This window comes from Aphis gossypii, chromosome 1 (genome assembly GCF_020184175.1).
Source record: "Aphis gossypii isolate Hap1 chromosome 1, ASM2018417v2, whole genome shotgun sequence".
NCBI classification, from domain to species: Eukaryota; Metazoa; Arthropoda; class Insecta; order Hemiptera; family Aphididae; genus Aphis; species Aphis gossypii.
Genome location: NC_065530.1, coordinates 87,322,415 through 87,899,130, shown reverse-complemented (window position 1 = coordinate 87,899,130; position 576,716 = coordinate 87,322,415). Strand labels below are relative to the sequence as shown.

The window sequence follows — 576,716 nt, the reverse complement described above, 5'->3', positions numbered from 1 at the left end:
CGGTTGGATCACGACCATGAATAACAAAATGAAAAAAGACGTGTTATGTATAAAAAAAAAATGATATGATAATAGTTCATAATATTAATATATAGGTATTTTTCATAAATTGGTGTGGAGGTGTAGATGTTATGGTGTAAAAATATGGCAGTTTTGTTTAGATGGAAAACTATTATAAAACCACGAAATTGTTCGTAAAATTTAAACATTTGGCTTGACGAAGTATAAAACAATATGATATATCATTATAGAAATACTGCGTGATAAGAAGAGTGTGCGCGTGTGACTTTAGGTTACGTGAGATTTCAATTTTTTGTATAGGAAATGGACTTTAAATACCTATACTGCGGTCATAGATGTGAATTGGTTGTGTGAAATCATTGTATATATATATATATATATATATGAATAGTTGGCGTTTTCGATACTCTCGCGATAATGCGTTAAGAGAGAATCTTTATAATTTTATCCAAAATGAGAGAAAGGATACGAAATATACATGTGTATGCAGTACTTTATAATTGTTTGATGGATAAAAGTAAAAATAATATAATATGTTCTGTTCAATTCTTATTAAATGTTTGACTCTGTGTGAGTCAATATAATATATAATATGCAGTCCATAAATATAATGAATTCTTTGTGTGTACAACGTAATATATAATTATATAGTAGTCAGAACTTTTGTATTTCGACTTGCGGAGTATAGACCAGAAGGTTGCAAGTGAACTACTGCAATTATCGCTGAAAATTTATAATGAGCGAGGAATCACAATTCAAATGGCATTTTTATTTTAATACATTCATAACGAATGTATTTTTTTATGCCATACGTAATAATGGAAGGTTCATTCAATATGCGTGTAGGTATACTATAATAATATTACGCGTACAATTACTCGAAAATCTATTTAATAGACGGTTGTCGCAGATTTCATTAAAACGGTCGCGAAGTCCCATGAAATTCGGGTTGATTGTGTTTATGATCGACGTGCATATTATAAATTATAATCTCAAACACGAAATCTAAAAGTGATAATGTGCAAGAGTGTTGATTTGATTTCATACCAGCACGCGTTGGCATAAATTAATATAGGTACGAGTGTAATTATTTCCGTTTTTTTTTTATTATGAATTGTAACGACATCCGTGTCTTAATTCATTTCCCTCAGTAGTTCAGTGGGCGAAACTTTCAACGACATAAAACATTAAATATACATAAATTATTAAATAAAGCTGTGAAATGTTATTTCGTTATTCCAACGAACTAATACCGTTTTATCTATACAACCACGTACTTATTTATATTTTACAAATTATGTCGTGCCAAAAATGTAAAATGCATAATATACGAGAATAATAATGCAAGTCTAACGTAGCTTCAAAGTGTAGACGTATAAACAAGGTGTAGGTATACTAATAAAAAAGTAAAAATGAATTTGTTTTATAAAATAGTCGACACACCCGACAGCATAAAACAATAAAATACATTTCATTACTTAATTTTATTGTTGTGTAGTAAAATATCATTGTATTATAATATACGCATGTATTATTAACTGTAATAGATGTAACGTGGAGACGGAGTGGCGGCGGTTGTATATAATACAATGCCACTTACCAAATTAAAACGAAAGTAGGTTCCCAACTATATACATTTTTTGGCAAATAAATACTACAACCACAACGTGAGTGCATTAATAATATATATAATCGCCAGATTTATTCAATTGACATGCCCGATTTCTCTCCTTAGAATAATTTTACTATTATCGTATCGCGGCATTAAAAAAAAAGTTAAAAAAACGACTGTATAGATATTATATGTATTTTTGAAGTTTTATATTTTTCATATTTCTTGTACATGTACCTACATACGTCGCAACAGCTTAAATTTATATTTGAGATCTATTCACGATTACTGTTTATTTTTTTCACTTTCGCATCAATTTAATGTCTATAGTCGAGTATAATATTTCCTTACAATCTAAACATTGGCCGCGAAACAATCACATAACTACGTATATTGGTGTAGTGTAACACAAGTTCCAGCTCGGTTATTTATGGTATTTGAGGAAGGGTAGGAAACAACACGATTATTCGTCCAGACATTTGTGGTTGATATTCAGTCGAGATAAATAGATCGATTTGCCAAGTACGGAGACAGTAGCAGCTTTCCAAGGTCTGTTGAGTTTTTGCACATACATTCAATATAGGTATACTTTATACCTATCGCGTACCTAAACAACACACACGCACACACAATCATTATACTCACATGACTATCACCAGGTTCTTGGTTATTAAATGACCCGCAGGACCTTTGCATACATAATAATACATAAGATCACGAGTATATATCAATGCATGTAGTTACGATAAAAGAATTTCCTTCCGGGAAGTAAATAGATACACACATATATTCTTATGAAGCAAACGTTAAGTGATTCGTGTCGCGAAATTCAGATCGTATGAGACGTAATCATAATATCAATTATTAGAAAATAGGTCATTGTTTTTTCTGTTTGGAATTATCGCTAATACAGTGAAAAAGGAAATAAACGTGGTTTGCAACACCGCTCCTAGGTTTTGTTGAAAAAATGCCAAAATTAGAAACAGAACTATAATAGTTCTGCTCGCAGTACGTTACACACTCAAATAATAAATACAATAGTCGAAAAGTAATATAATAATAATACGCGAATTATGATAAAGGTACGTGTCTTACGTGCTTGTTTGATATTATATTGTTGTATGTGAGAAAATTCAAGTCCATCAAATAAATAATAATGACAAGTTAATTTGTCAAAGAAATATTTTTTTGTCATACGCTTTGTTATCAAGTACCTACATAAATAAAATATATAAATGTAAATTATTTTATACTTTATTTTCAAAAAAAAAAACTGTTTTTTTTTTATAATAGTTTTTCCTCGCTGTCAAATTCCAATAAAAATCGTTTACAAAATTAGGGTCCGAATAATAATGATAAAGTAATACCGTAGGATTTTTTACAGAATGTTAAATCGACCAACATGGGTTCTAGTGTTAATATCAAATACAAATTTAAATGCATTATACACACATATTACTACATTTTTAATTTACTGGTTTAATATATGAGAGATTTTAAAATGCAACATGTAATGGAAAAAGGTAAAAGGTAACTGTTAATCAATATTATATTATATAAATATAATAAACTAATGCACTATCTACTATATATAAATTGTTAAATTTTTATTTAAATATTTACCGAGTAAATTGAACAAAACAAAAAATAATATGGCCAATTTACGTTATGTGAAAAAATGAAATTATATCAATGTATAAAATAATAATATAATATAATAAATTATTATTGTCAATTTGAATAATTGTTGAACACGTGTGTGATTTTAAAATATGTTCAATACACACGCGCTTTAACGAGTCGTTTTCATAAATATGTACAGTTTTAATAATTTATCGTTTCACGTATCATTTACAAGACGCCTAAAATGAGAAATAATCGAGTTTACATCTACCTATATACAGTATAAAAATATATTAACGAAGTTTCTAATAATTATGATACCTCCCACATTCGAGATCATATCTATCAATTAGTTTTCTCAGTACAACCATTAGAGCAAAATGTATTGAATACTATTGATATTTATAAATATCGATTATAAAGATTAAAAACGATAACAACTTTTTTTAAACTATATGGTGTAGTTATATCATTTAAATACACTCGAGTATTGAGTAAAATGAAAAACTAATTTTCAAAATTGAATTTTATAATAATGGCTTAGAACGAATTATGTAATCCTCTTTGAAAATAGTAATAATAATAATAATAATGTTAATAAAATAATTTAAATAAATATTAGTGGTTCATTTTTAGTTAAGTTTGCAGAACTATACAGTTTCTCGAAATAGAAACTAGGAAATTGAAATTTTCGTTAGAAAAATATAAGAAATAAAATAACAAATGGCTTAAAAGAAAGAACGCGTATACTTTAGGTAAGGACATTAGCTATATAGGTACTACATTATACTAAGGCACCTGTAAATCGCTTATCGATCAATCTCAACTTGGGGATCGTGGAAACCGATGTATACAGTTAATCACGAACCGAAATGTAAGAATTACAGAAGAAGAAAGTAAAACCCTGAGATCGGAAAGGACAGATATGAAAGTAATCGTGGGAGAGAATATAACAAGCACTTTTATTTTTGTGATCCATTATTGCTGGACCAGAGGGCTTGCCCTCTAGTACGATTTATCTAAGTATAATAAATATATACCTAATATTATATATAAGCTATCATAATAATTTTTTTTGTGTATATAAATAAAAACAAAATTATTTTTCTATGATATTTCCGAAAATAATTTAGATCGTGCATAATATACTTATTTTAAGAGATTTTCATCTAAAAATCTTAACTTATAATCAAATCGAGTGCACTAAATCCATATTTTATCATCTTATTTTTGTTTTTATATTTTTTAATTCATGAAACACGCATATGTAAGCGCAATGGTTTAACCTGGTTTTTCAACCTGAACACATATAATAATAATAATTCGGCCTTAACCTAATAATTAAAAAAAATAAAAGGAATTATTTTAATTGTTAATTTCAATGAACAAAAAAATATTGTATATTTAAATAACTATTATAATTGTTATAATAACGAATTTACTTTAGGTTAAGTTTACTTTACTAAATTGAAAAATGATTAGAAATTAAGTAAAATAATTTTACTTACATATTTTAGTTTATATTATAAATATGTATATGTTTACATATTATTATAATATTGAAGTAAATATAATTTTTAAGTTAATAATTTATAAATATTTTTAGTTTACAATTTTACCTAGAATAATAATATGATATCAAAATAAATACTTTATCTCATATATTTGTATTACACTTCCGTACGATCATCGCTACATTTAACTTAAAAAAAAAAAATCAATCATACATCGATTTAAAATTTCGATATTAATATAATAAAAATTTAAAAAAAATATATTCTGATTGGGAATATGATATTGAAAATAGGGGTATCGTTTGAAGAACTATTTTAAACCTAAGAAACTTTCAATAAAACCTAATGCTAGTAAGTAGTATAACTAGGTTATATGATTCGTTCTATTTATCGAGTAATATAATGTATTATATAGTTTTTCAGATAGTCAGTGTTAACAAGTTTATAAACTGCAGTTGTAGGTTCTTTAAGGCAGTTCTGGTGGTAGAGCGCAACTGTACAAGGGGAACAATTAATTTGTGCGAATGACATTTTTAATGGCAATAAAAATACAAAAGATTTTAAAAAAACTATGGTACAAATGTACAATACGCTTAGATTCATGTGCCAGTAAAGTTTGGATAACTTGGAAATATAATAATATCAGTTTTCAAATACAGCTTTATAATATTCATCCAAACTATAACTATAGATTTAATTTTTATTATTGATCAAAATTAATTTAATTTTAATACCGTGGACATTTTCTTAAAAATTTCATATACCTATCAAAGGTTTAATTTTTCTATCCAAGATTGCCACTATTACTTTCTCGCAAACTATCGTCGGAGATAATCCACGTCGAGGCGGGTTAGACCGGTCGAATTCCTATGATACCTATACGGTTTTAATCTTGTCAAAGATGAGAACATTCTGTTCGATGTACTGTGCCGCTCGGCAGATGACATATCGCCAGTAATAGCTAGCATATAGCAGCCGATATCAGCTGTAGCCTGTAGGTAAAGCTCTATTTGCTGGTAGAAAAATAATTTCAACTTGTTTGTTACAAGTCTTCCGTCTGGAAATTGTCGAACTGCGCTCCTTATTTAAACTAAAATTTTCTAATTGTATTTATGCTTAGAACATTTTAGAACATAAAATGTTCGAATTGTATTGGCTTAGATTAATGACGCAAATAATTTAGAAATAAACCTAAATACATATTATATACTTTTAAATATTAACTACTAATAACTTTTCGTTAATTTTAAAAATGAAAACATTTTGATATTATTATTGTTAAATTGTGACTTCGAATAGTTATAAATAAAAACTTTATATATTAAAAGTATAAACCATTCTTCCAAATGTCGGACTGATGATCGTTATTAATAGGTTTTATGTGAGTATCTAAATGAATATACAATTCAACTTTATCCCTTATCCGGCGTTGCACGATGTGACTCTGTGAGTTTTCTTCTGTTCGTTTCGTTTTCCGTGCAATCGTTGAGAATATTCAGCTCCGCCGTCAAGACACGCGTATTGGTACCGTTATTTGATAGATACCTATACATATTACGCATCATTTTTCCTACGACATAATACCATAGAGGTATAGAATGAATACATTTTTACAGGTTTTGGAATTTCAGAACACTTCAGGCAGCAGCGCGCGTGAATAAAATACGTTTCGATATAATATAAAGTAGATTCGTAGGTACCACAGCTGGACTAGCGAGAGACTCTAAGTTGGCCTATACTATATATTTAGAGTTGCGACCATTGTTACGTACGGCTGTATAACGTATAAACGTATACACACAATATATACATTATAAATGCCAAGACCGTCCGTGTAGATGAAAAATTTGAATACTTTATTTTGATAGAACTGTCGTCGTGACCGACGCAATTATTGTAAACACGTTCGGCCAGAAATTAGGCGATTGTTATTCGGATGTTTTGTTCTCATTCCGCGGACAACGAACAACAAATAATAATTATGTGCCGTTACGTACACACTTATACCATTGTCTATTATTATTATTATTATATATGTGAAATTGGGGGAGTTCGGGGAGTGCAATCACCCCCTGGTCTTAAAAAGTAAGATTTATTTATTAAAAATAGAAAATTATTCGAGTTTTTATTTTATGTAACATTTTATTTTATAGTATAATATCGTGTATTTATATTTTATAACTTCAGTTTTTTAAATTTTAAGTCCAAAATGTTTTGTACTCACGGCATACCAAACTTATAAATTAACACTCTCCCGTATGATAAATAATCAGCTTCCCCAAAGTAAAATACTGACTATTGTAATAATATATTCGTTACTATTTGGAGACTTCAATTGACAATTGAGAAAGGTCAGTAAACTGATTGGAACAAAAGAAAAATGGACAAAAACTAATCACCGACGTCCGTTCTGACCATTTCGAGGACTCGACCTTGCAAGTCCGCGGATCTATCGTGACGCGTGTCGTTATTATTTATGTATTTGAGACGCCCTCGAGAATAAATATATATATAGTATATCACATGTACATTGTACATGTAGGTGAACGATATAATATTACAATCATATGAGTTTACCATTTTCCTTATTATATCTCATTGTAGCGCCCAATACATTACATACGTCGTCGGTTAATACCCATATACATAAGTATATTGTATATTATATCGTAATATACGCGTGTCGTGGTTTGACTTTCACGATTTTATTATTCAGCGTTATATTTCTGTTTGCGCTCGCAAATTATTATTTTAATTGTAACCGAGTGTGGATTAGCTGAGTGCGAAATGACGTGCGGTCGTATTATACATATATTATACATATTTACACACCTCTTAACACCCGATAAAAACAATAATGTGTATATAATATATATAGATATTCGTGAAAATAAATAGGTAGGTAGTTTATACTTAACGCGTACACATGTACAGTGTACACATCATAATATGTAGGTTATTACCGCGGCTACTACATCGTTCGTCTGCTAAATGTGTATCTAGTAATATATATAATCGAAACCGGGCCGTTAGACTTAACTACTGCAGAACGTATAGGTGCGCGCTTATAGGTGCCTATAATAATATTATCATAATTTATAACTCATATACAATATACATAATAGGAGCTACTAAATACACGATTCAATTACTGCGTTAAAAATAAGTAAATATATATACAGGGTAATTCACCAAACGTGCTCACTACCATTTTTCTTTTAATAACTTATTATATTTAAATTCTAATTTTTGAAATTTTGAAATCTAGTACTGAGATCATATTTTTAAACTCATAAAATTGTTTGTACTGTCGACATCTATTTGTATTATAAAAAAAAATTACAATAAAACGAAATCCATAGCTAGTGAATTATTATTCCCTTACTATTAGGTATGTTTTTAGAGTTGGAATTTTTAATAAAATAATAACGACTTACCGATTCAGGAGAAAATTAAATACATAGTCGTGTAATATAATATTTAATAACAGATAGGTACCAATAATAATCGTCAGTCCACCGTCTGATTCTGTTACTATGTGCAGTAGCCGTCGTCGAATCATATACATTTCAAGTATTATAATATAATATTTTTATAATTAAAGGTTAAAACGTGTTTGTATATGAATAGTGCCGGACGGTTATTATTGGTATGAGAAGAAATTCATTACTATACTCGTGGTAGATTTTTTTTTTATAGATTGTTAAAATATAATATTGCTGCACTGTAACAAATATATGTACAGGGTGATTCCCTATGTACGATAAACAGTCAACTACTTTTTTATTATTTAATCATGAAAAGTTGAAAATTGTTATTACAATTCTGATTTTGTTTTTTTTTTTATACTTATAGATAAGTAACTCGGTGATTTCTATTCTATTAATGAAGTGTACGTTTTTTACGATATAAATTATTATTTTTTTTAAAGAAAATTATCTTTTACAAAAAATCGTTAAGTTTTATTACAGTTGGTTTTTTTGAGAAACTAAAATGAGTAGTTTTCGACTGAATGATGCGTCAAGTAAATTACTCTACCTTCCAGTTTAAGTCAGCAATAACTATGGAGCTTATATAGTTCAGAATAACATTTACTGAATTAACGGGTATTTATGTCAATTTGCATTGTAATAATTTTTAATTAAAGTACGTTGGGCCTTACCTGTATTTAGTAAGTAATAAATACCGCATTACGCATACTTTTGATTGCGGTAAGTCAGTGAATGTGTAAAGATCGCCTGTAAAGGGTTTTCGAACACTACTGAAATTATCAATCCACACAATTGCCATCAATGAAACCTTTTTGATGTGAAGTCAAAGATATCAAGGGATCGTGGAACATTTTCTGGATTTTCCAATCTCCGGAGGTGGACATCGTGGGTTATTCCATGGAGGCGTGAGTGGGATCGAGATAGACAATAAATATACACGTGATGACGTGAATAAACCCGGATTATTTTTTGGATATTATTATATAATATATCATCAGGGGTGGCCAACAAATCAATCGCGACATGAATTCGAGTCGATCGCCACTCCCTTGTGTTATTCTAAAATAAAAGAAATATTTACAAATAAACTCAGAGGTCGATTAAAAGCCCATAAAAGTTGTCCAACCCTGTAATATATGATCTACGATAGTGTTTTTTCGTCATCGATTTGGACACAGGGTTTCATAAGTGCGTAAATTGTAACGAAGTGATCCGACGATGATTGCAGTCATAACAGCTCAACGGCTACTGCGATTAATTTCACCGACGCGCGCCAATAACGGTGCCGCCGACTATAATAATATTCTTTGTAGCTAGATGTAGACGGCTTGTGCAGCGAATGAGGACAGCTGCTCATAGTGAATAGGTAGCGAATAACGACAATGTGTATCGTATTATTATTATTTATCGAAGTTAATGACTATTAGGTCGTAAGTATACGCGCGTATATATTTCATACTGTTCATAGATATAGGCGGTATATATGTATATGGTATATACTATATAGGGTTATTCGGTGTATTGTTGATCTCGACGGCGCCGTTTGTCAATAACAATATTTCTCGAACCGGGTCAACGGACACCGTCTTCCTTATATATCCATAGGTACGTGATATGCGTGTGTCGCATCGAATAGACGTGTCATATATTATTATTGTCTATTTGATATGTGGTATGTATGATGAATATGTGTGTGTGTGTGTGTGATAGGTACTGTGATTTAATTAATTTTTTTGTTCACCAAAAAAAATACTATCGTTCCTCGGTTTTATCGAGTGAGTATTTAGAGTAATGTCGATATTGTTGTTATATTTGCAGCATGATGTATACTTAAGGCAGGATGCGACAATTCCTAAAAAACGTGAACAATATAATAATTATTACAAATATTAATAGTATACCTAAATAATAGATGTATGATATTATAATAATTAATAATAATATACACGTGGTTAGGTAGACAGCACGCTTTATGTTGTACCTGATATTATATAGTAGGTAGGAAATACGGATGTAACAAATTGCCAACCGGGTCACGGTTAATACCACCTGACGGTTATTACCTATATGCAGCAGCAGCAGCAGCAGTAGCTCAGTAGTCAGTCATTACCACCGCGGACTAGCGAAGAGGGGAAGAGGTCGTCATCATAACAACAATAATAATATGTATACTTCCGTCGTCGCAGTCCAAACGACATCCGATTTTCGGTCGTAGAAATGATTATATACCTAGCGTTGTACTCATCATGGTATTATAATCATAAATCTATACATATTTGACGGTATAAAGATAGTGGCGTGGCCTAGTCAATCGTGATGTAAGCAATAACCACAAAAAAAAAAAAAAAACATAGGTACTCCATTCATTCCACCATAATTATTGACAGCATGAAAAAATTAACCTATTCTATCATCTAGAATGTTTAATTTATTTAGATTTGTTTGCAAAAAGAATTCGCTTTCTTTAAAAGATTAATATTTATATTAAAATCATATTATGGACATGATGTATACAAGTAGGTAATACACTAATACAATTATGTGTTTAACAATTATTTGTGGATAATAGGGATTCTTATTAAAAATTTATTTTAAAGTAGTTCTTTTGTACATACATATTGTATTGTGTACCTACCATTTTGTTTAAAAATTAATTGGAAATAAGTTTTATTTGCGAAAAAAACTTTGTTTTTTCTTCAAAATAAGTTAATATTTTAATGGGTTTAAATATACGACCGTAGGCTATAAGCTATATCCAGGTTATAGGCTCGTCATACCGATGACAGAAGAATATTTTTTAGTAATAATAATAATAAGAATACGTTTTTAAATTATAATATAAAATATCAGTATTGAGTATCCTACCAGCTATGGCTATCACAATCATAACAGTGAATACTCTCTGCAGTAGGACACGAATCCTTAAAACATAATCATATTATACGTTTCGATAACTGCAACAATATGCGTGTATAATACATAAAGATTCATATAATATTAAATTATGCCGACCGACGACGTGTATTTCCTTACGACAACGACGTGCTTGTGTCTCGTCGTGTATGTGTGTACCTACTCGCACGCACACCAAGTACGTATAGAATTACCGGATGGGATCCACCTGGCGACCGGTGTAACGATAATATAATACACAGGTACATAGGTGATTTGGAAGTTTAGAATTACCTTTGCGTGTATTCTATATACGATGATGCGCGTCGGACGCGACCAACCGTACGGGCGGGGACGGCAGACGGTCGTTTGGATTTTTCGACGGAGGTCCTTGGAAACCGCGTGAAGGTATACATATATACTAATGATAATACATAGGTATTAGGTAATTGTTAAAGTAGTGTTTCGTTAATTAACAGTCGTCCAAAAGTGTAATTTACCTTAAATAATACCTATTTCGGGGTCGTCGTGGGATCGTAGCGGGTCCAGTGTGTTTTTCCTCTCAAATCACACTATTCAAAAGTTTTATGTTATAGTCTTGGTGCATAGTATCGCACGCAGTATCTAGCAAAACATAGTAATATATAATATATATATTTATATATGTATTATATATTTTACATTAGTTGTGCGTATAAATAATTTTTTACGAAATATTCATAACATAGATATATTATTCTGCTGTAAATGCAATATTTTTAATACTCGAAGAAGTGTTCATTACGTAGAACTAAGCAATGCGTAATTAAAATAAAATAAAAAGTTTTTCTTTCGTTGCTGAAATTAAAAACGATTTACCGCGAAAATGCATCATTAAGTTATTTACTATAATTATATACTCGTACACGGACATTTTAAATAGATATACGCGCCAAACGCAATACTTAAATAATTTCGTTTACACGGATTTTACCACTAGATTTGTTATTATATACATTATCAGTGCAGGACTGTATATCATTAAATAGTTTTTAGAAAAATTGTTAATTTTTACATACAAAGAGGAGTACCTAGGCATTTTGGAAAAAAATATTATTTTTTATTTTTTAATCATTCAAATTTGTAAAACCAGTGAGTTATTCGATTATTAATATTCAAATATTAATTTAATTTGAAGGACATTCACGCGTGGGGCGCGATACCATGAAATCGTTAGGAATATACTATATACTAATTTAATCCGATAAAATACTATTAGGTACGCGGTCTCTCACCAAACTTACGCTATTTCTATAAAACATTTACTATATATTATACAGAACATATTAAAATAAATACTCGTATAAAATACTTTGAATTTAACAAGGTAATAGGATAATTGAAAATGATCGTTGTTGATCGCTAAATAAATGACGACCTTTAGCGGTTATCTGATTTTCGTCCCCACACATGTTTGCAAGTGCTTGCGATCGCATGTCGCAATAATCGGTTTACGATAAAAAAAATATATATATTTATATTTAAAACCCACCTCTACGGTTGACGGTGGTTATACCATATTATAAAGTAGCTATAGCGTATATTTACGAGTTTTGCGTTGGACGTGTAGCCGGTCAAGTCAAAAGGTCAGAGTGACCATAACCGGTATTTATATACCTATACGTATGCATTTGGTCAAGATTGTTTTGGCCGCTCAATGCGCATTATCCCGTCTAGGTTAACCGACAAATAACGCGCTGTGTATATAGAAAAAGAAGAAGGCGAAGAAGAAGAAAAACGTCGGTATAACACGCGTGCGTTCATAACATAATAATAATATGTAATATTTCTATATACACATACGACTATTATGATAATATATTTCTGCATATCACTCATATTTTATTATTATAACAGTGAAGAAATTGAAAGCTTTCAGCCAAACTGGTTGACATCATTTTTTTTTCTTCGTAATTTTTGATCATATAAAACGCGCGGAAATTATTAACGTTGTGAATTTTTTTTCTTACAGCATTCTTTCTCTCTTATCCGTCTGCCGCGTGTATTATGATCGTCGTCGTCGTCGTCGTCGTAGTATTATTATTATTATTAGAATATGGCGTAGACAAGTTTGCTCAATGTACGTGTATTATAACGGTGCATAATCCGAACACGGCTAGTTCACAAACACAAACTACACTGCACTCGTATTGCGTAGGTATATTATGTATATTATTACACTATTATGGTGGACGGTCGTCTTCGCGTCGTTTAGGGTTATCGTTATCCGTTGGCACTGTTGACGGACCATTTTTGACGTCGCAGAACATTACCCATTTATAATACATACTTATATGGAGAGCTATTTAGAGCATAAATCCATTGTAATATTGTATTGCCTATACTAGACCTCAGTAGGACCATTGTTTAAAATGCAAGCACATCATCGTAATATTCATACACAAACATGAAATAAAAAATAATGATTACTGTAACACTGCAACTCGATTGATATAATAGGTACAGGATTCGACAGAAAAAATGGGATGATTTAAATATTTAATCATTAATTATTAATAATTAAGATATTGCAAGATATTTGGGAAAATGTTTCATTTTACATGTGATTCGGATGTACTAGTTTATTTATGCTCGAAAAAAGCGAGGGTGGTATAGTAACATAATATAGTAGGTGGTAAAAAATACTAAAAATATAAATACACTTGTGGCAGGTGTACGTAAAGGTGCACGACACCACCAGATAACTGTATGCGCAGGACACCTACACAGACGCCCCCTCGAAAAATATATTTAATCATTATTGTTTTTGCATAATAATATATGTCATACGATTTACGAGTCAAATCATGTTTGAAGACTGAAAATTACTTTACCTATAAACAGATACTTACCTCCACGTTTGTGCCACTATGAAGTAGCGATAATTGTTGGATATTATCGTTAAATTTTTGAATTTCGTGTTTGTTTTTTAAACCTTTCATTTTTTTTTTTTTTTAGATAGTGCTTAAATACATTTATCTAATACATTTATCTTTTATAAAAATTGTTAGAACTATGAGTTGGGCTATATTTAATGCGAGTGAAATTTCTGTCTTAGTATTTTGATGAAATGATAAATTGCTTTATTCAATATACGATATTGAGTTCAGATCGTTTATCAAGAAAATAATGCCAAGTTTTAGTTAAACTGTGCTTGAGTTAAGTTATCATATATTATTTTCTTGACTCTTGACTATATACTTTTTATTTGATGTTGTTTAAATAGTGTCATCTGCAGTGTTAGTTCATAAATCTATACTATATATATGTATTATGTATAAATTATAAAATTTGCTATATTCAACTAATTGCATTCTTTATTTTCTTAAAAATAATAAATTGTTAGAAAAAAATCTCGTGAAATAACACATTATTACTAGATACTTACAATAACACATCATATGACCACTTTGTACATAAATATTATTTGTATACTTTGAAATAAATGACAAAAAACTAAATAGTAAAAGGTATTGTAATTTTTTGGTTAGTTTTTGAAGTTTTCCTGATCTGACTCAGTTATAACTTGTAGGAATATCGTTACTTCTTGTATAATTCATTATACAAATTTATAATGATTTATCAATGGAATTAAAATTCTCTAATTCTAAGACGTATGCAAAAAATATTATAAATACAAATATAGGTAAAAATCGCGAAAGATATTATATAGATTATTTTAAACATATATTGTAATTGCATTAATTGAAAAACACGAATTTTTGCTCATTCTCAACGTATAATTTCTGAAACTGATAATTCAGGCAATATAATACGATTAATGAGTATAAATAGTAAAAAAATGCATTAATTTAGTTAGTAAAGCATTTCAGTAATAGTTTTATAACTATATTTCTATTATTAGTAATTTATTATAGATATGAAAGTATCAAGTAAATTATGTATGAACTCGTGGTAACGAGATGTCGCGGTCGTATGCGTTCACCCATTTACCTAAATCGTATAAACTATATAAACTGAACAAACTTTGTTTTTATCTGATTGAAATTCAAGATTTTATAGATCATATTTTTTTGGTTAACATGACTCTTTCTATTAATTAATATAATATATAACATTAATAATGATATACTTAAGAGAATCGATGAATTTAATTTTAGCATATTTCAATACGTACACTATATAATATATATTATTACATAGATTTAGACGTATGATATAAATGTTTATAATTATAGGCTATGATTAAAATAATATTTTAAAAGCATAAGGTTTATACATATAATATACGATTTAAAATTAATATAATTTCACCTAATTGAACAAATATTCTTATGGATGCATTAAATTTGTGATGTGTTATATACCATATTTTAAAGGGTAAGCTTCTTGAAATGTATGTACCTAATCTCATGCTGGCTTAATATTTAATTTAGTGTAGTTTAAACTGCATATTATTTAATTATTATAATGTAGTCACACTCATACAATTTAATTTATAACATCAACGTTATTTCTTGTTGAACTTCCACGTGTATGGCGCATGTAAAATTACTTATATATATTATATTATGTACACAAAAACAAATAATATTATGTTTATCTTGCGAAGCATCAATTACAATAACACTACAGCGTGTCCAAAACAAATTGTTGTCCTATGCATCCTTCATTAAAACGATAAAGCGTTCTCCTTACAACTATATTCTTGTATTCTTAATGCCTACAAAATTCTTGATCACTCATCCTAACGCCATCTCCAACTTCATTTCTTTCCTGTTTAATAGTTCCATAGATGCGCTTAATAGATTATTTTTGTTTCCTAAATTCTCTTCCTTGTTCCTTTTCATAACGTTGTATAAGTCACCAGCTATTCATTAAATTTACCGACATTACTGGTCATAAACACAATTATTTGACAATCATCTCATTCACAGATTGCTACATATAACAAAATATCGGTTAATAATGTGTACTAAACTTTAATTTGATTCAGACTGTTCTGAGACTCTTTTTCAATTTGTATTTTGTATAATTCTAATTTTTAAACCTATTTGCAAATTTTCAAATTCATTACTAATAAATTAAGATTGTAATAATTTTTATTATTACTATTTACTATTTAGACATCGGACACTCCAAACATTTTTCGGTTTATATAGTATATACTGATGATTTGAATATTGAGCTTAATTTAATACAATGATAAAAGCTGCTCTCGTTATTAGTTACGTGTTACTATGTTAAAGGTATATGTAGTAACACACATTTAAGACGAAATTAGTTTACTGGGGCAGAAAATTATATATTATATAATTTAAAGATTATTAAATTATTACTATTATTTTCATTATACGGTGCGTTATAATACTATGATAATTTTAATACCTGTTGCGTCTCTAGTTCAATATAATATTATGCATGGGGGAGACAATCATAAAAGCGTATATATTATAATACATTACGATAATGTAATATGCTTTTGCATTCTCCCGTGAAAGTCTTCTTTCTAGTCGTATACGTAGAATCTTATTCATATACGCTCGTCATAATAATTTTATAATTAGTACAACAATTATGTGATTTTACTGTCCACGAATTAAAATCAACGACGAATGTTGACTATGACCATGATTAGTATAATATAACAATATACCTACATACCAACGTAATTAAACGGTCGTATTATACATAATATTGTATAAAGGTATAGACACTGCAGTATGTAATGAGCTGGCAAATGGTGTAGGCCACTGTCTCCATTGTCTTCGGGGAAACTACGGTTCTCGAAGAGTACCGTTTAGTTTCTCACACGGAGCAACCGCCGCCTCGCCGTCTGTAACACGTGAAATGTAAGTATACAGAGCGTTCCATCTGCACAGCTACATTCATTTCCTAAGTAGATTTCTCAAGTTTTCACGATGAAAATGTTTTTATACCTATGTTTTGTAATATTTATAATCACATATACAGTGTAATATTCTACATTTTTTTTCTTTTTATCGTAGAGGCTAATTGTAGTTGGATTTAGTAATTATGAAATTTTTTTTTGCTGTCATTCGCTAAAATTAAAATCAATAACCAAGGTCAACAATAATAGTTAATATAATGATTTACATTACGCGTGATTAAACGGACATATTAAATGTCACTCTGTATCCATTAATATAAATACTGTGGGCGTATAATGAGGTAGAAAATGGTATTGGTCACTATTTCCATAATGTTTTTAACTACGACGCTTAGAAATTAAAAAAAAAAAACTGATTACCTACTTTGTAATATTAAACATTTTCTAGAAAAACATTTTACTTCTAATAAAGAAATTGAAAATAATGTTTGTCGTTAAAAGAATTTAAAAATCTCAACAAAAAAACCACTGCATAAAATACATTATTATAAAAAAAAAGTACATGAATGGATGACCATCATGTATAAACATATGGTTTAAACACTTTAAACTATAATAGTATTGAAAACGAAAACGGAAAAATCGTAACATAATCGCGGTCTCGATGTGATAAACGGATGCGATTACCGGCTACATCACCGTCGTCATAGTTGTTGTTGTTGTTAGTTGTTTTATAGTTGTTACAATTCGTAAAAGTTGTAACGCCCGGTGAAACGTATGGGAACCACAACCGTTTATAATATAATAATAATAATAATAACAATTTTATAATAATATATTATAATACAGTGGTAGTAGTATTATAGGCCCGCTTGGTATAAATAGTGAGAGTGACTTGTTGGCACTATATAATTTTAATATCATTTATGTGCTTGTATCAAATATTAATAATAATAACTATACTATAGACAGTTACAGACTACGGTTCAAATATATGGGAGGTTTCTGTAGAGAAGATGAAGAAGAAGAAGAAAGAAAAATTGATTTTTTTTACCGTTCTACTATGTAATTTGTACAGTAGATGCCGCGCATCCGACAGATCAAATGAACGTAAATAAATAAACGTAAGGCCGATAATCGACGCGAAATCCAAACCATCATTATTTATCGTTCCTATTTTTTTTTTGTAGTAGTCAAGTTGCTACAGCAAGTCTTGATGAATTTTCGCTGTTTCGAACCGGTTAAAATGCAATAACTGTCAACAAAATAATCTATATACGTATAGGTAGTAGGTACATATACGACGTTATGTTTATATATACCTACGTTGGCTGCTGTAAACTTTCTCGGTCGCCGGAAACGTATGCTTCTCAGTCGTCGTGATCACGAAAACTGCCGACCGCGACCGGCAAATGAATAACGATAGTTGCGATGATATTATATCGTTATAGAAATAGATAATGTATACACTGATAGGGCATCTCTAAAAATAATAATTTTTAATAATATGTATGAGATACTGAGATATACTTGTTATATCATAATGGCTATAATATGCGATTGTGGGAATGGTTTAAAGACTACAGGTTCACACTACACTGTTCCATATATTAAATACTTAGACGTAGTTAACAAAATTATTTACATATTGAATACATTTCACTCTATGACTTAGGTATTCAGTGTAGTGAAAACTACACTTATGGTAAAGAAAACAATTTTATCGAGCCATTATCTGCCAAATTTTGAATTAAATACATTTAAATTAAATTAATTTCAATTCTATTATTTATTATTAATACTATTAATTTAACTATAATATATTGTGTTTAAAAGTTATTATTATATATTATTTTAATTTAATATTATCTGTGGTGAGGATACCACAATCATAATTTTATACACAACCATATTAGTGTAACTGTACTACTGTAGTATGCCCTTCGATTATACTTTAATACAATGAATACAGAGTCAGGTTCATAGTAATGCTGTTCGCTGTTTTGTATTCAAAAGTTAAGTTCAGCTCAAATTTAAAATATCTTATTAGAAATTCTTTAATGAATGATAGTAAAACCACAACGATTATTCAGAATACAATAAAAGCTACACGATACGACTGACATCACTGTAAGTCTGGATTAATAGTTGTAATGTAAATTAACTTAAGGTACTTTAAAGGCACCTCGAAAGATACAACGAGTCTGTATCGCCTAGAGAAATTTGACGATTAGGGCTCAAAACGTGTAGCACTAGAAAACAATATATAATATGCACAATAATGCACTTTAAAAAGGATTAAAAATTAAAATAATTTCTAAGCTTAAATAACTGAAATAAATTTTATCTTTTGGTAGATTTAATAACATATTTTTGGTATCCGATAATGTCATTTAACATTATTCATTTTGTAAAAATACCATAAAAATCTAAAAATCTTAAAATGTTGTGCTTATGAATTACTTGTTGTATGATTTCGTGCACATCAAACACGTATGTTAATTCTACTGGTAACCAATTATTATTATTATTTAGTATTATTAATATTTTCAATATGAATATAATATTATACAGTTGAGGAAAACTGATCCGGCTTGCACGACAATATAACTATATAGTTCTTATTAACCCAAAATATATAAAAATACACTATACACATTAAACTTATGATGGAAAATTTGCCAAGGCCTAAGCATAAAATTATATTATAACACGCGCGCTCGTCAAAGCGAATCGGTGACCTGTTACCCTGGCCTATAACTATATTTAATAGTTAATTGTTATACGACCAAACGATCATTATTGTAATATAAATTTTACTCATTAAGGATTTATGTAACGCGCGTTATGTATAATAGTATAATATGTTATGATAATATGAGATTTTATGTGTAAAAACAAAAAATCGAATAGCATAATATAATATGATGTAAGATAATTATATATCATGCAGGATCTTATGACTATACTTTGGAATATTATACTTAGAATAGGTATATTATATTATTATTATATGGTGCACGGTCGGGACGTGTAACGCACCAGAAAAACAATGGCGTTAATTACTGCAGGTAGGTGGTAGTTGGTTTAGCACCGTACTCGTGTTGTATAATATGATAAAATATGTTTTATACGCGTGCTGCAGTTTTTTTATAATTGTCTTGTGTAACTGTGTACACAATGTAGTTAATACATGTTTGGTCATTACTGTTTGATGTAAAAATATATAGAGAATAATGAACGTTGATATGGTTTTCGACCAAATTAAATTTGAAGGTATATGTTTATGTGTAATATTATGATGGGTGTCCTGTTTTCAAACAGCCAGCATCACAATATTACGGTGTACCTAAACGTTAATTGCACTGCGGTTATCCAATAATTAACGACCGCAGCATCATCAGATATATTATATATTATACACAATACGACATAGTATAACATACGATATTACGTAACTCTATACACTGCTTGATCTAACTGAAGATTATAATACAATTGTTGGAAAAAAAACGAAATCCGATCCAAGTCGTTTGCAGTGGAGTCAAAATGAATATGTAAGGCGGTACCAACAACATGCCTATATTTAATTCAGTTTGTACACGATTAATAATTTATGATTTTTGTTATGCAATTTATACGCGCGTTTCGACATTATAATACAAGTATGTATATTATTATGTGTTACTGTTTATGTATCAGCCACAAATGATGAATTTTATGCGTTTTATATAGGTTTACAACTATATTATGTATATAATAGGTACTCGTCCGCTGGTATAATAAATGGACATTTTTAAAGTGGTAAATAAAACATAAATTTACATAAAAAATACATCGCAAATGCTTTATATTTAGGGCGTATGAATACAAATGTATGTATTTATATAATAATAATAAAAAAAAAATCATTAAATATTCTAAACTACCGCAGTAAATAATTAATGTTTTATGAACTCGCGTTGTCGATGAAATTCTATTACGTCAGGAAAAACAACTTTACTATTATCCTTATAATAGACGATCGATTATGAATTATTCTATGAAAAAAAAAGTATATACACAAATATTATGCAATAAATTCAGTCGACTGATTAATATATTACTATAAAGTGGAAAAAAATATCAATAATACAATTCAAACGTGACGTCTATAGAGAAAGATATTAAGAATGCACGCAATTGAGTAAAAAAGAGCAAGAAAGGAAAATTATTTTATAATAATAATATATTATCCGGGAGTATGTAGTTTTGGACGACGCAACTATCTTCGCATTACGATAATATAATAATAATATGGTGATTACTGTAGGTACCTACTACGTACTACCTGGACATCCGATATATCGCATATACATGTGATACAACTTTTATCATTATCATATCAAACGATTTTTAATACACATTAAAAATGGATCGATAATACTATCAATCTCAACTGCCGTTCACCATTATTGTTATCTCTATTTTCACCCAAATTTAAGTATATTATATAGCATAGATTTAATAGAATGATAAATCTGAAAAGCTTCAAAAAAATTCGTTAGGTTAAGACTTAAATAATCTCAATATTGCATGCGGCAGCCAGCAGATAAAAATTAAAAATCATAACAACCAAATTGTGTTAGATTTATATAATTATTTATGTTTGAACTGTTTGTGGCTTAAATTATAATTAATGTTGCATAAACAAATTGTTATACGAAAAAAAAATAGACAAAGTAAATTTCAGATTTAAACTCAATTACGCAATTTGTTATTGTACTTTTTGAAAATCAATTTCATGATTGTGATTTCTATTTTTTTCAGTAATATGATTGTTTTTCTTTCATCGTTTTCAAAAATACTCTGTATGTTTTTATACTACATCGCCACTTTATTTCATTTGAAGAAAATTCATATTTTAGTTTAAAAAAAAAAATAATATTATTTTCATAGATTTTAATCACATTTTTTCCGGTTGAATCCTATATATTAATCCATGTTATGTTGTGGATTTTGGTGCGCTACAAATCCTGTATTATAAATAATGTAATAAAATATTATCTAAGTTAAGTCATTGATTTTTTTAACATCATAACAATAAACGTTAGGCATTTACACCGATAAATGAATAACAGTATTTAAAATAGATATCAATGAATTCAAGGTCATTTAGATACTATGGGTGCAATTTACTATACTATTTGTACTACCTGTTACTATAGGTGTAATTAATAATCGTTTGTACAAACGCACTTCCTAATTTATATAATATATAATAGCTATTTTATGAATGGTGGTTATATTACTACGAAAATGTATAGACATTGTCAAAATTGAAAATATGCAATGCGTATAATATGAAGCGTATTAACAACATAATACATTTATTATTTTTTATTTTTATGGTTTAACTTGTTCACTTGTGATATTGATCTACTGATAATAATAAAGACTTTAAAGTGATTTGACGTGAACGATGTGTTAGAAAATGAAATGAAAATTCCAATGACTGTGATTAGTATTTTTTGTTGAAGGTGGACGCTATGTAAGTATAAAAAAAGCATAAATGATGCAACCTAAGTATTAATAGTGGTATTTTAGTTTTATGTATATTTATTTATTTTGTTTTCCAATTTAGTGTTATCGTTTTTAAATACATTTTCTGAACCATTTCAAATATATAGTAATAATGTACCTATCGTATATGATTCTAATAATGATTTATTTTTGAGCGAAACAATAAAGCGATTTTTAATTTTAATTTAGCTTTTTAATTTCTTCTTTAAAATTCATTCATATTTATGAACATTTTAACTAAACTGAATAAATCTGAATTTTATTAAAGGCGACCGTTAAAAGGAAATTAAACTTTTATGTATTCGCTTTATTATACAATAATAGGTTGATAGTAAAACCTTAATGATTTAGTATATCTTAAAATTATGATGAAAAATAGTCACTGAAAGAAAAAAATTTAATTTAATAATCGATAAAAATAATTGGTCAATAAATAAAAATGTGCTTTTTATAGTTTTTGACAGATCTTTCGAACGAATGACTACCCCTAAGGCCTCAAAATTCTTAAAACAACTATTTTCAGACTATACGTGCGTGTCATGACGATAATAATAATAATTTGACCCGTTGACGAAAGTCGATTTCGTGTCGTTTCGAAACATTAACAAGAGCCGACTGTGTTGAGATCGTAATAAAATTACGTGTCGCTACGGTTATACTCTATAAGTAGATAAAATAAATATATGAACGTGCGAATTTCGGTATAGTACGCATTCTATACAGTGATCTTAGAATGTTAGTTTTTATTTTCCTCCTACTGAAATGAACGGGATCAAAATTCAAAACATCATATACCTATAAAACGGAATAAAATTCAGCATATTATAATGATATATACACATAGTTATCAGATAGTATAATAATACGATATGTTTTTATACACTATGGAATAGGCACGAGGAAACACTTATTTCGATTTACCTTATTACGTCTGTGATGTGTATGTACAACGTCGATTGTTTGACTTTCTCTTCGTTTGGCTCACACCTATGTATTCTTATTATACGTTGGATATAGCATCGTCAGCGCACCAAACAATATATAGGTATATTGTTAGTGTAACATTGGAAACCTTTTGTGCACTTATTATTTTAATATATAATATATGAAGCGTTTAAAGCGGCAGAATTGTTCACGTAGTATAGGTCTACGAGATGTACAATTAATTTTTTTGTTCATCAGCATTTAGCTCTTTTTCTTCACTTACCATACATAGTAATATTAGGTTAATTCATACACTTTGACATACATCATAGATAAAAAAAATGTACAAGATCAAAAATTTATGGTTTAGTGTAAGTAATGAGTATATTGTAAAAAAAAGGTATCCGTCGAAATTTATTTCTAAACTTCTATAATAGACACACATTACATAAGTTTAAACAGTTAGTGCATATCTCATTTTATCGAATAATTTCTTTACTCGAATCAAATATATAAGTTATGCACTTCTAACAAAAATTAATAATCTAATTTTTCCGACAGAAATCTCGTAAACAACCTAAGTAAGTACCTACTTACTTATTCGTAACATGTATATGACCTACTAAATTATAATTTATAAACTTCATTATCAATAATTTTATTACATTCTATTAAACCTGTCGATTTATACATTTGTACTCGTATACTACACAGACGAAATATTAAATAATCTAAAACTCTGTCACCTATTTAATTAGGAATCTGCTACGTGAACACATTAAATAAGCTAATCAAATGACACGACACAAATTCTATATTTTATACAATGTGTACTCATATAGTTTTACGAATAGGCATGCACAGACATAACTATATGACATTTTTATTAAAACTAGTAGATAAACAAATTATAAGTGATTATAAATGGTCTACTTATTACGAGTATATGATTAATTTCAGAACTAGGTATTATTTACAAATTTATTGTACGTTTTAGAAATTTTCAATTTTACAATAGACTTACAACATTATAGTTTCATTTAAACGTCACTGCGTCAGTTGCTTTGTTCGTAAATGTCACCTTAACGTTTAGCATAATTTATACTAAACACATTATATGTATAGTTGCTAAATATTTTAGTAACAATTACCTTTGGAAGTAGTATATACTGTAAACTAAATTGTCTTCAAGTCGTTTTAAGCTTCACGCCGTGTGTGAACTTTCAGAATCCATATCATATATCTAATAACAAAATTTAAACAAGCTGTGATTTTAATATGATATTCTAATAATGAAAATGTATTCTATTATGATTAACGAGTTATAATATTTAAGTAATACAGTTAAATAGTGTAAGGAATAAAATAATTTAATCTATATTTTTTTTTTTACTTATCAAAACCATATAAAAAATGTACGTTTGACAGATATAACTGTTTAAATAACCATAAAAGAAAAAAACGTATTTGAAATTATTTCGATTAAATTGAGTATTGTTGCTAACATGTCACTCTTCCGTTGATAAAATAGGTAACTGTTGTTTTGTTGTTTATTTTTTATCGTTATTTGAAGTGGCTCGTGACTAGTGCGATTTTTCCCAAAAATATCTACTCACCGTATAAAATATATACCATGTAAAAATATAATATAAAATATTATGTGTGTTACAATAAGGTTTATGTAAGTTTTTTTATCTATTTCATAAAAAAAAAATAACTTGTTATTAAATTTTAATACGTAATGTATTCATTTTGTTTTGCATTAAAAACATGTTCGTTATTTATGTTGATGATAAAAAAATAAACCTTAAATGTCAAATATACTTATAAGTATTTAAAAAAAAAAATTAATTTCCAACAACATATAAACCAATACATGTGTGTGTGTGTAAGAATCTGAAAACAAATAACCTTATAAATTATTATGTATTATATATTATTTTATGAATTTACGATCTTAGTAACGCACGAATGATATAGTTTTATTTGAAACATCGTATAATTGTAATAAATTTTACCAAGTACAGCTATAAGCCTATAACGAAGTTATTTGCATGTTTATAATAATTATTATTGAAAAATTATGCGGACGCGTGATTTACGTATTCTATTTTTAAGCAGATTTAAAAGTTTTGCTCGTATTCTACTTTATAATCAAAAATAATACCGTTAAGCTATGCTACATGTAGAGTGTAGACGTGTGCAATGAAAATAAAAACGTGGATTATTTCAAAATAACAAAAATTACGGTATTACGAATTGATAGATTTTAGAGGATTGTAAACTTTTTTTTTTATATTTTATATACATTGCTATTTTTATTTTTACCGTTTTTAAAAAATATACATATAAATAATATTGTTTAAACAAAAATTGTATTAGTCGCTCTGCTATATAGAAAGTGTCCCAACTAAATTTGAATTTAATACTGTGCATACGAAAAAAGATTCTGAGTTGGATCTGCCAAGTTCTAATCTATATTCCCGAGCATAATTTATTATAATATATTATATAATATTACTATTAAAGTAATTCATTTTTCTATTAGTTATAATTTTACAAAGAAGGTTAAAATAATTTTTCCCCAAAACAAATTACATAATATTTCATATAATATAACTAGCTGTTATCAACTTATAAGTTATATATTAAGTAATAAGTTAAATAATAATTTTATCATACATAAATCGAATAAAACTAAAAAAATGTCCACAGTTTTAATGCCTATTCATGCACAAAAATTGGTCAAAATATTGTTAAAACAATAGTACCTATTTATATTTATAAAAAATTGTAAGCTTCTGTAGTTATTACTTAGGTATTAGTTTTCAAATTATATAAAAAAAATTAAAACTTTGATTAACAATTTACATTCATTCCTATTTTCTTTTCGGTTTTTTCAATTATTTTGAAAAAATGTTTAATACCCCTCAAAAATAAAAACAAAAAATTCAACTAGATGCCATTTTTCAGCTCAAATCATACCTACACAAAGTTTAAAATTGAAGCATTTTAAGCATTCCAAAAGGTTATGATAGACAATAAAAAAAATAACAGCCACACATCTCATAGAACTAATACATAATTCATCTCACCATTTAGAATCTAAAAAGAAAAATCTTTAAACATAATGATAGGTATATTTTTTTCTTTTTTCCCTTTTGTTTTGTAAACCACAATATCTACTGTCTTGCTTATATACAAAATATCTCAAAGGTCTCAGTCCGTAGATTCTAAAATAAAATAAAATAAATATGTATATAATAATATATGTATATTGTATTATAAAAATAAGAATATTTAATGATCTTTTTTTTTGGAAAGGCATAAATGTTTTGTTTCACACGAGCGTCTAAATCTTAAATACGGCCTTTTCAATGCACATAAATTGAAGGCACACATCTGCAATGGCATAAAATTAGCGGGTTACACAGCTGAACGATTCAAAATACTCACGTTACAGGCCATATGGCATAAAGTGGCGTTGTTAGCCACATACGGTTATAACAATAATAAATACGTATTATTTAATACACAATACATCATTTTATTATATTAAATTAAATTAAAATGTGATTCAACCGAATTATAATCTTTTAACACAAATTCACGTAAACTGCATAAACGTCTAATTTGTTACTGCATAATGCATATATTAATGTCTGGATCTTATAATCTTAAAATTAATAAAAATTATGTACTATAAATAGTGCATACACATACTTACCATGTGGCGGTGTGTTGCTAGTACAATTTATAGGTATACACTATATTTTGTGCACAAAACTTATAAATATTTAAATACTTAAAGCATGCAAATATTTCCATCGCAACGCTTGAACAATAAGTTGATTTTTTTTTTATTACGTTTCCATACAATTAAATTGTTATCATTTTATCAATATCCACCTTCTATATACACTGTGTTTATCGCAAAATTTTAACTAGTGTCAGAAAACTATTCATGAATAATAATTTATCTACTTTTCAAGAGTTTCTGAATAAAAGGATTTTATTTTCGTTTTACATAATTTTACATATTTTGAATAATTTTTAATGGGTGCGTTTGTTATTGAATAGGAATTTGTATTTTACATAATAATTTAAAATTTAATAAATTTCTTTTCAAATAAATGTTCATCTTAAAACATGTTATACCGACTTGTAACAATGCAATTTTATAATTTATTTGTGAGAAAAATTTATTAAAACTTGGTTCCTTTTACATACAATCAGACAAATAATATATTCATTAAAAAATTAATGAGAAATTAAGAAATATATTTGTTGTTTTCGTCTTAAATAACACATAACATAACAAATGTTGAATAGTTCATTTTACTCTGTTATTTTTGGTGTTAGAGTGAATTTACCTATTATTATATGTAATGGGAATAATATTACCATGGCCTCTCGTAGGTGATGTATTAATTTTGAAAAAATTTCTAATAATTTTAAAATTTTAACCTAACTCTTTATGGAGTTAACACACGTAGTACGATGCAACGTACTCTTGACGGAAATGTGTACAATATACATATGTTGTATGTACTTAAAAAATTCGCTTCACCTTGATGTTGAGCGTTTTCTTAGACGATACAAATTTATTCTAAAACTAAACCATAGAATAATTTTTTTACACGTAAAGCAATGCATTTTGTACACACAATATTGATAAATTGTATGTTTAAAAAAATTATAAGACCGGTGCAATACTCATTGTATGTATACTCGGGTATGTAATCATTTGGCTATACAACATGTCATATTACCTAATATTAAAATATATAATTCTACTTAATTATTATAACATGACGGGTCCCCACACACATATTATGCGTAGATAAGATGTGGTTTTATATAGAGCTTATAGGTATGCGTCTCGTTGATGTTTCCCTATTGACCATCACGATAATGTATAAGTGTACAGCAAGTAAAGCAGGTTTGCAGTCAGGTGGGTATCTACAGGGTGATTCACCGAGTATGTTAATCCCCGTTTTATTGTTTTCATATCGTATTTAAGTTTGGCATTTGAATAAATGCATATAAATTAAAACGCGAGTGGTTTTTGCCGAATTACTTTGTATACTCTGCACGTTTGGACAAACCACTTAAATTACAATACATGATACCACTCGTTATCAATCTTAATTCCTTCGTGTAGAAGTCTATTGTTGTTATACCAATGTATATTATGTATATGTACTTGCGAGTTGCGTTTAATACGTAGCTGTAGCTGATTGCGACAGAAAAAGAAAGAGCTTAACATTCTGTCAGAATATTATGGCGGACGACCATCGGCCACGATTTAATATTCAAGGACATTCCAGGAATAGCACTACGGTGGTACTTTATTTAAATGATTATTCCTCGGTAAATCTATTACTTCAAAGTCCAAACGTCGTATAGGTAGTGTATATAAGATTGAATTGATTAAGCAAACCCGTGGAATGTATCTTTTAAATCAGAATGTACTGTAGTATTATGCATTGGTTAAATGGCATTCGTTTCGTGTGTTATTTAATAACAGGAATTATTTACAAATTTGTACAGCTATTATATAATAGGTTGATAGGTCATAAAATTAGGTTAATACAAACGTTATCGTATTTGACAACAACTGAAATCCATAAAATATTTATTCAAAATGTTAAATGATGCACTAATATTTTAACAGAAAAAATTCAAATATTTTAGATGAAATTCTGACCAAACCAAACCAAACTAAACCAATATAATTTTATTACCGAGTTCAATAAACATAAAATATTATATACAATATGCATACTCGATTAATAAAACAGTTAAAACTACCTATTATAGTTAAGAGTTTATGTATTAGTATATTTGACCGATTGATATAAACATTGTCACAGTAATATATTATTAAGTATGTCTTTATTTGTTTCAGGTGATGAAGACTAATTTCTCTTGTGCGTATTTATGTATCCAGTTTCAAACTATCTAGTTTCCAATGGTTACAATTGTACTTTAGAGGTCAGTCTATATTTTTTTATTACACTGCTGTATTATTTTTAAATTACATATAATTTATTATACATATTATAAATTTAATTTAATTTGTATATAACTGTTAAATAAACCGACAATACTATTATATTAATTCCTTTTATTACTTTATCAATGGTTTGATCTGGCATTCGATTATCAACGAAATACGAACATAATATACAAACTATACATAATATAAACATAAGAAAACTCGTACAGTGACGAATTATTGCTATTTACAATTAAAATTGACCTTACGGCTTACGGTAATGTGATTCAACTATATTTTTTTATTACACTTTTTTCCTATAAATAATAAAGAATATCTAATGGTTTGAACTAGTTTTTGACGTGACGTCTCTGTGTGCCGACAACCGGTTTGAAATGATAATTAAAAATAGAAAAAAATCGCATTACTAATCGGGATAGAAAAAAATGTGATCTTCGTTATTTTCTAAATTTCTCCAATTTTTCCTAAGCTAGCATTTTTTTGTAATTAATTTACTTTACTAAAATATTGTCTCCAGGATACGATGTACGTATTATTATATTATAGTCCCGCGCACGTCAATTTGTCGAAGAATAGTGAAATCATCGTTCACGAAGATAATAGATTATAACTATCGATGTTTTATCTTTTAGCGATCTTGATTGAATGTGCGTGGTTCATGTATATAATATTTTGAAATAACAATGAAATTGTTTATCTTTTCGCGGGTAATATTTGACTACATTAAACAAACAATTGATGAATTAAAATTTTTAAAAATTGTATTTACGTGTACAACTTTTGCAGTGTTAAGAGAATGTCAACACATTATTTGTTTTCTTTCTCTAACTCCCGACACGCAACATGGTAAATTCGCATTTAGCAGAATCAACCATATATGTATTTAAATTGAGTATCTAAGTGACTATTGTTCAATTATAAAACTTAAAGTTACGTATCAACGTATCTACGTTTGTACATTAGCTAATTTGTATGCAAGAAATATTCATACAAATATTGCAATTTAAATTAATTATAATGTATTGTAGAAAAACTGTAATATCAGAGGTAAATATTCTAACGTACAAACACAAATAATATTCTCATATTTAAATTTGATGATAGGTTAATATTTATTATTACATTAAAACTATAATAACATAAATTTGGCTCTACAGAACAAGAATTTGCTATGTTGCACGTTGCACGTTGGTCAGAGAGAGTAAAAAAACAGTGCGCTGACATCATCTTAAAATATATTATAGAGAAAGACTAACTTGTATTAACCTAGGCATAGTTAATTAGTGGGAATCGAGAAAAATGTACCGTTGTTCTGTTCGGCATATTTGACAAGATAAAAAACCTTAAAACCGTTGGATATAAGATAAAATTAAAAAAAATATATTCGGACACTATAATGACATTGCATTGTTAAAACTAGATTTACTTTAATGGTATGTATATAAAAAAACTAGGCACTGTGTAGGTGTGTGTGAGTGTATATATATATATATATATATATTATACTGCAGTAAATAGTGGTCACGAATATTTCTATTACGATTTCGTGCTTATAATGCGTATGTGTATGTGTTTATATAGTGAAACCTCCGTAATATTATGGCGAACATCGACCAACTCAAAAAGAATGTCCATTATCAAGAGTTTTACGTTATTTGGAGCTAGAAGTTTCATTGTTTGTTTATAGGCGTGTTATACTATTGCGTGTACATAGTATAATATACCTACGAAAGTATAAAAGCATTGGTCATTTACTACATAATATAATATTGTATTATGTGTATTATACAATTCATATTATAATGATAAAAAATCTTAACCTATGCCTGTAATATAGAACACAGAAAATTTTCTATTAAAAGAAATTCGTTTAATACAATTAATCAATAATAACATTAAATTTTATTCATAATACCTATTATATGCAATTATTAATTAATAATAAATAATAATATAATACTCCAACTAATATTAAAATAGACACTTAAAAACATATACATAATTTGAAAGCACACAGCTGTTATAATAAAGAGTTGTAGTAATTGAAATTTATAACGTATGTACTATGCAGTAATGTAGATAAAGTAAAAAAAAGAATACGAATAGCTATAATAAACTGAATTATGGCAATAGTTATTAAATACATTCTCCATTTTAATTTAAGAGATGATTAATAATTATGATTAAACTACTATTAGGAGGTTCCCTCTAAGTTATTCTACTACTACTCCTACTTTAAATAATGAGATAATGTTACCTACCTTGGATATATATATATATATATTTATCTATAACATATTGATTGACTCGAGTATTATATTGTTCAAATTTCGCGTTTATTATGTTTCCAAACATATATAATAAAAAACATTACAAATGAAATGTTGAAATTCTTATTTGTTCGTGTTCGATGTCAAGGAGAAATACTCTTGTTTTGTGTCCATACCTATATAATATATATATATATATCATTCGGACCGTGGTAAATGGAGAGCGGCATATCTCATGTACCTACCTATATAAGTATATATATTGTATGATAACATTGTTTGGACCATCACGGCATCACTAAGTGTATGCAAGAAACCATAAATTAAACAATAGAACGCGAAATTGGCGTACGACTTGAAGGACTAGTGCACCCGTTTACGAACGCAAGTAGGAGCAGAAAAAATTAGAGCACAGCTGTATAATATGATTGAAGGGCACCCTTTTATAGGGAAAACAGACGCGAATAAACGACCGTAGTACTTAAATAATATTTTTGTTTATTGTTATAGTTATTTGTGATAATTATTATTTTTTAGAGAAAATAAATTGTGCGAAAAAAGCGTAGGTATACCTATATAGTTAGGCCCAATATGGATGACCGGTTTTGAAATCTTCTTCTCGTGCTGCGCACGTGTTTCGCCATCCGTTCGGCAAATTTACGCGATTCATACGATTTGTCGTATTCGGGATATAATAATATTGATGTGTCATGGTAGCACAATTGGATTATTTCCACTCGGCTCCATCACAAATATTGCTAATATTAAACGCGGTACGTACCTATTACTTATTAGGTAGATAGGAGCTGACGTTTACCTATGTTATGAATATAAAAACATTTTACCGTATACGTACCTTACTGTTGAGGTTGCAAAAAAAAACAACAAAATTACCTCATGGGCACTTATTTATAAATTATTATAATACGACGGTGAAATATAATACAATACTCGTGTTCGGCATTATATTCATATTATAATATTTATTTTGTTCGGTGGTCTTCACAGTTTTTTTGGTGCATTATATATATTATCATTATATTTGTTGTTGCTAGATTTGGCTTATTTTTTAACCTAACCCTATCGATAACTATTGTTGTTATGTTGTAATTTTATATTGTACTTACCTACCATGCAGCACACCGCTATAATAATATGTATATTATCCGTAAAAAAGAAAATGATTTATAAAATCTTATTGTAAAGGTTTAATGCCGTTCGCTATAATTTTATATTCATGCCTAAATAAAAGAAATAGATTTTGAGAACGATAAAATTACAAAGTCGTGTTATTGGCATGATTAATATATTTTTTCATTCGTTATCAAATCAAATCACGTTCGATTTTCTTAAAATACGTAGACTTTTTTTACAAATCCGTGAGTGAGAGTGTCTTAATAATATATTATACGATGCAAAAATTTCCAACTTTATATACCTAGGTATGTGACAGTGTTGTCTTATATGATAATATATCGAACACGTTTTTACAGAAATTTACTAAAAAAAAAAAAAAACTTAAACAAAATGATGTAAAAATTAATTAGATGATTGCTGATTATTAACCAGCGATAAGATGCTGGTTTTATTCAATTTGTATTGCTACTTTCTTTAATTAAATTCTGAAATAGATGATGTAAAATTAAAAATATTATTAATTTATAGCATTTACATCAGATTGGTTGATTAAGGTGAAGTACGACACTAATTTATTTAATGGAATAATAAATGTAAAGATATATTTGAATATTATGCCGACTTCAAAATGTATAACTTGATATTTATCCAATTGTATATATATTCCACGTACCTACATTATTAATTATATTATCATCCAGTGTTCTTAACAAAAACTGTATAAATAAAAAAATAAATAAAATAGAAATTCATGTTTTAAAAACTTGCTTTCCTCGAATATAAATTAGGTAGTAATTACATTTAATCTGTAGGTGGAAAATCAATTTTTTAGATATTATTTTTCAAAGTTAGTGATATTCTAGAACCGAGCAAAAAATTACAAGATAATTAACTTGTGTTAATGATTCGTACACGGGAAAATAATAAATTTTATTATTCAATAATTATACCTATAATATAATTTCTACGTATAAATATTAAATATAGTGTATAGTTAACCTATACAGCATAATAATATTGTGTGTGATAAGTATACTTTAAATGACATATTTTTTTTTATACTTGCGTGGTATGGTATACTAACAAAACATATTTTTTTAAAAATACACACACGGAAGAATTTGAGTCAAAAATACCTCTCGTCTGACTGATTTTTCGACAAGCTATTTGTATACCTACACACAATTTACACTGTTACTCACACTCGTACGGCATATATCGTACATTCATACATAGATATGTACATGGATAATAGTATAATATGTTGGATAAAGTCACGAGAAGTTTTTGTTCGGTACGCTATGATATTATATCACGATAACATCGCCATATCGTAGAGAAACTTTTGGATCATTAATAACATAACGTATATTTTTTCCCGGAATAACACAATATAATAATATTATCGACATAGACATATAATATTATATAAATGCAACTATGTATATAATGAAAACGTGTTTGCATATATGATATACGACGAGTGTTCAAATTCAATAAAAGTAAAATCTACATAGCTAAGTTGTGAACTGATGGAAGGGGGTATATTGAGTTTTGATCAAAATTTCACCGAATAGTAAAATCAAAAATGTTTGAATAAACAAATAGAGCGTGTGCAAAAATAGATCTTACAGTTTTCCCGTTTTTGTACTTAAGATTGAAAATTTACCTCGCGGCAATATCTTCGAGTTCTCCAGTCTCTTGGCTTTTCTTTGACGAATAAAAGGGTTGGAGCTACAAGCCCTGATTAGTATTTTTGAGGGCCCTCTTATTAGAATGATGTAGATTTCCATCAAAGATCCATCATTTTGTATGAATTAATCTATTTGTACTGTATATGATCATAAATTATTAATTTGTTAAACTTATATTACTTACTTGTACGCTTTGTTATTGAATAATTGTTTATATATATAATATAAACAATCATAAGTTAAAGCATCTCGTATTTTTTAAAACAAATTTATAAATATTATAATAATATTAACATACGATGTACATTGTGTGCGTGTCACGATACGAATAACCAACCGAAATATCGGTTTTTTGGCGCAACGAAAATATAATTTGTGACTATTCTCTTTTGATTTACATTTGTGTAGCTTTCAATAGTATCGCGATACAATACTATTACTTTGATAATCATTTAACGAGTGACCGAGTGAGAATCACAATCGATAGTATAATATTATGCATAACAGCAGCAGGCGTGTGTGTACATTTAAGAGGCGTGCGTGTTATTGCGCCATCGCCGTTGTCTGTCGTAGACCCGTTTATGCATTTTTCTTTTCAAATTTACAACTTAAACTGTACTACTCGTACTATAACATTGAAGGGCGGCCAATGTCAGGATAATGATGGTAATAATAATATGATGGCCGCGACGAGGAGGACGATAGAGATGAAACTAAAAATTCTACTCATTCATTACAGTGGTCGATAGAACGCTGTACAGCCGGTATTACTACCCGAAAAATCCACTCTCTCTTTCACCCGGTAATCATGAACTTGAAAAAGAAAGTGCGTGTAGATAGATCGCGCCCCAGAGGCTAGCGTTGCTGCCGCGGCGCCCAAAGGCATTTTGGGTATTTCACTTCGGTTCGACCGTTCGTCACGTAGGTATACCTACCGCTACCACAGCGGTGTACTTTTAAATATATTTATATTTTAAACATGTGTGTATTGCATATCGCACGCACATTAATTATATGACTTGTGTATAATATTTCAAGTACTCAGATTTTCACGACTCGCGATATGGTAAATAAATAATGATCCCACCAACGATCCGCGTTTAATGGTTATATTTTATGGTTCGGATGTTGAAGCTATCTATATAGTATTCTAAAAGATTGAAAAAAAAACATTAAAAGTTTTTTTTTTTTAATAATAATTTATAAGAACCAATTATATTATCTACGCTGACTTTTAGATTATAAATCATATAATAATAATACGTATATACATTGTAGAAATAAATTATTAATAAATATTTTAAGATTCGATTTTTTTAGTTACGTTTACGTATCATATACTTCGAGCTAAAATATAAAATAATGTTGTTTTTTCTATTTAAACCTTTAGATACTTCTACATAAAATTACTTTGATAAAAACAATATTTTTTAATAATGATATCCAGTATACATATTGGTTTAATTTTTTTTGATGTTTCCAAGTTTTCAATCTATAAAATCGATGAAAACCACCTGAAAAATGCATAATGTATATACTATATATCAATAAAAAAATAAATGACTATAACATCAAGACTTTTTTAATTTACAAATCATATAGGTACTAATTGCTTAGCGCGTAACACATCATTAGTTTTATAAAATGGTCCATCAAAATATAAGTAGGTATTGAATATTATCTTTATTTTTGAATAGGTACTGTATGTGTGGTTGATTTGCCGTATTTAATAAATAAAATAAAATTTCACTTGAATGTTCACGACCATCACATATTATGTGTGGATTATACCTATATTGCACAGTGTATAGAATATAGAAGGAACGACTGCAGATTAAAAGTTTTTGAAATTTCTTGATATAACGGAAAAACGGGTTTTGAGCGTTTTAACACATCTGCAGCATGAACTGAACCGCGGGCACTATGGTATATAGGTATATTTTATTGATGTATGGTAGCCCGTGGGCCCCGCGGTTGTGGACCTTTCGCTTTCTATCGGTTTTGGCACCGTAGGTGCATGTGTACGTTTAATCGGAGAGATTTATAATAATTATATTAACCGTTCACGCCGCTTTGTTTACAGCGGTCTATTATGTGAATTTACCGATACATGTGAAGATTTTAATGACTTTGAAAATCGAGACGGATTAACGGTTTGTCTTAACACACGCTTAGAATGATTATCTTTTCGATTTATATACGCTGTAGCAAGTAAAGCAAACGCCGAAATGCGCAGTCTTGGCTGGATATAATTCAATTCAAACACCTGTGCGATGCGATATGTACACGCTTTTTAAACGACGAAAATTATTATGAACAATTAATCACACGAAAATACGTTAATGTAATGTTCCCTTATATTTTGGAATATACTGTTATAAGATTGCATATTATAAGTTATAGTAATTTACGACTGAGAAGATTGATTTGTTTTTTCAGTTACATCAATTTCAGTTATATACATATACAGTGTGATACCTCTATAATATATCAACTATAGTGTATAAATACGCTCTTTCGTAGTATAACATTTCAAGTAGGTACTTAATTGAAAACAATTATAACAATTATTAATTATTATAATAGTTAAAAATTATGAAATATATAATTAAATGATACTTATACTTTAAAAATATAAAAAAGTTACGTAATTGTTCAACTATGAATTTAATTTTAAGAAAACGAAGTAAAAAACAAAACCTTGGACTTTTTTCACACCTTAAAACGATAAACAACAAAACAATAATATTACACAACACAAAATATTTAAAATAGGTACATATAATGATAAGTTGTAATTATTTTTGTGAAAACAGTATTAAAATAAAATAGTAACAATTAAAAACAAAAGCGAAATTGTTTTAACAAAGTTAAAACGCGAAGACTGATGTAAACACTAATAGAAATTATTCAAAACAAATGAATGTTATAATATATAGAAAGTCATGATTGTTCGAACTGTTCACAAGTCCGGTGAAGTACACGTTTATTTTCTACAAAACAATTTTTTAAAACGTCATTATTTTAGAATTATTACTTAGATATTGTCTTGAGTTTCAAGAATAAATAATATAATTATAAAAGTATTAATTGACGAAGAATTTATTAGGTATTATTAAAAGATAATTCATTTATTTTAAATCAAATCCTTGTCAGCCATGGCTGTTGTTTCGCATAAAATTTCAAATTTTTCATTTTCGCCTATTGAAACCAATTTTCATAAGAACAAGCATAAAATATAATTTATTATTATAAAAATATACACACTTTTTAACATTCCATGTTACTATAAAATTCTTTATATTGAATAGGTATATTTTTTATTTGTTAGTTTGTTACACTCACATTTCTAACTAGAAAACCTAAATTATTTTAAATACTAAACCTAACCTAACCGATCTCACCTATTCCACAGGTATAGATTATTATTTACAAGTAAATTAAACACATGTATATTATACAATTATATACAAAAAATAATAATAATGGTTAGCTTATGACACGCATCGTCCGATTAGAAATCACTCGATAAACATTCTAGAGGGTCATTCACAATGGACATTTATGATAATATATATTTAATTTAATTTACTAGTAATATGACTATAGACATAAGTTAATCCGTAGGTAAACAATAAAATTTTAAATTTTAAGAAAATATGATCTTAATATTTAAGATACTTAAAATATAAGTTTCTCAACTATAATCATTCATAAATATAGATGGCAATTGTTTACAGTGACGTGGCAATGTGGCATCATAAGGTCCAAATAGGCCCAAAATTAAAAAGATAGATTGATGTTTGCATTATAATTTTTTTTATATATATATATACTTTAATTCATATGGTATAGTAATTATTATAAAAAGTATAAATTACAGTAATGTTTAACGATAAAAGTATAAAATAAATATTTTTATTTGTCTCTATAGACAATATCATTGGCCATACCACTGGTTCTTTATAATAGAGAGTCGCGCATAGACAAAATTACATACTTGTAAAGCGTGTATAGTATAATGCAGGCAAAACACGAAATATATTAATCGTTGCGTTCTATAAAAGAACTTGACTTTAATTTGGAAAATGTTTTACTGGTCCATACGTAAACATATCGATAATGATATCGTGTCGGAAAAGTGTTTTGAAATCAATTGGTTATGCCACGATATTCATGAGTCATGAAACACACGCATTGTGCGCTCTATATAAAACGTATATAATATTATTATTATAAATAATGATCATGATAAAAGTCCATTAGTCGAGAGTTTATTTGATTCGACTCTCGTTTATTAATAATGACTACCGTTTTGTACCTATATACTACACATTATGCTTATTCAAATAATAAAATATACTTGGGCATGAAATAATCTCTGGGAAATGTGTACAATATATACTATGTACGAAGAAAGTTATATTGAAAGAATCGTTATTCTATTGTGTATCGATTACATATGCGTAATTGCGTGCGTATATGCACTTTGATTCATCCGAGGCGACTAATGATACACTCTCTCAATACGCACACAATAATAATTATATTATGTGTCCGCCAGTTACTCTAACCTTACTGGTTATATTGTCCACGTTTCCTGACAAATGGTACCGTGATATAATTAACAACCACGGTGTCATGGTAAATGCGATTAGTCTTGCAACCGCACAAATGTAGGTACACACATAAGAGTGTATATGAAGAAAAATTAAATCCACTGTACTTAATATAAATTTCATTGTATAAGAGTTTAATGATGTGATAATCAAAGGTCTTTAAACTATTTAAAATATAAGTCGACAGAAATATACGCGCACATATACAAAGTGATATTTTTAACGTAATAAGACGCTCATTATTTCAGAAAGTATTAACTTTAAAAAAAATTTTCCTTCGTGTATGTTCAAGTTATTAAAAAAACAATATTTTTGAAAAAAACTTTATTTTTTAATTTTTTTTTTTTTAAGTTAGTTACTCTTTTAAATGGAAAAATACATTTTTAATTTCATAGGAAGAATACTATGAGAAGTTTTTCGATTTATAAAAATCAAATTTTGAATCAGTGCTTAATTTATTAATTAAAAGTATTAGAAGGCTAGTTTTATAAAAATCAAAATATTTTCAAAAATGTTAAAAGTATTTAAAATAACGAGTTTCTTACGTTAAAAAGATAACCCGGTATTAGGTATAGTAAAGGTTCGTATTTTTTGGTTGTGCTTTTTTAATATTATTAAAAAAAATAAAAAGAACGTTTTATACATTTAATTTTTGATATAGATGCGTGTGATGATTTCCTCAACCGTTTTTAGGTACGAAATTTGATCGCCTTATTAAAAAATTCTACTACTTATTTATAATGTTGGCGTAAGATTTTTTTTAACATCTTTATTTTGACGTCTTAAACACTCTTGCATGACATATTATAACGCATGTGCGTGAACATTATAGAGTAGTTATCTATCTATATTTCGCGTCAGAAAATATGGTTTGTCGATATCTCGTTTAACTGCTCAACCATTCGAGTTTCTGTATATTATACTACATATTAGTACCTACTTATATCCTAGAGACCTAAAACAAATCCGCGATTGGTCAGAGAAAAACCGTTTATACTTAGATCATGGGTGGTAATGAGCAATAATATTCGTGTAGCCACATAGTTTCCGTGGCTTAGTTCTATCACGCGAAATTTCACACGGACCGCAATTTATGCGTTTAATATCGGCATTTATCTGTGTAATATACTACAAAGTTTCCGACTCACCGTTTAAAAATATTTTCACGCGTGTGTGTGTATAAAATGGGCCCACGATCGTTCGGTTCGTATTCGATACAAAAATTATAATGCATTATGAGCGCCACCATAATATAATATATTATTATAAACTTATACTTATGCGCGTATAGACGCAAGCCGTAAATTATTATAATAACGTTAACGGAAAGCAAAAAGATAGCAAATGTAATTTCTAATGTATAATTATTTTATATCGACGGCAGCATTTCGATAATTATTATTGCTGACACGTGATACGGTGAACACAAGCGATGATCGATAAACTTGCCGATTCGCGGTCGTGTAAAATATATACGCGTAGATCTAAGAGAAGCACCATTTCAGTTTATTATAAGAAGATGAAAACATTTGAAAAGACCAATTTTCCTCCTCCAGTCTAATTAACGTTAAAAGAAAGCATTTTTCTTGAAATTAAATATAGTAAGTACCACAATCTATACGCATATAAGTGAATCAGGAATGAATGCTAACTATGTATAACATATACATAATAAAGCATATAAAGGAATTTCACAAACAAACTAGAACAAATTACAAATACATATAGGTATACATCGATAAGAATAAAAAAAAATTAAAAATAGTGACAAAACAGAATCAAAAACTAAGAGAAATGAAAAGAACAACAGACAAATGGCTCACAAATAACAACTGTAGAAAAGATGAGTCAGTAAATTAAACAAATTAAGAATTGGCCGTACAAAGTAAACTCACGGTTTCTTAATGGTTAAAGAAGATCTCACATTATGCATCAACCGTGGAACTCAACTCACTATAAGACAAATTACAACAAAATGTCGGTTTTAGTATTAGAAATGAGGCGTAATAATAAAAAAGTCTTTATCAGGGGTCCCTAAACTTTTTTTTCGCTGTGCCCTTTTTTGGATCAAATTCAGCCACGGTGCCCTGCTGTGAATACCATGAAATACAGAACGAAAAAAAATTCTATACATTTTAAATTATTTATTATGAACCGTAGACCGCCGTGCCCTTAGAAAGTGCACAGTTTGGAAACTGTTGGTCTATATTATATTATTATATACAAGTAAATACTTGTACATACCTACTGATAACTGATAATTGATAAATATTAATAGAGGAAGACCTCTATTTTAGACCCGTTATGAATACAAATTGCAAGGGGATGTAAGTGTGCATACCCTGCTCAGTGCTCACCCCTTCACCCTGAAAGGCACTGAAAATCGATTGTGCAACATTTACAATATACCTACGTCCATGTATATAGATCGGAAAATTTAGTTTTCAAGGTGGTGAATGTTTCTATCAATGTCTGCGATCTAAATCACGCGAGGCAAGAGCACTTATAAAATAAACCACAGCGTATGGCTGTTGGCTCTCCGCATATATATGCAATATATCAATTTGCGGTTGTTTCTCTATACGGAACAAACAGCGTATACATACGATATACCTATTATATATTATTACAATATTATATTATATTAGCTATAAACATATCATATATACGTAGACGTCAACATGTGTCTAATAATGTATAATGTACGAACTCGAAGTGCAAGCGACAATTATACGAAAATACTATAACATTAGGTACCTCTAAATTATTACCCTCCGGCTGTCTAATGTTATTTCGATTAGCTTGTGAGCCTTTATATTGTATATACCTATATATATATATATTTAATATGTGTGTGTGGGTGTGTATATAGTGTGTTCATAAATATGTTGTTCATAACTTTTATAATCAGTGATCGAACGGCGCTGACTTTTAAAACATTCAATTATACAGCAGACTGTTCAGACGGGTCAAGGTTCACCATGTATGATATATGCGGTTGATTTTTTTAAAAATTTGTTTTCGTCTATTAGACACATATAGTAATACATAATAGTCTATTATTAATTCTAACTCTTAGATAAATTTGAAATGGACTGTCGCGTGATTGACGGTCTAATAAGATATAGCTTAGTTGAAGTAACATAATTTTATTAAAATCTTGTATAATTTGTATATAAAATGTAACTTTTATACTTTGCAACTCTTATTTAAAATTAAAAACTATTTGTTGAATATTTAATATTTGTAAGCTAAAATGTTTACATAAAAATATTCCACTTTTTATGATGGAATTGATTAAAATATAGAATATTCCGATCATTGTTATGAAACCTGAAAAAAAACTAAATGTTGCTAAAAATAATTTTAACTAGGTCAAATCAAAGTAGCTTAAAATTTAAATAATTTGCACTCATGCCGACATACTTAGAATCTAACAGTGAAGTTACGCGCACCTATGTATATTGTACACATATAGCATATTATATTTTGGTGACACATCAAAATATCCCTGACAAAATATCCCCTCAAAAATATTCCATGATAAAATATTCCACGTAAATATAAACTTAATGTAAAATTAAATCTTTTTATAAAAATTGCATAGATATTAACGCAATACAATTATTTTTAACATTTATTGAATACAAATTATTAAAAATGTTTAAAAAAGATATTAAAATAATATGTTTTTCGTTAAAAATTATTAAACTTATTATAATACTAAGTTATGTGCTATTGATTTTAAATATTTATTATTATTAGTTTCATCATATCCACTTATAACAAACAGCACTTAACATATTATCCAAATTTATATATATATATATTAATTTTTTTGAGATACTCCATCTTTGGATAAATTTTACCATTTTTTAATTTAAAATTATAAAAAAATGTTAATTAAATAGTTTAATTTAAGACTGTTATAGCTTACTACAAGCGGCATTATTACTAATAACAACTATTATAACTTAGGTTAAAATTTGAGTATGATTTAGTATTTACGCGGAATATTATGTCATGAAATATTTTGGTTTAGGAAAATTTTGTCATGGATCCATATATTCTATATTGGCAGACTTTATATACTAAGGTTTACTCTGGTAAAAGGGGTGAGTGTAGTGAGTATCATCTTGAAAATTAACAAATAGCATTTAATATCTTTTACATATAATATATAGAAATGACTTGATTAAAAATAATAATATATGATTATTTTATTCTAACTATTCGTAAAATCAAATGAACTTTTAGTATTTCATATATTTCCCAATTAGGAATAATGCCCAAAGTTCATATCAAATATAATATAGAAACAACACACATTATAATAACGTTCGCAAAAAATATGATGTCCGCGAGCACCACTGCATCAATAATATTACAATACATTACGCCCATTACGGAGAAAAAATAAATTTAATCTCCGAAAGATAGTACCATAGGTTTGAATAAAATATACGAGCCAATATATGTGAGCCAATCGCACATTATTATCTAGTGTAAATATAAATTATATATATACATGTATAGAATATGGTAAATGTACTTAAAATACTCGAATAAATGCTCATCACGACTCTGGCTAGTGGGCCCCGTTACGATAATGTAATACGTATATTATTATTGTGCTATGGCGAACAACTTTATTTAAATTTTTCATCCAGTTCGTTTCATTGGTAGGTTTATACACTTGAAGTATGTGTAGGTCGTCAGTATACGTGTGTTTTTCAAGTACAATATTATAAACGTCAATGACCATTGTCGAGGCGCTGACGAGAGCGTTGTATTTACTGCTGCAGACGATGAAAAACGACCGTTAAAATATACGACCGTAAGTACATTATACGGACATCGTAGAAAGCCAATAAAAAACGGTTCATCGGAGTTTTACGAAATTGTGTTTTGGATTTTCAAATGGGATTTCTCTCACGTGTGTATGTGTACACAAGTGTCCAGTTCATTTTCTACACGGTATAAACAGTAGATGCTGTACTAAACGCCGACGACCATATGATCTGTCGATATTGAGCACACCGCACGCGACGAACGTCTATTTATTACAGTATGACGCATCTAATATGCCGTATAGTACCTATTGTATTTCCGTATAAAGGAGGGAAAACAAAATTAACAAAACGCATAAATCGTAAGACACAAAAGCGCGCATTATCATACGTGTTTGTCTCGGGTACGATTTAGAATATTGCATATAATATACGTAGAAATAATATGTCATGAGTACATTGGGTACGTTATAAAGTGGGAATTTTTTCACATGCGAAAAAAAATGCAAAGCGACGAAGGAAAAAAATAAATATATATTACAAAAAAGAAGACGAAGTTTCTCACGTTAAGTGTATATAAGTACTGTGTAGGTATGTCGCTGCCGGTGCTGCACCGTTATACATTTCGAAAATCGACCAGCCTATTTTATTCTGTTCTATACAGAGTATAGGAAAGCCTTGAGGATTTGATTCGTTTTGTCTAGTTTTTGGTACTATTATTACCGTTAATAATAAAAAATAGTCCCACGATTAAAACACTATTTAAAATTTATACGTTCATAAAATAATGAACGTTGAAAGATTAATATTTGTGCATAATAATTTCGTGAATTTAAATAGGTAAACACTTACTCTGGGAACGTTTAAGACATAATATGAATCGAAATTCGAAAAGAGTATAATATTTAGGTAATAATAATTATAATATACACTATGCGCGATATACTTACATACAATTATCAAAAATAAAATGTGATATGTTTATACTGCGGGTTAGTGGCACACATATGATTATTGAAGTGTCTTTTAGTTTTTTTCATCATTGCGTTATTCTTATTGTTTCAATTTTATGGCTAACATATTTTGGGCGAAAGTCTATCATCCTGCAGCAGGTGAACAACTGTTCTATATGACTACTTGCAACGGGTGTGCCGTCCTCCAACTGTCGAGTGGTTCATTGTTGGAACCGAACCATTTAAAAAAAATAAAAACAGATTTCCAGCCATTGAATTCAACCATATGCACACATACTCACACTTAATATTAATATATATATATAAGTATATAATGTATATACATTTGTCGATTCAGCTATAGAGGACCTACTAACCACGGTAACGTACATTCCAACCACAAGTAGATGAAGATTCCTTGACCCCCATGGATTAAAATACATACATGGGCGTAATGAGTATATTTGTTGTCGAGAACTGAGAAGAAACATAGGTAATTTATGATACTGTATACTCGAATTAGAAAGGGTTCAAGACCGATAAAACCACGAATGCTTGCTTACGAGATTTTCAACCCGTATTCGATAGTAAAATATAAATGTGATGTACCAAGTACTTACTAGCTATGTGCCAGTAGATGACTGTATTGCAATAGTCACTAGCAAAGTAAGTATAATCGAAAATTAAGATCATAATATACTCATTTGGAAATAATCTCAAATGAAATTTATCACTTCTGGAACTAAATCAAATGTTAAATTTTTCATCAAATTAATAAAATATATTGTTTTCTTCACAAAATAGATTTAAATGTACTGTCATGTTTTATGTACCTGAAATTTGAAAAAAAAAATGTAAAAGTTTATTTTTTTGTTACCTAACCAATACGTAACGTCGTTAAAGTTATAGTGAAATATCTGACTTAGATTTTTAACTAAAAAATTTACATTTTTAATTCCTGAAATAACATAAAATACCTACCTTTTACTCGCATTATATTATATTAATATTATCGAGAAAATACGAAGTAATACAACGTGCATTCCAGCTATACTATACCTATATTAGATTACTGAAAAGTTATGTAGACTGTCGTTGAACTCTGTTTCTTCTAATATTCGTGATGTCGACAGTTCACCGCAGCATTCTAAAACTCGACTCTTTTATATCAATACATGCAACCATAATATATAATAAATAATAATACATGTAGATAAAATTACTTAATAGTATTATAGAACTTGGACATCCGATATAATATATTTTAATGACAATAATAAAATACCAAAAAGGTATATCAGATATCTACTATGCAATGCACTGTAAAAAAAAAATAATAATAACGAAATATTTTTTTTTTTTTTTGGAACCGACACCCTATACAGAAGAAAAACTATAAAAGTGATTGTATGTTATTTAATTTAAATTGCAGTCAACGTTACAAAAATTGAAAAATATATTACATTATAAAATAATAAGATTTTTTTCTTTTAATGGCTAATATATATACCTATATATATATTATATATATATATACGAGTATAATCGTATATTATACAGTCTAAACTATAAGCGATTTTATCTGAATAATTTATTTACATAATAATGTTATAATATATTTGTTTGTAATTCACCGAACTGTTTTATTAGTTTTTTTTTTAAATCTGACGTTAAGAAGTCTAAGCTTACACGCTCAATCGTCCGCATAATTCGTAGACGTTAATGTAATGATTTATATGCATATTATGCTTATAATATATTATAATAATTGTTCGTTTCACCATGCAATTTTAGGCTTAAGCTGATATTTTATTATACGACATAGACATCATACCGAGAAAACAATAATAAAACAATAACCTTTAATTTCTAAATATTACTCGAGGTAATAAAATACCTAATCACATTTTTAATAACTTGGATATAATAATATTTAATATAATTGATACTGCTACGACGTAATATTTTTTAATAAAAACTCACAAAGAAATCATTTTATAGCTCACGAAAAATATTTGATTGACAAAATAACATTGATTAAAACTAAGATATAAACATAATATTACCTATCTATATATATGCATAACAAATTATTTCATCAACCACGAAATAGACAATACCTCGTGAAAGGATATCTTAAAAACGATGATTGGTTTTAAGATTTCAATAGAATTGTTCTTTTTATTGTTATATCTATTATTTAATTGTTTTCAAGAAATAATAATGTTATTTTTGGATTTCTTCAAAACTTGAATTAAATATTATAAGTTATAATCAATCAAAACAGTACTGATTGTAAAGTAGTACCTAGGTAGCACAAATTGTGTAGATGATTTTCAAAGGTACATCAATGCTAATATCTCAACACTTATATAATTTTATGCTTTAGCCAATATAATTAAATAACAATTTTATAAATAGTTTATTGAGACATGCGTTTAAAAACCTCGATATCTACAACATCGAAAAACTAATACTTACTATGCAATTTAAAGTAAATTCTTTACTTCTGTATTGCAAAATAGGAATATCGTGAGAATATAAAATTAATTGTTCAGATATTTTAGTCAATGCTAAGTTCTAATTACTATTGACCCCCGTGAGATCCTGCATTGACTACATTGTACTTTTTCCTACACTATTAAACGGTATGACGGACAAAATTAATTACTGCTCGAAATGGTGCAATTACCTAATGTGTTTCATTTAAACAATAGCGTAATGTAATTTGTAAAATATATAGATTTTTAATACGGTTCTTCAAATTGATTAGTAATCGAAAAGCATGATATTTTATAATGTAATTTTAAACTAATTATACATTGCGTCATTGTGATATATAATCTTGCATACTACCTTTATTTGCAGTTGTATGTAGAATGCAGCTGATTTTAAAACTTATAATATTCATTAAATGAGTAGGTATTAGGAATAAATGAACGAATAAAATGTTGCTTGAATAATATTTTTTTTTTCTTAAAAGATTACCGGTGTATCCTAAATTGTTAATCACTGACATCAGACATAAAAATATGAAAAATAATTGTAGACTGTAGTTACTAGTTATATAGTATTCTCAATCTATATAGTATCTTAAAAATCCAGGTATTAAGTTCGTTTATTTTTAAATTTAAGTTATTAAAATAAATCATAACTCCACATCCCTGACTATATTTCTTTCGATAAATTCGTGTTGAAATTTAACAATAAAAAATTCATTTGTAAATATCAAATTTATCAACTTATTAGATGATGCCGTCGTGATAAAAACAGTTGAAATTTGTTATAATTATTATAAATCATAACCTACAATCGGTGAAATTCACAATTAATAATTACTGCGTTTCCAGTTTAGCCTGATTTTGAGGAGTATTATTTAAGTGCGTAGACATACTATACGGAATATAAACATTCGTGCCTTATAATATTTTGCAATAAGTGTAGCGTTTTCAGCAAAATTGATTTTTGCAACTGAAAGTATTTTTTAATAATTTTAGATTGTTATTGCTAATAATGTTCTTCAACAAAAGAAAATATTACGTAACTCGTTCATTAATTTTCACCTTTACATACCAAACAATATTTAAAAATATATGACTGTATAAAAAGTAGGTACAAATAATGATAAATGTAGTCTTACCAAACTCTTATTAGAAATGTGTTTTTTAAAAAATTAATATTATTGTACGAAAAAATAGTTTTGTTTGTACATACAAGTATATAATTTTGATTTTTAACGTATGCATGTTTTTTAATGTATTAAATTCATTGCTTTAACATAAATAATAAAATCGGAACATTCGAGAGCGTATATTCATAAACGAGAGTTATATTAACCTGCTTTTTGAAATAACAGGCAAAAACAATTTGGTTTGCTTTAAACATTATTGCCACGGGTAAAGCTGTAAAAATATACGACAATACCCTAAAGAGTCGACCGTCGGGTCCCTTGGGATGCGAAAAGGACTTTCCCAGTAAAATTAGCTTTTTTTTATTCTATAGTTACCTACGTGATGTATTATGTATATGTAGGCAGTGGCACACTAATTGGATTAGCATAATATACATTAATTTAAACTCAATGTTAATTTTTTTAATTTTCGTAAGATCCAACGAATATATAAATTGTATACGTTTTATTTAAACCGAATATAAAAAATATTTGAAAACATATATACATTTTTAAACTGCATATTATACAATACATTTTTAATTGAAGAATATTCATTATTTAAAAAAACTTTTACAATTTCTTTTAAATATTTTTTTTTTTAATTTTAAGCTATTATAAAACTATATATTTTTATATTTTTTACGACTATTTAGAATTGTTATTTAAAATGAATCTTCAAAAACAGTTATAGTTCATATAAGTTTTCTTCAACAAAAAAGTCACCATTACCGAGTATATGATGATTGTATAGAGCCTAAAAATATTTTGGGAAAAAGGTCATTTTTAAATCCTTAAACTCGTAAAAGAAGAGGGGGAGGACACGTTCTATAATCAACCTTCGAATCAGATTCAGTACCTAAATATAATATTATCAACAACACAGGTCACGTTGTTCAATGTAGACCAAAGTCATGGTGACACATTGTCGCACAATACATACATTGGGGTCATACTTACGTGCGTACGATTGAATAATAATTGTAAATAGAAATATGTACGGAATATTAAGAATTCCGTAAACACAAAAAAGTACCTCTATTATTATTATATTGCTATTCCCTAAACCTTTCTTTCGAATACTTATATTAGTATCGCGCTGAACCGTTTAACATTCTTAAGGAATATAATGCGTTTTTAAATCATCAGACATTAGGCGGGTTGCAGTCCAGGCGGACTTACATACCGTGAACACTGAACACTGAACAGTATATTTACTATGATTTTTTTTTCATGTTGTTTTTTTACCATCGAGTCGTGAAACAACTACAGAACTCATCTATTTTACTTGTAAAAGCGCGCGCGCGAGTGACAAACATTAGAGAACAATAAAGAGAAATATTATTATTATTGATGATCGCTACGAACAGAGGTGAAATAATTCGTAAATAAATAATGAGTATAAGAGACGTTATACTATGCAACACATAGTTAACCGCATATTGAATAGAACACTATTAAGTTAATATATAAAATAATATTTATTATAAAGCGTATACATAGTGCACGTTTATCCCGTTCGCAACTTTATTGTAGTCTACTCATATACCATACAAAATAACCGGGTCGATGTAGATTCTTACATATTTTTATAAAAATAAAAAATGTTTTATACTTCAAGGTTGTAATCATATGCATTGATACATTGCACGATCGTTACTCGGATGTCTAATGTAACGTTCGACCCGATTGCTGGATGAGGCGTAATATTATTCGAACGAAATTGAATTGCTAATCCAATCCAGCAATCGTCCTCCAAATTAAATTTCTAATTTTTTTTTTTTTTTTAAAAAAACATTATAAAATCATCTTATGTACGCTAGATATTGTTGTACTGGTTTTGTAATATTCAGAAAAACACATTTTTACCAATAAACAGAATGAAATTATTATTATATTGTTTTATGTTGATTTCTTACACAATACATTATAGACTACAGTATACGTAAGTACCTATTTTCAAGTTATGAACGTATTATTTTATACCAATCATTTTCATCTAACCTAACAGTTAGACTTTTATAACTATTTTATAACCTAACTTCGTATTTCATACTGTGTCTATTTCGAATGAGTCCTTAAGGTTCTGCAAACAAAATCATAGAATTATAATGGTTTTATTTATAAATATTATAAAAAAATACTACAGTATTTTAATTATTTTTATAACAATTATTAAATTAATACTTTATACGTATAGGTACTTGTCAAAAGTAGAATATTTTATTGCATATAAAATATATTGTGTTATTAATTATTATTTACAACATTTAAACAAGAATTTTTAATAACTATTGAAACCAAGTTATCAAAATCGTTTTTGAGTTTTGAGGTATAACTATGTACCAATTGTATCAGTATAATACTACAATGTAGGTATAATGCGAGAAGCGATATGTCAGCAGATTACAAATTGATGGATACTCATATTATGACATGTCATGATAATATATAAATTTTAAAATCTCTAGGAACATACTGTACCTACTGTATACCTTTGTGCAGGATTAAAACTTGACGTGAATCGTAATGTAAATGTTTGGTGTAAATGATTGGTTACAATTAAACCTGTAATATTATAAGGTGTTTTCAAGATTAAGTCGGCGTGTTCACAGTATTTTATTAAAGTATATAATATACGATTAAAAGTCTAAGTAATATAATTGTGGAGTGTGGTACTTCGGTAAACTATATTGTAATATAATATCGTTATGCACGTGCAAAACAATTTTACATTTACTTTTTTCTAACCTTGATCGTTGTATGTACTTTTATAAAAAGTTGTATTATTAAAATATTCATAAAATACAATTTGCAATGTTACGTTACGGATATATAAATTTATGCAACACTTAATTCAAAGCTTTTAAAATGTTCAATTCATACGTGGGTATATTATTGTACAATATAAAATGAATTAAAAAAATAATTATAATAAGATATTATATTATAGCAGGAAAACATATTTTAGAGTAGAAAACATATTTATAGACAGTATTAATTATTTTAATACGAAATCTTCATAATATTATGTTTAACATTTTTCTTTTTTAAATGTAATTATTTTAATTATTATAATATTTCATCAACAGATCGTATTAAACATGCTTTTGTGAATTATACGTAAGTATATGTTATTTTACTTCGATATCAGTGCTATACTGCATAATAATATGTGTAGAATTAAAAAAAAATTTATAGAATCACGAAAACTTATTTTAATTTATTCTTGTATACAGCATGTTGCTTTAGAAAGTTTAACATACGAATGATATAAAATATATTTTAGCCCTTACACTTCGTTCGGTAGTACAAAACAGAGTAGAAAAACTATTATGAATCCACAGCATTTTCTTCTAAATATTATGTTTATATAATCGTTTAAGTATTTTAGACTTAACCACCATTGGTATGTTTGTATGAAAGTCCGATACAATATATTAGTTGAAAAATGATTCGTTTCTATATATAAGAAGCATACGGTGGTGTTTACCGCAGAATTGAAAATAAAAACTATTCGAATTATATCGTATTAAAGTCTCTCAGAAACGAGAACGACTTGGTAACGGTGCGGGGTGGTTCAATTATTTATAGTGCTTCTATTCGGTCGGTCAGTTTTATTATTGTATATATTATAGTATTATACCTATATAGTATTACGACAACGATCGAAAATCAAGATCTCTGTAGGTTCGGCTTGAATAAGTGCATGCACATCAAAGTACAACATATATATATATTATATATATAAACATTGCAAGGTTTTGTAATGATCGTGTGAAGGTATATGGGTACATAATATTATTACGAATCTGGTGAATACGATAAGACATCGTGTACGATTTCGTTTATAAAGCGTTTGGTTTTTGTTTTATTTTGCAGTATTGTTTCAAAACTGCGGAAAAACACGCTACGATAAAAACCAATCGATTATGTAAATTAATATTGTGTGCCAGTACCACCAACACATTAATACGACCGCGAACCTGACTAGCGGTACGACCGCGTAGGTCGGAGTATTGCGGTTCAGTTATTTTAACGGTTAAACAGGCAGGTAGGTAAATATAATAATAATGTATTTTCTAGGATTAGGTATACATTGTAGAAAAATAAAACACAAGATTATAATTATTATGAAAAGAAATACCCGTTTGGATGAAAAACAACGACGACGACACGAACTATATATATACTTGAATATTGTTGTTATTTAGGTAAATGGGAACCGTGGGAGCTTGGACGTTCGCGTGAGCGATTTAATGGTAGAATAATAATAAACAACCCGGAGTCGACGCGACGCAATTATGTAATGAAATAAAAAAGAAAAAGATATTCGTAAATATAATGATAAATACTTCTATGGAAAATAAAATACAACAAATAAAAAAGAGAGCGACGCGCGACGGTGGTCTGAAGTGCAGGTGTTGAAGATGAAAAATCGGTCGAATCGCTGCGAAAAAGATAACTGTTCAATTGTTTACAAAATAATAATTAACGTCGATGACTACGCAAAACTATTATAATTTTGAGTTGGTATATACCCCAATTATGACCTGTACCTAAATGTGTACCTATATAGAAATATATACATACCAATAAGTTGTAATATAAGCGCGTGACGGTCCTCGGCGACCCACGACGAGAAGAGACGATTATTATTATTGTCGTATTATTGTCAATAATAAATTTAACCGTTTATTAAACGAATAAAAAAAATACGGTCGTGTTCTGTTTGTTCGACAAATGTTTTTTTCGACCCGTTTTTATTTCATTGTCACGTATTATTTTTGTTACAACCGGAAATAATACATTGATTTTCGATTATATGCTGTGGGACGATGGTCTTGATGTGGTGTCGACCGACAGATTGTGCACAATAGTATAATACCTATTATAATTTATAATTTTTTGTGTATTTAGTATATGGACCAGTAGTACAACGACAAAAGTGTCTGTTGGTCGTAATTAAAAAAAAAAATAACAATTTTTTGTAGCACTGAAACAATCTTTGTTTTTCTATCCTTCCGTCCTTCCTCTTCATTTTTCTAAAAACTTGGCACTAAAAACAAAAAAAAATCTACCAATTTGATAATCAAACTTGAATTTTAAACCTACAATTTTAATTTTTTTTTTTTTATTTATAATTTTCCGAATTATTTCCTGTCACTAGTCCATTACGTTATTTGTGAATATCTCGTATTTGAGGTTGTTTTTGTTTGTTTGTTCGAAACAAATGACCCATCAGCATATTGTAAAATTACTATTGGTTCGGACCGAAAAAAGTTTCATTAGGTAGTTCAGATTATTACGTGCTCAAGCATTTAAACGATCGCAAAGTATACGGTACCCATTTTCAAAATGGCTCACGAATATTGAAAACGAAATAACGATATACTCAAACGATTGTTAGTCACATACTAAATATAACACATTGAACAAAACGTAAATCCCAAAGGGCCAAAGGGGGTGTGAGTGAATCCAGTTTTCAAAATTATACCTTTTTAATTGCCAGAAACGTCCGCAGTGTTATTAATGATACATTTGGTAGAGACTGACAGCGTCCTTATAATTGTATCGTTAATTTGAATATATCATAAATTCATTTTTAGAAATATTAAAAATAAATTCAAACTAATAAAAATATTTCTATTCAATCCTCTTATCTAATACCCAAAAATTAAATCGATCAACCTGAAAAAAATTACATTCTTTGAGAACTATAATATTAAAAATCAAAAATACAGTGATTACAATAGATTTTATTTTGTGAAAATAATAGCATTTAGGAATCAACCAAAAACCAATTTATGATACAATAAGAAAAAAAAAATACTATTAACATTTTAAATTAACAAAATTATTGAAGATAATAATATTATAAAATTGTAAAATTAAATGTTTGAGAGGAATGTATTATGCAATTCACCTTTTTGTGGATCATTACATATCTTTGGAGAATACATATATTCAATCAAATATGATTTTTAGTTTAGAACATATATGGACGCCACCGGAACATTAATCTGGTATCATTTTGAGATGCACTAAAAAGATTCCAAATATTAAAGTTGTGTAAAACATTGTGATGTTCAAATACGCCCCCCATCTATTGAGAATTATAAATTCGTTACTATATTTAGTATATATCTATATATCCGAGTATATTATATCATAATAATCGACCTCGGTAAAAATGATGACCAATCTGAAAACGACGACTTCTGCACTAATATTATTTATACAGATCAGACAGATTTTGGAATACAGTGAGTTTTTTATTTCGTCCGTTCCCACAGCGTGTTGCTGACACCTAACCTGACCTGTGTGCGTCGATCTACGTTATTTCTGCGATCTGTTTATAATACCAGCTGTGCCACATACCTGTATGACAAACTCGCGGAATTTCGGACAAAATCTATCGGTCGCAATAGCGGGATTGAATAGGTAATTGAAAATAATCGATTATCGTTGCATAGTATTAAAATATTATATTATTATGATGGGAAATTGAATGAAAAACGTGGTTGTCGCAATGCCGACAAGGTCCGTAGCAATATTATAATTCATATAGGTACTATTATAATATCATATATTATTGAAAAGCCTGAGAAAATCATTTGCTGCTATGCCGGATTATCTCGTCCGTTTGACAGTATTATCACGTGCTAGCTATATACGTTTTAACCAAATCGCACTGTACTGCTATGGTTACATTTGATCATATTATATTTTCTAAAGATGTACATAACAATACACCTATATTTATTATGTGTATATAGGTACCGTTTTTTGTGTGGGCATTAAAGTATTAAACGAGTCCCCATAAGTTGTATTGAGAAAAAATTACAGTTTTACCATGTGTATAGGTAAAACATGTATTGTATTCGAGTGTGATCGAAGCGTATTCTTTAGTTACCAAATTTATTATACACAATTGTAGCATCTACGTCAGTAGATAACGGATGGTTATTTGTTCATGTAAACAAGTTGAGCCTGCAAATATTTCGTCCCCGATAAATATTAAGATAGAATATATTTTAGTCCTAGTAAGAAGAGGAAGTTGTGAATGATTCGCCATAGCACGTTTCGAATTTAGAACCTTGGTCCCTTTGGTTTTGATATAATTGGCAATCTGAAAACCCAATATAGCATTTTATGTAATAACACACATTTAGAATCAAAGTTTAAATCTATATTATATTATTAATGCATTTTAAAATTATTTTATTTTTGAATTTGTAATTATATTGTATGTATTTACTATTTGTACTATTATCATTTTTGTATAAAAAAAAAAAATACTGCAAAAATAAAAACTTGACCGATAATCCAAACTTAATATAGTTTTTTTGCTTATTGTTTTTAATTAATATTAAAAGAATTTAACATGAATTAGTTGAATTAAAAATTTGGCAGATAGTGGATCGATATTTTTTTTTCTATTTTAATAATCGCATATAATCATAATCAACAATGGTAATATATTATTATGCATAATGCATATGGTAATATATATATATATATACTATGGTAATATAGACTCTTTAATCACTGCATTATGCCTATATAATATATTAGGTATGGTATTTATGTGTAACAATGAGTTGTATTTTTACAACACGTGCTCAATAAACGCTAAAAAAACTTAAAACGAATATCATATTCGCATCTAAGGTATGTCAGTTTGCATTATGCATTATACGCGTGCGGTCTTTAGTACGCTATTCTTACCGCACGTTACATTAAATTCACTCGAAAGTTGCGGTTACATTTTATCAATCTCTCATCCGTATACACAATGTATCTTTTTTTATATAGTACCTATCTAAGCATTATACAACGCGGCTGCGTTTAATTGAATGTATAATATAATATTATAATAAATAATAATAATAATATACGAATTGGATTGTAAATTACATTTGTAGGATTTCTATTACACTTAAGTTAAGGGGCAAATAAATTGTAGCTATAATAATAGTAATAGGTATGCTTAGTAACAATATAAGTAATATGAATGCCACCGATATCACGTATTATTATTTATTTTATTTGTATCAAATGGTTTCTATGAATTGTTGGCGGTGATTTAAAAATAATATTGCCACGGCCCACGGGTCCAAAAGCATTTCGCTACATGTTATTGTATTTACGTTCTAATTTTCCCTATAAGTATAATATTATACCGAATTACAGAAAGGAAACTCGCTTAAGATACTTGACTGAAAAATTGGATATAGTTCGCAATTCGATCGAAATTTATAATTTATAATAATGATGTTATATTGTATGATATTATTATAAGACATTTTTTTTATACGAATTTTGAATCGATCTATACTACTCTCTATAACTATTACTTTTATACAACAACACAGTATCACCTCGCAGATTTTTAGTGCGACTAAAGCGGCTTTTCCGTAATTATCTTACGCCTTTGTGTGATTATAGTAAGTAGCATTTTGTCGGATGGATAAAAAAAAGTAGTTGCTATAAAAGTCCTTTTTCTATTTTACTGTGATTGGTTGATATCCGCGATAAGTCATGCACATTGTATAACAGAGTGTATATTTCTTACAAACCATAAATTACGTTACCATTTTGAGTGATCTAATTTAACAATATTATGAGTAAATTACAGTCCTATAATATTGATAACAAAATATGTAGATACCTATATAGGATAAAATCGGTTATTATTTATAGTTTATAAACATTAAATCCCGAATACATACTACCTCGGAGTACCTCCACTAATATGAAACGTGTATACAAGACGAACGTATATTTTTAATATAGGTACACGTAGACATAAAGATGTGTAGTGGAAACTTATCTTAAGAATTTTCCAATGAATCGGCTATCTATAAGGAAACGAATCGGCTGTGTCAACATTGTCAAAGACATGAGAATCCTGAGAACCTGTAATATAAAGTTTTTGTCGTTTATTGCAGATAAAAAAAAAATATTGATTACTCGCAACCCAATGTATACCGCGAAATGAAACTCAAATGAGATCGATAAGTTTTCGAACCAACAATTGGCGTAACATATTATAATAACATCGTTTCCACGGTTCAATGGAAAATTGGTAGAGGACTAAATACTATGAAAATCCCATCGGGAGTAACGCATGTAAAATATCAAATACCATAAATCCACGCATTGTCAGAGGGAATTTAAATGAATAACGCGTTATCTGATTTGTTTTTTGGTGTCAAGCATAAAAACAATATAATATATAAATGAAATGAAATATTGAATTGATTTTTTGATTTTTCAAAATTGAAAATAAACATAAATGTTAGCATAGCATAATGATATTATTTTTATTCGTCTTCGGTTTCAAGTTTCCTTCTATTGCTATAAATATCAATAATATAATTTACTAATATATTATATTTTTGAAAATATAAATGCACATGGTTTATAAATGGAAAAACAACGATAAAATTAACATAATAATATATACATTTTCCTGTATCTAAATATTAATAATAAAAAAAAATAAATAAAAAAATGGTTTCGTCAAGTTCTTAAAGTACTAAAATAGTCGATAGTGTTATTAGCCTCATAATATAAAAGTAATTGTGTACACCGGTTTAGGACATTGAGATTTGCATGGTTCCTTTTTTTCCTAAAACCCAACACCATAATAAATTCGCGCATGCATTCTATTTATTGATTCAATATAATATGATCAAAAAAACAGTATCATAAAACCAAGTTTTAACGACAAAACGAAACTGGAAATGATGTATCCAAAATAAATTTATTTTGCAAGTAAAAATCATCTACAATTTTAATTTATTATTCATTAAAATACACGTATAATAAAATTGTTGAAGAATAAAACATACGTTTTTTAAACCATATAAATAATATATAGGTATGTTATTATAATATAGGTTTTAGTATATACATTATATGTAAACAGAATATAGATTCTTACAGGCTGGTATTACAGTGATATTTTACTTAAAATAAAATGTGTATAATATACCTAAAGCACAAATCCAGAATATTTTATTAGGTATACTGTACGAGCACTTAAACCACGATTCTATAGCAGTCTATAAACGAATTCTAATGGTTTTTTTTTAAGTTTCAACTGGAATATTTTGCCTTCGCGACTCGTGAGTATACATTTAACCTAAACTGATCATGTTTGTTTCGACCAACAACTATAATATTTTAATTCGTTTTTCACAAAATGCTTACCCATAATTACCCATAATAATAATATATATAATATATTCCTATAATGTTCAGATTATTTGGACTAACCATTGTATAATAAATTTCCACTCTATATATATAATAATATATATCTAGTGCATATGATTGGACGTTAGTAGAATTTCTAGACACTATCACATTTATATTATAATGAACACTGGGAGATAAAAATTTATATTAAGTTGATTAACAATCCGTTTGTATAATGAAGTGTTTTAAGATTAAAAATAACAAAACGAAATTAAACTATAAAAGTATTCATTAATAGGGGAATCCTACATTTTACTCTCTCTCTCTCTTCCTCTCTTTTCCTCTTCTTGATCGAGTTAATTAACATTGTGCATTTTTAAAATATTATGCAAATGTACAGTGCTTGCGTATTATGTAAAGAAAATGTTCGTTGACTACAAAATAATATTATAGGGACCGCGCTTAAAATCATATTGTCAATAAAACAAAAATGTATTACATACTCGATATTTTGATCACCATCATTTTACGTGTACCAGTACTAACTTCAGCTGAAAATACGAATTCGGTTCCGCCGGGAGGGTTGCGAACAGCTATATTATAACATTTATAATGTAATAATCTAATACATTTAAAAATAAGTTAACAGATGAATTCATCTAAAATACAAGACGCCTAACGCGAGCTCTGCCGCCATAGTAGACTGAATTTAAAATGTCGACTTTTCAATAAAGCAGGAAATTTTTTTAACAATAAATTTACTCAATTTCTGATTTTTTAGATTTTTTATACCATTTATAAAGAATGTCTTGTGGTGATACAAACATTTGATACAAAAATAATAATCAAAGTTATATAAAATACATAAAAACAAAATAGGAATGGTCTGCATACTTGGTGAATTGTTCTGTATATACTAGCTATTATAAGAAATTACCGACCTGTCCATTTATAGCCATGGAATTAGGATTCGTAATTTAAGTCCAACCCTTCGAATTCAATGAAATTTCTTATACTTGGGTGTAAGAATAATGTCATATTCTATTGGTTTGAACTATTGGTGGTAGAAAATAAAAAACACGTAATATGTACAAATATAAATATAAATCTATTCTGTGAATAGATTATTGCAATACGAAACAGGATTGCATTGCGTCGTAGTGGAGTAATATAATGGCATGTTTCGATCCACTAGGCACTGACCCAATGATAATAATAATATTAAAAATAAATTCGACAGAAAATAATGGTGTTTGTCAATCGAAACATAGATTTACAATAATATATCTGTATTAAAATTGTATTATCACTATTAGCCGCATAGGCATGCGTAATAAATCGTATGATATGCGGTAAACGGGTAAAGCACTTATTGAAAAACATAAAACATTGAAATTTTAAACCACTATTGCAAAACCAAACTGCGGTCGCAATAGTTTATTAGCATCGCTGTCTATTTATCTCCTCATTATAACATTAGTAATAATTATTACATTTAAATAACCTGAAAGTCGCGTGCATTGTTTTTAGTCAGTAAACCGGCCGAAATGCCTTATCAAATGGAAATTACCACCATATAGAAGATGCTGTGCTCCATACATAAACTACATTTGTCACAGAAATCTTGTTAATAAATTAATAATTTAATTTTTTGCTTTTCAAAATCCATCCGCATTTGTATAGCATACTTTTAACACGTTACAGCATACTCATTTACCATATACAATGTCATATTATTTAAAAGTGCATTTATAAAAGATACGTTTTGTTTTTAACAAATATGTCAATATTTCTCAATAGTATATACTATACACGATATAATAATATTATCTTATTGTCACACGCCTTCGATTGTAAGATCTAAGACACGTAATATAAGCAATTTATTTGATATACCGTTATAAACGACGTTACATAATAAGTGCATGTACCTTTTCGATAATAAAAGCTGGCGGCGCTAGCGCTTAAACCTTGAGGTGTAGAGGTTGGTTGCTGTGTCTACGAAGATAAAATTGTTTTTATTTTTTTTTTTGCCATAAAAACTTAAATAGAAACACTAAATCACGCACACATAATGTACAAGAATATGACAACACGCATAAATCGAAACGTATTTGACGGATTCAATATTCTCGTTGTCTTAATACATATTATATAATATTATAAATTACCCATTTATCCATGTGTAGTTCGTAGAAATGTAGTTTATATTTTAATATATAGTCTGACATTAGGAAATTTTGATGTAACAACACATCTATAACTCAAAGTTTTCGAAATGCTGCGTCGAAAAGGAAACCATTGTAGTATTGTATTACGAGTTCAGTCAAAATAATCGTTGTTGTAGTCGTTCTAGTCGTTCACTTGAATCTGTACAATAATACGCTACTGTATAAAACTTGTAACAAATAAATTAAGAACAATAATATATACTATCAAAAGACTCACAGATATAAATGTTAAAGAAAAATAGAGTAGTGTATCAAGTATTGATAGACTTAATAATTAATTATGATATTTCTATGTCTTCTTCTATATGAGGATGTAAAACACTTTAAAAATTATAATAATAAAAAATACAATTATTTTTAAAAAATGTTGTCTTATTTCGACTGTTATTAATTTGTATAAGAGAAGTATTTTCAAAAAATAATAATTTTTAAAATAATAAGTATTTTATTATAAAATAATTACATTGTTGTTTATTGATTCACAAATTTACAATATTATACTACCATTAGATATTAAACGTATATTGACTTAATTCTCAAATTAGGTTAATTTTTATAAAAAATTAAATTCTGATTCTATTATTGAAGTTTTTAAATACATTTAAAGATTATATATATTAATTGAAATTTTCTACTTGTTCAAATTTAAATTTAGATTTAGATACATTGAAATCCCCAACAAAATCATCTGTTTCAACTTTTTTTAATTTGAAAAACAAAAGTTTGTATTGCCACAAAACATTCCTTAAATTTTACAAAAAATATCGAATATTCATAAATTATATGGTCTTTAAATATAATTAAACTGCAGAAAAATTGAAAAACATTAAATTAACTTATGATTTTCTACTTTCTGTTTGTTTTTATCTATATGATTTATTGATGTTGCAATTTTTAATGTAATATTATACGTCAATATTATATTGAGTAAAAAAAAACTTTAAAAGCGCATTGATCGAATGTCTTTATTGTAAAACAGGATAACTTACATAATTTTATAGAAACCTGTCAATTTCTTATATAGCTGCTAGTCTGCATAATATTCCTATGCCATGCCATTGTGTATAACTCGTCCCGTTGCACCTTACGAACACGTTTCTTTGAGTAAAAAAGAACCGTCCCATCGACCGTCTAAATACTCGTATATCACTCGTCAAATTAATTTTATACGTATTACAATTTATTTTATATAAGCAGTAACTAATAACATTATTATATTATTATAATAAACATACTTACAGAGGCACAATAATGTTATTGTACTCGAACACCGATAATTAACGGGTATTTCGGCATTATAAGAATATTGTTATTATAATTATTGTGTTTAATTGTCGTATCATACGCAGTCGAAACGCTGGGAATATAATTAAGCCAATCTGCAAAAGTAAGTACTGTACAGTGTGATTCAGCAAACGTGGTCAGCACCATTTTTTCCTTTAATAATGAATTTATTGAAATACTGATACTGAATTTTCATGTAAACTTAAAGGACTTATATTTTTAAATACTTAGCTTATAAATAAAAATTTGCACGAATAGTTTCAGTGTTAATATAATGAATGTACTAAGGATAATATTTCTTAAATGGGTTAACAAAAATATCAAACATATTAAATCTAGTATTAATTATTGTATTCGGACAATGTTTACAAATTATAAAATATTGATATTTACATTACTAAGGGTAGTTTTGATATGAAAAAAGAAATTTATATTTCCACATGGAACTTCTTAAATAGTATAAAAAATGTACCTATCTAAAATAGATTTTAAGTTAACTGAAAATTTAAAAATCAAAACTAAAAAAGAAATAAGTATGTTTGGTGATTGGTGAATCATTCTGTGTAATACTAACGATGCTTATCTATTACAATGTTTTTCTAGAATATCATCGTCCACAAATGCCATACACAAGTTTACCTGCTATAACAACAGATGACTATAACAACACTGTCGTCAATGTGTAATCTCGTTTTCGTACTGAATAGTAAATAACAATATGATGGGCCACTTCTGACGATCAGCGCAACGCCGCAATATAATATAATAATGTAGATTGGAACAATGCCATATGGCTTTCTATTTTTTTTCTTTACTATTTTCACGCGTACCTATTAATAAATCCGTTTCAATAAATAAAAGTTATTAATCATGTACTCGCGAGAGAGTGTTACGTAAAGATGTATATCGTATATTCGACGTATATTACTTATAATAATATTATTATACTCGTGGTACACGCGTGCAATTTAAGCATGCTAAATTTTAAATTCGTTTATTCCTTAAAAAAATTATCTCATATTTTAAATAACAACGTTTAGAAACTATACCTCATATAATATTACATGTATAGATATACCCATTTAGGTTAGAGGTTACCTGTGAAGGTAGACCGTTTTCGTTAAATTGTTTTAACATTTATAAAATTTCCAATACGTTAATTTAAAATGCGCATATTATATGGGCTCATTACTAGCTACAATAAAGATCACGACCATATAGAGCTGAATTTGCAAATGACCGACAGAAGACGTGTTTAAAAAACCGTTCGACATATCCGTTTAATTACCGTATGTCCGTTTAAGAAATTATCTCGAACGGCATAATTACATTATACTATTTTCAAACGACTGGAAATGTAATAATTTTTTCTTCGTTTATACATACATTAACATACCTCATATTATGTAGGTAGTGTGTCTAGAAAATTCGGAATCACTTTTCGTGTTTGTGGAGTACACGATGACTATAATATTACACTTACATCAATGTACTCACTCGGAACTAATATATATAATAAAAATTATCACGATCATCGATAACACATACTATTAACAGTTCGAGTACTTCAACGTATTCGTTAATTAAATTCTATTAGTCTTTAATCGTCGAAAGTGTTGTCGTCGAATATCGTGTGAAATGACGAACAAAAATTTAGCCAATTTGGGGTTTCCAAACTTTCATTTACTGCTACGTAAAAGTAATGATTATAATTTATTATAACGGTCCTATCGATTCTGTCAATCCTATATGCGTCTCAAGTTTGTCACGATGAATTTTTAAGATACTAATCAATAATCAGTGGTTGATGTGTAAAAATACTGATAATTGATTGAACCTATTTATTTCGTACACTGTAAAAGCACGATTCTGTATGTATAGGCAATAGTTAAAAACTAATTTTATGAAATTATGTATTCTATGTTGTTGAATGAAAAACAAAAAAATATGTGAAATAGTAAAATAGATTTGAATATAAAAAAAAAATCATTGTAAAAAATTAATTATCCTTAAGCTGATTTCCTCCGTATACTCATTTTGATATTTTTAAAATATTTATAAATATAATTTTCCATATTAAAAAAAATTATTGTTTGATGTTCTGTGATCTCAAAAAGTTTAAGAAATACTAGCATGAGCTATAGATGCACATTCACGCTAGTTACCGGACTCTGTCAGTCCAACGATTTCTTTGTTATTCCCTAAACGCAATAGCTGATAGAATTATCATAATTTATATTGTTTAAGATATCAATTTTAATTATCACTGACAATGGTTTTTGAATTGATTCATTTTAAATGACAATTAATTGTATGAACGGTGGACAAAATCCATAATTTATTTTTATTACCATGGGTTTAATTTTTAATTCATATTATGTTCGTAGTAATAGTATTAAAACATTTGGTGTTATTTGGGGAGAGTGAGAGAGGCTGTTAAGTTATTTTTCACTCGGAACGCAGTTTTGAAATCGTATCGGATTGAACTCCTCTATTGATTTTTTCACAATACCCGCATTGCCTATTATATCTTGAAAATACGTTTATGTTATAATTCTTATCATACTAATAATGGTCAATCGTGTGTTTTAGGTCAGTACCACATAAGATGATAACCACGACGATCCAACACACATCAGGTGCAGATGAACAGCAACCGACTGCGCGGACAGCACTCGATCGCAACGGAGCGGGACAGACGTCCAGTAGCGACGGCTACGACCACGTTGTTGACGCAATGCCGCCGCACTGATTTCGGAATCGGAGTCGGTTGCGGCGACGCCGTACGTCTACACACTGACGGCGGCCGATCAGTATTCCGCGACAGTGTAGTCAACACCAATAAAGAATTATCGAACTCCGCGATGGCCGCATCCGTAGCGTTGCCCGAAAGGTATCGACAGCCAACGTCCACGGTACCGGCCACCACCCATCATCAGGCCACGGCGATGGCGACCAACGGTGACCGCTCGCAGCATCGTCGTCATTATCAAAACGGTTACCGGCCACATCACGCAAAGTACAACAGCGTGTCAGCTGGAAGCGCGCTGTCCAAGTCCATGAGATACGCCGACGGTTGGCTATACGAACGAGATGTAGGCGGCGGCGGTGGGGGTACAGTGGGTCGTCACTCGGCAGCGGGTGGCCGGAACAAGACGCGCAGCACTTTCTTGGACCGCGACCACTTCGGCACGGTCGCTGCCGCCGCCGTGGCCGTAGCCGCCGCAGCAGCCACAGCGGTTGCGCCGTCGTCCGAAGACCCATACGAACGTGTCCGCAAGAACCGCATGGTCAACACGTCCACCGTGGTTGAAAAACTTGACCGGAAACGGAACCGCAGCGGTTCGCCGAGGACGCCGTCTCCCGATTACGACGACACGGGTTCGGGCGGTCGCGTAGTCTCGTCGTCACGTCGATCGATACTCGAGTGCAACGTCAACCCATACGATCTGTTGCAGCACACCTCCGACAACGATGACAACGACGGCGATGTCGATGGAGACAGTCCAAAGAGAATGTCGCTAAAAGATAAGTTCATGAACCGCATACAGGATACGGTGTTCAACAAGAACAAATCGAGTATAGGTGGTTTTGGATCGTTTTCGTCCAATGGATTGTCCAAAAAAATCGTGATGGACCGGAACGCGAGTGGAGGCGTCAACATCGCCGGACACACGGTAAGTGTAGATTCAGAATTTGACTTTAATCGTTCTTATCATTGTTCATACCTCCGTAAAAACAACTTAAAGTAGATGAAGGACAGTTCGCTCATTTCCATACCATGTAACTTTTAAAAAGTTTTCTTGGGTTTTTTATAGTTAATATTTCTTTAGTAACTAAACTTATATTTTAATAAATGTATGATGTATTTTGATTTCTTGACATTTGATTGAAATAGTCTATTGATATAACACTTTAAAGGAGCCCATAAAAACACATTTTACTTTCAGAATAATATGAATAAAATGTTTAGGTTTTAATTTTAAAATATTTAAGTACTCATAACTATTGTTTCAAAATTAAAATATCAGAAAATTCCAAGATGACGCTAAATAATATTCTTACCTTCAAATTTTATGATAGAAAAATTCACTAAAATATTTAAAATAAAAGTGCAAATTGAAATATTCTAAATGTAAAATTTACCATGTTATTTGTTATTATAATAATGAAGTCATTTAATGTCCATATATTTAATACATACCTATATCTATTTAAAGTGTTCTTTTAAAAACATTATAAAAATAAATATATATTTTATATTATGCGATTTAAAACTATAATATACAAAGACTGAGTTTATGCTTTTAGTTTTCACCACTTTCCCATTACAAATGGTTCTAGAGATGCCCCTGTTTGTCAGATTTAGGGCCGTTACTTGATAGTATAATGATTTATTTACAATTTCATAGGTTCGACTGTTTAACGGTAACAAGTCTCCTGCCGGCCACGAAAGCACGTCCTCGGTGTGGTACGACGACGGATCCACTTCAGACGTAGCCACCACAACGGCCGCCGGAACAGATCAGTCGCCGGTAAGGCCTCCCCGTCGCCGTTGCAAAGCAGCCCCCGGCGTCCATTTGTCCACAGGCCCAGCTAAGCGGTCTCACTCGTTGACAACATGCGGCATGACCACCATATCGGCCGAGATCAAGTCTATACTGAAAAAGCCAGCGTCACTAACCACGGATGACCTGAGTCCGGTCAGGTCGAGGACGCCGGTCACCGCATCGTCAGTCACTGTCGTCGGTGCCAACCCGTGTAGTGGACTGCAAAAGAAAACAAAAAAACAAGTGCAATTTGACATCGTTCCGGTAGCCGTCGAAAAAACAAACGAAGACGATAGCTGCCACTCGGAGACTGCAACTTTAGCAGTAACCGAAACCCGTGACGAACACACGCCGCCAACAACGCCTACACCACCAACGCCGTCGACTGCATATAACCTGCAGCATCGGCAAGATCAAAAACAATTGTGCAGTGGTGAGTTTTCCTAGATTAAGTTAAGTTTCTTCATAGCTGTTCCGTTTATCTTTTATCATCTTTTATTTAAACGCGGATCCCGAATAGTTGCCAATTGAAAAATTATTCTCGACTATAGCTAAGTACCTATCAAATGACTAAAAATGACCCCTTTAGGTCTAAAAATTTACCACTGTTTTTCATTTTTTTCTTCCACAATTTGCTTTGAACTATCTTACCAATTAATAATATTGAAAATTGATTATCATTCATTGCGTTCGTCTTCTCTTTCTCATACTCCGTGATTATCACTAGGTAACATTTTATCGCTTGCTGCTTTAAAACTGCTTAAGCTGAAAAACGATTAAAACAGTTTACCTGGGTTTTGAGAAGACATTGGTAAACTTTCTAATAGTTAAATGAATGGAAAAAAAATACGTAAAACCGGGTTAAACGCAATTTATAAAAGATATGAAATAATATTCATATGAATTTTTATTTATAATCTATTACGACGACCCACACTGGATAGACAGAATATAGCTTGTTATTAATGATATATAGAGGAGTGGCAAATCTTTGGCGGCATTAAGTTAAGGTTTACAAGTGTTTAAGGGAACACAAACATTTCAATTGTTATATGTTTTTTTTTTTTTTAAGAAACATCACATTGTGGTAAATAATGATAATAATATTATATTGTAGAAATAGTTTCGATAAGTTACATTTTGCAAATGTATACAAAATACTACGTACATTGCAGATACCACAGTTTTTCAAAGGCATGTTGAGGAATGCTGTGCAATTTTTTATTTTTTGTCATCAAATACATTCACTAATTATTAAAACTATTATTACAAGTCTAGTGGGATATGGGCTATGCATTTGCTATAGATATTATATCGTTTATAAACACGTTTTCACATCATGAACTGATGAATAAATGGATTGTCTCGGTTTATAACGATAAAAAATTATTTCTGTTGTCTCACTCAAGTCAAATTGCGTGGGCGATTTTCCGGCGGTGCCAGTTTTAGACTGAGGTGAAAGGGATCTACACTGGTACATCTTGGGTAGGAGTGGAAAGAAGGAGGAGGCGCCTATAATATGTCATTGAATGTGGACACAGTTGTATTATGATAACGTTTTAAAATACACGTAACTGGTTTTCCTTGACGATGGTATGCATTATGTCATTTAGTGATAGACTGGGGGGGGGGGGAGTTGAACTACATACATTATCACAGGCGTGGTAAGTACTTTGGCAATTTACGCAAATTACGAGATTAAAATTAGTAAAAAATAATAATAACAATAATAAACAGAAACAACGGTGATTTAGGCACTTATACGGTTATTGTGATCATTATACATGTGTATAAAAAAATATAAACGTTAATATAAAATATTATACAATGCGAACAAACAGTTATTATTGTACAACTATCTTATAGAAACCTGATTCCGATGACGAGATGGTGGTTATGCAGAATAGAAAAACTTTTGATTTAGAGTTTACCATCAGCTGGTGAAAGTTCTAACTTACTAATTTATCTATAAAATACGGCGTAAAAGACTTAACTTTCCTAGTCCCGTTAACTCTTTCATAAACAACCCTCCTCCTTCTACATAAGTTGACAGTTAAAAACTCATTACAATATTACACGATACTCATAAAACTTGTGGTTTTTAGGTCCAGATGCAATCGTGGCAGCCGTTGAACGAAAACTAAAAAGAAGTCTAAGCGATAGACAGAACTCGGGAAACACGACAGGATCGGATGAAGTAACCGTATTCAACGATACAATGCGAATTCACGTGAGGCACAAAAGCAGACCGGACAGTCGGGTGATGTTCGACAGGCCAGCTGAACCACCTCCACCTCCACCTCCACCACCACCGCCATCATCGACGTCCACTCCAACAATCACCGAACTATTTTTGTGCGGAAGTAGAACAGGCAGCGTTGGTGTGGACAATGACAACAGGACGGTGGTGCAAGTTTCGCCGTCCGATGAGCTCAGAACGCGTCCGGAATATCCAATCGAACCGGAACAAAAAACGTCCATACTGATCAACTCGAGCCCGGGACTGAAAACGTCGGTAATTATCGGCGAGGGCGGAGCGGCGTACGCGGCGTCATCTGACAATAAGGTGACCATCAGCATCGGTCCAACCGGAAATACGGGCCGGGGGAACAGGTGCGGGAACTATAAGAGTAACGTGACGGTAGTGGATAGAGCTGGAAGCCGGATGTCCGATTTTATCAAAATGAACTACGACCCTGTGCAGGCAGCCCGCCTGGACGTAACACCACACGTATGCGGCCGCAGGTCCAGCGGCAGTGACACCACTCCACTAGTCAGTCCGTACCGCGTGTCGGAAATCGAAAAACACCACACATCAGTCCACCCGATGTCCGACACGGAATCCAGTTCCGAATCGTGTTACGCCTCGGCCAAGGAGGATGCGTCCTACTCGTCCGCGTCGTCAGCGTCCACGTCGTCGTTCTCATCCACATCGTCGTCGGCTATTGCTGCGGCGATGGCAGCCGACTCCGAGCCTATCTACGAAGAGATATCGGAATCGCCCACGCCGCCGCCGCTGCCTTCGTGCCCGCCACCCGACCGCGCAGACCACGAGCCGGCCATCGCATTACCATGTCGGTCGATATTCGAGGGCGCCACCAAGTACGATATCATCAACTATCTGGTGGACGCAAAACGTCGGTGCGGTTCACTACATGACACGTCCGCCTGTCATCCGAAGTTTGTCGTGGTCACCGACGAACAGGCGGCCGGAGAGTCGGACGCCTGCAGTGGTGGTGCGTTCAACGACTCGGGCGAGGAGTCGTCGTCGTACGGCGCCTGCGGCCCGGCGGAAGCCGCAATGCTGCAGTCTGCTGACGCGGCTAAGAGAGCCGCTGTAGACATCGAACGCAACGATTCGGGCGTAGGATCGGAGACCAGCCAAAGCTCGCGAAGCAAGTGGCAACAACAACAGCAGCAGCAACAGCAGCATGAGACCCAGCACAGTTGCGAAGACTGTGACCAGCTCGTCGAAATACAGACCACAGACGGGTGAGTTTGATTTTCATGGGATTTCGATGAAAAATTATCGTAGTGGTGACGTACATGTATTTTATATAAGTCGTGTGCTGTCTACGTACAAAATAGATCAACGATGATAGACGAGTGACTTATATTCCATGGGTGATGATGGTTGATAGGGGCCCAAAAATATCCGTAATAAAATTGTTTAATATATTTCAAATTATATACTTAACATAACCGCCACTAACCATAGGTAATGAAAAATAATATTGTGACATGTAACTACTATATAGTGCGATCTAGGACAAATAGACGAAACCGTTTGGATTTGGGGGACAATTGGACGTAAAAAAAATATACAAAAATCAATCAATAAAATTATAAAAATATTTATATACCTACTTTAAAATTATACATATACAAAATATTTAAACAAACTATTTTTATTGTATAAAATATTAAAATTCAAAATTCAAATCTAAAACAATTTTTTTTTAAAGGTACGTCAAAAATAGTTATTTATTCTTATTATATTTATTATACTACGTCAAAAATGTGTATTATAAAATATCTAATTTTGTAATTTATAATTTATAAATACTTATAAATCAGAACTATGAAACATGATTTTTACGTGAAATCATACAAAATATTTCACTTGATTTCAATTAATATTAAATTATTAATTTTTAATATTTTTTAATTTTTCTTGACATATTTTAATTCTGATCTATTAGGCGTATAAAAATATCATATTTTTTCAATTTCATTCAAATATTTATTAATTGAATTACATATGTTTTTTTTATATTAAAATTGCTACGTTTATTTGTCCCTATCCATCTATTAGTGGGTGGATAAGTTAGGTTAGGTTGTCGAGGCAATAGATTGGGTGGGCCAAATAATTTAGGTCTGTTAAGTTTTGGGTATTGAAATATTCGATTGATTAATCCTGAATGTTTTTAAATTATTGATCGTTATTAGAAATATATCCCTCAACAAAACTGAATATTATATATAATGCTTGACGTAACCGCCACTGACGATGGATAACTTATTATAGGTACGGCGATCATACTTATCTACTAGAGCAGTGTAGGGAGATCGGCTAAGATGACATTTCTTGTCAAGTCACGTTTTTGATGTTATAATACTATATTCGTCTATACACGCAATACCCGAAAAGAAAGTAATGCACGTCTAATATAGTACCAAGTAGGCAGGTATAGTCATTACTTTTATTATGCACGTATGTATAAAGTAGTTTGTTTGAAGTTAAAAACGCACACTCAGCTTAGCTATAAACCCTCGAATCGCGCCTGCAATAAACATCTCGTATCGTTTCTTTGTTGGTCTATGAGTACGTCGTCATTGTGATTTGTATTATTATTATTATTATTGTATTACCAAACGGTCACGTGCCGCGTTTAATATCCGTCCGGCCAACAACGGATTATTATAGGTACGTTTCGTCATTATTTTCGTCGGGAAACATTTATGCGCTCAACTCACGTATAGTTAATCTCAACTGTTGCGACCTCCCGCTGCACCGTGAAAACCATAGGAATAGGCATCAGTCGTCTTCAGTGCATCTCCACATGTCTTCTTGTTAAACAAAACGATATTATCTGTATGCGCAGTTTAAAGATAGTTTTTGAGTTCTTTATTTTAAGAAAATCTTACTTTAATTTCTAACTATTAAAATTTGGCGTATAAAAATGTATGAAAATGGCCAAACTTACCATCTAAACCCTAATGTTCAAATTATTGCATTTAATTTGATGATTCCATAGAACTTAAAATAAATATTCATTTTAATAGATAATTTCATGAGTGTATCTATCAATTAAGTATCGCAACGATATGATTACTTTTAAAGTAAATGTAAATACATATTTTTAAATTGTAGCTATTATATAATGTAATTACTAATTATCATCATCAAAGCGGTTAACTTTAAATATTAAAAATACAAACTATTTTCCAGACCAACAACGGATTTTTATTAACAAGTATATTTTATGTATTATAATCAGAACAAGTACCTACCTACAATTCAGTAATTATACCTTGTTTGAATCCGAAAGTAATTCGAACATGAACATTAACCTTTTTCTATCCCTAGTGCAATTCTACAAAAATAAGTGCGAATCGACCTTACTCCTGTATATCATTTGTTTTTATTCGTTATAAAAATGTATAAAAATAATACTCGGGACTATATCGTCAGCAACTGCAGCAGTGATAATAACGTAAAATGTATCTATATATAGGTACTTTTTTGTTATCGTACGCCACCAACCCGTATAAAATCTATCGCTTTTTTATATAGCAATAGCGTTACAAAACTTTCGGATAATAGTAAATAATAATTTTAATAAATTTTTTATTGTTACTATTATCATGGTTAACAACTAATACTTTATAGTAATATGTAAAAAAAAAATAATAATTTTAAGTTACGTTTTCTAAACATCCTTAAATATCACATATTTTATTTATTTTAATAATAATTTTTTTGTAATAGTCGAATATCATTATAAAATATGACGGGAAATAACTTATTAAAATTAATTTTTAACAATATTTTAAAATGTATTAATAATTTTGGTAATATAGATATAAACTTTAAATTTCAATTACAAACTCGTACAATAAAGTGAAAAGCAAAAAGCGGGCAAGTGGGTACCGTTCTGCTATACATAAGGGGGTGGGGTTGACTTCGGACTAGGGTAGGTTAAATTTGAATGCAATGATAGGTATCATTGTATACGAAAAACGATTCTGAACGAAGATGATTTGTTAGCCTAGGATATAATTTCCAGTGCAGGTTAGTGAAAAAGGTGGTTTATGTTTTAATGGCCTGAATACACCAAAATTTAAGTTCTTTTATAATTATTGTAAGCTAAACTTATGAAAAATCTTGTATTAAATTTTCAACTCTTAGCTACCTATACAGACATTTTTATGAATTATACCTACAAAATAATTTGCAAATATTCATAATTTAGACGAATTTTTGTCAAAATTTGAACTTCAAATGCTAATAAAATTTTTCTTATAATGATGCTTCGAGTTTTCTCTATAGCTACTCGAAGGAAAACTTATGAAAAACTTAGTGTTGTATTTTCAATTCTTAGTTATTAACACAAAAATGTTCGCGTTTTGACAGATTTCGTAAAAATTTGAACTATAAACGCTTATTAAAAAAAATTGTGACTAACGATTTTTAATTTTTTTTATCTACAATAATAACAACTCATAAGGAACCTTGTATTAAATTTTCAAGTTTTTTTGGTCATCCAAAATTTTTTTACCGACACTTCAAAAAAAAATTCGCATAAAAATCGAAAATTTCAGTCGTCTATAAATAACTCAAAAAAAGTCAAAAATTTAACTGTATATAGATAACACTAACATAAACATTTGGTGAAAATTTCAAGTATTTATAGTGATTTGTTTTTGTATTACAACCATATAAAAAAATCGATTCGGTCGAAAACTGGTTTTGCGTAAAAATTCCCGTTTTTCCGTCATTTTTTTTTTGTTTTTCTCGATTTTTTTGAAAACTGTTGGAAAATGTTTACTTTTTACCTCTATAATGCACCAAGGATATTCACTTTTCCATCGGAAACCACCACCGAAGTTTGAAATTGAAGCATTATTTCGACTAATTATGCTGTACACAGACACAAAAAAAAAAAAAACATACATCATTGTAAAATCAATACATTCATCACTCCGTTCAGAATCTAAAAATGTACTAACACAATAATTTCAAATATTATATGAGGTATTTACCCTTTTCCTTAAATTGATAATATACAAGACTAATCTACGTATAAAATATCATAGAAATGCTAAGGTATCAATTATGAATATCGACACTTTAGATTTTATTGATAATAAACAAGTACTTTTAGTCATGTAAATAAAATAACTGTACTGGAAAGTCAATTCCAAAATATTAGAACATAATTTATCTAGAAAAGTAAAAAGAAATTGTTTGTGTATGTCAAATTATGTTTTTAAATTCAATGTAACCAATAGAGTAGGATTAAGGATTATATCTGAACATAAAAAAATACGCCACCCTGGAGCTTATTTTTAGCTCCTAAATGTTAGTACAGCAACAAGTGGGCTGGAAATACCAAAGTATTAGTGAATAAATATTCAATTAAATTATAATATCGACTGTTATTTTTAACCGTTGCAGTGGTATAATGTTTGCGCCACTAGTGTGCCGCAAGTGTCACAAACGGAGAGCCGAGCGGCGAGAGATCATAGCCGAAATCGTCGAGACTGAAGAGAAATACGGACGAGATCTGGACATTATTACCGAAGAATTTTACCGGCCCATGATGGTGGCCGGTCTGCTAAATGCCGACCAGCTTACCACCGTGTTCCTTAACGTATCCGAATTGAAAGAGCACAGCGCCGCTCTGTCCCAGAAACTACGCGACGCATACGAGATAGCCATCGAACAGGGAGACGATGACTTGCTCACTGTAAATATCGGCCGATTGTTCCTGGAAGCATCACCGTCCATGTTACATGCGTTCCAGTCGTACTGCACTCGCCAGGTACGTCATCCTTGCATACATCTAACTGTATACCTAACATGACCGACTTACGATATGTGTGGCATCGTGTCGTGACTGGATCTATATCGTAAACCAATTAATAATATTATGATGACGTCGCCATTATGTCAGTATATATTATACAATACGATATACTAAAAGTGCACATCTTCCTTTTCATCTTCAATAATGCATATAATTTTTATAAAAATGTTAACGTATCAAAATTAAAATCTAAACCTAATCTTGGGGCTATGATGATTTGAAAATCTTAATAATCAATATTAATCCATCAGAAATAAGTTGTAGTTTATAAAAATGGTTCGAGTATAATTAAAAATACTAGATTCAATGTTATATAATATATCTTATGTTTTTGTAAAACCTTTTTATGGACTATTATCCTTAGAGTATAATTTTAATAACTGAAAAACTACATGTTTAAAATTTAAATTTTGAATTATAGGCACAATGTCAGTAATCAAACCTAAATTTTTAGACATTGCTTAATGTGCAAAAAGTAAAATATTCCTTGTCTTGCAATAGCAGAAAAATACGATTAAGTTATAGGCATACATTTACTATGTATTATTATCGGGATAGTAACTACCAATAGCCCTCAACTCAGTGGTCAATGATGCGTACACCATATATTATATTTTATAGTGTGAAAGTTGTATCGCGACAGATTGATGATAGTCACGAGTTTCATGTTCACGTAACGACGTTTTTGTTTCACAGGGTAACGCTGCCTTGTTGCTCGCCAACCTAGAGAAGGAAAAAGAATTGTTACGCATATTTTTGAGAGTATCGCAGATGGAAAACGCAGTGCTTCGCCGAATGAACCTCAACAGTTTCCTAATGGTGAGTTTGTAATTATTATATCGATGTGGCTTCGAGCATCAGTGATGATTTATATACGCGCGCGCACACGCATTCAGACAACCGTGTCGCTTACAGGCGAAGGGGAGTCGTGCGTTGACGGGGCTGAGCGTGAACTACATTTCGTCGCGCCTTATATTATATTATTATCGTAAAATTTTAATACGTTCGTAATCGTTTTTGATTTTCGTCTGTCACACCACAGGTGCCCGTCCAACGCGTGACTAAGTATCCGCTGCTGTTGGCCCGTTTATATAAAGTCACGCCCGAACACCATCTGGAAGCTCGGCAGACGCTCAACGAAGCGAGGCATAAGATACAATTGCACCTGGAACACATTAACTCCGTAAGTGTTTTACACGAATTATTTTTAGTATTTACTAATTTTTCTTTCCACAACTATTATATTATGTTCGAAAATCCCGTTTATTTACAGTTGGCGAAAGACATCAGTTCCACGAAACTGTGGCGAAAAATTTATGCAATCAACGGCAAAAGACCTGATAATGAGGACTTGGCCGACATAAAATTTCGCAAGGTAATATTCACTATTATCTATTCTTATCAATAATAAGTAGGTATTTATGATTTAAAAAAAAAATACATTACAAGTATTCATTAATATCAATTGGTATATTTATAATTATAATTTTCATCTTGTTGTTAATATAAAAGCTGTCAATATAAAAATAATATAACAATTTACGCTATAACAGTATAGTGCATGTTAATCGTAACTGAAAATAAATAATATTATTATCTTATTTTTCACTAATTTTATTAAATAAATTGTATCGAAAGCGAATGACTAAATACTCAATTCTAGCATGCCAATGAAAATAAGAAATCAAATAGAAAATTTAGATTTAAATTACGTTAAAAAATGTCACGTCAGGTAAGTAATAAAAAAATATTTTCTCGTCTTCGAATACGAAGAAAATGAGAGAGGCGAGGGAAAAGACAGTTTTAAAGCATATTCGTGTGAGAGAGCCAAATGCTCTCATCGGATGCAACGTTGCAAATTTCTAGTTTAGTTTCACTGTTATGAAAAGTGCAGAAAAACTAAGTCATAAGTCATAAGCGGAAAGAGTATATCGCTGATCAAAATAGTATTTTTATTAAAGTGTAGGTAAAAAAGGACAATCACGTATATCTGGTAAATTCGAGCCTCTACACAAACACCAAAAACAGGACGAGCCCTAAGGGAGCAAAGGACACACACTTATACAAAGAAGCAAAATATGGAGAGATGACGGCACAAATCGACCACTGAAAATTAAAAAATGTTGGTTAAGTTAACCTTAAACAGACGTGTCATGTTTTGAGTTTTCAATTATTTTTTTTTATCACAACATTATATTATACATGACCAAAAAAAGTAATAAATATTCCAACGGTAAAATGCATATTGACGGAGTCGACGTGGTTTGATTACAAAATAATATGTTGTACTTGTTGATGACGGCATAATAATTATATTGTCATTATAATACACACATATAAGCGGTAGGACACTTTTATTTAGGTGAATAATTTAGAGTGAAGGTGCCTTCAAAAATGTAAATTTGTTTATGGAAAACGTAGTCGAGGTATTGTCGTCCAATTATCTATGTGATATTTAGTGATTTAGTGTTGTAGATCCCACGAGTGTACTTGTGTACAGCGTATATTTTAAACAGTAACATGGCAAGTATGCGGAATTGCGGTGTTTGAGTAGTGTTCGAAGGTCTGTTAGGTAGGTTTTAGTTTTAAAAAAAAATGAACTTTAAACCATTTTTCTAAGGGTGGTTAAGTTTAAAGTACCTAGTAATTAATGAGGGTAGTACCTAAACATTTAACAATTAGCGGTTGCCTCGAAAATCGTCAAGTTTGTCACGGCAAACTAACACACGTATAAAGGTACCAATATTTAATATACATTTCTGTTGTTTGGTCAGGTGGCCGTGGACGTACTCGAATGGTCGGGACTCGGTGAAGAAATTCGGTTTTCTATGGAAGGTCGGCTGCTGTACACACAACCGTCAGACCACAATTGGCGACGAGGCGGCAGGACTATCAAACTGATGCCGATAAATGCGATCATCGTAACGTTGGGAAAGGTGAGTCAGTAATAATAATAAATTATACAAACAATTATTATTGTATTGTCCGCTTTTCATATACGTACGCTTGTATTAAGTATAAAATATGAAATATACATAAATAATGCGTGATTACATTTCATTGTGTTCAGCCTAACGAAAATTATAACCCGGATGCGGACGACATCGCGTTTCCCAGACAGAACGGCATCAGAGACGCTTCGTTGGTGTTGCTCAAAGAGAAGAGTGGCAGGATAAGTTTGCTCCGGGTAAGTAGTAAAAAAGGGAAAACTTTCCGATTTCAGTTTGACATTATAGTGATACAGTAGTAGTATGATAGTGTAGGAGATATACACGTCTAGTAGTAATGCACATTCTCCCATATATGTCATCAAGAAAGAGAAAGAAAGATAAGTTTCTCTCGGGAGTTTTGCAAACCCAATACGTGTGTACAAATGTTATATTTGTGTTTATCAAATTGTCATGACGTTACTTGTGAATTTTGATAATGTTTAAAAAAAATCTTGAAAATCTTAATTTACTTTATTTTTGATACGTTTTATAGCAACGTATAAAAATAATAAAATTAATATATAATATAATATTGATGTGTATTTTAATCAATAAATATATTTAATTCAGGAACCCATGTACTTGGACCGATGTGTAGTGTGCTGTGAAAGCGACTGGGACGATTACTTTGAACTGCACGAAATCACTACCAAGGACACGTACATACTGAAAGTAAGTTTTTGGAAATTCATTACACATAATGTCTTATAACATGTATATTGTATTCGTCCTGCTCTGAAATCGTGCGGCGTCAATACCTATGTATAATAAATTTGCAATGTTTCCTGAACTCAGATATCATAATAATTTATTCCTTTCAATAGTTATCCAGTAAGTGTGTCGAAGTGATAGAGAATAGAATGTGGAGTCACACTGTTTAAACAATATCAATATTTATTTTTTTAAATGAATTTATTATTATTATTATTATTATTATTACTCTCTTTTTTGTTTATATTATTGGTAATATTAGCTTGACGCGTTTTTTTCTCAGTCTTCAAACAGTTTGTTAAATAATTTCGGCGTAAAATTAAAGTGGAACCACGCTGATTATATTTTTATCATTTGGCAAATAAAACCAACCTGAACTAGGTGCCTCGTATGTAACCAGCAATAATTATTTTTTAGGGCCAGGATGGCGAACAGACGAAAATGTGGTACAAACAGCTGCAATATCACTGTCAGACACTTGGATGCTGGAGGAAAAGACGAAATGCCTTAGCAAACATCATGATCAACAGAAACTGTACATAATTACACGATCGCTGATGCGCACATAGCGCTTATTCGGCGTTGTCGTTCTACGATTATCTACATAAATATTATTAGTAGTAGAAGTAGCTATAGTAGTATTACCAAAAATACAAATAGAAATCGACAGTCGTTACCAATTATATGACGATTTATATTTTAACTTAATATATTATTATAAATTATTAAATATAACTCGTATTTTTTATTTTATTGTTCTGAACTCGATTGTTCCGCGCAATCATTATATTGGTTAACCAAATTATGAAATAATTGATATACATAAAAACAAATATATATTTGTGTACACATTAATATAATCTTATAATCTAATGTCTCAACATTATGCTATATTAATGCATTAGAAAACTATCGAGTTATGAAACTTAAAACATATCTTATGTATATATATATAATTATTAATGATTAGGATAATGTTCCTTTTTTATTGTTTTTTCGACGTTATTTTATATTTCTATTTTATCTGTTACATAAACTATTTTTGATGACTCGCTATTTATTTATTTTTATTAAGTATTCTTTATGTTATTTAAATTACACATACGTATAATATATATAAATACATATTATATATATTATAAATAAAAAAGAATTTTTAATTTCCTCTATTCCATAATATTTAGTACCTAATAATTTTAAGTTACAAAAATTACTCTTAAAAGTTAAAACATCTAAAAACATATTTCTACTATCTAAAAACATTATCATCAAACTAAATTAACTTTAATCCTAACCTGGTTTTAAACCTTATATTTAATCACTTACTTTTTAATACTTGAGTGTACAAGGTTTCATCGTTTGCAGATCCGTCAGCGTAAGTATCTGTATTGTATAATTTATTTTAATTTTAGACCATTTTTACAATAAAATCTGCAATTGAATATATACATACAAAGGAAAAGTTAATACAATAAAAATATTTTTTAATTATATGATAAATTATAAAAATTAAAGTTAGGAGCTAAGTTCTGTTTAGCAATTTTCTAATGAATACAATCAAAACCAACCACTACATGATGTTAATTTTCTTACTGTGTATTAAAATAAAAGATATTATATTTTGGATCAAATCAGATGTTTTACCATTCTAATGATCAAATTGCATCTCAGGATTTTTGTTTCGTTCTATATAAAAATGTAGACAATTTTGTTCAATATATTTTCTTTATGAAATTTAAATACTATTAATATTGTATGTACCTACCTTATACATTTTAATTTTATGTTTATGTTCTTAAAGTTTAATTTTTATTTAAAAATATATTCATTTGTTCAATCGATTTTACAAAACATGTCCTATGAAAACATTTGACTTATTTTGTATTAATTTTCCATCTTAGTGATTTTCTTTATCATTTTATACCTTTTTTATTGTTTTCATGTTTTTACAATATCAATTCTGTTATTTTTAAATACTTTAATATTTGGTACTTCAGTAATTGTGCGAGTGTAATATTAAAACTCATATGAATAAATTGGCAATCGCTTATAATGATATAAGTATAAATATCATAAAATATTTTTTGTTTCACATCTAGTTGATCTTATACAAACATTTAATACATCCCTTAATCACTTTTAATAATTTAAAAAAATGTATTGTTACAATAAAACTATAAGGAAAATGTATTACATTCTTAATATTACAATATTATTAATAATTATAATCTATGATGGGAAATATGTATATGGACAATAATTTGGTATACATAAATTAACAATAAAATATTTAAAAACTAATAGGTAATTGGTTTGAATATATAAAATAAGCCATAGAAATTAAATAAAAAATACATAAAACAAATATAAATTCTTAAGATGTTAAACCTATAAAATTTAGTATATATACTTCTAATATTATACTTTGTGCAAGTCAATACCCACTCGACTGGCGAAAAACTGGTCACCAAACACCCCTTCTCATAAATGTTATTGACTCTACTAGCGCTGGTGTCAAACGTCGCAACCATAAAAGGTATATGCGTATTGAGCCCTAAGCTGTATTGCCGCATTGTTTTTATGATAATGGGCCACATAAATACAAAAATACTAGATAGCTAACTTAGAAATAATTTTAAATTCGAAAATGGGAAAAAATCTATTATCTAAAAGATAAATAGTCACATTTATATACAAATATATTATACATCTATGCATTTACTTTACACTGATCAAGAGTTATAAAAACGATTTATTATTTTTATTTTAGTTTATCATTTTATATTTTGTAAATTTTCACCTCTTTAATTTTTATTTTTTTTACAATTGGCTTTCTAGTATTTTTTTTATACATTTATATATTAGGGTCAATAGTACGTGGAAATGAGTAAACTTAATTCAAACAGAACATATAGAAATTAAATAACAGTTACGAAGTGCACACGTTAACTTTATGTGTAACAATGTCTCTAGTGTATTATTAACGTTTGAGCAAAGGGATGTGTATTGAATATAATTATTTCACATTTCCAACATAGGATAATTATGTGTAAATATAATATAGAACCTATATGGATAAACAACGCGTATATATACCTATAGGTAATAGGTATATAGATTTACAGGCATCGACTCCTCTAAAGTTACTTTAAAGATACCACCTAATTTATAATTTTATTATTCATATCATTTTTCCAAACGTAATCGAACGGCCATTTGTAGTCATTTCTGTCTCAATGATTTCAGGACCTCTGAAAATAAATATTAATAAAACTTATTGTATTCTTATAAAACTGTAATTTTTTTTTTTTACCTATGTGGGATTTTTGTTACTAATGAAAAAGTCACTTTATCGCCATTATCTACAAACAAACAAAATGACAAAAAATATTTTAGATGTTTTAAATTACTTAGCAATAATTTATTATTATATTATAAAGTACAATAAATTTGTGACTTATACGAGAAGGTACTTTAAAGTACATAAAAATAAACTAATAAGAAAAAGCACACTATATAACCTCAATCATGATTTCTAAACATAATTTACAAGTCTAAAAATGTAAACAGTAATTAATACTGTCAAATCGAATATAGGTTGAAATTAACATCCATTAAATTGTAAACACCTCTAAACACAACAAAAGTTATAAAATATACTGAGGATAGTGAAAAATAATATTAGTTAATTAAACTAATCGTTTATAGAAATAAAACAATATATCTAAAAATGTATACATTCAGTTATATATTTATGAAATCAATAACTCCCAGTATTGTAAACTACTGCTTTATTAATAAACATTTATTTCAAAGAAAAAAATCTTGAATATAAAATCATAGTATGTTATAATCAGCTTTGAAAAATATGAGAATTTAGATCGGTAAGTACTAAAAAGTGAATAAGAAAACTAATAATAAAAGCAAAATGGTTTTTATACAAGTAAATAATATCTATATTATTTATAATAGCATGGTAAGTATATACAATTTCTGAAAATATGAATTGATTTTCAACAATTATAATTACTTACATGTTGTTAATATTTATACAGTTGCCGTTTACAGCAATTTTTCAGTTAATCATATTATACAATACACTTAAATAAATATAAATTCAATAATGTATAGCATACAACAAAAAGCTCCAATAGTGTTTAGTATAATTTTATAAATTAGCTAATCAAGTATATTTTTAGACAAATTTTTAAAAACAGTAATTAACAATTTACTATATAATAAAATCATTATAAATCTAATTGTTTTAACTAGCTTTGTGATAGTTATAAAATCCAATTAAAATACGTTACAGAAGATTTGACAGTGCTAATAAACTGGGAGTATAGAACACCCCTTATCTCTCCCCAAGATTTAGTTGCATCTATGATTTAATGGCGTGTTTTCGTCTAAATCCAAAAGTTTAGAAAGCTATTGTTCACGTGACTAATTATAGACTGCTAGATTTGCTTCGAGCTAAACGTTATTCTCTAAGCATATTATTCGAAATAGATACTAAATGACTGATGGATCTGTAGGATGATTGATTTTCATGAGACTATTAACCGAATTTAAGTACACCTTAATAATTATTGATGATTTCCGAGTTTTCAGGAAGTAGGAGAAACTCAAGTGATACGTCATTATTGTAGATAGACGCGTCATGTGTTTAACAATTCATTGTAATATTATTGTTTAGGTGGCTACACTCATAACTCCAATTAATTCGGCTTTGAGAGAGAGAGAAGAGTGCCTATTTATAGCATCATTATAATAATTATAAAGGTAAATACTTAATATTTATAATTTATTTTATTTCTACAAGTGAAATATGATTTTTCTATTTAACTAACTTACACTATGTAATATAGGTACTTAATAGTTTTTTGAAAACGTTTTTATTGATTATATAATTACTATGCAATGTACTTATAATTATTAGAGTTACTGATGAGTTATAAGTGATAACACTGATAACCTATATTTTATATTTATGAAAATTGAAATTGAAATTGTTTTCCTCAATAAATTTTAATTTCAAATAAATTATGCCTGTGAAAAGTATATTCATTATAGTTATTTAAAATAAATCTATTTAATTCATTTTTCAAGGAAACTTGTTAATCGCTTGATCACTTTATCTTACCGGATACATCAAAATATATAGGTTATATTATACTTGTATATTAAAACGTCACCTTATGAGAGACAATTAAGGTTATACATTTTAGTCATCATAACCGATGTCTCTTTAACTATATTTTTTATTGGATTTTATCTAAACCAGAATTTTGTTTGTATACCAACCAATATTTTGTATAAGTAGTGGCTTTGTATAATTTATAAGTATGAGTACCTAGTTAATACGTGTTAATACTATTAACTGTTAATACGTGGAAATACTGTTTGGGTTATTTTGACTTATATTACAGTCTTACAGTAGGTACGTATAAGCAAAATTGCGTAACCTAATTGAATAACTTAATACAAAAAACAAAACTATTATAGTATGTTTGGTTATACTTTTATAAAACTTAGTCTATGAATCAGTCTTGCGTGAGTGACATTGAAAATAACAATAAAAATGAATCCTCGATTTTCGAGTACAAAAGGTAATCTAAAAACACTCTATAGTATAGAGTCTATACTATACTATAGAGTCTATAGCCATAGACACAATTTTGAATCTAGATTTAAATACTTAAATTAATTTTATTTTTTTGTAAACTAATTCAATTTTATCTAAAATTAAAAACAAAAACGAATTCTACAATTCTGGTATTTATTTTGAATTGAATTATAGGGGTTATACTTATAGGGTCCAGTTCAAAATCTTAATTAAATATTTATAAGTTTAACTTTTTTTTTTGTAATTTCAGAAAATATTTTCACATCATTTAAAGATTTTAGGACAAAATACTTGGAAACTTATTTAAGCGTACCATCACCAAATATGTTTTTAACGTAATCTTATTACTTTATATACTAGCTAAATGGCTTAAATACTATCAATTTAATTTTAGAATATTACACAAATGTATTGTTAAATAAACAATTAAGATATTAATTTTACCCAAGTGACCAAACGGGTTGTTGATAATTTCGTATCTAATATAAAATATTTATTGTCAGTTGTGACTAGTAATGAAAATACCGATTAGTAACATAAATAATCGATTAAACAATTTGGTGAGATAATTTATTTCATAAAAACTCTAGATACTCTTAAGCAGTTAACAATACGTACCAAAAAAAACAAAATCATTAATTCATAAAATATAACAAATATTGATAAAAATAAGAAAATCTAGTTTCAGTGCCCATTTTTTTCAACAATCCAAAACATATGTTATTCTACATTGACTACCAAAATCATGCTTTACCCATAATGTATATACAGAGTGTATCTAGAAGACATGGCATTCTTAAACTAATTTCTATGTGTAAAGCATTTAAATTCTCCAGTCTCCAGATACACCCTATTTGTACACAATACTTTTAATTCAAGCCGCAACACAATATAAAATAAATTGAGTATTGACTATAGATATTATACAGTTTACCGTACATTGAACAGAAGGAGGCACCATGGTTGTGGACATTGTGCGATGTGGGTCGTTAGTCACAGACCGTCTGAGCGACACCGCTCTTCTGTTTGACACTACACTACGACGGATTATCGGAACCGCAGAAAGTGTGTAAAGCACAGGGTTTACCGCCGCGTTCAAAGGCAACACGAAAACAGCTACCCAAGCAAACACCTAAAAATTCAAAATATATTATTTTAACCGATTATACAGATTAATACGGATTTTGCGTCTTAAATATTTAAATAAAAATAAAAATAAATATTTAAATTAATGTTTAGATTATAAACTGTGTGGTAGTAGTGGTTTATTTATTTATTATTAACGCCAGAAGGCTCAAGTACAATGGTATTAGTAAACACTAATTAATAACAACAAAAAAGCTTATATCAAATTAATTAGCGTTTAAAGAGAAACTACTATAAATTATAAATTACTTTATGCTTTATCTTAAGACTAATGAATTTGATTTGATTTGAAAAAAAAATCAAAAGTGGTTTATTTATTACATGCAATGAAAATTCTATTTAATGAGGTATTCAAAACATTAATTAAGGTTCAATAATAGGATATTAAAAATGTTAAAGATGAGACATAATAGTTCCGGACAAGAAAAAGTTCGTTCGACAATTTATACATAAAATAAAAATTGAAAAAGTGACGTGATACTGCGATTGATATTTTATAAAATAAAAAATGTATTTTTTTCTTTTTAATCATTTTAAAGATCTAATTAAACCAATCTGTGAAAGATTTAAAGAAGACAGTCATATTTTAAAGTAGGTCTAACTAGAATATAATGTAATGTTTTTAGACAAGTTGCATTATTAAATTAATATTGAGTAGGTATTTCAAGATTAAGTATTATGTATAATGAACAATCAACACCAATGGTTTTAATTTTTTAGCTCTTATTTGATAATGGTGAGACGAAAACGATAAATTTGGCTGCATAAAAACTACAAACTCGTGGATCAAAGGTTATTCATATAATGGGACATTATGAATTTAATAAATACAAAGTGTAACAGAAATCCTAATAAATTAAAATTAAAAATTAATATAAGTTAAGAGGATGTCAGCGCACTATTTGTTTTCTCTCTCTGGCCCACGCGCAACATAGACAAAACGTATTTACGCAGAATCATTTTTTCTATGTTTTTAAGTAATCTTAGAGTAAAATCACCCATTGCAAAAAAGATAGATAATAATATTTTTGAAGGAATGACATATCGATTTCATATTTTATTGTTATTTGACTTTCAAAATAAACAAAATAATATTGTAAATTTAAACGATGTTTAAATTGTTTTGAGACCACATTTTGACAAATCAATATGTCATTCCTTCAAAAATACTATTCTCTATCTTTTTTGTAATTTGTGTTTTTACTTTAAGATTACTTAAAATCATAGAAAAAATGATTTTGCGTAAATGCGTTTTGTCTACGTTGCGTATGGCCAAAGAGAGAAAACAAATAGTGCGCTGACATCCTCTTAAGCGTATGAAAAAAATAATGAAAATTAAAAAAGTTATATGGATAATAAATAATTTAAGATTTACTCATGTCAGAAAATTCTTAAAAATAATATTTAAAAAAATGCTTTACGTTTCAAATTAATTCAAAAAAAAAAAAATTGTAAAAAAATGCACTAATTTACTTAAATAGATATTTTTTATTTTCTGTATTCGATATATTCTTTATACATTTGCGTATTCATATGTATGAAATAAAAAAAAGTGTATTCTTGCATTTTTCTACAATCAACTAGTGATGATATATGGTATACTATACAAAACTGTATTAAAAGTCAATGCCTCCAGTGTTTAGGTCATGTTGCGATGTGGAAAGTAGAAACTATTTATGTAAAAATCAGCAATCAAATGACAATTGACGAGAAAAAAACCTAGATAAATAATAAGAAAACGATGGATGTGAGAAGATATCTGAAACCATTGTAAGTGATGTATTAGAAGTATAAAATTCAGAATCAAGACGATTGGAAAACAGTGAAGGTAGTGAACGAAATCCTTAAATTATTGTGAATCCAGAGAAGAAGATGAACATATATAATACGGTCATCGCATATTTTGATACAACTAACAAATTTAATTTAATTAATTGTGTTATATATTTTTACTTGAGGGGGCACGGTGAATCCAGCCAAAGACCACAATCCTAATCCTATGATGGGCACCCAGCACGCAGCGTCCGTAGCCACTAACAGACTCATCCGCCAGGCCATTGCAGACTCACTGAGGGATCGATGTCGTATTAGGGTTTCTGTGGCACGATGAGTCATTTTAGCAACGAAAAACATCCAAAGGTAGCTCCCGGATATCAACAACAGCGAACCCAGATTTACAACTTATTAACACAATCATTGAATTCGTGTATGAAAATATGATTATACAAATTATTATAAGGTACAGCAGTAGTATAAATATTTAAAAAATAATTTTATTAATAAATGTAACATTTACATAGAAATATAAATACAGAATACTCCCAACCGTTGGGTTTGTCTGGAGTAATGTGCAATGCTAAACACACGCCAGACCGTCCATAAAAATTTCTGAAAAATTAATAAATAAACCATATATATGTACAAATATGTAAATAAAAATAATTGTACAATCTTTATATAGTTTGTTCCAGTATGGAAAAAAATTACCACGATTTTCTCGATATATTTTATTTACCTGAAATAATGAATGTTGAATAGTGGAATGCCAGATATAATTATTGCTAGTAACCAACATACGGCCATCAATATACGCGTGAAATCCATTTCCAAGCGTCGGACTTTGAACGGAAATATGATTACCAATAACCTTTCCAGAGTGATCACTAAATATTTTAAGTGTATTATAAATAAATACAATTATGCACATCTTATAATTTATATATGATAACCAGGTCTTATTGTATAAATAATTAATCAATATTATAATATAATGTTATTGTTTATAGATTCTGTTGAATATTTTTCATTTCATTCGATTAACAAAAGGCGTAACCATAAAACTCATTCGAAGTATTATATGTATGTACATATTTTAAATTGTTTTTATATCTCCGAACAATTAAAAATGTGTTTATTTATTTTAACTTAGAATAATATTTGTTACTTATTGTAACTGACATATTTTCGTTATTATTTTTGTGCAATTAAAAATGCATGGACATTACAAGTATACTTTAAACAGGTAATTTTTAATTTTTAAGTACAGTAAATATTTTTCAGAAAATTAAGTACACGCGGACCGTTTTTAATTAAAAATTAACAAATATATACTCTTTAAATATCGACCTTAAAGAATTTTAATGTGAAATGGTTCAAGTTATATGGTCATTGAAGACTACATATTTTAATGCAACCCGGTACTTTATCTATGTGTTTATTCATAAAATTTATCTTAAACGGTTCAATACAATGTACGTTTATTTATTTTATAACAAATCGTACTGAAAGTATACTTAATTTAATTTAATTTGACTATTTTTATTATTTTTAATATTACTTGTAAATCTATATTGATATATTAAACTTTAAACATAACGTTATCAATAAACAATTAAAAATATTACGTTGTTGATAAAATGTATTTTATATAACTACTAAGAATATAAATTTAATGTAAAATGCAATTTCTTATATTTATATTGAATAGATTGTAGAGGTACCTAAATAATAATAAAGTGACGTACAATCGTACAGATAATTACAGATAGATAGGTACGATAATTTTATTTTGTAGTAAAATAAATAGTATCGTCTGAAACAAAAGAAGTGTAAATTGAGTTTTTTAACGATATTAAATTTTCAAAGAGTTGCTATAGTTATTGCAGTTACAGTACGCAATGTAATTTATCCTAAGCAATTATTATAATACATTTGTAAAACCTTTTAATGTACTGTTCAAGATCTACAGCAAGTCTGTATTACACCATAGCTTAGCATATATTTTTAAGTCCACTAGAATACAAATTGTAATATAAATAAAAATGGATTAGAGCATTTTTTTAATTCTAAAACATCTTTTAAATGGGTAAGTGCAAGAAAACAAAAACTGAACAATGATGTATTATCGTATATTTCTTATTGTGTACAATATACTCCATTGTTTAAAAAAATGGAGTATATGCTATATAGACTCAAATCGTCTGTAAATACTCAGGGTACCTACATTGACCAAAATTTAGGTTTAAACTTCTACCAATAGAAAAAAAAGTCATTCATTGTTTGCTATCTTTTAAAAACTATTCAGCTCCAAAAGATGTAACTAAAAACTATAAATGGCATTATTTCTAGAAATAATGATTGTGTTTAATTTTTATTTTTTATACATGGTCTTCATAATTATTAACGTACAAGTCAATTTATTTTTATTTTTTACGTAGATATATATGACATATATATATATATATTTACATAAATCGTTATTATTATCCATACGATTCACATTTAAAAGTTAACAATTTTAAAAATATACCACTCGTAATCCCTTACCCACCAAATCTATTTTTAAGTGTTGAACTTTCCCACTTAAGTAGTTCTAATACTTAATTTATATTAAACCATAGACACAACTACAGGAGATATATGATTGTTAAAAACAAATGAATGACTAAAAACACACTGAGATTTGTGCCTATACACTAAAGCAGTGCATGTAATATATCATAATAATATTATATATTACCTATATAAGTCGATTTTTTCCCAAAATAGCATTAGTATACTTGTCTTTCTCAACTAATTTGACCGAGATGGATAATCTACCCGCTGTGGATTAGATATTTGTAGCTTTTGATATATTTTAAAACGTGATTTAAATTACTCTCTAAGATTTTTTGATGTATCTTAGAATAATCTTTAAAACTTTAACTGAAATCGGTTCAAATAGTTTTTGATCCTATTCACTAAGGATATAAAGACATTGTCTATTTTTCTATATTTTAATAATGAAAAATAAACAAATTATTTTTTCATTTAATTTTAAACAAAATTCCAAACCAACATTCTATAAGACTATTTTTTTAAATTTCTTTTCTGTTACCCTATACACGATATAAATAATAAAAATTATCTACTCGATCTTTACGACTCAAAACAGTCAAAACGATATTTATGTATGACTATGCTGTAAACCACTCTAAAGAAACCTATAGAGCTTGAAAAATTAGCTAAAATACCCTGTGAATCTCAAGAAATCTATAACAATAACTTTTATTGAAACCGATCCAATTAGTTCAGACCAATTAAGATTAATGCGTTCAAACAAACGAACTTTTCAGCTTTATAACACTAATACAGATAATTAGTAAGTGTGAAATTTTGCACTTACCGGTCAACGTAAACACAGATAGCTCACTAGAAAATGTGCTTATAAAACCAGCCACGTTGCACATGGAACTTTGTCGCCAGTCAGAGTCATGAATAAAGTACACGCCACGATAGTACCAGTCGACCACAGCTATCACTAGCAGATATGAACCCATCAAGAAGTCGCCTAATGCCAAGTTTACAATGAGGAACGAGTGTACTTGGTTGGTATGCTTGTATTTGGCCCGGAACACAATCACTAACAAATTAGCGGTAATCGCAACCACAGCCAGTATCCAAATACACACCCGTAACACGATGTTGGACATCAGGTCTTCGCATGAGCTAAATTCATCAGGCTGCGGTTCGCATTGTTTCACATATCGGACCAAGCAACAGAAACGAAACTCGTCGGTAAACCTACACACGTAACGTAAGCAATAGATGTGTAAATATATACTGATAATGCTAAAAGGACGTAACTCAAAAAGTTAAAATATATAAATTATTCATGAGGGTGATTTTTAAATTTGGTATTATTTTTATTGACTGATATGGTTATACTTTAAATTTTAATCATAATATTATAGTATATAAAAATCTTTTGAAAAATCGTGCGTTTAAAACCGTTTTTTACTTTCCAAAAAATTCTAAAAAAAGTGCGTCTTTTTAAAATTAAACGAATACTTCACATTTTCTAGAATATTTAGAGATATTGCTTTATTACATTAAATAAATTGTATTTTTATTGACACTCAATTAATATTATCATGTGAATTCATTATAATCATTGTTAAACACCATATTTTAATACTTATTGTGATATGTGATAACATATTTACCTAATTTATATAAATTGATAAAAGTTTAAACAATTCTTTCAACTATTTGTCAGAAACTCGATATTTATATTTTACAAAAAGGCCTATCTTAAAAATATATTTTATAATGGTTTTATTCCATTGTATATGTCGATATACCCTCTCAAATATTCTTCAATTTCAGTCTTAATACAAAAGTTTAATAGTATATTTTATAGATTATTATAAAAAAGTAATCATAAAATAGTGTTTCTATAAAAAATAGGAAAAAAGACAAATTTAATTTAGAGATACTAATACTTTAAAATTGGAATTATTATGATCTTTCTGCACTGGCAATATACATGAGACTGATAAAGTCATATGAAATTACTCATATAATATTATGAGATTCTCAAAGTGTTAATAAACATACATTTTTTTATCCTAAGTTTTAATTTACATATAAGCTCATCATTTTATACATTTATAAAGTGTACTAAGACTATTAAAAAAAAAAAAAAAAAGTTTTCCCAAAAACTATTACATTTTTATGTTATTATAATATTTTTTTTTTTTTTATCAATCATTGCGAAATACCGATAACAATGTTACAGTATTTATGATTCTTCTATTTTATCATAAATTTTTTTTTTTTTTGTTAAAGTTAATAAGCAATTTGTTTATATAATCTTTATAATAAATAAATAATTGTTATTTTATTACTATTATTATTATTAGAAGTAGTAGTATTGTCATAAGTTTATCCTCATTATTAAACAACATTATACAGCAATGTAACTTTAATGACTCACAGTGTTTCGAGTAACGGCATAGTAAAAAAAACGTTCTTGTCTATGACTCTCAATTGATTATTCTTAAGGTTTCTGTACAACAAATACAAAAGCTTTTTGTTGAAAATTAAGTTTCACGTTGGAAATATAAAGTTTAGCAGTAAATAATATTATACTCACAGAAATACAACTTGAGGCATCCCGCGAAACGTGCCATCCCGTATATAAGTGAGAGAGTTATATGATAGATCTCTAAAATAACGAATTAATAGTAAATCTACTAAATAAAAACAATGTATTTTGATACTAACAAACTTTTTAACGATCTAAGACCAACAAAAGCTTCAGATTCGATATCCGTAATGTTTTGATTGCTTAAGTCGCTATATTAAATCAAAAACTGCATTAGCTCTAAAATAAATTTCCAATAGGTAGTAAGTACTTACAGTGTAATCAGAGAAGACAACCCTCGAAATGCCATTGAACTCAACTTGTAAATATTGTTCCCTTGTAAATGTCTAAAAACATATGGTACCGAGATACTTTATATTAAAACCAGTAAAACCTAGGTACCTTTACGTAGTGTTTACGAAACATTCCTCAATTATTAATGATAGTAATATTCTCAATAACGCTTTTATTTCCCTCGGGTATCTCTGTGTTATTAAAGTTAGGTCATTACTATTTACAGGTTATTCAACTTTTAGTATTTTAAAAATAACTTTAAGGTAAATATAATACGTAATATGTGTAATACGATTATTACACAATTCACTAACCACATAAACAATAATTAATAAAATAGAACTTGAACAGTTTTATTTTGTTTAAAATAAACTTTGAGTGCTTAATTTTAATTATTTTAATGATAGTTGGAACATTAAACTTAATATAAAGTTATGTGTAATATAATTCATTTCAAGTTTGGTAATTATTATAACTATATAGAACGGGTAAAACAAAGATTAGTTTTCGTCTATTCTCTGGGTTAGCGAGGGTGGACTAATCCAACAATGTTCTATCAAAATTCTCTAATAAATAATTAATTAATCTCACAATCCCGTTAGCTGACCGAGTCCCATAAACGAACAATTTTGCAAAATCGTTATTTTGTTATTTTGTAAGTTTAATGTTTTTAAACGCCAAAGCGTGGAAAACAGAAATGGCTCCAAATGTTTTATTGAGTTATTCATCAAGTCTCTGTAAAATTAAAATATATGATTGCATTATGTTAAAATATTCTTATGCATCAGATTGATATTCACTTACAAATAAACCAAGCGATCCAAATGTTGAAAAGTATTTTCACGAAGGCCCTCGGAAAAATTATTACCACCCAAATGGCTATATAAATATTTAATAATATTTTATCATTTTATTTTTCACTATCTTGTTTTTTTTAAATATTTTATCAAATATGTACTTACAAAAAGGTGATTTCTTTTTCGACGTCGTACGGAAATTGGCCAAGCCCGTGACCAGTACAATTAATATGGACATCTTGGCACTGGCAGCCAGATGCTATATTCGAACACATGAAATCTGAAATTCATTGTTATAAGGAATTCAAAATATTTACTATTCAATGCAAAATTGTAACAAAATCTTACAACAATTATTGTCTTCGTCGTCCCAAGTCAAATCACAGTCCAATTGCCCATCGCACACCATAGACTGATGTATACAAGGCCCTCGATGACATTTGAATTCATCTTCAGCGCATTTAGAATCATCTAAGAAACCGTACAAACCAAAATCAACCATTGTTTACAAAACAATGGTATAACTATACATTATACTATCTTAACAATTTGAAACTCAATAAATCAAAATCTATTAGGTATAATTTAAATGTTTGTCTCTACTCCCTTCGAGTTATTGAGATTCTTCTGTAAAAATAAATTTATATTTTCTATCATTAGAAATACCTAAGTAATCAAATTCACTTAATTATAAAATAAAAATTTGAGTAAAATACTTATAACATTCCAAACGAGCAATTAGTCCTGTCTTTTTTCAATATTCTTCATGAACGCATAAAATAAACCAATACTTAATAATAGTCATACAAAATAAAAAAAACTTAATATGACCAGAATTAACTAACGCATACATTTTTAATGGCAAAAAGCTACTTAAAGCTATTTGTATAAGAAAATATTTATACAGTATGCAGTGTTAATGGCCTAGTCGTTGAAAATGAATTTAGTTCAAACAATAAAAAAAAACCTAATAAGAAGAATAACTTTCTACTTCAACTCAAATAAATATTTGCCTCGCAGTAATTTACTTATTTTACAAATATAAATTTTAATCCAAAACATAATTACTGTGGTTACGTAATTTAGAAACATACATGACAATGAATATAAATGTTTACATTTAACATACCGCAATTTCTTAGGTGTGATTTGTCTACGCAACCCATTTGTTCTTCTCGATATTTTTTACATTTATACTCTAACGGAATACATTGACCACTGTCACATTGAAATTCGTCATTTTTGCATAACCTATATTCTGTCACAAAAAAATGATTTTTTTTTTTGGTCATAAATTCTATGTATTGTAAGTGTAAATAAACATAGTAGTGAAAATAAACATGAGTATCCGAAAGTGTGTATAAGAATTAACAATACTTTTTTATGGAATCTGTTTTTCGGTTTTTAATTAAATTGTTGAAATTGTATAATATGTGTATAATTTAAATATAAAAATAAAATATTAATTTTAATTGACTAAAACACTTTGTACTACAAAGAACAATTAAATAATAATGAGTAAATATAACAACATTATTTACAAATTTAATAGTAAAAGTATATAACTTAACGATACATAAATTAAATTATATTAACGTTTCACTCTATAATATTTCTTTCAAAATAATATAATGAAAATCAAACTTTAATAAATATAAAACATAATGACATAACTAACCAATAATTATTCTTTAGTGATTATAGGTAGTAATTATACAACACAGCCAATATAGTTAGGTACATAATTTTGGGTTCACTAACTTTTTCAATATTTTTTATATAAATTTTCGTATAAAATCAATACTTACGGCAGTTTTTCTCGTCAGAACCGTCCATACAGTTAACTGCATAATCACACCATTTTTCTATTGGTACACACTGTTTACCGATCTCACACCTCCGCCAATGTTGACTGGGACATGGAACTGTCACTAAAATAATTGATGATACATCAATAATTATGGAAACTATGTATACACTGTATAGTTCATCTGATGATCAACGTATTATTATAAAAGGCACATTGTTAAAATAAAATTACAACAAAGCTAAGCACTAACTAGTTACTTTTAAAGTAACTTTCTAACTAAACGAGGTTAATTTAATGCAATTTAGTTCAGTTAAATGCGTAAAATAATCTAATCTACTAAGAAAAGAACAAAAAGTAACTAGTTTCTTTTGTAGTTTTTTTTTCTACTTAAAAAATCTCAATATTCCATAAAAGTATGTAAAACGTAAAACTGCCGAGGTCAGGCAAAGTAATAATAAATAATGGATATTTATTATTTTGTGATAATATAGATACCTAAGTACATTTTTTATCAAACCCTTGTATTTTGTAATAAAAAGTTCAAAACACGGCTATAGATATAAAATGTTAGAACCTAATTATGAACATTATGAAATACTTTACATTTGAACAAATAGTTTTTAAATTTTTATTTTTAATTATAAAAAAAAACTAACTTCTAACTTAAATTATTATTTTCGCCAACTAACTTTTAACTACCATGATATACATTTTGGAAGTTTCAGAAGCTAAATTATATTTTAATTTAATTAGTTTTTATGTTTAAATAATTTAACTTTAATAGGTTGAACAAATTTCTAACTTGTCTAGCTTTGAATTACCAGCAATAATATGCAATACCTAATACGTTATTAACTTAAAAATCTATAATTTATCCTCGAAATATAATATCTATTTACATCTCTATAAAATATATACCCATTACTCAACTATATAATGTGGTCACAAACACTTTAAGTATTTAATAATTTATAAAAATTATAACTATGTGCTAAACAATACTTACTACATCCAATTTCGTCACTCTTATCCCAACAATCGGTACGGCCGTCGCAGCGGTTCTCGGATTTCACACATTCGCCACTAGCACACCGGAACTGATCTTCGTCACACGGTAAGGAAACTTCGCAATCCGCTTCATCGTCGCCATCTAAACATTCTGCTTTAAAGTTACAACGGTGTTTAAACGGCAACCATCTGCCATCCTTACACTTGAAAAATTCATCATTTAAATGCGAATTTGGCTTATCTGTAAAAAAAATTGTACGTTATTTTTATTTTTATCAATTTTATTTTGATCATGCTATATTTCAGTGATATAAATACTTTAAATAATACGATTAGTTTGTACAATTTACAAGTTAAATATAACGTAAAAAATAAACAAATTTTTCATACCAAAATATAAACGTATACAAAAAGTAGTATTAAAGTGAAATACATTTAATTTTTAAGTTTATTAATTGATACAAACATCAATACAGTGACCAATAAACAAAAGAATGATAAATGGCTGATGTGTAGATTAAATGGTTAAACGACTCATTTTTAGTATATCAAAATGAAAAAAACTATCAATTCCATTTACAATATATGTAATCATATTTTATTTTTATTCTATCTCTTGTTCAACGTACAACGCTAATATAGATTAATTGTCAATCTGTTTAATTTATTGTTTACAAACCAACCCCTAAAAACGCATTGATAAATCGTGTTAAATAATGTATTGTGCCGATAGCAGTAGGTAGCAAGTATAGGTATATCAAAATAAAATCAGTCTCTTTAGATTTCTTTTCAAAGTTAATATTATATATAGGTAATATTATATTACCTACATTCAAGAATAATATATTCAATGGTTCAATATGTAATGTACCTATATACTTAATATAGTTCACGACTACACCAAAATATAATAATAAATAATAATATATTTTATCAGATTATAATATTATAATATTATATTATAGTATTGTTTATACTAATACATTTATAGACATTATTTATGGAGTATGTTTTTAATTTATAAATTAATAATACTCGGTAAATGTATAATGTATATATCTGTCTTACTATACCATCTACACACTCTATACTTACGTCATCGTGAACTTATTTAATGTGATATAGGTATAATTATAAAAATAATACACAATATGTTTTAATAATAAACATATGTTTAAGTACCCAATGATTAAGAACTAAGTAGCTAATACCTATAATAGTCTAATTCTTAATATTTGTGTAAAAATCTTGGATAATTATTGGGAAAATATTACTTTTTACTTAATAATGTCATATGGATCGTATAATAATTGATGAATTTACTCTCGTTAAGAACAACGATGCTGTTGTGGTGTTACAATTTTTTTGTTTTTTTTTTAACTTATAATTTACAATAAATCATTTTGTCGGTGCTTTATGAAACAATTTTTGAGGGTTATACAATACCGTTTTTTTCTTAGAAAAGATCATCAGTCATGTGCGGTGACTTTATAATACAAACTTTTATTTAATATTAATCTATACTAAATATATATTTTTATTTTATTTATTCATTTATTTTTATTTTTATGAAAAAATGTATTCATTAATTTAGGTGGGTTCATTAAATTAAAAACATTTTTTGCATTAAAACTAAGCCAAACACGGATTATCTTGAATTCACGAGAGTATTAAAAAAGGCAAGAAATGTAGTGTTCTATTTTATTGAGCTAGGAAGTTTAGTAAACATACCACAGATTAATACCAGTTTCACTTGTGCAATAGCAACGACTAGAAAATCATTTCATTCAACGCGATCATCCGTTATTGATTAATCTTATAATATAATACAATACATATTGTATTTTTTATATTATATTATAATATAATACATTTTATTTACATATTCATTTTTGATTTTTCCATCCCCGGAAAAATAATTCATTATTTAAATTTGGAACGGAATAGTATAAATTTAATCAAGGCCTTAGTCACTCGAATTTTTAACTTCAATGTATATATTTTTGTACATAATTTTGTGTTTTAAAATATTTGTATTTACTTAAAAATATATAGAATTCCTAAGAGCATTCCATTTTAAACCTAAACAAAGTTTGATGTAACTTAAATAACTAATAAGTAATATATTATGTATTATGGTGACAATATTTAATTTATATTCTTAATTCATCATAACCACAAAAATCCACAGTAATCGTAAATTATATTTATTTTAATACCTAACGTAGTAAATTTCAGAGCTTTAATAACATATATTATAAAATAAGCACGTAATTTAAATTGTTACTTTTGATTAATAAATATATAACATAAACTGACGCATGATGATATATATATACAATGTATATTATACATCTATCAAGATATTATATAAGTTTTATATAAATTATTATAAACGTATTATGATGTTTGATTTTCATCACGAATCTATAGAGTTGTATGATTAATGTAAAATAGATTACAATTTTAAATATTTTAATAGGAAAATCTGCTACTACTTAGAACTTACTTAATGAAAATAATTAAAATATACATTTTTTTGAACAATTGTTTATTACCCAACTAATAAGAACTAATAATAACTAATAAGTCTATCCCAATGTAAGCGTCGTAACCACCAACTAAATGGTCAACGAATAAAAAAATGTTAATCAACACTTTTCCCATATGTCCATACCTATCCTATAACTATCACATTAAACATAAATAAGACAAGTTATGGTAATACTTTGTTTCAAATTTTATCTATATCTAATATTATCTAATAAATATTCTTATTTAAAAATATTTTCTTATACCGTGTAAGCATTCTGATTGATGAACAGTGAACACTATATCCGAAAACGCATTGTTGTTAATATCCCTTTAAATAGACTTACGTGGAACTTATAAATAAAATCGCTATAATAATGAAAATTAAAATTAAAATTATTCAGAGTGAACATTTACAGCCACTTAATTTAGATGGTCTTTATTTTCATTTAATACCATTTTATTATTATTATTATCCTTTCTACTTATATAATATATTATATACTCTATTATGTCTCATGGTAATTGATAATACTTTAGTGTATACATCAAGACTCTTTTTCTCCTACTATAATGCACTGAATATTTAAATAACTTTATTTATCTGCCAACAATGTAAAATAGTGAAATACGATACAAAATCAAAATTTCTTTCGAAGAAGTTATCGTCAACAATTTTCAACACAGTTTAATTTACTCAAAAAAGAGAATCAAATAATATACTCAAAAAAAATAATTTTAAATAAACTATAAGACAATTTTTTTATGGAATAAGTATAATTTGATGCAAAAATATGTTTATTTAAAAAAGAAACAGCTTTTTTTATAAAACATCATTCTTAAAATTTCCCTAAAGTTGTTTTAAGAATTTAAGAATTTAAAAAAAAAAAACATTTATTTAATACATTTTTATTATCTTTTTAATTTGAAATATGCACTGTTTATTTACTATTATAGTATTATAAAAATCGCCCACCAAATTATTAAGTATAGATAAATTCCACAATATTATTATAGGATTGAGATTTTATAGCATTTGCATATTTCTTATGAGATGCTTAAAAATAGCAGAGTAAGCTAAAAATGTGTTTTATGATACAGAGATACTTCAAATTTTATTTTGCTTTTTTATCTGTTTTTTTAATCAAAATCGGTCTTATTTTATGAAATTATATTTTACCAAAACGTAGTTATAGATTTTTGTCAATCGATTTATCAAGTAAATTGTAAATTATAGATTAAGTAAATAGTCTGATTACGTTGATACAACGTCGTACAGTTACATAATATTATATAGATTATAGGTATAATATACTATTATGATGATTTCGAATTAGTTATTTGGTTTTAATTTTTGTTATCTGCTTATTTTGATGGAACTTTTTGTCGATTTCTACTGTAAGATTTCCTTTTTTTGTGTATTTTAGTGCATATTTAGCAATATTTAAGATCATATTATAGCGCATATTTATGCAATTTTAAGTGCTATAAAATCTCAACCCTGTAATATTTGTCTTTAAATTTTTACTTGAAGTTAATAAGTAATAACAAATAATACAATACAATCATAAGCCTATATATTAACTCAAAATGTATAGAATTTGGCTATTTTGTTACCATTATTGGTATTTAATAGTTGGACGACAATTATGAAATTATATATAAAAAAAAGCGGGTAAGTGGATACTGTTCTGTTGTACATTAGGTTACTTGTTGATCACTGCTTTTATATATTATAGGAGTGTTAAATTTGAATCCAATGATAAGTATCGTTGTACACGAAAAACGATTCTGAACGAAGATAATTTGTCAGCCTAGGATATAATTTTCAGTGGTTGATGAAAAAGGTGGTTTATATTTTAATGGCCTGAATACAACACAATTTAAATTCTTTATAATTACTGTAAGCTAAACTTATGGAAAATCTTGTATTAAATTTTCAACTCTTAGCAACTTATACAGCAATTTTTATGAATTATACCTACAAAATAATTTGCAAATATTCATGATTTTGACGAATTTTTGTCAATATTTGAACTTCAAATGTTAATAAAAAAAAATTATGCCTATGTATTCTTATAATTCTTTAATCACTATAAGAATAACTTATAAGAAACTTTGTATTAAAATTTCAAGTATTCAAACTCAGCTAAAAAATTTTACCGACACTTTAAAAAAAAAAAAAATTTCAGAAAAATTGAAAATTTTAGTTGTCTATAAATAGCTCAAAAATAGTCAAAATATTTTTAAAACAAAATCATAAAAAGGAAATTCCAATCTAAATAACTGGTAAGATTTTCAAGTATCTACGACTTATACTTTTTGAATAACGACAAATATTTAAAATAAATTGGATAAATTGTTATCGTTTCGCTATTTCGTAAAAATTTAAAATTTAAACGTACTTAAAATTTTTCCTATAATGATGCATCGAGTTTTCTTTACAGTTACTTGAAGTAAAACTTATGGAAAACTTAGTGTTGTATTTTCAATCCTTAGTTATTAACACAAAAATTTTTATGATTTTTCAACTTCAAAATTACTGACAAATTCTCTCGATTTCGACATATATCGTAATAATTTGAACTATAAACGCTTATAAAAAAAAGTTGTGGCTAATGATTTTTGTTTTTTTTTTTTTTTTTTTTTAACTACGATAAGAACAAATCACAAGAAACCTTGTAATAAATTTTCAAGTTTTTTTGGCCATCCAAAATTTTTCTTTTTAGCAATTTAATGAAATAGAATATTTTTTATTCTAATAATATAACGCATAGATTAGGTTCTCGACGATTTTTTAGTTAATTTCTTCACTAAACTTTTATTTCTAATAAAAATAAAGAGCAAAGAGCATTAGAGTTTTTCTAATCAATATTAGAACTAAAATAATAAATAATTCATGATAATGTTATATTATTATAATTAAAACTTCGATGAATTCAAATATAAATTCTTAATGTACAGCCTTTCATTAAGAAGAAATAAAATATAATTTATGATAAGTTCATTATATTATTATGCCATGCATTTAAATTATTTTAAACTTTTATTCAGAAAATATGTCAATGTTACTAATTAAATAAACTAATGCACAATTAACAATCATGTTAATAACTAATCCAGAATGAAAATCGTAAATATTGATGTATTGCAAGATATTTACGGATTCAAAAAATGATTACCAAAAATCATTCATTACTGTAATTAAATCAATATCAGTTCCTTTAAGCTAAAATCATCACTCACCGCAGCCAAATTCATCTGAAATGGAAAATCCATTAAAGCAGTCATTTTGACCATCACAAATATATTTTTGGCGTATGCAACGCGAAGGATTTCCCTCAGGCATCCAGCAACTTAGCGTTGATCCCGTTGTGCACACAACCACATCTGAAAATCAAATACAATAATTCAAACTTATAACTTGTTTTAAAAATTATTATTAAATCTACCGTAAATAATAAAAACAATCTAACACGCTATATTTTAAAAGTTTGTTGGGTAGACGTAACGCTGTTTCTTTAAATTAGATTTCGTTTTACCATTCTAAAATTAGAACTAGTATAGTGATGGCTTTACGAAAAACTCCCAACCATAATTCCACTGTTAACACCATCAGAAATTACGTCTAGCCTGAAGCTTTTTTTAAATTAAAATATAATAAAGTATGAGCTATAAACACTGAAACTATACGTATATATTTTGATAATTTTTTGAAAAAAGAAAAATTATTAGATTATACTTGAAACTTTGAATTTATAACATACACGTGTTGATTATCTGAAATTCAAATTATAAATTTACCTCTAATTTTTTCCTTCAAATTGAAATTTTTTTTTATTAAAATTTAAGAATTTAATTTTTAAGATAAATCTAAGTATATAATAGTATAAGTATACCTATAAGTACATAAAACACATTAATAAAACAATTCATAAGCGTTATTAATTATTATAATGACGTTCTGTACTTATTTTCAACCCATTATCTAAATTTAAAACATAGCCAATACAAAGAATTAATGTAGTATAGGTAACTTTCGATAGAATATACTAAACAACAACAATATCCGTTGCACACAAAATTTCGTAACTGAGTACAGTACACTACCTGAATAATAAATTTACAACCACGCAAAAATTCCTACATGTTTAGGTACCTACAGTAGCCAATTGAACCCTTGTACATTAAATTTAACATGTATTACTTAAATTGTCTCCCGCTCACGTCAATACTATTGTACATTTGTACATCACAATGAGATTTAATTAAGTATTTGATTAATCATTAACTATACTCAAGTTGAAATTAACGAGCATTATATTTAAGGGGATTGAAAGCAGCGATTTTTTGTCTTCGTCACACACGCGCAACATAAGATTATAGACGTGTTCTATTTTCAACGTACTGATTGATATAATGAAGCGATAATAATTCTAAAAATAGTGTTGAATTTTTCGTCAAGTCTTTTTAAGATCGAATTTCTCACATTTTTTATTTAAACTTTTCCAAGTATTGAAATATGTCAAATTTTTAATTACTCTTTTTTTAATATATTGTTTTTAGGATTTTTTTTTATTATTTTCAATCGGTACGTTGGAAATATAACACGTCTATAATCCTATGTTATGCGTATATTAGACACAGACAGAAAATCCCACTTTCAATCTCCTTAAAGAAATAAACAATAAGCATACCATCGGTTTTATTATAAAACGCTGTGCAATTAATTTCGTCGGCACAGTCTCCATCGATACTTTGTAAGCAGTCGCATTGTCCATCACATACATTAGCATCGTTTATACATCTTCCATTTGGGCACTGAAACTTATTCTCCGAACACGTCATGTTACCTATTTAGACAGACCAATATATCAATAAGTCCAAGTATATATGTATCAGATAAATTTTAATAACTACATAATAATTCATCAGCATGATTATCAATACATTCTGGCCATCCATCACACCAAAACGTTGAGTGTACTGAATGACTCCCACCGCACTTAATAAAATCGCCTGAAATTCAAGAAAATACGTTAATGATATCCACGATCAATAACGATTTGTTTTAATAGGTATATAGGTACACAGTATTTGTCAAAATATAAAAGACTAAAATATCTTATAACAATATAATATTATTACCGTACGTCATGGGATATAAGACATTAAGTCGCAAAGTTACGTAAGTAAAATCTTGGAAAAATATATTTATATATTATGTATTTATACATCATATTTTATAGATATTTTCCCACATTATTATAGCTAAAGCATTAAATCAATAAAACAAGTTTTATATATACTAAATATTTTTTATTATATGATCTAATCACAAGAAACCATTATTTTCTATTATACACAATCAAAAATATAAATTTGCTAGCTTTCGATACAACCTTTAAACCACAAAATTAAAGAAAAACAATAAACAATCAAATTGATTTTATTATAAATTGTATTTATTATATGCTATGTTAAAATTACTAAGAATATAAAACTTAAAAAAAGTCGGCAAGTGGGTACCGCTCTGCTGTACATTAGGGGGTGGGGTTAGGTTAGGGTAGATTAAATTTGAATGCAATGATAAGTATCATTGTATACGAAAAACGATTCTGAACGGAGATGATTTGTCAATCTATAATATATTATAATTAAATATTGTCATATATTCTATTTTGAAACAAATATTCCGATTTCATAAAAATTTAAAACTCAAACGCTTAAAACATTTTTCCTATAATGACTCTTAAAATTTTCTCTATAGCTTTTTGGAGCAAAACTTATGGAAAACTTAGTGTTGAATTTTTTAACGTTAGATATAAATACAAACAATTTTATGAATTTTGAACTACAAAATAATTTGCAAATATTCATGATTTTGACGAATTTTTGTCAAAATTTGAACTTCAAATGCTAATAAAAAAAAAGTGGGCAAGTGAGTACCGCTCTGCTGTACATTAGGTGCCGTATGGATCATTATTATATATTATAGGAGTGTTAAATTTGAATCCAATGATAGTTATCATTGTATACGAAAAACGATTCTGAACGAAGATGATTTGTCAGCCTAGGATATAATTTCTAGTGGTTGGTAAAAAAGGTGGTTTAAAAAAACCAGCTTATATTAAAAAATATTTTGAAAATTAAATCACGTAAAGAAAACGCGAATCTTAATAACTGGTAAAATTTTCAAGTATCTACGACTTATACTTTTTGAATAATAACAAATATTTAAAATCGTTTGAGGATAAATCGTTATTGTTACGCTATTTCGTTAAAATTTAAAATTCAAACGCACTTAAAATTTTTCCTATAATGATGCTTCGAGTTTTCTCTATAGATACTTGAAGGTAAACTTATGGAAAACTTAGTGTTGTATTTTTAATCCTTAGTTATAAACACAAAAAATTTTATGATTTTTCAACTTCAAATATTTCGCAAATATTCATAATTTTGACGAATTTTTGTTAAAATTTGAACTTCAAATGCTAATAAAAAAAATTGTGCCTATGTATTCTTATAATTTTTTAATCACTATAAGAATAACATATGAGGAACTTTGTATTAAATTTTCAAGTATTTTGATAGGGCCAAAAAAATTTTTATCGACACTTCAAAAATATTTTTTCAGAAAAATTGAAAATTTCAGTTGTCTATAAATAGCTCAAAAAAAGTCAAAATATTTTGAAATTTAAATCACGTAAATAAAACGCGAATCTTAATAACTGGTAAAATTTTCAAGTATCTACGACTTATACTTTTTGAATAATAACAAATATCAAAAATCGTTTGAGGCTAAACCGTTATTTAACGCGGTTTTTGTAAAAATTTAAATTTCAAACACTCATAAAATTTTTTTGTCTGAATCCGGTAGAGTTTTTTTTACAGATATTTGAAGAAAAATGTATGGAAAACCTTGTACCAAATTTTCAAAACTTAGTTATAAAAGAAAAAAATTTTATGATTTTTCAACTTCAAAATTACTTGCAAATTTTCGCGTTTTCGACAGATTTCGTAAAAATTTGAACTAAAAACGCTTATAAAAAAAAATTGTGACTAACGATTTTTAATTTTTTTTAGCTACATTAAAAACAACTCATAAGGAACCTTGTATTAAATTTTCAAAACTTTTTGGTCATCCAAAAAATTTTTATCGACACTTTAAAAAAAATTTCTCAAAAAAATCGAAAATTTCAGTGGTCTATAAATAACTCAAAAAAAGTCAAAATTTTTTGAAAATTTAACTATATACGGATACTACTGACATTAACGTTTGGTGAAAATTTCAAGTATTTTCAGTGATTAGTTTTTGAATTACAACCATAAAAAAAATCGATTTGGTCGAAAACTGGTTTTGCGTAAAAATTTCCGTTTTTCCGTCATTTTTTTTTTGTTTTTCTCGATTTTTTTGAAAACTGTTGGAAAATGTTAACTTTTTACCTCTATAATGCACCAAGGATATTCACTTTTACATCGGAAACCACCCCCATTGTTTGAAATTGGGGCATTATTTCGACTAGTTATGCTGTACACAGACACAAAAAAAAAAAAAAAAAAAAAACACACACACACCATTGTAAAATCAATACATTCATCTCTTCGTTCAGAATCTAATAGTAAATTGTAAGAGTAATATTTTGAGAGTATTAATTTAATAGTATTAAATAATAAAAAATGAAAGGCTCAATTATAATATTCATATATAACAGTTATGATAAAAATTTACAAAACAATTCGTATATACATAATAATAACTGTTATAAAATTTTTTTATATAAATATTTTATATTATTATTCGGTTATTAAGTGACAAGTTAAATTAAAGAACAGTATGAATAGGTTCATAGACGCCAGGTTTTGTAAATTCCAATGGGGGCCGAATTTACTAATTATTATCCTTAACTTTTGCCCTTCAAAATAATTTAAATATATGTGGTTAAAGAGTAGATACGCAGGAAGTGGACTACTTATGTCTATACTTTTAACTGTCTCCTATTAAATTAAACTCAAATCTCAATCTTTTCAATAGGGGCTGAGGCCCCCGAGCCCCCATGCAGTCGGCGCCTATGAATAGGTTTATGGTATAAATAGATTACTATATAGACATATAGGATATATATTCTAGGGATGTATCTAGGGATCCTATATAGGATCTATATGGATTAAGTTTTTTTAAATAAAAAAAAAAATTATCATTATAAATCAAAAAGAAGTTTCGATATTTTCAAATGACTATAATAAAAAGCACAAAGAAACAAAATATTTTAAAAAATCAATAGGTAACATATGTTACCTAACTAATATAAATGTTTAATGGCACTGAAAAATAAAAATTATAACTTCTCAAAGTAAAAACTAAATCCGATTTTTTACCATAAACTACTGTCAATATTGAAAATGAAAGCACTTCAACTTAAAGACACAAAAAATATACATAATTGTAAAATTTTTACGTTCATTCCACAACTCAGAATTCAAAAAAAATATTGTTAATTGTTACTAGATAAAATAATATCATTAAATATATTAATAAACCCTACATTGCTTTTTTCGTAATGTTTAGTATGTCTAATTTGTCAAGATATTTATTTCTTGCTTCCAACAACGAGGTATATCCATAGTCGTATCCAGACTTCCTGAGTTGGATGGCAAGATTAATTGTCACACATCAAACCCACGCGTAGCTTCACCCATCACATACTCCGACCATTAACCAATTGCATTTGTAATACAAATTTTATAAAGAGAAAAAATCATTTCTTCTTTTGAGTATTTAAGTTTATGAAAAAGCTCGTGAAAATTGTTTCTACAGATAAATCGCATATACTACATTATTCACTCAAGGCTTCAAAAACATTGTAGGATAAATTATCCTATATAATTTTTTATTTATAATATATACACCAGAACAAGATAATAATGGTATAGGTATTATTATAAATTTAATTACAACTTTTAACACCTTTTAACTGGAAAAAACTACTAAAAGTTATTATAAACCAAGGATATGTTAGTAAAATCAATATAGATATTCTATGCTTGGTTCAGAATCTAAAATAATAATCATTAAATACTGTCTTTCAAAATGATTTAGAAAAAATTAATTTAATATTAAATTACATATCAATATTGACTTTAAAAACTTATATTACCTATTTGTAGTTTTATCGACATTTATTTTATCTATTAAAAGATTTTAAATTTATAAAAATATCAATGTAAAAAATGTAAATTGTTACTGTCAGGAGTATTTTAATGTTGTGTTATGTGACTCGTTAGTAAAAAGAAGTTTTAAAGAAACAAAAAACTATACAGAGATCGATATAAATAATTTTCTTGTGGAAATTATGATTCTATAGTACCACGACAAGATGAAATATGTAATAGGAACTAGTTCCTAAAAATAAAAATTCTGAAAATGAATGATATTAATTTAAGCAAAATTAATTTCCATGAAAAACTTGGAATTCCATATTTTATGTTTTATTGATTAATACCAAACTATTCATATTATAATCAACTGAATTATTAAACTCAGCGTGAGTAAAGGTGAGTTTACTTTCTCTCCGTTAGATCAACATTACTATTACTTATTAGTTATTATTTATTATTTATTTTATACTACAATTATATTATAATATACTACATTACTACTGTATGTTTGACTACGTAATATTAGATTCCATACTTTATTTAAAACGATGAGGAAAAAACAATTTAATTCAAATGTAATAGAAGCTAAAATCATTTCCAGTAGCACTAATGCCTAAAGGCTTTGGGTTAGGTTAGATTACCAAGGTCAGGTAAGGTAAGGTAAGGATACCAATATTTCACTGATAACATCTAATTATTTCACAGGGTTCAACCGTCATACATTTCCAGTTAAAATGTGTTACATTTAGTGAGATAATAAACAAAGCTCGGCCGAAACTATAAGTGGTAGAAGTTAGAGTATTGTTTTACTCTGTTCGAATTGTTAATTTTACGTGACTAGGTCTACATACGTAGTTTAAAAGTAAGTTCTAAGAAATACGTTTTTAAGGTTAGGTAAATTTAATATGTTTTATCCTAACACAGAAAGTGTAACGAATAATTTACAGTAATATATTAAGCTATTTACTTGTGAGCTGTGATTCGCCTTCCATCAAAAATCATATGACAGTAGACAAAAATTGGTGATAAAAAAAACCAACGAGGAATAGGAAGTTGAAGACATTTTTTTAAATAGTTTATTAGAAAACCAATTGACATAAAATAATTTTTTTGTAATATGATAAAGTAATACAAATTTATAGATATTTTTATCAAAAATAAGTAATACCAAAATTAATAACTATTATATCAATATAATACAATAGTTTGACAAAATTTAAAATAGAAGAAGTTAATTTATTTTTAAAGTACTAAAAGTGCTTTCCTGTTATAGCAACTACTAAACTACAAATTACTCTATACAATAATATAAAATATATTATTTGTAAAATAATTATAGTAAAATAAAATATTATAAGTTATACTACTACTTAATATATTGTTTTTAATTTTACTTAGGGATCCGGAAACTATTCTTACTATTCATTAGAGATATTATTTTATATTTTTATCAGAGGGAATACATTTTACTTAACTAGATAAAGCATCAAGACTCTCCCATTTTAATTATTTAAAAAGCAATTGGTTATGTTTTTTTGTTAAAAATTTTCAAATAAAACCACGGCTATTACACTTAAAATAGGTGCATATTAAAATAATAATAATAATTGTTAATAAAGTTTTAACTATATTGCAATATTATGATTATAATTAATAATATATCTTCCTTGATTATACATAATTTTTTTAATTAAAATCGTCAATTATTTATAAAATTTACTGAATGTACCAATCATTTTAAGAACACGCTAGTGTGATTCAACAAATGTATTTATTGACAGTTTTAGAAGTCTTTTAGTTTAAGTACCTTATAAATATTCATAAAAATGTTCATACAAATGTATAACTGAATGTCATAAAATTGTTTCACTTTCACAATTAATGTTAATATTAAATAAAAAGCGATCATTCTCGCTAAACTTCTGTTAATTTAAATAATTTTGTTATCAAAAACATACTTGTTATCAATAATTATTATTTATTATTTGTTTTATAAGAAAATCGTTATACTTTAATTTGCAACAAAAAATTCAAAAAATCGTATAAATGTCTTAAATTTATTGTACAATAAAAATAAATTTAACTGCTCATTGTTATTACTTATTATAGTTATTATAGTTAAATACACAATTATTTACATACCGATCAATACTTTATTTGAATACTTATAAAATCACTTAAATTAATAATTGAGTAGGTACTTCTTTATAATTGTATACAAATAAAAATAATAATCCTACCACATTTCATTTGTAATGATGACTTTGTACGAGGGACAAGGAGGTACTTCTGTTAACAATATGTAATGGACAAACTACTGGTACACTACCTATCTGACCACAAATAGATTTATTTTAACGTAGTTGTATAATAATTAAATTTATAATCGATGAAACAACAAACTTATAAATAACGAACCCAATTTTCGAGTACAGAGTATGAAAAATCGTAAAAATTACGATGAAACGTTTAGGTTTTAATTAATAATTTAAAAAAAAAACATTGTTGCTGATTTCACTCAAAACAAATAAATCAAAAAAATTAATGAAGTGTAGTGTGTATTGTATATTAGTAAACATTTTTTAAAAAAAAATCATTGAAAAGAATGAGTTGAAATATTGGATGTATTAAATTTGAATTCAATAATATAAAATTATATACAAAGAACAATTCTGAGCACCGGACGGATCCCGTAGTAAAATTGTTTAAAGATATTTCATGTTTCATATTTTTCTATTAGTAATATAGTAGGTATAAGTTATATAAGTATTCTTTAAATATTATTGTATACATAGGTTAGGTTAAAAAAAAAATGCCCCAAGGAATAATGTTTTTTAAATTAAAATAAAATACTTAAAATAATTATTTTTTTATTCATATATCAAATTATGTTAAAATTTAAAATTCAAATATCTATTAAAAAAATTATGCCTGTTTTATACTCAAAGCCTAGAGTGTAAGAATACAATTTACAGGAGTTTTGTACCTATATTACATTTTCAAGAGTTCTAACCAACCATAACTTACCTACATTAATATATTTTATAAAAACAAGTAAAAAATAAACTGTCTAATGTTTATAAATATTTGATAGATAAAATGAAAATTATAATTTCTAGAAGATACATGTATTAAAATTTAATTTTTTTTTAAATTTGAAGTAGGTAGGTATACTAGATCTAATTTGCTACCAATAACCATTTCTGAAGTTAAAAAAAATTATGATAATAAGCACAAAAATAAAAACAATTTGTTAGTTTAACAACGCATAATACTTTAAATTATATTACTAATAAGGATACACACGGTACTAGTTATGAATTACTGAATCTTTACAAACTCTTTCGTATTACCTGTTCATATTAATTAAAAACATGTACTTATAACTATTACTAAATAATTGGTTTCATATCTAATTTAAAATGATAAAATGACAAAAGATTTTAATCTAATACAATTATCTAGAGACCTACAGGCTACTAACATAACTTATTGTAAAAATTTGTTTTAAAAATGTCAATAATATTTTTAATTTGTATATTTCAACTTACTTATTTCACAGTTTTCTTCATCAGAACCATCTACACAATTAACTTCACCATCGCATAGATATCCAGGACGAATACATTCCGAATTTTTACACTTAAATTCCCCATGCCAGCATTCTCTGTGCTCTAAACAAAATATACATTTAGGTACTCGTTTATAAAAATTAAAAAGTTTTATTTAAAACCCACTGCATTGAAGTTCATCTGATCCATCACCACAATCATCTTTAAAATCACATGTTTTATCAGTAGGTATACAAAAATAATTCGCGCATTTAAAGTGTGTTGTTGGACAAACATGTGTTTCTATAAATAAATAAAAATAATATATATTTGAATTATACACGTTTTTGTAGTTTAATTTTTTATTATATTTTTCATTTTAACTAAAACCCAATTTGTTCAATTTAAAATATGTATAATGTGTAATTTTATAATTACGTTGTGTATTAGTTATATTTTGAATAAATTTTAATCATACATAAAATAAATTAAATAATTAATTTTTATATTTTATTGATATAAATTTATATTTGCATGTTATATTTGTATATTAATCATTGCTGATGCAACACCAATTTCGCTTACATAAACTCAAAGAAAGCTTTAATTTATAAACTTAATAAGTTTAATATAAGTAAGTTTGTTATTCAATATTTTTCTTAATTTTCCAAATTGTATACAAATCAATGGTTAAAAATCAAATGATTCAGTAGTTTTATTATTATTATCATTGATGTAAATAAAATCAACATCTAAAGCCATTAGAATAAAGTAGGTATACTTTTATTTAATTTACCTATACATATATACATTATACATAATATATATTAGATATATGTATACATATATATATATAGGTTTAACTTAATTTAAGCTTTATAATTTAGATTCCTTTAGTTAATATTAATTAATTTAATAATATTAATATTTGATGTGGGCCCAATTGTAATGTTTCCAGTGGCTGACTATGCCAGCAGGATACGTGACTTTTCCCGGTAGGACGCAGCAGGTAGTGAGCAGCGAGCTGTTCATACAAATAAGAGAAGGATTCGTGATTATGGCTGTAGAGAAAAATCTATTGAATAATATTGATGTTGAAGATATTATTTGCATTTTTAAAAATAATTTATTTATTTAATTAAAAAAAATATTAAAAAAACACTAAACATTTTTATTTTATTTTAATATTATATTCTATTTTTATCAAATTCCAAATATTGGTTATTTGATTAGTTATTTATATTATATAGTTATTTTATTTATAAATTAATAATTTAAGAGTAAAATGTTCCATAAAACTCCAAAGTAAACATGTATTTTACCGTAAAACAATCACTATGTATACATACAAGACGAAATAAATTTGAGGACCGGTCAAATATTTTTCTCAGGTCGAATTTTTGATGATTTGTCACCAAATATTTATCTTATCTGCCATGAATTTATGATTATTTATGGTGTTAATTTTCATGTTTTCATATTTCTAGAATTCTATTAAGATATGCTAAATATTATTGTCCACTTCCAATGAACCAAATGTTTTTATTGTTAGATTTAATCATATAACATCTAATGTAAAACCACTATTTTACTCTAATAACATAATATTAAAAAAAAAAATTCAGAATTCGGGAATAAATGTATATCATAAAACTAATTTAATCCATCAGTAATTTTCTATAATAACACAACTTAACTTAAGCTACCAATCAAAAAAACACGTAAATACATTATGTACATTATCATCAAAACTAAGCCCAATATACTGTGCAATTAAAAAGTTCGATTTTATATAAATTATAACTATAAACAATAATTAGATCAAACAAACTTTGAAGTTTCTATGGTTATTATAATAATTACAACTTTAAAATATTACGCAACATTATTTTTATAACTTCTTCTATTTACGTAGACTTCCAAACATTTTGTGACAAGTTTCTAAAAACTGTCATGAAAGTTTTGAAATGATTTTAGTTATAATAATAGTTAATACATCTAATAACTACCAAAGATCTATTATATCGTCTATATTTGTCTAAGTGTTAACAATAGTAACATTTTGTAAATTTCTACTTAGGTTAGGTTTTTATTTGCAATCATTTCACAAATTTATTCATATTAAAGTTCTAATGAGTTTCCATTATGATAGATGAAGCATAAAAAATGTATTTTATATTTTTATAAATTATGTACATTGTACATAAATACTTTGATAACTTGATCATAAATGATATTAGTATGCATAGCACTGTGTAAGTCACTGCCTTATAGATTAACAGGGTAATTCGGGAAATCAACTTTAATATTGTAGTCATAATATTTAAAATATGAATATATAGTAAGCATTTAGCATATAGATAAATAAGAGCCACATATTATACAAACATTACCCATGATTGATTTTTTAAACTTTTTGATCTAAAAACACAATTTTAGATTTATAGTGAATACTATAGGTTAGATTACCGAAATGCTTAATTAAATCATCTTACAAAATTAATTTACAGTTTTAAAATATCTATAAATATTTCGATTTATTGCTATAGCATATGAAAATTATAAATCATCTCAACAATAAAAATTCAGAAAGATAACACACCTTATTTTATATTCTAAGTCAGTAGTTCTTAAACTGTGATACGCGTACCCCTTCGGCGTACTCGAAAGTTTTTAAGGCGTACAATCTAGCCAACAAACCTTTAAATTCAACTGTGTTGACAGAAACAAGCTCACCGTTCTCATTAATTTTTTTGAAAGTAAGCGATTTTGTTTTTTAAATTTTTGGTATGTTAGTTTTTAGTAACCTTATGAAATACAAAAATTTACTCAAGTCTTTAAAATGTTTTATATATTTTTTAGTTTACTAACTAAAAAGGAATACCTAAAAACAGTTTATTGGTAAAAAGATGTACAGTGTTTATAAAAGTTTGAGAATCCTTATTCTAAGTAATACATTTTTTTACACACATTTTTTGAAGTAAAAAAATATATTTTTTTATAATTAAGTTAAACATTTATTTGAGTTGGTAAAAATTCTCCAAAAGTTACATACACAGCTTTAACGGTTCTTTATATATAGGCTATTTTTTTAATTCTCAATAATTTTATACAAAACTTACAAAGTTTTTGGAAAATTTGTCACAGCTTATTCTATGAATAAGTGTCAAATTTAAAAATACTTATAATTTATTTAAGGGAGATAAAAGTAGTACAAATTATTAATAAATTATATATTTAATAACATTGTAAAACTATATTAAAATGTACTTACTTCAATTTCAAAAATGCACTGTTGTTTTTATTATATCGAGTAATATTTACAAATAATATTCAAGAAGCTAAAATATATATGTATAATTTTTCAATCTTAATTTAACAATTTAGTATTGTATAATGTATGTATAAGATTTAAGATTATTACAAATATATAAAATGGTAAAATATGTATTAAAACTATAAACACGACTTCTGAAAGAATATTTTAAAATCTAAGAGCAACCAATTAACCCAATAAAATGATAACAATCAATTAAACCATAAATACCTTTAATCAAAAGAATCAAACACATCTTATAAATGATAATAACTTCCCTTTTTATCAATTATCAAATATATACATCAACTTGATATAATGAATAATCTAATAATTTTATTTTTAAAAACTTCATGAAATAAAAAAAAATGTAAAAAAAATATTTATTACAGATTATATGTTTATACTCTATAATTTGAAACGGGTATAAAATAGAGGCAACTGCGATCAATTTGATGGTGTCGTATTAATACTAAGTTAATACTACGTTGATAGTTATTTTTTTTTTTAAGTACAAAAATCCATGTAATTCTAATGTAACTTGTATGAAAACTGTTAAGACTTTCAAATTCATAAGAATACAAATAACTAAGGCGATGTACAAACACTTTTTCATGGATTGGCTACAGATTTTAATTTTTTTATACAAATTGAGTTTGATTCACTAAATCATTGTAAATTATTATATTTATATTAAATTTAATGTGGTTTAAAATACCATATAATTATGTAATTAAACTAGATTAAAATACATTTATGATATTTTAATAGGTATAATGGGCTTAATTTATTTTAAAAGAACTTTCTTTTTTTAAAAAAATAACATTTTGTTGTTATTTCGTTCAGTGAATTAATTAATTATTATAACACAATAATAACAATAATAATAGTTAATACAATAAATATTTAGAACTTTAAAAGTTACTATTAAAATATATATATATATATATGATTAACCAGATTTACTTAAAATAAATCTTGAAATATTTTTATTTTATTTTATTTTTTTCAAATGGAGATATTTGCACTTGGAATATAAGAAAATGCATGTACACATTTAATAAATATTAAATTAAAATTAAAATAAAATAAACTTACTACAATCGATTTCGTCTTCTCCCTCATCACAATCAGCAATTTTATCACATCTTTTAACCAATTCAATACATTTGTTCTTACATCGGTACTCGTTTTGTAAACATCCTGGAAATAATGAATTCACATAATCAATAATTTAAAAAAAAAACATATCAATATGAAAACGATCTTTTTTTTAATTTTGTCATACGATTTATAAGTAAGTATTATAGTAGGCATTAATATAGTAGGTATTATTTTATTAGGTATAATTTTTTTTGCACCGAAATCAAAATATATACTGAAATACATGATACATATTCGGAATAATAATATTGATTTTTTTTTTTTTTTTGTATACCTAGTCTATTATTTTCAATCATTAGCGTGAAGTTATTTTGATTTAAATTGTAAGTAATCTAATCTTTACAAAAGTTTTTAAAAAATATTACTTAATCACAATTTATTCTATAGTTAATATTACTCCTCCCATAATCCCACATCAATATTCAATTTAAAACTATACATTTTTAATAAAAATCATTCTTAGTAAACCTAGATTATATTATTTAATGTACTCTAAGTAAGTTTAGCGTAGTAGTATTGTAGTTTCTACTATTATTCAAACTTGTGAACAACTTATTTTTTTATATACTCGTATGTATGAAGTTAACAGGGCCCCCACATGGGGGGGGGGCTGATGGACCTTGAGTACAGGGGCCCGGCTATTTTAAGGGCCCGTGGTATAATAAAAAAATTAATATTTTTCCAAAAATTGTGATAGATGGTAAATTGTATTTTTGGAAGTCTTATAAAGGGCCCGGTCAAACATTTAGTACAGGGGCCCGAAATTGTATGTGGGGGCCCTGGAAGTTAATATTAATAAATATCAGCCTTTTTATTATTATAATACAAGAATTAAAAATAATTGTAATTAAATTTGTACCGTTATTTAATAAATGTTATTTCAAGATGCTTAGTCTATAATTAAAAAAAATTCTTTATATCTCAAATATAATATAAATTTAAATTATTTTTAACAAATATAAGTATTACATTAGCAATATTTTTACTTCTTTTATAATTAAGTCTTAAAATTGAAGTCTTATTATTTTGTCACTTTTTTTTTATAATCTCATTTTTAAGAGCTCAGCTTAACCGCCACAAACATTATTTGCTTATTGGTTAAGCTTGAAAGTTATCTATACTTATGATACTTTTTATATAGGTACATATATATTGTTGTTAATAAAAAAATATTATCATTTTTATTATTTATCATTATGTTTCAAGTTAAGTAAATAAAAAATAAAATAATTAATCAATTGTGTATTTAAGTAACTTTATAAAAAGTCGTTTTATATAAAAATCAACAGTCAGGAAGTTAATCTTGTACATTTCGTTAACGTTTGTGAAACTAAAAATGTCATCTAAAAATGGCACTTATATTGATTAACACCATATAATTAAAAAAAGTATGCCATTGCTATAAGCACGCGTACTAAGTGCCTTAACTTTTAAGACTTACTAAAATATTCTAACAGCCGAGTATTTTGAGAAAAAAACCATGAAATCATTAATAATTGATAAACTCTCTTTTTTTATAGACTAATAATTTAGTATTTTCTGTAAAGCATATCTTGCCTAGTTGCATTACATTTATTCAATAAAATACAATAGTATTGTAATCTATAACCATTATTTATTTATTTATTCAATTCCCTCATTATCAAAAAAAGATCTTTCAATAATTTCATAAAAAACACATCAAATGTATGGTTTACAACGATTGTATTTTAAGTTATTTTTTTCTTTAAATAAAAGCAAAAAAAAAATCATTAAGATTTAAAATATACATTGAATTTTCTTTTTGAAAAATAAATATAACAAAGAAAACGTCTACAATAAAAATTATAAGAAAAGGGATCTCACACAAATAAAAAAAAATAAAAGCATGATTATAGCTATGACACGCTTCGCTCACCTTGGTAAAATAAACAAACTAATATTCCATTATTATTATACATTTTAAAACAATGATATACTATTGAATTCAAAAAAAAAATTTGAGTAGAGCTTAAATAAAAAGTATATAGACAGTGTTCTATACTGATATGTACTTTTATACTAAGTTTTTAATATTGTAAAAGCTTTAAAGTATAACATTTAAAACATTTATTGAATCTAATATTTAAAAACGACAATCTATAATTTACAAAGATATAAATTATATTAAAAATTAAAATCAACTATCAACATAATCAATAAAAAATAAATTTAATTAAAAAATAAAACCAGATATTTTACTTCGATTTCAACAATATTTTTATTATGATTGTTAATTTACATACACTTCGGGAAATTACTAAAAAAACAAAAAAATTCCTAACTTTATTTTAATTCAATAGATAAGGTTATATAAGGTAGGTATATAAGATTATAAAGTTCTAGTACTAAATAGTGTCCAAATAAAAATAAAACATAAAACATTATTATTCAACTAATATATTACTTACTTCATTAAAATTCAAAAAGTATTTGAGTCAGTTTAGAAACAATAAACCTTTAAAATATCGAAATTGTGTATAGGTTAATTCTAAAAAAATCGATATTTAGACATGTTAATAATAATAATATTAATAATACTTAGAGTTGATTATAATATTAAAATAATATTTTGACTCTAAAGCAATAAATAAATCTAATCAACACGTCGGCAAAAAATAAACTTATAATCGCTACTGTATATCCATACTTATTGTAAAGGTATATTGAAATACATATTATTAAATGTCTTTTAAAGGAACTAAGCTCTAAATATTGAAGTATCAACATAAATGCATTTTTAATATTCATCAGATATTATTAAACACAACAAATAGACACTTATAAAGATACTTTACATTTTGTTGAAATCACCTAAATGACTATACAAAAATAAGTATATTTTACATTTTAAGTACCTAGTTCAAGATAGAAATATAGAATATTATATCAAAGTTACTTAACTTGTCACGGGCAACGCTGTGCGATATCAGCTATTGGTGCGAATACAAAATAAAACTAAAAATATTCTAACTTAGATAGACTATCAATCAAAAAATGAAAACTTTACAAAATAAAATTTGATTAATAGTTTAAAAAAAAACTTGAAAATAATTTTTTAACCTTACAGTCCTATAACTATTGTTATGTAATAAAAATATGTGATGAAATATATCTAAATTTGGACTGCATAATAACAAGAAAAGGTATTTTAAATTGTTTAAGACAATGATGAAATATATAACACGTTTATTAAGGTTCCCGTTATTACGAGTATTATAGAAGATACAACAAAGGTAACACTCAGGTGACTCATGTTTGCACTAAATATACATAACTTTTACATGCATACTTATTACAATACGTATAATATTATTATTAAAAATAGGACGATGTCGATGTCTATGACCTAAAAAAGTATCAAAATTGAACAAAAAAAAAATACTTTAATGCCCTAAAAAATATAAAAATTAGTTGTCCATTTTTACAATTCCGTCGATCAATATGTCCATATTAATTTAATTTTTTTAATCAGATTTATTCCATAGGTACAGGGTGCGGCGTTATGGACTTCTATATTTCAAATAATCATTAGTGAATAGTGGATAATCAAAATAATTACATTAAAAAGGATAAACAAGCTAGATTAGATTATTAATAAGGATTTTATTCGTCACTATGCCGTGCAGGACCGGTGAACAACGTGGTTTCGTTATCGAGGCATTTTTCAAAAACGCCGAATGTGTGACTGCGACACAGAGCGCATTTTGCACTCGGTTCAGTTTGATCCAAACGAAAGTGTACCATTTCTATGGGGATACCTCAAAGCTGAAGTTTTCAAACATCGACTTAGAATATAATACTCAAGCGTGTATGATCGGCGTATATGTGTAATCAGTATAAATAACTAGGGATAGGATGATTATTTATTAGTAATAAGCTGATAAGTAATAACACTTGTTACAACAAAAACCCATCAATAATTAATAATAATATTAATTTTTTAACAAATTTTCATTAAAATCTAAAATTCGAGAAAAATGCCCAACATAGTACAAAAACTACTTTTTTCAGTTTTAACCAACGACGCCGCGGGAACATCTTTAAAAAACTTATCTTATCTTATCTTCAAACTACTAATATATGAAAAATGGCTTTAAAATTCAAAATAAAATTAGTATATTCTGAACTGAGGAAGCATGAAATGAATTTTTTGCTAAGATAGTATTTCATAGGATCAAAGGAAAATAAAGTCATATTTGGCTTATTCAAGTAAGATTGAACTTCTTATTTAGTACTAATATTAGTGTTTAGTTTATAGTTTTGAAAAAAAATAACTGGTACCAATAAATAATTATGCTAGAACCGATAATTATCGATTCTCAAAGAAATGAGATAACCAAGAACTGGTACCAGCCTATCACTAAAATTAACATTTTCTTTTATCTTACAATACAAAATCTATTTTTATTTTTTTTACAAAAGTTAATTTAAATTTGAATTGACGTCTTTGACCCTTTTCACAGTTAGGTTTTAAATTTTTTAAATTTGATTTGTATGTATTATCTGATCAATTATATTCCCATACTAATTCTTACCAATTAATATTGTACCTAACTCTTATCATATTCTCTATTTCATAATAATTAAATGACATAAAAAAAATAAAGTTTAAAATTATAATTGTTATATGCAAGTGTATATAAGTTTATTTTTATTTGAAATAAGATATTTAAATATTTCCAAAGAACATATTAATAAGAGCCAGAGTAGAAAATAATATAAAACAAAGAAAAATATAAAAGCTGTATTTTATCCGTTTAAATATAAAATTATAAAATACTGTAATAAAAGCTTTACATTCAATTCGTTCAAGCTACTTTTATATTAATTTAAATGTAATTATCTGGAACATTAAATTATAATTTTTTCACTTACAATTCTTAAACAACTCCATTAAAAAAAATTAAAAATGTCCTTGAGAACTAATATGTAGTAAACAAAATATAAATTCAATTTAAAATACAACTTTTAAAATTTGAACGAAGCAAATATCGTATTTATTATATAATAATATGTCCATATCTATTTGTAGACACTTTACTTTTTAGATAGAAGTGTGCTTCAAAAATTTCAAAAAGCCCTATCAATCAATTGTTAATCTAACCCAAATAGTACTTCAATGGGATAGTTTTTTGATTTACAGTATAGCTACAACTATAGCTACTAGTTTTTCTCTGCGTGAGAAAAAACTACTAGTTTGGAAACAAAGAAGAAATTTAAATTCCACTAAGAATAGTTTTAAAAATGGAATGATTGAAAACTACTTTTAAGTTTAATATCAAAACACAAATATAACACAACTAAAGCAATGACCTAATCAACTGTTATATAAGCATATTTTTCAACCCAATAACTACAACACATACACAATTTATAGTACCTATATACTACACGCACGCGTTATTTATTCTGTCAAATATATTCATTAGGTAATAAATGCATTTAATTAAATATAATATGTAAATTACTATTCTTAGACTAACGATTAGATATAACGATATTTATGTGTACAATTAATTAATATTTCAAAGTCCTTATAATAAGTAATTTGTCTATAAAATATGTGCATAATATTGATTATTGAACATACTGGAACATACATCATACTATTCATACTAAATAAGAACTTAATAGCATTAAATACACAGCCCTAGATACCAACTAATTCACCTAACTAATATTATAGATCTCATTCTAAGTGTTTTTCATATTTAACATAAGACTTATACTAGGTACCATATTTATTTTAAACATTACACTTCGCCTGATGGAAACTATAAATAAGCTAAAATAAATACTATTTTTAGCTTAAAATAATTTTAACCTAATCTAACTTATGAGAAATTTAAGAATGAATAATTCTCCATTATAATATATGTGTGTATAAATATCAATATAGATGCGTGTTTTTAATTATTGTTAGTGTACAAATGAATGCAACTTATTTAATATCGAGATACATTTCAAAGTTATAATCGTTATCGATTAGTTTAGGTTTCCTGATCTAACCTAACCTTATTTTATAACTATTGTTTTAAGCAATTACTTTGGTTGAAATTTATTACAGCAATAGTATTTAAATGTAGTAATAACATGTAATGAATTATTGACAGATAATCATTTCGAAATAATACAGAAAATATGTTTGCAGTGATGAATTAGTAAAATTTCTTTCAATAATTTATCAAACTACAATTTTATTTTCGTATAAATTACAAAATATAATAATAAACTGAAACGAAATTCATTAACAACATTAAACAGCTGATGTTAGTAATCTATTGAAACTTATCGATCCTTTTAAAATTAATATAATGAAATAATACACTTTGTTTTTCTATCTATAATCTTGAATAAAACAAACCGTGGGCTTTTTTTAGTACACATAATCTGTTTAAAAACATTGTTAAATCTGAACAAGAATAAAAGTATAACATAAGTTTGCTAAATATTAAAAAAAAAAATAATAATAATAATACAGAGTATCAGAATATAGTCAAGAATAACAATAAGGAAATTAATTTTTTGTAGAGATTTTAAAAAAAAAAAATAACTTTATTGAATTAAATGAACATAAATCATTATAAAACCGAAAAAATAAAAATAACTTTAAAAAAAGTTATTTACACAACTTTCAAAAATAAACATTTTAATTTTTATAATTATTGATCACATACCTATTTCATTATAATAATTTAAATTTAATATAAAACAAACATGATAATATGTAATAATGTAATATAGATATATTACAAAATCAAGATAATATACTTAATAAAATGTATTCTTATTATTTTATATTTACTATTAGAAAAAAAATTAACACAATATAGGTATATGTTTTATTTCATTGCCTATAATTGAAATTTTTTTTGAGTTATTCAAAATTCAAATACCTACTTTATCACATACTAAAATATTAAATATAAAACATATTACATAAACGTATTATTTATTTTAACTTACAATATATATATATTATGTAATAAAATAAAGTATATTATATATGTATCCTTTGTTTTAACTAAAATGTATATTATATTGAAGCACTTTAAAAATTAAATTTAAAAAAAAAACAATTTTTATAAGTCACAAAAATATGACGTGTCACTCATATAAACAATATGTGTATAACTAAATTTTTTTTTTTTTTTTGATAAAAGAAACCAAATGTTCACAGTAGTATGTTTAAAAGAATAAGTAGAGCTTAGTTTAATAAAAATGTTAATATTTTTGTGGTCAAAAATTTTATTTTAAGGTTTAACAGTTTCACATATAAGTGAAAGAAAACACATTGTACTTAAAATTTTCTTTAATATTTAAGATTTTCAATAAGCACATTAACAAAATACAAAATTAATTACTTATTTAACTACCATACACACTTTTTTTTTATAAAAAACATTAATCAGCCAAGAAGTATTTTAAAAATTATACACCTAAAAGGATTAATTGAAATTCCCTGTTTTAAAAATAATAGAAATGTTATCAAGACATTATGTATTCCCTACTATTAATTTTATAAAATTAAATTCTAATCACGTTATGTCCCATACGTTATACCTAATCTACATAATAAAATGATTATTTTTAACTGACATCATATTGCTTATACATTTTCAATATTTACTATTTAAAAAAATATATAAAATCGATTTAAAAAAAAAACAAACAAATTTTTTTTTAGACGAAAAATTTTTGTTATTTCAATGTTCTGACGTGTTACTGTTTACTCACATATTTATTTAATAATTTCTTACATGTTTTTTTTCATTTAATTAATCTATATAAAAAGAAGACAATGTTTGTATGTATATGTAAGTGATTCATAGCCTATAGTCGATTACACCAATGTTTTCCAAAATTGGTATGTAAGTAATACCTAAGAATTTGCACCTCAAAGTGATTTTTTTTTAAATCTCATTTTAAAAAGAGACTTAATCAGGGGTTTTTTTATTTATAAAAACGAATAGTTTATTTAGGGTTTCCATTAGTTACAGAAAATAAAATTGTTGTTATGATTTAATATAATTTTAGACCCGTATTTCATTATTGGTCTAAACGCCTAAATAACTATTAAAAATCTGTGTAATTTACATTTAACCAAGTTTAAAAAGAAGTGATAAATGTATAGTCATTTAATATGTCACAGCTATGCCATGCAGAATCAGCTAATATTATTAAATATTTTATTTTATGTTATTATAATATGTAAAAAAATGAACTCCAATTTATAGTATTCATTTTTTTACAGTGCAAGTCTTGAAACAAAGTCACCACTAAATCATCTAACCTATGGAATATGTGGATACTTAATGGCTAATATCTAAATGAAAGATGAAAAATTATTATTCATACGGTTTTGTGATAATAAAAATCAAGCAATCAAACATATCCTGAAAAAAGAAGTTCCATTGCAGAATGGAATGTATATTAACAGGTTAATATAATAATAAAACCTATCAGAATAGGTATAATGGAATTATTAATATAAAAATCGTTTTACTAATTAATCAATTAATTAAATAAATCAAATGGTCGCTACAAACACGAGTCCACTTTTAAAATACACTATTATTTTGTATTTAAATATAAAATATATTAATTCTTCTCAAAATGTCATTCAAATTTCCTATATTATAACCGTAACGAAAGATTAGCATTATGTTATCTAAGTTATTTTGCGAATAGTATTTATATATTGTTTATTCTCGATTAACCTATAATTTACATACGTTTTTCATAAATTACAATTATTGGTAGAGGTATACGATGAATTTTTATTTAAACATGATACATAAATTACAATATTAATACAAACGTGTTTAGTTTTTGAGAATTATCCCAAAATGCAATAGTTTTCTAATAATTATGTGTATTATCTAGGTGATTTTTTTTTTATTATTATTTTATTTTAATATTATGATCAACATTACATTTACGTTATAGCGATATAAATGTTCATATTAATAACTGGTAATTTTTTACTCCTAATAAATGTTATAAATCAGTCTTTCTACAAAATATATTTACTGACAATTGTTTAAAGAGGAATAACGTATCTGATTTAAGAAATATAATACATTTTAAGTTGAAGAAGATGACTTTTTCAATGTTAGTATTTCGAAATATTTGGTTTCACATACCAGTTTTCTCAGTTGTTTTAGATAAGGGATAAGAAAATTAAGAAGACTGTACAATTCTATAACAGACCCCGCTTGATTACTTAAATTTAGTTCCAAGGAATCGATTGATTGATCATCCTCCTATATGGTGTTTTATGACGGATAAGTCAGGTTTCGTTATTATTAATACAATTCACCATAATCCATACTTTAGAATACTACATATACAACCATTATTAAGTAGGCATATCTCATAACCTGAAGTTAAATTTAATTTTTATCAATTAAAACTACAATTTATTATTTAATAGTTTTACTTTGTATAATGTATAATATATATATAAGTTATATAACTTCATAATATATTAATGTAATATAATTAAAAAACCCTCAAAAATAGTGCATAAAAATATTATATATTAAAATTAATTAAACTTATTAAAATTTTCTTTAAATATTTTAAGTAAGAGATAACTGCAGTGATAATTCACATTTTACATAAATTTCTAAATTATTTTTTCCACAAATTATAAAGAATATTATATAAATGACATTGTACACGATTATAGGTCAATTTCTACCCGGCAGTAGGACATTAAAACATTTTGCTCTCCATAAAAAGACATTCAAAATAAGTACCTAACAAGCTTAAAAAGATTCGAACCAAACTGTTTTTTTAATTCTAAAACCATTCTTATTTTAACGTATTTAGATACAAAAGTACAAAATACACAATTCTAATTACACAATTTAGATTTTAAAAACAAATTTGAACATTCACTTATCAAAATTTGACTTTAAAAATATAAAAATATCCTATAATTATTTTGTTTATTTTGTTTATTTAATAATTAACTATATTTGTTTAGAAGTTTAAATAAATAATAAAAAGTTGTTCGTTAAACTAAAAAAAACATATTCAAATTTTATAATCTATTTTCATTAACCAAATTTATAAATAATCGAAAAATCATTAGATTCCTTTTAAATTATTGGCCTTGCTGGAATTAAATAAAAACTGTAACTTAAAGCCATATGATCATCATAATATATCATATTATTATTGGTTGCCAATGTTTCTAAAAACTATTAATCGTCGGATGGTAACTAACCTAGATTTATATCTATATAATATATTGTTTAATATCATACATTTATGTTAAAAAGTATGTACCAAATTTAAAACTTTTAGTAAAAAATTTAAAATATCATATAATTGCTTATTGCTATAGGTACTTCAAAATGTATAAAATAAAGTTATTTATAATTTATAATGATCTACTTGAAATAAATTATCTTTATAAACTTTATATCTTACAAAAAAACATAAATACCTAATGTATTTTAAAAATTAAAATAAGTTTTAAAATATTACCACATTCAGATACAGCTTCATCTTGGCCACGAAGACAATCGGGTATGCCGTTACAAACAAACGATTTTGGTATACAGTATGTTTCATCACAATGATAAATGTCTGAAGTAGAATTTAATTGACACGAATCTGACTCCAAGCACTGATTACCTATTATATCAAATAAACAATAAAAATTAAAATTTGAAACTTAAAAATACACCATTCAAATAAATACTCAATATATTATACAATTTTATAATAGAAATATTTTTTTTTATAACTGACTTGCAATGATTATTTAAAAAAATTGTATTGTTAATATTATTTTAACATAGTATTTCATAAACTGTTTATTTATTAAACTATTAAACAAATAAATAAGTATGTATACCTGTGTATTTAATGACCTTGAGTTAATTGAAATAACTTAAAGAAAATATTTAATGGATAAACAAACGAAGAAAATAAAATGTGTTTATGTAGGCTCTTAAAATTTAAACAACTACGACAGCACATTAAATTAAATATATACAATATATTATGATAATAATTATATATCCATTTATAAATATTTCTTTAGTTTAAGACAGTGTAAATATAATTAAATTAATTTTTATGATAGAAAAATTCAAATAAAAGCTCAACTCAATTTTTCAAATTATTATTATTATGACTAAGTAGTTTATAATCTGCATAAAATATGTATCAAACACAACACTTATACGTTATCATATTTAAAATTATTTATATAGTTAGTTCAAAACAAAAATTAAATTTTCCAACAATACTTATACTAAATTTATTAACAAATAATTGTTCACAAATCGTTCAGTTTCTATCGTAAGAGTATTCAATAGGTTATATTATATTCTTACATAAATATTTGATTGAAACAATAAAATTAACCTAGTTTTATTATAAAATTTAAATTTATATTAAAAATATTGACTCAATTATGATACACATTTGAATATCAACCTATAAAAATTATAATAATAAAATGAATAACACGGTTGACATTTATATAAATAAATAAATATTTTTTATAAACTGCTGTTTAGTTTATATAACTCAATACAATTTTTTATTCAAATATTCAACTTTCGATTCTATTTCATTAAATGTTATGAAAATAATGGTTACAACTTATGAATTATGAAAATAAATAAACAATTATGACTTATATTAATAAAACGTTTTCAAGTTTATTTATTTATGATGTCTGAGTGGAACAAAAGGCGATTGATGAAAAAAATGAATTTTTAAAAAGTAAATTATTCACTTTAATTTAATTAGACACTACATGATATTTAATGTACTTAATTGTTATGCAGGTAATAGTTGTATGAAAAAATATTTACTTGTATGCTTTGTATACTGAACGAATTGTGTAGTTTAAATGTAGTAAAATGTTAAAAATTATTTAGTTTTATATTCTAGAAAAAATAGAAAAACGCGTTAAAAAAGACATCTTAAAAGCTTCGTGTTTTTTTAAATTTGTATTAAAATCTTTTCTTGGATCTTCTATGATTGATTTAGATTTATTTAAACAATGAAAAAAAATTTCTTTTTCTTCATTGTCCCAATTTGGACAACGTTCTCTTTTTAATTTATTCATAGTATAATATAAGTAAATAAACTTTAATGTATAAAAGAAACTATTAATAATAAACGATAAAGAGTAACAAACAACAACCTATGAGACGATGAGACGTGAATATGAAAAAAAATTTTTTTTTTTTTATATTCAGTAATATTTTGATAACATTTTTTAAATTATCAATAGGTAATAATCTATAAATTCATGGAAAAAAACGTCAATTTAAAAATTAGGCTTTAAACAATTACTTAGTTACGGTACCCTAAAATTCTAATTATGCATATGAAAATTAAGTGTTAGCTAAGTACTGGTTAAGTGTCCCGTAGCTAGGTGACACCTAAGCATTTTTAGGTTATCCGTAACGAACTGACTATGCATACGGCTGATTATTACATAAATAATATACCTCTTTAATAGTTATTGTAAGCCAAACTTATAGAAAATCTTGTATTAAATTTTCAATCCTTAAATACTTATACATTCATTTTTATACATTTTTAACTGCAAAATAATTTGGAACTATTCATGATTTTAACGAATTTTGTCTATAGTTGAATAACAAACGTTAATAAAAAAAAATTGTGTCCATGTATTCTTATAATTTTTAACGATCGCCTAACCTAACAAGTATGTTAATGATGTCATTAAGAAAACTAATACTAAAACCTAGAACACTTCCGCCGGAAACTTTTGGTTTTTTTTACGAAATAGTTGTTGCCTTTCGCAGGTATTTTGGTTGTCAGAAGATCTTCGATTTTTATTTTTAAAATAATTATGGAGTTACTATAGCAGTTAAGTATACATAAGTATACAAGAGGTATAATAGTACTATTCCTGGTGCAGTTATCTTTAATCTCTATTTAAATTATTTAAAATTATTTTTCTGATTTATCTCACATAAAAAGAATCATTATTTAAATGAGTTCTCACATGTCTAATTAAATTTGCCTTTGAATCAAATGAATCTTCATAATTATTACTAAGATATATATTCTCTTTGACAGATTTTTTTTTCAGGCATATTTTTATTTTTTATCTTAAGATACTTATTTAAACTAGATACAAAATTATAATTTGAATCACAAGCTTTGCATTTAAACATTATAATAGTTAAATTTTAAAAAAAATGATCGTTACGTGATTTCGTAAAAATTTAAAACTCAGACGCTTATAACATATTTTCCTGTAATGACGCTTCGAGTTTTCCCTATTTGAATGAAAACTTAGTGTTAAATTTTTTCAATGCATTCAAATTCAATACATCCATTCAGTAACTTACTCTATGTCAAAGTTCCTCACTTCCACTCAATACCTACTGTATAAGCGTACAGCAGAGCGTTACTCACTTGACACCTTTTTTTATAATTATATTATCTTATTATCATTATCATTTACGACTTTTCATGTATTGCGATGTACAACCATACTTTTCATAATAATCTAACTTTTAAGCACTTATGAATCAAAAAATTAAAAATATAAAATTAAATATAGCTCCCCCCCCTAATTTTTAAGATTCTGAACAGAGTGATGAATGTATTGATTTTACAATGATGTGTGTTCTTTTTTTTTGAAAAATGAATATCCTTGGTACATTATAGAAAAAGTAAACATTTTCCAACAGTTTACAAAAAAGTCGAGAAAAACAAAAAAAAAAATGACGGAAAAACGGGAATTTTTACTCAAAACCAGTTTTCAACCAAATCGATTTTTTCATATGGTTGTAATCCAAAAACTTATCACTGTGAATACATAAAAAGTGTCGATAAAAAAACTTTGGATGGCCAAAAAAAAACTTAAAAATTTAATACAAGGTTTCTAATGAGTTGTTCTTATTGTAGCTAAAAAAAATTAAAAATCGTTTGTTACAATTTTTTTTATAAGCGTTTATAGTTCAAATTTTTACGAAACCTGTCGAAATCACGAGAATTTACAATTTTGAAGTTGAAAAATCATAAAAAATTTTGTGTTTATAACTAAGGATTAAAAATACAATACTAAGTTTTCCATAAATTTTCCTTCAAGTAGCTATAAAGAAAACTCGAAGCATCATTATAAGGAACATTTTTAAAAAGTATAAGCCGTAGATACTTGAAAATTTCGCCAGTTATTTAGATTGGAATTTCCTTTTTATGATTTTGTTTTAAAAATATTTTGACTATTTTTGAGCTATTTATAGACAACTAAAATTTTCAATTTTTCTGAATTTTTTTTTTTTTTTAAAGTGTCGGTAAAATTTTTTAGCTGAGTTTGAATACTTGAAATTTTAATACAAAAGAATACATAGGCATAATTTTTTTTTATTAACATTTGAAGTTCAAATATTGACAAAAATTCGTCAAAATCATGAATATTTGCAAATTATTTTGTAGGTATAATTCATAAAAATTGCTGTATAAGTTGCTAAGAGTTGAAAATTTAATACAAGATTTTCCATAAGTTTAGCTTACAGTAATTATAAAGAATTTAAATTGTGTTGTATTCAGGCCATTAAAATATAAACCACCTTTTTCATCAACCACTGAAAATTATATCCTAGGCTGACAAATTATCTTCGTTCAGAATCGTTTTTCGTGTACAACGATACTTATCATTGGATTCAAATTTAACACTCCTATAATATATAAAAGTGATCAACAAGTAACCTAATGTACAACAGAACAGTATCCACTTACCCGCTTTTTTTTATATATAATTTCATAATTGTCGTCCAACTATTAAATACCAATAATGGTAACAAAATAGCCAAATTCTATACATTTTGAGTTAATATATAGGCTTATGATTGTATTGTATTATTTGTTATTACTTATTAACTTCAAGTAAAAATTTAAAGACAAATATTACAGGGTTTAGATTTTATAGCACTTAAAATTGCATAAATATGCGCTATAATATGATCTTAAATATTGCTAAATGTGCACTAAAATACACAAAAAAAGGAAATCTTACAGTAGAAATCGACAAAAAGTTCCATCAAAATAAGCAGATAACAAAAATTAAAACCAAATACCTAATTCAAAATTATCATAATAGTATATTTATACCTATAATCTATATAATATTATGTAACTGTACGACGTTGTATCAACATAAACGGCCTATTTACTTAATCTATACATTTACAATTAACTTAATAATTCTAATTATACAGCCAATAGGGATCTCATTCCCCATTTAAAATAAATGTTTGTACCAAATATAACAAAAAAAGATACTTACAAACAATCGTTAAATAATTCTCAAATATTTATCTTCCATAAATCAGAATTACTTTCGATAAGTCGAAAACCTTGATAAATCGAAAGAAAAACTACCTATAAATAACTTGAACATTCTGTATTTTGAATATAGACGGATAATTTTAAAACCATTTGTGTAATCTGTTTGTGCGTTCCGGTTATTAAACTTAATCACGTTTATTGAATTTATTATAATATTTTTCATTCAATTTATTGTCATTTAATTCGGTATTGCCTGTTGCAATCGATTGGTTATATGTGTACATATTGAATGTAAAAATTATTAATTATTTACTCACATTTTTTATCATAATTGTTTAGTAATAATTTTAAATTAATATTAATAACAATACAAACTGTAATTATATGTATATATATTTATATGTCACCGAAAAAGATGATAATTCAGGAATTTTCGTGATATCCTAGTCTTTGTTGGCAATGACTGGAAAGGATAAGCAATGATGGATATTTTGTAGTTTTATCAACATTTTTGTATTATATATTTATATTAGACAATGCTATGAATCATAAGCTTAAAATATATTGCCAACATACGATTTTCAAATACATTTTCAAAGGGAGTTAGGGGCCAGCATTGCCACTCGCACGGACATTCAAAACGGAAATATCCCTCGATTTGCTATGCGACACCACCATCCTAAATAGATAATAAGTATTATAATACATTATTCGATTTTTAACTTAATGTTTAATGTTATCATTTATCATCAATGCCTTCTTTTATTAGGAATTGAATAAATAATAAATAAATTTAATATTTTAATATTATTGCAATATATAGCATCATTGCCTTCTTTATTTATAGGAACTGTTTATAAGACAATTCCTTACTAAATCAGGCATTGTCTAACTAGTAACTAGTCATTGTCGACGTTAACTGACTATCATCTTTTCCGGTAACATACCTATTACCTATATACTATATAACAATTAATAATACGTACCTGCATACATTTTAAAAACTTTTTAAGTAGAAATTTTTTTTTAAGACCTTGATAGCTCGAAAACTTTAGTTAATCTAAAACCTCGATAAGTCGAAAAAATTGCATTTCACTTGAATTTTGACTTATTGAGGTTCCACTGTAAAAGCATTTTTAATATTTTCAAAAAATAGATAAGATCTCTTATCTGGCAATAGGTTCTTATATAACGAATAACTTTGTTCAATTTCTAATGACGTGATTAGTATTTAATTAAGATTTTACAATAATTTTACTTGCATTCAAATCTCATAATTTCGGTGTATACTAATTGAGTCCCTATACCTGAAAGGAAAAAAAATAATATACTAATTGAGTCCGGGATTTGGAAATGAATAGTATACGAATTGAGTCCGAATATTATTTTGAGTAAAATATAAAATCAACGTATATGAAAATTAGAATAAGAAATTGAAATACAGCATCAAATGCAGCTGTTGCAATTAAACACAATAACTAGATTTGGATATATAAAATGCTTATCCCATACATGTTTACCAATATAAAAAATGTTATTTTATCATTATTTACATTTATTAAATTATACACAAATTTGAAATTATTCATACTGTATTTTACTCCTATATTATTATATATTTATATAGTGGAACCTCAATTACTCGAATCGGGTGGGGGCGAAAAAAAAATTCGAGTTATCGAAAATTCAATTTACAGAGAACTTCGATAACTCATCAATGTAAAACTGGGGCCAAGGCATTCCTTCGGGTTATCAAAATTCGACTTATAGAAGTTCGAGTTACTATAAAATGTATAAAAAAAAACATTTTTAACCATACCTGTAGAATTTTTTGAAAGTCTGTAAAAATGGGATGGAAAATATTTTTTTTTTTAATTTGACAGGACTCAGTTAGTATTAAAACATGGACTCAATTAGTTTTATACCTAAAATTTCACTGGACTCAATTGGTATATACCCTAAAACAACCCGGGACTCAATTCGTCATAAAAGGTTTTACTGGGACTCAGTTTGTATGCAGCCCATAATTCATCCATTTCGATGTTTTCCTCAGCGCCATTTAAAATATTTGAAATCGTATGAAATATAGTTTGTTACCTTTGTTTATTCCTATATTTTTTAAACATTTTCCATTACTGATTTTATAATCTTTGATTATTAATTTTATTAATCACGTTTATTTCGTTTATAAGTTTGGTTACAATTTCAACTGCTTATTAAAAAGGTCACTATACTGTATTTGTGTTATTTTAATTCAATTATAAGACATTAAATTTTATATTAATATTAAAGCTTCATCTTAAAGTATTAAAATAGCTATAAAATAAAAATTACTAAATAGTTTTTTCTACTTTTTTAGAAAACAATTGTTAAATACCAATCATTATATAGTTTATAAAACCTACCAACACTTATAAACCCTTACCTAACACATGTACATATAATTGAACAACTAAAGTATCTATGTATATTACACACTTTTTGATCCGTTTAAAGTCTAAAAATATATACATGTGACTTAATTAATATACATTTGTATGTATTTTAAATTTAAAGTTATAAGTTATAAATCAATTTGTAATATTAAAATATTAAATCATTTTTATACTTATATGATATTATACAACGTTATGTTGTTATATCATTTAATAGTTTAATATATCAATTGTTTCAAAATAATATGTTTGTTAACTCTAATATCACGTAATGATCGTACAATTTGTTTGTTTTTTTATAGTCAACTCCATTACTGACAAACGTAAATGTTAAGACTCTATCTTGCACGAACACTATACTTACTATCTATTAAGACTATACTCACAACAATTGGATGATTTCACTAGTACAGTAATAAAAGCAACTACAATGCTAATGCACCAAAATCCAGTGAAATGAGATGAAAAACCGTTTTGGAAAAACCTTGTGCTCGTTTGGACAACCTTTACACAATATCAATGGTAAATGCTTTGAACATTCTCAAGAGTCTCATGAACTCAACTCTCAGATATTATACAGAAGTGTTGGCTCAGAAGTGTTCTCTGAATAGGTACATACATACTAAAAACTAAATGACAGAAACTTTATATAAATGTACAAAAAAATTAAATAATTTTTACAGTTTCTTTTTAAATAAATATACTCAATACTCTGAATACTCATATACTAAATTTAACAATATTAATAGTTCACTGACGAATCATTAAATGCCTAATTCAATTTAACTGAATTTATACTAAACAATATTTCGTTTCGTTATTTCATTGCACTTCTAAGCAACTAATTTTTACTAATTCCTGAATACAACAAAAATCTACTAACAAATATACAAACAACTGCCAATTTGCACCTTAACATATTATAGCCACTTAACAAAATAAAGTATTTCTAGTAAATAATCTATCCTCTGTTGTATCAAAAATGGAGACAAATCAAAGAATATGCATTTATGCATTTATAATATCTAATCCATGTTTCTTTCCTGTTTTTTAATTATCTTTTTATAAAAAATTCTTTCGTGACAACTGCTCTTGAAAAACCAATAAAAAAGTTTTTTTTGAACTTAAATATTATATTACATATAGTTTATGTTAAATTACTCATATATAAATATTTCATGTTAATAAATGTAACAGCTTCTGAACAGAACGATGTAGTATTGATTTTACAATATGTGTTTTTTACGATTGGAGATTTTTCTAGTAGAAAAACTACTCAGATTTTCAACTTTGAGAATGGTTTCTGATAATTAATTGAATCTAGCTAGTACTTAATGGTGATAAAAAGAATTTCTCAAAAAAAAAACAATAATAAATAAGGAAAACTGGAACTTTAACGCCAATTACATTTTCAACAGAAGAGATTTTGTTTTTTTAGTGTTGTTTAAAAATAAATAATCGTAGGTACTTGATATTTTAATTAAAGAGTTAATAATAGCATATCCTACACATAATGATACAATTTTCAGAAATTATTTTGACTCTTTTTGAACTATACGTTTATGACATTCTTAAACATATGGTTTTTTCCATTTTTAAGTATTTTAACTGTAGATACAACAGAGCGGTTACCTACTTCCCGTCTTTTTTATTTTTTTTAAACTAAAATAAATAGCATTTCAATTTTAAATCGGGGGTACCTATCTATAAAAACTGAAACTAAGTTTTAGGTATGCTCAGTCTGCTGATACTCATTTATAATTTTACTCTCTTAGAACAAAATTCTATTATAATATTATTTTATATTTAAAAGAAAATTTCTGTTTTCAAAAATAAAAACTAATATCTATTTATTTATTTTTAAGAACTAGGTTAGTGCATCTATAAAATTTATTATAAATATTATAAATTTTACTTAAAAATGATATCAAATACATTTTAGAAAAAAATAATTTTACAAGATTAGCAAAAAACATTGATCCTTGTATGAAAACTAAAAATACTATAACATTGTGGAATGTTTTATTGGTCTCATAATTTATGTTGTGCCTTAATAAATTATCAAACATTTTTCTAAAATGCCAAAATGGAAATTTTATATCATTACAATATTAGCATAGTCCTATTGTACCCTCAGGTGCCCTACCATTCAAATCCGTTCAGCTGTCATCTCACATTTCATCATATGTCTTATGACCTCAACAATAAATATGCATCACAGCGTTATGACATGCAGTAATATTTTTAAACTTATTATCATTGCACAAGCATTTAAGCAATATATATAAAACATAACTCTACATGTTCTACATGGTTCAAAAAATCTATGTACCTACCTATTTATATTATATAAGCAATCCATATGCTTTTAATTTTTATTTTCATCATTTCTTAAATATTTATATTTTTATACGAATGAAATATATTATATACAAAAAACATGTATAAATAAGTAGATAAATGTTGAGAAAAGCTCATATTAATGACACAGATCGGTTTCTTTTATTTTTATTATTATTAGTTTTGAACACCTAGCAGATCACAACCCTATTTGGGAAATTACAGAGAATTTTGAAGACTATACGATTTTTGACATGTGCATTAGATTAGGACTGAGTGGGAGATTAATATCATAAATAAACTTACATAAAGTAGGTACCGTTGTCGAATTATTTTTCATATCAGTTTGTGATTCGCCAACATCAAATTGAATTAACAGAAGCAGTATTAGCAAAGAAAAGTTGAAACATAACATTTTTTTTCTTTTTATACTTCTTATATTTTCATTGCCATTGACTGCATACAGTTTCTAGAAAAAAATAGTATTCAAAATTATTATATATAATTTAGTTACTTTACATAGTATATTAGTATAAAGTGTACACTAAAACTGTAAAAAAAAAAGGAGATAAGAAATAAAAAAATAATGAATAAAACAGTTTATCCAAATTATACTATTTTAAGAAGTGTTACAATCATTTATGTAGATATAATGAAAAAAATATATATAGGTGTCTATATAATCATTTTAATCGACCTACTTACAATATTAAATTTTATATATGAATAAACTATAAATACTAAAAAGTGTATATTTTACTGTATAATAGGTAAATATGTTTACATATTTAATAAGATTTAGGACTATTTTTTTAATCCATTTGATTATTCTATGTCAAACTAAAACAATAATATTTTTAATATTTTATTTTAACTGTGCCAGAAATCATCAAATAAACAAACGTAAAGATAGTTACTATTTAGGTGATCAAACAAACGATTATCGATATATTGTCTATAATACACGTACCTATAAGTGGTTAATGGTTATACTAAAATTATTTTACTAAAATTTCCAACTCATAATTAGTGAATCTCTTAGATATCGAAATCGTATAGGTATATAACGTGTGTTATATACATATAAAATATGTATTTATAAGTTTGAAAGAAAATTTCTAAGGTGTAATATTAAAACAATATTAATTAAATGCAAATAATTTGAAAACTGTAATATTTTGTACAAATGCATTCTTCAAAATACCTTATAAAGTTATTTCAGTGACTTAAAAAAATAATTGTATGTTACCAAGGGCAACGTTTGTACTCATTAGTCCTTTGTTGATCTCGATATGTAAGAAATCTTCTATCTATATAAATGATTTTCTCTGTTTGTTCTCTATACAATCAAAAATTATAGAACCGTTTTCAATAAAGAGTGTATAAATATTTTCCTTGAAACTCTGAAGGTAACCTGCCTTATTATTTTTTTTTTTTTAATGCATTTAAGTTGCTTACTGTGGTTCACACATATATTTATATTTTACTCATGAAAATTATTATATCTATTTATTTATTTATATGGTTTCCATTTATTACAGATTATATTACATACTATTTTAATGAATAGAAATATGTAGTATATAACATGTTATTTAAAAATCACAAATCTTGAAATCAAATAGGTATCTATGAACACAATTACAATAATTAGTTTTATGAAATCATAATTTGCTTTCTTAATTATCGAATATAATTTATGTAAAAACAAATACCTATCTTAACGATATTGGATTAACAACTAACGTCGGATTTTAAACATACGTATTGAATTATCTTCAAGATGTTTGTGTTTAAGTACATCATGTTGTACATCAAACCAATAAAAAAAAAATAGATTAATTTTAACTCGGAAAGTCAGGTAATACAGCTATATACTTGATAAAAGTAAAAATAAAAACCGTATCCAGTAACAATATTTTAGAAATAGTATAAAAAATAAAATATATATATATTTTTTTATAATATTATATTATAGATTTATGTTATACCTCATATAGGTATACATTACATTTAATTAAATATGGGAATAAAATTGAAAAAATTAATTCATGATCAAGGATGTATATTATATATATTAATATATATATTGGGAAAATAAAAAAGTTAGGCGAGTTTGAAATTTAAGTTTGAAAGCATTAATCAACAATAGTATTAAAAAGGAATTTTGAGCTAAACACTATTTACTCAATATTTAATATTCATATTAAACTTGTTTCTATGCTTATAAATTCTTCACATAAATCTCATAATTTTTCAAAAAGGTCTATAAACAGTTTAGTAAACCAGCTAGACTTTAAAGTTTAAATATCCATCTAACGTGAGACTTATTATTTCAGAATATACTTACATTGTTGATACTATTTATTTTACATAATTTTAAATCGTTAAAAACAGCTATTTTGAGGAAAAATATAGTTTTTACTATTTTTTATCGTAAAATTTTTAAACCTTTTAATTTTTCATATAAAAAAAACATCATGCATTTTTAATTTTATATTCCTAAGCTGAATATTATTCGAGATATTTCCTTCTATTATTAGCTTTAAGTATAATTATTTAAAGTGTAGATAAGCAAAGTAATGAACAACATTTCGGACACTCCTTTAGGCTATAGTCTATACCAGCAATCTCCAATCTACAGCTCACCAACGTTTTTGAATCGACCCACCAAGCTAATTTATGTTTTGAAAATAATATATTAGTTTTCATTGTTTTCCAAACTTCTCATTAAGTTACTTACTCGTTACACAAAACAAATTTTTAATTATATAAATAAATATACATTTTTCTAAATAAATTTTATCTATGATTTATTCTTCAATATCATTACCTCCTTATTCTTTAAAAAATATTGGCCCGTGATGAAAAACCGTATCTTAGATTTGGCACGCCATAAAATAAGGTTAGAGACTCCTAGTCTATACCATTCCACTCCGTTCATATAAATTTTGAATGCGTATTTTTCATAAGCTACTCGACCAAAATTATATTTGATATGAAATACTTAAAAAAAAATATTCTGCTTTGGAATAAAGAATTAAAAATGAATATCATAATTAACATAAGTAAAGAATTAAATAATTATGAAAAATAATGAAAAATATATTTTATTTTAAATGATTTTTAATAACATAAAATTATGTAAAAAATATTTTTCAAAAAAGTTAATAGCTTTTAAAATAATAAGTGTTTTGCGTTAAATAGAACACACTTCTATACCTACTAATAACCGTTTATACACTAGTATATAAGGTTCCACAAATTCTTCGACTATCCTGTATAAATAGAGCAAAGCGAGACAAATTCTAAACTGTACTCAGTCCTTACATTGAAATTCAACTTAACAAACTGAAACTCAATCCTTGGTAACCAGTTAAGTAAATACCATGAATAATTTTTAATAAAAATATTTAAGTTAATATTTAATAAAAAATTTAATGAACTTTTAAGTTATGTTAAAGCGTAGAAATCATTAGAAATGATTTAACACAACTGTTAAAACAGCAATTAAAAAAATAATTCTAAATACTATTACACTATGATAGATATAATAATAATAACACATTATGAGAATCAAATTTAAATACATACTAATCTATCCATATGTACAAACGAAAAATACGATTTAAATTTTGTTACATCTGGTTTTTATTACAAATAGATGAGTATTTTGTTGATTATAACTCGAAAAGGAAAAAAATTAAATTTCCATTGCTTAAAAAGTTAAAAATATCTAAAAAAAATCACCTTAATTCACTATCACACTACCCAAAAGCTGTCACATGTCACACATTCCGTTGAAAATATTCCTAAAATTTACCACGTGTTTGCATTTTTTGTTTTGATTCAATACTAATTTAATTTGTTTCTTTTAAAGAAATGAAATGTACTTTATCGAATTTACATAAATGTAATAAATTCAACGAATCATGAATACTTAGCAAATGAATAATAATACTGAATAAGTACAATTTTTGATAAATGTACGATGTCATACTCGTATAAAAAACAAATTTAAACAAATTGGTACCTAAAAGAATGAAGTATAAAATTTTAACAATATTTTTAAGCAAAACCAATATTTATTTTATAACAATTTAATTATACGTAATGAATTTTAGTTATTTGTTTGATAACATAATTGAATATTTAGAACATAATTTGAATGTTTAATTCTATAAAATATGTTGTTGAAAAAATAAAAAATATATACCTATCACACTTTATAGATCAACTTCTCTTCAAAATCGTCGTTCTATTGTAAATATGTACCGAATGCTGTTAGTTCACATAATAAGTTTTTACACTCGAATTACGTACACACGAGTGTGACAACAACGTCTTTATTAGGCGACAAATGAGTAGTGAATATGTAAGACTCAACTATACTAAGTTTATGCATAAACTATTAAGTATATTTTATTAATATTACTAGCACTGTTGTCTATTACAATATTATTGAAATGTGTAATGTGTATACAAAATATTGAAGATGACTAGCGACTACTATAGATCCAAAGATCCTAAAAAACATTTTATGGACAACTTCGTGTACATTTAGCCATCGGCTATCACATATTGTGTTGGCTCCAATTCATAAATGAACATAATAAGTAGCTAGTGAACATATGGATATAGTAAATGTACAGAACCAAAGATAACTGCTTTACATATACTCATCAAGTGGATAAGTTATAAAATATATTCTGTGATAATGAAAAATGTTTTATTTTTCACTTAAACATTTTAGCTTAAGATTTTTAAATTTTTTAACCTCATTTATTACAATTAAAGGATGAAAATAAAAAATGTGATTTAGCAACTCCCTCATACATTGTATGGAAAATGAATATTTCAGAATGAAAATAATTGTGATAGACGTTGTAAATTCGCGACATACTATTTAAATTAGAGTATCTACCTAGTAAGTTTTAACTACGATAGCCGCAAAGTCCTTTAGTAATTAATAATATATTAAATTATATTGAACACTTCTAAAGTCCGGAATAATCGAATACATCCCATATTAGTCTAAATAAAATTATATTATTAATTTAAAAACTTATGATAATTTATTTAAAAGTTAACTAGTGTGAAGATATTTCAAAAATTTTTCGAATATTTAAGTAAAATTTTAATGCAAAAATAAACAGCTAGATTAACTAATTTTTAATTATTAAATATACTTATTAACTTAAAATATTTATACTTGTTATACAAAATACAAAGATTTGGAAAACATAGAAATGCAAGAATTGAAGATGCCAACAATCGGGGAGTTTACAGAAAACTTGTAAAAGCAGAAAAAACCTTAAAGGATTGTAAACCTCAAAAAAAAAATAAAAAATACAATATACCCTACACCACAAAAATATTTATGAAAACAAATGTATTCAACACATGATTATTTATATATATACATATATGTGTGTGTGTGTTTTTTTTTTATATATATAAACCATACAACTTTCATTTATTTTAAATTTATTCTTAAGCTTAATTAACTTTTAATATTTTTTTTTTCATTTGGTAACTTATAATTTTGTTTGCGTGCACATATTGAATTGTCACTGAGTTAAACTTTTCCAAATTATCTCGCTCCATTTGCAAATTTTGAAAAGAGCTCTGATACATGTATATAATAACTAAGTAACTACTAAAATACTAACTATTATTTTTAAAAGTTTTAAGTGCCAATCTTCGACAACATTAGTTGTTCAATGATAGTGAGTAATATCCAGATTGGTGGGGACAATGACAAAGAAAGAACAGCACATATTCTGTATTCTATATTCTTCATTCCCACAAACAAATGCATCTTATATTTTCTACATATTTGCTAGAAAAATATTTTTATTAAATAAATAATATTATCATTTATCCTATAACTATTAAACTAGTGGTTTATTTAATAGTGCTCGGAGAGGGGGGATTGACGTTTTTTTAAATAATTTTTGCATTTCAAGGAAATATTTGTTCATAGATGGGTATTTTTGAAATTCAGAAAATTTATTTTACTGTGATAGTTGGCGTTTAAATATTTTAATGAGTGACGAAGAATGTCAAATGACAATAATAAATAATGATTAGATACCCGAGTGATCCTGAGGATATAAATAAAAGGTACTTATTCTATAAGACCTAAATATAATATACACTTTCTATTATTATATACAGTATTGTAACATTCTGTACTATACTTTATAACTATAAATGATAATAGGTATAAGCGCCATTGCCTAACTAGCCAGAAATTCTTACTCTGCAATTAAGGATAGATTACAAGAACAGATACTTCTACCTATGAAGCAACTATAAGAGTCTTAGAGTGTTATAAAGCACGTAGTTTTTTGTCGATACTAAGATAAGACAATTGGTTAAGAAAAAATATAGTTTCGTCAGCTGAAATATAAATTATAAACATAAAAAAAAATTTGACTAATGAATTAACACAAGAAAAATGTCTATCATAGACATAGAAAGTTTTGATTAATAATTTTGTAAAAAGTAAAATTATCAAAAATAAAATATGTTGACATTATTTTTAATAACAAAAAGTAAATATCATAATAGTTAACATTTAATATTGACAATGAGTATTAATAGATTGTAAAATACATTTAACCTCTCGGGTAACGGATTATATATTCAATATTGACAACGTATTTTATTATGAATTTATCACAATGTTAAGGTAACTTGAAGGGATTAGAGATTTTTGGATAAATGCATAAATTATTTTTCCAAGACAAAGTCCTAAACATGCCATTGCGTTGAACCAATAGGTAAGCGTCTATAGAAAGAAGTTTTAAATCTAAGAAAAATAGATATAATTATTACTATGTAAATTTACTTTATTGACTCAAAATATAATTGCTATAAATGTACAAATTATAAGACCATAATGGCATAATAGTGTCACCATTATAATAACTTAGAAAAAAACCAATTTCGCTGTTAGTAACAATAATATCTATTTATCAGTCTATAAGATTTAAATTAAACGAAAATAAATTTATATTTTATTATTCATGAAATATTTAATTTTTATAAAATTTTCTTTTATTGTAATTCATATTATTAAAAATAAAAAATAATAATTAGACAGAACAATGAGACCCGTTGATGTAAATATTAAATACTTATATCACTTCACATGTAACAATACAAGATAATAGTATTTTGTAATATAAAATTTGTAAGTAGATAATAATCGCCGAAAAAAATGAAATATGATAAATTACTAGTTCCACTTTTTACGGAAACAATTTTTATATCTGCCCTAATACATTTAGGTATCATATTATACATTTTGATTTTACAATAATTGAAAATTGTACGTTTTAAATTCTGAAATATTAAGGAATATAGATACATTAATTTTAAAATCAGCTGTTATTAACACTATAAATTATTTCATAATACATTTTAGTACTTTGTTTATAAAAGTTTTGGTTAAGCATTCAATGAAATAACTATCGTACGTTGGTCGTCCTTTATAGGTTAGATTTTTACCCAAAATATTACGATTTCAATTAAACTACAACATATATATTTGATAAAATCATTAGATAAGTTGCAGTACGAAATTATTATTACAATATAAAAAGTATTTTAATTTGTTTATAAAATGTATAATTTATTATTTTAAGTCTTGATTAATGACTTTAATAAAATGTTTTTAAATATTGTATTATATTTTAAATAACCTGACATTTTTAAAAGATTTTTAATTTTTGAAAAAATCTAAAATAAATATTCCTGTTATGTCTGGAACTCTGCTGGAATAAAAAAATAACCTTACGCAAAAAAATGTTATATTATTTACTTTTAGTTATAAAACAATTTATAATACGCATGTATAAGTATTGAATTTACGATTTATGTAAAATGTGTATGTATTATGTACATTATGTGTATTCTAAAAATGAGATATGTGTATTATGTATGCTATATCTATCTAAATCAATTAGTAAATTTATACATTATATCACAATTCTTTGACAATTTGACTAATCTACCAAATAACTTATAAGGTACCTAATTTAAAAATTAAACCGGAAATACACTTTTCACTAAAAAATATTGCAAAATATATAATTTAAGATACAGCATAATATTGCACAGTTATATTTATTTTTGTAATAAAAAATAAGGTATAATACGTTATTTAATAAATAATTTTTTTAAAATCTGATTAAGCTGATAACGTTCTCATACCTACGTAATTTTATCAAGAAAAATTTAATATTTACTTTTGATATTGATAATGACAACTTATTATAAACAAATACACAGACACAAGTTAATGAAATTATATAAATTGATAAATTTTTATTTTTATCCAACAAGTTTATTCGTGTATATATTTTTAAAAATATTTATTAGTTTGATCAAAATTTGAATTTAATAATTATAATAACTATAATAAGCTATAATAATATACAAAAAAAATAATAAACGTAAGAATAAAAAATATTAAATTATCATTTTGACGTTATTACTAAAATATATTTAGGTATCATTAGTTTATATTGTTTATATTAAGTAATATGTTTAAAAAAATTATTTTTATAATTTAGACTAAAATAAACGAAAAAAAATTTTTTCAAAATTGTTTATAATTTTATATATTAAACTGTATGTAATGCCTAATGAGTAGCATACATATTATAAATAATGAATATAATTTTTTTGTGAATTTGAAATTATTTAATAAGTTAAAATCAATGAGGTTAAATAAAACTTCACCAATTATCTTGTGAATAATATATTTTTATATCTATGGTTTGTTTGCATTGGGAAATAAATATACAGTATATACTAGAATAGTAGAATATCTTTTACTGTTTCAATAAATTACATTTTTAAATATTTATATTAATTAAATAAAGTTTACAAATGAACTAAAATATTTAGAAATTAATATACTGATAAAAATTATTTTTGTTTTATTGTAAAAAATAAGAAAATAATACGAATTTTTTTTAAAAATTGTAAAACGCTAGACTTACCTCATCAAATGTTTTGCACGAAGTACGCACGTTATTCCCTAGACGAAATGAAATGTTATTTACTGAGCGCCCGTTGCACAGCAACAGCGGTCAGGCCCACAATGCTGGGCCACAGAGATGCTGATCTTCAGCGTCGGCGCCGAGAACAATAATTTTCAATAACCACATACAACCATTTTAATTAATTGCTACATTTGACTTTATAAAAAAAAATTTGAATATTCAGAAAACAATCAAATTAAACTAGCCTCTAGTACTCTTCGTTTGAATTATTATTTTTTTTTATATAAATACATATATTTCTTTTATATATTTATATATTGTTAAGAATTTTCAAATAAGATTTTATGTATAAAAATAATAAAATACAATTTTTTTCTTATAAAAATCAGGTTTTAATGTGTTCTAGTTATATTAAAATTATTTAGTCGTTTTTTGTTTATTCCAGAGTTAAATAATGACTCGTCGATTATAAAACCAATATTTTATTTTTAAAAATATAACAACAATTTTAATTTTCATATTAAATGTTTTCTTTGAATTGTATAATTTATAATTATGCATGGTTATTATTATTTGTATGTTTTTATTTAATTATAATTTATAAATTTTAACCTGACAAAACATTCTGTACCTAAGTACGTTAAAACAATATACAAATATAAAATAAGAGTGGTCAAGTGAGTAACGTTTTTCTGTATAGTAGGTCACTGTAAAGGATGTATTAAATCTGAATCCAATGAGAGGTTATCATTGTATACGAAAAACGATTCTGAACGGAGATGATTTGTCAGCCTAGAATATAATATTCAGTGGTTAATGTATAATGAGGTTTATGTTTTAATGGCCTAAATACACCAAAATGTAAGTTCTTTTATAACTATTGAAAGCCAAACTTATAGAAAATCTTGAATTAAATTTTCAGTTCCAAGCTATTTACACAAAAATATTTATGAATTATACCTACAAAATAATTTGCAAATATTCATGATTTTGACGAATTTTTGTCAATATTTGAACTTCAAATGCTAATAAAAAAAAATTTTAAGTATGTATTCTTATAATTTTTAACCACTATAAGACTAACATATAAGGAATTTTTTATTAAATTTTCAAGTATTTTGACTCAAACCAAAAAATATTTAAATATTTATAAAAAAAAAAAAAAAACTAAACAAAAACGAATATTTCAAATAGTATTAAAATAAGTGAAATATTTTGAAAATTAAATAATGTAAATAAAATAACAATTTAAATAACTAGTTAAATTTTCAAGTATCTACCTACGACTTATACTTTTTGAATAATAACAATACTTAAAATCGTTATCATTACGCAATTTTGTAGAAATTTAAAATTCAAACGCACATAAAATTTTTCCTATAATTATGTTTCGAGTTTTCTCTATAGCTATTTGAAAGAAAATATATGGAAAACTTAGTGTTGAATTTTTTAATGTTAGATATAAATACAAACAATTTTATGATTTTCAACTACAAAATTACTTGCAAATTTTTGCGATTTTGATATATTTCGTAATGATTTGTAATTTGTATTTATAAAAAAAAAAATTGTGACTAATGATTTTTGATTTTTTTTTAACTACAATAAGAACAAATCAACAAATCATAAGAAATCTTGTAGTAAATTTTAAAGTTTTATTGGTCAGCAAAATTTTTTATCGACAATTCAAAAAAAAAAAATACTTTGAAAATTTAACTGTATATAGATAACACTTATATAAACATTTGGTGAAAATGTCAAGTGTTTATAGTGATTATTTTTTGAATTACAATCATGTAAAAAAAATCGATTTTTTGAAAAATGTTGGAAAATGTTTACTTTTTACCTCTATAAGGAACCAAGGATATTCACTTGCCATCGAAAACCACCCCCGAAGTTTGAAATTGAAGCATTATTTCGACAATTTATGCTGTACACAGACACAAAACAAAACAAAAAAAACACATCATTGTAAATCAATACATTCATCACTTAATTCAAAATCTAAGAATTATAAATTAATTTCAAAAATTATATATACCAAATAACATTTTTTAGATATCTACATTAGAATATTTTAAGTTATAATTTTTAGAAATATTATGATTATTCGATATAGTGTCATTTAAGGATACACAAAAATAACATATACGTAAAAAAAAATAATTCATAATATCTATTAATGAATGTATTAAAGGTTTGTTTAATGTACATCTATAGTCCTATACCTACTCCATACTCTAAATAAACAAACGAATTAAAAATTATTATATCGTATATTATACACTTGATTACTTCATTTGCGCAAAATTAAATTTCTCTGAGATTTGTATAAAATATACCCACTTTAAGTAGATAGTTAAGATAATTATCTATTAAATTAATTAATATAATGCGATTGTTAAAAAACTACATGAACTATTCAAACGTAAATCCAAGTGGTGGTGTAATAGAGGTGATAGCCTCCCTCCCCGTAAACTGTTGAATTCTAGGATGTTTGATTTTGAAAGCAAAACAAGTATAAATTAATCAATACAGTGAAACCTTCCTTAACGGAACTTTTAAATAGCATACACCTCCAAGTAACGAATATTTTTTAGAAAATGATGAGCATATACGGTGTAGTGCTCGGGGCAAAACAATTTTAAAATTATTATTTATGGGTGGCTTTATTTTCCTTCAAAGACGAGATACCGTTTTCCTCCACTATCCATTTTCCTCTAAAAAATAAAAAATAATTTTTGACCATTTTCCTCCAATAAATAAAATAATAAAATAGTACATAGTATTATATTTTTTTATAATATAAAATAAAGTAAAGTAGGTATACCTACCATATATTATACCAATCATACAACGTTTGTTTGCTCGGAAGTCTTTCGATTTTTTTTTTGGAGTTTGAATAATACTTATTTAACAATAAATATAAATTTGAATTTGCTTCATAATATTGAGCCACATATGTTAAGTTTTTCTTTATAAAAATTTTATTTTTAATGTGAATGGAATGACTTACATGCATTAATAGTTCATAATAATGAAGATTATATGATTTTGCCAAATAAGTAGTGGAAATTTAGCATTTTCTGAAATGCACGTGTCTATTCACGTTTACACATTCTTCACATTTGGTTCTTGAACTAAACCAAGACTTTGAATTTTTCGAAACCGTGATTGTGTCAGGTTAATCTTTGCTCTATCTTTAAATACGGATCGCAACACTGGCTAAAATATTGAAGAAAAATAAACATTATTTTAGTAAAAAATAATGTAGAAAAAAATGGAAAAAACCCAAAAAATTTTTTTTGAAGAAAATAGACAGTGGAGGAAAACTGTATCTCATTTTTGGAGGAAAATGGCTACGGCCTTGTTTATAATATATGGCATTCGTTTAGTAACTACTTTGGGTTTTTTGTCACAAATTAATTTTCTATCATGGATTTTAAATTTAATAATTATAAAAATATTTAAGAATTACCTATATGAAATATTTTTTTTATAATAATAAAACATGTAGGTACCTAACAAAGATCTATAAATAAGTTAGATACGAATGATTTGTGAATACAATGCAATTGAGACTTAATACCATTAATTGACACACTATTACATAATACATTTCAAAATATTGAGATAGCTTTGACAATTTTTTGTTCATTTCCATGTTCAAATGTGTCAGGAGAACGTCCTTTTAAAAAACTAAAATATAAAAAACTATTTAATATCCTCATTGGCAAATGAAAAATTTTTAGACTATTTGTTTTATATTTTATGTATTGAAAATAATATATTAGAAGAGAGTTATTGAGAAAAAATCATTCATATTTTTGCTATAAAAAAAGTAATCAGAAAAAAAGTTATTTAAAATCAATTTTGATTGTATATGGTTAATATTTGTTATTAAATTTTATGAATTTATCTTACTGTTAAAATATAGTACATTAAACATTATACATTATGTATACAAATTAAAAAGTTATTTAAATTTATTGGTATTCATATTATATTACAAGTGACTTCCAAAAACTGCTCATAAATTATTATGTTACTCGGGAAATAAAAATGTAAATTTAATAAGGTACAATAGGTACAATTTTAAATTTTCATTAAAATATTTACAATTTTATCTTCTATAAGTTATGTGTGATTAATATTTTGGTTTTACAATAATGTATTGATGTGTGTTTATTGTGTATGTAGTAGCTCGATTTTCATACTATTTATTTTACGGATCAAACATTTTGTCCCTATGGAAACTAAATATTAATTACTTATATTAGATATTATGAATATAGGTAATGATTGATTTATTCATCGATTATTAAGTAGCGTAATTATTATGGTTTCTTTCTGGGTGGTGATAGCTACTACAAAAGTAGTGAGTCAGGCTGTCTGTGAAATTTTTTCAAATACATTTTATTTTTAATAATAATCTGTATTATGAAGGGGTGGATTTATAAGTCAGAAAAAAATATGTGCCTCGGTGACAATTTGGGCGGTGGTAAATGCTCGATTTTATGGTAAATTCTCTCAATTTTAAAAAATAGAAAACTCGAGAAAAAGTTGGAAATTGAAGCATTATTTCGAATAGTTATGCTGTACACAGGAACGAAAACAAACAAACAAACAAAAACCCACATCATTGTAAAATCAATACATTCATCACTTCGTTCAGAATCTAAAAATAGATACTATAAGTTTTTTTTAAATTTGTGTGTCCTACTATCAAAAAAAATTAAATTTAAACATTTTTATTTTATCATACGTATATATTGTATACTAGATTTATTTTATGATTTTCATTGAATTAAATTAGTAGTAAGTACTGAAGACTCGAGAGAATTTACATATTTCCGTCAGGTAAGTTAGAAGTAGACCGGGAGAGTTTACCATCTGGAGAGTTTACAATCGCCCGGCATTTTATCTTAACATAGCACTAAATTGTACTATCAAATTAGAATTTGAACAATAATATTCATCATAAATTTAAATAGTATTTAATATTTATATGTATTTTATCAAATTTTTATACTGAAATTTTACCCAAGATGCCTCTCCCACAAAGATATTCTATACGTCTGGGACTATGAATAATTATCTTTTTTTATCACATAATTCACTTAATATATTTCAGATTCTGAACAGAGCGATGAATGTATTGATTTTACCATGATGTGTGTATTTTTCGTACATCTATAATATACACAATAAGACCATAGGTACTAAGTAGGTAATTGAAAGAATAGTTCAGTTTTCGACTTTCGAGGTGGTTTTGGGAAGAAAATTGGATTTAGTTTATACTTTGAACAGGCCAACATTAAATTTTTTTTTTAAATTGCTACTACTATTCAAAATAATCAAGAAAAACAAACAAAAAATTAAGGTAAAATTGGAATTTTTAAGTTAATCTAATTTTTAAAAAAATCAAATGTTTTTTTTTCTAATATAACTAATAACAAGTAACAAAATAAAAAATTAATTAATTAATTAATTAATTAAATAACAAATAACCGTGATATTTGAAATTCTCACAAAATATTTTCTAAATATGATTAAATGTTCAAAATATTTCTATTTTTGAGCTATTGATAAAATAAATTTTTGATTTTTTTAGTTTTTTAGTTTTTATTTTTGTAAATTTCAATAAAAAAAAAGTATGAGTGGATAAAATGCTTGACATTTTGGTATAAATTTCCTAATAAGTGTTTAATATTTTTCGATTAAAAAGTATTAAATATAATTACAGTCACAATAATCTATATATATATATTATATATTATATATATACCCAATTATTCTTTATATACATTTAATTGGAAGTTTCGTGTTTTAACAATGAATAACTACGATGCTAATTATTTTATTATGAATCAAAAACTTTATCCATGGTGACTTAAAACTTTTATAACTTATAACATTTAAATTATCATTAATTTTACTATACGTATAATGACATTTTAATTTATTTTTTAGTTAATAGTATCTATTATGTTATATATTATTATTTTTTATATAGATAAATAATAAGCATGTATAATAATTTTCATAGTAAGTAACTTAAAGGTACTTAGTTCGGGCGCCCGGGAATTGGGCCACAATTTACCATTTTTTCCAAAGGTATACGGTAATTGGGCCACTAAAATTTTATATTTATTACAGGTAGGCCCGGTAATTGGGCCACTAAAATTTTATATTTATAAAAGGCAGATCCGGTGATTGGGCCACTGTTACATTTTAAATTGTAATAAAATAATATTTAATATAATATATCTTTTTATATAAATTGATACAATTCCTAATACTGCAGCGCATACGAAACTTTACTCGAAGCGACTGAGTATGCCTTATCAAAAGGTAATAAATTATCCAATATCTTATGATATAGAATTATCAATTGTCATCAAATGAAATGGATAAAAATAGTCATACGCGTAGTGTGCAAAGATTATGAAACCTAACTTAAACTACAAATGCCATCGAGTCTTTTCATTCACATTTCAAAAATAATTTCTATATGTCACATCAAAATATACATAATTTTTTATATGTTTTATTTCAACTTCAATCAGAAATGTATATTAAGATTAGAAATATAGGAACAATAAAAACAAGAAAACGAACTTTAGTTCGACAAAATTTTATTCTTATTGAAATTAAAAAATATGAAGAAGGGGAAAAACCCAATTTGAATATTTACAATCTGTATCATATTATTTAAAAAAAAAATATATATATTTTTAATATTTTTAAATATTATATTAGAAAAAAATTACTTCATATTATTTATTATTTGACTGACTTTATGGATCTAAATGCTTTGTATTATATTTGTATGTACCTATTAAAAAATACTTTTTTCATATTATTTATTTTTTGGCTAACTTTATGATCCTTATATTATATTTTTAAAATGAGTATTGGCGTTCTTTATAAAATTTATTTCATATTTGACTAATTGTATGGACCTTGTTATATATTAGATTAATTAAATCTGTATGAAAGTATTTATAAAAAAATATTAATTATTTGACGAATCGTATTTTTATATGTTAAAAAAATAATAATTAGTTAATAAACATTAGATTATCTTCGTATTAATAGTATATTTGTGTGCTATACTTTTATGGGTACACTTTAAAAATATAGATTTAATTTGTGGCCCAATCTCCGGGTAGAAAAATGTTAACAAATATTTTATACAAAATAGGTAGTTAAAATGTGGCCCAATTCCCGGACGCCCCTTAGTTCATATTATAGATTATGCCATAACCGTTGTGTCCGATTTGTGGTCGCAATAAAACAATAATTGTGGTCGTAATAAAATTGAATGTTAAATTACTGTTCGAATTAAAGTACGCATTTAGCGACTATTTAGTAATCAAATATAATATCGACAATGATACTATTTTTCCAACCACACTCTGAGCAGCTTTGGATAATAATATTTTAAGAACGAACAATGGAAGAGAAGCTTTTAATTCTAAACTCAAAACTGAAAACAAACGTCAAAATTCCAACACATTTCATTTTTTTAAATGTATCAAAAGCATAGGCGCCAGGTTTTGTAAATGCCAATGGGGGCCGAATTCACTAATTATTATCCTTAACTTTTGCCCTTCAAAATAATTTAAATATATGTTAGGTTATTAAAGAGTAGAGACACAGGAAATGGACTACTTATGTTTATATTTTTAACTGTCTCCTCTTAAATTAAACTCAAATCTCAATCTTTTCAATGCGGGCTGAGGCCCCCGAGCATCCATGCAGTCAGCGCCTATGATCAAAAGTATTTACACCTGTAAAAATCAATTTGATATATTTCAAAACTAATAAAAATCTAATAATCTTAGTCAGAAATGTATTAAAAATGAAATCAAACAATATTTGAAAAAAGACATTAATTCGCTGATATTTATAAAATTTGTATCCATAGTAATACTATCATAACCACAACTAAGATTTTTTTATTTTGTACTGTTTTGATCTGTTTTGATCGTTACTCGACAATAGTCGTCAAAACAATATTTAAAATTTTCGACCAACCGGTAACTACACAATATTTTCTTAATTAACCCTTTGTTAATATATAATAATTGAATAATAAGTAACGTCCGCAGAGAAAGGATAGATCATTATAACTTAAAAATAAGGAAATTCATTTTTACTACCTATACCAAACACTCTAGTAAATTTAGAATGTAACTCGTTATTGACTATAAGTCACTGTAATTAAATGTGTTAAATTTGAATACGATAATAAATCATTGCAAGTAAAAACTATTTTGTGCTAAAAAACATTTATTTTGTTTATTTCTAAGGATGATATTATATTTATATTATAAATAGTATTTTTAAATATCGGTCGATTTATGTTAATTATAAAATCTCGAAAGTATTAATTGTTAGTTGATACTTGACAGTTCAAATGCCTCTAAATAATACAAAATGTTTTGAAAATTATATCACGTGTATAACATTTTGATTTGAATATTTGATATAAATTTCAAGTAAATGACTGAAACTAGGTACAACAAAAAAAAAACAAAATCGACTTGGACAACTGGTGTTCTGTAAACATTCCCGGTTTCCTATCTTATAGTTCTTCTTAATTATTCAAAAAAGAACTAATAGGTACAAACTCTGATTTTGACCACAAAAATTACCTAATAGATCAAATTTAATTTGTTCAAAATTACTCTTCATAAATAATTTTAAAAATTGTAAAGTTAAAATTAATAAACAAGTATTTGGAAATTATGTGTATTAAACAAATAATTCTATAATAATATATTATTTATATTTGAATTAATCAATACATTTTTCATCAAATAAAAATCAAAAAATACTAAAAACAAAATAAAATGAGTACCTTTTAATTCTTAAATTCTATTACTTCAGCAATTTTAAAACTCACATCGTTAAGAGCTCGAAGCATACAAATCCAAAAAAATCGATAAGTTTTATCCAGTTAGTAACAAAGTAGGTAGGTAACATAATGCGACTACACATTACGATATTACACATTTACATCATAAGTAACTTTGCGATACACTTTATAACATGCTAATCTTACTTTTGTTCAAAAATCAAAAATATAACTTTTATTATGTACAACTTTTAGATTATAATATGTTCCAATAAAAATGTTCTTATTATTTTATTAAATAAATTATTATAAATTCAGATTTAAGTTGTTAAATTTAAAAAGTAAGCTTAGAGAAACCATATTATAATTTATATTATTAATGAAATTAATAAGATTATATTTTACAAAACTAATATATCTTATTTTTTCCTTTACTCGGAATCTTAGAAGGTAAGAACGGATTAAATTTGCAAGCCAAGTAGGACACTGTAGTTGGGTTATCCACAGGAGGTTATAATATCATTTAATATTTTAAAAACATTTGATAGTAATTACAAATATTGTAGTAGATTTCACTTTTTAAGTTATAAATTAGGTATAGTAAAATTATTCCAAGATGTATTTATAAATATTTTATCAAGATATTCGAATACTATCTGAGGTCTAAGAAGCCTACAATGCATATTTATTGAATCAATAATATTTTAACGGGTAAACGGTATTTATTATTTAGAAACAAAAATTAACAAATTATTTTCTATATAAAGAAATAAACTGACACCTTTCAAGAAATATCAGTTTTAAGAAATGGCCATTTAATTTGATTTAAACCTATATTTTTTTGGAATTTTTAAAAATAAAAACAAGAACAAAATTAAATCTATCAAAAAAAAAAATCAACTAGATCCCAAAAATATCTTATAGCAATTAACAGGACCAAAGCAAAAGAATAAATACAAAGAAATGACTAGATATCCGATAGTCAACAGAAAGTGATACTGTTGACTTTTGTACTTCAGTATAATCCAATTTCACTTAAAAAATAAAATCCAATACGTCCAACATAACAAACATTATAAATATTATTGTTATAATAGAAATAGATACATAAGAAAATAAAACTCTTTACAAGATTTATTTTTTCTTTAATAATGCGTGATAAACTGATGAATAATGTCAATAGATAATATATATTGATATTTTATACTATATACTACTAGTGGCGTAACTAGAACTACTCTGTGGGGGGTGATATAAATATTTTTCATTTGTAAAACAAAAAAAAACATTTATAGGTAGGTATCTCTTAAATTATAATTCATTATATTATAAAAAAAAATTCTAAAGGTGATAATATATCACCTACATCACCCCCGTAGTTACGCTACTGTATACTACCCATATAATAATTAATACTAAATTAAAAAAAAAATCTTAATAAAACATCTAGGAATCGATTTGTATAAGGAAATAAGTAAAAAAATAATATACAATTTACTTAAAATTCCATAGATAAAGCGAATACATAATTTTCAAGTAATTTTATTTTACTGCTGTTAAATATATGGGTTTGACCTATATTTATTATTTCTATTATTATGTTTAATCTAAATACTTGTCATTCTTTGTTGGACTGAAATTATGGCCTCAAGTTACATAGATGATTTTTTTCAAAAGAGTGACAATTGAATTTCACCGTTCTTTGGACACTCAATTTCATAAAGGCTTAATCACGAAGGATATATTTTTTTTGCTTTATACATAATCTCCATGGGCAATGTATTGTTACAATTTATAGATGATCCTCCATCAACCGTGTCAGTGACAATATTATAATGAGTGGCTTAACAGATTTTGTCAGTTGAACGTGGTCACGGTAGATATAATACAAGTGTTTTAATGACAATACAAAATTAATAATAATCATAAATGTCAATAAACCAATTTAATTAAAAATTATTTAGAAATAAAATAGTTCGATGTTAATTAATCTTATAATCCACATATTTATTGATGAAACTATAAATTGAATATATTTTTCAGTTGTGTGCGTTAGTTTACATTTTAAACTTATAAGTAGAATAAGATAATTTATATTCAGTAGCTTGGTAAAATAGTATTTATGCCTATATATCAGGGGTATCCAACCTTTTGTGAAGACTGGGCCACATCATATGGGTAGACGTTGTTATGGGCCACATACTTTTTAATAATAAATAATAATACATTCAAATTTAATGATTAAATTATATTCTATATTACAATAATAATTTTTATTTGTTGATAAATGACACGGGATATTGCTATCAGGGCCAATTAAGATAAAACACTATTAAAGTTTATCTTTATTTGATGTTTAATATTTTGTAGTTTTATATTCTTAAAATAAATTTTTTCTCATAATATTAATACACTATACAATATACATACAGGATTAATTAATGGTTTTTAAATTGAAGTGAGGGCCACATACAAATTTACCACGGGCCGCGGGTTAGACACCCCTACTGTACATTATTTAGTTAATTAAGTATGTATCATTCTTATAAGTCTATTTTCTATCTGCTGCTAAAAAACTCACGAAATACATTTTACAAAAATAATGACTATAATATTAAATTACTATAATATTTCAAACTATAATCCAACATATTATATAATATTATGTTACATATCATAGTACTACAACCCATGTATTATCATTGTCTAGCTAAGCACTCAGAATAGATTTCACAAACAATAGGTAATTAGAGAAGTTTTAAAATGCACATCCATCATCCCATTGACTAGGTACTTATTTTATCATTATTCTTAATATTTTTATTATACAAGTATAAGTATAAAACGTTGATATATTTCTTGTAAAACTTTTCTTTTAGGTAAAAAAATATATTATAGTGTATAGGTACCTCTATACCAATGCAATATAGATCAAGGGAAATTAAATAAAAGTATTGAATAGCATATTTTTCAATAGAAAATTTTTACCTACTTACTCGACATTATCCAAAGATGTCTTGTATGTTGTACTTAACTTGTTTAAAATAATAAAATGTCACGATTTCTGCGATTTTACACCGATTAAGTTAAAAAAACGGTTATGCAAGTAAGTACAGTTCTGCCAACCGTTCTCGTACACTATAGATAGATATTTACTTAGACAGGTTAAAATTATCCCACATCGAAATAATAAATCAATAACCATGTAAATTATCATATGATCCAAACGACAAACATCCCAATGCATTATTTTTCACACCGGTTTAATCTATCGAATTTTTTAGGGTTGTAAATTTGTAAATTGTTAGGTGTCGAGTATGTCATTGCATGTAATGTGTGTGTTAAAATATTTTAATTCAAATATATTGTATTGTAGGTATAGTGCTATACACAAATAAAGGCCTATATATTGCACTAATAGTAGGTAGGTATATTAATTCATGCTATATTTTATATCCAGCTAATTATAAATATAGTTACTATAAATGTTGACCCTGTGGATACACTTTTAATCTACATGTATAGAAAAACAACTAAATTAAATAAAAATTTGTCTCAAAAAGTTTTGAAATAGTTTTTCTTAATTATTATATAATGTATGGATAATGATAAAATAAACATTTAGAAAAATTCCAAATAAAAATTGTTTTTTTTTTTTTTTTTGGATATAGGTTGAAATATTTTAGGACCTTATATTAAATTTTAAAATCTTAGGTAAAATACCATCATTTTTATAAATTTCTAACTTCTTTTTCTTCACCTTCTCTTTCAACTATTTGGGATCAGCCAATCTTGCATATTTTTGTCATATCAAAAACCAACTTGATAACTTATAGATACTGTACTCTCCATAGTAAATGATCAAAGAATTGACAAGTATTCTACTCAAGAATATAATTTAAACTTTAGTTAGTGGATTATGGTTTACTAAATTAAGAACACAAAAATCAAAAATTCATATTTAATTGACTCGTATTTAAATATATTATATTTAACTAAAAACAAAAAAAACTCCTTAAAATCACAGTCGTTTAATAATTGGAATAATTTTGGAGAACACTGAAATTTATATTTTAATTAAATGTATTACCAATATTTGTTTCTATTTTTATAAACTATTTTATTTTAGTAATTATGATTCAATTGAGTTTGACACATATAAGTGCATTCTATAAATGATAATATAAAGAATACTTAAAATGAATAACAGTACAAAATAAATAAAAAATATAAAATTATTAATTATATGCCATTAAAACTCAATGGTAAACAAAGATTATAAAATGTATCTTTTTTCCAAAATGATGCATCCTTCCAACAAACTCCTTTACCATGAATACTTTTTAAACTGTCAGAGCCTGTATAGTGAGGATCCAAAACCAAAAACTTAACTGCGTCCAGTTCTTCATTGATGTCTACTCCTAAAATAGTGTGAGCAAGTACTCCGCCGCCTAAAACATTAATTAAGATAAAATTATGAAATTATACTACTAATGTTTCTATTACCTATCATCACAGGAGTGCCATGTCTATCAAAATGTTCAGACAATTCAAGACACACTGAATTTAATGTATCTCCTTGTCGTAAAGACATTATTCGACATGTGACATCCAAATGTGCATTTAATACAAAAGAAACTTCCATTGAACCAATCCAATCACTAGAACCAACAAATGATTTATTTTTGTCTCCAATATCAACTAAAATTTGCTGTATGTCACGAATGGAAGGCACTGGTTTATTAGTCCACCCTTGCCACCTATTAAAACATAAGAAATATTAACAGTTGAATTTAGTTTGTCTATTATTACATTTAAAAATATTTTAGAGTAGGTAGGAAAAACATTTTAAAAATGTAATACCTGATACATATTTATCCTAGTTTTAAACATTCTATTTTATATACTATATAGTATATTTTACAGGCGTAGGTAGGAAATATTTTCGCAGGGGGTTTTGGTTTGGATAAACACACATTAAATTTGATTCACAATATTTATCAATATTTATCATACAATTGTTTTATCTTTAATTTCGGGAGGTGTTTGAACACCCAAACCCCCCTTACACCCATAGTATATTTAAATATTCTATTTAATAGATCTAACAAAACTAACCACTTAATACATTTTCATTCACCAGTTTCAATAGGGTGCTTTTAGTTTTAATATTAGATTAAATTATTAATATTATTCATATCTACTACCAAACTTTTAGGTAAAAACATTATCTATGTTCTTTCGTTGGTTTTTTTATATTTTAATTTTTAAGTAAATTATGAATATGTATAATATTAAATATTTAAAAATGCTCTAATTCACTAACAAATTAAAATATTGTAAAAAACCAATGAGAGAACACAGATAATGTTCTTACCTAAAAGTTTGATAATAGATCAATTAACTCTAATATTAAAACTAAAAGCACATTATTGAAACTAATGAATGAAAAATTAGTATGTCATATGTGTGTAAGGAGACAAAATATGTACGTACGACATCCTCTTAATAAGTTCATATTAATACCTATATATTATTAACTATAATGTATGTGAATTTAAAATACATACTTAAACCAAGAATATAATGTCTGTAAAGATCTGTATGCACAACCCCACTGATGATCGTTAAAACCACCTTGACCATAATGGTAAAACGTGTATGTACCCTGAATTAATGAAATTTTTCCATTTTTTACTAGAAAAAAAAATGTATTAACCAATTAATACAAAAATAACAATTCAAATGATAGAAAACAATTTAATATTATAAAATGCATTTATTAAACTTTATTAAAAAGGAAATAAATTAACAGATAACTACAGTATTTAAAATAATATTTTCAATAAAACTAATCTTTGGTAAATTTCACTTACAACATTATGTTTTTGTAATAAATTTCCCTTAAAATCTCAAACACATGTTTCAATATCTATTCTCGCACTTGACTCATTTATATTTAATAAAACATTAACTATATTAAATTACATTTTATTGATTTTTTTTCTTATTTCTTCAATTATTGTTGCTTCAATTTCATATTTCTTTTACCTTTTATATATTTCTATTCATATTCATGTCACATCCCCTCAATAAAATATTATCCATTCTTCTGAGCAGTTCTTGTAACTCTTCCTCTCTTCCCAAGTTTAATGAAATGTTGCTGCCTAAACGTACACAGTTTGGAAATAATAGATACCTAACACCTTAAACCATCTAATAATAATACATTTATTTTTTTATAACTTACTTCCTGAAGGAGACAAACCTTCGTGTACATTTGTCAAAAGTCCATCATCATCTAAAGATGGCTTAGCATCAAATTGATAAGCATTTGATATACGAAACAATGGTCTATCCATGGACAAATGAAAAGCATTGTGTAATTTTTTTCTTAAATTACCTATTAAACAAATAAAATTAAAAATAGTTAATTTAAGAAAATAAAATTGGCCTTTACACCATAATAAATTATATTACTAGGTAATTCATTAGTATCATGTGTTATTTACAAATCATTTTTTAAAAGCCAAAATTACCTGACATAATCATGAAACGTAAAACCAAATTTTAAATTATTTTATGTAAGCAACCAATATTTAATAAATTACAATGAAAAACTACTTAAATAACTTAATTTGTTTAAAAAAATTGAAGCTAACAATAAATTCTAAATAAAAACATATGTCAATACTCAATAGTATATTTATGGACAGACAAAAACCACTTAATGCTGAAATGCATTCATTTTATAATCCTTTATATATTTTTCAATAAACTGATGTCATTAGAAATAAAATAATCATGAATTGCTAGTAATAACACATGATCTAGTACTTTAAATGTATTATTAATATACATACTGTACGAATCTATCTGATTGTGTGAACAAACAATTGTTAAAAAATGGCATAATGTATCAGGCAAAAAATGATGAACAGCAGGGAGATCTTTGGGATTTGAAGCCAAAAATGATTGAATTGATTGAATATTCTTGATTATACTACCATAAACCAAATTGTATGCCTGTGTATATGTGGCTTTTTTAGGAACCACACATAAAGTGTCTAGCTGACAGCAAACAAGTTCTTCATCAAAAGGTTCTTAAAACAAAACACAATTTAAATCACAATCTTTAGTGGATTTTAAATATGTTTTATTTAAACTATACCATTCGTTTGATGAATTATAGGGAAATCAGATGTATCTGTGTTTTCAGTTGGTGCATTTGATAAATTTTGATACACAGATATATTTAAAACTTCATAATCCAACTTCTTTGTTTTTGCTTTTATTCCATCAATAGTTTTGTTTTCTTCTAATTTTCCAAAATATTGTTTATTTTCTTTGATATAAAAAAGAGGTTTTAAACCAATCTAAAACAAATGAAACATTTTAAACTTGTAATTAATATGTACATTAAAATCAGTTTAAATTCAAAATTAATAAAATATATAAAAAAAATATATATCTTATATTATTCTGATTATTATAATTACTCTTCTTGATATAAATATAATAATTAAGAAAAAATGTTATTAGTTATACTAATTGTGATTAAAATCACTTGGCAAAAACATATTCTATCACCATATAATGTTATCATTTATAAACAGGTATTATTAAATTTAAGCACAGTTAATTTATTATTAAAGTAACGTAAGTATTTATAAACATACCTTTTTTTCTAATAAACTTGCTGTGTTTAAAGGGTCACAATCATTAATTTTTCTGTCAAGTTCTAATTTCATACAAGTTCTAAAATATAATAAATTATTGCTTAATTCCTCTTTTGTTTGAACTTGAAACTCGAGTTTTTCAGATTGAATAGCATCATCAATTTTTTTAAACTCCCAAAGATTAATTTTTGAACCAACTATGTTCAAATACAGTGAATAATTTTCATTAAATTGATCCTAAAATTAAATTAAACACTTCATAATTATTAATAGCTAATAACGTTTTTCAATTAAGAAATATATGTATGTACATTATTCAAATACTCCTGGACGTTTTCAATTAGATCGGCATTTCCTGCCAAACCACAGGTATTCAAATTGTGAGGGCAGTTATCATCTACACTGAAAGACGAATCCACAAAACCAATTATATAGGTTTTGAACACATTTTCCACATCAATGTTAACCCCTAATAGAACAAATGCGTTGATTTTTGATAAGCCAATTTTCTCTAGGCCCTACATAAAATTTAAAATGTTATTGGTAATTGGTTATCAAAAATCACAATTTTCAAATTTAGAAAACAATTTTATATCTTAATATTTAAATGCTTAGCTTAATACTTGGCGTATTAAATTAAAAAGGTTAACATTACCTGCAATACGTCTTTGCAAATTACTACTTCACGACGAAATGCATCCATTATGTGTAAGGAAAGATGAACAAAATTACTATTTAGTATTTAATAACCAACAACTGCCTAACATGAACTCTCACTAAACACGTAACACGTCATCTTGATTATCGGGTGAATGTCTACTAAAATACTAAATATTTAGTAAATACTAATAAGTCTAATATTATCTATTGGCAAAATCGAACACCGCAAGAAATGTTATCACTCAAAGATATTTAAGTTATCACATTTATCCACAGAAAATCAAAAATTTATAAAACTAAGAATTTAGAATGATATCTTTCATTCTTCTAAGAACCATTTTATTCATTACTCGTGAATACGTACTGGTACTATCACATACTAATAATATACAATCAAATACTGTAAATGATCATTTACAGTATTTGATACAATACTACTAATTGACAAGTCACAAGAATACTATATAATGGGATTATTTTTTTGAACATTAAAACTATTGAATATTTTTTATCGTAGTTATTAACTTGAGTTTATGCAAATCCAAACGATAAATATGAGCATTGAGCAAGTCGCTTAAGTATCTTTTATTATTAAATTCATATTATTCCGAATTCGTAATTCAATATACTATCCTTTCACATAGACCACAATAATTATCTATGTCTGTGTAGACCTCAGCACGAACCACAGAATATGTTCCGTCGCTGAAATGTTAAATCTTAGTAAATTCGAGTACGATGTTGTTATATTATGATTTATGAGTATACAGTCTCAAAAACTATACCGTGTAGTTACCGTATAGGCATAGAATACTAGTATAATACTAGTATTCTATAGTATAGGTATACTGGTTTAATAATGCGCCTTATTACATATTTCACTATTTCCAAATTAATATTTGCTTTTTCTCACATTGTAGAACTAAAATCTCCAAGTCAAATAAAACTTCCTGCAGAGTACAGACTACAGACTGCAATTACTTGTAAGGAATTAACATTTTTACTGGACAGTGGACAGTTTGATTATTTTAACTACGTCAAAGTATTAGATACTTCATAATAGCTTTTAGTTTAAGTTTAAAATGTCAATTCATTTTTGTAATTATTATTCAAATAATATTAAATAAATATATTTTTCAAATTTATTGATATGAAGTTGGTGTCAACCATGAACTAAGATATCTTAAAATAAATGTCAACTGCGAAAAAATTGTTACGAATTTCACTTTTCAGGATTGGCAGCTTTGAAGTTGATAAAATCAAAAAATATGTATTCGTTATTATCATTTGATTATTTACTTATTTAAAATTGTCATGTTCAGTTCATTTAACAATTTATTATTTTAAAAAAATCTACTCACTAAACTGACATACTCATGTACTACCGTCTACCACTGAACTAAATATTTCATATATTTAGTTCAGTGCATACTACACATAGTGCACATTCCTAGTATTCACTATGGCGCAACATATGAATGCTGCTGTAGACGAAGACGCCGCTCTGTTACAATTTCCCAAAGAATTTGAAAACGCTGAAACTTTACTTATTTCCGAAGTAAACCAATATAACTTGTTAACGGTATATCTAATCACTGAGTTTAATAATCTAATTTCGATTCTAGGTTAATATGTTGTTGAAATTTCGCAAGAATCAAAATGAAAGTGCCGAAGAAGAACAAGAATTTTCGGAAGTGTTTAACAAAACACTGACATATACAGAACAGTGTTCCAAGTTCAAAAACAAAGAAACCATTGTTGCTGTAAGGAATTTACTTGCTGGAAAAAAATTGCACAAGTTTGAGTTGGCGTCAATTGGTAACTTATGTCCTCAACTTGCTGATGAAGCCAAATCACTTATACCCAGTTTGGAAGGTAGATTTGATGAAGATGAATTACAACAAATTCTAGATGATATACAAGCTAAATTAAGTATTCAGTACTAATTAAATTGTACTAATCACTTAAAAAAATTATATCAATATTCACTAGGAATAAGAGTTTCAAATCATTTTGCTTGAGTCAAATCCTTCAACTCAGCTCAGTTGCTTTGTCGCTAATAACTCTATTGGTCACCCATGATAGACCTGACGCCGGGTGATGCTTGACTACAGCATCATTCAGTAATTGCGTCCAAAAACTTTTTGTTTTTTATGATATTAATAAAATTATTTAAACCGATATGACATTCAGATTTTGAATATGTTATCAATAGGACTGGGATTTTGATACTATGTAATTTTTTTCCTGATGTTCCAGCACGTATAGGTTCATAAGCAGAAAATATATTTTTATATGATACTGGTACTATATTTTTTATTTTGCATTTTTTGACAAATTAAAACATTAAATGTATATTGAGAGCATTTTTTTAATGTATCCATAAATTCATAAATATTTAGCAATTTGATTCAAAACTTTTTGTATGTAATTTATTTAATTGTTTAAACTAGATTATTAGTATTGCAATAAGTAAACACATGGCCATGTACATATTTTATCAGATAATGTCAAACGTCTAGTATAAATAGATCATAATATATTCACCAATTACTGTATTCATATTTATAATTTATAAACTATAAAGAATTACAGAAACTATAACACTACTATCTCAAGTAATTTTATTAGTTTTCTTTACTATTTTACTTACACACAGTTGCACATAATTTTACTTAAGTTGTGTTTTTGTACATTTTGTTGTGTTTCTGTCTTGTCCAAAAATGAAATCAATTGCCAAAATATGTCAATAAATTCGGTAGAATTTATTTTCCTCAGATGGTGAAATATTTTTTTGCAAAATATGTAAAATATAAGTGGCTTCTAAAAAAAATGTACCATAGTACAACACATTTCATGTGAAAAATATGTACAAGGAATACATCGCCGAGAAGTTAAACCAGACTAACAGGTACCTAAAATACAAAGTTTTTTAAAAGATAATAAATTGTCTCTATTTTGTTATAATCTGACTAATGCCTTTCTTTCGGCCAATATTCCAATAAATAAACTTGAAAATCCAATATTAAAAAATATTTTAGAGTACACTGATAGGACATAGGTCTATTCTTGACAGATCTTCAATAAGAAAAAACTATATTAGTAAATGTTACAATGGATAAAATAATTCAATACAAGATAGATAAGAAAAATTAGGGTTTCTTCGGATGAAACAACAGACTCAGAACTCAGTAGACCATTTTGTTGTATACTTTATTATAAGTACTTTAGAAATTATTTCCACTGAAAAAACATTTCTTTTAAACTGTGAATTTTTAAAAAAAGTGAATCAGTCTATTGTTGCTAAAATATTTAATAATGCTCTATATATTGACCAAAAAACATTAAATATGATAACATGTTATTATTTGTAAGATTAAAAAATTAAAATTGTTGCACCACAATATATAAGGAAGCCCGAAGACCAGCAACGGCAGATGTACCTTAGCTATCAACACCAGAGCACTTTCACGACAATCAGCCACTTATTATATTAGTTACATGTATTTTGTTTTTATGTAATAAAAACATTATTCGTTATTAAGTTGTAACTTTCATTCAAAATAACAATTTGGATTCAACTCTGATACTGGCACACAACAATTATAACAGTAAATTATAGAATAACTTAGATAAATATAAATATTAGATAAATAAGAACCTATACTATTAATGTTGTTGTTGTTATTATTATTATTATTATTATTATTATTATTATTATTGTTATTGTTATGTTAAGTAAATAAAATGGTAATATGATTTTTAAATTTGCAATAAATAATTTTTTAATGCAATTTCGTATTTTTTTAAGAACATTAGAGTCAAAAGTCTAATTATCAACTTAGATAGTGATTTGGAATGTTAAGTGTTAACTTGTTATATAACTACTGAATCACTGAGTTGCCAAATCTGGAAATAGTAAATTTGACTTGGGTACTTGGGAAGTACGAGAACATACTACTCCCTTCTAATTCTATGCATAGACTATAGATCTGTGTTTTTCAACCTTTGTATGATGACGACAAACTATTAAACTATTTCATACTTTGTGACACAATAAAAAAATAAGAATAATAGGTAATATCATTGATTATAGAATAGAGATTCTATAACTAATATTTATATTTAATTTTAATTGGAAATGTAAAATTAAAAATAACAAAATAATGATAAATGTCGATAACAGTTGACTTATTATCATAGAAATAAATAATTGTACCAAATGCCTATTAATATTTATAAACCTTATCAAAAATGTTGGTACATTATGTTATTTAATATACTTTATGACAAATCAAACTTTACCAGTAAAACACTGAGCTATAAAAAAAATAATAATAATAATTAATTATTTATTATTCACAAGTACCTAAATACCTACCTAATACCATTGAATAAAATAAATGTTCAATTCTAATTTGTAACTATGTCACTATGAGGATAAGGGTATTTATTTTTTAGACAATAAAATTGCTTGAATAATTAAGTACTAAATGACAGAGTATAATTATAAGCCATAAAATATGAATTAAGACTTAACGTCAACTATACATAATAAACTAAATATAATCAAGTTAATGTTAATATCAATTTTTAGCTATATAACTATAAATTTATAAGACATAACTTAATCATAATTTAGGTATTGGGCCAACTAATAATTATCATCAAGTATAAAGTATATACCAAACAATTTGTTTACCTGATCTTTGTAGTCCAGTGTATACATATTATGAAAACAAAGTTTAACAAACTTGATACAAATTTAACTATCTTATACCTAAATCAACAAATCAGAATCTACAATTATATATTTTACTAGACTAGTAAGTATCAACTTCATAAGTGTATACAAAAGAATACTTAAAAAGAAATGCCAAGAAATATTTAGATATTTTGTATTGAAGTTATTTTCAAAATCAATGTTAAGATATGTTTAACACAATATTAATATTAAAACATTTAAATGAAAATTGCGAAATATTTCAAAAGGATCGCTAAGAAAAAAAAAATAGAAAAGTATGACGAGGCACAATTTAATCTTATGACCTAATGCAGAGGTTCTTAAAGTGTGAGGCGTGACGACCCTCCGGTGGGCTGCGAAAGCTTTATAAGGGAGGGAGGGGGCAAGATAATTTTAAATATCAATATTGCATTGGTAGGACAGAAAAAGATTGTGAAATTTCAATAATAATAATTGCACTTTGTATTGCATATTATTTTTATGAGGGGGCTCTCGTCTGGGGTTGACCAAAAGGGGGGCCTAGCCTAAAAATGTTGATAACTTCTAACCTAATGGATGGTAATTTATTTTTAACAAAACTGAAGTAAACTTTTAAAATATTCGGCTATTCTTATTTCAAAATTATACTTTTATTGGGTATTTTTGTAAAATTTCTAGAGCCTATACAAAGACTGAGTAAAATAAAAACTATATCTATAGACAACAGTATTTTATTTTAATTTATAAATTGGAAAATACTAAATTCTTTATAAATACTTGATAATTGATTGTCTTGATTTAGTAAAACCTGTTAAAAACATAGGTGTGCACTGTGCAGAATAGTCTCACTAGAGATAACCTTATTTTTTTTTCTACAATTTATGTAAAAATAATATGCTTAATACTTAAGATTCCATGTAGAGAGTTGATTGTATTAAGTTAACAATTTATTTTTTACAGTTATGCCCTAATATTTTCAAGTAGAAAAAGTGATCTGATCATCACATTTGAGAGAGAATTATAGTGGAAAATTAATTCTAGTTAATAATTAGTATTTTATTTATCATACATAATGATTTGTTATTAAAACCAAATTATGCCTTTAGTTAGAATAGTATTTCTACTATTGTAGATATGTATATATGTTCTAATAACTAATTCATTTAGCTTGATAACATTAAAAACAATTCATTTCACATAGTTTTAACATGTTGGATTATTATTTATTATTTTTTTTTATACTATGTTTACTATATTGTAATCCAAAATACATACAATACATAAACTACAATGTACTAAAATAGTATTATCATATTTTTCAATTTAATATAAATATATTTACATTAAAATATACAACAGATATTGTAAGAGATCAAATAAAAACATTGAATAACAATAATGTTTTCATTGTTTAAATATCACAGATAAATTAAAAAAAAAAAAGTACATCCATCAGACTTATAAATTATTACAGAGAATACTTGCAGTTCTAACACATCACAATGGCTGCAAGTATTTTACTTCATCTCAACTAGTCGTTGAATGAGTTGGATGTTGTTGGTACATTTGAATCTGTGGTGCTGGGTATTGAACTAACATTATTTGAGACACTGGAGTAGCTTGTACTTGCTGATTTGCCTGCTGCTGTTGTTGTTGTTGAATGTGCTGTTGTTCACTTTGTGTATCTGAATCAATCATATCATCACAATCATCATCTGGATGCCCAGCTCCATATTTCACCCTTTTGAAACGTCCATATAATGAAGAATATGGTAGATTGTAATGTATAGCTGCCTGATTAATACTCATATGACCTAATCGTACAGACTCCAGAGCTTCCATCATAGCATCCTCAGACCATGGGGTTGGATTGCTGCGGGATAATTCAATTTTCTCACGTTTACACCGACCATATAGTGTACCAGAAGGTATACCATAGTCAGCTGCAGCTCGTTGTACAGTCGTTTGCCCTGTTCGTATGGCATGTAATGCCTGGTCTAACTGTTCCTGACCCCAAGAAGTAGGTGCCGCATTGAATGGAGCAGCTAATCTAATTCCTTCCCGCCGTGCAATCTTATATAATGTACTACTAGGTATACCATACGCTTTACTAGCTTTATTTGCTGAAATAGTGCCAGTACGTAGAGCGTCTAATGCAATGTTTAAAGCTTCATCGTTCCAAGATTTAGCAGGTCCGTCTTTTTTAGGAGTATCTATTCCAGCTCGATGAGCCCGCTGCCATAACGTTGTAGAAGGAATTCCAAATGTTATGGATGCTTTAGTTAAAGACATATTATGTGAACGTAATGCTTCTAAAGCATTTTCCATATCATCAGCTGTCCATCCTTTTCCCCCATTTGTACCATACTGTTTGTTAATATTATTACTAGAACTATCTTCACTAACATCTGTAATTTAATAACTGTATATAAGTATAACTGATCATCACAGAAATAAAACCATATTATAAAATAATATGTTTAAATGCAAGTACCTCCTGTATTAGAAGAATTTGGTAATAATCCCAAAAGTTCGGGTGTTATCATCATTGTATGCATTGAATTATCTTCATCATTTATATTCTAGAAGAATAAATAAATATTATTAATATCATAAATGAAAGAATTATGTATTATAATACAGTTTATAATAAATTATTAGTACACGGTCATTAGAATGTTGTCTTTCTATTCCAATTGCATCTGATGACTGATCAATTGTACGAAGTGTTTCAAATTTAGTACTTTCAAATTTTCTCTCACTTCCATCACTTCTCATCATATCATTTGAACATGATGTACCAACTAAAATAAAAATATAACACTTACATTTAAAATAATATAAAGTATAACCATTTATTTAGATATGAATTAAATATTAGATGGTAAATATTATTAATTAATAGTTTAGAACAGTAACAATGAGCAAAATATGTTAAAAGTTACATTTTTAATTTAATTTTATAATTCAACCCTAAAATTAAACAATAAAAATATAAAATAATAATATATATTGTATACCTATTTATATTATATTATATAATATAATAATGGTAAATATATTTTACACTACAAATTATAACATAGAATGGATATCTGTGCTGAGTGTGCTGTGATTTGATTTGATTTAAATTAAATTAAACATGACTATGATATCTCCTTTTTCTTAGGATAAAATATGCAATAAAACAAAAACTAATAGATTTCAGTTTTAATTATAATATCAAACAAGCTATTGCCAAAGAAATATATTAAATTACTATTATACAATAAGGCACAGTTTTCTCTCTTTGCATTCCCCCTGTAGTCAATGATATTTTCATCAGTAGTAAATTATCAACCATAGCTAATGCTATAAATCATCAATTTATTTAACTCATTGAGATTTAATTTATTTAAGATGATGATCCGGGGTATATTGAAAGTGATATCCTTCCAACTTAAATATGCCAAATACCACATTTATAGGAGTTTGTGTGTTTTAGTATTATTATAAATTGTTGTATTAATTATTTTAATTTCTATCAAAATATTTAAACGATGGAACTATTTTTTCATGTCTTAACTGAAATACAGTAAAACTTATATTTAACGAATTATTGTTGAAAACCACGACCTTCAATATTAATGCGTTAATTATATTTAACGAATTCAATTTTGTTTTTGTTCCCCATGAGACTTCATTAATTAGAAGTTTCACTGTATTGATTTATTTTTTATCATTTTAATATTTAATTAATACAAAAACTCATAATTTATTATCTTAATTATTTTTTTAAACCTATTACCAGCCATATCTCTATGTGTAGGTGTTGATGAAGGACTTGTGCTATTTTTTACTGGTACTGGTGTTGCCCTTGGTCCAACAGGCTGTATATCAGGTGAAATGTCAGCTTCATTCACTGTCATAACTGGACCTGTGGTGATAATCATCTGAAAATATCATAAAATTAATAAAATGTATAAAATCAAAAATTAATTAATACTTTACTTGTGAATGAGTTTGAACTGCAGCTTGTTGCAACTGTGGTTGATTTGTATGTTGTGTTGCATGACTTAATTGCTGTTGTTGTTGTTGTTGTGATGGTGGTATTGGTATGTGAACTATCTGGGACTGTTGTTGGGCTTGTAAATTTAATGAAGGATGTGGTTCTAGTATGACCACCGGTAAATCTGTTAGTGTTGACTTCAATTCTTTTTCATCATCTTCAGTTGATGTTGCTACAGTCATGCAATGGATAGTCTAGAAAGAAAACAACTAAATTAAACTCAACAACAATAATTAACAAATTATTACTCATTCATATTGAGTATTTAGTTTTTACATTTATAGATTTGTTTTCTTGATCAACACTAATAGGGGCAAAACCTGATTGTTCAATTCGATAATAACTTCGATTAAACTGATCCTGCTGAATCTGATTAGGACTCAATTTTTTTGAATAGGGAGAAGTTCTCCGTTGTAATTTTGTGAACACTCTTCCACCACTTTTTAATGGCCCCAAAGGAGTTACTTCAGCAACAATAGATGTATCACGTTCATCTTCAGGTACTTCACATAGTCCTTTAATCTTTAACTGATCTGCAGTCTTTAGAAGAGACTGAAAATACAATTAATTGTTTAATGAATTTTTTACATTTACACAAACCTTTTAGACTTACTTGTAATTCAGCTTGAGACACATCAATCTCGCCCCTATACACAAACTCTATGATGAACTTAAGATCGTTAAAACAAACATCGTAAGGCAATATAATGGTTGGATGTTTACATGGGTTATCCATCAATAATTTTTGGAAGTATGATGAACAAGCTGATAATACCACCTATTATACAATGTCAATGTTTATAAAAAATTCATAAAACAAAGATGAATAGAGAAAATATTTTACTTTGTGTGCTTTAAGCGTGCTCTCATTACAAGCAAGAGTAACATCAACAAACGATTCATTTCGAAGAAGCTGATGAAACACAGAAGTCATGTTTGATTGGTAATTATTCCATCGCAGACAGTAGTGCTGGCCATTAACTGTCATTGTACTTCTGAAATATTTTAAGCTTAATTTTTAAACGGACAATACAAATGAGTTTATATTGTTTATATTTACAATGATGTTAGTCATTATACACATGAATAAGTAAAATTGAATTTAAAAATAATAACCTATTAATTCTTAACATCCACGGTATTTTGATTAAATTTTGATCGAATTTAAATATTTTCCAATACCCATTAGGTTATTTAAATTATAAAATAATAATTTTCTTTTTTATTTAATTTAAGATTAAATTATTTAAGTTAGAATTAAATAGTAAATATACTATAAAAACATAATAAATATTAGTTCTAGAAATTTCATGATCATATTTTTTTTAAATATGAAACAATTTTATGGATGAAATTAAATAGATTTTAATAAATTAATTTTAACTGTAAATATATTAGTTATATTAATAATTTTGATTTAATACACACCTTATGCTATTATCAAATTATTTAAATTTTAAATAAACACATATATTATAACCTTTCTTTTTGTTCAATGGATAATTTGTATAGTTTGATGTTTAAATTGCAAATTGCCATCATTTAGAAATCATAATTTAAACTGTGAAATACAGATATGCACATTTTATTATCAAAAAACATTAATTATAAATTTCCAACAAAAAATTTAAATCGTAGAATGTATAACATTTTTGTAGAGCATATTTATTTCATCCTTTGAATTTAATAATACTTCAAAATTCTTTAAAAATAAAATTACTGATGAAAAGTATTATATTTAAAATTTAATTTTATAATATTATTAACATTTTTAGTAAATTAAGAATTAATTTTAGTTTTTTATACATTTGATTTAGTATATTAAAATTAATTATAAAAATAGGTTATTGCGTAACTGCGTAAGTATAAACGCATATAAATTATTAATACAGCACCTACAAATAAATTTTACGACATAATACATTATGAATATTCTAGAATTCTGAAATCCATTTAATCGAAATTCGAATTAATAATAAAGAATATTAAGTATGAATGCCAAACCAAACGTTATAAATTATTTTAACATTAAAAATATAAAATCGCCTAAACAAAGAAATCAGCAGTTGAAATAATTATATAATTTAACATGGAATAGGAACTAAATATTATGTTAGAACAATTAATTATTGAACAAGCAACAATAAATTATGTAAAACAATCCATATTCTAATATTATTTATCGAGTAACTAAAATAAGTTCAAATAACTAATGGGATACGGCATACGGAGTCGAAATTCTGTTGGAATGGGTAGTAAATAGTAATATATAACTACTATAGGTAATAGATAATACGACAAGATTTTATCGTTTTTAGTGATGATGAAGTGTTTTAAAATGTTTAACACAATAACACAGTAGCTGAAATTTACGAACTAGGTTCGATGATAAACATTGTTCGAATTAGCAATACAACAAAAAAAGGAGAAAAGCTACTATACAAATGTAAAGCTTCAACGGGTACGGGTACACTGTTATTTTTTACTTAAAATGACGTGTTCCAACAACATTATGATGTATTATTTTTAAATTTTTTTCTGAGACCGTTTTAGACTTGAATCTTGTTGTGTTTCGTAACAGAACTCAAAATGCAATATGCAGATTTAAATAAAAATGTTTGGGGGTGCTTAACTTAGCGAAACGAAGAACAAAAATTTCCATGGCACGTTTAACGAGGTATAGCGAAACGAGACGATCGATTTAGAGGGACCCGACCAGCCGGACGAACACCAAACTGGGGGGGGGGGGAGGGCAACCTAAAAACCGTCGACCACCATCCATGTCCGACGAGTTGTGAAGAAGAGAAAACGATAACGCGTCAACGGGTCGAAAAAACCCGCATAATCTTCGAAAACCAAAATTCGTAACGATAATAATAACTAATAATATATTTTATTATTTTCGTTATTGTTGGGACCTGCTTGAAATGAGTGAAAATGCAAGTGACGAGAACCAGAGCGGCGGCGACAATGAAAATACGTTTATCGCTAGACGCTCTTTCGTGTATTCCACCCACCACCCATCCATCAAGTAGGTCGTATCACAGATTAAATATAGTTTTATTTTATCTGTGGTCGTATCGTGACGAGAATAAAAAAAGCTTAGCGATGGAGGCTCGTGTGTTGCGTGCGCGAGCCGGACGACGGCTTGCCGACACGCCATACAACATATCAATCATATTATCACAATATTATTATGCAGTATGAATGTCGCGACACGTAATATTATTATTATTATTACAATAACCACCCCTCGATCACACGGTGTGAAATAGCCTACGCCGAGTGAGGCGTACACACGACGAGACAGCAGTACCTAATAGTAGTAATACAGTATGGTATAAAAGTGAGCAAATGTAGCGTGGGTGTAGGGGCAGAGGGTGCTAGTGACGGCGAGTGGTAGAGAAGTAAAGCGCACGGACGTGGGAAAAAAATAAAACGAAAAATAAATAAACGGCATTTTTTGGGGGGGAGGGGGAGAAAAAAATAGAAATAAAAATAAAATGGAAAGGAAAGAATGTTTGTACAACGCAAACGGCGACGACGGCGGCGGACGCGATTTTTACATACTTACACGGAGTTTCCAAACAAGGAGGAACGGACAATTTGAACGGCCGGCACAAAGCGGGAACTGATGATAAGCCTACATTTCGTTGTCGACCTCGTTCGTTCCGTTGTGCGCCCGCGTTCGCGTCGCCGCCGTAGTGTTGTACGACGCGCTCGCTGGCCGACGACGTACCGGTTGCCCTGGCAACCCCGTGCGGATCACCATTTCCACCCACCACCCACCGGAGACCCACCGCCCGCGCGTAACGCAAGTAACGACCGACCACCGCGGATGGATGGACGGACGGTGGTGACCAAGAATGACGGTGGGAAGAGAGAGCGAGGCGTCAGGCGACGACAGTGTTAGCCGACGCGCCGTATTTGGCTTGTGTGTGTGTGTGTGTGTGTGTGTGTGTGTGTGTGTGTGTGTGTGCGGCGGAGAGAATTCGCTGGAACGACGTCGGTGGCGACGAGTTAGGGGAACTACGGTTTGCGGGATGACGAACGTTGTTCGGCCGAACCGCCGAAAACGAGTCGATGAGCGGTGCCGTGGGCCGCACACTACTTCTCTCCTCTTTTCTTTTGATGTGTACTGTATGGGCAACGGGTCTGTCCGTTTGTGTGTCGGTGTGTGCGTGCGGTCGTTGTTGAGTGGACGATACCACGGTGGTGATACACCTAAAATCAATGAATACCATAGTCTGGTGACGATATGGAAGTGAAACGAAAAATTGTTATTACGGCAGCGCCACCGCCGACACTGGGAATTTATTTTGAGGACAGATTTTATAATTTTTATCGTGAACCGCAATACCGATAACGGTGGTGGCACGCTCGACACGTACTCAGAAAATACGATATTAATAAATCGTAAATTATTAGACCTATTTTGTCGTGATTATTATTTATTCATTATTGCTGGCTGCTGCCAAGCGTCAGGCAACAACTGGAAAGATGTTTAATGCAGTTGCGTAATGCGTTGTGTTTACAGCGCACCACGAAATATCCGCGTCAGATCATTTACGTGTTCGCGTGAATTCTATTCTTGCATCCTCTATGACCACCACCGACGTTCTTATAGTACCATCCCCGTAACCACGCTCTTTATATTTTGGTTTTAATAATTAGTAATTACTATCATTCTGAGCTAATGCTTGGCAGATATCGCGGGGCTTAGTTCTTCAATAGTCTTTCAAGCCCCTATGAAAACAAAAGGATAATTAATTGTAGTATTATTTAACTTGATAGATACCGTATAAAATTTTTTGACAGTAATATTAGTAAATTAGTTTCTTTAAGTGTCGGGTAAACGAACAGCAATCGACTGTTCACATTTTCAAAAATCAACTATAAAAAAATAGAGTTTAAAAAAATCATTATATTTTAAAAAGTAGTAAGTCTTCCTCCTCCAATCACCAATTATAGTACTTGATTTCCGTTAATGTATTTTTTTTAAATATGTATAATAATTAAACTTTCTATACAAGCCGTTTTATAAGTTGGCTGGAAAAAAACCCTGGAAAATAAATCCCAAAGTTAGGAAAAAAATCCGCAGTATAAAAATGGCGATTGAAATGTAAAATGTAATTAGTAATAAATAATTTAAAAGAATATATTTTATATAATATTTATAAATTCATAAATTTTATAATAATAATATCACCAAAATTAAATATAAAAATATTAATAAAGATATAAAATTATTTACATGCAAAGTAAAACAATAATGCGATGGGTAAGTTAAATATTATTGAATATTGTGAGCGACTATGTCAAAAGTTTAATCATCGTTTTTCTTTTGCTTATGTCTATATAATAATATGTCAAGAAATATGGGTCATTTTTAAGGATATTATTGGTTTTAAATATTTTTATAGAGCATTTTTTGATAGTTTTTGTGACTTCTAATTATTGTTCGGCAAGTTTATAAATCGATTAACTTTTATGCTGAGGATTTTTGTTAATACTGTTTATAGTTTATAGTAAGGGGATTTTTCCATTCAATTCATTTAACAGTACCGTATACAACAGACACATGTTACTCTTACTCATACTACTATTTATAGACGTGTGTTTGTTGAAACCTAAAAACAGTAAAAACATATTTTTCCGTGCTACACAAAATTGTAACGCACAATATTTATTTTGTTGTTGCGTACACACGACCGTATTAGTTATTTACGTTTATACCATTTTCGTATAGAAATCGGTTTGCCGTTTTAAACAATACAATACAATATACATTATAAATAATTTCTCTTTACTGAAATAAATAAATAATATAATGACTTGTGCATTAATATGTTGTAAATAATATTTAATATTGTTAAATTATAATAAAATCTTATGGTTAACGCATTCGTAAGTCGTAACCACCTTCTAAACCAAAATTTATTTTTTTTGAAAGTTAATTCAATGATATCGAATCTACGGACTACGATACTTCGATATTAATAATATAAATAATAATTCTACTAAATAATATTTATTTTGTTATGTACATAATGCATCGTGTTTTTACCATCATTTCTTATTGTATTTGATTAAGTACCGATTTCAAAATATGCTCTTTTTAATTATCTTTATTGTTTGTCTTTAGTAGTCATACATTTTTTTTTTTTTGTAAACTGATGAAATTAATTAAGTTAATCCAATGTATTATTTTAATTGTATTTTATAAAATAAAATAACAGAATAAGACAAAATATCTGAAAAATAATGCAAAGTTTTGTAATTTAACTACGACAGTAGGCGGGTAAACCACAAATGAACAAACGTAGTAGCTGCTTCAGAATGACGCATCAAACGCATACCACTAATCCATTTTTTTTAGTTTAGTTTCAACTTACTTTTACGTGTTATCTTTAGTCGTCCAAAAACAGACGAGTTGTTTTGATAATCAAAAACTGTTCGAGGAATTCCGTTACATTCTACGTAGAGAGTGCAACGCACAGACGTTAAATAAACAACAGAAAGATAAGATATGAGTATTATATTACGACTATAAAACAAACAAAAGTGTGAAAAAAAAATATAAGACCCGTTCACCGGTAATAGTAGCTCAAACACGATGTACTTACACCGAGTAAAAAATATGGTACTATGTACGCGACAGTTTTCACAAAAATATTAAGGTCAATAATTCAGGTTAATATCACACTCTATTACTCTAGGTACGTTTCAGTATAATATAGACAAAACAAATAGTAGTAATATATTATTTAAATATAATATATTTATGTATACCATACACCATATCATTTTACTCTTCGCCTGAATTCGCTATAGAGTGTAGGAGACATAAATAATGTAATCGTTATATTTTACAACAAACACTCAAGTGCAGTCTGCGGAGTGATTTCTGTTCACAATCCATGAAGATCGAGCGCGCACGTTGGCTTAAAATTAAATACAGTTTAGTGTACGTGAAGGAAACGTAAAACACAATATTATTATATATATATATATAATATAGGTAGGTTGGTAGGTGCTATATTGTAGTCCTTCGATCGTCAACAGTTATTAAATAATATATAAGATATAAGTGTGTTAAAAAGTAAAATATTATAACGCTAGAAATAATTCAATATTTTAATCAATAGTAAGCTTAGTAAAGTATTCCGATGTTAAGCAACAATAATCTCGTGAACACGCGATACCTAATCGAAATTAGACAACCCATTTCTGGAATCTAGACAGATATTTGAATAGTTAAAATAGGATACATTTTTGTTAACTACTAAATAGATTAGTTATTTTTTGTTGTTCCGAGGTTACAATTTTTTATATTAATATATTTTTCATAACACATAATATTAATTCTAGTATTCTACCAATACAATAAAATATAATAAGTATTTATTTATTAGAATTATTAGAATTTATCTTAATATTATTATGTTCTATTTTGATTTATTTTTCGAAATAAACAACCATTTTTATTTTAAAACTAAACATTTTTTGGAAAAATAAGCAATCACCAATAATCTACTACATTGTCTACATTATAAAATTAAAATATAATTTAATAGTTTATAATACTCAGAACTTTTAAATAATATTATTATTTAAATCACGAATCTTTGTAGGTATTTAATTTTAAGATAATAATAAACAATTAATAATGTACCTATAATTAAATCTTATATTATTAATAATTGTTCGTCATTTAAATTATTATAATTCACTAAATGCGAAACATAAGTATTGATATTGGTAATTAGTAATTATAATATTTGTACTACGGCAAGTATAAAATGTATGTACAGTGGACGTTTCCACTTATGTAGTTATGTACACTCTAGGTACTCTGTAATCTATAATAATATTGTAGTTTCCACTAATAAAAAATGAACATCCATGAAAATTTAATTGATAATTATAAAAAGCGGCTAGCAGATAGAGCCACTTATTTAGAATTTAAAAATAAAATATATTAAAAGGAGTACTATGAATTAATATGTTCAAACTTATTATTTATTAATATAATAAATAATAATTAAACATTAAAACGTCTTATGTAAGTATTCTGTTTTTAATTCAACTCGTCTTTGAATACAAATATGATAAATTAAGATAGTACTCATAAAGTTATAACCTAGTTTCAATTTAGAAATTAGATTAAATTTACTCGTATGTTTGTAAATAAATAAACAATTAACATTTACGAATTACGAGTATACTTTATTACACAATACCGAAATTCAGTTTCAGTCTGGCTCGTGATTTGGCATTCAAGCATACCGCAGAATAGTTTTCAATGGACAAGATGGATATTATACAATTTAATTTCTTTTAAATTTCTATTAATACAAAATACATTATTACTACAATTAATTTTAATTCTTCGTGAATTTTTCTCGCTTATGAATATCATATCTCCAGCTTAGAATTAATGACCTTATATCTTAAAAATAAGTTATAAATTAAAATGTTTTATCTAGAAAAATGTCTTAAAAATAAAAACATCATAAATATTACTGAGAATTCTACAATTTAAAATCAAATAAAAATCAAAGGAAAATATATTTTTCAAATAATGTCATACGGTCTGAAAATTAGAAAAGAATGGTAATAAACAAGTATACAAATAATCGATACAATGAATTAGTTGTTATGGCATCTAGAGCTAGTCCACACCTTTACTATAAGAAAAAGAATTTACGAATAAATGCTAAAAATTATAAAATAATTTTTAACTATAGACTATAACTATTTCGTCACAACTCTGATCAAAACCGTATTATCTCTATGTGCCTAAATAACTAGTAACTATACAGTGGTACAGAATTTGTTGTTAATGATTTGTCATAAGATATATTAATATTATATTATATTTTATCTTTATCTAATAGTCTTAGATTTTTCCCAAAAAGAAACAACTAAAGTTTTTTTTTATTATTATTTGATGAATTTTCCAATTATATGGTACCTTGATGAACGAAGTGATGAGGCATGATATCCCTTTATATCGGAAAAGATAAATCGGCCTATACAGTGCCCGTTAGGATTAAACATGACGTGTTGAAAATGAAAACACTATACAGATACCGGACACTGATTTCTACATTGCTACTTAGAACTTTTTTTGATAACGGTTAACACATTATTCACTTTTAATTAATTCTGCTCTGGTATCCAGACAAAAAAAAAATATAAAAAATTAAAAACCAATGATCTAGCCAGCAATTATAAATTTGATAAGATTGCAGATGTATTCGTACACTCGTTACATTCGTTACGAAAGTGTAGACGGATTATATATATATAATATTATATCTACATGGTTTTAACAATATAATACATTTTTCAAAAAAAAAAGATTTTAAAAATCATTATTAGAACTCAGTTTTCACGTGTGTTATATCCGCAATATAAACGTTTGTCAAATTAAAATATTAAAATATTAGTTACTTAGTGCATTTAGGTAGGTATCCTCACTCCAAAGGCTTTTATTGACATTTTAATTTTAAGTGAATTATAAACATATAAATGAATTGTAATAAATATTACAATTTTAAAATGCTTATAATATACTGTATATCATTTACTCTGATTTTCGTAACCATGTGTTTTTATTCCTATACAAACTTTGAACAAGACACTGTCTTGTCTTATTGTCCGGTTGTAATCTAGTAGGTAATCTTTATATTAAAATAAATTATGTTTACCTAATAAATCTAACAAACAACTAACAGATTATTAGTAATTGTTGAGCGTATATTTCCTATTGTATGTTTGTAAACTGTGACAATAGACATCCAACTCCTTTAGATATTTATAATTTTTGCTAAAATAATAAAAAATGACTTTGGGGGTACTCAGTTGGTAATCGCGAGTAGGCTCGCCTACACCAATGATTTTACAAGTAGGTGAGAGTGTGAGACGTTTTTGCGAAGAACATAAATGTGCTGTCTTTGAAAACCATTAATGATTGGTCTAAACTATAATACTGTCTTATGTAATATTATAATTTATAATTATTATATATTACAATGAACAAAATATAAAAATTAAAATCCAGTCAGGTATAGATACAATATTCTAAGTTTTTATTTTGTATGCAAAAATTAATTTAAATATATTAGGTATCATATTATGTAGATAACTTATTAATATTTTATTCAATAAACTATTAATAACATTTATTTATTTTATAGAATTGATAAATACCTACTCTAACTTAATATTATGTGGTGTTCACTATTCTGTTTTGAAAAAATAGAATTTTTTAACAAAGTGTGCGACTTACGAAACTTTTTCGTTATTTTTAAAAATAATTAGTTACGTAAGACTTACGTTTAATACATTAAATATAATGTTTTAGTTTCTAAATTTTACAAATTTTTTACTCTAGAATTTTTTTAATCATTAAGTATTTGAATAAGTAATTTGCTCAGAAATTATTATAAGATTTATTATCAAGTTTTGATAAAAATATTACTGCCTACCTAGTTGTCTAGTTCCTATTATTGATATATTCAGTCAAATGAAAATGTATAATTGTGAAATACCTATATTTGTGAATTATAATGAACATTAGCAACAATTTAACCAGCATTGATATTTGATAAATATATGAAACTATTTTTATTTAAGCTCCATTAATATATACACAATGTACATGGTACATTGCTATATAAGTAATGCATATACCTACGTCCAATTTTGATAATTATTATACTATTAATAATATATTAAACAAATGTTTATTAATATAATTATAATTATATTCAAACAATGCATTAAAATCAAATATAATGTCTGATAATTGACTATAAAAAGTTTCGTTTAAAGTGGTTGACAATAATAATAATAATAATTATTATTATTATTATAATTATTAATAATAAAAAACCATTACGTGTTCAAAACATATTAAGTAATATCCTATTATAAATATGAAACGGATATAAATTTTAAATCCATAAAAAACTATCAAAAAATGCTTTGAAAAAATTACAAAAATGCCTTTTCAACGCAATGCCCTTATACAAATAACATCTACATAAACCGCATAAGAAAACGACAGTTAAATATTTTTAAGTTTTTTACGCTTATTTATCTCAACTAGGGGTTTATTTTGAGTTTTTTTTGTGGGCGGTGTTGTGTACTGGTGTCCTTGACTCCTGACTCTTAGCAATACTTTTTCTCCAGAAATGTTATCATTACATATTGGCGATTTCATACAATCGTCAATCATAGTAATCATACTTGTTAAAACTTATGAGTGGTAATTTTCTTGTAAAAAATCTTAGGATTGCTACTTAAATAGTTAAGTGTTTGAATATAATTAAATTATGACAGGAATAACAAATAATAATGTATAAACAATTTGACTGAATAAATTAAAACTAATTTAACACTTAAATTAACTGAGTAATTTCTCATATCAATTTAATTAATTTTACTTATTCCATATATTCTTATATTATTATTATATATCTATATAATATATATTATATGTATGTATATATAAAAAAAAACATTGATCCAATATATTAAAGGTAGATATCTTATTTTTATTAATAATTCGTCGAATACTTTATTAGGTACTTTCAATGCGATTCTTCCAATTGATTGATAACATGGCTAATCCATTTAGTCTTTTCTAAAGAAAACAATACATTATTCAATTTTCAGATAATCATCATATTATTATGAATAAAAAACAAACAAAAAACATTTATAGATTAAAATTGAGTCTTCATTTTGAAGTTTTAGCCATTTCATCAATTATCATTAATGGATCAACATCAATATTCTGGTGTCTATTGAGGACTGCCAATCTATTTAGTCTCATTTGACTAGTAATAAATTTCTGAGATTATTTTTAAGTCGACGCAAGGATGAAAAAAAACTCTCTCCCGTTGCTGTTGTGATTGGTTGATTGGTAGTGTAGTTAATATTTGCAATAACTTTGATTACTTTGTGATTACAGGGAAAAACAGTTCTGTTATTGTTGACGACGAATTTAGTGATTTGAATGCGCAACTGTTATATCACAGTTTAAGTTCACCATAACCACTTCTAAGCTTTCTTACTTCACTCTATTATTATTAAATCAATGGTAATAATATAGTTATTAAATAATAATAATTATTAAATATTGATGACAATTAATGGAATTAATATGAAGTATGAATGTTCTATGTATAACAATAAAATACTTAAATAATAAATAAAAACAATTTTACTTTAATAATTTTATACAATATTATAGTGTATATTGTAGTAGTATCATAGAGTATTATTCTATGAGTAGTATACACCAACAGTCCAACACAGTTTATTGTTAGAGTAAATTTTATTGATATATATATTTTTTATATATTATTAATAAGTAATAACTGAAATATACACTTAATATTCATTAGATTAAAACTTATCATACCATTCATACCGTATTTCCTTTAGAAAATATAATCATATGGATATGATATTCTCATATAAAATTACGATTAGGTAGCAGTTTACTTAGGTAGGTACGCAATATTGTTTACTGTTATTTATGATTAAGTTCGACATTCTGCTTGATGTTTTTTGAAACTGCGTTGAATTCACTAAAAAAGTCATGAATGTTTTTCTTTTGGATTTTCCTGAAGTCCCGTTAGTAAAATCGACGATACTGTCATACTGTTTTAAAAAAATACATAATTCATGTGAATCGATGTGATCTCATTTGAATACTATAATCTATATCTAAGAATTTTGATTCCTAAAATAATTATTGTTCAATAAATGACAAATATTTATTTTCAAGTAACCTCATGCGATCAGTGTAAAATTCAATGGATTTATTATCATAATTTACTATGACAGAATCATAATATATCAAGTAGTATCAGGTATGGATCCAGAAGATATTTACGGTGTGAAGAAGGGAAGGGAGCATCTTGAATAAAATTTCGCTAAAAACGCTATCGGCAAAACAATGCATTTTTTTAGCTGACGAAAATAGACATTTTTTTCAATTCACCAGTCTACCGGAGGGGGGGCATGGCCCCTCTAACCCACCGTGGATCCGCGCTTGATATATATATAATGCATAGTTCCTAATTTTGGGTAATTTTTGACTTTGACGTCCTATATCTTAATAAATAATCATCGTATGGGTTACCATTAAAAGGGGGAATCTTGGGGCAACTATTTAAATCTATTCTGTGATTTAATTTTGCAGAAAAACTCATATGAGCCTTACGAAGCAAAATAAATTTAAATATTGTGTTTCTTACAATATTTTACATATTATTATGAAAGAGTTATCAAAATTATCAATTTGTAATACTAAATACTGATACAAGTAAAAATACAATCTTTAAAAATTTTTTTTTTATATATTTTCAACTAAGTTTTGAACGTTCTATTCGATCCACTGATTGATTTTTGTGTCAAATGTTGTTAAGTTTCTATATTCTTATCAAACGTGATTACAAAGTGATTACGACCAGTGTAGCGGCGATAATAAAGAAAAACGACATTTGTACCCCAACGCCCCCAACATACCCACTTGTCCCAATTCGCACTTCTACGGTACTCAAGTAACCGTTAATCTATTGGAAACAACTCAATGTACTGACATTGTTGTTACAACATTACAAAATTACGTTGTACCTATCATATCAATGACGGAAACTCGCTATTTTACGAAAAATGCTATAACAATGCGTGATAGTTGATGTCCTGGTGATAAAAGTAAAAAATGTTAATTTATGATTATAAAACGCGTTTGTGGTGCGATAATGTAATAGTAAATTAATCAAAGGATGTCAGTCCAATCGTTTAGGGCAACCATAAAATATGCGCGAAGAGGAAAGGAAAATAATATAAGATTTATAATGTAATAAAGTTATACCTATGGCTATGATAATACATAGTATTATGTACGATAAGGATAACTAGTCGCCGTCACCCGTGAAAAACCACACGAACGCTTCACGAGGATAAAACCTTTCGAAATTTATTTTACCGATTTTCGGATATTATGTTCAGCGGGGTTGCGGGAATCTAGGATAATAATGGTCTTCGTGAAAAAATATCGTATGCGGACAATTTTGTCCCCATCATAATTTTATACTCTCAACAATTAGTCCACGGCTTAATAGTTAAATACAAAATATTTTTTTATCATTAAACGTTATTTAAAATAAATTTTCAATAATATAATACGTTTAGAATATAATAAATTTATTTGTTTTAAAAAAATAAAAATGAACATCATAATATAATATCGTCGAATAAAAAAATAATTTAAGTAAAATATTATAATAATTAAAATTGATAAAAATCTTGAAACTCTATACAAATGATCATCTTTTGAAGTTATTATCAAAACTATTACAAATAAAAACAATATATTTTATTTCCTTGTCGCTTAAAGGTTTCAAAAAATTCCGTAAAAAAACATTATCATATTACCATCTAACTGATATTTTTGTATGTAAAAAAGTTTGAATAAAATATCGAAAATAATTAGTCCCAATTTTTTTTTTATGTTAACATAAAGTTATGTAAATGAAGTTCATACTTGGAAAAAATTAATCAAAACGACTCATATTTTTAATATATATCTTTTTGTTAAAAATACACATATTGTTATAATATAATATTGTTTCAAAGCTTAAAAACTGAATGCAAGGTTATTCTAAAAGTGTTAAATTATTGAAAAATGAAAATATTTTAAAGAATGTTCAATGATAAAAAAAGCCGGAGACTAATTATTATCAGAGAATAAAATTATGAAGGTGACCAATCTAGTCCATATATCGTCCAGCGGGTTGCGGATAGTAAATAATATTTCAATCAATAAATGAAGACTTATTTTTTTGATTATTCGGACGAGAGGTTACTTTTTAAACGTTACAGATGTCTTCTTTAACAATGTATTATATCATTATAATATATCAAAAACCACGTGACAGACTACAAGATTATTAACCGGGTAAATATGAAGGAAAACGTGAGCAATGTTAGTCGTTACAGAGCGTAAATCTTAATATTATTGGCAACAACCGTCGCACCGAAGTATTAGCTGAACTTAATATTAGAGGTGGGAATTGCGAAAGAGGAAAACGGCCTCGGCATTCGACGATAATCTCGCGAACGTTATCGGGAGGGAAATAATGATAAAAACAACAACGGCCGTTATGTACTAGGCGGAACGCAAAAAACGACTAGAAAATATTATGAATAATTATTATTGTGAACAATATTCTGTTGATCGTCAAATAGTACTTATACTTTCTACCACGCATGGCCGCCGCTGTGGAACTCTATATATTAGGTCTGATCAAGCAATAAGGCGTCGGCGGCTATATGAAATACCGAAAGGCGGGCGAGGGGGGAATATATTATAGCGGCGTAGCTAAATCTAACGCTTTCGTCCGTTCGTTGGTTTCTGGCTTTGTGCCGAACATCGTTCCGTCAGCCGGCAAACGGCCCGTCCCCGCCCCGCACCATGCAGACGATCGACCTTATGACTGGCGGGTGGTGGACCGGCTTACTTGCAGCTGCCACAAGCCACACCCGGCGCCGGTGCCGTGTTCTGTTCCTGACTCAACTGGCCGCCCGACCGATCGCCACCCGCGAGCCCCGACGGCCTAGTACCATCGACGTGCACTGTCGCCGTTTTGGTGTCGGACGCACTCCGTTTCGTCACAGAACACGAGACCGGCCGTACTGCGTTCGGCGGCCAATGCGCATTGAGCCAGAATTCACGTTCTGCGCACCGCTCAGCGACTGCCGACCCGGACCCGGCCCCAGCATTTGCTTTGTTTCGTACTTGATGTGAAGCCGGACGGTTGTTCTCGCTGCTCCGCCACTTAAAAAAAAATCAAATACCCCCGCTAAAACATCATACATGATAATAATTCTTAATTCATTACTTCACAGTCTCGCATCATACGCACGTTTCGTAACTTGACAAGTATTTATTTATTTATTGAATTCTTTTTATTTTTTAACTTGTTTTTTTCTTTTTTTAAATGACTTAATAAAGTGTTACTCAGTATTAAACCAATAAAAAACGCGCATTGTTATTCGTTGTTACGATAATTTTTTTTTTTTACAATAAATTAAATTTTGTAAATGTTTAAATTTTAAGGTGAGTCGAACGCTTTATTATTTTTGTTCTCTTATGTTTTTAAGAAGATTTTTGAAAAATTTTTTATAATTTTCTTTTAATTCTATAGGACTGTGATAAGCATGGCGGGAGACAACCAACATTTTTGTCTGCGCTGGAACAACCACCAAAGTACGTTGATCAGCGTTTTCGACACGTTGCTGGAGAGCGGTACGTTGGTCGATTGCACGTTGGCGGCTGAGGGACAATATCTGAAGGCCCACAAAGTCGTGTTGTCGGCATGCAGCCCATATTTAGAGGTAATAAACTACATTATTTACTTGTCCATCGTGTGAGCATTTATTTTTATTTAAAAGTTAATCTTGCTCCATTGACAGTTAATACAGATATATTGGTAGTTAATTTATTTGTCCATTTTTCCGAGATATCTACCGTGTTCGTATTCCGCATTTTGTCATGATCTTTAATCATTGATATGATATCACCGAATTTAATTTTTGTAATTATAGCAATTCGAATATCGTACATCTAATGCTCGCGTAGGTATGATAGACATCCTAGTTATTTACTATTATATTGATATATTATACATTTCTCTTATCAAATCAAAATTGAACTGCTACAAACTACTTATGAAATAATACTTAATATTTGTTTTCAAAATCAAGTAATTTTTTGGTTGAACGCTAATCATCTGGACGAGAAAAAAAAGAAAGTCGGCTTTTTTAAGTTTTAAAATATATATTATAATTTAGGCTTATTTTGTTTTAGTTAAATATTTTAATAACATTTTTTGTTTATTGTTACGGTTTTTAAATTATATTACATGCATATTAATAATAAACACATAAGTACATACATTATATTCATACTATTATTCCTTTGGGCTTTGATATGTCATATGTCAATCATTTGGATATTTGTTTATCCGGACCCCACCCTTAACATTAATTAGTCGGGATAATCCAGAGTTCTACTGTATTTATTTTTCAATTTTTTTTTTTATATTCATAATTCTCCATCTTACTATCAAGCAAAGAGGATTCTACGGGGTCTGGACCCCCTTCTTGAAATTGCTTTTTTAATATTTTGTAAATGAAATTAATGTCATTTCTCTTGAATGATAAAAACCAGTTAATTGGTAATTGACTTTTTTATAGCATCATAAAATAGATTTTTATTTTACAATTACCATAATTGATGGCAGTTAGTGACAATCAAGAACAATATTAAATTGAAAAATATTTTAATTATGTTCTGTTGTCTACCCAAATGATGTAACATCTTTTTTTTTAAAGATTTTTTTAACTACCTAAATGTCAAAATCTTTAAGTTTTCACTTGAATTACATTATATATATTTTGGAACCACTTATGAAGTTATTTATTCTATTAATTTTATTCATTCATGTCTTTGATTATTTAATTTGTTAATCGCTTTTTTAAATTCAGTTTATTTAATGAATTTATTTTTTTTTTCAGCTTTTATTAAGCCAACATTATGAAAAGCATCCGATTGTCATACTCAAAGATGTGAAGTTCCAAGAACTTAAAAGTATGATGGATTACATGTACAGGGGGGAAGTCAACATTTCCCAAGACCAGTTAAGCACGTTCCTGAAAGCTGCAGAATCTCTGCAGATCAAGGGTCTGACTGATGGCGGTGGCAATGAAGACAGTACAGCCTCTTCAGCACCGGTCAAGGCACCTGTCGCCACTCCAGTTAGAAAACCAATTCAACAGTCTGTCACACGTGGTCCATCTACAGTAGCACAGGGTTTAACGATAGAGAGGAGGCCAGAAAGTCCACACATCAGGTCTCGTGATGATAGTGCCTCACCTACTAGAAAACGCAGGCGCAACCAGCGCAGGCCGTCAACAAGTGACGATCCTGACAGTCATATTGATACAAGCAACTCCTGTGATGTACCGCCCCTTCAGTCCGGAGCCCTAAGCGGCGTCGGTGTTCCTAACATTCCTGCCACCATAACCAAAGGTGCGCCGTTGGATGACGGTGATCATGAGACTGATAACAGCCGCATCAATAACCACGATGCATCAGCTGCTGAAGGTGTGGCAGGACCAAAGATCGAACCGACTGGTGAACTGATTGAACCTAAGACTGAGTTTTTGGAAGATATTAACAACGAAGACAGTATAGAAGACTTGACTTTGGATGATGATGATGATATGGACAATAGTATGGATATGTCTAGAGCTGGACCATCGCATGACAATTCAAACCAAAGTATGCATTACAAATCATGATTTAAATTTATTTGGTGGGTTATTGATTGTATATTTTTGTTTAGGTTTTAATCAATGGCCAATGTCTGGAAATCAAACCACGGATGAAGTATTTATGAATGCACAAGAAGCAGTTGGAGCTCACAGGGATACTCAAGGTAAGACTCGATTTAAATTGTACGGCTTCTAAACACATAGCCTTTCAAATGATGGGTTGTATGTTTGGGAGTATTGTAAAAATTTGGTGGAAATTTTTAATTTTTGAATATTGATCACAGCGTTGATCAGCTATGCAAATATAATTTTTTTATTCTACATTTCTGTTCACCAAGTTTTTTCAATTATTATGATAGAATTATAGCTATGGCAGAGCCTTAGGTAAGGTTCACATGTGATATTTCTTATTGACATTTATTGAATGTATATTCACATTTGGACCCAGCCTTGGTTCGGTTTGAGCTTTGAATGGTACTTTTTTTTTTTTTTCTGGGCACTTTTTGGCTGTTATTTAGTAACCTGCGGTGTAGGAAATCATTTGCTAACCATTTATTTATTTTTCTTTTGTACATATTTTTTATTATTTAATTTTGCCTTAACTATTCCTTAATGTCTTGTGATAAACTAAGAGCCTATTGAGAAAAATATTTTTCTCATTAAGTAGGTCATATTATGAGGAATCTTATACAGATTAATTAATGGTGAGTTGCTCATTAATTGAATTTTTAATATTTTGATCCCCTCTAAAGATCTCTGTTTGGATTAATATGCATTTATTTATTTATTCCTTATATTTCTTTACATTAACAATCAATTTGTCAAAAGTTGTACTAGAGCGAAAGGAGGCTCGTAAGTTATTCTTTTGTGGCAAATTGTGTTGTCTCTTTGTATCCTTTGCTTTCCTTGTAGTAATTCTATTTTTAACTTCGTCATATTTACTTAAAATTGTACTATACTTAACAATTTACAATCAACTAAAAACCAAGTTTTTCTCTTTGGACCCATGAACTTGAGATTTTGAGCTTGTTTTGTTATTATATAGGTTCTGTGGGTCCTGAGAAAAATTTGAACTTCATTCTCCTTACAGGGATCTGACATATTCCCATTTATATATATATATATAATAGCATAACATATATACAAATTAATATTCATTTGGTGAGGGAGTTTGAAAATAGATGGCTGCAGTAAGGGGTTGGGGTGCAGTTAACCAAGCAAGATTAAAAATTTTATCATGTCTGTTAACAAATTTTAACTACAGTGTCTTATTTTTAAAATAAAAACAAATTAAATTATCACTTAATTTTTTAAATTAATCGTAATCAATCATTTGTAAAGATGAAGAATCAAGGATCACAAATTTATTGCCGAGAGAAGGTAAGTATAAGGTAACTGGTAAATAGGGATCCTCCACACCTCTTTCTGTAATTTCCTGTATATCCTTTTTTTTTCTTATCTTTTCTTTTAGATATAATTGTTATTATATTTTTATTACATAATTATTTAAAAGGCCCTTTTCAGGGCCTTGTTTAATGTGTTCATTATTTTCTTAGCATAAGTAGGGAACAAAACCAGTCCATTAGTAGTGTAGGTATAAGTTCACTTGGTAATATTTTGGTACTTGAAGATTGACAAGAATTTATTTTAATTCAGTTTAAATACTGATATGTTTGTGATTATTTTTTTTATCCCTTATCCATATGAAGTGTACAATGAAAAGAATGAGATGTTTGAATTTATAATAATATTAAGAGCTGTGAGTAAAGATGGTAGAGGAGAGGATAGTAATAATATGTGAAATTTATAATCCACGTGGATTCCATATACATCGATAATTATATTATAATATTGTCTTCGAAAGGTAAGTGAATATTATATTTCTATTTATCAACATCTTAAGAATTGTTAAATTTTGAACTAATTTCTGAGTAACTGAAAAATTATAATGGTGACGTGGGCGAGTAACGACTTCGATGGCGATTGTTATCAACTAACTGATAGCAAAAATCTTAAAAATTTTTACCAATTACAGTACTTCCCACGTCATTGGTCCGATTTAAAGCACATTTCAATTGAATTATGATAAATCTTTCTGTTGATATCATGATTAATCTAATTTTTATTGGCACGTGACAGTGTTAATTTTGTTAGTGTACCTAATAAGAATTTGTTATTTCTATACAATTTAAATAAATAGTGCTTATTTAAAATTTTTATTCTTAGTCGATGCTCTTAGCAAAGTGTAATAAGTTAATCTCAAAATTTAACATTTATTTAGATAATATGTTTCACAATAATTGCTTATCCAAGTGATTATATTAAGCTATATATTTTAAGCAATTGGTACATGTGGAGTCTCACATAGTACGATTTTATTTATTATGGTCTTATTTAAGTAAAATGGTTATTGACCTAGAATCATTAATTTTATAATATTGTTAACTTTTTAATTTTAAATATGCAGGGATTCATTTTTAATTAGTACTTTCCTCCCTAATTTAAGGATGTTATATCCATTTTACCAATATTTTTTTTTTAATATTTCAATTATTTTCTTCAAATCTTATTATTTGTTAAATAGATATATTACTAATTGCAATAATACATTCTCAAAAATTTCGTGTTAAAAGACTAGATTTTTTTCACCAAATGAAATATAGTACAACATTATATCCAAATTCTTATTGGGAAAAATTTAGAAAATTGTTCGTAGAAATTAAATGATTGGTTGCGTATAATCCTAAAATTTTTTGAGTCTGAGTTAATGTTCTATGAGTGCTACTTTTTACAACATAAATTTTATATATACACTTCCCTATTCTTCATATGGTTTGTTCAAAAACTTACCTGTTCACTCTTACATTTACATATTACAACTAATTATCCGCAAGACTTTAAAACTTTTTTTGTATCTTACAAACGCTGTATAGCTATCGTGGCGGGTTTTAAATTTTCATTTATAAATAGGAATTGTATATACTTTACAGTGTTCATACATATATATTAACTATCGTGTTTATAAGTAATTTTACTACCATGAATTATTTATTATTTATTTATATGTGGGTTCTTAATGAGCCTAATTATATTTTAAATAGTAAAATTATTTAAAATAAGGTATATAATTAACATAGTTATTTTTATTATAATTTACGATAGAATGCATTTTTAAATTTTTTTATCGTTTATCTCAAGGTCTTAGATGACTAACTGTGCAACGCGTTAGTAGACACTAACCTTAAGATTTAATATTTAGGTTTTATTATCGTAAATTTTATAATAGTTTTTATTTGGATTTACTGATAAGGTTTGAAAATGCGTATTGTATAAGCCCTACTAGAATTATTGTCCATATTGATATATATTATAATATTATAGTAATTTGCCATAGGTACATTTTTAAAAATTTTTTTAATTTATTATAGATTACTTTCTTTAAACTGGTGTCAATTTTGCGCATTAAACAAAAAAAAAATAAAATCGCCATCATTCCGCGGGATTTATTTCCGAATAAGATATTAGCCTTTTAATTTTATAAAGTATATACTAGTGGTGGTAATTATCGATCCAATCGGTACACTTGCTAATAAGTACCGATTCCAAAGAACTTGTTACATCGGTATAATTTTTATTTAGTTACACTTGTACTTAAATTCGTTCGCGCGAAACGATCAAAATGCATGTATTCAAATGTATACTTTTGAAATGGATATTATTTATGAACGGATATACTTCGTCAGGCTTGGATCATGGGGGGAGGGGGGCCACAGTAATAAATCGGATGAAAAAAAGGAAATGGTTTTAGGTGAAAAGGCCTCAATAAAAGTAATAGCCCTTAAATTATGACCATAATCCTGCCCTGTACTTCGTGTCTACTTCATAGGACCATTATACAACACTATTTTATTATGTTCGTAAAAGATTAAATTTTGTATTAGAATTACTTTTTACAATATCAATTTATATTTGAATTGCCCAATCAAAAAATACAAAAGATTATAGATAAAAAGGTTATATAAAAAAAATCACTGTATCCTACTAAAAATCGATTATTGTATTCCAATGGTCGGCGGTGATGGCCGGGATATACCGATTCAGTTAGCGTACCCTATTATATTTATCTCGATAAATCTTAATGATAGAAAAACGGAAATTTTCACGTAATACCAGTTTTCGACAAATTCAATTTTTTTTATTTAGTAATTCAAAAACGAATCACTGTAAATGCTTTATATTTTCATCAAATGTCTGTGTATATATAGTATACACGCCACACGGTTCAATTTTCAAAATATCCTGACTTTCTTGAGGTGTTTGTAGACAACTGGAATTTTCGTTAATACAAGGTATCTTTTACAGTTTTATCATATTATGTTATTCCTTTTGTTGTTAAAAAAAAAATCATTAGTCGTAATATTATTGTTTTAAGCGTTTATTAATTTTCACTAGGTACTTAGATTGGAATTTTCTTTACTTAATTTTCTTTTCAAAATTTTTGCTTATTTTAAGGCTATTTATAGGCATTTGAAATATTCGTTTTTGTTTAGTTTTTTTTTATTATTAATATCGATAAAATTGTTGGCGGGACAAAATACTTGAAATTTGAATACAAAGTTCTTAGAGTCAACCATTCAAAAATTATTAGAACACGTACGCACGTTAATAGAAATTATGGATATTTGTAATTAATTTTGTAGTTAAAAATGTGTAAAATAACGATTAGGTATTTACATAAGTATTCCATGGTATTTATAATGATATAATTTTAGATTTTTATTATAGTTAGAAATTACTAGTCATGGAAACTTGATTGGTATACATCAGTTTAAAACCACTCAGTGGAAAATATAATATATCCTAGGCTGACTTATTATTATTATCTGTTCAGAATTGTTTTTCGTATACAATGATTACTTATCATTGGATTCAAATTTAACACATCTATTGAGCACTTTTTTATACTTATAGTTTTAAAATGATATAATTTAGTTGATTACTATTATTATGAAATGTTGCCGAAGATGTTGCATTTATTATTAATTAATGATTCATTGTCGCAAAAAAGTGAATAAGTTCTTAATAATTTTTTTTTCATTAAAAAAGCTTAAAATCTGCAAATTGCAGTGAAAATTTTAAATAAAAATTATAACTATAAGTTTCTGTAAACAATACATTTAAATAACAATTTACTCAATAAAGTTTATATCACCATTATGAACTATTTAAACATTTAATTTCGTCTAAATTTGAACTTCAAATGTCTTAAATAACTATACTTAGGTTAGGTATAATATAATATACCTATGTATAAGATTTCAGTACGAACTACTACATACCTACTTAATACTAGTTAAGAGCAATATTGTATTAAAATTAACCAAGGTTTTTGACACGGCAAAGTTTTTCATTTCTCATGATCAATGATTCAATAAAGTATAATTAGTATTATAAAGTATAAGTACCTAAGCTCTTATCGATTCGATTTTGAGTTAAAATTGTTATTTCTCAATATTTTTTAAAGCTGAAAAAACCACGATCTACCCAAAAACTGGTTTTGTGCACACATGTTAATTTTATTTTTTTTAATGTTTTTATAGATTATTTATTACTATATTATTATGTATGGACCGTGAAGAATAGTAAATAGGTACCTACTAGAAGTATTTCAACTATTTTAACTCAAAAATGAATCGATAAGAATTTACTTAAATTCAAAATATTCCAACATTTAAGATTTTACATTTATTATTGACAGGATAAATAAACTTTACCCCAGCTTTAGTTAACTAGGTACTTCACAACCATCATTGTAATATCAATAAATTCATCACTCTGATTAAAATCTAAAATTAAACATTATAGAAACCAAATTAATACAAAAAAAAAATGTGAATAATATTTAGTGCTGAGATTTTAATGCCCTAAAAAACCCAAAAAATGCAGAAATGACAAAAAACTTAAAAATGCATTTAAATTATATTTATTACAGCTTAAAAATTGGAAAAAATTGTATTTATTTAATTCTGGACGTACTAAATTGATTACTAATTCAGTAATATTTATCGATGCCTAGCTATGATAAAATTATTATTGACAATAACTTATTGAGCTATATAATTTATTATTCTTACAGTCAACAGTTTGCCGAAAGTTCTAATCTCAACAATTTTCGTTCATTTTATGAACAAATTGTGAATAATTCTTTAAAGACTATAAAAATAATCTAAAAACCATTAAAACACCCCAGAAATACATTTTAGGTTAATTCTGAAGAAAAACGCAAAATAAAATACTTTAAAATAATCAATATCACACAAAATACTTTTTATATTTACGTACCAACGTTTCAAAACACCAGCAAAAAAGATGCTTTTGCATCAAAATCCCAGCCTTAATAATAATCTTTTTTCAGTCCAAAAACTACTAAGTTTTTACTACACGGCACAAATGATTACTTAGAATTTAATATAATAACATCTTAAATTAGTACTTTTTGCTATAATAACGATATCTAGGACGTATATATAGATATCTCGTACCCTTAAAACGGAATGTCTTCACATGGCTGCACTATTAAAAACAATCATAATTTAAATAATTAAAGCCTCATTAAATTTTCAAGTTCCGTTCGAACAAATTAATATGAAGCTGAAACAGTTGTAGTATTAAGTACTGATTTATATTCTAAATTACCCTATTATAAATACACCTGTCTTTCTATAAATAATTATTATTATAACTTATAATACCAAATGTGTATAATTAAGTATTTATTAATTGATATTGTATTTTATAAATAAGTATTAACAACTGTTTAGGCATTACACAATTGTGTAATAAACTTATTGTGTCCATACTCTATACATGATATAATAATAAAATTGAAAAATAAGCTATAATAATGCAATTACTCCAGAAATTAAAATGCGTCATGATATAATATATGATATCGATATGGTTTCAGGCTTACCTTTGTTTACTGTTATGGGCAAGTGAATTATAACTAAATGGAATTAAGACCTTAAAAGATTTGCATAGATATAGATTTCATCCTGAGATTTAAACGACATATTTCATTTATCCATTTTATTTCAAAATTCAAATGCATAATATTTTTTATTCATTGTATTTTATTACCTACCTATATAAGTGATTTTCTATTTATTGCATATTTGAATAAATACCTATATATTTTAGAATATTAGCCAAATTCGTTAAGTATTAATACATTTTTTCCGCTTAAATGTTATCAAAAATATTCTTCTGTATTTTTAATATAGGTACTTATCTATTTTTTTTTTTTAATAAAATACTCATCTATATTATATTAAACAATTTTCATACACATATTTATGTACGGTATTTATGTTTATTATTTCACATGGGTAATTTGATATTCCCTAGTTTTAATGTTTTAATAAATATGTCTCAAGTTATGTGCATTATATTTAGTCTTGATAATGCGTACCTATTTACTTTATTATATAAAATATTAAATGAATAATTATAGTTTTATTTTATTAAAAATTAAAATACATAACTAATAAATTTTAATTTAATATTTAATTACTAAGTAGGTAGTAAGTTGGTATCTACACTATTAATATTTTATTATTAATCTCTCTTTGAAAAAATAAAAATAAAAAACTAGACTTATACCTACTGTATAGAAGTGTGAAAGACCAAAATAATTATTGTTATCTATTATAGGTATTGGTATCAATGGTATTTATCTTGATGTTGATACCTGTAAGTATCTAGTAACTTATAGATGTTATGTAAAAAATACGTTGAAGATCATATTAAGTACACAATATAAAATGTATTATGTTGTATTATGTATATCTATCATCTATCTAATATAGATAATGACATCGATTTTATAATCCAAAAACTGCGAGACAGCTAAACATATTATTTTTACATTAATAACCTATCGACATATTTTTGAGTAAATTTTAATCAGCTTCCTAGAAGTTTTTTCTGACTTAACTAGTGTAATTGTAAGCTGTAAGCAGTGACGAATTCTCCTGGAATGGTCAGCATGCGCCTCATGCTTAAGAATACAAACATATAGGTAATAAGTAAAACTAGTAACATTTTTGTTGTCATTAATAACATATTACGTATTTAAAAAAAAACATTATGTAAAATGTATGATAGCATTTTTAATTATAAATAGGTACTTTAACCAATTTAACCCAATTTAAATTGTAACTAATGGCCACAGTTGCCTAGTTAATATGATCAATAATTTTTTTTTTTTATCTTTTTCTGTCGTATTTATCTGTGTATCTTGATCATTTATTCCGACTAATTTCCAAGACACTAGCAGCTGTGGTATTAACCAAGGCATGCTCATTGTTTTGCGTTACGTCATGATTTGTATAATTTATGTGTACGAGTATAAGAAGTTTTATTAATTTTTATTTATTTATAAATAAATACAAATTTGTGTAATTACTGGGTATACATAAATTAAATATATTATGATAGGTACTTACATTATGATCATTTGGAGTTAGCAATCGCCACTGATTGTAAGCAATCATCCCGTCAACTTTACGTTATATGATCAGCACTCAGATAATTTCCTACTACTAAAGCTAAAGAAGGATTTCCAATGTTTCAATCATAGGTAGGTACCGTGTTGTTTTGAACAAAGGTATATTCAAATTATAAGTGGGTAAAGTGTTAATTGCTAATTAGGAACATAAATCGTGGGTACCTACCGATTAAATATAAAGAACATGGCTCAACTCAACTCGGTGTAGTATAAACCAGACTTAATTTTTTTTTGAGCTTATTTAATTTGAAAATGGGTCTAGTAGAAAACGACAGTGTGTGATCAGTGCCGGATTAAGTGTTTCACGGGCTTTAAGCAAATAAATCAGACGGGCCTAATTGGCTAGTAAAAAAGGTGATAACTACAAATTAAAAAGAAATGTGTCAAAATCGTGATGAACACATTTTTAAATTATAGTTGAATGCTAAACTATATCTATATATTATAGGTACATAGGATTTCGTAAAAATTGAACTTAAGATAAAAAAAAAGCGGTTAAGTGGTACCGCTCTGCTGTACATTAGGTACCGTGTGGATCACTATTATATTTTATAAGAGTGTTAAATTTGAATCCAATGATAGTTATCATTGTATACGAAAAACGATTCTGAATGAAGATGATTTGTCAGCCTAGGATATAATTTCCAGTGGTTGGTGAAAAAGGTGGTTTATGTTTTAATGCCCTGAATACACCAAAATTTAAGTACTTTTATAATTATTGTAAGCTAAACTATTATGAAAAATCTTGTATTAAATTTTCAACTCTTAGCTAATTATGCAAAAATTGTTATGAATTATACCTACACGATAATTTGCGAATACTCATGATTTTGACGAATTTTTGTCAATATTTGAACTTCAAATGCTACTAAAAAAAAATTGTGCCCATGTATTCTTAAAATTTTTAAATCACTATAAGAGTAGATTATATGAGAAACTTTGTATTAAATTTTCAAGTACCTATTTTTATTAAAATTTTTCAGAAAAATTGATAATTTCAGTTGTCTATAAATAGCTCAAAAAAAATGAAAATGAAATCATGTAAAGAAAATGCCAATCTAAATAACTGGTGAACTTTTCAAGTATCTATGACTTATATTTTTTGAATAATAACAAATATTTAAAATCATTTGAGGATAAATTGTTATCGTTACGATATTTCGTAAAAATTTAAAATTCAAACGCATTTAAAATTTTTTTTATATTGATGCTTCGAGTTTTCTCTATAGATACTTGGAGGAAAACTTATGGTCAATTTAGTGTTGTATTTTTAATCCTTAGTTTTTAACACAAACATTTTTATGATTTTTCAACTTCTAAATTATTTGCAAATTCTCGTGATTTCGACAGGTTTCGTAAAAATTTCAGTGGACTATAAATAACTCAAAAAAAAGTCGATTTTTTTTTTTTGAAAATTTAACTATATATAGATAACACTAACATAAACATTTGGTGAAAATTTCAAGTATTTACAGTGATTAGTTTTTGAATTTCAACCATATAAAAAATTGATTTAATCGAAAAATGGTTTTGCATAAAAATTCCCGTTTTTCCGTCACTTTTTTTTTTGTTTTTCTCGTTTTTTTTGAAAACTGTTGGAAATTTTTTACTTTTGATCTCTATAATACACCAAGGATATTCACTTTGCCATTGGAAACCACCCTCGAACTTAGAAAATGAAGCATTATTTTGATAAGTTATGCTGTACATAGACAAACTCAAAAAAACACACATCACTGTAAAATCAATACATTCATCGCTTCGTTTTGAATCTAAAAAATGTACGGGCAGAATTTTTTCGAGGGCCTTAAGTAATGCTTAATTTGTTTATAGGTTAATCCGGCACTGTGCGTGATATGCGTGAATGAATAACCGTTTGCGTGCCATTACTATTTCAATGACCAATACACGATTTTAGTTCCATTTATTCGATATTTTAAAGTTCAAATAAAGTCATTTAACATTTTGTTTTTTCTGTCAACTGAGACACCAGTATCATAAAAAAATTATCCCACACGGGATTTTGTAAAATTAAATTAAGGTGGACAAATGGGCCATTGGGACAATGATTAATAATATAATGGTGTATATTTCTATGATATTATTAACTATTGATATTCAATTTTGAGTTTGTAATGTCTGTATGTATCATAGAAAAATCAGTTTGAGCATAAGTTACCAAAATAAAAAATTAATTGTCGATAGACCGTGCAATATTACTTGCTCTGCAAAAAAAAACAAGACTCCAAAATGTTCAAAATCGAAAACTATGTAACAACAAAATATTAATATTATACATAATTCTTTTTATACAATATTATTGACATTGTACCTAATACTAATTTATTATTGCTAAAAAACTTGACTGTTTTAATATTAAACATTGAAATATCGTGAATACGTGGTAAGTAGTTGTAAACATAACTAAGTTATTTTTAATTTATATACCTAGTCAAGGGCGCCCGCAGAAATTTTCTCCGGGGGGGGGGGGGGGGCAAGCTAGGTGTATATTATACATATAATTGTAAAATGCTAGGTTAGGTTAGGTAAAATACTGTAATAGGTATACAAACATTGTCAACAAAGCGGAGGTCATGGCCCATCCCCCCCTGCGGGCGCCCATGTACCTAGTTATTAATATGTGTTAAACATCACTTTTATTACGGTTTTTTTTTTCGTGGATTAAATTTCCGGTTATTTATCAGGAGAATCGAGACTATCGTATATAGTGACTCGAAAATGTTATACGAATTAGGTATCATAAGTTCAAACAAAAAAACGTGATCTTACAAACTAGAAAGCCTTTTTCTTAATATATTTTCTATGATTCTTTAGTTATGGATTATGGTGAAGTACTGAAGTTGTTGTGGACTGAGTGGTGGTCGGTGGAGATCAGACGACAGACGTGTTCGATTTTCGAATTTCGTTAGAATAATTTTATCATAACATATCTAACATTCATAACCTATTATACGTCTAATATAATAATAATATTAAAATGTAATATGAAAATGTAATGTAATGTATTATATTTAAAGGTATAATATTTAAATGCTATAAAATACGAAATTATAATAATATATATTTTTAAAATTTTTGAAACTAGATTAACAATAATATTTGCAGTTTATATTAATTTTCTAACGCATTTTTCTGATAACTAACTACTTATTTATATTCGGTAAGTCACATACATTTTATTTTAGCGATTTTAATTCTAATTTTGACGACATTGAATAATTAAACAATGGTTGCTCCTCAAATAATTATATTTTCAAGTACTACAAAAAAACTCCACTTATTTAAAATTTTCATTTTCAATTTATGAAATCTTCAGAATATTTAAACTAGTTTTAAAATATTTAATGGTCTTTGCAATTTTCTGTTTCTCTGAGTATTTTATGATCTGGTCAAAAAGCTCGTAAATTCAATACAAGACACCACATACCACATAATTATTATAACTTAAGTCACTTAAAATAACTAAGTAAAAAATCATAGTTACTTACATGAATGAATCATTTGACAAAATATAGAGTAACAAGAAGAGTAATTAGATTAAACTAATATTAAAAGTAGTGACATACCTTTGGTAAATTACAAGTTGTGAAATGCAAACATAAATATATATTTTTTAACAATTATCAATAAACTTATTCAGTTTATAGTACAAGTTCTAATTGTCATTGTATATTGTATATTGTAAAACAATATTTTGAAGTTATGGCAAATCAAGTGTTTATTGCTTTGACAAGATTAAATTAATATACCTGTAATAACTTTATAATTTCATAAAATATAAATAAACACAAACAATTTATTTTATTCAGAAACTAATATATTTAATATTAGTTTTCTTTAAATGACAAGTGTTTTTTTTTTTTATATATAAATTTGTTTTTAAATTACAACATATTGCATTATACTACTCTTACACTTTATCAAAACTAAGCATCTAAATTTAGTGCACAAAACATATACACATATTTTCTAAATAAATAATATATTTGATCTCATAAATTATAATAATAAAAAAAAAATTCAAATAAAGGTTAGGTATATAAAAGAACGACGAAGAAAATTAAATAATACTGCTCATGTGTTTATGATGTGTTGTGTGCTTATAAAACAAATAAAAATATTTAACACAGTATGCATACAAAAAACACTTATTGCAAGTATTTATGCTTACACATAAAATTGTTGTACATAATATTATAATTGGAAGGAAAACACCTTTGGAAACATTGTGAGTGCTAGTAACCTATTAATTAAATGCAAAACATCAGGTACATGAAGATTTACATATTTGAAGATGTTTGAAAATAATAATTCTCTACTAAAATGAACACTATTTGTATGATAAAAATAAAAATATAAAAAGGTAAAATGCATAGTTTGTCTAAAAAATAGGAACTATGTAGAAAAAAAAAAAATTAAAATTAAATGTTATCTTATGATCTTATGTACTGAGGTGGGTGGTATAGATTTCGTTATTACAAAATAAAGTAAAAAAAGAAGAAAAAAAAAATTAAAACATTTTAAGAATTTATCCATTTACATTATATACATATTATACATAACAATATTGTGGTTGAACCATATTAATTATTTAGAATTTGTTTGTACTTTAAGTTGATTATTATTAAATTAAATGTTGTACCTTCAATGATTGCGATTTTTTTAAAAGAAAAAAAAACCAATAATATGGGGTTCAATAATTCTAACACAAATTTGTTGAATGGGCTTAGATATTAAAATTATTTGCTACATAAAGTTATTGCCTTTTGTCTAAGTCTCATGTCCAACTAAGTTACAAATATATTGCTTTGAGAATGACACTGCGCACACAATTCTATCTAGTGTTTATTTTAATAAGCAAACATAATATCATAATATTGTTTCTAGATTATTACCTCCCATTTCCTCTATAGTAGGAATTATATAACAAATATTCTTGGTATTAGGAACAATATTACCACCGGAAAAATAAAACTTATGCAAGGTTCTAAATCATATAGGCAAGTCTAGTAAAATAATGTGTAGCTACACGAAAAAGAACCCCTGTTTAAACTAACTAGATGAATATTATACCCTACAAAATACATTAAAATTATTAATTTGAATAAATTCCTGCAATCGCAAATTTGTACTTCAAGTGTTGGTTTAGTCTTGATGGCTTAATATCTAATGCAATAAGTGATGTAAAAATAATAATAAATAATAGTAAAAAAAAAAAAAAAAAAAAAGAACAGTAATATTGTTTGTACATTTTGTTTTTAAAGCTATTAATGAGGTAGACAGATGTACTACAAAAAATAAAATTACAAAAAAAATAATAATAGTAATAATAATATGTTAATTTATATATATATATATATCTATAGATGAATATGTAAATAAATATTAAAAAAGTAACTAGGAACAAGACGTATAACTTTTTTTTATACATAGTTACATTTTATAAAATAGGAAAAATTGCACTCATTAACGGATTAACTACTCGTAGTAATATGAGGTAGATTTTTTTTTTATATAGACTTTACATTCAGACAGTTTGTTTCTTATTGCTAATAATTAAACTTTTATAAATTTTTTATATAATATTTAATAATATATATATTTTCATACAAATATATATATCTTTGGAGATCTTAAGTCGAGAGAGCAACATTGCATTTTTAAAATGAAAAAATTATAATTTTTATATTCTTTGGAAAGTAATGTTTATGTGTTTTATTCTATTACAGCATTTAAAGAGATAATATTACCACCCACTATGAGCCTCATAGAAATGAAAGTGTTAAAAACCGGGGAATATCAATTACAACAGTAATTCACGTGCAGCCAAGTGTAAGGCACATTTTTGTAAATTTTTTTGTAATATAAATATCTTAGTATGAGATAGGTAACTTTGGTAAAATTAATGGCTTATTATAAACTATTTTTAAACATGTATTATAATATTATAACAAAATACTACAGTCATAAAGAAAAAATTAGCTTAATGATAAATATATCATTTATAATTAAAAAAAACTTTGGTATGAACTAAATTATAATACATGATTACATGGACGGCATGGAGGTACCTATGTGTCATTAATTATGTAACCCACAAAAATATTAAATGGTCACATATTTTATTTTGTTGTATGGAAACTCGGATATGCAGACATTTTGGTCCATAAAATAAATTATTATCAAGAGTGTAAATACTCTTATATTAAAAGAATACATATTTTGTAATTTGTTTTTAAAATATATTATATACATATGATTTGATTTGGATAAATTATTTTAGTTACAGATGGGGCCTAGCTATTTTATTACAGGTCAAGTTAAAATATTTTGTGTTCTGTGTAGTAACACATTTTTGTTAAGAACAGAACATCAGTCACTTACATTATATAATACCGTATACATAAATTGATATAATTAATTATTCAAGATTCAGAAATCTAAATTTAAATAAATTAAGTTATCTACTGAGGAGCATATGTAAATATGAAAAAAAACACCCTGTTTTCATGATGTTCCAGTATATGGAATAAAAGATGAGTTTTGAAATTAAAATGAGATTTAATAACTTTTTATCCAAGAAAAATAAATCTACTGATGTTTTTAAGTTATTTTTTTATTAAATTGAAATTGTTTTTATTGATCAAAAATTTAAAAATTAATCTAAATTAATTAACAAAGTAAAAAATAATAAAAGTTAAGAATTATGGTTTATACAAATGAGGTTTAGAACCAGACTTGAATTTATTTTATGTAATTCTGTTAAATTATAAGTTCTGACCCAGGGGGATGGCACTATCATCTCTTTAAATGTTATCTGACCAATGTAGTTTAACTAAATTATTCAATAAGTCCTATTAAGTTCTCCGTGATCGTTGTGTTTCTTTTTTATATGCACTTGCAGGTTACCTTTCTGATGTGTTTTGAGCGGGCAGTATGGACACTGGAAGGCTGGTTCTTTTCCACACTCAAGACGTTTGTGTAGACTTAAGCTTGTTTTAGAGCGATATCTTTTGTCACAATCAGGACATTGAAATATAGGTTCCTTGTCCCTATTATGTCTTCTATGTCTTCCATAGCCGTCGTGACCAGATGCATCTGAACCAGAATCCTATGAGAAATGTTTTGTTACAAGAACTATTTTATCATTACGCATATAAATATATATATATTTATATAAGAGGTATTAGAAACTATTACATCAATTAGTTCCATGATATAATATTAATAACAAATACTATACCTGCATATCATAAAAGTTTTGATTCATTAATGCAGGAATGCCAACAGATGCTGGGGCAATCTTCTCAAAATATCTTTGTGATATTGACAATGCATTGGTTGTTGTCCATGTTTTCGGCTGTTGTGGTTGTTGTGGAGTTTGTTGCTGATTATTCAAGTATTTAATTACACTTGACAAATGATGATAATTGAAATTGGTCAGATGATTATTCACCACACGCTGTGTGGCAGTGATTGTGGCCATTTCATCGCCTGTAACTGCAACCACCAGTTGTTAATATGAGGAGCAGTGGTGATAGAAGAAGCTAGAGACATGCTCAGGTGCGAAACAAGAGCGTGCGAAAAGTATAAGCAATTTCACAATAAATACTAATAAGATTATTGCAAATACTACTGAACTACTAATACAGAAACCTACCAGTTAAATTAAAAGATACATGTATTATTTTATTTAACAGATAGGTAAGGAAATAAATTATCAATTTTAGTAATATTTTTTGTCATTACTGAACATTCAACTCTTGATTTGAACTTTTTTAAATTTAGATCCAGCGCTGTATAAATATTTAATATTCTAGAAGTAAAAACTATGACAAGAGGAGAAAAAAAAAGTATACAAAAAGTCAATAGTCAAAATATATCATTTTAACTATAGCTGTCTATAAATAAGAAAAGAAATGATTATTTAATGTACATTATGAGTGGAATAATGATTTATTGTTGTGATGATTATGCTGTTGACCTACTGTATGATTTAGCTTGTATTAACATTACACCTGTAAAAAAAAATGTGAATTAGTAAATGTTTTTAATTAAAAGAACATAAAAAATAATAAAAATAATAAGATACACAGGGATCATTTATAATATTAAAATAAAAAAAAAATAAATTATAAATAACAATTTAAATATATATTTACATGTTTCAGGTAAATGTAACGAAATAATTGTTTTAAGTAAAATTTGAATACTAGTCAAAACAATAATTTGAAACTTGTAAGTACAATCTATAAAGAAAAAAACTTACAAAACCACCAAAATTATAAGTTGTTTCAGGCTAACAAAAAAAATAACCCAACAATTATATTACTTAAAATAAAAATTTAATTACATATTTTTATCAAATAAATAAAATACCATTAAAAACTAATCCATAATACTTTGGGTCATTTGTATAATACAAGACATATAACTAACAAATAATTTGTCATCTTAATACTGTTATAAAATAAAACATTCTTAAGTAGAAAAAATACATCAACAATTTTACAAAATAAAAATTTGTATACAATAGTATTTGTTTTAAGTAAATATCTCAAGTTTAAGATTACAATGTACATGCATAATCTTAATTGGGACGGGAACGAGATTACAATTAAAAAAATATATCTCAACTTGTTCTAATAGCTTAATTATCACTTGGAAGACTCATTTTCATTTGTTTTGGTTTGTTAATACTATAAAATCAATTAATACTTTTCTAATAATAATAAAAATAATAATCATAAAAAAAAAAAAAAAATAAAATAATAATAATAATAAAAAAACAAATACCTAAAATATAAATGTATTAATGAATTTGAAAAAAAACTTATTCGAAAAAAAAATATATATTTATAATTTAACAAAATAAAAATTGAATATGTACAAGCAAAATCGCTGAAAAATAATATTGAAATAAAATAAATATATGCATTGCACGTTTATTGCAAATGGGTATTAAAATAATTGCAATTCAATTATGAAATAGGTAACGGTTTAAGTCTAATGGAGGGGGGACGAAAGAAGTGGGCATTTCTTGGTCATATCAAAAGAGGTAGATTAAATTGGTTAATGCATGTCATTTAATTATGTGTATAATATAATAATTTTTATATTATACATAATAACAAAATAATAACTAACAAATACAAACATGGGTAAAATTATTGTTAATATTATCAGTCAAGATTTATCTTATGAGTATTAATGATTATTAAGAAAACTCAATAATTTTGCATAATATTTTTAATAAAAATGTATAACTACAACAAGAAGATAGGGAGAGGTATTGTGATAGGATATGACCTTGAAAATGTAATAAATATGTAAATATAAATTTAAACATAGAATAAATATAAATTTTATAAAAATTCTAATAAGTAGTAGCATGTGCCTAAAAAGACATGTAAAATTAAATTAAAACAAAAATACTGAGGGAAAAAAATTGTGTTAATCGCTTTGGACATGCTGTGCTTTAACATGTGCCTGTACAACAGCTTGCGATTGTTCCTCATATTGGGTAGGGTGTTTTTTCTTAATATGTATGACCATATTACCTTTTTGGTGACATTTTTGTGGACAAAAGGGACAATGGAACATAGGTTCCTTACCACATTCTAACCGCCTATGCATAGCTAAGCCACGACTATACTTGTATCGTTTTCCACAAGTTGGACACACCCATCTTGCTTCATCGGGTGACCGAGCTGATGAATTTCGCATTCGCTTACCACCAGAACCACTGCTAGGTGTTGTTCGTATAGTAATAGCACCAGGATCTAGGTGATGAGGAAATAAGCCAGGTATGTCTTCTGTATCTTGAGATAACCATTCTTTTGTATGCAAACCAGTGAATTTGTAGTATTCAGTAAGTATTAAACGTCTCTGGTAATCGATCAGTTCAGCTATAAATACATAGCAAAAATTATAATTATAATATGTACAATAGATAATATATTGATTACAGTACCCAAAACCTGAAGGAATAATGGTAAGCTTGGAGAAGAAATGGAATCATTATCATTGCCTTATTTGAATAGAGGTAACTGAGTAAATGAAATATGTTAATCCAGCACCTACATGGTTTTATTTTGAATAAACACCGATTGAAGCATATTAATAAGAAGCATACCTGCCTAATGATTTTTTTTTTGTTAGTTTAATGTAAGCTTACAAATTCACATCTTATGTAGATACTGTAAGGATGCAGTTTCCACAATAAAATGTATTGGAATCTGTATGTTTAATGTAAATCTATTATTATTTATTTTTTACAATTTAAAAATGTTAGTAGGTTAGAAGAATATATAAATGTATAATATTTTTCTTAAAAGCTCAAGAATTCAAGAGTTTGTTTGTTTCACAAACAGTAATCTTTACCTGGAGCACTTTAGAGTTAATGTTGTATGCTTGCTATTCCTAGTATGGATACTTCAAAATTATATTTAATTTGTAGATTTCACATCTAGGTTTTAAATAATGGATTTATAATACTTAGATTTTAAAGAATTAATTAATAATGCAATAATTCCAAATTAATTAAATACTATTCAGAATATATACAATTTTAGTTAATAATATGACAATTATAATAGGTACCTTTAACACATAAATAAAAATCATATTTTACCTATTAATAATAATAAAAATGTTGATATATTTAATATTACGAAAAACTAATACTATAAGTAAAATCAAAATTCCAGTAGTCATTGATAATATTTATTTATTATTTTTACACTTTTCTAAAATTATCTATCAAGTATTAGCTCACCTTATTTATACAAAAATTATGTTTCACCATTAAGAAAATATCAAAATACAACATTTGTGTTGAATGTATTTACCAAATGCTTACTGTAACACATATTTTTTAATATAATTATTTAAACATATACCTATTATTTAACCTACAATTTTTTTATAATTTTTTATTCTCAAGGTATTAAATTATTATTCTAAGCATACTCATTTTTTATAAATAAAATAATTAGGAATACTTATTTAATAATACACAGATCATGAATTTATAAATTGTATTAAATTAGTATGATAAACAATCACAACACAATTTAATATTTAGCTATACTTATTTAAAATTGATATAAATTTATTCTATAAATACGTATGTTTTTTATTTTTATTTTATTGGGATGAAATTAGAATGTTGTGTAAAATATACATGATTTTATTTCCATACTTTTATTCTACGATAATAATCATTTATTTTCATAATTAGACTCATCAATAATTATTATCGACTTGAAATATATCAAACGAAAAGTAAATCAGGTCAATATATATATTAAACATAAAATTAAAACTTACTTCTTTAAAAAATCATTATTCTTGTATCAGTAGGTATTGTTTTTTTTTTCAATAAATTAACTAAATACTCATCAATTAATGATAATCTGTAAAAAAAAAATTGTATTATTTTATTGTATTAATCATATAAATAACAAATCAATTTATTTATTTTATTAACCCACTAAGTAACTAATTATAAAATTTGATATGGAAAACATTTAAATTAAAGCTGCAAACATATTGAAACATATGCAGTTATAATAATTAATACAATTAGGTAACATAAAAATACATTAAAACTGTTTCAGCCAAATTGGCTTTGATGAAAAATAAATAAAATTTAGACGTTCATTGTGTATGTTGTGCATTTTTAATTGCTCAAATTGTGTAGTTCATATAATATTTAAAACATGATCCACAAATCAAATATATTATGGTTAAATTAATTACCCATTTAATTATTTTGGCTATAACAGCTAACCTTATCTTCAGAAGCACATTCTAAATCAATACTTTTTGAACTTTTGGTGATCACGGAGTACCAAAGAATAATATTTTTTAATGTAGAATCTCTATGAAAATTATCTTCAAAAAAGAAAGGTACACAAAATATGGTGATGAATGGCAACAATAAAATATGCATACAGAACACTAGGGTTTCAAAGTAAATAGTTTAAGAAACATTGTCTTAAATTATTCATATAAATAAGCAAGTGACAATTTTTCAATAATAAACAACATTTAATGGTTGAAATCCCTTAAAATATAGTTTAGTATCAACATTTTATATGAAGGTCAAGAGATGAGTGCATAAGTTTCACAGAAACATTACATAGGTAAACAGATAGTCATTATTGTAGGTACAAAATTATTATATACATGGTAATAGACATATAAATAATAGGTGAGTCTTATAAATTCAAAAATTTAAGAAAGGCATTTCCTTTCTGTATTATCATAAAATATTATGCTTCATAACAGAGTGTTGTACTTGAATTTTAATCCAAGATGTTAGGATAAAAAATAAGTGAAAAAATTACAATTTAGCATAAGTTAATCATTAGTTATGATCTCTAAATACTTGCCCAAAATATATAAATGCTTTGAAATTAGCAACTAATTTAATTTTTATAGGTTTATTTAGTAAAAATAATTTTTATAAAAAGTAGTACAATAATTGTTTCTAAATGCATAAATTGAATGAAGTTAAATATATATAAACACATACTTGTTACTATTTTCTATTTCCCATGATAATATTTTAACGTGTGTGAAATCTATTTCATTGTAAATTTATTTTATTTTATAATGAGTAACAAACATACCTACTTAATCATTAACTCCACCTAACAAGAAGTTGATGGCAAAAATATGAAATTTAAAATAGTAAATCTACATTGAGGAATATTATAAAGTAATGTATTGATGAGTAATATATTATAATAAAAATAGAGCCTACTGATGTGATCGACTAAAATTAAAAAAAGGCCATTCAATTAAATAGGTATCCTATGTGTATTGAATAGCTTGAGCATTGATAACATGATATAAAATCATTTAAATCGTTCTAACATGAAAGGGAACATATAACAGTATTGACTATCAAAATGATAGACTGAATCATATTTTTCTACCAAATTGAAAAATTGAGTATGGTATTCGATTTAACAGCAAAGTTGGGTAAACTACCTATATACATATTGCATGAAATAAGTGAATTATTGTTTCATTTACCTGGCAAGAAATCGATGACGAGACGATAATTTATATCGTCCTATTAATTACAGAAAGCTTTTGCTGACCAGATTCCTCGGAACGCCATTCATCTTCGTTGTCTGGAACTTGCGACAATCCGAACACACAAGAAAACGTGAGTACACTACTCGTTAGTGGCATTCTACGATGCCGTGTTGTTATTGTTAAAGTCGTCGTCGTCTTCATGCATTTTTTGGTCGTTTTCGCCCCCGCTGAATCGATGACTGAACGTACTCTTCGCCGTTTTCGGTCACCGTCTTCCGTACGCTTGTTTGTTTACACATCGTGTGCGTGTCGAGTATGCGTGCGTGCGTGCGTGCGCCTTTTCCTGCCATTAGTTCCGGTTCCGTAAATATTTTCATGTATCGGCCGTCGTCGCCGACGTTGTCGAGCTGCGGCCGGAGGCAGTGAAGGCGACCGAGGCGGAAGAGGTAGTGGCGGTACAACGGTAGTGGTGGTTGACGAACGACCACAACTGGTGGTGGAGGAACCCCCCCGCAAAAAATTTTATCGACCGATGACGGAAAAAATTCACTCTCCTTATCAACAACAACAACTAAACGAAACGCGAATACGGAAAAATCAATAAAGGGCCGTCGCCGCGTTGACGACGTCGACGACGCGCTTCCCCTCCCCCCACACAAATACACACACACGAGCGATTACGGCCCTCGGCGGTGTAGCCGCCGCCGCGCCGACGTCGTCGGTCGTACACACTACACATACGCGTTAGTCGTGGTAGTCGTAAAATCACGCACACGCATTTCGAGTTCGGAGAAATCGGTGAGTGAAGGAGTATAAAAAAAAAACCGAAACGGAATTACGGTAAAAAAAAATTATTAAAAAATACACTCGCACACGCACACGGACGGACTGTCTTATCACGTTTAGATAATAGCATTGTATCGGATTTGCCGGATGGAACGACCGCGAACATACACAACGAAATCCCGATAATACGGTTTTACATATTATTATTATAATATAATTTTGTTGTTGTTGTTTACGTTGTTGTCTTCAGCAGTCGTGTTGTTGATATCGTTCGCGAAGACGATAACACTGATATGATGTCCAATTATTTAAGAATTGTGCGTAAAACGGCGGCAATTCGTGTACTTCTCAAACGATGAATCGAAACGACGAACACGATTAAATAATATTAATTATTACGAATTAAGTATGTTATCGTAATCATGTCGCCGCCAACAGATGCGACGGCGGCAGCGATCAGTCGACGACGGCACGCGCGCGTTTATTGAGACTGCTATGTAGCGTGTCGCGCGGCGGTAAAAAATACGGAGTGGTAAAAAACAATAATAATAATAACCGAGGCATTCGCGCGGCGAGGGGGGAAAATTCTGATCGATGGGTCGTTGTTGTGGTGGGTAAAAAATTCACTGCGCCAACACGGGGAAAAAAAATATTAAATTTCATTCACCGCGACCGTGGCCTGTGAGTTAAGTAGTCGCAGTCATATATTATTATAGTTGTTTTATTTATTCCACCACGGCCCCCCGGCGCACCACGTTTCGGTGACAGTGCGCTGGAGGAGCGGTAGAGGCGTGCACAGGTGCGCCAGTGCAGGCGCAGGTGTGGACGGGATACCGTCGGGAATTACCGTACAACGGTCGTGGCGACACGGTAAATACCGTGTGCACGTTTCTCTCTGCACGCTTACAATATTATTTTTGTATATTATCTGTTTTTTTTCCGTCATTCTTTTCGACGGCGCGGCAATGGCTATTAGATTTTTCGTATTCGGTTTTTTTTTCGGCTCTCTCTCGACCCTCTCAAATCCCCCGCCACACTCCCCCCTACCTAAAAACAACACGTACGCACACTCGCGCGTTTCCCGTAACCCGTTCGTTCTTTCTCACTCTATTCCCCCACCTCCGTCTACCCATAATCCGACCGTTTCTCGACGCTTTTTCTCGCTCGCTCGTCCGCCACGGCTACCACCACCGGACACGCGGTCGACCGTGTTAATATTCCACCGCCGTGGGAACCGTTGGCCGGACAAAAAACAAGCCGTTCTACGACGTTTCTTTCTTTCTTGTTTTTACCATTATTATTATTATTTTTTTAATTACACGATTTACACGTACTTACCTTCAAATCGATTTCGATTGAAATTGTATGATTTTTGTTTCACCCGTTTGTGTATTATAATATTATATACCAACACTTGATATTTATATAAATTATTATACATAAATTATAATTAAATACTCGTTTTTTACACTTCGACATATATGATGTATATATATATATATATATCAGTAAAAATATTTTTGTTTTTAAAACGTAGGTACAACAGCAAAGAGAAATAAGATTTTTCACATTGTAGGTCATTGTACTACTTGCGAGTTGTTTGTATAGCTGTAACAGTGATATATAATAATAAAATAAAAAAGTCTATATAAATGTATAGTAAATATTGGACAGGCGAGAAAAATACTGTAGTAGGAAAAGCAAAGGGTTTGGTGACTTCTCGTTAATACAATGATACGTAATAATATAATATATGGTTATTGTATTATATTATTATAAAAAATATTATTGTGTTTATAAGAATGCTCACTTCCAGTGGGGGTATTGATTTTTATTTATTATTTATTATTTTTTCTTCAGTTGAAAATACAAATTATATGGATTCATTCAATTTTAGACAATACCGTTTCCTTGACAATATTTTAATTTTTCAAAACATAGATATTTTTCAGTTCATTAGTTTAGTTTTTTTTTTAAAAAAAAAATATGAATAATATATTGTATGTATTATGTATATTAGTGATTACACGTATATTAAATATATTTATTTATTCATATTATTGACGATTTAAAATAAATGCACACATATTATTGACATATTGCTTAATAATCAACCTACATTACAAACACAATCTACATAATCTGTAACAGTATGTAATTTGAATTCTTGAGACTTAATAAAAAATTATGAAAAATGTGTTTTATTATTTTTATAATTTTTTGACTTGAAGTTAAAAAATTAACAATTATGAATCACTATTGAAAACAAACATACAATTTTTTTGAAACCCTAGTTATTTCGGGTTTTATTTAATAAGCCCGCGTATAATATGTTATGGCAATTATTCTTAATTTTCATTAATATTATGTAGCCGTTTAGCCGTATATATAAAAAAAGTCAGATACCTATAGTTTTCTGTAAAAATAATATAACTAAAATTCTTAAATCTTTATATATTATTAATTTTAAATTCAATTATTTTACTAGGAATTTTAAAATAAGTTTGATGATTTTAGACTAAGTAAGTTATGCTACGCTACTTAGTTTATAAAAACACGTACAACGAAAACTGAGAACTGTAATTAAATATAATGTTGAAGTGTTGCATATTGTATTTATTTTTTTATTCATTATTTAAATGAAACCATATTTATATTTTAGTAGTTTATATATAGTTACCGTTACCTAATTGTTTTAAAGGATAATAAAAAAAAAAAAAATCACAATTTTAAGGATTTAGAATTTAGATATATAGAAACTCAAGTACTAGCATAGTCATCCAAATAAAAAAACGACAAAATTTCGCTTTTTGTAGAACAAGTTTGAGTGTTTAACATTACCTATCTAACGGAAATATGATTGGTAAATAAGTTGTAAATAAATATTATTTTACTAACATTCTAATTATGTTTTAAAGGGATAATTGAATAATTTTTTTGCTCATACAGAGTATACTATATAGTACATTAATATATTATTGGACTAAAATAAAATAACACAATATATATTTTCATTACAAATTTGTAAATCATTGTGTACTGAACATTCATATACTTAGGTACGCGTTATCTTTATATTATTTGCCTACAGTGATGTTATCTTAGAATTTTTTTAGTTTCTAATGGATTGATAAATTTGTTTCTGTGCTAAATAATAATTTTTGCAGTATTTAGGCATGCAGGTATAGAAGATAATAACATGTAACCCTCAGCTTTATAATTTTATATACATCAAATTTAACACGTTTCGGCGAGTTCCGCATTGTAGATTTGTTATTGTTGGTTATATTATTATGTAAAACAATTTTTACTGTAAACGTTTGTATAGTTATTTTATGAATTACTATCAAGCCTAAGTAGTTATTGTTTAGAAAATTACGTTAAGTGAAAAACACCACTTATAAGTTGATTAAAAAAAAAAAAAAATGAAGATAAACAAAATTTAAAAAACTGATACCCAACACATTTTTTATATTTGGTTTCAATTTCATTTTATTGCAATTGTTATTTTTCTTTTTTGCTTTTAACTAGTATGGAGTGGGTATTTTATGGAAAAAAAACATGAATACTCCCTTCACAGGTTTTAAGTACAATAATTTATTGTAACGGTGCAAAATAAACGCGGTATTGGTATAGAGTAGGTAAACCTATTATATAGTTACAATTTTACAAATTATAAACATTTAAATATGTATTACTCTTTATACTGTATTATGTCGATTTTTCATATTATGTATTTATATCCGATTTCATTTCGTGTATAAGTTCATATTATATTATTGTGTATATAATATTATTAACCATGGTGTGATATAGTAATGAAATAATCAAAATGAAATAAATTATATCAATAATAATAGGTTATTAGTACTTATTACCTATGCATTTATTATCCAACATACTTTCGTAAGAAATTAGTCAGTACTACTGAAGCTAAAACTAAATAAAACCGGTCCTTATCATTATTCGCATTTTACACTAGTTTCATTCACAAAACGATACAACCGTACAGATATGATGTGACCTGTGTAACATTGTATATATATGTGTACATGACGTTTATCTATAGGTGTAATGTGTGTGAATGCGATATATTGTGGTTCAGAAAGTTGGCTTCATAAAAAAATCAGGTTAAAATTGTGGACACTGTTAATATGGATGTAGTGCAAATCGTGTTTGTTTTTAAATATTTTTCTTTGAATTTGGAAATTTTAACTGAACATAATTGTTTTTTTTTTTTTGTTATTGAATTCAGCATTGTACCTATCTAATATTATAATGTTTACATATTTTTACCTCTATTTGTTCAGTTATTATATAATATTTATAAAATACATTTATATAGTTTTATAATCATACCTACACCTTTTTTATTGTTACAGACAAACGATTGTTTTGTGACGATTCTATTTTTCAGAAGTTGCATGCCTTTAGACAGATCTTTTTTTCTTGTAAAATTACTTAAATTATATAATATAACTAAAAATATATCTAGAAAAACAATTATATGTATTGTATGACATATAATATACATACGTATATTTATATATATTATATATATATGGAAAATTTATTTTGAATTTGTTGATAAGCTTAAAATTTAATTGTATTACAATAATAAAATGTAATGATGATAAAGATAACATAATATAATGCATGCTCCCGAGTGGCCCATGTAGTATATATAGCGTAACCCAACATACGAAGGACGTCAGCTTTTTCTTACTTACCTATATTCCTTAAACGCTATAACACATAGGACGTAGCCTGTATATACCTACTTAATATTATACGTACTAACTAAATATAATTTCATATGTTATGCTAATATAAGTTGTAAGTACTATACGTTTATTTACATGTATTTATTATTACAATTTACAATACACGTACTTGAATATAATATGTTCTTATTCAAAATGTGTATAAAATATTCCGAAGGAAAGGAAAGAATTAAGAGAATAGAACTTAGAAGTAATAAAAGTGTTGTATTTTTTAATTACTAAAATTTGTTTACTTTAAAAAAAAAATTAAAATATTTTATTTAATCATTTATTTTCATAATGATTAAGAACTTATTTATATTTTATAGCATTTAATTATATCTACAAATCATACCTTTACCATAAGTACTCAATTAATGGTTTTTTTTTAAAACTTTCATTTAAAGCAAGTATAAGTAAGTACCTATTTAAAACTATAGACATCTAAATAAAAATGGAAAATTCAAATCAAGACTTATTTGTAGTTACAATGGATATTTTCTAATCTTTAACTTTTAATTTCGAATCAGGTGTAGTCGTATAGAGTATAGACGTAAAGTTAGTGCTGCGAACCAATCAAGGATTGCCATACGATTGGCTGTAGCCCATAAACGCAAAATATGACCCAAACGCAACCCAAAAGCGCAAAAATAAATAACCCATAAGCGCAAATCAATTTTATAAAAAAAACTGTATTTAATTAAAATCGTAGTTATTACTTATTATTAATATTTAATCAAGCATTAACAGTGATATTAAAATTAGTTCAAAATATCAGTAAAAAATAAAAAATATAATTTTGAGTATTATTTGTTGCGCTGCAGCAATAGTGCAATCTGTCGTGGAACGGGTAATGTCACGCGTATACATGGAAAGCGTCGAGTGTCCGCGCGTAAGTCAGAAAAAATATTGTATCAAGTAATACATTTATTTTTGCGCTTTTATCCCATTACCAAAGGTACAAAAGTGCCAATTCATTTTGCGCTTTTGAGTTATTGAAAAAAAAAGGTTGATTTACACTTTCGGGTTTCACCGATACAATTGAATTTCAAGATTTTAGAAACTAGAACGAAATGGAACTTTTTAAATTGTTGTTAATTTTAATCGTTAAATTATAGAATAAATAGTTTATAAACAATGAAATAGTAAAACATTATTCCTATTTTATTTCCAATAATATGCTTTATAAGATCAGTATTTTCAAATATTTGTTACGGTCTACGGAAGTGAATACAATAATTATTTAAAATATAGTTTCTTATAATATTTAATAAAATGTATAATTTAAGTATTATAATAAAATAATAAGCAATATTTCATTAACAGATTCCATTATCTACATAACTTAATTGAAACGTGTTTTACCGATTACCATTTTACCAATACCAATAAGTTATGCTTATTGCTTAATTTTATAAAAATATCATACATAATATAAATTATAATGTCATTAAGAGCACGTGACGCCCACCCATATGTGATGACTTCATTTTATATAAACAAAAAAAAAAAATAAGTTCCCAATAATCCATTCTTATTTTTTTAAATTAAAGTGATTTATCTGTTATAAAATGTTTAGGTAAGAGTATTATATAGAATATCTCGGATTGAGGGTTAGGTTAGGTTAGGTTAGACTTATGATAGTAACTGTATTAACTACTATACCTATATATATATAACCCTGTTCGAGGTTTCCATCATATGCATGCGCAGGGGGGATGCCGGGTATGCCATGACATCCCCTGCGGGTCTGCGGAGCCAACTTGTTTTTTATTTTTTACTTTTTAGTTTGGAGTTTATAAACATTTTTGTAAACAGAAATAAGTTTAGAAATTTTGACAGTTCAGGCTACGTATTTTATTTATTTAGAAGATTTGTTAGATGATTTGTATAACGGTCTTGAAAATCGATAGGTCAGGAAATTAGGAAACATTAAATTAAATTGGTGCAATTGGTCATTTAATAGCACTAAAAACTGAAAAATTTGACATAGAATTACTTTCACGGAAGTTTGTACTTAATAGTGACGAATTAGAAGGTGAATTAAGACTTCTACGTTCTTTGTCCGATTTTGTAGCAGAACCGTCAAACAAAACAATTCATCAGTGGTTAGAAAAATTTTTATCTAGAAAAAAATTTTGTTTATATAAATAAAGCGTTGAAAATTTTTACTACCATTCCTGTCACAAGTTGCTCTTGTGAAAGAGCTTTTTCCAAATTAAGTTTGGTAAAAACAAATTTAAGAAGCAGCATGTTGCAAGAATGATTGGATGCAATGATGTTGATATTTATAGAATAAGAACTAGCATCACAGATAAATTATGACGATGTAATTGACGAGTTTAAACATTTTCATCCTTTTGACAGAAGATTAGAATTATAATAAAGTATTTACTAAATTAAATTCATACTAATATATTAGTAATAAAATGCAAAGTTTAAATTACATTTTACTTATATTGACTACAAATATATATATACCATGTATATTTACTATTATTATTTTACTATTATACTATTATTCTGAGAACTTTGTAGTTATGTAATACATTTTTTTTAAAAAAAAAATCTGTTTTATGTTTTTTTGAAGGGAGATATTAAAAATTGAGTTATTTTTAAATATATTATAGGCATCCCCTGCGAAAAAGTCTGCGCACGCCTATGGTTACCATGTCTTTATTTTTGATTTTTGATATCGATATTTAGTGATTAAAAATTAAAACAATATAGTTTTGTACTTTTGTACAAATATAATATAAACATATACATAATTTATAGTTTTTATATATTTGTATTTTTGTTTTATCTTACTCTTTTACTATTATTAATTATTATTTATGTATATCGAGTGTCTGAGTATTGTCTATTAAGTATATAAGTACATAACATTATAACAATAATAATATGCTGAATATAAATGAATTTATGTAAATATTATAGGCACGGTGCAAATTTATAATACGATATTGTGATAGGTATGAAATTGTAATACTTGTAATAAGATACTCATTATTAATCAAAACTAAACTATATAAGTAAGTATATTTTTTTTACCATATACCTACATATATTCTGATTTCTGAATTATTATTAAAGGTAAACGGTCTGAAACTTGAAAGACCGGAAAACATTCAAAATAAGTATTTTAAAATATGCTAATATACGTTTATAACGTGTCCCTACCAATGTTTACGCAGGTGTAGCCGTATAGGTGTACATTTTTAAACAACATTCCAATTCATTTATTATCAATGTGTCGACTATGGCTCACTATCTGTCATAAGTCATAACATTAATAAAATTATATCTATAGTACATTAGTATACTTAGTTATAATTTTTTTGGTGATTACTGATTATAATAATATTATATACTCATTAGTCATTGATAATTGATATCAAATACATTAATTTATTATTACCTACATACACAATGGAAGTATTTAATTATTTTGTCACGCAATTTTGATATGGGTATATAAGTATTATAAGGTAGGTTTTATTGCGGTCAAGACGGTCAAGTGTCGTTCAACTACCAAACTTTTATTTTTAATACATAAAAGGACTATGTATAGCTGCTAGTGTAGTAATATATATTTATATTATTACTTATTTACATATTTATTACAAACTACTATACATGCATTCGTGTATACATTAAATTGTTTCAATATTTTTAAACAAAATTATATAGTGCAATAAATAATATATTCAATATATTATAAAGATATAAGACCTTCAAGTATATTACTACTAAGTTAATTGTCATCATTAGCACAGATTTTAAAGTTAGGCAAAAAATTAATTATTTGTAATCATGGCTAGATGTCCTACATATATAATATAGGTATTAAGTTATATAGGTATATATTATATATAGGTACATAGCACTAGCGCACATACCACATAATGTCATAGTATAATACGTACTTGCTACTTGCAGTATGGCTATAACGATATACTATATAAGATGACAAAGTTTTTGGGTCAGCTGGTTCTTTCTAGTTTCTAAATGTTGTTACTTAAAATCACTACCTACCTACCACAACTTTAAAGATTCGTAAAATGGGCTACGGGCCAGCATGCGTAATGTATCATAAATAATAATATAATATGTTTATAACTAAGTTATGTCGTTATGTATATATGAATAAGTTCGTCGGTGATTTGAAGATTTCCTTTTCTTCCGATCTGTAAATTGTACTAGCTACATATAAACATTTATGATCTATATATTATATATCTACAAATATATAAAGGAATGTGTTATGAGCAGGGGGTCAAGTGAAAACATCACAGACAATCATCACGTGGCATATTCTTTATATAATTTTAAGTTTTTGGGATGTTTGTTAGTACATATTATTATATCAATTATATCCATTTTTTAAAAAATTTCTTATTAATGTATAATCAGTATATTTTATGATTACTTTTTTATATAAGTGGCAAACATAAGCAAGTAGGTATGGACCTACTACACAACTAAATGCATTAACACTAGTTACCAGCTTATAGGTACTCACTAGTCACTGCTATAACAGTATGTTTGTATCATAATTTATTTATACATAGAAATAGGTGTAGTAAAAAGAAAAAAGAAATTCTTCTGCTGGCTGCTAATATTATGTTATATTAAGATAACATAATATAAACCTATAAATAGAATATAGATTAATAGATTATAGGCTATTTAAGATACAAAAATAAAGTTAACATGGTGTAATATAATATATATGACATCATACGACGTATAATATATAGTGTATTGATACTTCTAGAATCTAGATTATAATAAACGTAAACTAGGTACGCAAATATTTGTGACAAATAAAATATTAAATAATAATTAAAATAGGTATTAGGTATACAATATACAATTATTATACATACAAGATTGATATATCTATTACTTATTTCCCCCATAAAGTTCATAATATCACGTCGGTGCTATATAGTACAATTGTAATGTCAAATATTATGTAATTTAATGCAAATAATTAATAAATTATACATACGCATAAACAAATATAAAATAATAGATATCTACCTCCTACTAATTAATTTTTAGGTAATAATTATATTTTACAAAAATCCTCCCTACCTACCCCAATCAATAAAACATAACTAAATTACCCCACTGAAAAATATTTTGTTTATGTTTATAAATTATGCACTTAAGTTTTGCGTAGTGGAAGATATAACATATACATAATATTATAATGTCAGTATTACTTCGTACGTCTAAATACTCATACTCATGTCAGTCTTAAGAGCCATTGTTTGGAAAAAATACAATCGGTAATATTGAGAGCATGAAATAAATTCCAAAAAGAAAAAAATCTATTGTAATTAATTTTTATTACTATTAGCACAATATGGTATAGGTATGCACAATTATACCAGGATAATGGTGGGTAAAACTGTAAAAGTACAATACCTTTTATGACATAAGTATTCATGACTGATAATTTGTTATTTAAAGGAAAGTTAACATTAAGAACCCCCATAAATTTGGTATGGTGACAAGGTGATGCCATATGAGTATTTAATATTTTAGACTTGTACAACCTTAAAACAAATTACAATATTAATATATATGGTTATATCTTCCGTATATTCACATACAGTACACTGAAAGCATTTTTAGTTTTTCCTGAGATTTCAGGGAGGATTCTTTAGCCTTGTGAGAAGCTCTTCTCTCCTTGGCTATATCAATAATGCCCTGCACTGTAGGTAAATATTACATATATACAAACGTAATAATATATTATATAGGTATACCACATAGAGTCAAGACCTTGCACGTTAATAATACGATTAGTGATGTAGATACCTACTTATACATTTTGAGTATAATATATATGCCTTTTTGCATAAGTAATAATGATTTAAAATTCATTAGTTATCACAAAGTAAAAAAAAAATTATTAACACATAAAATCTTACACAAATTTTGCTCGAAACAATTATTCGCTCTATAAGTAATACAATAAATAATTACTATTTACTAAACATTTCAAATCAATATAGTGATTTAATAGCATAATGAACCAGTGACGCATGATTTTTCAAGGGGAAAGGGTTGTTGTCTGTTTAAGATAAATAATTGCTCAATTATCACAAGAATAGGTTAAAAAAATAAAATAGATGCTTTTATTAGTTTTATTGATAAGTAGGTACATTAGAAAGTATATATATACGAAAATATACCTACGGAAAAAATTTAATTTACTTACTTACATCCTACATTTATAATTAAAAAATAATGGATACTAAAATAGTTTTATTTTTATTTTATTTAGTCTAATAATATATTATACATATTATATAACCTATGGAAAACACCGTTTATATGAGAAAGGTATTTTAAAGTATTTGTAGAAAGGTATACAACTTAAATTTCTATAATTTCTTCTTTTTTATTTCTGTTGTCTATTGTCTATAACTAATCCGTTAAGACATATGTATGAATACACGTACTGACTTACAAATTTACTACAGTTGAAACTTAATAAATAAGATGTTTAAAACAAAAATAAATACTAATATGAGTGATAGAGAAGGATTTTTCATTTCTCTTCCCCTCACAGGAACCTATACCATTGTAACGGTCCTTTAAAAATACATAATTTAGTGGGCCATCGCCTATGATAGGTAATATATATATATGATATCAATAAATAATTTTTATGTAACTCGGTAATTATTAGGAAGGTCGTTTTTGAATATTTCTTGTGTTATGAAAAACAAGAAAATTCTGTTACATTATCTTGTGTAATTACTTATCTGCACGCACCATGCACCGACTAAACACGTGTTTACTGTGAATTGTGATAAATGATAAAACATCAAATGGTTATAACTTTGAAACAAAGTCTGAGCTGAGCGACAATTTATAATTGCACAATCGTTCTTTTGGTGAAATACGTAAGTTTCAGCAATTTTTTTTTAATTTTCCGAGTTGAGGGGTTAAGTAAATTTGTACTAAAAATTATTATATAGGTACTGCAGTATTTATATAGACAGTCTTAGGGCCGTTCTTACAATGTTCAGTTAGGTTGTGGCAGAATTTATTATAGGTTAACCGATAAAATTCTACCGGTTAGTTTTATCCGAAACTTAACCGGACATTGTAAGAACGGCCCTAAATGTATATATACACGCAATGTTTAAATTCTATAGAAATTCATGAATAATGGGGGGAGGGATGCTCAAGATGCTGATTTATCAGAAATCCACTATAATATTGATAGATACTATACTTCAAGTCGTCAACTACATACACGCCATACAATACATAATACATGATATATGGTAAACGATATTATACACATCGATGTCGTGAAGTATTTAAATATTTAATATTATTAATACAAAGATACAAAAAAAATTTTCTTTGGTTTACCTATAAATTTAAAATCTTGGTAGATATATGAATAATTATGAAAATTGAATGTATTATGTAATATTTTGTCTTTAAACGATTCTATTGTGATAATTATTATTATACATGTAGATAGTAGAAAATTTACCGGATACCAATGTTTAATAATTGTTCATTATATTCTTAGATCATATTATACTAAGATCTAAGATTGTATTAAATTATTTTAGGGTGACTAATGACTTTATATTGTGTAAATACGAAGTAGCATGATATATTATGGAAATAAAAAAAAGTGATAATTTTATGTTACTTACCTCTCCCCACGCAACTTTTTTTTACCATTGTAAGTCAACCGTTTAGGATACATAATTTTTCGTAATACTTCGATAATTTGAAAATCTTAATTTTAGATTACGAATGATAAATGTATTCTTTTAGTACCTAATTGTGTTTTTATTATTGTCTTTGTTCAGACTAAAAAAACATGGTGTTGTCATGTTTCGATTAAGTTTTTTTTTCATCTTTTAATCTCAACTCATAAGCTAATGTCTTTTTAATATAAAATAATAAAATGATATATAATTTAAGTAATAATCCCATCTATATGTTTTTATCTATATAATATATTATAATATACCTTCTAATTATAAATGCATAAATCTGTATTCTGTATAGATAATTTTATTTCTATATTCTTATAAAAATATTAATTAACACAAAATTAACTTTTTATTTTTTATTTTACTATAAAGCAATTAATTAACAATAGTGATTTGAATAAATTATAAAATATCCTTAAAAGTAAATCTAACACACTGTCTTGGCTTAAAACCATTTTTCATGCAAAATGAATTCAAATCCTTGTAATTCAAATTTAGTACATTAATAATTATAGTGATTACTGATTACTATTAGTGGCCTACTCAAGAATGGATAGGTAGTATAATAGGTACTCATAGGATATACTCGAAATCTACTATACATTTTATCAAATTCTAACGTTTCTTTTTTTTTTTAGTGATTTAATATATTTTTAAAGTGCTTCAAGACAGCTGAATCCTGAGTGTATATGTTCCAGTTAGGTATCTCACCGCGAGAACGTTTTTCAGTTGCTACAAATTATGAGTATAAACTTATAGACTATAGTACAACAATAAATACATTATAGCTTAAAATAAATATTACCTAGTATTAAATAACATCTTTAATTCTATGTAAATATATATACCTACTAGGTATACAGTAATGAATTATTATAATTTTAATAGTAATTAATGATACATCATTGGTCATTACCCATTGACGATATAATATTGCACTTAGACTATAGAAGCTAAATCTTAGGAAGTATAGCTTTATATTTATATTACAGGTATATAAATATTTTTATGCATACCAAATTCCTTCATGTGTATGTGTATAAAAATATACGATTATTATAATGATGGTTAGATATTAGCATTGATTATAAATAGTAAATACATTATAATATATTTTATGAATTATGATCAATGGTATTAACTTTTAGTTTAAGCTATTAGGTAATATATTGTCAGTAATTTTTAATACTTTGAAATATTTTGCTTAAATATTCTTTAAATACTTTGAATTATTTTTGGTAAAGAAATATTTTGTTCGAAATTTTCATTAATTTCATAATATAATTTAACTAATTATTAATTTCCTTTTTCTATATAAGAGTTTTATAGACCAATTATAATCATCGAGTTTATATTAGGCATTAGGGATAAACAATGTTTGAAATACTAAGTCTTTATTTTTTTTAATTCTTTAAAAGTGTATTGAAATCCTTATGGGTGTACCTTGAAGGCGGCTTGAAAGTTGCAAGATTCAATAATTGCCTATATTAATCTCCTTAAAAATCGTTATTTTAAATAACTAGTTCATAATATTTTAAACATTATTTGTATGATAATGTAATAAGTATAATTATACATCCGATAATTAACTATAAATTATGATTAACATTTTTATTTTAAACTTTGGTTGAAATACATATATTTAAATTTTTATAAACCTTCATTATGTTTTTACTATTATGAAATTTTTAGTTTAAATTAGTTTATTAGTTAAATTTTTAGAAATGTTTAAATGTTTAAATCGGTTTCTTGTTATCGTCTAAACTCTAAAGGTAGCTCATACAAATAGTAAGATTGAGGTCAACGTTTTTTCTAAATTTAAACAATGTTTGTTGACTGCTCTTATTTAATTCTTAGTTAACTTATAAATTAATAATAATCATAATAAAAGAAATAAGTTTAATCTATAGTAATAGTTGTTTATAAAACTTGTTGTTCTATAAATATAATTATTTATTAGTAGTTAATACTTCACACAATAAATATACCTATCGTTAAAACAAATAAAATGTGTGACGATTAAGGATTTTTTTAAATTGTCTTAATTTTTAGCATATAGCATATTTTACCATTTTTTGAAAGTTTCATAATAACAGTATATAAATAATATCATAGTAGGTAGGGGAGAGTGCCCGAATATTGGATATACGCCTAATATAGGACACTAAAATATATTCTTAAGAAATGGATGCACTAACTAAATACTATGATAAACATGTTCAAACATATCTGTTAACTATATATGATAAGGTGCGGTATAGGTTTGTTGTTAATTACCATAGGTATAACGATTTATTTGTTATCAAAAATTTTGAGTTTTTTGGATGCCGTTTATGTAGGTATATATATGAATTTTTCGTCTACAAGATAAATACAATTTATATTAAATTATGGATTAATTTAACCAGTACGATGTGTATTTAAATTTTAACTAACTCAACACTTTCTACAAAGTACTGTTTCAATTATTATGGCCACGTTTTATAAAAGTTCAATGTTTCCTAATATCAGACACAATAATAGTCCTAATATGGGATACAAATATAATATAATATTGGATTTACTGTTGGTTATTTTGTTGTTGAATTATTAATTATTATTTTGTGAAATACACTAAATATGTATTTAATTTCAATATAATAATAATAATAATAATAATAATAATAATAATAATAACTACCTATTTTAAATAAATATAGTATTTTACCAAGTTGGTACTTAAAATTGTATTTTGTTTGTATAATATTGACTATCCACTAATAGGGTCACCTTCTTCTTCTCGTGTGGTCGACAAAACTCATATACCTATCTCCGACCAATATTTTATAAAATCGATTACTTGATCAGTCAATGTATTAAACAGATAATTTTTATTTTGTATATTATATGGTGCATTCGTGCATTTCAGCAGATGCTCGTCGTCCTATATTTCTCAACAGTCGCATCTTGGATTTTCCTCAATGTCCCATTTTACAAGTTTTACCCGTGTACGGGCTGTTCCTTTCCGTATGCGTTTAAACGTTTTCCAATCTCAATATGGTAGTTGGTGTCCAGGGGGTAATGATTCATTAATCATGTCAGAGTTGGTTGATTCCTTCTTCCACTTTTCTAAGCGTTCGTCTGCCGGTCTTTTTGTTAGCGGTTCACATGCTCCAATGAAACTTTTCTTGACTTGAGCCGTTTATGGGGTGCTATTTGTCCATTCATTAGGTGTCGTTCATCCATTAATTGCTTCGTTCTTTCATTTCTGGTGTGCACTTCTCTCCTGATGTGAGGTGGGGCAATTCCACTCATTGTGTATAACTTCGGTATTGGGATAGGTCTCAGCCATTCTGTTATTAAACGGGTCACTTCATTCAGCGGAATGTCTACTTTTTTTTCAAGTGCTGATTTGCTCCAGACTGGGCATGCATATTCCCCTGCTAAGAAACATAATGCTAAAATGGCGGTCCGTAGGGTGTAAGGGTCTGCCTTCCATTTACTACCCACAAGCTTTCGTGGTATATTGTTTCTTGCACTTACTTTGGCTTTCGTCTGTTCGCAGTGTGTTTGTACGTTAGGCTTCGATCCAAGTAGAATCCAAGGTACTTGGGGGTGGTCACAGTGTTTTAGGTCTATGTCATTCCATTTGATCATTAGCTTTCTTTTTGCATCTCGGTTTTTTAAATGGGAAACACAGACCTGAGTTTTGGTCGGATTTGGTTTCAGACGGTTGGTGTAATAGTGTCTGGTCAGCGTTTCTAGGGTTTTTTAAAGTGAATTTTCGACTATTTCAAATGTTAGTCCTTGTGCTGTTAGAGCAAGGTCGTCAGCATAATATATGAAATGCTTCGTACTATCATAAATTGGTTGGTCATTCGTATACACGTTAAATAACATTGGTGCTAGTACACTCCCTTGCGGGAGGCTGTTTCTCTGAGTATTCCATCTACTTTATTTCCATTAAGGCTAACATAGAATCGTCTATATTTTAGAAACATATCTATTATACAGACAAGTTAGGGATCTTTTGTCATTTCATAAATCTTTCTGCGTAGTATCCCGAGATTTACCGTGTCGTATGCCGCAGATAAATCGATAAAGACAGCACCCGTAATCATCTTTTCCTCAAAGCCATTCTCTATGTGTTGTGTTATGTTAAGGAATTGACTGGTACATGATTTCCCGGCTCTGAAACCTGCTTGCTCCTGAATAATATTTGCATCGATAGTAGTGTTTATTCTATTCATAATTACTCGCTCGAATAGTTTATACATATGGCATAGCACTGTAGGAGTGATATGGGGCGGAAGCTTTTTGCTTCATTTGGGTTCTTGCCCGGTCTCAGTAATGCTACTACGTGCGCTTGTCTCCATGGTTTTGGTATTTTTTTGAGACGTATACAGTTGTTGAAGAGGTCAGCAATCCATCTGATAGGGTCACCTACTATTCCATATTAGGAACTTAGTTTGAAATAATAAATTTACTATGTTTTAATATTATTTCAAAATATATTGTAAATTTACTTTACTAAACCAAAAAAGCCCTAAGTACTAGTAAATATGCATACACATAGGTGTATTAATAGTAAAAATGCTGAAAAAAGTTAATTTATATACCTAAAAGTAACAGTTAACTAACACTATCCCATATTAGGGTACTCTCCCCTAGGTACCAAAAAATGAAAAATAAATGGTACAATAATGTATGTTTTTTCCCCGATTTTGCATAATATAATATAGTCATTATTGTAAAACGTACATTATTCATTATTCAATACATAAAATCAATTGAAGTTTCTTACAGAACTTTAGAATTTAACGCATAAGTATATATACATACCTACTGATACTTGAGTGTTGAGTGATAAATTACTAACTTGCTAAACAACAAAAATATCATATAAAGAATTTTTTAGTTAAAATTTATGGAGAAAATGAGAAATAGTTTTATGTGCTTAATGTACAATTAGAAAGTAGTGGTTCTCATTTGATTTTCAAAATTTCCTTTAATAAAAAATTGTTTAACTTTCAAAAAAATAATACGTAAATACTTCCATATTATGTCATTATAAAATAATTTCGTAAGGTATATTTTTATTTTTTTTTTATGTTTACGTTAGTAAACAATATAAAGTACCTAATAACTTATCAAATGTGGATTTTCTATTCAATTTGTCTCCGTAAGAATTAAAAATCATTATGTTATGAAATTTTCATATAGTACAATAGATTTAAGTCGTTAGCAATGCAGTGAAATTATAAAAAAATATGATATAATAAGATATTATTGTAAGTTGGGAAGGGACAGTCATAGATTGACTGTAGATTTATATTTATTGTAACGCCGTGTCAAGTACAATATGAATATACGTCATAAATACAATGAAATATGATAGATAATCTAATGTATACATATTATATGTGTATATATATATATAATGTACGATATGATTAAAAAAATATTTATTCCTGGAGTGAAGTTTTCTGAGACCTTGACCCCTTGGCTGATGATGGCTGTTGGTCACACTGGTCGCCGGGCCTGTGGTACTGTCGACGGTGGTGAACGTTGTGCGAAACGGTCGGTGTAAAACAGCGTACACGAAAACGCTGATAATCAACCGGATAAACAACGATTGCAGTTATAGCAGAACAGCTGCACCGGTGCAGTTGCAATGCCGTTGCGAGCATTGAGATATTTACCTGAATTTTATTCTCCACTACTCGGGAGGAGTGCACTGCGGCGGCCGATGGACCGAATGAGAACCATGGTTTTCTCTTCCACGGCCGTCGTCGTTCCTGTGATACGACCCCCCCACACGTCCCTTCACTGATGTTTGGGACAACATTTCCCCCCCGGCCATAAGTGGTCGTAGACCGTAGTGGCGGTAAGCTCGTCGTGTTCCGTTTCGCGTCGACGGGTCGTCCGTGTCCCCCTGGTTTGTTCTGAAGTTCCGTTATCCATAGTCCAAATTTTTTCGGGTTTCGCCATCTGAATATCTAGTGCCGCTGTTTGGGTTTCCGTTATCGTTTCACCGCCGGGGGACGCGGTGAACGTTGGCTACTGGAAGTGCGCGCGATTATTCCGTTGTCCGTTTGCGTCGTCTGGCCACTCGCGACCACCGGCGGAGTTCGCTGGCCGCCGGAGCCCGGAGGCCCTAGTGGACACCGATGACTTGTACCGTCGACTTTATGTCGGACGGCCCGTGACGAATGAATTGTGCTGACGCCGTACAAATGGCTTGGGCTTCGATGTTACTATCTGGTGAGTACTATTGAGTCTCCAGATGTACACCAATACCATATTATTCTTATTAAAACCATAAGGTTCCTTGTCCTATTGTTGTCTGTTGTTAATTGCAAGGAGGTTTTGTAGTAGATCATGTGTATCATTTAGATAAACAGATACGTAATATTAAGTATTGAAGGTGTAGATACACACATTCGGACACTAATGATAATCAAATATTTCCTAACTCTGAGGACTTTTAAAGTTTTTTTTGAATTTCTATGTTTCATTGTGTTAAAGAGTAGCTTTGTTACCAGTTTTGCAATGTACAGACTGCAATGAGTCTATCAGATTGCCATCATTACCTACTCCATTACTAATGATTGTTTCTTGTCAGATTGATTCAAATTCTTATAAACTAACTATAGTTATTTGTTAAGCTTGGAAACTTTTTAATAAATTTAACTATATTCCTTATCAATTTCTTATACATTATCTGAAAGTTATCTTAAATATTTTTGTTATAGGTACCTTTTCATATAAAGTTCTATTAATGTACCTATTCATTGCTATTTTTCTTATGGTCAATTTCAAAATTGATTGTTTTCCATACAATGTAGATACTTTGATCAAAATTCTATTACAATTCTGTTGTATTAATATGTTTTCTCATATTTGATCCTTATCAGTCATAATCCACTTATTACCCAGTATAATGTATTAGAGTTAGTATTATCATTATCGCTTTGCTAAAACTTGAAGTTAAACTTATTTAATTTTGGTTTCCTACTTAAAAAGTTTTTTTTTCTATTTTTTCCCTCATTACTTATCTATTACATCTAAACCTATATGGCTGTACCTATTTGATGTAATAATTTTTTGTTAATTTCAATTTTCTAAGGTATTTTTCATAATTTATTTTATTCTTACTTTCATTTATAATAGTTTATATGAACTTATTTTGAACATAAATTATTTTTAAATTGTTACCCTGGTCTCTGATATAAAAATGTCATGAGAATTTATTAGTTTGAAAAAATCTTAAAACATGTTTGTGTGGCATTTTTTGTTTACATATACAATGTCTTATCAATATCAATAGATAAGTAGTTAAGATTGGATTGACAAATTAAATTTTGTTATTAAATTGCAAGCAATTATGGTTATTGGAAGCTTTATTGTAACAACTTCCTTTGACTTATTTTTTGTTATCATTGATATATATATATATATATTACTGCAGTTTGTGTTTTTATTTAAATTTTTCAACTTTTTTTATTACCTATTTAATTTGAAAGTTTTATAATTTCCTAGATAATTGAAAATGATTTATTTGTTATTTAATATTAGATACCTATTTATAGATAAACTAATAAAAGATTTAAATTCTAATTATATGTTCTTGCTAATTTTTGGATTTATATGCTGCAAAATCCTTAATTTCAATTCTATTAAAATATATTTTTTTTTCTAAAATAAGATAATATACGGTTTCGCTTATTTTTTTAAATATTCAAATCTTATTTTATGTAAAATATGATTGTTATGGATTTATCTACATTTTATTGAAGTTGTAGGTAATAAAGATGATTCATCTTCGATGAATTTTAGTGGCAAATTTGACAGGAAAGATTATAAAAATTATATTTCATGTTAAAACTACCTACCTAATTGGTGTTAGGTAATCACAATGTTCAATAGAAAATACCACTCTCAAATACTGAACAATAAATGAAAACAATATCTTTATAATTAAAAATAATGATCAAGTATGTGATTTTATTATTTATAAAAAACTACCTAATAATTTTCTCGGTGGTTACTAGTTGCAGACAAAATCTAAAAAGGTAACATACAAAATGCGGACGTATTCCCAGTTATTATTTTTGATTTAACGATTATGGATGGTTTGGAATTCACTATTTGATATTGTAAAAAACATTTTTCATTTAACATAAGTTTTTTTGTTTTAGATATAATAGATAATATACTCATTACCTAGTAATTATACTTCAATACCTATGTTATAATTTTATAGTTTTTGGTAACAAAATTAATAAATTAAGGTCATATAGGTATGCAATATATTGACAGAAGCGCTTCGGATTTCGATTACTTGGCTCGTATCTAGTATTGTAGTTAGGCTAGGTACGGTTGGGCGGAATGATTACAATTTTACGCAGCACTTGAAGGCGCTACATTGAGTGCTTTTAAATATTTTTTCTGATAATAAACTTTCTATTATTGGGGTTTTTTTTTGTTAATCACATTATAATCTTATATTGTTTTGTAATATTTTATTAATGAAAACAATAAAAATTACAATAAACTTATAAAAAAGAGTAGACGAATGGATTTTATTTATAAATAGGTAAATAAATACTGTACATAATAAAAAAAAAAACTTTCTTTCTTTTTGGCGCTTACCCAGCTTCTAATACTACCGCACACCGCTGATCCTTAGTATATTATATCAATTTATTGAGGCCTTAAATGAAATACAGACTGGTAGTGATACAAAAATGAATTGTACTACTGTATGAAATTTAAAATGTGAAAACAAAAACTGTCAAAAAGGAGCCATTTATCAGCAAATAAATATAACAATATCCAAGTGGGGAAATTAGTAGAGTTATCATTTATATAGGCTGCTTCAAAAAAATGTTTGCCACAAAATCTATAAAATTTATGACGAGAACCTATAAATATTTTATGAAAAAAAACATTCACAATAATTTTAGTAATGACTCTTTTATAAGTTACAAATATTTTTAATGTCCACCTACCAATTTTTTTTTGGTAGTTGTCCCAAGTTCTGAAAAAGCGGTGAAGGAAATTATTGTTTGTACCTGCAGTGTTTTTGAGTGAAATTTGAGTTTTGTAATTAGTAGATATAATGATAACGAAATTTGTGTCTGCAATAGTTATGTTATAATATTGTACTTGAATAATTCGTCCTCAACTAGTATGTGTCCTATTTTCTATCCCTTATGTGCATGACCATTTTTCACAATTATTTTCTGTTTATTAAACTTTAAATTATTACTATAATATTGTTATTATTAATAGCCTCGTTAATAGCATATACATTTATACGAGTATTATAGGTATAATAGCTAAGATTATCTTACTAAGATAGAAATACTTGACATTGTGATTTATGAAGTTAATATTATTTTGTTTCAGAATTGGTATCTACATTGTAGTAAGTCCATGTTTGGTAACTTTTAAGGTAAGTGGATGAATATTGTTTATAGTTCAAAAAATTTGCTTCAATTATAATTTTTTTCTTCAATATTAACTACACTTCTGATGGTAAAGGTATTATACAAAAAACTAAAATTATTAAGTAATTACAATCTTTTGATTTTTGAATTCATGATTTATGATTATAAGTCTTGTTAATGTATTGTATAATACTAAACCTTGCTACCTATTGAAATTAAACATAATTTTGTGTTACGCATTAAGAATTTAAGTTAGGTAATTTCTATTAAATACATTTGTTTTGCTTAAATAGTTAACATTATTAGATGGTAAACATAATGTTTATTTTATTTCTTTAGTATATTATGATGTTCAAAATACACATGTTTAAATAATATTTAGTTTTAAGATAAAAATCAGAGAATCTTTTATTTTTTGTCCCTTTGAAGATTATGAAGAAAAACTGGTAAGTTTTGCTTTGCTTAATATGTTAAATATAATAATTGTTATTTATTAAAAAGTAAGATTCAATGTTATTTTTGCTAGTATTTTTTATCAGTTTTTGATTTACTAAGTAAGAGTCATATGTAGGGTTTTTGCTTTTATACGCTTTCAGTTGGATCTAGCTGTAAATCAAGATGCTGATCTGTTTATGGTTTCAACTAAAGGTTTGTTGAAGGAGACAAAAAATATTCATCTGTACATTTGGATTTTAATATTAAAATAATAATTATTATTTTGTTTATTTTAAATACCTAAAACATTTAAAAAATATTTTTATTGAATAATGGAATTGTTTAAATAAAGCATCAGTTGAGTATTAGAATTAGTTAATTGAATTATAATAATATGAAAATTATTATTTCCATAATTCAAACTATGATAAGATATAATTAATGCATTTTTTTGCAAGACATGACAATTTTGAATGTAATATGTAATCTTCCTTGCTTACACATTTCATTCAATTGTTTTGCCTGTGCATTTAATTGTTATATTAAATTATAGTGTTGATAAACAATAAAAAATAATATTTTATAGTAAACAAATGTATTGTTTTGATTTAAATTAATAAATCCTATTTTTAGGAATTTCTATTAATACATTAATTTAATCTCTTATTTTAAAATGCTTTAAATTTCTTATGATTCAGTAACTTAAATATATTATTTCTTTATTATTTTTATAAACTAACTTAAGTGGTGTTTTATTTTCAAAAATAATTTGTTATATTAAAAAAAAATAATAATAAAGAGTTAGTTTTATTAATTATTAAGCAATTAAGTGTTTTTAGCTATGAAATAAAATTTATATTTAAATTTATACTATTTAGTATATCCAAGCGTATTGATGAAATGATTCTCTAGTTTTTTTTTATTGAATTAAGTTGATGATTATTTATTTAAACATTATCAAAAATAAAATAAGTATATTTACTTGTGTCTACTTGTATTTTTATGTTTATCAGTTGATTTTATGACATTTATGTAAAGTGATTTGTTTTCAAATTAAATGATGGTGCCGTGTAAAAAAATAATAATATATATTTAGCAAAATTGATATATCTACTTTTTTCATCAATATTTTATGTATCATTTTTTTGTTTATTTATAATCTGATAATTTGTGATTTGGATTGAAAATATCTAGTATAAGGTAAGTATTGGTAACCAAGGTTAATCAATTAGCTTTTAAGATAAATCATTCAAAATTATGTATGATATGGTATTGTAATCTATGGATTAATTATAGTCCTATTACATTATATTATCAACTGTACATTTTCAGGACTCATGTGTATAGCTTTAAAAATGCTTAAACATAAGTAAAGTGAGTATTGTTGAAAATTAAGTATAATATTGTATATTTACTATTTAAAAAATAATAATTTTAATGTATTAAAATGCTAGGTACTTCAATTTTACATAATATACTATATATATGATTTAATTAATTTTTAATATTCCTTGAGAATTAATTACTTAGTATTTCAGACTTCAACATAAGCAATGAAACAAATGAATTTCAAAAACCAGGTAATATATAAATACTTTGTTCACAAATCTCTCTTTTGATATATATATATATATCAATATATATATGAAATTGCTTAATTAAGTTTTTCAGATTGAGTTGAATATCATATTTAATGATGTATTAACATTAATTAGTAATTGTTTATTATTATTTAAAAATAATAATTATTAATTAATGTAAGTATGATTAGATACTCAGTAGAGATTTTACAGATAAGCAATTAGTTTCATAAAATTATGATTAGAAATATAATTTTAACGTATACTTAAATTTCATTTTCTTAAAATTACTGTAGGTAGGTATGTTAAATTGTTTTTTAAAAATAAAATTGGGTGAATTGTTTTTGATAACATAATAACTAAATATTAATTTCCTTTTCTCTTAATTATTAAGACATTAAGTATTATTTTTGTACTTTGTTATTTAATAGTTGTTAATTTGTTTATTATAAAAAAGATTTTATTTAAAATAAAGTTTTAAAGTATTAAAAACTGTTGACAACATAAATCATAACTTTACTTTTGTTATAGAAAATGAATAAAGTTAAGCTAAAACATTTTATTCGAATCAGAATGTTTGAAATAATTCTGCTAGTTAAGTTAAATTTTTTTTTACTTAAGATTAAATTGATAAATTTCAATAAATAATTATGATAGGTAACTAATTTTCCAAGTCAATTTTATTGTCTAAAAAAATGTTTTTATGATTGGCTTTCTATGCGATTTTCTTATATTAGTCTTATCAATGAATATGGTTTGTTGTGATCTTCAAGGTATTGTTTAACTAATAGAAATAAAATATGGCACAATCTCATAAACATGTTAAAAAGGAAAAAAGTATTAGTTTTAGAATTACGTATTTAATAATATTTTCAAAACATACACTTATAATGTGGACACCTTATATTTATAATATTTGAATTAAAAAAAAAATGTTTTCCATCTCAAATTAATATGTGTTGAATTGGTAGCAGATGACAAGATTCCAGTTTTTACTTCAATCTATTCATTTAAATTTTAAGTATTTTTCTATTTTTGTTCAAATTTTTTTTTTTCATAAACATTTTTAAGAAATAAATTCTATTATTGTTCTATTGTAAGTATACAACTAAAAATAAATCAGGTATGTCCTGTTATTTTATTTGCTAAAATATATACTTATAGTTTCATTTAGTAAGTCTTTTCAACAAATCTATTGGTCACTTTTTTTTTATTAAAATATACAGTTGCCCTTTAAATTGTATTTACAGTATATATTTATTACCTCCTTAAATTATTAAAAAAAATTCTATTCATGTATGAAATCAAAAATCATCATTATGAGTTCTATGTTAGAAATAATCTTAGTATTAGAATCTTAATATTGAAAAAAAAAAATAATAAAATAAAATTTATCATTTATAAAAACCAAATTTAATTAAAAATAATTTTAGACTGCATAATTTTACTGATCTATTATATTAATTGTCTTTATTTAGATAAATTTGATCAAAATATCCTTTTTCAATCAGATTGTCCAGTTGTTTATATCCATTGTAGTTCTGTGTCTGCTATATTGTTTCCTTATGTTTTTTCCCAGTTTCTGTCGGAGCCTTCAGTTGCATTGGTTGTCATTCATCATATTACACTACAAAATCAGAGTTGACTCAGCATAAGAAGTTCGAATGACAACTCTAATCTACATTCTGTTGTTCCTACTGCTTCAAAATTATTCCGTGGAAAATTTTGTTGAATCAACTGTGTACCACAATATCGTTAGAAAAAAATATATATCCTACTCATATATTATTCAAGATTTGATTAGTTTTTTGTATATATTTAATTTATACACATTTTTTGAACACTATCGTATTTTTAATGATCATATTTGTAGTTAAAATTTTAATTAACCTGTACTACTTACTTGGTGCTGATACATATCTCATGTAATTTGTTAATTATTGTATGTTAGTATTTTTTAATGGTTTCTGTATCAATAATTTTCAATTGATATTAAATTTTGTATTGTGTATTTTTTTTTAATTACTGTTGCGATCAATTTTTTGTTAATACAATTTAGTTATTTTTTGCATCATATATAATTTCACAATTGTTATTTATTTCCTTTTGTAACGCAACAGATAAACTTTTCCCTCTGTGATAATTTGTTTTTTTTTTTTAAATCATTGGTTTGTAAACAAATTTTACAGATTTTTGGAGAAAGGAATAAATTATAAGATTTATAGTAAAAATGTTATTTTTTAATATAGTACATAACATCAGGTTAAAAAAGAAATATTTGTTGAGTGAGATTAAAATATGAAATAGATGGAATAGACATAAATTTATAAAAACTTAGGTTTTCAAAATTTAAATTATATCTAGTAATTAGTTATATTTCTGCAATATGTTGAGAAAATATTTATACATAATGAGAGAGTATCATTAACAACTTAAAACTAATGGACTGAAAACCCAAACTTCTTTTTTTTTTTTTTAATTTGCTTAGCTTCTTTTATTCAATTAAATATTGTATAAATTATTTAAACACAAAGGTAACCACAGTTAACGTTTATCACCAGGTATACATTTCTTCTCGGCGCACAGAGGAAGGAAGCCTTCTGTATCAATGCATAATGTTCAGTTGGTTGGTGGTCGATGGCTGTGCCCTTGTGGAAAAAATTACAAGTCTAAGACAAGTCTAAGTCTGCATATGCGCTTAGAGTGTGGAAAAGAACCACAATTCAAATGTGACCATTGTCCATACAAAGCATACCAGAAAATAGCCTTACAGAAACATACTTATTGTAAACATCGGCGTGTAGTCCAGACTGAATGACTTTATTTTATTGTATATATATATAAATACATTTATATATTATACAATTCTAATATTGTCAAAAAAATTAATTTAATCCTTATTTTAATAATTAAGTATGATTTTGTACAGGGATATATTAAGTAAATTGATAAATAATGTGGATCCATTTCATCTAGAAATCATAATGATTATAAACATATAAATATTTTTAGCATGTTCTCATAATATTACAACTTATGTATTTTTTTAGTTATCAAAAAATAATATATATTAATTGTACATTATATTATTATAAGTAATACTTCAAGTATTTTTATTCTATTTTTTTTTTTTTTTTTTTTTTTTGAGAACATTAATCCTAGAGCAGAATGTTATATTTACTACTATATTTTATTATTAACTTTTGTAGGTAGTAATTAAATTATGTAAGTACTTATTATTTTTAAAAAATTCCATGATTTAATTTTAAAGTAACTACTAAAACTCATTTTTATTCATAGACATGCTTAAAAAATAATATTTCTTTTATTTTGTCAAGTTAATGTAAGGTAAATAAAATAGTAATTTCTGACTAAAAACTATATATTTTTAAGGCTTACTCATGAATGAAACATTAAATTTAGTATAAGTTTGAGGATTAATAATAAAATGATGCATAAAATAAGCAATTATTATTTAAGTGTATTATATAAAGTATTTTTGTCAATGTCATTTTCATAATCAAGACTATAGGCATGGTTTAGTTAAATTGTAGCTGGAGAAAAATTAAAATTTGTTGTCTGGTAACTTAAAATTTACTCATTTAGTGGTCCATTTATAAAACTGTTTTTTTCACTTATACGGTTATTTATCCATGAATATATTTTGTTCTTATACTTAGGCGGTGTGACTAGAACATATATATATTATATTTATTTAAAAATGCATTTATGCATTTATTTAAATTAATCTAAAAGCGGATCATCAGGTAATTTATGGATGTTAGTTAGGTTAGTTGAGAATGTCATTTAATATTGATAAAGTACCCACTATTATTGAAAAATACTTTAGGTTTGATGGTAAAACATAAGGTAAAGTTAGGTTAGGTAATGTATAATAATATAATTCCATAGCCTATCACATCTCTGATAGTTTATTTATTGAAATATTATATGAGATCAGACCCAATGACATGAATTTATTATAATACTGTTAGTTACACCTATGGACATGAAATGGAATTATAAATCAACTTAATTTTTTTTATTGAATATACTATAAAGTAGTAAGGTTATATCGGTGTTAAACAATTTGAAGTTCACTGATTTACACTTGCTTATTGATATTTTGAGTTATTTTATTTATAACTAAAAATACATTTAACCATGGATTTAAAATTATTTTAATGCTATCATAATAATCATACTAAGTTTACTAGTTTACTATACTATTTGCTAAATTAATAAACAATTGTGTTGGTTATGTTATGTACATTATTAAGATATAAGCGCTATACCTGTATCATTCTTATGATACTTATTGCAACTGGTCTGTGTACTTCTAATTTTGTGGCTTAATTGTTAAATTAATAATATATAATATATCAATTGTATAAAAGGTGTATATTATAATGTAATGTAATATAGGTATACATTATATTATAATTGTTCTTGAATTATTAATGCTAGCCTCTTTAGTATTTTTTTTTTTAAGAATATAATCTCTTGGACTAAACAACAATAAAAATAGAATTGTAAAGAAGTAGTTTGTCATAATATAAATGTTTTTATGAAAACTCTTTAATTAGACTGCATAATATCATAATTATTATATTTTTGTTGTGATATCTATCAATATAATTTATTTAAAAGTAAATTGTTTTAAGTGTACAAGTAATATATGTATTAAACAACTTATAAAAATAACGATAAATGTTTAGTTATTTTTTAAAGTTTAAACAATTGTACATTTAATGAATATTGCATTAGTATACTACTAGTATATATATTTATGTAATATCTACATTCAAAATCATTTGTTATTATACCTAATTATTAATAAATTAAGCCTTCAAGAAATTTTTAAATCTTGAATAAATGGAATATTAATAATTAATTAATATAGGTATCATGTACATTATTTATCTGTAAATCTTAGCAGTAATTAAAGAGTCGATGTAAGAACAAGCTATTTTCATTTTTTTAAATTGTTCTGAAGATAGCTGGTTATTGCATTTAACATTGTATACCACACATCTTAACTTTTTATTTTTATTGTACCAAAATGTATCGAAATGTAGAAAAAAATATTCTTTATCAGATTATGTTAAAAACATGCACTTTGAAGAAAAGCAGAAAAACCAGTTTTTATACTGGATCCTTCATTTTTTATATGATTTGAGATATTCCTCAAAATTTATTGCTATTAAAACAAAATTATGTTTTAACTTTAGAGTATTAAGAGGATGTCAGCACACTATTTGTTTTCTCTCCCTGGCCCACATGCAACATAGACAAAACGCATTTACGCAAAATCATTTTTTTTATGATTTTAATCTTAGAGTTCATACACCATTACACCCATTACAAAAAAGATAAAGAATGATATTTTTGAGGGAATAACATATTGATTTGTCGAAATGTGGTCTCAAAACAATTTGAACATTGTTTAAATTTACAAAATTATTTTGTTTATTTTGAAAGTTAAATAACAATAAAATATAAAATCGATATGTCATTCCCTCAAAAATATTATTATCTATCTTTTTTTGTAATGGGTGATTTTACTGTAAGATTATTTAAAAGCATAGAAAAAATGATTCTGCGTAAGTGCATTTTGTCTATGTTATCCGTGGGCCGGAGAGAGAAAACAAATAGTGTGCGTTGACATCCTCTTAATATTCTATTGATAACTATTAATATTTTATATACTTATAAATAATTATTTATTATTGTAAAGTACATCAATTAAAATATAAATTGTTTAGACATGTAGGTGTTTATAATGAGTGATTAATTAAAATTTTTTTTTGCATTGTAAGTTATGATTATTGACATTTAGGGGTCACCCTTGCCAAGTGGGTCTGAGCTAATGATCTGGCATGCGGTCTCGGTTTCGATTCTGAGGTAGCCACAGGGAATTTTTGTGCGTGGTAGTACCAGGATTCTGAAGCAAGCCGGCTATTAATTACTCAAACCCCTTGGGTAACTAGACTTGTTCTAGTTAATCAAGAACCATCTTCGATACCTTGATATGTGAAATAGGGCAGTACCCAAAAAGTAGCATGTCACTTAGAAGGTAATAAAAGGATGTAAAACGTTGATTTTTATGATTATTGACATTTTTAATAAGTGATAATAAAGTCAATAATTTGTGTTTAGTCAATTACTTTTATATATAAAACATAACTAAATTTATTAATTTAATTGAAATTTCAATATTATTTGAACAAATTATTAAGAAATTTTTTTAAATATTATTGATATTTTAATTTTGCATTAAATTGAAAGTTAAAATATATTTGTGTAGCTAATAATAAGTATTTCTTTCTACATTATTCTACATTACATTGTTTAATTTTTAAATTATAAAATATTGTACTGATTATACATAAATAATAAAAGTGAGTTCTTAATTACAAAATGTTTATTATAAAATAATTACATTAAAAATTTATTTAGAGTTATAAAATGTTATACTTATTTAATTTATAAATGATATGTAATTAACAACATTTTATTAATAATTGAATAATCATTCATGTTAAACCATCAGAATATAAACTGTTTCTCTATAAAAAAAATAATAATATATTTTTGTAATACCTTTAAGTATGATAATATTTTGTTATAAAGTTTTATTTTAATATAAATAACAGTGATAAAGAAAGCATATATTTACAAATTACAACTGATACTTAGTATAATACTCATATATTTAAAATTTGTAAGATTCTAGTTTTTATTTTAAGTAAAGGATATAATAATTGTATCCTTAATCTAATTATTAGATCATTACAGATAATTTTAATAAGTGTTTTAAAATAAATATTAGTATTAATTGTATTATTTACTAATTAATTATACTTAATATGTGTTTATTTTTTTTTTAATCTGTAGAAAGGATTAAGCCATACAAATGTGATTGTGGAAAAATGTATGGTTCAAAGACTAGTTATCGACTTCATACAAGACTTGAATGTGGTAAAGAGCCTACATTTTTATGTCCTCTTTGCCCTTATAAATCATATAGGAAATCTAATCTTCAAAATCACACGGGTACAAGGCATGGTTATTTGTTTAATTAATTTTTTTTTTTGTTTTATAAATTACTTAATTGTTAGAATTTTTTAATTGTATTATTTAATGGTTTATTATTATATATATAGAAGATGCTGTAAATTATGTTAGGACTAAATAAGTTTGATTTATTAAGAAACATAAATGTTATCTTTATTAGTTTACATAGTTACTTAAGACACATTTTTAAAACTAGTATAAAAATCTATTACAGTCATTTTAATAGATAATTTGGCTTCTTGACTTATTTATTTATTTTTAACTTATTTAATCAATCTGTATTGTTTTTTATGGTGTATAGTATATAATATAAATTTTTATTATATTCAAAAGAATACTTTTAATCCACTCTTGATTAGTGGTTCTCAACCTTTTTGTTTTCGCAGGCGGCGGTTGAGAACCACTTCTCTAGATAGTAGGTTCATATTAACTAATTGGATAAAATAATTATTTTGTAAATATAAAGACAGTTAAAGGAAAAGACAATAGAATGTCAAAAAAGTTATTCAAATAACTACAAAATCAGTAGTTAAATTAATTTGTTGTTTATGGTCTTTATGATTATAAAATTAATTATGAATTTTGAACATTATATTAATATTTTACTCGGAATTTTTTTTTAATGTATCAACTGAATGGTTTTATAAATAATATATAACTTGCAGGTGATTTCGTAAAACTGATTAGCTTAACAAAAATAGTAATTTAAATGATAATCATAAAAATTTTTGTGTTGTGATAAAATTATTTGTAATTTTATATTCAATACATTTGAATTAATAAACTATTTTTTATTTTTAATAATAAGTAGAATATATTTCTACTATAGTTATTTTGGAAATTTATTAAAGTATTTGCTTAATGAAATTTATGTTGCACAATTAAAAAAAGAGTTGAGGGTATTATATTGTGAACATTTCTAAAAAATTTATTTAAAATTATACATCCATAACTAAGTATGTTTGAAACTCAATTACATACTATTATATTAAAATTATATACTGTTTAATTTTATATAAAAATGTATTTTAGATTTTATTTATATAAATATATTAATTAAGTTGTTATAATTTTTTTTTAACAAATTTTAGAGTATAATATAATATGATTTTTTTTTACATGTGTCTTCTTAGAAAAGTTCAATTGTGTAGTTTAGAATTGATAAAATGTTTTTCACATACATATGTAACTAAATTTAAAATTTGTTATGTATTGATACAGTAAAATAACTAAATAAATATATATATATTTTTTTTATAAATTTAGGTATTAAAAAAACTAGATATTCAAATATGAATAAGCTTATTAATTTTAGTTCATTGTTTTCTGTTTCAGATTAACAAAAGAAAAGTATGATGGAATAATCTAAGAATATTTCTTTTAAACATCATCGATCATTTTAATAACCTCTTAAAAATTAAACTAACATTTTATTCTATGTTTTGCTTTAAACATTCCTAATTTTTTTATGCATGGGATATGGTTGGTGGCAGAGCTATATTTTATCTTGTGGTAAGTCTGAATATTCCGCATAATTTTGGGTATATTTTTTTCTATGGTTTATTGGGTACTTACTTGACATATTTATTCATTAATGTTAAATTTATAACCATGCTTAATGTGTACAGTCCCATGGGGCTTTTGGTGTATAATGCATTTGAAAAGGGTTTCTGAATAAATATATTATTACTAATGTAATTTTATTAGTCATTTTAAACTAATATGATAATTATTTCTGTCATAGCTTCATCTACCAAATATAATAGGATGATGCTAGATCCATTGACGAAAGCACGTCTACAATACTGGACCAGTAATTCGGAAACATTCCATTCGACTCTAGCTACAGCCCCTAGACAATCTACATCATCTACCCAACAGCCATTGACAACTAGTGCATCACCTGAGAATTCTGATGGCACTGCCACTGCCACTGAACCACGTTTCCCATGTCCAAAGTGTCCGCGTAGCTATCGAAATCGAAATCACCTTTACCGCCATGTGCGATATGAATGTGACCGCATTAAACAGTATCGTTGTGGTATTTGTTTTAAAGATTTTTATAGAAGAGATAACTTGAAAACACACATAAATTATAAACATCTAAATAAGTTAAATCTCACAGCTGCCCCTCCATCCCCTGTTACTGGTGCTTCCACTAAAGAAGTTTAAAATATTAAACATTTGTATCTTGTTTTCAATACTTCCAGAGTCTATAAGTTTACTATAATTATTTATGCATATAGATACACATAAACACATATATACATGTATATAATTGGATTTAGTTATTTTTGGTAACTTAATAGTTAATTTAAAGTATGAAGTACTTAATTATGATTATATCATCTGATGCATTGACCTATTGCTCAATTTGATGTTTTCAAATGACCAGTTTATTATAACAGACCTCTTCTATCTTATATAGTTATATGCATTTGTTAAATTTATTAAACTTAACTACATTTATTATGAGCTTTTATATTAAATAATTTACTACCAAAAAAAAAAAAAATTATTTATTCAATATTGTGTTCTTTTATAGTTACAAGTTTCACTTGTTTTATATTATTTACTTATCAGGGTAAAATTTATAGATCCAAAAATACAAATTAAAAATAAAATCTTATTTATTTTATAATTTAGTTATGGTTGTACCTAAATATTTCCGGTATAATTATTTATTACATTTTTTCATTATTGGAATTTTATAATTTTCATATATTATATAATATATATTTATACTTTTAAATATTAATTTATAACCTTGATGTGCAATACATTTTCTCACTGACTGTTGGAATATTTTGTTATAAAGTATATGTTTTCAAATCTTTAAAACAATCTACCGTTACCTAAATAAATTGATGAGTCTTACATGAAAAATAAGTTAGTTAAAATTATTACTTAAAAATAGCATAAAACGCGATCTGAAAGTGCAATAAGTCGATTGTGATAGCTCGATATGGCCCATTTAAAGTCAATCGTAGCAGGATAAAAATATGTGTAAACATTACTATTTAATATTTGTTTACATAAAGTTGTTAGTGTGTAAGATATAAAATTTATATGCAGTTATAAATTATTGAAAAAATGTACCTACCAAAAAGAAAAAAAAAATGTTGTTTAAATATTTATCTCGTCGGGCTGGCATATTGTTTTATTTTTGTTTTATTTTATTTTTTTTTTTAATTTTTGAAAGGGTTTTTATTTTTGTTGTATAGGTACTTATTTATTTATTTTTATTAGTTTAATTTGCAAGGGAATATTATCCAGCATTATTTTTTAGGTGGTGGGAGGTTAGCAAATTTTTATTTTATTAGTCGTATAAGGGTAACAATGGTGCAATTAAGTAATTTAAATATTTTAAGTACTTATTCAAAATAATAAAATAGTTACACACAATTAATTTTGATATAATTAAATTATTTGTATTTTTACTTTTAATGTGGTGGGTCTAACAAATGTTAAGTACTTAAATTTCAGATCATCAATGATTATTATTTGTTTATTTATCACGTATATACATGTAAATATATGTAACTAAGAATTTTATTTGTGCATATATTTGTGTTTGTGCAATATATATAAGATTATTGTTACACAATTCAATATTTACCTGATTTTAAACTCCATTGATTTGGATTATTATCTTTTGTTTCGTTTTAATTAAAAATTGTATTTTATCATGCATTAATTTGCATAAAAAAAATTATATTGATAAGAGTATATAAAATAATTTTATCTAATTTTTGTAATAGTTATAAAACCAATATAATTAATTACTTAAGTTCATGCTAAAACTAAAATCACTGTTTATTGTAATACAATTTTGTAATTAATTTATTGAGCTTAGAACTCTAATAAATAAACTATTTATGAATTATTGTGCTATTTTACCTTTAATTATCCTAATACTTGTAATATTATTGTATAATTATTGTCTTTTATTATACATTCAGTTCAATATCACATAATATAATATATATGACAGTTAAAATTATATGGATGTATAAATGTAATTAATCTTGGATAAATTATGATAATATATGAAATATGTAATAGTAAATAAAAGTCAGTTAGGAATTAATATTTTGAACTCAAAGATGAAGTATTAATATTAATATTATCAATTTAATTTCTGAAAATATTTTTATATTAGAGTAAGTTAGTGAAGATAACAAAACTATTAATAAAATATGAAATATATCTTTATTTGATTGAATCAAGTAAATATAAATAATGTATTAGAATATTTTTATGTTACACATATTTAAAAAGTTGAATATGTAATATTAATATTTTTCTTTTAATAAAAACTAATTTTAGTGGTATCATAAATATAGAAATGTAAAATTTTAATTACTTTATTCCATTTAAGTATAGACCAAGCAGTAGATTCTCAGTTTATGCACGTGCCTTTTGATGATCTACAGTAAATTTGCCTGAAAGAACCAAGAGCTTTAACATTTTTTATGCGTTGAGGCAGTTTATTCATAAATGGAATAGAGTATACCTATTTTAATTATATATTTTTTTATTTTTCTGTAAAATAGCGTATTTAAATTTAAAGTATCAATTCATAAATATTAATATCATAATATTTATTATTCTTAGTAGATTTGACCAGATCGCACATACATTTGATATTTATATTATAATTTAATAGATCAATAATGTTTTATATTCAAATATTTAAAAATGTATTAAATTAATGGACCTTTGTGCACTCTGATTATTATTTTTATTTTTTGCAGGTTTTTGAGTTGAGCATGAATTGCATTTAGTTAGATTATATTTGTATTATTAGATTATGAGCTATAATAATACATATAATTAATAATGGAGGGCGCTTCATAAATAATATGTTAAATTATGTATTGTTATAATACATTTCATACACTTGTATTGTTATATATAATATATATAATATATATATATAAATAATATGTTTATATCTTGTGGGAATTTCCAATAAAAGTATTTTGACTTTTATAAATTTATAAATTATTTAAGAATAAGAATATTTCAAAATATGTCTATGTAGTTATAGGAATAATATAATTCTTGTGTAGCGCCCTCAAAGTGTTTTTGTAGAATTATTGATTTTGCACTTATTTAGGAATTAATTGTTTCACTTATTTTTAGTATAAAAATGTCTTAATAATATCCTAATAAAGTGCAAAATTATTGTGTGTTTTTAAGCTTACATCCATGAAGTAGTTGTCGAGTTTTTTGATTGATTGCATCGTAAGTGAATGTAAAAAAAGTTATAACTACTTACTTTTTTCATGTATTTAAATTTTTATATTCTCATTTTATTTCAGACAACTATTGGAATTTACCTGACCCTCAACAATTGGTACGTTCAGCATGTTATCATTGTGGTAAAACATATCGTTTCAGGGCTACCCTTAATCGACATTTAAGATACGAGTGTGGTAAAGAACCAATGTTTGCTTGTCCTATGTGTCCTAAACGGTGCAGCCGTAAAAGTAATCTTCATCAACATATACGCATACGTCACAAATCTTCTGTTTCTGTTGAGCCTGAGTCACAGTCTGCATGAAAAAGCCAATCATTCAATATTCTCTAGTCATTTGAATAAACATATTAGCGTGCTCAAAAATATTTTACATATATATTTATATACATTATATATAATATAAACACGCTCTTATTAGTCTTCCCGAATCATTTTCTATTGTATAATTTATATATATTTTTATAGAGTGTGACAAATATGTGTGCCAAATATTAACATTATTAATAAAATGTTCTAGTAATAACTAATAATAATTAGATATGTATTTTATTTAATAAAATTGTAATAGGAATAGATTTTTTTTTTTGATAATTTTGGTTTTAATTTAAAGTATTAATATAGGTATATTGGCTAATTATTATGTTTTCTAAATTATTTTATTAAAATATTTATCTATTTCAGATATTTTTATTAATATATCGCCTGGAAGTTGGTATATTTTTACATTGCTAATTTGTAACTATTCCTTTCAGATTCTAAATAAAGCAAATTAATGCATTTATATTATTTATTTTATAGAGCAGTTTTAAATTTATTTTAAGAGGTACTTTGAAGAGTTAATTTTTAAATGTTCTTAATCAGTGGTCTACCTTCTGTAGATCACGGACCCCAATAAAAAATTTTTATATACCGCTGACCCCCTTATCAATTTTTTTGAATACCCTTTTTTTACATTTCATGTTAATATAACCAAAATTATAATAAATATTTTATACTATAATTATATAAGTAGACATAACAAAACATATCAATCAAATATTTATAATTATATTTTGTCACAATGTTTTAAGGCTGTCGCGGACCCCCAGGGGTCCGCGGACCACTGGTTAAGAACCGCTGTTCTTAATAGAAGTATGTATTAAAAAATAATCAATAGTTATAAAAATATTAAAAATTAAGCAATTGTGGTTATTAAAAATTATGAAAAATTAAAATACTAGAAAACTTTTGATAAACATTATAGTGAGAAATCCAAACTTGACTTAATTAATTTCTAATTTTGATGATATATTGTAACGTCCCCCTAACCATTGGTTACTTTCCTCTAGCTAGTTACGTTTATATTTACGAGGTCATTATACGAGGTTACAATATCATTGCATTCAAATTTATAATATAAATGATAAAAGTACCTATACCATTATTTAGTGTTGAGGTGAACAAAGAAAATCAAATATTTATTAGCTTGGCTTGTGTATCATACCTAGCTTTATTAGGATTTAAAAATAGAACATTTTAAATGATTTAGAAAATTCCAATTGATTTATCTACTAAGAATGTTTTGTATACTTTATGAGTTATGATTTAAAATAATTAAAAAGTGAATGTATTTACTGAATATGAAAGATTTTTTTTTGAAATATTGAATATAATTAAATATATATATTGATATCGGATATTTGAGCTACCACTCATATTATGTTTCCCTTTTAAATTCATGAATGTAGTATGAAACAAAATCAATACTGCTTTATGGCCCTGATGCCGAGGGTTTATCTTTAAAATAAAAAAAAATAAAAAAAAAAAAACCATAGAAATTATTATATAAATGCTATTCAATTATTTTTTTGGGAAAAAAACTATTCTCTGATTATGAATGTATCATAAAATGTGGAAATAATTATTTAACATTTTAATAAATAAACTTTTAATTTAATAATTGATCTATAAGATCTATAACATATTCATCTATATATTCTATCTCACAGCATAGTAACATTAGGCAACGATCAATTTTCATTCAGTTACTTCAGACAATATTAATTGATTAAATTAGTTTGTCTTTTGTTTCTGACAGTTGGTTGCTTGAAATTTAAAAACTGCTTTAATCTTTGTAATAAAGTATAAGCTAGATAGTTGTTGGAATAATTAAGTGATGCTTCATATGGTGTGGCACTTGGCTTATGTTATCCACATTCATTATTGCTACTGTGAGCAGAAGTATTTCACCTGAGATTAATCTTATTTGAGATATTATTGTAATATATTTTATTCAATATTGAGTAAGTAGTATCTTAAACTACCATTATAAAATTATACAAAGTATATAAATCATATTTACAATCAAGCTTTTAATATTTAATTTAACGATTAGTTCTTTGAACGTTTAGAATCAGTTCTAGATTAAAATTTACCTCGCCCTTAATAGTTATAAATTTATATGCAATAATGTGGCTATATTGTAAATAGTTGTGTACAGAATTTCCTCATTTCATAAAATGTTTTGTTAATTTACACCATTTATATTCAGAATTATGTTGTTTGTTATGAAGAATATAATATAATAGTATGTTATAAGCTATTAACAGATTAGCCAATAAATTGTTGATTTTAAGTTTGATAGACTAGCATTAAAATTATATTTATTGATTTACATTATGCATTACATTTTTATATTATACAACAGCGGTTCTCAAACTTTTTTTTTGCGTACCACTTATGAGTAAAAATAGAAAGATCCAAATTGTACCATTAAATACTTTACTTTTTAGTTAACATGTTGACTGCCATATGGCCGCCGGCGGTCATCTACAATTCTCAAGTTTTGTGCATTTGTGACCGCCAGCGCCCATAGTTCAACATTACTACCACGCCATATGACCGCCGGCGACCACATATGAATTTGGTTTTATATTATTAACTTTTCTATGGCGCTACAATAATGCATTAAAATAAGGACCGTGGCGTAGCGGGAATCATTACACTTTTTCTGATATACGTTTTTTTTTTTTTGCATTTTTTTTCTATTTTTTCAAATATTTGAGGTATACAAATTTGGAATACATTGAAAAGTATGCTTGGCGTATAACAAATACCAATTGAATGATCGCTGGCGGCCATGTAGCAGTCAACGTGTCAAATAAATTTATTTTAAATAATAAGGCAGTAAAATACTACAATATAATTGTTTTTATTCATTAGTTTTTTAAAATAAGATATGAATTAAATAACAAATTTTTCAATGAGATCAGAATCGAATATTTATTTTTAATTTTTTGTTATACGCCACCATTTGGCCTTACGCGTACCACCATGTAGTCTTTCGCATACCACAGTTTGAGAACTGCTGTTATTCATCATAAAATAAAAATCAGTTTCTTATGTAAAATAATAATTGATTATTTTTAAATTATTATTTACATCTATATTCTATGTTATTACTTATTATTAATTAACAATATAATTCTGAATATTATTGATAATTATGGTAATTCAAAAAACAACTAATGAAATGAAGTTATTCTATACAGAACTATTTATTGTGTGATCATATCGTTAGGTTATTAGGTGATTATAATTTTTGCAAGATAATTCATATTTAATATTATTGCACTTATAAAATAATACAGTGAAACTTCCATATAATAAACTTCCATTTAACAACATTTTTTATTTAACGAATTACTTTTGAGAACCATGAACTTTATTGTTAATCATGTGTTAATTCTATTTAACGAATTCCTCTATAATACAAATTTGTTTTTTTCCCTATGAGATTTTGTTTTATAGAAGTTTCACTATAATTGAACAAATTGTTGCGATGTTAAAATGGAATATAGTAATAATTTAGTTCATATTGTGCATTTATGTATTGTACCTATTTATTAAATATTAAAAGCCTTTAAAAATTTAATTTTCAAAAATATCAGTAAAAATATAACAATTAATATTTAAAAAATATTTTTATCAAATAAATTAACAAAATTGATAAAAATAGTATTAAATGAAAAACAAATTAAATCAATTTTGTAGTTGTTATTTCAACTTAAAGGTGAGTGATCTATTTTCGAGTTAGATCTTTCTATTGTATATAGTTGTTTCTTTAACACATGTAAGTTTTTTTTAATATTTTGTTTTTCATGTTAACATAAAAACAGTATAAGTTAACTAAATTTTTCATATATTTAAGTATATAAAATAAATAATTGCCTTAGATTTTTTTTATTACCGTAGTTATATGGTCTGATTTTATATTATAAGTACCTAAATTATGTTTAAATGCATAATAGTATAAAAAATATTAAAAAAAACTGCATACAATTTATTCTTAGTTATTTGGAAAATGATCTATTTGGAATAATAGTATTTATTACTAACTATATTGGTAATTCATAGTACTTCGATAAATTATCTTTTTATTCATGGAACTTTATATCTAAACATAATTTGTTTACTTGTTAGTAAAAAATAGTTAGTAATATTTTTTGTTTTTAAGTAGATAACTTCATGTTGAATTATTATGTCATTTGTAACATTATCTGCATGATAACACTAAACCATCATTAATTAAATATTACATAAATAATTAAAAAGAAAAATTGGTTTATTATTTTTTTTTTATTAAAATTTAATTTAATTTAAATTGGTTTAAAGTTAATTTATTTATATGTGAGATGATTGTTTTTATCTTTGTGTTAGTATTTTATACTTACATTGAGATTTGCATGTTATTTAATTTTTAGTATTTGTATTTTAAGACTAATATAGCAATGTGCTATTCGTTCTTCTAATATGTAGTTTATATTTTTAGGGACTTTTGTGAAACGGTTCTTAAATGCAGGTTTTGTAGTGAGTCCACCATCCAATACTTCTTCTGTTGATCAAAAACCATCAACATTTAAATGTGATAATTGTTCAAAAAGTTATCGTTATAAACATGGTTTATGGAGACACATTCGATATGAATGTGGAAAGGAACCACAATTTCAATGTTTATTTTGTCCAAAAATGTGTAAAATTAAAACTAATCTTACACAACATATGCGTCTTAGACATTATCAACTTATGAACACACTGTACCAATCACAGAACTATACTTAAAATAATATTATTATTTTTAAATAATTACATACAATGTGTCAAGATTCAAGCAAAAATGTTCTAAATGTTGAAATAAAATGTTACAAATATTTATATTATTAAAATTATTTTGAAAATGAATAACTCTTATTATATTTATACATATATATTTTTTTAAGAAGATAAATTTATATTTATTAAATTTATTAGTTACCAATGAAATTTATAAATAAAAATGAAACTAAAAACAATTTAAAGCTAATATCTTGTTATTATTACATTAAAATATTATACTGTTATATAATTTTGTTTGTTGATATTGAGCTAAAATTATTTAAAAATCAATCATTTTTTTCAATTAAAAGTATTTTTTAATATTTAATAAAGAGTTTAGTTAACTGAAGTTTAACCTAATATAGAGCTTAGATAAACTAAACTCTGGAATAATTGTGTATATTAATTAATAAATATAACAATTAATAAAATGAATGATTATTCCAGAGATGGTAAATCTTTATTTACCTGCTATCTATTAAACAATTTTACTGAATTTTTTTTCTTGTTAAACCTAAAAACCTAAAAAAAAATTTTATAAATGATTTTTTCTGAACAGTTGGATATGTTATAGACCTAACCTAACATATCTCTAGGTTATTCCATACTGAATTATTTACAGTATGATCACATAGTTTATACACTTAAAAATTTTATTTTGATTTTATATTATATTTTCTTTTATATTATCGGATTAAAACTTTCTAGCTAATCTTAATAATAATTTATGATAAGTAAGTAAATTAATCAATTAATCTTAATAATTTAAATATTTATTGACTTTTGACATTTAAAACTAATAATATAGTACCATCATACATCTAGTTAAAAAAAAATGAAATATATTTACAAAATACAAATTAATAATTATCTTTATCAGTAATTGTAGGGAATTTAATTATATTATGTTTATTCTTTACTATAAAATATTTTGTTAAGATTCTTTAAAAATATTTTACTATCTTTTACTATTTTTTTAAATTCCTACTGAAGAATATTATAAACATAAATAACTATGTATGCAATTATTATGAGTAACTATTATTTATTTATTAAGTTTCACTGTATTGATTAATTGTAGATTGTTGTTAACCACCATCATCCTCAGACAATAGACAGTAAAAAATAATTGTATTAAGTAAATACAAAAACAAAATAAAATAATAATAAAATCATTAATTTTTCTATTTTTTATAGTTTTATAATATGATGCATATGAAATAACAATTTTCTATTTTAAATGTCTTGTTAGGTAAAGTAATATATTTTTTGAAATACATACTGTTATAATTTTAGCTGTAAGTAAACTGATCATTAAAATACTTATGTAGTTATGAAGAATTCATGTTTTGTCTTAATAAATAAATATAATGTATATAATATTAATATAATATCTAACCTAACCTATACAAATATATATGCATTAGCTTATATATATACATTAATTAATTATTTTTGTTTTATTTGTTTATTTATCTAGTTTGAAATATATTTATTAATTAAATGATACATATTGCTTGTCGTAAATATATATGTTCATTTTTTGGATTTATAAAAAGTACTTAATAATTTCAATTTAAAATAAGTTGCAAATAATTAATTATACTTTTATTATTTTAAACTGATTGTTCTAAATTTTAATACTTCAAGATATTTAAAAATTAGTTCTTATGAATATAATACTTGAGATACATGAGCTTACCTTAGCATACATGATACATTTTTTTAAAATTATTAACTTAGTATACTTTTTAGTTTCCAAGACATATTTATAAAACTATATTATAGAGAGATAATGTTATGAAAACAATTATCTTTACGTAAATTGTTTATATGTAGTCAATTATTTGCAATTAATAATAATATGATTTTTATTTTTTGTACTAATATAAAAATAATTTTTTATTAATACTGCATCTTACCGACTAGGTACTTTTCAGTTATCCCAACTACCACGAGTCTCAATTCCATTATCTCGACTACCTCCTCAAAGTCTCGACCAACATGAATATGTCATTTATATAATTAATATTATAATGTATATTATAAATTTTATTATCACATAATCACAATTACCTTTCTTTATATAACATCATTTAAAAAAATGAATTCAAATTTTTTAAAACTAAACAAAAACTAAAACTAAAATTCAAAATTAATAACTAACTTGAGAAGGAAAATGTTCAGCCATGCAATTTAAACTACTTGTTAATAAATTATCATGCTTTTGAGACCGCATGAATTTAACTAAATAACTGTTTGAGAATTAGGGGTCAGCGTTGCCACTTGCTCGGACATTCAAAACGAAAATACCCCTTTGATTTGCTATGCATGTATTGATCAATCGGTGGTCACAGGGTTAAAAAATGATGCCCATAATTTTGCTAGCAGCGGTTGGTAATAATTATTTGGGTAGGTAGTTGCTATTGACTGAAGACGACGGTCATTAACATATATAATATGTAGTCAAGATACCGGAATTAGATCAGCGATAGTCGCAGCATCGGCCAGTAGTTGGTAAAACTGAAAAGCACCGCCAATTATTTTAAGTGATAAATTATCAAATTCCGACGTATTAAATCATCAATGGAAATAACACGAGGCAAATTAAAAAACTTAATTGAAAAAAAAATATTTATTGTTTTTTGATTAATTCTGATAGAAATTATATATTTTCATTTATATCTAGTATCTTGAACAAAAATTAATACAAATATTATAAGTTATTAGATATTAACATGTGTCAAAAGATATAGATTTTTATATACCATTTTAAATACTATACAAAATAGTTAAAATATTATCTCATAAGTTCATTTTCAGTTTTCAACTTAAAATTAAGTTAAATAAAGAGCTAAGAGTAGTAATGTATTCAAGTCAGGACTACCGGGGCCCAAGCTCTAAGGCTATAAGGTATTTTCAAGTTGGGGGACCATAAGATTTTTAATATTACATTAAAGATAATGTTGAATATAATTTGATTTTAAATACGAAAAATATTCTATAGTCATTACACTCTTTCTGTTATTAGTAATTAATAATTTAATTTCTGTGTTTAAGGGAGCTCTATATTCTATAGGTCACCAAGTTTCACAATGCGCCACTGGGATTTTTAATTAGATAATGTATTCTTTCATTATTATATGAATGAGGTTATTTTTAATGTATTATAGTATATGTTTCATTAATATTCAGGAATAGACCTGTTAGATTATGGAGGCTATAATAAAATAATGGTTGATCAAAAATATAACATAGGTTACATTTTATTTGAATACTTTTGAATGTATTAGAATCTAGTTTTCAACAAGACATTAAGGTATAGTTATTTTCTTTTATTGTAATTAGCTTAATATTATTACAAATATTTGCTTTTTTTTTTTTTTAAAAACATCTTATTACTTACTTTTTTAGGTTTATTTATATTAATGAGTTGTTACTTAACAAGTTAATGTTTTTAGGTAATTTTCTCAAAACAAAGAGTCATATGTGTATTCATTGTGGCAAAGCTTATGTATATTCTCATGATTTAAAACGACATCAACGCATTGAATGTGGTAATAAAGAACCTTTGTTTCAATGTCCTATGTGCCCAAAGAAATGTCGCTACAAATTCGCATTGCAATCACACATCGCCAATAGACATCGATTGATCTTACCTTAGAAATTTGCAATTATATTTATCCAACTCTTATTAAATAACTAATTAATTAAAATGTTTGTGTTAAACTATTATTTGCTTATATGCATTTTATGTACTATATTGTATTACATTTACAATAGATAAATAAGAAATATATTCTCATACATATTTTTTTAAATTAATAAATTTATTTCAGTAATTTTTTAGTATATTTTTTTAGGATTATACGGTACTTTTGTTACTATTGTTATTTAATAGTATATACTGTATAATATGTATTTTAAAATTAATAAAGGTATACATGATACTTATGTTAAAAATAATTATTTAGGTCTTTATTAACAATGTTGTATTAAATTAAGCCTTAAGAAGCTTATATTGAATTAAATTAATTTGTCTATGTTGTATATGGGTCGAAAAAAGAAAGAAATAATGTACCAAAATCATCTTAAAAGTAGTATTATATAGGAATGAAAATTTCATTCTGTTATGTATGTTTTGTTTTTACTGCTATTATAATTTTTAACATAACTGGTATGACTTTACTTATTTATATCACAAAAAAAACCTTACTTATGATTGTGATATTGTTATTGTCTTTATTTTGACAGAAAATGCTTCAAAAATATATTATTGTTATTAATAATAATAATGAATAAATAAATATATATATGTATATAACTATAACAAATATTATAATGGAGACAAGTATATTGGAATACTACATAGGGTATAGATAGATGTGTATTCATAAATTAGGTATATTTTGTTTGAAATTTGAATATTGAACATGTTTGAAGATAGAGAATGCTTATTAATTTCTATACATTTTAATTTATTTAGAAATGAGTGTTTAATTTTTTTTAGACAACTACAATTTTATTGTGTTACAATTGCCTCATTTGCAAGTAATAATAAATTTAAATGTAAGAAATGTGGACGTATGTATCAGACAAAAAATAGTTTAAAAAGTAATGTTGAAGTTATTTGTCGTAAACTACTTCAATTCAAGTGTGATTTTTGCAACCAGAGAACATTTAAACAGATAGGAAATTATAAACTACATTTATTGCGTGTTTATAATATTATGAAGTTTAAGAAATTATAAAATCGTTTGTCATGTTATTATGTTCAAAAACTGTAACTGTATGTTAATTTTTATTAAGCATATGATGTTCAAATAAGTTATCAATTTTAATACTCTAGATTTTGTTTTATTATTTATTATTTATTATTTTATAATAATTATGAATTATTGTTGCATATAACAGTACGAATAAAAATTGACAAATATAGTCTTCCATACACATTAGTATAGTTGATACTATTCGACATAATTTATATAGTTTTGTTGTTTTTAATATCTGGGTAAATTGCAAAATTTAAAAAAAAAAAAAACAAAACATTATCAGTTTTTTTTTTATCATTCTATTTATTTATTTATTTTAATTTTAAAGCGAGATAAAATTAATTTTTAAATAATTCTGTGTTGTACACACATAAGATTCAAATATCCAACAAAAATAACAAGAATAATTTTCTAATTTTCAGTTTGATAATAGATCAATTTATTATAATAATTTATAAAACTGTATTATGTTAGATGAACGTTTACTATGTAACCTGAGATGAGATAACTACATAGGTATCACTCATTATATTAATTTCAAATCTTCTATATACTTATATATATATTTTTAAACATTGTTTGTTTTGTTAATTATTTAACATAATATGCTTAAATCTATTCTCAATTTTGACTCATGCTTGTTGCCATTATTCGAAGTTCATCTTTTATGTACTCATTTGGGTCAATAATATTTTGTTCTAGTTTTGCTGTGTTCAAGAAAATATGTATGTCCTACTCCAAATTGCAACAGATCTTATTCAAATAAGTCAAGTGTCAGACAACATCTTCGATTTGAGTGTCAAAAAGAACCACAATTCTACTGCATCATATGTTCAAAACAATTTTTTCGGAAAACTAGTCTTAAGTCTCATATGGGTATCATTCATAAACTTTTAGATGTTTGAAACTTAAGTAATGTTACTACTATATCCAGATCATAAGATGTGCAATAATAAATCATATACTGAAAAATTTGTCTTATTATAAATAATACTCGACTGTACTTAAATAGTAGAGCAAAATCAATAGTAGTTATTATTCCGAGTTGTGTTATTTAACTCCATCATATTATTTAAAAAACTTACTTTGGTAACAGTTTTTGTTTTATTTCAGAAAGGAGACATCAATGTTTAACATGTGGCCGCTTATATACATACCACAGAGGGCTAGTGAGACATATGACATATGAATGTGGTGTTGATTCCAAGTTCCAGTGTTCCATGTGTGGACGACCTTTTAAACGAAAAGAAAATATGAAATCTCATATGATTAATATTCACAAGTTATCTTGTTAAAAAGTTTTGATCTTCAAAATGATATTATTTATGATTTTTAAGGACATATTTTGTGGTATTTAATTATTTTATACCCATGGTTATTTAAAATATGATGCAGTGTGAATTTTCCAACATTTTTATTGCAAAATAAAAAAATATGAGCTAAAATTAAGATCTATTATATCTTATTAAATAACAAGTATAGATTCTACAAAAATAATATGATGAATATTATAATATCTACTATTATTATATTATGTATAATTTTTAATCTAGTCAATTTACTGCCAGCAACTTTACCTCTATACAATAATGGTCTTTATTAAACAAAAATATTACTTTTTGTTTAAAATAATTACCAACATATTTAAACAATTTATAAACATTATAGAAATATATAATAAAAATAAAAATATGATATAAATAAATAATTCTTTTATTATAGGGTCCTAAAAAAAATGGCTAAATTATAGTGTATTGATTTGTTCTATGAATAAAAGCATAAATAATGATTTATATTTTTAATTAGGTAAATATATTTTATCCATCATAGGCGTTGAGAAGGGGGGGGCGAGCTGGGGTATTTGCCCCTCCTTGGCTTTTCAAAAATATGTTTTTAATTGAATGTTTTAAGATAAATTACTATTTATTATATAACAAATCCTAACATTGCTCCCTCCTAGAAAAATTTCTGTGGGCGCTTATGTTATCCATCATGTTTGTGCACTACATTATAAGTTCCTACCATTTAAAAGAAAAAGAAAAAACCTAAATCTTCAATATATTTATAGTTAAATGCTATATTCCGCACTATTGTATACATTTTTTGTGATGAATCAAAAACTGTTTTAATTTAATACAATTTACAGTTAAAATATTTTTAATTTGTTATTACTGATTGGGGATAACTGGTTGAGGTGTATGAATTATTATAATTTATGATTAAATACTGAGAAGAAAGGTATATTTTTATATCTTTTTGTGTATCTAAAAGAAAGAAATATTTCTTAACTTCCTAATACAAAAGCTTTATAGAGTATGTTTCTATAGAATTGATGAAATCTGTATTATTTTTATGTTATAACTGATTGTTTATATTAAATAATAGATGTATATGTTGTCTCAATCTTATAAATATACAACATACCTAATTTGTGTTCAGTAAAACCTATATTATGTTGTCACCTGTTTGTAGTATTAGAGTGAATTGACCTATAATCAAACTTAAAGGTAAGAATATTATCTGTTATGTCTTGTCAATTTTTTTAGATATTTTAATCTTAAGCAAGTTATGAGTACGGAAAATATTAGTATAAAAATCCTCAAAACTCTTAAAAATAAAAATACCAATGTGAGATAACTTATAATAATGTTTTTCTTTAAGTTTAATCATAGATTAATTTATTCTAATTTTAAAGCTGACAACACAAAATAAATTTTACTATATACACTTTTAATATGTTGTATGTTTGTAAGATGGAGATACATAACATGCAGGTGTGGTTTCTTCTCAGTGGCATCTATCGGTTTTTATTTCGGAGGGGGCCGATTATTTATTTTAATTTCTTTGGAGGAATTCTATATCATTCCATGTCAAAAATAACAATTTTTAATAAATTTATTTTTTATTTCAGGTGGGGGGGCAGGTCTTCTCAGCCCCCCTCATAAATACGCCCATGTTTCTTCTTAATAATAGGATGCATACTGAGAACTTGTAACTAGTTAAGATTTATAAGAAGTTAAAACATGATGATTTAAATATTATTAAAAAAAAATAAACAAAACTATTTTATGCTATAAATTATAATTAAAGAAACAATTTTTTGAACAGTGTCACAAATATTTCTTTCTGCAGGTCTTTAAAATTTTTTATATTACTATACAAATACTTGAACAAGTTCTAGCATTAAATTCATAAATATTGTATAATGATATAATATTAAAATAAAAATCAATTAAAATTTAATCGCTTTTATTAATCATAATTTAGTTTTTAATATTATTAATGTTTAATGTTTGACTGAAACATAAATAAAAAAAGTGTTACATTTTAATACAAAAATTATGATTTGTCTGTTTTAGGAATTCATTTCTTAAAATGTATATTTTTATCCCCTCATCTAAATGGTACTGTACTTCTGATTTTAAGACTTTCAAGCTTTAAATATATATTAATTTTCCAATACTTATATACTAAATTATTGTCAAATATAATGTTGTTTATACATATCTGATTAATGACTTAAATAGAATATAATAAAAAGGTCTTGAGAAAGAAAACATGAAAATTGTATTTAATATCTTAAAATAATTCAAAAGTATTTGATAGCACGAACTTGATAAACTTGATACTAATCAAACAAATATTATTAGTTACAATGAAAAACTATCAAATATAAATTAGAAAAAAAATTTAAATTTAAATAAGATGGTAATATTTTGTTAAAATATTAATAGTTTTACCAAATATATTAATATTAGTATACCTTAATTAACTTAAAAAAATAAATTATTTTCAGATTTTCTTATAAAAGTTGTATAAAAAAGATTAAAATGCTATCATTAACTTGAAAAACACTGTCCTAAAAAGTAAAATTGAAAAGAAATTTTAATTCATCACTTCAAGTGTATTTCAGAATTTCATCTTAAACTTAGGTTAGCCTAGGTTAACCTAACCTTACATTTTATTTTTACACAATGAAATAATATTATGATTATTTACGTTTTATAAGAATTATTTAATTTTTTAAATTTATTTGTATTTATAGTATTAACCAACATTAAACCATGTTTCTTAAGCTATTATTTATTCTTTCATAAAAACAATCATTTATTTTATTTCACAAATTCAATTATTTATTATTATTTTTAATAGTTTATAGTTTTAAATCAATGAAAGTAGAGCTAAAATGTTGTTCTTAAAAAATAATAAATACGGATTATATTCTATTAAAGTTTCAGAATCTCTGCCATAGGGGTCACCACGGCAACATTTGTTTTCTCTGTCTATCTTCCACATACTATAAGAACAAAGATATTCTGTATTTACAATATTACGACTCTCTGATTCAGTTTAGGACAATGGCACCTATTATTTTTTTTATTATTTATTTTTTGGGTGTTTGCAGCCTCTAGAACCATCCTGTCATACATCCAGCTTTCCATCCCTCTCGGTCTATTGCAACATTTCTTCCTATCATTTCCTCCTTCTAGTTCTTCTATGTCCTTTTTCACTACATTCTCCCTTCTTATTTTTGGTTTTCTCTATAGGTCTTTTTCCTTTAAGGTTCTTTTTCAGGACCGTTCAAATTAATGGGTTTTTGTTTCTCCAGGCATGTCCTGCCCATTGTAGTCTCTTGTTCTTATTGCTTCAACAATGTTTGGTTTTTGGTACAGTGATTCTAATTCCTCATTTTTCCTTATTCTCCATTCATTAGTTATATTGTCCTACCTATACAGGTCCAAAAATTCTTCTCAGAATTTTGCTTTCAAAGGAGAGGTGTCTATTCTCGTCGTTTCTCCGAATTGCCTAAGTCTCTACTCCATATGTAACTACTGATCTTATCAATGTAGTGTATAATTGTTTCTTTAGGTCTCTTGATAGGGATCAAGCTCCTAACAGTTTCGCTAATCCGACAAAACATTTGTTTCCAGCCTGTATTCTCGCTTCTATTTCTATTGCTGTATCATTATTTTCGGTTTGTATCGTTTCCAGGTACTTGAACTGTTCTACTCTACCAAAATTATATTGATCTATTCTTAGGGACGGGTTTAATCTTGCATTGCTCTTCCTCCTTACACTCATATATTTTGTCTTTTCTTTATTGATGCGTAAACTTATTTTTGCTAACGACTTTTCTAGCCGTTTAAATAGTAACTTAAGTTCATTTTGTGATTCTGTTATCAGTACCAGGTCATCTGCATATGCTAACAGTCCTATAGTGTGACCCTGTAAGTTTACTCCTTCATGTTGTCCCATATTCATTTTTCTTATAACTTTTTCCAATGTGATATTAAATAGTATAGGCAATAAGTAGTCTTCTTGCCTTAGACCTGTTTGTACTCGTACTTGTTCCAATTTTATATTTCCTATTCTTTTATTAAAATTTATCAGTTTGTGTGGGAAATGGAGCTCTGTCAGTATGTTAATTAGATCATCTCAGTGTATGCTATCATAATATGGTTGTTGAAAGTTAATAAACAAAATATGCATTTCCTTATTGAATTCCCATGTTTTCTGTATAAGTTGCCTAACAATGAAAATTTAGTCAATTGTCGATCTGCTTGGTCTATAATCACTTAGGTAATCTCCAATTGTATTTTCAGCTGTCTCTTTTATCCTTGATAGAATGCAGTTAGTAAATATTTTGTATGTAACATTTAAGAGTGTTATTCTCCGGTAATTGTTGCAGTCCTTTCTATCTCCTTTCTTATATATTCCATAGTCTTTTTGTCAGTTCATCTCTTCCGTTCTTTATAAATTTTGCTACTATCTCGTCCTTTCCAGGCGATTTGTGATTCTTTAAATTTTTTATCTGGTACTTGACTTACTCTTAAGACGGACTTAGGCAACACTGATCATTTCTATTATACCACCAATTATATATTTTATAAAGAAGAATATTTTCTGTGCATTGACTGGATAGACTTTTATTATTTACATTTTATGCATTTTAGAATAAGTTATTAATGGTTAAAAATGATAGAAATTATTTAAAATTACAATTTGCTTACATTTATGAAAAATCTATATATTAAAAATCTATCTGGTCTGTGCACAGTAAATATTTTTCTTTATAAAGTATATAATAGGTGCCTTTACTCTAAACTGAACTAGAGAGTTCTAATTGTGAAAATACAGAATATCTTTTTTCCCATGTGGGAGATAGATAGAGAAAATAAATGTTGGTATCGTGGTCCCTTAATGATTTTTCTACCGTTTCTAAGAAAATATAAATATGGAATGTCAAAACAGGTCTATTGCAACGTCGCACTCTGGATTATCTGAATTATAGGTCAGACCAGAAGAATTTTAATTTAAAAATTAATTTTTTATAATAATAATAAAACAAACACCTAAATAATCTCCCTTTGTCTTCATCAATACAGGATAGTGATATAATATTTTAAGTTTTAGCTTATAAGTAAATTCTTAAAATTTTTCTGAATATATTGAAACTTGATTTATTAAAAAGTTAACTAAATTAATTTATACAATGAGTTTTTCAAATTTTCTCAGAGATATAATGAATTTTGAACTTAAATCCATAAAAAATTATTAAGTTAAATATTTGTTAAATTTCTATTTAATATATAATAATTTTTAAAAATAATGTTCTTCTGTCACTAGGTTCACAAATGTGTAATAGATTAATTTATAAAAAAATTATTTTAATATGATATGGATTTTATTTTTCAATTACGATATTACACAATATTAAAAAAAAACCTATTTTTGTATTATGATTGTACCTACATAATTTTTTTTTACCACTTGTATATTTTTATTTTTGGTGGCGGAACAGGTACAAGTTTACTTAACCTATATATATATATATATATATATTTAATTTATATAAGTAAATGCCTGTATTTTTCGTTATGATTATGTTCCAGTCTAATCTACTAATTTAATTAATATTTTTCAGAGGCCAAATTTGCTGTCATGAGTCATGATGGGTTTTTTAAATGCCCTCGAGATAACTGTGGTAAGAGATATAAGTACAAACCAGGATTGTACAGACATTTAAGATATGAGTGTCAGAAAACTAGACAATTTTTTTGTTACATATGTTTGAAGAGATTTTATCAAAAAGTACATTTACAGTCACATATGGTTGCGAGACATCTCAGTTCAGATTTTAGTATTACACTGTAATCACTATCAAAAAATAATTTTATTGTTGTTAAAAAGCTTATACCAAAATTATTATTATATTATTTGTTGATCATTTTTAATTATTTATTGGGATATTTTTGGGTTATTGTGTTGGATATATAATATATTTTTAATTTTTTAATTTATCCATTTTTGTGTTTTTTTTTTTACTATTAAAAAATTTAATATTATAATGTTATTCTAATAGCATAAAATGTTCATGTAATTTTCATAATAAGAGACACACTATTGAATATAATATGATTTTTACTTATTTATTTATATTTTATACAGCCATCTTATGATATTATATTTTTGATTACTGTATTTTTATTTTTAGTTTTGTAATTTTTTTGTTATTCATTTTATACGTACTTTCATAGAACTGATTATTTTAAATCAATTATTATACATTTTAATTAATTTCAGTGTAAATTATTATGGTATTTATATAAGAAAAACTGTACGTAATATTGGTTGAATTTTATTGTGTGAATTTATTTATTAGTGTTGTCATGTTTTGGATGTATGTAGGTAGTTATCGGTAATGAAAAACATTTAAATTCCTTTGTTTTTTTTTGTGACTTATAGTTTTTGTTTTCAGCTAATTGTCTTCATAAACCATATTTTTGCACAATTTGCGGCAAGCGGTATAAACATTTGGCAAGTTTACGTTCACATGTAAAATTTGAGTGTGGAAAAGAACCTCAATTCTCTTGTGCCATGTGTTCAAGAAAATTTTCAATCAAGAGTAATTGTAGACGCCATGAAGTGCTTGTTCATAACTTTAGCTTTTCTTTAAATTCGACTGATTATAAGTAATTAAAAACAATAAAAATAATTGGATAAACTATAAAATTATCTAAATTAAATCTATTTTACATTCATATTTTTATAAAAATTATAATACATGAATAGACATGCAATGTTAACATACAAATTTGTTGTGAAATAATGGGTTGGTTGTTTTCTATTTTAGAGAAAACTTTTTAAGTATTATCTTAATTTATTTATGGTTGATCTAAATAACATAAAATATTAAGATTTCCTAAGAAATTAAATTGTTAAAATTGTTTTATTTTTAATAATTTAAAATGTATTTTATTAGTACTTTGAATAATTTATTTTGATGGATATATTTTTCTGTGTAGAAAATTAATTTGAAATACAATTTACCTATATTAATTTTATTTTGTATATTTTTTAAGTTACATTGCTGTCTTCACACTGATTTTATGTATTAAACTTACTCATTGATATATTAATGTTTTTTTAAAATTTTAACATTAAACTAAATTATTTTTTTAACTATACCATTATACATAAATGTTTATTAAGAAACATATTAGTTGGAGAAAGGAAAATGTTAATATATTCTTTATTATTTAAAAAATACTCTCCTAAAGTGAAGTACAAAGATTATTATTATAAATGAAAAATATTTAGTAAATAGTGTACTGAACTAGAAGAAAAACATTATTTCATTATCATATTTTCATACTCAATTTTAACAATAATAAAAATTTGTATAATATGTATATTAAAAATATGATTATGAGCAAATTGTTAGTATAGTACAAGTAATCTAAAAGTTATATTTTGTTAAGTACTGAGTAAAAAGTAAACCCTTAGTTATAATATCTTAATTTAAAATCCAGTTTAATGTGTGTAATAAATTGTAATCATCAGTATTTTATTAGAACTAGGAGCCCTATTCATTTCTATCATCTCTTTTCTCAAACTAAATAAACTAAGTATCTTTATCTTAAAAGCTATTATTTCAAAATCTATACTATATAATCAATAAATCTAATTTGACTAATGTCTATATTTTTGTAAAATATACCTGTTTAATATTGCAGGGTATTTTTCAAATTGTATTTATTTAATATTTCAATATTATATTATATATATATATATATATATCTATAATATTGCAACTATAATTTTTTATATTCTAATGTACTTCAAATTCAAATACCTACATAACATGTAAATATATGATGTGTAGATTTTATTATTTTGTAAAATTATAGAATGTACTTTTTAATATTACATAATATTAAAAATGTTATTCAATTTCCTATATACATTTTTAAAATCAGGAATAATAGTATTAGTGTAATGTTAGATCATAAAAGATTGAATGGTTATAAGAATATGAAAATTAAATAGACCTTTTTAATGATCCATTTATCATATTATAATTATTTTTTGAGTTTTGGATAATTATTTATGATTAAGTTTATTTGAGATATTTATTAAATTTGTTAAACTATTCTATTAATTGTTAATATATATTTTGTACCTCAAAAGATTTATTTTTACCTTTATGATAAAGTTATGTATAGACATAATATTCAATTTGGGGTTTGTTTTATTCAATCAGACTCTTTGACTGTTAGCTTCAACAGTGCCATGCTTGTAACTAACATCAATAACAAACCAATTTGTTCTGCAGTTTAACAAAATAAATTGTTTTTAATAGTAACAGGTGCTTGAGTACCGTCTATGTATTTTTTTTTTTTTTTTATGATTGCTCACATCACAGGAGTCCCTTTTTGTTATCATGTTCTCAGGTAGTCTTCGATGGCGAATGGTTAACAAACAGTTGAAAGAAACAGGTTCTGATGGGCGAATCACATGTCCAAAAAATTGTGGTAGCCACTATAAAAGTAAAAGTGGTTTGTACAATCATCTCAAATATGAGTGCGGTATCGAACCACAGTTCAAGTGCAATTATTGTGGAAAAAGCTTTGCTCGACATAGTAATATGCGAAGACACATGCTTGTCCACCTGCCGGGGTCTGTGAAAAAGGAAACTGAAGATGATAATTGTAATCCTTTATGGTTTTACAACACTGACTCTCAATAGTCCCAATTCTAACAATTCACTTTAAATTTAGTTAGTATTTAAAAGTTCTGAAATATGCATTTATGTATCAAAAATGATTGAATAAACTTAATAAACTAATAAAAAAATAATTTTTAAATTAAATAATACATTTTTATTTTTTGAGAAAACCCCAAATTATTAAATAAAAAACATTAATTCAATCAATAATTATTGATTACTAAACTAACTAAATTTAAATTAATGTTAAAAATGTTGAGAATAAAAGCTGATATAAACTGATATTAACTATATTCTGTTGACAATACATTTTGTGATGAAATTTTTAAGTTTTAAAATATATTCAGTTTTAATATGGATGTGGAAATATATAATTAAATAAATAAATAACACAAATACTCTGTTTATTAATTATGTTTAAAAAATATATACTTGACATTTAGTAATAATATATATCAGAAGAAATATGCAAATATAAATAAATTAAAACTATTATAAATTGTTTTTGAATTTAATAAAAATCCGTAAATAATAATTTATTTATCATCATCTTAAATGAAAATACATTAAGTTAATTGTATACCCTAGTCAAGGCTTTTTGAAACAATTTAAATGATTTAATTTCCATTTAGGATTTCAATTTGTATGTTGTTGTATGTTAATTTAGAAAACTTAATTATTACATTTTAGAACAATTTCTTTATTTTTAATTATTATTTCCGTTACTTTATTGAAGTGGGCGGTAGTTATACAATAATAGGTATTGAATTAATTTTATTAATTTTTTTGAATTGCTCTATTACAGATTTTATTTGTATCATTTTTTTTTTAGTATTCATAACTTATACGCATTAAACTATTTATTTTTCCATTTACTTTTACTTGTCCACTGGAATGTTATGCTTGTTATGGTATAGTTTGTTGTTGTTATTATTTTTGAGTGATAATAAAAATCAGAACACTAAAATAAAAAAATGTTATTGTTGTTGTTTTAATATATATGTTATTATTATTATTATTATTATTATTATTGTTATTGTTCAGTTGAAGTATTTTATTAATTTGTTAAATCGGTATGTTATTATTGTTTCACCTAATCGATTGTTATGTTAATTATATTTTATTCATTGTTTATTGTTAATTTTTAAACTAATGTTATATTAAGTAATTCAATAATAATTATGAACTATTATAATAATTTTAAATACTTTTAAATAACAATTTTGGTAATTTATTATGAATATTTATAAAAGTTTTTTTTTCTTTTTTATAAGTACCTATATATTTTTATATTTTTAATTAATCACTTATATTTATATGTAAGAATGATATTTAATAAGTAAGAAATTTTAGATAGCTTTTACATTTTTATCTTCTATAACTTCTGATTTAAAATGTAATTTAAATAAATTGAATGGAAATATTTATTGATACTTAAAAGTTTTAAATATAGTTAAATATTAAAACTAAATTCATAGGAATATGAATATTGAAATGCCGAAACTAATAACCAAAATGAAGTTTTTTTAGAAATATATTTTTAAATAGGCTGAAGTTCTGAAGTTCTTAAATAATACAAAACCAACAATTGTATTCTGAAAATATTAAAAAGTCACCTTATTATTTTTATGTTACCTATCGCCTATAAGAAATATTTAATTAATATAAACATTTTTGGAAACTTCTTATTGAGTCAGTTTTAAGCTTTATAATTTCTTTTCTTACCCAATAACTAGTTATTTGAATCTCATTTTTACTTTAAACCAGTAATAGTAAAGCAGGCAAAAAGGTGGTGGTCTGTGTCTTGATTTGGAAAGTTAACCGTTTTGTATCGTATATTTATAGTTTATAATAAGTATATTATATGCATTGTAGTTTGATAACGATTTTTGAAAATAATTTGTTAAATCTAAGAGTCCAATCTTCTTAATTCCACATATAAATTCATTAACATATAAAGCCTAATTATAATTGGGTATAATAGACGTATAGTTAGAAAGTGTTAAAATAATTTATCTTAGGTTCATCATGGACAAAATCAAAGTAGTAGAAGAATTTTTTGTTGGGCTTTTATGTTGACCAATCAAATATGTACATTCTAAATTTTAGATAGAATTACGGTAATGGTTAGGTTAGAGTAGGGTAATCTTCAGGTACTTCAGATTGAGGAGTTTAATTCAATTATCATTAACACGTAAAATATTTATTTTATTTATATATGTGTGTCTATGTGTGTGTGTGTGTGTGTGTGTGTGTGTGTGTGTGTGTTCAGTTTGATTTACCTATTGATCACAGCATAACTTAACATTAAAATTAAGTAGTAAAGCAAAAGAAGAATAATTGTTAGGTAGGTAAGTCATTAAGGTATAAGGTAACAGAGTATAGTTTATAAGAAATAAGATATAAGTCATAAACTATTTTAAAAAAATATGTCAAATATCAGAAATCTACATAAAATGTCTATAACTAGACAGATTAGCCACTGTAGCTTTATTTATTATTCTTAGTTTGGAAGTAGTGAAAAATGATTCCGTTTAAATTGTATTTATCAATACTTCTTTAAAATTATTTAGTTTCTTTAGTTTTCTTTATGCCCAGTATTCTAAAAAGATTAAATAAAAAATGCAAAAAGAACTCATGATAACTATTAAATAGAAATCATTTTATGCGAAGTATTTGTTAAAAAAATAAATTGAAATATTGGTATAATAATCATATTATTAAAATAATTTAATATTGTTGTACCCATCCAGTAATTTTAAGATAAAATATTTTAGTTATTTTAGAGTAGAGTGATAATTTTATACTTTTTTTTAGTATAAAAATTTTGTAGTTAACATAACATTTTGTTATAATATAAAATTGTATTATTTATTAATATTTTAAGATTCAACAACTATGTTACCTGTGTTTTGTAGCTTAGTTAATTGATTGTACCTTCTTTAAATTATGTTATATTTTTCAGGTAGTTTGTTTTTCTCATGTACAAAAAGTAATTGTAATAGAGTGTACAAATCAAGAAATGCACTGTACACTCATCAGAAGTACGAATGTGGAGTGAAACCAATGTTTAGGTGTACTTTATGTATGAAATCGTTTAAACAACCAGGAAGTTATAAGTGTCATATGATATCTAAACACAAGCGACTTGTTTAAAACTATAATGTAATAACTAGTATTTTAACTAATCATACATTAATAATAACATAACATTTTTTTTAAAATTTTTTTGTATATTTTTGTATTCTAATTTTTAATATTACTTAAATGAGAAAATTCTTTCATTTTTATTTAAATTTATTATATAAACTATAAGTGTAATTCTTATTTGTATACTTTTATAATATAGTTAATTATTATTTTATAAAAGTATTATTTCATAGTGTTTTAACACAATAAATTGTAAGTAAAACTTCATATTAATAAAGGAATCTATCAGAAATGTATTGATTTAGTTCATGTTAATTATATTCATAAACTGATATATTTTATATTTTTATCTATTAATAATTATAATGTTTCTTTTATAGTTTAAGTTAAATAACCACAATAGTATGTTATTAACAATGTCAAATTGATCTGTTTATAATTATTAGTAAAAATTTATTTTAGATATTTGTAGTATTCTACAGTTAAAGTATTATTTTTTTAGTTTTATTATATTAATCGATTTCATTTCTTAAATATACACTAATTTAATATTTTTTAGTCAATTGCTTTGCTTACTGATGTAATCATAAAGAAAAATAAATAAATTAAAATATGAAATAATATGATTATTTTTCTGGTTTTTATATAGATAAAATACAAATTATGACTAAAGCAAATATTCATCGGTGTCCAAATGAAAAGTGTGGCCGAAAATTTAAAATGCAGCGATCATTGGGTGCTCATCTTAAATATGAATGTGGACTCGAACCTCAATTTCATTGTACTGTGTGTAATAAAAGGTTTAAACAACAGTTTACCTATAAGACTCATATGATTAATGTACATCAAAAAAACATACTTAATTAATTAAAATTTATTTTCAATTCGCTTTATTGACAATAACTATTTAACTTAGATTTTTTTTATACTAAAATACAAATAATTGTTTACTCGTGTAATTTTATTTGTATAATATCTATACATATATTATATATGTATATTAGTTTAGACTTTTCTTGTACTAAACTGTTAGTATTAGAACTATAATGATTTTGATGAACAATGAAAGTATCACAGTTTGAATTACTTGTAATTAATTAGATAATTATTCTATGGATTAACTATGACTAGATTTTTAATTATTAGTAATTTGTGTAACTTATACATTTTACTGTACTTCAAAAACTTTTAAGGAAACAATGTAAAATGGCTGATAAAAAAAAAATACAAATTAATTACCTTAAATAAATAATTGTGCCACCTATGATAAAAAAAAAATTATATGTTAAGTAAAAATAATATAATAAAATATATATATTTTTTTAATTACGAGTTTTTAAGTATCTAATTTTGCAGTTTTAAAGAGCACAAAACATAAAAATTAAGTTTATGTGTATTTTAGTTTCAATTAAAAAATTATATTATTAGTATATAATGTATTTTTATGTACTGTTAATGAATCAGAATTTTTCTAAAAGTTTTTAATTTTTTAAGAATATTTAAAATTTGTTAAAAGTATAAGAGCACGTATAGATGTGTAGTTAACAAAAATACTAAAAGTTAGTATAGTCAGTTATTATTAATACAAAATTTTTTATATTTATTCAAAAAGCAATGGTGAACCATAAAATGTCTAGGTTGATAAACCATTATGTAAGACAAGTATCTTTTACATGTCACATATTCTAAATATCGTAATATCTTTAAATAATATTTTTTTCTCATTGGATTTTGACCAAATTATGTTTAATAGTGCTGACTAAAAATAATATAACATTTAATAATAATTTAAAGAAAATTTGTTTTACTCTTATTAATCTATAATACTATATATATATATATGAATGAAGGTTGGAATCAACATATAGCCAAAACTACTGAACCAATTAATTTGAAATTTTCTATTAAATGTACTTCTAAACATAAATGTTGCTTAAATACATTTTATTATAAGCACTTATTGGCTTGAGCAACAATTCAAACCATTATAAAATGTTTTAGCAGGTGAATCAGAACTTGAAAATATTGTCAAATTTATTTAATTAATATTAATGTTTCTATACTTTAACTCTACCACCACTTTTACTCGACAACAATGAGTAATTCAGTTAGTAAATTATAATTGAACTATTGTAATGTAACGTTAAAAATGTATTTACCTTCAAGTCAGAAACAAATAGTAAACAAACAAAATAAATACTTTTTTGTGTATCTACTTTAATTTGATTGGGTGTATGTAGTGTTAAAAATTTCATGAAGTATAAAATTGTGAAGTATTTAAATATTTAAATGTTTTCACTGTTTTTTTTTTTTTTTTTTATAAGCTTAATTTTATGTTTGTTATTAGTGATTATTTTCTTTAATATTAGTAGTATTATTAATTTTTATACTAAAAAAAAATATACAAACATGTTTAAATTATTACAATATCATGAAATAATTTTATAATATGAAATATAGAATACTAAATATTACAAAAGTATTATAAATGTATATACAATAATACTTTAATTTAGTAATACGTTATAGCACTGAATGTACTAATATTATTAATATTTGTATTAATTAATGTTGCTTTAGTCCATTCATTTTTTTTTTTTTTTTGGGTAACCTTTTCATTGGTTGATTTGTTTCACTATTGATGTCCAGCATTCACTTATTTTCCTTCTAAATATTAAATTTTCTGCCAATATATTTACTTATTTATTTTCTTTTACTGAATATCTCTGGTGATGTTTTTCTTTTCAAATGTTCCCCCAATAACAATTTGGTTTTCACATTCTTCACATTGGTTTTAAACTATTGTTAGACTATTTTTATCTTCTTTATGCATTTCTAGACATATTTTTATTAGAAATTGTCAACGAGCACTGACACACTGAATAGCTCCCACTAATTAATCTTTTTTTCTTCCTCCCTCTTAAGGCTATATTTAAATTAATTTCTTCTATACAACGGTAATCCATTAAATACTAAATACTTTGAAATTATAAATAGGAAAATTTTCTGGAATCCTATGCTTTTGTATTTGATTTCTCCTAAATATTCTCATTCATCTATGGTTTTAGACTTAAAGGGTAATAAAAAAGTCCATAATCTACTATTTAATCACCTATTAAAATTGAAGTTTAATCATACTCTTGTTTTCTCTAATCATGGTAGTTGTAATGTGATTTTTGTAATATATTATTCATTTGTTTTGCTATTTTTTCAATTTAAAAAATCTATTTTATCTTAGTTTTTATTAATCTTATTGTTCTTTCATTTAATAATATCAATCTTAAAATTGTTCTATACTTCATTCTCCATACAGGTTTTAAAATATAAAAATGTGTTAGCTTTGAATTATTATTAATTTTATTTTTTTGTGTAATGGTTGAAAATTGAAATACAATAACTTACATTAAAAAAAAAAAAATTGTCAAATAGTGTTTTTTAACATATATTTTGGCTAGTTAGCCTTTTGTTCATTTTTATTTTTCAGTTTTATTATTGATACTGCACTGTTTTAATAAATTATAGTGGTAAAATTAAATTATGTATAATTAGTTGGTATTTTGTAAGACTATACATAAATAATGTCTGTATCATATAGTGTTAATAAGATAAACAAATTATAGTGAATTTTATGTTTGATTTAAATTTTTTAAATACAATTATAGAATTATGTTTATACTTTAATATGTTTGTAATTTATAAAAATTAAATATGTTAATTAATTTTTTTTTAGAAATAAGAAATTTACAATTTTTATAACTTTGTATACCTACTATTTTTAATATATCTTTTATTTTTTTATTTATGTTGATGAAATTCTGAATACTCTTTTTTTTTTTTGTATAATAATATATAAGTTAATACCCGTTTATAAGAATTATAAGTTTTTAAATTTTTTTATGACAACCTTTTTTAGTTTAAATAACATTTCATACAGATACAATTAATAAAATCTAAAATACAGTAAAACCTCATTAATTCAGACAACTTAAAGTTTCAATTAATCCGGATTAAACAAAATAAATAAAAATCATAAAATATAAATAAAAAAAGTCGGCAAATGGGTATCGCTCTGCTGTACATTAGGGGGTGGGGTGGACCTCAGACTAGAGTAGGTTAAATTTGAATGCAATGATAGGTATCATTGTATACGAAAAACGATTCTGAACGGAGATGATTTGTCAGTCTAAAACAGCGGTTCTTAACCTGTGGTACGCGTACCACTAGTGGTACGTGGCAAGCTCATAGGTGGTACGCGAAGAAAATCTACCTTTATAAAAAAACATATACATATACATTATTAATAACCAAAAAAAAAAAGCAAAAATATGGTCAGGTGGTACGTAAAAAATTTCAAACTGTGTAAGTGGTACGCGAATACAAAAAGGTTTAGAACCGCTGGTCTAGAATATTTAACGTTAGATATAAATACAAACAATTTTATGCATTTTGAACTACAAAATAATTTCCAAATATTCATGATTTTGACGAATTTTTGTCAAAATTTGAACTTTAAATGCTAATAAAAAAAAATTGTGCCTATGTATTCTTATAATTTTTTAATCACTATAAGAATAACATATGAGGAACTTTGTATAAAATTTTCAAGTATTTTGATTGGGTCAAAAAAATTTTATCGTCACTTCAAAAAAAATTTTCAGAAAAATTGAAAATTTCAATTGTCTATAAATATCTCAAAAAAACTCAAAATATTTTGAAAATTAAATCATGTAAAGAAAATGCCAATCTAAATAACTGGTAAAATTTTTAAGAATCTATGACTTATATTTCTTGAGTAATAACAAATATTTAAAATCGTTTGAGGATAAATCGTTATCGTTACGCGATTTCGTAAAAATTTAAAATTCATACGCACTTAAAATTTTTCCTATAATGATGATTCGAGTTTTCTCTATAGCTACTTGAAGAAAAATCTATGAAAAACTTAGTGTTGTATTTTTAATCCTTAGTTAAAAACACAAAACATTTTATGATTTTTCAACTTCAAAGTTACTTGCAAATTTTCGCGTTTTCGACAGATTTCGTAAAAATTTAAACTATAAACGCTTATAAAAAAAAATTGTGACTAACGATTTTTAATTTTTTTTAGTTACAATAAGAAAAACCATAAGGAACCTTGTATTAAATTTTCAAGTTTTTTTGGTCATCCAACATTTTTTTACCGACACTTCAAAAAAAAAATTCGCATAACAATCGAAAATTTCAGTGGTCTATAAATAACTCAAAAAAAGTCAAAAATTTTTGAAAATTTAACTGTATATAGACAATACTAACATAAATATTTGGTGAAAATTTCAAGTATTTAGAGTGATTAGTTTTTGAATTACAACCATATAACAAAATCGATTCGGTCGAAAACTGGTTTTGCGTAAAAATTCCCGTTTTTTCGTCATTTTTTTTTTGTTTTTCTCGAGTTTTTTGAAAACTGTTGGAAAATGTTTACTTTTTACCTCTATAATGCACCAAGGATATTCACTTTTCTATTGGAAACCACTCCCGAAGTTTGAAATTGAAGCATTATTTCGACTAGTTATGCTGTACACACAGGCCCCCACATGGGGGGGGGCTGATGGACCTTGAGTACAGGGGCCCGGCTATTTTAAGGGCCCGTGGTATAATAAAAAAATTAATATTTTTCCAAAAATTGTGATAGATGGTTAATTGTATTTTTGGAAGTCTTATAAAGGGGCCCGGTCAAACATTTAGTACAGGGGCCCGAAATTGTATGTGGGGGCCCTGTGTACACATACACAAAAAAAAAAAAAACATACATTATTGTACAATCAATACATTCATCACTCCGTTCAGAATCTAAAATAGTACATAATTATATTATTATCATTAAATATACATTTGTATAGTATTAAGGCACACCTTCTAGCATAAACTAGCATAATTATGTATTATTAACGGGTGTCCAGATTAAGGCGAGGTTTTACTATATTTGTTATACCATATTTTATTAAAATAATAATAGCATACAAATTAAATATATAGGGTTGGGAATGCTCACAGAAAACTTTTCATTGTGGAAGGGCTTATAAATTAACCAAACTATTATAAATTTTAAATTATATATGCATAATATGTATAATATATACACCTGTTCTTGTTTTGAGTTTCCAATTTATTAGATATTAATAATGTTTATGTGGAGATTGAAAAAATAACCATAATTACATTTTTTGTTTTTAGTTTTGATTACATTTTGTATACAAAATACTCAAATACATTATGTTGTTTAAATTTTTCTATAGGTATTTATAAGTTAATTGAGTTAAATACTTGGCATTGTCTTTGCTTGAGTTAGCTTTGCTTTTTATATGTTTTTTAAAAGTTTAATGTTTGCATATTTTGTGACTTTTCTTAATAATACCTACATGAATTATATTGTGTATAATACACAATTATTTATTTTGTTTAAATTTTATATTCTTTAACTAATACAATTTTTTATTTTATTTATATTATAGATATTCCCAAAGTTATATATAAATATCCAATGCTGGCTGTAATAGTTAATATAAAACAAAATCCGAGTTGTTCATGTAAAGAACAAATGTGGTATATAACCTAAATTTTGATGTCAGCATTGTTTGAAAGCATTCAAATGAAAATGGTCATTCCAATCTTTTATATTACTTATGCACTGATCACTAATTGCATTTAACAAAGATGTAGTTTTCAATGGAGAGACACCAATGATGTTTGGTTCTTGTAAAAATTCAAAAACAAATAATTAAGATCATTTACAGTATAATATTCATTAATTTTAATATTCCTTTACAAGTTAATTTATTAAGTTTTTGATAAGTCATGTAATTGGTTTTTATAGAACTAGATAAGCACATAATTAAATAACTTAGAATAAACCACATTTAAAATATTTAATATCAGCGTGAAAAGCTATTAAATAGATCAAATTATGTTTCATTATATGTATTTTTATCTACAAACATTTTTATAATATATTTTAGTATAAAATACAATTTGTACTTTAAATGTGAATTTGCTTTCATAAACATATAATTTAATATTAGTATAATATCAACTAGATCATTGAAATTAGCAGGATTGATTCAAATGAATTGTTTAAAACATGTAATTAATTAAATAAATTAAATACATATTTTTGATTATAATTTACAGTGTATATTTGCTTCCCAATATGTTGTATTTTATTTAAATGTTTTGCATGTATTTGAAATTAATTATATTTGTATGCATACATAGTACACAACATACAAATTATGTATAATATGTTTAATATAGATAATAGATAGTACACCTATACTTAGTTAAACTTTTATAAATACCATACTATATTAATTGTCTTATCTTATCAACTTATAGAATATATAAATGCATTTTTAGATGGTGAAGATGTATTTTTCTGTACCAACAAATGTGGCCGGAAATATAAGTCAAAAACAGCGTTGTATACTCATCTTAAATATGAATGTGGAGTAGATCCACAATTTCACTGTCAAGTGTGTCATAAAAGTTATAAGCATAAATGTACATTTAAAGTTCATATGATTAGAGATCATGGAATTGTGATGTAATAATATTAAGAGTACTCAAAACACTAAATTAAAATTTGTATTTAATAATTCATAAAGTTTTATGTATTTATTTTAATTTTAATATAATTTTGAGTTATTACTAATTCTGAAAAATATTTTAGATACTAGTTGATAAATATTATACCTACTTTCATTAATTTATTTTCCTTATAACTATTTTTTAAATTATCAGTGATAATTTTATAACAAAGTTATTTGAGTGTAGGTAGGCAATTAGCATAGTATTAAAAAATATTGATATTTTATGGTTGTAGAATCGAGAGTGCTAATCTGTAATCAGTAATTATTTAAATATTACCCAAAATCATCAAACTGTTTGTGTACAGTTAAATGTTTTCTTATTTATATTTTTTGAAATTATACTTTGGTTGTTAAAAAGATTATTTTGTTCTATTCTTAATCATTTTACTCAAAAATTATAACTCAAAACAGTTTTTTTTGTTTTTATATTATCTAAAAATATTATGTGTCTAATTTTTAGGGGTTATTTGTTTAAACATTTATTAGTTGAATTATTCATATGTATAGAAAAGGACTTTTATATTGGAACAGTTAAGCTTATGCACCGAGTCTCACCTAAACCAGTTATGGTAAATAAAAAGATAATTACAAATTGTATGCTAAAACTTAGTTATTGATAAATAGAAGTAGTGACATAAGACTATCCAGTAGAACAGTTCACAATATTATATTAAACACAAATAGGACAATTAATTTTAAAACATTAATACATCAAGTACCTATATTATTTATGATTTAATTATAATAAAATATTATCAGGTTAGGTTATGTATACATTATTTAGATTCTTCAACATTTAACATCAGTTCTTATAAAAATACTTCATTTTTATTTTAACTTCAATTTAAAACTGTGTTTTTAGCTTAAAATTTATACATAAATTTATAAATATTTGTATGAATAGTTATGATTTTATAAACTATCAAAATGTTTCATTATATTACATATTATTATATTATTGCGTGGGTCTAAGAGAGAAATATTTGTTTTCTCTCTTAGACTCACGCACTATATAGATAAAACTCTTTCATTTACAATTATTTTTTTTTATGATTTTTCAGTAATCTTAGAGTAAAATCACTTATTACAAATTCTATAGAACAGGGGTAGCCAATATGAACGTGTTCGCGAGACACGTAGACAATTACAAATATGCCAAGAGCCAAAATGTTTATAAATACATTTTATATAATTTTATAAATTATATACTTACCTATCAAAAAATTAAAATTTATAAAAAAAAAAGTAAATTTAAATTTTATAAATAAGACGCGAGCCGCATGTGGCTCTTGTCATAGTCAGGATGTAGCTCGCGAGCCATTGGCCACCCCTGCTATAGAGGATAATATTTTTGAAAGTAAAACATATTGATTTTATGTTTTATTATTATTTAATTTTGTTTTTGATTAAAACAAAACAAAAAAAAAATTTAAATTATGTTTAAATTGTTTTGAGACAACATTTAGAAAAATATCGTCATATTTTTAAAAATATTATTACCTATCGTTTTTGTAATGGGCGATTTACCCTTAAGATGACTCAAAATCATAAAAATAATGATTGTGTGTAAATGTGTTTTGCTTCTGTTGTGCATGGGTCAGAGATAGAAAAAAAAACAGTGTGTTAATATCTTCTTAATGTTTTAAATCTAAGGTTTTTTTTATAGGTCATTCATTATTAGGTCATTTATATTTTGTTTGAAATAATATTAACTTTAACAGTATTATAAATATTGATTATTAAACATGCATTTCAAGATAGGTTGAGATAGTTACCTATTTTATATGTATAAATATTTAAGAATGAATTTACCAATTTTTAATTTTTATTTATGCCTTAAAATATGAGTTTATCCATGATGAGATATATTTTATAAATAAAGAAGTTAAAGGAGGATAGGTTTAGTTTTAAGTTTGGAAAAAGTCCATAATTCATAACTAATAATAATAGTAATATTTGATCTATTTATTCCAAAATTAATATTACTTAACATCTTTATATAGCTTATAGTTAATATTTTGAAATATTTATAGATTTTACTTGGATTTTTATTTAAAGTATCTAATTAACATTTAATATTTTATTCTTTAGATAAATGGGTGACAAAAACAGATGTTTGGGGTTGTTTATTCTACTGTCCAAAATTGTGTGGTCGTAAATATAAATCAAAAACAGCTCTAAAACTGCATATGAAGTACGAGTGTGGGGTCAAACCCCAATTTCAATGTCATATTTGTGGTAAATACTTTAAGCAACCAATTCACCATAAAAAACACATGGCTGGTATTCATAAGATAATAACTTTGAGAAATAAATAAAATAAATACATACATGATTTTAATTAGTTTATAACAAAATAATATTAATTGTGTTTTTCTTTAAATATGTGCTTTATATTTTAAACTTTACATAATATGTACTAATTGAAAAAAAAAATCAGTATTTTTAAAATAAATGTGAATGTGAATAAAATTTAGTGAATAAAACTGCTGCATATTAAAAGGTATGTTATGTTTAATCCATTCTACGTTCCTTAATTCCTTTTTTCAAAACAATATTTTCAGTAAATAATTATATAAACAGTTATTACTATATTTTCAATTACTAAATAAATTATTTTATTTACTCAATTTATATCCTGTCTTTATATGAAGATTTTAAATGTATTTATTATTAAACATTATATAAACATTCTATGTATTGTTATACCCAAGTCTAATTGTTGTTGCTTTTTATACTGTTTTTATTTACAATTTAATAAAACTAATATCTAGATATTCTTCTTTATTTTTACTCTACATATTTTTATGAATAAAACCTATAACTAGTATTAAATAAATAATTAGTATATATAAAACATTTTAAGACTAGAGCTTGAGACTGCTTTCATTAGTATCATTTTATTTAATGGTGTTAACCTACTACGACATAATAGATTTATAAAAACATAACAATTTACTTTTATATATATTACATTAGATTTATATTTTGTATTAAATTTATTATTAATAATAATTATAAAATATTAATGGAGAAAACAAAACAAAAATTGGCTTATGTATTATTAATTATAATTTTACTAATTATCTTTGTATATTATTAAAACATGAGGCGAATTTTGTTATTATTTATTTAATAAAGATTGGTAGGTATGTAATAGGTAATTTTTGTTTCATTTATAATGTTTCTAATTTTATTTTCATGCCTGTACCTTTGATGAAAATCATCTTTACTTATTCTGGTGTATACAATTTCAGTATATTATAAGATTCTGTGCTGTACATCAGTGGCGAATTCCCTGGACATGCTTAAGAATATAAATATAATTAGTAAAAATACAAAAATTATTAAGTTATCAATAGTATATTACCTACTTAAAAACATCATATTGTATGAAAAAAATTCACCTATTTCTGTTATACTTATCTTGATCGCAACATTTATTGATAGAGTATACGATAGTTGTGTGCGCAAGTTATATAACACTTGATATAGTTATGAAACACCAGTTGTTCCAACCTGTTTGCTCTTCTAGCAGCCACAGTACTAACCAGTAAATACCCAGGGCATGCTCATCATGATTTATATAATTGATGTATTCGAGTGTATAACAGTTTTAATAATTTGTATTAATTTATTAGTTATAAATTAAATAGAACTATAGTACATTATGATAAATGAACATACCCATACTTCGCAGTCAGCATTCACCATTGCTGTACATGAGTATAGTCGAGTAAATTAAGTGTAGTGATGTATAGACAAATGGGGCGGACTAGTTCGGAAGTAAAATTAAGTGTTATAATTATTGTTATAATTCGATTAACTATAAAAATAAATAAATTACTAAATCTAAAAAAATAAAATACCTAGTACATACCTTACCTATGTTATGTCATTTAAAAATAATTCATAATTCTTAAATGATAGAAATAATAATAACATGTTCCAAATTTTATAAAATAATATCTATAATGTCTAAATATCGTATTTCACTATATGGATAGTCATTGGATGAAAAAAAATACATAATATCAGATAGATTTTAGTACTCATTTTTTGAAAATATATTCAAATATATCACAAAATGGAAAAAATGGTTTTCATTTTATAAACTGAATTACTTTTTATGAAATACACAATTTCATTAAGTAGTTTTGAACTATACATAATTTGTTTTGTTAAACAAATAAATGTAAATATAGGATAGTAGACTTGACTTTGAAATTTCAAGTACCATTCTAGTAAATCATGTATAAATAAGAAGATAATGATACAATTCTAAAAAATCTCGCTAATAATATTAAATAACTTATTTATATATTTTGTACCAGTTTGTATAGTTGCACCATTAATACAAGGTGAATAATTACTAAAATTGTTGTAATTGTTTTAAAATATTTTAACTATATACCGTGTGTCCCAAGGAACAGGGTACACTTTATCACTCATTACCTTTTTAATATTTTTCAATTCTGTTTGCGGGATATTAAACTACACTTATAGATCATAAATTCCTATGAGGCAAACATCTTTTAACTCAAGTATTGCGCGCATGCGCAACATAACTTTATTTTTTTTAAATGGCAACCCCTGTTTTAAAATGAAAATGATATTTAAAACATTGGTTGCCATTAAAAAAAAATAAAGTTTTGTTACATAGGAATTTATGGTCTATAAGCGTAATTTAATACCCTGCAAATATAATTGAAAAATATTAAAAAGGTAATAAGTGATTAAGTGTACCCTGTTTCTTGGGACACTCGGTATATATATATTATATACATATTTTATTGTTAATACTTTGCAATTATTAGTTAAAAAAAAATTAAGTACAAAATATTGCACAATAAATAATTTGTATTCATATTTCAGTTTACTCAGGTAGGCCAAACTTCCGGCCTATTTGTACGTTTCCCAGTATTCCATACGGCTTGTATTATAATGTTCGATACAATTTGAATGCTTTTTTGCATGATTATTTCCATGTTTTTCAATGCAATAAGTGTTTAGTCTTAATTATCATTTTACAGGATCTGTGGTGATGAATACAACTAAAACCTCCATTCTAAAACTGTACACATTTTATACAGAAGTACAAACTTTATGATTTACTTTATTAAAGGGTATATATTAATATAAAACATTGTTGAAAGAGAAATGTCATAGATTTATTAAGGATGTTAAATTACAAAAATGTTTTCTTTACTTGGTTATATTGTGACAATCACCAAAAATATAAGGTCTTAAAGTTTTCATTTATAATTTTTAGATAAATTGAGCCTTCTCAGAATTGTCTACCACAACAATATTTTTATTGAGTTCATTAGATCAGAATAGATTAGGTTATATAATATATTGAAGATTTATTATGCTTGGGCTTACATAAATTAATGATTTATTTATTTTAATACTTAAAATGTTTTTGATCTACCATAAAATTATTCAAAATTCTTTCAGATACTTTATTACATTGTCTAAGATGTGGACGTAAATATAAGCACAAATCTACTTTAAAAGCTCATTTAAGATATGAATGTGGCGTTGCACCGAAGTTTCAGTGCAGCATATGCAGTAAAATGTTTAAGCATAAATCACATTTAAAAAATCATGTAATATCAGTTCACAAAATAATTATTTGAAGAAAAAATATAATTTATATACAAATTTATTTGTTCATTATATGTTACATCAAAGACAATATTTTATCCTGTTGATAATATTAGTGAGTATTATGTAACTAGTATTTTAATTATAATAAAATTTAAGTATACAATTGATAGTTAAATGAATTGAGTTTTTATTTCTAGCATTTTTATTATGACAATTTTTTTTTTGTTTAAAAGAGGTAAGTATTTGTTTAATTTAGAAAAGTATTAACTATATAGTTAATATCTATATTGAAATTTATTATTTATAGTTATATAATATATTTAGAGTTCAATTATTAAATTGTGGGAAGATTATTTTGTTTCTTCCAATATGAACAGAAAATTAAAAACATATGGACTTTAATTTATTTGCTTTATTTTAATATTTTTTAAATAGAAATAAATACGATTTAAACCAAACCTATTGGAATTTATATTTAAATAAGAATAATAATAAAAAATATATTATTTAATAAAAATCAAATACTTAATCTATAAATATAAAAATTGTAATACATATTATGTATTCCATTAGTATAATAGAATTGTTAATTTACTTAATTTAACATAACCTTTAAAAGGTTTTTTTCTAACTGATTTTTTTGGGGCCCGTCCCTTAGCCTATTTTTAAGGGGCTCAAGTTTACAAAAAAGTATATGAAAAGCTAACATAAGTTAAATTTAGTTAAGTATACTTGTATGTTACAGTTCTAAGTAAATTATATTTTGAAATTATTTAAACATTTTACAATTACTCATATAAGAGAGTTATTTATTGTTGCTTATTGTTTTTGACTTAATAATTCATTGGTATGGTGATTTTTTTTTATAGTGAATATTAGATGAGCATTATAATATACCTCAAATTCCATTGTTACCATTTCAATTTACTTATTTATGGTATGTTAACATTGCTTTTAAATAGAAAATTAGTACAATTTTGTACTACCTCAGTATTTGATATTGTCTATATTTATTTCCTTTTATAGCTTATGAATTTACATTTATTTTGTTCTTTTTCCTAATCTATTTTTAGAATATCTATATTTAACACTGAGTTCTATATTATAATACAGTAGTATTCACGGGTTAGGTTTAATTTGTTGGTACATTTTTTTTTTAAATTTTGACATATGTTTAGCCTCGCTTATGATATAACCTATATATGCCATAAAATATGTTTGCTATCTTGAATGACTCCAAGTTCCTTTATTCCATAATTCCATAATCTGTGTACCACTAACATTGTTATTGGATTTACATTCATATAATTAATTTTGTACTAATTGACAAATTAATTAATTGAAACATTTTAATAGAGTTTTAAAATAAGCGATTGTTAATTTATCACTATAAAATAAATATAAGTCAATTTTTAATTTTTTTTTTAAAAAAACGCTAATTAACAAATATTTTTATAATTTATTTGTTTACTCTTAATCAGGGCTAGGATTTGTATGCAATAAAAAATTGTAAAATATGCATTTTATTTACCAAAATTTGCATTTTAATTTTTTGAATGTACACACAAAAAAATATATTTATTTATTGAAATACATCAGTGATTAGCTGATTGTCATATAATATGTATAATTGAGATTAAAAATTAAATTATTTATTTATTTTTGGATGCATTAATTATTATTTTAGTGAAACAATTTATAATTCTCATACAATAGTATGTGTATTATATGCTATGACCACATATTTTTTTAAATTTTCGAATATAACTGATTGGAGAACTTATATGGTATATTTTACCATAGGATTGTATTTATAAAAATAAAATTTATGTTTGACCAAAAAACCAAGTTATATACTTTGATCACTTTGTTTAAATACAATAAATACATCGTACTAAATATGAAAAAATATGCATTAAGCTCAATATAAGTAAAAACATGCAAAATAAAAATAGTACCATTTTCATTATAGCAATATATATCGCGGATATCACTCACTTAAATTCCATTTGGATATAGCAAAAACAATGATGTATTATATGATAACATGATGTTGCATACAAATCCTAGCCCTGCTTATAATATATAATTCATTAAAAATTGTCAAATATTATTAGTGCTTTGTGATTTTTAAATAATTCCATGGCTATGATTTTAGTTTAAGGATGAATTAAAAAAAATATTGATTTGATTTAATAGGTTTGTGAATTTTTTTTAATGAAATAAAATACATCAAATATAAAATTATTTAATTGTAGGGGGAAAAAATTGAGGTATAATAATTTACTTATATTCTTTAGCATAATTTAGTATGAAAAGCTTTATATTAATGTTAATAAAAATTAAAAGATGTATCAGCAAAATAAGATTTTATATTTTGGGTAAAAAAAAATTCAACACTTTTTTAAATGAATTATTATTAAAATTAGTATTTACATGGTTAACTTAATATACTGTTTTAGAACCAAATTAATTTTTATGTACAAATAATGGTCATTGTTATATCATCTATATCATCTATGAAGCAATGTTTACTTGGTTTGGAAAAATATCACGGAAAGGAAATTTGATTAGTTGATCTGAGTGTGAGTGCTTTGTGTGCTCTTTCTGCTCTTGGGTTATTAATAATTATTCCTACTTCACAAAAACACCCTAGGTATAGTCTTAAGAACTATAAAAGTATATACTGGTAATTATGAAAATGTTTTATGTTATAAGGAATAAGACAGCCCAATAAAATATTATAATATTAATAACTAAATAAACACCTTTTTCCACAGCGGTAAACTTCAAACAGTAATTTTTCCATTGTTATTCTTCATTTCTCAGGGGCCTTTAGAAGACATCAATTTTTTTCTTAAATAAATACTATGGAATTTATTTATTTTAATTAAAATAAAACAAATATTGTTGCTTTTAATTATTTAACTTTATTATTTTTATTATAATGTTTAGCATGTGCACGTTTTTTTTTTAATAAGTATTAATAAAACATAATAATATTAAATGGTTGCTAGTTATAAAGCATAGGTATATATGATATGTATATTAAGTATGGACTCATTAAATTTGTTTGCAGGTAAATATACGTGTCCAAACTATAACTGCGATCGAGAGTATGTTCATCGCCCTTCCTTATTAAAACATTTAAAATTTGAATGTGGTGTTAGTCCAAAGTTTCACTGTCAAATTTGCAACAAGTACTTCAAACAGCCAATCAGCTATAAAATGCATATGGGCAATAAACATAGCAAAATTAGTTTTAACTTATAAAGCCTAATATAATATGATAATGTATTTCTTGCATACCCTTTGAATATTTTGAATATTGATATTAATCATTTGTCTCATTTACCTCTAGTTCCTAATGTAAACAATAAATGAGCATAATTTAAAGATAATGTATATGATTGTAAAAATATATAGTTATTATTAAATAAATGTTGAAATGTTTTTTTTCTTACCAAAAATATAAATACATGTAAAATTTTGTATATTCTTTAAAAATCTGCATAAAAAAGCATAATTTAAAATTAGACTGATATTTTTCTATTTTATTTATAATCAGTTTTCTAATAATTATTTTACATAATTTTGTTTATTCTGTAAACAGTTTTGTTACATCAAATAATTAAAAGGTATATTTTTATTAATTTATAGGTTCAATTTTTATTAGATCTAATAACAATAGTATTACAACCATTATTTGTGTATACTATTTAAAAATGTCTTATTATAATTTTAGATTAAAAATAAGAATGAAAAATTTCAAATTATTTTTTGTTGGAAAAGTTGTATGTATCTAGTGTTGCATAAATTAAACCAGACATTAATTAAAATAATTGTTTTAATTTTTTAAGAAATTTTGAGAAAATCTAAAAAAAAAACTACAAAATTATTATAAAGTAAAACTAACAAAATTTTCTCCATTTTATAGTAATCTGAGTTTTGATTTTAAGTATAAACTCAATTTGCCCGATCTACAATTTACTTAATTTAAATTTATATGTATAGTAGTTATACAAAAATGTAATATAATTTATAAACTTCCAATATAATATATAGGATGAACAAAACATAAAATTGTTCCTATTTTTTTTTTTTTTTTTGTTAATTCAGTTTCTATCTACATAACTATCCACTGATATTTGGTGATAATCATAAGTTTAATAGACTAGAGAAATAATTAAGGGATGATGAGAGGGGATGATCTATCCCTGAGTCTTATTTTACTAATACATTGCAGTATTTATAGTTTAAGGTTTTTATTTTTATGAAGTGATTCAGTTAGCAGTTTTCTACTAAATGTAAATTTAATCCCCCCTCCTTCCAATTCTCCTAATTACGCTACTGGCAATAGACATCAGCAGGTTACTTATAGATTATTATAATTTTTACATTTAAACTTAAGTTCTTGTTCCAATAATTTTTAGAAAGGGTCAAGGTTTAAGATTTTTTTTAACTAAATTGTTTTTATTTACATATGACATAAGCCAAATAAGATAATTTCATGATTACAGTAATAAATCACATAAAAAAAATTCTTCAGTATGATTTATAATTTTATAATATGAATAATGATACTATAAGACACTATTTTATAGTAGTCACTAGTCATAATCCTTCACCAAGGATATAAAGGATAAATTTATTAATGGTTATTTTATTATGATAGGTAGGTATACAACATTCCTTTTTGGCATACTATATACCTTAAAAACTGTATTTAACTGTTTATGGGCCCTGAATTTATGGTGATGACATAAAGATTTTCTTTGTTATACTAATTCTGCTAATTTCTACAAGCTGATCTTGATATATGTATCACTATTGAATGTCATTTATAAACCTAATTAATAGTAATGCTAATTATCTGTTCTTGATTTTGTACACTCATGCAAACTTTATGTCTAAGACTCCATGCTAAGAAAATTTGCTGCAATGAACTTCAGTTTCTCTAAGATTATTTTAGGTGAACGATTCAGTCATCAGATTTTGTGATAAATTATGATTAAAATATAACTAAATAATTGTGTTAAATGTTTTTAAATATAAATATTTTCTAGGAATATTTTTTTGTAACTGTAAGTGATTTCAAAATGTAATATAGTACATTTTTACAGTCTGTTAAAATAAACTCTATTTAAAATATTAACATTTTTACAGTTATTTTAAGTTAATTTGAGATAGTTATCTCATAGGTACTTAACTTTTAGTAAGTAGAGCATTGCCAATAATTCTTTACTTCCATTTATAAAACTATTTTTTCATACTTACTATTGAATTATTTAACATATTTAATAAGTATATAATAAATAGGTATATATATACATATGTGTATATACATTTTAGGTGAAAATAGAATGGTTCGACAACCTGACAGTTACTATCACTGTCCTAATGGGTGTGGACGTAAGTATAAGTATAGCCAAGGGTTGTATACTCACCGCAAGTATGAGTGTGGAGTAATTCCAATGTTCCAGTGCACTACTTGTAGAAAATCATTTAAACAACCAATTAGTTACAAGCTCCACATGAAAAACATGCATAATATATTAACTCTAATATTTCTGAGTGATATACATAATTTAGTGTTATACTAAGTTATGTAAAATGTATATATTATGAACTTTTTTTGTTTTTAAGTTAGAAAATTTTTTTATTATCTGTAAGCAATAAATTATTATCAGAAAAAGTGATGGCTTATGAGTTATGAATTATATTGTGTTTAAAATTTCAGGAGAAAATCACTTAGTTAATAGCAATAATTGTATGAGTATAAACACATGCATGATGATCCATTTAATTGGTACACTACTTTTCCAAGTAATTTTGTGTGATTTTAAAAAAATAATTTTTTAAAACATTGTTTGAATTATATTTAAATATATTTTTGCAGAAAATCTTTATGTTAATGATCTTTTAAAATTTAAAACATTTATAAATAGAACTCAATATAACTAGTTTTTTATGTTCTGAAATAAAAATTAGCTTTTAAGAACGTTGATATATTATATTGAACAAACGGTTGTTATTAATTAGCATATAATGTTTAGTTGTGTGTTATGACTATACATATATGCACTCCTGTCAGTTTATTCTTTTTATCTAAACTTTAAATTTAAATAAATAAAACTAATTATTCATTCAATATTATACATCTACATTAAAAAAAAAAAAAATTTGCTAATTCTGAGTATAAAATTGTGAATTTCATCTAATTATTTAAAATACTTAACTTAAATTACTTGGAATGAAAAAAATATTATCAAAAGCTAATGAATTATTGTGTATGTATGTAATTATAATTATATTGTTGTTATTTACATATTTACTATTATTATAATGTTGAATCGTAATTGTTTTGTTTATATAAATTGTATTAATTTATATATGTTTAAGTATACAAAAAACTTTTCATAAGTTTTGGTTAAATCTATAAACTATTTTAAGATTAAGTAAAATTATTTTACTATAACAGGTGTGTTATTTATTTTTAAATTTGGTGTCAGCTAACCGGCTTGTCAGCTTAAAAGTTTACTAATAAATCATGAGTCTATTGCTAAATTCACTGTGTATTTATTTTTCTAAAACTTATTTTTCTAACAGGACGAACGAGTGCTTTTTTTTCAGAAGATGATAAAGATGATATATACTGCCCAAATAAATGTGGGCGGAAGTATAAACATAGAGGTAGTGTCGCAAGGCATTTGAAGTTTGAATGCGGTGTTAAACCAAAATTTCAATGCACAATTTGTAGTAAATATTTTAAACAACGCATTAACTTTAAAATACACATGATACGTATACATAGTTGTATTATGTAGTTTATATTGTTCTATAAATAATTTTATTTTTTTAATCATACTTTAGAATAATAGATTTATTATTTATTGTCAGACCAGATAGAATTTAGTTTAATAGAAATTTAAATTGTGTGTTTATATAAAAAAAATTATTGAGTTAAAAGTGTTTCTACAATGGATTGAAAATATAATTAAAATAAAATAAGAAACTAAAATACTTTCATAAATAATTGTATTAAATTTAATAGTTGGTTAAATATTATATTATGAAATTGCGAATAAATTAGTAAATTTTGTTTATAATCTTAAATTTATTAATATTATGTAGGGTAGTACTTGTTATTTTATTTTTTGTTTTTAATGTGATTTTATGTATGTATATCAAACATCACTTATTTTATTAATACATATATTAACATTAAAAATAAATTTAAAGATTTATTCATATTGCTCAATGAATAAATAATGATTAGTTTGAATAAAATAAATTAAGTGATCTGAAATTTACTTGAGAATAATGGTTAACATTATACTTGTGGTTTTATCTATCTACTTGTTGATGGTTTGTAATTTTCAAATTATTTTTAGTACTATTTAGAATAATTATCCTGGTAAAATACTAAAACGCTAACAGAGGTTTATGTCTGTATCTTTCCAATAAGACTATTAAATAACATACAATTTTGTTGTTATTGAGTTTATGTATGATATTTTATGTGCCATATTAGCAATATATTATTATACTACATTAATGGTATTAATAGAAATATATTATGGCAATATTTTTCCAATACTTAATCAATACTTAATTACCAATAGGTCTTACATATATTATAATTAATTAGTGACAAACTTAATAAATCCATTTAATATCTTATTTTATTTTTTTTTTTTATCACAGTTAAAAACTATAATTGAAGTCTATTGTTTTATCTGTAATAGCCAATTCATCAATGGTACTTATAATTAATGTAGGTATATTTTATATTATATTGTTCATTTAAAATGTAATATAAGTATTATTTGTTTGCAATTAATTGCATGTTATTAGTTGGTATTTCTATATTGATTTTAATTACATGAATAAGTCATACTTAGTAAATATTATACATATATAATAAAATAAAGTAAGTTGATGATTTAATTATTCATTAAACATTAATGTCTGATAACTAGTTCATTTATTACTGATGGTAAATATTTGTATGGTAATGGTAAATTTGATTAAATATCTTTATTTTGTTAAATAGGCAAATATATGCATCTGAAAATTTGCTAATGTTTATAGGTTTATTGCATTTTATTGTTTTGTATATAGGTAGCTAGTACTTCTATCCATTAAATTCTCTTAATTGTTAAACTAAATTTTAAATAATTAAATATTTATACTATTGTACTTAAAAAAAAAAGATGTTAGAAGAAGTTTATTTTTTTGGTTGATGACATTGTGTGAATGAAGGGAAATGTAAGTAAACAATTGATAGTACAAATAGGGTTTAATTATTAGTTTAAATTGGTACAGAATGATGTGGTTATGTGGTATTATTAATAATACATAATAATATTATCATAATTTGAACTTAACGATAAATTGCTGCACTATATTTTATATATATAAAATACCTTAATCATTTGATTTTATAATTTTGAAATTTTAAGTTATTCATGAAAATAAAAGATTTTGATCATTTATTTAATACAGTTGTTACATATATATGAGTAACTTTTATTTATTTAAATTTAAATATTTTTATTAAATTTAAATTCTTTAAGAATTCAAAATAGGTATATGGGTGCTTGGTGGTAAATGCATGAAGGACATAAAATATTTAAGTTGCTTAGTATGATATAATATTATAGAAATAAATTTGTTATATTTGTTAATATATCTATCATTGTTTTGCCCCTGAAAATTCAGGAATTCATAACTGGTCATGCTTATTACTTCATTAGAGTTTTAATAATAAATTATTTAATTGTTAATTATTTTTTGAATTTAAATTAACTCAAAATGTATTAATATTTTGTTTTAGATCAGAAATCAATTTTCTTTTGCCCTAAAGGATGCGGAAGAAGATATAAGCAAAAATGCACATTAAACCGACATTTAAAATTTGAATGTGGTATCCAGCCTATGTTTAAGTGTAACTTGTGTGGAAAATGTTTTCGACATACATTTACTCTTAAATTTCATTTAGCAGATGTACATATGATTATTTAGTTAAAGTAAATGAATAAATACATATTTTATTAACTCATGTATATTATACTAGATGCATAAACATAATATACTCATATACTATTTAAGTTTATAATAGTTATGTTTATAAGTTATGATGTTTAATTTAAAATTAATAGAACCTTTGAAAGAATTGTTTTATTCCAAGTTTTTTAATATACTTGATTATAAAATATTTCTTTTTAAATAATCAAAAAATAAAAATAATATATATAATAAATATTAAAACAGGGTTTGATTTATAAGGTGATGGTAGTATAAAGTTTAACCATAACTATTCATCAACATAATTTTGACATACAACTATTTAACATTTTAATAATATCTTTGTTTATATTTATATTGCAATAATAATTTTAGAAACAACAATTTAAGATTCAAATAAAAATAAGCATTTTATCTTTCTTAATAGGAATATTTAAATAATGTGTTAATGAAAATAAAAATGCATTTTGATTAAATACTATAGTATGGGTATTTTTATTATAATGTTTGAATATTATAAAATGTATATAGTTTATAATATACATCTATGTATTACATAACTTAAAAAAATGCAAAACATCGTATAGTTATTTTAATCACAGGTGTACTTAACATTGAAATGCTTATGGACACTTATAGTATAAAATCCTCCAAAAGATGTATTGAATTTGTAGTACTATAATTACAGTTTATTTTAACTGTTATTTTGTTTTGGATAGTATCATGTTATAATTTTTATTATAAAATCAATATTTTAAACCAATTATATTATATTGTATTTGCAATATAAGTATACATATTACATACATACATACATTTCATAAAATTAACATATTTTAAATATTTACCTATATTAAAATTTTCTATGATAAATAATATTGTGTACTATTATCGTATAATTTTTTGTAATCTGATGATATATTAAAAAAAGAAAACATTCTATTTTTAAGTTGTAATTAGTTATTTATTTGTATGTATATTCCTAATACCTAATACACGCATGTTGATCCAATAATTACTTAAAATATATTTTAGATAAATATTTACATTTTTTATGATATAAAATTCTAATATACATAAATTATATGGATATACATCTAAAATAATGATTAGGTATTAATATACAATATAGTCTAAAATTGGATATTGAGTTTTTTTAATTACATTTTATAATGTAAAAATCTTAAATCTGGTTATGGGTAATACTGAACTAAACCATTTTATGCTTGAAATTATTGCAGTTAATAGTTATCAATTTCTTATCGTTTTATCCTTGTAGTTTTTGTTATTTTATATAATTATTATGTTAATATATATTAATATTTTTTTAGCCCAATGGTATAAATGCAATGAAGAATCACCAACTCCTAAACATTTTCAACTTGGTCCTTTTTGTTTTGTTTGTGTGCGATGTGACAGGAAGTATAAATATGTGAGGAATTTAAAAAAGCATCAAAGATACCAGTGTGGTGTACCACCACAATTCCAGTGCAAAATTTGTAGCAACTTTTTCACTCAAAAGTCAAGTTTAAGGGGTCATATGCGAACAGTACATCGTATTTTGTGTTGATGATTATCAATTTATTAGTTCCTTTGTTTTTATATGTATTAGATATTTGTCATTATATTATATGATATTTAAAAAAATGTTTGTATAAAGGTATTCAATTTAATATTAGTTGTATGATATGTATATAATATATTATATATTAAATATTATTATTATTATTAAAACATATATTTTCAGTTGTTTGTATAATTTGTTTTGTGCCAATTACATCCTGGGAAGATTGTTTCGTGACAGTCTAAAATGTTAAAATATTTGTTATAATTTATCTAAGCATAATTGTTATCTAAAAATCTTTAAAAGTAATATATAGTACACCTTTACTCAACTCAAGTTTGAAACTAAAACTTTAGTTGTTAAGTTTTTAGTTATCAAGGGATCAATAGATGTTATATGTATACTAAATAATTTTGAGAGGAATAAAGCATTGAATATTTGTAACTTCTAAGTTTTTTCAATATTTCCTGGTTGATATTTTATTTTCTAGAATACTAGAATAAAGAAATAAGATATGAATAAGATTCTATCTTATTTCTATAATATAGATATTTTTATTCAAAAGCATGAAAATATTACTTATATTTAAACATAGTGATTTTATAACTTTACATAAATTATTTTATTTTCGTTTTGTCTAATTGCCATATTAAAAGCTATTTATTTATATCAAATGTATTATTAATAAGCGATTTTGATATTTGATGATTTTATTAATTCACGAGAAGAAACTATGTTTGTAATATTAATGTTGATTATGAAAACAGTAAATCCAATTGTAGTTTGGTATTTTTTTTTAATGAAACTATTATGTAAATTGTGAAAAATGATTCCTATTCTTAGATTAAAGTTTTTGAATTTTATGTGATATATTTATATTTGTTTTTTAAATTCCTAATAGTCATATATAATTTATAGTTGAATATTTTATATCAAAATTTATAGTACTATAATTTATATCCAAATTTTTGATTAGGTTATAACCTAAGTGCTTATTGTATTTTTTTTTAGTTATCCAAAGAGCTTTACTGTATTAAAATGTTGGTTTATTTAATTTAATTATAGTGTTCGATATGTTTTTTTTAAAAACTTATTGTGATCTTTAACATACAGTTCTAGATATAATAAGACGGTGTCGTAAACCAAGCAATCGATGTGAATTCATTTGTGGTTGTGGTCGTGTATACAAGTACCGCAGAAATTTGACCCGGCATAAGAGATATGAATGTGGTGTAAGCCCACAGTTCCAATGTGAAGTTTGCTATAAACAATTCAAATATAAAAATGAGCTTAAAGCTCATATGGGATTTGTTCATAAATTTGTGATTCCCAGAATTGAAATGGGACCTTAATCTAATTTGTATAGTTATAAAAATAAATTGTCTAGTAGTTATGTTGTATTAAATTTAAAATGTTTTTTAGATGAATGATACCATATTTATATTATATTATAATACATTTTTGTTTTTACTGATTTTTGTGAATATATTTTTAAGTATAAGTAGTGGTTTTTAAACTTTAAGTAGTAGTGGCATGACTAAGGTCACTAGATTCAGACCCCATCTTAGGTTGGGCCATTTAAAGTAATTCATAATATTTTTAATGAATTGATTTCATGAAATTTTAAATTTGACTCATTCCTAATTTGGTCTTATCTATCAATAAGCTAATCAATTGATTGAAGAGATTATTCTTCACAGATCTCAGTATTTTCTGTGAGTATAAGAAAAAATTTAAGAGAAATTAAAAAAAAAAATAAGAATGTGTTTTCTAGTGAGCTTTACTCAGACTTGTTTTTTGAGTTACATATTTATATGATTCAACATTATTTTCAAATTTCACATTACAAAATTAAACTATCTTGTGTAAAGTTGAACTAACAACTTCTTGATTCTGTCAAATTATTTCTTTATCATTAGTATTTACATTTTTAAATTGTATTATTTAATGTTTTAATGCAAATATGTTCTATTTTGTTTTTATGATTTTTATTTTTATATAATATATTGTATTATATAATTAGTTAAACTTTGTATCCATAGAAGTTTGTTTCTTTAAATCATATTTTAAAATGTAGTTGTCATTAATTTAAAATGTAACCTTTTAATAATCTGTTAAAAACAATATTTATTTAATAATATTATTTTAAATTAGAACATGTTATACAATTTTTATATTTCATTTACTTTATTGTTTTTTATAAGTATTTCAGTAAAATATATTTTTTGAAGTTGGTAGAATGTAAGGATTAATATATTGTTATTATTATTTGTATGTTTATAATATTTAGTGAAGTAATGTATAATGACCATATTGCAAATTTTTTTTATTTTAAATATTAGTATTGATTTTATTATTACAGTTGCATCTTGTAACTTGTTCTTGACACAATCAAGACTGGGCAAGTTAACGATTTTTTTTTAACTTGTTAAGTTGCTTTAAAATAATAAAGTTAAGTTAAAAGTTACTATATTTTTTTGTTAACTCTCGTTGAGTTAAAAATTAACTTTGAAAAAAAAATAATTTAACTTGGTTCACAGTTAAGATAAACCTATTTTTATAAAAACCTCATTCAAAAATCAATAATCTTACCAGGAAGTTAAATTATAAAATTTAACTTTTGAAAAATAAGTACTTTTAGAAAACAAAACATTAAATACTAAATGATGAAGTTCTTAGTTTTCAATTGGTACATGACATTAAGTATAGTAGGTATGTAATATTTATAGTAAAACATTTATAACCAGAGCATGGATTTTTATGTAATAAAAGAGTCAAAATTTGTAAATATTTGTTCTTATTTTTGGAATAATATGTATTAAAAAAAAAATTTACAAATTTACAAGAAAATCGGTAGTTTACATTTATTTAATTTATTTGATTCAATTTAATTCATCTAATCATCTTCATTGTTTTTTTATTTTTTTTTTTTTTAAAGAATTGATAACAACATACATTTGGAGATTATGGCTTCATTACAAATTGTAATTTCTTTAATAGCTTTATCAGTTATCTTTTATTTATAACAACTCCGTGTATCAATAGAAGCTGATAGATCAAAATTTCCAAATTCCAATATAATAATTTTAATAGGTACAAATAAAAACTGTATACCTAGTTATGAAAAAGTGAAATATTTAAAAATATGTGGAAATATGTAATAATAAAGAAGTCTCATTTTATTCATGGTGTGATGAAATGTGCTTATTTTAAATCAGAATTGAGAAATTTGTATTCAATAAAATTATGTATTTACATAAAAATCTGCGCCTTCCTATTTATGTTATATTAAATTATTTTTATTAATGTTATTGAATCCCAAGAAAATATCATTTTTAAAAACCTGCGATTAATTTTATTCAAATGTATTGAGTATTGAATATCTAAAAATTTAAAATGAAAGTATCGACTATCGAGTACTTAGTATCGCGATACTGATTCTTTAGTGTCTTACTCATCCCTGACTATAGTCATATATTTCTATGGTTATATAAAAGCGAGAGAAAAAGAAAAAGAAAAAAATGGTTAATAATTAACTTTATTAAATAAAAATTGTTTTATATTACATCTTTTTAATATAAATACTAATTATAGTTTTGTATAGGTAATATTTAACTACTGGCTTAGAATTGTTGGTATCATGCTATGTATTTTTGATATTTCTGTTAATTAATTATACTTACATTTTTTTTTTTTTTTTTTAGAAAACTTCAAGAAATTTATATGTAGTCGCTGTAATCAAAAGTATAAATATCAAACTGTACTCTCAAGGCATATTAAATATGATGTGATGATATGAATGTGGTGTAAGTCCACAGTTTCAATGTCAATTTTGCTATAAACATTTTAAATACAACAATGAACTCAAAATGCATATCATATATGTACATAAATTTGTGATCCCCAGTATTGTAACAAGTCCTTAATTTAATTTATATGTATATAATATAAAAATAAATAATGTATTATAATATTATAAAAACAGTATTGATTATATTTCTGTTTTATTTCATTTATGGTAAAAATATGTAAAAATAAAAATTATGGTTATTTTCCCATGGTTATTTTAGATTCTGAACGAAGTGATGAATGTATTGATTTTACAATGGTGTGTGTTTTTTTTTTTTTTTTTTTTTTTTTTGTTTTTGTGTCTGTGTACAGCATAACTAGTCGAAATAATGCTCCAATTTCAAACAATGGGGGTGGTTTCCGATGTAAAAGTGAATATCCTTGGTGCATTATAGGGGTAAAAAGTTAACACTTTCCAACAGTTTTCAAAAAAATCGAGAAAAACAAAAAAAAAATGACGGAAAAACGGCAATTTTTACGCAAAACTAGTTTTCGACCAAATCGATTTTTTTTTATGGTTGTAATTCAAAAACTAATCACTGAAAATACTTGAAATTTTCACCAAATGTTAATGTCAGTAGTATCCGTATATAGTTAAATTTTCAAAAAATTTTGACTTTTTTTGAGTTATTTATAGACCACTGAAATTTTCGATTTTTTTGAGAAATTTTTTTTAAAGTGTCGATAAAAAATTTTTGGATGACCAAAAAGTTTTGAAAATTTAATACAAGGTTCCTTATGAGTTGTTTTTAATGTAGCTAAAAAAAATTAAAAATCGTTAGTCACAATTTTTTTTTATAAGAATTATTTTTTAAGAATTTTAAAGTAGAAATCTCTTACTTAATATTTTAAATTAAAGTACATATTCATTATTATAAGTAAGATAGTTTAGGTAATATACTTTTTTAATACATAAAATATCATTAAATTAATGTTTTGTAGATGATTCTTTTGAAACATTTGTACTGTTTAGAAAAATACATCCAGTCTACAAAAATATTTCTGTATTAAAATGTTTATGTAAATAATTTTTTTAAACAAACTAATGCCTAGTATATATTAGTTATACTATTAACCCAAACAAAGTCTGAAGTAGGGAGTAAGTATTCATCACTATTACCTTTAGACACTATTTAATGACTTCTATAGATTTTTTATTATTAACTAAAGAAAGATTCATTTACATAAGTACAAACTGATATGGGAATATTAAATATATGGCAATCTACTTAAATATTACCATAGTCGAATGTATTATTTACTTTTCCAGGATTAACTTGGTATTTTTATAATAAAAAAATGTTTGTTTATGTAGACCAAGGAAGTTTATGTGATTCAAGGAAATTACATAAGTAAATATGGATTAAGGTTAAAACATATGGGGGTGCAGCTAATTTAAGGTCCAAGATTGTATTACCCAAATTTCACTAGTTACATCTAATGGTGATTAAATTTTATATAGTTTGTTTTCAAATTATTTTATTACAATATTTTATACTATCACATTTAAGAGATCAATACACCTAACCCTTTTACAAGAATCCTATTTCATAGCAAATGTATATCGAGCCAGTCACATTTAGTTTTAAAGTAAATTAATTTAACAAATTTCAAAATAACATAATTTGTATTTTGTTGAAGGTTTTTTTTTTATATGTTATGTTTATTTTTAAGCAAGTTCAAAGTGTTTAATAAAATATTTTAGCTTAAAAATACCTATCTTGCTTCAAAATTAAAATATCAAAAAAAGTAAAACTTTATTTTTAGTGTTGTTACTATTCAATTTGAAAGCTTATAAATTCATCATAATATATAATTTAAAAAACTAAACATAACTAAACGGATTAACATAAATTTGCTACATAGTACATACCTGTATTATGAATTTGTAAGACATAGATAACAACTTTAAGTGTCTTCTTAATGAGTAAATAAAAACTGTTATCCAGCTTGTTATTTAAATTATGCTTATTTTAAAATAGATTTAATTCTTGATTGTAACATACATTTGGTAATTAACATTTTAGTATTATTAGGTAATTAAGGACTAAGGTAAATACTACGACGACAAATTTATCATACAATATATATGTTGCATATTAGTTTTATAAATATACCTAATATCTAACTCAGTAATATTAATAGACATAGTTGACAATTTTTAGTAATTAGTTTAAATATTTAATTTTTAGATGATGAAAATTACATTCTTAGTATAAATACAATATAATAAAGTATTAAATTAATGGTTTGCTTATGATCTATTAGTATTATATGTTTAATTTTCTACTAGGTATATAAAATGTATAATATATTTATTATAATATATTGTAATATATTTTTTTTCCATAGAAAACATCAAGAAATTTTCATGTAATCTTTGTAATCGGAAATATAAATATCAAGGTACATTGTCAAGACATATTAAATATGAGTGTGGTACTACATTTAAATTTACTTGTTCAATTTGTTCAAAACAATGTCGCCGTAAAGATATACTAAAATTACACACAGCTAATGTTCATGGAATTATTATGTAGATTTTGATGAAGAAGACTTATATTTCAATTGAAAATTATATTTTGCAATTAATTGTTTGTCTACATATTTTAATGTATTATTTTTAATTTAATGAGCGAATTAAAATTGTTATCCAACTTATAACCTTGCATGTGTAGATACTTCTAAGAATTATATGTATTTAGTTTTAAATTGTATGAGTTATGCTTATTGTTAAAATATATTTTTATGTTAATTGTAACATATGTTTATTTTGATTAATTCATTACTTTTGTATTTTTTGTGTTATTGGTTTTAGCTTCTTTCTTAATAAACAACGAAGGTAAGATTTCTAAATCATATATTTGTCCTAAATGTGGCAAGAAATATAAACATCAACCTAGTCTGTGCAATCACAGAAGGTATGAATGTGGAGTTTTACCACAATTCAGGTGTAGAATGTGCAATCGCTTATTCAGCAGAAGTCACAGACTCCGTACGCATATCATGATATCACATAATAAAGCCTATTATCAAACTTCAAATTAAATTTATTTTTCTGGAGTTGATGTCAGTATGTGTTGTATTTTTTTTAAACTTCAATTAATGTTTAGTTAATATATTTTGTACTATTTTTATGAGAAGTTTTAATTATAGTTTATAAGTACTACTTTGTTTGTTCATAAATATGAATATATTATTAATTTACAAGTTATGTAAACAATATAAAAACATGATTATTTAAGCTTTATTGATTTATTGTTGTATTGATTTATATAAGTTAAAAACAATAATATACTGGAGATAATATTAGTTTATTGTAATTATATGTTTTAAGTTTTAATTATTGAAGCTATATTTCAGTTTATATTGCATAATTAATAACAATAATGATAAAAATGAATATTAAATAAATTAATAAACATAGTAATAAATTACTAATCTAATATAAATTTGTTTTTATAATTTCACTTAATAAAAAGATTAAAAAAAATGATATTCAAAATATTTTATTTGCAACTAACACAAAATAAAAAATAAAACAATCCTTTAGTTGGTTAAAATAATGTTAAAGTTTTGTAATCTTAAAAATACTGAGGATTAAAATATTGAATTTTTTTAGTTTTTTGTTCAAGTTAAATATGTTAGGATAAGATAGTAATTAAGATAATTAACTAAATATAATTTTTGTGGACATTATATGTCATTTTTATTGATGGATTTTGATCTAGAAAAAATGTAAACGTAGTACAATATTTGTACAGGTCTTGGTATTTTGAAAGATTTTTAAAAGCTTTATTTTAGTTTAAATAACTTATAATTTATATGATTTTTTTACTTTTAAAATGTTAATTATTAAAGTTATTATTTACATACATATACGCTTGTCTCTGCAACACAATTTCTTTTTATTCATTAAATATTTTAGTTATTAGTGTTTAGCATAACGAACAAGTTCAATCTATAAAATAAAATAAATAAATAACTACATATTTTTATGTTTATAGGTACTAGTTGTGATTGCTATACTTGCCCTCAATGTGGTAAGGTTTACAAATATCAAAGTAGTCTGAACTTGCACTTGAAATTTAGGTGTGGCGTTGAACCAAAATTTATATGTCAAGATTGTATGAAAAGATTTGCTTTAAAACATCATTGGAGAAGACATATGATTTCTGTGCATAATATTTTGTTATAAAAATTGTTGACATTTACAAGATCAAAGTTATATTAGTTTAATATTTTACATTCCTAACTAAATATCGTAATCATTTTGCATCAATTATTTCATATAATTATGTTTTATTTTATTTAAAAAAGTATCTGCGATAACTAAGGACTGAAATTTAACCATCAACAATTATTATCAAATTAGTAAACTTTTTAAAATCAGAGAATTAAAATTAATTGTAAACTTTATTAAACATTTTAAGCACTAAACTAAAACAAAACAGATATTTTAAAGGTTTGTTAATTTTTATAGGATTTTTTAGCTTAAATAAGTTGAATATATTAAAAAAATCAGGGAATACCTACTACTTTATGCATATTTTTTAATTTGTTATGCATAATAAGAAACTATAGTAAGCTATAAATTTCTATGACTTTCAATATTTTAATGACAACCTCTATTTTTATATCACATTTGGATTAAAATCAATTTTTTTTCAAGTCATTTTGATTTTCAATTGATGTTTTAAATTCCAAATTGGCTGAAGGAGTGACTATTTTAAATTGTTTATGGTTTGTAAGGAAGCAAAAGTTTTAAGAAACAAACTTACTTCACGAATAATTATTGATTTATTATTTTTTATGTTTGTCCTAAACAGCTTTTTATTGTGTAGAAGTATTTTTTTAATTTCAATTAAAATGATTAATATCAGTATTTATTTTATTGAAACTATTTAATTAAAATATTTTCTATTCTGACTAGTTAAAACTTAAAAAAACTCACCCCTGAAGTGTGTGGGGACTTAAATAGGAGTTGTTTATAGAGAACATATTGTTTAGGTAAATTTAAATAATATTTGCATGTATTTATTTAATACATTTTTATATAGTACATCATTTTTAAATTATTCCATCAAATAAAATATATTGTGTACCTAATATATATATTATAGTACATATTATAACCCTTATAGGTTATAATGCATTGCCATAAAAAATAAAAACAAACAAAATATAGACATTTTTTATATTATTTAATTGATATTGTATAATATGTACTTTATTGGTATTTAATTTTATAAAGTTGTTTAAAAAATAATTTTATTTATTACTATTTTAAAAATCTTGTATATCAATTTTAGAAATTAAAAATTGAACTAAATTTTAATACAATGTTAACTATAATTATTTTAATAAAAACATTTTTGTTTTTGAATCATTTAGTAATAGGAAATATTGAAGACAAATTGAATTATACTAACATAATATTATATAATGATTTTTTTGAATTTCATAGTAGTTTTAAAAACTATATCATAAGAGCAAATATGAAACTGCTACTATTTAAATAGTTTTTATTACAGTAAAACTCCGATTATCAGAACGCCAATTAACCTGACGAGAAAAAAAAGAAAATGTGCCAAGTCGGCTTTTTTTTTTGTTTTAAAATATGTCACATTTGTTTCAGTTAAATATTTTAATAAAATAATTTGTTTATGATAAAGAATTTTAAATTATATTACATACATATTAATAATAATTACATACACACAATATATTCATACAATTTTATAACTTTTGATTTGTCATATGTCAATCATCCAATATTTGCTTATCTAGACCACGCTTGACATCAATTAGGCCGTATAATTCGGAATACGTATAATACGTAGTTCTACTATATTTATAATACAACTTACATTTAAATTTGGATTTTACCATTACCTGTCAAAAAGATTTTTTTTAAAACCTAGGTTAGATTACAATAAATAGAGAAACTACGAATATTTCATGTTAATTGAGATAAAAATTATTTTAAAAATTCTATAATACAGAAGAAATTAATCCAAATTAAATTTCTAGCTATTTAAGTCTTTCTTGATATTGTTTTTTTTATTTAATTGCAAGTTGTGTTTAATACTTAATTCATTCATTGATAATTTTCCACCGATCTAAATCATACACGCTTAAATATTGTAATTTTAAAATAAGTATTAGTTGATAATTATCTAGTTGGAATCAAGTGATCTCAATATCTTTTTTTAGTGTTATCAATCAAAATATACATAGATTTTGATTAATTTTAGTTAAACCTTATCCATCTTAAAAAATTTTAATGTAATACTTGTAAATTGATAAAACATATAAATTATACATTTGAAATGTTTGAAATAAATTATTAAAATTTGTTTAATAATACATAGTAAAAAGTTGCTTATTAATATATTTATTTTTTTAGCATACTTCCTGAGTTCGCTAAATTATTATGTTATTTGTTTGTGTTGTATGATTCCACATTTTTGGCGAGGAATGACAATTTTTGTTCTAAATGTTCTTATTTTGTGAAATTACAATGTTATAGCTTTTACTTTTATTTAAAACAATATTTAAATAATTTATTCAATTTTTAAATAATGAGTATTAATATTAAATAAACATAGTATAGATTTTGTTGTTAATATAAACTTATATATTTTTTTAAATTTACCTATCTAAGATATGTACTGTATTATCTAATATACGATATCATTTTTTTTTTTTTAACTATTATTAATATTATGATTTAATTTGTTTTATTTTTTTTTTCCAAAAAATCTATATTATAGTATATATCAACATTTAATATGTATATTGGCTTAATTTATGTTATATGTTATTATAATCATAAATTACATAAATTTTAATATAACATGAAATAATATAAATTTCAGATTATATATTTAACGGACATGAGTATATATGTAATAAGTGTGGCAAGATGTATATGCATAGAGGAAGTCTTCAAAGGCATTCAAAATTTGAATGTGGGGTGACTCCAAAATTTGGCTGTGGCTTTTGTGGACGAAGATTCTCCCAAAGATCTAACTTAAGCAGGCACATGGTTGATATACATAGAAATTCTCTTGAAGAATTTATCAATAAGCGTTCGGTATTTTGCTTTATTTTCTATAAACATTATTTTAAAATGTTGCATTTTATAAACGTTAGTTTTTTTTATGTATACAGGAATCCAGAAATGAAGGTGATTTAATATTGCAAGTCAGTCACCATAATATAATGTAAAATACATAAATCCCAGTTGATAAATATAACTTAGTTGTTATTATTTAATTTATCAACTTATTATTTTCCAAAATTTATTTTGCCATTAAATTAAAAATTTCTAAATTTAAGAATCACAAATTTGTTAATAGATTATTTTTAATTTATTAATTTTATTTATTGTTGAAAATATAGTTGTTTAATAATACAATGTTTTTGATGTAGGCATCTATTATTTTTATTACATATAATATTAGATTATAAAATAAAATATTTATTATGTATTAAAGATAATACACTTATTATGATTTACAATAATTTATTGTCTTATCTTTATAAAATAAATTAAAAAGTATTGAAAAATGTTGAATATAGTTATTGTTAAATAATGTTTACTGTTATCAAATGTATAATCCATAATACAAGTGAATAATTTATAATTCTGTAGAAATTTTAGCTCAAATAAAGTGTATAATATTCAAGGTTAAAAGAATTTCATAGTGGTATTTTAAATTGAAACATAAGATCCAAATATGAACAAATAATATTTTGGAGTGTGTTTATATTGCTATTTTATAAAATGAGATGTGAATATTAAAAGTGTAAAAAAACTGGAAGTGAACTCAACTATAAACACTAATTAATAATTACTATAAAAAAGTTCTTAAATAGATGACCAAATAAATAAATAAGTATCTTTAATTTACAGTTGGCTTAAATTACAATTTCACTAGTAATATTTTCATATTTTTAAAGTTTAAACAATTATTCAATGCATTTATTTATAGTTAAATGTGGTTTTTTGGCATACAACAGTTTATTAACAGTAATTTTATATTGTTTTGATTTTATCGTACATTGAAAAAAAGTGTTTCATGTGTCTATTATAACTATTACTTTTTATTAATTTTACGATATTTCCTTTATATACAATCTGCTTATGCCTATTTTATGAAGTAAAAATAAATAAATAAATTACCTATTCAATATTTTAAATATCATTTTAAGATCATTCATTATACTGAACACAATTATATTGGCTACTGCAGATGTATTGCATGAAATGTGTTTTCTAATTATAGAATGAATATTGTTAAATACAACTTTTATAAATAATTTAAGTAGATTGATACGGTTTTTTATTTTTCTGTTTTAACAATATTGAAGCAATTATTTAATTCTAATTTTGCTTAATATGATTTTAATTTTGCAAACATATTTTAATAGGTTTCTTTATATTTTATTTATATGTACCTATAGAAATCATATATTTTAAATATTTATTTTCAATTTATTTTTATTTTTTAGTTTTTGTGTTTACCAACGAGTGTCCCAGATGCTTTAAAACTTATAAGCACAAAAGAAATCTACGCCAACATCTATTTTATGAATGCGGAGTTGATCCTAAATTTTCCTGTGATATTTGCAACAAAAAATTTGTTCACAAACAACACAAAAATAGACATATAATATCAATTCATAAAATGTTACCAAATATATAATATTGTTATTCATATTTTTTACTAATTTTATTTATTTGATTGTATAAATGTAAAACAATAATTTAAAATTTAATAATCATATATTAACATGTTTTTTAAATAAATTAAATTAATATATTGTTAAGTAAATTTCATGCATAAATTTGTCTGAGGGCTGATAAATCATATCTTACAATTTCTCACAGTTAAATTAAATATTAAATCAAAATATGAATTATTTTAGATCATATCATTTGTAATAACTGAAATAAAGTTTTATTTTATTAGTTTTGTTAGCATCTTTATATGAAGAGCAATAATATATAGTCTTCTTAATATTTGTTCATGTGCTATTCGTTTTAACATTTATAATTAACTTTTATTAATACTAATAATGCTTCAGCTATAATTTAAAACTTGTATTAATTTATAGAAAATATTTAAATTTTTATTATTATTTTTTATATTTTTTTTTATAATTAAATATTTATAGAAAATGCCTTTGTATGATTTGTTCAGTTTATCTGACACTTAGGCAACGTTACAGGTGAATGGGATTACTATTTTTTCAAATTTTTTTTTTTATTATAAATTTGTACAAGTTGAGAAAAATGATTTAATTATTATGTAAACTTAAACCTACTTAGATATGAAAAATTTAAATTTTATTATACAGTGGATTCCGCTTAATGTGGTCATATTGCGACTAGTCCTATTTACCTACATTAAGCGGTTTTTCATTAAACTGAAATTAGTTCAAAAACACAACAGTTTATAATATCAACAATTTTATTTTGCACATGTAAATCATAAAATTGAAAAAAAAATTTAAATTATCACATAAATAAAACTAAATATAACATCCTAAATAAAATTATTATATTGAAGTGAAAGAGTACAAAAGATTAAGGTTTAAATGGTTATGCTTTTTATTACTTTTGATAAACACTAACTCATAGATCCAAAAACACCCGATTAGATAAGTCATTTTTAAGTATATATAATATGTGTATATTCTAACGCTATGATAAAAAAAAATTGCCCACATAGATCAAATCTAGGGCCATATTATGTGTTTTTTTTTAACATTAGTTAAATACATTTGTATTAGGACCAGGCCATTTTGTCCACATTACGCGGATGCCCATTAGGTGATATCTACTTATAGATTATATTTTTCAACATGATATTATTTTTAACCCTTTTTTTTTTTTGTTAATTGTAACGGTTGCCAACAGCTAAGATGAACTTAATGAATTATAACTTAGCTATATGTTCAATAAATAATAAATAAAAGAAGATATAAATAATATATAATTAATATTTATAAATACAAAGTATAATTGTATTTAAATTCAAGTTTTTTATAGTTTTAAACCTTGTAATGTAAATTATTAAAATAAATTATGATCTAAGTCATTTAATTGATTCCTTATTTTAAGTTATCCATGTACATCAACAAGTTCATAAAATATTGTTAGTACCTACTTATTTATGTATAATTTAATAAGTAACATAATAGTTTGCTTCGCAATAGGATTCTAAAATTAAGGATATAATAAGTAATATGTTGATATTGTTAGTTTAATTATTATAATTTATATATAAATTTAGTATTTATTATTAATATAGGTTAGACAAATGGAAAATATATTAATTGTTTAATTTACAATAAGTAAAGTTTATAAAGATATGAAGTAAGATATGTTTTTAAGAAACCCTAAAATATTATTTCAACTTCTCTTTTTAACATCCTAGTTTAATTAGAATAAAATTTTGTGATCATTTAATTTTTTGTATAGTTTTAAGATTCAGAGCAGTTGCATTGATTTTAAAATGTGTTTTTTTATAACTGTGTTTACTTTATGAATCATGACATTTTCACCTATCTTCAACATTGCAAAGGTTTCTAAGTATGATGTGTTAAAAAAATGAAAAATCAAGAAAAACTAATAAATAAAAAACATAAGAATCAAGAAACATATAGGTAGTTTAAAATTTTTTTTTAGATTTTATTGTAAATTAGACATGAAGAATATTTAAGTTTTGAATTCTTCGATATTTTTCTTTATAAGTTCAATGTCGTGTATAAGGTTCTTTTTAATTTGTTCTTACATACATTAAAAAAGTATTAAAAATATAATCACAATTTTGTTTTTATAACTTTTAACGTTTTTAAATTTTGATGAAAAATGGATATTTAAACATAAAATGGGATAGTGATACTTCAGGTGTGTTTTTTGAATTACAGGTTTTTTTTATGGCTTTCCATATTTTACGTATAACCAATTATAAAAAAGCCACTTCTGTATATTATGTTTCCGATTTATTTTTAATGTTGCAGATTTTTAGAATCACTATAATATACAACCAAAGGTATTTTGTTATTTTAATTATACTATTTAGTTATAAAAAATGTATGTTTTCTTGTGGAATAAAATTTTATTTCAGTATTATTCTCAGTTATCTGATTATTTTGGTACTTGTCTGTTGGAGCATAATAAAGATTTCAATAAATTGCAATCAAACAGTTTTGTAAAAAAATTCAAAATAAAGAAAACATAAATAAAATTTAAAATGGTAAATATAAGAAATATCAATGTTTAAGGAGCACAGTAAACAATTAGATAACAATTTATGAATGGTTTAAGACGATCAGATCTAGTGGAAAAAAGCTGGAACTTTTGTTTGTGAAATAATTTAGAAATATAAACACAGAAATTATACATGATTTTCAAATCTTATTTAGTTTTTAGATCTTCAAGGGAATCATATTATAAAGAAATACAAATTCTATAGTAATGTTACAAATAAAACAAAGTAAACATAAAAGTAAGGACGTCGGTTAGTTCCAACATCCATTTTTATCTTTAAAAATAAGAGGCTACTGCACAAAATAATTATCTTAATTTGACCTGTTAATTAAATTTCAAAATTATGATGTGAAATTTCAAAATGTTTACTTCAGCTTAAATAATTCTTAAGTTTTAAGAATAAATACTATAATAATAATAAAACTTAAGAGTTAATTTATTATCAAATAAAACCTTTAAATCTTAATCTACCTCAAAACTTTGAAATTGTTCTACCTGATCACATCTTTTATATTAAAAGTTAAATAGAGCGAGAAGATTATATGATAAAAAATTAGACTTGTTTACATCAAAACTTATTTCATTAACTTTATATCAACTAGAGAGAACATTTAGTTACCTATTTAATTAATAAATAATATATGTAAAAAACCAGGATTACTGAATGTTTTATAGATTTTTGCACTGCTAGATGATCAAAAATATATTTTAAGAAACAATTTATGTTAACATACTTATTTAAGTGACATATCACACATCTCGAGCTAATTTAATATAATATAATATTTTAACTGTTTTTAATTTTTTTCATAATATTGAGAAAAACACCGTGGAAGTAATAATTGTCCTTTACTCTCTTGCTTGGGCTTTAAAACTTAAATAAAATAATATTGTCATTTACTAAACAAAAACTATTCAATATATTAATAGGATGTTATACTCGTATGTGTTATCTCTGTCTTACAAACTTAAAATATAGTAAATTTGTGTTCAGCGAAATTATTTTTATGCTGTTAGCTTTAATATTAAATTTAATTTACTTATTATCAAACTTAAAGGTAATAATATTATTTAGGGCATCTCATGGGCTTTTATTGATATTTTAATTTATAAGTAGGTTATGAGCATTTTAGAGTTTTAATATTACATAATTATAACTTACTCACTTAAAAATTAAAATATCAAATAAAAGCCTACGATATGCCCTAGATAATATTATTATCGTGAAGATTGATAATAAGTAAATTAACTCTAATATTAAAGCTAGCAGTATAAAATTGTTTCTGTTGAAAGCAAATTTGCTAAGCTTTATGTTTAGTAGATGGATGTTAAATATGTGAGTATAACATCCTCTTTAGAAGATAAAAAGTGCATTATTTTAACACAGTGTTATTATGTTACAGATCGATTTTATTGTCCTAATGGATTTTGTAATCGTAGTTACAAAAATAAAAGAAGCTTACGCAGACATATCAAAGATGAATGTGGTGTTGATCCAAAGTTTAAGTGTAAATATTGTGATAAATATATGTTCAGAAAGACTACATTACAAAAGCATCAAGTTAATTGTTCTGCTAAATATTGTGTTCTTAAAACTTTTATTGCATATAAATAATTAAATTTGTTATGCCGTAAAAAATTATAACAATTTAATATCATCTTAAGATAATGATAGAATATTATTAATTTAATTAAAACTAATAGTGGCTGTAATTGTATTGACATATTTAACCATTTTTATTTAATTAAATATATCTATGACACATAGTATGTAAAACTAGTTTAATAAAATTGTAAGGTATTTTGAGCACACAATTTATATTTTTTCTTATGTAATAAAATATTACTTTAAAGCAGGTTAGCCCAAAAAATACTGGATCATTAGAAACAATGAGTTATTAAATAGTCTGATGATTAATTAACATATTATTTTATTTGGTTCAATGAATTTTTACCCATATTATTTCTGGCAATCGTAAAATATTGTATTACAGATATTTATAATTAGGGCTGGGATTTTGATGCAAAGACATCTTTTTTTCTGGTGTTCTGAAACGTTGGCACGTAAATATATATTTTGTTTTGGGTGATTCTGATTATTTTAAACTAATTTTTTTTTGCACCTTTTTTGAAAATTAACCTTAAATGCATGATGATTTTAGTGCATTTTCTTAATTTTTAGAACATTTTTCACAATTTATTCATACAATTAACGAAAATTGTTGCGATTAACAAGAGACTCAAACCACTGACGGTATGGATAATAAACTATATAACACGAAAAATTATTGTCAATAACAATTTTATCATATAGCTAGACCTCGCTAAGTGTTACAGAATTAGTACGTCCAGAACTAAACAAGTAACAAATACTGTAGTAATAGTACCATACAAATAAAAAATAAAAATACAATTTTCTTCCAATTTTTAAACTATCAAATATATTTTAAATACATTTTTGAGATTTTTTAAATTCCAACCCTATTTATAATATTACATACCTTTTATTATAATCTAATAGCAAAAGCTAAATAAAATAATAGAATTGAAACTGAACTTATTTGTGTTAATAGCTGAGGTTGGAACTAAATTGTTTACATGTTATAATTTCCTAAACTCAACAGTAGTTTGTAGACATTTTTTCAATTAGTTCTTTAACTTATCATTAGATTTTGTTGTTATTAAATTACATAAAGAACTAATGTATACTAAATTGAAAAATATCTACAAATTGATCAATAATTATTTGAATATGAATTAGCTGCTGATGTACCTCAGTATAAATGAATTTTGTTTTGTGGGAATCCACCTTGATAATTGCAAGTGTCTCTAGTAATATGACAAATAATTATTTTAATGTTAAAAGGAAAAAAAAATTATCTTAAAATGTACTTCATAATTTATCAGTTAGTATAGTTAGTGTATTATGGAATACATAATAATAACCCTTGTTATTTTTGATTAAAAATTGTATTAAAATTGTATAAAATAATATCTGATGTTACTTACTAGGTATATATTAAAATAAAACAATAATATTTCAGTACAATATTATTTATAAGAAGTATATTATTACAGTTATTTAATAAATATACACATATAGGAAGTTGTATGTATTGTTTTTAGTTACAAATTGTATACTTATATTTTATACTACTTATATATTATGTATATTTTTCAATACTTAGAAATTGTAAAAAAAAAAAAATGTATTTATGGTTTTAAATATACATTATTTTTAGGGCAACCAAGATATTTTTGTCCAAATGCTGATTGTGGAAAGAATTACAAATACAAGCCTACATTAACTTATCATATCACTCATGAATGTGGAGTGCCACCAAAATATCATTGTCCTTTATGTTTTAAATCATTTTCTCGTTATTTTACGTATAAAAAACACATGCTATTGGTACATAAAAATATTTAAATGAGTAAAAATAATATTTTGTGAAATTTTAAATTTTTTTTAAATAATGTATGTATGAAATCAAATATAATTTTCCTTTTTGTTTGTATAATATATTGATTTGTTTTCCTTATTAAACCTATTTTTATGATCCTAATATTGATAAATGATAATGTATTCATATTCAGTAGTCTAATTTAAGAGTCAATTTTATAAGAGCATTTTTCCCTTATTAAAGTTAATTATTTATAAAGAAAGTTTTTGATTGGAAATTTATTAGAACAGGAAAATCAATTTTAATAGGAAGAAAACAGAAAAGCTGAAAAGCTTTCACTTACTTTGAATTATAAATCAAAATTTTTTTTTAATACTCTAACATTTATTTTAAGGGGTTTGAAATGATTTCATTATTGTAATACAATTAAATAATTGTTTGTTAATATTATTTATTGTTATCAGTTCAAATTTTAAAGAATAATATAAGTTTCTAATTGTATATATAATGTGAATTTCTGAAAATGCCTATGTAAGTTAACTTTAATAATAACTTGGACATAAAAATGTCTATGGATACTTTTCTTAAATTGTTTTTAGAATACTATAATTATATAATTATCTATTCATTAACTTAGTTATCCAACATAACATAAATTTGTATTAAAAATGTCAATAAATTATTTTCCTTTCAAATTTAAAATCATAGGTTTATTTTTCAAAACTTGAAAACTGTTATTTCATTGATAAAATAATGATGGATGACATTTGAAAAATTATAGTTATTAAAACATATATTTTATTATGATGTAAATTAATTTAAAATGAAATACATTTATGAATATTTATATATATTTTGAGTTAAAAAAATTGTCTTCTTTAAATTTTTTTATACCAATTAGGTGATGGATTTTTATATTTTGCTTTTTCATGAGTATTTATTATTTATTATTTATTTTTATTTATATATAATGGTGGTAAGTTGATAAGTATTAATATAACTTATAATTTATTGTTATAGGATTCAACTCTATGGCTCATGTTAAACCAACAAATGGTAGATATTATTGTTTGAATAAATGTGGACGGCATTATAAAAACAAAAGAGACATGGGATATCATTTTAGACATGAATGCGGAATGCCATTAAAATATCAATGCAATTATTGTGAAATGAAGTATTTAAATAAATCAAAATTAAAACAGCATACTGCACTAAAACACCGTATAATATATCCTGATTAATATTTCTGTTTTAAAATATGAAAAAAGGTCATTGCAATGCTTACAAAATTCGTATGGATAATTTGCAAAAAATGGAATGTACTTAATTTTTTTTTTTTGTATTGCGTGCTTTTTGAAGTACATTCATGTTTAGATAAATGTTATTTATTTATACAATTTTTTCAAATTTACTGCAATTTATGAGTAATTGAAATTTGGTTATTCTATGTTAAAATTAAGACTTTTAGGCGGTGAATGTTAATCTACTTTTTTCAACAATAAATTTTAATTACATAATAATTATTAAGTCAGTAGTGGATCTATAAGTGATTAAATAAAAGAGGAAATTTTTCAAATTTTAAAACTTTATAAATGTTCAATACAAATATATGGGGTTATATCTTTCTTACAAAATAAAAATTAACTATATATAACGCTTAATACATTAATATTCATAATTGTCAATTATCCCATCGCCCATACATACTTTTTATATCCGTCACTATACTATCAAAATTCATTATACAGAAATCAGTTATATTATTCTAATCAAATTTATGCTTACTGTTAAAAATTGTATAAGTATTTAAATTATATACAAATATTTTTAGCACTTTTAAATATAACACATAAATATTTAAAAAAATTTTTCTTGGTTGTTAAAAACAAATCAAGGTTTTATGTTGTTTGAAATAAATAAATTATAACATTTTAAAACACCTATAATTAATTTGAATTATTAACTTTTCAAATATTATCAAAAATTGTTGTTGAATGGCTATCTTACTTTATTATATAAATCATATCTAATAATCTATTACTGGTCCTAATAAAAATGTTAGTTTACTATCTGGCCAAATATTGTTTATTAGTCAAGTACACTCACTAATAGATTAGGTTAATACAATTATTTTAATGGGTAAACTGAAATAAAAATTATTTACTTTATTGGCTCATACATATAGAATTATATATTATTCATTTTTGTGCACGGTTAATTTGAAGCATTTTTTAAAATTAAATGTTACTATTATTAATACATATGTATGGTTAAACAGAACATTTATATTTTTGATATATTTGTCTATTTTATACAGTTTTGGTATAATTTATATATTTTTAACTATTAGTTATATGTATGTAAATATTTAGTTTCAGTTAAGTTATTTAATAGAAATCTACATAATGAGATAAATATAAAACATTTTTTATACAATGACTTGTATACAAAATCCATTCTTATTAATATTTCTAATTAAATATCAGTGTTAGTTTGTAAATTATTTTGTAATTGTTAGACTTAAATTAATATTACTTATTCTAATTTTTTAAATTGCAGTAACTAATTTAAAAATAAAATATTACATAGTAAAATAATTTTTTGAATGTTATTGTATAACATTTTTAATATATCATTAATTATCACAAAAGCAAGTAATTTATTTTTTTTAATTATTATTTTGATAATTATAATTCAGAAAATTAATATTTTTAAATCTGTTTTAGATTTCCGATTTCCATCAAAGTAAATAATTGATTGATTTTACAATATTATTTTAATATTTTATATAGGTAGCTATGGAGTTGAGTTTTCAAATAATTACACAATAGTGCATTTAATGTTGAGTATAAAAATTCAAATTATTCCAAAATGTTAAAAATATATACATAAGTTAAATCATTCATATTATATTGTTAATATAAACTTATTTGGTTTTATTTCAAATATTTCAAAAAAGTCTTTTATAAATATTAATTTTATAAATACATATTTTATTTTTACTGTTATAATACAACTTATATTACTACCATTACTACTTTTATATAAATGTTACAAAGAGAGCATGAGAAAAATTCACATCAGAATGCTATTGTTTCTTGTCTGTACTTTACATTTTACATGAAAAAATTATTTATAATTTATCTTTACTCCTGATTAATATTATGAACAAATTTTTGCATAATTGTTAATTTTATAGAATATGTGTTAACATTTGAAAATAAAATAAAATAATAAAATCGAGAAATTATATTCTATTAAAAAATATATATATTTAAAGAATTTCTTTACAATAAATAAAAAAATTTTATTGTTCATAAATTATTGAAATTACGAAAATAAATATATTTTTCTAAATTGATAAACTTATATTTTTTTTTAAATTTTTAATAAACCAATTGTGAAAAGATAAGTGTTATTTCTATACTATTATCTTTTATATTTAAATTAATTTTTATGATATTAATATTAGTTTTATGTTTTCAAGGTTTCCTTTTTCTGTTCATAATTTAAAAAAAAAACTATTAATAAATAAATAAAATAACATTATATTACAAATAAAAATATATTTTTGAGCAGAATATGGTGTTAGTTTTATTTAAAACTATATTTTGTAATAATAAATATAATGAAACATTTATCCATTACCTATATTTTTAGATTCTTTGCAGAGCAAATTGGTTTAACAATTATGTACAATAAAAATATTTAAACATTTTTGTACAAAAACAAATACAAATAAATTATATTTTCTGAACTTATTGGTTACTCATATAGTCATATTATATCACTTTATATTATCTTTAATAAATACTTAACAATGAGTAGCATGCAAAAGTATGGTTTAAAGAAATTGCTTCATACGAAAAATAATATTTTATTCGTGGGCATTCACATTGATATAATAGAAGTTCTCTGCCAATTATACTGGTTAGGTTGTAAAAATAGTCCCATAATTGAGAATTAAATATTATTATTTTTACTGAAATATAATTATAATTATAATTGTTTTTTTACACAAAAAATTTAGAAATATTTTTGTGTTGAAGTGAGTTGTGATGTGGAAAAGTTTGGCAGTTGATATCAACAATAAGTATTAATAATCAGTGACATCTATAATTAGTAAACAAATTGACAAACAATTAATTTATATCAAATTGTAGTTGTTAATAATTGTATGAAAATTTTTTTAGTTTTTTACATGTGCATCAAATAACTTTCTAAATATTACAATCACTATAAATGAATAACGTTAAAGAAATCCTCTCAACTCTTCTCAGTAGTGTTATAATTTTTTTTTTTTTTATTGATCTCTTAAAACATTGGTTGCTCAGGCTATTGTTTAACTTAACTTAAGATTAATTTTCCAAGAGTGGTTAGGTTACATGTTACATATAATGGTTACATTTAGGTATTTTTAAAATGTATTATTATTATATGAACTAGCTTATATAAACAATGCATATTCAAACTTCAGTTCTGTATCTTGTTTGTATTTTTTTTTTCTTTAATTACTCTACATTTTACCACCAACATGTTTATATAATATATTTTGGTAACTAATTCGCTCATATTATGCTTATTAAATTGTTAATGCTTCTACATGATTTAAATTATTTTATTTACAATTTTTTGTAAATTTAAATAAACATTTTACATTATCAATAGATAAATTATGATGTTTATTAAACTATTTCAGGAATGGTATGGTTTACTTGTGCAAATGGATGTGGCAAGAAATATAAGCACCGTACAAATTTATTACGACATAAGAAAAATGAATGCGGTGTTGAACCACAATTTAAATGTTCATTTTGTCCAAAAGCTTATACTCAGAATGCTAGTTTAAAATTGCATGTACTTAGACAACACACTACTGGCCTATTATCTGGATCTATAGATAAACGCACATTCAATGTTAATTAAAGATTGATATTCTTTAGTGTAACTTAAGTTATAAATTGGTACATAATAGGTTTATTTAAATGGTCATCTTCTATAATAACTTAATTAATTATACAGTTAAGGTAAAGATTGGTTGAATAATCAAACATATTTGTGGTAGTGGTATACAATTATTTATTTTTATATCATATGCAAGTGGTGGCCAAACCGTGACTCGTCACATAGACTTTTACGGCTCTCGTCTTATCTCATTTTTACCAAAAAAAATATTTTATATGAATTGTGTTATATATATGACCTTTTTTTTTTTTACATTTTGGCTCTTCCAAGTTTATTATTACATTTGGTGGCCCGCGAATCTCTTCTCGCTAGCCACCCCTGCTATATGCCATTGTATTATTATTGACATTCAATTAAATACTTATTTTTCTCAGTCTTATTGTTGTTATCTAGTGAGTAATAATAAAGCAAACAATTTTTAATTTTTTTTTTTAAATTTTGTATTTTAAAATATAATATAAAAAATGTAAATTCTTGTTCAAATAACATATACTTTATTATAAAGGTTTTATTTAATTTCACGAATAAATTAAAATAGTTTTCATTTTGAATATATAGTTTAATTACAGCTTGGTCCAACCCGCAGCCCTCAAAGCTTTTTTTTGGCCCCCCCCCCCCCCCACTTATTCTTAACACTATTTAGGGTGTTCAATTGGTATTGAAAAATTTGCTTCTGAAAAACAATGCCAATCATCACATTAATTAATCAATTAATTCTAAATATAAGTAACTTAATCTGTAATGTAATAATTTGTGCATTATATAAAATAAAATATAAATAGGTAATAATATAATTTTTTTTCTTCTGGTGGCGTCTGATGTTTTTACGATAGTGTAAATTGGCCCACCAACTAAAGGTTGGACCCCCCTGGTTTAATATATTAAAAAAAGATCAATAAAAGTCTCAAAAACACCTATTATTCTGTGTTTCTATTATTTTGAATCAAGCGTAATATATAATATAATATTGTTAGTTATTTTGTGTGATAAGTTTAATATTTTTTTTAAGTGTGAAATACTAACATAAAAAATAAAAATATTATAAGTCAATATTTAATTGGGTTGATCCAAATTAAAATTTATCATTGATCTCATAATTTATTAGTTACCTCCTACTTTTTCACCAACAACACATGGATAATATTTGATTAAATATAATTTAAAGTTTCTATAAGTTTTCTATTAATCATAAACTAAGACAGAGGTCAACAACCTATGGCCTGCGAATCAATTTTTTATGCCTCATAGACAGATGTTAAATTTTTGTTCAATAATATTTTTTATATTATTTTCAATATAATTTAGTTTTTTGACTTAATAATCATAATTTAATCTAATCGATTTTTTATAGTTTTATGGTAGTTATTATAATATAGTTTAAATATAAGAGTAATAGAATTATAAGTATTATTATACCATACGTATTTTTTTATTATTATTATTATTATTAGTGTGGCCCACGATGAAAATTTTGAAAAAAATATAGGTTACCAAGATTGTCGACTCCTGAACTTAAATATAGAGGACTTGGACTTAATTACTTATTAATTAATACAATTTTAACATTTCCCTACATAATATAATTAATTTTTTTTTTTGACCAATGATGCTGCTGGAATCACTTTTGCATTACTTACTGGCGATACTGCCATCGTTTATTGAATATACAAAGAAATTACTTATTTAACATAATATATGAACAGTGGTGAGATTCAAACACCACAAACATACAATATAGACAATATAAACAGTCATTACAATAAAACATATAATAATATGTATAATAAGAACAAACCTAACCTAAGGCTACAGACAAAATAATGACTAACGGTATATATAATCATAATAATAGTGCACCATGTTGAGGGATTCCTTGTACTTTTTCTACTCTAACAAGGTTTGTTCACTCCGGGTACTTACACATACTATGAGTGGTGGGGGACATCCTTAATCTTGCCTCTCAGCAGCATGTCTCACTTTTTCTTCTTTTTCCTTCAAAGTCATGATGGCTTCCACCATCTTGTAGAAGTGGCAGAATATCTCCTTGGCCTAGGAAAGGATCTTCTCGTCTAAGTTGGCAGATAGGTCCTCAATGCCTGATCTCAAAAGATGTTAGGGAGGTCAGCGTGACTCAGGCTGTGGCCAAGGTGTGCTTAGAACTCCACTTTGTAACTTAGTGCAAGTTTCTAGTCTAGTAACATAAATAAGTTTTAAACCTTAGATTTATTTATACAATTGTCTCTGTAGATCTTTATATAGATACTTTAAAAGAAATATTTTATATTATTACTAATTTATTATGCTATCTTCTATGTCTTAATTTTGATAATATAAGTTCTTATTAATTTTATGACATTTATATATATATTATTGAAATATTTATACAATATAGAGGATATATATTATATTATGAGTGTTGATGACATTAATACATCTGTAGGTATTATTAACCATTAACAATTTAAATATTTATTTCATAATATATTATAATACTTAAAATAAAAAAAAACATAATTTTATCAAATTGCCTCACGTGATTCGGCTTACATTGTATAACTGACTGACTTTAACGTTTGCTTCTATCAGGTTCCCCCTTCTTACTTGGACCCATAGGAGAGTAAGAAACACTGATAATCATTAACAGTATTATTAATACTTAAGGATTTATATATATATGTATATGTGTGTGTGTAATTTGTGTTTTCTTAAATTATTGTGATATGGTTGAAACATATAACTTTAATGTTTACACTTAATAAGTTGGTAGTTTTTTTTTTCAATTTTGTTAGAAATATATTATGCATAGTGTTATTGTTAGTACTATTTATTATTGTTAAAACAAAAACTTTGATTTCATGTTTGTTTATTGAAATTTATATTACAATTATATACTCTAAATCTAAAATATTATTGGTTTAAATGTCAAAAATAAAAATTAGTAACAATATCAACAATGTATGAATTATGAACTTACTAATTTTTGTGAACTTAAAATAAGAGTTAGTTTTGTGGAATTGTTAATTACCTATTTTGTATGGCTTATTATAGTAATATATCTCTTGCCCTGTCTTAAATCAAAACACATTGTTAGGCCTGTGATACTTTATACCTAATTATTAATATTAAGATTTCATAATAAAACTGTTGTATTCTTTTATTAGAAAAATATGAATTTAAAAACTTAAAATTAAAACTAAACGTTTTGTTTAGGTAAACTAAAAGAATTAATATTATAATAATTCACAGAAAATTTGAGTATTTTTTACTTCTAAAAAATAATTATGTTCTTTTAATGAAGAGTTTCAAGTCTCTACTATTATTTTTTTTTATACAAGTATCAACAAAATAACTGAACCGACATTTTTTATTTAAATATTTAATCTTGTTAAATACCTATTGTAAATTGACAAACTTTGTATTATATTTTTAAGATTATTGAACCAAAAAAAAAAACAAATATTTTTCTTTTTTTTCACTTTTATAATCTAATCACATGGAGTTGACCACCTTTATCCTACTCCTCCATAGGCTCCTCTATCATCCACCTCATCTTTATTCAGATATTCAGTTATAACTGAAAAAAAATAAATCAATTTAATCTCTATTTTGTTTATCCATTTATTCTTTGGTATTTCCTTTCCTTTTGGTTTCTACATTTATTTTCATAACCACTTTCATTACCTTTAAGTTATGTCTTCCCATAATATGACTGTACCATTTAAAGCTATTCTCTCTAATTTTATCTATATTTTTACAATCGAGTAACCTATATATATAATTTTAAAAAGTTTACTGATCTTGGTTTATTATGATGGTTTTAGGAAAGAATTACAATAACAATTACAAAGAATTAATAACAATTACTGATATTAGATAAAAAATATTTTAAATAATTTAAAACAATTAATAGACATTTAGAAAATCAAATTTAGAACTCAATCTAAACTATAAGCGTAGTAAGTTATTAAAATAACATTATAATGTAATTACTTACCAAATTGATGTATTTTCCATTACCTCTATTTAAAATTAATTATTTTAAATCATACTTTTATGATTGTATGTGTTAATATTTATTTTTTAATTAATTAATATTATTATATATGATTATAGGTAATCGAGTACAATGAGTTCATACATAAATACAAAATGGAAGGTTTTGACTATCCACATTTGTATTTTGTATGTCAAAAATATAAAAACAATTTAATTAATCATTTGGAAATAAAGCATGGAAAAACCCAACATTAAATATTCATATTGCGACAAAACTAGTTTTCAGAATTATAATTTAAGATTACATACTGGTAATATTCACAATATTATTGCAAGTCACTTATAAATTAAAATAAATACTCATGTAAAAGATTATTCAAGTATTCTATATTTCTCTTCCTATTACAAATCAATTTAAAAAATAATAATAATAAAAGGTTTAGTTTGATTATAAATCTGAATTGAGTTAATTTAAATACCTAGTATTTTTTTTATCTAATTTAAAGTAGTTTAGAGTAGTTTGTTAAAGCTTAAGCTAAATAAATTTTTTTGATATATTTAAGTAAAGATACAATTTTTTTTTTATTTTATATTTTTAATTTATAGATGGTTGGCTTAATGAAATTGTTGAAATTGAAGTCAAAAAACGATTAATTGCTGAGCGACATCATTGTCCAAATTGCGCTCAAAGCTATAAATACAAAGGAGGTCTTCGCAGACATCTCGACTTTGAATGTGGTAAAAAGCCACAGTTTGTATGTCCAGAATGTCCTAAAGAATTTTCTAGAAAAGATAAACTCCTTAGACATAGAAAAAATGTGCATAGAGCAAAAGAACTGGGTATTTTTTGAAACAAATTTTTAGTTGTAAAATTTTTTTACTCTATAAACTTTATGACATAAATAAATGGCCAAAGATTCTTAAAACTATTGATTGGATTTTGAAAAGTTTAACACAAATGAATCAAGATTAAAGAATAATTTTAATATGATTGATACAACTCAAGGTTGTCTCAGGAATATTGTATGTGTATTGTATTTATAAAAATCTATCCAAAATGAAAATTTATCTTAAAACATTCATTTGAGCACTGAGCAGTCTTATCATACAGATAATATTATAATAATTTCAATTATATGTAAATACTTTATGAGTTTTTTATTTATCACTGAATTGTACTAACTTTTAGTTATTAGTATATTGATTGAAACTAAAATCACTATTTCATACTTTTTAAACAATTCCTTTAATTTATTAAATTTTTTATTTGATATATAAATATACCTATATTATCTTACTTATTAATTAAAACGTGTAAATACTTTTGATAAAATTAGTTCAGATTATTATTATTGAATTTATTTAATCAATTTAATCAAATCATAGCTAATATGATTTTTTTTTTTTTAATATTTTCAATACAATTTTTAGAAACTACATATCCTATATTAAGTAAGATTGTAATTTTAAGGCATTTGTATTCAACATTTTAAAATTAATATTTATGTTGCAAACCGTACAGCATTGTTAAAAAAAAAAAAAAAAAAAGAAACCATAAAAATGTTAAACTATTTAGTCTACAGCAGCGGTTCCCAAACTTTTTTAGTTTTGCTACCCTTAAAATAAAAAATAAATAATTGTGCCTCCCATGAATAAATAAATAACAAATTTATAGTATTTAAATATACAAATATTTGTATTGTTATGACAAAATAACACGGCTCGCGCCTCACAGTTTGGGAACCGCTGGTCTACAGTGTTCCATAATAAAATAATCATTTTTATTAATAAAGTTGGTGATCTAATTTTTTTCCTAGATAAAAAATTAATATTTGATTATAGGTACTAAATACTTACATTAATTATAAGTAGTTCATTGTTTACAACTCTTATAATTTGTGTTCTATCGTAAAAGTTAGTGTTATTTATATATATATATATATATATATATAAAAATGTCGAATAAATTGATTTAAATATTGATGATATTATTTAAATTTTAGTTGTTGAAACAGTATTATAAAACTTTTTTTTAATTTAATATTTGTATAGTTTATTTTTATTATAATTGTCTAAATTTTTCAATTTGTTCTTCATTTTCCCTCGTTCCTCACTTTTTTAGAACTATTTTAGGCATCCTAGTAAAGCACCGACCACAAGCACAAATATTTTAAGATGTATGTAAAATTGCATTCTATTATTTTATATGTTTTATACTGGAATGGAATGAACAAAAAATATTTGTTTAGTACTAGAATTATAATATATTTTATTAGTTATTGTATCAAGTATAGCAGTCAACAGTTGTTGATATTATGCACCAATTAGTACTTATATAATATGTTACAGATTTAACTATTCATATTATATAGTATTATAATAATATAATATACTATAATATAGTATTATTATTGATTATAAATACAAAAATAGATTTAAAAAAAAGTCCATTTGACAAAAAACATTTTACACATTGTGGGAAATGCTATTATGATAGTCGTAAGTGATATTTTTGCATTAATAATAATTAGACATAATTTTATAAAGAAGAATAATGAACTTAGAAAAAATACTTTTTTTTTTTTTTATGACTATTGGGAAAGGTTTTTATTACGATGGAAATTTTAGAAATTGAGTGATTTACTAATACTAATTAAAAAAAGGTATTTTCAAAAGCAAAAAAAAAAAAAAAAGTGATGGGTATCAGTGTCTTAAAATTTAATTTATGATATAAAATACCTTAATTTTAATTCTACTATAGAAGTGAGTACTTCAAGATCATTCACTAAATTAGAGATATAGATAAGAGAGAAATTAAGATAGTAGTATTGGCTATGTCATGGTTGCAATTTTTTCTTCAAGTTGTTCATTCTAGTTACTTTTTTAAAAATTAATTTTGTCAAATCTAACCATAAGAACCCAATTAACAAATAAATTCAATGACACATGTATTTTATTGAAAGTTTCAAATTATAAATCAGGTACTTGTGCGTTATCGCAACTACCTTGATGTCGAATGCATGGCTTGCAATGCACGTCTTTTTATTACGTTTATAATAATACAAAACTACCCAAAGCTAATGTCAATATATGTATTGATAATGTTGTTGGTAAAATTATAGGTTATGGGCATTGTTTTTTTAACCTTGTGACCTACCTTAGGTGGTGTTGCTTAGCAAATCGAGAGATATTTTCGTTTTGAATGTCTGAGTGAGCACAGCGAGCGAGTAGAAATGCTGACCCCTAATTTTCCCTAATAGAATTAGAAATAGAATTCACTTGCAAAATTCAAAATTTAAGTGGAAAACGGTGTCATTATAATCCATAATATGTGGTAGTTGCAATAACGCATCTGTGGCCTGTGATAGTCGGGATAACACACAAGTACCATAAATCCAATATAAATTAATCAGCATGAAGTGTAAAACAAAATAATTAATAAATACTTAAGTTATGTTATTTTTTTATTATTTATACATATATATACTATTTTTCATAATTTAAAAATAAAATCAGGTAATATTTGACACTCGACATTAACCAATTATAGTTATCCTGTTATAAGTAGTATCTGTTTTACTATAATTTATAGTCATGAATAAATAAATATTTCCATTAGTTTAGATTTGTAGACAATCCAACACTACACTGATCCTATCCCGATGTGTCAAATTAATGAAATTGTACTGTATTGAAACTAAAATATTAATACTGAGTTGCATAAAAAATTATTAATTTAATAATACAATACAAATTTAATAGACCAATCACAAATCTTTTATTCATTTTTAAGGGATCATTATCCCACTATTAATTTGTTTAATATTTAGTGATTTTTCTTGCAACCCGATATGAGTATTAGTTAATAATATTTTCTGTGAGCAAAAATATTAAACACAAATATATATTTTATTGCCTCATCAATAAAATGAAATCTACTGCTAACCTAATACAGTACATGACTATATCTCAACCTTTCAAATAACTCCTATTCAATGAGTAGATATATGTTTAAATCATTTTCTTTTTATTAAATATTTATTTATTTTGCTCTCTCATTAGATTAGCTGTGGAATTATTATTAATTTATAATTAAAAATAGTAACCAAATACAATCAAGCAAATATTTCAACCATTCAACCTAATTTTCAACCAAAAAAAATTATCTATCTCTTTAAACAATAATAAACTAACTTAGGAGTAATTCTTGGAGCTTTTCCTAAGTATTTGTTTTGAAAAGACCAAAAAATCATAACATTAAGACATGTTTTTTGATTTTATTACTTCTATTGCCAATGTATAATAGTCAATGCTAATATCACATTTAGTATGATTCGTGTAATCTAGTTAATATATGTTTTAAATTTTTAATATAATACCTAATAAATAATACATTTTTTTTTTAGAATTCCTGTCTATTGGATCAGAAAGTAGACTTGTATGTCCAAGAAATTGTGGTAGAAGTTATAAACGAAAATATCATTTAAATACACATTTGAAGTATGAATGTGGTGTAGATCCTAAATTCAAATGTCCATATTGTAATAGATTATCGCATCAGAAGTCCAATCTTAAAACACATATTTTAAGTGTACATAAAGTTGTATACAATGAAGCATTGATAATATATTCTAATGATAATTATCAATAATACAAAAAAAATAATTATAAAATAAAATAGAACTTTTTTAATTCACTCAAAACTTAGTAATTAATAATATTTATATGAGTAATAATATTTGATTATGGATGTACCCATTTATAAATATGTATTTTATGTATATAATATAAATTATAATAACTATGTTACCTAAAATTATTATTAACATTGTGATATAAATTATAATAAAGTAATAATTATAAATATTTATGACACTTATAATTATTATTAAATCTAATGTATGAAAAAAAAATATAATGAGGTAAATTAAATGGTTTACATGTCTTATTATATAAGAGTAAAATTAATTTATATGTATCTATTATTATTTGATACTATATGTGTATTATTAATTTTATTCATTGATTGTTATTGCTTTTCTTAAGTAATTATCCTATCTCAAACAAAATTAATTTTATATTTTAGTTCAACTCATAAAACTTGTCTGGCTCCATTGAATTAAAATAGTATTGTTTTCATGATGTAAATTATAAAAATTAGTTGTTTTTTACCAGAAATAACCTAATTATAAGTATATTACAGAAATATGTAAAATTGTTTAAATGTATTTTTTTTAAGTTTTATTTATTTAATTTTTTTATATTAGATTCTAAGAGGAGCAATGAATGGTGTATTATTTTTATAATAGAAGTATGTATGTTTTTTTTGTACTTATTCTTGTTTTTAAATGAGGTGATCTCAACTTTCGGAGCAGTAAAACAACTTTAACCTTCAGATTTAAAAGTGGTATTTGATTGAAAGTTGGATAAGTATCTTAGGGATTAAAAGTAAAAATATCATATTATTTAGCATATAATAATTATTAGGAAAAAAAATTATAAAAAAACAAAAATTGTTCTTCCAAAATTAGTATTTAAATAAAATCGTTATTGATTTTTTGTTGTAATTAAAAAATTAATTACTCTAGAGACTTGAATTTTTTATTAAATATTAAAATTAAAATTGTATAGACTTAATTTAATTTTTAAAATATTTTGACCATTGTGCTATTTATTACATTGAAATTTTATACTTTGTAAAATAGATTGTCTATTTTTGAGTAAATAGTTAAACAATGCAAGGTTTTTAATAAGTTGTTTTTACAGAAACCTAAAAATTTTAAATACACAAATTTACAATTATTTTTTTAAAACATTCTAAATTACAGTACTGTTAAAAATAGATATTTAAAAGGAAAATGATAAAAATCTTGAATATTTTATTATAATATAAAAATTATCAATCATAAGGAAATACATTTTTTTCTAAATATTTTGTATTATTAATGTATGCTAAGTAAAATTTAAAAAATATTTAAATTAATTTTTAGCTGCTTATACCACAAACATATTCACACCTTTTTTTTGATACATTGGTATTGACTTTTAGAATAATAAAAATAATTAATGAAGTAATATTATAATATCATGAAAAAATCATATAATTTGTATGGTATTTTAATCAAAAATTAGTTCAATCTACTGTGTTACTAGTAAAAAAATTAATCAAGTATAAACTAGAGACACTATGTTTGTGTGCAATGATTTATCTTTGAATTCAAATTTCAAACATTCATCATAGTAACCTACTCTATGCAAGGTATACTTAATATCTACTTACTTATAATATAGGCTGATGAACTAATTTTTTTTTTTTTTGGTTTAAAATCTTAATAATTTTATAATTTAGTTTTTTTTTTTTTACTTAAATTTAAGATTAAATAATACAATGTGTGTTTTGTACTTACTATAGCTTTAAATATTGTACCTAATTAAAAAAATAAAAACATTTAATAAGTCATTTAGCTTTTTAAAAGATTTTAATGCATTTTTTTTTGAGGGGTGGGGGGTACTGATAGATTCCTTTATTTTAATTTAAACTAGTTTTTTTAAGATTTTATAAAGCCACAGAATCTTAACTCTATTCATAGCTTAAAATTTGTATTAATGCAATTTATAAATAGCTGAAGCTTAAAATAAAATATATATATATTTAATATGGTGTATTAAAACTGTATAATAGATATTTATTGATTATACCTTTTTAATGTCATACTAATTATACAAAGAAAAATTAAAAATATATTGACTACATATTAAAATACTGAATTTTTAATACTTATATTTTATTTGATCTTGATTTTTTTTTTTATCTTATATTTTTATAATTAAAGTATATCATATGTAAATTAATTGAGTATTACATTTTATTAGGATATCCAATGAGTGGACCAACAAGTAGGATTATATGCCCAAGAAACTGCGGTAAATCTTATGCATGGAAAACTAATTTATATAGACATTTAAAATTTGAATGTGGTGTTCATCCTCAATTTAAATGTCCATATTGCAACAAATTGTCTAACCGGAAGTGTAATCTAAAAACTCATGTTTTATGTGTTCATAAAGTTTTATTAGATGATAATTTTCTAATGCTTTTAAATAATTAATTACAATGGTATATTATAAAAAAACATATAAATAAATGTATTATTTTATTTTAAGTATTAAACATGTAGTTATAATAAAAATATTAGATTAAAAATTGTTTTTTATTTAAAAAACATAAATAAATTCATGTATTTACCATTAATAACATATTACAATATGTAAATATATTTCAAATAATATATGATTAAAACATGGACGTATATTTAAATAATATTATTTTAATAAATATGCTACTTATTCATCAACAATAGTTTCATTATTTCAATGTTACAATGTAATGAAAAATATTAATAGACAATTTAATACAATTAATTAAATATTAACTTATTTTGGGGTTTAAAGGTTTTCTGTTTTAAGAATTTTGGTGAATTTTTTATTTATTTTAATTTTGTTGTGCTCCTTTAGTACTTACTAGAGCCATACAACTTAATTCATAGTTATAGTACATGATTTAATCTTGTGTTGATATTATTTGTACTTATATAGTTATTATCCTTATGGTTTATTATAAGAATATAAAATATTACAAATTTGTCATATTTAATAGAAAAAATTATGTAAAATATAAGTTTTAATTAACATTTTTATTAAACATGAGCTATATCATTAAATTAATATTTCATTTCATTAATAATACTTTATTTATATTCATTTTAATTGAATATTTTTAATATGATTTCAATAACTAGTTCAGAAAATAAATTTTATATCCAGGAAACTATGATAAAACCTATAAACAAAAAAATCATTTAAAAACATATTTTGTATCCATAATGTTATATAGGTAGTATACACTAGTGATGTAAACATAATTATTATGTTTAATATTATTATATCCTAATAATCTTTTTATAAATAAACATAAATATTAAAAACATATAAATTTATCATTAAATTACTTATAATTATATTTCTGTAATGATTTTAATAATCATAACTATTTTAGAGTATAATTAATATTAGTTTATATATTATGTAATGTATTTGTATGTTACATAAATAAAATAAAATTTAAAGTTCATTATTTATTAATAAATTGCACCGCCAAATATTATAATACTTTCAAATCTTTTTTGGTTCATGAATGAAATTTATCAATTTTTAAAAATAAAGAAAGAAAAGATAAAAATAAATATCACTTTGATTTATATTAGATTTAAGTAGTTATGATTGACAATTATTTAACACTTTTTCTGATGAATAATAATAATAATATTATTATTATTTATTTGATAATTTCTGTTGTTTAAAAATGATTTAAATTAAATTACTTTTTATTGATCGTAAAAATTAATTTAAATAATTTTAAAAAACATAAATTATATTACCTTAACCTACTTTGTATGTATACTATTCAGCTAGCTATATAATAATATTATTCTTAATATTATGTTTGAGAAGGAGAGTAGACCATAAGTACTACATAGATGTCATAATATGTAGCTATTAAAACAGAATCTGTTTATTTGAATATTTTTATTAGTTTTTATTTATATTTTTAAAATAAATTAAAGTAACATGCTTTAAAACTTAGAATTTGTTATATACATTTATACTTAATTATTATTTTTAATTTTAGGACTACAGCGAAGATATATTTGTCCTAACCAATGTGGTCATAGTTATACAAGAAAAGATAATCTAACAAGACATATGAAGACAAAATGTGGTGTTTTAAAAACATTTTTATGTGAGATTTGTATGAAATCTTATGCTCGCCGTGATGCACTTAAAAATCATTTAAAATTAGTACATAAATGTAAATTAGAATCATCAAATGATAATGTATAAATATAATTATTTAGTTAATATAATACTTTGTCTATTGACTATTATCTTAATTTAATGTTTGTTAGACCACATTTTTTAAAATAAATGCTTTTCTTCAATTAAAATTGTTATGCATTATTTAATGTGAAATTTCTATGTAAAAGAGCATATCATTTAGGGATCAAGTAATTTTGTTGTAATTTAGGGGAAAATAAAATTTAATCAACAATAAAAATTGAAATGTTATATTCTAAAAAGTGATTTTGTGAATATTAATGAAGTAAAACTTTTGTTCATAAAAATCATAAATGTACAATGTTATTGCTGGTTGTTTGATACATTTCTTAAAAACTTGGAAATATTAATGAATTTCAGGTCAACTCAGAAAAATAATGTTTTATAGTTTTATACATTTAATAGCATCAAACTTAATAAATTAATTAATGGTTATCCAGCTTTATTTTTTTTTTTCTAATAATAAATCTCAATAATTGTCAATAGTTATATTAAAAAAATGTTTGTATACTTTAAAACATAGTTAATATTGTGACATAAACTGAATATCGATTGTAATTTATTATTTGTGTTTTGAAAAATAATAAATTTGGATTATGAATAGATGATGTATATCATACAAATAGGAAGAAGGTACATGAGATATTTAAAGACAAGTATCATTTTCATAGAAATAAAATAATATAAATAAATAAATTATGACATAAAAAGAAAATTAAATTTTTTATTTACTCTTATCAAATGCTTTGATATTGTTTATTTTTAAGAATGTTCAAAGTACTAAGTACTTCACTTTTAAGTTATTACTGTAACAATTCTATAATCATATAATATGTAGTAATGTATCACTGAAAGGGTTTTTTTTATTTTTAATATTTAAGTAAAATATTCCCAGTTGCTTATTATCTGCTACAAAATATATACAAATATTTCTAAAACAGGATCTATTAAAAGTATGCCGCTGATCTGTTACTATCTTATAATATTTAAATGACAAAATTTACATGTTTCTTATTGATTTCAAATGTTTCTATAGGTTTCTAAATAATCATGTTATTTAATAAAAAAAAAAAATTCTATGGAAGTTGATCTTCAAAAGTGAAGTATATTTTTAGTAGATTGCGATCAAAAAAGTATAGCCACCGCTGTTTTAGGTTATTGAAAAATATTTATATTAACTAAATCAGGTAGTTTTAATCTTGGACCAGCATTAGAAATTTGAACATATGTTTATGATTTTTAATATTTAAAAGTTTCTTTTATTTTTATAATTTTAATAATGTGGTTTGAAATTCTATAAAAAATATAAATAGTAACTATTGCAAAAGAATTATTTTAATAATTGTATACAAATTTAAATAACTATTGGATTTTTTTTATTAAAAGTTATAAATAGTAATATAATATCATTTTTCTGGTTCTTATACCTATTACTGTTCCTCTTAAATAAATAAATTAGTAGGTATCCAATTTGTTCATTTTTATATATTATGTCAATCAACTATTTTAAACTTTTCAGACAAATTGCGATATTACTGTCCACGATCATGTGGCCGAAGTTATAGCAGAAAGTACAATATGCAGAGACATTTAAAATTTGAGTGTGGTGTACCTAAACAATTCATGTGTTCATATTGCGGAAAAGATTTTACTTATAGATCTCAACTCAAAATTCACATACACTCAATCCATGGAAGATATGCACCTAATTAAATAATCATAACTTACTATACTTGTTAATATCAATTTCTTTTAATACAATTAAAAATTGGTTATAACTTCTGTTGAGTTATTTTATTTTATATTATTAATAATTTTTAATAATTAGTAGACTTCTATTAAAATATTTCGCTGCTTCATTAAATTAATTGATTTCACTATACGTCTGTGGAATTTAATATATATTTATAGTCTATATATATATACATATATATTATATTATATATTCATACCAAAAACTATCTTTTTTTCTCTTTTCTGTTTATAGCCTTGAAGCTAAAACTTAAAATAAAGAAAATATTACAAAAATGTCTAACAAAAATTTTTCAGTTAACATTTGTCAGATTTTTTTGGTATTTAAATTATTAACAAAAATAAGCACTTATTTATCACTAAGATTATAAGACTTCAAACCAGGGAATGGATTTATATCTAATAAAAATACAGAAATATGTACTTAAATTCTACATTATGGAAGTATAATTTGTTTAAAACATAAAATATGCAAGGAAAAATATCAAAATGATCTGTTGCATTGAATAATTACAATTTCTTTTAAATTATTAAATGTTAAATCTCACCTATTAGGTCTCAAAATATTTTTAAAACGGTTAAACATTTCAGCGCGTAATACCTGAAGGCAATAATTTTGAATGTTTTGAAGGTGTATCAATTAGTATTACATTGTTTGTTTTAAAATCAATATAACCTAATTTTTTTTCTGTAACAACATGCATTTTCTTTTTTACATCTTCTATTTTTCCTCGGTTAATTACAATTACATTAAAATACTAACTATAAAGTCCTATTGTTATTGTCTATCATTGATTGTCAATCGTATATAAATATATAATATATTAAATACAAGATTAAGACTTATTTCACATTACCCTGCATGAATATATTACAGCAATATACCAATAAATGGCTATTTTTGTTCATTGCAACATAACTTGAAAATGTATGAATGATGAAATGATAAAATATGTTTAAAAATATTTACAGATTAGTGACATATATAAAAAAGTGGATAAGTGGGTACCGCTCTGCTGTACGTTAGGTGCCGTATGGATCATTATTATATATTATAGGAGTGTTAAATTTGAATCCAATGATAGTTATCATTGTATACGAAAAACAATTCTGAACGAAGATGATTTGTCAGCCTAGGATATAATTTTCAGTGGTTGGTGAAAAAGGTAGTTCATGTTTTAATGGCCTGAGTACACCAAAATTTAAGTTCTTTTATAATTATTGTAAGCTAAACTTATGAAAAATTTTGTATTACATTTTCAACTCTTAGCTACTTATGCAAATTTTTTTACGAATTATACCTTCAAAATATTTGCAAATATTCATGATTTTGATGAATTTTGTCAATACCTATTTGAACTTCAAACGCTTAAAAAAAAAATTGTAGCTAACGATTTTTAATTTATTTTAACTACAATAAGAACGACTCATTATTAAATTTTCATGTTTTTTTGGTCATTCAACATTTTTTTATCGACACTTCAAAAAAAAATTCTCATAAAAATCGAAATTTTCAGTGGTCTATAAATAACTCAAAAAAAAGTCGATTTTTTTTTTTTTTGAAAATTTAACTATATATGGATAACACTAACATAAACATTTGGTGAAAATTTCAAGTATTTACAGTTAATTTTTTTTTGAGTTATAGTAAAATAAAATTATCGATTTTGTCAAAAACTGGTTTTGCGTAAAAATTCCTGTTTTTCTGTTACTTTTTTAGGGTTTTTCCTGATGATTTTGAAAACTATTGGAAATGTTTTACTTTGGACCTACCAAAGTACCAACTAGATTCATTTTCCTTTCAGAAATGGGACTGAGTCTAAAACTCGAAGCACTTTTACTGTTTTACTGCTTCCAAAACGTGATGACAGACGCACATAAAAAAAAAAAAAACACGCATCATTGTAAAATCAATACATACATCACTTCGTTCAGAATCTAAAATGTGTAAAATAAAATTGACATTATTTTAATAAGAATGATTTAAATTATGAACATTTCTTATCAAATTTTAAACATCATGTTCTAATAAAAATATGCATTTACATATAAATCCGTTCCCTACTTATAATTTATAATTAAACTAAACTAAAAAAAAAAAAAAGTAATCACTCTGCTGTACAATTAATGTTGAGTGTATCTTGTCATTGAGTAAATTTAATGATAAATTATTCTATGCAATGATGTCTAATTTTTAGTAACCAAGGTTACCAAACATTTATTTTGATAATAATTTTAACATTTTTTTTATTAAATATTTTATTAATATTATATATTTTTTTTTTGTACTTCCGTATTTTTCAAAAATGTCTACTATTAACTTACCAAAGTACAAACTAAAACCAATTTTCCACCAGAAACTTTCATTAATGTTTTCTCTCTACTAAGAAAAAAAAATAATAATAAAAAAAAGTAAGTTAATATTGTAAAATTAGTACATTCAATTCTCCATTTAGAGTCTCAAAAACGTAGGTATGACAAATGCGAAATGTTTTTTGTCATAATCTGAACCTATGTATTGTAAAAATTTTTTTTTCTTCTTGCTCTATTTTCCAACTATATATGTAGACTCTGTTCATTAATTTTTTTTTTACTCACCTTCTATTTTTGTCTCGTTTTCCGTTTACCCATCTCTTTGACCTTCCTCTCCTTCTTGTCCTTTATATTTATTTTCATAGTCATTTTTACTGCTTCCGAGTCACCTCTCTTTATGACATGATCGAGCATTTTAACCTATTTTCCATCACTTTGTATACAATCTATGCCTCTACTATCCTAATCTTACTGAATTAATTTTTTATTTTATTCTTTTAATAACTACTCATATTGATCTTAGCATTCTCAAACTTACCACTCTAATCTTTGTTCTGTCTTATTAGTACCCACACGAAATTACTCTCTTCAAAACTGCTTTATGAACTCTATCTTGGTATTCTCTTGTCACACAAAGTACCTGACACATTATTCCACATTATCAACCCACACATAATCTTATTTCAAAAATTATTCTTAAAATTACTTTTCTTTTGTACCCCAATTACCGCCAATCCTAAAAACTTAAACTTATTTATTTCACATGCTATACTATTCTTTATCTTCATTACATACTTTGTGCTACCAATAAAATGATCACTAACACTACATAAGGTTTTTTGTGAAGTGTTCCACATATACCTCAAGATTATGCACCAATTGCAGATCACGTTAACCTCAACTCTCAAGCTGATTGCAGAAAAGTGTTGGAACTTTAATTATTCTAAGGCTTATTAAATGGTAATGTCTCCTTACCTATTATCTCTATTGAACTTCTAAGTTCCTATGTTGGAATAAGCCAGGTCACACACTTCATTCTTAATTTCAACCTGTATCACCAACTATCTTTCCAATGAACCAGTGAGGCATATATGTCAAATGCCAATGTGATCCCACTTTTGTATTTTCTTAAATTATGTTTAGTTGTTGTTCTATATTATTTTTTATTTTAAATATTGTTCTATTTTTTAATTGAATTGAAAATCATTCATTCAATAGTTCTTCGAAACACTTTTCTCATATTATCATAATTTGTAAGAATTTAATTATCTATCTCTTTCATACACCAAATATTCTGAAAATCTTTGGTTTTTTTTTTATGAATTTTATACCAATTATACCTATCTTGTATACAGTCATACAGGTCATCGTACTTCTTAAATATTGCTTTTCAACCTGCACTTTTTGCTTTTTTTAACTAATATCCCATTTTTGAAAGAAAGATCCTTTTTTTATTATTAACTCTAGTACTCTATTCTAGACTCCAGTTATATTTTTCTTTGTGATCAATACTGCTCTTCTTTCAGTTACCTTATAAATAATTTTTCATTTTCACTTGTTAACTTCAACTTCCAAATTCTTGATTCTTTACTTAAAATGCTCTTTTTTTGTTTACTCTTTTTCATTTGCAATTTATAATATAACTCTAAATCCATCATTAATCTTATTTTTGTTATTATTACGCTCTCTCTTGGAATTACTTTACAATCGTTACACATCTTAAAATGTTAACATTTCTACCTAAAACGATCAATTTATGGCTTATTTTCTTTAGTTTTAAAATTTGTCTTATACTCTTCTATCTTTCTAAGAATTCATATTCACCCATTTATGCTCCTTTGTAAATTTCTATACTCTTTACCACCATCGTATTCTTCGAACTTCCTTATACTATGTACTGTCTCATCCCTTTTTCATAGTATTTTTTTTATTATTTCTTTAATATCTTTCTAGAATTCATGTTTAGAAGTCTCCTCATGTCATAAATGTAGAGCATATGCACTTATTACATTTAATAGGTACTTTATTTTTCAGATTTTATTTTATTATTATTAATCCACTTTTCCACTGTTCCTTTCATCTCCTCTTCATCATGCCCACTCTATTTCTCATACTACTTTTTTCTGAGTATATTAACTTATTATACCCCCCTCCATTATCTTTACTTTATTATCATTTTACTTAGTTTCCTACTTACTACAAATATTCATATATATTCTCATTAATACTCCTACTAACTCCCTGCTTTTACCTATTAATATTTCTATATACTATGTACTTCTTCTTACTTTATACCTATCTACACCACAAGCTGAAGGGGTTTATATGTCTATAAATAATATGTTATTTACGCTTAAATTATGTTAAAAATTGTGGTTTATTTAAGCTTATTATTTATTTTACTTATTGATTTGTCAAAATTAATTATTATTTTTTTTATTGTTATTAATAATTGGGTGTAATTTTATTTTTTGTTATTTATTAGGTTTAATATTAATGCCAACTTTCGATCGGTTCTATTGCCCACGAGGATGTGGTCGAAGTTATAAAAGAAAAGATCACTGTTGGCGACATATTAAATATGAGTGTGGAGTACCAAGACAATTCAAATGCCTATATTGCTCAAGAAGTTTTGCGCACAACAGTGCTTTAAAAAAACACGTAGTAGTTGTTCATAAAATATTACAGAAAGATTTAGCTAATCGGCGATCTCGTAAATCAGAGCCTATAGTTTGATTTTATACAAAAATTAATTTTATTTATAACATGTAAGTACCTATACATATTTTATATGCTATGAATAAATCTTTGAGTTATTTATAAAGTATATATAATGAAATCTCTAAATACTGAACACTTGGTCGTTGAAATTGTGTATACTATTCAAAGGTATCTGCTATTTAATTTATTAAAAGCTGTGTACTCTAAAAAGTGTCCAATACTTGGAGACATCTGATATTTACCTGTAATACCATCATGTTATAAAAGTATAAAAATCATTATGGTATTGTATTGTTTGTTAATTAATATTGTTTGTACATTTTATATTGTTTAAATTACCAAATTAAAATATATTTGTAATACAGTTAATTTTATAATACATTAAAAAAGTCCATAGTTTAAATCATGTTTCATTAATACATTTTGTTACAACTTAATATATTTTTATTCGAAATTTGAATTGTAAATATTGTGACATAGATAAAAAATTAAATTTTAAACAATAAACATGAAATAAATATTTTATAACCATCATGAAGAAATTATATAATTATGTTTTGAATAATGTTATTAAATGATAATTGTTTTACTTGCTTTCCTAGCAACATTTTTAGTTAAAATTTCTACTCATTTAGTAATTCATAATATATTTAATATAGTTGCTAATTTAATTATTTTCTTATTTTTAGGGAGATCATTACTGTTGTCTATCAAATTATCCAAAAAATTGGGACATATTGTTCTATTTTCAATAATTAAACTAAAACAAAAATAAACTTTTTATTGCTTTCTGAAATAAATTGTTTGTGGCTTCCTTGCATTCCGTACAGTTAATTATTAATTTCATTATAACTTATAAAGTACACAAATTAATATTAACTACAGTCTACATTATATTACAGATGAATGCAGATTAATAAAAAGATGGGCATGTATGAATTGCAGTCGCAAGTACAAGAATAAATCTCATTTGGTTAGACATACTAAATATGAATGTGGTATCACTGGGTTATTTGTTTGTAATTATTGCAATAAATCGTTCAAGCATTCACATCATTTAAAAGGCCATCTTGGATTAATTCATGGAGTTATTGCATAAAAAATTTGTTATCGAAATATTTTCAATATACCTAATATTACTAAATCAATTATTATACTATAGTAATTTATAAAATATTAACTTTTCTCCAAAAAATATGTATTTTAATTACCATATTACATCTTTTGTACTTAATATTAATTGTATGAATATTAGCTAAAGTACATAATTTAATAGCACCTATGCTATATAGGATTATTGTGTATTAAAAATAAACAATCAAAAATTAGAAATGTGTACCCAACTCAACATTTGTTATTAGATATATTATTTTGTTGGTAAGAAGTTAAACTTAATTTATTATGAGTGTAGGTATATTCTAAATTCTAAATTTTTTTTATGATGAAGATAAGGATATTTAGAACTTTATTTGTATTTAAATATATTTATTTTTAATTCAATATTGATTTATTTTTAAAAAACAAAATATTAATAACAATTAAGTTATACAATGTGATGATTTTTACTAAAATGATGTGATAACTAGAATAAAATGAAACATTTATATTTTTTGTGTTAAAAACTTTTTTGAAAAATGTAATTCATTTTGTATGTAAAATTTCACATTCTGATCATGATATAAAATTAATATTATTTTAATTTTTACTCATTTATGTACTAAATATATATTACGAGTATTATGTTACAATTATTATTTGGTATTATTATAATATTTAAGTAGGTATACTTCGTTTTTCATATTCATAAATTATTTATAAATCTTGTTCTTTGATTTTACTTCAAGTGAATCCTTATAAATAATAATTATCCTTAAGTTTTTTATAGGCAATTTTTTATTCATAAATATAAATAGCTTTATCTTTATGGATGTATTTTTTGAGCAGTTTTATTTAATATTAATATAGAATTTTATTTAATACTGATAAAATTTATTTTTTCAGAAAAAGAAAAATATTTCATTAACCAATTAAATTCTTTAGCTGTTATTGATCCTGTGGAGTGTCCTAATAATTGTGGTCGGGCTTACAAAGGATTACGCCGAAAAAACTCTTTAAAACGGCATTTGTTGTATGAATGCGGGAAACCACCTCAGTTTCAATGCATTGTCTGTTTAAAAAGATTTACTAACAAAAAAAGTATGCAATATCACTTAGCAGCTATCCACAAAATAATTAATCATTAAACCATTTGAAATTTAAAAAAAATTGTTTTAACTTACATATTTATACTTATAATTAAAAACATTGTATAAATATCATAGTAATGAGATATGAAATTATTAACTGACTTAATAATTTATTCACTATAGTTTTTTTTTTTTCATTATTATGACTTTCCCATATGTAATTGTATACATTATAATATTTTATAAATTTATGATATTAAAATGTGGCATGTATAATAATATATCATAAAATAAATCCCAATATTTTAATATTTTTATCAGTGATATATTTTGTACAAAAATCTACAGTAGAACGTAGTCTATTAAGCTTTTTAAATTCTTAAAAGTCTAAAGCTATTTTTATGACAATGTATATTTTGTTTTTGATATACTTTTGTGAAATAGTTGGTAGGTTCTAGTACAATATTAAAAATGTTTCCAAGTTTCTAATCCTTTTAGCTTGTTAGAAATTTAACATAGTTAATGTTTTAGAACATTTTTTATAAAGTTTAAAAGTTATAAAACTTTATTATTTTTATGTATTTCAAATTCAAAATTAAAGTTTTAGAATGCAGTTTGTTGTTGTAAATTAGTTTGTGTATCTAACCTTACAATTTATATTTCAGTTTAATTAATTGGTTCAATGAATTCATCACTATAGTAATAATGTACAATATATTCATTGGCAGGCCACTTAAGTTCTAGTTTCTACTACTTCTATCTTCAAACAGCCTACTAAATATAAAAATACAAATAATCACAATAACATATCTTTAATCTTTTATTGACTATTATTAAGATTATTTAAAATACAAATTGAGTTTATTTTGACAGAACTATTCAAGTACATTTCAAGTTATAGTTACTCCTCAATAATGCAAACTAATGAATTGATATTAACTTGTTAATTTTCCATATTTTGTTTTAAAAATCTGTAATGGGCCTTATGTAGTCCACGAAACCATGGGTTGGGCACCACTGTATTATAGGCTATTATAAACTTTGGCTTTTGAAATTATGTAGTTCTGATTATTAAAATCGACTTGAAATGAAAAGTATTTTTTCTTTATCATTTGTTCTTCTCAACTTAAATTTGTTTCTTTCATACTCGTATGGTCTTTCGACACTATCACTTTAACCAACTCTCTAGAATCAATTTAAAATGCTTTAATTTATTTATTGTCTAATGTCTTACAATTAATGTAAAATTCAAATAGGCCCTCATTGTTACAGCGAGATTTTTAATCTTCTTAATATTTTTTTCATACATAAATATTCATAAATAAAAAAACCTACTATCCTCAAATATAAGAAAAATTCAATTTTTAAACTATCATAATAATATTATATTCTAGATTCACCAGCTAATAGTTTAATGTCTTTCAGTAACTATATTGATACTGATGAATTAAATTATAACTCTAAATGCTGAGTTACATGAATAACCACCGAATATTTAAGAGGACGTCGTACCCACATGTGTTGTCTCCATCTCACACTCATGAAACATAAAATTTCAATATTGAAAAATTAAATGAATACATTTTTTTATAGTTATGTTGTAAAAGGAGTTTTATACTCCATATTATATAAATAAATAATACACTTTCTTGAGACTGAAAAATTAGTAAGTCAGCAAACTATTCACTTTCTATTTATAAATATATATCTCCCTCAAAATTAAAATCGAAACCATGAATAAATATGCTTAAAAAAATGAGCCAGTGGGGTTTTTTTTAAATTATTATTTATTTTTTAAAGTAATAGTTGTTTAATTTTATTTAGAAAACAATATACTTCGATAGTCTAATTATACAGTGATATCTATGATAATGATTAATTTTTTAAATCTTAATTTTGTATGAATACAAATAATACGCTCAACCAATATTATTTTTTAGAAACATGATAGATTTTAGATTATTATAGATTATTTAGAAAAACATTTATTTATTAATTTTAATAGTTATTAGTAATTAGTTACTGATTAATAATCAGCTATTAACTTACAAGCTATAACAGTTCTTAATATTATGTCACAATATCCAACATGAGAAAATTAGAAATGTGCGCTATATCCATCCAATCAACTTTTATAACTGTTCCTATCCGTGAAATGATCATATTATTTTGGAAAGTGTTTGAACAAATAAGCTTGAATAACTTTAATGAGAAGTATAATATTATATACCAACTCGAGTTTAGGTACTTATAATATAAATACTATAAAATAGTAAAAGTTCTTACATGAGTACGACTATATAAAAATAAATTATTAACTTACTAGCTAAGCAAGTTCATATGAATATAATAAATTATCTATATGACTATAAAAGTAGGTATGACTTAAGTAATATTACTTATTCATATTTAGATATCGTTGACTCCTAAAACCTCACACTTTTGATTTCGATCCCAAAAAGGTTGATAAACAAAATTTGTATACTTTATAATGTATTCGTTATAAATTATGTGTGAGTATTCAAATTTTAAAAATATCAATGTGTTCTCTAAATCCATTCTAAATTTTCTGTCCTTGAAATTGTCAAGTAATAAACACTTGCCCCCTTTATTACTATCGTTAATTTTAAAATCTATTATACCTAATTAAAAATAATTGAATAAAAATGCAAAATACCACTTACATTTTAACCACTATATTATTTAGGTATATACGAGACCGACTAATAACGAGTGGTAACTAATGTCTTAGTATATCTTATATCTTATCTCATCATATCTGTTAGTGCACTAAAAATAGTGTGCGGTTTTAACCACTTTAAGTTTGGGGTATTTTGTTATACAATGACTGATAACGTGTGTAGGTTTTGGATACAACCATATATATAGACTCACCTTGTTATTTATCTAGTCTGATTTTCATATGTGGTCAATTGTTAGAGCTTGTGGTGACATTGAAGAATACAGAAATTAATGCCAAATATTTTGTATAAAATGTAGGTTTTGGCCAATGTAGGAATTTATGTATGTATAATTTTTATATCCATGCAGTGATTTTCATATTATACATGGATGCTTTTTAACACTGTTTATATTTCTATTTATCATGAACATGTACAGTGTACACATCAAAGCTATTTACATAAAACCGCTAATTAATATTTGTATTGCTTATTTTCATAACTGTTCTTAGTAACTTAATATTTTTTTTTTTTATTTTAGTTAACTCGAAGCGGTTATTTACATTTCCACTGAAATATTTATGCCCTAGAAATTGTGGACGTTCATATAATCATCGTGCTACCATGAATCGTCACCTAAAATATGAATGTGGCGTTCCGCCTCGGTTTAAATGCAACATATGTGGAAAAATGTTTGCACAAAAAGTTAACCTGAACACACATATCATGTCTGTTCATTGCAAAATTCCAACTACTTCACAGTTTTCGAATCAGAGTTGAATTAAAAAATATTTTATAAATCAAATAAAACAATTATAGTTTATTATATTATATTACACATCAGTAAAATTAACTTGAATTATTATTTTTATTACCTTAGTGCTTTGTATGGATTCGGTTTTTAACTTAATTCATCTATTTAACTTTTCTTTAAAACAATATAATTTTTTGTTTCTAGGACTATTGGCTCGTATTAATGAGTTTGTCCAAAATGACCCAGCTTATTGTCCACGAAATTGTGGTCGAAGCTATAAAGGAAAGTGGCGTAAAACAAATCTTAGAAATCACTTGGTTTATGAATGTGGATTACCGTGCATGTTTAAATGTAATATTTGCAATCGAACATTTAAACATAAATGCACTCTTAAGACACATATGGGATGCAAACACAAAATTGTCATTGGAAAAGATTATAAATTAAATGATATTTAAACTATCTATTTTAGTATGAATCCATGAGAAAAAAAATAGTTTTATAAGTACAAGAATTCACTAGTTTACAAATTAAATAAAAAAAATAGTTAAAGACAACATTTTTAATGAATAATAAATAGTAATATAAATAAATTCCATCTTCTATAAAAATAATTCTTGGTTCTAATAATAGTTATAAAAATATTTAAAAAAATATATTTTACCAGAAAATTTGCTATTTGAAAATTAAATATATATTTATAAAACTATTTTATATTCATGTATGTATATTTTGGATTCTGATTGAAGTTGAAATGTATTTGTCTTATAATTTATTATGTATGTTTTTTTTTAAATTATCTCTTCTATAAATTCTATTTCATATGAAAAAAAAACCTTACAACTTCGATTTAGGGCCTTTTAAATTATGTATAAAGTTTGTTCAGGAAGCCATTGGGAATTAATCAAATTCCACTCACCACAATTTTTAATATGTGGTAATTTATCCACCCTAGTCTCCTATCTTCAGTTCAGCTTTTTAAAATGTATAATTTTATGATTAAGCACTATTTATTATTTCATATTTTATATCAGATATTTTTCTTTAAATATTGTTACACAAACCACAAACATTAATTATTTATAATAATTTTACGTTAAAGACATTTTGTACCTTACCTACAGTTTAATGATTTCCTTCTACTGCATTCTGCTCATATAAATGTATAGTTCTCAAATGTGCTATAATAAGCATATTGATCATTGTGCTTCAGGATAAGATATTTAAAAATTGGTATTACCTTATAAACATTGTATAAATAAAACTTTTTACAATAATATTTTATATATTATATATTATAATTGTATTTTTTTTTTTTTTACTTTTTGTTCAAAGATACAAAATATATTTAAATAACTAAGTGTCCTACTCTATTTTAATTGTGTAATGTAATGCGTGTATAGCTATATTAACCATATTAACTGTATATGTTTATTTATTTTATTTAATATATACTTTTTTTTAATAATTAAAAATGTTTGAATACCAAATTTAATGATTAAAATCGGTTTGTCTTAACTATTAAAACTGTGTTAGACTACATAGACTGTAAGATAATTTTAATGTAATATAAGTTGTATTAATTTTATTTAGTTAAACAACTTACTACAATCTTTGCTAGTGAATTATATTTCATATGCCTATATTAAAACCATTTGCGATTTGTTTAATAAATATTTTTAAAAATAAACATCATCTTTAAGATTATAAATTATTATCATAATGATGATTAATTCTGATCATTTATTGTGCTGTAAAACATTTGATTGTGTACACATAAATATATACATTATCTATTCATTTTTTATGTTTTATGGATTATTAAAAATATTATTAATAATAATACCAATTGTCTTTTTATAAATGATTTCATTTATGAATCAATTATCAAATATAGTGAAATATTTTAGAATTCTACTACTATTAAAAAAAATACTAAACAATAATATTTCCTAAAATGTATAACAAGTTTAATGTTAATATACTATATTTCATATATTTTATTAAGTCACAGAACTATTGCACAATTACTAGTTATAACAATTTTAAAAACATATTGAAGTAGTCAGTATCATTTTATAGTAATCAGCTATGATGACATATTTGTAACATGGCTTGACATCAAATTTCCTTACGTAATTAACTTAATATATTATTAAATGTAATATAATATACGTAAAACTCAGAGGAATACTAAGTTATTAATAAATTACTCTTGCCATTTATAACGAAAACAAAGTAGATGCAACAATTAATGCATTTTAAATTTTTTTTCTGCATGTTTCATACATTTTCAGAATACTAATGATTTAAAGTATAATTTAATATTATTTTTTATTATTTTTTTTTTTATTATTATGATTTATATTAAACAGTACCTTGATGATTGTTATAAGAGATATCCACTGTATTTGTATATTAGATGAAAATATTGTATTTATTAACTTTTCATAGGACTAAAATAATTGCATAAAGCTATATTATATTAAAACAATCATGATAAAATGAAATATTTTAAATATTCGATAAATATTGAATATAAATGTTCAAAATATTTAAAAGCTAATCTGTGTTGTTTTTCCATTTTCTAAATACTTAATACCAATATAATAACTAATGTGATCTATTATTATTTTTTATTTCAGTGAAAATCTCAGAAAGATTAGAAATGGCAGCATTGTTTGATCCGGCTATATGTCCAAACCAATGTGGTCGTCAATACAAAGGAAAAAGAAGAAAATCGAATTTAAAAGTTCATCTTAAGTATGAATGTGGTGTACCACGTCAATTTAGATGTGATTGCTGCCATAGGACCTTTGTTCATAAGGCACATTTAAAAGGACATATGGGTCTTGTTCATGGTATTATTCTTTAAAAATCAATGGCCGAAGTTGGTGATATCCAAAGGTTGATTGTGTAATTTGCAATTTCTATTTCAAATAAATTATCTTTTATGAAATTTGCTTTGTTATTATTTATCTTGGTAATTTAATAGGTAGTTAAAATAATCAATTAATTTTTTTGTTTAAATATATTAGTTAACCATTCATATTAATATAAATTAATAGGCCTATTCTATTCTTATTTATGTATCTTTTATAACATATTTTTGAAGTTTTAGGTTAGCCATACTTAACCAGTCAAGTTTTATATAAAGAGGGCGCAAAAAAAAACAAAAAAATCAAAAACAAAAGTTACATTAATTTAAAGATGATTTTTTTTTTTTATTCTTGTGAATTATTCCTTAAAATATTTTTTTGCAGTCATCATAACAAAAAAAAAAAAAATATATTCATAGAATCATAGCTAAATGAAAAAACGGTTGTCCATGGTTACTTTAGATAGACTTTAATCATAGTATAAACGTACAAGTAAGCTTGGCATAACACAAAAAAATAGCAAAATATATATATTCTCCAGGGTTATTAATTATTATTTATTGATCATCTAAACAAAATATTTGTAATTTGTTTTGTGTTACTATTTAAAACTAGTTCTTACATTGTTGAAAAAAATGATAAGAGGTATAAGCTTAATCTAGTAGAGTTAAGCCCCTACACATGATATGATTTGGACGGGCCAACAAAATAAATTGGTCAGATCAGCTGCAATATCAAGTCGTGTGTAGACGTGTCATCTAACAAACATCCTGTCGGGTTTTGTTGAGTGGCCAAGCCATTCGACCGCCCGACAAAACATGTGAACACTATTGGGAATTAAAATTCATCTGACCAAGTTGTGCTGAAGTCATGTCTTCTGTACATAATACCTGATTTGGTCAGGCTATCTGTCGGCCCAACCAGATCATATTGTCTGTAGGGGGGCTTTATAGATCTATAACTACACTAGTAGTGTATGGCTATTATGACTTATTATAACTCAATATAATTTATAAACTTATTTTTGAACATTTTGAATACATGTTTGTTTACTTGCTTATTGTCACATTATAAATCAATTGCTTTTATTTTTAACATTAAACTATTTGTATATATTTTTTTAACATATAATGATGAAAAACAAATCTTAGGTATTAAAGTTTTCAAATAAAACTTTCAATTGTTTTCAGAGTTAATGACAAAAATGTTAAAAGAAATTTCAAAACAAGATCCAGTAGATTGTCCTAATCAATGTGGACGAAAATATTCTGGAAAGTATAGAAAAACTGTTTTAACTAATCATCTCAGGTATGAATGTGGAAAAGCACCAACATTTCAGTGTAATATTTGTTTTAAGAAATTCCATTTAAAAGGAAACCACAAGACACATATGATAACGGTGCACAAAATTTTACCTAATGTAAACGTTACTAAGTTGTATATGTAATTTGAATTTGTATTTTAGTTCAATTACAATTTACTCATCTATATTAAGTGCAATAAAATTGTATTTTTATTATTATTAATAAGAGTGATAAGAGTGTACTTTAAAAGCCAATGAATAAAAAATATTGTATCTATATTAATTTTACTTTATGTAAAAAAGTATCACCCACTAAATAAAAAAATAATGATCATATTGAAGTATCTAAAACTAAATTTAATTATTTTAATAATTTTGTATATAACTTATGCGTTATAACCAAATTTAATATATTTTAATTTACATTAGTTGATGGTAACTATGTGAACAAAAATTACAATTAATGGACGAACATAATAGAATATAAATATAATATAAATTATATAGAAGCCTAATATATATATATATAGATTAGGTTAGGTTATATATATTATATTATATAATTAGACAGTAATAATGTAATATACATGTAATTTTTCTATATCTACAATGTTTATAGAACATTTTAAGTAAACGGTTTACTCTATAGGCTATATGTACTTTAGTTTAAGTACATATACAGGGGTGTTTGGAAGTTAAATCTACTCTTGTTATAAATAATAAGTATGTGTGCCTGATAAAATTTTTAAAATTTTAAAGTTTAGTATTTGAATAATTGATTTATTATTTTCACAGTTTTACTTTGAATAATATTTTGATGTAAATTTATTATACAATAATATATAGTAAGTATCACTTTAAATTATATAGTTTGTCTCATAAAAAAAAGATACTGTGTTTTGATAAAAACCGGATATTCTTGCGCATCTCCACATAGTTTGCGCCTAATGCTCCATCACATTTGGCACCTGGTATCTTTCTTTCGAGAGACAGACTATAAGTAAGTATACAAACTTTATAAAAAACGGTATTTATTTATTAAAATGTTTAAATAAAAAAGGTATAAATTGGTTTTAAAATTTGAATTATTTTATAAGAGCAGATTATTTATATTTATTAAGCTTAGATACCTAACTTAACTTAACCTAGTTTATATTATCAAAAAATAATGAATACTATTATAATATTATCATCTAGCAAAGTATAAATATATAGATAGTACTATATTAATAGCAGGTGTTATCATAGGCGCCCATAAGGGGGAGCAAGCTGGGGCATTTGCCCCCTCCCCCTCCCTGGCTTTTCAAAAATATGTTTTAAATTGAATGTTATAAGATAAATTACTATTTATTATATAACAAATCCTAACATTGCCCTCTTCTAGAAAAATTTATATGGGTGCCTATGGGTGTTATCAATGATAATTGTATCCATTTTAATACTAAATTTGATACAAGGTACTTACTGTATATTGAAATTAATTTATAATTTATTAATTTATGTATAATAAATATGAAATGAGCTGCTAAATTATTATACTTAAAAAGGTATTTTAGTTTTATTATTTTTCTCATTATTAGTTGGCACGTTTATGATTTTTAAGCAACAGAGAGAAATATTTTAAATGTAACATTCTATTTACTCAATATATTAATGTATACAATAGGTAATTATTATTTTAAGAATAAAACATATTCTATATATAGAATAATATAGGGCTATAGATAACAATAAACAATAATATTGATTTGTAGCAAAAGTTTAAAATTCAAAGCAAATTTATAACAAGACCAGTACAAAACAAAGTTAGGATTTCTTATTTCTTTAATCTTAGAATTTATTTTAAGTGTATATTATACACTTTATACAAGTATGTTACTTAATAATTATAGTTATTCAATAATAAAACAATTTTCTACGGAAGTCGATCCTCAAAGGTTAAGTATATTTTTAGTAGATTGTGACCAAAAAAAGGTTGGCCACTCCTGGTGTACAATTTATACTTCTAAAATGTTTTTGGTGGTTAGATTATAATCTACTACTGATTTATTGGTACCTATATTATAAATTTAGTTAGAAGTAAAGTTCTCACATAAAAATTTTGATCCTATTGCTGTACTTTTGATCATATGTAATATTGTATTTTCTTTATGTTTAGATGATAGCTATGTTGATTTTTAATAACATATTTTACAGATACCTACTGACTTACAACTTGTAATAATTGAAAATGTTTAATAATTGTATTTTAAATTTATAAGTAAACATATTTTATACAAAGATAACAATTTTTAAACTTCAGTTAGCTTATTTTATTGACTTTTTAAATAAGGTTAATCTAATATACTTATTAATTCTTGCTGCTTCTTTAATTATATCTTCTTCTTCTTATTATTTTCAATACTAAATAATTATAATATTAATAATTTCTATTTATTTAACATTTTAGATGACATAGTTTATAGTGAAAGCATGGAGTTTTGCCCAAATATGTGTGGACGCAGTTATAGAGGAAGATATCGCACTAAAAATATTAAACGACATTTAAGATATGAATGCGGTGTTCAACCAAAATTTCAATGTGATATATGTTTGAAGCGTTTTACTCATAATTCAGATAGAAAAAAACATATGGTGATTATACATAAAGAATGACAAGACACAAATACACTATCAATTTTGTAGTTTTTTTTTTTTAGATTACTTACTATTCTTATTTATTGCATAATATGTGATATTACTTAATACTATTATTATGATTTACTTAAAGACTTTCATGTTAATTTGAATTTTAACAATTAAAATTCAAATAAGTACATTTTATATTCATATATCATGAAATGTTTGTTTATATTTTTAATATTATTATAATTCACATCAATTTAAATTGTAAATGCATTTAGAAATGTTAAAACTATCTGGCCATATTAATTTATTGAGTATATTTAAATATAAGTACCTACTTATATAAATATATTATAAAATAAGTTTTGTGGCTTAATTCAACTTAGAAGATAACATCTGAAAATATAATATTAATATTACTAATTCTACTTAACTATATTATTTTAAAATGTAATAGATTTATTAATATGTACTCAAATTTTGTATGTTACTAGACATGAAAATAACAAAATAAAATTACAATTCAACATTTTTTTAGTAATCTGTAATAGATTTTTAGAGCTTCCTTTTTTGAATGAATCAACATAGGAAGCTCATTTAACAATTAATATTCCAAACTTTCTTACTTAATTTAGAACTTAAAAGTGTATAATATTATTATTTTATGTTTTAAATAATTTTTACAATAAATAAAATTGACTGTGTTAACATTATTATAGAATACATTTTTATGATTGTACACATATTTGTTTTTAATTTAAGACGTATAAAATGCTTTTTTATAAAACAATTTGTTTTTCTTATCATTACTAGTATTAAATTTATTAATTATTTCAATTATAAATTGAATTTATAAATTTCAATTTTAATATTATTAAGTTTATGTGTTATGCTTTATAATTTTAGTATACTAGTGATACAAAAAAAATACATCATTTATTATTTTTAAATGTTCAAATTTTGTTGTTAAAAGTATACTAAGATCTAATTAACTATGTATTCGTATTATGATGTTTTTAACAGTATCATTTTTTGTATTTTAAGATGTATTTCTTTGACATAAATATTTTAAAGAGATAAATTTATAGTTCAATGTTCTTTGTGTCTTAACCTTCTTTGTAGTTGTTAGGAACTATTTATTTTTTTACTATTTTTAATAAATTGTTTCAATATAAGATATATTACTAGTAAAAATATCTTCTTTAACATGTATATTTCTTTGGTAAGAATGTTATATTTTAACATCATTTTAAATCTTTAACTTAATAAGCTGAACTGGTATTATTTTTAGCTGTCATGATATTTTTAAAATGGTTTATAGCAGGGGTGGCCAGCGAGAAGAGACTCGCGAGCCACTAAATGTATTAATAAATATAGAAGAGCCAAAATGAATGTAAAAAAAAAAAAAATAATAAAAAGATCTTATTATTATATAATAAATAAATTCATATTATAAAAAATTGTTTATAAAAATGTTAGGTACGATAAGATGCAAGCCGCAAAAGTATATGTGGCGAGCCGCGTGCGGCTCGCGAGACGCGGTTTGGCCACCCCTGGTTTATAGACATGTTATAACATAATATTTTCTTCTACAACTTATGTTTTTGCTAATTAACATCAATAAAATTAACAATGTTGCTAATTTTTTTATTCTTGTTTAACATAGTATTTAGTTGATTGTTTTTTTTTTCAGAAGTAAATTCCAAATGGCTGAACTCAAATATATTAAAAATATTATCAGAAACAGATCCTGCAATTTGCCCAAATAAATGTGGTCATAAATATAAAGGAATAAGTAGAAAAGCTCACCTCAAAAGACATTTAATTTATGAGTGTGGAGTACCGAAAAAATTTAACTGTGAATTATGTCTTAAAAAGTTTTCTTATAATGTATCTCTCCAAAAACATTATAATATATGTACAAAGAATATATTGATGTATAATAATCATAATATTTTCTTAAATTAACATCTTTAAATTCAAACTATTTTTTTAACAATTCTGTTATTAAAATAAATAAAATATTTAAATTAAAAAAAATAATTTCATGTGCCCCTTTAACTCAAAATTATTGTTATGTTAGCAATTTATGATTTATAACTTGAAATATTTACAACTTGTTGGCTTATAAAAAATTATTTTAAAAAAATTTTCGATTAATAAATGATTTTATTATGACATCAACTTTTGATCAAAAATTGGTATAATGTTATATCATTAAGAATTTTTATATGTGTGTGTATATATACATATCATTATTTTCTTTCTGTTATGAAGTAATATGAAAGAAATATTATCTTATCAACTATGTTTGACATTCTTTATTTGTACAATATTTATTAACATTTTGCCTTATATTTTTATTTTATTTTTAATAACATTAAATTTAAAATTATGTGTTATTTATTTTAATTAATTAATGTATAGCACTAATAAATATTGAGTAATAATTACTGTACAACTAATTTTGTAGTAAAGGTTTTGGTTTTTTTTTGCTCTTCATTAAGAAGATGTCATACTCACATGCATTGTCTCTATATTAAAAACATACAACATAACAAATTTGTGTAACAATTTTTAATAATAGGTAGAATTAACTCATTATTAAACTTAAACATAAGATCATTAGCTGTCTATTCAACCTAGGTTTTTTTACAATATTTTAATTTCTTATTAAGTTGTGAGAATTTTTATATTATAATATTCTCTGTACTCATAGGAAATTTACTTAAAAATTAAAATATCATTAAAAATTGTATTAAAAACAGAAAACATTCATATGTTTAAGTTTGGTGATAGGTCATTTCACTCTATTTTTATAAAGTTAATTGCACTTAATTTGGAATGACTGAACACAAGTTTGTTATATTGTACTTTGTAAGACGGAGACAATACATGTGAGTATGACGTCTTTATAATGATAAAATATAATACAATTTATATACATATATAAGTTTATCATTGTTTATATTAACTATTTTTATGTTAATTCTTGTTATTTGTTATGACATGTTGATTAGGATATTCTTCTGATTTTATTTTTAAATTTGCATTTATTTTCCAAACATTTATTTTGCAATAATTACCTACTGATAAACTAATATGTTTAATAATTGTGTCACACTTTGATACAAATATACTATATAGGTAATTAATATTATGTTGACATGAAATAACAAAATATAAATAACATATGTAAGTTATATATAGTACATTTATAAACTTATACAGTGAAACTTCTATTTAACAAAGTCCAGCGGGAAACAAAAAAAAAAAATTGTAATATAGAGGAATTCGTTAAATAGAATATTTTGTTAAATGGAAGTTTGTTATATGGAAGTTTCATTGTATTACAAATTCTATATTATAAAATAAAATAGTATATTTACCTATCTTTGTAAACTTGTAATACTACTAATAATTGTAAATAATTGTAAAAACATAAAATAACAAAATAATAAGTGCCAAGTCAGAATATATGAAACAATACTTATAAATGTATGAACAATTGGTTGTTTTCAAACTTTAAGTAAATAAATAATAGTTTTAACAATATTTTTGAAAAAAAGTTATATTACCTAACTCTCATTATAGATAAAAAGTATTTAAATTATTAACAATAATAATAGAAATTAGATTGATATTGTTCAATTATTTTATATTTATTTAAAAATGTAACTTTTGATGTGTATTTTTTTATTTAAAATTATTTGAAAATGATTACAAGTTATAGGTAATTGTAACTTGGTTATGTAAGTTTGATACATGGTGTATTATAACTTATTGTCCATTTGTGTTTGTGTTGTATGTAACTGATTTCCTCATTATACTATTCCTATGTACATTTTATTTTCTTACATACTAACTTTAGTGAAAAAGGCAAATTCAAACACAGTTACTTCATGATTTTTACATTACCTTTATATTTATATGTTGTATGTATTATAAGTTATAACGTTCATTATATATGAATGAGCAATCTGTATATAATGAAGACTGGATTACTTTTAATGATAAAATGTTTTTAATACTTTTTTATTTTTTGTTTAATATTAGTTATTTTATTTATAATAGTTTTTGTTATTTTTAGAACTGAGACACAAATGGTTATCTCAATTAAACAAATTGTCCATAAATGATCCAGCTATTTGTCCAAATATGTGTGGTCGCAAATATAAAGGCTTAAAGAGAAAATGTCATCTCAAACGTCATTTAATTGATGAGTGTGGTGTGCCAAAAAAATTTCAATGTCACTTATGTCTTAAACGTTTTGCACAAAATGATACTTTAAAATCTCATTTAGTAATAGTTCATAAGCAAATTCCATTGCATCGAAGCCGTTTTTATAATGATGAATCAACTGAGTATTACTTAAATTTGGAAAAAAATTGGAAATAGAGAATTTAGAAAATAGTGTAGGTATCTACTTAATTACAAAACAAGCAGTTGAAAAAGTATCAATTTTTATTATTTAATAGTAAAACATTAATTAAAAAAATACCTATAATTGATATAAATAAATACTATAGCTACTTAAGCATTTTAATAAAATGTTGAATAATATATTAATATTAAATCTTAAGAATAAATCCATATTCCATGTGAACTTAAAAAAATGTTTCTTTGCTTTAAAAAAAATAAACCAAAAAAACATTACAATTGTAAAACTTAAATAAGTTTTAAATTAATTATTTTGCTATAGGGATCATTATATGTTAAATATTTTTGTGTTATTTAAATTATAGGTCCTTGTCTAATTAATATTCATAACTAACAATGTTATTAAAATTGTTTTTCTTATTAAAATATTTGTAATAATAATTTGGGTGTTATTGTATTAGGTAGTTAGTTACTACCTATTCAAAGTGATAAAATACAGTCACCTAGTATTATTAATTTTCCGTATAAAATATTTATTTTAATACTATTCTAGGTATACATAAAGTATATGTTTTATGCTAGTCAGCACTCAGCATAACAATTTTTTATAATAAAATAATAAATTATATTCATTTAATTTATTGTTATCTTTTTGTACTTCCTAGTATCAATATCTTAATCTGATAAAATATTAATAATTAAAAGTATATTTATCTATAAATTAGTAATGAAACATAATTAATATATACGTCTGATATTGTAATATATGATATTATTATTGTATGATTTATATTTATTATATAAATTATATGTTATTTATACAATTGATAAGATTGATAACCAATTAATTAAATATGTATATTTACAGGGCATAAGTACAATAATAACATATTTTATTGACACCATTGTTATAATAATAATATATATTTTTAATTTACTTACTACAAATATTTATTGATTGATTTAAATATCTTTTCTTTTTTTTTTTTTTTTTGACGTCCAAATGGCTACGTCCATTAGTCCCTATCCGTATATTATACATTATGCATATATATCAAAATATAAGCGATAAACTAATTAAAGTACGCAGAAGTGTCCCACCTATTTTATGTGCGTGAGTGGCACGACTAAACAAAATTTAATTTGTTGTGAATTTTGTTCTTAATTAATCGACTATACTAATTTAATTTATCATAGATATTAGTATATATGATTTAAGCCTTAAACCTCCTTAAACTTTATGGAATAAAAACGAACAGTGGTGTTCGATGGTTAAGTCTAGAGAGATGGAACGCGGAACATTTGCATAAACAGATTAATTGTATTTGATTAAAAGTTTATGACAAGAGCCGAATTTCTTTATTTTTCTTTAGCTTTTGTTTGAAACTAACTTATCTATTATTACATAATAATATAAATGTATACCATTGATAATTAATATATCTAACTATAAACTTGTTACAATTTTAGGTTCAAAAAAATGGTTACATTTACTGTATGAAATATCAAAAGCTGATCCAGTGTATTGTCCAAATCAATGTGGTCGCTGTTACAAAGGAGAACAACGGAGAGGTCATTTAAAACGACATTTAGATACTGAATGTGGTGTACCAAAAAGATTTCTGTGTACTATTTGTTTTAAACGTTTTTCACAAAAGTGGTCTTTAAAAAAACATATGATTTTAGTACATAAAGTAATTATTAATTAATAATGTTTCAAATAAATATGACAATTATTTATGTACTATGTAGACAATATTAAAGTATGTTAGCGTTACAAATAGTGTTTTTCAATAAAAACAAAAAGCTCACTCCAATATCCTGAAAATCATAACGAAAATCATAATATTAATAATCATAATATGAATTTATAACTTTTGAATGATTCTCTTAATAGAAAAAATTGAAATTCCTTTTTAACTTTCTTTCTATCTAAATAAGATATTAAACTATTATTTATTAATTGAAATTTCAACTGGTTGAACCCAACTTTAAATATAATTAAATAATATATTTAAATTAACTATAGTGGTATTAAAGTAATATAAGTAATGGAAAATTTTAATTATTTTATTTATTATTTAGGATTTATTTGTTAATATAGTTTAATTTTTGTCTGAGTTTTAGTAAGTGATAAAAAGTATATGAGTTATTCCATAAATATCAATTTTGATGTATGGTTTAATGAGTATTTTTTATTTTAGGATACATAGATAAATTTTAGTTTTTTTTTCAAAACGATTGAATTTCAAGGTATCTTAACTAACATACCAAAAAAAAAAAAAAATAATAAGTTTTCAATTTTTACCATATTTTATTATTTTGTTACCTAAAAATGCAATATTTTTAAGAACTTTTTATATAAGTTTCTATGAAAAACCGTTTTTTTCTTCTGAATCATGGTTGGTTTATTTTCTCCTTTATACAGTATTATGATTTATGATAAAGGAGTGATGGAAAAATGTTGAACTTATTCTAACCATTTAAAATTTAAAATTAAATCGTATTAGTACTTTTAGAAAATATGTTTCTAAAAGTTATTAAAGTAAATAGTTTGAAAGAAAAACTTATAAGTCATTATAATGGCTGTTATAATGAGCCTATATATTTAACAAAAGATAGAAGACAATGAGAGGGGGTTGAATTTATACTACCCAAATATGATCCCCCCCCTCAATCTACATTATTGACATTTAATATTGGATAACACATGGTAGCCCACCACGTTAAATATGTATTTATTTAAACATGTGTGTATACTCAAGCATAGTATAAGAAATAAAACAAAAATAATAAAATACTTTAATTGACTTAATTTAATACTTACCTACCATTTGTAGCAGAAACAATTAAAAATTACAGCATAAAGTATAAATCTAGGTAATTATTGGTAAATCATAGTAGGATTACTATAAGAATAATAATTTTTATTTTATGGAATCTGTTCGCTAGATAAGAAAAAAACTAATTAATAGCTAGGGGTTTGATATAATATATTATTATAAGCTTAGTTTGTTTATTAGAATAAAGTAATTGATAGGTCCAGTGGCACAACTACAGGGGTGCTAGGGGGTGCTTTATTTTAAGCACTCTCAAATTCTATGTCATTGTAATTTAAAATATTTATAGTTTTAACAATTGAGTTAATTTTTTAAGATCTTATTATCGTTTATTTATTTTTCTTATCATGCATACTAATGAATAAAATGTATATTATATGCTGGAAGCATGTTATTGTAGCGCTTTATTAATTAACATTCATATTGAGAGAGATCTAACTAATGACATTGTTTCTGAAGAAATATGAAACACATTTGTAAATATTGATAAAATATGCTTGATACTTTAAAATGTAATATAATTAAATACTATAATAAAAATAGTGGTCAAGCAAGTAACGCTCTTCTGTATAGTAGTTAAAAATGAATTGTATTAAATTTTTTTCCAAAAATGATATTGCGAATATAATAATAGTATAATATAAATACTAGGATTATGTAAAGTTGAGGAATGTGGGGGACACACAGAGCTCCCACGACTTTATAAGCGATTCATAATTTTAGCGCTCACAAGATTTGAACTCTAGTTGTGCCACTACTAAAGCCTTACCTATTAAAATTAATGTATATCACATTTTTTATTTGTTTATCTGATTCCATAATACTAATTAAAATGTTATAATCACAAATTAGATTATATGTTTTTATATAGAAAGATCTACTTTTCTTAAGTATATTATGCTGGTTAGAGCTTACTAAATATAATTAATAACATGGTATATTCGGTAGTTAGGTACCTTTTATCAAAATATTTTTAATCAACATTGAACACACATACAAATTATTTTACTTCTGCGTACATACATAATCATTTATTAATTAATTGTGTGTTTATGCTTATAATAGATGGACAGATGGCATACTTATATTCTTATGGTTTTAATAAAAAGAATAAAATATAATTCTATTTTATTTTTTAGTTCTTACCAATTCATACTGGATGACCAAACTGGATGCTATATCTATATCAAACCCTGCCATATGCCCGAACGTCTACTGTATGCGGAAATACAAAGGAATGCATAGAAAAAAGTTATTAAAACGACATTTGATGTATGAATGTGGCGTACCTAAGCAATTTCAATGTTTTGAATGTCAAAGAGAATTTTCCCAAAACTTTTCATTAAAAAAGCATATGATCATAGTTCACAGACGGTTACCTTAACTAATACAATATTATAATAATATATAAATATCTATAACCTATGTATGTACCTAAATGTTCACAAATAATAATGTTTAATATTATTAAGTACTTTTGGATGATATACAAATCAGAATAATACCTATTAAAGCAGCTTTAAAAAAAATTGTATGAAATTAATTTATTTTGCCTACTCTTAAGGTATCTCATTTGATTTACTAATGTAAAAATATTTAATTGGTTACAGGTCAAATTCACCGATTTTAAAATTCTTAAAATCACATTTTCTAAATTTTAAGTACCTATCTATGGTACCTATTCAATTATATACCTATAAGTGGAAAAAGTACAAACCATTTGCATTATGGATAATGTTATAGGGAAAGTAATACAAATAATTTTAAGACAAAAATAAATTAAGTGCAATGTTCTACTCAAAAAAATAACACAAAATCTATCTTATATCATAAAAAATATATACTAACTATACTACGAAATAACTAGTTTTATTTATTGTAGTTGAATATTTTTTGTATATATTGTTTCCTATTTTTAATTTTGTATAATTTATTTTTTTTACATGTCTACAATTATTAAAATTGTTTTATTATGATTTGTAATATTTGTTTCCTTATGCTTTTACATGGTTATAACTTATAACCGCGTTTAAAAATTACACTTTTGCTTTTTTTAAATCTGTCAATTTTTTGCATTTAACATATTGCAAGTTTTCATTTTTACAGCCACTAAATGGTGTCAGTTAGATGAGTTCTGCAAGACTGATCCAGCCATATGTCCGAACAGTTGTGGTCGCAAATATAAAGGCCAGTACCGAAAACAATTACTCAAAAGACATTTAACTCATGAGTGTGGTGTACCTCGTAAATTTCAGTGTATGATTTGTCATAAGCGATTCGCACAAAAGTGGAATTTAAAAACACACGCACATGTTATTCATAAAATGTGCTTGTGAATATTTAATATTATAAATATTAATTTTAGAAAAATATAATTATATTTACATTTTCATACTTATATACAACTTAAAAACATATTTTTGTACAAATTTGAATCAAAATTATACATTTAAATATATTTTTATATTGATGTGTCATGTTAATTCATGGTCACTATTTCAGTTTTGAAGAAAATCGGTTACAGTGTTTGATTAAGTCATTAACTAGCTATTTATTATTATTTTTTTTTTTTTTGTAATATTTTTTATATTATAATAGTAATTAATAAAATCATAAATCATTTGTTCATAATCAATAATGTAGGTACCTACATACTTAATTGTCATTTATTTAATTTATGACAATACGTAAAAACGAGTATGATTTTATGTTATTTTATTTGTATTAGGTATTAAATATTTTCATTCATCACAAAATATGTATTATCAATACTAGTTATTATTAATAACTAATAAGATATGGGTAAAGTATAAATAATTGGCATATTACATTGCTCGGATTTGTTATTTCATATGTATGTATTGAAAATAAGCAATATTAATAAAATTATTATAAAGTTGAAAATATTTTTTATTTCATTAAAAAAAAAAAAAAATAGGGTTTAATTATTAGAAAACTTTACCCATCTGATTTTTATACATTCATTACACTCTAAGGTCAAATATTTTATTCAAAATAATTGTATTACTAATTATTATCAAATCATGAAGTGTTAACTCTCAGGTATCAATTGATAATAATAATATAGTTTTTAAAAATTAATAAGACAAGAATAAATTTCTTCTAATATAACTCAATCTGTCTAGTTTCATACTTTAATGATTTTAATGAAGGAATGGACACACATTAAACACACATATTACCTACAAAATATCACATAAAAAAAATATCACCAATATAGCAGTAATGCAGTATATATATAATATAACAGCAATTTAATTATAATATAATAAATAAATATAATTTATATAAAAAATATAATAAATACTCTAAAGAATTTAATACTTTAATATTAATATATAGTAAAATTATTATTTACAGTATTAAACAATAGTTATAATGATAAAAATAATTAATTATAATAATTAATGTAAGTATCTAGGTATTAAATAAGTACAAATCTTGAAGAATCTCTCAAATCTCTCAATTAGGACTATTTCCACAACTTTTGTTATTCTTTCAGCTCAACTAACACTATCTTGTTCTTTTTATTCCTTAATATATTTGTATTTTCTACTATACTTTGAATTGTAGTTATGTTTTGTTGACGTCTCAAACTACTTACAAATTAAATTTTTTTGAGCTAGAAAGTAAATTCATCGTTAAATCATTCACACCTATATGGGCTATATGTTATTTATTTTAGCTTTGTCACACTATTTACATTACCTCACATACATTCCATAGAGATATGGGAAATAACGGGGATATATTCTTCCTAGTTTTTAAGTATCAATCCATACCTTTTCAAAGTATGTTGGGAAGAGAAAAATAATCTGATTATTTTTAATAAAATTTTATTTTAATATTTTTTCATACACACATCACAAACATTTGATGGTGGTACAAGAGACAGAGCAACAAAATAATGAATTTTTGATATTTTATTTGTGCAACTTTAGTATTTCTGGAATTGTTATTTGTTTCCAAATATTTTTCATTGGATGAAAATAGAAAATCATGTCGTTTAGTAGTCGAAAAACTCTTAGAATATGATGTTATAGATGCCATTTCAAAATCTATTATGATAGACTCTGGTTCGAACTCTCCAAAATCATTTTATCGTTTCAAACTTGAAATCAACATTATCTCTTTTTTCTTATTAAAGTGAACTGTTAAGTATTAATAAACTTCTTCTTTTTACAGCTCTTGTTACATTCATTACACTTAAAATAAAAATATTTATTTTATAAGTATAAATATACAATGAGAACAGTAACTGTTCAGTAAGCGTAAGTTAAAATGCGAAGCAATACCTACAAAAAATTACAATTTATAAATTTTAAAATGAAAAACCAAAATACTGGAATGTATTGTTGTTATTATAGTGCTATAACTATTGTCAAACTTAATAATATAAGTAATATGTGAATAAGATTAGTCAATATTATGTAGAATGGTTGCTGCGGTGCCTATACTTTGTATTGGCTGCCATTTCATACCGTAATCATTATATTATTATACACCGGCAATAGATATAGTGGCATCATTTTTTCCCTACCATAATTTACTAGTAAATTATTTCATTGCAATTTATTGGTTTCACAATGTTTTGTTGGCATACTGACGCGCGCATAGAAATAAATATTATTGAATATAATAATTGAGAATACAAGTATCTATAATAAAAAATATATATTTCAAAATAATAATATTACCATTAATAATAAAATTAATTTTCTACTATAAAGTTTATCAGATTGGTATCATTCATTTTATTTTTTAATAAAAATGTGTTTAAATGAACCGTAAAAATTATATTTTCTGAGCTAAATGCCTACTTATTTACTTATTTACTTGATTGGTTTTTTTTTATAATGTTATAAAAGTATTGAGGTACCTAATACCTGCCTAGCTGCCTAACTAATTAAATTTATGTTTAGTAGATAACCTATAATTTCATATATATTATAGGGCATTCTGCCATAATTTGTGAAATAAAATTAGTCCCAACAATAGTAGGTAATATATCCTCGAGATTAATTTAATTTTTTAATGTATTTTGTGCATTCATTTTTATCTATAGATAAATTATTTAAATATAGTGTGTGATGGGTTTTAGGCTTTTATTGCCAAAACTAAAGATTAAACTTTTTTGATTCATTACCTAATCAAATTATCACATGATATTTGGTTTGATGTAAGTACTAGGTAGACTTTAGTATTAATTATAAGTTTATTAATTTAAAATATGTAACAATTTTATATTTTGGTTTAATTTTTACTTAATGCTTATTATGCTTTGTTTGCAACTTCATTTTCTGGTTTGTGCGTTGGTGTCCATATTGTTATGGTTTTGACAGGTTTATTTATTGCAAATTATTTTATTCCACTTATACTTATATTAATTTACAATTTTTCCTTAACTATTATTCTAATTATGTGTGTATATGCTATTTATTTCAGGAAAGATGATTGAATTGTTATATTGTCCAAATAACTGTGGCCGATATTATAGTGGTGATTGGAAGAAATCTAGTTTGCAACGTCATTTGAAACACGAATGTGGAGTTCCAAAAAAATTCATTTGCTTAATTTGTTATAGACGTTTTGCTAGAAAAACACATCTCAACTCACATACTTTAATTAAACACCAAACTCGTATTTGTTAATCAAATTAATTTATTTTCGAAATCAAATCATATGTTCTTAATCTATCAATATATTTGTATTATATACAAATTTTATTATACGTTATTATTATAATAATTTGTTATTTGATATTGCTATTACCTAATTCGGGCTTGCTTTGGAATGCTGACTATAATAAATTTATGTCGACTGCTTTATGCGATACAAATTAAATAAATAAAATGTTTCTCGTAATTAAAGTATTATACAATATCATTATTTCGAATTTAATCTTATTTTCATAGATTTTCTGCAATTACTCGAATCAACAAATAAAAACTCTCTTCAGGATCCTGTGTTTTGTCCTAATGACTGTGGACGTAGTTATAAAGGGAAAAGTCGTAAATATGTACTGAAAAGACACGTGATGTACGAATGCCAAACTCCACCACAGTTTTCATGTCCCGTTTGCTTGCGGCCATTCAAGCGTAAAGATGAAATGTTTATACATCAACAAAAGAAACACAATATTTTTGAATAATCCTATATAATATTAATAAGTAATTAGTAATAAAAAATGAAATTTGGCAACAATCATTTAATATTCAGCCAATAATAACAAATTTGTTTAAAAAATGTGTATTAAGTTTGCTATTTTTTATAGGTTAATCCATTTTGTTTTGTAATTTGTATACGAATATGTACAAGTATTTGAATATATATCAAAACTGATACATTATTTGAAGCGAATGAGCGCATTTTAACTTTTTTTAATTGTGAGCACAATTTTTATATTATTCACATTTCAAAATTTGGTTTAAAAAACTCATGTATATAGAAAAATGTATAATATAATACATGAAATAAAGATTCAATACGTTTTCTTTTATATCTTTTCAAAAACTATTTCCATCTATATCCATTAATCCGTCTTTTAGTAGTGATTAGGAACACCTCCATATAAAAATCATGTTTTTTCCTTTTTACGTATCTATGAAGAATAGGATAAATATTTATATTTTTAAAAATAGTCAACATTATTATTATTTACATAAATGTACTTCTAAGTATTTACAATTAAAAACAAATATTTCAGTTTTTTTCTTTTTATAATAAAATATTATTATACTCATAATCTAGATTGCTTATTCAGTTAATTGAAGAAATTTATTACCTCCGTTAATTTTTGAAAAATAAAACTATTTAATGGGTACCTATATATGTCTTCATTATATGCGATTACTCTTTTTAAAGTTTATACACATTTTTAAATTTCTTATATTAACATAAATAATTCTCCCTTTCAGTTGGGTGTTGACTCATTACACGAACATACATTAGTCGCAGAATATATTAGCTTCGTGATCGAGGTTTTTTGAATATGATATTCATGTTGCACTGTTACATAATAATATGTAGTTAGGTACCTATATAATTTAGCATTTCAGCATGTTCATCATTATACAAATAATAAAACCTTGCTGCATCACAATAACAAAAGAAATGCTCATCATCTAATGTAGTTTCTCTATGTTATTAAATCTCCAAAATCAAACATACAAATCATCATTCTATCATTTTTTTTTTTATTGATTCACAGCGTTGGAACTTGATGAGAATAAATACTGAACGCTGAGTACTCAAATCAATATTATATTGGTTGATTTTGAGTTACTCATTAAAAAAAAAAAAAAATTGTCAAATAGGCAACTCCATCAATCTATACCAGGGATGGCAAAACTTTTGAACATTGCGTGCCCAAAATTACCTTTTTTTTTTTTAGAGCGTGCCATGAAAAAAATTATATTTTGTTTATATTATAAATTATAATTCGATTGTATAATTAATGTATAAACAGGTTAATTTAGGTAGGTACATAATAATAATAAATTAATAAATAATATTAATAATTATAATAATATTGCTTTGTTAATTATTTTGATATTTTTTGATATGATTTATGTTGTTGAACACTTGATGCCAATTCATTGATAGGTATTTGGTTTATAATTTTCGCGTGCCCACAAAATCTTTTCGCGTGCCATCTCGGGCACGCGTGCCATGCCTGAATTCTATACAATAGTTAAAGTAATATAACTAGCTGATAGTAATATAACTAGCTGACCTATTCGTATTATGAGTACTAATTGATTATCTTATAACGTGTAAATCACATCTTAATTTTTGGTAACTCGTCCTTACGGATGCTTGGATTATAGTGCTATCTTCGATCATATGTGCAACAAAGACGTCAACGGTCAACTACTACACTTTTCTACCACCATCTTTAAGACCCGATAGGACCATTATCAGAAACCTTCACGAATTCATCAAATACCACATAACTTTTATAATAACGACATATTGTGAATATTAAAAAAATAACTATAGCAATCACAAAATCTATATCATAAATCTCAATTTAAATAACAACAATAAAGAAATTCTCACCCTATCAGCTATTGTCATTACCCACTATATACACCGAAAATACTACATAAGACCAAGAATGGTCTCTCATCTAAGATAATATATAATAGATAGGTTATATTATCTATGTCTCCCATACAAGATCGAAAACTACCTGATACTCACCATACTCACTGCTATGTCAAGTTTGAGGAAAATCACCTTTCAGATAACTGAAAAAAAAGAAAAAAACACTAGCACGGTGTATCATATATGAAAGTACCTAATCACACATCAACCCCAAAGAATGTTCAAATTTATCTCTTCTCGTTCACTGAAAAATTAACCATTAAAGCACTTATAATTCTAATATAAAATCGTGAGATATCTCTACTCAACTCTCCACCTTTCCTGATATGACCATCATGTATCACAGTTTTATTCAAAAGAAATTAAATGCATTTTTTTTCGTACAGGCAATTTCTTTAAAGAAACACTCGTATTTTATTATTATTTTAGATTGTCCAAGTATTGTTATTCTAGGAATGACCAGTAGCGGTCAAAGAGGATAGGTTAAGTCCCTGTTTTTATGTGACGGTTATAAACACTGTGTCAAGCGCTTATCCTATTGATATTTAAAAAAAATGTAATTCCAATATTTTACTGTTGCAAAACGGATTATTTTCATTAATAATACACTTTTATTGTATTACAAATTTTAGACTGTAATTTTTCTCAACAAAAGACCTTTTTTAAGTTTTAACTTGAAATTTTATTTTAGCGCTTACATAATATAAAATATTATTGCATGCCACTGTTGAACGTCTATTATAATAAATTAGTTTTCAATTTTATTATGTTAATTACTCATAATTTATTATTTCACATTATAATTATGATTCATTATTATTTTGTTTATAATTGTTTACTTTATTTTATTCTTAATTATCTGTATCACAATATTTTTCATTATTGAATTATTAATTTTAACTTTTATTGAAAGCTAATAAATAAAAATCTTCATACATAATTTTATTTTATGAGTTTATTATTAAATTAATTCTATTAAACAAATGCTTAGTGACTATTAAATTTATTTATTAATTAAAAAAAAAATGTTATACCTATACAATTATTGAATGGTGTACATTTGATTATTTAAAACGGTTAAACTAATATAATAGTAATTACTAATTTTATTATAATTTATAACTAATATATTTTAATATGCTTTATATCCATGCATATGGAGAATAAGTACCAAGCAATATATGTATCTTACTAGTTACTATGGTTAGAGGTCAGCTTAGTTAGTAATTTTAAGTTAAAAAATACAACTTAATTACAATTTTAACTTAAAATAACTATAAAATTTAAAAAGTTTTAATTTGTATACTATACCTATTTGCAATATTAAAATATTAACACTGCTTTTCTACCAATGGTGATCATTTTGGGACTGTAATATTGTTATTTAACGATTGCTCTTATAAACCAATTTTTCTAAATAAATCTAACAGTTGAAATGTATTATTTTATTATATCAGACATGATGTATTGGAAGTTATTCAAATTAGAGGAATCCTGCAAACAAGACCCGGCTATTTGTCCTAACATGTGTGGTCGACGTTATGTGGGTGTAGCTAGGAAGTCTCACTTGAAACGTCACTTGTTCTATGAATGTGGTGTACCCAGACAGTTCGAATGTTCTTTGTGTTTAAAGCAATTTAAACAAAAAGTCCATCTCAAAGGGCATCTTTTGTCAATGCATAGCATTATAGAGTGATATAAGTTCAAATTTATGGTTTATCTCATTGACCGCCTGATTTTTGAAATGTATCATGTAGGTATAAAATTATAATCTTAACAAATTACTTTTAGTTAAAGTTTAAATAAACATATGGTGCTCTCTAGTTGTAAAATGTTTGTAAACCTCAATTATTTATCAAATAAAATGTAAAATGTTATTTTTTTTTTTTAATTAAAATTGTTTTGTTTGTTTGTTTTTTTTTTTTAATTATATTAAATTGTGTTAAAAAACTTGACATTCTTGGATTATCTATTGAATTAAATGTTTAAATTTGCTTTCAGTCTGTGTATACTTTTAGGTGAATACTACATATATTTAAGGTTATAAATTATAATTAGTTTATAAAAGTATATTTTCATACTATTTTATTTAATCTAATTTAATTCTACTATAAAATAATAGTCAATAATGGTCATTATTTTATATGCTGTGTTTGTATAACAAACCATAGAAGGTAATTATATTTACATAATAAGTTTAATTATAATTATAAATAGATTCTAAAAGTTATCGAATACCTATCCAAAATTTAAGAAATTCTAATAATTCAAAGTTTGTTGGATATTAATGATAGTAATCGAATAGTTATTTTGAACTCAAACAGTTAGATATTGATACTATTACAATTTACAAATATAATAATTATTAGGTAGTATGAATTTTTAAGATTTAAAACAGGGTGTATTTTTATTTAAAATTAAGAGAGGTTAATAAATTGAATTAAGTTAAAAAATTTCAAGTAAAAATGGAGTTTGAGTTCAATCTCTAACAGTTTACAAAAAAACCGAAGTTTGACTCAACCTTAGTTTTAATATTTGCTATTATTATTTATTACTAAGAATAATAAGATGTAAAATAACCAAAACTAATCGGAATATATATTTTTTGCTTTTTCTAAAATTATTATTATTAATTTAATTTAATTTTTCATTTATTAACTTATTAAGTATATTAATTAACATTGGTATAATATTGTTCTCTTGTACTGTATTTACCTATTTGTATTACTGATAAGTGATAATGTTATATAATTATACAATTTAAATACATCTTTAATTATAAAATATTATTCTATAGTGTATACATTATGTTTATATGATCATTTATTGGTTTCATATTTTAATAAAATATGCATGTTATAAATATTTTTAAATTCTTTGTAGGTTACTTGTTTAATCGATGTATAAAGGAAAGTGTAGTTTAATAATAATCAATGTAGAGCCAAAATTATTTGAGTTATCAAATTAAAATGTTGAAGATAGAATAGTATTATAATTTCACTCTGCACTAAGAAAGAATTTTTCAACATTTTGATTTTAAGGTGTTGAAGTCAGTAAAAATAATTTTTTATAAATTGTTGTCTAATTAATTCATTGGGCATCAATTGCCTGCTTTAATTTATTATGATCCACTTTATAGTTAGTAATTATTTTTTATAAGAATAACAGTTAATTTATATTACATTTTTTAGTCATTAATAAAACTAGCTATTTATGTGAATTCAAATTTGCCTAGAGTTTTCTAGTTAATGTTATATAATTGTCCATATAAATAGTAACTATTTAATTCTTTAAAATAATTATTTGAACACTTGTGTCTTGTTATACTGTTTTATTTTTCTGTTCTTACATAAATAGATGATATACATATACCACATGTGCTTCTTATATGTAAGTACTTAGTATACCTACCAAGAGTTACTGGCTGCTTAACAATAATTGTAATTGTTTAATAATATGGACTGAACTATAAATGAGAGACACGTGTAGAGCCGAATCTTTTTTTTTATTTAAAAATCAAAAATCTATTTTATTAAATTTGTATGTTTGTATATTTAATATCTACCTTTATATTATATTTTCAGATTGGTTATTAATTAGGCAAAAGATTCAAATGTCTAAAAATATGCGGCAAGACTTATAAAAGGAAACAATGCATTGCAAGACATTTAAAATATGAATGTGGAGTGTTACCAAAATTTGATAATAATTTCTGTGAAAAAAAATTTGCTTACAAAGAATCACTTAAGAATCATGTATTAAAAATACATAAATGATATTTAAATTAAGTTTATCCTGATCTGTAAGGTTTTATCTGATATGAGTAAGCTATATATTGAACTTAACAATGTCTTATAAAGTCTTTTAACAGTTAAAATGCTTTTTAAATTCAACAGGAACGCCTTTCTAGAAGTTAAAAATATATTGTATATCAGCAAAAAATTAGAGCTGAAGACATTTTAATAGTATAATTTAACATTATTTTATTAATTAATTAAATGTATCATTAATATAAGTATTAAAATAGTTTCCCAGAAGTGTTTATTTATGTATATTTATTATATATATATATTATAATATTATTTATTATGATACATATATTAATTGTTTATGTACACCCTCCTTGATGAAATATCTATGGGCACCTTTGTTTTGTAGAATATATTTTACATAATCTTTTTTACATATTACATTGGTTAGGAGTGCTAGGACTATAACAAAGAAATTGTTTCAATGTAAAAAACTCAAAAATCAATTATAATTATACAACCAACTTGGTTAACAGAATTATTTATTGTATTATTGCCATAAATATAACATTAGCTGGACCATAACGACAGGTCTAGCTTAATTTTAGAGATTCAAAGATGTTAAAGATTTTTAAGGTTATTTTCTGATAAAAAAATGAAAATACAAATATTTACTATATCATATTATTTTGTACATAGTTTATATGTTTCATTAATTAGGTACTCTATAAAAGATAGATGGTACTAGTAGTACTTTACTTAACTGTATCAGTATTAAATCGAAAATTCTAATATTTATTTAAAAATTAGTGGTAATTGTTTATTTGTATGTAAGGAAAGTAGAAAAATGTTTAAGTCCCCTCCCCAGACAAAAATTCTGGGTGCGTGCCTGCCTCAGATATAGTCAGCTATTATTATGTCGTAAAACATGAAAATGTATGAATTCAATATTTAGTCATAACTATTTAAATGCCTGACGTAAATAATTATGCATCATAACAACAAAAAATAATTTTTATAATATAGTAGATCATATATTTTTTATAATCCGCTTTCATAAAACTTATATTATATACTTAATATTATAATATGCATGATTTATATATAATATATTATACATAGGTAGTTTTATAATATAAGATCGAAGTATAAAAAACAATAACTAATGTGTTTTTTCATTATAGATGAATATTTAACAGACATTGATTCATTATGCCGTTTCTTTTGTCCAAATAAATGTGGCCGCTCATATAAGAGGAAAAGTGGACTTACCCAACACTTAAATTATGAGTGTGGTATTGAACCGAAGTTTAAATGTTGTCTGTGTGAAAAAAAATGTGCCCAAAAGTCTACTATGAAAATGCACATGATAAAAGTTCATAAAATAATAAGACAAAATATGCAGTGGTGATTATTTTTTTTTATATATATGAAAATAGAATTAAATTTAAGTACTTAACCTTTGTGTACTTGCATATTTTTTGTGTTATAAAATAAATTTAATATTTTTAACATAGAACATACAGTTTATCATTAAGTTTGATATTGTAACTTTTTATTCAACATTAATTTTAACATTTTGACAATAAATTCAAAATTGTATTAAAAGAAGCAAATATTTTTTGTGGCAGGTATTTAGTGAACAGTTATGTAATTAATTATTTGAAAAAATAAAATAATAATGTTACCCATAAACTGGAAAGTAGGAAAATATATTACATACAACTTCTAATTTTATCAAACTGGGACCGCAAGCACTTTCTTGTTTCAGAGTTTAATAAAATATTATTTTACAGTTATTTGATAGTTTGGATTTGTGTATTTTCATCAAACTTAATAAAATAAATAAATAAACTATTCTCCTAAAATATGACGTTCTGTGGTTATTATTTATTTCAATAAATAACTTAAAACAAAACCACAACATTAAGACCTAGAGTATTTCAAAAGCCGAATGACCTGATAATCAGGTTTGATCTCTATTGATGAAAAAAACATACACAATCTCATAGATGTTGCAAGGAGGGTGCTAAGGGTGTAAGGGAGTGTAATTAAACTTCCCTGACTTTATAAAAAATATATATATTGATACTAAAAATATCTTATTTTACCTAATTACCTACCAAAGAACTACTTATTTTTCAATTAATAATTTTAAACAACTTGATTTTTTTTAAATTCCACAATTACATTTTCAATGAATATTTATAAATACCAATGGATTTTCTATAAGTCACCTGCATTACTTTGTTACTGAGAACAACTATTTCTTATTTGTTTAATCATTTAATTTAAAAAATTAGCGTATACTATGCACGCCTTAATAAATATCCTGACAGCATTTATGTATAGTGCATCGTAATTCGTAATATATAGACAATTTAACATGCAGAAGAATTCATTTTACTCTTGTTAACAATTGTCGTTTATTTTAAAGTAAATAAATGGCCTATAATCAAATTATTTATAGTTAATAATATCCAAGACGCCGTAGGGATTTTATTTTTAATATTTTTATTTTTCTATTCTTGTAAATTTGATCGCTCTCCTAATAAACCACTGCAGCAACTCATTACAAATATATATACATTTTATTCGTGTTTATGTATAAGTTTACCTAATATATAAAATATAGGTACCTATTATATTTTAAATCATACATTACATATAAATTATTCTTTAAAAAATTAATAACATAACTTTAGAGTTTAGTGAATAGACAAATTTTAGAATTAGATATTTAGACCAATCAACAGGGTTGGGATTTTATAATACTTAAAATTTCATAAATATGCAAACAGATCATTCAAAGTCAGAATCAACAACAAACTTTCAACCCACCATAGAGTTCTAGCAAGCATTCCTCAAGGCAGCGACATTGCCCCATTTCTTTACATTTTCTACACGGCTGATATCCCAGTTTATCCGTTTACTCTCATCGGAATTTACGCAGACGACATAGCCATACTTACCTCAAACGGCGACCCTGTCATTGCCAGTCAACAAATCCAAACCCATCTAAACACCCTTATGTCTTGATTAAATAAATGGGAGATCAAAATAAACGAGACCAAACCTATCTTTTCTCTAAGACCACAAAACTCCCCGCCGATCACTTTGAATAACTCTACTATTCTACATTGCAGCCAAGTTGAATATCTTGGTCTAACACTCGACAGAAAACTTACTTAGGATCCGCATCTCAAGGACAAACGGAAAAAGTTAGTTAAGTTAGGAAACAGCAGACTTCACCTACTCAGGCCCTTACTAAGATCCAGCATCAACATCCAAAACAAAATTATCATATACAAAATACAAATGTCTCCTCCGTCCCACCCGGACTTATGGCATCATACTCTGGGGACCAACTAAAAAATCTAACACGATTCAATCTTTCTTATCAATTTGTCTCCGTATCATTGCCAAAGCTCTCTGGAATGTAATGAACAAAGTACTCCACGATAACCTTCAAATCAAAACTGTCCACGACACAACTACCGATTTCTACAAAAGGTTTCACGGAAAAGTCCTTTCAAATCACAATCCTCTCATCTCTTAATTGACCCCAAAAACACTACCTGACAACCCCACAAGACGTCTCAAACGCAACTGGTACAGAGATCTTCTTAACCTATAAAACACATTTATATTACTCATAAAAATTTTAATTCATTGTAAAAGATGACTTGACATCGAGCTTTCCTGTACGTTACTCAAAGCCATTTTTATATTATTCTATTATACCATATTATATTTACTTATTGTACTATATTTGTACTATATAATGTATAGATTGTAAATTTTCAATAAACGCCTTATAAAAAAAAATAACAAAAAAAAAATGCGCTATAATATGGCCTTGAATATTTCTAAACAAGCACTAAAAACATGCAAATAAAGGAAATTTTACAGTAGAAATCGACAAAAAAGTCGCAACAAAATAAGCAGATAACAAAAATTAGAAGCAAATACTTAATTCGAAATTATCGTAAATCGAAATAGTATATTTATACCTATAATTTATATAATATTATCGCTGTAATTGTACGGCGTTGTATTAGTGTAATCGGCCTTTTTACTTAATCTATACATTTACAATTTACATGATAAATCGATTATTGACAAAAATCTAAAACCACGTTTTGGTAAAATAAAATTTCATAAAATGAGAAAAAAGTTCAAAAAAAGCACTAAATATTAAAAAATCACAAAAAATGCAAAATAAAATTTTTAATTTGAGTTCTCTGTATCATGAAACATATTTTTAACTTTCTCTGCTATTTTTTAAGCATCTCATAAGAAATATGCAAATGCTATAAAATCCCAACCCTGCTAATCAATTACCATGAAGTATACTCGTTCTTATACAATTTTTTAATGTAACAAATAAAATACTTTTTAGAATTACAATACAAAATTATAATATATTTGGGGGGTCTTTGTAATATACAGTATATTGACTTACCCACCACTCCTGGTGCGTAATTAAGGAATAATGAGAGGGATAAATTCTCCCACATAATCTTATTGTAGGTACTAATATTTTGTAGTATTTATATTCAGGATTTTATTTCTTGAAAGTGAAAATATACCTACAGTTTTCTACCAAAAAATTTTAATCCCCTCCCACCAAGGAAAATTCCTAACTACGCCTCTGCACCAGTCTAGCTAACAACTGCCAGCCACTACATAGTCAGTATCGGATCTAGGACATTTGATGTCCAGGGCTAATACAAATTTAGCGCCCTTACATAGTATTAGCGTGCGGGTTGTCAATACTTAGAGCGCCCGGGGCAAGGATTCCCACTGGCACTTGCCCCTCCCCCTAGATCCGGCACTCTACGTAGATATACCTAAACTACTGTTGACGGCCCTTAACAATTTCTAAGAATTAGTCAACACAAATTAGTGTAATATTAAGATACTATAGGATCTTTGCACCATAAAGGCATTCATGTATCAATTTAATAATTAATACTGGTGTTTCGCTTGGCCATTTAAATTTGAAGTACACCTTAGGACACCAAAATTATTGTAGGTAACTATTTGTAATAAATTATTACTAAATTGAAAATTCTAATGCCTAAAACAATATTACTAATAAGTAATAATCATTAATCACGTCGTAATATTGAATATTACTTTTATAGGTTTTACCCAATGTGTATTGATCAATACACCTAGGTTTTACCTATTCTGTTTTTCACTCACGTGCTCGATAAAAGTAATATTATCATATAATAATAATAATAACAATAAACAATTATATTATCATCATAATATTACTATCTACTTATTATCTAGTGTAGATTGATAAATGATAATGTAGTAGCATAGACATATAAAACAACATATTTTACAAGTCTAGACGTCTAGTCTATATTGTGTATGTGTGACATGTTGTGAAGTAGTTCGTATCGTTCGGTAGTTACTTCGTGGTAGTTTTATTATGTAATTTACTATAATTTATGATTTAACTTTTTACTGCTATCTAATCTCCAGTATCTCTACTTTGTCTATTTACTAAAATTATTACTATACCTACTCTGTGTTAATGTGTGATTACTCGTTATTATTGATATTTTCTTACCATCTTATAAATTATTAATTTTTGAAGTTATGTGAATCATAATATTTTATACTGTAATAATGCTATACAAGTTATACTTTCTCCCGAATTCCTGATTTAAAAATTCAAGTCAACTGTTGAAATATTATAACAATTTTAACATATATAGTGTTTACTTAACAATAATAAATCTAAGGCAAATTATTATTTAGGACTTTTTTTACATAATTAATGTTTAAATTTAATATTATATTTTAAATTGTGGTGTGTTATGAACTATCTATCTCAATAGATTTTCAAATTCTTACAAATTAATATTACTGGTTTGTTGATTCACTTTAATAATAGTATGGTCTAATTTTTATTTACTGTTGTAACAGATAATTTAACAGGTTTTTTTAAAAATATTTTATTATTATTACTTGAAAATATTAACTTAGTAGCTTACAAGGGCGTATTTCTTATGAGTTTTTATGGGAAAATGGTAATACTAAGATATTAACAATGTGTAAATAAGGAAATTTAAAAAAAAGTAAAATCCATGAATTTACATTGTTTATTTTTAATATCAAGTGTTAAAAATGTACCTGAATCTATACCTGATTATTTAAATTTACTTATTGTTTTAGATGTTATTAAGAAGGGTACACATAAATATTTATTTAAAAGAAGAAAGACTATCCCTTTGTATATACCTTTCTCTGCTGCCATTAATTTATGCAGTGCGTAGAATCTTTTAGGTACACATTAATACATGTAAAAAAATTATTTAAGTCGGTCAACATCAATATAAATCTCAAGCTTATGATTTTATATATTCCATATAGATATAGTAGTGTGACTCATTATTTTTAGTATGAAATATAACAGTGATATCAGATAGCAGGGACATATTAATGTAGCTTAGAATGTTTAAACAAGATGGTTCAGCAATAGCATACAATTCTATGAATCAAAGTAATCATACATATTGTAAGAATACGATTTGCATTATTTCAAGTCAACATTAAGGTACCTTAATTCTTTGTATCCTAGAAAGAGCCATAATTATGGTTTATTCAGTTATTGTTTTTCAGAACTACAGCTAAGGCCTTCATGTTATTTTGTTTTATGAATTTAATTAAATATTTTGGAATTTTAATAATTTTCATTGAAAAATTATTAGTTATTAATACTCGAATAAAAATACTTTCAAAATATACAAATTGTACTAGAAGAAACAAATACCTATGCAAGTTTTAATTCAAATTAATTACTCAATTCTGCTTTATACCCTGATTAACTATATAAGCAATAAACTTAATATCATAAAACTTTGGTGGGAACAAACTAAATCATAAAAACCATAACTATAACCATGCCTAAAAAATAATATATATTTTATACTGTTATGTTATTATACTAAATTAATTAATAAATTTGTATACTTTGTTAAAAATAAATGTATTTATTAATTATAAGCTAGTATTACTTTATTATATTTAAAGCAATATTAAGAAGTTATATATTTATATATACATATATATTGTTTTATCCACTTAACTAATAATTATTATTTCCAGATAATACTTCACATTTTATTATAAGATAGTATACAAAAATTGTTATGATACTGTTTAGATTTGACTTAAGAATAAAATTATAAACATGATTATAATTATATTGAATTATCTATTAAAGATGCTTTTTTATTGCTTATAATAATTTATTACTATAATCAATTGAGTATATTATAATAAAATGTTAAAATTATTTAATTCTATTGTTAATATTTATTATTTGTATTTCAGTAGGTAGATATAATAACAGTGCCAAACAGAAATATTTTGGTGAAGATGCATTTAAGTGTACTCAATGTGGGCGGACATATCGTCGCAAGAAAAATGTAATAAGCCATATGAAATATGAATGTAACAAAGATCCACAATTTGTTTGTACAATTTGTGGTAAAGCAACTTATTACCGCTCTAATTTTAAAAAACATATGGCTGTAACACATCAAATCTATATGACATAGATGAAATAATGATATTAAGATTATGATCTGTGTTATAACCTATGTACATATGTTCCAAAAATACAAGTGTTAACATTTACATATTGTACTAAATAATAATTTTATACTGATAAATATATATTAATTAAATCCTATGCTATATATTATGATATTAAATTTTTAAATAACTTATATGTATACAATATTAATTTCCATATTTATACATATTATATATTTTTTTTTCAGAAAAATGTTTTTTATTATTTAAAAAATATGTATGTATTTTTCTAATAATGTATTACCATAATATAGTTATTTTATTTCAGGATAATTAGGTATACTATCAATTAAAAAAAAAAAATCGTATATTTTTAAATATAGAATTAAAATTTCCAATGCTTGTAATTTAGACATATGTACTGAGTACTTTTAAAAAATTTTAATTGTGGTTTCTATTGCAATATATAATTTAAAACACAAGTAATGTATGTTGTGTTGCTTTTGGTATGTGCTTGATTAAACATACTATATAACCATAATATTTATCTTATTTTGTTTATACCTTATTTTTTATCATAGTAAGATTTGTAGAGATCTATAGTAGAGATCAAACTTTAATGCAAGTGGATTTATTTATGTTAATGTACAAATTTAATTATTATATTTTAAATTTATATCTGATTTGTTATATTTTTTCTAAATTATTTTCAATTAATTTTTAATTGTGTGTTTAGATGTTTGGATTCAAAATAATGGAAAGTTATATAACTGCCCAAACAAGAACTGCCACCGCAATTATAAAACTAAACCAGGTTTATACAATCATTTAAAATATGAATGTAATGTACCACCAAAATACCATTGCAATATCTGTAACAAAAAATTTAAACAGCCAGGAAACTTTAAAATTCATATGAAATCACTTCATTTTGTAACATTAATTAAAATTTAAATATTTAAAACATTTTTATTAAAATCACATTAAATCCATGTGATACTATATTTTGCTTAAAAAGATAATGTACCAGTATGTGTCATCTCCGCCTTACTAATGTATACTGTACCAAAATACATGTTCAGTAAAAAAAAAATATGTTTAGCTTAAATATTAGAGTGAAATGACCTAATATCAAACTTCAAGGTAAGAATATTATCTGTGTTCTCTTGTCAGTTATTATGATATTATAAATTTTGAGTATTTTTAAACATTTATATTTTACATACTTATAAATTTAAAAATTCAAATACCTTAAGACAATGGCCTTAGAATATAGATAAATTTCTTACCTTAACGTTTGGTAATAGGTCATTTCGTATTAATATTTTAGACATATACAATTGGAACTACTAAACATTTATTTTGGTATGATGTGCGATAGTAAAAAAAGCAGAGCAACACTTGCTAGTAGGATGTATTCACATTGATATTTTCCCAGTCAGTTATATACATGTAATATAGGAAATTAATATTCTGCATTTAAAATATGATTTTTAACATTTAAATAAATTGATGTTTTAAGATTTAAAGTCAAGAACATTTTCTAGGATTTATCCTCTGTTTTATTTATTTTAAAATTTTAATGAATTATTTATATTAAATTATTGTCTTATTAAAATAAAAGTATTTAGAAAATGCAAGATAATAATCAGTAAATAAAATGTTATGATTGTTAATATGTACCTTTAGATTAAAAATGTCAATATTGTTTATTATTCAGAGTATAAATTTCCTGTGTATGTGAGATAACAAATGAGTATATATCTAATATTGTATTGTATTAATTACCATGATATTTTCTACATTGTAAATAATAACTATTCAATATTTATCTTGTATAGATAAAATTATAATTATTTATATCTATATAATTTTAAATTTATACATAAATATTAATATGTTTTTCTTGTCAAAAGTACTATATTATATTATAATCATAATATTTGACCTTATTATAGTATTGTAGTTGTATATTTAAAATGATCAAATTGTAAAATTAATTTATTCTTACTTAACTGTTTAGTAATAGTAATATTACTGTAATTGTAAGAGATATTTTATAAAAAAATCACTGGATATTGTTGTACCTAATTTCTTAGTTTTTGAGTTATTTAAATATATAAGATCTGTTTTATTTAAATTTAAAATTGAATTACCTTTTAATATATTACCTTTATATTTGTGTCATATAAGAAATCATAATAACTACTAACGCCAATGTAAGATTCTTCAAACTTATTTAGCACCATTTTTATTTTAAGCTTATTATTATTTCTTTTTTTGTAAAAAAATGCAATTTTATTTTAAATTTTAAACTTAGAATAGTTAACAAATGTTTGCTTTTTGACTGTTTTTCTTCTTATTTGCACTTAATTAAACATAACAGTGCATGGTTAACTCTTAGATTCTTTTTCACATAAACTTACTAACTATATATTTTTATTTTGCAGTTAAGCCATTATTATTCAACCCAAAATCTGGAAGAATGAACAAATACCCCGGTCCGTCTTCGGATGGTCTTTTTTACTGTACAAATCAATGTGGTAAGAAGTATAAATCTAAACAAGCTATCAGTGTACATATGCGTTACGAATGTGGTGTGAAACCGAAGTTTTACTGTCAAGAATGTAACAAATATTTTAAACAACCTGTCAGCTTCAAAGCACATCAAATGAATGTCCACAAGTACGTAGTTGAGTATACACAGTTTAAGTGTTCTATGTAATATAATACTTATTATAAGTTAAAACAATTTTAATTAGTGGTTTCATTAATTTATCCTTATTTAGAACTTCCAAAATATATATGAGAAGTTTTCCAAGTAGAAAAAAAGTCTGATATAAGATATGTGTGATGTTGATATTTTAATATTTTGTTTTTCTTAAAGACAATCACAATTTTTAACTGATTGGAATGAAATTGTTTTAAAACTAAACTTGAGCATTTGTCAAAAAATTTTTAATGTAGCAATATTAATAATATAGTTTTTATTGAAGTTACTTTAAAACTATATAATTGGGATTGGAAAATCCCATTAGTTATTTATATTGCAAAACTTCATCAGTGTCATACAATTTAATTTTCTATATTAAATTTATTTTATACTTTTTGAACAGTTATACATATTAAATACCTATCATCAGTAACAATGTATAAAAAATACATTTTTCAGTAAATCTGAAATATATGAATACAATTGTCAATAATATGTGTTTAGAATAATTTGTGCCATTTTATAAACATTTATCATTTTTATTACTAATGTATACCTTAGACTTAATTTGTATGTATCATTTTTTATGTTTTTTTTTTTTGTTTTAACCTATTTATTTACTATTTATAAACTATATATTTCTTAATATAGTTGCTTCAAGTATTATATTTTAATGTTTAAACTGGTCCAATATGTGTATTATACATGCTTAATAAATATCAATTTTTATTTATTTTATATTTATTTGTATAAAATTTATTGTAATATCTAACATGTCAAATGTTCTAAGTACTAATTGCTTAACATAAACATACTACCAAATATTAGTTATCTATCACTTAACCCTGTTATATAAACTGTGGAATATTAACTACAATTAAAAATACAAATTTTTTTTCAAGTGAGAAATTTTTAACATTTGTTAATAGTATTGCTATATAAAGAAATTGATAACTGGCTTAGATGAAACAATAATGCTTTATAATTTTATGTGGTATCTTCTATCATTTCATTCTTCTAACTACACTTTCAATTAAATGTTTATTATTCTTTTAATTCATTTTGCTTCGTTACATGAAGTATAGATTTTGTTCAAAAATAGTCCATTTTCAAGTATTTATTAATTTCTAGTTTAATATAGGTTTAAATATTAATTTTTATACTTCAAATTTAATAAATTACAATAACCTACAATAAATTATGTTCCTTTCAAAATTATTTTTTAAACTATTTATTGTGATTTAATCTTATAGTGGTTCTATAAGATAATGAGAGAAAAAACTGATAAAAGATTTTAATAATTTTATATTTTTCTTAAAAAGTTATTTACTTATTTAAATTGTGGTTGATAATGGTTTAATTTTGTGTTATTTTTTCTGTATATTTATTTATTACAATTCTTTATTATAGAATTTCTTAGTACTGTAATCTAAGCAATTAAATATTTATGTATTATACATATATTTATTTATTAAATAGATACCTATATTATAATGTTAATAAATACTTTTCAGTCTGGTAGTTTGATGATTGAACTTGAAAATTGTATTTTTTATCCACCATCCAAGATGAAGTAATTTTATTCAGATATTTTTTTTTGCTGTAAGTATCAAATATTTGTTATTACCAAACTTAAACTATATCTCTTGATTGCAAAAAGAAGCATTTTGTGTTATATATTCATTATAATTATAAAACTTAATTATTTAATGATAAAAATTGAATACAATTTTTAATGAAATAAATATAAAACCTCAAAGTTAATTAAAAAAAAATTAAATAATTGAAAAGATCTAAAATGGTCATCATTGAATGTGAACTATACAAAATATATTTAAGGTACATTGACAGCAATGGCGGTTATAAGGGGGGGGCAATAGGTGGTTTGCCCCTCCTTGGGCTCTTTCTTAATCATATTTTACTTTTTAACCACAGATAGTACCTATATTATATAAGTCCATAGTTTTTTCTGTTGCTAATGATTGTGATTAGAATATGAGATGATAAACACACTGGTTAACTTTGTATAGAAATCAGTGGATACACACCAGGGGCAAATAGGGCTATTTTATGTTACCGTAAATTAAATTTAACGGCTCAAAATATTATTGCTCGCTTCGCTCCCTCTGCATTTATAAAACAAGTATATCTTTTAATATTAATATTATACTCTTTGCCAAGCAAAAAAAAAAACGCATATGATTTTATTATAATTATTTTTATTATAAGATTATTAAGTTAATACATTTATGGTACATCATTTATATCTTTTTTTATACATTACTATAGCTATAATTCATATTATGTACATTTTATATTATAAGTACATACTATACATAAAAATACGCTGTGGGAGGGTTGGCTTTATTTTTGTCCTCCCCCTCCCCCCCTTGAACATAATTTTATAACCGCCACTGATTGACAGATAACATAATTTTTTTTTCTTTTTATATAATTACAATTGAAAATATAAAATAAGCATCAAGATATTCTAAAATATTTAAATATATTTTTAAAGGTACTGTTCTCATAAAATAACATCTATAATTTATTAATCTAAATAGTTTATGAAATGTTATTCTATGCTCATTATATTAAATGTTCACTCTATGTTTCATTATTTATTTTACAGTAGTATTTATTTGCATATAAATTATGTTCTTTTGAAGTTTGAATAATATACTTATAGTATATTGTACTTTTTATCATCATCTTATACAATATTGTCATAGCATTATTACTTATTTTAATAGTAGATAATGTTTGTTTTTAATTGCATGCATTTTGTTATGTTTAATGATATAATAATGTATAAAGAAAAGTACTTATTTAATAATAAATTATTACTCAAAAATGTTCACAGGTTGTTTATTCCATTTACCACGGTATTCGTGTGAGAAATGTGGTAATTCATATAAATATAAAGCAAACCTTCGTCGACATGAAATATATGAATGTGGTATTGAGAAAATGTTCATATGTACAATTTGTGAACGTAGATTTCACCAAAAATCTAATTTAAATAGGCACTATAGTTTATTACATAATTGATGAGTTTAGCATAATAAATGTAATCAAATACTAAATAATAAATATAAAAATATATATTTATATGTTTGTTGCTATTGTATTTATTATATTTATATATATATATTATATAATTTATTTCTGGTCTTATTCTGGATAATAAAATATGATTGATCTGTTATATCAGTGTTATGCATCCTATTTTTTATTAATATACCATATTATATCGTCAATTAAAAATTAAGAAACAATATGTATATTATATTAATTTAATCAGTCATACAATAAATTTAATAATAATATTAGTAATTATAGAATTTAATATGAACCTTATGATTGTTTAGCTTCAATCAGTTTTTTTAAATATTTAGTATTTAGTCTAAACTTTCCAAAAGTTTAAACTAATATATTTTTTTGTCACTGATGAATAGGCATAAAAAAATGAATTATGTACTTTTGATGAGAAATATTAAGTCTATAGCATACCATACATATCAAACTATTATATCCCATTTAAATTAACAAAAAAATATTAATTTTTAATAAGCAATAATATTTACCTATGTCTCTTAAGAAAAACTGTGTCAAATAAATACATTTTTCTTTTTCCTCCTCTTATTGTGTATCGATTGAGAAGCACTGTAATATCTAAACAAAAATCAATTTTTCATAACTCAATATTATAATTGTTTAGCAATCTAAGGTAAAGAACATGAAATGAAAAAAATGTTTTATTTGGGTCTAACTTGGTAATATAATTGTGACAGCGTGTCAATATGATAATATTTTATATATCATTTTAATTTCTACTAGAGAGGTTAAAACTGAAATCAATAGGTTTCTTTAAAATTCTATAGTAGCTTACATTGTAGAATAGAGATTGAATTAATAATTATACTTTATAGGTTTTCTTATTTCATCATAATATTATGTGAGATCTCTTGTAGATGTTAAATAAAGTACTTAATAATATTAATAAATGTTAATGTATGCTGCTAACTAAGTTGTTGTTCCTTTTGTTCTAATTGTTTTAAATAATGTATTTTTTTATTAATTAAATGAATTTATATTTAAATGTTATTCTAACTATATTATCTTTATGTTATTTGGTTTCTTAAATAAAAAAAAATAAAAATAATATGTGTTTTAAATTCATCATTATTACTTATATGTTTTATTTTAAACAGGTGAAGTAACAAAAAATATGTGTTTAACTTAGAAAATTATTTAAAAAATATTAATTTCAGCTTATTTATTTATTTATTATTAAGTGTGAGATTAAGATATAAATTATTTTTATTTATAATTAAGATATACATTAAATAATCTAATTTTGTTAAAACAGAAAAAAATATTAAAAACCTAATTAAATGAGTGTTTTTGCTATGTATATTGTAGGTTGAAGTAGCTCATAAAGTAATCAACTACCTAGTTTTGCGCCCGGGGCTAAAATCCTGTTAATAACAGTTACCTAACACATAGTTAAACTGTCAATTTATTTTATTAAAAATAAGGCTATTTAATAATTTATTAATTAATCAGATGGCTCGTGTCTTCTCATATCTAAGGATCCAAGTTTTAAGTACCTATAATAAAATAGTCTGATAAGATGTTTTTAATGTTCAAAATAATAATCTACTTAGAATTGATTTATTCTGTCTATTTTTATCTTTATTGAATCTAGTCAACGGTTGTTAATAACTAACCTATAGTTGACCTAAATTATCTCAACATCATTTAAAATAAATAATTTTTAATATTATGGTAACCTTTTTTTTTTTTTTTTTTGGAAAAAAATATTTTACATTTAGGAATATTTAAGTATAAATTGTTTGCATACATTTACAGTTACTAAAACTATTGACAATGTGCAGTATTTTAGAAAAACACAATGAACACAATGCTTAAAAATGGATACTATTCTGTTATTATAACAGCTTATTAGAACTATATTAATGTACTCATCATTTTTCCCGAATCAAAATTCTTGAATGGTTTTTTGGCTACAATGCCTTTTTCTCAATGGTTCCCGAAATAAAAAATTTAAGAATGTAGTTATTACGAAGAGCTACATGGGCGTATTTTCTGTATAATATTATATTTTACACCTATAACTTAAAACACAACTATTGATATATATTTTAATCGATCAATAATCATTTATTTTTGCGATAAAGATAGTATTTACAAAAAAGTATGGGTATCTATATCTTGCGTTTATCGCACTTTATGTTATTACAACGACATAATATATCTTATTAATATTTAATGATTACTCTACATAGTTTATTATATTATTATTAATTTTATTAAGTAATTCATTTTTATATATTAATAATATTATGAATTATAATTTTATCGACTCTTATATCAATTTGGGTAAAAAGTGTTCTTGAAAAACGTTACTGGTTTACGAATTTTCGGATAAACATAAAATACCATTCAGGAAAAAGTTCATTCCAGAAATTTTGATTTTGGAAAAATATCGATAACTTTATTCATATTATGACTTCAATTTCCAGTACACATAATCCCATTAAATAACAATGCAAATTAAACTTTAAAATTTAAATAACTAAACATTGTTTTTATTTAACCATAATTGTATTTTCATGCATTACATACTATTGTCCAAGTTAAATACATTTTTTCGAATTTATTCAGATAATGATTAATAATAAGTAATGTAATTATAAAATACTAATTTCTAACTATGCATGTTTTAAAAAACAATAAACATTTATATAAGTTATTATGATTTATTGGTAGGAGTTACACATATTTTTATTTACCTATTTAATAATTATTTAAAAACATCCTCTTTTGTTTCAGTAAGAAAATGGTTAGAATGTTTGGACTATTTAGCAAAACCTGACCCAGTAAAATGTCCCAATAATAATTATTGTCAACGGAAATTTGGCGGACTTAATAGAAAATATCATTTAAAAAATCATCTTCTTAAAGAATGTGGAGTTATTATAAACTGTCAAATATGTTCCAAACAGTTTGGACATCTTAAAAGTCTTCGTTACCATATGGGAGTAGCACATTTAACTATTTTATAAATAGTTTCAAGATTTATGAAAAAAATTTAAATTTATGTTTTAATATAATATATATAAAGATGTAATTAATTATAATTTTACTATAATTTACTATGCCTTTTTATTTGAATTTTTTTTAAGTTTCCTACATTTTATATTGGATTCTATTAATACGTATCTACTACTTTTTCATATTTATATAATTTATATTCTAGATATATTTTAAATAAATTAAATAATTTAAGTACAACTATTACTATTTAAAGATTAAAAATAGAAACTGAGAAGTAGCTATTCAAACATAACCACCTTCACTATATTTCATTCTAAGTCATAATACTACTTCAACTTTTTTTGTTTTTAATACTTTTCACTTTTATGAAAAAAGTACTTTCCATCATTGCATTAAATGTAACTGGTACTATTTATTTTTTTTTTTGCTTAACTTGAATTCAATGGCTTTATTCATTAGCTTTATACATTATATTACATTAATGTATCTAATATGTTAGATCTTTTACCATTAACATTTGTAACTAAACTAATTTAGTCATGAAAAGTTCAATTGATAAATTTAACTCATTTATGTTTTGTAAATTATATTATTGTTTTTATAGATATTTTTGTTCAAATGGAAAGTTTTAGCTATAAGACTTTGAATAAAAAATGTGACTAGATAAAATTTGATTATTATTTTTAATTTTATTTGGTAAAAAATGAATAACTTAAAATTAACTAATATCAATTTTTAATTTGTAATATTGTAATATTTTGACTGTTAATTTATAATGTAACTAATATTTTATTGTATAGTTGTTGGTTATTTTTTTTTTGAATTTTATTTGAGGAATAAAAGTACCTAATTGTGAATATTTTTCAGCAACTGGTTGAATAATTCTTTTATCAACTATTATTTCACTGAAAATCATGTAAATTTACTTTATTTTTCCAATTTTTTTTTTTAAATGCATGATTTATTGCTTCAAACTGATTATTTAATGAATTATTAAAATTATAAATTTATTTGTATGTTTAGAATATTCTTCGGAATGCAGATGGGTATGTCCTAAAAATTGTGGTCGAACTTACAAGGCATCAAAACAACTCCATAGACACATGACTGAATGTGGAGTACCTCGTCGGTTTAAATGTAATCAATGTTTCAAGTCTTTTAAACGCAATGACCATCTAAAACAACACCTGATGTCTTGTTCAGACTTTCCACCTGCATTCAGCTGTAAAATCTGCTTGAAAAAATTTAATTATAAATCCAATTGGAAAACTCACATGGCTTTTAAACATAATATGCTTGACGAGTATCAATTAGTATTTTAACTATTTTTGAAAAAACCAGTTCAGTACTAACAATTACTAACAGAATAATTATTATTAATGCTCATATATGTTATGCGCTAATCTATAACTACAGATATCAAGTGTATTATTTTTTAAATTTAATTTAATCTACTTTATTCTGAATATTATTTTTATTTAATAGTTGATTTTGTTCCTAATGGATTCCATAGAAATGCAAAATTAAAATATAATCTTACATTAATTATTTAAAGATATTTTACCCATTTTTGTTTTTTTTATGAGGTTTGAATCAGGTGTTATAGATTTATTTATGCTTAGTAAAATTATTATAATAAATAATTATAAATGTGTTAATCATTTTTACGCATTGATTAAGAATTATATTATTATTTTGTCATTCAGTATTAAATGTATTATTAAATTAAGTAAAAGTGAATACATAATATGGAAAAAACTGCATATTACATGAACTAAATAATTAAAAAAATTGTTTCTGCAGTTTTTCAATGATTAAATGATTGCTATGAATGGAATTTTGATTTTGTAATTACTCATAGTACCTACCTAAAATAAATATTCAGTGTATCTCAATTATCTGACACATTCAAATGTAATTGTAATGTAACATTGTCATAATTCCACAATACTCTATGGTATTTTCAAAACAAAATGTTCATTTACAACTAAATACTATAATTTGATTGTAACATGGTTTAAAATAATATGTTTTGACTTGTGTATGTAAATAAATAATAATATATAATCTTACATATTAATTAAATACTTATGTTAGTCATGACATTTTTATGGAGATCACAGGAAATATTATTATAAGATAAATTTTATATACTATTGTTTTTTAAATAATAAAGTATACATAAATACTATTCTATATTAAAAGGATAATACTCATGCATGAGTTGTCTCTGTTTTTTACAAACATAAAACACATTTTTGTAATTAAAAAAATAATATAATGTATAATAATTAAGAATATATATATTTTTTTAGAGTTCTTAGTTAAACTAGTTTGGGCCATTTTAGTGAGCTAGCTGTGCCGGTATGGCAGTTAAATTCAGTTATCATCTAAGTACAGTTTAAAAAAAAATTTGAGACATTGTCAAATTTGTCTCACTCGGCAAGATGTAGTGTTAATAAACGATTATTAAAAACCTGTTAGGGATTATTGTTATAACAAGTTATGAGATACTTATTATAAATGATTTATTTATTTTTAATGTCTTCCCAATCCAAAGACACATACATCACTATTGCGTATACTTACAATATCTTGAGTATTTTTTTATTAATAACTAATATTTATGTATGTTATATTTACCAAAATACATGTTTTATTATGTAAAATTTTACAATATTTATGTTTTAAATTATGAAATATTATTTTTTTAATTTCAGAGCCATACATATGTTTACAATGTGGACGCCAATACAAAACTAAAACAGGTTTTAAATATCATATACGTGTAGAGTGTGGAAAGCCTCCTGAGTTTTGTTGCTTAATGTGTAACAAAATGTTTAAACATAAAACGAGTTATCAAAGAAATCTAGTCTTGGTTCATAGAATAATATTGTAAAATTTTAAATTAAGTTGGTTAATCATTTGAAAATACATTTATTTAGGTATTTATTTCTTTATAATATATAGATATATATATATATATTATTTTAATAAAATGTTTAAAGTTATAATTTTTGTATAACTAAAATCTTGTAAATTATATTTTATATGGTTAATAATAATCAACATTAATTTAAACATAACATTTTTATTTTTTTAATACTTAAATGAAAAAATTGTTTATTGTTTTTAACTTAAATACATAAGGTATAAGAACTATTCAATATAATACACTATTTTGTGCCTACACCTGGTAAATAAATTGTATTGCAATACATCAATGATGTACCATATTTAAGATCTTTAACATATTGAATTGTATTATTTAAGTATACATACCAAATTTGAAAATTTAATCTTAATCAAAAATAGAACATTATTATCAAAAAATAAGTCAATTAGATAAGAAATGAAAAATATTGTATGGGATTAATTGATTATTCATGAGATAAAAGATATTTTTAACATAGATGTTATGTATATATATATTATATATATTATATTATCCTATAATATAAGATAAAATTTTCATTTCAATTGTTCTTATTTTACAAATAAAATTAGAATTTTATACCATAAACTATATGTTCATTATCTGGTAATTAATGTTCAAAAAATTGATTATAGACTATAGCATTTTAATTTTTTTATATCTTGCTTATCTCAGTTATAATTTAAATATATGTATTTATACTTTTTATATATATTTATGTTATATACAATTCAAAATTTTTTTTTAAATTTCAGTTCGTTCCTATCAATGACCAAATTGTTTTCAACTATATACATATAGTAGAGGATTGGTAAGACATATTAAGTATGAATGTGGAGTCGAATGGAAGTTTCCATGTGTTATGTGCAATAGACCGTTCAAACGTAAAGAGCACCTTCGTAGACATATGATTTTTATACATAAACTGAATTTTGTCTAATTTTATCATAACAATGTCTGTAAATTTATAAATGAGATACTACCAGCATAAAAATTACATTTCAGGTGTTAATTATTTTTTATAATTGTACTTATTATTAAACTTCTCAATTTGAGCAAGAAAGATGGCTGAATTATAAAATGTTACCATAGGGCATAGATAAATACAATTAATTTATCATTTATTACATTTGATTGTTCAATTAAACATTATTAAATGATTAAGTTATTACTTATTATTATCCAACACGTAATCAATAACTTCAATCAAAAAATTTAATCAAAAAATTATAAAAAATCATGATAAAGGTAAGCAAATTATTACAATATACCATTTTTAAATTATTGAATTTAACTTGTAAGACATTTCAATTCCGAGTACTAATATATCATTAGAATTTTATTTAGTTATTTGTTTATTATTTGCCTTAAGTAGATTCTTATCGCATTATTTATTGTTATAAAATCATAATTTATTTTTAACTGTTGTTAATTATTTTTTAGATTTATTGTCATTGTGTACTACCGGTGAATGGCGCCCCTATATATGTGTCAAACCTGGCTGTGGTCGAGGATACAAATATAAAAGTGGACTCTTCAGACACGTTAAATATGAATGTGGTAAAGAACCACAATTTCCCTGTATAGTCTGTCATAAAAGATTTACACAACAGCAATCACTCAAATCACATATGATTTACATTCATGGTATTCCAGTATATAATAAATCAAAGGACGTTGAGAACAGTTCAACTTAATAATTTAAGTTAAAAGTACTTATCTAGTATATACAGCCTACAGGAATATTTATTGTTAAATTGTGAGCATATTGTATATTAGTAGATACACAGATATATAATCTTTACTACTGACACTTATATATATGTATATATATATTATATATATATAAGTAAATAGTGGCTTAATTTTATCTAAATTTTTACATTTTTAATTAATTTTGATATCATAATATCAAATTTATATTTTATTTTTCTATCGAAGTTTTATTTTATAGTAAAAACCATAATATATGGGCTGTATAGTGCATTTGTTAAAGAAGAAAATATTGTGCTAAAAATACATAGAATATATCAACTATATAATCATAATGTTGTTACTTTATTTCCTTTTTGTGATACAACCCATGTATTTAACAAACCTAACTTTTAGATTCTGAACGAAGTGATGAATGTATTGATTTTACAATGGTGTGTGTTTTTTTTTTTTTTGTTTTTGTGTCTGTGTACAGCATAACTAGTCGAAATAATGCTCCAATTTCAAACAATGGGGGTGGTTTCCGATGTAAAAGTGAATATCCTTGGTGCATTATAAAGGTAAAAAGTTATTATTTTCCAACAGTGTTCAAAAAAATCGAGAAAAACAAAAAAAAATGACGGAAAAACGGCAATTTTTACGCAAAACCAGTTTTCGACCAAATCGATTTTTTTTTATGGTTGTAATTCAAAAACTAATCACTGAAAATACTTGAAATTTTCACCAAATGTTAATGTCAGTAGTATCCGTATATAGTTAAATTTTCAAAAAATTTTGACTTTTTTTGAGTTATTTATAGACCACTGAAATTTTCGATTTTTTTGAGAAATTTTTTTTAAAGTGTCGATAAAATTTTTGGATGACCAAAAAGTTTTGAAAATTTAATACAAGGTCCCTTATGAGTTGTTTTTAATGTAGCTAAAAAAAATTAAAAATCGTTAGTCACAATTTTTTTTTATAAGCGTTTTTAGTTCAAATTTTTACGAAATCTGTCGAAAACGCGAAAATTTGCAAGTAATTTTGAAGTTGAAAAATCATAAAATTTTTTTCTTTTATAACTAAGTTTTGAAAATTTTGTACAAGGTTCTCCATACATTTTTTTTCAAATATCTGTAAAAAAAACTCTACCGGATTCAGACAAAAAATTTTTATGAGTGTTTGAAATTTAAATTTTTACAAAAAACGCGTTAAATAACAGTTTAGCCTCAAACGATTTTTGATATTTGTTATTTTTCAAAAAGTATAAGTCGTAGATACTTGAAAATTTTACCAGTTATTAAGATTGGCATTTTATTTACTTGATTTAATTTTCAAAATATTTTGAGTTTTTTTGAGCTATTTATAGACAACTGAAATTTTCAATTTTTCTGAAAAAATATTTTTGAAGTGTCGATAAAATTTTTTTAGCCCTATCAAAATACTTGAAAATTTAATAAAAAGTTCCTCATATGTTATTCTTATAGTGATTAAAAAATTATAAGAATATATAGGCACAATTTTTTTTTATTAGCATTTGAAGTTCAAATTTTGACGAAAATTCGTCAAAATTATGAATATTTGCGAAATATTTGAAGTTGAAAAATCATAAAATTTTTTGTGTTTATAACTAAGGATTAAAAATACAACACTAAGTTTTCCATAAGTTTACCTTCAAGTATCTATAGAGAAAACTCGAAGCATCATTATAGGAAAAATTTTAAGTGCGTTTGAATTTTAAATTTTAACGAAATAGCGTAACGATAACGATTTATCCTCAAACGATTTTAAATTATTATTTTTATTCAAAAAGTATAAGTCGTAGATACTTGAAAATTTTACCAGTTATTAAGATTCGCGTTTTCTTTACGTGATTTAATTTTCAAAATATTTTTTAATATAAGCTGGTTTTTTTAAACCACCTTTTTTACCAACCACTAGAAATTATATCCTAGGCTGACAAATCATCTTCGTTCAGAATCGTTTTTCGTATACAATGATAACTATCATTGGATTCAAATTTAACACTCCTATAATATATAATAATGATCCATACGGCACCTAATGTACAGCAGAGCGGTACTCACTTGCCCACTTTTTTTTTTTTTTTTTTTAAATTATATAATAAGTAATAATATTTTATAGGACAAATTTATTTCCAAAGCTTTGATACCAACATTTTAAACATTTTCTACTAGAATTTGAGACATTTTTCCTGTACAGTTAGGTTATTATTAGTGGAATATTAATTTTTAATTCATAGTAATGAAATAATTATATAAATTAATTATTTATTTATACCTACTCATTGTTTTTATAATTTTATTTTTTAAGTTATGAACACATTACATTGTTGTACACCTCAAAAAATCGTTAATACATTTGGATAATGGGAACATTTTTAATTTATCTTTAAAAACCTTACAAATGTTATTTGTTCTATCAAATCTATTTAATACTTAAGCATAAACATTTCATTCACGAGTATAGTTGACGAAGAAATAGTGATTAAATAAACAAAGTGAAATTCTGCCAAAAAAATTATATAAATTAAAATATAGTTTCTAAGTTTATGCTTTTATTTTTATTTTCCAGTATTATAACAGAAAGCTTCAAAATTAAGCAGAAATATCATTCAATATTGCATAATATGCCTACATTATTATAGAAATATATAAATAATCTAATTTTTAATTTATTTTATCTTATGTTAATTTGTTAACATAAAATTACTCGCCACAAAAATGTTAGTGCTACCCAAAGTCCCAGCATTATAGTAATTTTGTACAATAGTTAATTTGTAAGTTATATTATAGTATTAAACTTGTATTTTTAATTTTTGAGTTTATCCTTATTTGTTATCATTTATATAATTTTTATTTTTTCTATAATTTATTTTATTTCTAATTAATCTAATACTTTAAGTATAAAATATCATGAAAACATTGTATTTATTAATAAAAATGTTTTTCTTAAACTGTTTCATTTATTAACATAGGCGATCTAGGTGTGAAATTTCTTTCTGGTATTATTCAAAGAGGCAGAACAGCACTCAATACCTTTTTCAACACTAAAGAACAGGATCTGAGGCGGCAAATGGAAAATTATCAGTTCATGAATGTTCTTATATTATATGTCAATGCAATTTTTCCATATTAATGTTAATTTTATTAATTTTCTTTCCTGTTTTAAAATATTCAATTATTGTATCCCCTAGTATGTTTTTAAAGTGTTGTCTGTGTTACTTAATACTATCACCTCTGTATAATTCTCTTAACTCCTTACAAATAGCAATTAATCCATTTTTATAACACGCTTCTAATAATTATTATGCTTTAAATATTTGTATTTGCTTCCTTATTTAATTATAGTTACTTGCTATAACATATAATAATAATACGAATATGAGTTGTCTTCATTTGTCAGCAGAAAAGTCACATTTTTGTTTCACTTTATAAATATATTTTAATTTGTATAAATTTTTTAGGTACTCAGATAAAGTTAAAACTTAAAGAAAATTTTCCCAAATTTATGGAATGTCCAAATGGATGTGGTTATACCTATACAGTGGTTAGTAATTTCACAGAACATATACAAAAATATTGTACTAAAAATAAATACTACACATGTCTTTATTGTAATGCTTCATTTCATTTGAACGATCAGTTGAAAAAACACTTACTAATGATACACAAATGTTTTTAAAAATGTTTCACTGACAACAACAATACATGTTAATAAATATATTTAATTTTATATAATTTTTTTTTTTTATACTTTTGATTTTAATATTGGTATTGTAACAACACAAAACTTGGTCATGAATTTAAAGTAATTATTTCTATGTTATAAAATAAATTATTCCAATTAAAAAATTAATGTTATTATTTATCTAGATTCAATTTATTTAACTCAGAAATTAAGTATTTATTAAATATATATGGGTTAAAATTATATATGTAAAGAGACGGATTATATAGTAGATAATGGCGTAATTAGGAATTTTTCTTGAGGGGAATCCCCCATTAAATTTTTTTTTGTACAAAAAACTGTAAACTTAATCACTTCCAAAAAAAATACCTTCTGCAATAAATATTTCAAAATATTAGTAAAATAATGTTCTGGAGGGGGATTTCCTTCATCACCCTTATTGTGCCCCTGATAGTAGGCAGTAAGTAATGTTACTATATTTCAAAATTAACAAAACTTAAAATTATGTAGAAATATAATTTATTAAATAATAAGTTATTTTAATCACGTGTAATATATATTTTTTATTTTAGCTTATTTTAATCTATAATTGTAAAATTAATTTAAAATGTATTTTTTTAGATCTTTTAGAAGTATAAATCATTAAAAATAACTTATAATTTAAACATAAATTTTTTTATTGTTTTTGTATATATTCATCATTAAATATAAATTTTTTACATATATAATATTTTATCTACCTTTTATTACTTTTTTGTAATTATACCATTATATTATATAATTGGTACCTATCAAATGTAATCAAGTACATCAAAATTTGTAAAACCAATTACAAATTTTTATTGCTTACAGCCTTTAGAACTCAAATGGCCAAAGTGTATTCAATTTTATACATAAAGTTATCACTTTTTCAGTAATAATTGCGGTTAGATTGCTGTGAATAGAAAATATAGAATTACATAAACTTCTGCAGTCAAACATGATTTAAATTAAAATTAAGTTGAAGACCAGGTAGCACTGAGTACCTTCCATCATACTGTTTCCTTTGCAGCTTTAAGAGGATGTCAGTGCAATATTTGGTTTCTCTCTCAGACCCATGCTCAATGTTGATAAATACTTTCACCTAAAATCATTTTTTTAATGATTCATGAGTAATTTTAGAGTAAAATCACCTATTATAAAAATTATAGAGGATAATAATTTTGAGGGTATGACTTATTGGTTTTATATTTTATAGTTATTTAATTTTGTATTCGACTTTAAAAATAATAAAAAATTTTTTGTAAATTTAAATGATGTTTAAATTGTTTTGAGACAATATTTAGACAATTTGGTAAGTCTACCCTCAAAAATATTATTCTCTCTCATTTTTGTAATGGGCAATCTTATTTTAAAATGACTCAAAAAAAAAAAAAATTATTTTACCTAAATGCATTTTGTCTATGTTATACTTGGGCCAGAGAGAGAAAACAAATGATGCATTGATATTCTCTTAATGTCTGTTCTCCAAATTTAATTTTTTTCCAGCCACTGCGTTATTGACTATGGTGTATGTACATATGTCCTTGTTCTTTTTTTAATATATAGAATAATAATATATGAGTTTTCCCTGACATGGGCTAGTTGATTTTTTTTTAATTTTATAAATTATTAGAAGTCAATATATATATAATAAATAATTATTAGCTTTGTGTTATTTACTTCCTACATTATCAAGTAAAAACTATAAATACTTATAAGTATACAATATAATTCATATAATACATATAATTAGGTTTTCCTACCTAATGAGTATCCGCAGATTACAATTTACAGAATTGTATTTTCATTTTAATATACATATTCTTAACAAAATAGCATGTACTTTCTTATTAAATGTTGTTTGTAAGTGAAAAGCTTAACTTTACTAAACTAAAAAAAAAATTAACCAAAAATTGTTTTTTATATTACAGAAGTTTATACAAATACAAATGGACGCAGTGTTTGCCCAAATTTATGTGGTCGAAGTTTTAAGCATTCAATGAATTTGAAGTATCATTGGCGTAATGAATGTGGTGTAAGATTCAATTGTCCCCTTTGTAATAAAACATATAATCAAAAGACACATCTTAAACGACATTCAGCATTAATTCATGGAGTAATACCAATTTAATTATTTTCTCTCGTTTGTGATTCTTATTTAAATAAATACATATATATTTATCATTGAATAGTTTTTAAAATTTTTGTTTGATTCATTATATAATAACAAGAGAAATGTTTTAATTATTATTTATTAATATAATATTGTATTTTACTGTTATGCTCAAATAAAACTTTTACAGAATTCACTAATAAACAATTTTAACTGTTTTTATTCAATAACAATCAAATTAATTTAACATATTTTAATATACTGAAATCTATTTATGCAAAAACACAAATCACTATTTTGATTACAAATTGATACTATTATAAATTATTTACTTCTATTGTTTTGCTTCTGGCTCTAGTTTATTCCTATTTCCAGAACCTTTATTTTTATAACTATAAATCCTACCTACATATTTTTTTGTAGTCTTTTTGTATTATGATAGCAATCAATAAATAACTAAGAGTTATAGAGTTGAAATTAACTAATTAATTAAGTTATTTTATTAAAATTATATGAACATTAAGCAGAAATTATAATTGATTTATAGAATTTTTAATGTATTAAAAAAATAATTAATTGAATTTAAACCTATTATTTTTTTGATAAGTTTTTTTAAATTGAATTGTCATGTCTTAAAATAAATTAAGTGTGATGTAAAAATATGAATAAAAGTTTTAGCATGGTTTAACTTCATAATTTATTATACTTATTCGCTATTCTTATCTAATGCTTTATCCCTGGTACAACCTTTGCTTACTGAAGGAGCATAACTAAATAAATGAAATGTATAAATAATTATTCTATACTTAAAATTATTATTGAATTTAATATGTTTTCAGGTTTCATAAATAATGTTCATGATGTGGCTTTATTGAAATTCAAGTGTCCCAACGAAAATTGTGGTAAAAGCTACAAGTATAAACCTGACTTGAATCGGCACATAAAATCATATTGTGGCAAAGAACCTAATTACGTTTGCCAATATTGCTATAAACGGTTTATGAGGAAAGATGTATGGAAAAATCATTTAGCGTTTGTTCATAAGAGTTTTGTAATTTAAGTTTTCTTTCTTTTTATAAATTGATTATTTTATAATATTGTCTATGGTCATACCCTAACCTTAACCTATTGAAGCTCAAAAAATATATTGATTTATATTTAATTTTATTGTTATTGATTGTTAACTACTATTATTTTTTATTATTTTTTTTTGTAATTGTTTTATACTTGTCTAATAATTTCTTCCTGAACAAAATAATTTTTTTAAGTTTCAAAATAATTATTTTTGTATACTTTTTATATTTCAGTGTTGGTTAAAAAAAAAAAAAAAAACAAAAAAAACAAAAAATGATGATAACACATATTATGAAAGCAATTAATTTGTATCTTAACTTAATATTCAAATATTTATTAAGTATATAATATATATTTAGTATATTTTAAATTATTTTTATAAATTTCAACCATTTTATTTTTCTCAAAATAGTCAAATGAAATCACTTGTAAAAAAAAAATTAATATGACGGTATGACGGTATGGGTTCATAAAGTTTATAACAGATATATTTCACAACTGTTATTTATGTATTCAGATACTTAAAGTTTGCAAGAAACTAATGTTTTTAACAGTGAACTTCTTCATAACTGTGAAACCTTTACTATTTAGACATATTTTTATTACCTATCTGTTATATTAAAATGTATCTATTCCAACTTTATTCATAGATGTTTCTTATATGTACTTAAATTAATACATGACAAAAAATTAACTTACCTTTTACAAAATTTTTACTATAAAATATATATGTATATTAATTAAAATATGGTCTTAATTTATTTTGTTATGATTGTATGTGTTTCCTTATTATATAATAATAAAATAAAATTATAAATACACTTTCTTTGTACCAATAAATTTTATTTTATTTTAAAAATATTTTCAAAAATAGTCCAATATATTATGTTAGATGATTTTGTTTTAAAAGTTATCAATTATAATTATAGTATAGTCAATTATGTGGATTATTATGGATTCTGATAGATATAAGGACTATCTCAGGTTTATAGTAATGTTTATTTTAATGCAACAATGAAAGTACCATTAAGAAGATGTTAGCACACTATTTGTTTTCTCTCTCTGGCCTACGTGCAACATACACAAAACGTATTTACGCAGAATCATTTTTTCTATATTTTTTAGTAATCATAGAGTATAATCACCCATTACAAAAAAGGTAGATACTAATATTTTTGAGAGAATTATATCCATTTTATATTTTATTGTTATTTGACTTTCAAAATTTCAAAATAAACAAAATAATGTTGTAAATTTAAACAATGTTTAAATTGTTTTGACAAATTGATATGTCATTCCCTCAAAAATATTATTCTCTATCTTTTTTGTAGTAGGTGTTTTTACTCTAAGATTACTTAAAATCATAGAAAAAATGATTCTGCGTAAATGCGTTTTATCTATGTTGCGCGTGGGCCAAAGAGAGAAAACAAATAGTGCTCTGATATCCTCTTAAATTAAAAATAAATATTACATCACATTCTATGCCAAGGTAAGTGATACTACTATGTGAGACTATATTATATACCTATTACCTATACATGAGACTTATAGGTATCCAAATCATAGATAATATATCATCTATGACCCAGTTACTATATTCTAAACAGTATTTATTTTATATGTGCAACCATTAACTTCTGTATTTTTTTTTTTAACATTTTATTTATATCCTTTAATTAGTAGTAACTAATTTATCTCATCATAAACTATGTTTAAGAGGTAAATTAATCAATAATTCTTACTTTAAATTTTTATTACAGGGTAGATTTTGATATTTTTCAAATGCATTATGTACAGTAAATAATATATTGAAACTATCCCTGTGACACTTTTTAATTCAGTAACTTTAAACATTCCAATCTTCAACAACTCAAACAACCATTTTAATAATATATATATATATATTTTTACTTTGTGCTAATATAAATAACTATAATAATATAATATTTAAAAATAATATGTGGCTACAAAACAAAACACAAATCCTATTCCCAATCATCAATAAATTACTGTTTGTACTTTTGGGGCATCTACCAGCTACCTAGTAATACCTAGGGGCTAGGAGTCCTTAGCAAGGATTTATCATTTCACAGAATTTAATTTATAATGTGACCCATGCAATAAAATTATATTTTTATAAACAATGTATATTACAGTATAATACCATTGACTAATTGATTACAGTAAATGTAAAATACCCTTATTATGCATATAATAATATTAAGTACTATATTTATTACTTATAATTGTTTTTTGTAGATACTTTATAACCGTTCATAATTGCATTGCTACCAATAATTATTTAACTAAAAATTAAAATCATAATGATATTGAATACTGGTATAATTATATTAACTTTTAAATTCTTGTTACCAGATAAACGTTGGATGTGTCTGAATAATTGTGGACGTACATATTTAAACAAAAAGAGTCTTATCCGTCATTTAAGGTATGAGTGTGGAGTCAAACGACAATTCCAATGTTCTATGTGCTTTCATCAATTCAAACTGCAGTGTCATTTGAAAAAACATTTAAAAAAATGTGTGGCAAAAGTTGATTCTATTAATCAGTGTGGAAAATTTCGGTGTTTGTGAAATATGTATTAATATTTTATAAATAATAATTATATATTATACAAGTATAAAAAAATCTATTAATCCAATAAAATTTGAAAGAATATTTTTATTTATTTATTTATTATTATTTTTTTAAATAAGTCTTTATTGTAATGGAACTTATTTATTTACTATCATTACTTTTTACAGTTTTTTTTATCACTACTAGCTGACCAAGTGGAATTAATAAAATTATTAATTTACAAATTATGCTATATGGTGCTGCTATACTATTAAAATGAACCGAATAAATCACAAATTCAAAAATGCATTGGTTAGATTAGAGTAACAGTTAGTTAATAATTATTTACTTGTCAATTATGAATAATAATCAACAACAATACAATTTTCAATTGTTGTTATATCTATCAATATCTATGTTGTTTCAATAAATTTAAAGACATTTTATTTTTATAATTTTCAGACATTTATTTACATACTAAATTTAAAGTAATTTATTAAGTATCAGTTTCAGTTTAAACAATTACATCTTACTTACATTTTTTATACTTAGTATAGTATATTTTGTAATAGAAATTAGTATAATTTTTTTTTTTGTATAGCTTTATCCAATTGTCATGTACAGTTACTGAATTGATGGATAGTGACATATCCTCTTTGAGCATGCAGAGTGCTTTTAATATGTCTAATGTCTATACTTACTGCACTAGTGGTTACATAATATAGTATATAGCAGGAATAGTTAACATGAACATTTTGCAAGCTTAACGCTGTAACCAGACCCCCCTCTCAAAAAAAAAAAAAATTTTATTTAAATAATATTTTTATAATTTCATATTTTATTACATGATATAACATACTTATACTTTAACCCCCCTCCCAAATATTTTGCTGGCTATGGCCTTGAGAAAGCCACATGGACAATTAATACAATTATTCCAAGAACCAAAATATTTATAAATATATTTTATGTAATTTGATAAATTGTTATAAATGATTATCAAATAAATTAAAATTCATAACAATAAAAAGAAAATTTTGATTTTATGAATAAAATACTAGCCTCATTTGACTATGATGAGAGCTGCAAATTAGCCATCCTTAGTATATAATCTATATATATATATAAATGGATTTCTGTCTGTCTTTTATCCTATATGCGTTCCTAAACGGCCTAACCTAACTAACCTAAGAGATAAATTAGATCTAAGGGTAGAAGATAGACTAAGTAAAAAAATTGATAGGCATAACCCCGGGAGGTACTCTAACAGACATTTTGAGATTTACGATGGAAATTTTTGTTTATAGATGGTTGCTATTAGTTTTAATAATAATAATAATTGTTTCCACATGTTCTTTGATTATTGCCAAGGAAACAACCATGCCATAGCAACCAAATATAAACAACAATTTCCATCATAAATCTCAAAATGTCTGTTTGAGCACCTCCCGCGATTAGGCCTGTCACTTTTTAACCAGAATTTTGTGTAACGAACTTAACATACAGTTTGAGACATATAAGAGGTAGGATTTTTAATGAGCTATGAAGTGCATGGGTTGAGCTCGAACATAATATACATCATAAATATTTGAATATATACATTCCTTTTTTTCTAAATTACCATTTGGATTTTTATTTAATTTATAATAAGTCAAAATACTTTATATTGGATATGTAATGCGTTTTACAATTAGTATATTATTTATCATTGATTTGTTAATTATCAATATGAAAAACAATATTAATATCTTAGTGTTCATACAAATTAATAGTAATAATTTATTACACGAAATATTATGTACTTCCAAATTAGTTTTAATACTTTTGTTTTAAAATTTGAGTTGAATATGTAATACGAACATGAATTATTAATTTGAAATTCTATTGAATATCATTTGGATTTAGGTATGTTGAAGATAATTATCATTTATTTAGTATTAACTAATCATTAATATAGTCAATATTATTATTTATTTAATTTACCAAGTTTATGTATAACAAAAATGTTCAATTTTGACTGGTATCTATTTATTTTTTTGACAAATTCTGTGTTTGAATTGTTTGAAGTTTATGAATAGGTTGAAATAAAATATTATTTTTGTTCGATTTATAATTCTTATTTTTAGTAAACACAATGGAAACTAATCTTTAAGAAAAATTATGTAGCATTTTTGTTCAAACTATAAATATATATCCAGCATTGGATTGGCAAAATATTGATCTACCAAGTTTTAGAATTTCTAACATTAGATTACAGCTACAGCTACTGTATGGTTTAAATAAATCAAATCAATTATATTTTCTGCCAACTTTTGTACTGATTTATCCAAAAAAAAAAAATATGACTAAACACTCAAAACTGGCCCATATTTTGAGTGGCCTAATGAATTTTACTCGGTAGCTTGCCAAACCAATCTGGCCCTGAATATATCTTAGAAAATTATGAATCATGTTCAATAATGAATAATATTATAATTCATAAGTAATTAATTAACTTTATTAAATTACCATATATATTTGGAAACTGGATATCATATTTATGTATATTAAACAGTAATTAATTATAATAGTTAAGTTATCAATAATCCCAATAAATAATATAATATTGAATAAAATTGCAATAATATATAACAATATACGATATATATAATATGAAATATTATATTGTTACTGTTGATAGATATATTAAATACAAAATAGGTATCTACAGAGGCGGCTTGAACATGTATAAGATCGAGGAAAAGCCCCGGTCAAAATTTAGGGTTGGTGGTTGGGTGATCATTATTAATAACATTGAATTTGTTTGAAATAGCAATACCTAACTAATAACTTATTATTCATCCTGAGATATTTTAATATTTTTTAATCTATATTATAAATAAATAATATATATAAATACATTATAATATTAAAGTATAAGTACTAATAAGTAATAACTCAGTCCAACTGATTTTTTATTTATTAAAGTATTAAATTTGTGCAGTGGTGAGTGGATGAGTGATATATTTTAAGCTTGCCCTGGTCGAATAAGATTATCAAACCACCACTGGATATCTATATCTAAAATTTTACTTAATATAAATAAATGTTTAACTAGTTTGATTATAATAATATTAATGTGTAAAATATTATACAGGTATTATGACAAAAAATATATAATTTATATTATATAGTCATAATTCATTATACAACTTTAAATGTCAATGAATGTATAGTGCATAGCTTCTTGCTTGGGTTTCTTATTTAATGCTCATATTTTCTTTACATTTGCTACAGTTTTGGATAGTGGATGCCTATAGTGAATCGTGCTATAGTAGTATTTTATTATTTATAGTTATATTCTAAACAATATCTATAAAAATGTATACAATAAACAAATAACATATTTATCACTAATTAATAATTTATATGCACATGTTCCTTTCATAGTACTTTAAATTATAAATTAGTGATTGTAAAATTATATTTATTGTACCTATTTCATTTAATTTAATTAAGTCTACTCTCACTTTTGAACTTATATAATATGAACCATGTTTAAAAAAATATTGTTTTTCTAGGTATTGCATCTCTTCAAAAGGTTATGTTAATGAATACAAATAATTCTGAATCAAAAGTCCGTTTCTTTTGTTTAAATATGTGTGGCCGAAGCTATAAGAATAAACAACATATGACCCGCCATATGACTAGTGAATGTGGCGTACAACCAAAATTCCAATGTCAATACTGCAAAAAATGTTTTACACGTAAACAAACATTAAAGATACATTTAGTAGCTGTGCATAATCGTTCACCAGATGAAATCCAAGGAAACCCTCGTCACTGTTTAAACTGGGCCACTGTTGATTAAATTGTATTATGTTTTATTTATATATTTTTAATCTTTAGTAAGATTACACAAACTAAAATTGCCGTTTATACATATTATGTTATTTAAAAAAATTTTATTTCATTTTTATAGTTGTACACATTTATTTTATTTTTGAGAAAAGTATGACAGTTAAAAGAAGACTGTTACTATACACATTTCTAAGACACTGTTTCATTGTTGATTGACATGTTATTGTTTACTTAGGTTCTTAGTGTACTGCCAACAAAAATAAGCTTTAGATGTAAATAATACCCAAATAATTATTATTGTACTTAATAATTATTTATTGTACATGCTACACGTCATGTACACATTACATACATTTATACAATATGGATTTTACAATTGACTGATTATTCAGAAAAATCTACATGGTTACCAGCAAGCTTTCGTTTTAGAATAGTGGTCAGCTGACTCAATACTATATTAAGACTATATTTAACATTTTTTTTTTTTCATTTAAATATTAAAACTTGTTTGATGCATGAACTAGTACTTTATTTTTAAATGAAAAATATAAGATCTATAGGTATTTCATATTTTTATTATTTTTTTGTCAATACCAACCACCTATCTACAATACAATCTGCACAAAATAAAAATAATTAAATAAATATAGAAAGAAAAATTATGATTATTGGTTTGATAATCTATAATGGTGTTGCTCATGTGTGCCATTAACTCGGTTGAATATTGATGCTATTGTTTAATAAATTATAAATCTTAATGTTTGTGCAAAAAAGTTTTCTAAAGAACATTTTTAGAAAATTTCAATCATTTACAATATACCTATAATGGGTATTGGGTATGCTTTCTTGCATCGAGAATTAAAAGTACAATAAATACCCATGCTACTAGTTACTACTTATTAAGTAGTCATCAGTGGACAGTAGACTACTATTGTTTATTAATAGTAGTGTAATACCAATATAATACTATCTATAATACTACCCTACCAATATAACTATAAAATATAACAATCTATATAGTACATACATTTGTTTACTTTACTTTATTTGCTTATCACATTTGTCTAAAGGTGATCAGATCTAGCTAAGACAGAATTTATATTTCATATGATATATTGATCATTATCATTCTCTCTTATTAATGCTTGTACTTTGTTAGATATTTTAAATTTAATTCTTAATCACAATTATGTTGGGAGCCATCTGTTACTTAATTGATTAGCAATAGTAAATAAAGTCAGAAAACGGCTAATAATAAATATATATTATTTAAAATCACAAATTGACAGTTGTGTATAGTATCAAATAAATTATAGTTCCAATAATCAAAAAATAATATACATAACTTTTATATTTAAATACCCATTTTAGTCCCATCATCATCGTACAGATTATTTTCCTTATACTAAGATATCAGAGAGAAGTCTATTATAGTATAGATATCAAAATTCTTGTACATTTATGAAAAATAGTGTTGGATTAGTAATTTATAGCATTTAAAATTGCACACAAATAAGCTTGTCAAAACTCAAAAATTATGCATGTAATTATATACATAAATATACCAGCTTATAATTTTATAAATGCATCTATTGTTAATTATAATAAGATCATTATAAAATTAACTTAGGTACCTACCCATTTTAACTGTTTAATCTCATTTACTTTAAGAATTTATTTTATTTTTCAGGCATAGTTCAGATTTACTGTCCAAAATGTAACAACATATATGAAAATAACAAAAGTTTATTCACACATTTAATGTATGAATGTGCAAGCGATGAGCGAAAATTTCAATGCAACATTTGTTTAATAAAGTTTTCTCAATTGCATTTGCTCAAGTGTCATATGCTATCTCAACATAAAGTTTTATATACTTAGCTTAAAGAAAGTATCCATAAAAGTTATACCTCGTTTACCTATGTATCATAATAATATAATAGGTAACACAATATGAATACTTATTATTAAAATTCTTAAAAGGATGTCCCATCAATTTTTTTATCTGGTATTCGCATAAATATGTCGTCGAAAATAAAATATAACTATAGAGTACCTATAATATTATTATCATAATATAATTATAAAAATTGCTTTTTCTTAGAGTAATATTATTCATATTAGAGATATTCAATTAAAAAAAAACCAACAACATTTAAGATTAAAGATGAAGATAAAAAATTCATAATATCTTACTAAAACAATTGAAATTTATTATTTAATATAAAATGAATTCAATGTTAATTATTAATCTTATAGTTAAGGATCAATATATATTAATATATTATATATATAAATATATTTATGAAACATAACTTTTCTATTTGACAATAATTTTATATTTAGGCAACTGGTGTATAACTATTATAATCTATTTAAAATTGGAGTTATTTACGAATTTACTATGATAAATTTACAATAACCATAATTATCTTCTGCTGCAGAATAACGATGAAACAAAATATCTTAGATAAACTTTACATTGTTATGACTGTTATGAGGTTGCTGATGGACCTCTTATCTCCAATCATGTTATTATTATTACTCATGTCAATTATATTCATATTTACTTATTTTTATGTATTATATAGATTGTAAATTTCTCTTTAAAAATAATAATAATAAAGTTTTTAATAATACTACTATTATGAAAATGTAGAGACTACAGCAGTGCACTCTTTGTGGTCAGTATGTGCTAAGCATAACATTGTGCTTACATGCACTAAATCGTCTAAATCTTAATATTATAGGTATCAACTTGTGTCTTGCCTATAGGAATACTGAAAAAAATTCAAATAAGCCATCTTAAAATCATAAGACCTGATACCAGATAGGTAGTACCTTTTTCATTAAATTCAGTAGTACCTGAATATTATTTTTAACAATATTATAATTAATAAGTAATAACTATTAGCTATGGTATCCTTGGAAAATAGAAAAGATATGTGTGTAAAGGGAAAATAACGGTTTTCTCCAAATGGATTTAAATAAACCTATGTATAAGTATGTTTATTGAAAAACAGATATGATATAGACACTCGCTCTCTGGTAGATATTATAGGTAGTAATAGGTATAGATATATAATATATGCAGACACACAGTATTTGATGTTTGCTGTTATAATTCGAGCTGTTTTATTTAGTAGGTATATATATATATTTATTTATTTTTTTGTAACTTATTAAATGTAAATGAAGAATGTGTTAATTATTTCCTTGAATAAAAACGTGTTTTTGACTTTCAGAAAAAATATAAGTACATAAAAGTATAGGACCCTTTAGTCTTAACTATTACTTAGTGGGACCTAATTTTATCTTGTTTCCCAGTAGAGAAAATGGACCCAAAAGGCGCCTGCCTATAAAAATTATCTAAAAACTTAAGTATTCTATTATTTGTGCCTTATAATATAAAAAGTATATTATACTTATTGCTAATTTTAAATTAAATATTTTTCTACCAACTCATAACTGTTATGTACCATCAAGTTTCGAGAGCATTTTAACTATAATTAATATAACTATATGTCTATATATGTATCCAGGTGCCTACTTGTAAATTATAAACGTATTATTTAATTTTTTACTTATATCTATAATACATTTATACTGAAATTTATGAAAATTATAAAAAATGTATTTGATTTATATCAATACATATTAAGTATGATATAGGTTAAGTTAGGCAGGTACCTTATTGTAAACGAATAATGACTTAATGACATGTTCATTTAGGTCAGTTTTCCAATCATAAATGGTTATGTTTATTTACAAGAAATGGTTATAGCTACAAGCCTACAAACTCAAACATACTTTATCAAAACATTTAAAACAATAAATATGCAAAATACAGTCACAATTCATGTTCAGTATCAACAATATCTGAAGCAACATACCTACAATAAATTGTGATAACGTTCCACTCGAACTTAATTATCCATTTTATAATAAGTAATTCAAGAAAAAAGTGTATCTTAAAAACACACATAATGGGATGAGTAAAAAAAGTTATCTATTGACGTCTATTCAACTATACCTATTATATTTAATATAACGTATACAAATGATTAATGAAAGTCCTAAGTAGTAAGTACCTACTAAGTTCTAGGTAAAGTAACTAATGCCTGCTATTACTTCAAAAAAAACCTATTTAAAGTGTATTCCATACATGTAGAATGTAGGTTAATAGATGTGAGCAGATAAAATATGTTTAATGAACTTTTGTTATAGATAGGTACCTAAGTAATTTGTGTAATAATAACAAATATTTATATTACATAAACCTAATATAAATAAATTGTGTATTTATTGTATGCCTACAGCGGTTCACCTGTATAAAGTATAATGTTGTATGAAGTGCATACCTACTAGTATTGTTAACTATAAATACCTGTTTGTTTAGGTACCTACTTGCATGTAAATACCTTTTTTAGTTTTTAGTACTGTATCTATAATAATTAATTATCATTAGGCCTAACTTAATCTTTAGTACCTAGTAGGTAATTACCTACCAAATATTTAAATTATTATTAAATTGTTTTGGATTTATTTTTCGTTTCAATATTTTTAACAGATTGTAATTAATAAAATTATTTATACAAATGATCAAATAACATATAATAATTAAGTAATTAAATACATTTATATTTTAATCAAACAAGATCGATTAACATTAATAACTTGGATAAAAAAAAAATTGTATGATGAGCTTCTAGAACTTTGTAGTTCATTCCTATGCTTTTGAATTGAATAAGTCATACATATAAATAAAAGTTACCTACCCTAAGACCTCTTGCTTATTTTAAATTAATCGTTTTATTGTCTAACCTTAATTGTTATAATCAACCTTATTTTTTTTTTTTAACTTTTATAGGTTCTAACAAGTAAATACTAATACATAATTGAAATAATTAATAAATTCACTTTTGATATACCTACCTATAAATATTATACATGCCTAATACCTATATACTACTTATACACATTATAAATTATGTTATATCTGTATTTAAACGAGTGATTGCATATGACTATGTGTTAATTTAGGTCGGTTTTTCAATCATGAATGGCCATGTCCACACAATTGCGGTCGTAGCTACAAACATAAACATACATTATCCAAACATTTGAAATACGAGTGCGGAGTACAGCCACAATTCGTTTGCAAAAATTGCGCCCGTACTTTCAAACGCAAACATCATCTGAAGAAACATACAATGAGTTGTGATAACGTTCCACCAGAATTTAGTTGTCCATTTTGTAATAGGCTTTTCAGAGAAAAGTGGAATCTGAAATTGCATTTGGGATGCGTACACAAAGCTGTTAACATAATATAACGTAGGTAAATATAATTGAAGTGATGAATGACGGTCATACTACAAGAAACTAATTATAATGTAGTTTATGTATGTATAGGACATAATAAAGATTGTAGGTATAAGAAGATAACATACTTTATAAAACGTTTGTTACACCTCAATAATTTATAATTTATAATATAATAAATATTTTAATTGTATAAACATATTGTACAACAGTACAAATGTACAATATTAAGTATAAGTAGGTACCTATCTGTGTATACTCGGTTCACAGTTGTACATTAATATAAAAATAAAACCTACCTATATTATATTATGTATACCTACCTAGGTACCTAGTAGGTACCTACATAGGCACCCGCAGAAATTTTTCTAGGAGAGGGCAATGTTAGGATTTGTTATTAAATAAATAGTAATTTATCATAAAACATTCGATTTAAAACATATTTATGAAAAGCCAGAGGGGGGCAAATGCCCCAGCTTGCCCCCCTTCCGGGCGCCTATGGGTACCTAGTTATGTTATGTCATAATAATCACTGCTATTAATAATACCTGAATGTTAATACTTTTATAGTTCTGTATAGTTCTGCATAGTTATTAATTATTTTTATATCTAACCTAATCATTAATAGCAGTCCCCTAATTTAGATGACCTAATAAACATAATATCGTCAACCACTTTCATTTTCAAATTATTATTAAATATTGTTTTCGATTTATTTTTTGTTCCAATATTGTTGTATGATAGTAATCAATAAAAATATCTATACAAATAGTATCATTTATAACAATCATCAAGATAGATAATAATTAAGTTATAAAAAATACTTACATGTGTTAATAGAGCAAGAGTAAGACCGATCAACATTGATATTTTATCGTTTTAAAAAAAAAAATTACCACTAGGTATGATAATATAAGTAATATGAATTTTTGGAAAAATTATGTAGGACAATACAGGTATGAAAAAATATAATACAATTTTTCTTTGTGGACTATAACTACATCTAAACAGTTTATAATATTATAAAATGCATAAACCTAATTATGAATATATTAGGTACCTATATATTATATTAATTGTAAGTCTATATATGTATATAACTGTAGAAGTTATAATTGTATGAGGTACCTAGGTTCCCATAATACTTAATATTTATCTCTAAGTTGTAGAACTATTAAATATAAACAAATTACCTATACCTTTTGATGTTATTTTATAAATATTTAGTGTTTTTTAAAGTCCTGTAGGTACTTACATATTTAGTTAAGTATTGTGGTATTGTGTATTGTTACACTTAACTACCAAAAGTAGGTAGTATATATATTTAAGATGACTTATTGACTTAGTTAATATAAACCATCAACGGCTTTTATTTTTTAATTTTTATTATATTGTATTTAATTTTTTTTTATTCTGATATTTATATAATTGTAATCAATAAAATTGTTTATACAAATATTATGTATCAATGTATCATTAATAGTTATTAAAAATATTAATTGATATTTTAATGGTACATAAAGTTGACTACAATAACGATTTTAAATAAAAAAATTTAAAACCATCAACTACTTTCAAAATTTTATTTCTTTAATTTTCTACTTGTAGAAAATAAACGTATAAGCGCAGATGGAGTAAAAATTAAGAGATCATAATCCCCCCGCCAAAATGTCTTATTCTTCCATGAGAATTTAATTTACAAATAACACTCTAATTTATTTATTTAATAAAGATTCCCACCCGGGGTGCCATGGCACCCTAAGGTACTGCGAACTTTATTTAGGGTTCCGTGAATTTGAAATATATTTTTTATTATATTCTTTATGCAATAATAATTAAAAATAAAAATATATAGTTATTTTTCAATGTAACAATTTGTTTTATAAAATATAATATGTGTATATACTATATACCAGGAGCGGCCAAACAGTCGATCGCGGACAATTTCATTCTCGATCATATTAGAATTTATTTTTAGGGCCACCCGCTCTCTATATGTTTCTTAATAATTATAGTTATTTAATAATTAAAAAAACCTAACCTTTCTATGGAAGTCGATCCTCAAAGGTGAAGTATATTTTTAGTAGATTGTGACCAAAAAAAGTTTGACCACCCCTGCTATGTATCTACGTCTTACTACTTTTGTTTATACTTATGCACTGTTAAATAAAACCTAAGTAGTCAATAGGGTGCCTCTGGATTCATAGAAAATTACTAAGGGTGCTGTGAGTCAAACATTTTGGCAACCCCTGCTCTTTTAGTATGTCATTTCAGAAAATTATTATTATAGTATCTTATCAGAAAAAAACTAACACGATACCTAGTTCATTAGATGAGGTAAATATATCTACACGAAATACCTACGTTTTAATAGACGGCGCTGCTGGTGTATAAATTATTTCAAACATGTTAGATACACTTTACAAATTCAATTAATACATTTTAATAATAATACCATCACTACATTATAGATAATAACTTTAAATTGTTTTGTTGAATAGAAAATAAACAAATTACCCCAGACGCAATTTATGTAGTTACGACGTATATATATATACTTTAAAAATATCCGATTTATCAAAGTAGGTACCTATACACCTACCTAAATCTGTACAAAATACACTCAGCACATAATTTATAGGTACAGTTTATTATTGGAATCTTATAATCATGGTAATATTATTGTTATGAACATCTACCTGTATGAACTTTAGCTATGCACAGAATACATTTCACTATTATACTTACATATAGATGTAAATATTAACTAAAAGGTATCTACTCTATTATTGCTTATCCTAAATTAATCATTTTACTTAGGTTAGGTTTTACTGCTTACTCATAACCGTTATATTATAATTAACATTTCAAAATCAAGATTTTTTAAATATATATGTGTGTGTAAGTACTAAAATATATATCAACTTACTGCTAATATATTTTTATGCGTACATAGTACTATGTAGTATATCATAGTTTCATTCTGAAATCAACGAAAATTATCTAATAATTAATACTCATACAAATTATTATGAAAAATAAATAACAATATACTTCATTGATATCCCATTAACCCAATGATGTAAATTGGATATTTTTTTTTTTTTTTTGGTGGGTCATAATATAATTAATATTTTTTACCTATTGTATGTAAAATTTAATGTTGGAGGAGGAATGTACCATTTTTCCTTATATTATATATCCATAATAAATTTATATAGCCATATAGTTACTATACTTATTACTTAAATACTAAAATACTTATCAGTTATTATAATATTGCAGTCCATGAAGTTTTATAAAATTGTAAAATTACTGAAAATGTACCTATGAAGTTAGTGCTATCCTATCCATATTATAATAAGGTGCATGTTGGAAGTACGCGCTTATGAAGTGAAACACTTTCTAAGGGTACGAGAAAAAAATTAGTGTCGTGACCAATAACTTGGAATAACAGTTCGGGTCCATTACAGCTGACGACATGTTTAAATCGAGGCTTATTACTCGTAGAATTTTTCGATAGGTATAGTAGTATAGTATATTGTTAGCATTACCCGGGATGCAGGATGGGTGGAGGTCATATAATATCTAGTATCCCACTTACATTTATAAGAATGTTTGTTTATTTTTTGAAAATAAATATAACAATCTGAATTGTTTAATAGCGATATGTGTGGTGTACATCCTTAAGACTATTTATACATTTTTTTTCTAGAAAATAATAAAAATAATAATTTTGTTTCTATATAGTAACAATAATAACAAACGAGTCGTTCGGGGGTTTCATTCTGACCAGTCGGTCACGTGACTAACCTTGGTCATACCTTCATTAGGTAAAGAAGTTTCACTTCAAAAAGTAACATTTTTAATATTCTCATCACAATATTAATAAGAAATTAGTAATTCCATTAAAGTATAAAATACACAGAAAAATAATATTCAAACTTAAATAATGCTTAAAAGTGTCATGGAGAAATATAGATATAAGTATTTAGTAGATACGATTATTCACATATTATATAAATTGAAAATGACTTATTATAATGTGTTATTTTAGGTCAGTTAGCCAATCATAATTGGCCATGTCCACATGATTGCGGCCGTAGCTACAAGCATAAACATTCATTAGCTAACCATTTAAAATATGAGTGCGGAGTACAGCCACAATTTTTTCGCAAGAATTGCACCCGTTCATTCAAACTTAAACATCATCTGAAGAAACATACAATGAGTTGCAATAATATTCCACCCGAGTTTAGTTGTCCGATTTGTAATAAACTCTTCAGGCAAAAATGGGATCTGAAAACGCATATGGGATGCGTTCACAAAGTTATCAATAAAATAAAACATAGGTAGTGATGAAGTTTCAACATAGAATATAATATACACGAATGACGAATGCACGATACCTTCGTGTAGATACAAGAAAATTATATAATTCTACTATTATTACCATGCGAACTCATGTTTTAAATATTATATCGGTATATAATTTAAAATGTACCTAAAATACAATAAATATATTATATTGAAATTTAACATTATACGATTTACCTACAATGTGTATGTATTATATTGTGTACGGCTTTCAAAATTTGCTTCCAGTATTATATTTATATAATATATTTATTATAGTTATCATAAAAAATCTATTCCAAATACGTTATAAATATATGATCTTATGAACCACTTTTAAGTAACTTAGAAATATTTATTGATGAACATATGTTTTTAATATTTTTTTAATAGGTATACCGTATACTTACATAAGTAGTTATATATAAATATTTAGTTGTACTTAAATGCTGAAATACCTTCATACAATTTTTTTTCTAGAGTTACTATTTTAAATTTTGTTGATTTTTATCCAAAAAAATTTAAAAAAAGAATTCTTGTATGATTGTATATGAAGGGAAATAATTACTGTTTTTAAATAAATTACATTAGCTCTGAATTTGATAGTTTTAAACTACCTATAGAAACTAATAAAAATAAAAAACACATTAAATATGAAAAAAAAGCTGCTTTAGATTAAGCTATAGCGCATAGTCTATATGCTCCCATATAAAAACAAACAAATATATATCAAAATATCTAAGAAAAAACTATCCTATACTAAAATATTCCAGTTAAAATATCCAGTAGAAAAGTAAAAAGAAAACTAAGTTCTGTCTAAAACCCTGGTTTCCTACAACCACGCATTCGAGATAACCTTTCCTTAGAAAACCAGGGCTACAAGTATCTACCATAACATAGCAAATTTGCACTCAAGGCTCAACAGATTACGTTTAGCTCCGTTAGTTTAAAAATTAGAGTGAGTCATCGACCTACTATGAAACTGAAGGTAAGAACATTATCTGTGTTCGTATGTTAATTTTTTACGGTTTTCCAATTTTGTAGCAAGTAGTTATACGTGCATAATATAGCGTGACTTAAAAATGCTCATTACTCATTTAAAAACTGAATAATGGTAAAAAAACCAACATGTGAACACAGATAATGTTCTTACCATAAAGTTTCATAATATGTCTATTCCCTCTAATTTTATAATTAACGGAGCTACACGTGATCTACTAAATGTAAATTTACTATATTAAATACCTACGTACTTGTAAGACGAAGACTATACATGCGGCGTAGTCCTCTTAATTTTACTTCTTATGACCATTATACCTATTATAAAAATAGCTAACATACTTAGTATAATATTATAAACCTACTTTTAATATATATATATATATATAATATTATAGTTCTATACTTCTATACTTATACATTATATATATTAATATATATATTAGGTGACTCATCGTACATCATCAATATAGGTACTGCTTATTGTTTTTATGTGTAATGCATTTATCCTAAAACTTACAAAACTCATCTAACATTCATTATTCATAAATTTTAAAATAAAACAGTATAAGGCAATTATCCGGATACTTATATGTATCTTATACATTATACAATATACATATTATATAAACCTATTTTTTAAACATATGATAAAATGTTTTAATTTAGGTCACTTTTTCAATCATAAATGGCCATGTCCACAAAATTGCGGTCGTAGCTACAAAAACAAACACTCATTAGCAAGCCATTTGAAATATGAGTGCGGAGTTCAACCACAATTTATTTGCAAGAACTGCACCCGTACATTCAAACTCAAACATCATCTAAAGAGCCATACAATGAGTTGCGATAATGTACCACCAGAGTTTAGTTGTCCATTTTGTAATAAGCTCTTCAGGCAAAAAGTACATCTAAAAACGCATATTGGATGCGTGCACAAAGTCATCAACATTTAACATTTTAACGTCAAATCTATTTAGAACATAGGTACGTCCGTAAATTGTCATACATGATACCTACTTGATGTTAGTAGAAGTTGATATCATATACTTGAAAAAGTTTGTTATAAATATTAATTGTATACATATATTATAATTTATAATGTAATAAATATTGTAATTTTGTATACTTGCTTAAGTGTATATGTTTTATGTACTTATATAGTTATATGAATACCTACTCGTTTATTAGCGTATTAAATACTGAGTATACCTACTATTTATAGATAGCTGGTAGGTACCTATTGAATAGGTAGTTTATTATAATATGTTTAGGTATCTGTACTCTGTAAAAGTACAAATGTATTTACTATTTAATATATCATGTTAGAAATATGATTACTCAATAGTCACAATATTTTATGTACTCGTAGTTTTGTTCCAAATGGTATGGTCGAATTGTATTAATCTTATTTGAACTACTCTAGGGTAAAAAATAGACAATGATCATTGATCAAACTACTTTCCGGTTAAAAGTATAGGTAATATTTGAAGAAAAACAAAACAATAAATTATTTTTTGAACACGTCTCTTTAAGGCAGTGCAGTTATACCTGTCCTACATAATATATTATTTCATAACACACTTTCTTATAATATTTCTACAAAACACAATTTTAATAAATACTAAATACTTGTAGTACCTATAATATTAATTATATATATTGTATAACACTATAACATTAAAAAGTACAAAACAACAATAATTAGTATGCCAATCATTGCACTTTTAGCGGCCACGGAAAGGTTAGGTGTATAGGTTAGGTATATTAAATGAATAACATTGTTTTTTGAACATATGATTTTAACCCGATTGTAGCTAGATCATTATAGGTACCTATTTTTTATCCGGGCGAAGTTCAACCATTAACCTTTTTTTTTAACCGAGTGCAGATCGAACATTAGATACCTCTTTTTAACCTAAGTGTAATTCGACTATCCTGGTACCAAATAATTAATGTATTAATTAGGTATGATTTATTATTACATCTAAACTATCATAATATATTAGAGACTAGAGTAATAAGTTTAAAGTTGTTAATACCGTTTTAAAGGCTTTAATTGTTATTATACTTAGGTAGAAGGTGCACTTACTACCTATACATATTTAGTTAATTTTTTATAAAAAATTTATTCCATATTGAATATATGATTCGCGGATTAGGTACTCGTGAGTAAGGAAGATGCCCAATGGCAAAACCTAGTTCAAATGATTATGAGAAGGATTTAGATAATAAGTTTCTACATCAGCTCCTTTTCAAACGTTTACTTTCAGGGTAGACCTGGTTATTTGTCCGGAGGATAGGCTATTGATACTAGGATTTGAGTAGTTTGAACCCTTTGTAAGTTTTGTAAATAAGAATAACAATTGTGGAAGTTGGAATGTAAAGGTCCTTATTGAGCGAATAATTTATTGTAACATTTCATGGAACTGAAGTTATTTCCTTACATCAATTGGAATACCCTGTGTCCTGTATGCCGTATGGTTTTAGTATTTGTGGACTTAGTAGAGACACACAATTTTATTCAGTGTGATAGTGTTCTAGATTAGTCGTAAAAGCGCTGCATATATCATAAATACGTTTTATTTTTGAACAAATTAGGGGTCTAAGTAGATGAAGTCGTTAATTTAATATTTGGAACTTATTCTTAATTGAGGACCCCAGGTATGGTGTTTATCAAGAATAAGTCCTAGGTATATATTTGGTTGGAAATCCGAGATAGGGATCTAGGAGTTATGAAAGTAGGTTATTAAATATTCCATAGGACATAGAGTAAAGATGATATTAATTAATTTTTTAATTTTTGAACAAAATGATCAACATTTTAAGGTTAGGTCAGTATTTATCCATAATGATAATTACTGTTTAATCAGAAATTAGAAAATGTACCTATATAGGCTATAAATGGGTTGTCTTGAGGTTGTTCGCTACTCGCCAGTGAACGCATTGACTAGCAATGAGCCATAGTACCTAGCTGTTTCAGGGGATGCCTATGAACCCATAGGCGGCACTTGGGGGGGGGGGGGGTCATGAGGGGGCAGTTGCCCCCCCCCAAAATTTTTACGAAAGTAATGTGCATGAACAACAAGTTCAAAGAAAATGATTTATTACTTTTAAATTTTATGTCTGATGTATTATTTAATGAAACCCCTTAACTGAATCAATATATGAAGTTTGTAAGACTTATAAATTAGAATTTGAAGATTTGTCAAGTGAGATTAAAATACTCAATAAGCTATTTATGAACCAAGGCTGTGATTCAATTATAAAAAGAACAAATTATGTAAAATCTAAAGATATACAGACGGGATTCCCAATTTACACAAAAGTTTTAAAATTTTTTTTAACTATACCTACTAATACTGCTTCTTGTGAGCGTAGTTTCTCTGCTCTACGTCGACTAAAAACATATTTAAGAGTCACCATGACTCAACAACGTTTAAGTAATTTGGCAGTATTATACATACATAATGAATATAAAATTGACTTTGAAAAAATTATTGATAGGTTTGATGTAGAAGCTTCAATAAACGGTCGACGTTTAGCACTCAGGTAAATAGTTTTGTTTGAACATTGTTTTGTAATCTACTGTTATGTTATTCTTTACAAAATATATGGATATAATTATAATGTAAATGTGAATTATTATTCAAAATATTATATTTATTATGCATACCCCAAAATACAATAGGTAGTTATTAGTTTGAAATATCTCCTAATATTTTAGGTAATATTTTGAAATTATTACACTTTATTTTAGAAAATTAAGTCAAAAAATTTATTTACTGAAGACTGAAGTCGAAATTGATAAAAATGCACCCAAAAAAAAAAAAAATTAAATCAAGGTTGAAATTTTTTTTTTGAAAGAATTGGGTTATGAAAGTCAATTAATTGTTTGCCCCCCCCCTGGAATCATCCCCAAGTGCCGCCTATGTATGAACCTATTTATATTTTATATTATTTATTATGTTTATAGTTAAGTCTTAAGTAGGTATTCTTATTGCTGTTAAAAATGTATTAGGAAAGTAATAAAAATACGTCCTGCGTGATATAACTCACAATATTTATGCAGGTATGTCCGTATGACACGGACATTAGATATTAGCACAGAATAGAGAGCCTATATATATATATGTATATATTTAATATTATATAGACTCTCTAGGCTCTAGCACAGAATATTCTGTGTTATTAGTCTATGCCGCACACAGCTATATTATCTATAGCCGTGGTGCCGTATGATTAGATCATATACACGGACGTATATAATATGTCCGTGATCATATAATACCATAATATGATCTAAGGCCGATGTATGAAGATTCTCTTATCTTCATGGTCGTATGATTACTATTCTATGATAATATTATCAGTTATAATATTATCAATTGTTTTTATTTTGCCCGCGTGTTGTCAGTGCCGATAGTCGAATAGACGATAGTCAGTTAAAAATTACAATATTAATGTAGATTTTCGGTCAGTTCTGATTGAGTGTTATACCTATTTAGGGTAATTCATTTTTAGTTGATAATCGTTTCTTTTATATTTAATTCAGCGCTGTGTTTAGCTTATGCATTTTTTTATTATTCAGTTTAATGAGTTACAATTCTTACATTTATTTTATCATGTTACATCAAATGCATTGTTTTTCAACTATCTATTTTTGTTTTTAGTTTACCTATCCACTTAACTGTTTAACTTCTTGTGCATTAATTTATATTAAACATTTACCTTTAAAGTTACAGGGCATTGAATCTACAGTTAATTTGAAATTATAAACTTTGTTTACTTGATAAACATGTTGATAGATTAACCAACACAAACATACAATTCTATTACCTATTTATTTTTTCAAACAGTTTTTTCATTATCATAAAAATCAATTAACAGAATTTGCTTTAAAACATAGAATGTTTGTTAATAGTTTTCTAACATACTTATTAGGTATTTCTTTTTTTAATGTTGTCCGTAACAAGAGTGATAACAGTGAAACAGACAGGATATGCCTAGATTTTTTTGGATTTAAAATGGAGTATATATATTTATTGGATTACACTATTGCTGGTAAATATTTAGATATTAAAATACAAACAAAATAATTTATTTTAATATTTTATTTGCTACAAATTTTTTATAATCTAATTTATATATTTATGTATATATACCTAACAACTCTATTGTTTTATAACTAATAAAATGTATTATTTTCAGTGGGAAACTGCTATGGCATGATTGGATTTTATAATAACTGTCAAGTTTCATCCCACATCGAGCAATAGTAAAGGTATGTTTAATTTTAAGTTTTTAGTACCTAATGCTATTAAAGTCAATATTTTAAATAAAAGACAAATATAATCAATCAAAAAATATTTTGTAGGTACCTAGATTACATACATTATAACAAAGATACAAGTAAAAAGAAAATTACTTCTGAAAAGAAAAGTCACTTATCAATTTAATTTTATATAAATAAACTCTGTATATCATAACGGCTACAGTTTATTTGCGCTCCCAGAGTGGTACATTTGCACCACGAGGGATGTGAATAAATGCGCCCGAAAAATAAGGTACTACCTGCCAATTTATAGCTTATATGCGCCCGCCTATTTTACATACAATGTTGCCGTTGTGATTCACAATATAGATTAGTTTTACCTTGGTAAATATTTAAATTAAGTAGATTAGTAGATTATAGTATGATCTACTAATTGTGCAGTTATTGTCATATTGACTAATTGTTTTAAACCCATAACCCAAAATGTTGAAAAAATTAGTCAATATGACAATAACTTATTAACATTAAATCCAGGATTTCTAAGTTGAACAACACTTAATTAATTCACACTAAGTTTTATTTACTGTAGTCATAATTCATCTCACATGAAATAATATAAATATTTCAAATTAAAAAAAAAAAAATGTCGGAAAATACCTATAACATATAGTTAAGTACATGCAATTATTATAAAAATTAATACTATTGATTTTTTTCACACATATATAATAAAAAAAAAGTATATAAAAAATACTTCATAATAAGTTAATCCCTCTTAATTTACCTATAAGCAATTTTTTTTAAATATTGTACTCTGTTTTTATTTTTTGTTTCATATTCAGTCAAAGTTGTACATGCAAATTCTATAGGTACATTGCTTTTCATTTCATCTAGGTTTCACTGTTCCTTTATTTTTTAAATGAGTTTCCTCTTGAATTAATTTTAAATTTTCAATAACATTTGTAATTTGAGGATGAGGTGAATAAAGTTCTAAATTAAAATGTTTGTAGAAAGACTCAGCATAATTTGTAGTTCGTGGTGCTTCAGAAGGAGGTTCAGCCCATATCGATGGTGGAAATTTACACCCAATAATAATATAATTATATAATATATAGTTTGATAATATTGATAAGAGTATAACGTGTAAATTAAAAATAGTTAAAACGGGAAAATAATATGTATAATAGTTTTAACTTTACAAGGTACTAAGTATTAGTATTAAGGTGAGTAGTATTACTTATATTCCAAAATACAGTTTGGCAACATTGCATGAGTTTAACACATTTTTATTAAAAATATTTTGGGCGCAAGTGGGTTGTAAAAAAGGTGTGATGGGCGCAAATGGTTTGCACCAATTATAACTAGAGCACAGTGCTAGTCATTGCAGCAATTGCATATTTTTTCTTTTTCGCATTTTTAGATTTTTGTCAGCAATCTGTATGAATTATAAAAGCTTGAAGATACTGGCAATTTTTGTTTTTGCATATTTTTTCATATTTAAGGGTTTTGCATATTAAACCGAAAATCTAAAAAAAAATGTATAAAATATTATGTTGTCAAGTAGAAATATTAAAAACAATTTTGTTGGCATTAACTAATAATTAAAGTAAAGATAAGATGAATAATTGATTATGATAAATGTTTGTGTCCATCAATAATTTATTTTGCTGTATCAGTCAGTTATTGACATACCACTCAGTTATGTTGTTTGTCATTTAGTCCGTAAATTGTGAATATGCCAAAAATTAGTAGTTTGATTTGCAACAAAATTTGAGAATGGATTTCCTCAAATAAAAACACTACGGTTACACTACAAACGGAAAAATAGTATTTTGAAACCCTTGTAGAAAATCTATTGTTTGTGATTTTAAAAATACATTAAGTTGTTCAGAAAAATGTACAACATTATTTTTTTCATTAAATATTTGAGTTATTAATTATTTATTTTTTAGATTCTGAGCGGAGTGAGGAATGTATTGGTTTTACAATGATGTTTATTTCTTTTTTATTCTTTAAACACTTTTTCTCCCCCTAAACTTGCACTCAAAAGTACAACTTTAGCATATTTTCTGAAAGGTAATGTTCTTGAGCTGGTACTTTAAAGAGGTCATTTTTCAATTTTTGAAAGAATACTTGAAATAATAGCGGTTAAAGGAGAACAAATGTACAACTTCACGATTATGTAGGTAAAATAAAATAATTACGGCTTTGTTTATCACCATAGAAACGAATAAAATTAAATAAAAAAGATCCCCTCGTTCGCTCAGAATCGTTTTTTATCAAATGCAATCATATTGCATTCAAATCGAATACCTACAATAAAATTATACTATCCTGTCCAAAGACCGAAGGGACGATGGACAAACATCCACCGCCGACATGCGCCGACCTATTTTTTTTTTATTATTATTATTATTTTATTTATACATTTTAGATAAATAAAAAAAAAATTCTTGCATATTTTGATACTTTATAGTGCATAAAAATCTGAGATCTAATCATAACTATTATCTGTTTACATTTTATTAGTATGTTAAAATTAAATATAATATGTATGTACAGTATTTGTCTATTAATAAATATATTTTTAAAGGTATTTAAAAAAAAAAAATCAGTCCCCTCTTGGCTTCTTATCTATTTACCAAGTTCAGTTGAATGTTTAATAATTACAAATTGTGTAGAAAAAATTGAAATCTTTAACTGACATAGGTATATCTTTGAAATGTAAAAAATAAAATGTAATAATAGTAATAATACTACATGTAAAGAATTTATTATTAGAAAACTCATTCTAATAATTATCAAATTAGTTTTACTATTAGGTATGGTGTCCACTATTTGATGTCTCTGTCATTTTTATTGGCAATAACATTAATAACTAATAAATAAATAAAATGTTTAAAAATTAAGTTATACTATTGAGAATATTAATCTCAATATTTATATTTTTGTGTTTTTTTTTTTACAATACAAAAAAAGTATTTAGTATTCTATAATATTTAATAAATCAAATTTATTTAAAATATAACCTTTATGATAAAGCCCTATTTTAGATGGACAATTATTTGAAAAACATGCTCAAAAATTCATCAAATATCTCTCAGTTGTCTATAACTATATTTAATAATATTTAATAATATTCTATATCATTCTATATTTTATTATCATTAAGATTTAAATACTTTTTTGGACATAAAAGGTGATGTATGTTTTCCTTGCTTACAAACCTTTTTAATTCCATTATTTTAATGCAAATCAAAATAAGTTGTGATGACATTAATAATTATTAATTGGTAATACTATAATTATAACTTAACACTAGTGTGAGAACTATTACAGTTGTATACTATGTAATATTATTTAATGATTTTGAGTATTTATTTTTTAATTAATAAAGTTATAACTATTTATTTGAACATACTTAGTGTCTAGTATTCAAAATATTATAAAATTTTAATTTATGCAATAAATAATTACATACCTATATCAAATGTATTGATAAAATATAAAATATAGATAATTATTATCTATACTAACTATTAAGGTTTTTATATATTATACAATATTAGCTGTATTATCTGGATTAAAATTAATCTATCTTATTATTTTCTATTTTGCTTCAAACAAAATATACAATGCAAATAGGTACTGCAATTACAATGAATAAATATATGATTTTCTATTTCTTAGCAATTCTGGTCCTATTTTTTTATGTAATTACAAAAAAAAAAAAATTGGAACAGATTCAATGAATGCTTAAAAGGCAACTTTAATAAAATATTATTAAGGTTGGTATTCATCATTATGTGTGAACATCAAAAATATGTTCAGAATTAAGAATACAAGTCATAATTGCAAATCATTAAAAACATCTAATAACTATTGTATTCCCATAATATGTCATATTTTATTAATTAAATATAATCTATATTCAATAGAAACCGTAAATATATACAAAAAATACTTTTGTGAGTTAAAATTAAATTCAAGTGAAAACTATGCTATAGAAATTTATAGGGATTAAAAAAAAGGTAAAAACACTGAATTTTAAGAATTTTATAAGTACCTATAATTTTTATTAAAAACGGTCAAGATGATTAGAAGTTACTTGATTACAATAGACCAGGAAAGATAGTTGGAGTAATTATTGCTTCCTTCATCCGATTTAAAAAAAAAGTTGTATACATGCATGAGCCCTTGGTTTTAACTATTTTATTTATGCCTATAGACTACCTCCACCCTCCTTTTATGTCGGGCTGGATTTGCCCCTGCTACAGATGGAGAGAAGAATTATATATATTACAAGCAAAGTATATAATTTGTATACTTGTATAATTTGTAATATCCAGACATTGTATAAAATGTCCTTCATATATTTGACAATATGTAGATAATAATGTATTTAATCGTAAAGTATAGTCAAAATATAATAAATAATATTTATATTATAAGAAAATATAATAATAATCGGTGTTGTGATTTTATACCATTTGCAAATTTCTTATGAGATGCTTAAAAAATAGCAAAGTAAGCTAAAAATGTGTTTCATGATAAAAAGAATTCAAATTAAAAATTTTATTTTGATAGTTTTTGCATATTTTGTGATTTTTAAATTTTTAATACTTTTTTTAGACTTTTTGCATTTTTACCTGTTTTTGAGTCAAAATCTGTCTTATTTTGTGAAATTATATTTTAGCAAAACATGTTTTTAGATTTTTGTTAATTTAATTATCAAGTAAATTATAAATGTATAGAATAAGTAAATAGACCGATTACGCTGATGCAACACCATACAATTACAGCGATAATATATAGATATAATATACTATTACGATAATTTCGCATTAGATATCTGCTGGATTTATAGGGTTTTTTCTACTGTAAGATTTCCTTTTTTTTTGCATATTTTATTTGTATTAATGCATATTAAGCAATATTTAAGGTCATATTATAGTGCATATATCAGCAATTATAAATGCTATAAAATCTCTACCTTGATAAAAATATTTTTTAGTATTTCCGAACATATCATTAATCAAGCAAATACTAAATTTAATAAAATTAATAAAAATTAAAAATCTATTGTAAAAAAATAATTATCTAATACCAGCCAATGGCCACTGCGAATATATATTTTATTTTTATGTTACTTATTATCCGTATCATTTTGATGTGCATAGTCGCTCCTCTGCTTTGCACTTGCACTTTTGTATTTTAAATTTTTGTTCACATGTACTTTGGTCGTAACACTGACCACCACTTCTCCTAAATTGGTCTCGTTCTGTCCCTCAGAGTGAAATTTTGGTCTGTGGCACATCAGCGACTTGAAGAAATCTTTCTTTGCAAATTATAAATTGGTTATTACTGACAAGTTGAAAGGTAGCTTTTCTTAATTCAATAATGCTTTATTGTAAGAAATTTGATAAGAACAAATGAACAAACATAATATTAACTAATCCAAATCTACAAATTATAATCAATGCTTAATCTGGTTCTGGTATTTTGACTATATGCACTTTACGGTTAAATGTTATATTATCTGTACTGCTGAGTATACGAAGGCCATTGTATAAGATACTCGGGCATTGTAGAAAATACTCAAATTTTATACTTTGCCTGTAACATATATATACAAAGATCATTATATGATTAATTTATTAATTATTATTTATTTATTTATTTATTATAAAATATACAAGCCCAGCCCTTTGTACAATTAAGTAGATTAATTATCTATAAAGTAGGATAAACAATAAAATTAGTAACATGATAATTTATAACATAGTAAATAAAAAAATATATATAAATACATGTTTGTATAATTGTATGTGTACAATTAAAAGTTTAAAAGATTAAAGTAAGGTCTGTGTTGGCGTGTGACATAAAATGTTTTATGGGTTTACTGTTCATGTAGTTGGTGGAACTGAAGGGTAAATGGAACATAGCAGTAGAGCGAAAGTACCATTGGGGAACTTTAAATGTAACTAGGAAAAGTAAGGTTGGTAAATAACAAACATTAGTCAGTAGGTCATTTAAAAACTTGTTATCATTATAATGTTGGCGCTATTATATTAATATGTTATTATATATTTACACTTGCCTAATTAAATACTTGCTATTTTATTTATACTTAGACAGGTAATATTTGATTACATAGCTTAAGTATGAAGGTATAACAACATGTGTACTAGGTAAGTAGTAAAGATTATGATTTATATGTACTAAATTTAAATGGTTTAGAATAGTGGAGAGCATTTGCACAGAATTCAAAGTATACAGGTAAATGATTTAATTATTAGTCACTATTTTGATCTTTTTGGACTCCAGAAAACAACATTCAGTTTAACTCATTTAATGAAAATAAAATTAGTATCATCTAAATAGCAATAAATTGAATAAGATTTTTTTTATTTTCTCGGTGAATATTTGTGATTTTAAGAAAAATGTCTCATCACAGTATTGTGTAACATTGTATCTGGATTAAATTATCTTCATAATTTATTAATTATTCTTAGTCACTTAAAAGACAGAAAAAATAATTATAAAACTATAATTATAAAATGTTCAATACATAATTTTTCTTGTTTTATAAGCACCTAGATTAGGTATGTTACTTTCATCAATATAATTGATGTTATTTAAAATTAATATCTAAGCTGATAAAGTCAATATCACTTTTTCTGCCAATATATGTTTCCATTGGATTGCATATCCCGTGAAAGGTATAGAAATGTAAACTCTGAAAAACTTATAGCTCCTTCAAATGTTTAATTTATTTATAACTATTATTTGTCTTTAACTAATTAAAGTGATAACTCATCAATAATTAGTGTGTATGACTAGTTCAAAGTTACCTCTATTAAAATTATTCTGCACTCATCTTGAAAAACATTCCTACTCATCTATGTTTGTTGCTGACATAAAACTGATTTGCTTGTATAAGTTGCAATTTTGTTTAATATTGAATATTTAATTATAACATGTATGTTATAAAAAATAAACAAAATAATAATGTAAAAAAGTTCGTTTTTGGATTATTTATTACAATTAGCATACTAGCAAAATATTGTTGGCAAGCTAAAGTTTGAAAACACCTGTTATAAAGCTTTATAAAAAATATTGACTCCATTAACTAATATTTACAAGACAATAAGAAACTATAATACAAAGTTTAACTGACTGTTAATTATTCAAAATTAATTATTAAAAAAAACATAAATATATTCATTAACATCATTGAAATATATATTAGTTTTACTATCAGTTCTTTGATATACTTATTATCTATAACTAACCAATAGTATTAATGAGTTACTGAGGTTTCTTACTAATACATTGGTTCCATTAATTTTTCTATTTTTAAAGAAATATCATGACTAATTGATTTATAAATCTTCCATTTTGGCAATGCCCAGTGTTTTTATATCACATATTCACATACCTATCATAAAATGTTTGTATTTATTATTTAAAAATTATTTATATAAATATCAATCGGATCAATTATTAATAAAATATGATATTTATGAAAATTTTACTAAAAATGTATTTTGTTCTACATTTCCTATAAGAGAATTCAGCTTTCTTAATTTCATGTTAAAAACATGAATAGAATGAGGTATAAAAATTAATTTAATCTCCTAAAATATATGGAAAATTATTTAAATGCCAATGTACATGACTTTTTTGTAAAATGAAAACTATAATAAATAATGAACTAAGGTTTAGCTTAGCTTTAAACATTTATTTATGTGACAGATACATATTTTTTATCTAGTTAACAAGTATAATTTTATCGTGTTTAAAAATACTGTACTATAAATTAAACATTTTGTATAAAGAAGAAATAAATAACTTTGATATTAAAATTACATCTTTACTAAAATATTTAAAATTTATCTTGATTCTTTATTAAACCTGTTTTCATTTAACACTGTTGCTTTTAGCTTTCTATTGTGCTTTTTATTTAATGTAGTTAATACCATTTATGTTAGTATACTATGATTATTTTTTTCACACATTATTTTTTTATTAAAATATTATTCATATTTGTATATATATATATATATTAATTAATTGTTATTTTACTAATTATGTATTTAACAAAGAGTATATTATTTTGCTTAGAATATATTTTGATCAAGTAATTATTAGTTAACAAGTTTTTTTTTATAATTAGTGGAAAAGAACTTTTAGTAAATAAATACTTTTTTTAGGTTGTGGCTTATTAATGAATTATCTCTAAGAAATTTTATTTATTCAAAAGATGATTTAGAACAATACATAATTTTGCTGTATAATACAATAATAACAAAATAAATATTTTAATTTTCTGTTGTTATTAACTTAGTATTTATTCAATAGGATCAATGATTGACTCCTTATTCAAAGTGGATGGCCAGTTTCCATGTCCAAAATGTGAAAAATCATATGTCCATTTAAGAAATTTGCATAGACATTTGAAAAATGAATGTGGCATCGAACCATCTTATCAATGTCCTTGGTGTCCAAAAAAATGTAGATATAACTTTACATTGAAATCTCATATTTTTGGTAAACATTCATCAACATCAGCTATGTCTATAATATGATTGTTAAACATACTGATCATATAGAAACATTTATATATTATTTTAATAATAAAACAATTTTAGATTGGTACTAATGAATAATAATCAATACTTGAGTGTTTTTTAATAAAATATTTATATTAAGTCATTATTAGTTTTAATCTTGGTGTAATACATATTTATTTTATTTTATTTTTATCCTTCTAATGTACTGAAATGTGTAATTATCATGATTTGGGATTTATCTTGTGACTGATTTATTTTAACCTTTTATAATTATAATAGCTACACTTATTGTCTAATTTAACACTTTTGTATAATTAATCAATTTTAAATAAAAATACTTAATAGATATGTTTATTATTTGAAAAAATGGTTCTGTTTATACTTATATATATATATATATATATATTAATATGTTATCGATACTAATGCAATAATTTCAACTTGTGCCCTTAGAACCTATCCCAAAATGTTGATGATTTTAAATTTTAATGTAAATGTCAAGTTGTGTAATTAATAAATAATAAATATTAGTATCAAGAGTCAACGATACACCAGTTTTTAATAAATTCAACCAAATTGTTTGTTTGTTATTCAGAAACAAATAATCCTGGAAAATTGAAATTGTCACCGAATATTTACTATAGGTTAGGTTTTCTAGAATTGATATGTTATGTAATTTAGAGATATTTTAATTTTTTTTAATTAAATTGGTACTATTTTAGTTACTCATTTAAAATAATTCAAAATGTATTAAAAAGTTCTTCTTAAATCCTAAGTTTTTCCAATATCTTTTTTTTTCAATAGTGTGAAGTTCATATTTTTATGAAATTTAATATTTAAATAATAAATTATAACTTTATAATAACTTACTGAATATAGTATATTGTTAAGCACCATGAAAATTTCAAAATATTTGGACTAATTTTTAATTACTTAACCATTTTATGGTAAGTTGGTATTGACATTTAAGTAGAAAATAGATTTATATGTAATTAAAATACATAAATATGTCAGTATATTAATATGTAATATATTTTTTATTAAATAATTATTTAATTTGCTGTATATAGAAAAATAATATTTTATAATATAAATATTAGTCATGAATGATAAGAAATGATTCATATAATTCAAAATTATAAATCTAATATATAAATTTATAGTGACTACTTACTCAATTATTTTGTGTAAATATAATAATTAATGTAATTATTTTTTTAAATTAATGGTATTACTCACAGTTAAAAGTTGAAATTAATTGAAGTAGGATTTTAACTTAGTTGTATATTGGAAGTTTTTACTTTCTATAATCTCAAAATATTTGTTTAGATGGAAATTATTTTGATTTATTTTTAGGTATTAAGTGTATATTGTGAGTGTATATACTTATTTCTATATTTATATTTTGGAAAATGACTGACTTTTCAGTTTTATTATTTTTTTAAAATATTTATTATATTCATTTAGCTGTTTAAATTTTTATTTTTAAAACACATTTATATTTGGCACAAATTAACAATTATTGTAAGCGAGTCTCAAGTGGTATAAATTCCCTAGTTATTTTAGAGTACCTAGTTAAATGAGTTTTAATACTATAGTTGTCATGGAGAAAAACTGTTTTTCCTATTATAATACTTTTTTCTTTTAATATTTTCACTAACAAATATTTCTAAAATTGTATTTTACTCTGCAGCGATTAAAAATTTGTTTATACTACTGGCTACTTATTCAAAACTTACTATTTGATACTTAATTTTGCGTTAAAATATTGTACTTAATACTAATATATTTATAAATAAACTAATATTAATACTAACTTAAAGTATTTTTTTTTAAGTTACCTATTTTAGTAATTATATATAATTTTTATGTGTTAATTATAGAAGTAATAGAAAATGATTTGCATAATAGTCAGAATTAAAATAAAAGTTATATTATTATAATTTCTATGTTTTTTTATATTTCTTAAAAATTTATCGATCACTGATATTTGAAAAATATTTGTGTATTACTAATTTCTTTAATAAATATCATCAAAAACCATCACCTTAAAAAAAAAAATACCATTATAAAATTATCAATACTAAATTATTTATTAACAAATTGTATGCTACAATAATTTATATTTTAAATAATTATTAAAAATTCATGTTGTACATTATACATACTTTTAAATATCATTGTATATTTTATATTTACTTCTATTTTTAATTAATATGTTAATTAATACTCAAGTAGCTTTTATATATTTCTTTTAACTTATCTTATTATTATTAGGGAAAAAGTTGAAAATATGCACCTTAAATATATAGATTATCTTCAAAAAAATAGATAACAATACAATCAATAATGTGCAGTTTACATATTACCTTCTTGTCTTTATTAAGACAAAATATCATCGTAATTCAGTGACATTAATAAAATTAATTTTTTTCTTCTTTTTTTTTTGTGGAGGGAGGTAAGGGGTGTGTGTATACAAATCAACCAATATAAATTACAGACTATATTGTGGTAGAATATAATTAAGAATGTTTTTGTATTACATTTTAGAGAGGTATAAACTTCCAAAACATACTTATTCATTCTATTTGTTCCTATAATTATTAGTTAATATTGATATATTTCTAATGTTTAGAAACTCTTTAAACTAGGATAAACCTACGAAAAACTAGAAAGTAGATTGGTATTTTGATGATAGCTTATGGAACAAAACCACATAATATGTGTGTATGTGTGCATTTTATAATTTAAAATATGAGTTAACTTTTTTGTCACTGGTGTGTGTAAAATAAAATATATTTAACTAATTTAATTGTAGTTGTTTTTTTTTTTTTTACAGTTAATTATAATTATTACAGTAATTGTAGAAAAAGTGGTTCTGGTGATAATGTTTGTCCACAGTGTGGCCAAACTTATCGTCATAAAACTACTATATTAACTCATATCAAATATGAATGTAACAAAGAACCATAGTTAATTTGTACATTTTGTGGAAAATGCATTTACTATCCTTCAAACTTCATGAAACATTTAATACTAAAACATGGTTGCATGAACAGCCAAAATATTATGTTGGTTAGAATAAATAAAGAAATTAATCAATTTGAATAATTACAGAAGACAAATTATAGTCATATTGTTCATTTAATTATATACCTTATAATAAATACATTTATTTATATTTATTATTTCTTGTTTTTCTATTTAATATATATTATATTTTTATATTCCTACTATACTCTACTAGCATTAAGAAGAAACCTTCACTACAGCTAGTTTTTTATTTAACAGCAGTCAGACAATACTTACAAGTTGACTGCTGAGGTTTCTTCTATAATTTTATGATATTTTAAATGCTTATTAACTATTTATTTAAATTATTTTGATAATTATATTCTAAAAAATCTGTTTTTCTAGTTCAATATCTACTTATAATATACACATTTATAATTGGTAAAATATGTGAATTTCTAGTTATGTAATTATATAACTTCAGTATTATTATTTAAAATAATTAAATGTGTTAAATTATAGACATAAATTTAAATATAAAATAAATAAATACTTAGGAACGTTGCTTATTAGTTATTGTATTATAAATTTATTTATTTGTGTTTATTAAACATTAATGAGTACTCAGCAAATTAATTTAGTAATAATAGATTTTTCTTAAATCTTATTTTTCAAAATACTTATCTAATGCAGTTAATTACAATTTTAAAAATAATTATGAAGATCATAAATTTATATTCGTAAAATAGGTACTTATCAAAAAATGACCTTAAAGTAGGGATATCTTAACTAAAAAAATAAAGTGTATTACTTTTTACTATAATGTAGAATTTTATTTGTTAATCAAATTTAAAATAAAAATATAACGTTTAAAATTTAAATTGAGTACTTTATCCTGGATTTCTATTTTTTAAAATTGCTAAAATACATAAAAAACATGTTAAATGAAATAATTCAATATCTATTGAATCTTAAAGAAGTATATAATATGGTATAATTATGAAAATGGTGAAGCCGTTGTGTTAAAAATAAGAGTAATAAATAATTTATTTCTTGCTTATTAGACATTTAAAATATATTTAAATATCCCATTATAAATTTGAAATTAAAATTATCCTCTGCTTTTAAGATCTTTCTTTCTAAAGCTTCTTAATTATGATAGTCAAATAATAATACTTATGTAAAATGCATAATATGTCTAGTAGTGTGCTTATAATACATTGTATATAACATCGATAACACATTATATTTGTTTATAAATGTAGCCATAAATCTCGCCATAAATATAAATATGAAAGAGGATTAATTAGTTATCAAAGATATTATGGATACAATGTTTTAACATTTGGCATACAAACATGATTAATTGTATTTTTTTTCCAGTTCATAGAGTTTTATCCAAAATAAAAAAAAACATTTTAATGTAGTGCATGTGTTAGGTATGATTTTTTTTTTTTTTGCTACATCATCTTATTATTTTGAAGAATTTCTTATTACACCCTCCTTTGTTCTTAATAATAACGATAAATTTCCCTAGTTATGTTGATAAAATAAATAATAACAAATTCTAAAGTTGGTTTCACACTTGGTGAATGCCATGAATTATTTGTTAAGTTTATTCAACTTTTAGATAACTTATTGCTAACTTTTTTTCACTGGTGTCTTAAGTAAAAAACATAAACCTGACACTGTGTAATGTGAACTCAGCTATATTTAATATTATGTCTAATTTTATGAATAAATGAATGTTTATTTTATAGGTAAAAAATATAGTTGCTTGCGATGTGAAAATAAATACAAATACAAGAGAGAATTAATTCAGCATCAAAGTAATAAATGTGGTGTTCCACCTAAATTTTATTGTAGCGAATGTCAAAAGTCTTTCAAACAGTCTACTAATTATAAGCTTCACATGATGAAAATACATTGTAATTTTAATCAATACTAATATTAGATCACAATAATTTACCAATATTTTGTTAGCTTCATAAATATTAAATTATTTTAACGTTTATTGATGATTTTCAATATAATATATATTGTTAGTTTATGTATAAAAATAGTAAATGTAATAATATATCATAAAAATAATATAAACCCGTATAATACATTATTCAATTATAAGTATTAGTAAAATACTATAAAAATTAAATGTTTTGTTTTAAATTGGTTCTCAATATATTTATTGTATTTTTCTTTCTACAATTTATAAATTATATTGATTTATAAATATGACTTGCTGTACTTTGTTTCCATTTTAATTAAGCTATACTATGAATCTATAATAATTTATAAAGTGTATGTACAGCTGTATAGGCTAAATATAATTTTTTTTTTCATGCTACATTTTTACTATTTTACAGAATTCCTTATGGCCACCTCTCCTACCCACCAAATAATAATAATAATAATAATAATATAATTCTTAGTTGTGTTGGTTAAATAAATAACAAAAAAAAATTTGAATTTTAAATTTAAAAAGCCCTTTCTCATTTTACAATATCGTGTAAAAGCGTGAGTTGAATATATTGAACATTTTGTTAAATTTTTAATAATATTTATTTTTTGTTAGTTATGTATAGGACATAAGCCAACACTGTGTAGTATGATACCAGTTGAAGTATTTAATGTTTTCAATTTTATGTGAATGTATAAATGGTTATGTTTTAGGTGGGATATTTAGTTGTTTACGATGTGGCCATAAATACAAATACAAGAAAGGATTAATTCAGCATCAGACTTATGAATGTGGTGTTCCACCTAGATTTTATTGTAGCGATTGTCAAAAATCTTTCAAACAACCAATTAGTTATAAGCTTCATATGATGAAAATACATTTTGATTTTAATCAATAGGACAGATCACAATAACTTACCAATATTTTATTAGTTTTACTAATATTATTAACAATTTTCTTAGTTGTTTATAGTTCTAATATGGTTTTAGTTAATTTATTTAAAATAATAAATTTATAAGTATTAGTAAAATCTTTAAAATGTAAATCTGTTGATTTTAATAGAGTTATACAGTCTTATACTGTTGAAGTATCATTATTTTCTTTCAATAATCTATAATTAATTATATTGATTTGCATTTTTCTTAAAAACATGAAAGTGATGGGGGCAAACTTCTCATCTACTATTCCATTGGGTTTAAATTAGAATTTAATTTTTTTTACAGAATAATAGAAATAATACATAGATTTTTATTTATTAACCATAATTTATTGTTAAGCATTTAGACTTTTGTAGGTAAAGATCCGCATATGTCATAACAATATTAAAAAAATTACTTTTGTCTTAAAATATTTTTGGTCCTAAAAATATATTCTATGAATATAAATTATAGTCTGGATATAAAATGCATTCAATCAAAATTTTAAATCATAATTTTTTGCTTTAGTCACAATAATATACCCACTATTTTATTAACTTAAAAATATTAAATTAAATACTTATATAATAAAAAACTACTAAAAATACCTTGTCGATGATCACCAATAAATGTATGATTATTGTATTTTTTTAAATAATGGATTTACAATTTATATAATATAAGTAATATATTTATATATATATATATATTATTAATTATGTACTTAATTTTAGCAATAATAAAATATTTATTTTATTTGTTAACTTATCTCATAAAATATTATATTTTTAATAAGATTGTATGGTATATTAATATTGTATTACTAATTATACTACATTTTGCACAACTATATTTTGTCTTTTTTTTTTGAACACATTGAACATAATATTTCTGTAGAATTTTTAATTTTCCCAACTCCTTAATCTCAAAATGAAATAAAAATTCATTTGAAAATATATACCTAATTTACTCAATGAAAATTCACCTATTATTATTAATTATAATATCTAGATTTTACTTTTAATAATTCATAAATTATTTGTTGTTATTGTCTAATATAAAATGTACTTATCTATTAAAAGTGAATTAAAATCTATTGTGCAAAAGTCCATCACTCTAGGGTTTCATGTACAAATCATTCAAGGAAAAGATACTAGTAATATTTTTACTAAACTTAATTTATTACATAAATACACAGAACATTTAAAATTTTATAAACCATAACAAAGGTTAGGTGTTTTGGATTATTATTTTTTTTTATGGCGGGCATAATCTAAGATATATTTTGACAATGTAGGCCAAAATTATTTGGAAAGTAGTAAAGATGTTATACGATTTAAAAGAGAGAATAATCATTTTCTGTTTTATTCACAATAATTCAGAGATTTAATACATAGCTAGGATATATTTTTAACTTCTTACTACAATACTGTTTACAACTAAAAACTTAAATTGCATTTTATTAATTTATTATTTATTAAAAATGTATTATATATTTTAAAAAACTTTTGTGTGTTTTTACTGTATGCTAAATTTTATTTATTCATAGCTATGAAAATAATGTATAATGGAGAATTCGGATACCAATGTCATAATCAAAGTTGTGGCCGTATTTACAAAACTAAACCAGGCATTCACAATCACCTTAAGTATGAATGTGGTGTCTTGCCAAAATTTTATTGTAAATTCTGCAAACGATTCTTTAAACAACCAGTGTCATATAAGGCGCACATGTTAAATATTCACAAACAATTAATTAATTTGAAATAAAATTTGATTAGTTCAACAGTTGCATTATTATTTTAATTACAAAATTTATTTTTGTAATCAATTTCTTAATCCACTAAAATATTATTTTAATTATAAAATTGTGTATAATAAAAGAAGAAAAATAATTAAATTTTATAAAATATAATATGTCAAAGTTTTAATAATAATCCAAAGTAGTTATAATAAATAAAACTATGCAAGTGAACATTATTTTTATATAAATTAAATTTAAAATTATTTATTTATTTGTCTTGTTATGTTTTAATACTAAAATAAACATAAACTCATTAATTTATAATGAATACAATGAAGTTGATGATTTTTTTTTACACCACTGTATTATGTATTCCTTCTATTATTTAATTTTATTTAAACATTGCTTAAATTCTATTGCAAAAAAAAGTATTTAGTCCACCTTACACTTAAATTTAACATACTTGTAATCAGGTTAATTCTAACTAGGTTGTTGGTTTTGGCTATGACATAAGTGGGTAAAATGGAATTTAGTACTGCTGTGATCGGTAGTCAATATATCAAAATTGGGTATTTTCTTTTGAAATATTTAAAAAATATATTGATCTATATATATCAACATACAGGATTATACTGTAAGTGCCTCAATTTATAACTTTTCTGTAGAAGTATATTAAAGTTTAAATTACAATCCTTATTATAATATTTTAATTGATTTTATTGGAGTTTAGACAACTCATTATTTGTAAAGAACTTGAACACATAGTTTGCATCTATTTTATTGTACTTGGTTATCCAGGGTTTTTTTATATGCTCTTAATCTGTCTTGTATGTAAGACTAAAATAACATGTACATCATTCTTTTTGTTTACTGTATTCATTAATGTTGAAATATGGTTTTTAATTGTTAAGTATTATATTATATTGTATTCTGATGATATTTTATGTTTTTCTTCTTTAGAGTATAGTTGTGAAAAATTCCAAAGAAAATACAAAAAAGTTGGTAGTTTGAAAAGATATATATTTTATTACTGTGGTCAACAATTTCCTTGTCATATTTGTCAAGGGGTTTTTACTCGCAAAGCCAATCTACAACTTCATAAAGCAGTTGGAGTTTTAATGGAATAAATTCTTTATATTTTATTAAATATTTATTTAAACATTTGTTTAAATATTTTATATTCAAGTGTTTAATTAAAATATCACGTTTGTTAAAATTAGTTATCAAACATACTAAATAAATTATACTGTTTTATTACTTTTATTATTATAATTATGTAAAATAAGTATTATACAACTATATGTTATTTGTAATTTTTTTTTTTAATTCATAGTTAAAATTTTTATTATGTTGAAACCATATAAAATATGAATACAATTCATTGCTTATCTTATTACTTTTTCTTTATGGTTTTATTAAATTAAAAATAAATAATTTTTGGACTTTTTGTAAGACAGTTTTTATGTTACTGTCATTTTATGTCTTAAAGTGGATCAAGATCACATAAAAAAAAATACATGCTTATAGTTACCCCCTTTTTAATTTTTTTAATTTACAGCCTTATATTAATTTTATTATTGTGTATAAATACATACAAATAAATGATTTTAACTAATTTTGTATGTTCTTTTTAATAGGGGAACAATTCATCCATAAGATAAGTCTAAAGTCTCATTTAAAAAATGGCCGATACCATTGTCCTAATCAGTGTGGCAAGCATTATAAAGGAAGTAATGGATTAAGTCAACATTTAAACAATGAATGCGGAGTAATGCCTAAATTTATTTGTTCTATATGTATGAAATATTGTCAATATAAATATAGGCTTAAACTTCACATGGCAAGTGTACACAATGTACTACTTAACCGTTGATATGGATAAAAATACAAATTTTTGATTACTAAAGTGATTAGTATAAGTATTTTATTTGTATTTATTGTTCTTGCAATTTCATCCAAATTTTTTAAAAATAAATTCTTACCCATTAGATGTTTTAATGATTTTGCACAGTGCCATTTATTTTGAATTAGTTTATTTAATGAGAAAAAACAAAAATTATAATATATACCTTGTATATATATTTTTTTCATATCTGTCTAGCTTTAAATTTTATTGCATTCATGATTATAATTGCACTTTTATTAATAAATATTTATAAATTGTAGTACTATTTGTAATATTTATAATTTCTAGGTAATATAGTGAAACTTCCATATTATGAACTTCTATTTAACAAATTCCTCTATAAATCTATAATACAATTTTTTTTGTTCCCCGTGAGACATTGTTTTATGGAAGTTTCATTGTATTAAGTAAGTAGATACCTTGTGTTAGTGTTTTATATAATTATTTATCATTAAATATTTTTATTAACGTAACTTATCAATGATTTGTAACTATTATATTATAAACTTTTCATGTAATTGTTTTTTTTAATTTTGTAGTTGCATGTATTGCATAAAATATAGTTCTTCTAAATTTTATTAGTATCGAACATGATAATTAATGTTACAGGTAATAGTTCCCGTTTTCTATGTCCAAATTTATGTGGTCGAAGTTACAAATATAAACGGGGAGTGTACACTCATGTGAAATTTGAGTGTGGCGTGGAACCTAGTTTTTTATGTTCATTGTGTCCAAAGAAATTTGCTAGAAAGTTTCAGCTAGAAAGTCATTTGGTGTTGAAACACAAAGTTGTTAAAATAAGATGTAATTTTACACATTAAATGGAGTAGTTTTTACATTCACTTTGAATATAATTTGTTGTATATTTATGTAAAAAAACAAAATGTCTACCAACATTTTATCATTATATAGTTTGTTAATGTCAAATTAAATTCCTATACCTCTAAAATATACACATTCATATTGTTATAGTTTTTACTGTGCAGAAATAAGTACCTATTATTATTCTATGTAATTAATGTTTTGTACTAGATTTAAAATGTATTATTAAATGAAGTTAATTATATTAAATTATGTTGGATTTGAAATGTATTATGTTGAATTATACTTCATTAAATTATTTGTTATCAATTTTGTCATCAAGGTTATCTAATCAAAATTATAGTTATAAAGTAATTATAATTGTTTAAGTCATGGAAGTAGTGATCGTGGTTAAATTATATTTTATTTAGCCATGGTAGTAATAATGTGTGAATAATCTTGTAGAATTGTATGTTTGTCATATATTTTTTAAATTATATTTGTTTTGTCTAATAAATTATGATATGTTTATATTTGATGATTACCCATTGGTCATTATTCAGTTTGTGAAGATGTGCACATAGGAGGGTTTAGAACTATTAGAAGATTAATATCTATTAGATATTTATTTTAAACTTCCTTATCCCATATGAAGGTCTAACGATCAAACGGAGACAAATGTATACATATTTTTTTACTAAATATAGTATAATATTTTTAATAGAGGCTATTACTATTACTACTCTGCTTTACTTTTTATTAAAATCATATGTATATAAATTATATATCTACCTTAAATACATATTTCTTATTCTAATATTAAATAACAGATATAATATGTCTTGTTAAGCAGAACTAAACATTAAACAATTTACCTAAAATTTTTATATAAAAAATATAGAAAATTATTTGATATGATATCTTTGATTTAGTTACATAGAAATAAAAACTGTATTTTTACAGAGCTTGGTATGAAGCTATAAATATCTATAATTTATATTGATTATATTGTTTTGGACATAACATTTGTAAATTATCTATCAATAAACCAATATATTTTATAATAGACTATGATTGTATGATTGCAGGGTATAAAAAAATAACTAATTGAAAATTGAATAATAATTTTTATTCAATTATATACTAAAAATATTTTTAGAAATGTAATTATTACATTATTATAAAATATTTTATGTATGATAAATGTATGTCATTATTTCAGTAACTGTCATCATCGATAATAAAGTTGGTATAAAAGCCTAATAAATAAATGCTTTGCTTGCCACATATTATGAAATTGTTTGATAATTATTATTTTATAGGCGTTTTGGACACAACAATAGTATTTAGTTTATTTATTTATTTTTATTTATTTATTTTTGTTTATCATAACCATCATTATTGGTAATCGTATTATTATGCAGTATAAGCATTTCATTTTTTTTTTTTTAAATAATTTTATTTTTATATTATTATAGGTATATTTAAAAACAGTGAACGAATCAGTTGTCCAAATGGATGCGGTCGTACATATAAAAATAAGATATCTCTGCAATGTCATTTGAGAAATGAGTGTGGTACTCAACCAAAGTTTTTTTGTCCGTTTTGCGATAAAAAATGTTATCAAAAATCGAATATGAAATCGCACATTGTTCAAGTGCACAAGACCTTTTGCAATATAGAACCAATTGCGCCATTACCATCATTACGTGGTCGCAGAAAATTTAATAACTAAATTATCAAACGGTTAAAATCTCAAAAACACTATGTTTGAGGATATAAAAAAAGAATAATTTTTTGTAAGTAAAAATGAGTAAAAATGTTGCATTATATGTAAATAAAATTTTTTAATTACGTTTTTCCTAATATGTCTGTGTACCCATCAAGTCTTGAGAGGACAATGTAATAAAAAAAATAATTTCAGAAAAAACTCACAATCTACCGTAATATTAAGACTAAAATAAATTACTGATCGTTATAGTATTAAAAAGCGGGCAAGTGAGTATCGCTCTGCTGTACATTAGGTGCCGTATGGATCATTATTATATATTATAGGAGTGTTAAATTTGAATCCAATGATAGTTATCATTGTATACGAAAAACGATTCTGAACGAAGATGATTTGTCAGCCTAGGATATAATTTCCAGTGGTTGGTGAAAAAGGTGGTTTATGTTTATAGCCTGAATACACCAAAATCTAAGTTCTTTTATAATTATTGTAAGCTAAACTTATGAAAAATCTTGTATTAAATTTTCTACTCTTAGCTACCTATATAAACATTTTTATGAATTATACCTACAAAATAATTTGCAAATATTCATAATTTTGACGAATTTTCGTCAAAATTTGAACTTCAAATGCTAATAAAAAAAAATTGTGCCTATGTATTCTTATAATTTTTTAATCACTATAAGAATAACATATGAGGAACTTTGTATAAAATTTTCAAGTATTTTGATAGGGCCAAAAAAATTTTATCGACACTTCAAAAAAAAATTTTCAGAAAAATTGAAAATTTCAGTTGTCTATAAATAGCTCAAACAAACTCAAAATATTTTGAAAATTAAATCAAGTAAATAAAATGCCAATCTTAATAACTGGTAAAATTTTCAAGTATCTACGACTTATACTTTTTGAATTATAACAAATATCAAAAATCGTTTGAGGCTAAACCGTTATTTAACGCGGTTTTGTAAAAATTTAAATTTCAAACACTCATAAAAATGTTTTGTCTGAATCCGGTAGTTTTTTTTACAGATATTTGAAGAAAAATGTATGGAGAACTTTGTACCAAATTTTCAAAACTTAGTTATAAAAGAAAAAAATTTTATGATTTTTCAACTTCAAAATTACTTGCAAATTTTCGCGTTTTCGACAGATTTCGTAAAAATTTGAACTATAAACTCTTATAAAAAAAAATTGTGACTAACGATTTTTAATTTTTTTTAGCTACAATAAAAACAACTCATAAGGAACCTTGTATTAAATTTTCAAAACTTTTTGGTCATCCAAAAATTTTTTATCGACACTTTAAAAAAAATTTCTCAAAAAAATCGAAAATTTCAGTGGTCTATACCTAAATAACTCAAAAGAAAATGTTAACTTTTTACCTCTATAATGCACCAAGGATATTCACTTTTACATCGGAAACCACCCCCATAGTTTGAAATTGGAACATTATTTCGACTAGTTATGCTGTACACAGACACAAAAAAAAAAAAAAAAACACACACATCATTGTAAAATCAATACATTCATCACTTCGTTCAGAATCTAAAAAAACCACAAATAAATTATTATGTAACAAAAAAAAAAAAAATATATATATGTATATGTATAAATATATTTATCATTAAAAATATTTAAAATAAATTTGTTGTTGAAAATCTAATACTTTGAAATAAAGAAAAAGATGCATTTTTAAATTTTGATTTGGAATACTTTAAAGTCTTAAAGATAACTAAATGGGCACCCATAAATAGACTACATCTAGCTAAAGGTATAAATAACCATATTTTCTGATATTAGATACAAAATATTATTTTAAAATTAAATCAGTTAAAAAAGATAACTATTTTATAGCTTTTTGATATCTATACCAATTTCTCAATAATCAATAAAAACTCACAAAATAAAATATTATCATTGTAGTTTTTATATGTGCCTAACTTTTTAATTATTTGTTAAATCTATTTATTTCTTATTATATAAAATTATTTATTGAAATGTTATAATTACGTGTCTATTCAGAGAAATTAATATCAACTATTGTGAATTTCTTGAAAATAAAAATTATGATTAACAGAAATCAGTAATGATGAACTGCTATCGTAACACCTTTGTTTTTAATTGTTTTTCCTTAATTTTAAGAATTTTGTCATAACTATTCATATATGTTACTCTACTATACACACATGGTTTATTAAATTTTAGGTCAACAGAAGACGTATTCATTTTCTCCGTACAAAACTGTGTACAGTTGTCAAAATATTAGCTGTGGAAGAATCTATCAGAACCGTGGTTCTTTGACCAGACATTTGAAGTTTGAGTGTGGAAAGCAGCCAAAGTACTCATGTACAATATGTGAAAAACGGTGTGCCCTTAAGTCTAATTTAAAACAGCACATGATTGCTGTTCATAAAACTATGCCTAGCTCATGAGATTATTTTTTTGTACTGTACTAATAATATTTTCACACGTTCTCAACTATAACTAGCATAATACGCTAATGTCACTTTTTAAACATGTACAATTTTGAATCATACAATAATGTCTATTATATCTATTACCAAATAATAGTTTAATACAGATTTATAATTTATATGTTTGTGTTTTAATGTCAAAACCCAATGTGTAAATTTGTATGTTCATAATTACTAAATTTTTAATCGAAACATTAGATTTATGCTTGATAATTATATCTATAGAATTTAAGTGAGAATACAATTACTTTGTATTTTTTCACATCATTAATGGAAACCATTTATTATTATTTATTGCTATATTAAAGTTATTGTGAGAAATTAAATCCACAAATGTGATCAAAGATTTAATTCTTATTATAATATTATTACTTGTTATTTAAAAATAAATGTGTTACATGTTTTTTTACTTTGCTATTGATACTGCTATTTATTTATGATTTATTTATAAACATAAAAATATAAAGTAAATATTTTATTATATTATTCATTTACATTTGTTTATTTATTAAGAATAAAATATAAAGTAATTATCTTTACACTATGCATATTTTAATGTGTATAATAATATTATAATAGATATCTGGTGTATATAACTAGAAGTTTCTAAACCAATTGTATATACTTAATGTATACATTTATTTTATATGTATAGGTGTACTGTATATTATACAGTATACAGAGTATCCTAAATATATATATTGGATAAAATCCAAATTATACTACCGTTTAAAATTAGTTATCTACATATTTTAGAATATTCCTCAATAAATACCAATGCCATATTTTTTTAAATGTTTTATCTAAATATGATATACTTGTATCACTATAGTTATGACTGTTTTATTTCCTCAAAGTATATCAATATTGTTTTTAATTTTTCAAAAATAAACCAATATAAGTATTGTTTATTTTAACTTATAAGTTATAAATTATAACTGTAATTTAATACTATAAATACATCAAAAATTATTATTATTAATTTTATTATCAGTATTATTGTTGACAAATGGCTAATAAACGGTGCTATTTTTTCTTTATATTTTAATTGTTATTTATTGGTGTGATTATTATATGAATAAAATATGATTTTAAGTTTGGTTTAAATCAAAGTACTAAATTTAACACCTTCCCTGTGGGATGATTCCTTGAGGCAGAGGTTCTCAAACTTTTTCTGGCCAGGCCCCCCCTTTTAGTTAACCACAGACCTGATCCCCTCCTCATAAAAATAATTTTAATAGTCATGTTTAGAGTAAAAAAATGTTAAAAACAAACAACAAATATTGATATTAAAATTAATATTACAAATTTATTTTAAAATAAAATGTATTTTTTATAAAATATTTTAATTAATAGGCCAATTTTAATGTGATGGGTGGGCTTGTTTTTTTTCATCACAAAGTTTGGTGAAACGAGGATTTTTAAAATTGTCTTGCGCCCCCCCCCCCCCGGAGGGTCGCGCCCCACACTTTGAGAACCCCTGCCTTGAGGCATCATTTTGTTTATTCTTATGTTCATATATTGCCTTAAGTCGTCATTTTTACATTTGTTTTCAATTAGTTTTAATTTGAACAGCATTACATTTATTCTTTTTTATCGTCTGTGTTGTTCAGTGTAAATTACTGTTATGTGTAAATTTTTTCTCAAATTTTCTATCTTTTACAAAATTGTTTCATAGCGATGTATTAAAAGTTTGAACTAATAAAACATTTTTTAACAATAAATGATTTCTTTTAACCTATAAATAAAAAGTAATTATAAAATGTGAACTGGTTATATATTGTATATGTACTAGCTAGCAATAGCAAAGCATTGCCGGATCAGCTAATAAATATATATAACCTAATATTACTATTAAAACAGTATCTTAAAGTATCAATTTATATCAATATTATTTAATGTTATAGTAAATTGTAAAATAAGATGAACAATAAATTTATTAAATTTATATTTTTTCCTTTGATATTTTCTTGACAATAACAATTTATCTTTTCAAGATTTCTTTAGTTTGATTTTTTGCATTATTATAATAAATCTTATCTGATTTGCCAGTTTAATATGATGTTAAAATAAATAAATTATTATTATCCTAAATATATACTACACATAGTAATATAGCTTAATAATAGTTCATTAATATGATGCATAGTTGTATTGACATATTGTAGACCATAGACGTAAACTGAGGGGGAGGGAGAAACTGCCCCTATTGGTATTTTTTAAAATGTATTTATTAGGTACATTTAGTTTCTAAGTATCTTTAAGTATACAGTATATCGATATAATATAAAGTTTACCCCCCCCCCCCACATAAGAATTTCCCCAAGTTACGCCCATGTAATATAGACTTTTATTGATATTTAAATTTCTAAGAAAATTTTAATTAATTAATTTTTATAATAGTTTACACTTTACATTGTTAAAACTCACTTTAAAATTAAAATATCAATAAAATCATGCGTGACAAGAAGGAAATCTAGATAACATGTTTAAGTTTGATAATTGATCAATTTAACTCAAATACTAAAACTAAAAATACTATATGAGTTCTGCAAAACTCAAATTTGTAATATTGTATATTTCTGGCAAAGAAAACTAATGTGGGATTGATGTTTTAATAATATTTAAATTTAAAAATATTAAATAAAATTTTAAAACAGGTAATTTACTAGATCTACATTAAAGTTAAAAAAAAAAAATATATAGAAAAACATAAAAATGTAATATTTCTACTATATTATAGGTTTGGATTAAAACAACTAGATTTATTTTGAAAAAATGCTAATGTAAAAATAAATCAATAGCTCTGTATTTACTTGTCCTGACTTCTTAACTTAATTATTTTAAAGTGATAGTTCTTTTTTTTCTAAGTTTTTTTTAGCTTGTGAAAATCATCATGGAAATTAAAATTAAGTAATTGTACATTGTCTAGCTATATGACTTAATACTGCTTAATCTTGAATTCAAGATTTTTCACTAATTAATAGATATAACAATGATTGTATTGTGTTCTATGCCAAGCTTCCTTCGCTTTTATCAATATTTTAAAACTTAAGTTCTATGTACCTATATAATAAATGTATCTTAAGATTTTATCAATTATTTCAGGAATTGCACAATTTGAAACCAGATTTTATTGTCCTAACAAACATTGTGGTCGAAATTATAAAAACAAATGTAGTCTGACATATCATATGAATAACGAATGTGGGATAAACCCAAAATTCAAATGTCAATTTTGTCAGAAGACATCTAGCCGATATTCAAATTTAAAACGACATATGATATCTGTACATAAGTATATTGACAACCAGTCTAATATCATTGAAACTTTGATAACTGAACAAAATTAAAATTGTTATGCCTAATTATCATATCAATGTATCCTTATTGTTACCTTTATTTATTAAATTAATTGTATATTGAAAAATGAACATATACATAATTGTAATTAATTTATTCACTACTGTTAAAAGTGGTAAATTATGTGCGGAAAAGCATAATTAAATAGTCAAAGTTCACATTAATGACCTACTTTTAAAATTGTATTTAAGATTTTCATCAACTTGAGAAAATCATTGTAATATAATTTAAATAGTTATCATTTAGAGTTTAAAGTATTGTTAAATGACCAACACTAAATCAATTTGATGGACAATAAATTAATAAACAGTAAAACATTATGGAAATAATTTAATTTGTTTGTTTCTTCTATTAAAACAAAATGTATTAGAACAAAATTTCCAAAAATATATCAGCTATATTCCATTGACAAAACATTTGATATTTTTAAGTATTGCTGCTAAAGTGATCAAAAACAATGTGCTTAATAGATTTTAAGATGATTTTTTATTCTGTATGATTGTTCATTCAAAAATCATAGGCACTGTTTAAAAAATATTAGTATTGAATTATTCAAAATAAAAAAGTTCCTAAATAAATATATTTATGTATGTTTGATTTTAGTTTGAAAATATTTAATTACACATTTTTTCATTTATAAAAATTTATGAATATATTTATGAATTGAAAATATTAAATTGTGAAATATACATTTATAATTAAAGTATTGTTAACTCAATAAAACTGTAATTTTTTCTTCTTGTATAAATTACTAATACTTTTTTATTGATTTGTTAGTCGTTTTTTTAACATAATTTTTTCATCACTTGGATTTTTCAAACAGTCTTTTTTAGATACCTTTATATTAGTATTTATTATATATCTATTACAATACTTATAGTTTGAGGTTCATACACATATTTTCTCATTGTTGTTTGGAAAGATGACGTATATCATATTATTTTTTTAGTATATTACATATTATACTTGGTGTATTATTTTATTAATATTTTATAATGTTAAATTTTAATACTAGAGTTGAAGTGTAATGCATGCAACTATATAATACCTCACATTTTGATATTACAATAATATATTCATTATGTGAATTTAAAATATGTTTTACAATTTAAGCATGTTTGACTTATTTTAAATTGATAATAAAATATTTGAAATGGCACAAAACTAATTATGTAGATACATACTTTATAATCTTTGAATTCTGAGCGGAAAGTGATCAATAGCTATTTTTATTATTTTTATTTTACAATTTTTTTTTATATATGTATATATATGTCATATATTATATACAGAAAAATCTTATTTGAACATTAAAAAGCAGTTACTTTTTTATAAAAATGTTGAATATTTTTGATTATAATGAAATAACGCTCAGAATTTTTTTTTAAATATAGTGATATATATTGTTTTTTTTTTGCTTTTTGTTTGTGCACTTGAATGCAATTTTTATTTTTGTTGTACTTAAATTCGGTCCTTGTTTTTTTTTTGTTTGTTTTTTGTTTTCTAGGTTTTTATTATTGTGATGGGTGTCGGCGTAAATATCGTAATATGGGAAGCTTAATTAGACACAAACGATACGAATGCGGTCTTGAACCTCAATTTCGTTGTGATATATGTATGAAATCATTTACTCGCAATACAACACTTAGAGATCATCGGTTTAATATGCATAACAATTTACCTAGTCATTAATAAAAAGTATCTATCAATTGTTTTTTTTCAATATTGATTATTGTTAAAACATTTTATGAATAACTGTTGGTTTCTTATAAACACCAATTGGAACATGAATAAAATTGGTTTACCTTATTGATTAATATATGTAATGTGATGTTGTTATTTAATACTGTTAATTGAAATTAAAATTTATTTTACATTTTGGTGTAGGTAAAAGTAAATTTTTAATGATATAAATATATTTTATAACATTACTAATGATTACTTGTATGGTATTTTATTATAAAGATTGTATTATTTATTCATTGTTATATTATATAATATGTTTATCATAAGTTAAATAATATTGAAATACATGTACTCGTATATATGTATTAACATAGAAACCATTATTACAATTTATTATTCATGGCACAACTTGCATGTTATAAAAAACCAAGAAAACAAATCATTTAACTACTAAGCCTGTCAAAAATATTTTTTACCAATAATCTAAAAAAAAAAATTAGCGAGTTGTTTGCAGTTAATATGTATATTTTACATTTTGATTAATCATTGAATACTTTATTTAAAGCAACTGTCATTTTTAAAATATCTTAACATGTATAATTTGTTTAATAGACTGTTGCTTATTACATATTTATATAAAAAATTTTTTATTATTTTCATAAGGAATCTGTTTATTTTTGTCAAGCTAATCAAAATATCAATATTTGTTATTAATTATATTATTTTACCAGTTTCATCAAGGCTTTATTTTATGTATAAATATCATTTTTAACTTCTTTAAATATATATATTTACTAATATATACATTTTATCAAAGGTATTCAAGCTATGTATTGTGACTTTGTAAGGGGATAATGTTGATCAGTGATACGAAAGAAGATAAAATAATAAATGGTGATGGTGATGACTGATGAGTAATATTAATAATGATATGAATATTTTATTTTAGTTTTCTAAGTAAAATATAATATTATGTACTGCTTATGTGTCTATCTTTTTATAAAAATTTTGGAAAGAGGTAACACACATAATCTAGGTTCTACTGTATTCATTATAGCTAATAACATTTTATATTTAAGTAAGTTATTATAACTAATTATACATTTATAATTTCTAGGTTGACATTTTCATTAGAAGACCCAAGTTTCAAAGTTATTTATATTTAATAAGCTACAATTAATGCTAATTTGCTTATACTATGTATGATGACAACAGTCGACAAGCGATAAATGATTATATTGTCATTATAGTGATATTGTAATATACCAGGTATCTGAGGTATACCATATATTTTCTAAACCTGATACTCATTCATTACAGTTAAGACTAGAGACCTATATATTCATTTTAAAAGCTTAAAACTATTTTCAGAATGGTAACTATAAGAAGTACTACATTTTTGTAAAACTTGAAAATAAGTATTATAAAATTAGAAATTATTTTTAGAGATTAATCTAATGATAATTGAATTGCCTAAATTTAAAAACCCTGCATCACATAATAATTGCCTCCTTTATTCCATATATGTATAATAATTATGTGTATACATATATTTTTTTAGTTATGATTATAGTATGGATTTAATAATAATAAACAGATAAAAAAATTAATTAATTTATAAAAAATTACTAGTTGTAGTTCAAGGAATTTTAGGTATATAATATAATATTATATATTATTATGTTTTAGTTTTAAAGTGTTGATTAAAATGTAATTTATGTATATTGTATATATATATATATAACATCAAAATCAACTTTTTTTTTCAAATGATAACAACTATTTTTTAATGGATTCTTATAGAGCTTTTTTTTAAAAAAATGTTTATGTTAAAATCATACATTTTGGTTCACTGGATTATTTACTATGGGTACCTTAAACTTTAATAAATTTATTTAAATGAAATGTATTTCTAGAGCTAAATAATTTTTTTTATGTAATTCTACACCTTTTTATAAACGTAAATTTAACATCTAATCGTATATTAATTTTAGTGTATAAATATACACATATAATAAATATTTTTCATACAACAGTTTTAATCTAAACTTAACTTTTTTTTTTTTAACTTTTCATTTACTATCTCCTCCACTTGTGTTTGTTTTGATCTCAATTAACTACTTATTTAGTTGTTCAATATTCTACCATCAACATTCATCTCCCTCTATGTATTATATTTCAGTGGAGATGACTGTGACATATGTTAAATTATTTTTAATTGTTCTTTATACTTTTAGATTTATTTTTTTTATCTATCTCGTTTTGGCTATTCTTCGAACAGTTTAAAACTTCTTATTAATTAGTATCTGCTTCTTACAGTAATTTCTCTTCTTCTATAATTTATTTTATTAATATTGTTTTTATAAGCATTAATTGGTTTGTAATCTTTCATTTTCTTGCGGTCTTAAATTTATTCTCTAAATTATTATATTTTATATTATGTAATTGTTGGTTTCATATTTTAAAAGGACTGAAAAAAAAAATACAATATAATTGATAATTATTATAATATTATATTTGTATTATATTATATCAATCATGGAGTAACTGTTCTTTTCTCTTAAATATATAATTGAAATGTTTGAATAATGCTTGCATAATAAAGACCATATAGCTTTGATTTCCAATAGCATGCACTTAGATATTTAATATTAACAAGAAAATTTACTTCACAAGTCTTATTAAGTAATTTTTATTTATTTATATCAGATTACCACTTATTGTATTAGTCAGGGTGGTTCAATGATTCATTGAATGTGATCTAAGTTCTTATTATTTTTGAACATGAATGTTTTTAGTTTGTCATTGACAAGTTAATTTCCTTAATAAATTTATAATTTATAACTTATAATAATATTTTATACTACTTATTGGATTGAAAAAATAAATCGCAACTGTGTATCAATAAGATAAACACAATGTTTCCTGAGTATTTCTTTGAATAGTTTTTTTTTTTTTTTAACTATCTTATTGAAAAATTCAGTATTTTAGAATTTAATTTTTATGAATCTGAACAAACCCTATCTGTGAAAGTACTTACTGTGACACTATGTTATTTATCGTATTATGATAAATACTTAATTAACACAAATTCATAAGCTATATATAACAAAAAAAAATACAAAAAATAAAAAAAAACAATTTATTTAAAAATGTTGCAGATGTTATTATGTAATGTGTATTATTTATCATTATCTGGTGTCTTACTATTAGTTAAATTTAATAAACTTGAACTAATTAATTTTTAAAAATAACTTATACCATCGGGAGTTTACATAAATTAACTTTCAGTCCCAAGTACTAGTTCCTATGGTATAAATTAATAATTATTTATAAGAAATTTGAATGAATTTAAAACATACTTTTTTCATTTCTAGCACAAATTATTAAACTACACTTTTATCTAAACTGCAATCAGTCATATCAATGAAAAGACAGTGTATCATGATTCATGACATTTAAAGTATGAATGTGGCATACCATATGTTTGTCATTTATTAATTTAAGTTTTATTTTAGTTAACAATATTAATTTCTGATTTGTATTTCTATATTTTAAGATATACATTTTTTAAATTTGTAGAAACTCAACATGAAATAATATTACCTTTGTCCTAAAATCAAATTTAAATTCAAGATATATAAAATTAAAATTTATTTACATGTTTTTATTCATTCATAACAAGCAAATAAAAAATGAATTAAGGAATGTATGAATATATGAATAAGTCATTAAATTATACATTTGTTTATTTTGATATTTAAATATTTGTTAAATAATGATTATAATAAATAATATATTATATAATATATATGTATATATATTATTCTGCTTACAGTCTCAGATTTTATTAAAAATGAACAATATTGGTGTCTAAACTAATGTGAAAGAAGTTACAAACATAAGGAGTAGGTATATGAGAAATCATTTTTTGCAGAAATGTGGAAATCCGGCTCAATTTGATTGTATCTTTTGCACTAAAACTTCAAAAGAAATGAAAATTTCAACAGACATTTAGAGCTTATTCATAAATTCATTACATAAAATAAATATTATAAATTTAATCATTTGTGTTTTAGATTTTGAAGAGTGTGAAGAAAACTGTAGTTTTCTGTTTATCTACATTTATAAGTATTAAAGTTTTCCTTATACTTTATTAAAATATTGAATGATCATCACAAGAATTAATTAGTCTCTAATATTACTAAATAATCAATAATCAATGTATGTTTCTTTTATTGCAGTTGTCGTTTTTTTATTATTAAAAATTAAAATATTAAGTTGATTAATTTAAAATATTCACATACATGCTATTGTTTGTTTATTTCTACATTTTATTTTATTTTTTATTTAATTTATATATTATGCATGAAAACTTTATTTTAATTATAATACTATTTTTTTTACCAGAGTATAAAGTTAATAATATTTTTTTAGAATTTTTCTAATAAATTGTTATCATTTTATCAACATACAATAACAATACCTACTAAACTTTGAAATTTATATAAATTATTATTATTAATTTTCCAATAAAATTATTCATAAATATCATTTCATATTAAAAATTTAGTTAAATATGTGTTAACCTAGTTAGGTTAGGTACATTATATAGATGGATTACCTATAATATCCTAATATAAAAAAAGAAACACAAATTAAAATCATTTGGTAAATCATTTTTGATCATAAAATGACTACTCCAGTAGTATTCTGGTATATCAAAGTTGTAAAATTAATAATGACAGAATTAAAATACATTTTATCATAATATTTATGTATAATATGTGTGGCATGCATATAATTATAGACTAAAAGGTTGGCAACATTATATTTTGAAGACAAGAACTTGAATGTCATTTTTATTCTGTTTTTAAAATTGAAATTTTTCTAATTTATAATCGATGATTTTGTGTGTGTATGTATAAACACTTTCCAGCCACTTTTAGACTTCGATTACTATTAATGAGTTCTAATATAGGGCCTATATCCTTATTTCCTCTTAGGAAGATAATAAATCTATGAAGAAAAGTGATCTAAGGTGACTTTTTGTAGTGTATAATATGTGAGAAAAAGCTTCTGTTGTAAAAACAAATACTATAGCTATGCACTCTATAAAAAAAATAAGGGATCTATCAATAAACTATGATATGCTGTAATAATAATAAAAATATAGTATGCAGTTTATGATACATTAAATGATTTTACACAAAATAAATAGGAATGAAAAAATTTAATTAAAATAACATATTTTAATTTGATAAACTTAAAATTTAAAAGCATTTATGTAATTATTATTTACTATGGTATAATTTAACTGGATTCTTCAATTGAAAATAAACTATTCATTCTTTTACAAGTATTTTAAATAGTTAATTATAATTTATAAATATAATATTATTATTATCATTATTACTATATTGTGATTTGTGAATTGGACATTGTTCACATATATATTAATAAATAAATATTTAGTATACTATTCTGAGTAACTCACTATAATATATCACATGTAACATCTAAACCAACTAAACTGTTATTTAAATTATTAACATGTTGACTGCCACATGGCCGCTGGCGGTCATCTGTATTCTCAAATTTTATGCATTTGTGACCGCTAGCGCAGCGCCCATAGTTCATCATTACTACCATGCCATATGATCACCGGCGATCATTAATGAATTTGGTTTTATATTATTAACTTTTCTATGGTGCTACAATAATGCACTAAAATAGGTTCTGTGGGGTAGCGGGAATCATTACAATTTTTTAGGTATAATACATTTTTTTTTATTTTTCTATTTTTTCAAATATTTCATATTTGGGATATATAAATTAGAGTACATTGAAAAATATGCTTGGCGTGTAACAAATACCAATTGTATGACCGTCGGCGGCCATGTGGCAGTGAACATGTTAATATTAGTTTTATAATAGTAATACTGAGAGAAATATAGATACATTTTATAAAATTTATGTTTGCTATAATAAATAATACCATAACCACAATGCTGCAAATATCCTAGTTACCATATATAATACAAAGTATTGGTAAATAATGTACTACACTCATAATTATAGATAGATAGTATAAGAAATATCAGTGAACAGCATATCGTTAGATAGTCAACTATATTTTATACATATTAAAAACATTTTGATAAAGAAAACAAATGTTAGAGGGTTATATTAATAAAAATATTTAAAAAATACTTATCTATGACAACTTCTCTACACTTTAATTAAAATATATTTTTAGAAATTTAATTTATATATAGGCTATAATATATTACTATTATATTACACTTTCATATTTTTTTTTTTTTTTTTTGAAACTTAATTATACCTTATTACTACATCCAAACTCCATTATATGCTTATTGTTGTTGTTGTTGTTATTGTTTGTTTTTTTTTTTTTTTAATTGGTTTATTTATTTATTACTATACAATATTTGTTTTTATTGATCAAAGATGTGCTTATACCCTATGCTTTTATTTTATTCTTTAGTTATAGTCAATATATGAAAAATACTTTGACATTAGTTGTGACGTACCTATATATTTTTTGTTAATAGATGAAAGATGGTTGTGCCCGAAATGTGGCCGAAATTACAAACGAAAAGCCCATTTAAGTTTCCATTTAGCCAAAGAGTGCGGTGTTGGCCCTCAATATAATTGTTCAAAATGTTTCAAATTTTTCAAGCGTAGTAGTCATTTGAAGAGTCACCAGCTGTCATGTGGTGATGTCTCACCAAAATTTCAATGTGATATTTGTAAAAAGAAATTCACACGAAAAGACAACATGAAAACACACAAAAATACTATTCATAGACTTTCTGATCCTAATATACCAAATGAAGTTTATGCATTTTATAGTGAATGGCAAATTGGCGATTCTGATTAACATTTAATTAATATGTTAACTTAAAGATAAATAGTTTGTTTATATACCTACTATTTATGTTTTGATACATATAATAGTTATCTTTTTATTAATATTAATATAATATTCAGTACATAAAGTATACAATTTCAAATTGTAGATTATATTATCAATTAAAATGTGATAACCTGAAAATTTAAGTATTTAAAATTTCTTCTTTATTTGAATGTATTTATAAATTATTATAAATGTATGCATCAATTCTGAATTCGTGTATACAAAAAATTGCAAGGTCTACAAATCTGCTAATAATACAATGGTTCCATAATTATCAATAATGTTTTATAAAGAAATAGAATTAAATTATGTTTTTAATATTGATATTTTTATTAACAAAATGTATTGAGTGTCTTAACTCTATACATTCTTTACCAAATCATGTAATTTTATTTTATTCTGATTTAGATGTATCATTTATTTGTTGATAAACTCAAAAAATATATGTTTGGCTTCCAAATTACAAATACATTTCAATTTTAAATAGGTATATACTTGTGATAAATTTATAAAGTGATAAACTAGGTTATGAAATATCATACTTTTAAAACTTGAGTTGATAAAAATTAATAACATTTTAATATTTTATATGTACTTAACTTAATATCTATAATAGTTTATTTATATTTATGTATGTAATTTATTTACATATTTAAAAAAACTGAATGTTTAAATTATAAATATGCATTTTAAAATATATAAATTATATAAATATAAATATGTTATGTGTAATCGTTATTAATTTATTGTTATTGATTTTCATAAACTAAATTTGTATTTGTAGTTTATTTAATTTTGTTATATTTGTTCACTTAGAAAAAAATACGCTGTGGTGCTTGGTTGTATAATGGGTCTCAAATTGAATGAGAAACATTTGTTCGAGACATTGACTAATGTTCTATATAACAATATTAAATTTAAAAACTATAACAAAATGCTTATTTATGCTTATTATTTTATTAATATCAAGTAAAATTACTGTGTAATTTTTATTAGATGAAATATTATCATTTATATACATTGCTAAAATATTAATATTTACAATAGTTTTCATCAGTAATTTTTTATATGTATATAATCATTATGGTATTTATTATTTTTTAGAAAAAATGACAAGAAAAAAAGCAGTAAACAATACTGAACAGTATGCAAATATCAATAAGAACAAAAAAAAAAGAGATTTTACTAAAAATATTTGTGCTGTGTGTTCAAAATCTTTTAAGCACTTCAATACGTTGAACAAACATTTGCGCAGTCATTTATTACCTGAAAATGTAGTTATTCATCCATTTCAATGTGATAAATGCAATAAAACATTTCCAAAATTACAAAACATGAACACACATAGAGCACTTATTCATGGAGTCTTATAAGTTTATAACTGTAAAAAAATAACTATAGTATAACTACAATTATGTTATTATATAATAGGTATATACTGTTATTATATATGATTATATAACTTATATAGATGTTATTCTATTTGGTTATTATTATTATTATTGTGGCATATTGTTATCAAGAAGGATTTGCATAATTAATATTAATAAAATAATTTTGTTTAGTTCATAAGTTAAAACCTTGCAATGAAATTATATTAATTTTTATCATGGTATGCATAAGAAATAAAAATGTTTTTTATTATTATTATTTTTTTTTTTTACTTTCCGATGATTTGATGTTGTGATTTATATCTGTGGTAAATTATATAGATATATCTGATCCTACATGATATTTTCTCATTTTTTATCATTCTTATATAAGTATACCTAGAAATTTTATTTTATAGTTCCATTTGCTTAATTAAAATATTATTATTTTGTATAATATTTTTATTTATATAATATATTATCCCAATAAAAATGTAATAAATATGGTCACTGGATTGTTGTACCATGAGAACATTAGAACAAAAAAAGTTTGGAATTGATTAAGAAGTATCCATAAGGATTCTAGATGAATATATAATCAGCTTTTAATACCATCTGTGTATTATTTACATAAAATTAAATAATTGGTTGAAAATTTTCCTTAAAAAAAAAAGTTGTAAACTTACACTTTTTCTAGATCCAATATTCTAATCTGATTATAACTATTTTTAAAACTATATATTTTAATATTTTTCCTTGTTACATTGTTTTTAATTTATTATTTTTTTTAGTGTTATTAAATATCTTTTTTATTTGTTTGATTTCAATAAAATACAATATATATATTTTAAATATATAGTATGTATTTAATATATCCATAGTTATATAAATGGACTATATTATTTAACATTATATTATTTTAAATTAAATGCCAAATAAATTGTTAAAAAAAAGGACTTCACACTTAATAAATTATTTATCTGTATAAATTAAGAATGATCTTTTATTAGCTTTGAAGCGCTTTTATTAATTTATTAATTTTAATAAATTCAAATGTGTATTTATGTATGTATGTATGCACCTACGTCCTACATATTTTATTTTACTATATTAATTATAATCTATCTTTTATAGGAATAGTGCAGCTAAGAAATGGTCAATGCATATGTCCAAATAGTTATTGTGGTAGAACATATAAAAAGAAGTTTTCATTGTATCGCCATTGTTGACAAGAGTATGGTGTTGAACCTCAATATCGGTGTTTGTATTGTATGAAAACATTTCAACACAAAGAATCATTCAAATCACACTCTATAATAGTTCATAACTCTTATAACTTTGATGATTTGCAATTGAAACAACCCGAAAATACAATTTAGTATTCAATGATTTATTTAGTAGTCTTTCAAGCATTCAAAACACAATGATTTCTCCTATTATATAAAAACTTGTTCAACAAAAGCATACTAAGTTTGTGTGAAGTGGAAAAAAAAATTTTACAGGAATTGGTACATAAGCATATGGTATAAACAGCAAAGAAAAATCTGATTATGAAACATCCAATGATTTTATCTATTATATCATATAATTTTTTAAATATAAAAACATATACTAAAACAAAAACATTTACAAAATAAGCTCCTATACAAATGACAAAAAAACTAAAATCAATGTAATAAAAATCGATACATAAATATGGTATAACCTAAATCTTAAAGGAAGGATGTAACTATAATGAACCATCTATGTATAGAATTCACATTTCTAACCTATAACTACTCTGAGGTTAAAAATAAATCACTTAAATATGAATTATATGAAATTAATTACAATGAAATACATTGTTACCAAAGGCTGCTAAGATGAAGATATAAGAAATTAACACTGTATAGATCACACAAATTTGGACTCAATCTATTTTCAAATATAAATAAAATTAATTTTTTTTTTTAACAAAACTATACAATTATTCCAATTCAATTAAGTTACATTAACTTGAGAAAAAAAAACTGTAACATAATATTATACATAAATCAACTTTGTAATTGTAATATTTCTAATATCTATATTATACTATTGAATTTAGCTACTGTTAACTCATGTTTTCTATATCAATAAAATTATAAAATATAAACGTACTTGTTAACATTTATTAAGTATAAAGATTGAACTTCAACTAAAAATTAAAATTTTTCGTATCATTGAACATATTCTTATGAACTCTAACATCACTTAATACGTTGACTGCGTACTGACACCAATTGGCGTCATGAGGATCATTCAGCAATGCCATTTGGCGTCCAATATATGTTTAAATTTAAATTAAATGGTTTATTATTTACTAAGTATTGCCGAATGTTATGTTATTATTATTTAGTGTTGTTAAACGCATGTTTTAAAATATGTATTTATATGCTGTTTGAATGTATGACTATACAAGAGCAATTTTTAATGTTATTTTTAGAAAAGTGACATACGCACTTGGTGAAAACTTGAAATAGACCTACGCAGTTAACGTGTTAAGCATATGTCTAACATTTAATTTATTATAAGAGTTTATTATTGGTCAATGGTTGTAGTTCATCAATTATTTTTAGGTTATCGACTTATTGTTCCCTTGCATTTTACAACTTGAATAAAGTTAATTTTAAATTGTTAATAATAAATGTACTCATTATACTATTTAATAAATTTATTTATTTAAACTTCTTGTCATTTTTAAATGTTAGTTTGGCATGACCTAAAAATATATTGTGTTCTGTAAATGTTATGTATAATATTGATTGTAAATGTTTATTATTATGTTGAAAGATGTTTATAATTTAAATATAAATATAAACTATTTTAATAATTATTATTTAATTAATGATTTTAAATGTTTATTAAGTCATGTGTAAATACACTGTAAAACATGATTTTAAACAGTTATGTAATAATTAGGTCTAGGCATTATTGATATCATTTAAACAACTTTTTTTTTTATCTTATTTTCTTTCTGTGACATTGCAGTTCTTTTACTACTTGTTGGTATATATTTTAATAAATCATTAAATTCATAACTATGAAGATTTAAAATTTAAATTATAATTGTAAATTAAATAACTTATTCTCATAACGTTAAAAACTGCTTTTGCTTAATTTCTCTACAGTTTAAATTGTCTTACATTAGTAAGTATATGTTTTCATCATAACACATTTTATTTTTATTTTACAGTTTGTCCAATCAGTGGAAGATATATATGCCCAAATACATGTGGTCGAAGTTATAAAGAAAAGCACAATCTTAATAGACATTTAAGAAAAGAATGTGGAGTTGCTCCTCAACATAAATGCATCCAATGCTCAAAAGCTTTTAAGCATAAAGCACATTTAACTAGACACTTTTTATCTTGTGCTAATATTCCTCCAAATTTTGAATGTATATTTTGTGGAAAGATGTTCAGATGTAGAGATACATTGAAAAATCATAATTTATTAGTTCATAATGTGTTTTAATAATTTACTCAATAACTATTATACTATTGTTATTATTAAAAATAGTTAAATCATGAGCTTTATATTATTATTAAAATACATGTAATATACACAATCTTTATTAGAAACTTAATGTAATAAATTTTGTATTAAGTTATTTTTATAATTTATAATAATATTGAATTTGAGTTGATATAATTCTGTTATATTACTTGAAATAAATTAAAAAGGTTAATTATTATTTTATAAAATTTAACTATCTGAGAATTTTTCATTTTAATAAAAAAATAAAGTTCAATTATATTTGGGCATATCCCAGAAAGTGTTTGTCATTTTTTTTCTGTATAAATCTTTTATTTTTTCATAAATTATATAATTATATCATTTTTATTTGAATTTTATAAGTCTTAATTTCATTAGTATCAATTTTTATTTTCAAACATTAAATTATTAAATGACTTTATCTCATTAATTTAACTTCAATTGTTATCATCATACTTTTGTGTTAAAATTATTGTTATTGCTAATTATTATCCAAATTAAAATAAGAACATTTTACACTTGAAGTATTTTTTGGTGGACCACTTTAAAAAAGTAAAAATTAAAATAAAACAACAATTGAAAATATTTTCCAATAAAGTATGTATTTAGTGCAATATACGAACATAATATAATTGTACATGTAATACTTAGTACTTTCATATAGATGATGTAGAAATTGATTACCTAGTATTTAAATGTTTTTTACACCCTTAAAATTGATAATAATTTAACAATAATTATTTTTTTAATAATTGACGCTATATCACTTGGAAATTTATTTTGAAATAAGTAATTTTATTAGAAGCTAGATATTTAACCTATTTAAATGGTATAAATCAATAAAATGGTAAAGTGGTTCAATAGATGTGAGTATTTGATTTAAAATATTGATCCTTAAGTATTTTTTCTTATGGATTTCTTTAATTATCTCGACATCTCTAAATTATCTGTCAATATTCATTAATATATTATAGAAAACTAAGAAAATAAAATCATTATAATCAATTAGGTTTTAAAAATATTATCCTAATGTATGTATTATTTAATTAAGTACATTTTTTTTTTCATCTAACACAACAGTGTTCATATAATCTCTTAGTTTTACCCTCTAAAAAAACAAGTATACATACCTACTACCTGCATAAGTAGTAGATAAAAATAGCATATTATGTATATACTACATAGAATTAGCTTTAAAAATGCAATATTATAAACATGATTTTTTAAATTTTATACCCTGGAAATACTTGTAAAATTCAATTTTGATATTAATATAAGAATAAGGCTTATAAATTAACTTTGATAGATACTTATTTATCCATTTTAATGTTTTTATAGTAAATATAAATGGTACAAAAATAAATATATCAATGTTTTATATTAAATTTAAAGTTATAAAGTTAAACATATTATTAAATATCTTCTACTAAATATATAAATATATATATAATTATTATACATATAATACAGTTTTTTAGTATTTAAGAATGTTTACTAAGTATCATGTATTAATACTGTATCAATGTTGAGACCTGAAATTAAATTTTTTATATAATATAGCTAAATTATATAGTATGAGCCTAATTTATGACTAGGTATGATAATTATTGTTTTTATTATTAACTATTGAGTTTTATAAACTGCACAAAATGATGCTCAGCATAATATGTAAAAGTTTAAACAATAGTATAATTTTCTGATTGTAATTGTTGAGCTTCTACTATAAATTATTATTATTTTTTTTTAATTTTATAACAGAGATATCAAGATTAAAACAAAACAGTATTTATGTTTTTAAAAATGATTATTAAATAAATCTTTATTTAAAAAATTGAGTTTTTATTTAATGAAGATTAAATTATTAAAACAGTTAAGTTTACTCAAAATCTAATATAATTGTCTCAGTTTTCAATTAATTAGTTAATACTTAGCATTTCATTTCAATTCTATATTTCTATATTTTTATCAGTTTGATATTTTATTATAATGGCTTAACAATGTTTATTTTTTTCAGGTTTACTAAGCCGTTGGCCATGTATGAACAATTGTGGTAGAAGCTATAAGAACAAAGGTGACTTAATACGCCACATGAGAAAAGAATGTGGTATTGCTCCTCAATATCGTTGTGATACTTGTCGTAAAATGTTTAAACATGTACATCATTTAAAGTCACATATGATCGTGGTTCATCAGAAACTATTTAAAAGCAATTAAAATAACTTTTTTTATAATACCTATATAGTCTTATAAAAATAAAAGCTAATAACATTTAGTGTTGTGCTTTAGTATGCTCTCTTTTAATTAATAAAAAAAATTATTTTTGTTCTCAATTAACTGTATATTTATTAACATTAAAATTACTACATTGTAACACAAATTTATGTATTATACTAGATTAGGAATTTTGAATAAAATTTATATAAAATAACTGATATTTGTATACCATGTTTTGTGGCCAAAAAACACGATGTATGTATGTATGTATATTTATATGATATAAAAATTGCAAACTAGGTAACATTTTAAAATACCAAAGATATTATTTAAATATACATGTCAATCTTCCAACTAAGAAAATTATTAAACAACATTGATTAATTTAATGGTACATTGTGAACTTAAAAATTATTAATAATAAATGTTTTAGATTCACAAGTTCAGTAGCGAATTCTCCAGGCATGCTCAGCATGCGCCGCATGCTTAGAAAATAAAAACATTATTAATCAAAATAAAAAAATTATTTTATAATCAATAATATATATTACGTATTTTAAAAGAAATAAAATGTGTTACATTAATTCATTTATTTCTGTTATACTTAGGTATCTGTGTTTATCTTTATTCTAACATTTAATGACAGAGCATGCGATAGATGTGTGCGCAAGCTATACGACCCTTATTATCGCTGTAAAAAAATCAGTTACTCTGAGACCTCTTCTTCTAGCAACTGCGTATTAATCACCCAGGGTATGCTCATTCTGTTGCGCTTTATCAAAGTAATTTATAAAATTTACATGTACGAGTAAATGACAATTTTTTTTATTTTAGTTAAAAGAGTTAGTCAAGTCTTAATTACAATTATTAAAGTATCATTTAAGTAAGTGCTATTGTATATAAAATATATTAAATTAAAGTCTTATTTATAAATTAATACAAATTTTAGTATTATTTATTAATTATAAATTAAATAGAACTGCACAAGTTTCTTATCTAATGTAGTATAGTTAGTACATGGTGTACAATACTTAGATTAGGTGATAAATTATTATATTTTAAAAATGATTTCATTCTTGTGAACTAAATTAAATTTAGTATACTATGTAATAATTAATAATGTATCATCTATAATATAAAATTATATAATTAAACACTATAATTCTTAAGTTTAATATGTTCCATTAATTATAGTGATTTTTCTTTTATGCCAACTTTCTTAAAACTTTTTTTTTTTTACTTCAATAATTTTATTTTTGTGAATTACAGATTTTTTTTTTATATTTAAGTTTAAAAACAAAATATCTAAAATAAAATAATTATGGTACATGATTATTATTAATAATAAAAAACAATGCAAATACTTAAATTGAGAAATATTTTGAAATTCATTAAGAAAAATAAAAATAAGTATAAATATATTGGCATAGTTGTAGCAGTGTACAATATGGTGTTTTTGTACTTGGTTGAGACAAATATTGTCTTTACTAATAATAGATTGTATAATGTATTGAATATTAAATATATTATACATAATATTCAATGGAAAGATAATGTTGAGTATATATCTTTAAGAATCAGAGGTTATAATTTAATTTAAAATAACAAAACAATATAACAACTATTTTAAACTTACTGTATTCAAAATAAATACAGATGTTTTTTGTTACTAGATTTTAGATTGTTACAAATTATTTAATTTATAAAACTTAATATATATTGTATACATAAACATTGTCTATTTTTTAATAAATATATCTTCATATACTTAGGTTATTTTTCAAGGTGGCAGTGCTGGAATAGATCTGGACAAAGTTATAAGTACAAATATGATTTAGTAGACATATAAGAAATAAAATAGAGTTAAATACTGATAAAATTATAAATTTGTTTAAAAGTATTCAAACGAAATGACAATGTAATAGTTTATATGACTAGGAATAAAGCAATTACATATTTTTTTGAATTTAACTTAAAAGAGTAAGTACAAAAAAAAATTAATAATAAATTATGCTACACATTGTTAAATTATATGCAGTTATACAAAACAATTTTCTTAACAGTGGACTTGCAAAATATTAACATTTTTCTTATTCTTTAAATTAAAATACACTTCATGTCTTTAATATTTAATACTTCCATTATATTCACTGTTGAATCACTGTTGACCTTGAGTAAAATTAAAAAGATATAATAAGTGTATATAATGAATAGATACTGTAGAATTTAAATTGTACCAATATTACACTATGTTATAAAGATGGTAAGGTCATGGTACATTTTACTGTTACTGTGCATACATTAATATAACTATGAACTGATATAATGAATAATGACATTTTATAATTCAAAAAAAATATATATATATATACAAATTAAATATTATAAATCCTAATTCTGTTTTAGATTACTTTGAAACTTTGAAGACCTGTTTTAATACTACAAGAACATCTAATGTATGTTTATCATGTATATATTTGTTTTCAGAAATGAAACCGTCCAAGAGTACTCTTAATTTGTTCTTTGAAAGTTTAAATTCTATGCCATTAAATTTTAACAAATAAAATGTGATTTAACGATTTTTCTATTTTGGTAATAAGATAAATACAATAGATTAATCCATAAAAAAAAAAAATGGTTTGTCAGATATGAAATTAGTGTAATTTAACAGACAAAGAATTTAAATGTAATATATGGTGTGCGTGTGTGTGTGTATATATAATATATGGTAATTATTTTATATTAAAAAACCATATATTGACATTATTATTAACATCAATGGTATATAGGGTAGGTTTATTATTTTGTTACACCTACCTATAAACAAAACAGCTTAAAAATATATGTATTTATTTATCTTATTAATCTAGCAATGATTCACCCAATTTAACAAGCCTGGACATTTTCTTCATGTGGTCTGCCAAACTAACATATTATGTAGAATAAATTTTCTAACATAAATAGTAATAATACTTAAGTTGATAATAGAGAAAAATTTAATTTGGTTAATTTTCATTTTGATAAATAGGAATGTGCCAAAGGTCAAACTTGTTGAAATTGATATGTCCGAATAACTGTGGTCGATCATATAATCATCGTGGAACATTGCGCAGGCATCTCAAGTATGAATGTGGTGTACCACCACAGTTTAAATGTGAATACTGTCCTAGAACTTTTGCCCAAAAAGTCAATCTTAACAAGCATCAAATGGCTGTACACAAAAATATTTTAGATGCGATGAGCATGTGTTTTGTTGAATTATGTGAAAAATAAATTTCATGGTAGATTATATTATATTATATGTTAATTTTTAAGAAATATTGAGTCTATTGTCTAGTTTTTTTTAGTTATATATGCTTAAACCTCTGATGGGAAACTAATTTTTTTACTATATTTCCAAGTGTAATGTTATTTATTATGGTATATGAATTAAAATTGTGTTGTTTTTTTTTTTTTTTTGTTACAACATGTAATATAATATAATATAATATGTTATTTAATAAACCTAACTCTAAAAGTTCAAAATAAATGTTTAGGTTGTTAAAATAAATATTATTTTATGCCTTTATGGTTTAATTATTACAGTTTATATAAAAAATAACATTTTTTAAATAAAATATTAAGTAATATTATTTTTACAATTTTTATGTTTTTATTTTTTTGAATAACAATATATATTTTAACTATAACTATTTGTTAAAACTATTGAATAATAATTAAAAGCTAAAATTACTTTAATAATGATCTCAGTTAACTGAAAATGATAAAAATAATTTTTATTCAAGATAAAATTGAGTAGGTATTTTTTATTTTTTAAATTTAAATTATTCAGCAATGATCAACTAATTTATTTAAGATTAATAGAATAATATTATTTTATTGGCATGTATTGAATGTATAATATATTCCGCCGTGGAAGTAATGCGCAAGCGATCCCCACGGCGTCGTCGATTCCAACCAGGAAAAAAAAGTATATTATGTATATACCTACATCGTGACATACAGTCACAGTATATCCATTTACTAATGTAAAAAGCCATAATTAATTTTAACTCAATGTCTTGCAGGTATGTTATTATCCAAACTATAAATGATTGTTGCTGATGATCGTGGTTTATGTCCGAACAAGTGTGGTCATAAATATAAAGGAAATGAAAAATGGCCTAAATATAATCTGAAGAATCATCTGATGTACCTATGGATGCAAAGTACTTACAGACAATTTTAGTGTAATATAATATGTTGTCAACACGTATGCTTACTGTAAAAATAATATATTTATAGATTGTTTAATAAAACAAATAAAAAAACAAAACAAAAATAATATGTTGTAGAAGCTTTGTACAGAAAATCGGTCTCAAAACAATATGTAGCAAAAATTCACAAAATCGTCTTCTACGAATAATTGTTATTGACGTTATTCAGTTATTGTATACTAAATACGCAATATAGATACCTACTTACTTGTATAAAATATTACTTACCTACATTAATAAACATTAGTTAAACCTAATACATCATACCTACTTGTGAATACCTACCTATTATACTACATACAAAACATAAATACGTACCTAATTTTCTAATTTAGTGTAGAATGTAGATACACTAAACAAGTTTGCTGAACAAATATAAGTGATATTGAGATAATAGTAACTTTAATATGTTTCATCAATTGGACTAACATTTTTTTTGATTAGATAAAAATATATATTAACTCCGTCACAAAGGGCAACAGTTAATTCGGTACCCACCTAATTTATTATTTTGTAGATTACTGATTAGTTCCTAACCTAATACATGTTACCTATATTATATATTATCTATATTAAATATTAAAATGGTATTATTAAAAAAACTAGGTACCTATTTAGTTGTAACTTGTATTTACCTACTTTAAAATATTTTTTATAGTTTTTATATTAATTGTAGGTACCTATGTTAATATTTGGTATTTATCAGCTTATTTTTAAACTAAACATATAAACTGTAAATAATCGTATTATTATATTTTTTCTATTTTTATATATTTTTCTAAAAATTATTATGTATGTATTTTTCAGATAATGGACCATACTTCTTGAATAGTTCAAATAGTTGGTATAATGATTTACAATGCAATAACAGTAATAAATGGTTAAATGTTAACACTGATCATTCAAATTTGAAGGTGAAATCATTGTATGAACTTCGAATGAAAGTATTAAATAAACGGCTTGAACAGCTTATGTTTAATAGCCGGTACCCTGGAAAATAAATTTGATCTTAGCAAACTGATTAAACAAGTTTCTTACTCGGAAAATCGGATTTCTTCAATTAAATATTTTAAACTTAACGTATAACAAATGTTGTTAAATTTTAATAAATTATTATATTTCATTAATGTTAATTGTTTTATTATATTATTTCCAACTGGATTTCCAATTAACTGTTTATTGAAAAAAAAATTTGTTTTGTATGTGATTGATGATACCTAAGTTGTATCTAGTCATAAAACAGTGGTTGAAATGGGGAAGAATAAGGAAGGGGATGCAAATGTATAAAAAAATACTCGTATCCGAATATTTAAACATTTTATTGATTAAGATATAACTAGAAAAGTTACGCATTAATATTTCTTTAAGAGGAATGGCCAATGGAACTCCGTTTTCCCTACAATTCAAACACTGCATATAATATTATGGATAGTAGGTAACAAGTAAGTATAGGTACCTGTTTTTTGTCTTTACCGAGACTTAAGTTACTATTAAGTATAATTTATTGTTTATCAATTATTACTTATTAGTTATTAGTAATATTATTGTATATAACTAAATATTTAAATAATAAAATATACTATTCATAATTCTATGAACTATGAATTCTTGACGCGTCATTTATACATAGCTGATGCCTGATACCTACTTATTAGGTACCTACCTATAAAATGTAAACTAGGTACTTTCTTTTCAAACATAAAGTATAAATAAAATACATTAATTAAGTTATTCTAATTTAAATAAAATCAGTAGATACTTTGTAGTGTACTTATATATTACAAACTAGTAATATTATTTGTCATTTAAATAACTTATTAGTTTTATGATAAGATTTTTTATATTATTTAAAAATGTCGATAAATTGAATAAGTTCAATCTTTTACAATCCACAAAAATAAGATTTTGGTCACTGTTTACAGAATACCTACTGATTTCTTATATAAAATCAATGATACTTATATTATTTATAGTACTTAGGTATGTTTATGTTTAGTATGTGTGTGTGTGTGTGTGTGTGTGTATGTGTGTGTGTGTGTGTGTGTGTGTGTGTGTGTGTGTGTATGTTATTTATATTATAATATCACAATTTATAACACATTATTATCATCATAATTTATGAATAATAAATAATTACTTATTTCAATATTTGATGTAATATTAACTTATTAATATGGTTTAGCGTCTATTAAAATTTGAGTTACAAATGTTACAATCATAATCAACTATTTTATTGTAGTCTCTAAATTTTATAAAATCAAATCAGTAACCCGCAGTTTGCAATCTATCATAATAGTTAAAAGATAAAGACTATATTGTATTATATAATACCTACATTTAATAACTCATGGCATTTCAAAATTCCCAATTTATTTTTATATTTTATGTAGTTAGCACATTTTATAGTAGAAGTCGAGACTCGGATGTAACACGGTAATACCCAATATAATATGTATAATGTATATGTCGTATGTGTATGCTTTATTATGTTTATGTGTGGTGATAGAAATTTTATTTATCTATTATATTATATTATAATAATATGTAAGTGTACTTTAGTGTAGGTTATATATTATTATTATTAGTAGTAATAGTATTATTATTATTGTATGTGTTATATAATATTTAAGAGTGTTACCTACCTTTATTGTTTTCGTAAAAAATTTAATCAATTGAGTAATATAAGACCCTTGGCTAATATATGTATATGTGATAACAATGAGTAATAAAAATTATAAAAAAAATGTCACCAAAATTAAATTATTCTTATTATATAATATATATTATTACACTATTGCAGAATACTTAGCTAAAATGTTGCTTTATCCACAAACTGTGTTTTTGTGCCCATGCAATTGTGGCCGTAGCTACAATTTTCAACACCAGCTTCTTGCTCATAATGATTTTGGATGTCCTAAACAGTATTGGAAATTGCGAATATGCAGAATTTGTTGGAAGTCATGTTCACCTGTATCGTCACTTAGAGCTCATATGATATTAGCACATAATGTGATTTCGGATTAATATGTATATCGTACAAAAAAAATTAAGTATTTCTTTGTTATTAGTAGTTAATTTAGATAATAATTAATGACTCATAGTGAAAAAAAAGTTCCTATTTGTATTTTTTTTTTTTTTATAAGTATTTATATGATTTTTCCTAAAAATGTACTTTTAAGATAATGTTAAATAATTTTGTTAAATGTAGGTATGCGATTTTTCAACTTTATTTGTTGTTTTGTTGATTGTGTGTAATGAAATAAGATACACGCCACTCTATATTATAATATCAAATGAAGTGACTATACACTAATAAAGAAATTTAACTCTAATCGTTACTATTTATCTATACAATATACATATATGTTCAAATTTATGTATATTAAAATTATTAAATAAAGTAATATCCTTATTTTATACTAGGTACTATATTTATGATAAATACAAATATGTTTACTTTTTACTTTCTAAAACCATAATAATATGTAACACATTATACTATTATAGCTATAGGTTATAGAAAGTATAACTATTAATCGAAATCAATGAATTGGTTATTTACACAAATATAATAAAGTATAGTTATTCAACTTGCTACCAAGTTGTTTGGAAAGCTATTTGACTAATTATAATTAATTTTATACTCCTTATATTTTTTATGTACTTATACCTACTGACAATTATAACAAAAAAGGACATTATTTTATTGTTATTATTACTTCATAAGTATTTAAGTGTAACAAAACATGACATAGATAATTACTGCTCAACATTAAATATACAGCGGTCATTTAAAGATATCTATATCTTTTTAATTAATTATAATTAATTTCGTATTTGAAGATAGTTTCGTTATTTAATATTGTATAAGTGTTTTTTCTTTCTTTTTATATTAGGTATTACAATTCATAATTTTGTATTTCTAAAATAATTGTCGAACTGTCATATGGACTGACTAAAAATTAACAAATTGTGGTGGTCACATAAGACTACATGCACCACGCATGGGCAAATAGCCAGGGGCGTCATTTCAAATTTTTTTTTTGGTGCGCATAAATATTGAGCAGGCCAATATTTATTTTTTCTTGACATATTTGACATTATTAATATTATAGTAGTAGTATAATAATAATTATTAATACAATTAAAATAAAGTAAAACGACATAATACAAGCAGTAAGCTGTGAAAAACCTATAAATATCTAAATTTAACACAAATTGAAACTTCAACAGTCAAATTAAATAAAAATAATTATCAATATAAAGTAACACAATAGATATGTACAAAATAAATTAGTAAAATTTGTGGTTACTAGTAATAATCATACAACGGTTGTATTGTGATTATATAAAGACGTGATCAATCAATCAATTTTCAACTATCCTGATATTTACATATTTATTTATTATTTTAATATAATAATATAAATATAATTTTTATTTTTTTGTGATGTGGCCGAGCGGCCCGTGTGCATGTGCCTTGTGGGCCAAAAATTACAATTTAGAATTTTAAGTACGCAAATGTATACCTTACGTACCGCAAATGACGCCCCATGCAAGTAGCGCGAGCTGGGTGTTCGCCTCAACCGACTAATCAGCGCTCAACTCCGTCCGTTTCTACCCAGTCGTGACAACGACAACCATCGACGTATAAGTGAAATAGTCGTAAATTCGCGAACACCCGACCTATGTCTTCGCCCTCGCGAACGCCAGCCAGTCAAACCTTTTGTGCGTTCTGCCAAATAATTAAAAAAAAAACGAATTACCTCTTTATGGACTGTATGGTTATATTGTCTATTGGCAGACTGTTTACAAATCATTTTAAGTTTTTAGTCATTTTAGGTATTAGATGCCTCTACCAATTTTGTTACGAACTCACAAAATTTTGTATAATAAATTAAATAAAAGCTTAGCTTAGTGCTTTACTAGCAGCGATCGTGATTCTGCTGTCTTAATTAAGCCATCTGTAGATTTGAACCTATATATATATATCTTATGAAAAAATTATGCGGTTATTGATTGAAATTACTTATAAATTATAATGTTGAGAATTTTTGTTCTTAAAGACGATCTTTTGGTATCGTGCATTATCTGTATATCTATTAATTTATTTATAGTATTGTAATCCATGTATCATGTATATAATCCATATATTATGTATGGACTGTGGACTTTAATTACGGCTAATTGCTAAACATAACCAAACGCAGCTATATTATTATCTTAGCTTTGATAATGTGCGAATGCGCAATGATTTTTTGCAATAATTGCAAAATTTCATATCGTTTATATAGACTATATATATATATATATAATCGGACGTGACAGTAATATTATTGGTGTGCTCATGAGGGGGTGGTATAGCGCGGATGAGTATATTTCCCTCCCGTTCTCACTCATTGGTTTATTTTTGTCATATTAATGTAATTATATGATTAAATAATTAACGCATGTTTATGGCCATCACGAGATAATTTACGCAAAAATATTACTTACAAGTAATAAGCAATAATAACATACTACAAACATAATATAAAAATTCAAATTACACACGAGATAATTATAATTAACTAGCATCTGTTAGGTTTTTTGTTATAACGTGGTCTGAGAATAGTCGATAATTTCATACATCCCTTCCCTTTCAAAAAAGCTGAGCACGCCACTAAGTAATATTATTGTTATTATTTGCGTACGACTTATTATGAACTACATGTATTTGTTTACCTATTTTCAGAACGCAGTGGCGACCATGAGAACACCCGTTTCAGTTGTCCAAAATCGTGTGGCAAAAGCTATAAAAGAGAACAGCACATGAAACGGCACGTAATGTATGAATGCGGACAAAATCACCAGTTTTGCTGTACAATATGTTTCACATATTACAGAAGAAGAGACGTGCTTAAGCGACATATGGATATGCATCACGTACCACAATATGAAAATCGCATTGTTGACGAAATAAGAGAATTCTTGCAGTAGGCTATAGTCGTATGCTCGTGTAAATGTATATATTGTATACTTTCTTTTAACGACTAATACCTAATGTTTTATAAGGTAATTTTAAAGTATTTATCACAAATTCACAGTCTTCATGCGCAACACAAATATTATATTACGCTATGTAAACCAAAACCCAGTTCAGGGATTATCTGTAAATAATTAAACGAAGTCTTTAAAACACCGAAAATGTGATAAAACACTTAGAATAGGTAGGTAAAGATGATATTACATCGCAGATTATAAACTATTATACAAAATATCAAAATTCTAAACTAATAAATCAAGTTAAAATAATGAATATATTTATATCATATTATACAATATACATATAAACTGTTTTAAAATTAAATTTAGATATATTATATAAATGTGTTATATATTATAATAGATAAAATATTAAATAATAATATAGTACTATAATATTGTAGTTATATCTATATTCTATACTGGCTATACTGGCTTAACTGAATACTAATATTGCCTAATGCCTATAATGTAATTATCTTAATTAATTAGATATATAATTGGAATTGGGAATAAAGTTATTAAACTTCGATTAGGCTTAAAAAATTCAAACTCATACTAAAAATCATACTTTAGTAATCGTCTTGTAAAAGTAGTATAATAATTAATAACTGAATTATCAATTATTACGATTTCGACCACCTGTAATTATTCTATTATCGTCATTTTTTAATACGTTAGATAATGGGATAGGCATAAGGCATACAGACTATTTTAAAGTAGGTACTTATCCACTTACTTTCAGTTTAATAGGTAGGCACGTTTTACGTTTTAACATTTATTGAGTACCGGTATATTAGATTTACCTACCTTAATTTTTTTTTCGGTTTATTCTAAGCCATTTAGACCCATTGCCGCTTCCACTATCTCCCTCCATGATTCTTTAGGTTCTGCCAGTTCCTCTCCATTCATGACTCCCGGCATCCTGATGTCTTCCTTGACTTGATCCTCCCACCGTTGTCTAGGCCTTCCTCTCGGTCGACTTTTGTTCGGTTTCCATTTCGTGATGGTTCATAAAAGTTGGTCTTTTGCTCTCCATACGTATCCGGCCCATCTTATTCTTTGGCACTTGAGTGTGGCAACTAAACTGGGTTCGTTATACAAAGCATTCAGTTCTCTATTTGATCTTATTTCATAGATACCTTCCTCATTTCTTTTTGGGCCAAATATTCTACGCAAAATTTTTCTTTCGAAGATCATTAATTTTTTTTCGTCTGATTTGGTAGATGCCCATGCTCCACAGGCGTATAGTACAATTGGTCTAACGAGGGTCTTATAAAGTCTTATTTTCGTTCTTCTTGATAGTTTTTTAGATTTTAATAATTGGATTAGTGAGTAGTAGCATTTGTTGCCAGCTGAGATTCTCCTGTGTATTTCCTCGTGGCTATCTGCCTGTGAATTTATGTCTACTTCTAAGTATTTTAAGTTCCAAACCCTTTCAAAAGACATATCTTTTATTGTTATAGCACTTTGTGGATGTTCTTTCCTAGATATAATCATGAATTTGGTTTTATTTTTATTAATAATAAGCCCAATTTTTCCCGCTTCTTCACTCAACATTTCGGTTGTTCTCTTTAGGCTGTCCTCTGTCTCTGCTATTACAACTACGTCATCTGCATATGCGGCTAATGTTATCTGTTTTTCTTATCCTATATTCAAACCTTGCGGTTTGTTTTGCATTATTTTTCTAATTACCGATTCCAAGGCGATGTTAAATAAGACCAGAGACAAAGCATCACCCTGCCTTACCTCAGTATTTATTGTAAACTCCTCTGATATTATTGAGTTGAACTTCACTTTGCACCTTGAGTTTAGCATACATGTTTTCACCATTCTGACGAGCTTGGCTGAAATTCATAGTTGGATCATTTCGTCCCACAGCGTACTTCTTATTATTGAGTCGTAGGCTTGTTTAAAGTCAACAAATAGCAGATACACATCTTTATCAAACTCGTGACTTTTCTCTGTTATTTGTTTGATAATATGTATTTGATCAGTGGTGGATTTCCCAGCTATGAAACCTACCTTTATTTAATATCGATATATTAAAAATACAATATAAGTTTTAAGTGCTATGTATAATCAATAATATTACCAATAATATAATAATTTAAATAAGTAGATATTGACGTTGAGAATTTGGGATGTACCTATTTAATATTTATACAAATTAATTTATGTGTACAATCATTACTAACCTACCTAACTAAATAGTGTCCATCATAATATCATATAATATAATTTTTAATAAATTAAGTCTTATTTTTTTTTATATAGTTTAATAATTCTTTTATTTGTATTCATTATTACATTACTGTAATAAGAAATATAATACTTATGTTTGTTTAATGATAGAAATATAATTCATAGTTCTTACTACTTCTTAACTTACAGTCAAATTTATCGTTAAAAATATATATAAATAAAAATAAACCTCTTCCCAATTCCCAAATAAAACTATAAACTAACTAACTGATAAATTGGTAGGTACTATAATAAATAATACAATAATATTATAAACATTTTAAATTTAAAACTTACCTTTACATTTTTTTTTAATACATTTCTGTTTATTGTTACTATTTAGTACTTGCCTATACTTTGTAATACAATACAAGAAATTATACAATATAATAATATATATTAATTATTTTTTTATGTATACCTATTATATTTATCTAATACAATAATAAAATATTAAAATTAATTATATAATTTTTGTTGTACGTCTTAAAATCTTACTGATATTAAACACATTAGATATTTACGCAATTATATACATTTTATAATATTAAGTAATTATTAACTAGATTACTAAATAAAAAAATAGCTTTCATTTTACTAGTTTATAGAAAATAATACAGTAAAACCTCGAAAAGACTGAAGCACTTGGGTCTGTACAATTTTTCTGAGTTAACGGGGTTTTTGTCTTATTGACGGGAAACAAAAAATTAACATAATAAAATGTACAGGTATTATTTTAAATTAAAATTAATATTTGTTTTTTGATACACTCGTAAGTCGTAACTATAAAAGTAATTTTTTATACTATTAGTATTAGCATTCCAGAAAGATATGATGTTCACGAACATAATAATGTTTATAGTTTGTTAAAAATTTCAGTTTATCAAAATATTCCACAATTTCACAGATTTTACTTAAAAAAATTATACTCCATGCACAACCGATCATGACTGATCGTGCAGACGAAACAACTTTCTTCACCATGTCGCTTGCCTTGGAAAATCAATCCATTAATATTATATATTTAATATAATAGACTGTTCGTCGAGTTAAGAGGCTGTTGTACCGACATGTTGTCTCCGTCTTACACCTTACACGACATGTAGGTATGACACATGCGGGTATGTCATTCTTTTCAGAGCATGACCATTGACCATTTTTTTTTTTTTGACCATTGACCATTATGATAGTGTAGGTATGTTGTATTTGGCCATTTGGGTCAACGCTGCGTATATTGGTTACCAAAATTATGTTTGGATGACCAATCAGAAGCCGACTGCGCGTAACAGACGTTCTAAGACATCCATCGTTCGTAATCAATGATTACTAATCATGTTCATAAGTAATAACCTGCACGAATTACGGAGTACACAATGTATATTAAAACATAATATTTTACTGATTTTTCGGAAGAGTATCAAACTATCAACTGTTTAGAGTTTACACAATTACATATCATAATATAATGCGTATCAAAAATATCTCTGGCCACATAAGAGTATACGACGACGTCTTGTGTAGTTATGTGTCATTAGTTCTACCTGAGTCATGCGTACACTATATTAATATAATATCACGTTGCGGCTATATAGTGACCGCATACAATAAATTGTCCTCACCACATCACCAAATGTGCCCGCTGCACACGAATTGCGCCCCAAACTCCTAACACTCCCAACGTAAAAACATTATTTTCCTTTCCATTTCCCAAATGAAACCTGTATTATTTTATTTGAACTGATGGCCACACGATTAATAATGATGAGTGGATTTTTTCAAAATCAGGGTCAAATTTTACAAAATCAAATAAAACCGGATGCAATTCAAGTAGGTATCAACTTATCTAATCTTTATTATTTCGGGGCTCAATTTGTGTGTAACCACTAGCCACTACCCAATGCCAATGAGCCAGCGTAATACGTTATATCTATACATAGAAGCTAACTGAATTTCCGCCAACTTCTGTACTCTCCGAACATCATTACAAAAGTACAAAGGCATTCTGTAAGGCTAATATCACCGAAATATTTTCGAATGTTCATTATAATCTCGATAGTTTCGGTCACAAAGTCACAAATATTAAATACCAGTACTCTGCAGTGACAGGTCGATAGGCCGTACACATATGTGTGCATAGTTTTTCATTATACATTGAAGGTATACGGGGAATACCTAACCTAATAAAAGTCATATAGGTAGTGTCTAGTCTCATATACCTACCTATAATAATAAATATGACTAAATGAAAAATGAATAATCCATTTTAGCCAATTCAGAAATGAAACGTATTTTTCTTTTCAAAATAATAATAATGATTTTAACTTGTTTAATTTATTTGTACAGTGTAAGCGCACTATATCCATAGTACATTTTACCAAAATAATATACTTTTATAACAACAATATTATGTCATTAGAACCAACAATTATTCTTAATTTATTTTCCAGAGCCATTATTATTATTATTATACTGAAAATTTTCGAAAATGCTGGATTCTTAATTATTGATTATATTGTTTTAAATTTACTCAACCATCTGTTTAACTTTTTTTCTTTTTCTTTTATTTTGTAGGTTTCAGTTTTTTTTCTTTTAGCAGCGTTACTAGTTATAATTTTTTAACCTTTTTTAATCACTAGCTGATTGTTTTTTCTTTTTAGTAAGTATTTCTATCGTTTCTTTATCTTGTATTGTTATCTGTTAATATACCCTTACTTGTAACTGTTAAACTGTAATAATTTTATATTGGTAGCTTTAATGAAAAAAATTTATAGGTATGTATAATATACTTTATTGCATAAATTGCATTAACGAATAGCGGGATTAAAGGTAAGTGTTATGTACGACTATTTTACGACTTATTTCTTAATTAATTACTTTTTATCAATTTACTTACCTACCTAGTATTTTTTTCACAAAATTTTTTAAATAAATATTAGGTACTATAATAGGTATCTATGTATATTAATTATTAGCATTATTGTTTTTATACAGAAAAATTAATTAATAAATGTTAAATGTTAATTAGCTCAAATACTAATCAAAACCTATTTTTCTGATTTAAAATTTTAAGCATAAATAAGGTTGTTGTATCGTTGACTTAGATTTTAATGATACATACATAGGTAGGTACATCAGCAATTTCACATCATTTTTTCAATGACTCCCTATACATTCCTGTTGCCTGTTATTATTTAGAATTGTAGTAAAAACTAAACATTTAACAATTGTTAATGTTATCATTGTTAACACAAAAAGAGAATACTGAACTCAATTCACAACATAGGTATAACAAATCGGTGTTCGGACAATTGACACCCGACGGTTTTGTCGATTTCAGAGTTTTTGCACCCGATATTTTTAGAACACGGACAATGGACACCGAGTGATTACGATAACCGCCCATCAGTAGGTAAGTACTAATTACCTATATAAGCTATAGTTCAGGGGTGGCCAAACAGTCGATCGCGGACAATTTCAAAGTCGATCATGTTAGAATTAATTATTAGGGCCACACGCCCTATATGTATTATAGTTATTCATTAATAATAATAAAAATTTTTTTTATGGAAGTCGATCCTCAAAGGTGAAGTATATTTTAATAGATCGTGACCAAAAAAAGTTTGGTCACCCCTGCTATAGTTATTATAGTTACTTGTTGTATCTGTACTGTGTTGGTTATCCAGTCATAACATATCACCATCCGTAAAAATTAACAGTTTCATTTAAAATATGAACTCAGAATACCTATATAATTGAATTAATTAAAACAAAATTAATAATTAATGATTACTTGTATGTGTTACATATATAGCTAGAGTATGTCGTGCTTTAAATGCGATGAAAGAAAATATTAAAAACAATTTCGAATATTTCGATATTCCTTCTAAAGCTTACGTAAATGAAGTTATAAAACTCACAGACGAAGTCATAAGCGCAACTAGGGGGGGGGGGGGGGCTGGGGGGCTTAGCCCCCCCCCCCAAAATTATAATAGCCCCCCAAAATAAATTATTTAATTGATTTCTAAAATATTAATAAACCTTTAAAAATTCAGCTGTATTTCCCTTTTTTTTTTTTTTGGAAACTTGTAGTTTATAATTATTTTATATTGCCTACCTTTCTATAAATCGTGGCTAATATATCAGAGTTCTATAATACTCTTATTTTATCTTTTCTCTTTGATACACGTTTATATCGTTTGTATTATGTACGCACTAGTTAATTGGCGATTAAATGTGATTATCTGTTACGGGTACACACAGATTTCTATATATAGAACTATATATTAGTATTATAGATATCTGTGCGGGTACTGATACAAATTAATATAGTATTTTAAATTTTAATGTGTTTTTCAGGATTTATTTGAAATTAATAAAAGTGACTTAAAAAATGAAATGGCTGTGTTTAAAAATTCATTCTTCAATAATGAAAAAACAGATAGTTTTAATGTCATTCAAGAAAATTTATCTAAAAAGGTATTTCCAAATTTGTATAGAATGGTTCAAGTTGCCAATATATTGCCAATTTCTTCTGCAACATCAGAGCGTGCATTTTCTGCCATGAGGCGAATTAATACATACTTAAGATCTACAATGGAGCAAGATAGATTTAGTAATTTATCGATTTTGAATATTGAAAAAGATATAGAAATTGATCCTGATATAATTTTGGAACAATTCACAGCCATCAATAAAAGAAAAATGAATCTTATATAATATTATGCCAATAACTATTTTACGATACATATAAATAAAATATATAATTAAAAATAAATGTTGATATTAATAGTGTTTAAATCTTAAGATGATGGATGGGGGGGCATACGGGTTACTTTTGGTATAATATTGAGGTGGGGCTATAGCCCCCCCTAAGATTTTGTGCTAGTTGCGCCACTGGCACGAAGTATTGGCCTAATCTAACCTTGCATTGGCCTTTTTACCACTTAATATTATTTTAAAAAGACACCATACACGGAATATATACATATTTTTTTTTAATTTAAATATCTCTTTTTGTAGGGATGAGCTTATTATGTTATGTTTTTTCATGTGATACTGATGTGGATGATATTTTAACATACTTCGATGTAACATATGTTAATGGGACGTACAAGTTAATTAACAATATGCAAGTTATGTGCTTCAAAAGCAGCTATTCTATGTTGGCCCATATATAATATGTAGAACGTGCTCAATATAATAAAATTAAGATATAGTAGGACTAATAATATATCAAAAATTCAGAAGGTTGGAACAATAAATTCCAACATTTAATTAGATTTAAATATTTATATATATACTGTATGTCTATATGTATATGTATATGTGTATATTTATGGAAGCTTTGCAGATGATGAATTCTATATAACCTCAATGAAGATTTTATAACTAAACACTGGTATTAAAATAAATTGTAAAATTAAATCAAATAAAGAAAGGCTTATGGGGTTGCCACACCAACATTTTTTATAAATTTATAAGCATGTTTTAATTTTAAATTATTTCGATTGTTTTTAACTATTAATAATTTATTCAAAAATATAAATATTAAAAATCTATCCGGTTAATGCAAAAGAAATATTCTTCTTTATAAAATATATAATAGGTGCCTTTGCCCTAAATTGAATCAGAGAGTCGTAATATTACGTAATGATATCATGGAAATAAGGAATATCTTTGTTCCTATATTATATATAGGAGGTAGACAGAAAACTAATGTTGTGTGGCGGCTCCTTAAACATATACCTATGTAAAATTTCTCAATACAAAACAAATGCTGAAATTATTAGTTTCTTAAATAACGTATCGTATGTAATCAAATATTAAATTTGAATATCTTTTCAATTTATTAGAATAAACTGTTGAATTATATTATTACCTTTATTATAATACATAATAATAATATAATCTTATATTGTAAGATTATAAGTTGATTATTTAATATTTATATTTTATACTCGGTGTCAATACTCAATTGTCCTATTATTAGGTGTTTAATGCCCTAAATTCACAAAAATCAAAGTTTCTAATTATTCTATATGAGTGTAATCAGGGCCATATTTACGCCTAGGCCCGTGAGGCCTGTGCCTAGGGCGGCAAATTTTATAAGAACTGGAAAAAAAAATCACATAAATATTTAATACATTTTGTTTTTTCTTTGGGTTAGGGGTGTCATATTTAAGAGGGCCTAGGGCGGCATCTGTTCTAAATCCGGCCCTGAGTGTAGTATGCAAATGTCAATGTCGTTCAGATTTCTATTTGCACTTGCATGAACTATGAAGTATGAACATATTACTTATAAGTTATAATTTTTTAAGACTTGTAACCAGAGTTCAAGACTAACAGCATATATTATGTATTTTTTTATCGCTATTAAAATTTCGCTTCAGAGTGCTGTGTAAATTTATATTATTTATTACAATTTATAAAATATAAAATTTGGAAGTAATTTTTTTATGTTTATTTTAATTTAATAATGATTTTTTTATTTAAAAGAATATTTATAAATTGTGTTGAAAATTGAAATAGCACAATAAGCAAATACGATAATTTCTATACATTTTAACTGTGAATAATAAATAATAAAAAGAAGGAAGCCAATCAGTGATGGACCATCACTAATGATTAATGAATAAAGATGGTAACTAAAATGATAATTTTATGTTAATAAATCTCTTCAATATAATTTTCCTTTGAGTCGATAGGTGGGATTAATGCAGAGTTGTGTACTGGATATTTCTTAGTTTTTATTTTGTGTGTTTTCTGCTCTAAGATAACTGTAGAAAATTAGCATTTGATTTTTATTTCTATAGGTAATGTTTTCCTTAGTGTTTTTGACCAAATTTTGCTTTTGTATTGTGTTGCCAAATAATAGGTATTATCTGGTAGTAAATAGTAATACCCAAGTGATTTTGTTTTTTTTTTTGCTATACGTAGGGTAACTATTTTAAGAAAATAAAAAAATAGAACAGTTGTTGCCACCACTCTGCTATAAAAAACTACAAACGATTCAATATAAGATCAAACATCATTGATCATACACTAATAAAAAATCTTATATAAAGGAACTTTAATTCTTAGTCCATAATAATATGCCATACAACCGTCAACCTGTGGCGTAGACAGGAATTACCCATTTTATCTTTTTGCACATCACTAAAATATATTGTCAGTACAAATCAAAAATCATAAAAACATGGATAGGACAATAACGTTCTCCTTTTTTTTTTTTAGTCCTAGATAGGAGTTTGACCGCCTCCCTCGCTACGCTACTGTATACATCATAATATTATCTGATGTTCATCGTCATCGGCCCTCGAAAACTGTTTTTTGTTATTTATAGATAATTTTGATTGCTCCTCCCGTGGAAGTAATGCGAAAGCAGTTTCCACTTTCCACGGCGCCGTCGGTTCCAAACTTGAAAAAAAAGGTGATTTTGATTATAAAATTGTTTTAGATTTAAACGTGTTGCATAATGCATACATTGATTTCTTTTATAGATACAACATAAGAATATTGAAGAACAGGATAAAAAGCATCCCGTTCGAAGTTTGTCAGGACAACGGTACATAATGATCAAAAAGGGGACAATCTCGTTTAAAACCGGACGTCTGGTCACCTACACGGCATAGTGCATACGCTATTATATATACGACGTACATCACTACATTGTATTCGACGAACGACGTGGCTGGTCATAAAAATATTCCAAATTTCAACGTTCCGATAATAATGCTGTAGAAAAATATACCATATAATTGATTCCTGGTATACCAATAGTTTCGAGTAATACTGTCGGCATGATCAGCACGATAATGCATGTTTATGATTAACTATTACTGATAGTCGATATTCTGTCGCACTCTCGTCGTGTTGTATTGTTTCGTGTTTGTGTTCATGTATTAATTTAATTTATAAATATATATATATATAGTGGGAAACTGAAAAGATGAGTTATTTGTCGCAGTTCTTTAAAGTTATATAATATCTAAACTCACTTTTAAGGTGCCCACACACTGCAGCGGTAGCGGTGGCGGTGGCGGTAGCGTTAAAATGAGTCTGGACACAATATTTTACAGCCACCGCTGTAGTGTGTGGGGACCTTAAGGGAGAAAACGGATTTTTTGTTTTAGTTTTGTAATTGGTTAAATTGTTAAGAATTAGAGATTGTTTTTTTTTTATATTTTTATAGCGTATTTATTACTACCCATTTGAGATATAATTTTCATTTTTAAAGGTAAGAATTTCCAAATATTAAGTGGCTAAAATGTATTATAAAGCACAAAAATATAGAAATAACTTATAAGTAATATATTTATAAATTGGGAATGATTGTGGTTTGGCTAGCATGTGATTTTTTCAATTTTTATTTTTTAAAACGTATTTCAATGAGCTAAGATTCTAAGAACGATAGTGCATTACAAAATTTGCATAAATAATTATTTTGAAAGTAATATCCTTCCAAAGTTTGTGATTTCACGTTTTTACACATTCGTATACAATTTACTGTTGCACTCCACGTCTATTACGATTTTTAGATTTTGAACAAAGTGATGACTGTATTGATTTTACAATGGCGTATGTGTTTTGTTGTGTGTGTACAGCATTACTAGTTGTAATAATGCTTCAATTTCAAACTTCGGGAGTGGTTTCCGATGGTCAAGTGAGTATCCTTGGTGCATTATAGAGGTCAAAAGTAAACATTTTCCAATAGTTTTCAAAAAAATCGAGAAAAACAAAAAAAAGTGACGAAAAAATAGGAATTTTTACGCAAAGCCAATTTTTTGACCAAACCGATTTTTTATATGGTTGTAACTCAAAAACTAATTACTGTAAATACTTGAAATTTTCACCACATGTTTATATTAGCGTTATCTATAGACTATTAAATTTTAAAAATATTTTGAATTTTTTGAACCATTTATAGACAACTGAAATTTTCGATTATTCTGTGAATATTTTTTGAAACGTCGATAAAAAATTTTGGGTGCTCAAAAAAATTTGAAAATTTAATAAAAGTTTGCTTATGAGTTGTTCATATTATGGTTAAAAAAATCAAAAATCGTTAGTCACAATTTTTTTTTATATAAGCGTTTATAGTTCAAATTTTTACAAAATATGTCAAAATCGCGAAAATTTACAACTAATTTTGTAGTTGTAAAATCATAAAATTTTTGTATTTATACCTAAGGCATTGATTAAATATACATGTATATTTAATCAATGCCTAAGGTTAAAAAATTCAACAATAAGTTTTTCTTCAAATAGCTTTAGAAAATACTCGAAAAAACATTATTGGAAAAATTTTAAGTGCGTTTAAATTTTAAATGATTACAAAATTATAAAACGATAACGATTTTAAATATTTATTTTATTCAAAAAGTACGTATATAAGTTATAGGTACTTGAAAATTTCACCAATTATTTAGATTGGCATTTTCTTTACATAATTTAATTTAATGATTTTTATAGGCATTTGAAATATTCGTTTTATTATCATTATTATTTTTTTTATAAATATCGATAACATATTTTCGGTTGAGCCAAAATACTTTAAAATTGAATACAAAGTTCTTCATAAGTTAGTTTTATAGTGAATCATAAATTATAAGAATACATAGGCTCAATTTTGTTTATTAACTTTTGATGTTCAAATTTTAACAAAAATTCGTCAAAATCATGATTACAAATAAAAATACAATTACAAATTATGAATACAAATTATTTTATTGGTATAATTCATAAAATTTTTGTAAAACTAGCGAAGAGTTGAAAATTTAATACAAGATTCTCCATAAGTTTGGCTAACAATAATTATAAAAGAACTTAAATTTTAATGTATTCAAGCCATTAAATTATTAAAACATAAACTACCTTTTTTACCAACCACTGGAAATTATATTCTAGGCTGACTAAAATGGTTTAAAAATCGTTTTTTGTACACTATGATACCTATCATTGAATTCAAATGTAATACATCCATTATAGTGATCTATACTATACAGCAGAGGCACAGAGCGCTTCTCACTCATAGAAGTATGGTGATCGGAACCGGTAGGTATATAGTCGAAGAAAACCACTTTAGCCATTACACTTGTTATTTAACTGTTGGCATTTTTGTTTTTTTACTTTGAAACCTAAGTAAATTCATTTTAATACTCCCAGAGTACCTACTGGAGAGCGGAGATGTACACAATCACAAAATATTGCGAATTATGATAATTAGGTATGTTATATTTAATTTATCGTTGATTCTAAAATAATGATTCGTGCACATTTTTTTTATACCATCGTTTTTAACTCGTTAAAATATATTAAAAAAATATTGAAAAATCGTGTAGCAGATAAACTGCAATTATTCCATAAATTGATGTGTAATTAATATTAGCCATTGAGATTATATTATAATTGTGTACATAGTGTTTACAAACAGTTTTCTCGCTAATTATTATGATAGTAAACTATAGGTATACCTACTTAGATGTTTACTTATGAAAGAAAAGTTTTACGATCAGATAGTATACAAATTTAAAAATTATCTTAATTAAAAATGTAATGTAATATAATTAATCAGCAATATCTAATACATAATATGTATATTCAATTTTAGTTATTACGTTCATGTAGACATGTAGTACGTTTCACTGGTATACCGCCGCATGCACCTATGACCTATATGGCTATACTTAACTTCTTAATAAGTTCGTACGCTTGTCCCTTTATATAAAACTGATATGCATCGATACATTCTAATTTTTCCCTGAAAAGAAAAACCAAAACTGAACTGTAAAAATTTTAAAATTTATGAGAACGTATAATACAATTTAATAGCAGTTATTTTTGATGTTTTAGAATAGTCTCATTCAAATATTCAAATGTAAGTAAAAAATACTCACTGATAACTGATGTAGGTATATAATAATAATAATAATAAATAAGTGCAAAACGTAAACGTAGATATATTAAATAAAATATTAACTTAGAAACAACCCAGGTTAATTCCTTAATTATTGTATTATTATTTATTATTAAAATAATAATATGTATAATGTATATGCATAAGTAATATAATATTTAAATTATGCGTAATATGTTTTTATTTCGGCGCCATTTCTAAGAGGTTGGAGATAATAACATAACCTCACTTTTAAATTATCAACAATATTGTATAATGAATGTGAATGGTGATCCGTTGTTATCATTATGTTTGAGTTTCTATACTAATTTTTCGATTTTGTCCTGTTTATTTCGTTTTCTAACGTTTTCTAATGCAATTTTGTGTTTCCTATTCGGTGTGCGAACGCGTAGTTGTTATTTAGACGTTTAAATATTAAAAATTCATTATGCGATTATCGAATTATTGAAAATCGACTGTTTAAGTAATTGATTACAGTAATTGTTTACGTATTTATTGTGTATTTTTATTTTTTAACTTTGTAGTGCTTTACGAATATTAACAACTATTTATGATTAAATGATGAATATTAGTAAAATTAGTATTATAAATATCTAATTAAAATAATATGTATAAAATTTGTTTGAGTTTGTATCTGTTCGAAAAAGTTAAGCGTCTTTAGTTAGTCTTCATTAAAGTAATAAGTTTTATGATAATTAATGATGCTTGTTACTATAATCGGTGTTTTAATTCAATTAGAATTAAGTAAATATGATTTTAAAATATTTTGCATCTAAAATATATGAGTTGTAGTAAGATAAATCACAAAGTTAATAATTTGTTGTCATCAAGAATTGTAAATTTGGATAGCTTAAATGTGTTTCATTGAAATAGGTATAACATATAAACAAATTAATGTCAGTAGGTAATTAATATAAAAATGTTCATATTATGTAGGTAGTGATAGATTTTATACATATTTTAAGTCAGATTTTTGAAGTACCTATGGTTTTAATATAATATTCTGTAGGTATTTATTTTATCATTTTTGTTTCTTGTTTAAGAGTAATTACATACCTATCTATAGACCTATTAGTGGGGTCATTTTAGTTGTCAATAGAGGGGGGGGGTAAAGGTTTTGCCCGGTCTGAATAAGTAAAAAAAAAAAATCGCTCGCAAGTAAATATCTACTTACATTTTATCAAATTACCATTCCCTCTTCACTTATTTTAGAATTTTTTATATTTTTAAAAATTAATATTATTTCGAGTTATAATAATTTTTAAATTTTATACTGCTCACTTTCGGGTTCAAATTTTGTCTGTTTAATGAACACATCAGAAATTGTTTTCGATTCTTGATTGATTTACAGTGTATTGCAGTCATAGCACACCTTGCCAATCCCTTTCTTAAGCCGACCCTACACTTTCGCATGGTTCTGAATGTATCTAGATGTATTCCTACTTTCAATTATTAGTTGAAAATGTATCATTATGACAATGATTTCTTAGTACACAGTATAATATTTTCTAAAAATATTATAAAAATAGGCATTTTTTTACTCTAATAAAATACAGTAATGGTTAAATAACAACAACCAGACACTGGTCCATCGGAATGCTCTTGAAATTAGACAGGGGAAAATGCCCACCTTGCCACCTCCTAAATGACGCATTATTTTATTTAACTATTATTGGTAGTCATACATAATTCCATCTTTACTTGTTATTTAATATATTTTGATGTGTATCAAATGTAGGTACCTACTTAATTTTTTACTACTAAATAACTTATAAATATCATCAGTGTATAATAAAGTTAGTTTTTGAAATTTTATACAGTGTTTTAGTTGGATATTTATAATATATAAATTATTTTATTAATAATTTATAAAATAAATCAAGTGTTATTAGTGATTTTTTTATGAAAATTAATTGGCTGTTTCATGCTTGCTATGAATTCTCAATATACCTACTCTTACAACTACCGGTAAGATATAAACTATTTTTCAATATTAAATAAGTATAATAGGTATACTATTACTAATATTATATAAGTACATATTACAGTATCAATGATATTTAAGTAGGTACTAGGTTGTACTGGTTGTAGATATGTATATATGCAGTGTCATATTTAGCTCGCGCTTAGGATTTTGCTGCCCTGGGTACATTTTTTTTTTATGCCTCTTCCCCTCACTGACTTTTTATAGTGACAATTTTTCTTACTTATAAAAAAAAAAACTTACAACATATGTGATATATAGTATCATGCAGTAAAAAAATTAAAAATCTACTCAGTGCTTTAGAATATTGAATATCGTAGGTACTCTCAGTATAGTATTCATGAGAACAAAATAATCAAAGCAAATTGTAAAATGTATTAATTTATTTCTTACCTATTTGCATGACATAGAGTTAAAAGGTTCAGGATTTTGTGTAAAAAGTATATTATATACTATTTAGCTATCATAATATTTAAGTATTCTAAATTATTTAATTTGGTAGGTACGAGGTTAGGTAAGTACCTCTTTAATAAATAGGTATCTTTACTTTGTAAAAACAGAGAGCAAGTACCATACAAAAAGTTACAACTTGAGTACCTATTTAAAATAAATTATCCAACCTTACTTAAAATTATATATTTAATTGAACATGAATATAATTTTTAATTTGGACATGATTCAATGAAAATAACTAAAAGTTGGTCATCTTTTTAAAATTATTGATGGATATTTACAAGAATATTTATTGATAATTATTGAAAAAATAAGGCATTTGCGGGGGCATTTGCCTTATGTATCTATTTATTTTAATTCTTGTAATCAGTTACTTTATCACAATTATTAGTTACTGCCAATAGTCAAACAATATTTTAAAATAACAATTTAATATTTATATTTAAGCATATTGATAAAATTCAACGTCATTACTTATAAAAATTTGTTTGAAACTTACCTAGGTATGTGTTAAAGTTTAGTCATAGAACATAAAAAAATGTATCACTGTTAAATTAATATTTATAGGTACCATCGGGGGTACCATCATTTATATTGTATTTTATAATTCTAATGAATTCTAATTATACTGTAATTTATTTTATTTAATAGATAATCATTACATTATTTTGCCTGCCTTATTATAGATTTACAATTAAAAAAATTTTTTAACAATATTTATAAAGATACATTTGTATTAATTGTTTTCAAAGTAGGCTCTAATGAAAAAAATTGACTAAGATCTATACACATTGAACTGATTGAAGATAGGTTAAACGCATTAACAGTTATACCTATCAATTGAAAATGACCTCGAGAATGACATTATGTAAAAAACTCATTTGATGATATTTTAGATAAGATACTTTTGCATCAAGTAAATCTAAAAAAAATATTTTAAATACCTAACCATTTGTTTGTATTTTTGTATTATTACCACGTATTTAATATTTGAACACTTAATTACCTAAATTGTATTTTTTAATAAATTAACTATGTAGGTAATATAATTTTGCTTTCTGAGAAAAAATAATTTTCTTATTTAACTAATAAATATTAATTGCCATATTATTTTAAAAATACTTTTTTATTGTAAAATTAGTGCCCCCAAATATAAATTAGTCCAGGGCCACTAATTTCATTAATCTGGCTCTGATTATAATGATTCTCAACAACATTTTTTAGAACCTCGTTTAGAACTCTATAGTAGTTATATACCGTTATATACTTACCTAATAGGTACAATTTATAGCATATTATAGAATATTGATAGAATTCTAACTTTGATACCTTCACTTAAAACAGAACTAATAAAATTGTATAAAATTGCTATAAATTAATCATTTTTATTTAATCATGTTGATAATTTCCTATTAACAAGACTCCTTTATTTTGTGACACAATCCTGTTATACAAAACTATCAACATTTTTTACTTTCCTATTATCACAAATTACTTTATTTTTTTAAAAAATTCTACTTAGTTTCTTATACAAAATTAGTTGTTATTTTTTAAATATGATTCATTGATAAATTATCTAGGTATAAGAGGAAATTAGATTAATTATTAATTTATAATTCTTTACATTCTGGCACCACAAAAAATCAGTTAAATACAATTAAATATGAGTTTGATGTCAAAAAAAAAAAAAAAATAGAATACTGTTCCGCAATGTTTTTGTTTTACTATTTGTATGATATCCTAAGTTATTATATGTTTTGTGTTGTGCGTCTTAAACATTTTTGCTATAAAACCAGCTTTTTCAAGTTTGCAGTTCTGACAACCATCTAATTAAATTATTGTTACTTTTTTTATTTTTAACGATATTGTGTTTAGAAAAGGGAACATGGTTTGATTAGGAACCTGGATCAAAAAACATTAATTTATTTCATATTCTACTCATAATTCATTGCTTCAAGAGTTTCTGTTTGTTGTATTTATCTTGAAATTTTCCTGTTAGAAAATACATTTTCATTTAGGTAGGTATATCAATGATTTTTCCAATTTGTCCTTGATTTTTAATTTTTTTGCCTCAATATTGAGAGTACAGCCTTCCTCAAATAGTTATTCTAGTGTATGGAAGTATTTTTGTTTATTATAAACGATTATAAAGTTGTAGTATTTCCATATTATAGACATATCTACTTTTCAGTCTAAGCATTTATAAATCTTATCATTGAAACAGACTGACAAATAAATTTAAGTATTGTTTCATACTTTAAACTTTTTGGTCATTTTTAATATTACAATTATGATATAGGTAGGTTTGAGTTTTTTCCTCGAAGTTTTCTAAAATATAGTTTTGTTTTATTGGCATAATTTTTATGTATTTTTTTTTTGTGTATACCACATTATTTTTAGTTATAGGTATAGACCAAATGTTAATAATATTAATATTTAATAAATAAAAGATAAATTATAAAATAAAATAAATAAATTTTGAATTTTGATATTTCATTATTACAGCAAAATCAGAGTGAGATTGCTTAACTACTTGAAACTAGTGAGTAAATGTAATGTACAGAAAAAGCTAAATTATACAAACTAATAATATAATCTTGTATAATAATTTATTTTAAATTCGGTCATTAAAAGACAGCATTTAAGACTTATTTTCGACTTATTGTTTTGTAAGGTGATTGAGAATAATCTTACTTTATTTTAATAATAACTAACCTAGTTGTTTGGTCTGTAATTTTTATATAACTAGTACTATATAGTAATGTATAGTAATTTGTGGGAATTTGGTAGTATGCAGTAGGTAGTATGTAATACCTAACAAGTAATATAACAGGGTTATCAAAGCTGTTAAAGTACCTATACTTCTAAGTATTATTTATATATTTAGGTATTTACACAATATGTAATAATTTACAATATTCATATACTATCTACAATCAAACAATTATACCTATTTAAATGTTGTACTTGGTCCTGATTTCAAAAACAATATTTTGTACTAGTTTGGGTTTACTAAAGTTTTCAAGTGATGATTATAAACTAGAAATGATGTAGAAAATTACTTAGAAATATATTTATAAACAATAGTGTAAAAGGTTTCGTATTATTATGTGAGTAAAGTAATATTTAAATGCCAGGCTTTACCATAACATTCATTTGGGCTATGTGCAATAGGGTTTTTTGAAAGCTTATTTAGTGGTGTAGGTTTAGCTTTAGAAACTGTGTGAAGTAGTACAATTTTATGCCTGTTAATGAATCTGAATAATTGGATGAATACATTATAATGGTTTATTATTCTTTGTTTTGTTGTTAATTATTAACCAATTAATATCATATAGCTAGGCACCTAATAAATTATAATACTGATATTAGTTGAGAATTTAATATACTATAAAACTTGCATTTAAAATCGGGTTATAAATGCAATTTTAAATAAAATATAAGTTTTAAAACCAAATTTTATTATTATGTAGGTAATTCAATTATTTTATTAAAAAGCTATATTTTACAATAATGCATAAAATATATGTTTTACTACAAATCCATAGCCCAAATTAGTGATAAAACCCGGGTACAAATTTTATAGCACTAGAAATAACTGAAATAAGCACTATAATATTTCCTAAAGACACAATAAATAACAGCAAAAACGAGAACAAAAATGAAAATTTATTCTGCTCACAAATTAAAAAACTTAAACCTATTTATAAATTTTATAAAAAAAAAAAACAAAAAATGAAATTGCGAAATTTTAGATTCTGAACGGAGTGATGAATGTATTGATTTTACAATGATGTGTGTTTTTTTTTTTGTGTCTGTCGACAACATTAAGAGCAGTAAAAATGCTTCGATTTTTGACTTCAGCCCCTCTTTGAAAAGGAAATTGAATTAAATATAAAATATTTTTTAAATGAATCGGGAAAAACCCTAAAAAAAAAGAGAGAAAAACGGGATATTTTACGCAAAACCAGTTTACGCCAAAATCAAATTTTTTATTTTGCTATAACTCAAAAACTAATCAATGTAAATACTTGAAATTTTCACCAAATGTTTATATTAGCGTTCTCCATACACAGTTAAATTTTCAAAGAATTTTGACTTTTTTTGAACTATTTATAGACAATTAACATTTTTAATTTTTCTAAGTATTTTTTTTTTAAATAACGATAAAAATTTTTTGGCTGACCAGAAAATCTTGAAAATTTAATACAAGATTTCTTATAAGTTGTTCTTAAAGTGATAAAAAAAAAATCCGAAATCGTTCGTCACAATTTTTTTTATAAGTGCTTAAAGTTCGAATTTATACGAAATATGTCAAAATTGTGAAAATTTGCAAGTAATTTTGTGGTTGGAAAATCGTAAAAATTTTTTCTTTTATAACTAAGTTTTGAAAATTTGGTACAAGGTTCTCCATAAATTTTTCTTCAAATATCTGTAAAAAAAATTCTACCGGATTCAGACAAAAACATTTTATGAGTGTTTGAAATTTAAATTTTTACAAAACCGCGTTAAATAACGGTTTAGCCTCAAACGATTTTTGAGATTTGTTATTATTCAAAAAGTATAAGTCGTAAATACTTAAAAATTTTACCAGTTATTTAGATTGTCATTTTCTTTACGTGATTTGATTTTCAAAATATTTTGACTTTTTTTGAGCTATTTATAGACAAATGAAATTTTCAATTTTCCTAAGAATTTTTTTTTGAAGTGTCGATAAAACTTTTTTGACGTAGTCAAAATATTTGAAAAATTAATACAAAGTTCCTCATAAGTTATTCTTATAGCAATAAAAAAATTACTAGAATACATAGTCTCAATTTTTTTTTATTAGCATTTGAAGTTCAAATTTTGACAAAAACTCGTCAAAATCATGAATATTTGCAAATTATTTTGTATTTCAAAGTTCATAAAATTGTTTATATTTATATCTAACGTTAAATATTCTAAACTGACAAATCATCTCCGTTCAGAATCGTTTTTCGTGTACAATGATACCTATCATTGCATTCAAATTTAACCTACCCTAGTCCGAAGTCCACCCCACCCTCTAATGTACAGCAGAGCGGTACCCACTTGCCGACTTTTATTTTTATTTTACTTGAACGAAAATGGAAACTATTTAAAATTGTTTGGAAATAAGAATACAATTCAAGTAGGTAATTATTATTTATTAATTATTTTACCTGAGTTACACTGAATGAATAAATGTTTTGTCATTGAATATCAATTAAATTTATAAAAATATGGCATAAAAATTATGCATATTAGCAAATCAGCCAAAAATGACAGCAAAACTTAAAAGAATAGTACTAAAAGCAAAAAAATAGCAGAATGAAATTTCATATTTGGAGCCTCCGGTGCTCAAAGTTATAAATATCACAAGTAAAATGAATTTAATATTTATTAATTTTATTATAAATAGTAGATTAAATATGTTCTCGATAAGATAATGAAAATTGTCAATTATAGATTAATAGTATCACAATTGTCTATTTATAATTTATGTTTCCTTATTTTATTGTTAGTTTAAGTTGAGTTTTAAATTTAAACTTAAAATTATAAATGTATACTAATTATATATTATTTATTAGAGATTTTATTTTTATAGGTAGGTACGGTATAAAATGTATATAGGTACCTAATTATATGTTTTATACTTAACAATTTATATGTTTTACATGTACGCATAATATGTGTTTTGTACTATACCATTTTATGTACGTTTCAACCCTGGCTCAAAACAAATGTAGGTACAGCTCACTCTGCTATTTTTATCTATATCCAATAAAAATTATGAAAAATAGCAAATGCTATAAAATCCTAACCCTGGTGATAACTAATTATACTAACTATTTAATTAATTATTAATAGTTGGCTCTAAAAAAATATGCTACAACTTTGCTGACTGACTATAGTGCTAGATTTAAAATTGATTTTTAAATAAGCCTTTAAATGTGACAGCACAGCATTAAAGTATGCTATTGAAATATTTTTTTTATTTATACACATTATTTGTGTAATTTATGAGCATGTTTTACTCAATCTTTTATTTAAATTAATTAGAATAGGTACCTAGCTTTTTGTATTAATTTATGTTGTTTAAAATTTACCTACAAAGTTGTACCTATACTGTTTATTTATATATATATGATTATTTTTCAGGTGATGTCCTGTATTTGATTTACTGTTGTAAATGTAAGGTAAGTGGATATTTATGTTAAAGACAATTTCTAGTAAACCAGTGGTGTATAGGTAGGTATTGATAATTAACTTATCTTGCAAGATAATTGTAGATAATATAAAGTTCAGTGGCGCCAATTTCAGTTTCAAATGGCATTGCATAAAAGAAATCTGAGATAAGAAGTATTTTGAGGTACTTGCAATAAACAGGAAACTTTTTACACTAAAATATAGGATAAATTGTATGTACTTTTTAAATATATCTATAAACTATGTACTAAGCTGTGTACATTTATCCTATGAGCCTACTTTTGTTCGCTCGGCACCACCCACCTAAACTAAGTATTGCATACGCAATAATTATATATAGTAATCAGCGCCACATTTTAAGCTCCTGTATTTGAACTACTTACCTAGGTACCTATAAGATGTTGTTAATTTTTTCAATATTTTTATTAATTTTCTGTGTTTTAAATTATCTTGAATATTTTATCATCTAAATATTTTTTATTATACAATCTAAATGTAATGTATAATTTCTGATTAAAAATATAATATATAAATACCTACCGTATCTATAATTCATTTATTTTTGACAAATTGTTGATAATATGTAATTATACTATCTTATTTAGGTAGTAGTTCTGTTATTGTAAATTTATGAATATCAGTAAAACCTAAAATATATATAATAGATTGGACTTTTACAAACTAGATTTGGTAAATTTTAGGATAAACAACCAGCGTTGGTATAACTCCAAAATCTTTACCAATTATATGTTTTTTCCCTTGCTTTAGGTATACTAGTGTATAAAATAATAATTATTATTATTTAACTCGAGATCACTCGTATGATGTTCTTGATCATAGCTACTTGCACGTGGATTTATTTTTTGTATTTGATAAAACTTCATAAAACATTTATTTAACTAATAAATTACTACATAAAATGCACCTTAAGTCCTTAAATATTTACTATTATATTGTATTTGTTGATATACACAATACAAAATATATTTTATCATTACTTTTTCATAAACTAAAAAATTAAACAAAAATTAAAAACCAAATTAATGTAAATAGATATAATATTATGTTGTTTCTTTGTTCTGAAGCACTATCTTTTGATACATTGTCTTCTGTGCATGATTGGTAGTGTCTAACAAAATTTTCACCTTAGATAAACATTTTACATGAGTAGGTTAGGTTATCCTAAGATTTACCAAATCTCGTTTGTAAAAGTGCAAACTACAAAAATCATTTATGGTCCAAAATCATGATTTGTATTAGTCAAAAAGAAAATTCTCAAAGTTGATCGCAGTAAAATAATTTATAATAATAATATAAATATGTGTACCTATTTAATATACTAGTTGGTAGTAGCTAATATAGTAGCTAATATACTTAAATAATTCTGTAAATAATAATAATTATTTTTATGTCTCAGTATAAAGTAAAAGAAAAAATATTACATAATTGGTTAAGACTTCGAACTTTTACCAACACTGGTTGTTTATCCTAAGATTTACTTAATTGTGTTTGTAAAAGTTCATACTACAAAAATCATTTGGTTTTGACCAAACTATTTTGCTAAGTATATCCTAGGTTTTACCTTTATTTTACCATAACAGATACACCACTGGGAAATGAATTAAAGAATTTATAATAAATAGCTCAGTTATCCACATATACCTACATAACATATTTTCCAGTTAAGAAAAGTACTTTTTTAATAATTATTAATCCTTAGATATGCATAATATGTTTGTATATATTATCTTAGATAATGTCTAAATTATTCGGGCACTTATATTATAGATTTAACATTATTTACTCTTACTAGACTAAATAGATAAAGTTAAAAATATTTTTAAATTATTAAGATTGATTATAATGTGTTTCACATAAAATGTCCCTACATAGTAATAGACCATGTTGTGATATTTATTCTGATCAGGGGTTAAAAATTAAGATAGAAAAATAATGAGTTCGCATTTTTCACATATGATAAATACAATCAACAACGATTCCGCTTTTTATAATACAAAATATATTTTCTTAAATAAGCTTACTTATGAATTATTAAAAATGTATTAGGTAATTTGTGAATTTTAATTTAATAGATTTTACAAGGATTTTACTATCGGGGTTTCTATTATTTTCTTATATAAAAATTTTGATAACGTTTGATTTTATAAATACATTTTGAAAGGAATATTTAAATAAACTTGAATTTTTTCTCAATTAATGTGATTTAGTTAAAAATGACATAAAAACTGCATAATAATGCAAAAAAATAAATATATATAAATTCGACTTAATTAAAAAATCTAGTTGATAAAGCTATACCCACACGTATCACTGACTAAAAAACATACATACAAGCAAATTTGTGTTCAGTAGAAACCATAATGTGTTAGGTATTAGATTTACTATTATAATAAAATAATTTATCAAGGTTAAAAGTAAGAACATTATCAGTAATAAATTAAGCGTTAACTTTTTTTAGATATTTAAATTTTTAAATAAGATATGAATGTATAAATTATTAATTGAAAATACTCAAATTAGAATATTAAAAAAAAATCCAATAATTACTGATAATGTCCTTACTTTTAACTTTAATAATAAATCAATTCATTCTATTATTTAATTTAGTAACACACAATTGGTTCTACCAAATATAAATTTGCTGTTTTATGATTCTAAGATGAAGACCATACAATCGAATTTCAGATCTAGCCTTTTCTTAATTATTTCATTGTCTATATTTTATTGATTTATAATGAAATATATATATGTAGCATATATGCATATCTATCTTGTTCAAAAACGTTATCCAAGTTAAGTGGAAATCATGAAAACATTAAAATGTATTAGAACATTATTAATGACAAGTATAAAATATGTAGTCAATTGTTTATTAATATTAAAAAATTAAAAAAGTACTTAATATATACTTATTGTAATATACTGAAGTAAAGTATGTCATGGCACTGTACCATAATATATTAAAATATAACATGCATAAGCATATCTAATTTTTTACAATTAATGTATACATATTTTCTTGTCTCTCAGAAGTTATTCAAAATCAACAAGGTAATTATTATTACATTTTTTTTTCAGTTATGTTAAGTTATTCATAGGTCTTATATTATATAATTTTCTACTCCCCCCCCCTAAAAAAAAATAGGTGATTAAATTTTATCATATTATTCCATTTTTAAATAAAAACAATTGTTTTTTAATTTATAAAAATGAATTTTAAGTATGAACTTCTGAAATAATATAATATTTTTCAAAATAGAGATAAATGCTCTACACATAATTGCTGTATCCAGTATAGCTATTATGTTAATTTTGATAAAATGTGTAATTATTATTGTTGATTAGAATTTACGCAATCATTAAAGCACATGAGTTCAAAATTTATCAAAATTTAAAAAAAATATTTTTTGCAAGAATGTTTAAAATTTAATTGGCTTTTTAAATTGCGGATAGTATAATTTTGTAAGTTGTCGTTTTGCAATATTTCCTGAAATTATGTAGGTAGATATCATAATTCCGGTTTTATCATTAGACTTATAAATGCAATGACTACAAGTATTTCATATTTTAATTTAATTTAATCTCGAAATTTAATGTTTTATCAAAAAAGTTGAAAAAATATTGAACAGTAGAGTATTTTGTAGATTATTTTCTGTAAACATTGACTTAACAATATTTTATTTTTTCATAACCTAGTGATTTTTAGTATTTTTTAGATTCTGAACGGAGTGATGAATGTATTGATTTTACAATGATGTGTGTTTTTTTTTTTTGTGTCTGTCGACAACATTTGGAACAGTAAAAATGCTTCGATTTTTGACTTCAGCCCCTCTTTGAAAAGGAAATTGAATCTAGTTGGTACTTTGGGGGGTCAAAAGTTAAAGATTTTCAATATTTATTAAATGAATCGGGAAAAACCCCCAAAAAATGAGGGAAAAACGGGATTTTTTACGCAAAACCAGTTTACGTCAAAATCAATTTTTTTATTTTGCTATAACTCAAAAACTAATCGATATAAATACTTATATTAGCGCTCTCCGTACGCAGTTAAATTTTCAAAGAATTTTGAGTTTTTTTTAACTATTTATAGACAATTGAAATTTTCAATTTTTCTAAGTATTATTTTTTTAAATAACGATAAAAATTTTTTGGCTGACCAGAAAATCTTGAAAATTTAATATAAGATTTCTTATAAGTTGTTCTTAAAGTGATAAAAAAAAATCCGAAATCGTTAATCACAATTTTTTTTTATAAGTTCTTAAAGTTCGAATTTATACGAAATATGTCAAAATTGCGAAAATTTGCAAATAATTTTGTGGTAGGAAAATTGTAAAATTTTTTTCTTTTATAACTAAATTTTGAAAATTTGGTACAAGGTTCTCCATAAATTTTTCTTCAAATATCTGTAAAAAAACTCTACTGGATTCAGACAAAAAAAATTTATGAGTGTTTGAAATTTAAATTTTTACATAACTGCGTTAAATAACGATTTATCCACAAACGATTTTAAATATTTGTTATTATTCAAAAAGTATAAGTCGTAGATACTTGAAAATTTTACCAGTTATTAAGATTGGCATTTTCCTTACATGATTTAATTTTCAAAATATTTTGAGTTTTTTTGAGCTATTTATAGACAACTGAAATTTTTAATTTTTCTGAAAAATTTTTTTTGAAGTGTCGATAAAATTTTTTTGGCCCTATCAAAATACTTGAAAATTTTATACAAAGTTCCTCATATGTTATTCTTATAGTGATTAAAAAATTATAAGAATACATAGGCACAATTTTTTTTATTAGCATTTGAAGTTCAAATTTTGACGAAAATTCGTCAAAATTATGAATATTTGCAAATTATTTTGTAGGTATAATTCATAAAAATGTTTGTATAGGTAACTAAGAGTTGAAAATTTAATACAAGATTTTTTATAAGTTAAGCTTACAATAATTATAAAAGAACTTAAATTTTGGTGTATTCAGGCCATTAAAACATAAACCACCTTTTTCACCAACCACTGGAAATTATATCCTAGGCTGACAAATCATCTTCGTTCAGAATCGTTTTTCGTATACAATGATACCTATCATTGCATTCAAATTTAACCTACCCTAGTCCGAGGTCAACCTCCCTAATGTACAGCAGAATGGTAGCCACTTGCCCACTTTTTAGTTTTGAGAATAACAAATTACCAGTAATTAAATAAAAAAATAATTATATTAAACATTAAATTAAAATATAAAATACTTGTATTCCTTTTCACTGTGAGTCTTATAAAAAAAAGGAGATATAGCAATGAGTAAATTCTCACGCGATACCCTGTAATTTTATTGTAATGAAAATTTTAATGCAGACATCTTGCCATTTCCAAATCATTTTTTAATGCTATAACTTACTAAATAAAGATAATGCGGTTATTTTTTTATTCCAAAAATATTATAATTTTTTCTTTTCATATATTTTATTCTAAATTATCTAATTTAGTTTCATCCTTAAATTAGAAGATACTATTTATTAAATTTCTTATATATATATTGTATAGTAGACTTAATAATTATTTCAGGTTTTCAATTGGTTTGTTAATATTTTCAAGTTTGGAGTTAAAGGTAAGGCGAGAGACAGGAAAATATTTTACAAATTATATATTTTTTAATGTTTATTAGTCATAACATTATGTATTTTGTTGTATAATGTTTTTAATACCTAAATATTTTAAGTTTTGAAACAATGTATCTTCACAAATTTATTTGAGTTAACTAGTTAGTACATTACATATGTTTTATGGAAAGTAGTTGTTGCTATGATATTTTTGTAATTATACATAGTTACATGTTTTACTAAAATATTTATAATTGAGTCAAATACACAATATTGTGTGTTGTAAAATTTAACTTGTATTACACATTATTACATATTTTTTTTATTATTATCAGTGATTTTACTTTTTAATTTTTATGCCATATAATATTTGTTTTTAAAATATTTTTGTTAATTTTTATTTTATCGAAAAAAGAAAATATAGGTAAGTGTATTTTTATATTTTAGTTTAAAGATTGTATTTATTATTAAATGAAACTACTATAGAATTTAATTGTATATTGTATGATAGCATTTTGTCTATATAGGAGACTTTTGAAATCTGTTTTTATGGATATTTCAACCATAAAATCATTAAAGAATATACAAAAATAGTTTAACATAATTTAATAATTAATTAAACCATTTTTTGATTTGGTTTGAATAATGATAAATAATTATGTAATTACACAAATTTGTTCTAAAATCATTAAAAATGTATACTTGCCTGTTCACAATATATTGTTTTTTACAATAGGTACTTATACTTATATTTGTTATTTTTGCAGTATACTTTGCATATGTAATATTGCAAATGTATAAAAATCTTATTTAATTTAATGTTTATTACAATTTTGAAAATTAAATTTATTATGAGATATTTTATATTTTGTAATACATTGTAGATTAACAACTTATGTGCTTAATAAATGTTGGAAGTATATACAAAAGTAATTTTTAGAAGTTATTATTATTATATAATAATACTATAAAGTTTAAATAAAGTTAATTTGATTTGTATTCATATAAATTATCAAGAACTTTTAATTAAATAACTAATAGCGTGCAATGTATCATTATAAAAATTTAGTTAAAATATTATTATAAGTGACCTATTATGTATGTTTATATTTTTAATCACTATTAAATGTTTATTAACCATGATAAAAATAAATAAATAATTTTAAATAATGAATTTTTTATAGTGTAATTATAGTCAGTTTGCTTTCCCATTACTTCATTAGTCTCAGCTTATAATTTTTGAATGTTTGCATGAACTTAATGCATATTCTAACAAATTTGTTATTTTATGCTTGTGGGAAATTCACATGTTTCAGGAATTGAAATACTTCGGTATATTGATGGAATGTTTTACTGTCCAAGACAATGTTCTCGAAAATACAAATACAAAAAGGGTTTGGTACGACATCTAAAGTATGAATGTGGTATTGAGCCACAATTCAAATGCCCCATATGCGGTAAAACATATAAGCAACCAGAAACATTTAAGATGCATTTAATGTCAATACATGGTGTTGACAAAAGTTTTAAACAACAATAGTAATGTAACTAAATTAATGAATTGACAAATTAAAAAATAAATATTTAGTCATAGAAGAGACATTCTTGAACATAAAAAATTGTATAAATTATTTGTTTTAAATATTATTACATTTTTTAAATTTGTTATGGACAAATCCAGGCCTTTTTGTATTAGAAATATATACATAAAAAAAAATAATAATTATGTAAAATTTGTAGTTATTTTTACAGTTAACATATTATGCACTAATAAAAATTTGGTTGGTTAAATAGTTTAAACAATTATATATATCAATTATCGTTTTATTATTTTTATTCATTGGCATAGTTCTATTTCATATAATTTCTATTTTATGTTATAACTCACAGGCTGTTTCCTTATAGTCTAGAAATTATGACTAAAACTTATGACATAACTTATTATAACTGTCACTTGTTAGTGTATTAAAATATTCCAATCTCATGCATATAATATAATTATACTGCCAAATATTTATTTATATTGAATTAAATTTTTTATAAAACAAAGTATGATTTTACAATTGTTATCACATTAAATGGATAGCATACACTATAAACAATTATCCTCGTAAATCATGATTAGTATCATGAGAAGTAAAAATAGTATCTATGTGTTTTAGATATCATAAAAATCATTTTAATTATAAAATAAAGTCTAAAATAATTTAATAAGAAATAATTATTAAATAACATTTATTGTAAGAAACAGTTCATTATTGTATTTTAAGAATATAAATGTATTTTAAAAACCATTATAACTTATATTTGTATAAAAGATGTATAATTATATACTTCAATAAATAATTACAATGTATGCCCATAAATATATATATTTTTTATAACATAAGATTTATATTTTAAATTTTATTATAATTATAATATAAATTGTGTCTTATGATTATATATCACTTATTAATATTGTTTTAATGTAATATAATAAAATATATTTTGTGTACTTATTGAAAATATTGTAACTGGTTTGTTTAAAATTATTAATTTGTTTCAATGGTATTAGGTATCATTTAATAATGTATGTATTTATTTTTATTGATTATATTTATATTTAATGTAACAAATCCAAAGAATGCAATAGTAGTTATAGCAATCATTTAAGCAACGTGTTAACATGATTCATTGTTTATGATATTGTTATTGTTAAAAACAATTCTTTTAGTTATTACTAAAAGTAATCATAACTATATGATTGTTGCAGTTGTATCGTTATAAAAAACAAATGATTAAAAGTATCATACAATAAATTATTAAATTTTGTCTTTAATTGCTTAATAGAATAGATAGTTTAATATATATGTTATATTAATTTTCTTAATAGTGTGTAAAACAATTATATAATTATATAATTTTTACATGTGATATTGTAAGTGCTCAGTTTATTCATTAAATTTAGTGTTTATAGTTATCCTAAAATATGTATCATAATATAGTTAAATTAATAAAAAAATAAAAAGTATTTTATGTATCAAATATATGTGACTTGAGATACATGATATACTGGTACTAAATATATATAATGCTATATTGTTTTGCTATGTATAGATAAATTAAGTATTAAGTTTACATTATATGGGAGTACAAATTTAAATTTATATGTCATAGCATAGTAAGATATGAGATATTCTAATCAATGAATTTTATATATTTTTTTTTTGTTTTATACCTAATAAATATAGAAAATATGTATATATTTTGTTATAAATAATTATGTATAGTTCTTAACAATAATTATTTTCTCTATTTAACAAAATCTTCAATTCATTGATAATATTAAATTGAATACATTATTCAAATTGTATAACAATTTATTTTACTTTTAAAATATAGCATAACACCTGCTTACTTTGAATAACAAATCAAAAAAATAAATATTATTTGTTAATATAATTAGTATCACACAATTACAAAAGATATCTCGCGTTATTAAGAATACATTTTACACTTAATATTATTTAATTGTGCATGTAAAAAAAATACTATTTATTTTAATATAACTGTGTCTCTGTTCTAAAAAAGTACTCTTATATCAAATATGGGAAGTAAACTATTTTAGTCGAGAGTATAAGCTACAGGTACACGATGCATTTGTCCAAGACTGAAATTGCCTTTCAACTCAAACCACACATATTACATATTTTTATAACACTTCTATCTTATCATTATTATGATTATCTGTTACAAACTGTTTTTGAACTAACAGCACAAGAGTATCTCACCCATCATCTCTCTAAAATGTTACCTGTGGATGCCCTTTCTAACTACCTACTAGTATTTAACATTTGTATATGTAAAATAACATGTCATGATTCACTGATTCATCATCTAACAAGAACTACTTTAGCTATGAGTATGAAATTTGGTTTGTATTTTTGTTATATATTGTAGACCCAATAAGAAAGAATTTTTCCAAAATTAATTTCTTTTAAAGAGGTTAAAAGAAATGAAAAACATTATTTCTTGGTTAATTATTTTTGGAACTTAGTATACAAACCTTTTAATAGTCATTATAATAGTATACAATTGTACCTTTATTTTATATTTGGTTAAAACCACTCAAATGATTGTTTAAAATGCGTGTAGTTTTTATTTAACTGAATTTAATACAGAGTAAATCTATTAGTATTAATTTATTTGTCATAAGCAACACCGAGCAAGATCAGCTAGTAATAAATTATATGTATCGATACTTTATGTATATTAATCTGGTTTAGATTATAATTTTCTGACTGCTGCATGGTGAATGTTTCCATTTTTTACTCACTGTATTCTACAATTTTCACTTAAATGTCTGTTGGAGATTAAAAAAAAAAATTTACAGTATTTTAAGAAAGTAGCAAAAAGAAGTAAAAAATTGAACTTTGAGTTTAGGCATGACAAAAATTAGTTTTACATTTTCAGCGTATTTAAATTAAAGAATAATGAACAATAAATTTTATGTACCTAATCTTAAAACTTAAAAATATATCTCATGTCAAATTTGGAAATTGTAGTATATTGATATGAGTTACTTACATTTTTAATTACCCCTATTAATTATTACATTTGTTTTACTTCTAGATGTATCAATTTACTTGGAACGAACATGAGCAGTATATATATATATTAAGTAAAAACATTTTAATTACAATATTTAAATATTTTGTTAAATGAAAACAGTTTATATGATGTACAGTTGATGTATTCATATTGACTCAGATTGTGGAAAATGGCAGTGATAGAACATTGGAAAAGTTTGTGGTATAAGATTTAATATTTTTTTAATGGTATGTAATAATTTGAATTCAAATTTTACTTATGTTCTTTAATCATGTCCTTTTAAGGATTTTAAATTAATTTCGTATTCTAGTTTTACTATAATTAATAATTACTATGTACTTTGTTTAAATATACATACTACCAAATTATCATCAGTTATATAATACAAAGAGTAATTGACCTTTTATATTGTTTAAGCCTATTTCAATATTAAGAAATAGTTATAATTCAAATTTAAAGGACATTTAAATTATATTTATAATGTGTAAATAAAAAACTAATGCTTAGTTTTAAATAAATAGTATATCTAAACTACTTTGTAACAGAGCTTATTTTTATTTTTTTGCATTTATGGGAGCTTTGTTGTTGCTTGTTGCTATCAGTGTAAATTTTTAGCTGATAGATATGGGTTTTTGTTTGTTATACTATTATAGGTATTCATTTGGTTGATGGTGAAGAAGAAATTCACTGCCCTAACAAATGCGGTCGTAAGTATAAGCACAAAGGCAGTGTGGCTAGACACTTGAAGTATGAATGTGGAGTGAATCCTAAATTCCAATGCATTATTTGCCGCAAGCCTTTCAAGCAACGTATCAATCACAAGATACATATGATTAGAATACATAACTGCGTCATGTGAATGATGACAGTATATTATATAAAATATTGTTTATTTTAAATTTATAAATTTATAATTATTTATTATTGAATATTTGTTATACGTATATTTGAAAATGATTTTAACTGTTGTTTTGCCATGAAATAAATTCTATCCTATTATTATACCAAAATAATATTTTATTAAAATTAAATTTTATGATATACTTTGGTCTTGGGTTGTTTGTTTGAAATAAAAAATATGTAAGAAACTAAATTTAACAATTGTCACCTTCTTATCTATAAATCTGTGCTTTAAATATAACTACTAAATGGTTAGATTATTTGTTTGTAAATATTGTAAATAAAACCATTCAATATCTATTTATTTTTTCACAGAAATACGTATACTAAGTACTATATCATTAGTCAACAGTGTTGAAGAAGTGATTTATTGTCCTCAAAATTGTGGCAAAAGTTATAAAAATGTATCTTGTTTAAAAAAACATTTAAAATATGAATGCAACAAAGCACCACAATTTCAGTGTCGATTCTGCGATAAAAAGTGTAAAAGGCCTGATAATTTAAAAAATCATATGCGGTTAGTGCATGGTTATGGTAAGATTGTAATAGTTGAGAGTCTTTCTGAAGATGAAGTTTTTGAAGAAGCATAAGTTATGGATTTTTTTGTAATTCAAAATATACATACCTAGTAAAAAGTTTTTAAGAAATTAAATTAAGAATATTTACATGTAACTACTAATAACTTGATTAATATTAAAATGTTATAGTTTTATTTTTTTTTCAAAATATGTTATTCAAATAAATAAAAATGAAAATCATAAGCTATAAAATGTATTAATTTTTATTTTATAATTTTAATTGCTTTGAAAAATATATGGTAATTAATAAATATACTATGTTTAGCAAATTGAAGAAGCAAATGAGCTGAGATATAAAGATATTAAGAGTGTGTGGATGATCACTTTCTAGTATCAACATTGTTTTATGCACAAAGGCATTAATGTATGTACCTTTGTATTTTATTAATAAATATTTGTTTGATTATTTATTTTTAAAGACCATTTGATTTTCTATTTATTTTGTGAATTTAATTTATTGCATGCTCATTTTTCTAGTAATATTAATTAATGAAATATAATTAAGGTAAAGAGTTTAAAAGGTTTGTCTGAAACCAGTGACGTTCAAATTATTTTCTTTGTCAGGTTATAACAGTAAAATGTACATTAATATAATGTTTCAATTCCACAAAAAAAAAAAAAATTAAATATTTTGGAAATACTGTAAAATCTTGATTAGGTTAAGTTAAGGGCTATTTTCTCATTTTCGAGTCCTTGAAAGGACACTAGTGTTGTAAGCTATTAGATAATCTAATTCTAGTTAAATTAGGTTTAATTCAGATTTTAGACTATGTAATTAATAGTGCCATGTTTTGTGGTAGTAGTAAACTGTTGTACATTTACAACATAACTTATACTACATTGCTATTTTATTAAGTTAGTTTATTTAGTTTTTACTTTTTTAATTATGTTTATAAATTGTTTTAAATTATCTTATTCTTAAAAATAGATTTGACATGACTAACCACTTAACCAATTTTCCTTTTATAATTAAATTTCTTAGCTTAGATCATAAGGAAATATGTAAACTAAGCAAAATAGATTTTAAATATTATGGTTCTTTTTTTTTTTTATTCTATCAGCTAAATAATACAAAGAAAGACAATGCAATGCACATTTGAAATTCTACTCTATTTAAGTAGTGTTGCTTAGTTAATTGTCATGTAAATTTAAAAATGTATTGATAGTTTATAATCATTTATTTGGATTTTTAGAGACATTTACATTCAATAAGATAATATACAAAAAAATCTTATTTGTTTTAGTGCCCGTATTTTATATATGACAACATATGTTGCTGTCTAAGTCCTAAATATAGGTGCAGTTTATATAATAGTAGACAATTTAATATGGAGTCCAACCAAAATTTAGTTATGATATTTGTTTTAATAAATTTCCCTATAGAGGAAATCTACAAAATCATTTGGCTATGGTTCATAAAATAACAATTAAAGGACTATATATTTAAACTGTATAAAAAAATAAACCAAATCAAACCTTAACCCTTTATAGTTATATTTTATGTAACTATAATGCATTTTGTAGCATATATTTTGTACTACAAACATAATGCCTAAAGAGTTAATTTGTTTGTAAAATATCTTGTTAATAAAGCAGTTATAATATTAAATGTTTTTTTTTTCAGATTTACATTTAAATAATACTACATCATTGTTAAATAACTCTGAAGATGTATACATATGTCCTCAAAATTGTGGTAAAACTTACAAATATTATTCCAGCCTTTACAAACATTTAAAATATGAGTGTAATAAAACACCACAATTGAAGTGTCTCTTCTGTGATAAAATGGTTAAACGGCCTGATAATTTAAAAAATCATATGTTAATAGTACACAAATATGTGGCAAAGAGTAAAAACAATATTTAATTTATTTAAATTAGTTAATAAATTTTCAGATGAGTAATATCTTTAAAAAAATTATTCTATCTAATGGTTAGTTTTCATCAGGTACAAATTGTTAGGCATATTCTTTTATTGTTATAAATGTTGATGTTTTTATTAATTATATATTTATTATGAACTTTGGTATAATTTTTTTTATAATGAATAAATATTTAAATGTACCCATTTTGTTTGTATTGAAAATTAATTATTATATTATAAAATAAAGTTTTATTTATTTTTGTGTGTATTTTAAGTTTTAACCTTATTCATCCCTAATTACATGATATTTTTATCATTTTTAAAATTATTTGTTTTAATGCAAGTTGACTTTTGCAATCAAAGTTATTAATTTAAACGCAATTAATTTGTCCATCAAAAATTTGTGGAGTTCAACCAAAATTTAGCTTTTATGTTTGTTTCAAAAAATTTTTTCACAGATAAAGTCTACAGAATCAGTTGTTTCACCCCAAACATCCCCAAACGTCATTCTGCTTTAGGGAAACCGGTTTCAATAGTTTTCAATAGCAGAGAGACGTGGGGGGGGGATGCGCGAATCATATGCGTTCTCTCTTGGTACGGAGTATAATATATATATATATTATATTATAAGTAATATTATTGAGGTTCATAATTGAGACTATATTTTCTATAGGTACTTAATTTTGATTAGTGGAACCCATTTTAAATTTAACTCAATGTGTATTGTTTTTACTTTTTATGCTTTAATTATATGCATATTTAGTTTTTTAAATTTTTAACTAATGCTTTGGGTTATTTTAAGATTTGGAGTATATTTAATTTTAAAAAGATTACTTAGAAAATAATGTTATTTGTTTTAGTGCCTGTAAACTGCTTTTTTTGCAACAATTGTGGTCGAAGTTATAAATATAAGCGTAATTTATTTGCACACCAGAAATTTGAATGTGGAATTCAACCAAAATTTAAGTGTAACGTTTGTTTTAAACAATTTGCTCTCAGAGGAGTTTTACGAAAACATTTGATCCTGGTTCATAAAATAATATAATTATTACAACAATTAAAATTTGTTTTAAAATGTTTTCTGTAGAGGAAGTTGGCAGAATCATTAAGTTATGAATGTTATGATTTGTAAAATATTAGAATTAGTTAACAATTAAAAAAAGTTTATTAAACTGTATAACTTCATAAATAAATCCAAACTTCAAAAAATAGTATGAAAAGTATAAATGATGTATGTTTTAATTTTATTTTATTAATAATGTACATCACATTTTAAATCTTATATTATACCAATTTAATGACTGAATTAATAGGTTATTTATAAACTATCTTAAAACTATCACAATATATACTTACAAATTGTTTAAGAGTATAACAATTGTTATTTAATTAGTTAGAAAAATTATATTTTTAAAACCATTGTAATCGGAACTACAGAATGAATTTTATAAATGATGTATTTCAGTAATATTGTTATTAAAAATGTATATCACATATAAATAAACATATTTATTGGATAATTAAGTTTTTTTTCAAACTAGGTATCTTGATTTTATCACAATATTTAATAATTTTTTTTATAATATATTGTGCATTTGTATTAAATATTAAAGTAATTTAAATAACTGCCAGAACTATAAATTTGAAGTTCAAGCAAAATTAAGTTTGTAATTTTCATTTTAAACAATTTTCTAAAAGGAATTTCACAGAAAATGTGGCTATAATTCATACAATTTTAAAACTAATATAAAAATTAATAGATTGTATCTGATTTTTTTTAACCATATAAACCAAACCAATCTTAACTTGCTTATGTTTAATGTAATTACAATGCACTTTGAAGCATATATTTTGTACTACCAACATTATGGCTGAAGTGTTTTTAATCATCTTGTAAATATATAACCATTACAGTATTGAATCTTAATTTTATTTTTTTTACTGATCTATATATCTATATATATATATATATATATATATTAAACACAATGTTTAATGCCTTTGAAAATGTACTTAATTTAAAATCGAAATATTAAAAAAAAAAAAATGAATGTGAGAAAATTGAGATAATATTCTTAGGTACTTTTAAATTTGATAATTGTCATTTTACTGTAATATTACATCTAGTTACACAAAATGGATTCTTTCTGAACTATTTTATAATTCGATATGATAAATATGTGTGAAAAAATAACAGTAAGCACCAATTACATTCTTTTATGACTACACATTTTTTATAATGATTTATTTTCCTTAATGAGTATCCTAACAGAGTATTATTAATTATAGTTAACCCTGTGCAATTCGATGACTGTCAAAAATGCCAATTCTATAATATGATTCAAACAAAGTTTAATTTGTTATTTAATATTCGGTTTAACTGTGTTCAAAACTTGGACATTTTCATTGAACATTTTGAATTTCAAAAACCTTGTGCAAGCATCACTTTAAATGCAAATTTTGTAAAATGCTTTCTTATTGCACACTAAATTTGTGGTACAAATGTGCTATGTAAATTGCAAGCTTTGATCTATCATTGTTCAGGCTCTACGTTTATCTGTCAGTGAGTTAGTCAGGTTATATTATAGCCATTAAGCTTGGGGATTACCCATAAGACTTATGATTATGCGAATAGTATATTATCAGTTAGGCAATCCACCTTTGGTGGATTGTGGACCCTGTAAGATTTGTACATAAGTTTATAATTTTTAACCCTTAAATTTTAAAGTTATATAAATTTTTTTTACTGCGATGGATAAGATACAATAATGTGTCATCTCGTGGTTTTTATGTAGTTGATATAACAACCTAGCTTAATTAATTTTTTTTTTCTTCAAATTATATTTTTTATAACTATTTGAATAATTAACTTTTTGGACTTTTCTCTTTTGATGGTTCATCTACACACCGAGTACTTGTGTTAAACAAGAAATAATGAAAATTGATCCAGTAGAACTTCATATATAACTGTCATAAGAAATCACCTCACATTTTAATAATATACAAAGGTGATTGTACTTAAACAATTCATTCTTATATTATAAACAATGATATATTTATTGTTGTTTCTAAGATATAAATTTACTCCACATATTATAATATTAGAAGGTAACAAAGTTTATTTGCAAATATTATTGAAACTTGTATTAATATGTCCCTCTTAATAATAAAATAGATACGGCTAATCATTTAATACAAATTAAAATTTTTAATATTATTTATGTTAATTGTGCTGTAAGACATTTTTTTATGATTATTATTTATTTTTTAAAATTAAATTAAGCCTTGTAAGCAGTGGTCATTGGCTGTCATTTGACAATTACCTTTCAATATTTATTACTTTTATGAAATTTAGTGTTTGCTTGATTGATGATAGATTCAGACCTAGTGACTGATATAGAAATTCTGGAATTTTGTATTCAGTTTTGGTGGCTTCTATTTTTTAAAATTATTTTAGTAGTTTTTGGAATTAATTATTGAATCAAATGCATTATTGTTTATTATGTTTGTTATTTATCATTAGATTTTATAAGTAAAATTAATACTGAACTTTAGGATTCGATCAATGAAGTATTGTTGAAAATTGCCACAACATTTTCCTTACTTCCTATGCTTTATTATACACTTATATTTTAATATTATAATTTGTATTGAATGAATGCTTGAATTTATTATTATTTTTTTTCTGACTTGGTATAAATTTATACATAAAAAGATTACATACAAAGTTATTATTTGTTTTAGTGCCTGTAATCAATTATAAATGCAACAACAATTGCGGTCGAAGTTATAAATATAAGCGTAGTTTGTATAATCACCAGAAGTTTGAATGTGGAGTTCCGCCAAAGTTTGGTTGTAATCTTTGTTTTAAAAAATTTGCCCAAAGGGGAAGTCTACGAAAACATATGATGTTGATTCATAAAATACTAGAAGGCTGAAATAGAAATAAAAGACTACCCAAGTTTTTACCTTTTATGGAATTATAATGGATGTGAAGCATATATTTTGTCTTATCAACCTAAAGCTTAAGAAGTATATCTTACAAATAAAGCTATTACAATATTTTATCTTTTCTTTTCACAGATTTACACATATTAAATAATATGTTATTATTGTTTAGTAACCCTGAAGATGTATTGAATTTAAATTAGTAAATAAAAAAAAATTGATACGAGAATACAATATATAGTTAAATATTCTTACTTTTAAATTTAATAACAGGTCAGTTTATTGTAATATTAAAACTAAAAATATGAAATAGATTCTACTGAACTAAAATGGTATGTGTGCATGTTAATAGAATTTATATTAGATTTGCATAAATCACATAATGAAAATTTTTGAATAATTTAAGTACCCTAATGGATATTCAAATTGTATTCTGATTTTATCAAGCCATTTGATCATTTGATTATTTATCGAGAACTATTCATATATTATTAATACATTAATTATATATATTGGATACTAATATATCTTAATTCTTAGGTAACAAAGAAATGTAAATATTATTAAAACTTATGTTATTATATTTCTTGTACTAAAAAATTTAACATAGCTAACCATTTAAATACAAAACAAATTTTTTATTATTATTATTATAATATTTTTTCGAAGTATACTTATCTATTTTTTATATTATTTGAAAGTTCAGTGATATTTTTTCCTTAAATGTTTGATGTATCTTAATTAGTTTGTTAAATTAAATTAATCAGTCATAGCCCATAGGTATTATTAATTTTATATATTTTTAGTTAAATATTATTAAAGTACAAAAAATCATTGCTTGAATTTTGGTATTTTATGGATGAAACATAAAAGAAATTTTATACAATTTTTTTTGACTGACTATGCTTTTTTATATCCATATTTATAATTTAATTTGTATAAAACAAATGCTTTAATTATTTTATTACTATTATTCTCCAATTTTGGATTTATTTATTTTTAAAGATTACTTAGAAAATAATATTATTTGTTTTAGCTCCTGTTAACTGTTTTATTTGCAACAATTGCGGTCGAAGTTATAAATATAAGCGTAGTTTATCTGCACACCAGAAATTTGAATGTGGAATTCAACCAAAGTTTAGGTGTAATATTTGTTTTAAACAATTTGCCCACAGAGGAGTTTTACGAAAACATTTGATCCTGATTCATAAAATATTATAACTATTATAACAATTAAAATACTGTATACTTATGTACAAATCCACTATACTGTATCTCTTAGTACTGTATGTACCAAACAATAAACTATATAATTGATTTTTAATTTAAGTATACCTTCACAATTTCTATTATATAACTATAGTACATTTTTAAGCATACCTACATTATGTGCTTCTGACATAATGCTTGAATAGTTAATATTTTTGTAAACTATCTTTCAAATAAAGATATAACTACGATATTCAATACTTTCTTTATGTATATTAAATACGACATTTTTATCTAACAAATGAATATGTATGTATTTCCAAAATTTTGTCCGTTAAATGTTACTTGAGTAGACAGTAGTTAACACTTGATCAACGAAACAAATAATGTTTGGTATAACATTAGTTTAACATTGTACGTCTTATTATACTCATATTTTTAATATAATATATTATAATTTATGTTAAACAAATATTTTGATTTTTTTTAAAACTATTATTTTCAGGTATGGGGTATGCTTATATTTTAAAGGATACATAGCAAAATATAACATAATTTTGCTTTATTACCTGTTAAATGGTTTATATAATCACCAAAAAGAATAGTTAAATCAAAATTTAGTTGTATTCTTTGTTTTAAACTATTTGCCCACAGATCATAACTACAGAATTACTTGATCAGAATTCATAAAACTGTATTTCCATAAATATGTCATTACAGTTTAAATATAAATTCTATAATAAATGTACGAGACCAATTAATTTGAAATTCCATATAGCATTAACACACCAATATATTTTTAAGGACTAAAAACAATATTTTATATTATATTATAAACTATTGTTACATTATTTTTGTCGTTTGCGTATAACTTTAACCCTATTACTTTATTAATATGTAATACAAACTATTATAAAAATTTGTATTTATATATTCTTTAAAGATAGAAATAAATAATTTTTTTTTATCTTTTAATTTAATTTAGAAAACGTATTAATTTTTAATAATCATTTTATTTTAGTTAAGATTTACTTATTTCAAGGATCTACTTAAATTAAAAGTTTAGTGATGTTATTTTTCTTTATTGTTTTGTATTTTAATTTATGATTCATGTGTTGTGTTTTCAATTTAATTTAATTTATCATTATTCATTATGTATTTAATTTTATGAGTTAAATATTATTAGAGTTCAAAGAAAAAAATTAAGATTTATCTTGAACTTCAGTACCTATTTAATCAACAGAACACAATTTAAATTTCGCACGACATTTTCTATATTTCTTATGCTTAATTATACTCATATTTAATATTATAGTTTAAATTAAACAAATGCATGGATTATTTTGAAATTTGGCGTGTACTTATATTTAAAAATATTACATAGTCATTTTTTTTATTGATTTTAGTGCCTGTAAACTATTTTATATGCAACAATTGCGGTCGAAGTTATAAATATAAGCGTAATTTATTTGCTCACAAGAAGTATGAATGTGGAGTCCAACCAAAATTTAGTTGTGATATCTGTTTTAGAAAATTTGCCCACAGATCACATCTACGGAATCATTTGATTACAATTCATAAAATAATATGATAATTAAATTATGGCTGCAATGAAATAAATTTACATTTTAATTTTAATTTTATTGTATTCATGATATTTTGATGTATCTAAACAAACCATTATTTTATTTACATTATTTAATACTAGCAAGTAACACTTATCATGTTTCACAAGTGATTATTTAATTTGTTGTGGATACAAATGTTGTTTTAATTTTTGTTTATTTTAGCATGCCTCATTGAAATAAGAATAGTTTGTTATTGAACATATCTTTAATTAAGTTCCTTAACTTAGGTTAAGTAAAATTTTGCATAAATGTGTGATAAACATTTTTATTGAGTTGTCTATTAAACAAGTAGTATGGTGGTAAACAGGCATACTCAAATAATTCTTTATTTAATTTAAAAAACAAATATAGTATAGAGAATTTGTGTTGATAACAAAACGAATTTAAAAAATAAAACTAATGTTCATAATTTTGAGACACAGACCATAGTCTTATGATAACTCCACACCTGTGTGTGTTATCTCTTGTCTTATTTACGTATAACATAGTTAAAACTATCGAGTGCAGGATGACTTAACTCCTTCAATAGTTATATCAAAATTACCAAAATTATAAACCGCTCAGAGAAGAATTTTATCTGTGTCCTAGCATTTTATTTTATTTTTTGATAGTAGTAATCAGTAATTTTTAATAATTAAATGAAAATAACTAAGTTCCTAAACCGATGACTTTAATTGTATTAAAAAAAAACAAAGCGGCTATGACACAGGTAAAGTTCTTCTTAATGCAATTTTTAATTTTAGTAATTTTGAAATAAATATTGAAGGAGTACAGTCATCCCGCCCCAATTAGTTTTTAACTATGTTACGCATTTATACATACAACAGAGACAATACAGCGAGTGTGGCGTCCTCTGAATTAATATATTTATTTTCCATTGTAGGTTGTTGAGTTTCTTGTTTTATTTGTTGTTACTTATGTCTTTTATATTATAATTATATTACAGATATCATATGTATTAAACTTTTGTATAAATAGGTAATCCATATTCATAATATTACTAGAAACATAACATTCATAAATATGATTTTTTTTCTTATTTTTATCATAGATTTTTTATAGTCAACACAATTGTCTCTGTTCTGTATACAAGAAGTTTGGTAAACCCGTACACTTTATATTTCAACTGCTGTTAATTACATGATAGAAAATGATAAAAAAAATTGTGTTTATAAAATATTTATTTTATGTTTAAAAGATATTGTAAATAATTAATTACAATTAAAGTTTTTAGAAAATACAAATATTGAAAAAAAGCTATATTCTGTATAGTTATGGATCCAATGCCAAAAAATTCATTAAATAACTAAATTAGAATATCTATAACTTGTATTACTTGTAGGTATTTATTTTTTATTTTATATTTTTGTTTTTATTTATAGATTTGATTTATAATTAAAATTATGCTAATTATTTTTTATAATTATATTTTTAAAAACCATTACCATCTTAAATTTAATCAGAAGAACCGTCCAATTTTATTTTACTTTTATTGTAGTTTCAATGTTAACATAAAAAGTGATTTCATTTAATTAACTTGTCATTCGTTAAAGATATTAAAAGAAAAAACAAATTATAAAAATAATTCCACATACTTATATGTACCTAATTTTTAGTATTCAACTATAACACGCTTAACTTAATATATTTGGTGATACTACAACTGTAGGTTTGAAATTATTTAGTGGTGTTACTGAGTTATATTTCTGTTAGAATATTTTAAACTTGGTTTCTCTATTATTTTCAAAAATTAACTTGAGTCTGTTATTTGCCTATTATGCATGGAACATATTATTGGTTATGACTAAACTATAACCTACACTTTCCAATGTATAAGATATTTAAAAGTTAAAATATAGACATATCCTGTATTGTCTATGATACTTAAGTTTTACATACAATAAATGAAATTACTAAATTTATCTATAGCTTACTCATATTACCTAAATTCATATGTATATATATTTAACCAAATAAACTCATTAATGTATCAAAATGTTTCATACCTAATTTATTAATAAATTTAACTTTAGTAACATTCATTGTTTTATTAATTATATTATATTTATATTTTCTTGTTATTATTGTATTGAATTAAGAAGTTATTACACTCTGTTATAAATAAAATGTATATTTGCTATTTTTCCAAAACGTGTACCTGATTACTAATGCATGAGTTATGGTAATTATACAAATAAATAAAATACCTAAAATACACAACAACAATCATTTGTAACAATTCAAAATGATTGTGTATCATTTTTTGGTGAACATTTTGATTAGAATATTGATCTCAATTACTTTGAGTTATGTGTATGTAATTGCATTTATTGAATATAGTGTATGAATATTACATTTTTGGGTTTTTGATATTCAATTTCATTTCACATCGCTTATTTTTATTGTTATTGATTAAAAATGTACTTTAAAGTATGTATGCATAAATCTATAAAGGTATTATAATACTTCTATGTATTTATATACATTTAGTAATATAGTATAGGTACACCTTCTAATAGCATTTGCTGTTAAGCTTTTTATCGATAATACAATATATAGTAGTTAATCCGATGCATTGCTTTCTGTGACTTAATTTTGTGCTACCATTTGTTTTACAGAAAACAACTATTACTTTGCATTTCCGTGTCATCGGTGCAACAAGATGTACAAGCACAGAGCTAGCTTGAATAGTCATCTAAAGCTTGAGTGCGGTGTAGCACCACAATTCCGGTGCATCACGTGTGGTAGACAATTTACTTGGAAGCAACACCTGAAGCGTCATATGGTCTCTGTTCACAAGCTTTTGAATGTAAAATAATAAAGCGTCTACGAAATATATATATATATATATATCGGTACTATTACTTCAGCAGTTCAGCTTGTACAAATTAATATTGTTTTTTTTTTTACAATTTGTTTGAAGTTTTGAAATACAAGATCTGCTGTTCAAAAACTACGGGGTTTACCCTTTATGGATAATTTAATTAATATGGTATAGCCTTAAATAAAATATAGTTTTAATCAAATATTCTAAAACATTCAAAAAAATTGTGAACTGGTTTCTGCGTCAGTATTTACATAATACTAATGATTCATAAATTTTTGGCTGATAAAAAAATATCCATGATTTTACATCTTTTATTCTCATAAACTAGCACGTGTGATTTTTTTGAAACTAAAATCTTTGCTAAAATGATAATGATCCCAAAGTGTAGATAAAATAAAAATGAATGTAATAATAGAACAAATTCTTTACTTCAATACTGTTACCTACTTAAAGCTTATAAAAAATGACATGATCACATTTCGTACAGAATACTTTGAAGATATTTTTACATTATATTATATTATTTATTTATTTATTATGAATAATTATGTTAAATAATTTTTGTATTAACTAAACATAAAATCTCGGTAATTTTTGAAATAGATCAAGTATACGAAAATAATACAAACAAATTATCATGTAATTGTACAAATTACGTCTATAGAATATTTAATTTGGTTCCAATGATAGATGAATAAAGTATTATATATTCTTATATATATATTTGAATGTGTGATTTAGTTCATTATTTTAGTTATCATATATATTTCAAATATGTATACAAATCACACTTGCATTCCCCTTGAACTGTTGTCTGTTGTCCGTTTGGATGAATAAATTATTTAAACATTTTATTTGCATTGTATTATAATATGTACATTGTAAAGAATATACCGATTCGTAGGCGTAACTATAGGTTTTTAATTTTTTTTATAGGATGACTGGAGTCCTGACATTTCACATAGTTATAATACTATTAAATATATTGATTATTAGTTTAATATATTAAACAAAAAAGTCATTTTTCAAATTTTACAACATAAATAAAATGAGCCATATTAAGTAAGTTACATAATTACCCAAATAATAAAATAATAAATCTGAGTAAGATTCTAACCATTCTAGGGATATCATTCAAATCCTATATTCCATCTATCAAAATATAGTTACCCTTATGACTCGGTGATATTTGCTTTAATTTATTTCTTCCTGTGTACGAAGAATATTATAATCTATATTCTATATTTTATAACTTCCATGCTGAAGTTGTATTTAAATGTGTGCACTTTAATGTTAAAGAGTTTTGTGAGTGAGCGTATAAATTTGCAAATCATCTTTGCTTCTTTGATATTTCTATAAAATAGTACTAACTAGTTAAAGTATATCCGGAATACTATTATAATTTATGCAGATCAAACAATTATATTATTTACTACTAAATATCCTATTCATCAAAATATGCTTTTTATTGGACAAATTTTTTTTCCTACATTTTTTTACTGATTTTTAATATTTTATACAAGAAAAATAGTTTTGCGTGCATTATCGTATACATTCTGAACTTTTTTATAATTTTTACTTGCTCTTGAATATATATATTCTAGTAACAATAAGCTTTTTTTCAGATGGGCTTGCAAATCTGAAATACTTTAATTTATTTAAATTGTGAAAAATTGAAAAATTAATACAAACGTCGTCGTTTTAATCTCATGTGTCATTTGAAATATGAATGTGGCGTAGAACCAAAGTTCAGATGCGCAATATGTAGTCGGTTATTCCAACAAGAACAAAATCTAAAACAACATAATATAATGATAAAGATATTAATACTATTAAGTACAATATAAATGTACATATATGACTGTTGAATAGATAATAGATTTATAAGCATTCGTTAAATTTATTTGAGTAATTTATCTAATTGTACCTACTTAATTTTGTGTTATTTTTAAATGTACCTATTATGAAAACTATTCATAACTATTTATAAATCTTATGTTTTAGGTAAATCAACTGTAAATGTAGTAAGCGGTTGTGAGCAACATATTATCATTGATATTCATATAATATACAAGTACTCGTAAAAAACATTATTGATGAAAAAATTAGAGCATGCAATCAATATATTAATATATCATTCACTTGCATTGAAGCTTTAATTTAATTAATATAATATGTCTATAATGTGATGTTATAGTCGAACGTATAGATATATTCAAGATTAATCGCGACCTAGTTAACTATTTGTTGGTACAATAATATTTTCAAAGTACTATTATGGTCGTATACTTTATTATATTGTTTTTTTTTATTTTTTATAAATAAATTATTTTAAATATTTTATATACTAATTTGACTTAAAGATTCAGTTTGATACAATGGTACATTGATTTTAATTACATTTTCATGAGAAAAATATGTTTTTAAGACAAGTATAACATTTAGATTAATATTTACTTATTATAGAGACTGTATTTTTTGAGAAGGATGGGCCCATTTCAGATAAATATTTTAATTATAATTTTTATAACATCTAGTATGCAATTAATAGAAAAAATATTTTTGTCAAGAAATATTATTAATATGTATTTAAAATTGTAATAAAATATGAAATTAACAATAAATTACATTTTTGACAATATTGCTAACAGCCTGACAACAATATTATTATTATCACATTATCCCTAAATTTAGACATTTTTATATACCTTATAGGTATGTATTAATTTTATATTTTACATTTATATATTTTTTTATTGATTAATAACTAGATTATGTTATACCTTCATGTGTTAAAAATATTTATTTTTTTCAATTTTGAAGTAGTTAAAAAATGTACGATCAAGAATTAATCTATAGAAAATCCAGTTATTATAATATGTCTTATTATACGTTAGAGGGCTACTATTGTGTATGTTACCGCATGATATTATATAATTTATTATAAATAATGCTACACAATAAACACTCCTACTGAGTAAGTCTATATCTAATTGCGTATTATTTTATTGTTATAGGTTTTTGGTATCCAAATGAAACGAATGTTTGGGAATGCCGTACGTGTAAAAAAAAGTACAAACATCGGCAGAGCTTACAAAATCATAAAAAATTTGAATGTGGCGTTGAAAAAATGTTTCAATGTCGTATCTGTAATAAACGATTTAGGTACAAATGTAGTCTCAATTCACATTTGGGTATTATTCACAAAGTATTTGCATAAATAATTGATGTTTAAAATTAACGAAAATTCACAACAAATAGGATTACAGTTATACAGTTATAGAAGAAATATTGAATTCGTGGAACATAATTTTTTATAATCGAATTAGTGTTTGTGTGATTTATTTTCACAGATTTTTTAATACTGTTTTAGTTTATTACTCTGCAATTTAAAAATTAAAATCATGGTGTTGTAAATAAACAAATCTTTTTCACAAAACTTACTACCTATTGTATTTATTTCAGCCAGTAATATTGCGTATTGTTTTTTATTGCTATCTTTATTAAAATATTATATTTTTTTCTGAAAACTCGATCAAAATGAATAAACTGAAACCTAACAGAATGTTTTTTTTTTATAATCTTAAGTCATACCTATAATATAGACATTTACGACTTAAAATTATGTGTTATGAAAATAGATTTTTTATTTTTTTTACTTAATTATCGATAATTTTGGTAATTAGCGATATCCATAGTAATTATTACTTAATCATTTAGTTTTAAGTTTATTAATATCGTTCATCCTTTCTTATTGGTTATACGAATCGTCTATTAAAAATTGTAGAGCTCGGTATAGAAATAGTTAGTATGAAAATCATAAAAGATTTGTAAATAATTTTTAATTTAATTAATATTTATCATGTTAAATATAATAGGTACTAAATTAATATTATTATAATTAACACATAATAATTTTATTTATCTGCTTAGACTAAACGCTAATGAAATATAGATTTTGAATTGAATTTCTCATCAAGTCGGGTGAGTGCTCTTGATACATGGGCGTCTCCAGACATTTTTCTAGGGGGGGGGTGCAACATTTTTCTATATCTGAATATATAGGTAATCCTATTTTTAGAAGCTAACCTTAACCTATTGCGTTTAGCGTCTATATTCTTTAAGTACCTTTAAGTTAGATTCTTAATATATCTAATAAATGCCCCCTTACATGTGTAGTACATATTATTATTAAATTAAAATATGCTACCTATATATTATTTATTTTAATTATATCTTAAAGGGAATGTCATAACTCTTAGTATTACAAACACTTAATTAGATAATTGTTAATTGTTATTCCTTGTATCTAATAAAAAATAGTTAATTTAATAATTATGTATTGCTTGTTGCTTAACGCTTAATTAAACAAACGAACGTTTTATTACATATTACATTTAATTTTAGCCATACATTATTTAGGGATGACCGGGAATAGTTGTTATACTATCACATAAAACCTGTACAATTTACTATACTTAGAATTTTAATTATTCAAATACCTGATTTAATAGTTTTAACTTCTTACAGTAAGAATTAAAATTTTTTTTTTCTTAAAAGAAAATTATATTATTATATCTATAATAATTATAAAATAAAATTATTGCTTGCAATTAGTGTATTTGGCTTTAGAAATAAACTGCTATATTGACATAACTTTGATAATTATAAATAAAATTAAAATTATAGGTTACTTTACTATGTTAAAATTTAGGTTGGTATATATAATATTAGTAACAACTAACAACTAGTATAGAAATTACTAATTAATATCTACTAGTATAGATTTTAGTTTGAGTTAAATTTATTTGAATTTTGCACCGGTCTCCTCTACCCAATCAACTTTGTTCTTATTCTTATTTAATGCACGTTTCATGGTATACCATGACCATAATTAAAAAAATAATTATATGTCACATATGATTGATATAATTAATATAACACGATGAATTCTAAATTTGCACAAGGTTTTTTTTTTCACAAATTAAAAATGTATTTTCACGGTTTTTTTCGTCCTTAGGGGTTTCAGAAACATTCACTTGTCCCAAATGCGGACGTACTTATGACAAACGACCGAGTTTCGCTAAACATTACAAATTTTGCGGCGTAGACTTCGAATGTGAATACTGCGGTAAAAAATATTCTAGATCGGATTCCGTAAAGAAACACCAGAGAATGGCTCATTCTCTGTACTCATAAAACTATACAAAAATATTGTATTCTATACAAAATCATATTTATTTATTTTATTTACTCGTATTTACATTTTATAATTTTCGATACAAATTTAAATGTTTTGTGTAATTTTAATGTATATTTTTAAGTACATACTATTATCGTATTATTAATTAGATTATAAATATTGTACCTGTAAATATCTGGACACTTGTTATAATAATCAAACGAACGATATTTCTTGAAAAAATAACCTTTTGTTCGTTAATTGTTTTTATTATAAATATAAATATCCATGACAACTAAATTAGTTTAACAATGTTAACAAGGTTGTGTTTGATTATTATTATTGTTATTATTATTATTATTATAACCTATACGAAATTTGGCATGTAACTCCATATTATACACATATAGTTATATACTTCTGTTTCGAAGTATTTAACAATATATTTTAAATATTTTCGAGTAATCAATGTACATTTTATTCTAGTGTGCTGGAAGTTAAATAAACAAGACTTTGTGATTGTCGATGAACGGTATCAGTGTCCCAACCAGTGTGGCAGAAGTTATAAAGCATTACATGGTGTCAGACAACATTTACGCTATGAATGCGGTGTAAGGCCTAAATTCTCATGCGCAGTATGTATGAAATGTTTTGCGTATAGAACCGTGCTGAAAATTCATATGGCAACAGTACATAACAAATTCGGAAGTATGATAATATAATTATTGTTGATTTCAAGATCGAATTGTTGTTATTGTATCCACGTTGTATATAAATAAACTATTGTTGTAAACAAATAATAATAATAACTAAGATGCGTGAGTGAAACGAATTACCAATAAGAACATATTAAACCATTAATGAGTAACGCTAAGTTTTTTTTATAATTTTAATTTAATCTTCCATAGCAGTAGGTATTTTATAAAATATATATCTTATATTAAATTTCCTATCGCATAATTAAAATAAAATATCTGAAATTAATGTATATTTTTTAGATACTTTTGTAATATTATGTATTGGATATACATTATACAGTATACACGCAATCTGATACAGTGATAACAAATTAATAAATTGAAATTAAGCTCTTTAATATATATAATTATAATTTATACTTTTAAATTTGTTGCATTGAAAATATTTACGTTTACAATTTAATAAACGTGTTGTCTCAAAAAGCATTGAAATATTATTATGTTAAGTAAACATACTTATTCAATGACATTTATAAATATATTATTTATTAAAATTTTCAGTTTTAAATTATTTCCTTTACAGGCTACATAATGTATTTTCAATTAATATTTAAATAAAATATATTTGGATGTTGATATTTATTGCTTTTATACATTAGGCATCTTTGTATTGTGTAAATGTATGTTTTCTTCTACTACTAATTAAGAAAATTGGAAAAAAAACTAAGTTATAACTACTCATATATTTACGTTTTAATTTTTGTAGATTAATATACTTTGTCAGAAATTTATAATATTAGTAATATTCTAACTGTATTAATTTAACTTATTAAAGAATTTGTGTTCCATGTATGTTATATATTATAATAAAATAAACAACATTATATTTATTTTTTATAGGTACCTAGCTGTATTTTAGTCAGACTACTTCAGGCATTTATATAAAAAAAATTTATACTCATGGATGCAATGGTTAGGTAATCTGTGTGTGCTTATTCAAAATACTTAATATACTTCACATGTTCTATGATGAAAAATGGTAAATATTCAACTAATTATAAGAATATTTATATTGAAAGGTATGAATTATATAATTATTAAATGGTTTTAAAAATTGATTGTATAGTTCCAAAAATATAAAAAAAAAATACTTATATATATTTGCTTTATTTAAGTACCTATTAAATAATGAAAATGTAAGTAAGTTATCATATCATTTTATTAGTTCGTATAATTTTTAAAAAGTATAATAATAACATACATTTTTTTTTAAATTTTACTTCATTCTAAAATGTATTTATTTTATATTCGTCATTTTCATAATTCTTATAACAAATTATGTCCAGTGTGTTGGTCAAACCTTAATTGGATTATACATTTGTACGTATTTAGAAATACAATTAAAAACAATTATAGGTTGATGTTAATTACTTTATTAGTAATGTTTTACTTTTGTAGAGAAACACTGATTTAAAAAAATATAATTAATACACAGCTTTTTGTATAAATGCTTCGCTCTGAATAGTGTTAATAAACGATCAGGCTAATGTGACGCATTTCAGGTACTAGAATTTGGCGTTGTGACAATGGACATTGCAGTCGCAGTTACAAGAATAAATTTCATTTGACCTACCACTTGAAGTATGAATGTGGAAAACAACCCTTATACAAATGCGACTTTTGTCTAAGGATGTTTTCGAGAAATTCAAATATGAAGAAACATATGTTCACAGTACATAAATACATTAGTCCTTGATTTTATCCTTAAAAGTCTATTTTTGATTATTTAACATTGTTATATAAATACAATTCTGTTATTTTGGCATAATTAAACCATAATAATGTTATGAAAAAACAAGTGAACTAGTTAATTTTAATTCATTTTATTATTTAGGTATCACTTAATTTCACTTTTGTTTTACATACCTACAGTATTAAATTTAATACAACATTACAGATACAAAATAACTTCTTTATAACTACTTCTTACTCTTAAATGAAACTTGGAAGATAATAAAATAAAATAAACAAAGCTGCTAAACAATAACTAAAATAATTAAATTTAAAGTATCTAATACCTATATTGCGTTAATGATTTATTAATGATGTTAATATATTAGTAGACTGTATCCATACCAAACTGTAAATATATTTTTATAAATTTATAATTTATTATTTTAACTAACAACAAAAATACCTAGCAATCATTATTGTTTTGGGTAACTTAGATAGTTGTCAATAATTAATTAATTATAAAATATTCATTAAAACATTTGAAATTTTGGGATAAAAGTTGTTATGTTTAACAATAAAGTATTAATATAGACATATTAATGCATTGTTTTAAATATTGAAACATGGGTAGGGTAATACATATATTTAAATAATTTTCAAGTATTACCTAACTTACTTATTAGTTACCAATTATAACTAGTCACATATAAATCGTTGATATTAAGTACTTATAAAGTAATAATCCTATTATTATAGTTAATTTAAGTACCTACAATTTTTAATAATAGTTAGATATAGTTCTATTTTTCTATTTTTATTTTTTTATTTACTTTATTTACTTTATAGACCTACAGCTTACAGCATTAAATGTATAACTTTGTACTTAATATGTTGAAAAATTGTTACTTATCTCCGTGTATATTAATGATGAAACAAATTATTTATTCGTACATTGTTGATTATTTGGAATTTTTTAGATGTACCTAGTTCCTACTTTTTCATTCGATAAATACTTTTAATTTATTCTACCAAGAATAATAAATAATTTTATTTTTAAATTACAAAATATTTTTATCTGTATTAAATATAAATATTTTATAGTTGAACTATTAGATTGTATTCCTATACTTGAACAGTGAACACATATTATAGTTACTTGCCTTGGATTTGTTTAAATTTCTCTGATTAATTTATTTGTTTGAATATTTTATATTCTAACATATACTTGTACTTCTCTAATTTTTTAATAATGGATAACACTTTTACTCTCCTTTCTCTTATTTTGAATTTGTAATTATTGTTGTTGTATAGAATATTTTATTGTTTAAATGCGTTGTCCATGCGAGATGCCTGCTGTTCAAATTTGTATAACAACAACTATTATCAAAATTATAAAATAAACTCGAAAAAATATAATACCCTATCCAAAATACAAATGCGGCAAACAACCACGGTATGAGTGCAACATTTTCATAAGTTGTTCCACCAGAAATCAAATTTCATTTCACATTTTGGATGTATTGTTTGTTATTTTTACCCTCTATCAAGTGATATTCTTATCCGCCTTTGGATGAAGCGTCATATATTTAAAAATTTTGTTCTCGTATGTGTTTGCTGTATGCTTACTGTTAAAAAAATTTTCACGTTAATTATTTTATTTATTATGCTGTAAACCTTTATACGACAATGTACACGTAAATAATGTAAATAAATATATTATCAGGACGATATTGATGATTGAAAGTTAGTTTTAGGGCATAGCTTTTGTATTTTTGTATAGCTATTGCTTATGTTAAATTACTATCATTGTTATTATAATATACAGGTATAGTTATAATACATTTAGTATTGCTTTAATCAAAACTTTGATGAAAAATAAAACATAGAATATCAATAATGAGCGTGTTCAATAATTGTATATAATATATATGCTTTTAACCTTTTCTTAAAAATTGTTTTTACTATATCTCACTTTTTTGTTGTATATTTCAGATGAACAGATACGCGTTAATTCATTTTGTGAATCAGCTGAATACTGCAATAGCGCTATTTTAAAAGGATTATGTCCTTTTTGTCCAACGAAGCTGAGAGAAATTAATTGTTTAGATAAGCATGTTCTAGATTTTCATAAACCTTTATTGTTAGCCTGTGATAAATTAAATAAAACTGATAAAAAATATCTGATGAACCGTTGAATTGATCACCAATGTATCATTAAATATATATTTTATTTTATATTGTAACATGAGTTTTTATTAAATAAAGTACAACATTAATGCACGTATTTGTTGGTTGCTTTTACATGCTTTATGTTCAACGGTAAGTATCTATATATATTTAAGAAACAGTGTACTTACTCTATTACACAATTTATATAATACCGTTCGGGGTGGTTTTATAGCTTTATGTAATTCGTAGAAATTATCTTATATGGATAGACATACTAATAAAACTGTGAATTTTGTTATATGCGCATAATATTATATTGTTGTACACTAATATACACTGTAAACTGTATCGTATTATTTGTTATTTTCCCAGTTGAGCCTGCAAACCAGATGTTGCTTTATCGATGTCCAAACAACTGCGGAAAGAGGTATAAATTAAAAAGTAGTCTCAGTGGCCACTTAAAGTATGAATGTGGTAAACCGCCAATGTACAAATGTCCGTATTGTAAAAAAAGATGCACATTAAAAGGCAACATGAAGAGGCACATTGTATTGATGCATCATAGAAAAGCGGTTGAATCCGATTTCAATCTCCAATTTACCACAAAAACTACGTTTTTTTAATGAATTCGTCTGTGTAGTTAATGGTTACCTATAATACATATTTATTTTTATTTTATTTATATTACTGCGTGTTTTTATTTATAGTTATTTATATAGTTATAAATATAATTGTTATTCACTATATCGATTAAATAGATAAATATTTTTACATAAAATATTTTGTACATAATATATATATTATAGAAATATATGGTGATAATACATTTTAATTAAATATTAAATATTTAGCAGTTATAGCTTTGATCTCGATGAATGACAGTATCAACAACCGCTTACGATCCAGTTACACAATCCAAAGGGATTGACATTCTTTCTTCGAGCTAGCATACAAGTGTAGGTGATTATTGCACATATACTTATTATAATATGTTAATTATGTAATGCGAATTGTGTGTATAAAATATGTTACATGTTATTTAGTTCTGCCCTGGAAATTTGAATCTTTAGTACAAACAAATAATGTTATTTGCAATATTTTGTATTAATTTATTATTACTAATAATTATATAATATTGATCCAAAAAAAATTAACAATGAATATGTTATATTAATTATAATTTTGTTAAATTATGAATATTTTAAAACAATAATAATAATCATTATATATAGGTAGGTACAATATTTATGGATGATAAATGTACTGATACGTAACCTTTCAAACAAATAAAAAATAAAAATAAATTTTAAGCTTAAGTGTAAAATGTAAATATAAAAAACCAAGCAGATTTTAAAATTTTGAATATAGTTTTTTTTCTATCGCCCAAAATACAATTTGTTTGTATTCGTGATTTAAAATGCTCGGGCTATATTATGTAGGTACGTTAGCCAAAACAAAAAAACATTTTCAATTTCATCAAATTATTTATTATTGAAATTTGTCAAAATTTTGTTAAGCTATACCCTCGTTTTAATATTCAGTCATGGAGTTACACAAAATAAATAGGATTATATTGAATATTCCTCAATGTAATAATAATTTAATTGTAAATGTGTGTAACAATTATAGTATCATATCTATATATTTACTCCATGTTTTTAGATACATTGTATTTATATATTATTATTATTACATCAGGAATTGTTCGGGCAACATTCAATCATGTAAACAAATATTTAATATTATGATGGTTGTAGCTGGTTCCTGTGTTCGAAAGTCATTTCCTCGGAAACTGGAGTGTGCCTTGCTACCGCAGTTTAAGTGTACCTATACGGTGTGTGGCAATAAATTTAATCAGTGATGCAACATCTAGACTGCTCATCTCATTGTGAACAATCAAAATTATTATCCTCGATTGAGCTATTTTCGTACACTTGAGTTGGGCATGTCACGCATTTATCTGCCTCCACATAATAATTATGTGTGATTGTATTAAAAGGTAACCTACCTACCTAATATACCAGTCACAGAATTGTATATTCACTATAAATTATTTGTTATTTTAATAGCCAAAGAAGAAGATAAAATAAAATAATTTTTCTTTAGATATGTGTGTATCATTACTAAATATAAAATTTTATTTCATCGCTTATAAGCTTAACTACCTATATAACTAAAATGTTTGTGGGGGGTACTTACTTACTTAAATAAAATAAGATTCCTGCTGCATTTACTACTTCATAGCTATACTCGAACACACTATATTAACTTACAGGATCTAGTGTGTATTTATCAACAACAATATTATACATTACCTACCAATTAAATTATATATAATATAATTAATAAAATAATAATCATCGATAAGGGATAATTTATTTAATTTAAGACACTCGTTGTTTTAGAAAACACTTAAGTTTTTGAAAATATATTTTAATTTACATTATATTATAAGTTGTTATTAAACTACATTATTGGAAGAAAATAAAATTATTACTACTTTTATTGTAATTTTTTTAGTTTTTTTATTCTTTTAAATGACAATATGCATTTATTTTCATAATTTCAGTAGTCCGATTCAAATGCACAAAAAGATGCTGCCGATCGTACAAGTACAAGAAAGGATTGGTACGGTTTCGGAAATATGAGTGTGGTATAGATCCGCAATTCGAGTGTCTGATGTGTGATAAAAGGTTCAAGCAGGCTTGTCATGTCAAATCCTACTTTATGAATTATTACAAAATTATTACCTTGGATTGAATAAACAGTTAAAGCTAACCTGTTAGCGAGTTGCAGTGGCGTATGCAGAATTCGTTTGTGAGGGGGGTTACCATTTATGTATTTGTATAAAATGTTATTATTAATGTAATATTCCAAAAGAGAATTATATATTCATGTTTCACTTTGGGGGGGGGGGGGGTTAAACTCCTATACCCCCCCCCCCGGTCGGTACACCACTGGTGAGTTGAGTGTCTTGCTTTTTGTTAGCCTCGACATAATCATGTTTCATAGTTGTAATAATATTATAATATTATTGTGTTTTTTTTTAATCTATACAAAATATACTATGCGCATAAAAAATAAATTTTATGAAGGAAGAAATCAGGAGGCACGAATAGGAAAGTTACCCAGTGGAGGTATCCCAGGGCCCAGAATATTATTGTATTATAATTATGTATAATCTTCTATAACTTTCTTGTCTAGCTTAAAAATCATATCATTGTATTAATAATGGATTATTTTTTGTTTTAATGTCGAGATAAAATAAAATTAACATTATCTAGGTGTTTATATTATTTCTTAATATATATTTTATGTCATTGCTTATAAACTTAACTATTTAATTAAAATGTCCGCGTATACATGATTCATATAGAGTCATCATTATACTATCACTGCAATGTACACTTTAAATATTATCCAGATTGTCTTTACCAATGACAATACTTTTTACATGTAATTATACAGATAATTATAGTAAAACATTATAGTACTCGTATAAACCATGGTATAGGTACCTGGTACCTACTCTTATGACGTGTGATCTGATCTAAAATAATAGCCTGTCCGTGATATAATTTATAATTGCACTGTCCTGGTTCATGTGCTTGAGAGGGTTCAGTCGACATCAGCAATTCGAGTGCTGCATATGTTGCTATAGTTTGAATGTCCGATTTGCTGCAAAATATTCAAGCAGCTCTGGAACATATAGAATGATAACCCACTGAGAACATCCATAACAATATTTTCGATAAAGTATCTATGCCACTTGTAACAGTCTAAGTCTTAGGCGGTTTTGTTAACTTTGAAATAATGCATCAGCATTACATAAACATCAACCAAATTTTATTTTTACTACTTGTTCGATCTTTTTGACTGTCGAGTTGCCGCCGTCGGCTGTCGTTCTGTGTAACTATGTTCATGTTCGCTACGCGTCGTCAACCGCAATGCTATGTTGGCCAGATTGTCGTTAACGGCGTTTTGCCGCTGGCGAACCGGTGCGTTCGTTATGCTCTCTGTTCTATTCCGTCCGTGGAAGTGTACGCGTTTTGCTCGTCCGTACCATCTTTACGCAAAACCTAGTTTTTTTGTGCCGTTTGAACTTGACGGCCATTATTTGCGTTGCGTTGTTATCATTAGAGCTCCATTGCTCTACGTGTAATTACTGTTGCTGTACACTCCGTTCTCCGTTGATCCATGAGTTCTTTGGTTGTTGTTGTCAACCCATCGCCCTACGCTCAGGTGCACACACGTGAACCACGTGTCAACTCGCTGCTCCGCTACGTATTCACGCTTGTGAACGTGTACCTCCACACCACTGTCCAGTCCGTCAAAAGGCTTCTTTCCGAACGATCTCTTGTTCGCGATATCCAGCAGCTCAGCCGTTCATCACCAGCTTAAGACGCACAGTCACAGTTGCAGCGGTATAGGCCAGACGGTGATCCCCGCCCCTCCCCTTGTATCTTGTATTAATAATTTTATAATATTGTTATCCCTTTTATTATTATTTGTGCTTGTTATTTGTATTTTATTGCTCCTCTTATTATTTTATTATAAGCAAATTGTTGTCCACTTAAATATTCCCACTCACGAAGGTCCGGAGGACTTAGCGTTCAACGTACGCCTTAGTAAGGCCCGTTGGCGTAAACACTACTTCTAAGAGATTTTTTATTTTATATATTAAGGCCTTTGAAACCATCTTGCTATAGAACAAATCTTCCCCTATTTTTCGCTACGTCCTTCCAATCCATGTCTTCGTAGTCCACTTCTCTAGCACTTGGGAAATCTTTTTTAATTCCATTTTCCCAGCGTAGCCTTGGTCTACCCAGTGATCTTTTTCTCTTTGGGTTTTCTTGGAGTACTCTGAATTATTTCGGCGTAGGGAAAGTGGCGCTCCCATCGCCCAGTGTACCTTGATCAGTACACTGCAGTAGCCGTTTCCTGACTTTAAGTGGTTAGGGTAGTCTGGTCCTTCAGGTTGGGGGTTGAGCGCTGGGCTAACAACCCTGCCCCGTAAAAATATTTTGTTTAGAATCCTAAGAACTTATTAAAAAGTATAAACAGTAAATGTATAGTTTATACATATACCAGGTTATACCAAGGGTGGCCAAACTTTATTTGGTCACGATCTACTAAAATATATTTCACCTTTAAGGATCGACTTCCATAGGAATTTTTTTTATTATTTATTAACTATAATTATAAAGAAACATATAGAGCTCGTGGCCTTAAAAATAAATTCTAACATAATCGACTTTGAAATTGTCCGCGATCGACTGTTTGACCGCCCCTAATATATATATATATATATATATATATGGTTTATGTTATAAACCATATAATTGTATAGGTAGGAATTACATGACGTCATGATCTATAATTTTTCCTGTTACTATTTATGATTACAGAATCCCGGTTCGTGTGTTCAAACGGATGTGGCAGGTCTTACAAGTACAAGCACGGAGTTGTGCAACATTTACGTTACGAGTGCGGCATACCACCAAAATTCAAGTGTTCGCTGTGTGACAAAAAGTTTAAGCAGCGTAATTCCCTCAAGCTCCACAGTTTTAACGTTCACCGTATACTCGTCGATTGAGTAAACTGTATTACTGAATTATAATTTAATTAACAATTATTATTTTAAGTTTAATAGGAGATACATAGTTTACAAATTTTATAAATTTTTACATTTTATTAATTTTTAATTTTTATTTCTTGTTTTAATATGCAGTACAAAAAACAGATAAAATAAAAATTATTTATTAAGTGTGTACCTATTAATTTTCTAAGCATTAGCATGTTCTTTCACCTTAATATATGTTGCTTATATTTAAAATTAATTCATATATAAATTATAAAATACGATTCTTTACTTTGGGGCTTGCACCCCGCAATAGATGCATCAGTTGCTTGACGGTTTGATGTTAAGCTACCTAGTGATTCTTTTGGTAGTTCCCGGATGGTTGACCACCTAGGAATTTCAGCAACACACACACACTGTCCTCCATCTAACCATAATCGTCGAGATTTATAATATCCAGCTAAAATCTCCTAAAATAAAAAAAAAATCATTCTTTATTTATATCTGTGGCTGTTTAAGCCTCATACATTGATTACGCTTTATATTTATTGAGATTCTGAGAGTATTTATTAACGATATTTTACTATCCTTTTTTATTGTAATAATGTTATAAGCAATATTCTACCATAAATGTTATATCTGTAATATGTACATTGTACACCTATATTAACCGTATACATGTAGGTAGGTAACTGTATGATGCTATAATTTATAATAACCGTTTGTCCGTATTATCATTTATAATTGCATCGTCCCGGATTGTATGCTTAAATAGATACAGCCGATCGTGCAAATACTAGCAAAAAGTTATGAAATAACAAACTCTACGAATGTAGCATGCCTCCGATGTTTAAGTGTTCAGTGTGCAGCAAAATGTTCAAGTTTCTTAGCAACATGAACAAACATATACGTATATCATGTATTCATGTACTTATTGCACTTCGTCATCATCGTCAACTTTTTACTGTAAAACGATAAACGTTCCTGTACTGTGTTGATCTTCCATCGTACCTAATACAAATATTTACTTCACTAATAAATACTTGATTATGGGATGACTTCAATAATAGTTTGTTATTTTCTAATTCAACGAGTTCAACGACACTGTTTTTATATTGTTTATTGTAATACTGTTAATCATTTTTTTTTTATTATTATTTATATTATAATATACTGATCAATGATCACACTATTGTTTGTTTTTATTTTTAATTTGTTTTATCTACATTAATAATTAATGTATTAATGTATTTATATTTACCATTTACTGATTTCTTTATGTACCTAGAAAAATAATGTGCAAGTGTGAGTATTATATTTTACGATGTATTCTTAATGTATTTCATCATGACAGGAAGTGTGAGGGGTCACCGCAGCAGTGTTACCTATGTCGGTATTTTTTTAAAAAAACAAGTTATCTTGTTCTTATATATGTATATAATATATATACTTAGGAGCATATTATTATTAATGTATTATAGATCCACTTTTCCTTTGCCTGCTTTTTGTCTTTATACGCTTTCTGTAATAATTTTACATTCAATCTCATATGCTCAATTATTATTTTTAGTTTAACAACTTGATCGACCTTGAGTATTGAATTGTTGACTTTTTATGTAGTTTTTATATCTACACGCTCATATGTATATAATATAACGCTGTACTACATATTACCCAATGGTATTCTCAGGAATTCTCAATTATGGGTGGAGGACATGACGAAATTACAAAACACCTTTATTACACACTCCTTTAAATATATCGTAGTAAGGTGTATTTGGGTTATTTTATATTGAATTAAATTTAAGTTTTTCTGTAATAACTTAAATCATCTTTTAATGACACCCTGTTAAAAATATTAGCAAAATATTATAAAATTATCTTCCACCCCTGAGAATGTCACTTCTGCATGTATAACGTACAGCATTAATAATACAATGGCATAGTTGCCATGTTTTTGTGTGTGTGTGTATGTATGAAATTAAATTATATTATATTTTAATAGTATTCTCGTATATTGGACCCGAGATTCACGAATTATGTTTTGTTTTGTTTTTTGTTCTCGGCCATATCCATGCGTAGTTTTTGTGGTACCAAGACAACTGGGCGACTACACTTATGAAGAACACTTGATGCGGAAAGCCGCCTTAAAAGATGTCCCAAAGCGGATTTTTTGCCCAAAAGGTTGCGGTCGTAACTATAAACGGTTGGAACACTTGAAGCGGCACATAGGATACGAGTGCGGTGTTGAACCGAAGTATCAGTGTGAAATATGTGAACGTAGATTTGTGTACAACTTTAGCATGAAGAAGCACATGTCACTCGTTCACAAACGATCATCCGTGTATCCTGCTTACCCTATCCGTCGTCCCAGACAACAATGCTTAACCATCACTGAAATAGTTTCTCCTGATAATTCTCGCTGTATGCAATCCATTGATAATCCACCACAATAATTATATAAAAACTGTACTCCTGGGATCCGTTTCGAAGGAGTGTGCTGCAGATCTGCAGCTATCGTAATAAAAATTAAAAGATATGACACATTTTTATCTTGATAATACTCGTTTATCTTAGATTATTTTAAAAATTATCGATATTTGTCTCATCGCCACTAATTAATCATCGCCACAATTAAGTTCTTTTTTTTTTTAAATAATTATGATCCTATTCGGTCGGTTTTTATTATTGTATTTTCTTTACTTTCAAAAATTTAAACAATTCGCAGTGGAACTAAGTACTAAAAACGAAATTATATATTAAAATTTGAATTAAACACGCTTTATGCACGTATACTACTATAACTTAAAATTTAAATGTATGTTTAAATATTCGAAGTCGGTATTGTAATAAGTTTACTAAAAATTCATATCATTATTAAAACTTTTATCATTATAATTTCAAATCTTGTATGCTTTTTTTGAAATACAAATATCTAAAACATTGTATTATTATAAAACGTTTCATTTTAACGAGATATTTCTTTAATTATTGACAACAAAACGTTATTCATTTATATAATTATTACCTCATTTTGTGTTTAATTTGTGAGTGTGAATGGTTTTTTTTTTCTAAAATTATTTCCTATTGTTACTACTCTATTAAAATGCCCAAGGCCATAAAATTTACTATAAGATTAAATGTTTATCTTATATTTTTCTTTTTATTGACAAGTAGTATTATTTATAAGAATATGTTTGAGTATATTTATCACAATTATATTTAAGGAATGTTAGTGACAATACAATATACATTATGAATCAATTTGTTAAATTTAAACTTACAATGATGCGCTATTATAAATGATGCAGAAGATATGTTTATTAATTTTGAACGCAAGAAATTAGTAACTTATTAACTGTCTGTAAAGTTCAAGTATCTATTCTTCATATGTGGAATTTTTTCATCGAATTTAAATAAAAAATTTCAAATGGGTTAATTTCAATCTTTCGGAGTCATTAAAATTACATATACGTATAGTCTTGTAATAATATTACACACCAAATATTTAACTTAATAATAAGCAGACACAACACATTTTGTGCGAATTTCAACTAGATCTAACAATGTATAAAAACTATTGATTTATTATTGTATTACCTCTAATAAAACGAATTTGTCAATTATAATATTATATACTATATTTTTTTCGTCTATGTTTGTTTTAAATATGTAATTTAACAATGTATAAATAATTAATATTTAAATAATTTTAGACAATTATTTACTAATAAAAAAAAAAAAAAAATTAGAAAATATGTTCTGTATATTTTTTTAATTTAAACTATGTTACAATAATATAAGTATATATTTATTGAAATGTTTATTGGCAAGGTCGTAACTGAGGGGGTCGGACCCACCCTCCAAAACTTTTAAAGTAAAAATATTTTCTTATTATTAAATAATTAACTATTATATGTAAATTTTATATTTTTAACGTAAAAATTACAAATATTCAGTATCTATATTTTAAAAAATCCCCCCCCCCCCGATTTTTTTTTCAGTTACGGCCTTGTTTATAGTTAAGTGCATCATTTTTAGAGGTAGTAGGTGGCTTAAGTTATTGTGTAAGGTAATTATTTATATTAAGAAGAGAAAAAGTCTTCAAATCATTTCAGAATTAAATAAATAATGATTTAAATTTTAAAATTGTAATTGTTTATACTTACAATATACTATACAATATTAACGTTAAAATTGGTACTTACTTTATTGCTACAGCTATCTTTTTTAGATATTTTTTTATGAAATTTCTTGTAATAACGTAAGTTTAAACTAATTAAATTATGTAATTTGTAGATTGTAGTTAAATGATAATAATCAGTATACAATTATTTTATCTAGTCTTTTATTTACTCATTTTTTAAAAATTTTTTTTTCAGGAACATATTACTCTATAATTAACTATTCTATGAAGTTTATATCTGTTTTGATATAAAAGTCTCAATCACTTGAGTTTTGCATTTGAGATGGAATTCAAACAACTTCACGTGTCTCTTAAGTGGTACAATGAAGTATTAAGATGTAATGCTTGTTCACTAAAAATGTTTTCTTAAACATTATTTATACATATCAATTTAATATTGTATTGTGTCTAATAAAATACTTTTCATACTTTGTTTAAATTAAAAAAAGAAGTGAATGTTAGCAAACAAACAGTGCACCAATCAAGAATCATAATTTTAATTTGAAAATAAAAATGGATAATATAATAATACATAATTTAATATCAAACAATATTATAGTTTATAAATTATAATTAACAGTGGCTTGTACTTGTTTTTCTTTTCCATTTACATTTTTCTAAGGGTTATGAACTGTCTGATATGTGTGTGCCTAGAGTATATATTATACTATACTCGTAGTGATAATTTATATATTAATAGTGTTTGCTTGGTTGCTGTGTGATTTATCATGATATTTTAAGCAATATTGAGTTATAACTGCCAAGAAATTTTATTTTTCTGAATTACAGCTGAATGGCATTTAAATTAAATTTGTCATTTTTATCTTTTATTATCAGGTGCCGATGAGTCCATTGCAATGCCGCTAATGTATCGCTGTCCAAAAAATTGTGGTCGACGATATACACGAAAAGATTCAATGAATCGCCATGTAACATATGAATGTGGTGTTGAGCATCAGTTCAAATGTAGTTTTTGTAATAAGACTTGTGCTCAAAAGTATAATCTTAAAAAGCATATGATCACTGTGCACAATTATATTCATTTTAACCACTCCTAATTATTGTATTACATATTTAACTTTTAATTGACAACTGTGTAAAAGTATTGGAGATATTTCTTTTTGTTTGTTATATTATTTAAATGTACAGATATATTTAATGTATATTGGTTATTTATTGTTTGTTGTGTTGTTTAAAGAATGTATAACAATGATTTCCTATGATGTATAAAAAAAATATACTATAAACATGTTTGGGTTAAAAAAGCATTATTACAAAAAAATTAACATAGTGTTTCTTTGATTCTTTCAGTCATTTTTATATTTATGCACTTTCCTGAAATAATTGGTAAATTTATCTCTATAAATAATTAGAGGTATGCAACTTGTGACATGCTAGAGTGTATGTATAATATATATGTATATATTTTGTGTATTTAATAATTTATATAATATAAGTAATGATTTATATATAACAGTGCTTTATGGCTATAGCTAATTACTAACAAAATATTTTTATTTTATAATATTTATTGATTTTATAATAAGGAAATTTTTGTTTTTATTTTAGAACAAAGAATTAAATCAAAACCAAAATTAGACACAGTCCCAGCATTATCAGCAACTAACATTACTCTACCACCAGAATCAAAAAAACAAGAACCAAAGAAATGTTCTATATCTGTAACTAAAACAGAAAGTTGTTATCGATGTAAAAATTGTAAAAATATAATTTTAGGTCCTAATGCAGAAAATTTGTATGTAGAACATATTTTGACATGTCTTGATACAAACAACTTTGAATGTTCAATATGTTTTAAAAAATTTGCCCATAAACGTGGTCTTACTAATCATTTAAGACTTACACATTTAGTTTTTGACTAAATATTATTTAAAATATGATAAATAATAACTTGAAAATTATTTCATCAATCAAGCACTAATTTTAATTTCACCAATAACTTTTTTTCAATTGTTAGTTTTAATACACATTTTGTAAAATATTTTATTGAATTTTAGAATAGAATATCTATTTATTTTTTTTTTTTTTTTAAATTGATTGTTATGTATGACTTTATAATTAAAAACAGAAATTTAATACAAATAGCATAAAAAATGTTATTTTAGTGATATTAATAAATAGAATATGAAAGTGTTTTTATTAATTAATTTTTATATTTAATGTTTTGAATAGATAATGAACAATTTAAGGTACTAAAACAAGTACCTGTTAGCTTAAAGATCATAAACATATTAAGATCTCTTTTTAAAAATAATGTAAGTAAATAATTATGGCAAGAATATTCAAAAACACTGCATGTCCGGTAAATTTATATTAATTTTAGTACCTATTGTTCACCTTTTAATTGTTATTTTTGTGCATATCACCATTTTTCAAAGATTAAATGATTGATGTTTCAATCAATATTTGTTTTTTTTATGCTATAACATTAAATTAAATTGTGTATTTATATCAAATAGTTACTGTAACATAAGAATAATACTAGTATTATTTTGTTTGTCATTATTATGATTAGTTTTATTACAATATGCTTTTATTTAATGATAAAAATTATAAACATCCTATATAGTAAATTCATAGTTATGGCTTAATGTTAGAGAATATTGTTTTAGTAGAAATATTGCCTATAATTAAACATAATATTAAAATTATATTTATTAAATTATATTATTAATATAATATTTTTCTTAAAAGTAAACGTTGTTAAATATTTAAAAATTGCTCATTATGCATAATTATTAATTATTACTAACCTAACTTGTTGAAAGTTGAGAACATGATAGGTGTACAAATCATTAACTAATGATCTTGTGAAAAGTAATTAATAATACACCCTGAGTGTAGTGTAATAGATTTAAGAATAAATATTTTTGAAAAAAAAACAACTAATTTATTTTTCTACCAATACAGATGAGATGTTTTGGCTGACCAAATTGGATCAAGTTGTAAAATACAATCCTTCAATCTGTCCAAAAAATTGTGGTAGAAAATTTGGAGGAAAAAATCGAAAAAGTAATCTTAAATTACATTTGCTAAAAGAATGTGGAAAAACTGTAACTTGCCTAATATGTATGAAAAAATTCAATACTGTACGCAGTTTAAAATGTCATTTGGGAATCATTCATAAAGTTATTTACAATTCTTAAAATTAAAACAATTTAGATTTATTGAATGTATATAGTACTTTTTATTTTTATTTAATTATGTATTGTTATTAGTCACCACCAGTAAAAATGTTCCACACAATATTATTTAGGTATATCACTTTTAATCACACAGTTCTAAATTAATTTGTCTATTCATCTTATTTAAATAATTTTTTACTGGAATGTAACTTATAACATGTATAATAATGTGATGTATACACCATAATTAAAAATATAAATATTAAATATTGATAAAATCTTCAGTAATAACAGTTTATTTTTTTATTTATCATATCCTTCCATTGGAAATTCAAATTGGTATTACTGAGATATTTGATATCCAACAGGTTTGTTTCATCAACAGTATTTTCATAATAAATATTTGCTTAAAAATTAATACTAATGAAAGACTTCTGTTTTAAAATCAATTACTAAAATAAATATAATAATAATCATATCAATATTAATTATATCTATTAAATGGTTATGATTATATTATAAATAGTTTTGGCTTATATATCAAACGTTTGTTAAATTACTATAGTTGAATCCTTGTTGGCTGCTGCATTATTTAAACAAAAATAAAACAATTAATGTGATATATGTGGTTTTGGTTTTGACCATAAAACAAATAATCTCATGATTAAATAATTGGTTTTGACATTTTTTTTTTATGTATGTTAGAAATAATTAACAACATCTAAAGCAGCTTGAATTATATTATTTTGGGTTTTTATATTTTTGTATTTGAATATTTGATTAAGATGTATTTATTTTTAATTGCAGACTTTATGTTAAAAAAGAATGATTTGTATGCTAATGAAAATCCTGTGTATTGTCCGAAAAACTGTGGACGGTGTTACAAAGGTATGTGGCGTAAATACAACTTGCAAAAACACTTGAAATTTGAGTGTGGAGTAGCACCACAATTCAAATGCCTAGCCTGCCCGAAAAGTTTCTCATTGAAAGCAAATTTGAAAATGCATATGATGGTTGTTCATAAAATAATTTTAGGATCTAATCACAATACTATGATGTCATAATAGTTATTGATCGTTATGTATCTCGACTTAAATCACATAATAATGAATGTTAACTTTTTAGTGCCATATATACAATATATAATACAAAATACATTTTACCAATTAATTTTTAGTTAGTATTGAATTACTGTTTTGTTTTTTTTTTCAAATATATATTTAAATTAAATGTCAAAAAGTGTAAATTAACACTGTTTGTTTATTTAAGGTATATATTATTATTATTAGTATTTTTATGGGAACGAAAATAAAATTCCAGATAGCAACATACTGATAATATTTTAGAAATTAAGCTCAATTCAAATTTTGTATGAGATAAAAATGTTATTATGATGTTGAATAATTTTAGAATTTTAGATTTTGTTATAGTTACCATATTATTTCTTTAGATAAGAAATTTGGTAGTTACTCATTTGATTTCTGTTTATATTAGTTACCAAAAATAAATATACAGTACACATATAAACATGTATATTAAAATGTTTTGTTTATTATTATTTATTATGTTCAAATTATCTTAATGTTCACTTTGTAAACTTTTAATACTTATTTATAAGATATAGGTATCATAAGTTATATCTTTTTATCAAATTTAGAATTATTGATGAATATGTGTGAATAAAATAAAATTTAAAACTATAAACATGTATAACATGTTTTACATACCTTTTTACATTGTGCAAAATAATTAATGATATGGTTTTTTTCAGTTTTAATCATATGATTTAATTTTAAAATAAATAGATATCCATATTATAAGTATGTTGATATTCACTCTTGACAACAATTAATAAATTTATTAAATCTATTCATATTTTGTACTTATATTGGTAGATAGCTAATTAATTTTATTAGAAAACTGTTATTATAATTATCATTGAACATTTTATTTTGTATAATATGATATATGTAAGATATTGTTGAAAAGTACCTATTTACTGATACCTATGAACAACTGTATTTCAGTATCACAGACTTATATTAAAATATTTAATTTTTTGAAAAAATGTTATCACAAATATAGGCTATTTGTATAATACAAATAAAATATAACATTCCGTTTCACATTATTAAGTAAAGCTTGGTTAATTACTCACCATCACGTTTAAGAAAAACATATAAATAGTAGCTTTGCTTAAAAAAAAAATCTCCCTGTTCTATAACCTTTTATTAGTACCTATTACGTTACTTTTTTGGTACCTACTGTCACAATGCATGTTTTCAGATCAAAATTTACTATTACGTCGCGTAGAAGAGGCTGCATTATACGATCCGGCGTATTGTCCAACCAATTGTGGCAGGTTTTATAAAGGTCAACATCGAAAAATAAATCTACGTCGACACATATTTGAGTGTGGTGTACAACCAAGATTTCCTTGTACAATATGTAAAAAACGGTTTTTCCGAAGGTACCAACTTAAAATACACTTGGGAAGAGTACACAAAGTATACCCTACTAATTTACACAATCACAGTGAAATGTGTACAATTTTAATCTAATGGTAAAACTTATACTAACCTTAATCAAAAATTTAGCTCATCAATTTTAATATTTTGTTTGTTAATTATAAACTGATTATATATGTTTATTTTAGAATATTTACTCGTTTTATGAAAATCAATTGAGGACATTCATCTTTTATACATATACTCGTATAACACATTTTATTCATTAAAATATTTATATTTTATGGTGTATTATATATATGTTTGTTGTAATGTCCTGATAAAAAAAAATTAAGTTATAATATATATAATACAATGCATGTGAGTATTTTCAATATGTTAAAAAAAAAATTTTAAAACAGTTGAGTAGAATCAAATCAAAAACTTCCAATTTAAATAAAAATATTTTGTATTGTTAATACTTTTTAATTAAATATTGTTTTATTTTTAACTGTTATTTATTATATTGTACTCGTACATTTAAGTATTTTTTTTATTTGGTAAATAATAAATTATAAATTTAGCTTCAGATATAATTCTATAGTACTCATTAGTTACTTAGTTATTATTTACTGTTTAAAATATATTATAAAATTGGGTTTGAATATTTAAATTAATAAATAATATTCAGATAATCATAATTTTTATGACAAATATAAATTACATATCATAATAAATTAATTTAAACTAATTTATAAAAAAAAAAAACATTGAACTTTCAATTATCAAGTTTCTAAAATAATAATTTGATTGATTTATTCATTTAACTAGTTGAATATGCAAAACCACTTTTAATTTTTTTTAAAATGTGTTAAGTTTTATTTAATATTTAAAAATGTTTTCCATTTTAACCAAAAAATTTAATTTATTATTAATTACCTTTATAAATTAATAAATATTAATTGTTGTTGTTAAAATATAATAATAACCATTTTCTTTAAAAGCGGGAAACAAATATAACTAGTAAAATTTTTCCAATTATTGTAATATTTTACTAATACTAAAATAATGCTTTGTATTCATTCATATAATGGTAAAAATATCTTGCTCAAAAATCAATTTATAATACCTACACACTACAATCTATTTATTAAATGTCTTATAACATTTTACATTAATTATATAAGTGTTTTCATAAAAATTATTTTTAAGACTATTAGGACAAAATTAATAATAATTTTATTTTCAAAATTTTTCTATATTGTCATTCTTTATGCAGTATACAATATATAAGTATACTATTGAATTATTCTCATAGCAATATTTCCTAAGTATTATACTAGATATAATAAAATATGTGATATATGTCATGCCGCTTTTGTGATAGTTAGCAGGTTTAATTTTTTATACACTGGGTGGGGCAGTGAATCGGGCGATTTTAAAATAAATACAAAAAGCCCTATAATTGATATGTGTGTACTACAACTGTAAAATTATGTTCATCATAAATAAGCGTTTAGTCATCATGAATCGTTGGACCACACAATAATGTTCTTCTAAAGCAGCAGTTCTCAACCTGAGTACGCGAAAAATTATTTTTCGTTTATTTATATTCTAAATTGATGTTTGGGTACGTGAATGAAAAAAATTTGAGAACCGCTGCTCTAAAGTAACGGTTTGGTGTGCTTTATTTTCTCCAGGAATCATAGGGCCGTATTTTTTCAAAAACGAACGTGGACCATCTTGCAGATGTCATTTATAAAAATTAAATAACAAATTAACACTTCTTTAATGCTATTTTATATACTTTCAAGTTATACAAATATATTTGTTAAAAATAAACTTGTTTGGTTTTCATAGTTATTTTAAAATCGCCTGATTTACTTCCACAGCCTGTATATACACATAAGTATATTCAGTTTTAACGATAATCCTCTTGCTTCTAAAATATTTTTATTCAAAATATTTGTTAAAAACAATTACATAGGCCAGTTAATATTCATTTTGATTACGTTTCCAGGTGTTTGTACAAACTTTCAAAAGTTATACGAATCTGACACAGTTTCGTGTCCGAATTATTGCGGTCGTCTTTATAGAGGTCCGCAACGAAAATGTAATTTAAGAAAGCATTTGAAATTGGAATGTGGCGTGGTGCCTATGTTTTCGTGCAAAATATGATGTGATAATGCTTATAGTGACTGTAAAACTGTTGGAGATTTCATGCATCAATTTATTTAACCAATAACATTTTTAGAAATATCCATGCAAGTTTTCATTGACATACATTTCAGTTACATCCTTAAAGTATAATCTTTATATAAAATCTTTTGTTAGATCATGATATTTTACACTACAAATGATTAAGATAAAACTGTAAATTCTTGTTTTAATTATTAATATATTCTTTTTTTTAATTCTAGTTATAATAAAATTGCCCGAAATAACATTTCTAAAAAATATATTCATTTAATTTTCAATAATAAATTATAAATTGTATTTATAAAGTTAAATTATTTTAAATTTTAGTAAAAAACATATCAAAAATAATATGCATAGGTAATATTATTATTTTGTTAGCAATAAAATATTTTAGGTACTTTACAATAGTTTTAATTTTAATAGATATGTACAATGGAAATAAAACTATTAATTAATTTGAAATATTGTATACAAAACATAAATCATAATTTAAATAGTTGTACCCACATACTATTTCACAAATTTATTATTTTTCATAATAGTATATGCAAGATGTATACAAGGCACTATAGTTAAAATAAATATGTTATGAATCTAATCTGCAGTATATTATACATATATACTACATAGTATGTGAACGTATTTTGTTTCAATAATATAATTCTTTATGTATAATACGTTTGCTCATTTATAAATCTGTGATATATTTTTTTATTTGCTAATTGATATAACGAGTTGTATGTTGAGTTTTTAATATTTTTTATGACCGACTTTATCTTTAGGTTGAAGACATTAGGCTAAACGCTATTGGCCACATTAAACACTATATATGAATTGTTTATTCATTTGTTGTATATATATAATATACTATTTACCAATATATTATTTATTTCTAACATGTATGTATAATATACGTTGTATATAAAAAATAATAATTAAAAATTATCTTTTTTAAAACTATCTATTATAAAGTGTTTTTAGTTAGGATTATATTATACTACTTAACTAATTTCTCTCTTAACTGTTTTAGAAACGAGTAAATTATCTCTTAAAATTTAACATGAGAGTTGGACGTTGGTATTATAAAACATTATGATATGCAATGTAATATTTGATTTAAGTCACTGCTTTTTTGTAATTTGCATGGGTATCACTGAATTGAATTTATTAATAATTTGTTTTATATTTTACACTGTTGTAGTTAAACTGTATGAAAGATTACTCTTGGAAGATCCTGTTTTTTGTCCATATGCTTGCGGCCGGTCTTATAGTGGAAAAAACCGTAAGGGTAATCTGAAAAGGCACTTATCATTTGAATGTGAAGTGACATCTTTATTCAAATACAGTTGTGATATTTGCTTAAAAAAATATACAAGAAAAGAAAGTTTAACAGTCCATAGAGTAAATTCACACAATGTCCATTAAAATATAGATTATTAAATAGCTTGACAATAAAATAAAATGTAAATATTAAATTTTATATTTTAAAAATTTTTAAAAAGTCATTATACTGCATGTCACTTAACAATGTTGATTTTTCCATACAATGTGATATCAGTATGGCATGACAATAATTTGATTCGCGCAGTTTTTTTAAATGGTGTACTTCAAAGTATGTCATAATATATGCGACTTGCCCCCAATACTAAAGCCTTATGTTATGTGGACTCGTATTTGTCGTTTTGTTAAGTTTTTTATGTAGACCTCCTTAAACAATTTAATCATAGAAGTATAATTCAATCTTTAATTAAAGCAAAATTGAAACTACTTTACACAAATTTTCTATGTTACACGTTGGTAAGACAAAAACATGAAGTACGGGTATATGATATCTTCTTAAAAAATATTAACTACATCAATTTAAATTTAACATATGTTACAATGTTTTTATAATGCTATGTAATGTATGTCAAGGACTCAATATTTTGTGGATATACATACACTAGGAAGTCATATAACTCTTCTTCATATTTCTTGTATTACAATTTTAGTATATTAATAAAACAGGTAGTTATATATCTATTAAAAATAAATAATTTTGAAATATATTTATTATAAATGTGTATAGTGTAATGTTTATGATATTAAATTATGTTTGTATTGTTAAATAATCAATTCTCTGGTGTCTTTATTCTTTACACAATTCTATATATATAAATTATGCAATTAAACATGATATGTAATTATCATTAATTTATATGTTTAATTAAGTCGCATGTTAACAATTATAGTTAATCTTATTAGTTTATATTTTTCATTAGATGTATTTTTAGCAACCACAGACTATTCCGTTTCTATATATTTTTCTCTAATTTACTCAAAAAAAAAAAAATTTTAATAATTTTAAATTAAAATATTGCTCAGTCGTACAATAAAAAAATATCTAAAAAATGCACATATGATTATGTGTATAAACTATAGTTTTAAAAGTTTATATAAAAAAACTGAATTGAATCTTAGTTAATTACCTACTAATATATTGAATTCAATTTATGTTTCAGATTAGTTCATCATAATGCAATTTTCGGACAGTGTCTCCAGACACTATTCAATATTATTTCCAAATGGTTATGGTCAATCTCATAATGGAAAATATTATATATATGACCTCAAACATTATGATGCTATATTGTAATATTCAGCTTTCACAATATTAATGTGATATTTGCATAAAACAATTAAAGTCTTATCATTATTTAAATTTCCATTTAGCCTATGTTTATATTATTATAAATTATTAAGCAAAAACTTTATGTACTTAAGTAAAAACTCTTTTATAAGAATACAATTTTTATTTTAAATATATTATTAAAGAGTTATTAAAATATTACCTAAATGTTTTGAAAATATTGATGGCTTCACAAGTGGCATATTTAGACATTTTTTAAAGAATAGAATTTTATTTTTAAGTTGTAAAGATGAATAATAAATGTATAGTACTGTTAATAATATAAAATTAACTAATTAAAATTTAAACCTAAGTATAAAAATGTAATTCATACAAAGATAAATCCCAAAGACCCTTACATAAATATACAAAAAGCACGATAAAAACCAAATGTAGTATAAACGCTGCAGCATTTTAAATTAATTATATTTTGTTATTGATAAAAAATAACTTAAATATCTATTATATTTTCAGCTAATTACGTGAATCAGACTTTTGGAAAAGATTCACTGTCTTGTCCAAACGGTTGTGGTCGATCCTACACAGGTGCAAACCGCAAAAACAATCTGAAACACCATTTGAATTATGCGTGTGGCATTAATCCACAATTTTATTGTAAATTTTGTGGTAAACAATTCAGGCAAAAGCGATCATTAAAATATCATTTAGCCACTATTCATAAAAAATATATATATTAAAAATTATATATTCTTGTAAAATAAACTTTGTATTTAAAATTGTTATTTATTATTTGAATTGTATTGAAAAAATATTAACAGTACAAATGTTTGTGTTTAGGGAATACTAACAGCTTCATTAGTGATATATAATAGTTATTTAAATAAAAATTCAAACATATAAACTTAGTTCAAAGATTAACCGATTTTAATCTCCATATAAATAATCAAATTAAATCAACATTTAGTAACAATCTAAATTAACTATATTTTTTCAATAAAATAAAATAATTTAAATATTACATATTTTTTAGTTAAGTACCTGAATCTTTTGAAAAATATTGAATGTTTTTTTCAAATGGTTGTAATCGATCTATGGGTAAAAATTTTAAAAACAATATCATTTGGACTTTGAAGTATATGTCTCATTAATTCACTATTTTATTGTACATTTTTCCAAAAATAATTCAGACAAAAGTTACAGTGTATGTTAGAACATTCTTTATCAAGAAAACAACCTTTAAAAATATATACTTATAAGAAGAATTTTGCATTTGGAATTTTAGTTGTATTAACTATAAAATACTAACTATAGTTATATATTTAGGTTTTATTTATTTTTCTAACTGTAACAAAATTGTGGTACCGTATGTTAAGATCATTTAAACTAATAGAATAGAATTTTAATTAATTTTATTTAATCCTTAAAAGGAGAGAGTATACCATACTCCATGAAGATTAATATTACACACTGCAGCGGTGGACACAATTTTACTTCCATTGCCAAGACAAAAGAATTTTATAATCACTGCTGCAGTTTGTGTGGACCTTTATAATTGTTATTGAAATTTAAACTAATACATATAAATTTAGTCCAAAAGAAGTTTAAATATTTATAATCTTCAAAAAATAAGCTTAACAAAAAGTAAGTATCAGCTCTGTGGTAGTCTAATTAATTATATTTTATCAATGATAAAATAATGAAAAATAAGTAAATACTAAAATAATTTGAATATTATATTTTCAGTTAAGTACAACAATCAGTTTTTTGAAAAATATCAAAATAGAAATGAAGTAGATTTATTTTCTTGTCCAAATGGTTGTTTGCTATCATATAAATAGATATTAACGGCAAATAAAACCTAGAAAATTGTTCAATGTATGACTGTGGTATGAATACAAAATTTCAACTTGTCCAAGAAAATTTAGAAAAAACAAATCAAATATGTTCACCAAACATATAGGTATATTAAAAAAACGATCGTACAAAAGTTCACACCTTGCTGTGTATGATTATCGTGGGTTCAAATCTCATACCATGCATAATTTTTAAATTTAATTCTCGATAATATATCTCTTATGGCAGGTCAACATTATGTAGCAATATTCTAAAAATGTATTGTACATTGTTATTGAAATAATTCTGCTTATAAGTGATTGTTAGTATAATTTAAAGAAAATACACTTAAACGATTTTACTTAAATTGTTTATAAAATAAACTTTGTATTTGTAATTTTTATCTATTATTTCTTTTGTGTTAAAATTAATAATTTTATGTCTATACTTGTATTTAAAAAATGCTGTTTTTAATAAAAGTGAATATTTGAGTTTTTCAAGTTTTTCAAAAAAAAAGAATAGAAGTTTATTTGAAGGTTATAACTGATATAAAGAATAGAAAATAGAATATATTAATTGCAATATTATAATTTATAATAATAGTTGAATTATAAACCAAAATATAAAAATGTATTTAAAAAAGAGATGAGATTCTAATAAATAAAGATCATAAAATAAATATGCTAAAAGCACATTAAAAATTTATTTTTTACCAAACATTTCTTACTATAGTTGTCTCTAAAAATATTAAAAATATCTATCATCCTTTTAATGTAAATAAAAGGTTTATGTTATACATTAATTGCTTCCGATAATCAGAAGTTCATAAAAAATATTATAGGTGAGTATCAAGGTTAGCTGATTATATGAATATAATATCAAATAATATTTAAAATATCAGTTTATTTTTTAAAATCAACATTTCGGGAGAATAAACATTAAGTATTTTTTTTTTTAAATCTAAAACATTGTATAATATTTAATATTTATCTTTAATTGGAAATTAATATTGATAATTCCTAAATTAATTATGTTATGACTAATATATTTCTTATTTCTTTAAAAGCTATGAATATATTTTAAAATATCAATAGAACAATATCGGATATCGTGTTTTTAACCAATATATTGACTTATAGTTTTCAAACATTCATTTATCGAATATCGGAAAAAAGTCATGTTGGTTCCATGGTTCATCACTTAAATAAATATGTACAAATTGCCTTCCTATGTAGAATTTAGCAATAGTTTATATAACTGTTATTAGTAACTTCTTCACTAAAATATAACATGTAGATTTAAGTAACGTAGATATAGATAATATAAATTACAATTACAATTACAATAATTTTGCCCCTATTTTTAAATGCATTAACATCTTTTGAAAACTAAATAAAACTATTATTTATCTTCAAATGTTTACCCTTTTCTTTAATTATCTATTATCTATTGGATTGATCAATGCTTAAAACTAGTTCAAAAATGTTAGAACCACTTCATAACTTGTAAAATTAAAACCACCATACAACAAGTAGGTTTATTGTTATTCAACTAATAGTACTTTATTACTATTAGATAGCGACGACTTATATACTACCTCGGCGCATAATAGTTATTGTAATCTAACTTAGGCCTAGTTTTGAATTTCAATACCATAATATTTTGACATTTCTGAACCGTTAAGAACCCATTTTTAGATACATTTATTACCTACTCATTAATAATGTACTAGTACTATAATCTGTATTTTGTAATACATTTTTATTTGCGATTAAATAAGATATATATACGTTGAAAAGCATCTAGTATGCGCCCAAACAAAATAGTATCAGTGCTATAATAGAAGTCAAAATAAACTATATTTTGTTGATGATATAAAATAATTTAAATATTATATTATCAGTCGATTAATTAAACAAGCTTTTTAAAAAGATTTACTATTTTCTCCAAATTATTGTGGCCAATCTTATAATAATAGGAAAGACAAACAATTTCAAAAATTATTTGAATAATTAGTCAATAATTTTATCTTAAAATTTGTCAAAAACCATTCAGAACTAAGCAAAATTATTTGGCCATTTAGCCCATTATGTATTCGGTTTTCATTAATTTATATTTTAAATATAAAATGGAATTTTATTTCATATTTTTAAAGAAGTATTTTAATTTTAATCATACAATAGTTAATAAAATCCAATAGTCTTATCAGAGAGATATACGCAAAAAACCACGTTAAAAACAAAATTTAGCGCTTTTGCATTAATAAAACAACTATATTTTTTTGACGATATAAAGGAATTTGTATGTTACAGTTTCAGTTAATTACACGAATAAGACTTTTGAAAAAGATCCATTGTTTTGTCCAAATGGTTGTGGCCGATCATATAAAGGTACAAACCGCAAAAACAATCTCAAGCATCATTTAAATTATGCGTGTGGCATTAATCCTCAGTTCCAATGTACAGTTTGCCAAAAAAAATTCAGAAAAAATCAATCATTGAAGTATCACATGATAACTGTTCATCAAACATGCATTTTTTAATAATCAAAAACACTGTATTGTAAAAATAATTAGTTGTACAATAATTACAGATTTTATATTTATTATTTTCTGATACTTAAGTATTAGAAAAAATATATTAAAAGTTTGTAGAACAGTAAAACGTAATTTATTATGTTAGGTAATCTTATATATTTTGTTTTTTACGAAATGTAAGAATTATTTGTTACTATATTTTCATCAGTCGTCCTTGCAATTCATTCTCGTGCTTGTGCTATTCTCATTTATCAATATTAACTAATCACTTAATATTATACATCTTTGTAACTATAATATGTTTTATCAAAAATGAATAAATATTACATGTTTAACTGTAGTGTAAACTATCAAGTTTTTAGTTATATAGCTATTTTAGGAATATTTGAATTTGCCTAAATCACAACAGACTTATGAATTAACATTTTAACTAAAAATCGTAAACCAACCATTAAGTAAAATTGAAATGCTTCTGATTTATTTTAATCTCATCTTTGTACAATCACCATGCTACAGATGACAACTTTGATTTTAATTTACTATGTTTGTACTTATATTAATTGTAAAATAATATGATATTGTTTTAATAAATTCAATTAATTTTAATATTCATGTATTATGCCATATAATTATTTTGCTTTGATTTTTTCATATCAATTTTATTAATTAAATAAATAGTTTTAATCAGCCGCTTAACTGTTTTAAAAGAGTTATAAATTTCAACACAAATTACAGTACATTGTTTATATTTTATACATGATCAACAAAATAAAACAACTAAAATGTTATGTTTACAGAGAATGCCATGATGGAATTATTAAATAAAGTATGTGAAAATAATCCAGTCTTCTGTCCAAATGGTTGTGGTCATTCGTATAATGGTGAATATCGCAAACACAATCTTAAAAAACATTTGATATATTCATGTGGAAAAAATCCACAATTTCCTTGTACATTCTGCTATAAAACATTCCGGCATAATCAATCGTTAAAATATCATTTATCGACTGTTCATTAAGAAAATATACTATGAAACAAAAATAGTTATGTAATATAAACTTTGTATTTGGAATTCTAGTTTATTATTTGATTTGTTCTAAAATATAAACTTCCTATATTTAGAAAATACTGATGGCTACAAAAGTGACACATTTTTCCACAGGTCTTATCATTAAGATAGAATTGAATTTGATTTAAAGGATTGAATATATTAATTTCAATATCATATATGTACTAGTCATTTTTTTTTAATTATTATTAGGAAATATACAATCTATACCCAACTTACATAAAAAGAATATGCGTGCTAAAAACAATTTAAAAACATGTATAGGGTGAGGGAAGAAACTATCCAATAATCGCATTCCTTTTGTTTAACCCTAGAGCACACGCTTCACGGTCAAAAAGACCTGGCTTTTAAAATTTTGTTTATTGCTTCAAAAATATGAAATATTAATCTAATCCAACCTAGGTACCTTCTAATTAGGTGATAAACTAAAGTTAAATACAACTCCCAAGTCCCAATTGAATACAATTTGTTGTCTGAACTATAGAAGGGTTCAAAGTTCATAAACTATTGAAAAAACTGCCTAAAAGACTGTGTTTGTAGTAGGTATACTGTGAATTCAGTGGCGAATACTGATGTCTGATTCTGATGTATAGGCATGCTCATTTATCATAATGTATTATAGTTCTATTTAATTTATAACTAATAAATAATACTAAATTTAAAAAAAAAATGCCATTTACTCGTACACGTAAATTTTATAAATTACGTTGAAGAAGCGCAACAGAATGAGCATGCCCCGGGTGATTAATACGCGGCAGCTAGTAGAGGGGGTCTCGGAGTAACTAGTTTTTTACAACGATAATAAGGGTCGTATAGCTTGAGCACACATCTATCGCATGCTCTGACATTAAATGTTAGAATAAAAATAAACACTGATACCTAAAAAGGTATAACAGAAATAAATGAATTAATGTAACACATTATATTTCTCGTAAAATAGTAATATATTATTGATTATAAAATTATTTTTGTATTTTGATTAATAATGTTTTCATTTCTATACATGCCTGGAAAATTCGCCACCGACTGTGATATAACCTTATGTGTAATAACATTTATCTGAAAGTTTAATTTGTTTGTATTGAGTATCAATAAAAGCATTTTACAATTTGTATTTATTTAAGAGCAATAAAATAATGATTAGGTATTTCAATTCATCGAGTTTTAATTGATATGTTTCAACACGTGGTTAAAAAGACTGTGCGTAGAATCTCGTGAATATTTTTAATGCGTGTAATCTAAGGTTAAATGTATATATTTTATTTTATAATTATTTAGTTATTATTATTATTTTCGTTAATCATTAAGAATATCTCTGCACCAGTTTCTTTTTAAACGCAGAAGTGGGTTTCCAGAAATTGTGCGAGTGGCTAGACTGGATATAAAATAGTAATTCAAATATAAAAATTTAGTTCAAAGTGTGATCAATCCTAATAATTCTCACATAAATACGCAAAAGGCCCGTTCAAATAAAATTTAGTATACTTATATCATTTGCGCTGAAGCAATATAAATTACATATCTATATTGTCAATCATAAAAACTAGTTTAAGTTTTATATTTTCAATTAAGTGCCTGAATCAGTCTTATAAAAAATATTGAATGTTTTGTCCAAATGGTTGTGGTCTATCATATTATAATGGTATATAAACCACAAATACAATCTCAACTATCTCATTTGATATAAGCGTGTGGCGTTAATTGATTAATCCACAATTGGATTGTAATTTTTGCAAATAACAATTCAAGCAAAAGCAATCGTTACTGTATCATTTGTCTAATAACTATCAACAGATGCTTTAAAAATAGGTTCTTGTAAAATAGATTTTATATACTTGAAATTTTAATTATTTTAATTTATACCTATACTACATATTGTTTGCTAAAATAATGTATTATTTAAATAGAGATAAATATTTAAATTTGTCTAGATAATCGTGAGTGTAAAAGCTTGACATAAAGACTGAGACAACACATGCGGGTGTAACGTTCTTTTAAGTTTTAACACACATAATAATGTGACATAAAACATTTAATTTAAGAGGTCTAAAGACATTTATAAATAAAATACATTTGGATTTTAAAAATATAATTTAATATATTATCTTTGTTTTAAAATATATTATACATAACTTAATTCATACATTTTATTTTTATTTAAAAGTTCACCTTCTATTTTACTAAGATTTTCATCATTCCTAATGTCTTCCTTAATATTTAAAATCACACGTTAAAAAGATAAGGTTGAAAGATATCAGAAATAAGATCACTGAGATTTGACAATAAAATATATTCAAAGTATCAGCTTTCAAACAAAAATAATGAAGTTATTTTTGAAAATGTTCATAGTAATAATAGACCAATCTATAAAATTTTCAAAAATGTCATGTATGTTTTTTTATTATTATTAATTCATATAAATAAACTGTTTCTAAAACATTCTTGCATGCCTGTGTGATTTTATTTACTGTAGACAATATACATTTAATGTCAATTGCATTTGTAATTTCAAAGTATTTATGTATTTCAACATCAACTATAGAGTGTAGTACTATAGTCTACATTACTGCATACTTATAGTTAGATGATGAAATATATCAATTAAAATATTATATTTACAGAAAACACAATGATGGAATTATTAAATAAAGTAATTGAAAATGATCCAGTATTCTGTCCAAATGGTTGTGGTCATTTTTATATTGGTACACATCGCAAACACAATCTCAAAAAACATTTGATATATGCATGTGGAAAAAGTCCACAATTTCAATGTACAGTTTGCTTAAGAAAATTTGTTCGCAAGCATACTCTAAAAAGCCATTTATTATCTGTTCACAAAAAAATTATTAATTCTAATTTGATTTAATATTGTATAGCTTTAATGTAAATAACAAATTATTTTTGAACTAAAATAATACATGTGAATATTTTATTTTACTTAGCATTATACCTGAGTTCAGTATATCTTGACTTACATCGTAAGTATTAACACACAATATAACAACTGACAAACAATTATACTTATTGTACAAAAAAAAAAAAAAAAACATTGTTATGTTTAAATAACATATCTAGTGCATTTATTTGTATAAAAGATTAAACATAGTAGGTAAACAAATAATAAAATGCAATTATTTTTTGTTTTATGTTCAAATTTTAATTTTTATAAAAAATTGTACAGGTATTTTAAATGATAATTACATACCTACATTCTTTTTATCTTAAGATAAATATCTATAATTTGATACAATTTTGATTTATTAATCAAAACTTATTAGATTTAACAATAAATATATCAAAAATACATGTAAATTGTTTTAGTTATATAACTACTTCTACGAGTTATAACTTTTCAAGTATGTTATGTACTATAATATAATATTATTATGATCAGTAATTCTGAATTCAGTATTCATATTATATGATTTGATATTTAATAATGTTAGGTAATTCTTTTTGAAATCAACAAGTGCAATAATATTTAACTTTTATTAATTAATTAAATATATGTTTAAATGGGAAAACTATAATACTACTATAATTTATAATGTATTAAATTGCTTCTACCACACATCATAAATCATAATGACATCTGGTTAGTTTAAAATTTGAAGGCAGAATTATCAAGCTTAAAATTTTGATTCTTTCTTATTATTGCTGTTAAATGTTGAATTTAAAAAGTAAAAAAATATTTAATATTGTAAAATTTTTAATAATTTTGGTCAAATAATTTGTGTATTATTTGTTTTAGATTTATAAGACTGTAAAATAAATATTTGTTATTCAAGATTTGTAGCTTCTAAAAAATGGGCACTCAAGAGTATCAAAAATCGGAACGCATAAATAGGGCCGGTGCAAGCAAATTTTTAGATGTAGGCAAAGATCAAAATTGCCACCTCTTGTTTTATAATTTTTTCTTATATGCCGCCTCTATTACCAAAACATAAATTTTGCCCCGTAGGCTTTGCCTACATCGTCTACGCCTATAACCGACCCTGCACATAAATGATTAATAAATACTAGAACCATGCTATGGGGGAGCCTAGGGGGGCATGTGTCCTGGGCGCATGGTTTAAACCTGGGATCTCCAACCTTTTTTTACAGCGGGCCAAATTTGATATACGCTTAGCATCATCGGCCATCATTTTTAAAAATGTGTTGTCTAAAAAAAAAAAATTGTTGTCTATTTAGGAATAGATAAGTTATGAAATTGAGAAACAAATAAGAATGGATAAGATTTCTTTAAAAAATGTATGTTTATTTATATAACTTTTTTATTTTATAATTCAAAATTTGTTTTATACTTTAAAACGTTAATTAGCTTAGCGGGCTGTAGGTTGGAGACCCCTGGTTTAAACTGTTTAAAGGGGCGCTAAAAAAATTTTTTTTAGAATATTTGAGGGGTAATATTTTTCATTTTTCCCTTGGCACTAAATCTTAACACGCCATGGCACGGCTCTGATAAATACTAATAATTTATGAATATTTATTTTAACCTTTTTAATTAAAATAATAGAATAAATTCTTAATGACATTCAATATACATAATATTATATAAGTATAAAAAATATCAATTTAAAATAGAAGTAATAATTAAAATTATGTTATTTTTTAAAACTTTATTATAGCTTGAAGGTTCAAAGTAAAAATATTCAGTTTATAACTACTATAAACAATGGTGTGCTCATAGGAGCTGGAAATATATTGTATATTATGATTTAAGGCTATATATTTACAAATAATTATATGAACATGATATTAAATATAGCTAGTGAACACAACTCGGAAGGCAACATTCTGCCTAAATAGTTATGATCATTCATATAATTGGCATTCAACACAAGAAAAACTTTTTTAAAAAAAGAAGGTTTAAATAAATAAAAAAAAAAATAAATGATGCTGTTCACCCAAAATTTCAATATATAGTATGTGAAAAATCATTCAGAAATAATCATATATATATTATGTGTAAATATATTTTTTTTTTGTTGCTTAGTATAGACCATTATGCCCTTCGCTGCAACCACTATACCTCTCCACGCTTCTCTGTAACTAGCTAGCTTTTCACCCTTAACATTTGTAAGTCATTCCTAACTCTGTCTACCTATATTTGTTTTGGCCTTCCTAATGGCCTAGTGGATCCTCCATGTTGTTGCCTCTCGTCTGGTCTTGTGCTCTCCATATGTGTCCTGTCCAGCTTATACGCTTGCTTTTCAGCATTGCTTCTATGTCTGCCTCACTGAATAATTCCCAAAGTTCCAAATTGATCCATAGTTCCCACAGGCGGGTTGAACGATTTTTTTTTTGACCAAATAATATCTTAACAAACACCTTCCTCTTGAAAATATCTACTTTTTGTTCGTCTGATATTGTAGTTGTCCATATTTCACTTGCATATAAAACAATTGTATATATCATTACCTTGTATAATAAAATTTTTGTTTTAAGGGAAACAAACTTAAAATTAAAAATAGGTTTTAGGGCAAAGAGACATCTATTAGCTATATTAATTCTTTGTTGGATTTCTCTATGATTATCTTCATCTGCTCTTAATTTTACCTCGACGTATTTGAATGCATTAGCTCATTGAAAGTCATTCCGTTCACTGCTAGGCTTTATTCATTATTGTTTTTACGTGATAGTATCATATATTTTGTCTTAACTCCATTTACCATTAGTCCCATGGATTTACTTCTCTCTATAAGTAATGCTGCTAAAGTCTTAATTCTGTTCATGTATTACAGTACATTTAATTACAACTAATTTATTTAAATGTTATTAAACACATGTTTTTTTAAAAAAAGTTTAAATTAAATATAAGTAAATGCTAATAAATTACATGATAAATTGTCAATTACATTTCAGGTAAAATAAATGTTTTATTTGAAATACACAACAACTTAATTTGTTTTGTTTGTTTAAAATTATATTGTAGGATATTTTCTTATTATACTTTGATATATATTCTAGTATTTTCTCTATTCAAGTTAAGAAATCAACTCGGTGGACAATTAGTGCCCCTATGTATATATTTTTTTATTGTTTATATATGCTTTGATAGTTAGGTATTTAGCATTATATATATATATTTTAAATATAATTAAAATTTTATATTTACAGATAACCATATGAACGAGTTATTAAATAAAGCTAGTAGAAATGACCCAGCAATCTGTCCAAATGGTTGTGGTCATGAGTATAAAGGTTTGGATCGCAAACGGAATCTTAAAAAACATTTGATTTATGCTTGTGGTGTTAATCCACAATTCCAATGTATACTTTGCTTAAAAAAATTTGCTCGCAAACATACATTGAAAGTTCATTCAATATCTGTTCATAAACTTTTATAATTTTAATGTTGATTAATATTACATAGCTTTTTTATATTAATAAGAGAAAATAATAAAATGAATTATTATACAGGTTGGTCAAAAATTATTTAAATGCAAGCAATCATGACAATAGTATAAGTAATTACAACTTTAGTTTTATTGATAATATAAATTTTTGTTTCAAGTAAATTCTTACTTAATTTGATTTTTCTTTTCAAATAAATTCTACATATTTGAAAAAATTAAAGTAATATATTTAAATTATTAGATTTAAGATTTGTATTAAAAATAAAAATACATCTTTTAATGATGTATAGTACTTGGTAAACATATAAATATAAACTATACATAATCATAATATCATAAAATATTCTTCAAAACAATTTTTATTAGATATTTTATACTCAGTGAGATAGTTGATTAATTATCTTATAATAAACAGTAATTTAATGTGTATTGTATTAGCACTAACAATTGGTAAAGGCTTGTTACTTTGTATGCATAATAAATAAATTACATTTTTTACAATTTTAATGTTTGATAATTTATAGTATATTAATCATACTTAGCAATATTAACTGTTATAATTTTTATTTTTAGAGTTGCCTTGCAGTTGGTTAGCTAAACTTAATTGGATAACACAATTAGATCCAGCCAGTTGTCCAAACAAATGTGGTAAATTGTATAAAGGACCTTATAGAAAACATCATCTCAGACAACATTTGGTGTACGAATGTGGTGTTGTACCAAAATTTCAATGTAGAATATGTTTCAAGCGTTTCTCTAGAAATCCTCAATTAAAGTATCATTTAATTAGAATGCATAAAGTGATTGCTTAACATAAAAAAATATTTATAAACTTGTTTATTGTTAGTTATTAAGCACCAATAAATACTCACAATATTAAGTCAAAACTATATCAAATAAAATTGTTTTCATTTATACTAGTAGTTTATTTTAATTGTTCAATAAAATATTTACTATTAGCCCTTTAAGAATAATTATATATCTGAAAATTCAACTACAGGTCTATATTTATATTATGTATCTACTGGTGATTACAAGTGGAATATGCCATACCCTCCTGCCCCTCTTGGGTAAAGTTAAAATAAAAATATGTATCAATTAAAGGTTGTTATTATACCTAGTGTTATATTTTTTAAAACTAAGTTTAAATGCATTTTATTATAATTTAAGATGTATTCCTATTTTTATAGGTATTAAATATTTATGATAATTAATGCTTGTATAAATTGATTTATGGAAGAGATTGCATAGCTTCTCATTGTTTTGTAATAAACATTTATGTAGATTAATAATTTAAAAAATTTCTCTCACTCTTGAATAATTTTTAAATCCAATACTAGACGTATACCTTCATAAGAATTAAAATACATAGCATGGTAAATAAATAAAATTATTTATAATTATACAGGAATTTTATCAAATAGTTGAAGTTTATATAAAGATTAAAACCATGAATGCATAAAATATATAATTTATGTCTATAGCGCTAATCTACATTAGCTTTTTGTAATAATTTCAAATTGTATATAACACACGAATTATATTAAATGCTCAGAATGTATTTTACATAATATATCTAATCTATTTACATTGTAGGTATTTAACGTTAGCTTGTATATTTAAATCCGACAAATATTTACGTACAATACCTTTATTATTAACATTCTTATTCTAATTGAATTATGTTAAAAATGTATTTATCAAATGTTATTTATTTTTTATTTATTGTTTACTTATTATAAATTATATAAAGTACTAATTGAATAACTATAGAATTGATAAGAGATACACTAAACTTTTGTAGTCTAATAAATTAGTAATATACAATATTTTATATTTATTTAGATCAATTTTAAATTTATTTTATTGACAAACAAATATACCCAAATAATAAAATATGCCAACAGTAATAAATGGCTTCTTTATGCTCTGACACTGATAATTAAAAAAAAATAAAAAATTATATCTATGGAACTATCTTGTAATAATATTATCAAAAAATAGTTAATATATTTGCATTTTATATTTTGTGTATTTATATTTAAAAATAAAAGTACATAATAATATTCACTATTGCAGCGGTTCTCAAATTTTTTTAGTTAACGCCACCCTAAAATTAAAAAAAAATTAATTGCGCCTCCCATAAATAAATAAATAACAAAGTTATAGTATTTAAATATACATATATTTTTATTGTTATGACAAAATAACACGGCTCGCACCTTCCTCGGGAAGCACGCCTCACAGTTTGAGAACCGCTGCACTATTGTGTTAGTTTGTTGATGATTTGCTAATTACACCGAATATTCTATAAAAGTTATTTTAAATGGTAAAACAAATAAATGTGTATTACATTAGTACTTCCAACTAGTAGTCCCGAGAATAACTATTTATATGATTGATGTATCTTACAAATTAATTATTCAAATGTATGTCATATTAATCAATATAAATTGTTTTAATTTTATTATTTTTAGAAACATCTTGGTTACCTCAACTTCATTGGATAACACAAATAGATCCAGCAAGATGTCCCAACAAATGTGGGAAATTTTATAAAGGTCCTCATAGAAAGCATAATCTCAGACAACATTTGGTGTATGAATGTGGTGTTATACCAAAATTTCAATGCAGAATATGTTTCAAGCGTTTTGCTAGAAATCATCACTTAAAATTCCATTTGATGAGAATTCATAAAATAATTGATTAATATAATAAAATGTGTTTTATTACAAAATAATTTAAAATATGGTATGTTTTTCAAAATTAGTAAATACATTTGAGAGTCTATTATGTCCATCTATGTATAATAAATAAAACATTATTAAAAATATATATTCTTATGTTGGTTTTTGATTACTTACTAATTATTCTGAATGATCCATAAAGGTTAATTATTTTAAAATGGTGAAATAAATTGAATGCCTATTAACACCAAAAATTGGTACGGTACACTTTTATACATAAATGTTGTTTAATTTATATAGTTGATACTTCATACAATGAAAATAATTAAATTTATGTATTTATCTTAGACATTTAATGTAGGTACTGTGTTAGACCTAAATTACAATGCAGAAAATATGTATACATGTACTCATCAATGAATTTAATACTCAACTAAAATAAATAAAATTAACATAAAAAACTTGTTTAATATTAAAAAATATATTTTATTAATTTAGATTCTAATAGATACATTGTCAAAAATAATATATTATTTACATTGTTCTACTAAAATAAATAATTTTAAAAATTAGTAAAATAATTGAATTTGTATTATTTTAGCACTCACAATTGATAATCTTGTGGAATACAGTTGTATGCACATGCATTAAAATTTATATTATTGACAAGTTTAAAAGTATTTAAATTAATTTTAAATATATGTTAATATAAAACGTTTTGATTCTGTTATTTTAGATTTGCTTTGTAACTGGATAACTCAACTTGATTGGATAACACAAGTAGATCCAGCTAGATGCCCAAACAAATGTGGTAAATTGTATAAAGGTCCTTATAGAAAACGTCATCTCAGACAACATTTAGTATATGAATGTGGCGTTATACCAAAATTTCAATGCAGAATATGTTTCAAGCGTTTTGCTAGAAATCCTCAATTAAAATATCATATGATTAGAATACATAAATTGATTACTTAAAATAGTAAAGTAATTGTGTCCTATTAAAAATGATTATAGTTCATGGTCAGTAATCAAATATTGATAAATATTTATAACATTTAACAGCTATTAAATGACAATATGTGTTAGTACTTATGTTATTGATATATTTTACTGTATACTATAATACTTTTGATAGCAATTCTTATTTAAAATAATAATTGAAATATGTAAAAAAATATGCCTTAAATTATAATTAAATTAAACAATAATATATTAGTATATAATTATATAATATAATATAATTATAATATTATCATGACATATTTTGTATAAATATGTTTGTTTAAAATAAAACTTTTTATTGAATAGTCAATTATTTTATTTACATTGTGTTACAGATGACATTATTGATGTCTTAGGGAACATTTATGAATACCAAAATGGAAAACTAACAAACTACTTGATCTTATCGTTTTTTAATAATCAATCTATCTGTGACTTATAGTATTTTAAGTATAAAAATGCATAAGTTCATACAGTTTACTCCCCTAGATTTAATAAATATTTCATTACTGTATTCATTGTTATAAATTGTATACTTTTTATGTATAGTCCAGCAGTGAAATGGAATGATTTCAACATTCAATTATTCTTTAAAGAATGAATTCATTTTTATTTTAATAAAATATAAATATAAACCATTAAAGTTATCATTTGGTGTTTTATAACAAAAAAAAAAAATAATCAATTTTCTATGAACTTCGCTTACCGAATGACAATGACCTTCATTTAAATGTAAATATTCTTATAGCCCTTACACTTTCCTGATTTAACAGTTTAATTAAAAGTATTTTTAAACCATCAGTTTTTCATCAAAAACTATCTAAGCCCTCAAACAACGCATTCGGAACAAAATTAAATCAATACCCTTTAATGTGCTACAAGATGTCATGGAAGAATGCATACGTTTCAATTTTCAATAGAAGTCATTTGGTAAATAAGCATACTTTATAAAAAATAATTTTTTTTATTGAACACTAAATGGTAACTACTTAATGTTTATTAAAATTAAAATAAATAAATTTTTTAAAGAATAATTAATTATTTAAATTGTGTCGTTTCATTGCTGTACCTTGTATAATTAAAACTTAAAACTTAATAAAGTATGGCTTTTTAATTTACTTAATTATAAAATGTATTAACTGACAAATGATTAGTAATTACATACTTAAAAAGTTATTATTACAAATATTTTAAACTATTATAAGTTCTGATGTTTTATTTTATTTAGGAAAATTTGTATCATATTATGTTATGTACCCTCATAATTGTGGTCGATCGTACAAAGATCATACAAAGACTACGAGCGCAAGCAACTTTTAAAATGATATTTGACCTATGGGGTTTTTCCAAAAATTTCAATACTCAGTGTGCAACACATATTTCAACAGAAGATCAAATATGAGAGATCACAAAATATTAATTCACAGAATAATTGACTAAATTTATTAAAAATTGACATATTATGTGAAATAAAATCAATAATACGTGTTGTTATATTAGTATCACTTATAATATTTTATGATTTAAAATTTTAAAATCATTGTTACAAATATTTGAGTTATGTTCTTAGTTTTTACAAAAAAATCATATGTATTTATAATTATTTTATTTCAATAATTAACCATTTTCATGGTATCTCATATTATACAATTTTAATAAAATATATTATTATTATGTATAATATTGTTCTATTTGCTTTATTCCTTCTTTTCTTTAATATTATTATTATTTTTTAAGTATTTATTGTGTTTGTTTTGTTTATTTAAAATAAAAATTGTAGTAAAAAGAGTATTTTTTACGCATATATCAAGTATTGAGGAATTGACCATAATATTATTTTTATTTACATTAATGTGTGCTCTGAACAGGTAAAATAACTAATGAACTATTAGACTGGTGTGCAACGCCAGATCCAGCAATTTGTCCAAACGGTTGTGGTCACTTCTACAAAGGAATCAACCGAAAAAAATTGTTGCGCAGACATATGGTCTATGAATGTGGTGTCCCATCTAAGTTCAAGTGTCCAATTTGTTCCAAACGTTTTACAAGAAAATCAAATATGAAAGTTCATGCGTTTTCGGTACATCAAACATTTTTGTGACAATAATTTTGAGCCATTCATAACGGTCGTTCCAGATGTGCTAAATAATTTAACTTTTTAAGTAAGAACACAAAAGTATTTTATGAATTTTTAATAATTTCATATTAATTTTGAGTATTTTACAGTATTAGTCTTTAGAAAGTATTTATAATCTATTAATTTGTGTTTTAATAAATTACTCATTATATAATATTTGTTATTGTTGTTGGATTAAAATTAAGTTAATTGACATTAAAATTCATAGTATATAATATATTGTTAAAATAATATTTGTTTTTGAAGTTTTAGCTAAAATGTTTTAAGTAATACTCTTTAACTATCTACATACATATATATAAGTATATAAATATTTATGTTTTACTAAAAGAAATTTTACCAAAATTTATAAAATATTATTGTTTTCTTCAATATTCCCTATAATATGTTGTTCAGTGTTACTAATAATGTGATTTTTTTAAATAAAAAACCCTACACAATTAATTTAATTTATACAATAATTAATAATATTATGTGATTTTATAGGAGTGTTTGTTAATTCAAATAATTTTTAAGTGATCGAACATAATTTTAAGTATATTATAATTTGTATTACAAACATTGTAAAATTTATGCAAGAAATAAAATTTTTATTTTATTTTTTTTTTATAATAATAGTACATACCATATTTCATTCTTAATAATTTACTAACTGATGTCATATATATATATAAAATATTATTTTTGTTTTAGTACCTACAATTTATATGGACATATATTCAATCAACAATACAAAAATTCATTAGTAATGTACTATTGTTATTAAAATAAATAAAGAAGATAACATACCATCAAAAATTAATTCACTTCAAGATAGAACTATTTGCTTTTAAAACTATTCAATATATTGAAACTATTGAGTATTCAAAAATAAAAAAAGAACAAAATAATATAGGTATACATGAAGGTAATAGAATAAAATCATTTGTTACAATACAATATTTGTTAAAATTATATTTTATAACTAATAATTAATTAAATTTTACAGTTTTTAATGGAAGACAATGTTACAATTATTAATTGTTATTACTTCTTGTAATATTTTAATTTATGATTTATTATTAAAAATATTATACTTACCAATTTGTAATTAATATATTTATATAGCACTGGTTTGCTATAATCACTATAACAGTCGCTTATAACGGTTTACAGCCCCTAGCATAAAATTACTGGTCTATAGTATCAGTAATAAATGTATTTTACTCCCCATGTTGTTTAATAATATCTTATTGATCTGTTCAAAATTATAACAGTAACTTAAAAAAGAAAAATTAGTAAGGAGTCGCGTGGTATGAATTTGAGCTAAAATTTAATACATACATACATCTTATACAAAATATAATTCTGTATAGAACTTGGTTATCTTGCTTACTTAATTTTCTAAACTTTTTAGATTACGTTTAATATTAACTTTTAAAAGATATTTACTTATGAGTTATGACTATAGAAGTACTTGTCATGTCCCAAAAAATGTTAATAGATAAACTGATAATTTTTTTCAAATAATATCAAAATAAAACATAAATTCAACCCTTTTCTCAGTATATTAAATATATAACGATTATTTTAGTTTTTTTATGTATATTTTAATTTTATTTGTGTTAAATTATCAAAATGTTGTTAATTAAAGATTTCTTTTAACCACCGTTGGTATAGTTTTCAATATATTATCAGAAATAATACACTCAAAGTTTTACTCAAATTAAATAATATGAATTATTTTTAATTTAATATCATTCACAATGCTTAATTATAATGACACACAGCGTATAGAGAAAAAAAAATGATGAACTCATTAAGTACCTACTTAGGCTGGGAACACACGGGCATTATTTTACCGCGCGGTAAAGTCAATGTGCACGCGACTGTTTTTGAAATATTGCGCGACACTCGTGTGTTATGCTTTATTCATTTTAATGTATTTTAACAAAATGTACCTTAATTATAGAGCGGTATACATGCCGCATGTTAAAAAATCGCCCGTGTGTTCCTAGCCTTATGGTATGTTTTTCTTGAAAATGGAATATGTACCTATTGTCTAATTCTTAATTAGAAAATACCAATTTAAGAATAATGTATAAATGTTACTTGATATGATTATAACTTAAAAATATGAAAAAAAATGTGGAGTAAGTTTGGTAGAAGTACCTTCATTATTGTTATCACATTATTTTTCAAGCAACTTGTTTTCGAACCAAATTTAAATAATAAGTATCACCTATAATTAATAATATAGTGGTTGAAATATTTTGTGAATTAACATAATAAAGATTCATCTCAATAGAAAGACTGTCAAATAAATTACACAACTACTCTAAATTCATATAATAGGTGATATATTGGGTATTAATGTAGTACTAATTCCAATTAATTTTTCTTCTAATAGTTTCCATTTGCTTGTTTGCACATCTGTTTATATTTTTTTTACATGTTAAACAACAGATTTACTAACTTTTTAAATAATTCAATTGTTATTTTAGGATACTGGTTGGCAAACTTGGATTTCTTTGCAAAAGATGATCCAGCCAAATGTCCAAAAAACTGTGGTCGCAGTTATAAAGGTATACACAGAAAGAAAGTTTTACGGCGTCATTTAGTATATGAATGTGGGGTAGAACGAAAATTCATGTGTAATATTTGCTTTAGACGTTTTTCACAAAAATATTATTTATCTACTCACTTGGGTACTGTGCATAAAGTTTAAAAAATTAGAAATAATTCTTCTTTGATTTTATTGTAAACATGCTTAGTCATTGAACTATTAAATACACAAGTACACTGTTTAGCAAGAGAACACATTAATTTTATTCATCTATACTCAATACCTTAGTATCGAGACTGGTTCCACTATGGCAAGGTATAGTGTGAATTCACCGAAGAATTGATTTTCATTGAATCATGATATGATCTCTCACTGGACAAAGTATATATATTATAATATACTATTAAACTTGTTAATAAACTAACATAACTAATTGTATTGTTATAATGGGTAAACTTTAAATTTATATAAAATGATATCATTTGTATGTCTTACATAAAATGTATTTTTAAGTGGTAATAAATATTCTCATTGTTAATATCTGATCCAAGGTGATTTACAATTACCCATTTATTTATTTATTTATTTATTTATTATATATATATATATATATATATGCATTGGCTGTGTTATTTAATTAATAATAACTATGTTAATAAACTAAAAATCAACAAATAGTTGTTATTGATTTTTGAAAAAAGCTCATCTTCATTTATATTTTTAATAATTGTTCAATGTATGTTTTTGTTTATACCTATAAAGTTTGTGATAGGAAATTAAAAATTAAATAACCAAAACCTTATTTCCAGAAAATATTTAAAAATAGATCTTAGATATAAAATAATAGATATAATAGATATTTTTAAAATTAAAAATATGTGTATACATTTGACAAAAAAGAAATATTTTGTTTAGTATTGCTATATTTTATCCATGAACACATAGAAGTTGTTTTCAAAAAATTGAAGTACATTTATAACAATTCTAAGACATGGATAATTTTAACTTTTCTAACTATACACATAAGCCCTGAACAAAGTGAAATGTATTTTATTTTTTTAATATTTGTAAATAATTAACCATTAAATTGTCATATTGTTATCTGATTCAAATCATTTAATAGGTTTATGTAAATTTGTATGTATGAACATTTGTTCATAAATAATAAATTATGAATACAGATAAATATCAATTAAATAGTATTAACTTTTATAAGTAATAATTCTTTATGTTCATAAAATTTATATTCATTATTTTTATACACCTTCATTCGCTGTACAATTTTGGTAAGCCGTAAAATATTTTTAATATATATTTCAAAACAAAATATTACAGTATTTATATTATTGATATAGTTTTTACTTTTTAGTAAAGTCATTTAATTTATAGATTTAAATCAAATTATTAGACATTTCTAATTGTTTATAAGAACTATATTATTATAATATTTATAATGTCATTAATTTTAAACTATACCATTAATTTATAATATAATATATTATTTGTATGATTGTAATCAATACAAGAAAATAATAAATTTCTGCATAATAATTAGAAGCAAAATAAGTAATTAATTATTTTACTTTATCACTTAAGCTAAAATAACTAATCTTGTATTGTTCAGAAATTATAAGTCATAACAAATTTGTTAATAATATACATTATTATAATTTAATATTTGTATACCTATTTGAACTTAATAATTTTTAACATACCTACTCTATGTTCTGTACCTTATCAACAAAACTCAATGTATTTGTTATATATAAAAAAAAAAAAAAAACAAAAACCCAAATAATACAATATAATATTTTTTAAATATTTAGTTATGTTGTAAGTTACATTTATCATTTATAACTAATTAAAAAAATGATTAATGTAAAATATTATATTACTTTATTCATTATTTATTTTAAGTAATACAATTTTAATTGACTTTAAACATTTTAATTTATTATTTTGTATATCATTACTTTATTTTTTTTATTTAATGATGATAAATTATACTTTCAGATTATCACAAAATTACAGAAACCAATCAGATTTATTGTCCAAATAAATGTGGTTACAGCTTTGAAAGAAGGCCATCTACCCAAAAAAAGTCTCAATAGACATTTTATGTAGTAAAATCACAATTTCTTTGTTATCTTTGACAATTCAGTCATAAAACAACTTAAAAACACATTATTTACGTATTCATTGAATAATATTTTAATAAATTATTTATTAATTTCTATTAATCATAAATTGCAAATAGACTATAACTAATACTACCTGATGATTTCATAATAATTTTTTTAAATACACCTACTTGTATCAATACTTATGTTGTTATTTATATTTATGTATTACTTGAAAACGGTAGAAAATAAAAATCTTGGTATTAATAAAGTTATGAATGCAATTTCTTTTTACTTGTTTTATATTTTTGAGAGTACTGATACATTTTTATATGTGACAATTAAAGGCTAATGTAAATCACTGTTCGATTAAACTTCCACTACATTCTACAGTAGTGATTATAATTTACTTAGGTAAACGTATATTTTATATTTAGTTTTATTACATTATGATTATAGATAATTCAAAATTCTTAGGTATATTAAAAAATTGTTATTGAATGATTTTATTACTTTATTTAATATTATATTAATATATTATATTATTTTACAATATTTTTATTGTAAAATTAATAGCAGTTTTATATTGTTTAGGTGACCAAGAAATCATGATAAATTATAGAATTAATTGACCAAATAATTGTGGCCATAGCTTTAGAGGATCATCTAACAAAAGAAGTCTCAATAGACATATTACCTATGAATGGAATGTGGATCCACAATTTTAAAGTTACCTTTGTCAGGAACGATTCAGTCATAAATCAACTATGAAAACACATTATTTGATTGTACGTAATAAATAAATTATGGTGTACTAATTTCTATTAACTATAAAATATAACTCTCATTATTACTCAATCATTTCTTAGTGATATATTATTATTATTATTTTTTTTTTTTTAAACACTAATATATATTTATATTATTGATATTATGTCTTACTTGGTAATAATAAAAAATATGAATCCTACAATATATTCCAATAAATTTTTATAAGTCACAAATTGGGAATTATTTATGTATTATGTGTGTATATTATATACAGTTACAGTAATAAAGGTTTACAGTAAATAGACTTAACATTTAGTCTATATTTGGTTTTATTATATTTTAATAATAGATATATTTAATATATAGGGTGATTTTTTTTTGTCACGAAACAGTCAATAACTCGGTAAGTATTAGACACTTTTTTTAAACTTTCTAGGTTTACTGTCTTACACTGTATTATAATTCTGATAATTTTAACTGCCTACCATCCCTTATTAGATACATATAAATATAAATTATAGATTCAGTATTCGTGGTGAAGTAGTGATAGGATAGGAAGGCCCGATTAGTATGATCATTATACTTATCGATTAAAGACATTAAATTGACATAAAATGTTGTTTTTATTTCTGGTTTTTCTACTGGTTTGATAAATTGCCCTGTAGCAAATTGAATGATTATTTAAATGTTTATAAGTCGCAAACGGATTACTCAAATTAAGTACTATAAATGTTAAAATTATTTTTTTCAATGTGTTAATAAATTTTTGTTATCGAAAATATATATTACTATTTAAATATCAAAAGTTGATAGTATTTTATCTAAAAGGGGGAGGGGGGCAGTTAAAATTAACAACATTTTAATACAGTGTTAAAACAGTAAAACCTTGAAAGTTAAAAAAAAAAATTTTTTTTAATTTATAATACTTACCGAGATATTGACATGGTAAAAAAATCATCCTGTATATAAACTAATTATATTACAATATTAAATAATAAATAATAATTATATATTATAGGTGATCAAGAAATAGTGTAAAATTATAGGATACTCGAAATATTGTGGGCATTGCTATGCTACTATATTACTTTACATAAAACATAATCTCAAGACGCATTTATTATGTGGAGTACGCTGGAACCACAATTTCAATGTAATATTGTTCAAAGACAATTTCGTTACAAATATTTTATGTATATGCATCTTCTAATTGTTCATAAATTATGACTTTATTTTATTAATTTATAACCATGAAAAAATAAGTTATACATTTTATAATAGCAATTAAAGAATAATAAAAGTATATATATATTTATATATTTATAAATTTTTCTGTACCTTATTATGTATGTATGTATTAATCGGAAATGGTCTTAATTAAAAATGCTTGTATGATTTAGTCTTATACTCTTTACTCTTATACCTCTTTTTTAATACATTGATCTATGTATATATATATTATAACACGCTAAAAATTTAATAGTAAATGTCTGCTTATTAAATATGTTACAAATATATTTAGATTAAAGAACCTAAACATCATATTTATTATTATTGTTTTCTTTTTTGTATAGTAATCCATTCTGGTACAATGATATATTTTGATGAACAACAAGTGCATTTCCCAAGCGTAGTAGATAGAAACGAAAAGGGAAGAAAAAAACTTCGAAGATGCCAATTATGCGCATTGTCTGGACGAGGTCGGAAACGAACACATGTATTTTGCGCAGCATGCCCTGGACAACCCGGTCTCTGTGTTGATACGTGTTTTAAGGAATATCACAAATAATAGTGTACCATATAATAAATTAATGACAATTGCATTTATTCCAAATGTATTCCGATTTTTATTTTTATTTTTATTTTTTTTGAGACCACAGCATATTAAAAATAAACGCCCTTAGATTATTTAATATTCTATTTTGTTAAATGTTCTGTTATGGTATAGAATATAAATCTATTATTTTTTTTTTTTATAGGAAACAGATAATATGTTTTCATAAAAACTTATCATAAACATTCCCTTCCCATATCCTTTATATGTATAATATATATATATAGGATTGCATATGTATGATTTATTAATAATTATGATCATGAATAAACAGATATTTAATGTTTTATATTATTATTTTTTGCTTTCCATGTAAGTCGTATCTATATATTTTACTTTCATAAATGTTAACAAGTAATTTAACTTATTTACATTAACGAAATTTTACTAGGACTGTGTTTTTTCTTTATATCTTACAATAATTCAGATACAAATAATTATTTCAAATTTATTTTGTCAATAATAATGATTTTATATTTTAATTATTGAAAATAATTTTGGTTATTATTCATACTTCAATAAAAAAAAAAAAAAAAAACCTATTTGTTATTATTTTGTCTTAATTCAATATAAATTGTTTTTTTTTTTGTATTATTATAATGATATTTTTAATTAAAATATTAATCATGATGTCCAATCTCTATCCAAAGGTATTTTAATTTTCTCATGCTTCAACAACAATTAAAAAGCTTTTACCCATTGTTACAATTTTACAACATTGGGTTGTATGTATGTACTCTTAATGCTTTTTATATACCCTCTACATTAAGGTAAAAATAATTAGAAAATGGTTGTATATAATTTTGCTTCCAATAATTAGTTTGCACATTTTTTTTCTAACTTTTTTTTATTCTTTTAGTGAAACGTCTTGCGATTTTCGATGTGATTCATAGATCAACTAACTTCAATTTACATTATCCGCGCATAGTGGAAAAAAATCAAAAAGGTCAAAAAAAACGGCGCCGTTGTATTCTGTGTTCATCTCGAGGTCTAGGACAGAAACGCACTGATGTGTTTTGTTCCGTTTGCCCCGGAAAACCGGCTCTGTGTCCTGGAACTTGTTTTATAACTTATCATGCAACCAAACTTTAAAATTTTAATCATTCGTCAATCAACCTATTATTGAACTTATCTTGTTAAAAATTACCAACATTTTTAATGTGCTTATTAAAATATATCCCAAAAAAGCAACATTATATAAATTATAATAATTCTTAAAAATATTTTATTATTTAAATATTCATTATTCTTAAGTGTACACCATGTATTATTATAAAAACTATATTAAACAAATCAAACATTAATTCCCTTTTGCTTCTACTATTAAGAATACCCAGTAAGAAAACAAAAACGGCGGGTAACTATGTGTTGAAATGTAAGTAGATACAATAGCTTTGTAAGTTTTGTTATCGTTTAAAATAAATATAAAATTTTTATTGACTCATATTTTGAGCTAAGTTAAACCTTAATAACAGTTAAAATAAGATTCAATTTCTTCGTCATATTGTTGTTCTAAATCATCTAGGTTAATTATTTTGTAATTTATTGTAGCAACTTGTATGTTTTTATTTTATAATGACTTGTGTAAAATATGATCTTTATTTTTACTTTTATATAAATATAAAATATGTTATCAAATATCAACTAACAAAATTAATAAGTACTTGTCACCTGATAACTCAATTTTATATGTGTTATATTATTGTATGTTTATATTTAAGTACTCTAAGGCACTTTAGACAATAGGTATGCTAAGCCACCATTTTGCGACTCATTTATCACATATAATATTATGGAACTACGAAGTTGCCGCGTATATTTTATCATTGATAACCTAGTCGTAAAATGGCGGTTTAGCATACCCATATATTTAGTGCCTTAAGTACTCTATATACCTATACTTATGTATATATATGTACTATATATATATATTATATATATATATGTGTATTCTATATACCTTAAGTACTCTATATTTCAATACAATGCTTCATAATCTTCCTTGTGATAACATACATACCTACAACAAAGTATAGTACCTACAGGCTACAAGGTGGATATATAGAGGTGTAAACACTTAGATTATAAATTGATTGAAAAATGTACACCACTTGTGATTTCCACCGGGAGCGCTGCCTACTTGATGAAGGCTCAAAATGATCATATTTCTATACGAAAATACGATGCACTATGCATGCAAAGCCATAAAAATATAATATATCAATTCAATTTAAATAATGAATAACATAAATGAATTTTAATTAACATAAATCTATCTTCAATAATACAATTACTGATAATTAATTTTTGAGAGGAATTTGTGGAATAGCTAGGTACAGACATTCTGCCTATATGTGTTATAATTAAAAATTACTAATTATTAAATAACTATTGTCATATTAAATATAAATTAAAGTAATGGTCAATTTATTATTTCCTCGATTTACTACCGCTCCTTAGTCTCTTCTTATAGATAAATTATTTGTATTTTTTTATGTATTTGATATTTTTGCTGTGCCCCAGAGTTAGATACCGTAAAGCTAGATAGGCTTAAGAAGAAGATTATAGTTGTGTATAGCGTTAACAATATGAGTGGTGTGTAATAAACCTAACCTAAGAGAAGTTTGTGGGCTATTTCGGCTGTTATCAAATCATGGCCAGGTGATTTACTTAATGGAAATTTTCGTATAAATGATTTTACCCCATTTGAAATAAATGGTTTGGACGGAAGTGTCATTGGGAGTGGGCTATCTAGGAAATTGAGTATTCTGTTTTCTATGGAAGGAATAGTGGAGTAATTTGGTTCAAAGACTTGGGAGTAGTGATGTCTATGTGCTTCTGCTTTCTCTTTATCGTTTATAGCGAGACTGCCGTCAGGATTTTAATTGAAGATAACATTGTTTTGATTTTTAAGATTTTTCTAGTGGTTTTCCACAGAGAGTCTTATTTTTCGGATAAGAAGCTTATTTGTTTGGCGAAGTCTTCTGAACGTTGTTTCACCATTTGTATTTTGAGTAATGTGCATAAGTGATTATAATTAGTTTTATCAGCGGGATATTCTTATTTTTATTAACTTAATGTACCAAATCAAATATGATTGATCGGTGGAAGCTATTATAGCTATATTATATGATTATATGAGTACCCAAAGCAGTCTTGGTTTATCAAATTGTTTATGTTATATTTTTTAATTACAAAATCATTTAATAAGCAGTTTTTATCATTGGCGCTGTTGGGCTGTACTTTTACGGCCTTATAAAATATATAGTATATTGTCGAAAAGCTTATGAATAAAAAAAGAATACCAAAAACATTATAAATAAACATAAAAAGCATTTTTTCTTTAATTTATCGTTTACTTATTATATGATATGATTCTCCTTATAAATATCCGTGGAAAAAATAACAACGAATTAAAAACTCTCGAAAAAATAACCCCGTGAAAAATAATCACTGAAAAAAAAACCCGGAAAAATGTTAAAAATAAAAACCGGGAACCCTTTCTGCTCTATAGTTGGTAGGTGATCTCGTGAATCGTGATAGCAGAGTAATACCTACTTGTCTTGTATAAATACAAATAGGTACTATTTATTTTTGACCCCCAAAAGTACCAACTAGATGCGATTCTCTACTAGAAAGCTCACCTTAAGTAGAAAATAAAAACTTTTACTAATTCAAAAGGTGATGACAGACACAAAAAAAAAGTAAATAATAAAACACAATAATATGTTTTGTTTGCTGTGTACGGTAGTAATTTCCCTCTCCCTATGGTGCTATAGACCAATTTATAAGGAGGATAGTGAATGGTATATTCAATACGATCGTAAATGAAGCTCATAGAACCAAAACAACTTCAGCCACAAAATCTAAAAAGCGTATTTAATATTTATTATTGAAGTTTGAAGATTGGGAGTAACCGAACTAATTGGAGTAATGCAGTGGAAGCTGGAAATAGTTATTAGTGATTACGATGTCTATGCCAAATCAAATTAGGTGTTGTTATCTATCGGACATTTTTTATTTTGAGTGTTAAGCCATTTTTGTTTTAAAATATAGGTATCAATAAGTAACAATAATATTATTACTATTGCCTTATGAAATGTACCTAATTTGTTTGTTTTGTTAGTTAGCCGGTTAGATTTTTTTAACTTTATACATCTACAAATTACAATTATATTTTTACGTTACGTACCCATTACTTTCTGAAAATATTACGCAATACTCGCCTACGCGGGACAAAACCAGTAACCGTCGAATCTTCCGATATAGGTA

The 576,716-nt window shown here is 24.8% G+C and overlaps 13 protein-coding genes, 10 long non-coding RNA genes and 1 pseudogene across 80 annotated transcripts in view; 18 read left to right on the top strand and 6 right to left on the bottom strand.

The window, feature by feature from the left end:
- Positions 1-79,477, top strand: part of LOC114133002 (serine-rich adhesin for platelets) — an 82,708-nt gene extending 3,231 nt beyond the window's left edge. Inside the window, exons 2-13 of the mRNA XM_027998621.2 lie at positions 29,402-29,487; positions 64,962-66,046; positions 66,782-67,352; positions 69,025-70,411; positions 74,601-74,967; positions 75,709-75,831; positions 76,055-76,195; positions 76,286-76,387; positions 77,787-77,948; positions 78,083-78,199; positions 78,573-78,674; positions 79,131-79,477. Coding sequence (XP_027854422.2) covers positions 65,015-66,046; positions 66,782-67,352; positions 69,025-70,411; positions 74,601-74,967; positions 75,709-75,831; positions 76,055-76,195; positions 76,286-76,387; positions 77,787-77,948; positions 78,083-78,199; positions 78,573-78,674; positions 79,131-79,256 — 4,230 coding nt within the window. The 5' untranslated portion in view covers positions 29,402-29,487; positions 64,962-65,014 and the 3' untranslated portion in view covers positions 79,257-79,477. The remainder of the gene's footprint in view (positions 1-29,401; positions 29,488-64,961; positions 66,047-66,781; positions 67,353-69,024; positions 70,412-74,600; positions 74,968-75,708; positions 75,832-76,054; positions 76,196-76,285; positions 76,388-77,786; positions 77,949-78,082; positions 78,200-78,572; positions 78,675-79,130) is intronic.
- LOC126549118 (uncharacterized) lies at positions 61,135-62,422 on the bottom strand. The gene is made up of 3 exons (XR_007603279.1): positions 62,325-62,422; positions 62,075-62,216; positions 61,135-61,224 (listed from the first exon to the last, which is right to left on the bottom strand). It is a non-coding gene; the product is annotated as an uncharacterized LOC126549118 (long non-coding RNA).
- Positions 79,478-80,176: 699 nt separating the features above from the next.
- On the bottom strand, positions 80,177-145,319 carry LOC114132595 (G-protein coupled receptor GRL101-like). 2 transcript variants are annotated; one of them, XM_050197616.1, is made up of 28 exons: positions 145,143-145,319; positions 141,798-141,967; positions 136,432-136,594; positions 126,545-126,694; positions 115,958-116,062; positions 111,730-111,846; positions 111,544-111,666; positions 103,754-103,852; positions 103,531-103,686; positions 102,080-102,223; positions 96,300-96,542; positions 95,292-95,414; positions 94,613-94,741; positions 93,832-93,954; positions 93,649-93,763; positions 93,491-93,565; positions 93,278-93,421; positions 92,668-92,739; positions 92,533-92,604; positions 92,402-92,473; positions 92,243-92,314; positions 90,650-91,047; positions 88,001-88,148; positions 87,782-87,873; positions 87,439-87,665; positions 85,279-85,471; positions 82,027-82,075; positions 80,177-81,964 (listed from the first exon to the last, which is right to left on the bottom strand). In XM_050197616.1, the coding sequence occupies exons 3-28, from the start codon at positions 136,538-136,540 to the stop codon at positions 81,895-81,897; spliced, it is 3,420 nt and encodes a 1,139-aa protein (XP_050053573.1). In that variant the 5' UTR covers positions 136,541-136,594; positions 141,798-141,967; positions 145,143-145,319; the 3' UTR covers positions 80,177-81,894. The 2 variants fall into 2 exon arrangements, with proteins under 2 accessions (XP_050053573.1, XP_027853902.2); XM_027998101.2 differs by lacking the exon at positions 141,798-141,967.
- A 12,639-nt stretch (positions 145,320-157,958) lies between these two features.
- LOC114125907 (ufm1-specific protease 2-like) lies at positions 157,959-162,725 on the bottom strand. Its single transcript, XM_027989759.2, has 9 exons — positions 162,346-162,725; positions 162,002-162,208; positions 161,691-161,927; positions 161,183-161,387; positions 160,875-161,114; positions 160,262-160,414; positions 159,582-159,708; positions 158,518-158,771; positions 157,959-158,462 (listed from the first exon to the last, which is right to left on the bottom strand). Exons 1-9 carry the CDS (start codon positions 162,391-162,393, stop codon positions 158,254-158,256), a joined length of 1,680 nt encoding a protein of 559 aa, XP_027845560.2. The 5' UTR covers positions 162,394-162,725; the 3' UTR covers positions 157,959-158,253.
- A 759-nt stretch (positions 162,726-163,484) lies between these two features.
- Positions 163,485-165,890, top strand: LOC114125991 (DNA-directed RNA polymerase II subunit Rpb4-like). The gene is made up of 2 exons (XM_027989881.2): positions 163,485-163,908; positions 163,976-165,890. Exons 1-2 carry the CDS (start codon positions 163,813-163,815, stop codon positions 164,294-164,296), a joined length of 417 nt encoding a protein of 138 aa, XP_027845682.1. The 5' UTR covers positions 163,485-163,812; the 3' UTR covers positions 164,297-165,890.
- Positions 165,891-168,271: 2,381 nt separating this feature from the next.
- On the bottom strand, positions 168,272-174,999 carry LOC114125643 (longitudinals lacking protein, isoforms H/M/V). 5 transcript variants are annotated; one of them, XM_027989496.2, is made up of 9 exons: positions 174,696-174,999; positions 171,966-172,113; positions 171,735-171,899; positions 171,398-171,673; positions 171,064-171,315; positions 170,861-171,005; positions 169,738-169,877; positions 169,568-169,655; positions 168,272-169,481 (listed from the first exon to the last, which is right to left on the bottom strand). In XM_027989496.2, exons 2-9 carry the CDS (start codon positions 172,107-172,109, stop codon positions 168,601-168,603), a joined length of 2,091 nt encoding a protein of 696 aa, XP_027845297.2. In that variant the 5' UTR covers positions 172,110-172,113; positions 174,696-174,999; the 3' UTR covers positions 168,272-168,600. The 5 variants fall into 5 exon arrangements, with proteins under 5 accessions (XP_027845297.2, XP_027845229.2, XP_050064515.1 ...); XM_027989428.2 differs by having other exon boundaries at positions 171,966-172,116; positions 174,696-174,998; XM_050208558.1 differs by lacking the exon at positions 174,696-174,999 and adding an exon at positions 172,550-172,675 and having other exon boundaries at positions 171,966-172,116.
- Positions 175,000-186,924: 11,925 nt separating this feature from the next.
- On the top strand, positions 186,925-383,332 carry LOC114119934 (longitudinals lacking protein, isoforms A/B/D/L-like). Of its 50 annotated transcripts, XR_007605552.1 has the most exons (8): positions 186,926-187,268; positions 187,357-187,546; positions 188,729-189,494; positions 189,559-189,651; positions 378,148-378,225; positions 379,862-380,096; positions 381,639-381,726; positions 382,988-383,098. XR_007605552.1 is itself a non-coding variant. In XM_050205723.1 (7 exons), exons 2-7 carry the CDS (start codon positions 187,370-187,372, stop codon positions 379,898-379,900), a joined length of 1,248 nt encoding a protein of 415 aa, XP_050061680.1. In that variant the 5' UTR covers positions 186,926-187,268; positions 187,357-187,369; the 3' UTR covers positions 379,901-379,989. The 50 variants fall into 50 exon arrangements, 49 of the variants coding, with proteins under 49 accessions (XP_050061521.1, XP_027837515.1, XP_050061680.1 ...); XM_050205723.1 differs by lacking the exons at positions 381,639-381,726; positions 382,988-383,098 and adding an exon at positions 377,208-377,302 and having other exon boundaries at positions 379,862-379,989; XM_050205564.1 differs by lacking the exons at positions 378,148-378,225; positions 379,862-380,096; positions 381,639-381,726; positions 382,988-383,098 and adding exons at positions 340,323-340,517; positions 343,730-344,041 and having other exon boundaries at positions 186,925-187,091.
- LOC114123424 (longitudinals lacking protein-like) lies at positions 202,212-205,727 on the bottom strand. The gene is made up of 2 exons (XM_027986427.2): positions 205,321-205,727; positions 202,212-205,188 (listed from the first exon to the last, which is right to left on the bottom strand). Exons 1-2 carry the CDS (start codon positions 205,561-205,563, stop codon positions 204,922-204,924), a joined length of 510 nt encoding a protein of 169 aa, XP_027842228.1. The 5' UTR covers positions 205,564-205,727; the 3' UTR covers positions 202,212-204,921.
- On the bottom strand, positions 207,507-212,612 carry LOC114123890 (uncharacterized). Its single transcript, XR_003592396.2, has 3 exons — positions 211,125-212,612; positions 209,409-209,494; positions 207,507-207,985 (listed from the first exon to the last, which is right to left on the bottom strand). It is a non-coding gene; the product is annotated as an uncharacterized LOC114123890 (long non-coding RNA).
- LOC126551739 (uncharacterized) lies at positions 229,623-238,128 on the top strand. Its single transcript, XR_007605639.1, has 2 exons — positions 229,623-230,691; positions 233,842-238,128. It is a non-coding gene; the product is annotated as an uncharacterized LOC126551739 (long non-coding RNA).
- A 15,922-nt stretch (positions 383,333-399,254) lies between the features above and the next one.
- Positions 399,255-411,058, top strand: LOC126551641 (uncharacterized). The gene is made up of 4 exons (XR_007605545.1): positions 399,255-399,470; positions 400,128-401,851; positions 403,889-408,251; positions 409,212-411,058. It is a non-coding gene; the product is annotated as an uncharacterized LOC126551641 (long non-coding RNA).
- Positions 411,059-413,056: 1,998 nt separating this feature from the next.
- Positions 413,057-429,050, top strand: LOC126555876 (zinc finger protein 425-like). The gene is made up of 6 exons (XM_050210811.1): positions 413,057-413,081; positions 413,548-413,845; positions 414,438-414,451; positions 415,515-415,832; positions 420,057-420,129; positions 420,223-429,050. The coding sequence occupies exons 1-4, from the start codon at positions 413,057-413,059 to the stop codon at positions 415,799-415,801; spliced, it is 624 nt and encodes a 207-aa protein (XP_050066768.1). The 3' UTR covers positions 415,802-415,832; positions 420,057-420,129; positions 420,223-429,050.
- On the top strand, positions 418,270-439,053 carry LOC126555871 (gastrula zinc finger protein XlCGF7.1-like). The gene is made up of 5 exons (XM_050210804.1): positions 418,270-418,288; positions 428,485-428,673; positions 436,132-436,263; positions 437,964-438,122; positions 438,842-439,053. The coding sequence occupies exons 1-5, from the start codon at positions 418,270-418,272 to the stop codon at positions 439,051-439,053; spliced, it is 711 nt and encodes a 236-aa protein (XP_050066761.1).
- Positions 439,054-440,067: 1,014 nt separating this feature from the next.
- Positions 440,068-443,428, top strand: LOC126551637 (uncharacterized). Its single transcript, XR_007605542.1, has 2 exons — positions 440,068-440,832; positions 442,968-443,428. It is a non-coding gene; the product is annotated as an uncharacterized LOC126551637 (long non-coding RNA).
- A 4,719-nt stretch (positions 443,429-448,147) lies between these two features.
- On the top strand, positions 448,148-455,189 carry LOC126555869 (zinc finger protein 90-like). The gene is made up of 2 exons (XM_050210798.1): positions 448,148-448,214; positions 454,861-455,189. The coding sequence occupies exons 1-2, from the start codon at positions 448,148-448,150 to the stop codon at positions 455,187-455,189; spliced, it is 396 nt and encodes a 131-aa protein (XP_050066755.1).
- A 2,200-nt stretch (positions 455,190-457,389) lies between these two features.
- On the top strand, positions 457,390-465,360 carry LOC126551642 (uncharacterized). Of its 2 annotated transcripts, XR_007605547.1 has the most exons (5): positions 457,390-457,664; positions 457,730-459,622; positions 459,810-464,305; positions 464,732-464,781; positions 465,196-465,360. It is a non-coding gene; the product is annotated as an uncharacterized LOC126551642 (long non-coding RNA). The 2 variants fall into 2 exon arrangements; XR_007605546.1 differs by having other exon boundaries at positions 464,732-465,360.
- A 245-nt stretch (positions 465,361-465,605) lies between these two features.
- Positions 465,606-467,714, top strand: LOC126551633 (uncharacterized). Its single transcript, XM_050205546.1, has 2 exons — positions 465,606-466,533; positions 467,389-467,714. Exons 1-2 carry the CDS (start codon positions 466,416-466,418, stop codon positions 467,580-467,582), a joined length of 312 nt encoding a protein of 103 aa, XP_050061503.1. The 5' UTR covers positions 465,606-466,415; the 3' UTR covers positions 467,583-467,714.
- A 1,285-nt stretch (positions 467,715-468,999) lies between these two features.
- Positions 469,000-469,810, top strand: LOC126551644 (uncharacterized). Its single transcript, XR_007605550.1, has 2 exons — positions 469,000-469,125; positions 469,382-469,810. It is a non-coding gene; the product is annotated as an uncharacterized LOC126551644 (long non-coding RNA).
- Positions 469,811-501,582: 31,772 nt separating this feature from the next.
- LOC126551629 (uncharacterized) lies at positions 501,583-509,391 on the top strand. Its single transcript, XR_007605538.1, has 3 exons — positions 501,583-504,848; positions 505,275-506,463; positions 507,724-509,391. It is a non-coding gene; the product is annotated as an uncharacterized LOC126551629 (long non-coding RNA).
- A 10,891-nt stretch (positions 509,392-520,282) lies between these two features.
- Positions 520,283-523,499, top strand: LOC126551615 (gastrula zinc finger protein XlCGF67.1-like). The gene is made up of 3 exons (XM_050205521.1): positions 520,283-520,742; positions 522,598-522,708; positions 523,246-523,499. The coding sequence occupies exons 1-3, from the start codon at positions 520,610-520,612 to the stop codon at positions 523,479-523,481; spliced, it is 480 nt and encodes a 159-aa protein (XP_050061478.1). The 5' UTR covers positions 520,283-520,609; the 3' UTR covers positions 523,482-523,499.
- A 3,906-nt stretch (positions 523,500-527,405) lies between these two features.
- On the top strand, positions 527,406-532,963 carry LOC114123951 (uncharacterized). 3 transcript variants are annotated; one of them, XR_007605534.1, is made up of 3 exons: positions 527,406-528,316; positions 529,059-529,359; positions 532,769-532,963. It is a non-coding gene; the product is annotated as an uncharacterized LOC114123951 (long non-coding RNA). The 3 variants fall into 3 exon arrangements; XR_007605536.1 differs by having other exon boundaries at positions 527,406-528,320; XR_007605535.1 differs by lacking the exon at positions 527,406-528,316 and adding an exon at positions 529,930-530,053 and having other exon boundaries at positions 528,327-529,359.
- Positions 532,964-534,980: 2,017 nt separating this feature from the next.
- On the top strand, positions 534,981-548,330 carry LOC126555864 (zinc finger protein 366-like). Its single transcript, XM_050210793.1, has 7 exons — positions 534,981-535,365; positions 537,965-538,152; positions 538,666-538,837; positions 540,059-540,160; positions 541,081-542,743; positions 546,121-546,926; positions 547,421-548,330. The coding sequence occupies exons 1-5, from the start codon at positions 534,981-534,983 to the stop codon at positions 541,335-541,337; spliced, it is 1,104 nt and encodes a 367-aa protein (XP_050066750.1). The 3' UTR covers positions 541,338-542,743; positions 546,121-546,926; positions 547,421-548,330.
- Positions 548,331-550,244: 1,914 nt separating this feature from the next.
- LOC126551623 (uncharacterized) lies at positions 550,245-552,989 on the top strand. Its single transcript, XR_007605537.1, has 2 exons — positions 550,245-551,771; positions 552,715-552,989. It is a non-coding gene; the product is annotated as an uncharacterized LOC126551623 (long non-coding RNA).
- A 7,389-nt stretch (positions 552,990-560,378) lies between these two features.
- Positions 560,379-574,128, top strand: LOC114132463 (uncharacterized; annotated as a pseudogene).
- The last annotated feature ends 2,588 nt before the right edge of the window (positions 574,129-576,716 follow it).

Excerpts from the sequence above, each read along its gene's own strand:
- LOC114132595 (XM_050197616.1), bottom strand. The coding sequence starts at position 136,540 with ATGTTATGTTTCAACTTTTCTTTGCTAATACTGCTTCTGTTAATTCAA. Across the intron at positions 103,853-111,543 it reads TGAAGAAAACTGTGAAATAA|GCGATTTTATTAAGTGCGGT; the intron begins GTAAGTTGAAAT and ends CTTGAATTTCAG. Across the intron at positions 92,315-92,401 it reads ATGCCTCAAGTTGTATTTCT|AAACCTTAAGAATAATCAAT; the intron begins GTGAGTATAATA and ends TTTGTTGTACAG.
- LOC114125907 (XM_027989759.2), bottom strand. The coding sequence starts at position 162,393 with ATGGATGCATTTCGTCGTGAAGTAGTAATTTGCAAAGACGTATTGCAG. Across the intron at positions 162,209-162,345 it reads TTTGCAAAGACGTATTGCAG|GGCCTAGAGAAAATTGGCTT; the intron begins GTAATGTTAACC and ends AATTTTATGTAG. Across the intron at positions 158,772-159,581 it reads ACATTATATTCTTGGTTTAA|GTGGCAAGGGTGGACTAATA; the intron begins GTATGTATTTTA and ends ATGTTTTAATAG.
- LOC114125991 (XM_027989881.2), top strand. The coding sequence starts at position 163,813 with ATGGCGCAACATATGAATGCTGCTGTAGACGAAGACGCCGCTCTGTTA. Across the intron at positions 163,909-163,975 it reads AAACTTTACTTATTTCCGAA|GTTAATATGTTGTTGAAATT; the intron begins GTAAACCAATAT and ends TTTCGATTCTAG.
- LOC114125643 (XM_027989568.2), bottom strand. The coding sequence starts at position 172,663 with ATGATGGCAATTTGCAATTTAAACATCAAACTATACAAATTATCCATT. Across the intron at positions 169,656-169,737 it reads GACAACATTCTAATGACCGT|AATATAAATGATGAAGATAA; the intron begins GTACTAATAATT and ends TTATTCTTCTAG. Across the intron at positions 169,482-169,567 it reads AAATTCTTCTAATACAGGAG|ATGTTAGTGAAGATAGTTCT; the intron begins GTACTTGCATTT and ends ATTAAATTACAG.
- LOC114119934 (XM_050205564.1), top strand. The coding sequence starts at position 187,370 with ATGGCGGGAGACAACCAACATTTTTGTCTGCGCTGGAACAACCACCAA. Across the intron at positions 189,495-189,558 it reads GCATGACAATTCAAACCAAA|GTTTTAATCAATGGCCAATG; the intron begins GTATGCATTACA and ends ATTTTTGTTTAG. Across the intron at positions 189,652-340,322 it reads AGCTCACAGGGATACTCAAG|AAAAAGAAAAATATTTCATT; the intron begins GTAAGACTCGAT and ends TTATTTTTTCAG.
- LOC114123424 (XM_027986427.2), bottom strand. The coding sequence starts at position 205,563 with ATGGCCACAATCACTGCCACACAGCGTGTGGTGAATAATCATCTGACC. Across the intron at positions 205,189-205,320 it reads AAAACTTTTATGATATGCAG|GATTCTGGTTCAGATGCATC; the intron begins GTATAGTATTTG and ends CATTTCTCATAG.
- LOC126555876 (XM_050210811.1), top strand. The coding sequence starts at position 413,057 with ATGGGTGGAGGTCATATAATATCTA. Across the intron at positions 413,082-413,547 it reads TGGAGGTCATATAATATCTA|GTCAGTTAGCCAATCATAAT; the intron begins GTATCCCACTTA and ends GTGTTATTTTAG.
- LOC126555871 (XM_050210804.1), top strand. Across the intron at positions 428,674-436,131 it reads ATTGAAATCTCATATTTTTG|CTATGAAAATAATGTATAAT; the intron begins GTAAACATTCAT and ends ATTTATTCATAG. Across the intron at positions 438,123-438,841 it reads TAAATTTATTTGTTCTATAT|GTAATAGTTCCCGTTTTCTA; the intron begins GTATGAAATATT and ends TTAATGTTACAG.
- LOC126555869 (XM_050210798.1), top strand. The coding sequence starts at position 448,148 with ATGGGAAGCTTAATTAGACACAAACGATACGAATGCGGTCTTGAACCT. Across the intron at positions 448,215-454,860 it reads TCAATTTCGTTGTGATATAT|ATGAAAGATGGTTGTGCCCG; the intron begins GTATGAAATCAT and ends TTTTGTTAATAG.
- LOC126551633 (XM_050205546.1), top strand. The coding sequence starts at position 466,416 with ATGATTGTTGCTGATGATCGTGGTTTATGTCCGAACAAGTGTGGTCAT. Across the intron at positions 466,534-467,388 it reads GATGTACCTATGGATGCAAA|ATAATGGACCATACTTCTTG; the intron begins GTACTTACAGAC and ends TGTATTTTTCAG.
- LOC126551615 (XM_050205521.1), top strand. The coding sequence starts at position 520,610 with ATGAAACGAATGTTTGGGAATGCCGTACGTGTAAAAAAAAGTACAAAC. Across the intron at positions 520,743-522,597 it reads ATCTGTAATAAACGATTTAG|GGGTTTCAGAAACATTCACT; the intron begins GTACAAATGTAG and ends TTTCGTCCTTAG. Across the intron at positions 522,709-523,245 it reads CTTCGAATGTGAATACTGCG|TGTGCTGGAAGTTAAATAAA; the intron begins GTAAAAAATATT and ends ATTTTATTCTAG.
- LOC126555864 (XM_050210793.1), top strand. The coding sequence starts at position 534,981 with ATGTTTTGTTTTGTTTTTTGTTCTCGGCCATATCCATGCGTAGTTTTT. Across the intron at positions 535,366-537,964 it reads TTCTCCTGATAATTCTCGCT|GTGCCGATGAGTCCATTGCA; the intron begins GTATGCAATCCA and ends TTTTATTATCAG. Across the intron at positions 538,153-538,665 it reads TTAAAAAGCATATGATCACT|TATAATAAGGAAATTTTTGT; the intron begins GTGCACAATTAT and ends ATTTATTGATTT.